This window comes from Lepidochelys kempii, chromosome 16 (assembly GCF_965140265.1).
Source record: "Lepidochelys kempii isolate rLepKem1 chromosome 16, rLepKem1.hap2, whole genome shotgun sequence".
NCBI lineage: Eukaryota > Metazoa > Chordata > Testudines > Cheloniidae > Lepidochelys > Lepidochelys kempii.
The window spans coordinates 4,201,704-4,778,419 of record NC_133271.1 but is presented as its reverse complement, the minus strand read 5'-3'; the positions used below and the strand labels follow the sequence as shown (position 1 = coordinate 4,778,419).

Here is a 576,716-nt window from a genome sequence, read left to right as displayed (position 1 = left end):
ATGCTGATGACGCTCGTTAAAAAAAATAACGCATTAATTAAATGTGTGACTGAACTCCTTGGGGGAGAATTGTATGCCTCCTTCTCTGTTTTACCCACATTCTGCCAAATATTTCATGTTCTAGCAGCCTCGGGTGATGACCCTGCACATATTGTTCATTTTAACAACACTTTCACTGCAGATATCACAAAACGCAAAGAAGGTACCAGTGTGATATTTCTAAAGATAGCTACAGCATTCGACCCAAGGTTTAAGAATCTGAAGTGCCTTCCAAAATCTGAGAGGGACGAGGTGTGGAGCATGCTTTCGGAAGCCTTAAAAGAGCAACACTCCGATGCGGAAACTACAGAACCTGAACCACCAAAAAAGAATATCAACCTTCTGCTGGTGGCATCTGACTCAGATGATGAAAATAAACATGCATTGGTCTGCACTGTTTTGAATCATTATCAAGCAGAACCTGTCATCGGCATGGAATGGTGGTTGAAGCATGAAGGGACACATGAATCTTTAGCAAACCTGGCATGTAAATATCTTGTGACGCTGGCTACAATAGTGCCATGCAAATGCCTGTTCTCACTTTCAGGTGACATTGTAAACACGAAGAGCATTATCTCCTGCAAATGTAAACAAACCTGTTTGTCTGACAGGTTTCATAGAATCATAGAATATCAGGGTTGGAAGGGACCTCAGGAGGTCATCTAGTCCAACCCCCTGCTCAGAGCAGGACCAACACGAACTAAATCATCCCAGCCAGGGCTTTGTCAAGCCTGACCTTAAAAACTTCTAAGGAAGGAGATTCCACCACCTCCCTAGGTAACGCATTCCAGTGTTTCACCACCCTCCTAGTGAAAATTTTTTTCCTAATATCCAACCTAAACCTCCCCCACTGCAACTTGAGACCATTAATCCTTGTCCTGTCCTCTTCTACCACTGAGAATAGTCTAGAACCATCCTCTCTGGAACCACCTCTCAGGTAGTTGAAAGCAGCTATCAAATCCCCCCTCATTCTTCTCTTCTGCAGACTAAACAATCCCAGGTCCCTCAGCCTCTCCTCATAAGTCATGTGTTCCAGACCCCTAATCATTTTTGTTGCCCTTCGCTGGACCCTCTCCAATTTATCCACATCCTTCTTGTAGTGTGGGGCCCAAAACTGGACACAGTACTCCAGATGAGGCCTCACCAATGTCGAATAGAGGAGGACGATCACATCCCTCGATCTGCTCGCTATGCCCCTACTTATACATCCCAAAATGCCATTGGCCTTCTTGGCAACAAGGGCACACTGCTGACTCATATCCAGCTTCTCGTCCACTGTCACCCCTAGGTCCTTTTCCACAGAACTGCTGCCTAGCCATTCGGTCCCTAGTCTGTAGCGGTGCATTGGGTTCTTCCGTCCTAAGTGCAGGACCCTGCACTTATCCTTATTGAACCTCATCAGATTTCTTTTGGCCCAATCCTCCAATTTCTCTAGGTCCCTCTGTATCCTATCCCTACCCTCCAGCGTATCTACCACTCCTCCTAGTTTAGTATCATCCGCAAATTTGCGGAGGGTGCAATCCACACCATCCTCCAGATCATTAATGAAGATATTGAACAAAACCGGCCCCAGGACCGACCCCTGGGGCACTCCACTTGACACCGGCTGCCAACTAGACATGGAGCCATTGATCACTACCCATTGAGCCCGACAATCTAGCCAACTTTCTACCCACCTTATAGTGCATTCATCCAGCCCATACTTCTTTAACTTGCTGACAAGAATACTGTGGGAGACCGTGTCAAAAGCTTTGCTAAAGTCAAGAAACAACACATCCACTGCTTTCCCTTCATCCACAGAACCACAGAGTTATCTCGTTATAGAAGGCAATTAGATTAGTCAGGCATGACCTTCCCTTGGTGAATCCATGCTGGCTGTTCCTGATCAGTTTCCTCTCATGTAAGTGCTTCAGGATTGATTCCTTGAGGACCTGCTCCATGATTTTACCGGAGACTGAGGTGAGGCTGACAGGCCTGTAGTTCCCAGGATCCTCCTTCTTCCCTTTTTTAAAGATGGGCACTACATTAACCTTTTTCCAGTCATCCGGGACTTCCCCCATTCGCCACGAGTTTTGTAAGATAATGGCCAATGGCTCTGCAATCACAGCCGCCAATTCCTTCAGCACTCTCGGATGCAACTCGTCCAGCCCCATGGACTTGTGCACGTCCAGCTTTTCTAAATAGTCCCTAACCACCTCTTTCTCCACAGAGGGCTGGTCACCTCCTCCCCATTCTGTGCTGCCCAGTGCAGTAGTCTGGGAGCTGACCTTGTTCGTGAAGACAGAGGCAAAAAAAGCATTGAGTACATTAGCTTTTTCCACATCCTCTGTCACTGGGTTGCCTCCCTCATTCATTAAGGGGCCCACACTTTCCTTGGCTTTCTTCTTGTTGCCAACATACCTGAAGAAACCCTTCTTGTTACTCTTAACATCTCTTGCTAGCTGCAACTCCAGGACTGATTTGACCTTCCTAATTTCACTCCTGCATCCCTGAGCAATATTTTTATACTCATCCCTGGTCATTTGTCCAATCTTCCACTTCTTGTAAGCTTCTTTTTTGTGTTCAAGATCAGCAAGGATTTCACTGTTAAGCCAAGCTGGTTGCCTGCCATATTTATTATTCTTTCTATACATCGGGATGATTTGTCCCTGTAACCTCAATGAGGATTCTTTAAAATACAGCCAGTTCTCCTGGACTCCTTTCCCCCTCATGTTATTCTCCCAGGGGATCCTGTCCATCAGTTTCCTGAGGGAGTCAAAGTCTGCTTTTCTGAAGTCCAGGGTCCGTATTCTGCTGCTCTCCTTTCTTCCCTGTGTCAGGATCCTGAACTCGACCATCTCAGTCTCAGCAGGATAAATAGTTGGAAAAGATGGAACAGTTTTGTCAACAGAAGCAACTGGTGAATTTTACCCTCATGAAAAATGAATATGTTTTTCCTTCCAGTCTATTTTTGTACTACACTGAATTTCATTAATATAGCTCTAAAAGCAGCAGCAGGCAGCCCCCCTCCCAACACCCTTTTGTAGTCCTCCCAAAGGACATTGCTTGGCTTTCTTGTGTCTTCTTTGAAGTGTATTTTACTTTGAAGGTCTCAGCACTTCTGCAAACATACCCACCAGCCACAAGACCAAAAGAAGGATCTCTCAACAGCCCCACTGCTAATGAGCTTCCAACAGGGGATGCATATACACTAGGGACCCCACTATGCAAGAGCAATTTTGTAAACATTTCCCATCATTGCTTACACAGATTTGGGAATGCTCAATACAGCACTTACAATGGCAGCAGCACCCGCTAGGGCCCTGTTTACACTAGGTCACCCAATCTTGTTAATACCAGTAGAAGTGAAATGGTGTTAGCAATACGGGGCGACCATTTTGAAAAGCTGCCCTAATGTAGACAAGTCCATTTCACGATTAAACACAGCAGCTAAGCATTGTCTAGTACCATTTGTTCCTAAAGTTATTCTTTATGGAAACATTAACCAGCCTGGTTTGTGTAAACTGGTACCGTGCAGCTGCACCCAATGTGGCTTTCAAACACGGCTGTGCCCTGCCTTGTGACTCCTAAGGTACAGCGCCATGCACACTGTAGAATACGGACACTGCACGCCCCCTCGCATGGCTGGAAGGAGCAGTGTAGATGGGGAGGCACTGCTTGAGTGGGTAGAGTGAAAACACACCAGAACCGTAAGGTATCTACCCTATCCAGCTCTCTACTTCCCCAAGCAGTGCCTCCCACCTACACTGCTATTTTAAGCAGTGTTGTGTCCCGCTGGTGGAGTCTTTTCCCGCCATGGGGAAAAGCTCCAGCAGCAGGAAAAACCTTTGGCAGTGAGGAAGCAGCAGGGAAAAGCTCTGGGAGGGAGGAAGCAGCCAGGAAGAGCTCCAGCAGCTCCCTGTTCCCAGAACCTTTCCGCACTGCTTCTCCCTCCCCCATGCCAGAGCCTTTCACTGCCACTTGTAGCTACGCACCAGAGCGTGAACGTGGCTGGCTTTCACTGCAGTGTGTAGCTACATGGAAAAAAACAGTGTAGACAAGGCCTACATCACAAACCCAGGCGCAGCACCTGGGAGCAGGCAGGTGTGTGGTGTGATGGCAGGTGCACACCTGGCAGAAGAGTCTGTGCAGTTAAGACTGGCTGACACTTTCCGTTTTAAACCTTGTTTTCAGTGGTGCAGAACTTTGCCATATGTTAACTGTTTGGGCTGAATTTTCTCAGTGACAGTAGATTTGTGGGCCCCAGTTATTATAACCGGATACACAGGTGCAGGTAGGGGGAAGGCGGGTGGCGGGTGTAGGTAGGAGCCAGGGCCTGGGGAATCCATAGGAGCAGACAGGGAGGGAGGCAGGAGCCACGGGTGGAGTGGTTGAATCATAGAATCATAGAATATCAGGGTTGGAAGGGACCCCAGAAGGTCATCTAGTCCAACCCCCTGCTCAAAGCAGGACCAATTGAGTAGGAGCATGGGGAGGCAGCAGGATTCTTGGCGTGGGGGGCTGAGTAGGATTCAAGGTGTGGTGGGGAGGGTGCACAGAGGAGAGATGGAAGAGGGGAGGAGCTAGAGTGGGGAGTGCAGAGGAGCAGAGGGGGAGGGTGGCAGGAGCCAGGCAGTGGGGGTGGATAGAAGGTGTTCTCAGGCACACCGTCACTGACTTCACTATGAATTTTTCCTAAGTACAAATTAAGGCTCTCAGGAGCTCAGAATCTTGTCACCCCAATATACCCGTTGTACCCTTTGAAAGCTGAAGGGAGATATAATTTATTGCACCTTCTTATAGCACTGCCCACGCAGAATACTGCTGCAAACTCAGCATCTCTTGACACGTATGAATGCATTTGCAAAAGCATGTGACTAAACTACATTCAGACATAAAGATGCAGTTTTCAGTTTCCTAGCATGCCAGACTTGCACTAGCAAATGAAGCCTTGGGAGACTGCAAATGGTCAGCAAGGCCAGAGTCTCTGTCTCAGCACAAGGATCTGCATGTGTTATGTGGGCCATTCAGATGTATAGTATCAGGGGGTAGCCGTGTTAGTCTGTATCCACAAAAACAACAAGGAGTCTGGTGGCACCTTAAAGACTAGCAGATTTATTTGGGTATAAGCTTTCGTGGGTAAAAAAACCACTTCTTCAGATGCATGGAGTGAAAGTTACAGATGCAGACATAAATATACTGACACATGAAGAGAAGGGAGTTACCTCACAAGTGGAGAACCAGTGCTGACAGGGCCAATTTGATCAGGATGGATGTAGTCCACTCCCAACAATAGATGAGGAGGTGTCAATTCCAGGAGAGGCAAAGCTGCTTCTGTAATGAGCCAACCACTCCTAGTCCCTATTCGAGCCCAAATTAATGGTGTTAAATTTGCAAATGAATTTTAGTTCTGCTGTTTCTCTTTGAAGTCTGTTTCTGAAGTTTTTTTTGTTCAAGTATAGCTACCTTTGATTGGTCCTGCTTTGAGCAGGGGGTTGGACTAGATGACATCCTGAGGTCCCTTCCAACCCTGATATTCTATGATACCTTTAAATAGCTGTTATAGAATGTCCTTATTAAAAGAATAAATGGACACAAATCGGACATCAGGAATGGTAACATACAAAAGCCAGTGACAGAACACGTCAATCTCCCTGGACGTTCTATAACAGATTTGAAAGTAGCTATACCCAGGCGTTGGTGACTTTCCTTGCTGTTGCCTCTGGGGAGCTAAGATCTGGCTGATTCCCCAACTTACAGCATGTTTTAGTGACAACCATACCACACAATCTCATAACTTCATATCCATCAATGATACACATGTAGGGATAGAGAAATGACTTTCAGCAGATCATACCCTTTCTCTGGATATGTTACCAGGCATGCTTTACATGTAAGATCACGATTATATAAAAATGAGGAATATGGGGGTTACAAGACGCTCCCCCAAGGTATAGAATGTCACAGTGGCAGATTCACTGGGGCTCAGCCTTTAACCATTCTCCTGGGAATATCCCTTTAGTGTGTTGTACCCAGGGATCCACACATTGTTCCAAAGGGCAGACCAGTGGCCTCCACAGCTCCAAAACAGGGCCTTTGGACTCCAATCCCTGTCTCTCTCCATGGCTCCCTGCAGCAAGTCCAGCCAGACTCTTTCAAGAGATTCTTTTCACTCCTTTGGGGCACAGTGCTCTTGGCACCAGGCAGCCTTTTCAAAGCAAGGCAACAATGTATTAGTCACCTGGAGTACAGAAGCTGAATGTCTTTGGGTCGGCATGAGGGGGCAGGCTTAGGATATGCCTCCTATTGGAAGAAGCTGTGGCTTTGCCATTCCCTGCTTCCATAAGCCTCATCCTCACTCTACCCCCTTTATCAGTCCCAGGTGAGAGCTGTTGTGTCTCTGTAAGCCCTGTTCTTAGCAAACATTCATGACACCTGTGTGACCATTGTCCTTTTGCTGCAAAACCATGCTGGTCTCCCATGTGCAGCTCCCTGAGCTTCCCATTGTTAAGTGTCAATCGCTGGGTTGTTGGAATCCCATTGTCTTTTCTAGATCCTCCACTGAGATGTGTGTTGTTCTAGCCAGCCCTCGATGGCTCATTCATATCACCCAAGACAGCTACAGGACACAAACTCCTCGTGCCACCTGGTCTGCACTAGGAGAACCATTTTAAGGTAGCAATACCAAGTCAAATGGGTCAACTGCCATGCACATAGATGCCTAGACTCATAGACTTTAAGTTCAGAAGGGACCATCATGATCATCCAGTGCACATTGCAGGCCACAGAACCTACCTCAGTCCTAAAACTACTGCAGAAAATCCGCACTGCCATCCCAGTAACCGCTATGGCACCAGTTGAGTCTCCCTACAGCCAAGACTCACAATGTTAATCACAACAGTCCCTGTCCATGCTGAGAGCTAAGTCATGTTTAACACCAGGTTAGTTAACACAGCTCCTCAGGGGCATGAGCTAACACTGGCTTTGTCTTGTGAAGATATGCCCATGGAAGTAATGAAAGGTCTTAACGTGAAGAAGGCCTGCTCTGGAGATGCAGTAGGGTCTTGGTCTGATTTCCCTCTGCCCTTTTACCCAGTGTGGTGGTAGTTCCCTCGCAATGATTCTGCACTCCTCCAGCCTGCCTGTCCGCCCGGGAGCTGGGTGTGGGCCTGTGAGCTCTTACAGAACAACAGACACTTCTCTCTGTCTCGCTCCAGGATATTGGAGTCTGTCTTTCTTTTTCTTTCCTTCCTTCCTCAAATCTCTTCCTCATGACCAAGTTGTCTGTCATACTTTCTACACATATAAGGCAAACAACACGCTTTCCATCTGAATACACTACAAAGAAAAAAAAGAACAAATACAAAGTTTCTTTGAGAGGGCAAGCAGAGTGTTTCTCTCTCTTTAAGAGCCTGCATCCTGAATCCCCCTTACCTTGTGCAAGCAGGGTGCCTACATCTAAGGGTGCAGTGTGTTGTTAACACTCATGGTCTTGTCATGACTCTCAGGATAAATTATTGTTTCCTTAAAGCCCCAGCTCCTGGAGTCAAGTGGAGATGTGATGATTTCAGCCTTCATTCATAAAGAAAAAGTAAGTTTCAAGCCCTCGTGTCTGTGCAGAAAGCTTCCCAATGTGACCCCAGTGAACCCTAAAGGCTCAAAAAGCAGAAGGCAAAGAAAGAGAACCCCACAGCTATTATTTGTACATAATCCCATGATTTTTGGTGAGCCTGACTCGTGATTCTTGACCATTGTGGTTGGCTGGGCTGAGTACACAGAAATAAAATCATATCTGTGGTGCGTTGAGGGCTATGTTCGAATTGCAAGCTATCACTTTAAGAGCAAGGCTGTTTCCTAGGCTTCTTTGAAGGCTAGGAGGGCTCAGGATCAAAGTTTGCAGTCATCAAACTGAAAAGAAACGGATTAAAGCAGGGTGAGGTGAGTTGTGCCTCTCTGCTTTAGAAGGCAGCCTGCTTGGTCTCTTTCTGTTTTGGGTTCTTGTGTGGTCTCATTCTGAATTTTACGCATTTCTGTTTTCTAATTTCTCTGTTTGCACGGTGTGAAACGTAACAATGCCCATCGCCCTCACTGTGTTCATTTCCATTGCCGGTGACTGACTGGAGACTGGGTTCTGGCAGGGTTAGGAACACAGCATGCTTGTTCTGCAGCCCACATGGCCATGCTAAAGATCAATCTACCTGTCACCACACCAACGCGATTCTGATGAACACCGACTGCAGCAGTCTGCAAAATGGGTTTGATGTGCAGAGAGTGGGCAGCTACTGTACAACATGGAGATTGCTCCGGACACAGAGAAGACAGCGTGGGGGGATGGACGCCAGAGGAGGAGACGGTAGAAGAGTACCGAGAGAATGAGCCAGAGGGATTAGCTGCAGCAACATAAGCTGATCTATCCAGATATAAAACTCATCTGAAGACCTTTCACTTGTAATGATCCTGGCAGGGGAGATGAGAGGCTGACATGGAGGGGAGTGGAAGGGGTCGTTGTGCTTTGCCATATGTAAAGTCTGTCTGTCTGTCTCCAGGGGTTTCCATGGCTTCCCTCCATCCTGCTTGGAAAGCACATCTGAGTAAGAGACACAGTCCTCCCATGCCCATGCTGAGGTGTACAAGAGACCTATTCTGTGGGCTCTGTCATCCCAGGGCAGTGGTGGTGATTTACTCATGTCCTGGGGCTCTCTGTCAATACAGATGGAGACCAAGCCGCTGCCCTGGGATCGCACTGCTCAGTGAACTGGGGAAAGCCAACAGCCTGGCCTGGGCTCAGAATATTTCTCATGGCCTGGTACTCATGAAAGGAAAGCAAATCTGTGAGGCCAGGGGCAGAAGGACTCGTGCTCCGACAGGAGTTCTGCACACAGACCTGGGACAATCTCCCGCTCTTAGATACAAATAGGACATAGCATAACATACAGCCCTTGTCCCAGCTGCAGTGTGTAGGGCAGCAAATAGCCCGTGTCCAGACACAAATGTGCAAGGAAAAATAAATTCCAAGGCTGCTGCAATTAAAATAGACTGGAATACAGGAATGACCTTGCTAGTGTGTGTGTGTGCACCAGGGTCTTAGCTTTTGGAGTCCTGTGATATCTGCTTTCAGTTAAAACAAACTAGGTCCTAAGCCTCCGCAATTGTGAAGAAAAGCTTGAAAAGCCTGACCCCTGTGGAACCAATGCACTGGCATCTACTAGTTAGCATCCAGCTGAAAACAACAGCTCAGAGAGGGGGAGCTGCCCCGTGCTTCTCATTGGGAACCCATCCCAGGATTTCTCCAGGGGGCTCTGCCAGTGCCCCCCCTCCTCCAACAGGGAACTGTGTGGGTGTGCAGGAGGAGAGCACAGCAGGCCAATCGCACCTCCGCACTCACACAGAGACGCTGCACTGCTGGGAGACGTACTGAGGGGCTGCTGCCTCTCTACAGGAAAGAGGGGTGCCTTGCTGCTGTTATGCAAGTGGAGGACAAGGTGCCCAAGATGCTAGCTCTGCCTCCTGGGAGGGGAAGAGGCCCCCCTGCCTTCACCACTCCATGTGGGATTGGACCAGAGCCACAAGGGCTCCATGTCATGGTGTGCCTAGGGCCCTACATGGCCTCAATATGGCCCTGGTATGCCAGAGACCAGAACAGCTGGGCTGGGCGCGGCTCTCAGGAACTAGAGCACATCAGAAACTTTCGGCAACATTTCAATGGGAAATGGCAACAGCGAAAGACGTGATTTTGACACAAGTGGGTGCTGTTTGGTCACCTTCTCCAGTGGTGCAGTGTGCCACTTTTTGGGGTGTAGTAGAAAGAGAGCCTGAGACATGAGGCCTCGTCTCAGAAGCCCGGTGTGAGCCCTGAGGCCTGAACAAAAGTAGAGGGCAAGTTTTGCTGATGTAAAGCAAAGTTAGCAAAAGACAGGCTCACGAGCAGGAGTCAGGCTCTGCCTGTGTGCAAGCTCACAGAACCTGGCAAGAACAGGGCTGGGACTGCAAAAACCTCACACATTCCTACTAAGTACTAGGCACAGGACACTCATGCAAGCGTAGTTCAGAAGGGTGGTACCAGAACCCCCGATACCAAGTATGGTGCAACCCCACCCCCCAAGGTAATGAGAACACACTGACCCCTCCTGAAGAGGAGGTCAGGATGACAGGGTGATGGATAGAGATGTTTTGATTGACTCAACATGTACAAGGTAATGGGTGGCAGGTAACGATGTCAGGGGGCAGCAACTAACTATGTCAGAGGCTCAACACGTAACTTGTTTGTATTAGTGTATAAAGAGGGGTCTCAAAGGGGTGTCTTTGGCCAGCCAAGTGGGGAATGGAAAATCCCGCCATTCACTGAGCTGCCTCCATTGTCACGGCATGCATGCCTTGAGTGTACTGGTAGCATGTATAGGGCACCCATGCCGTGCTTCGTCGATGATCAACCTGACCGAGTTCCTTCACCATGACCGGATCTGTGGTTATTGGGCAGGTCCACCAAGGTTTGTTGTGCCAGCTCTCTGCACAGAGCTGGGGCGGCCCCCAGAGAGAACACAAACCTAGCCAACATCTGCCCACACGGGGTTCCCCGAGGTGTCAGGGTAAATCACTACCACCTGCTCAAGGCATGAGGGGTCCTGTCTGGGCCACCAGGGGAAAAAACCCAGCTGATGGTGACACAGACACGTCACTCCAGGCGCCAGGCGCCCAGCTCTTTTCTGCTGGAGGCTAGCAATACACTCACCCAGCTTTGTGACACTCAAGTGCCCAGTCCCCGAACAGAGCTTAGCGCAGAGATTCATGTGAAAGCCAGGATAAGGGCCGGGAGGTGTAAGGTTACAGGTAAAAGAACACCACAACACACACTCTGTAACATCTTACCAAGTTACTTTCCTGGCTAATAAAGTCTCTCACCCCAAGGTTATTCCCTGCAGTGCTCGTCCTGCCCAAAGAGCTGGGCCCAACCCTTCATGAGCCCTCCCCACAAGCAGACGCTCCACCTGTGACGACTAGCCACTGGTGCCATTTTTTACCCAGTCACAAGCTACTGTCTCTTAGCTCCCTCCCCTCGCCCCCGAAACCCCCCCTGAGGTTCGTTTGCTTTTGTCACTGCTCAAGTGGGATGCTTGGCCAGATAGGAAAAAAAGTGCCACTCCCCAGATGGGCGCTGGCCTCACCCCTAAGCGTGTCAGCCCAGAGACCCACTCGCCACAGGTGACATGTCCCAGCTCACTTCAACCGGTTTGCAACCTAATAGCCTACAGTTTACATGGCTCTCGACCTTCTGGCAGTAACCATGGCAAACAGCGAGGTCCTAGCTCTTGGCAGAGCTCCCTTCAGTACGACCCCCTTCGGTGTAAGAGCGAGAAGACGGGATGTACCAGCCTGAGCACACTTGGGTCACTCATAGCTACAGTAGTGCAGTCACAACAGGACCTCAGCGTTCTGGGGGGCCCCCCAGCAGAACCCTGTCCACGCTAGGCACCATCGTGGTGACACGTATAGGCAGACTAGGCAGCTGCCTACCAGCCAGGGCTCTGAGGAGCAAGAAGCAGCCTCTGCCAGGCTGCTAAGGGAGCACTCCTGCCCACCGCCCAGCTCCCCACCCCCAGTACAGGCAGGGCTGGATTACCCAATAGGCAGACAAGCACGTGCTTAGGGCACCAGCAAAGCAGAGGGCACCAAAAAAAAGAGGTTTTTTTGAAAAAAATTGATATTTGATATTTCAAAAAAAAGCATCGAAGTAGTCATCATGGGAAAAATCAGAACTTTGTTAGACTTCCTTACACTCCACTACACACTCTTCCCCTGTTTTTCTGTTCTCTTTTTATTACTTATCCCCACCTAAACCAGGGGAGCGTCCTACTAACGTAGATTGAAATAATGCGAGGAAATCAGATCCTGTCATGTATTGCAATACATTTATGTTTTATTATTGATATATTCTTCTGAATATACCTGAAGACCAATCACAGAAGGGAGAAACTATACGAGAGGCAGAAAACATTGCAAACAAGATGCAAGAACTAGAGTTTGTATTCATGTTGACCGTGTGGAATGAAATTTTACAGCACTTTTACCACACAAGTCAAGCTCTCCAAGAAAAAGAACTGGATTTGAAAACATGTGCAGACCTCTGTCAATCACTAGCAGACCACTTACACACTTTGAGGAATGATTTTGAAAGATCTGAAGACCTATCAAAAGACATCTTGCCTGATACTAACTACAAAGAAGCCCAGTCCCGCAAGCGAATCAGGAAGAAACAAGCAAATGATAGCAGTGCAACAGAAACAGCACTGAATCCTAGAGACAAATTTTGTGTATCTACTTACTACACTATAATTGGTACACTTGAAGCTCATATGAAGAGGAGAGGTGAAGTGTACAAAGTAACAAGTAGATTTTCTTTTCTAAACGATATGGACTTATCTGATGAACAATATTCACGAGGGTCCCAAAAGCTAGTTGACTCAGACCCTGTTGATTTGAACATGAATCTCTGTGGAGAAGTGCGGCAGTTCCACTGTTATATGCGCGCAACGTTTAATGAAACAGGAAAAATGAAATTCAGTCACATTGATCTTCAGGACACACTATGGAGAGACGGAATACGATGTGTCTTTCCACATGCGGAGATCGCACTATGGATTTTTCTAACACTGACGGTTACTAACTGCTCCGCAGAATGCTCTTGTTCTCAGCTAAAAAGAATAAAAAGTCCTCAGAGAACAACCATGTGCCAGGACAGACTTGATTCACTTTCCCTATTGTGTACGGAAGCGGACATGCTTCATCGAGTCAGCTTCGATGAACTTATCCAGAATTTTGCAATCAGAAAATCTAGAAAGAAGCTATTTTAATTTCAGCATACAGGTCAGTTTTGTGTCATTTCGAAAAATAAAATTTTATGTTACGGAACAGCATTGTTTTTATTTTGAATTACATGCGGGGGCACCATAATCTTGTCAGCGCTCAGGGCCCCTCAGCGTCTCAACCCAGCCCTGCGTACGGGTGAGATTGTAGCTGTGGCTCACACGCTGAGGGGCTTGGGTGAGCGCTGCCATGCTTCATGTTAGCGCCCAGCCCCCACCTGCCTCCCTCCCCCCATGGGGTCTGCAGACCAGGCAGCCCCTGTCAATGCCCTGGCCTTGCACTGTGGCCGCCCACACTACGAGCCCAACAGCAAGGAGCTCATCCCAAAAGGTGCAGAGGGTAGCCGGGGGGTGCTGTGGGGAGCCAGGCAGGGTGTGTATGTTGGGCTGGGCTGGGCTGGGCGTAGTGTGAGGGGCGGGTACATGTGTTGCGGGGAGGGCAAGCAGGGCATGTGGGCTGGGATGGGCTAGGGGTGCAGGGTGCATGTGTTGTTGGGGGGGGCAGGCAGGGCACACCTGATGGGGGTGCAGTGGGAGGCTAGGTAGTGTATGCGGGATGGGATGGAGGTGCAGAGTGCAAGGGGCAGGGGGAAAAGGGGTGCCTGGGTCCTGCTGTAGTTGAGCTGATAAGCTCCATGGGAAAGATTCGGGAGAAGACAGAGGGGATGAGAAACTGGTCTCCCAACCCCGAGGCGGGAGGCCAGAGGAGTGTTTCTGGGAAGGCAGATGGGGAGTGGATCTCTGGGCCCACGGGTAGAGGCTAAAGAGGCCAGGGGAGGGTTGCATGGGATGGATAGGCAGCAGGCCCTGGTAGAATGTGTGTTTCCTAACTAGGCTAGATTCACTGGGGCACTCTAGCTCCTATTCAACACTTTGACAGTGGAAAACCATTGTCAGCCTGGTCTGATCAATCAGTTACATTGGCTTTATGAAGTGGCTGGAGCATACCAGAGAATCTTGCGCCCTATGGCCAACCCTATCAGAACGGTGTGTGGTATCTTAGAGCTACTGTATTTAGAGGCAGTTACACAGAATCATAGAATATCAGGGTTGGAAGGGGCCTCAGGAGGTCATCTAGTCCAACCCCCTGCTCAAAGCAGGACCAATCCCCAACTAAATCATCCCAGCCAGGGCTTTGTCAAGCCTGACCTTAAAAATATCTAAGGAAGGAGATTCCACCATCTCCCTAGGTAACGCATTCCAGTGTTTCACCACCCTCCTAGTGAAAAAGATTTTCCTAATATCCAACCTAACCCTCCCCCACTGCAACTTGAGACCATTACTCCTTGTTCTGTCATCAGCTACCACTGAGAACAGTCTAGATCTATTCTCTTTGGAACCCCCATTCAGGTAGTTGAAAGCAGCTATCAAATCCCCCCTCATTCTTCTCTTCCGCAGACTGAACAATCCCAGTTCCCTCAGCCTCTCCTCATAAATCATGTGTTCCAGTCCCCTAATCATTTTTGTTGCCCTTCGCTGGACTCTCTCCAATTTTTCCACATCCTTCTTTAGTGTGGGGTCCAAAACTGGACACAGTACTCCAGATGAGGCCTAACCAATGTCGAATAGAGGGGAACGATCACATCCCTCGATCTGCTGGCAATGCCCCTACTTATACATCCCAAAATGCCATTGGCCTTCTTGGCAACAAGGGCACACTGCTGACTCATATCCAGCTTCTCGTCCACTGTCACCCCTAGGTCCTTTTCTGCAGAACTGCTGCCTAGCCATTCGGTCCCTAGTCTGTAGCTGTGCATTGGGTTCTTCCATCATAAGTGCAGGACCCTGCACTTGTCCTTGTTGAACCTCATCAGATTTCTTTTGGCCCAATCCTCTAATTTGTCTAGGGCCCTCTGTATCCTATCCCTCCCCTCCAGTGTATCTACCTCTCCTCCCAGTTTAGTGTCATCTGCAAATTTGCTGAGAGTGCAATCCACACCATCCTCCAGATCATTAAGGAAGATATTGAACAAAACCGGCCCCAGGACCGACCCCTGGGGCACTCCGCTAGATACCGGCTGCCAACTAGACATGGAGCCATTGATCACTCCCCGTTGAGCCCGACAATCTAGCCAGCTTTCTATCCACCTTATCGTCCATTCATCCAGCCCATACTTCTTTAACCTGCTGGCAAGAATACTGTGGGAGACCATGTCCAAAGCTTTGCTGAAGTCAAGGCAAGTTGGTGAAGTCTGGCTTTTTGTCTCGGTCAGGCGTCATTTCTGTGATACAGAAGCAGACAGACCGTAAGTCCCTGACTAAGCTATTAATGGAACATCAGCTAGGTATCATGGTCTGTGAAAAGTGCTGAGGACGCAATTGTTTTAACAGGGGCTTGTTTGTTTAATTGCATGGCAGCACGGAGCTGTGCGTTTGGCTTCTGTAATCCACCAACCACATTTTCAAAAGTGGCCTCTATCTTTGCATTTGGTGCCCAGCCACAATTAGTGAATGCAAAGCGAATGCTGTTTGTGCTCAGATTGCATGTTTTCCCACATGCAAACTTGTAGGTTGAGGTATGAAGATTTGGGGCTTGATTTCCCCGTTGCATTATTCCCCTTTTGTTGAGAGGTAACGCCATTCATTTAGTGCCTAGAGACTTGCACCCGCTTGAAACTAGAGTAACTCAACAGTGATTCAAATGCTTGGCTTTTTGACTGACTACATGTGTGCTTTGGATGTGCCTTGCTACAGCACTTAGTTTAAAGTTTGGCACAGAAAAAGCTGTATTAAGTGTATTTGATGTTGCTATGATATGTGTATTTATCACTAATATAAACTCCTACATGCCACAGGGGGCTACAACAGTGGTACCCTTAACTCATTCAACAATATTGTTAATCTATCCAACCACACACTTAGCCTGGCAGAAGAGTCTGTCCTATCTTGGGAACTCTCTGCCCCACCACCCCACACACATGATACAGTTCTGCGGTGATCTGGAGCCTACTTCCGCCATCTCCATCTCAAGGAATATTTTCAACACACCACTGAACAGCGCACTGACCCACAGGAACCCTCCTACCGACACTACAAGAAGAAGGATTCTGTGTGGACTCCTCCTGAGGGTCGAAATGACAGACTGGCCTTCTACACAGAGTGCTTCCGCAGATGTGCTCAGGCTGAAATTGTGAACAAACAGCATCACTTGCCCCATAACCTCAGCTGAGCAGAACACAATGGCATCGACAGCCTCAGAAACAACTCTGACATCATAATCAAAAAGGCTGACAAAGGAGGTGCTGTCATCATGATGCACAGGTCGGATTATGAACAGGAGGCTGCCAGACAACTCTCCACCACCACATTCTACAGGCCACTATCCTCCGATCCCACTGAGGGTTACCAAAAGAAACTACAGCATCTGCTCAAGAAACTCCCTGCTAGAGCACGGGAACAAATCTATACAAACACACTCCTAGAACGCCAACCACGGGTATTCTATCTGCTACCCAAGATCCATAAACCTGGAAATCCTGGACGCCCCGTCATCTCAGGCATTGGCACCCTGACAGCAGAATTATCTGGCTATTTGGACTCTCTCCTCAGACCCTACGCTACCAGCACTCCCAGCTATCTTTGAGACACCACCGACTTCCTGAGGAAACTACAATGCTTTGGTGATCTTCCTGAAAACACCATCCTGGCCACCATGGATGTAGAAACTCTTTACACCAATATTCCACACAAGGATGGGCTACAAGCTGTCAGGAACAGTACCCCTGATGCAACCACACACACCTGGTAGCTAAGCTTTGTGACTTTGTCTTCACCCACAACCATTTCATATTTGGGGACAACCTATACCTTCATATCAGTGGCACTGCTATGGGTACCCGCATGGCCCCACAGTATGCCAACATTTTTATGGATGAATTAGAGCAACGCTTCCTCAGCTCTCGTCCCTAGCATCCCTCCTCTACTTACAAGACATTGACGAGATCTTCATCATATTGTTATTCGCCTCTGGCACAGGGTGCCGGCGGCGAACAACAGAAAGGTTCGTTGCCCGGTATGCGTCACCCAATAATCACAACGGGGTGGAGAAGCAGAAAAGTTTATTTGCAGCTGCAAACAAGGTACAGGGAGAATAGAATCTCAAATCCTGCACACAGAGCAGGAAGTTACACAGGCTTTTATACATCCTTCTTTCAGCATACTTATCCAATAGCAAGCTGCCCTAAGTATCCATATAGCCAGCCAATCCAGTTCCCAGCTAGTTCCCTGTTCTCTGTACCATCTGTTAAACCATACATAAAGCTGCTTTATTCAGCATTGTTCTTCCATATCTGCCCTGTTTGGCCTTGTTTAGTTTCAGGCAGTCTGACTTTGCAACATATTGTTGCAGATCCTCAGCATAACAGCTGTGAGTGCCTCCAAGCGGGGGGGCCAAGGACACTTGGGCCTAGTGCGAGGGGGCTTCATCGACACTCGTGGTCTTCCATCCCCTCTAGTTACCTAGTGGCCATGCCCCAGTGTCCTCAACAATATGGATCCACAGGAAGGAGGCCCTTGAAGAATTCCACCTGTATTTCAACAATTTCCACCCCACCATCAACCTCAGCCTGGATCAGTCCACACAAGAGAGCCACTTCCTGGACACTACACTGCAAATAAGTGATGGTCACATAAACACCATCCTATATCGGAAACCTACTGACCGCTATACTTACCTACATGCCTCCAGCTTCCATCCAGGACACACCACACAATCCATTGTCTACAGCCAAGCCTTAAGATACAACCACATTTGTTCCAATCCCTCAGACAGAGACAAACACCTACAAGATCTCTATCAAGCATTCTTAAAACTACAATACCCACCTGCTGAAGTGAAAAAACAGACTGACAGAGCCAGAAGAGTATCCAGAAATCACCTACTACAGGACAGGCCCAACAAGGAAAATAACAGAACCACGGGCCATCACATACAACCCCCAGCTAAAAACCTCTCTAGCGCATCATCAATCTACAACCTACCCTGGAAAATGACCCCCCGCTCTCACAAGCCTTGGGAAGCAGGTCAGTTCTTGTTTACAGACAGCCCCCCCACCTGAAGCAAATACTCACTGGCAACTACACACCAGACCACAGAAACACTAACCCAGGAACCAATCCCTGTAGCAAACCCCGTTGCCTACTCTGTCCCCTTATCTACTCTAGCGACACCATCAGAGGACCCAGCCACATCAGCCACACATCAGGGGCTCATTCACCTGCACATCTACTAATGTGATATATGCCATCATGTGCCAGCAATGCCCCTCTGCCATGTACATTGGCCAAACCAGACAGTCTCTACTTAAAGGGATAAATGGACACAAATCAGACATCAGGAATGGTAACATACAAAAGCCAGGAGGAGACCACTTCAATCTCCCCGAACACTCAACAACAGATTTTAAAGTAGCCATTCTTAAACAAAAACACTTCAAAAACAGACTTCAAAGAGAAACTGCAGAGCTACAATTCATTTGCAAACTTAACACCATCAGCTTGGGCTTGAATAAGGACTGGGAGTGGCTGCCTCACTACAAAAGCAATTTTCACCTCCTCATCAATTATTGGGAGTGGACCACATCCACCCTGACTGAATTGGCCTTCAACGCTGGTTCTCCACTTGTAAGGTAACTCCCTTCTCTTCATGTGCCAATATATATTTATGCCTGTATCTGTAATTTTCAATCCATGCATCTGAAGAAGTGGGTTTTTACCCACAAAAGTTTTTGTTTTGTTTTTACCCACAAATAAATGTTGGTCTTTAAAGTGTCACCGGACTCCTCATTGTTTTTGTGGATACAGACTAACACTCTGATACTTACCACTAATGTAGAAAGTCTCATAATTGCTGTCGTGCAGATTTTCCACTACATAAAATTTACTGGTAAAAAGTTAGTTAAGTTTTGAATAAGGCACTTTGTCTTATGATGACATCACACATAGGATAGAATTTGGAGCCTCTCTTGTGTGGCAGAACTATCAACTTGAGCTCATTTCTGAAGGGCTCCTTCACATTAACATGCAGCGCTACATCGCTGCCAGTGAGCATTTGTATAAATGTGTAAATAGAACTTTTCTGTGTGTGGACAGCCTGCATGCTGGGTTGGTGCATTTAGGGATATGATCTGATTGTTCAAGATGGTAAGAGTGAGAAAAAGTTTAGATTTCTGAATTGGGATGAGGACCTCTAACCAATGCTTGCACAAAGGCCCTCTGGGGATTTGTTGTGCTCCCGTCCAGCTTTCCAGCTAACAAAGGCCCATTAGTGCTAATAGCAGGGCTGGGCCTGGGCACATGGAACCGGGGGAACAGGATTCTATCCCAGGGCAGGAAGTGCCAAATGGTGACCAGTGAGAAATCCTAGATTTGTTACAATTGTTTAACCTTAGGGAGTTGGGCTCCCCAAGATGCAAGTGGAGCGGGGAGAGAGCAGAGGAACAGAAACATCAGTCACAGCGAGGGTGTGTGTCAGGCATATTTACTTCAAACAAGCCTTCCCAACCCCTGTATCCCCGGCCAATCCTTAGTGTACACCATATAGATTGCAGAGTGGATTGTCAATGCATTTTCTAATAGGAAAGATATATTGGTCTAACTTATGCCAGCAGGCAGAGCTGTGGGTGGGTGGATTACAGAGCACCTGCCTAGCCTCAGGACTGGCATCTAGCTAGTATTGTCAGTCACACATTTCTGCTGTTTTCATGATTGCTGCCGGCATGAAGAATGGCTGCGGCGCATCAAAGGGGGGTCCTGGTGCGCTCCACTGACAGAGCTTTGTGACGCACCACTCTCCCTGCTGCAGGAACATCAATCATCCTTCCACTGACAACAGGGCAAGTGGCAACTCTAACACAAGACTGCAGGGCCTAAAGAATGATTTGATGCCTCAGAACTCCAGGTCCACATGCAGCAGCAAACACAGCCCCCCCACACACACACACACACACCTCACCCCCAAATAAAAGCTTTATTCCCTTAGAAACACTGTTCAGGATTGCCAGCCTTAGAGTTCAAAAATCATGAGGCAATTCCCAAAACATTATAAGGTTGACTTAAAATCCTAGGGTTTAAAAAAAATGGGTTCTTTTTATTTGCCTTCTGTTTTTTGAGCGTTAGGTGACATTCCCAAGCTTTTCTCTGCAACCGTTAGGGCTAGAAACGTACTTTTTAAAAATGAAAGTTGAGATTTTCTTTTGATCACATGACTCCAGGACCTGGGGCTTTAAGAAAAGCACCAGATATTGTGAGACTCGCAAGAGTTGCCAACACTGTTACTCATTCCAATTCTTTAATATTAAAAAGGAATCTGTGTTCCCCCACCATCCTGAGGGGGGGCTTCCCTTGCTCCCAAGACAGAGCAGCTGTACGGGAGCAGGAGATTACCAGTTTATTTCCATATACACTGTAGCATTTGCTATTTTCCAGGTGCCTGGGACAGCACAGTGGTATCCTTTGCCTGGTGCTTTGAAGAGGCATAGAATAGGACAGGAGGGGAAGAGGGCAAGGAATGCAGTAAGCCAAGTCAGGAGAATCAAAGCCAAAATCAGAAGAATGAAAGGATGGCAGCATAGGTTCAAAGATTCCAAGTCCAGAAGGATACTGTGATCATCTACTCTGACCTCCAGTGTAACACAGGTCATAGAAGTTCCCCACAAATAATTCCTGTTTGAACTATACAATATCTTTTAGAAAAACATCGAATCTTCGTTTAAAAATTGCCAGTAATGGAGCATAATTAATGCCAGTCACAAGTGTTTTATGAAATATAGGCCTTGTCAAACAAACAGGATATTGTTTTTTGATGCGATCACACACTTCGTTGATAACATGACCATAGTGACATAACAGACAGACTGTTGTAAGTCATTTAACTGGTAAAAATATTAGCCTTACACAAAAATCAAGGTAGCCACATTAAATGGATTAAAAACTGACTGATAGATCTCAAAAAGTAATTGTCAATAGGGCATCATCAACTGAGGGGGGTGTTTCTAGTGCAAGTGGCAAGGATCTGTTGTTGGCCCAATGCATTTTAATATCTTTGTCAATGATTTGGAAGAAAATATAAAATCATTGCTGGTAAAATCTGCAGATGACACGAGAATTGGTGGAGTGGTAAATAATGTTGGGGGCAGATCAGTTACACAGAGCAATCATTTGAACAATATGCATATTAAGGTCCAAGGTAAATCTAGGAGCAAGGATTGTAGGTAACACTACAAAATGGGAGACTGTATCCTGGAAAACAGAAACTTTGAAAAGGACTTTGGGGTCATGGTGGATGACCAGTTGAACATGAGCTCCAGTGTGATGCTGTGGGTAGAGGGCAAATACAGTCCTTGTCTATATTAGCAGAGGTATATCAAACAGGTATAGGGATTTGGTATTACCTCTGAATATGGCATTAGTGAATAGAATATTGTGTCCAGTTCTGGTGTCCACACTTCAAAAAAGGATATTGAAAAATTGGAAAGGCTTCAGGAAAGAGATATAAGAATGATTCGAGGTCTGAAAACCTGACTTGCAGTGAGTGACTGAGGGTATGTTTACACTGGAGTAGGAGGTGCAATTTCCAACTCACTAACTGTAATGGAGTACCCTGAGTACAATCCCATCCAAAGCCCTAGGCACTAGCCGCTAGCCGATCATGCCACCACAGCTACACGTCCATTTTAATGTGCTAGCTCTGACAGAGTTAATGCAGATATGGCAACCTGAGCCGAACATTCCACTTCCAGCTCCAATGTAGACATCCTCTAAAGACATTCCGCCTATTCAGCTGATCCAAGAGAAGGCTAAGAGTTGACTTGATCATAGTCTACAAGGGCCTACATGGGAAAGAAATTTCTGATAGTACGTGGCTCTTTAATCTAGTCAAAAAGGATGCAATGGCTGAAAACTGAAGCTAGAGAACTTCAGACTAGAAATTAGGCGCAGGTTTTTCACAGAGAGGGCAATTAACCATTCGAACAACTTACCCAGGAATGTGGTGGATTCTACTCCACTTAGCATCTTTAAACCAAGATTGGATGTTTTTTTAAAAGCTATATTAGAGCTTAACCTGAAGTTATTGCTTTGATGCTGGCATCCCTGGGTGAGGTTCTCTGTCCTAGGTTATATAGGAGGTCAGACTAGCTGATCATAATGGTCCATTCTGGGCTTAAAATCTCTAAACCTGTGAACTCAGGGGTGGGGATTCAGGTGAAATGGGTCCCAGTTTTGCCAAGCCAAGTGAGAATGGCTGAGAGTGAGATTTGTCATTTGTAATTTGCTTCCTTTATAACGAGGGAAGGCTCTGGCCTACTCCTCTGGAACTCAATGCAAGTTTGGCTGAATGGGAGCAGGATTGGCCCCTTGCTGGTTTTGGTTATGCTGTGCTAGATATAAGTATTTGCTAAATAAGGCATACGTATAGGCGAAAGCAGTAATGCAAGAAGCCTAAAGGCCTCCAAGGTTGTAAGACAATAGCTTAGCCAAAGTTGACATATAAGCCTAAAAGCCTTAGCATAAGTTTAAAAAAAAAAGTTGACCAGGCTTAGCCATGGCCATAACTTACCAGAAGATAGAGTGCTGTCGTAAACAAGTGTGAGTGCTGACAGGCAACCACAAAACACCAGTAATGCGCGTTTTGTATTGTTCAGGATAGAAACATCCATAGATGATCAACCACAAGAACGTGATGGGAGCCAATTGATACATATGAACATGCACTTGAGGTACATGGTATATTAGCCTATAACCCCTGTGACGATATTGACGTAATCTGGGACCGTGTAGCTCATTGTTGCAACCAAGGTCCTGTAGTGGCACCAAATCTTGTATAAAGGGGGTCAAATGAGGTGTCTAGGACGAGGTTATGGTTTGCTGGTTATGATTATGCATCTGTCTGCATGTATCATTTTTGTATTTAAAGTTATAAGTATTGGCTCTTTACTGTCTGTATTTCAAACTTTTACTGTGCTTCTGGGTGACACCCCAGACAAGCTGGTGTCAGCTCTGCCTAGCCTGCTTGATGGCCCATTAAGGACCATCCTCTATACAACTGACCCATTGAGAGGAGGCAGACACACCTGGGGACTCAGCAAGGCATGCAGGGACCTGCCTATGGACAGAACTCTGAGGTTTTTCCAGGCCATGTGATGGACAGCTTGTCTTTGGGACAAAGAAAGAGACCACATGGCAAGAGACTATAAAAAACTGCTGCACCTCCTCCATCTTGTCTTCAATCCTGCTTCTTACCTCTGGAGGGACTTAGCTACAAATGGAAGCTCTAAACGAAGGACTGATGACCCATCCCAGCTGTGGATGTTCTCCAGAGATTTGATTTGAACCTGCAGTTTATTCTATCACTGCTGCAAGCCTGAACCAAGAACTTTGCCATTACTGTATGTAATTGATTCCATTTAACCAATTCTAGCTCTCAGCTATATCTTTTCCTTTTATGAATAAACCTTTAGATTTTAGATTCTAAAGGATTGGCAATAGCGTGATTTGTGGGTAAGATCTGATTTGTATAGTGACCTGAGTCTGGGGCTTGGTCCTTTGGGATCGGGAGATCCTTTTTTCTTTTACTGGGGTATTGGTTTTCATAACCGTCTGTCCCCATAATGAGTGGCACTGGTGGTGATACTGGGAAACTGGAGTGTCTAAGGGAATTGCTTGTGTGACTTGTGGTCAGCCAGTGGGGTAAACCCAAAGTCCTCTCTGTCTGGCTGGTTTGGTTTGCCTTGGTGTGCACAGAAACCCCAGCCTTGGGCTGTAACTGCCCTGCTTGAAGCAATTCGTCCTGAATTGGCCCTCTCAGTTGGATCTCGCCAGAACCAGCATCGTTACAACCCCCAACATCATTCAGGTAATGAAGTTTAGAATTGGACTACAGAGGCCAAACATCCTTATGAATATTCATAGCGGCCACAGAACCCTATGACAGAGCTAGTCCTGTCTCAAGCCCTTGGGATCTGCTTGCCAGACCAGAGATATGACCACTCATGGGCTGACTATCCCACTACTTTCAAGGTCTCCACAACAGATGGTATGAGTCTGTAGAAGCTCAGATGCTGGATGTTTTGATCATTCTGTGTTAATTCCACCTACTTTGCTGGATTGGAGAGTTTGTGCTTTTGCTGACTGTGCTAATGTAAATATTACAGTTTCTTAAGTGTGGTCATCTCCCCTGAGTACACTGGGGTCCTCATAACAACTCTGATACTTCTGGGTCTGGTCACAGTGCAGGACCCTCCCCAACTACAGAATGCTACCTGGCATATTGAACTGAACAAAAGCGCATCACTTGCCCCATAACCTCAGCCGTGCAGAACACAATGCCATCCACAGCCTCAGAAACAACTCTGACATCATAATGAAAAAAGGCTGACAAAGGAGGTGCTGTCGTCATCATGAATAGGTCGGAATATGAACAAGAGGCTGCTCGGCAGCTCTCCAACACCACTTTCTACAAGCCATTACCATATGATCCCACTGAGAGTTACCAAAAGAAACTACAGCATTTGCTCAAGAAACTCCCTGAAAAAGCACAAGAACAAATCCGCACAGACACACCCCTGGAACCCCGATCAGGGGTATTCTATCTGCTACCCAAGATCCATAAACCTGGAAATCATGGACACCCCATCATTTCAGGCATTGGCACCCTGACAGCAGGATTGTCTGGCTATGTCGACTCCCTCCTCAGGCCCTACGCTACCAGCACTCCCAGCTACCTTCGAGACACCACTGACTTCCTGAGGAAACTACAATCCATCAGTGATCTTCCTGAAAACACCATCCTGGCCACTATGAATGTAGAAGCCCTCGACACCAACATTTCACACAAAGATGGACTACAAGCCGTCAGGAACACTATCCCCGATAATGTCACGGCCAACCTGGTGGCCGAACTTTGTGACTTTGTCCTCACCCATAACTATTCCACATTTGGGGACAATGTATACCTTCAAATCAGCGGCACTGCCATGGGTACCCGCAGGGCCCCACAGTATGCCAACATTTTTATGGCTGACTTAGAACAACGCTTCCTCAGCTCTCGTCTCCTAATGCCCCAACTCTACTTGCGCTATATTGATGACATCTTCATCATCTGGACCCATGGAAAAGAAGCCCTTGAGGAATTCCACCATGATTTCAACAATTTCCATCCCACCATCAACCTCAGCCTGGACCAGTCCACACAAGAGATCCACTTCCGGACACTACAGTGCTAATAAGCGATGGTCACATAACCAGCACCCTATACCGGAAACCTACTGACCACTATTCCTACCTACATGCCTCCAGCTTTCACCCTGACCACACCACACGATCCATTGTCTACAGCCAAGCTCTACGATACAACCACATTTGCTCCAACCCCTCAGACAGAGACAAACACCTACAAGATCTCTATCAAGCATTCTTACAACTACAATACCCACCTGCGGAAGTGAAAAAACAGTTTGACAGAGCCAGAAGTGTACCCAGAAGTCACCTACTACAGGACAGGCCCAACAAAGAAAATAACAGGACGCCACTAGCCATCACCTTCAGCCCCCAACTAAAACCTCTCCAACGCATCATCAAAGATCTACAACCTACCCTGAAGGACGACCCACCACTCTCACAGATCTTGGGAGACAGGCCAGTCCTTGCTTACAGACAACCCCCAACCTGAAGCAAATACTCACCAGCAACCACACATCACACAACAGAACCACTAACCCAGGAACCTATCCTTGCAACAAAGCCCATTGCCAACTGTGTCCACATATCTATTCAGGGGACACCATCATAGGGCCTAATCACATCAGCCACACTATCAGAGGCTTGTTCACCTGCATATCTACCAATGTGATATATGCCATCATGTGCCAGCAATGCCCCTCTGCCATGTACATTGGCCAAACTAGACAGTCTCTATGTAAAAGAATAAATGGACACAAATCAGACGTCAAGAATTATAACATTAAAAAACCAGTCGGAGAACACTTCAATCTCTTTGGTCACTCGATTACAGACCTAAAAGTGGTAACTCTTCAACAAAAAAACCTCAGAAACAGACTCCAACAAGAGACTGCTAAATTGGAATTAATTTGCAAACTGGACACCATTAACTTAGGCTTGAATAAAGACTGGGAGTGGATGTGTCATTACACAAAGTAAAACTATCTCCCCATGTTTATTCCCCCCCCCCCCCCCGCTCTCCCCACTGTTCCTCACATATTCTTGTCAACTGCTGGAAATGGCCCACCTTGATTATCACTACAAAAGGTTTGTTGTTTTTTTCCTCTCCTGCTGGTAATAGCTCACCTTACCTGATCACTCTCTTTACAGTGTGTATGGTAGCACCCATTGTTTCATGTTCTCTGTGTATTGTGACAAAGTTCCTGCTCTACCTTGGTGGGTCTTGCGCTTATTGGTTGATTTGCTCGCCTTGGAGCTTCACGGCAGGCCTCAGCTTGGCCGTTTTTCTGAACCCACAGTCCAGGTCGACTCCTCCTGTGTCTGACCAGGAGTTGGGAGGATTTGGGGGGAACCCGGGCCTGCCCTCTACTCTGGGTTCCAGCCCAGGACCCTGTGGAATGCAGCTGTCTAGAGTGCCTCCTGGAACAGCTGTGTGACAGCTACAACTCCCTGGGCTACTTCCCCATGGCCTCCTCCCAACACCTTCCTTATCCTCTCCACAGGACCTTCCTCCTGGTGTCTGATAATGCTTGTACACCTCAGTCCTCCAACAGTCCACATTCTCACTCTCAGCTCCCAGTGCCTCTTGCTCCCAGCTCATCACACGCACACCACATACTGAAGTCAGCTCCTTTTTAAAACCCAGGTGCCCTGATTAGCCTGCCTTAATTGATTCTAGCAGCGTCTTGATTGGCTACAGGTGTTCTAATCAGTCTTAATTTTCTCGAGAAGGTTCCTGATTGTTCTGGAACCTTCCCTGTTGGGAAATGGAACGTCTTTTGCTTGCTCCTTAGCTATCTGCTTTCTATTCTTTCCTAAAGCCCCCTGGCCCGGATTTTTCTTACTTTTTGCACCTGCCTTAGTCCCCCCCCGACCGGGCCAGATGCTTTTTTTGTTTTTTCTTGATTCTTTGTTTTTTTTTTCTCGTCTACGTCCTTCGCCAGCACCCGCCCCCCCCCCCCCCACGCCTGCTTTCGGGCACAGCTACTTGCCTCAGCTGAGCCCCTGGAGGAGGGGGGGGAAGATTGCCGATTTGCTGTCCGGAGGGGGCAGTGGAAACCCCCAGACCCAGCCGTTTTGCCAGCAGCTCGGACTTTACAACATTCTTAACATGCCGGAAGCCTTGGAACACAGCCAACACAGCCGGAGAAGAAGATTTCAGCAGACAGAAGAAATAATATAAATCATCGTGAAGGGGGCCGTAAGACTGAGTAATTTTCTGAATTATACTCTCGTGGGGGGGAGTTTGACTGTGATTACTTGCGTTTGTGGTGGCACAGGGGGTGTGGCGCGGAGACCCCCACCCCCGATCCATCGGTGCCCCTATCCCCCCATCGTTATTACAACTGTCACGCCCCCCCCCCCCGCCGTCTGTCCCTGCTGGCAACCTGCCATCTCCCTTCGGATCCAGCTGTTCGCTTTGAACTTTGCCTTCTGGACCGGGCCTAACAGCCGACCAACCGAGACTCTTTGGACAAACGTGTGTGGGTCTGCACCCCCCCCCGGATTGCTTATCCCACAACTTGCCCCTATTACTGGACCCCGATTTTGTTCCCACCCCCTCCTCCCAGTCCCCCCCCTCGGCATTCCTCCCCTTCCTGCCCGCAGCCTAGCGGAAGGAGGGGCTACTCCGCTTTCTCCCCTCCCCCCTCCTCCTTCCGGTGTCTCCCTGTCTCTCCCTGCTCACAATGGCAGGGAACGAGAGGGGCGAGACTGCTTCAACAAAATCAGTTGTCCCTCCCCCACCACCACTATAGTTAAGATACTTGCCACCCCCCCTGCTGGGGCACCTGTAGCAGGAGGCACCAGGGTGATTGCTGCTGCACCCACCGCCCACCCAGATTCTAGGAACCCCCCCCCGGTTCGCCAGAAGGGCCAGGGCGGGTGGAAAGGAAAGGGCCCCGCTAAAACCACTGAGCCCTCCATGGCAGGGGCTGCCCCCACCGCTGCGGCCTCGTTATCAACCGTGGCGCCCCTCCCTGCATTTCCCTCCACCAGCTCTGCGATTGTCCCTCCCCCGGCCCCCAGGACGTATGCCCGGGTGGCAACGGGCTCCCCCTGCCTGCCGCCTCGTCATCTCGCCCCCCCCTGCCTCCGCCACCATCACCAGCGGCCGAGGCCCTTTCCCCGCCTTGACCAGGAAGCACGGCGTCCGTTGCCTCCTGGTGCCCGCCTCGCCCCGCGTGGAGACATACGTGCAGGCGTTGGCGAAGGTGGTAGGACCCACGGCTATTGTGGCGGCCTCCAAGATGTATGGGAAGGTCGTTTTTTTCTTAGCTTCGGAGGCTGCCGCCCAGGAGGCGGTGGAGAGGGGCCTGACGGTAGGGGGGGTGTTTGTCCCCCTAGAACCGTTAGAAGTTCTGGGCGTTCGCCTCGTCCTCACCTCCGTTCCTCCCTTCTTACCCAATGCTGCCCTGTTACCCGCTCTCTCCACTCTGGGGAAACTTGTCTCTGTCATCAGCCCTCTCCCGTTGGGCTGCAAGGACCCCACCCTCTGTCACGTCCTCTCGTTCCGCCGGCAAGTGCAGCTTCTACTGCCGGCAGGGGCGTGTGACGGAGAGGTGCTCGAGGGGTCCTTCCTAGTCCCCTACCAGGGAGCCCGCTATCGGGTCTTTTATTCTACCGGAGAGGCCCGGTGCTACCTCTGCCGTTCAGCGGGGCATGTCCGCAGAGACTGCCCTTTGGCCCGGGGGGAGGGGCACCCGAAACCCCCGAGACCCGGCAGGACATCAGCCCCGTCACTGCCGACGCCCCTGGCTGCCCAGCACCTGAAACCAACCCTCCTCCTACTCGACCCATCGCTGCTCCCGTCCGGGCCCAAGAGATACCTTCCCTACAACGCCCGGGCGAGCAAGGGAGTTCCACCCTTGCTAGTACCAATCCAACAGAGCCCATGGAGGAGGGTGTGGCAAGGATATTACCGGGTATAGGAGAGGGCCCGCCCCAAGGAGAAACCCCCGCCCCTCATGCTGCCTCACCGCTACCCCCCCGAACCCCTGAACCATTGCCTCCGCCCCCCAACACGACCCCTGCTAACCAACCCCCAGATGACGCTATAGAGGGCTGGACCCTAGTCCAGGGGAAACGAGGCAAGCGGAAGGCTCGAGCTCCGCTGCATCCACCCGACGCGGAAGCCCCCCGGAAGACCAGGAAAGGAGGCACTGATATCGAGCCTCCCGCCACGGCCATGAGCGAGATCCATCCGCTGGTGTCGGGAGGGGAAGACGGACTGGCATCGGAGGGCAGAATCCCCCCTCCATGGGAGATCCTCCCCCCCGAGACTTCTGAGGACGCCCCTTCTGCCTGGTTATCACCCGAACCCCCCGCGGACCCCGAGGCGACCGTTGAGGCGGGCCCTAGAGGAGAGGCCCCCGGGGTGGCAGGAGCTGGCCTCTCCCCCGTGTATGCGGAGATTGAGGCCCTAGATTTGACCCCGGTCACCCAGGGAGGGGATGATCTGCTGCCGGCTGGCCTCGAGCTGGGCAGCCTTACCCCAGCCTCCCTTTCCCCATGCTCCCTCCCCCTAATTGCCTTCCCGGGCGAGCACCCTGCAGAAGGTGGTCCACCACTTGATGCCATGGCCGCTAAGACCACCATGGAGCCAGCACCTAGCATTATTGGGAGCCCCCTCCCTTACCCCTTAACCCTTGACTCTGCTCAGGAGGCACTTTCCTTTAGCTGCTTGCCTCCTGAACCCCAGAGCCTTACCCCTGCCCCTGCCCCCACCCCTGTCCCTGCCCAAGTCCCCTCCTCCTGCAATGTTAATGCCGCCCCTGGGGTTATTTCCTTTCCGCCTTTCACAGATTCCCCCCAGGGAGCAGTCTTTGCACTTTCTAGCTGCAACCCATTAGAAGTGGCAATTTTTTCCCTGCCATCCCCCTCCACCCCAAGGCGTGAAATGAATTTAATAACCCCAGCCTGTCAGACGCCCCGTCAGTGGTCCGCACCCTGTCTACCCGCCTTAGCGGACCACGAGGCTGTATTAAGAGTCCCATCAGGGAATACCTCGGGAATTGTAACCCCACCCCCCCATGAGCTGCGGCATGCGCTACGGAAGTTCCTAGAGCACACCCGTGGCGCCCGCGATAGGGCACAGCTGGCTCTTCAGCTATGGGGGGACTTTGATCAACTCCTCCAGGCCACAAGGGCCCTTATAAAGGAGGGCAGGGGGCAAGGAAGGTGCGGTGCTGCGGCCTACGAGCGAGCCCGCAGCTTCCAACGCGATCTACTCACCCACGGGATGGGTCACGGGTTGCTGCGCAACCCGCCAGGGGCCCTGAACACCCCTGCCAATACTAGGCCCCCACCCCCCCAGCCCTCCGCATGACGCCTCTTATTATTGCGACCCTGAATACCAGGGGCTGTAGGATGGCTCTCCGCAGGTCCCAGGTGCTCTCTTACCTTCAGGAAGGGGGGTACTCTGTAGTTTTCCTGCAGGAGACCCATACGGACCCAGCCGCCAAGGACAGGTGGCGGCTGGAGTGGGGGGACGGGGTATACTTTAGCCACTTCACAACTTGGCAAGCTGGAGTGGCGACCCTGTTCTCCCCCAACCTACGGCCCGAGGTGCTAGGGGTCACTGAGGCCATGCCGGGCCACCTGCTGCACCTTCAAGTCCGTATGGAGGGACTCGTGGTCAATCTTGTTAACATCTATGCCCTGCAAATGAGCTCCAGGCGGCCACAATTTTATCAGCGGGTGTCCGACTTTCTCGGCACCCTGGATTCGCATGAGTGCCTGGTCCTGGGAGGGGACTTTAACACCACCCTCGAGGAACGGGACCGCTCAGGGGCCGAACTGAGCCCAGCCGCCACGAATATTCTCCAAGGGATAGTTGAACATCACTCCCTAGTGGACGTCTGGCGTGACCATCTCCCAGATGACACTTCCACGTTCACCTTTGTCCGGGTGGAGGCCCATCGGTCACACCACTCTCGGTTGGACCGTATTTACTTATCCCATTTCCATCTTTCACAGGCCCACTCCTCCGCCATTCGGCCGGCCCCATTCTCCGATCATCATTTAGTCACCATAACGGTCTCCCTCCGTGCAGAGAGACGGGGGCCGGCCTCTTGGCACTTTAATAACAGCCTGTTGGAGAACGAGAGCTTTGCGATGTCCTTCCGGGAGTTTTGGCTGACCTGGCAAGAGCAGTGGCGTGCCTTTCCCTCGGTGCGGCGATGGTGGGATCTAGGGAAGGTGCGCGCCAAGCTCTTCTGCCGTGACTACACTCGGGGCACCAGCCGACGGCGAAATGCAGCGATAGAGCAGTTGGAACGGGAGGTCTTAGAGATGGAGCAGCGCCTGGCCGCCAACCCCGAGGATCCGTCCCTCCGCGGAGCGTGCCGGGAGAAGCGGGAGGAGCTCCGGGCCCTTGAGGACCACCGGGCCCAAGGTGCCTTCGTTCGGTCCCGCATCCGCCTCCTTTGGGAGATGGACCACGGCTCCCGCTTCTTCTATGCCCTGGAGAAAACAAGGGGGGCCAAGAAACACGTCATCTGCCTTCTTGCGGAAGACGGCACCCCCCTCACGGATCCGGAGGAGATGTGTGGGAGGGCCCGTGACTTCTACACAAGCCTTTTCTCCCCGGATCCGACCGATCCTGGAGCTTGCGGGGTGCTCTGGGAGGAACTCCCCACGGTCAGCGTGGGCGACCGAGACCGACTAGAGCTGCCTCTCACCCTGGCCGAGTTCTCGGAAGCCCTCCGTCGCATGCCCACCAATAAATCTCTGGGCATGGACGGGCTGACCATGGAGTTTTACCATGCGTTCTGGGACATCCGCGGCCCAGACCTAGTCACCGTCTGGGCTGAGTCCTTGCAGAGCGGGGTCCTCCCTCTGTTGTGCAGGCGAGCGGCGCTCGCCTTGCTGCCGAAGAAGGGGGACCTCCGCAATCTACGAAACTGGCGTCCCGTCTCACTCCTTAGCACGAATTACAAAATCGTAGCGAAAGCAATCTCGCTGCGGCTAGGGTCCGTGATGGCGGACGTGATCCACCCAGACCAGACCTATACTGTCCCGGGTCGCAGCATTTTTGACAACCTCTTTCTAGTCCGAGACCTTTTGGAACTCGGGCGGAGAGATGGTCTGTCGTTCGCCCTCCTGTCTCTTGATCAGGAGAAGGCGTTCGATAGAGTAGACCATGGCTACCTCCTGAGCACTCTGCAGGCGTTTGGATTCGGACCTCAGTTTGTGAGTTTTCTCCGGGTGCTGTATGCCTCCGCGGAGTGTTTGGTTAGGCTCAACTGGACCCTGACTGAACCGGTCAGCTTCGGGCGAGGAGTGCGGCAGGGGTGCCCCCTCTCGGGCCAGTTGTACGCTCTGGCGATCGAGCCTTTCCTCTATCTCCTCCGCAGGAGGGTGACAGGGTTGGTGCTGCGGGAGCCGGAGCTGCGGCTGGTCCTGTCGGCGTACGCCGATGACGTACTCCTCGTGGTCCAGGACCCGGGCGACTTGGCGCGAGTGGAGGCATGCCAGGCCATCTATTTGGCAGCCTCCTCCGCCCGAGTCAACTGGGTCAAGAGCTCTGGCTTGGCGGTGGGGGACTGGTGGCAGGTAGGCTCCCTCCCACCCGTGCTTCAGACCATCCGGTGGAGTGCGGGTCCACTGCTCTATCTCGGCGTTTACCTTTCCGCCACGCACCCTTCCCCACCGGAGAACTGGCAAAATTTAGAGGGCGGGGTGATAGAGTGGATCCGGAAATGGACAAGGCTACTCCGAAGACTCTCCCTCCGAGGGAGAGCACTCATGCTTAACCAACTAGTCCTGTCCACACTCTGGTACCGGCTCAACACCCTGGCCCCGGCCCCGGGTTTCCTGACCCACCTCCGGAGATTGATTCTAGAGTTCTTCTGGTCAGGAATGCACTGGGCCCCTGTTGGAGTTCTTCATCTACCCCTGAAGGAAGGAGGGCAGGGCCTGAAGTGTCTGTACACTCAGGTCCGCGTTTTCCGCCTCCAGGCCCTGCAGAGGCTCCTTTATAGTGCACGTAGTTCGGCGTGGAGCATACTGGCGCACGCCTTCCTGCGCCGCTTCCAAGGGCTTCGATATGACCGGCAGCTCTTTTATCTTTGTCCGAGAGGTTTTCTGCGAGACCTCTCCGGGCTGCCGGTCTTCTACCAGGACCTCCTCCGGACCTGGAAACTGTTTCTAATGACCAGGTCCGTGGCGGCCACCGTGGGAGCAGATCTCCTCGCGGAGCCCCTGCTACACAACCCCCAGCTCCGTGTGCAGGTGGCGGAGTCCCGCTCGGTGCGCCAGAGTTTGGTCCTGGCGGAAATCACGAGGGTCGGAGACCTCCTGGACTACGACCGGAGAGACTGGCTGGATCCCCTGACGCTCGCTCGGCGCATGGGGATCTCCAGCCCTCGTACCCCCCGGCGCGTACTTCAGGAGGTGAAGGCCGCCTTGACCCCCGCTGCTCGGGCTTATGTTAGCCGAGCCTTGTGCGAGGGCGCACCCCGCCCATCCTCTACCCCAGGCCCGCCGGACCTTTTCATTGGGCCCCTACCGTGCCGATCCCAACAAACCCCTCACCCTTTCACTGTAAGCCGGCTGCATGAACTGCAGCCAGTCAGTTTTCAAATCGCACCACGAAATTATTTATACACACTCACGCTTCACACCCTTCATTCCCACACCCTGGTGTCCCGCCCCGATACAAAGTGGCGGGACCTCCTGCCACCCTTGGAGGGTGAGCAACCTCGGTGGGCCAGCCTGTATTCCACCTTGGTCCCGAGGCCCGTCGGGGACATGAGTTGGCGGCTCCTTTATGGAGCTGTGAGTACGGGTGTGTTTCTGACACGGTTTACCCCGATCCCGAATACTTGCCCTTTTTGTAATGTGAGGGAAACCCTGGCGCTTGTATATTTAGAGAGTGCCAGATTGCAGCCCCTTTTCCGGCTCCTCACAAATATTCTATTGCGCTTTTGGCTTCATTTCTCCCCTCACCTGTTTATCTATACACTCCCCATCCGTGGCCCCACAAAATCACGAGAACGCGCTATCTCAGAGTCTCCTAGCCTGGCTAAAACAGCCATTTATAAAACCAGAGATGGGAGGTTGGGCCATGAAGCGTCCTGCGATTGTAGGGCTTTTTTACGATCCTCAGTACATTCACAGATCCGGGCGGAGTTCCTCTGGGTGGCGTCCACCGACTCCCTTGATGCCTTCGAGGAGCGGTGGGCGCTGTCCGGGGTTCTCTGCTCGGTGACCCCATCCGGTTCCCTCCGTCTGACCCTTTGATTGAGGGGAAGAGCGAGAGACGCCAGCCCCAGCCACTGCGGATACCATCATTACTGTCATCTAGGAGGGGTCCTATAATACATGGGTGTCTACCCCCCCACCCCTAAACCGCCCACCCTGCAGCCATGCCTACCTTGCCAAGCACTCTCAGGAGACGGATAATCGGTGACACTGGGCACGGCCCTAGGTAACTCAAGGGGGTGGAAAACCATGAGTGTCGAGGAAGCCCCCCCGCTCTAGGCCACCAGGTAACTCAGGAGGGTGGAAGACCACGAGTGTCGAGGAAGCCCCCCCCTTGCTCTGGGCCCAGGCTAACCTGAACACTTCTCTCTCCTGAAAGCTGCTGTGTTATACCTTCTGTTTGCGTTGTTTTGTTGCATAGTTTGTTTTGTTTCCTTTGGTAATTCTTGTAAGTGTTACAAATAAACTTCTTTTCTGTTTCAAAAAAAAAAAAAAAAAAACTTTCCCTGTTACCTTACCCAGGAAAAGGGACCTACTTAGCCTGCTCTCCTACTGCTGCCCTCTGGCCTGGGCTTTTCTTGCTTTTTGCTCCTGCTTTTGGCTTCCCCCCGACTGGACCAGACGCTCTCCCCGTTTCTTTTCTTTTTGTTGTTTTTTTTTTCTTTCTCTGCTGTTGCTAGAGTGCTGGCCAGCTGCCGGCCGGCTGTTAGTCCCCCCCGTCTGCCCTCGGATCCTGCTGCCGCTCCGCTGAAACCCCTCCAGAGAGAGGGGGGCCTGCTGACCCGCTCCCTGGAGAGGGGGAGTGGAAGGACGCAGCCCCCAGACCCAGCCGCTTGCTGTTTGTTTGTGGACCCATCTCCGGCTGAGAGAATTTCTTATCACCTGCTCCAGCATCCCTGGAATGTTGGAGCTGCGAAAAAGAAAGCCCAGACAAGGAAGGGAAACAGCCGTCTACCGGAGGAACACCTCCCGGGGAATCTATAAATCGCCGTGGAGGGGGCCCAAGACTGAGTAACTTTCGAACTGTGCTGTCATGTGGGGGGAGGGCCTTGACTGTGTTGTGACTATGTTTGTAGGGACACAGGGGGTGTGGCACGGAGCTGCCCCCCGATCCATCTGTGCCCTCCTCCACACACACTATTATCCTCATCACTGCCCCCTCCATCGTCATTGCTAGCTGTTTAACATCTGCCTCTGGACTCAGCTGCTCGCCCTGCTTCCACCGTGTGGGCCAGAAGCACCAGCCAACCAAACAGGACTCTCTGGACAAGCGTACGGTGGTTCATGTGCCCCCGCAACTGCCCATCCCACAGTCTGTCCCTTTTTACCTGACCCCAACTCCAGTTAACCACCTGCCACTGCCCCCACTGGGGCATCGGCAATGGAGGGCACCGGGGTGACCTCCGCCGCTGCTATGTCCACCGCTTCCTCAGACTCTAGGGGAGCCCCCCCAGCTGGCGGGAAAGGCCAGGGCAAGAAGAAGGGGAAGGGCCCTGCTAAAACCATCAGGCCCTCCGTGGCAGGGGCCCCACTGCTGCGGCCCCACCATGGTGTCCCTCCTGCTGCCCCTTCCACCGGTTCTGCGGGTGTCCCTCCCACACACCCCAGGATGTATGCCCAGGTGGCGGCAGCCCCCCCCCCGCCTGCCGCCTCGTCATCTCTCTCGCCCACCGCCTCCACCACCATCAACAGCGGCTGGGGCCCCTTCCCCACCATGACAAGGAAGCATGGCATCCGTTGCCTCCTGGTGCCCACCTCGCCCCACGTGGAGACCTATGTGCGGGCATTGGCAAGGGTGGTGGGACCCTCGGCCATTGTGGTGGCCTCCAAAATGTATGGGAAGGTCATCTTCTTCTTAGCATCGGAGGCTGCCACCCAGGAGGCGGTGGAGAGGAGCCTGGTAGTGGGGGGGTTGTTTGTCCCCCTAGAGCCGCTGAAGGACCTGGGCGTCCACCTGGTCCTGACCTCTGTCCCTCCTTTTCTACCCAATGCCGCCCTGTTACCTGCTCTCTCCACCCTGGGGAAACCCGTTTCTGTCATCAGCCCTCTCCTGTTGGGCTGCAAGGACCCCACCCTCCGTCACATCTTTTCCTTCTGCCAGCAAGTGCAGCTTCTACCGCTGCCGGCAGCGCGTGATGGAGAAGGGCTCGAGTGGTCCTTCCTAGTCCCCTACCAGGGGGCCCGTTACCGGGTGTATTTCTCCACAGGGGAAGCCCGGTGCTACCTCTGCCAGGTGACAGGGCATGTCCGGAGGGACTGCCCCTTAGCCCGGCAAGGAGGGGCTCCTGGGATCCCCGAGACCTGGTAGGACATCAGCCCCGTCATTGCCGATGCTCCTGGCTGCCCGATACCCGAACCCACTCCCCCTCCTCTTCGGATCACCACTTCTCCCGCTCAGGCCCAAGGGGCACCTCCTCTACAACGCCCAGACGAGCGGGAGAGCCCCGCCCTCGCTGCTGACAATCTGGTGGGGTCTATGGAGGAGGGTGTGGCAGAGATACCACCAGGCATGGGGAAAGACGTGGTAGCACCAGAAGGTAGTGTCTCCCCTCCACGGGAGACCCTCCCCTCCAAGACCCTCGAGGAAGCCCCTTCACGCGCTATCTCAGAGTAAGCCCCCGTGAACCCCGAGGCAACCCTCATGGCGGGTGCCAGCAGGGAGAACCCCGGGGCAATGGAAAGTGTCCTCTCCTCCATGTTCGAGGAGATCGAGGCCCTAGATCTGACTCCAGTCGCCCAGGGGAGGACGACCTTTTGCCAGCAGACCTCTATTTGGGCGACCTCACTCCACCCCTCTTTTCCCCATGCTCCCTCTCCCTAACTGCTGCTTCTGCTCCCACCTCCGAGGAGCCCCTGGACTCCTCCATCGACCCGGCCGCTGATGGCTGATGACTATCGAGCCTGCTCAGGTGACAGCCGGCGCCACATGGCCGGGACACGATTTCCTTCCCGGGCGGGGGCCCAACAGAAGATAATCAACTTCCTGATGCTGTGGCCGCTAAATCCACCATAGAGCCCGCTCCCAGTATCACTGAGAGCTCCCTCCCCACCCCCTTAACCCTTGAGCCTGATCAGGAGGCGCCACCATCTAGCTGTTTGCGTCCCGAAACCCAGAACCTCACCCCTGCCCCTGCCCCTGCCCCTACCTCTATCCAATTTACCTCCTGCAATATCATTGCCGACCCCGGGGCTGTTTCCTTCCCTTTCCCAACTGATGACCCCCAGGGAGCGGCCTTTGTGTTCTCCTGCCCCAACCCATTAGGAGCTGCTATCTCCCTCCACCGCCCCCTATCGCCCCAGAGCTTGAGGCAGGCTAGAAGCTCCAGCCCATCAGGCACCCCCGTTGGGGGTCCGCACCCTGCTTGTCTATTTTAGTGGACCACAGGGCTGCACCAAGGGCCCCACTGGGGAACAACCGGGAAACCATAATCCCACCCCCCCCATGAGCTGCGAGGAGAGCTGCGGAAGTTTTTAGAGGATGTCCGTGGCTCCCGCAACAAGGTACAGCTTGCTCTCCAGCAATGGGGGGATTTTTTTCAAATCCTCCAGGCCACAAGGGCCCTCATGGGGGAAGGTAAAGAGATGGGGAAGCAGGATGCTGCGGCCTACTGGCGGGTCCGTGTCTTCTGTGACCAATTACTCACCTACGGGATGGGTCAAGGACTGTTGCGCGGCCCGCTGGGGGATGCGAGCATCCCTGCCAGTGAGGATCCCCTCCCCGCCCCCCCCCATGACACCTCTCACCATTGCAACGTTGAACACCCGGGGTTGTAGAGATGGGTCTCCGCAGGTCCCAGGTGCTCTCCTTCCTTCGGGAGGATTTTCCTGCAGGAGACCCATACGGATCCGACCGCCGAAGACAGTTGCGGCTGGAGTGGGGGGACAGGGTCTACTTTAGCCATTCCATGATTCGGCAGGCTGGAGTGGTGACCCTGTTCTCCCCCGACCTATGGCCCGAGGTGCTAGGGGTCGCCTGCTGCATCTCCGGGTCCGTATAGAGGGGCTCGTGGTTAACCTCGTTGACGTCTATTCCCCGACATCGGGCCCAGAGCGGCTGCAATTTTATCAGAAGGCATCTGCCTTCCTCGGCACCTTAGATTCTCACGAGTGCTTGGTCCTGGGAGGGGATTTTAATACCACCCTCGAGAAGCGAGACCGCTTGGGGACTGAGCAGATCCCAGCCGCAGCGGACACCCTCCGGGAGATAGTCGAACATCACTCCCTAGTGGACATCTGGCGTGACCACCACCCGGATGACACTTCCACGTTCACCTTTGTCCGGGTGGAAGCCCATCGGTCGAGCCACTCCCGGTAGGACCGCATTTATTTATCACGCTTCCATCTCTCACGAGCCCACTCCTCCAGCATCCAGCTTGCCCCATTTTCTGACCATCACCTAGCCACTGTGACAGCCTCCCTCTGTGCGGAGAGGCCGGGGCCGGCCTATTGGCATTTTAACAACAGCCCATTGGAGGATTTGGGCTTCGTGACGTCCTTCCAGGAATTCTGGCTGGCCTGGCGAGGGCAGCGGTGTGCCTTTCCCTTGGCGCGGCAATGGTGGGACCTGGGGAAGGTGCGCGCCCGGCTTTTCTGCCACGACTATACCCGGGGCGCCAGCCGACGGAGAAATGCGGCGATAGAGCAGTTGGAATGGGAGGCCTTAGTGCTGAGGAGCGAGACGGGACGCCAATTTCGCAAATTGCGGAGGTCCTCCTTCTTCGGCAATAAGGGGAGCACGGCTCGCCTGCACGAAAGAGGGAGGACCCCATTCTGCAAAGACTCGGCCCAGAGGGTGACTAGGTCTGGGCCGAGGTCGTCCCAGAACACGCGGTAGAACTCCACGGTCAGCCCGTCCATGCCCGGAGATTTATTGGTGGGCATGCGGCAGAGGGCTTCCGAGAACTCGACCAGAGTGAGAGGCAGCTCCAGCCGGTCTCGGTCGCCCGCACTGACCATAGGGAGCTCCTCCCAGAGCACTCTGCAAGTGTTAGGATCAGTCGGATCCGGGGAGAAAAGGCTTGAGTAGAAGGCTCTCGCCCTCCCGCACATCTCCACCAGATCCGTGAGGGGGGTGCCATCTTCTGCCAGGAGGCAGGTGACGTGTTTCTTGGCCCCCCCTCATTTTCTCCAGGGCATAGAAGAAGCGGGAGCCGCGATCCATCTCCCGAAGGAGGCGGATGCGGGATCGAACAAAGGCGCCCCGGGCCCGATGGTCCTCGAGGGCCCGGAGCTCCTCCCACTTCTCCCGGCACGCTCCACAGAGGGGTGGATTCTCGGGGCTGGCGGCCAGACACCTCTCCAGCTCTAAGACCTCCCGTTCCAACCACTCTATCGCCGCATCCCTCCATCGGCTGGCGCCCCGGGTGTAGTCACAGCGGAAGAGCCGGGCGCACACCTTCCCCAGGTCCCACCGCCGCTGCGCCGAGGGAAAGGCACGCCGCTGCCCTCGCCAGGCCGGCCACAACTCCCGGAAGGACGTCACGAAGCCAGGTCCAATGTCCAGGTCCTGTGGACCCCCCTCTTAGGCTGTGAGGGGATCCTTTAGCTGTGGATGGGCTCACTCGCCCACTTCCCGGATCTCGATAGGGCTACTGCTGTTGCTGCTCCAGCTGCTCCCCTGGCTGGGCCAGACACCACCCCCCCACCCCTTCTCTGCTACCTGGTTGCTGGCCGGCTGCTGGACCCCCACCCTCGGGTGCTGCAGCTGCTCCAACTGCAGGCCGTGCAACAGTCTGTGACCTACCTTCGTTTGACCCTGTGACCACACTCCTGTCCCTGTTATTTCATTAGTTGTCCCCCGGATTTATTTGGTGTCTTAAAAAGATTACTCTCCTACAGCCATCTGGCCCGACCCTGTCACAGTATATTTCCACTGAATGCATCCGATGAAGTGAGCTGTAGCTCACGAAAGCTCATGCTCAGATAAATTGGTTAGTCTCTAAGTTGCCACAAGTACTCATTTTCTTTTTGCGGATACAGACTAACACGGCTGCTACTCTGAGAACTGATCATTGTAACTAATACAAAATTAATAGAGCAGGCAACAGTTGGGAGTTCCTCCTCTTGAAGACACTTTGATTATCTCCAGGGAGCAGGCTGGAACTTCCTGCCCCTTTAAAATACATTTGAGCCCGATTCTGTGCTGCCCGTCCAGGAGGTGCAGCTGAGGGCAAGTGGCTCTGCACCCCCTCTCTGCCTTTTGGGTGTTGCTGCTGAGCCCAGCCTGGTTTATGCTCTAATTTATGGTAGTGTTACTCAGCCAGAACATCCCTTCCTCCCCTGACGCACACAGCTGCTAAGTGCTGTCCAGGGAGAGAGGCAGTGTAGGCTGCATACAGTGGCCCTTCAGCCAGTGGAAGTTTTCCCAGTGGCTGCAGGGCTTTTACTGCCCCTGTGAGCCGCCAGAGCGGAGGCAGAATAAGCCCCCAAGTCCCCAGGCTGATGCATGCTCTGGCTGTTAAATGGAAAATCCAGCCCCTCTCTGCGATGAACAGTGAGGTGGGGCCAGCAGCCACACAGCTATCTCAGACTGCATGAGCCTTTGGAATTTTCCTCTCCTAAGTGTCACCTTACTCCCTGCACACAAATAGCTCCTCTCCTCCAGGCTGGCCCTCCAGGCAATGACAATAGCACCCAGAAGGGTGAGCAGCTGCTGCAAAACCCCTGCCCCAGTCCTGGGTTAAAGAGAGTCCAAGGAGCTAAGAGCAGGGGCAGAAGCAATGGGAATCATGCCATAAAGCTGAGCTTGTAATTGCGAGCAGCAAGGCTTGCATCCGCATGGGCTGCAGGGAGATCCTTCAGAGCTGTGCAAACAGAAACCAGCCTCCATCCCATCTCTGGGCACCCTGACAATGTAAATCCACAATAAATGCAAATTCGATTGACTGCCCGTCCCCTACCCCGTAGGCCAAGGAGAGAAGAGGGGCCTTGCAGGCTCTGGCGGACAAGACTGTAAAGATGAGACCACCCTGCCAGTCACCCGCTTCTGTTTATATCGCGCGGGGGGGAGGGCTCCAGTCTGAGAAGCACCAGTGATTTCAATCACAGCAGCATGGCAGGGAGAGAGGCAGCTCCCATGTACCCAGGTTCCCTGCCATTTAGAGCTTTATAGGATAAACCAGTCCTGCAATTCCTCCCAGAAACACACTATTCGACATTGGTGAGGCCTCATCTGGAGTACTGTGTCTATTCGACATTGGTGAGGCCTCATCTGGAGTACTGTGTCCAGTTTTGGGCCCCACACTTCAAGAAGGATGTGGATAAATTGGAGAGAGTCCAGCGAAGGGCAACAAAAATGATTAGGGGTCTAGAACACATGACTTATGAGGAGAGGCTGAGGGAGCTGGGATTGTTTAGCCTGCAGAAGAGAAGAATGAGGGGGGATTTGATAGCTGCTTTCAACTACCTGAAAGGGGGTTCCAAAGAGGATGGTTCTAGACTGTTCTCAATGGTAGCAGATGACAGAACGAGGAGTAATGGTCTCAAGTTGCAGTGGGGGAGGTTTAGGTTGGATATTAGGAAAAACTTTTTCACTAAGAGGGTGGTGAAACACTGGAATGTGTTACCTAGGGAGGTGATAGAATCTCCTTCCTTAGAGGTTTTTAAGGTCAGGCTTGACAAAGCCCTGGCTGGGATGATTTAACTGGGAATTGGTCCTGCTTCGAGCAGGGGGTTGGACTAGATGACCTCCAGGGGTCCCTTCCAACCCTGATATTCTATGATTCTATGATTAACAGCCAGTGCTGAGAGGCAGCATTGCCTAGTGGATTGGGGCACAGGCCTGGGAGTCAGGAGACCCGAGTTCTGTTCCCGGCTCAGTCACCAGCCTGCTAAGTGACCTTGGGACAGTCACTGCGTCAGTTTCCCCTCCCACTCCTGATCTGTTTAGATTGTAAGCTCTATGGGGCTGGGGCTGAGTGTTTATTCAGCCCTAGCACAAGGGGCTTTAGACATTACTGTTATATACACCGTAACACTAAGTGCTGCTCCTGGTGTGAAACTCAGGCATGCCTGCCATCTGTACTCCCCTCGCTTGCTGCGAGGCTCTGCGGCATAACACGCTGCAGCGGTCTAACCTCAAGGTGACCAAGTGAGAGCTCACATGCTTCTTGCCAATCCCAAAGGAAATAAAGCACTCTCGGCCACAGTTGCAGCTCACCATCTGTCGACACACCTAAATTACACACCTGCAACTCCTGCTCCCTGAGTCAGATCTAGCATTTCACCCATGGCTGAGGCAGGTTTTAGGACCCCTGACACAGCAAGCACAGCCCGGGTTTTGTGGGTTGGGCTCCCCAGCACGGGGGCCACTTTGGAAAATTCAGCAGTAAACCATGAAAGACTAAAAACTCCAGCTGTCACCGTTTGTCTACAGCTCTGCACACCAGCCAGCCCACTCAGGGCAGACGTTAACCCATTCCTCCCTGTTTCAAATGCAGGTTTCCAGTTTCCTAAAGTAATCAAATTCAAAACAAATAAAAGAGATGACAGAGGGACTCCCCCCAAACAGAAATGGCACCTCCTGTCTCAGTCCCCCTTGGCAGAACACCAGCCGAAATGCCACCCTGGGGCACAGGGCATTACTCTTTGCCAAGGGAGCACCCTGGGGATTAAAGCACGGAGCAGGGAGCCCGGAGGTCTTGAGGCAGCCTGTCAGGATGGGGCCTGTAAGGGAAGGCAAGCAATGCGCTAGTCCGTTACCTGCCTGCCCTGGCTTGGTCACAAAGTGAACTGAATCTGGGAGGGCTCAGTCTAGTTCCCCAGGGGCCCCCCTATGCCCCCCCCCATTTGGCCCAGCATTCCTCAGTAGGTGCCCGAAGGGGTCACTGTTGTGCAGTGAGTGGTGCCCGTCTCTCCCGGGGGCTGATCACAGCACCTCCGCAGCACTCCTAGCTGCCTACCAGCTGGTGTGAGCCCAGTAACCCACCCTCAGGCCTGGGCAGAGCAGTGCCAGCAACTTGCAGCAGCTGCTGTATAAAAACGCTGTGCTGAGCCTGTATTTTTAGCTTGACCAGACACATCCTTCAAGTTCATGGCATGACCTACTTTAGCAAAGTGAAGCAGCAGATCCTAGCAGGCACCTGCTTCTCTAGGCCCCTGTTCCATTTTGTCCTTGCTAAATGTGCCCGCTTCGCATGAGGGCAAAGGGCTGTGCGTCGCCAGATGGCCACGTTATCCCCAGGGGGCTCCCTTCACACATGACCGGTCATTCAGCAGATGAATGTGGCCACTGTGAGAACCTGTTGTCTCCCACCAGAAAGCTCGGGAAGTGCACGGCTGTGCTATCCCCTCCCCTGCAGAAGACCCTGTATTCACCATGGACGTGAGCTGGTGCTAGGCACCATCAACTCTCACCGAGGCCAAATGGAGTTGAGAGTGAGCAGGCTCAAAGTGACTCAGCAGCTAAAGCATTTATCAGCCTTTCCCCTGTTGCTTACAGGATCTCCCCCCCGGCAGCCTTTGGTATGGTATGGGCCCCTGCCCATGCTCTGCTCTTGCATCCGCCAGCAGCAGAATTTGAGCCTCCTGTTGCTGATGAGGAGGCTTTTACTTTGCTCCCTATCAAGCCAGCCATTCACAATGAATGTTGATTTCCATCTCAGCCATTCAGCCCCAAAGAGTCCAAAGCGCTGTAATGGCCAGATTTCCAAGAAAGCCCAGCACATTGGTTGCTGAGCCCTTGAAACACCTGGCACAATTGTGCTAAGTGGCTGAAAATCTGCATCAGAGTTTCATTGAAACTCTGACCTGAAATGTCAAAATCATCCTGCCCACCACTGAAATGCAGCCACGCCCCCCACACGTCAGGCCTACCTGGAGAAATGGTCTCAGTTTTCCCGGTGGGCTGCTGATCAGGGCATCTCACCTGTGGCTGCTCCAATCCAGCTTATATTAGACTACCTCCTGCATCTTAGAGCCCAGGGCCTAGAGCCCTCGTCCGTCAAGGTGCACTTGGCAGCCATATCGGCCTGCCACCCACCAGTGCAGGGTCACACAACATTCTCTCATGCCATGATTGGCTGATTCCTTAAGGGTTTGGATTGCCTCTTCCCATATGTTAGGCCCCCAGTCCCGCAGTGGGACCTGAACTTGGTGCTGGCCAGGTTAACTGGACCCCCATTTGAACCGCTAGCTACATGCTCCGGGTCACAACTCTTGTGGAAGGTAGACGAAAACGTCTGCTAGACGGGTCTCAGAACTCTGGGCCCTGACCTCCGAACCCCCGTACATGGTGTTCCATAAAGATAAGGTCCAGCTCCGACCACATCCTTTGTTCCTCCCTAAGGTGGTCTCCGCCTACCACGTGGGCCAGGACATTTTCCTGCCAGTGCTCTGTCCCAAACTCCACACGTCCAGTAAGGAGCATCACCTCTACATGCTGGATGTGAGACAGGCCCTGGCTTTTTACCTGGAATGGACAAAACCATTCAGGAAGTCTTTACAGCTGTTCATCGCCTCGGCTGAACTCATGGAAGATCAGCTGATCTCCACTCAGCGGCTCTCCAACTGGATCACCTCATGTATTCGTACCTGTTACAACCTGGAGGGACTCCCCCCGCTGCCGATGGTGAGGGCGCACTCGACTAGGGCTCAGGCCTCGTTGGCTGCCTTTCTGGCCCACGTCCCTATTCAGGAGATCTGTAGGGCCGCCACGTGGTCATCGGTTCACACGTTCACCTCGCACTGTGTGATTGTCTCCCAGACCAGGGAGGATGCCGGGTTCGGCAGGGCTGTGCTCCATCTCGAAAGTCTGTGAACTCCTACCCACCTCCAACAGATATAGCTTGGAATTGCCTATTGTGGAATACACATGAGCACTCACTCGAAGAAGAAAAGACAGTTACCTTTCCCGTAACTGGTGTTCTTCGAGATGTGTTGCTCATGTCTATTCCGCATCCCGCCCTCCTTCCCCTCTGTCTGAGTTGTCTGGCAAGAAGGAACTGAGGGCGGGGGGGGAGCGCACATCGCCCCTTATACCGCACCATGGCAGCGCCACTCCAGGGGTCGTGGGGGGCGCTCCCCCCCTACGGGTACTGCTAGGGGAAAAACTTCTGGCACCAGTGCACATGGCAAGCACGCACACCTATTGGCCTATTGTGGAATAGACATGCGCAATATATCTCAAAGAACACCAGTTATGGAAAAGGTAACTGTCTTTTTCCCTTGGAGAGGGCCCCGTGGACTCTTGACTCCAGAGTTTGGCCCTGGTAAATTCCTGTTTAGCTACAGAATTCTCCCTCCCTCCCTGTCCCCCCAGATCTTTGAAATACCCAGCAGAGACTGGCAGATCCCCAAGCCCTGGGGTGAATTCACTCCATCCACCTCCCAGGGATTCCAAGGAAGCACCTAAGACTCCTTTCTCCACCTCATCCAGCCAGCTGGGCAACCCTTTAAATCCATCCAGCAAGCCCCCTCGCATGGCACCTCCTGCTGCCCAGCCAGCTGGGTGAGACCCAGCCTGCGGCCCAGCCATGCACCTAGCCTGCTGCCTGCGCCTGAGGTTGAACACCAGGAGATGGGGTGACTTTTCCCCTGGAGTTATCAACGGCAGGTCCGCACAGACAGCACCTCTTTGCTGCTTGCTCTCCCTCCCCCAACTGTATTCTCTGGGGCCAAGCGCCTTGCCGGGCCATCCTGCTGAAAGCGCTGCAGTGCTGCTCTTCATTACAAGCTTGCTCTTTTTAGCAATAACCCTGAGCAAAGGGAAAGGGGATTGGGATGACAACTCAACTGCTTGTCTTGTCTGAGCCAGGGCCAAGGGCAGGAGTTTGAGGAAAATAGGAACCGATCGCACAGTCGCTCCTTGCACTGGACGGGGGTCCATACAGTCAGGAGAGCAGGGCCTTGCACTGTCATTTCTGCTTCTCCCCACAGCTCCTCACTGCAGTAATGTGTGTCCGAGACTGAAGCTGGTCTCTGGCTCCTCCAGCCCTGCCCTACCTAGAAAAGACTGGAAATGAGTCTGTGTGAGAGATTTGCAGCCCAAAGCGCTGTGAATAAACAGACACGCAAGACCTCTGCTGCTCTGGCGGGTTGCCTGTCACTGACCAGCTTTCAAATGACTCAAGCACCTGCACAACCAGGAATCTTGTTATCATTGAGAGAGGCCTGGCAAACAGCTCATGGCACGGGCCCCAGCATTAAAGAGGGGAACAATAATTTAGCAGGAGAGTTTGCATTTATATGGCTGCTTCCATACAAGGATCTCAGCCTCACAGGCAGCTCTGTTCTCAGAAGGGGACCTGGGAGCCCAGGAACAGCCCCAGCAGGGAGGTTTTCCTGCTGTGCTGCAGTTTATCATCACTGCACAGTATCCAAATAGAGTGTGTCCATACTGGACTCCTGTCAGGGTTCCTTCCCCACTCTGAACTCTAGGGAACAGATGTGGGGACCTGCATGAAAGACCCCCTAAGCTTATTCCTACCAGCTTAGATTAAAAACTTCCCCAAGGTTCAAACTTTGCCTTGTCCTTGAACCCTATGCTGCCACCACCAAGCGTGTTAAACAAAGAACTGGGAAAGAGCCCACTTGGAGACATCTTCCCTCCAAAATATCCCCCCAAGCCTTACATCCCCTTTCCTGGGGAAGGCTTGATAATAATCCTTGCCAATTTGTACAGGTGAACACAGACCCAAACCCTTGGATCTTAAGAACAATGAAAAATCAATCAGGTTCTTAAAAGAAGAATTTTAATTAAAGAAAAGGTAAAAGAATCACCTCTGTAAAAATCAGGATGGAAAATACTTTATAGGGTAATCAGATTCAAAACACAGAGGATCCCCCTCTGGGCAAAACCTTAAAGTTACAGAAAACAGGAATAAACCTCCCTCTTAACACAGGGAAAATTCACATAAAACAAAAGATAAACTAATCCGCCTTGCCTGGCTTACCTATACTTGCTGCAATATTGGAGACTTGGATTGGGATGGGTTGGAGAAGATGGATTTCTGTCTGGCCTCTCTCAGTCCCAAGAGAGAACAAACACCTAAACAAAGAGCACAAACAAAAGCCTTCCTCGCCCCCTGCCCAAGGTTTGAAAGTATCTTGTTCCCTTATTGGTCCTTTGGGTCAGGTGCCAGCCAGGTTAGCCGAGCTTCTTAACCCTTTACAGGTAACAGGATGTTGCCTCTGGCCAGGAGGGATTTTATAGTCCTGTATACAGAAAGGTGGTTACCCTTCCTTTTATATTTATGACATGCCCCCCAAATCACAGATAGGGTGAAACACTGGCTGTGATTTCTTCCTGGAGCTCTAGGAGAAAACAGAGTTAATAAGACACATGCATCTCTAAATATACTACTAACTATATAAAGACTAACAATATTTCCCAGATCTTAAGGACAATTTGGACCAGTTGATTCTGGGAAACTGTCACGGGAGAGTGCATCAGCCACTTTGTTAGAAGCTCCTGAGATGTGTTGGATGTCGAAATCAAAATCTTGGAGAGCTAAACTGCACCGAATAAGTTTTTTGTTATTTCCCATGGCGGTATGAAGCCACTGTAGCGCAGCATGGTCGGTTTGCAGGTGGAAACACCATCCCCAGACGTATGGGTGTAGCTTTTCCAGAGCATAGACAATGGCGTAACATTCCTTTTCACTGATTGACCAGTGGCTTTCCCTCTCAGACAGCATCTTGCTGAGAAACAAGACAGGATGGAACTCTTGAAGGTATGAACCAGGATTGAAGACCCATCCCAGCTGGGGATGTTCTCCAGAGACTTGATTTGAACCTGCAGTTTATTCCATCACTGCTGCAAGCCTGAACCAAGAACTTGGCCATCACTGGATGTCATTGATTCCATTTCACCAGTTCTAGCTCTCATCTCTATCCTTTTCCTTTTATGAATAAACCTTTAGATTTTAGATTCTAAAAGATTGGTAACAGCATGATTTGTGGGTAAGATCTGATTTGTATATTGACCTGGGTCTGGGGCTTGGTCCTTTGGGATCGAGAGACCCTTTTTTCTTTTACTGGACTATTGGTTTTCATAACCATTCATCCCCATAACGAGTGGCACTGGTGGTGATACTGGGAAACTGGAGTGTCTAAGGGAATTGCTTGTGTGACTCGTGGTTAGCCAGTGGGGTAAAACCAAAGTCTTCTGTCTGGCTGGTTTGGTTTGCCTTGGTTGCATAGAAACCCCAGCCTTGGGCTGTAACTGCCCTGCTTGAAGCAATTTGTCCTGAATTGGCACTCTCAGTTGGGTCCCGCCAGAACCAGCATCATTACAGTGGCGTAGTCATGCTTGGATCCACAGAACCAGGTCAATTAAACTTTGGGTTAGAACCCCATGCTATCCAAATTTGGATTTTGGTATTGAGAGTTTGGTTGGTTAAAGAGCAGTTGCAATGGGTGAGCTAAGAGCATATGAGGGCCTTGGCAAAAAAGCCCTGGAACGTTTGTATTCAGAAAAGGGGATAAGCTTTAGAAAGAAAGCTACAAATCAAGAACTGAGAGATCTCGTTAATGGCCAGTGAACAGGAGGCAGGAGCACAGCCCTTACCTGATGCTAAAGAAGCTGCAGAAGCAATGAAACTGCAAGCCCTGAGAGACGGCCTGCAGTTGGAACATGAACAAAAACTGGCAGAAATTCAAATGAGAGAGAAGCAAGCCTTGGCCCAGCTGGAGAAGGAGGCTGTTGAAAGTATCTTGTTCCCTTGTTGGTCCTTTGGGTCAGGTGCCAGCCAGGTTAGCTGAGCTTCTTAACCCTTTACAGGTAACAGGATGTTGCCTCTGGCCAGGAGGGATTTTCTAGCACTGTATACAGACAGGTGGTTACCCTTCCCTTTCTATTTATGACAACCCCACATGCCCAGAAACAACCTTCTCAGAGTTGCTCACCTGCCCAGTGGTGCACTCCACAACAGCACAGCCACTGTGCCCCCACATTGTCAGTGCCAGCCGTTACCCAAACTCCTTGTGCTGACACTCTGACTGTCTCCAAGGAAGAGCCTGGGACAATTCCCATTGCCAGAGAGGACCTAAGGCACAAGTGAAGCAGGATGCTGCCAGTGGCAACCCCACCTAAAAGGGCTTGGCGGAGATACTCATAGACTTTAGGGCCAGAAGGGACCATTATGATCATCTGTCTGACCCATTGCTCAGCACAGGCCACAGAACCTCACCCACCCACTCCTGTGATGGACCTCTAACCTCTGGCTGGGTCACTGAAGTCCTCAATCATGGTTTAAAGACTGCAAGTTACAGAGAATCCACCATTTACACTGGTTTAAACCTGCCAGTGACCCATGCCCCATGCTGCAGAGGAAGGTGAACCCCTTCCTCCGACCCCCCCCCCCGGGTCTCTGCCAATCTAACCTGTGGAAAATTTCTTCTCATCCCAAATATGGTGATCAGTTAGACACTGAGCATGTGGGCAAGACCCACCAGCTAGATAGCTTGGAAAGAATTCTCTGTAGAGCTTAGAGCCCATCTCATCTCCAGGCATTAGAGATATTTGCTTATTAGCAGTCGCAGATCAGCTATTTGCCATTGTAGGCAGTCCCATCATACCATCCCCTCCATAAACTTATCAAACTCAGTCTTGAAGCCAGTTAGGTTTTTTGGCCCCCCACTGCTCCCCTTGGAAGGCTGTTCCAGAACTTCACTCCTCTGATGGTTAGAAACATTTTTCATTCCTCGGATCATCCTAGTAGCCCTTCTCTGCACCTGTTCCAGTTTGAATTAATCTTTCTTGAAGATGAGAGACCAGAATGGCACACAGTATTCCAGATGAGGTCTCAGCAGTGCCTTGTATAATGGTATTAATACTTCACTGTCTCTACTGAAAATACCTCACCTGATGTATCCTAGAACCACACTAGCCTTTTTCACAGCCACATGATGTTGGCAGCTCATAGCTGTCCTGTGATAAGCCAATACACCCAGGTCTTTCTCCTCCTCTGTTGCTTCCAACTGATAAGTCCCCAGCTGATAGCAAAAATTCCTGTTGTTAGTCCCTAAGTGCATGACCTTTCACTTTGCACTATTACATTTCAGCCCATTTCTGTTGATCCAGTTTTCAAGGTCATCCAGATGTTCTTGTATGATATTCCAGACCTCCTCCTATATTGACAATAGCTCCCAACTTTGTGTCATCTACAAATGCTATTAGCACACTCCCTCTATTTGTGCCAAGGTCATTAACCAAAACATTAAATAAGATTGGTCCAAGACCAATCCCTCAGGAACTCCACTTGTAACCTTTCTCCTTATTACCTGGGAGAATAACATGAAGGGGAAAGGAGTCCAGGAGAGCTGGCTGTATTTTAAAGAATCCTTATTGAGGTTACAGGAACAAACCATCCCGATGTGTAGGAAGAATAGTAAATATGGCAGGCGACCAGCTTGGCGTAACAGTGAAATCCTTGCTGATCTTAAACACAAAAAAAGAAGTGGAAGATTGGACAAATGACCAGGGATGAGTATAAAAATATTGCTCAGGCATGCAGGAGTGAAATCAGGAAGGCCAAACCACACTTGGACTTGCAGCTAGCAAGAGATGTTAAGAGTAACCAGAAGGGTTTCTACAGGTATGTTGGCAACAAGAAGAAAGTCAAGGAAGGTGTGGGCCCCTTACTGAATGGGGGAGGCAACCTAGTGACAGAGGATGTGGAAAAAGCTAATGTACTCAATGCTTTATTTGCCTCTGTCTTCACAAACAAGTTCAGCTCCAAGACTGCTGCACTGGGCAGCATAGTACGGGGAGGAGGTGACCAGCCCTCTGTTGTGAAAGAAGTGGTTCGGGACTATTTAGAAAATCTGAACAAGCACAAGTCCATGGGGCCAGATGCATTGCATCCAAGGGTGCTAAAGGAGTTGGCGGATGTGATTGCAGAGCCATTGGCCATTATCTGTGAAAACTCATGGCGATCCGGGGATGTCCCGGACAACTGGAAAAAGGCTAATGTAGTGCCCATCTTTAAAAAAGGGAAGAAGGAGGATCCTGGGAACTACAGGCCAGTCAGCCTCACCTCAGTCCCTGGACATGTTATTCCTTGACTTTAGCAAAGTTTTTGCTACAGTCTCCCACAGTATTCTTGTCAGCAAGTTAAAGAAGTATGGGCTGGATGAATGGACTATAAGGTGGTTAGAAAGCTGGCTAGGTCATCGAGCTCATCGAGGTACCCCAGATCTGGCTGGCTTGTCTTTGAACATCCCCTGCAGCTTAAATACTTCCCCATAAATCCTGCTCAACAGCTTATCAATTGCTCCATGTCTAGTTGGCAGCCGGTATCAAGCAGAGTGCCCCAAGGCTCAGTCCTGGGGCCGGTTTGGTTCATTCAGGACCATGGGGATGACTTTTGTGAAAACTACCAGCTGCCTTGTTTTCCCTCGGACTGGCCCTCATGTTGGGTGAAGACCACATCTTTGTTCTAGGGCAGGCATAGCAGGGTTCGGGGGACTGGGAATGCACAGACATTGCTCGAGGTTTCCGACCCGTTGGCCTTTGTGAAGTGTTCTGGTGTCTCCACTTCCAGAGGCCATGGAGAGAAACCCACCCCAGACACGAGCTGCTCAGAGCACCTGAGTCCACTACCCACTGAGCTCATCTACACGCAGCGACCCGGGGGAAGTCCCCACTGGGTTTCACCAAGTCCAGCCCAGCTGGCAGAGCGTTGCCCAAGGGCACTGGTGTGTCAATTCCTAGTGGTGGGAGCAGGCGTCAGCAGCCAGGAATAGGAACCAAGGGTCAGGGCCACAGTCAGAAATCAGAGTCGATGGGCAGAGCCAGGTTTCCATTGAGATAGTCATAATATTCCGCAGAGATTACTGGGACCCACGTCTCGTGTATGCTGCGGGCTGCCCAGCTCTTCCTGCTGATGTAATGCAAGGTTCACTTGTCTACCCCGGCCCCACCCCAGAACAGTCTGTGTAAAAGCAGACAACTGCAAGCCATTGAAGCCACTGGCGGTAAACGGAACTTTATAGCAGGCAGGAGGCTGCGTCGCGGCAGCCGAGTGCAGCTATTGTTAGTCTGCGAGGCAAAGCCAGGCTGGCATAGCTCGCAGGAGGACGCCGGCGTGGCTGAGAGGCTGGTGGTGTGAGGGAGCTAAGCTACAGCTACTGCACGCAGGTCCCCTCAGGCAGGGAGTAACCAGGAGATGCTCAGTCCTGGGTGAGTAGGAGAACCATTACCCACGCGTTGCCTACACTAAACTGAGTTTAATTTCTCCCCTGGGGGGGAAATTAGCCCCCACTTGCTCTGCCAATGGCTCTTCCCAGCTCGGGAAACATCTGGGCCAGTCTCTTTTCTGGCCGGGGCTCAGAGTGGCCCTTATTCAGAGACCAGAGATCACCCCTGCCCATCATCGTCTGACTCCAAGCAGTGAGCCTGCCATCCCGCCCCCCACCTGGCCAGCCAGTCTCCTCAGACACTGCAATGCCACTAACAGCTTGTCCCACAGCTGGCCCAGTGCACTGCTGTGGGGGCTCAAGGTGGCTCCCAAGCCCAGCCCCTGGCAGGTGGCTGGTTCCATTACTTTGATTTTCATGCAGCAGGCTGTGGGCCTGACGGTGAGGCTGCACGCGTGCCAGCCCAGGGCAGGTCTGCGGGGGGGAGCGCTCCGTTGTGGCCCAGCGGTCCTGCATGGCGGTGCTCCAGCAGCTCTAGTGCTGAGCCCCTGCCGCTCTGCTAGCCGTTCCCCTGACCTGCAGCACCTGCACTAATCAGCCCCGGCCTGGCACGAGCTATGCCACACTATGCAATGTGTCAGTGGCATGCACAGATCCCCACCGGGACTCATTTCACTTATGCCCTGAAAGCAGGATTTGTTTCTAGGGTTAAAAGTCCAAAGCACCAACTCCAGGGGGACATCACAGCCTCCTGGTGTTTATTTTGGACAGGGCTGATAGCAATGCCCCAGATCCGGCTAGCTTGTCCTTGAACATCCCCTGCAGCTTAAACACTTCCCCATAAAGCGTGCCCTTGGACAGACAGACACGGAGACATGTCCCGAGAGCCTCTCAACCTTCCGAACGGTAGCTGTGCCCTGAGAGCTCAGCTGTCCATCTCACAGAGACTAACCAGCTAGGTTTCATAGAATCATAGAATATCAGGGTTGGAAGGGACCCCAGAAGGTCATCTAGTCCAACCCCCTGCTCGAAGCAGGACCAATTCCCAGTTAAATCATCCCAGCCAGGGCTTTGTCAAGCCTGACCTTAAAAACCTCTCCAAGGGGAAGGGAAATTGAGCCCACAAATTATTTTAAAAACAGAAAACTCCCAAACCCAGGTGTTCCCATCCTCTGCCGGCTGTGGTTGCCAAGCAGAGTGCAACAGGGTGTGAAATGTCTCCCAGAGCTCAGTGGATCCAGTGCGAGCCACTCCAAAATATTAAAATGCTGTGCTTATTTTCCACTTGGCTAAGCAAGGAGGCGAGGCATAAAAGCAGAACCCCTCTGAAATCACCCTGACCTCACCTCCAGAGCTGCTCTTCTGTTGGTCTGTCTGCTTTGCTGTTGGAGTTCCAGCAGGATGGGAATGTCTGATTCCTGGCACCTGCCTTGTTTTTGTTCAATCTCTGCCTCTGCTTGGGCACCCCAGCTGATCAAATGAGGAGTGATGGGTCACCTTTGCACCTTAGCCTACCAGGCTGGAAAAGGGGGAGCATTTTGACAGCAGCTGGCAAAAGGTTGTAGCAGTTTACAGATGTGGACTCTGGCTCTACCCTTGCCTCACCTTTAGCAGCTGGGTGACATTCTGCCCCCAGGGCCTCTGAAATCAAGTGCATGTGTGCAGCCCAAGGAGGAAGCCTCAGGAGAAGTTTGCAAAGCAGTGGGCTATTCAGCAGCAGCAGGCGTGGAACTGCTGCCATGGGAGGTGCTGCATTGTAAAACGTTCTTACAAAGTCAGGACCTGCACTGGTGACCACAACAATCCACATAATTAGCCAAGTTGCTGAACGAAAGCAGTGACATTCACATGGGATAAATACAATCCTAGCTGGGGACCAGCCGATTTACATTCAGTTTTAGCCAGAGCAGGTCACTTGACCCAGTAGTTTGAAATTCCCAGAGCTCGAGCTGACTGAGAGCCAAGGCCTAGATCCAGAAAAGTACTTACCAGCCCCTTTGGGTGGTTATGTTTAACATGTAGGCACCACTGAGATCCCCAAGCCCCTACTCAGCTGCTGCCTAACTTTGTAGGCACCTAAAGTCCAGAGGAGCTCAATTTCTACCATTCATGTCCCTTGGCACCCAAGTTTTTGCCAGTGAGCATGTGCACGGCTGCTTCAGTATAGGCACCTGCGTGCCTATATTGCCCCTTAGCCTGAGTGGGACGCTCAGACTGGGTGTTCCCCTGCCTGTCTCGCCCAGCAGGAGGTGTTTTCATAGAATCATAGAATCATAGAATATCAGGGTTGGAAGGGACCCCAGAAGGTCATCTAGTCCAACCCCCTGCTCAAAGCAGGACCTATTCCCAGTTAAATCATCCCAGCCAGGGCTTTGTCAAGCCTCACCTTAAAAACCTCTAAGGAAGGAGATTCTACCACCTCCCTAGGTAACGCATTCCAGTATTTCACCACCCTCTTAGTGAAAAAGTTTTTCCTAATATCCAATCTAAACCTCCCCACTGCAACTTGAGACCATTACTCCTCGTTCTGTCATCTGCTACCATTGAGAACAGTCTAGAGCCATCCTCTTTGGAACCCCCTTTCAGGTAGTTGAAAGCAGCTATCAAATCCCCCCTCATTCTTCTCTTCTGCAGGCTAAACAATCCCAGCTCCCTCAGCCTCTCCTCATAACTCATGTGTTCCAGTCCCCTAATCATTTTTGTTGCCTTTCGCTGGACTCTCTCCAATTTATCCACATCCTTCTTGAAGTGTGGGGCCCAAAACTGGACACAGTACTCCAGATGAGGCCTCACCAATGTCGAATAGAGGGGAATGATCACATCCCTCGATCTGCTCGCTATGCCTCCCTGAACATCCCTGAACCCACATCAAATGGTCAGAGGAGGAGGTAAAGGTTTCAGGCTTGTAGCTTTTAGCCCAGTGGTTAGGGCTCTCCCCCAGGATGTGGGAGACACCTGGTTCATTCCCCCTCTGCTTATCATGGGGAAGGAACTTGAATTTGGGTCTCCCCTCACTCAGGCGCAGGCCCTGGGCTGGGTATGCTGGAGCAGGGCTCTGTGTCTCTTCCGTTGGAACAAACCGGACGAGTTGCATCCGAGAGTGCTGAAGGAATTGGCGGCTGTGATTGCAGAGCCATTGGCCATTATCTTTGAAAACTCATGGCGAACGGGGGAAGTCCCGGATGACTGGAAAAAGGCTAATGTAGTGCCAATCTTTAAAAAAGGGAAGAAGGAGGATCCTGGGAACTACAGGCCAGTCAGCCTCACCTCAGTCCCTGGAAAAATCATGGAGCAGGTCCTCAAAGAATCAATCCTGAATCACTTGCATGAGAGGAAAGTGATCAGGAACAGCCAGCATGGATTCACCAAGGGAAGGTCATGCCTGACTAATCTAATCGCCTTTTATGATGAGATTACTGGTTCTGTGGATGAAGGGAAAGCAGTGGATGTATTGTTTCTAGACTTTAGCAAAGCTTTTGACACGGTCTCCCACAGTATTCTTGTCAGCAAGTTAAGGAAGTATGGGCTGGATGAATGCACTATAAGGTGGGTAGAAAGCTGGCTAGATTGTCGGGCTCAACGGGTAGTGATCAATGGCTCCATGTCTAGTTGGCAGCCGGTGTCAAGTGGAGTGCCCCAGGGGTCGGTCCTGGGGCCGGTTTTGTTCAATATCTTCATAAATGATCTGGAGGATGGTGTGGATTGCACTCTCAGCAAATTTGCGGATGATACTAAACTGGGAGGAGTGGCAGATACGCTGGAGGGGAGGGATAGGATACAGAAGGACCTAGACAAATTGGAGGATTGGGCCAAAAGAAATCTGATGAGGTTCAATAAGGATAAGTGCAGGGTCCTGCACTTAGGACGGAAGAACCCAATGCACAGCTACAGACTAGGGACCGAATGGCTAGGCAGCAGTTCTGCGGAAAAGGACCTAGGGGTGACAGTGGACGAGAAGCTGGATATGAGTCAGCAGTGTGCCCTTGTTGCCAAGAAGGCCAATGGCATTTTGGGATGTATAAGTAGGGGCATAGCGAGCAGATCGAGGGACAGAACTCCGGGTCAGAGCCCCAAACATGCCGCTTCTATGATGAGCTGCATGCCATTTTAGGGGGTTCAGCCACCACTACCCCAGCCGTGTTGTTTGACTCCTTCAATAGAGATGGAAGCAACACAGAAGCAGGTTTTGGGGATGAGGAAGATGATGATGAAGTTGTAGATAGCTCACAGCAAGCAAGTGGAGAAACCGGTTTTCCCGACAGCCAGGAACTGTTTCTCACCCTGGACCTGGAGCCAGTACCCCCCGAACCCACCCAAGGCTGCCTCCCAGACCTGCCAGGCGGAGAAGGGACCTCTGGTGAGTGTACCTTTTAAAATACTATACATGGTTTAAAAGCAAGCATGTTTAATGATTAATTTGCCCTGGCATTTGCGGCTCTCCTGGATGTACTCCCAAAGCCTTTGCAAAAGGTTTCTGGGGAGGGCAGCCTTATTCCGTCCACCATGGTAGGACACTTTACCACACCAGGCCAGTAGCATGTATTCGGGAATCATTGTAGAACAAAGCATTGCAATGTATGTTTGCTGGCATTCAAACAACATCTGTTCTTTATCTCTCTGTGTTATCCTCAGGAGAGTGATATCATTCATGGTCACCTGGTTGAAATAGGGTGCTTTTCTTAAGGGGACATTCAGAGGTGCCTGTTCCTGCTGGGCTGTTTGCCTGTGGCTGAACAGAAATGTTCCCCGCTGTTAGCCATGGGGCGGGGGTGAGGGACTAGCCACATGGTGGGGGGAGGCAAAATATGACCTTGGAACGAAAGCACATGTGCTGAGTATGTAATGTTAACAGCAAGGTTCACTGTGAAAGAGTGTAGCCATTGTTCTAGAAAATGTGTCTTTTTAAATACCACTGTCTCTTTTTTTTTCTCCACCAGCTGCCTGTGTTTCAATGATCACAAGATCTTCTCCTTCCCAGAGGCTAGTGAAGATTAGAAGGTGAAAAAAACACACTCGTGATTAAATGTTCTCTGAGCTCATGCTGTCCTCCCACACTGACAGAGCACAGACGAATGCATGGAAGCAGACAATGTCAGAGTGCAGGAAAGCAAAATATGACCGGGAGGAGAGGTGGTGGGCTCAAGAGAGTAAGTGGCGGGCTGGAGAGAGGGCTGAAGCTGAAAGGTGGCAGCAGCATCATGAGAGGAGGCAGGATTCAATGCTGAGGCTGCTGGAGGATCAAACCAATATGCTCCAGTGTATGGTTGAGCTGCAGGAAAGGCAGCAGGAGCACAGACCGCCGCTACAGCCCCTGTGGAACCAACCGCCCTCCTCCCCAAGTTCCATAGCCTCCTCACCCAGACGCCCAAGAACGCGGTGGGGGGCCTCTGGCCACCTGGCCACTCCACCCCAGAGGATTGCCCAAGCAACAGAAGTCTGGCATTCAATAAGTTTTAAAGTTTTAAACTTTTAAAGTGCTGTGTGGCCTTGTCCTTCCCTCCTCTACCACCCCTCCTCGTGCTTCTCTCTTGGGCTACCTTGGTAGTTATCCCCCTATTTGTGTGATGAATGAATAAAGAATGCATGAATGTGAAGCAACAATGACTTTATTGCCTCTGCAAGCGGTGATCGAAGAGAGGAGGGGAGGGTGCTTAGCTTACTGGGAAGTAAGAGTGAACCGAGGGGCAGTGGGGTTTATCAAGGAGAAACAAACAGAACTTTCACACCGTAGCCTGTCCAGTCATGAAACTGGTTTTCAGAGCTTTTCTGATGCGCACCGCGCCCTCCTGTGCTCTTCTAACTGCCCTGGTGTCTGGCTGTGCGAAACCAGCAGCCAGGCGATTTGCCTCAACCTCCCACCCTGCCATAAATGTCTCCCCCTTATTCTCACAGATATTGTGGAGCGCACAGCAAACAGTGATAACAATGGGAATATTGGTTTCGCTGAGGTCTAACCGAGTCAGTGAACTGCGCCACGTGCTTTTAAACATCCAAATGCACATTCTACCACCATTCTGCACTTGCTCAGCCTGTAGTTGAACAGCTCCTGACTACCGTCCAGGCTGCCTGTGTACAGCTTCATGAGCCATGGCATTAAGGGGTAGGCTGGGTCCCCAAGGATACATATAGGCATTTCAATGTCCCCAACGGTTATTTTCTGGTCTGGGAATAAAGTCCCTTCTTGCAGCTTTTGAAACAGACCAGAGTTCCTGAAGATGCGAGCGTCACGTGCCTTTCCCGGCCATCCCACGTTGATGTTGGTGAAACGTCCCTTGTGATCCACCAGTGCTTGCAGCACTATTGAAAAGTACCCCTTGCGGTTTATGTACTCACCGGCTTAGTGACCGGTGCCAAGATAGGGATATGGGTTCCGACTATGGCCCCACCACAGTTAGGGAATCCCATTGCAGCAAAGCCATCCACTATGACCTGCACATTTCCCAGGGTCACTACCCTTGATATCAGCAGATCTTTGATTGCGTGGGCTACTTGCACCACAGCAGCCCCCACAGTAGATTTGCCCACTCCAAATTGATTTCCGATTGACTGGTAGCTGTCTGGCGTTGCAAGCTTCCACAGGGCTATTGCCACTCACTTCTCAACTGTGAGGGCTGCTCTCATCTTGGTATTCTTGCACCTCAGGGCAGGGGAAAGCAAGTCACAACGTTCCATGAAAGTGCCCTTACGCATGCGAAAGTTTCGCAACCACTGGGAATCGTCCCAGACCTGCAACACTATGCGGTCCCACCAGTCTGTGCTTGTTTCTTGAGCCCAGAATCGGCGTTCCACCACATGAACCTGCCCCATTAGCACCATGATGCCCACATTGCCAGGGCCCATGCTTTGAGAGAAGTCTGTGTCCATGTCCTCATCACTCACATCACCGCGCTGACGTCACCTACTCGCCCGGTATCGCTTTGCCAGGTTCTGGTGCTGCATATACTGCTGGATAATGCGTGTGGTGTTTAATGTGCTCCTAATTGCCAAAATGATCTGAACAGAAAAAAGGCGCGTAACGATTGTCTGCCGTTGCCCTGATGGAGGGAGGGGCGACTGATGACATGGCTTACAGGGTTGGCTTACAAGGAATTAAGATCAACAAAGGGGGTGGCTTTGCGAGAAACTGAATGGCCCCCTCAAGGATAGAACTCAAAACTGGGTTTAGCAGGCCATTGATTTCACAGAGGGAAGGAGGAGAAAATGAATACAAAACAAATCTGGTCTATTTCTTGTTTTGAGCCACTTCATCTATCTTTATACATCTTGCTGGCAGCAGACTGTGCAGTACAACCACTAACCATCATTATTTCCTGGGTGCTTGGCAGAAGACGGTGCAGTATGATGACTAGCCATCATCTTCTGCTGGCTGAAGATTAAAAGACAGCATACTGCTGGTAGGACTGAATTGCCACGAGACGAAACAAAGGAAATAACCTGGCTGAGTCACTCCCATGTTTGCCCAGGCACCCAATTAAAAGAGCACCCAGGACTACGTTGATGACGGCTACCAGTCATACTGCACTGTCTGCTGCCAAAAGGCAAGTAACTGCTGCTGTGTAGCAATGCAGTACCACGTCTGCCAGCACCCAGGAGACGTACGGTGACGGTTAGCTGAGTGGGCTCCATGCTTGCCGTGGTATGGCGTCTGCGCAGGTAACTCAAGAAAAAAGGCGCAAAACGATTGTCTGCCCTTGCTTTCACAGAGGGAGGGAGGGAACGGGGGCCTGATGATATGTACCCAGAACCATCCATGACAATGTTTTAGCCCCATCAGGCACTGGGATTGCTACCCAGAATTCAAATGGGCAGTGGAGACTGCGGGAACTGTGGGATAGCCACCCACGGTGCAACACTTCGGAAGTCGACAGTTGCCTCGGTACTGTGGACACACTCCGCTGATTACATGCACTTAGAGCACTTGTGTGGGGACACACACAATCAACTGTATAAAACTGCTTTCTACAAAACCGACTTCTATAAATTCGACCTAATTTCGTAGTTTAGACATACCCTAAAGACTTTAAATCTGCTTCAGATGTACCCAGCGCCACTCCCAAAGTGTGTATGGTTTCCTGGTGCAACACTGAGCGAGCGAGTGCTTCTGCTTTTACACACACTGTACCACAAAACACCTTTCCAGAGTGAAACAACGGAACTGGAGTTCGCATATCTTCATTAATGATCTGGAGGATGGCGTTAATTGCACCCTCAGCAAGTTTGCAGATGACACTAAACTGGGAGGAGCGGTAGATACGCTGGAGGGTAGGGATAGGATACAGAGGGACCTAGACAAATTAGAGGATTGGGCCAAAAGAAATCTGATGAGGTTCAACAAGGACAAGTGCAGAGTCCTGCACTTAGGACAGAAGAATCCAATGCACCGCTACAGACTAGGGACCGAGAGGCTAGGCAGCAGTTCTGCAGAAAAGGAGCTAGGGGTTACAGTGGACGAAAAGCTGGATATGAGTCAACAGTGTGCCCTTGTTGCCAAGAAGGCCAATGGCATTTTGGGATGTATATGTAGGGGCATTGCCAGCAGATCGAGGGATGTGATCGTTCCCCTCTATTCAACATTGGTGACACTTCTGGAATACTGTGTCCAGTTTTGGGCCCCACACTACAAGAAGGAGGTGGAAAAATTGGAAAGTGTCCAGTGGAGGGCAACAAAAATGATGAGGGGACTGGAACACATGACTTCTGAGGAGAGGCTGAGGGAGCTGGGATTGTTTAGCCTGCAGAAGAGAAGAATGAGGGGGGATTTGATAGCTGCTTTCAACTACCTGAAAGGGGGTTCCAAAGAGGATGGATCTAGACTGTTCTCAGTGGTAACAGATGACAGAAGAAGGAGTAATGGTCTCAAGTTGCAGTGCGGGAGGTTTAGGTTGGATATTAGGAAAAACTTTTTCACTAGGAGGGTGGTGAAGCACTGGAATGCGTTACCTAGGGAGGTGGTGGAATCTCCTTCCTTTGGAGTTTTTAAGGTCAGGCTTGACAAAGCCCTGGCTGGGATGATTTAATTGGGGATCCGTCCTGCTTTGAGCAGGGGGTGGGACTAGATGACCTCCTGAGGTCCCTTCCAACCCTGATATTCTATGATTCTATGTAACTGAATGTGCTGTGAAATGTGCCAAGTGTTGGTCAGCAAAGTGACCAAGTTATTCTCGTATCCCTGTAATTACTGAAACTTGGAAGCCTTCAGACTCATGTACCATCTCTAAGTGGAGGGGAGAGAGCTTCACTGAGCAAACTGGAGCAGATCCAGGTTTTGCCAAAATCAGATACAATTATGAGATAAATCACACACGTGGGGAGCTAGGAATAGAAACCTCCTCCTTTTGGCTCCACCCAAAATACACAGCCCTTGAGCTCTTGAGTTACACTAGCAAGAAGACTGCATCACAACTTCACCCCACAACAGCTCCCATTTGGCCTCCATGTGTCTGAGGCCTATCTGGGTCAGTCAGGGTTTCATGAGCATCAGATTTACTTACATCTCTGCATGGTCTAATTTTTCTTGAAAAATACATAGAAAAACAATAAACATAACAAAGCTGAAAACAATTGTGAGTCAAATCAGCTGGGAGGAAGAATTTAATCAAAAAAATGTGAATGACAATTATAAATTGTTTAAGAACACTTTGCAAGATGCTAAAAAGTCACAATCAAGGAAGAAGGCTGGATTGGTTAAAAACTTATCTCATTTAGAGAGGAAGTGAAGGCAGCTATAAAAAATAATATATAACAAATGGAAGAAAAAGGAAGTTGATAGTAAGGAATATAAATCAGAAACTAGGAATTATAGAAAAATGACAAGGGAAGCAAAGGACACAAGGAGAAATATATGACCAGCAGAGTTAAGAATAATAAGGATGAGTTTTTTAAGTACATTATGACCAAAAATAATCCTAGCAATGGTATTGGTCCATTACTAGATGCAGAAAAGGCAGACATATCCAATAAGTATTTCTGTTCTGTATTTAAGGAAAAACAGATGAAGTAGCTATATCATATGATAACACTCTTTCTATTCCACTAATATCTCATGAGGATGTGAAAAAGCAGCTACTAAAGTTAGATATTTTAACATTAGCAGGTCTGGATAATTTACATCCAAGAGTTTTAAAAGAGCTAGATGAGGAGCTTACTGGTTCATTAATGATGATATTCAATAGGTTTTGGAACAAAGAGAAAGATCCAGAAGAGTGGAAGAAAGCTAATATTGTGCTAATATTTAAAAGCAACTCAAGTAATTATAGGCCTGTCAGTCTGACATTGATCCTGGGCAACATAATGGAGCAGTTGATATGGGACTCAATTTAATAAAGAATTAAAGGAAGGTAATATAATTAATGCCAATCAAAATAGGTTTGTTGAAATTAGATCCTGTCAAACTAACTTGATATCTTTTTTTGACGAGATTTATGAGTTTGACTGATAAAGATAATAGTGTTGAAGTAATACACTTATAATTCTGTAAGGCATTTGATTTAGTACTATATGACATTTTCATTAAAAAATTAAAAAGACATAACTTTAACATGGTACATAGAATCATAGAATATCAGGGCTGGAAGGGACCTCAGGAGGTCATCTAGTCCAACCCCCTGCTCAAAGCAGGACGGATCCCCAACTAAATCATCCCAGCCAGGGCTTTGTCAAGCCTGACCTTAAAAACTCCAAAGGAAGGAGATTCCACCACCTCCCTAGGTAACGCATTCCAGTGCTTCACCACCCTCCTAGTGAAAAAGTTTTTCCTAATATCCAACTAAAATCTCCCCCACTGCAACTTGAGACCATTACTCCTTGTTCTGTCATCTGTTACCACTGAGAACAGTCTAGATCCATCCTCTTTGGAACCCCCTTTCAGGTAGTTGAAAGCAGCTATCAAATCCCCCCTCATTCTTCTCTTCTGCAGATTAAACAATCCCAGTTCCCTCAGCCTCTCCTCAGAAGTCATGTGTTCCAGTCCCCTAATCATTTTTGTTACCAATTTATTGTGTTCCTTTCTGCCCCCGATTCTAAATATCTTGAAAATTGGCTGGTTCTGTTTATCAGTTGAAGCATTGCAAATAAACAAGTCAATATTCTGAAGAAAATTCAATACTCGGCTCTGTACTTGCAGAACTGCACACCATTACTTCTGTGAAAAGAAAAGGAGGACTTGTGGCACAAATTTATTTGAGCATAAGCTTTCGTGAGCTACAGCTCACTTCATCGGATGCTGTAGCTCACGAAAGCTTATGCTCAAATAAATTTGTTAGTCTCTAAGGTGCCACAAGTCCTCCTTTTCTTTTTGCAGATACAGTCTAACACGGCTGCTACTCTGAAACCTGTCCTTACTTCTGTGTAATTACAGCTGTCCAGTAATTACGAGATATTACAAGAAAATAGTCATTCCTTACATGTATTCAAACACAGTGTGCTACAGTAGCACGGAGTTAGCATTGCTGAGCTGCATGCATAAAACCACAAAAATTAATGCCACATGACACCCTCAGAAAAGAGAATCTCCAATTTTAAAAATCACAGGGTACTTGTTTTTACTAGTGGGGCTTCAATGAGGTACTTCACAGCGCACTTCTCCACTGCTAATACTCAACCAGCTATAGCAATGTCCAAGCGACTGCACCAGGTCTTCCACAGATGCTGCTGGGGTTGGAGTTTTTAGAAGTGAAATAATTAAAAATCTGCAGAACATGGATCATGCTGACACTGAGGCCAGACCATCCCCACAGGCTCAGCATCCACAGATGGGTACAGAAGGGCTCAGCACACTGGGTCAGGAGGGTGCTGTGCACTTTTTACTGGTCCTTTGAAAATCAGGAGGTTCTTTGAGATGTGCGGTCCTTGTCTATATTCCACTGTGCGGGTACACATGTGCACCATGTGCCTGGCATCAGAGAATTTGAAAATAGCATCCATTGGTTGGTGCATGCACCCTGGCTCAACTCAGTGCTTCCAACTGGGGGGTGGGGTGGACCGACTGCCTCTTCAGTTCCTTCTCCACTGCAAAACAGATAGGATCCAAAGCAGATGGGAAGGAGGGCAAGTAGTTAAATATAGACAAGGACCACAAATCTTAAAGAACCTCCAAGTTACATGTAAGTAATGCCCTCTTCTTCTTTGTGTGGTGGTCCCCATTGTAGTCCACTGGGGGTGATTGACAGGCAGTCCCTAAGTCTGAGGAGGGTGTGACGATGAGGACGGTAGGGCTGAGCAGAGGACCATTATCCCAAATGAGGCATCAGCAGCTGAGTCCTGCACCAGGGCACAGTGTTTTGAGAATGGGCGGATGGAACTTCAAGTAGCAGCTTTACAGATGTCCAGGAAGGCGACATCCTGAAGAGCCGCCAGGGTTGTTGCTTGCGATCTAGTGAAGTGCGCTCGTACCCCTCTAGGGGGAGGGAGGTTTGACAGCTGAGAGCAGAGTTGGATGCAGCCAGATATCGCTTTAGAAATTGTCTGGGTGGAGATGGCGTGCCCTCGACTCTCTCTGCTAACACAATGAACAGTCTCGGAGACTTACTGATTGGTCCTGTTCTCCGCAGGTAAAAGGCCAAAGCTCATCACACATTGAGGGACTGGAGTCTACATTCCTCTGCAGATGTGAGGTTTCAGGAAGAATACAGGTGTAAGCAGTGTCAGGATGAGCTCCACCCTCACATCTGGTGGTGAGGTGTGGCAAGTTGTGGAAAAGAACTTCAGGGGCCGATCTCATTTGCATAGGCACACCCACCACGCCTAGAATGAGGCCATAGCTGCCCAAATGGTCACTTTGGCTGCTGTGGGATCCCCAGTGTCTCTGTTATTGGGGCAGGAAGAATAAATTGTTATTATCCTGATTATGGGAACTGTGCTTGGAACTGTACTTGGCCTTTTGTTACGATGGAGGGACTCGCCATCAACTAACTAGCACTCGCTAGGCAAGGGTCATGGGTTCCAAAACTGTGTGAATAGAGAGAGGCTGGGGACAAGTATTAATACTTGGTGGCATGGGCCCCTGGGCGAGGGCCTTACTTGTTAATTGCGTTTCCTTCTTTCTCCACTGTGGAATATCAGAGCTAATGTTGATTCCATTAGGAGTCTAGTTACAGGCTGCTGAGCTCACTTTGGGCTAATGGTGCCCCAGCACTGAGGCTCCCCTACTACAAGCTGAAATCACCAAAGAGCTGAACTGACCAAGAGCTGAAATCGCTGAGCGTTGTGTTAAGTAGGGGGGGAGCCTGAAGATCTATTGTGGAGCAGTTTGTGGGAGGGCTGGAGTGCCTTGTGGACAGGCAGGTGGAGCAGTTCGTAGGACGGTGGGAGCTGCTTGTGGGACGCGGAGCAGTTTGTGGACCGGCTGGTGGAGCAGTTCGTGGGGAGGGGAGCAGAGCGGAGTGGAGTGAAGCAGTTTGTGGGGCGGCTGGCGGAGCAGAGCGAAGGCCTATGGAGCTGTGGGGCGGTCAGCTTCAGATCATGTAAGGTGCCCCTTACCTCTCTTCCTTCCCCCCGCCCCATCTCCACCCCGGTTGGGAGGTAAAGCTCCACAGATAAACTTTCGAACTCTGGGGCTGCCCTGACCAGGGACAGAGACTTTTGGGTCATTGGGTGATTTCAGGTTTCAGGACTCAAGAACCAAAGGGAAAGGGGCATGCCCCAATTTGCTTGCGGTGGGTTTTTTGCTCATGGGTTGTGTACGAATCCTGTTGGTGGTGTTTCCCCAACATAATGCCACATTGTTTCTCTCTGTTATTAAAAGGCTTTTTGCTACACTCAGACTATGGGCTTGTGAGAGGGGAAGGATTGCCTCTTGGAGGCGCGCAGCGGAGGTGTGTGTCAGCTGTGTTTAGGAGGACAAGCATTTCCATTTAGCCAGGTGACACTTTCCAGCAGAGTTCTTTCTGCTATTAGAGAGCATGCACGTTCTAAGGATGATGCTCATCCAAACACCACACCCTGAGGCAGAGTGGTCACAGACTGGGGTGTTTGATCCTGCTGTTGCACTGGCTCAGGTGCTTGGGAAATGTTGAGATAGTAATCGGTGGCCACGACGACATGCACAGGAGGTTGGGGAACCAGAACTGTCTGGGCCAGAAGGGGACGATCACGCTGACTGTCGCCCTGTCTCATCTGATCTTCGGGTTTTGGAGGAGATAGTGTGACACACTCGATCCTATAGCCATAGTGGACAACATACAGCACCACTTGTCCATTGTTATCATTTTCCAGGTGTTAAAAAAGAGTGCTAGACAACCCCCCAATGGAGTAGTGGGATTGTGAGGTTCATGGGGTTGGACTAGATGACCTTCTGGGGTCCCTTCCAACCCTGATATTCTATGATATTCTATGATTCTATGGTTCAGAGGTTCATGGCTCTCAAGCTCACGTCAAAATATCTTCTGGTTGGGGGTTGGGATTGAGATGTTGAGGCCAGTGGGGTGGCATGGGAAAGTGGGACCTTTGATCCTATTGCTTTTTGCATGGTGGTTCATGATGGGAAAAGTGTTGAGACCTACACCACAGTGTGGTTGAACTTCCTTGTAGGGACAGGTATGTAGATGCCGATTGATCAAAGGGTAGCCCTCGAGTTCTTTAGGATGTGTAGAGACTCAGCCGTCTTCTGATTGAAGAGGTGAGATTCATCGAAGGGGAGGTCCTCCATGGTGTTCTGGACCTCACTGGGGACCCCTGAGCCATGGAGCCAGGACTCCCTTTGCATGACAGTGGCTGAAGCCATGGCCCTAGAGGAAGTATCAACCGTATCGACTGCAGATTGGAGGGCAGTTCTGGCTATTAAATTACTTTCCTCAACGAGAGCTTAGAAACTGGTATGATTCTTCAAATTTAACATAGTTCAAGAAATCATTTTCAGCCAATACTACTTGGCTAGCCTGAACTGTAAACTGCAGGATGAGAAAACCTTCCTCCCCAGTAAGTCTAAGTGTTTCCCTTTATCGGTGGACGTAGATCTAGGATATTGCTGCTTGGATCTCTCCAAAGCAGCCTGAACCACCAGCAAGCTGGGTGTGAGAATAAAAATTCTGAGCCCTTAACTGGCACATTAATGTCTTTCTGCCCTTTTGGGGCTACAAGCATAGGTGGCAGGGGTGTGCCACACTATCCTAGCTGGCTCCAGTATGATCATAGAATCATAGAATATCAGGGTTGGAAGGGACCTCAGGAGGTCATCTAGTCCAACCCCCTGCTCAAAGCAGGACCTATCCCCAATTAAATCATCCCAGCCAGGGCTTTGTCAAGCCTGACCTTAAAAACTTCTAAGGAAGGAGATTCTACCACCTCCCTAGGTAACCCATTCCAGTGCTTCACCACTCTCCTAGTGAAAAAGTTTTTCCTAATATCCAACCTAAACCTCCCCCACTGCAACTTGAGACCATTACTCCTTGTCCTGTCTTCTTCCTCCACTGAGAATAGTCTAGAACCATCCTCTCTGGAACCACCTCTCACGTAGTTGAAAGTAGCTATCAAATCCCCCCTCATTCTTCTCTTCTGCAGGCTAAACAATCCCAGTTCCCTCAGCCTCTCCTCATAAGTCATGTGTTCCAGACCCCTAATCATTTTTGTTGCCCTTTGCTGGACTCTCTCCAATTTATCCACATCCTTCTTGAAGTGTGGGGCCCAAAACTGGACACAGTACTCCAGATGAGGCCTCACCAATGTCGAATAGAGGGGGATGATCACGTCCCTCGATCTGCTCGCTATGCCCCTACTTATACATCCCAAAGTGCCATTGGCCTTCTTGGCAACAAGGGCACACTGCTGACTCATATCCAACTTCTCGTCCACTGTCACCCCTAGGTCCTTTTCCGCAGAACTGCTGCCTAGCCATTCGGTCCCTAGTCTGTAGCTGTGCATTGGGTTCTTCCGTCCTAAGTGCACTTATCCTTATTGAACCTCATCAGATTTCTTTTGGCCCAATCCTCCAATTTCTCTAGGTCCCTCTGTATCCTATGCCTGCCCTCCAGCGTATCTACCACTCCTCCCAGTTTAGTATCATCCACAAATTTGCTGAGAGTGCAATCCACACCATCCTCCAGATCATTTATGAAGATATTGAAAAAAACCGGCCCCAGGACCGACCCCTGGGGCACTCCACTTGACACCGGCTGCCAACTAGACATGGAGCCATTGATCACTACCCGTTGAGCCTGACAATCTAGCCAACTTTCTACCCACCTTATAGTGCATTCATCCAGCCCATACTTCTTTAACTTGCTGACAAGAATACTGTGATTCTATGATTTATTCTGTGATTCTATGACTTCTTTAACTTGCTGACAAGAATACTGTGGGAGACCGTGTCAAAAGCTTTGCTAAAGTCAAGAAACAATACATCCACTGCTTTCCCTTCATCCACAGAACCAGTAATCTCATCATAGAAGGTGATTAGATTAGTCAGGCATGACCTTCCCTTGGTGAATCCATGCTGGCTGTTCCTGATCACTTTCCTCCCATGTAAGTGCTTCAGGATTGATTCTTTGAGGACCTGCTCCATGATTTTTCCAGGGACTGAGGTGAGCCTGACTGGCCTGTAGTTCCCAGGATCCTCCTTCTTCCCTTTTTTAAAGATTGGCACTACATTAGCCTTTTTCCAGTCATCCGGGACTTCCCCCGTTCGCCACGAGTTGACAGGCAGGGCTGTCAACTTCCCCTGTTCGCCTTGTTGACAGGCAGGGCTTTTCTCATAGGTTCAAGAGCTTGTGTTGGGAGTCCTGGACTTCCTCTAGTGGGATCTGAGTTCCCCAGTGATTCTGTGCAGGTGGTCTTAGAACTGCTTGAAGTCATCAGTGGGGGGGGGGGGGGGGAAATGTCAAAATCAAGACGTTACCTGATGATGATGATGGTAGTCTAGCCAGTTCAGGTGGAACTGCAGGAACCAGAACTCCTCCTCTGTCTTCAGATCTGGGGGCAAGTTCAGTGGTTCCCTCAGAAGGGAAGCAGGTGATGACTCCCTGACAGGGCAGATGGACTCTGAAGTGGGGATTGGTCCCAGGGACCCCAACATGGCCAGTAGGAGGGATTGATGGGTAGTCATGGAGGTCCCCATAGCATGGGATACAAATGGCTCTGGGCAGGTGCTCTCTAGGATGTGCGGGTCTCCTGGGTCATTACCAGGGAGCGCTATGGGAGAGGCAGTTCTTTCAGTGGTTCTGAATCCCCTGAGGAAGAAAAGGCTGATTTGGGCTCTAGGGGCAGTACCATCAGTGTGTGTTGTATATGGGCCGGGAGGTGGGGGGCGCAATAGGTTCCGTACCATAGACGGGTCTCTTGGAGGAGGATTCTGGATCCAGGCCAGGAAAAATGTCCTGTGGTGCAGCCATGGATCTGGATCTCCCATGTGTCAGAGGGACTGTGTCTGTTCCAGACATCAGTGTCAGTGCTGAAGATGGTATCTGGCAGTGGTCGGTCTTCGCCAGTGCCGGAGAGTCCCGGGTCTCATGAGGAGCTGGGGATGGCACTGTTGAGGGAGCATAGTCTGGAGCCCAGTGATTCTGGGCTTTCTTTTTGTTACTAAGGGACTTAGGACATTCTAAGTCCTCATGGGCAGAGCTGATGGATGGGACGTCCATTTTCTTTTAAGTGAACTTAGCGTCCAATGCTTATGAGAGAGCTCCCTAACTTCCTGACTAGGCCCCACCCTGGGGCTTGTGGGGGTGGATTCTTTAGCACTGGAGCTGGACTTCACAGGAGGAGCTGTGCTCCTTGCTGAGCCAATGTCTGGGGGAAACGGGGAGCAGGTTGCCCAGCCTGGGTCTGATTGGTGTCCCATAGCCATCTCCATGAGATATTGTGAGGGTGAAATGCCCGCCCTTCTCGGGTATGACTGGGGAAGGACTGGCAAATACCGCACCAAGCCACAATGTGAGCTTCTCCCATGCAGTAGAAGCAGTGTTGACTGTCATTGCTGACCGAGAAGGGGGTGCAGAGTTTGAAGCTCGGAGTTCTGGTCATAGTCAGCGTACCAGAAAGCCTGGGGGGTGAGGATCCCTGTAATCTGATTCTACATTAAAAATATTTAAAATGAGTAAAACTACTAATGCATAGGTTATTTAAGAATAAAGCTACGAACAACTATTTATTTAGAACAACATCCAAGATGAGGACACTGAAGGTTCTGACCTGGAGCATGCAGCGGTGAGAAGGAACTGAAGAGGCGGCCAGTCTGTCCCCAACCCCCTTGTTGTTTCAGTCGGGAGCACGAGGTGAGCCAGGGCACATGCGTACCAACGGACACTACTTTCAAAATTCTCTGACACTGGCAGCATACGTAACATACAGTGGAATACAGAGAGGGATCATGCATCTCGAAGAACAACTCAAGGTTTTACCTAGAGATCAATCTAGGGGATGTGAGACATAGGCACCGAGTTTATAATCTGCTGGGGGAGTGCTCCCCGCAGCTCTACCCAGGCCCTGCCCCTACTCCACCCCTTCCCCCAAGGCCCCACCCCCGTCCTGCTTCTTCCCACCCCCACTCAGTTCCACCCCTTCCCCTGAGCACGCTGCACCCTCGCTCCTCCCGCCAACACCTCCTGAGTCCTGATGCCACAAAACAGCTGATCCGCAGCAGCTGGTAGGTGCAGTGAGGGAGGGGGAGGCGCTGACCAGCAGGGCCTGCTGGTGGGCAGGAGGCGCTGGGCGGGGGGAGGCTCTGGTAGGGGGCTGCCGGTGGGTGCTCTGCACCCGCCATTTTTTTCCCATGGGTGCTCCGTCCCCAGAGCACCCACAGAATCGCGCCTGTCATGCTAGATCTGCAAGAAGGCTTCATTCCTCTGGGATTTGCTATGATGATAATGAACTCAGGGCTTCCTGTATATTTAATGTTCGTAGTTGTATGAAGGGAGGTTGGTGATGTTCATTCAGTTATACAGGTTTGAGCTTCCCTCAGGTTTTTTTAAAGTTATATAAACGAATAAATAAACACACGTCACAACTTAACCGTAAGCTCATGGGAGTGTTATGAATGACCACAACTTTGATAGAGGAAGTGCTTTTTAATGTTACAGAACATTGCATTGCACAGAACTTTAGGGCATAATGCAAAAAGCAATTTTCCATATTTAGCAAAGCAATTAAGCATGGGCTTAAGTCCCACTGAAGTCATTTGGACTTAAGGTCATGCTTAAATGATTTGCTGAATTGAGATGGACCCAGGCACTGCTTAAAATGAAGTTCATGCTTTACAAGCTCTGCAGAATTAAGGTGTCAGTGAGAAAGGCTGAAAGGAAACCAGTTTGGAAAGTGCCAGGGTAGCAGCAGGAGAGAGCTGATGTCAAGCCAGCTCCAGATGTAGTCTGGGATTGACAGGGGAAGGAGATGTGACACAGGCTCAGAGCTCACGTTGCCGTGATGAGGACAGCCTGCCTGGGACCTGGTGCACATGCATTGCCTGGGCGCAGAGCAGGATGGTCCAATAGTCAGGGCACTCGCTGGTGCTTGGGGGCCTGGGTTCAAGTTCCTACTCTCCCACAGGCAATTCCTGCACATAAGAGCGGCCAGACTGGGTCAGACCAAAGGCCCGTCTAGCCCAGCCTCCTGTCGGCCGACAGCGCCAGGTGCCCCAGAGAGAATGAACAGAACAGGGAGTCATCAAGTGATTACCAGAAAGTCGCCCGTTCCCAGCTTCTGGCAAACAGAGGCAAGGGACACCGTCCCTGCCCATCCTGGCTAATAGACACTGATGGACCGATCCTCCATGAATGTATCTAGTTCTTTTTTGAACCCTGTTATAGTCTCTTGGCCTTCACAACCTCCTCTGGCAGAGAGTGCCACAGACTGACTGTGCGTTGTGTGAAGAAATACTTCCTTGTATTTGTTTTAAACCTGCTGCCCATTCATTTCATTCGGTGACCCCTGGTTCTTGTGTTATGAGAAGGAGTAAATAACACTTCCCTATTCACTTTCTCCACATCAGTCATGATTGTATAGACCTCCTACCATATCCCCCCTTAGTCGTCTCTTTTCTAAAATGAAAAGTCCCAGTCTTATTAATCTCTCCTCATACGGAAGCCGTTCCATACACCTAATAATGTTTGTTGCCCTTGTCTGAACCTTTTCCAATTCCAATAGATCTTTTTTGAGATGGGGCGACCACATCTGCACACAGTATTCAAGATGTGGGCATACCATGGATTTATATAGAGGCAATATGATATTTTCTGTCTTATTATCGATCCCTTTCTTAATGATTCCCAACATTCTGTTCAATTTTTTGACTGCCGCTGCACATTGAGTGGATGTTTTCAGAGAACTATACACAATGACCCCAAGATCTCTTTCTTGAGTGATAACAGCTAATTTAGATCCCATCATTTTATATGTATAGTTGGGATTATGTTTTCCAATGTGCATTACTTTGCATTTATCAACACTGAATTTCATCTGCCATTTTGTTGCCCAGTCACTCAGTTCTGAGAGATCCTTTTGTAGCTCTTCACAATTTGACTTGGTCTTAAGTATCTTGAGCAGTTTTGTATCATCTGCAAATTTTGCCACCTCACTGTTTACCCCTTTTTCCAGATCATTTATGAATATGTTGAATCGGACTGGGCCCAGATCAGACCCCTGGGAGACACCACTATTTACCTCTCTCCATTCTGAAAACTGACCATTTAGTCCTACTCTTTGTTTTCTATCTTTTAATCAGTTACCAATCCATGAGAGGACCTTCCCTCTTATCCCATGACAACTTACTTTGCTTAAGAGCCTTTGGTGAGGGACCTTGTCAAAGGCTTTCTGAAAATCTATGTACACTGTAACCACTGGATCCCCCTTGCTGACATGCTTGTTGACCCCCTCAAAGAATTCTAGTACACTGGTGAGGCATGACTGCCCTTTACTAAAACTGTGTTGACTCTTTCCCAACAAATTATGTTCATCTATGTGTCTGACAAGGGTACATCTACACTGTGCTAAAACGCCCAGGTCAGCTGACTTGGGCTGCAGGACTATAAAACTGCAGTGTAGAGGCACGGGCTTGAGACCACATGAGTGGGGAGGGTCCCAGAGCCCAGGCTCCAGCCTAAGCCTGAACATCAACACTGCAATTTGATAGCCTCCTGAGCCCAAGTCAGCTGACTGGGCCAGTCACAGGTGTTCTATTGCAGTGTGGACATAAATGAAGGGTACATCTGCATTGCAAAAAAACCCACCTGTGGCAGCAAGTCTCAAAGCACAGGTCAACTGACTTAGACTCACAAGGCTCAGGCTACAGGGCTAAAAATAGCAGCATAGCTGTTCCCACTTGGGCTGAGACTCTTCCCCCTTGGCAGGTTTCAGAGCCCGAATATCTCAGTTGCTATGCCTAGCCCTGCAGCATGAGCCAGAGTCCGTCGCAGGGTGCTGAGAATCACTGCTGGGAGGTTTGTTTGTTGCTCTGCAGATGTACCCTTATCCAGACCCTCCTAACTTCCATTGACTAAAATCAAACCACAGCCTCTTTGTTCCTCAGTTTGCCACCTGTACAATCGGGATAACAGCCCTGCCTGGCTGCACAGAGGGGGGTGAGGACAAATCTTTCGCAGACAGGGAGGTGCTCAGACGCTGCAGTGACAGGGGCCATAGAAGTACCTAAGGGCACGTCTACACTGGCAGAGTGAGAGCACCGGCAGGTACAGCGCCGCTCAGAGAGCGCTGAAGGGAAACCGCCATGGTGTGTTCACCCTGTCAGCTGCCTGCACAATAGCGTGTTCACACTTTCGGCACTTGCAGTGGTATTCGGAGCAGTGCACTCTGGGCAGCTGTCCCACAGAGCACCTCCTCCTCTTCTGCCGCTAAGACTTGTGGGAAGGCGGAGGGGGTCACGGGGCATCCTGGGTCCTGTCCCAATGCCCCATGATGCATTGCTTCACACCCCAGAAATCCTTGTGCTTCCGTCTGCATTTGGCGCCATCTCTCAACGGTTTGTGTACTGCGCGCCCTGCCTCCTCGGGCTGCAGGAATGGATCCCGAGCTGCTGACCAGGATGCTGCTCGCTCCGACCAGCACGTCATGAGTGGCCATGGAGTTATTCCTTAAACTACAAAGGCAAGAGGAGTGAGACATTGATCTCGGCACATGTAGTAGCTACAACACAAGATTGCCTGTGGCATTCATGGAGGTGCTGACCACAGTGGAATGCTGCTTTTAGGCTCAGGAAACAAGCTCTGAGTGGTGGGATCACATCGTGATGCACGTCTGGGATGACGAGCAATGGCTGCAGAACTTTTGGATGAGGAAAGCCACATTCATGGGACAGTGTGATGAGCTCACCCCAGCCCTGCGGTGCAAGGACAGGAGAATGAGAGCTGCCCTGCTGTTGGAGAAGCGCGTGGCGATTGCACTGTGGAAGCTGGCAACTTGTGGAGGTAGGTTACTGACTGGATCTGTGCCAGTAGATGTTCAGTGCATGACCCCGCAGGTCTGACACCAACTGGGACAGCACAAAGTGTTTTACACAGGGATACCAGAGTTTTCCAAAGTTGCAAGAGGTTGCTGTGATGGAATACACCACTATTCACACCCTACACACTACTATAATAATATTTGTACAAAATATGCCTTATAAGGTATAATTTCAAAACCAATATCTTGCTGGCCAGTATTGTCATGCTGAAATGTATGCAGCAACCAGACTGCTACCGATTGGTCACTAACCAGTTCAGAATGGGGAAGTTGACTGTTTGACTTGTGTTGACGGAATTCTGCAGGGCCATTAATAGCATCCTGCTCCGAAAGACCATGACTCTGGGCAACGTGCGGGACATTGTGAATGGCTTTGCACAAATGGGCTTCCCTAACTGAGGAGGGGTGATAGATGGCACACATATTCCAATTCTGGCACCAGACCACCTAGCCACCGAGTACATTATTCATAAGGGTATTTCTCAATGGTGCTCCAGGCACTTGTGGATCACCGTGGGGGTTTCACAGACATTAACACAGGCTGGCCCGGAAAGGTGCATGACGCATGCATCTTTTGGAACACTGACCTGTTCAGGAAGCTGCAAGCAGGGACTTTCTTCCCAGACCAGAAGATCACTGTAGGGGAAGTTGAAATGCCCATTGTGATCCTGGGAGACCCCTCTTATCCCTTAATGCCATGGCTTATGATGCCATACATGGGGCAACTTGACAGCAGCAAGGAGCGGTTCAACAACAGGCTGAGCAAGTGAAGAATGACTGTTGAGTGTGTTGGTGGTGTCTGGGGGGAGCATGGAAAAGAGTTTTGCATCAGCGGCTGCAGGGGAGGGAGGGCAGGCGCTGCCGTGTATTGCGTCCAGCTCTTTGTAGAACCAGCAGCTCGTGGGCGCAGCACCGGAGTGGCAGTTTGCCTCCCACACCTTGTGGTAGGCGTTCTGCAGCTCCTTCACTTTGACCCTGCACTGCAGTGTGTCCCGGTCATGGCCCCTTTCTGGCATAGATCATGAAATCTCTCTGTAGGTATCCAAATTCCTACGGCTGGAGCGCAGCTGGGACTGGACAGCCTCCTCTCCCCAAATGCCGATGAGGTCCAGCAGCTCGGCTCTGCTCCAAGCGGGGGTTCGCCTGGTGCATGGAGCAGGCCTGGCCACCTGGAAAGATGTGCTGAGACCACTGCACGCGTCACCGAGCAGACAGGACGGGGACTTTCAAAATTCCCAAGGAATGTCCGGGGTGGGCCTGATGGTTGGTCACCTGAGGACAGGGCAGTGGAGTTCAAACCGATGACCAGAGAGGCGAGAACAGGCATTGTGGACACCTCCCGGAGGCCAATCGCAGCGCTGTCATCGACCAGGGTGTCTACACTGGCCCCGCGGCACCGTACCCCCAGCGCAGGAAGCTGGACGCCGCTCGTCGGGGTGGGTTTTTTACAGTGCAACAATTGCGCAGTTTCTGTGCACTCAGTGGCTTGGCTGCGTGCTCCCCTCAGGAGTTACAGAGCAGAACGCTGCTTTACTGCCCAGAAACTTGCCAGTGTAGACAGGGCCTTAGCTAGAGAGATTTGTGCCAAGAATGCTGTGTCTAAAGTCTCTGCTTAAAGGTGTAGAATGAGAGCAGGCATTTGACTGGGGCTTGCACACAAACGAAAGGCTTCCTGGCTTGGCTGATGCTGATGAGGGGAGAGACAGCCTGGCCCTACGGTCGGAGCTCCTCCCCTGCTCACAATTCCCACCTTTCTTCATCATTGTCCCGGGGCAGCGCTTCAGAAAGAGGGATGCTGCATCCCTGAGGTAAGCGATTCCAGACTCTTTCAGGATGATCTCTCCACCAGCTGGACCCATGCTCAGCCCCCCACCCCAGAGGGCTCTGGAACACGTGAGCTGGCTTGCTCATGGAGTGAGTCTCTGAATGTGTGCAGGGTGGAGTGTTGGAGGACCAAGAGTGTGGAAAGCATTTGCCATAATTCTTGTTTGCTGATTTCATTACCAGCTCTTAGTCACAGCAACAGTAAATTAAGCCCAGAAGCACAATAGAGCCCCTGGATCCTGACAGCTCAAACACAGACCTCAGAAGGCATGAAAGGAAAATTACACATTGGAGGTGGTCATGGGAGGAGGAGTAAATAAGACAAACTTAATTTTGGAACAATGTGCAATGAGAACAGCGTCTGCCAGAAAAAGAGATTATTACAAATGGGGAAATGTGCCTTAATGAGCTGACGCTGAAAGGTTGTGTGAAAGCTCAGATTGGAATAACAGGGCAATTTGTTCGGAAAGGGAGGCATTAAGTCTAAAATGCCTAACAGAGAAATCATCTCCCTGACAGTGCTGCGAGGTAATTATGAAGTACAACGCCTGGCTCCACCCCAGGCACAAATGGCAGCTGACACTGTGCCATTCTCCTAAGCCACCCAAAGCTCACTGGCTGCAGCCAGCACTTACTCACACTGTGTGACGCAAACATCCCACGCACAGCTCTGCCAGTGCCCTTCAGTCCCAACCCACAGCCCCAGCTAGCCCAGTGCTGGGCTCCCCCTGCACACAGAGCTCTGTCCTGGTTTCTTTAGGCTTTGCTGATGCACCTCAATGCTTCGTTGGAGCCCCCTCCCTCACCCATCACCACAGGCGCGACTCCGTGGGTGCCCGGGGGCTGGAGCACCCACAGAGAAAAATTGGTGGCTGCTCTGCACCCACTGGCAGCTTCCCACCCCACCCACCCGCCCCAGCTCACCTCTGCCTCCTCTCTGCCTCCGCCTCCTCCCCTGAGCACATTGCGTTCTCCCCCCTCCCTCCCAGTGCTTGGCGCCGTGAAACAGCTGTTTTGCAGCCCCTCAAGGGTACGTGTAGCACTGAAATTACGCTCAGATGTACCTGCTCATCCTGGGTACCATGAGCTAAATGTCAGTGAGGAAGAGGCACTAGCCTGTGTGTCAAAGACTGTATACATGCAAATGCTCTTGGCTGGCCAGTCTATTCTTGAAGTAGGGAAGTTGAAGAAGGTGAGGAGGAGAACACAGAAGATAACGTTGCAGAAGAATGTAAAGATGAGAAACAGGAATCATATCAACAGTCCTGGGTGTTAATATTGCACAGCATTTCATCGACAGTGCCAGGGGAGGTAGGAATTGGACATCCAAACACATTAGGCTTGGAAGCATCTGTCACCAGGCCACAAGATCAAAAAAACTTGTCCAGGTGTTTCACAATGCTGGGCACTGAATCAGCCAGAAGGATGTACTTTGAGTGGATACAGCACTGGCCAAGAGCACACTGATGACAAGGAATGAGGACGGAATATTGATCCCATCAAATTTGGTTAAAAGAAGATTGACCCATTTCACTGCAGACAGTGATATAAATAAATAACAGTGATATAAGTGAGTGTACGCTTGATGGGCCGATGCATTTCATGCCACATAGCATGCTGCCCGGCAGAGAGGACACTCAGCTGACCTGATACTGCAGGATGTTGAGCCAACTAATCATGCTAATTTCAATGTGAACACCATCTCTCCTGCTAATATCACAGAAAGTGCAGCAGAATCATAATTCCATGGAGCTGTCCTGGCAGAATGGTGGTATGGACACACAAATGATTGCCAGGCAGCTTTGAAAGCACGACCACAGGACATGGCATTTTTCTTCAAACATCAATTTGAAAATCCAAGATCTGGCTGGACAAGTTTTAATGAAAAGCAGAACAATAACAACTCTCCATTAACTACATGCCTGTCATTCAGTCCCCAGCTCATGTATCTGATACCCAGAATATTGTCGTGAAAAGATTTTCTCAAGTCACACACTATCTTCAACAGAAACATACAGTCTTGACTAAAAGAAAAGGAGGACTTGTGGCACCTTAGAGACTAACCAATTTATTTGAGCATGAGCTTTCATGAGCTACAGCTCACTGCACCGATGAAGTGAGCTGTAGCTCACGAAAGCTCATGCTCAAATAAATTGGTTAGTCTCTAAGGTGCCACAAGTACTCCTTTTCTTTTTGCAAAGACAGACTAACACGGCTGTTACTCTGAAAACAGTCTTGACTGTTGACCAAGTGCTCTTCTTTGCTCTGACGGAGCTAAAATGGACTTTACCAGAATATAAAGATATCCTGATTCCATGCTTAGGAGGTCTACATATCAATGAACTTCCTAAAAGTGCTGGGGTTGTATACACAGGAGTCTGGATTCTTGAGCGTGTGGACAGAAAGTGGAATTTTAGGTAGACTAACGATATACCGTGTAACTACTGGTAAAATTATGTAAAAGCCACTTGTCCTCACAAGATCACTCGACAGGCAATAAGAAAAGGAGTACTCGTGGCACCATAGAGACTAACCATTGGTTAGTCTCTAAGGTGCCACAAGTCCTCCTTTTCTTTTTGCAAATACAGACTAACATGGCTGCTACTCTGAAATCTACAGGCAATGTGGCAACTGTTAGTTCCACAACTTCTGAGCCATCTACAGCAACATGACAAAAAACTCAAAGAAGGCTCTGGGAGTTTGCAAAATCTGATGCTGCGGAAGATTACAATAATGTCCTAATGTCTATTCTGTCATAGGCAAGTTTCTGTGACAAGATGGCATAGTCAGTGCTCAGCAACACAGAGAACCAGCCCAATTTCGAGTACCGGCAGCAGTACATTGATATGATGTGTATATGCTTACTCTTCAACAGAGCTCAACAGGATGCAATTTGGGAGCCTTGTCTGTATGCTTGCAAAAGAATATGCCTGTTCTGTCATCAATATGACCACACAAATTATGCTCAGTGGGGATCTCTGTAATTAGCAGAAATGAACAAGCTCCCTCTGAAGGTACATGAAGAGCTTGATAGAGGCAACTGGGTTGTGAAAGGTTCCAACCACAGATTCAATCATGCAGGTCTGGACCACTCCCAAAAATGGCTCAATGCCACTGGTGAAAGAGGAGGAGGAATTATCGGTCTCACAACAATGGCCTCAGGACTCAGCAGATGGACTCTCTCCTATAATCTGTGTGCCCTAATTGCAGCCCAAACCAGAACATTGTTCAGTCTTGCACTTGATGACCAAATGACTTGCAATGAATCCACACCAGCATGAAAGCTGCATGATTGTGTTGATGAAAATAAAGTGTTAATGAACTTCAAAGATACAAATTATTAACTGGTTAACTTCTCTGAAGAACTCCTAGCCAGTGCTCCACATAACAAAACAACTGTCGTATTCAGAAAGTTCAAAGGAGTCAGTACTGTTAAATCAACAAAACCAACTCTGGATAAATGTGAGTTAGAATCATAAAATCATAGAATATCAGGGTTGGAAGAGACCTCAGGAGGTCATCTAGTCCAATCCCCTGCTCAAAACAGGACCAACACCCATTAAATCATCCCAGCCAGGGCTTTGTCAAGCCAGGCCTTAAAAACCTCAAAGGGTGGAGATTCCACCACCTCCATAGGTAACCCATTCCAGTGTTTCACCACCCTCCTAGTGAAATAGTGTTTCCTGATATCCAACCTAGACCTCCCCTGCAGCAACTTGAGACCATTGCTCCTTGTTCTGTCATCTGTCATCATTGAGAACAGCCGAGCTCCATCCTCTTTGGAACCCCCCTTCAGGTAGTTAAAGGCTGCTATCAAATCCCCCCTCACTTTTCTCTTCTGTAGACTAAATAACCCCAGTTCCCTCAGCATCTCCTTGTAAGTCATGTGCCCCAGCCCTCTAATCATTTTTGTTTCCTTCCGCTGGACTCTCTCCAATTTCTCCACATCCCTTCTGTAGTGGGGGGACGAAAACTGGACACAGTACTCCAGGCGTGGCCTCACCAGTGCCAAATGGAGGGGAATAATCACTTCCCTCGATCTGCTGGCAATGCTCCTACTAATGCAGCCCAATATGTCATTGGCCTTCTTGGCAACAAGGGCACACTGCTGACTCGTATCCAGCTTCTCATCCACTGTAACTCCTAGGTCAGGGGCGGGAAAACTTTTTGGCCTGAGGGCCACATCAGGTTTCGGAAATTGTATGGAGGGCCGGCTAGGGGAGGCTGTGTCCCCACCCCCTATCCGCCTCCCCTTGTTTCTCGCCCCCCAATGGCATCCCCCGGACTCCTGCTCCATCCAACCCCCTCTGTTCCCTGACAGCCCCCCCCAGGACCCCTGCCCCATCCTCCACCCCCACCACTCCCTGTCCCCTGACTGGCCCTGGAATCCCTGCCCCTTATTGCCCCCCACCGCCCCATCCAACCCCCCCTCCTTCCTGACTGCCCTCCCCAGGACTCCTGCCCCATTCAAACCCCCCCATTCCCCGCCCTCTGACCGCCCCCCACCCCAAACTCCCCTGCCATCTATCTACCCCCTGCCCCGCTCCCTGCCCCCTTACCATGCAGCACAGAGCACCAGTTGCTGGCAGCGTGCCGGTGTAGTGTAGTAAATTGCTCCCTGTAACTGCTACCAGGAGCACATTCCTACCCGGAGCAGTTTAATACATTACACCAGCAGTACGGCGCGCTGAGGCTGCGTGGAGGGGGAACAGTGGGGAGGGGCCGGGGGCTAGCTTCCAGGGCCAGGAGCTCAGGGGCCAGGCAGGAGGGTCCCGCAGGCCGTAGTTTGCCCACCTCTGCCCTAGGTCCTTTTCTGCGAACTGCTACCCAGCCATTCGGTCCCTAGACTGTAGCAGTGCATGGGATTCTTCTGTCCTAAGTGCAGGACTCTGCACTTGTCCTTGTTGAACCTTGTCATATTTTTTTTGGCCTAATCATCTAATTTGTCTAGGTCACTCTGGACCCTATCCCTACCCTACAGCATATCTACCTCTCCCCGCAGCTTAGTGTCATCTGTGAACTTGCTGAGGGTGCAATTCATCCCAACATCCAGATCATTAATAAAGACGTTGAACAAAACTGGCCCAAGGACCGACCCTTGGGGCACTCCACTTGATACCAGCTGCCAACTAGACATGGAGCCATTGATCACTGCCCGTTGAGCCCAACAATCTAGCCAGTTTTCTATCCACCTTATAGTCCATTCATCCAGCCCATACTTCTTTAACTTGCTGGCAAGAATACTGTGGGAGACTATATCAAAAGCTTTGCTAAAGTCAAGATATATCATGTTCACGGGTTTCCTCTCATCCACAGAGCTAATTATTTCGTCATAGAAGGCAATCAGGTAGGTCAGGCATGACTTGCCCTTGGTGAATCCATGTTGACTGTTCCTGACTGTTCCTCTCTTCCAAGTGCTTCAAAATGGATTCCTTGAGGACCTGCTCCATGATTTTGCCGGGGACTGAAGTGAGGCTGACCGGTCTGTAGTTCCCCGGATTCACTTTCTTCTCTTTTTAAAATATGGGCACTCTATTTGCCTTTTTCCAAACGTCCGGGACCTCCCCCGATCGCCACGAATTTTCAAAGATAGTGGCCTATGGCTCTGCAATCACATCTACCAACTCCCTCAGCACCCTTGGGTGCATTAGATCTGGACCCATGGACTTGTGCATGTCCAGCTTTTCTAAATAGGCCTTAACCTGTTCTTTCACCACTGAGGGCTGCTCACATCCTTTCCATACTGTGCTGCCCAGTGCAACAGTCTGGGAGCTGACCTTGTCTGTGAAGATCGAGGCAAAAAAAGCACTGAGTACTTCAGCTTTTTCCACATCATCTGTCACTAGGTTGTCTCCCCCACTCAGTAAGGGTCCCACACTTTCCCTGACCTTCTTCTTGTTGCTAACATACCTGTAGAAACCCTTCTTGTTACCCTTCACATCCCTTGCTCGCTGCAACTCCAGGTGTGATTTGGCTTTCCTGATTACATCCCTGCATGCTCGAGCAATATTTTTATGCTCCTCCCTAGTCATCTGTCCAAATTTCCAGTTCTTGTAAGCTTCCTTTTTGAGTTTAAGCTCACCAAAGATTTCACTGTTAAGCCAAGCTGGTCACCTGCCTTGTTTGCTATTCTTTCTGCACATCAGGATGGTTTGTTCCTGCAATAAGGATTCTTTAAAATACAGCCAACTCTCCCGCCAATCCTTGCCCCCTCATATTAGCCTCCCAGGGGATCCTGCCCATCAGTTCCCTAAGGGAGTCTAAGTCTACTTTTCTGAAGTCCAGGGTCTGTATTTTGCTACTCTCCTTTCTTCCCTGTGTCAGGATCCTGAGCTCAACCATCTCATGGTCACTGCTGCCTACGTTGCCACCCACTTCTATTTCCCCTACCAATTCTTCCCTGTTTGTAAGCAGCAAATCAAGAGGAGCACGGCCCCTAGTTGGTTCCTCCAGCACTTGTACCAGGAAGTCGTCCCCAACACTCTCCAAAATCTTTCTGGATTGTCTGTGCACCGCTGTATTGCTCTCCCAGCAGATGTCAGGGCAACTGAAGTCCCCCATTAGAACCAGGACCTGTGATCTGTAAACTTCAGTTACCTGTCCAAAGAAAGCCTCGTGTACCTCATCCTTCTGATCACGCCCACCACGACATTGCCCTTGTTGCTCTCGCCTCTAAACTTAACCCAAAGACTCTCAACAGGCTTTTCTCCAGTTTCAAACTGGAGCTCTGAGCAATCATACTGCTCTCTTACATACAATGCAACTCCTCCACCTTTCCTCCCATACCTGTCCTTCCTGAACGGTTTATACCCATCCATGACAGTACTCCAGTCACATGAACTTCCCCACCAAGTTTCTGTTATTCCAGTCACGCCATAGTTCCTTGATTGTGCCAGGACTTCCAATTCTTCCTGCTTGTTTCCCAGGCTTCTTGCGTTCGTGTATGTGCACCTAAGATAACTAGCCAATTGCCCTACTTTCTCAGTATGAATCAGGAGGCTTCCCATCTTGTACCCTCCTCCTTCTGTTTCCTCCTTGTATCCCACTCCCTCACTTACCTCTGGGTTTAGGTCACTATCCCCCAGCAAACCTAGTTTGCAGCCTTCCTCACTAGGTTAGCAAGCGTGCCTGTGAAGATGCTCTTCCCTCTCTTCTTTAGGTGGATCCCATCTCTTCCTAGCAATCCTTCTGCCCGGAACAGCATCCCATGGTCGAAGAATTCAAAGCCCTCTCTCCGACACCACCTGCGTAACCATGCATTCACCTCCACAATTCGACGGTTCCTACATGGGCCTTTTCCTTCAACAGGAAGGATGGACAAGAACACGACTTGCACCTCAAACTCCCTTATCCTTCTTCCCAGAGCCATGTAGACTGCAGTGATCCACTCAAGGTCATTCTTGGCAGTATCATTGGTGCCCATTTGTAGAAGTAGGAAGGGGTAGCAGTCCAAGGTTTTGATCAGTCTCGGCAGACACTCCGTCACATCCTGGATTCTAGCTCCAGGGAAGCAGCACACTTCTTGAATCTCCCGGTCTGGTTGGCAGATGGATGACTCCATCCCCGTTAGGAAGGAGTCTCTGACCACCACCCACCTGCCTCCTCCTCTTGGGAATGGTGGTCATGAAACCCCCATCCCTAGGACAATGCCTAGGAGTTGCACGCTGACCAGGAAAAGGCAGACACCAGGATTGTACTGCACTGACTGCATACTGATACTGACTGTGTTATTGTGTCAGCACAAGACACTGATGTTCTTCTGTTAACGGCACACTATGACAAAATGCTTTGCAGCAAATTGTAGCTGAAGACTGGAACATCAAAAACCCCAAATACATTCCTGTGCATACTATTTGAGAGAAGCTTCTGCCTGTATTTCCTCAAGCAGACACAGAAATAATATTCTCCTTCCATGCCCTGTGTTTCCCATGTTGCTGGGCACAGCAAGAAAACTGCTTGGACAATATTCACGGAGAGACATGGATGTCTAAAACTTGGGGAAGGATGACCTACAGAATGAAACAATCGTTTCAGCAGAAAAGTTCATCTGCAGCCTGCAAAATTTACCCGGAGGAGAGCTGCAACAAGGCATGGATGATATTGTTCTCCGGGTGCCAATCATCAGAGGCATTGCCCCCAACTAGTGATGCATTGCACTAGTACATCCAAAGAGCTCATTTTCAAGCCATGGTGTGGAGGCAGGAAAACTCCAACCATCCCTCGCTACCCTGACCAGAGATTATGGGTTGGCCCAAACACAATGGAGAACTGGTACCCAAGCAAATGTCACTGGAACCAATTCCCAACAGCCGTGCAGAAATTATTACCTGTGGATGTGTCAACGGGTGCATATCACAATGCTGTAGCTGCAGAAATGCCACATGTGCATGCTCTGGGGCTTGTAAATACAAGGGGTGTGTCGGCACATGTAGGAACTGTTACATTACGCTGACCTAAACAATGTGTAGGATCTAGAGTAACTTTGTAGTGGAATAAAAACCATAGAAATCTACTAATTTTCCAAATTTTACTTAAATTTGAACTCCAGTTTAGAAGGTGATATATTCAAAATTCAGCTTGGTAACTTGTTTTGTTTTTTCAGACTCAGCACATTCAGATTATGACAGATAACTTGTTTACTTACTTCCCCCCCAAATGCTTCCTCCATCTCATTTTATAGACAATGTGCTCAGTCTATCAGCTGGGAGGAGCACTGCAGCAGGTTACAGCCTGATGTGATGGCACTGCTCTACAGGACCTCGTATGAGCAGGGGAGAGTGGGATGGAATTTCAAAGGCAAGCCAAGTAGAGACATTCCTTTCCACAAGATTCTGGGGCTGTTGGCCTTTCTGTCTCCCAAGGCAGCAGTGACGGGGTGAAGGGCAACTGCCCCTTAAATAAAGGCATCTTTACCCTGCATGGGCTGAGGATCTTATTTATGGGTCTGTTTCTATCTACTGTCTCACACCAATCTCTGCATGTTCACCCAGCCCTTGGCTATCAAAGGCAGCATGAAGGTGAGAGATAGAGACCTGATACAAGTGACTTCATTTGATTAAAAATACAACTTAGGACAGATAAGGAGGAAAAACTAAACAAAACCCTGGCCGCAACTCACTATCCCAAACACTTTGAATCTGGCCAGGAAGGACCTTCTCTCCTCACAGGCCCGCTGGGCAAAGTCCCCAGAAGAGAAATATTAGCGGGGCTGGCTAATTACAGCAGAACTCTCTGCTGTGAAAATCATGAGAGATGCTAACACAACACTGGTTGCAAAAACCTCTCTGCGGCTGGATTCCTTTGGTGCATGTTATGAAACCGTTCAAGTACTGTACAGATCCCAACAAAGGGGCCCTGTGTCACGGAGACAAAACCACTTCACAAGTAATGCCTGCCTTTCAGATGCCATTTCCCACTGGTTTCCAAAGAGCGATGCTCAGCTCCCCTGCAGAGACTGGCATTAATTATTAATGACTCGCTTATTGAAATAATATCACAATAGCCCAAGTGACCTTATCACAGCAAGTAATGAACTAAAGAGACCTCTGCACTCACACGTCTCATTTGCAACCAACACTCGCCCTGCATGTCTGTGTCTGAATGATGCACCAGCATGCCCTAGGTGCTGTTACCCACCCTGTCCCGGCTGGAACGCACAGGGGATGAAACAGTGACTGCTGTAACGGAGTTGTGCTGCAGTGAGTCATCTGAAAATAACTCTGACATTCCAAACTGGCAGCCTGCGTCACTCTCAGGGGATGTCCAGATGCTTTGGAAAAAAGACATGCATTGCCAGCATAGCTCTCGCGTCTCTGCAGACCACAGAGCAGCCAACTTACAACACATCACCAACTAAGGAGCATCAGCACAAACAAGAGCAGACTAACTCAACTGCATGATGCATTATGAGGCGTGGGCCAAGCCCACCCCAAGGCCTGCCATCCTGTACAGAGTCAAGCAGTTCTCCTCTGCTCTCTCCTCTCCCACCTCCACTGAATCCATGTGAGCCTTGCTGAAGCAGCAGGAACACACAATCCTAGTGACCGGCTCATTTTTAACTAGAGTCTCATCCCCACAGGAGGGTTGAAACAACAACACTGAGCAGTTTCTGAGTTTAAAGTGCTGTACAATCCTGGACGGAGCCTCACAGCCTGCATGAGGCAGGGCGTACAGCAGCACCCAGCCCTTCCAGAGTGCTCAGCAATGTGCTATCCTGGCAATATGCGGCCATAGGACAGTCACACTTTATCCTGCAGTGACTGTAGTTAAACTCCCGACTTTAGCTTTTGAGCCCTGTAATAACAATCGGATTCTATGAATCCGTGATACACGATTGGACTGAATTCTGTATTCTTGCATACCTCATTCATGTGCTGTCGAGTGCAGGCTCATTAACTGCACTGTCTGTCTAAGATGCTTTACATTACCACAAAAAGAAAAGGAGTACTTGTGGCACCTTAAAGACTAACCAATTTATTTGAGAATAAGCTTTCGTGAGCTACAGCTCACTTCATCCGATGCATGCAGTGGAAAATACAGTAGGGGGATTTTATATACACAGAGAACATGAAACAATGGGTATTACCATACACACAGTAACGAGAGTGATCCGGAAAGGTGAGTTTTTACCAGCCGGAGAGCGGGGGTGAAAAACCTTTTGTAGTGATAATCAAGATGGGCCACACTATCAGAGGCTCATTCACCTGCACATCTACCAATGTGATATCTGCCATCATGTGCCAGCAATGCCCCTCTGCCATGTACATTGGCCAAACCGGACAGTCTCTACGTAAAAGAATAAATGGACACAAATCAGATGTCAAGAATTATAACATTCAAAAACCAGTCGGAGAACACTTCAATCTCTCTGGTCACTCGATTACAGACCTAAAAGTGGCAATTCTTCAACAAAAAAACTTCACAGACTCAAATGAGAGACTGCTGAATTGGAATTAATTTGCAAACTGGATACAATTAACTTAGACTTGAATAAAGACTGGGAGTGGATGGGTCATTACACAAAGTAAAACTATTTCCCCATGTTTATTCCCCACCCCCACCCGTTCCTCAGACATTCTTGTCAACTGCTGGAAATGGCCCACCTTGATTATCACTACAAAAGGTCCCCCTCCCTCCCGCTCTCCTGCTGGTAATAGCTCACCTTACCTGATCACTCTCCTTACAGTGTGTATGGTAACACCCATTGTTTCATGTTCGCTGTGTATATAAATCTTCTCACTGCATTTTCCACTGAATGCATCCGATGAAGTGAGCTGTAGCTCACGAAAGCTTATGCTCAAATAAATTTGTTAGTCTCTAAGGTGCCACCAGTCGTCCTTTTCTTTTTGCGGATATAGACTAACACGGCTGCCACTCTGAAACCTTACATTACCACAGTATCCCAGAGCGCCTTCAGTGAGGCAGGGCTGGGCTGAGCTATTATGCCGTTTCCCCCCAGAGCCTAAGGGCCTTGAATGCTGTTCCTTCCAGTCCTAGGCTAGTGCTCTAACCACTGGACCACCCTCCACCTGCCCCACCCTTTGAATTAGATATTCAAAGATATGGATAGTTACTCTGCTACATGCAACTATCCTAAAAAAGCATCCAAGAGTTCTAATTGCAAACTGAGAGAATTATGGTAATAAGGAATTCAGTCAGGTCCTTCGCTTTCTGGGTACTGGAGTGATGGGAATTACAGGTATCACAAAAAACGGTTACTCACTTTCTCATAACTGTTGTTCTTCGAGATGTGTTGTTCATGTCCATTCCAACCAGGTGTGTGCACACTGTGTGCAAGCCAGCCAGAAGATTTTTCCCTTGGCAGTGTCCGTAGGGTCGGCCTAGGCATCCCCTGGAGTCGCGCTTTCATGGCACCCAATATAGCACCCTGCCGACCCCCCCACCCCCTCAGTTCCTTCTTGTCGGCTACTCTGACAGAGGGGTAGGAGGGTGGGTATTGGAATGGACATAAACAACACATCTCGAAGAAGAGTTATGGGAAGGTGAGTGTTGGGGGCTTATTCCTTCACCCGCTTACTTCCCTGATCCTTCTCGCATGAACAGAGAGCAACAATACCCGAAGTCCAAAGGTGCAAACAATTCAATGTTTATTGGGGTGAACTTCCAGCAAGCATGATTCCAGTTTCCTTCCTTAGTGTCCCCCTTCCCAGCTCTGACACCACAGAGCCTTATTTGTGTCCCTGTTCCCATTTCCCCCCTTAGCAAAACATGATTGCAATTTCCCCACCCCCATTCCCCGCCCCTTGCTTCCTGATTGACTGCAGACTATATAGTAAAACTTGAGTTCTGCTTAGCTATACCTTAACCAATCATTTTACTGAAATTTAACTAATCAATCCTAACATATTGTAATATGATTATTTAACCAATTATATCCCACCACCTTAATTAGTTTACACCCAGAAAAATTAATTATACAGCAGACAGAAACAATCACAGAACCAGACAGAGATTATACAGACAAACCATCGGGAAATGGGGACTACAGTAATAGAACAACAAAGAAATGAGGATTTCACATCCCAGCTATGGATAAGTGAGTTCTTGCCAGACAGGATACTATCAAACTAAGTTTCCTTTTACATCTTCTAGGCACTTCCCTTTCTCTGGAGGCGATAGGAATAATGCCTAACAGCCCCAGATTGCCTTATTTTAATGTGACTAGTTTGGAATGTGAGGATGTGACCGGTCGCTTCCCAGCTTATGGCTGCCTCTGCTGCTTAGTCAAAGGCCTTAGCCTAAGAACAGGGCCTCAGACTGTCACAGTAAGAGAAGGCCCTTACACTGGCCGACAGTGATTTTGATTCTTTCTTTTATACCTCTGTAACTAGCTAAGTGATAAGAATATACCTAAATTAGTGTATAGGCTTTTACAGACAGGCCTGAATATCTATATCCTAATAGTGAGTAACCATTTTTTCTTCTTCGAGTGCTTGTTCATGTCCATTCCAATCAGGTGGCTCACAAGCCAAAGTTCAAGACTTGGGGTTGGAGTCATAGAATCATAGAATCATAGAATATCAGGGTTGGAAGGGACCCCAGAAGGTCATCTAGTCCAACCCCCTGCTCAAAGCAGGACCAATTCCCAGTTAAATCATCCACTGATTGGAGCATGGCTCATCCAAGGCTGCATCATCTCTGGCCTGTTGTGTGATCACATAGTGCATCGTAAAAGCGTGTATCAAGGACCACGTTGCCACTGTGCGGATTTCCTGAGTGGGAACCTGCACCAGGAATGCTGCTGAGGAGGCCTGAGCCCTGGTGGAGTGTGCAGTGATCGGCGGAGTGGGCACCTTCACCAGGTTGTAACACTCCTGAATGCAGGACGTGATCCATGACGAGACGCGTTGGGATGAGACAGGGAGGCCCTTCATTCTGTCCGCCACCGCTATGAATAACGCGACGGACTTTCAGAATGGCTTAGTTCTCTCTATATAGAAGGCTAGCACTCTGCGGACATCCAATGAGTGAAGCCTTTCCTCCCTGTCGCAGGGATGCGGCTTAAGATAGAACACTGGGAGGAAGATGTCCTGGTTGATGTGAAACTGGGAGACAACCTTAGGGAGAAAAGCCAGGTGAGGCCTGAGCTGAACCTTGTCCTTATGGAATACTGTGTACGGGGGCTCTGATGTAAGGGCCCTGAGCTTCGACACCCTCCTAGCTGAGGTTATCGCCACCAGAAACACCACCTTGTATGAGAGATAAAGCAGGAAGCAGGTGGTCCTGTAAATATGGAAAGGACCAGATTAAGGTCCCAAGCCAGGATAGGCTGTTACATTTGCAGGTGGAGTCTGTTGAGATCTTTAAGGAAACAGCTGACCATTGGGTTCGCGAAGACTGAGTGGCCATCTGAGCCCAGATGGAAGGTGGAGATGGCAGCCAAGTGGACCCTTATTGATGACATAGACAGAGCCTGTTGTTTAAGATGGAGGCGATAGTCCAGTATAAATGGTACTGGAGCGAGTGTCGGCGACTGATGGCGCTGCTCCGACCAGAGGGGGAACCTCTTCCACTTGGCAAGGTATGTTGCCCTTGTGGAGGGCTTTCTATGCTAAGGAGAAGTTGTCTGACTTGACCAGAACAGGACAGCTCATGGCGTTTAGCCATGGAGCACCCATGCTGTGAGGTGGAGCGACTGTAAGTTCGGATGCTGGAGGCAGCCGTGATCCTGTGTGATCAGGTCCGGGACAAGTGGTAAGGTGACCGGGGTCGCCACAGACATTTCCAGGAGTGATGTGAACCATTGCTGGCATGGCCAGGCTGGAGCTATCAATATGACCCAGGCTCGGTCCCTGTGGACTTTGAGGAGCACTTGTGGACCAACGGGACCGGTGGGAATGCGTGAAGCAGACAGTTCCCCCACGGAAGAAGAAAGGCATCCACGATGGAACCCGGGCTGTGATTTATGAAGGAGCAAAATAGCTGAAACTTCCTCTTGCTGCGTGTGGTGAACAGGTCTATTTGGGGAAAGTCCCAGAGATGGAAAATTGAGCTCACCACGTCTGGCCAGAGAGACCACTTGTGGCCATGAAAAAATCAGCTGAGACTGTCTGCCAGCTCATTCTGTATCCCAGGGAGGTACGATGCCTGCAGGTGTATTGAGTGCTCTATACAGAAGTCCCACAGCATGAGGGCTTCCTGGCACAGGGGAGAGGAGCACGCACCCCCATTTGTTGATATAAAACATCGCTGTGGTGTTATCCATAAGGACTGATACACATCTGCCCGATATGTGGGCTCTGAAAATCTGGCATGCTGGCTGGGGGCTGGCGAAGGGAACTCCTGAACAAACTACCTGTGGGTCGAGCCACCACAGGAGGAAGTCTAATATGGGGCGAGGCAGGGTTAAGTGTTTTGAGCCAGTCGACACTAGCCATGACTGGAGCGGGCGAAGTCTGAGTCTGGCATGCTGCACTACATAGGTACATGCAGTCACGTGCCCCAGCAGTTTCAGGCAGTTCCTTGCTGTGGTCATAGGGAACTGTCCGAGGCCCTGTATGATGTCCCCTAGAGACCGAAACCTGGTTTCTGGGAGGTATGCCCCGGCTTGAGTCGAGTCTAGCACTGCGCCTCTAAACTCTATCCTCTGTACTAGGGACAGTGTGGATTTGGCCTCGTTGAGAAGGAGACCTAGTTCAAGGAATGTCCTTCTTATGAAGCCAACCTGCTCCTCCACTTGGGATCTGGAGCGGCCTTTGATCAGCCAGTCGTCAAGGTACAGGAAAACCTGTATCTAGCACCTGCACAAGAGCACTGCGACTACTGTCATGCATTTGGTGAAAACTCAAGGTGCTGCTGACAGGCCAAAAGGGAGGACAGTAAACTGATAGTGGCTGTCATTCACCACAAATCTGGGCTAACGTCTATGAGGTGGAACTATTGCTATGTGGAAATATGCCTCCTTCAAGACGAGGGAGGCATACCAGTCTCCTGGATCCAATGAGGTGATAATGGAGGTCAAGGAGACCATGCGGAACCTGAGTTTCTTGACAAACTTGTTGAGCTCCCTCGGCTTCAGGATGAGTCTGAGGCCACCCTTGGCTTTCGGTATTAGGAAATACTGGGAGTAGAAGCCCTCGCCCCTTTGCTCCTGAGAAACCTCTTCCACTGCTCATACCAAGAGGAGGGAGTGCACTTCCTGTATTAGAAGTTCCTCGTGAGAGGGGTCCCTGAAGAGAGATGTGTAACGGGGAGTAGAAGGGCAGGAGAGCACAGAATTGGATGGAGTATCCCCTCTCTATCATGCAGAGCACCCAGTGGTCCGAGGTGATACAGGACCAAACATGGTAGAAAGGGGATAGATGGGACAAGAAGGTAAGAGGGGATGAACCCAGATGTGATACTGGTGTGCCATCCTTGACCACACCTTCAAAAGGGGGTTCTGGGGCCAGCCGGAGGCTTGTGCTGGCCAGAGCTCTGCCACGAGAAGGGATGCTGCCTCCTTCTTCCACTCCTATTCTGCCTGCGAGGAGCATCCTGGCGGTTCTGGGGTTGGTAGAACCTGGAGAGAGGCTGTGTCCTGAACTGCCTATGCTTGGTGGCTGGTATATGGAGCCCCACAGATCTTAAGGTGGCCTTTGAGTCCTTCAGACTATGGTGTCTCTTATCAGTTTTGTCAGAAAAGAGGGCTGAGCCCTCGAAGGGGAGGTTCTGGATCGCTTGCTGGACCTGTGGGGCAGACCAGAGACCTGCAACCAGGAGCTCCTTCTCAATACAACCTCCATGGCCATTGTACGTGAAGCAACATCTGCTGTGTCCAATGCCACCTGTAGGGAAGCTCGGGAGACCAGCCTCCCTTCCTCCACTAATGCAGAGAACTTAGAACGAGAGTCCTGCGGCAGGAGCTCCGCAAACTTGGCCATCGCAGCGCAGGTGTTGTATGCATATCTGTTCATGATGGACTGTTGGTTTGCGATGTGGAGCTATAGTCCCCCCATCAAATAGACCTTCCTGACGAACAGGTCGAGTCTTTTTGCCTCCCTATTCTTAGGGGAGGGACCCTGGATGCCCTGGCGCTCCCACTGATTGGCTGCATCAACCACCAGTGAGTCAGGGGGTCACCAGTGAGTCAGCGGCCGTCAGCAGTGCCGCTGATGGGAGGGTCGGTGCGGGAGCTGTGGAGTGTAACAGAGGTGCCGGCATTGCCTGTGCAGGGGCGAAGGATGCCCATGACACCATTGCCGACCTGGTCCTTGGGCCCTGGTGATGTGCCCAGGGTGTCCAAAAGGGCCACTGAGACGACAGCTGCCCCTGCGGAGGCCACGGTGCTGGATAGGGCTGATGGCTACAGTGGGATCTGGACCTCCTGCTCCTGGTCCTACTGGAACGATAGGAGTCTGCCTCTGACTCCAAGGTCCCTGAGTAGGAAGACCACGGAGGAGCGGTGCCCTGGGCTGCCGAAGAGTGGTGCTGAGAGGCCGGTGATTGGTGTGGCTCCCCTGCCTGGGTGGGCTGTGCCAGGGAGAGGTGCGCTGGGGATGGGGATCGGCACGCCATCAGCGCTGGTTTGCCCCTCAACTAGAAGTGGGGCCACGCAGTCACCGGCGACTTGTCCTTTCTCTGCGGGGAGGATGGCACCGGGAGGCGCATCAGGTCCTTAGCCGCCTCAAATGCCTCTGGCGTAGATGGGAGCTGGAGGTGGTCACCTTGGCGATCCGGGGACCATGTGGGGGTTCAGACTCAACTGAACCCCAGCCGGGGCAGGAGTCGACGAAACTTTAGAGGGCTGGAGGGAAGAGGTAGCTTGGCCCGAAGTGCTTGTGGACTCCACAGGACCATTAGACTTTAGCGGGGGGGACTGACCCCTCTCCATCCTTTTCTTCCTTAGGGGCATCGGGGACCGAGACCGGTGCTGCACCAAAGACGGCTTTTGATGGCTAGAGCCGTGGAGGTGCCAAGGGATTTAGGGTTCTTGTTTGGCGCTGGCTCGCGCACCGTCGGCACCCGAGGACTGTGGACCAAAAAAGAAGTACTCAGTGCGGGTTCTGCAGACTGGGGTCGGAATGTGACCGTAGCACCGCTTCCATCAGCAGGATCTTAAGTCTCTGCTCTCGGTCTTTGAGGGTCCTAGGTTGGAAACCTTTGTAGATCCTGCACTTGTCCTTCTGGTGGCTCTCCCTGAGGCACCGGAGACAAGAAGACTGTGGGTCACTCTTGGGCATAAACTTGCCACAGTCCTCACAGAGTTTAAACCCTGGACACCCACACATACCCCAGAGGCAGGGAAGAGATTGGGGGAGACCCCCCCAAACAGAACTAAACTACTACAAAACTATTTCTAACTAACTATTTACACTATTGTACAAAAACTACAGAGGACACTGCCAAAGCGCTTACAAGCAAGAGCGAGCAATGTTCCAGCTAGCCATCACCGGCAGTCAGAAGGAACTGAGGGGGTGGGGGGTCAGTAGGGCGCTATATTGGGTGCCATGAAGGCACGACTCCAGGGGGTGCCCAGGCCGACCCTACGGATGCTGCTAAGGGAAAAATCTTCCGGCTGGTGTGCACACGGCGCACACACACACGTGATTGGAATGGACATGAACAAGTACTTGAAGAACATCATATCCAAAATGTGGTTACACTGGAAGGGCAGCCAGTGCACTATAAAGCATAACCACCTGCTGATTAGAGGATAGGGCTAAGTGTTCTCATTGCTATTCTGTGAGCCCAACTTCAAACGCCCCCTCGCAAACCAGCCAAAGCCAAGTCAGACGTAAGAGCAAAAGAGAAGGGGCCTGACACTTGCCTTGACTCACACATGACCTCTCTCCATGAAATAACCCGTTCCCCGGGGCAGCCCCTTGTATCAGCTCCCAGCGTCTGACTAATCCTTGTGTCTTGTGCATTGTCTTTTACAGCATCAGGTGTGCTGTCAATCCTCCTCCCATCCTGGTTCTCACTAGTGCGCTCCTTCAGCCACCACCATCTGGCTGCTCCTTCCCATCACTGCCATGAATGCTTTTCACCAGGCCATGGTCACCATCTCCCATCCCATCCTTTAGTCTGTCCAGAACCCTCCTGTTAACGTTAACTTCGCCCCCTGCCCTGCATACAGACCTCTTCACGGCTCCCTGGGCTCCAGCACATCACGTACAAGGTGAGAATAAGGACAGGCCCTGCACCCCCCCCCCATCTGCTCATTTTCTACTCCCACTCCCTCCACAACCACTCCTGTAGCCTCTCTCCAACTCCCTGGGCCAGCAGCAGTCCCTGCCAAGCACCCCTCTAGCCTTCTCCAAGCCCTTCCATCCCTATGGCCTCCCAGGTCTCTCCCTCTCTCTGGAGGGGGAATGGGGAAGAGGCAAGAGAACCTTGCAGCCTGGTGCTGAGAGCACTCGCCCAGGGCGTGGGAGACCCAGGATCCTGTCTCCCTGCTCCACTGACATTTTCACTCTCTATCCACCATGCAGCAGCTTCGACAGGGGCCAGCGAGAATATCCCAGAGCCCAGTGCTTAGGCACTCCCCTGGGAGGTTCAAATCTCTTCTCGCCCCTAAGGGGAAGGGGGTCTTGAACTGGGAGTCTCCCAGCTCCAGTTAAGTGCCCTAATCACTGGGCTCAAAGTTATGCGGGAGCCCATCCTCCTCTGCCACCACCCACCTTCCTCCTGGGACTCACCTATTGGGGCCTGATCCAGTAGGCAGCCTAGGAGCACACCTACCAGATCGGGCACTGCCTGTGCATTAGGCAGACCAACACCTGCCTTCCCCTGCTTTGGGAATTGCTCTGGGGCTCAGACAGGAGACAGGCAGCTGGAGGGGCACAGGGAGGCAGCCCAGAAACACAGGCTCTGCAGAACTTTTACTGCAAACAGTTCAGGTGCTTGCAGGGTTTCAGCAGGAGGTTTGTGCATCACAGGGGTCCCAAAACTGGGACTTCGGCTCCTAACTGCTTTGAGCAATCAGGCCACAGTGTTTGCAGTACGGGTCATTTGCTAGTGGCTGTAGCTTGATACAGGAAAGAACAGGACAGCAGGATTTGACCTAACTTTCCAATAGATGTTCAGACAGCCAAACTGGTTAATTGACTACGCAGTCATTGAAATTAGAAAGCAGTTGCTTTGAAAAGACAACACACATTGCAGAAGAAACAGACCATTCCATTGTACAGGCACCAGACCAGAGAAACCTGGGACCGACGCCCTGGGGGAAATTCTTACCGTTACATGGGAAAAAATCACACCCCTTTGTATGTGCACGCTTATACTACGCTCAGAAGTTTAATTCAATTGCTGGGGGGGAGGGGGGGGAGTGTCAGCTGCAGCTCAGGCTGCAGGCTAGAATCATTCAGCTTGCCGGATACATAGTGCCCTCCGTCTACTCCGTTACCGTTAGCCGCCAAGTACCATAAGCACGATGGTGCAATATGCTGTGCTGTCTGCAGAGTAACACCGGTATCAAATACGGCGTCTTATTAATTCCCTGGGAATCTCACCACGACACAGAATTAAGACAGAAGAGGGGGCTGGTTTTAATTCTGGGGGTTTTTTACACACAACATTTAAAAGCTATAGTGAAGATTCACAGGGAAAAGAGAGGTGCACCCACACCGCAAGGCTCATGAGAATCAGGCCCTTTGTATGCCAACTGCTCCTGGTAGTGCAGAACTTCAGAGTATGTGACTGGTTAGGGCTGGAAAAACCTGCTTTGTACTCTGTTCCAGTGCGAGATAGCACTTGTTTCCATGCTATTAAGCTGCAAGACATTGGCCTAAACCCATGCTACAGGGTATAGAATCATAGAATATCAGGGTTAGAAGGGACCTCAGGAGGTCATCTAGTCCAACCCTCTGCTCAAAGCAGGACCAGTCCCCAATTTTTGCCCCAGATCCCTAAATGGGCCCCTCAACGATTGAACTCACAACCCTGGATTTAGCAGGCCAATGCTCAAACCACTGAGCTATCCCTCCCCCACATTTGAGCTCTACATTTGAGCTCTGGGAGGTGATTCCATTTTATAGACATACCTGCGCTAGCTCTGCTCAAGCTAGCATGCCAGATATAGCTGTGTAGCCGGGATAGCACAGCACCTGGGATAGTGAGCACCTGTGCCAAATGCTATCCAAGCAGATCACACCAGGCCCCTAGGACCTGGCGTGATTGCCAACAGGTTCCCTGATGGAATTCAAAGCGGATTGGGGTTCACTTCTAACCCCCAGAAAGGTTGGAGACCTGCTGCCTATCTGTGAGCGTGGCTCCCCCGAGGCTGGATCAGAGCTGCGACCAGGGGAGGCTGCTGAGCACAGTCAGGACTGCGTAGCCTGCAGGGTGTTCTCCAGGAACTCACATCCACTGTGATCCAGAACCTGGATTTGGTGCCTGCAGGGCATGCTGCAAAGTCCCCTTTTCCCACAGGCTTTTAGTGAGGGGCAGGGCTGAGGGGTGGAGGCAGCCTTAGGGGGTTACTTTTCTCTGGCCAGCTGGCAGATGAGCGTGTTATAAAGGGCAGAGGAGGCCTTTACATTGAACTCCACTGTGTGTTTTCCATAGGGGAGGGGCCCCAGCAAAGAATGGGGCCAAGAGAGGCTTTAATAAATGTGAAGGATACAAAATACACAGAGCTATTTCTATATTTAAACAGGCCTTATCAAAACCCCTGACCAAGCCCCAGCAACTGCTGTGAGCCTGCCACCCCAGAGGCCTCATCAGCGCTGTCAACAGACAGCTTGGGCAGACCAGATGATATCCCAAAATGACACATGGCCAGTTTGCTCCCAATAAAACACTAGCCTTTCACATGAACAAACCCCAGCTTGCTGACTGGCCAGACTGCAATGGCTTTTACTGATATTCTTGTGTCAGCGTTTAGCCCTTCAACCAACTGATAAGAGTGGCAGCTGGCCCTAATCTGGACAATTCTGAGGTGATTGCAGTAGCTAAGGACAGTTGCTGTCTAAACTGGTAACCCTGACTTTGGATGGAAACTCATTCACACATGATGATTCCAAGGTTTCCTTTGTAAACATAACACTGCAGTGTCCTGGGTCAAGCGTGAGGACCAAGGACCCACCCTTGGAGCAAACACACTTCTCAGAGCTTCGCACACAGCAGTCAGTCACCCCGAAGGCTGGCTTGCAACTATACAGCCCAGTTTCTGCTTGGATAAAGAGGGGGTTAGTGCATGTTGGGTCTGTTAGTATCCACAGGCCATACCTTCATTTTAAAGAGGATGGTGGCTGCAGTGAGCTCTATTTAGAAGGCTTAGCCATCTCTGCAGTTTAGCATATGCCTTCTGGGTATGTATCATCATTGCAGATTCAAAGGCCAGAAGACACCAGTGGGATCATCTAGCCTGACCTCCTGTATAAGACTGCCCCAAAATACTTCCTAGAGCAGAGCTTTTAGAAAAACATCCAGTCTTGATTGGAAACTTGCCTGTGACAGAGAGTGCCCCTCGACCCTTGGTAAATTGTTCTGAAGGGCAACTACTTTCCCTGTTAAATAAATATTTACACCTTATTTCCGGTTTGAATTTGTCTAACTTCAACTTCTAGCCATTGGAGCATGTTCTACCTTTCTCTTCATTATCATCCTCATCCTGGTAAATCCCAAATGGATGTAGCCTCCTTGTAGACTGAGCACTGTAGGGATCGATCTCTAAGTAGGTCATTAAGATGGTCAGGCAGGATTTTCAGTCTATGTTCACCATTGGCAATTTTATCACTTCTATGCTGTAACCCAGCTATAAATGGATGGTGAAGAGACATTATCTCCTTTGTAGCCTGTCAGTTTACTGACACCACAGGTCTTTATTTCAAGATCTAGTCATGTTAAATATTTTTGGATGTTTTCTACATTTTCAAATATATTGATTTCAATTACAACACAATATAAAGTGTACAGTGCTCACTTTATATTTACAAATATTTTCACAGTAAAAAACAAAAGAAATAGTATTTGTCAACTCATCTAATACAAGTACTGTAGTATAATCTCTTTATCATGAAAGTTGAACATACGAATGTAGAATTATGTACCAAAAAAAACCCTACATTCAAAAATAAAACAATGTAAAACATTAGAGCCTACAAATCCACTCAATCGTACTTCAGCCAATCACTCAGAAAAACAAGGTTGATTACAATTTTCATGAGATAATGCTGCCCGCTTCTTGTTTACAATGTCACCTGAAAGCGAGAAAGTCATTTGCATGGCACTGTCGTAGCCAATGTTACAAGATATTTACAGGCCAGATGTGCTAAAGATTCATGTGTCCCTTGATGCTTCAACCACCATTCCAGAGGACATGCGTTCATGCTGATGACGGGTTTTGCTCGATAACGGTCCAAAGCAGTGCAGACCGATGCATGTTCATTTTCACCATCTGAGTCAGATGCCACCAGCAGAAGGCTGATTTTCTTTTTTTTGGTGGTTTGGGTTCTGTAGTTTCTGCATCAGGGTGTTGTTCTTTTAAGACATCTGAAAGCATGCTCCACACCTTGTCCTTCTCAGATTTTGAAGGCATTTAAAGGCATAAACTTTGGGTCGAGTGCTATAGCTAGTTTTGAGTTTTGTCAAATCTGTTATGAAAGTTTTCTTAAAACGAACATGTGCTGAGTCATCATCCGGGACTGCTGTAACATGAAGTACATGGCAGAATGAACGTGTAAAACAGAGCCGGAGACATACAGTTCTCCCCCAAGGGGTTCAGTCACAAATTTAATTAACACACTATTTTTTTTAACAAGCATCATCAGCATGGAAGCATGTCCTCTGGAATGGTGGCTGAAGCATGAAGGGGCATACGAATGTTTAGCATATGTGGCATGTAAATACCTTGCAATGCCAGCTACAAAAGTGCCATGCGAATGCCTGTTCTCACTTTCAGGTGACATTGTAAATAAGAAGCAGGCAGCATTATCTCTTGTAAATGTCAACAAACTTGTTTGTCTTAGCGATTGGCTGAACGAGAATTAGAACTGAGTGGACTTGTAGGCTCTAAAATTTTACATTGTATTTTTCAATTCATCTCATACAAGTACTGTAGTGCAATCTCTTTATTGTGAAAGTGCAACTTACAAATGTATATTTTTTGTTACATAACTGCACTCAAAAATAAAACAATTTCTTTTATTTTTCATTTTTACAGTTGTGATACAGGAGGGCCAGGGAGCAGTGCTAGAGTGGTCGAGGGGAAATATATAAGCCCTAGGCTAATTAAGGCGTGATTTCCTGTAGACTAGGGAGGGTTGCTACAGGTTAATTGGAGCACCTGTAGTCAATTAAGGCCCTGTCAGGAACCTAATAAAACCCCCTGCTTCAGGCAGGGCCACTAGCGGGGCCTTTGGAACCCAAGAGCAGGGGCAAAGGGTGGCATTTTAGTCCCCCACCAAGAAAAGCGCAGGACCCACCATACGAACCTCGGCCATCTTGTCCCACGTGGTGTCGGGAGCGGGGTTTCTGCGTCGTGAACATAGTCCAGGGGGGTCACGACCACCCTGCCCCAAGACGTGGTCAAAGCACTGGTGCAAGCCACGGCTGCCCAGCAGGAGGCTACCCGGATCCAGGCAGCTGCCCAACAGGAGGCCATCTGGCTGCAGCAAGAGACCAATCGCCTGCTGATGACCCAGGCCACCCAAGATTGGGCCATGCTGCAGGAACTAGTGAACCAGGGGAAGGCCCTTATGGAGAAGGACCGCAGGTATGACGGGACGGAGACCATACGGGCCAGCGACTGTTGGCAGAAAAGGACCTGGGAGGAAGATGCGGAGGCGAACCTCCTGGCCTTCGAGAGCACAGCCCTGCGGGAGGCCTGGCCCTGAGGCCAGTGATCGGGCATCCTTGCCCCATTTTTGTGCGGGGAGGCCCCGAAGGCCGACTACGATATGACCACAGAGGAGGCGGCAGATTACCCCTGACTGAAGGCGGGGATCCTGGACAGGGCAGGGGTAATGACAGCCCTGCGGGCCCGGAGGTTCCATGAATGGCAGTACTGCGAGGACAAGACACCGCGGTCACAGCTGTTTGACGTAATCCACCTAGCCCGAGAGTGGTTATGCTGAGAGGCTCTCAGCTCAGAGAAAATGATGGAGCTTCTGGTGCTGGACCGTTATATGAGGGGACTACCCTTGGGCCTCCGAGCCTGGGTAGACCAGAATGATCCCTCCACCTATGAGAAACTGGTCACCCTTGTCGAAAGACAACTGGCAGCCGTGAACTGTTCGAAACCCTGGGAGGTGAAACACGGCGTTTCAAGAAACCAGTCCCGACCTGAGACCCCGGATCATCAAGAACTCCAGGAAAGCCATAGCGGGAAGAGCAGGCACCAAGGAGCGGCCTGAGGCCCCAAGGGGATCTGGGGATCCAGGGGGAGAGGGCTGGGGGAGCGTGTCAGAGGGCCCAAGATAGAGGGCAACCTCCGGGATGAGATATCACTGTTATGAGTGTGGGGAGTTGGGGCATATAACACATCAGTGCCCCAATAGAGAGGAGTCCATGCAATGCAACCTGGGGGATCCCGGAGACCAATGTAGCCTAATCAGCCTGCTGGGGGTCATGACAGCCCCACATGAGTACATGAGGCCGGTAAAGATGAACGGCATCCAGACCATAGCTTTGGTGGACTCTGAGAGTGCTGTCACATTGGTCTCAGGGAAGTTAGTGGGATTAACTGAGCCGGGCCAAGAGCACCAGAGTGACATGTGTCCACGGCACAGTAAATTTCTACCCCACAATTCCAATACAGATTGAGATCCAGGGAAACACTACCAAGATGACTGTGGTCTCCAAGATCTCCTACCCAGTATTAATTGGCAGGGACTTTCCTGGGTTCAAGATCCTACTCCCCCTCATCAAGTTAGGGGAGGGAAATAAACCCCGCGCAGAGTTCAAGGTGCCCAAGGATGGCCCTACCACAATTTTTGCTGGGTTTTCCCCAAGAGTTATTTTCACGCTCCAGGAAGTTCTGGAAATCCAGATGGGAAAGGAGGGCAGACAAAAGATTAGTAACCAGGATTTGGCAGCAAACCAGAGAGCTGCCCTGGTTGGGATGAGGCCCCATGGAGACCCAGAGACGGCCCCCAGCATGAGCGGAAGCACCCCAAGAGAAGGAGAGGAGGCCAATCCAACAGAATCAGGCCAGATTGGTCCCGCACGCGAATGTTTTGGGCAGGACCAAGCCGATGACCCCCTGTATGCGAACGTGAGGGAGGAGGTAGTAGAGGTAAATGGCGAGCCAGTCGAAGGGAAGACCAAAGGCCCAGGGCCCGACTAGATAATCAAGCGGGATCTGTTGAACCGGGAAGTGCCAATACGGGGGGGGAGTAGAAGAACAGCTCTTGGTGCCACGGAAGCACACAAGGGCCGTATTAGAGTTAGCTCACAGCCCTCTGTTTGGGGGACATTTAGGAGCAGACAAGACCTGGATAGAGTCCTAAGGAGGTTCTACTGGCTGGGAGTACGGGCAGAAGTCCAGCGCTATTGCACCTCCTGCCCAAAGTGCCAGCTGCATAGCCCGTGACCTCAGTTAAGGGCCCCGTTGGTACCCTTGCCTATAATTGAAGTTCCTTTTGAAAGGATAGCAATGGATCTAGTGGGCCCACTAGAAAGAACGGCCCGGGGCCACCGAAGCATACTTGTCATCCTGGACTACGCTGCACAGTACCCCGAAGCCATTCCTTTAAGAAACCCCACATCCAAGGCGATTGCAAAAGAATGGGTGCAGGTTTTTGCTACGGTAGGCATCCCTAAGGAGATCCTGACAGACGAAGGGACTCCCTTCATGTCAAGGATAATGAAAGACTTATGTACCCTGCTCTGCATCCAACCCTTGCGGACCTCAGTCTATCATCCCCAAACAGATGGTCTGATTGAGCTATTTAACCGCACTCTCAAGAGCATGATCCGAAAGGTGATGGCCCAGGAGGGAAAAGATTGGGATACCCTCCTCCCATACTTGATGTTTGCAATACGAGAAGTTCCCCAAGCATCTACTGGTTTCTCCCCCTTCAAGCTACTATATGGTCACCACCCACGTGGCATATTAGACATCGCAAAGGAGGAATGGGAGGAACAACCCAACCCAGGGAAGAACGTAATTGCACACGTAGCCCAGATGGGAGAACAAATAGCCCAAGTGACCCCCATAGTACGAGAAAATTTGGAGAAAGCAGAAGAGGCCCAACAACCTACTACAATCGTCGGGCAAAAACATGGAAATTTCAACCAGGAGAACGGGTGCTGGTACCAACAACAGAAAGGTCCTGGCCAGTTGGCATGGACCCTATGAGATTGTGGAAGCCATTGGGGAGGTAAATTATAAGGTGAAGCAACCAGACCGCCGAAGTCCAGAGCAGATATACCATGTCAACTTACTGAAACCCTGGATCAATTGGGAAACATGCCTGGCCATCCTGCTGGCTCCATCCCAGGCAGATGGCCCACAAGGGCTGGTAAAGAAATCCCCCGAATTAGGTCACTGAAATGATCCAGCAGAACCAAGACGTGTTTCTTCACACAATCCGCCGTATGATGCTGATCCAACACCACATTGTCACCTGTCCTGGAGCAAGGGTGACGATAAAACCATATTGCATACCAGAGGCAAAAAGAAAAGGAATTAGGGCAGAAGTAAGAAAGATGCTGGAACTTGGCGTGATTGAGGAATCATACAGCCAGTGGTCCAGCCCTATTGTCTTGGTCCCCAAGCCTGATGGCAGCCTGAGGTTTTGTAATGACTTCCGGAAGTTAAATGATGTATCCCAATTCGATGCCTATCCAATACTATGTATTGATGAGCTGGTGGATCAGTTAGGTAAGGCCCGATACTTGACCACGTTGGACTTGACAAAAGGCTACTGGCAGGTCCCCCTGGCTGAGGATGCCAAGGAAAAAAAACGCTTTCTCTACATCCAATGGCCTTTTCCAATACAACCTCCTCCCTTTTGGGCTCCATGGGGCCCCCGCGACTTTCCAATGATTGATGGACAGATTACTTCGACCCCATGCCAAGTATGCTGCCGCCTATTTAGATGATGTGGTAATCCACAGCCCTGACTGGGAGACGCATCTGGGGAAAGTGGAAGCAGTATTGGATGCTCTTAGACAGGCTGGCCTTACCGCTAACCCATCCAAATGTGCAATAGGGTTAGCCGAGGTCAGACACCTCGGGTATGTAGTCGGAAGGGACCTGGTGAAGTCCCAATGGAACAAAGTGAAGGCAATACAGGAATGGCCACACCCGATCCGCAAGAAGCAAGTCAGAGCATTCTAAGGGGTAGTGGGGTACTAGCGCCAGTTCATCCCTCACTTCGCCACAAGGGCGGCACCTCTGATGGACCTGATAAGAGCTCGGGGCCCAGAGATAGTTAAGTGGATCGAAGCGGCAGAAGAAGCTTTCACAGACCTAAGGACAGCCCTTTGCAGCCATCCAGGGCTCATAGCCCCAGATTTCAAAAAGGAATCCATCCTACAAACAGACGATTCAGAGATAGGACTTGGGGCCGTCCTTTCCTTGGGGGATGAGAAGCACCCAGGGAGCAATGGTACGCCATAGTAGAAAAGGAATGTCTAGGGGTTAAATGGGCCATGGAGATTCTACAGTACTAACTGCTTGGGCGGCGGTTCACCCTTGTGACAGAGCATGCCCCACTGCAATGGATGCACACAAACAAGGAGAAGAATGCACGAGTGACTAGATGGTTTCTATCCCTACAACCTTTCCAGTTCTGGATACAGCACAGAGCTGGAACCCAGCACGGCACCGCGAACAGCCTCTCACGACAACACTGTCTCTGGTCCCAAGTAGCCCAAATCCATGGTGTTGAGCGGGAAGGTCGGGGGGGGGGGGGGAGAGGGAGGTAGGGGGAATATGTGATACAGGAGAGCCAGGGAGCAGTGGTAGAGTGGTCGACGGGAAATACAGAAATAGATAAGCTCTAGGCTAATTAAGGCGTGGTTTCCTGTAGACTAGGGAGGGTTGTTACAGGTTAATTGGAGCACCTGTTAAGTCAGTTAAGGCCCTGTCAGGAACCTAATAAAACCCCGTTTCAGGCAGTCAGGGGAGGAGGAGGAGGAAGGAGAGAGTACTGGAGCTTGGAGGTGTGTTGAGAGAGCTGAAAGACCAGAGAACCGAAGTAAGGGAGACCCTGCCCCTCCTCCAGCGTCTAAGGACCGAGGGTAACCCCACCCAAGGGGGAAGAGGGTAAGAAACCTGCAGGGGTTGAGAGGGGCTGGGACTCAGAGCAAGGAGCAAACCCAGACCCCTTCCCTGCTTCCTTCCTCTATCACCTTCCTGGGCCACTAGTGGGGCCTTCGGCGCCCAAGAGCAGGAGCAAAGGGTGGCGTCTTAGCCCTCCCGCAAGAAAAGCACAGGACCCACCATATGAACATCGGCCATCTTGTCACACAGTGCAAATATCTGTAATAAAAAAAATAAAATAAAGTGAGCACTGTACACTTTCAGAGTAGCAGCCGTGTTAGTCTGTATCCGCAAAAATGAAAGGAGTACTTGTGGCACCTTAGAGACTTACAAATTTATTTGAGCATAAGCTTTTGTGAGCTACAGCTCACTTCATCCGATGCATTCAGTGGAAAATACAGTGGGGAGATTTTATATACACAGAGAACATGAAACAACTGGTGGCACCATACACACTGTAACAAGTGTGATCAGGTAAGGTGAGCTATTACCAGCAGGAGAGAGAAAAAAAACAACACCTTTTATAGTGATAATCAAGGTGGGCCATTTCCAGCAGTTGACAAGAACGTGTGAGGAACAGTGGGGGGTGGAGGGAGGGAATAAACATGGGGAAATAGTTTTACTTTGTGTAATGACACATCCACTCCCAGTCTTTATTCAAGCCTAAGTTAATGGTGTCCAGTTTAAAAATTAATTCCAATTTAGCAGTCTCTCCTTGGAGTCTGTTTCTGAAGTTTTTTTGTTGAAGAGTTGCCACTTTTAGGTCTGTAATCGAGTGACCAGAGAGGCTGAAGTGTTCTCCGACTGGTTTTTGAATGATATAATCCTTGACGTATGATTTGTGTCCATTTATTCTTTTACGTAGAGACTGTTCAGTTTGGCCAATGTACATGGCCGAGGGGCATTGTTGGCACATGATGGCATATATCATATTGGTAGATGTGCAGGTGAACAAGCCTGTGATAGCGTGGCTGACATCATTAGGTCCTATGATGGTGTCAAGCATTTTTACAACTACAATACCCATCTGCTGAAGTGAAGAAACAGACTGACAGAGCCAGAAGAGTACCCAGAAGTCACCTACTACAGGACAGGCCCAACAAAGAAAATAACAGAACGCCACTAGCCGTCACCTTCAGCGACCAACTAAAACCTCTCCAATGCATCATCAAGGATCAACCTATCCTGTAGGACGACCCATCACTCTCACAGAACTTGGGAGACAGGCCAGTCCTTGCTTACAGACAACCCCCAACCTGAACCAAATACTCACCAGCAACCACACAACAAAAACACTAACCCAGGAACCTATCCTTGCAACAAAGCCCCTTGCCAACTGTGTCCATATATCTATTCAAGGGACACCATCATAGGGCCTAATCACATCAGCCACACTATCAGAGTCTCGTTCACCTGCACATCTACCAATGTGATATATGCCACATTGATATATCATGTGCCAGCAATGCCCCTCTGCCATGTACATTGGCCAAACTGGACAGTCTCTACGTAAAAGAATAAATGGACACAAATCAGACGTCAAGAATTATAACATTCAAAAATCAGTCAGCGAACACTTCAATCTCTCTGGTCACTCGATTACAGACCTACAAGTGGCAATTCTTCAACAAAAAAACTTCAAAAACAGACTCCAAGGAGAGATTGCTGAATTGGAATTAATTTGCAAACTGGACACCATTAACTTAGGTTTGAATAAAGACGAAGTGGATGTGTCATTACACAAAGTAAAACTATTTCCCCATGTTTATTTCCCCCCCCATACTGTTCCTCACGCATTCTTGTCAACTACTGGAAATGGCCCACCTTGATTATCACTACAAAAGGTTTTGTTTTTTTTCCTCTCTCCTGCTGGGTAGTAGCTCACCTTACCGGATCACTCTCGTTACAGTGTGTATGGTAACACCCATTGTTTCATGTTCTCTGTGTATATAAAATCTCCCCACTGTATTTTCCACTGAATGTATCTGATGAAGTGAGCTGTAGCTCACGAAAGCTTATGCTCAAATAAATTTGTTAGTCTCTAAGGTGCCACGTCCTCCTTTTCTTTTTACTGTACACTTTGTATTCTGTGTTGTAATAGAAATCAATATATTTGAAAATGTAGAAAAACATCCAAAAATATTTAATAAATTTCAATTGGTATTCTATTGTTTAACACTGTGATTAATCGCAATTAATCTTTTTGAATTAATCACATGAGTTAACTGTGACTAATCGACAGCCTTACTAAGAACCCTAAAATACTCTATTCCAGTTGACTAATAAAAGCTGTCTTGCTTTGAAAAGGCTGACCTGTGTCGCTGCAAATATCTGCAGAGTTCTTCGCTCCAAAGGGGGAAAGTTTCCAACAGGAGTTCCAGTTCTTTTGGATTTGCTGAGGGAACCTGGTGAGAAACAGGGGTACTGAAGGCAGGGCCCAGTCTCAGAGTAGTAGAGCCACGGGGCTTCCCTTTGCAAAAAGGTGATGGCTAATGTCTAGCACTATAAAGTACGCGACTCCTTGAGAGACGGTACAAAGCTCAAAGGCAACTTGCCCTGCAGATCCATGACAATCCTGGAGGCTGCCCCAACTTTCTAGATGTGCAGGGCCTTACGTGGATGAATGACCATGTGTACTGGATTGGTGCAGACATCCACATCTTCCGTAGCCTTCTGGTAAATGACAACAGCAAGCATTGATTTCTCTGCTGCAATTTTATTTTAAAGTACATATATAAAAAGGACTTCAGCTGTGGTTATAAACTGAGGGTGTCTTCTTAAGTACAAGTTGCACCTTAGGAGGTTCTGATCTCAGCAGAAGTGACTTAAGATCTTTGGACTACTGGTGCATTCCCAAAAATCTTTAGCATTCAAACACCTTCCAGCGGGGTCATGACAGAGAGTGCCATGCTGGGAATGGAACCTGGACTGCTCCATTTTAGATGGCTGCAACCTTTGTGGAGCTCCTGAAAAGTTGGGCAAAGTTTTGCATGCCTGCAATGAGACCTTTAAAACATGAACTCTTATCGGCTCAACATAACCTCCCTGGCAATTTATCACACTCCACAAAACACTGACTGATCAATGACAGAATCTTGTAACCCCCTGAGAACCACGCACTGGCATTTCATTTCAGCAGTTACCACTTTGTTTCACAAGGCAGCTACAGCTATGTAGCTACTCTGTAACTGCCTGGCAAATAGCAATTAAATGTGCCATCATTACATGCTCCTGCAGCTGGCTTGATTATACAGTATCTGAAGCAAATGAGTAACCTTTAGAGTAATTAACTTGTAGCATTTAGATTTCCTGTTAAGTCTTCAAGCAGCCAGAGACCCTTTATCCTACTATCACAGCATTGCTCCTACTTACACAGTTGCAAAATAAATACAGAGCTGAGTTAACAATGTGGCTGCCTGGCTCCTGTGACAAACATCCCTGCACGCTAATGCTCACGTATTGACCCTTCGCAGCAGTGGCCGTGCACATACATTCCAGCAATGTTCTCTTTTTTTTAGCCTTCTGGGCCAGAACAGCAAACAGAACTCATGGTGGCAGACAGCCAAAGCAGCATCTGAACACACTTCTAACCACAGACAACTCCCAGCACACCCCTTCGCCGTACAATCCCCGGAGAGATCAATGACTTGCAACCCACAATGGTACCTGGAGAAAGGAGCAAAGACATTGTAAATTTCCATGGCATGAGAAATCACTGGGCATGGAGTTGTGGGTAGCGCACTGGCACTTCTTGTGCTTCATTATGGTGGGTCTCCTCGCAGGACAGTTAAACAGCCCCTCCATCCTGATCGGAGAGGGATGAGAAACTGCAACATCTCAACCAAGCAACCTCTTTATAAAAAGGGCTGTTAGTCAGTGAAACTACAGTTATGTGACCAAATGAAAGACAAGTCCTGATGGCTTCCCTGGGGATTAGCTGGGCTCCCCTGTGTTGTTGGGTCGACTCTCCTGTTTGGGGATGGTGATGCGTTTTCTTATCTGCACATCCTCATCCTGAAGGAGGAAACAAACATACTCATCAGCAGGAGATATCGGATCTGAAATGATTTAACAGACTGTTCCAGATAAACAAAGACACTCCTCTCTCTCCTTCCTCCCCCAGGAGCCTTTTGCATATCAGACTTCAGTCTCAGAAGGATTAGTTTAGCAGATGAAGATTTTAAATACAACTGGGAACATGAATCCGTGTGGATCTACGAGACAGCCCTGGCGCTCTGCTGCTATCCACTTGGAAACACTGAAGCCATCTCACGTCCTTCCCTATGTATCTTATTTGTGTAGGTTCCCAAACCTGTTCACATGCTCCCATCCAAGAACTGTTCATTCCAAATATTAGCAGGGATTTGTAGCTCTTTCAAACTGGCCAGGACCCTCCCCGTAAGAGAGAGAGAGCAGTGACACAGATTTGATGTAGAGTTTTTCATTACCTAAGTGGAGCTGTGTGATCCCATTTACGCTTTGCTCCAAGATGGAAGGTCAGAAAACTTCATGGTCGACACAAATTAGAGATGGATTATAACTATTTAAATGCCAGTATGTGAACTCTGGCCATGAGACACGCATTCTCTCCGCTATGTGTATAGGAAGGGACAAAGCTTATGTCAACACTCTGCTAAATTATGGACCCTTTAAAGGATGCAGACAAGTTTCAGCCACACAAAAGCTCCTGTTTATGATTTGGTTCCTTCCAACAATCTCCCCTGAAGACTGAAAAGTTTGGCTTTGCAGGGTTGTAGGTCACATGTAACCGAAGATATCAAATAGCCTGGATATGCTGCTCTGTGAGCAGCTGCTGTACACCTGAGAGGGATGGAACATGGCTTAGGAATGCACTCAGTACCTGCACTACACTACAGATGGTCGAATTTTCTTCTACCAGATTCCTTTCAGCACCAGCCTTAGAGGCTGCTTCTCTCAACTGCCCCTTATCACACCTTCCCATGAAATTGTGATCCCACCACCTAACCTAGATAAGGCTCTATGCCTGCAGGAAAACATTTGGCTTTGACATGCTTGTCAGACTAAAGGCCGGCAAAAGGACACACAGAGCTAGTCTAGAGCACAGTTCTTACGGAGTCAGAATCCTCTTCCACCTGGCTGCTTAGGAAATTAGCGTAATCGTCCTTCTGGTTGTCTAGAATTTCTTCTTCATACTCAGTCTGATAGTCAGATTCATCTGAATAGGAGGGAAAAGAGAATAATTGGTTTTAGTTGGCACAAGTAATGGACAGAGGGCACTGAAGGAGAATTACAAAATGTTTGCTAACAACATCCTGAGCTACAGAGCACTCAGCCAGGAAGGAGAGTCAGGTTTGGCCAACTAATGGCAACTCAATGAACTAGTTACTTTTCCCTGGGGACCACAAATCAAGCTGTCATTTTAGAAGTATCAGTTCTCTAGCCTGCCTGGTTGCAGAGAGAACCTTCAAAACCTGGATGTAAACTGATGTACCAATCTCTGCTAGTAGCTGCATTAAAATTGCCTGGTTAAGGAGGTGTGAAATATCCCATTCATCTCAATGGGGCCTTCCCTGTCAAGCCTAATGATAATGTAAAATGTTGACATATTAACACCACTGATCACTGCACACAAATATTACTGCCACTGATTAATACACACAAATATTAATACACTAATTCATGCAAACATAGAAGAAAAGGGACAATCTTGTTTGGCAGATCTGAACAATCTACTTTTGGCATCATGCCATGGATTGAGTTTGGAAGAGACCCGCCACTTATATATTCTCCAGCGTGACACTGTTAAGATCTGGGAAGATCTATATTTGTGGAGGTCAGAGCAAAGCAAGGGACAATGAAAGGTGCTGTCCATGTTCAGTCGCAGAGGTGCCTCTGTCAACACCAGTCCTTGCAATGCCAATGCCACCCGCAGGACAAAACCTTGGGACCTCTCTGTCCCTCTTTTACAATGTTGAAAATTGAGCCCGTATTGTTATTCCTTGTTTGCTGACTCTTAGCCAGCCTCTGATCTTCCCATCACCACCAGTTTACAGAAGTTTCCTCTTAAAAGGGTCTTTGTCAAAGGCTTTTTGAAAGTTGAAATAAATAAATGATATTCACTATTTTGTTGATGTACTTGGGAGGTGTGATATTCCCCTATTAAACCCATGCTGGCTTGTTCTGATCATATCACAATTACCTGGGTGTTTTATCATTCTATTTTAATGTTGTTTCAACCCATACTCTTGGTTTTGCAGCATGACTCACTGTTCTGACATTATCAGGATAATCCCTAGCGCCAGTTAGAGAGTTAGGTAAGACATTAGTTAACATCTGGAATCACAGGCACTGAATTAACTGAAGGATCAGGGCTGTCCCTAAGCATACGTAGAATATGTGGCTGCGCAGAGCACCTGAAAATTTGGGGCACCACTGGGTCTTAGTGTCCACCCTTCCAGCTCTTCTTATCCTTGTTCTGACCCTTCCTACAGGCTCCCACAGCTAGCTGCTGCAGCCTGGTGAGGGGATCTAGTGACTTAAAAGTGAAAAAGTCTTCCAGCCTGCCAGACCTATTAGCACAACACTGAAACTGTTAAAGAGCCATTCAAGTGGTAATAAAGCCATTTAACAGGCATTTGCCAAACCCCAGGTATATACTGTCAGTTTCTGAATTTACTGACAAAAACAGTTCTGCATTACTGTAATATTTACTCAGAACACATTAGTCTACAGGACCTTAGTTTAAAATTTGCTTTAAAAATATTTCTTTAGTGAGTTGGTGAAGATTATATAATCAAATCTCGAAAAAATCCTTGAATAGATTTTTAGATGCACAATCATCTTTAGCCTTAAATGCTTGGATCTTCAGACACATAGATTTTTAAATAAATCCTTCAAAAGACCACCCTTATCTAAAATACACATTTTAATTTTAATTACTATAGTAAAAAAAACTTGCTTCCAAAGTCTTCCTGTCTTTTCTGTCCAACCCTTTCTCTCCCTTCCCCCTCCCAACCTTGAAGCGAGCCCTTTAAGGGACAACACCCCTTTCCTTCCAGAAAGCTGGACAAAGAGTTTCCCTTTCTTTACTTCTGACTAATCTGATGAACTAGTTTTAAGAGAACCCTCCAGCAAAATCAGTGCCTGAGTAAGATATAAAATCCTTTGTTATGCCTAAAATCTTTGGAAACATATTTTTTTAGAGTTGGTGAAATTTCATAAATATGTCTATTGTTATGGAGATCACACAAAGTAAATTAGTGTTCCCCTTTTCTAAAAGCAATGAACATTGTTATGAACACACTAAACCGCTGTGACTGATTAATTTAAAATAATGTCTTTGTTTCAGTGAGTTAAATATGTAATAATCTGGAATGATTACTTTATGAAGGTTTAAGAGTACATTTAAAATATAGAATCAGCTTAGAAATACTGATTGAGAAAATGTAAAACAGAGAAGAGCTGCATCATGTATCCCATAATATTTAACATTGTATTCAGCAAGACAGCTGACTTACCCTTACTACAAACTTTTTGCAAATAAATCTCGACAAACTTCAGGGAATATCAAAAACCCTGTGACTGATATTTTTTATTCCCAAATTTACTGCTTTTAATTAGGTACCTTCTGCATGTCCTTTCTCCGTGAGGGAGAGGGTGCGGGGGTCTCTGAGGTGAACTGTGACTCTCCGCCACCATAAGGCAGGCAGGGCATCTTGCTATCCTTTGCTGCCTCGTCCCTCCCCCTGCACCCCTGGGCTGTGAGCCCAGGCTGCCATCAGGTACAGGGCACCAGTTTAATAATATTGCATAGGGCCCCATAAATCCTAAGGATGGCCCTGTGCAGGATTGCAAATTTATGTCACCAGTTCAGTCCCTTTTATCTTAAACTTTTTCAGAACTCTTGGACATATCATCTGGTCCTGGGGACCTGACATTCCTTAATTTATCAGTTTGTTCCAGCAACTTCCATTTGAATTGCTTAGTCTACCTCTTTCATTACCTGAAGAGCACACGCATGGAGTATCTCCCCAATATCTTCTGTGGTGGTGACTGAGGCAAAGAAATTGTTTTGCTTCTCTGCAAAGTGCACAAAATTCTGAACCACCCCTTAGATCTTTCACAGACTGCCTTGTTTCCCAAGCACTTACAATTCTTTATTTGATTTCTGTCTTTGGCTATTTGCTCTTCCCTTTTAGCCTCCTAATTTTGACTTTGTATTTCATCCACCCTAGTTTATGCTCCTTTCTCTTGGCGTCAGTAGAGTCGGAGCACCTTTTTCTGAGGGATTCCCTGTTTAGCTTGAATAAACTGTTGAAGTTAAATCACTGAAACATTTACATCATGCTCCCCCTGCCCCCCGACCCTCCCTCTTTCCTTCTTCCTTTCTTCTTTAGGGGTAAGCGTGCCTTTTGGTATTCTCTTATGGGTTGCTTAAGTAGCCTCCACCCTGAGTCTAAGAATTTTAATTTCCTCACTTTTGCCTATAGGTCTGTTTGATCAGCTACAGACGGGAAAACTGAGGCCCAGCGGGACCAGTGGCACAACAGTCCCCCTACAAACCCCAACTCCATTCACAGGTTCTAAGCGCCAGACAATACTCCAGCCTAGAAACAGGATAATGTTACTTAGAAGATTTAACCATTTTCGAGTAATCACAAAGAAACCTCCAGATATATCACAAGATAGACAACAAGAGACTGTTACAGACTCATTCATGCTGCCCCATATCAATTCAGCATTCTATTTAAGAACTCAAGGTGCTTTCAGAATATTGATCAGGAGGACTCCAGTGAACTCCCTGAACCTGCATTACTGTACACATCCATTGGGGCTAACTTCCAGCTTCTACCTTGTAAACCAATCCTGAAGCCACATGCAGCTCTACTCTCTAGACTGTGGCAGTTTCTGCAGGCACACCAAGGGAAATGCTCTGACTGCCAACCAGCAGGGGTAATAAACCAGCAAAGCAGTGGCATCATAACCACATGGGTTTGAGCTATTCCTGCTCTCATGCCCAACCTTTACCCTCAAAAATCAAACAAGATGCATATGCAGCCAAATTAAACAAATCTGAACTGCTCACACTGGTCACGTTGGGCGTTGATGCACCTTGCAGAGCAGTTTATCAAAAAGCCCAGCTTTAGACTGGTTCCTTCTGCAGTGCCTGCAAGGAGTCTGTCAATAATCACAACTAAACACATCAAGCACTTTTAGTTGAGCCATCAAACGTCTCAGCAAAGTGTGATACAGCATGGCCAGAGGGCAGCAAGAGTGTTTTTTTTTTTATTAAAAGCAGAAAAGAATTTTATTTGTGTAACACTTACAAAGAATCACCAAAAAGGACAAAGCAAAATATGCAACAAAACAAAGCAAACACAAGGTATAACACAGCAGCCTTCAGGAGGGAGAAGTGTTCAGGCTAGCCTGGGCCCAGAGCGGGGGGGCTTCCTCGACACTCGCGGTCTTCCACGCTCCTGAGTTACCTGGTGGCTTAGAGCGGGGGGGGCTTCCTCGACACTCATGGTCTTCCACCCCCTTGAGTTACCTAGTGCCACGCCCAGTATCACTGATTATTCCTCTCCTGAGAGTGCCCGACAAGATGGGCACGGCTGCGGGGTGGGCGGTTTGGGGGTGGGGGGGACATACACCACATGTGATAGGACCCCTCCTAGGTTACAGTGATGATGGTATCCACGGTGGCAACGGCTGGGGCTGGGGTCTCTCACTCTTCCCCTCAATCAAAGGGTCAGACAGAGGGAACCAGACGGGGTCACCGAGCAGAGAACCTCGGACAGCGCCCACCGCTCCTCGAAGGCGTCAAGGGACTCGGTGGACGCCACCCAGAGGAACTCCGCCCGGATACGTCAATGTACAGAGGATCAGAAAACGGCCCTACAATCGCAGGACGCTTCATTAGCCAACATCCCCTCTCTGGTTTTATAAATGGCTGTTTTAGGAGGTTAACCAGGAGATCCCGTGACTTTGTGGGGCCACAGATGGGGAGTTTGTAGATAAAAAGGTGAGGGGAAAAGTGTAGCCAAAAGCGTAATAAAATATTCGAGAGGAGCCGGAAAAGGGGCTGCAGACTGGCACACTCTAAATATACGTGTGCCAGGGTGTCCCTCACGTTGCAAAAAGGGCAAGTATCCGGGATGGGGGTGAACCATGTCAAAAACACGCCCGTGCTCACAGCTCCGTGAAGGAGCCGCCAACTAATGTCCCTGACGGGCCTCGGGACCAAGGTGGAATACAGGCTGGCCCACTGGGGTTGTTCACCCTCCAAAGGTGGCAGTAGGTCCCGCCACTTTGTATCGGGGTGGGACACCAGGTTGTGGGCGTGAAGAGTGTGAAGCGTGAGTGTGTATAGATATTTCCGTGGCGCGATTTGGAAGCTGACCGGCTGCAGTTCATGCAGTCGTCTCGCAGTGAAAGGGTGAGAGGTTTGTTGGGATCTACGGGATAGGGGCCCAATGGAAAGGTCTGGCGGGCCTGGGGTAGAGGGTGGGCGGGGTGCGCCCTCGCGCAGGGTTCAGTTGAGATAAGCCCGAGCAGCGGGCGTCAAGGCAGCCTTCACCTCCTGAAGTATGCGCCGGGAGGTATGAGGTCTGGAGAGCCCCATGCGCCAAGCGAGCGTCAGGGGATCCAGCTAGTCTCTCCGGTCATAGTCCAGGAGGTCTCCGACTCTCGTGACTTCCGCCAGGACCAAACTCTGGCGCACAGAGCGGGACTCCGCCGCCTGCACACGGAGCTGGGGGTTGTGTAGCAGGGGCTCCGCGAGGAGATCTGCTCCCACGGTGGCCGCCACGGACCTGGTCGTTGAAAACAGTTTCCAGGTCCGGAGGAGGTCCTGGTAGAAGACAGGCAGCCCGGAGAGGCCTCGCGGAAAACTTCTCGGACAAAGATAAAAGAGCTGCCGGTCGTATCGGAGCCCTCGGACGCAGCTCAGGAAGGCGTGCGCTAGTATGCTCCACGTCAAACTACCTGCACTATAAAGGAGCCTCTGCAGGGCCTGGAGGCGGAAGACATGGACCTGGGTGTGCAGACACTTCAGGCCCTGCCCTCCCTCCTCCAGGGGTAGATGGAGAACCCCTGCAGGGACCCAGTGCAGTCCTGACCAGAAGAACTCCAGAATCGATGTCCAGAGGTGGACCAGGAAACCCGGGGCCAGGACCAGGGTGTTGAGCCGGTACCAGAGCGTGGACAGGACTAGTTGGTTAAGCACCAGCGCTCTCCCTCAGAGGGAGAGATACCGGAGTAGCCTTGTCCATTTCCGGAGCCGCTCTATCACCCCGCCTTCTAAATTTTGCCAGTTCTCCGGCGTAGAAGGGCGTGTGGCAGAAAGGTAAACGCCGAGATAGAGCAGTGGACCCGCACTCCACCGGATGGTCTGAAGCGCGGGTGGGAGGGAGCTCATCTGCCGCCAGTCCCCCACCGCCAAGCCAGAGCTCTTGACCCAGTTGACTCGGGCGGAGGAGGCTGCCGAATAGATGGCCTGGCAAGCCTCCACCCGCGCCAAGTCCCCCGGGTCCTGGACCACGAGGAGCACATCATCGGCATACGCCGACAGGACCAGCCGCAGCTCCGGCTCCCGCAGCACCAACCCCGTCAACCTCCTGCGGAGGAGACAGAGGAAGGGCTCGATCGCCAGAGCGTACAGCTGGCCCGAGAGGGGACACCCCTGCCGCACTCCTCGCCCGAAGCTGACTGGTTCGGTCAGGGTCCAGTTGAGCCTAACCAGACACTCCGCGGAAGCGTACAGCACCTGGAGAAAACTCACAAACTGAGGTCCGAATCCAAACGCCTCCAGAGTGCCCAGGAGGTACCCATGGTCCACTCTATCGAATGCCTTCTCCTGATCAAGAGACAGGAGGGCGAACGACAGACCGTCTCTACGCCCGAGTTCCAAAAGATCTCGGACTAGAAATAGGTTGTCAAAAATGCTGCGACCCGGGACAATATAGGTCTGGTCTGGGTGGATCACGTCTGCCATCACGGACCCTCGCCGCAGCAAGATTGCTTTCGCTACGATTTTGTAGTCCGTGCTAAGGAGCGAGACGGGGCGCTAATTTCATAAATCGCGGAGGTCCCCCTTCTTCGGCAACAAGGCGAGCACCGCTTACCTCCACGAAAGAGGGAGGACCCTGCCCTGCAAAGGCTCAGCCCAGACAGTGGCTAGGTCTGGGCCAAGAATGTCCCAGAACGCGCGGTAGAACTCCACGGTCAGCCTGTCCATGCCCGGAGATTTATTGGTGGGCATGCGACGGAGGGTTTCCGAGAACTCAGCCAGGGTGAGAGGCAGCTCTAGTCGGTCTCGGTCGCCCACGCTGACCGTGGGGAGTTCCTCCCAGAGCACCCCGCAAGCGTCAGGATTGGTCGGATCCGGGGAGAAAAGGCTTGTGTAGAAGTCACGGGCCCTCCCACACATCTCCACCGGATCCGTGAGGGGGGCACCGTCTTCTGCTAGAAGGCAGGTGACGTGTTTCTTGGCCCCCTCGTTTTCTCCAGGGTGTAGAAGAAACGGGAGCCGCGATCCATCTCCCGAAGGAGGTGGATGCGGGATCGAACAAAGGCACCTCAGGCCTGATGGTCCTCGAGGGCCCGGAGCTCCTCCCGCTTCTCCTGGCATGCTCCGCAGAGGAACGGGTTCTTGGGGCTGGCGGCCAGACACCTCTCCATCTCTAAGACCTCCCGTTCCAACTGCTCTATCGCTGCATTTCTCCGTCGGCTGGTGCCCCGGGTGTAGTCACGGCAGAAGAGCTTGGCGCGCACCTTCCCGAGATCCCACCATCGCCGCGCCGAGGGAAAGGCATGCTGCTGCTCTCGCCAGGCCAGCCAGAACTCCCGGAAGTACGTCACGAAGCCCTCATCCTCCAACAGGCTGTTGTTAAAGTGCCAATAGGCTGGCCCTGGCCCCTCTGCACGGAGGGAGGCTGTTATGGTGGCTAGATGATGGTCGGAAAATGGGGCCAGCCGAATGTTGGAGGAGTGGGCCTGTGAAAGATGGAAATGGGATAAATAAATACGGTCCAACCGAGAGTGGTGTGACCGATGGGCCTCCACCCGGACAAAGGTGAACGTGGAAGTGTCATCTGGGTGGTGGTCACGCCAGACGTCTACTAGGGAGTGATGTTCAACTATTTCTCGGAGAATGTTCACAGCGGCCGGGCTCAGCTCAGCCCCTGAGCAGTCCTGTTCCTCGAGGGTGGTGTTAAAGTCCCCTCCCAGGACTAAGCACTCGTGAGAATCTAGGGTGCTGAGGAAGTCGGACACCCGCTGATTGAATTGCGGCCGCTTCGGGCTCGTTGTCGGGGCATAGATGTTAACAAAGTTGACCACGAGCCCCTCCATACGGACTTGGAGATGCAGCAGGTGGCCCGTCATGGCCTCAGTGACCCCTAGCACCTCGGGCCGTAGGTTGTGGGAGACCAGGGTCGCCACTCCAGCTTGTCGAATCGTGAAGTGGCTGAAGTAGACCCCGTCCCACCGCTCCAGCCGCCAGCTGTCCTCAGCAGTCGGATCCGTATGGGTCTCCTGCAGGAAAACCACAGAGTACCCCCCCCTCCCGAAGGTAAGAGAGCACCTGGGACCTGCGGAGAGCCATCCTACAGCCCCTGGTGTTCAAAGTTGCTATAATGAGGGGCGTCATGCGGAGGGCTGGGGGGGTGGGGGTTCCTTGTTGGCGGGGGTGTTCGCAGCCCCCGGCGGCTCGCGCAACAATTCGCGACCCATCCCGTAAGTGAGTAAATCATCACGGAAGCTGCGGGCCCGACTGTAGGCCGCGGCACCATGCCTTCCTTTTCCTTTACCCTCCTTTATAAGGGCCCTTGTGGCCTGGAGGAGTTGATCGAAGTCCCCCCATCGCTAGAGAGCTAGCTGTACCCTGTTGCGGGAGCCAAGGATGTCTTCTAAAAACTCTTGCAACGCTTTTCACAGCTCATGGGGGGGTGGGGCTGCGATTTCCGGGTTATTCCCTGGTGGGGCTCTTGGTGCAGTCTCGTGGTCCACTGAGGTGGGCAGGCATGGTGCAGACCACCGACGGGGCGTCTGACAGGCTAAAGTTATTAGGTCCGTCTGGAGCCTTGGGGTAGAAGGGGATGGCGGAGGGAAAATTCCAGCTCCTAATGGTTCACGGCAGGAAAACGCAAAGGCTGCTCCTTGGGGGGGATCTGCAAAAAAGGGGAAGGAAATAACCCCGGGGCGGCAATAGCATTGCAGGAGGAGGTGGATTGGGCAGGGACAGCGGTGGGGGTGGGGGCGGGGGCAGAGGTGAGGCTCTGGGCTTCGGGAGGCAAGCAGCTGAGAGGTGGTGTCTCCCGAACAAATTCGAGGGTTAAGGGGGTGGGGAGGAGGCGCCCAGTGATGCCAGGCGCAGGCTCTGTGCTGGATTTGGCAGCCACGGCATCAGGTGGTGGACCACCTTCTGCAGGGTGCTCGCCCGGGAAGGCGGTTGGGGGAGGGAGCATGGGGAAAGGGGGACTGGGGTAAGGTTGCCCAGATTGAGGCCAGCTGGCAGGAGGTCATTCTCTCCCTGGGTGACCGGGGTCAAACCTACGGCCTCGATCTCCTCATACATGGAGGAGAGGTTGTCTTCTGCCACCCCGGGGGTCTCCCCTCTAGCACCCGCTACGACGGTCGCTTCGGGGTTCGCGAGGGGTTCAGGTGATATTTGGGCAGATGGGGCTTCCTCAGGGGTCTCGGAGGGGAGGGTCTCCCGTGGAGGGGAGATTCTACCTTCCAGTGGTATGTTGTCTTCCTCTCCTGACACTGGCGGATGGATCTCACTCGTGGGCATAGCGGAAGGCTCAGTGTCAGTGCCTCCCTTCCTGGTCTTCCAGGAGGCCTCCGCACCGGATGGGTGCAGGGGAGCTCGAGCCTTCCGCTTGCCTCGCTTTCCCTGGACTAGGGTGCAGCCCTCCATAGCGTCGTCTGGGGGCTGGTTAGCAGGGGTCGTGTCGGGGGGCAGAGGCGATGGTTCAGGGGCTCGGGGGGGTAACAGTGAGGCAGCATGGGGGGACGGTTCTCCTTGGGGTGGGCCCTCTCCTATGCCCAGTAATATCTTTGCTGCACCCTCCTCCATAGGCTCTGCTGGATTGTTAACAGCAAGGGTGTGGCTCCCTCGCTCGTCTGGGCGTTGTAGGGGAGGTGTCTCTTGGGTCTGGGCAGGAGCAGCGGTGGATCGAGCAGGAGGAGAGGTGGTTTCAGATGTCGGGCGGCCAGGGGCGTTGGCAACGACGGAGCCGATGTCCTGCCGGGTCGTGGGGTCTCGGGTGCCCCTCCCCGCCGGGGCAAGGGGCAGTCTCTTCGGACATGCCCCGCTGATCGGAAGAGGTAGCACCGGGCCTCTCCTGTGAAATAGTAGACCCGATAGCGGGCTCCCTGGTAGGGGACTAGGGAGGACCCCTCGAGTGCCTCTCCATCACTCGCCGCCGCCGGCGGTAGAAGCTGCACTTGCCGGCAGAACGAAAGGACTTGACGGAGGGTGGGGTCCTTGCAGCCCAAAGGGAGAGGGCTGATGACAGAAACGGGTTTCCCCAGGGTGGAGAGAGCGGGTAACGGGGGCATTGGGTAGAAAAGGAGGGACGGAGGTCAGGACTAGGCGGACGCCCAGGATGACTTCTAGCGGCTCCAGGGGGACAAACACCTGCCCCACCGCCAGGCCCTTCTCCACCGCCTCCTGGGCGGCAGCCTCCGATGCTAAGAAAAAGATGACCTTCCCGTACATTTTGGAGGCTGCCACAATAGCCGTGGGTCCTATCACCCTCGCCAATGCCTGCACGTATGTCTCCACGTAGGGCGAGGCAGGCACCAGGAGGCAACGGACGCCGTGCTTCCTGGTCATGGTGGGGAAGGGGGCCCAGCCGCTATTGATGGTAGCGGAGGCGGTGGGTGGGCGGGATGACGAGGCGGCAGGCGGGGGGGCTGCCACCACCCGGGCATACGCCCTGGGGGCCGTGGGAGGGACACTCGCAGAGCTGGTGGAGGGAACAGCGGGGAGGGACGCCATGGTCGATGACGAGGCCACAGCGGTGGGGGCAGCCTCTGCCATGGAGGGCTTGGTGGTTGTGGCAGGGCCCTTCCCCTTCTTTGCACCCTGGCCTTTCCGGCTAACTGGGGGGGCTCTCCTAGAATCTGGGGGGGCGGTAGGCGTAGCAGCGGCAATAGTTGCCCTGGTGCCTCCGGCTGCCAATGCCCCAGCGGGGGCGGTGGCAGGTGTTTTGGCAGCAGTGGGGGGGGGCTTGGGGGTTGGGCAGGGGGGTAGGTGGGGGAGGGGCAACTGAGGTAGTTAGAGGGGCCTCACCCCTCTCATTCCCCGCCATCGTGAGCAGGGAGAGACAGGGAGACACCAGAAGGAGGAGGGGGAAGCAGATTAACCACTTCTCCCTGTTGGGCTGCAGGCAGGGGGTGGCCAAATGGGTCAGACTGGACAGGGGAAGGAAACAGGAGTTGGGGTCAGGTAGTAGGGGCAAAATGTGGGGTGGGCAGTCCGGAGGCCAGGGGGGGAACGCGGACCCACGCGCGTTTGTCCAAAGAATCTCGTTTGGTCGGCTGTTGTGTCTGGTCTGGATGATGGAATTCAGGGCAAGCAGTTGAGGCTAGAGGCAGATGGCAAGTTGACAGCAGGGACAGACGGCGGGGGGCCGTGATGGTTGCAGTAGTGTTGGGGGGTGGCACCGATGGATCGGGGGGCAGCTCCGTGCCACACCCCCTGTGCCCCTACAAATGCAGTTAAGACACAGTCAAACTCCCCCCACACGAGAGTACAGTTCAAAAGTTACTCAGTCTTACGGCCCCCTCCACGATGATTTGTGGCTTCCTGGGCGATGTCTTTGTCGGCTGTCTTCTCTCCCGGTCTTTGTGGAGCATCCAAAAATGCCAAGCAGATAAGACGACGATTAATTATGGTTCCACAAATGAACAGCAAAATGGTTGGGTCTGGGGGCATCCACTCCCCTCCTCCGGAGAGTGGGTCGGCAGTCCTCCCCCCCTCCTCCGGGGGTTGCAGCTGAAGCAGTAGCTGCGTCCGAGGGCAGGAGTGGGGGGGCTGGCAGGCAAGTTGGCAGCTGACCAGCTCTCGAACAGCAGTAAAGAAAAACAGCAGAAAAAAACAAAACAAAACCAAAACAAAATGAAGAAAAAGCATCTGGCCCGGTCGCGGGTGGGCGGGGGTGGCACGACACTGAAGCAGGGGCAAAAAGCAAGGAAAGCCCAGGTCAGAGGGCAGCAGGAGAGTGCTAGACGGGAGCCTTCTTCCCTGTAGAGGGAAGAAAGTTTGCTATAGATTAATTAAAGCACCTGAAGCCAGTCACATGATAAAACCCCCCTGCTTCAATCAGACAAGAGGAGGAGTTGAAGCAGAGTGGATTGGTGCTGGAGGAGAGAGCAGTTTGGAGGAGTTGAAGCAGAGCGGATTGGCGCCGGAGCAGAGAGCAGTTTGGAAGAGTTGAAGCAGAGTGGACTGGCATTGGAGCAGAGAGCAGTTTGGAAGAGTTGAAGCAGAGCGGATTGGCACCGGAGCAGAGAGCAGTTTGGAGAAGTTGAAGCAGAGCGGATTGGCGCCGGAGCAGAGAGCGGTTTGGAGAAGTTGAAGCAGAGCGGATTGGCGCCGGAGCAGAGAGCAGTTTGGAAGAGTTGAAGCAGAGTGGACTGGCATTGGAGCAGAGAGCAGTTTGGAAGAGTTGAAGCAGAGTGGACTGGCATTGGAGCAGAGAGCAGTTTGGAAGAGTTGAAGCAGAGCGGATTGGCGCCGGAGCAGACAGCAGTTTGGAGGAGTTGAAGCAGAGCAGATTGGCGGTGGAGCAGAGAGCAGTTTGGAGGAGTTGAAGCAGAGCGGATTGGCGGTGGAGCAGAGAGCAGTTTGGAGGAGTTGAAGCAGAGCGGATTGGCGCCGGAGCAGAGAGCGGTTTGGAGGAGTTGAAGCAGAGTGGATTGGCGGTGGAGCAGAGAGCAGTTTGGAGGAGTTGAAGCAGAGCGGATTGGCACTGGAGCAGAGAGCAGTTTGGAGGAGTTGAAGCAGAGCGGATTGGCGGTGGAGCAGAGAACAGTTTGGAGGAGTTGAAGCAGAGCGGATTGGCGCCGGAGCAGACAGCAGTTTGGAGGAGTTGAAGCAGAGCAGATTGGCGGTGGAGCAGAGAGCAGTTTGGAGGAGTTGAAGCAGAGCGGATTGGCGGTGGAGCAGAGAACAGTTTGGAGGAGTTGAAGCAAAGCGGATTGGTGCTGGAGCAGAGAGCAGTTTGGAGGGAAGTAGAGGAGAGTTTGGAGAAGTGCTGTGGTGGGCTAAGAAGACCAAGATCCTAGGTAAAGGGACACCTGGTTTGTGCAGAGGGAGGGCAGGAAGCCCCACAAGCTGAAGGGCAGGAGAGGGAAGTAGCCCAGGGGAAGGAACCGCTAGTTCAAGTGGTTTACCACTATCCCTAGGGCCCCTGGGCTGGGACCCGGAGTAGAGGGCAGGCCCGGGTCCGTCCCTCTCCAGTCGTCTCCTCTAGGACACTAGTGGGGCCATTAATACCCCAGTTCAGGGGCACGAAACGGTGCCCTGAACCCCCCCCCCCCCCGAGAAGAGAAAGCATGAGACCCGTCATAGTAGTGCTGGCAATTTGCCACAAAAGTAACGATGCCGATGTGCTGCTCCACTCGTGTCCACTGGGACCCCAGCCTTCTGTTTACTGCTTCTTGCCTGAACACATCACAGCTAAGAGGAGGCACAGTGCTCTACCCACAAGGCCAGCTGGGACTCAGGAGAGCTGGATTCTGTTTCCAGATCTTCCCCCTGCCTCCCCGTGTGAACCTGGACAAGTCACTGGATCCCTCTGTGGCTCAATTCCCCATCTGTAAAATCCTGCTCCACTTCATAAGATGGTTCTGAGGATAAACGAATTCCTGTTTGTGAAGTGCACAAAGAGTTCTCTGAAGGGGGCCACACACGGTGATCAGACAGATCCACCATGGCTACATATACAGTGCAAGCAGAGACCCGGGTTTCTAGTTGTGTCACTAGATCACCGCTCCTGCTTTGGGGGGGTTAGGAAAATAACCATCCTCTTGTGACGTTGGAAACGTTGGTGGGTTTGCAGGGAGTGGGCAGGGACATGGAGCAGATGTTCCAGTAGCAGTTAAACCAGCTTCACCTAGATGCTTAACAGCTACAAAGTTATCTGTGTAGATACCAAGTATGGGGCATATACTGCGAGATGGATGAACACCTTCAACCATGGGAGTTGCTGGATCCTCCTAGCTGACCTCTACAACCCTAAACTAACTCCACATTTTAAATCAATTGTCCCCCTTTCCCATGGGGGGGCTGTCAGAGCAGACATGCCAGTGTCCCCAGCGCTGGCCTGTGTGAGGAATCCTGCTCCCTATTAGCCCCCTAGGTAAGCCCAGATTCTCTTGGGTTTAAAACACCCGTGACATTTGGCTTGTCTGTTTTTAAAGTTTCCATGAGGTTTGCACTTCTGCCCTAATCACCATTCCCTCCTGTGATGGTGCTAGAGCACTGCCATAGTAATTAAGACTTCGTTAGTCTCTAGGGCCTTAGCCTTGTAATAAGCATTGTGCAAAGTGAACCCTGAACCCATGTGGAGCCTTACTGATTTCAATGGGGATCTAACTCTAGTATCAATAATGTCAAACTGAACCCTCTGATAGCAGGGGTGGGTTTAAGTGAAATGTACACAATTAATGATCTACTTGAAATCTCTCTAAGAGCAGAGAGATTTGCTGGGAGGGAACAGATAATTGCTGCGAGGGAACAGATAACTCAAAGGTTTAGCCTGGTGTCTATTTATAAGCAAAGGCCGATTTTGCCCAAATGGAAATGTTAAAGCCCCTGAGGATGGCATACTCATTGCTAAGCAGCAGTATAAGGGTAATCCCACCTGTGATCCCAACAGTCTTGGCAAACGCAGACACCACTGGACTGTGTATCGAAGGGCCACACAGGCGTCACATGATAAAGAAGAAGAAAAGTCTTTTTCAACTTGGTTCTGAGGAACAGGTCTTGTACTTAAAATGAATTAGCTGATTACTTAAGTATTGCTCGCGTTGGAACAGTCAATAGCATCTGCTGCATTCTGCAGATGACAGTACATTCTGTTCCTTAGCATTTTATTCTAATACAATGGCTATAACAAGCTGGCAGAAAACAGATTAAAAACACTTGGCCATTACTTTTTCCTGTAGTGGTTCAGAGAGCAATTTGTAGCTTTAATTAAATATAATGGCTATGATTAAAAAGGAGGCCCTTGATATAAACTTGGTGAGGAAATGCTGGAATTAAACTCACTGCACCTGAAGTTTACCACAGATGATAATATTTTCAGAGGTTTACAACTTTATTGTTAAAACTTACTTTGAGCTAAAAGTGAACAAACAGCCTGAGATGGCTTTCTAAACAAATGTTTCCAACAGCAGTGTGGTCACTAATGTTATTGCATACTTGTATTGCAAGAACAGAGCCCACTGTGGGAGGTGCTTTATCCACTTCCAATCACCTTGGTTCAGAAAGACACAAAATAAAACAAATGGCAATAGTCTCTGTTGCAGAGTGGAATGCGTTCACATACACTAGGCTATTCCAATGTGGTAATTCCCCAAGGTTTTCATTATTCAGCAGTTCTACAGCACTCAGCAACAGTGCTCTAGACTAGAGAACAAACGGGAAGGTGTGGTCCCTGCTTCAAAGAGCAAACAATCCAAATGTTACACATGACAAGAGGTGAGTATAACAGAGAAACCAGAAGCAGGAGAGGCGGGGGAAGACAAGGATGATGGTGAAAAGATCACATGGCTGCTCTGGGAGGCACAGGCCCATTCTTGCTAATTCTGTGTGGTTTTTGTTTCTCTTTTATAACTCCATTTCTGCAGGTGATACAGCTGATGCGAAGGAATAAGGTTCTGTGGGTTAGATCTTTTGTGTGCCAATAACTCTTCCAAAAAAGCAGGCTGGGGCCGCGTCACTCCACTTCCCGCAGGAGGTGGCCAGCCCCTGTACATCATGGAATCAGGGGCAGTCTGCCACAATCTTATGTGGACTGGTACTTTTTAGACATTTATATTGAATTATTTTTTAAAATAGCCAGACCCTAAGGCTGCCGCATGTGCACAATAATTACTTTTCCTAAGGGGGTTTTAGAATGTCTTTAGTGCAGTAAAAAGATTACACACCATTTTATTGCTTAAATGCTGCTTGAGTTAATTATGTAGCTATGATAATATGTGTGTCCCCAACAGTATACATTGACATAATGGACAGCAACACTCTTTTAAGCTGTCTTCTGTACCAGTGATCTCCAGTGGAGAAGAATGGCTCTTTTATATATGTCCAGTGCTATTACAAAGAAAGGGCAAAGAAAATAAACATACAAAATTGTGTTAAAGGGCAAATGAAGTCAGAGCTGAGCTGTGCCATTTTTCACTTGCCCTATCAGGGCTGTCCTTACCCTCATGCAGCTGTGTAGGGCACCAGGAAATTTGGGGCACCACATTTCCTGGTGCCCTGCACAGCTGCGTGCTGCCCCAGCCCCTGCCCTGCTCCTGCCCCATGACTCCTGCCCCAGCCCCGCCCCCACTCCCCTGAAGACTCCAGAAGCTGTCGGGCCTGCACTCACAGGTAAATAGAGCGACCCGGCCCCCGCCTGCTCTGCTCCCCGCTGCACCACCAGTGAGTGCTGGAGGGGGCGTTTCCCCCCTCCCCCCAAGCCTGGGAGCCAGGGCAGCAGAGCAGCCTGGGGGCCCAGGCCTCCGTGGGGGGATGGGGGCGGGGGAGGCTGGTCACTTTCTGCGGGAAGTGGAGGGACCCGACCCCAGCCTGCTCTGCTCCCTTGGCTTGTGGGGAGGGGGTAACCGCCCCCCAGCACTTGCTGGCGGTGCGGCTGGGAGCCAGGGGAGTGGAGCAGGCTGGGGCCGGGTCACTCCACTTCCCGCAGGAAGTGGCCAGCCCCTGTCCCCCACGGAGGCCTGGGGCTGTGTAGGGCACCAAAATAGCTAGGGATGGCCCTGTGCCCTATTACGCCTTGGATTAAAGCACACTGGGCCTCCCAATGTCTCTTGCATTGACCTTTGGCCCTTTTAATATGTGAGCACCTCTGAGCTAGTTATAGATGAAATAGAAGCCTTAAGAGCACAGAAGTGAGGAAAATTAAGATTGAAGTCAGACTCATTAACTTCACTTTAAGGTGTGCATATGTGAATCCCTGAGCACAGCTGTCATAAATATAGAGAGAAGGGTAGCATAAAATCACTCCTTGGCAGCTGTACTGAATCGCCTTACCTGTAAGGGGTTAAGTAGGTCAAATAACCTAGTTGGCACCTGACCAGAATGACCAATGAGGAAAGAAGATACTTTCAAATCTAGGGGGGAAGATTTTGTTTGTGTTCTCTTTGTTGTTCCCTCTCCAGATGGAGGGAGAGACCAAGCAGGTACAGCAGCTCCTGAAAATATATCTGGAATAATAGATCTAAAACTACAGAAATTGTAAGTAGGCAAGGAAATGCGTTCGGTTATCTTTTGCTTTAGCTTGTGAATTTTCCTATGCTACAGAGGTAGTTTTATTCCTGTTTCTGTAACTGACAGTGCGGTGAGATCTTACCAGGCAGGCGAGCAGGAGGTTTACTGGGGATCAGGTTGCTGCAATAAAGCTTTTAAATCACAACTGGTCTAAACAGTCATGCCACTAGTAACCGTGTTATGCAGAACCTTTTGTTCCTATTCTTAATGACTGTTTAAATATATTTCATTAATATTTTCTTCATTAGGCACAGGGATGGGAATTAGCATGTCAAAGAGCTGCAGGGACATCGCAACAGAGTTGTAGATGGAGGGGCTGCTAACTTCTCAACCTGTGGCCCACAATGATAGACAGGTTGAGAACCCCTGGGAGTGTAGCAACTGTGTGCACACGCATAGCAGCCATTACGTGTTTTTCGGTATTGCCCATTAGAGCCTCGTTAAGTGAGAGAGGGAATGGGAAATAAGAAATGCTTGAAAAAGCCTCTAAATGTGCTGATGTTCCCAATGTGGGGGTGGGGAGGAGGAAATAAAATGTGAGCTAGTGAATCATTCAGCACTGTTTTAATAAGAGTGGGGAAAGTTCCCTGCATTGGGCCTCCAAACTACCCTACTTTCCCATCTCAAGGCTATAGATGACCAAGCCAAAAGGTGAAGACACAACAACTTGGGTGGCCACATCAACAAAACCCCAATCTACAACTCAGCACTTTCCACATAATGTGGGGAGGAGGGTTTGAGGGAGAGCTGGCTTCTGCCTGGCTGAGGCTGCACTGGGGCGTTGTCAAAACATTAACGCTGAGGGAAAAAGGGAGAAAATAAGGCCTACTTCATGTACAGGGCATGGCACTTCACATCCCTGAAAGGCTCACAAGAAATGCAACTGAAAAAGTATAAATAGGATTCATTTCAGAAGCCTTGCCTATGGGGAATGGGTAGACTCAAGGCATGGTGGAGCAGAGGAAGGCGGATTAAGATGAACCCAAGAAGCATTCCTTATCACTAAAGTCTAAGTTCCTCCAGGATGGGATGCCCAAGCTGACAATAATAGTGAGGAATAATTTCCTACTTAATGAACAGAGCTCACGTGAGGGCAAACAAGAACACAGGGATGATTTGACAGTATTCCTTGGATTGCTATTGAGCAGAGACAAGCATGTGGATAGCACTATGTACTTTGTATATTGTAGCAATAATCTTCACCCAGAAAAGTGTATCATCTGTCATATAACTGTCTCGATAAGCCAACTCACCATCTACCAGAGCTGCTTTGACTGGCTCAATTCTGGACACGATTTCTGCCAAATCAGTGAAAGAGGTGCTAGGACAGGTCACAATCTGAAATACAACGCAAAATACATGTATATTATTCAAATGCATGCACAGGAATAAGAAATACCAGGCACTGAAGTTGTATTAAACATCAGACACAAAGCCACAAAAACAGAAATTCTCAGAGATGGTTGCCATGGAAAACACAGACCCTTACCACCGTAACAGGATTCTCCAAAATGACTGCCCCCATGGAGCCCCAGTCTTGGGAGACGTGTGTTTGGGTTACAGTCAGCAGTCCCTATAGGCCCATATGCACAGGCACCCTTTTCCTACACGCTGGAGTCCCAGGGGGTAAAAAGGGGAGCTACCCTAATTACCACTCACCTCCTTCCATTATTTCTGGAATTCATTGGAAGAGACTTCAGAGAAGTTGGACAACAAACACCCTAACGAACAGAGAAATGGGGGAGAGCCAATAGGGCAGTGTTAGGAGCCCTGAGCTGTGTTTGGATCCTGCCACTCCTTTGGCACTCAGGAGGCCGTGGTGGCCAGGTCCCTTTATACCCTCAGTTCCCAGCACATTGGGAGAGTTGCCTAGATGCTTCCCAGCCTGTGCATGAGAATGCACATATCAAAGATGGGGTCGTAGACAGGGCCAGGAGACTCTCTCACTCTTTTCCTCTCTCTCAGACACACACTATGGCTCACATCCACTGGTGGGGGGCTCCCCGAAGAAGACCATGAGTATTGCAGCATGAGGGCAGCCAGCAAAAATCCTTAATGACAAATCCTTAATGTTCGCGGTAACTGGCACATGACTAGTATGAAGCGCACGTGCTGTGTAGTTGTCGCCATGTCGACCCCGAGATATGAGAGAGACAAGGTGGGAGAGGCAACAGCTTTTACTGGACCAACTTCTCTTGGTGAGAGACACGCTTTCGGGCCACACAGCGCTCTTCTTCAGGGCTGGGAAAGGTACTCCCAGCACCACAGCTACATGCAGGGTGGAATGGTCCCGTAGAACATGGGCGCCCAACCTACGGCCTGCAGGCTACCATTTTAGTTTACACAAGTGTGTAAATAGACAATACTGTACATAGAAACAACCTATCTAAATACATACGAAACAAGCTGAACTTAAAATCTCAATCAATACAAAGTGACTTTAAATCTTATTAAAATATGTACAGGTTTCAGAGTAACAGCGTGTTAGTCTGTATTTGCAAAAAGAAAAGGAGTACTTGTGGCACCTTAGAGACTAACCAATTTATTTGAGCATGAGCTTTCGTGAGCCACAGATGAAGTGAGCTGTGGCTCACGAAAGCTTATGTTCAAATAAATTGGTTAGTCTCTAAGGTGCCACAAGTACTCCTTTTCTTTTTAAAATATGTAGAATCTGTTTGGCCCACACAAAGATGTGCTGAGGTTTATCTGGCCCTTCTGTGTAATAAGGTTGGGCACCACTGTCTTGGAATCTGTACTCACTACTTATCCTAAACAATCTGTTCCACCCTGCATTTAGCTGTGATGCTGGGAATACCTTTACCAGAGCTGAAGAAGAGTTCTGTGTGGCTCGAAAGCGTGTCTCTCTCACCGACAGAAATTGGTCCAATAGAAGATATTACCTCACGCACCTTGTCTCTTAATGAAATGTACAGGCAGGCTGACAGCATAAATAAGTAACAGACCTAAAATCCATTGTGTTGGGGAAAGCAGGCTTAGAATTGGGGCACTTGTCTAATGATCCTTACCTCATGCACTTTTAAAGTTATCCAGTGAGCTGGTAATATTTGATATTGATAGCAATATTTGATATTGATAGCAATAGAGGATGCAATAAATAACACTCCTGTAGGACAGATAGGAAAGCAGCAGCAGCAAAAAGAAACAGCTTTATTTCTTGGAGTTGGACTTACATACTACTTTAGCTAAGTTTCAGAGTAACAGCCGTGTTAGTCTGTATTCACAAAAAGAAAAGGAGGACTTGTGGCACCTTAGAGACTAACCAATTTATTTGAGCATGAGCTTTCGTGAGCTACAGCTCACTTCATTGGATGCATACCGTGGAAACTGCAGCAGACATTATATACACACAGAGATCATGAAACAATACCTCCTCCCACCCCACTGTCCTGCTGGTAATAGCTTATCTAAAGTGATCATCAAGTTGGGCCATTTCCAGCACAAATCCAGGTTTTCTCACCCTCCACCCCCCCACACACAAACTCACTCTCCTGCTGGTAATAGCCCATCCAAAGTGACAACTCTCTTCACAATGTGCATGATAATCAAGGTGGGCCATTTCCTGCATAAATCCAGGTTCTCTCACCCCCTCACCCTCCTCCAAAAACCACACACACAAACTCACTATCCTGCTGGTAATAGCTGGAATAGAGGAAACTTCAATCCATCGGTGATCTTCCTGATAACACCATCCTGGCCACTATGGATGTAGAAGGCCTCTACACCAACATTCCACACAAAGATGGACTACAAGCCGTCAAGAACACTATCCCCGATAATGTCACAGCTAACCTGGTGGCTGAACTTTGTGGCTTTGTCCTTACCCATAACTATTTTACATTTGGGGACAATGTATACCTTCAGATCAGCGGCACTGCTATGGGTACCCCCATGGTCCCACAGTATGCCAACATTTTTATGGCTGATTTAGAACAACGCTTCCTCAGCTCTCGTCCCCTAAAGCCCCTATTCTACTTGTGCTATATTGCGACATCTTCATCATCTGGACCCATGGAAAAGAAGCCCTTGAGGAATTCCACCATGATTTCAACAACTTCCATCCCACCATCAACCTCAGCCTGGTCCAGTCCACACAAGAGATCCACTTCCTGGACACTACAGTGCTAATAAACAATGGTCACATAAACACCACCCTATACCGGAAACCTACTGACCGCTATTCCTACCTACATGCCTCCAGCTTTCACCCTGACCACACCACACGATCCATCGTCTACAGCCAAGCTCTGCGATACAACCGCATTTGCTCCAACCCCTCAGACAGAGACAAACACCTACAAGATCTCTGTCAAGCTTTCTTACAACTACAATACCCACCTGCGGAAGTGAAGAAACAGATTGATAGAGCCAGAAGAGTTCCCAGAAGTCACCTACTAAAGGACAGGCCTAACAAAGAAAATAACAGAACGCCACTAGCCATCACCTTCAGCCCCCAACTAAAACCCCTCCAATGCATTATTAAGGATCTACAACCTATCCTAAAGGATGACCCATCACTCTCACAAACCTTGGGAGACAGGCCAGTCCTTGCCTACAGACAGCCCTGCAACCTGAAGCAACTACTCACCAACAACCACATACCACACAACAGAACCACTAACCCAGGAACCTATCCTTGCAACAAAGCCCGTTGCCAACTGTGCCCACATATCTATTCAGGGGACACCATCACAGGGCCTAATAACATCAGCCACACTATCAGAGGCTCGTTCACCTGCACATCCACCAATGTGATATATGCCATCATGTGCCAGCAATGCTCCTCTGCCATTTACATTGGTCAAACTGGACAGTCTCTACGTAAAAGAATAAATGGACACAAATCAGATGTCAAGAATTATAACATTCATAAACCAGTCGGAGAACACTTCAATCTCTCTGGTCACGCAATCACAGACATGAAGGTCGCTATCTTAAAACAAAAAAACTTCAAATCCAGACTCCAGCGAGAAACTGCTGAATTGGAATTCATTTGCAAATTGGATACTATTAATTTAGGCTTAAATAGAGACTGGGAGTGGCTAAGTCATTATACAAGGTAGCCTATTTCCCCTTGTTTTTTCCTAACCCCCCCCAGATGTTCTGGTTAAACTTGGATTTAAACTTGGAGAGTGGTCAGTTTGGATGAGCTATTGCCAGCAGGAGAGTGAGTTTGTGTGTGTGTGTGTGTGTCCCGGAAAAAAAAAGGGGGGGGGGTGAGAAAGCCTGGATTTGTGCTGGACATGGCCCACCTTGATTACCATGCACATTGTAGGGAGAGTGGTCACTTTGGATGAGCTATTACCAGCAGGAGAGTGAGTTTGTGTGTGTATGGGGGTGGGGGGGTGAGAAAACCTGGATTTGTGCTGGGAATGGCCCACTTTGATTATCATGCACATTGTAGGGAGAGTGGTCACTTTGGATGAGCTATTACCAGCAGGATAGTGAGTTTGTGTGTGTGGTTTTTGGAGGGGGGTGAGAGAACCTGCATTTGTGCAGGAAATGGCCCACCTTGATTATCATGCACATTGTGAAGAGAGTTGTCACTTTGGATGGGCTATTACCAGCAGAAGAGTGAGTTTGTGTGTGGGGGGGTGGAGGGTGAGAAAACTTGGATTTGTGCTGGAAATGGCCCAACTTGATGATCACTTTAGATAAGCTATTACCAGCAGGACAGTGGGGTGGGAAGAGGTATTGTTTCATGATCTGTGTGTGTATATAATGTCTGCTGCAGTTTCCACAGTATGCATCCGATGAAGTGAGCTGTAGCTCACGAAAGCTCATGCTCAAATAAATTGGTTAGTCTCTAAGTTGCCACAATTACTCCTTTTCTTTTTGCTTTAGCTAACATCAGCAGCTTCTTTTACTCCTTGCAAAATCACTTGTTTTCAGAAGTGAAAAACGTACACAGTGAGCTGGGCAGAGTTTAAGTCTAATTCAAGTGGTTAATAACATCCTCCAGGATATGAGGTTTGCTCAGTTAGAGCTTCTGATCATTTCAGAAAGATTTCCCTAGAACAATCAAAACTATAAAAAACAAAAAACAAAACAAAAAAACCCCTCACAAATCAAACACTCTGAGTCTAAAAACTGGGTTTTATCACCACAGCTTCCAGGTCAGTAGTTCATTAACACTGTCTCCACTAGAAATAAAGCAGCCATGTCAGGGTATGACCAAGGCTAAGTCTGGTTATAAAACCATGTTCACACCATGTTTGTAACCAGGTCAGGAAATATCTATGTTGTAAGAAGGTTCTCTGGCACAGTTATATTTGTAGTGTAAACAGGGCCTTAATCATGTGATCTCCTCACCTACCAATCAGTATCCAGGGAGTCTTAAAAGCTGGGAATCAGAATTTTATCTTGCTGAGCTTAACTTCTCTCAGAATTCAGAGGACACAGCTCTCTAGGCCGAATGAAGAGATTGCCCTTCCACTACAGCCCAAGTGTGGAGGCAGAACTGGACGCAGCACTAGACAATCTACGAATGCTTTTTTATTGTTTATGACATCTATAATTCAATCCCCATTCCTACAGGTGGGGTGGGTAGCACAAGCCTATTTATAAAGCTGCCTGTCACGTCCCATTATAAGATCCTGTTTTCCATTGCTCATAACTTTACCAAACTTTAGCGGACAAAAGCTGGATGGGGAAGAGAGAAAGGAGTAGATTAGGTCAAGCCATCTGGTGAGACTGGAATTCGAGTGGTGTGCAGAAAAACTAGGACTGGCTGGACAAGGCCATTGGGGTGAGGAAGGGAGGTTGGTATTGGTAAGGTAAGGAGACTGGTACTGGGAGCTGAGGTGGGCAGGACTAGGACTGAGAGCTGGTGAGAGAAATATAGGGGGATGGAGACTAGAAGCCTGTTGGCTGGGGAGAAGAAACGCTGAGATTGGATGAGGAGCTGATGGGATAGGAGGAGACTGGGACTGGCTGTGCAAGGAGACTGTGAGTGAGTGTGGGAAGTGGGAGATTGTGATTCAGATAGTAAGCCCAGAGGAGGAGACTAGGACAGGTTAGACAAGGAGACTGGGACTGGAAAGCAAGGAAGACAGGACTGGGGAAGAGACAGGACTGGCATAGATTAGAAGTGATGGGGCAGAAGGGGTCTAGCTTGGGGGAAAGCAGGCAGAAGAGTCTGTGCTCACTAGTGCACATTCCCCTACAGAGCCTGGAATGGAGCCCAAGATTCCAGAGTCTCACTCTTCCTTTGCTGTCAGAAACCTACTGGCAAAGTTGTGTCTCATTCCCCTCTATTGCTGGTTCACATAGAGTATAACAACCTATGACTGCTAACAGGTACTCCATTAGCTCAAGTGGCAGAGATCCATGCAGTGGATCTAAATGTTCCAGATCTGCCAAGGAACCATGTGGGTGTCAACGATGACACACAGTGAAATTTCTGGTTTTCAGTTTGATTTTTAAAACCCCTAGGAAATTATACACAAAAAAGGACATGAAGGCTGCAAAGTCAAGAGCTCAAAAGCTAGAAAATATCAGAATTAAGGCTGTCTGTGCACCCTTAATTCGGCCCCCTTCTGTGTATACATTATGACAGTTTTTAAATTACACAAGCACATACTATTTTCCCACTGCACCCTGCCCCATTTAGTTCACAGGATGATGAGTCTCACTTAAACAGCTATTCAATATTTTGTTTCGTTTTCACTGTCCATGTGTAGCTCAATCTGTTCCCATCCTGCCCCTGCCCACGGAGGGACCCACCTACAGAGTGCAGACAGCAATGTAGTCTGCAATCCCCTTCGATCCTTGGCCTCTGCTGTGACAAGACAACAAGGAGACCAATTAGTGCTCACTGCCATGGTGGTTTATGTAGCCTGAACACATGGAAAGTAGGCTGTGAACATTGACTCAATTTACACAAATCATCCAACAGCCATAAGACAGAAATGAGAACTATCATTTACTGCTCACCTGGGGTCCCTTTATCCATGACTAGGTCTTACTGCCACCCAGACTCGTCTAAGTCTTTTTAATACCTCTTTGTTATGGTGGCTCTTCACTTTTTCTGTCCACTTTAGACCTCAGTTCCTCCTATGCCTCTGACACATGGGTCAGTACAGTTCTTCCATTGATCATGGTTACTCACTAATTGTGGTATGTGTTGCTAGGTGATGCCAGTGCAGTCAGTATCCTCTGTCACCGTCTTCTGCCAGTTCTTCCTTGGCCTTCCTCGCTTTCTCTTTTCTCCCTCAGGTAACCAGTTCTGGGCTTGCTTCGCGTGTTCACTAGATGGAGGACATATCCCAACCAGTCTTCCTTTGGTGGTATTTCCTAACACATCCTGCTCTGTCAGCTCGTTTACTCTCACGTGTGTTACATTTTGTCTTTCCAGTAACCCTATGTATCTTCCTCAGCCACCTGTGATGGACAGACTCCAGTCTCTTTTTGCTAGCCACTGTCATCGGCCAAGTTTCTGCCCCCCACAGTAGCATGCTCAGTACTATCACATGGTATAGTCTGGTGTAGCCCTAGGTCTTACTTATTGAGCATTATTCAAACCCCACTCTGAAGACAGAGTTGTTAACTTCCTTAAGGGTTTTTCTATGGTGCTCATCACTATACTGAGCTCTTCACAAACAATAATTTCTCTTCACAACCCCTATGAAGTGCAGGCAGGAGATTTACAGATGGGGGACTGAAGCACAGAAAATTCAAAGTCAAAAGTTTCCACTATTTTTGGTGCCCAGTTTGAGACACAGGACTGGATTTTTCGGAGTACTCAGCATTATATATAGCACTTTTTATGTTCAAAGCACCTGGGAACAGTTTGGTTTAAGTGACTTGCCCAGCACTACATGGGAACTCACATGGAAACTCCGTGGCACAGGCAGGGATAGAATGCAATTCTCTAGGGCAGCATTCACCTGCTTCAGCCATGAGACTCTCCTCTTTCTGCCTGCAGTCCCTGCCTTACTCATTATACAACTGCCAATTTCTCCAAGAAATGAAGCACAGCGGTCCTTGAAAAAAACAGCCTCCCTTACTAACGACAACCCTGATTCACGCCCAGAGCAGGCCTACCCTGTGCACTGAATGAGGCAGGGATCCTGTGGAAAAAACGCTATGTGACAATGTAATTTAAAGACTGTAACCTAATGTATATGCACAAGGTGGCTGACTTAGGCAACTTTAATTTTGGCATTTCCTGACTTCGCAATCTTAATAAATGTTCTTTTAGCAAACTGTGTGTGTAATATGTATGTGGACAAAAGGTTTAGGAGGTGATTTCCTACATTTAATTTCTATTAACTAACAGAAAATTCACTATCTCCTTTTCAAAAATGCATGTCATGCAGAAAAGGTAAAAGCAATGAATACACACTCTGCAGACGTGTTGCAGGCCAACACGGTGCTTCTCCATCCCCTCAAATGGATACCATTGAGAGGCTATGACATTTTTAGCAGTGTAAGTGCTATGACATTTTTGATGGGGTTCCATAACTCCATGGCTTTGCCCTTCTGGAGAGCCCTCTGAGTCACCCCTCTCCCAAGAGGGCTGTGACAGATGGATCTCTCTGGACACTGAATTTCTAACTCAGATAGTATGTAATACTGGTATGACTAAGGCACAGTGAGGATCCTGAACTAACAGCTCCCCAGGGCAATTGGGGACACAATGGACAGATGGAATTCTGGACAGGTAGGAATTAAGAAATTAAGTGAAATGAAACATCAGGGACTCAAGAGGCAGGTTTCAGTGTAGAAGAAGGGAAGAGGGCTCAAAAGGAAGTTGCACAGCTGAAGAGAAGGACGAGTCATTCAGTCCTGGTTTTGGGCACAAGAAGTCAGGGACCCTAGTGGGAAGCCTTTGACAGGATGGAGGTATGGCTCTTCCAGAGAATCACTTCCCAGAACAGGAGAGGAACACAGACACGCTGTGGATTCCTGATGTGGGACACTGAGTGAAGGACACACAGATGCTTCCAGCTGTGAAAGAGATGAGGACATTGCAGTTGTGCTGTTGAATCCACAGCTCTTTCCCAGCGGCGGGTACTCTGTTGTGTTTGGGGAGTCCTCTCTCCTTTCCTCAAACAAAAATGCAATTAATAAAGACCACCTGCACTCGTTTGTGGCAAGTGTTGATGAGGACACGTGCTGCTGGGTACTCCTGAGATAAATGGAACCAGAACTGACCTCACAGGAGACTGAGTAGGAACAGAGAGAACAGCTTGAGTCATAGATAAAAACCATGCAGGGCCTATCCCAAAAGATGCTGCAGGGAAACTAGCATAAGTTGGCATGGGCACAAGGAAAGGACAAAGACTTGAAGGATGCCAGGAATCACAAGGACACTATCAGAACCGTAAGCGCTTCCCTCAGGGGCATCTGCTAGTTTATACCACGTGGAAGCTTCCGTGCATAACCCAACTGGAGGGGTGCTTGCACAGGCATTGTGCCCTGGAGCCCGGGCACACATTCTAGGAGGCTGGCATGCCATCCCCTCCAGGATCGTTTCAGTGCTTCCCCGTCCTGGCTTAATTCTTCCCCAAAAGGAACAATGTAAAGAAGAGAGAGAAAACACTTAAACATCATCCACAAAAAACATGTTCCTGTCTCAGTTACATGGGGGAGGGGCTGTCTCTTACTTATTAGATATCTTCTGAAAAATCCTGGGTTTTTAAATCCAGGAGCGAAAAAAATATTCTCTGCTTGATACACCCATTAGTAAAGGAATGAAGATACAACTAAAGAGTCTGCTACACTGTATTAATCTTTCATCAAGGCCACAATCTTCACGTAGATGGGATCCCTGAAGAGAGCCAGTGGGAAATATTGGATTGTTCTCTGCTATGGGGATAAGTGGAGCTGGTCAAGTGAACTCTGTTTCTATCAGGCTTCACTTGTTTCTGTTGTCAGCATTTCAGCCTTAAGAGAGATAGTGTGAGAGTAAGGGTGTATTGAGGAGAATCCTAGAGATCTGGGTACCGTTCATAGTATAAATTCAACCTTGAAATGCTGGAAATAGGGAGGAGGAAAGTCCAACCCTGGGGTACAAGGGAGTTGAAGGCACGCAGCACTTTGCTGGATTGGGCCCTTGGTTTGCTCCTGCTATCCCCAGGCACAGGACCCTTTGTATCTTGTGCTGCCTCCCCAGAACATGTGGATAAGGAGTGGATTTTAGTTTGGGCCAGCAATAAGAATGAGAGATTTATTTTCTCATCCCGCTGTCTGCACACTATTGTACAACTGGATTGTTGTAGCACTCTTCCCTCCAAACCTGGTATTCGGGGGCATAGTGCTGAGGTTCCAATGAGCTGTGAAACTGAGGAACGCCTGCTGTCCTTAAAGACCCCATAGCACACACAGTATTTCTCTCCAGAGTAGAGGTATCTTGTATCTGGTATCTTGGCCGCATCCCAAATTGGGGTATTACTGCCAGACATTCTGCGCTCTGGATTTTGTACCTTGTTTTCTTCCGTTGTGTAGTGTTGCTATATGCTGTTAAACAGCTGCTGTGTTCCAGCCCAGAGGTGGCTGAAGATAGACACACATACACAGCACTGGTACCTCTGTTAAAGAAAGGCCTAATAGGAAAGTAAAATATTGCTCGAAGTTAGCAAAGAACTTTCAAAAAGCAGGTGATTAAAAAGGACCCTGGAACCTATAGCAGCAAACCAGTTCCTTCAGACACAGAAGAGGCTGCTAAAAGAGAAGTTAGATGTCAAACCCAGCTTTGGTTTTCTTGATTTAATTTCAGAAGTTTTAGCATTGTGGTGAGCTACACTGAAATCCTTGCTAACCCCTTTGAACACTGGACCTTGATAAGGCAGAACCAAAGAACCCTGGAGCATACACCCCAAGCAGGTAGTCCTCACTAAGGAACCAAAAATGCAGGCATGTGTCCAATCAGCTGTTAGCCATTCCCATCAATCCATCATTTTTGTAACCTCAGGGCTCTTAGCAACCCCCCTGCCTGCACACAGACCCTAGCTACTCCCTCCCTGCACCTTGAGCTAACCCCCTGCCCATATACAGCCCCTAGTTACCCCTCCCTCCACCCTGAACTACCCTCTCCCTGCATCCTGAGATACTCCCTTGCCTGCACACAGTCCCTAGCTACTCCCTCTCTGCACCCTGAGCTATTTTCAAACTTTTTGAGCTGAGTCCCCCACCTTTGACTTATAATTTTTGGTTGCGGTCCCTCCCACAACTCAGACAGATGGGTGGCCTGCTGAGGTGAGTCAGGGGGTGAAGGTGGCGCTCCCTCCCTGAACCCCACCATGTGGAGCTGGCTCGAGCCCTGCTGGCCCTTGCCCTCCCCCCAAATAGAAGTCAAACTATGCCTATGCCCAAGGTCCCTTCCCTGAGGCCCCCCTATGCCTGCTGGGCCCTGGAGTTTTTATAGCATGGGGGGGGTGGAGGGGGAGAGAAAGCTCAGAAAGAAAAGAAAGTCCTGTCTTGAAGCACAGGGATTCCCTTCCCCAATGAGCCATAAAAAGTCCTGTCTCCTGCTCTACATGGAAATCTCAGTATGGTTATAACGACTCAGCCACACTAAGTAACCCTTAGGTTTGTCAGGACCAGCTCAATTCTGCAACCTAAACATTGGCTACTCAGATGTGCTGAAGCAGATAGCATGAGTAGAGAAGGTGGTACAAGTAAAACTTGTCCTTTAACTACCACCGATGGCAATGTCTCAAGCCTTCACAGGGTCTTGGACGGCTGCTGTATGAAATTCCTTTCCTGAAATACGCTGTGCAGGCATTTTGGTACTGGACTGAACACAGTAAGGGCATAATGCAAGATTTCTGACAGTGGTTGAAAGCCACTTAATGCTACATTCATGACTACCGAGCAGTGGATATGACAGACAGTGAGATTTTTAACATGCCAACAGTGCCTTCTCAGCTGCCTGGTGCTGAGTACTATGCAGCTGATCAGAGAAGAGTCCCAGGCCTAGCAAACCATCATCAGCGAGCAGGAGGGATGCCTGGGCACTGAGTATTGCATGAACATGATAAAAATAACTCCCGATGCTAAAAATTAGAGAATAACTAACTTTACTGCAATGCATTTTTAATGAATGTGCCTATATTCCCAGTAAGGGTCCATGAGAAACCCTTCCCGCTTTGATCGCCTTTAACACATTATACAGCAATGCCTTGGTCAGAGAGCTCTGCTCAGCTGTGTGCTGGCTGCTGGGTGGCATCATGTAATGAGAAGAGTACTTTTAAACTGAACACTTACACCTGATGTTTTGGATTTGCAGATCTCCTGCCTGTCTTTTAACATCTTGTCAAGGACTCCGCTCCTGCCCCAGACATTAAATACTGTCTTCCCATGCTGATATCCCACTTCCTGGAAAGAGACAATCAGAAATAAACACTCATCATCATCATCATCAACTGGAAAAACACCATGCTCCACGCCACCTGCTCTAAAACCAGAGTGCTAAGCACAGCGCCACGCTCTGGGCCTGGGATTTAGAATGCAGTATCTACTGCTTCAGCTCAGAGTTACTCCGAACTTTCAGCCTATGAAATGGGAGCCATTAACTGGAGCAAGGTGCTATTTTACATCAGAAAGCTCACATGACCTTTGGCTCTAATGTACGTTATGGAAGATGCCACTTCTTACAATCATCTTTCTGGAGACAGCTTTGTGCAGTACTGCACATCAGACAGTGCTGCATATAAGGAGACACCAATGAAACATGAGCAAAGGATTTATTTGTATCCCAAGGCCTTCTTGTACAAATCTCTGTATGGGAAAAGACAACAGCAAAGCTAATTAATATGGGCCTCCTCCCTGCTGGGCCAGGTCTGACACAGGAATTACTATCGGCACTGCTGCCAAATGACCTGTACATGTGAATCATGAATACACACAAGCCAACCAGCACGTAGGGGCTCTTGCTTTTACATGCAAATTTCAGGTTCTGTTAGAGGTGATATAAGTAACTACTGCTCAAGTGCCTGGGGGAGTTTGAATGCATATACTCCATTTTCCAGCCCTTTAGAACTCTAATTTGCACTGGGAATGACAACTTGGCACCCATATTGTCAGCATGAAAACAATTAAAAATAACTCCAGTCTTAGGCCTTGTCTACACTGCCACTTTACAGCACTGCAACTTTCTCGCTTAGGAGTGTGAAAAAACCAGCGCTGGTAGCTACTTTCCTCGTGGGGGTGTTTTTTTTACTCTCCAAGCCCTGGTGCTGCGACTACACAGCCACGTTAAAGTGCTGTCGCAGCAATGCTTCAACGTTGCTAGTGAAGATATGCCCTTATTCTTTTTCCTACAAAGCAGCAGAAAAGGCTCTGGGAAGAATTGAATTCTAGTGCTTACAGCAGTGGTTGTTAGGACTCCAGGGTTCTATTCCCAGGTCTATCACTGACAGACAGAATAAGTGTCAGGAACAGCTCAAGGTTTCATAGTGACCATAATCTGCCCCAAGTGGTTCCTAGCTTTGTAGGTCACACTCTGGATCTTGTGTCTGGAATGGCACTGGAGGTCGCGGGGGAGTGGAACTCCCGGACAGACCACTGACTCTTGTGGTCTAGGATCGGGACACATCTTGACGGGGAAGAAAGGCCTGTTTAGAGGGCTGTCCTTGGAGGTGAATGGAGCCTGGGAGATCACCAACAGGCCAGAGGGAAAATACTGTTCAGCCTTCAGAGCATTCTGTCAATGGTTTCATAGATTCCAAGGCCAGAAGGGACCATTGTGATCATTTGGTCTGATCTCTTGTATAGGACAGACGAGAGAACTGCTCCATGATAATTCCTAGAGCAGATATTTTAGAAAAACATCTAATCTTGACTTGTCAGTGATGGAGAATCCACCATGACTCTTGGTAATGGTTCCAGTGATTGAAAACCCATACTGTCAAAAATTTACAGGTTATTTCCTCTCTGAATTTGTCTAGCTTCAACTTCCAGCCATACTATCACGTTAAGACCTTTCTCTACTAGGCTGAAGAGCCAATTATCAAATTTTTGCTCCCCAAATAGGTACCTGTAGACTGTAACCAAGTCACGCCTTAACCTTCTTTTTGCTAAGGTAAATAGATTGAGCTCCTTGAGTCTAATCCTTTAATCATTCACGTGGCTACTCTCTGAACCCTCTCACTGTGGACACCAGAACTAGTCACAGTATTCCAGCAGCAGTCACACCAGTGCAAAATATAGAGATAAAATAATTTCTCTACTCCTGCTCAAGATTCCCCCGTTTATGCACCCAAAAATCCCATTAGTCCTTTTGGACACAGCGTCACACTGGGAGCTCATGTTTGGCTGATTATCCACCATGACCCCCAACTCTTGTTCAAAGTCATTGCTTCCCCAGCCTATCAACATGACCTATATTCTGTGTTTGTTTAGAATGGCCCCAAATAGCCTGGATCAGGTGACCTTCAGGACATATGGCAAGGGCTTTCTAGATGCATGGGGTGCTGCACAGGTGGGTTTTTGAGGGGAATCAGCAGGGAATTGTATGCTCAGTGACTGTTAAATTTAATTGGTTTCAGAGCAGCAGGCGTGTTAGTCTGTATTCGCAAAAGAAAAGGAGGACTTGTGGCACTTTAGAGACTAACAAATTTATTTGAGCATAAGCTTTTGTGAGCTACAGCTCACTTCATATTTGTTTGGCAGAGGTGTCTGGAGTGTTGGATAGATACCCCTTTTTTATTTTGGTATAAATCTAAATAAATAGGTAAATAAAAACCTTTGACACAGTAGCCCATGAATGCCCACTCGGGTCACCATGGTTTACAGAGACCCTGCGACAGGTGAAGTCATAGGGTGTTTGGCTGGTATGCCAGTGGAGGAAGTCAAGAAATGTGTCTCCATCAGATCTGTTAAAGCAGGATGACAGCTTGGTATATCTGCATGGCCCCCAATCATCTACTGTCAAGCTTCTCTTGTTGCAAAGAATATAAAGTTACTTTGTGGCTTCAAATCACTCACTTGGCCCTGAACTATCTGCTTCCACAGACAGAGAACAATGGTTTGAGGGGTCAATGCTTGTTCATCTTTTAGTGTCGGCCAGTCTCATTCACTGAGGCTCTGGAGGGGCTGGAATCCCTTCCCCACCCCCCTGATCCACAGTTTGTGAGTTGGATCCATGCCCATCCTGAATGGTGAAGCACCAGGGCAAGTGTTGGGTCCGTTGCTGGTGGAGATTATCAGAATCTGCCCATAGAATCATAGAATATCAGGGTTGGAAGGGACCTCAGGAGGTCATCTAGTCCAACCCCCTGCTCAAAAGCAGGACCCATACCCAATTAAATCATCCCAGCCAGGGGTTTGTCAAGCCCGACCTTAAAAACTTCTAAGGAAGGAGATTCCACCACCTCCCTAGGCAACGCATTCCAGTGTTTCATCACCCTCCTAGTGAAAAAGTTTTTCCTAATATCCAACCTAAACCTCCCCCACTGCAACTTGAGACCATTACTCCTTGTTCTGTCCTCTTCTACCACTGAGAATAGTCTAGAACCATCCTCTCTGGAACTACCTCTCAGGTAGTTGAAAGCAGCTATCACATCCCCCCTCATTCTTCTCTTCTGCAGACTAAACAATCCCAGTTCCCTCAGCCTCTCCTCAGAAGTCATGTGTTCCAGACCCCTAATCATTTTTGTTGCCCTTCGCTGGACTCTTTCCAATTTATCCACATCCTTCTTGTAGTGTGGGGCCCAAAACTGGACACAGTACTCCAGATGAGGCCTCACCAATGTCGAATAGAGGGGGACGATCACGTCCCTCGATATGCTCGCTATGCCCCCTACTTATACATCCCAAAATGCCACTGGCCTTCTTGGCAGCAAGGGCACACTGCTGACTCATAACCAGCTTCTCGTCCACTGTCACCCCTAGGTCCTTTTCCGCAGAACTGCTGCCTAGCCATTCGGTCCCTAGTCTGTAGCTGTGCATTGGGTTCTTCCGTCCTAAGTGCAGGACCCTGCACTTATCCTTATTGAACCTCATCAGATTTCTTTTGGCCCAATCCTCCAATTTGTCTAGGTCCCTCTGTATCCTATCCCTGCCCTCCAGCGTATCTACCACTCCTCCCAGTTTAGTATCATCCGCAAATTTGCTGAGAGTGCAATCCACACCATCCTCCAGATCATTTATGAAGATACTGAACAAAACCGGCCCCAGGACCAACCCCTGGGGCACTCCACTTGACACCGGCTGCCAACTAGACATGGAGCCATTGATCACTACCCGTTGAGCCTGACAACTTTCTACCCACCAACTTTCTACCCACCTTATAGTGCATTCATCCAGCCCGTACTTCTTTAACTTGCTGACAAGAATACTGTGGGAGACCATGCCAAAAGCTTTGCTAAAGTCAAGAAACAATACATCCACTGCTTTCCCTTCATCCACAGAATCAGTAATCTCATCATAGAAGTTGATTAGATTAGTCAGGCATGACCTTCCCTTGGTGAATCCATGCTGACTGTTCCTGATCACTTTCCTCTCATGTAAGTGCTCCCATAGGTAGCAGGATGCCTGACTGAAAAAGCTATCATGCAGCCCCTGGTTAATAAAGCATCACTTGACACTGACAGTCTCAACAGCTCGCAACCCATCCAGGAGATGGTGTGGGAAGTTCAACTCTCCTCAGATTTCCTACATTCTGGTCAGTCACGTGTTTGAGCAGGAACTGCACTGGTTGCACAGGGTGAGGATTTTCTCCTAGCAATGAACAAGAAAGAAGGGTCCATGCTGACACCACAGGCCATGAGGTGTGATTGGGACAGCTGAAGACACAGGGTGCTGCTGAGTGTTCAGACCCCTCTGGGAGGTCGGAAAGAATGGTCCGGGGCAATTGGTCTTCTGCCCAGAGGACTCTCACGTGGAGCTCTGCAGGGCTGATTTCATGTCTCTTGTGGAATGTGTGAGAGGGTGTTAGGAGAGTTACTGAGGAAACGTGTCGCACACGTAGGAATCCAGTTTGCTGACGACGCTCAGCTCTAAGCTTCCATCCTTCCCAACACAACTAGGGCAGTGGAACGAATAACTACTTGTTATGAACTAAGGGAATGGATGAGGGTGAACACGCATGTAAGCAAACATCTATTCCGTTAGCCAGCAGCAGGTGGAGAACAATAGTATAGCTCTACAACAGTGACAATGAGCATAAGCTACTAAACAACAGTCCACTGGAAAGGAAAGAAACCTTATTCTATTCTTTTTAAATTGCTGAATTATTTTTCTCTGAAAAACATCAGTTGCACATCTGGTGTCAGTACTTTGCATGCTGATTTATGACATACACAGACAGACAAACCTAACCCCAAAGACCTGTGAACCTGATACTATCCCTTCATTAACAGTCCTTCCACGGACACTGGTGGTGTTCTGCTGATCCTATATCAGGTGCAAAGGAAGTGCAGATGGTCCATAATAGTAATAGAAGCATCGGAACGTTAACTGTGCCACAGACATTCTACTATTCTGCTCCCTTTGCTTGGACAATTCACAGCCCTTCCGGCTTATTCAAACCCTCCCCCTGACTTTATGAGCTATTCTCACCCAATCAGGGAAAAGAAACAATGCCATGTGACTTATGTGCCACTTATAACTAAACAAAACAACTCTGATTTCAAATACCTACAGCGAACAGTCCATGCCTGACCCCCAGAGTAAAGTTACTGGCAAAAAAAAGGAGAGGAGTTGCAGTCTGCTCAGGGACATGACATGAACAGGGTGAATGATTCTATTCAGGTTCTTATCCTGAGCCCCTCACCATACACCATGTCTTTCCATGGTATTATTCAGTGTGACTTCTTTGCTCAGCTCTCATACGTACATAGCCTACAGAGAGCTAAGAAGTAAGAAATCGAACACTTGAGAACAGCTTCCTCAAGAAAGAGAGCCTAGAACTTGCCCCTAGCACTAGGTTTGTATTGCTGCGGTGTTCACAGGACTCTGTTGCTGCACAGAAGTAGCTACATCGGAGCCCCCTACACCCTCCAGATTCACTTACACAGATTTCATCAAACTTCCCAAAGTCAAGGGTGCCATATCTGTCGATGGGCGGCCGAATGTACTCGCAATATTCACTGTTCTTGACCATCTCCAGCTGCCGCACGCAGCACACATACGCAAGCCGGGTCTGGATCTCTGCCATGTTCAGCACCTGCCAATCAGCCCCAGACAGCCATTAAATGCATTGCAAGACTTTCATTAGCACAACTTGCCCTGAACTGGCAATGGTAAAAGGGAGAAATGCACTCCAGTGACTCAGGGGTATCTGCAGAGGTTGTCACATCCCACATCCCTCAGCCTCCCAGGAGCACACTGCTGACCGCCAGCCAATCTGTCATCAATGGCAGAGGCTCAGCTTCCATCTAACAAATGATGTTTCTGCAGTTCAAGCCGAACTTGGTCGTTAATTCCAGGAAATACTGGTACCTAGAAGGAGATATATAGGGTGATGTAGGAGGGGTGCTAAGCTCTCTCAGGGTGGGGATGAGTAACAAGCCAGCTTGATTTTCTAGTGCCAGACACCGCTTTAGGTAAGAGCTGGGTTTGATTCACTGTCATAGCCTCTCGTTCCTTGGGACAGAGAACAGCCCAGTATGCTATGGAAGCAGCATGTTCAACCCCACCCTGCATCACTCACAACAGACACCCACTGGAGGAGTCCAGTAGTACTGAGCTCTGAAAAGGAATCCTGTCCAGTCCTCAGACCAGGCCTTTTTGAGGAGGGGACTGCTAACGAGAGAGACCCTAAGGATTACAGCACGGACACAGGGAACCAGAAGGAAAATGGAAGAAATGAAACGTTAATCCGGTCTGATCTGACTTCACCCAGGAAGGAAATCCTTAGCTCATGCAGCCTGTCATGAAAACAAACATCTAAGAATTTATTATTACTGCCCAATGCAAAAATCCCTATATTCAGCTGCTAAGAAACACAGAGAAGTGGACAAAGCTCCACTCACTTTCACTTGGAAAGCAGCCAAATCCTAACTGCATCAAGATTAATTGTGCCAAATTCACTCCAATTGGAGAGGGGCTCTTTCAGCTCTATCAAAGCCAGGTCAACTGCTCTTGTCTATATTCAAGGAGCATTTTGGGAGAAGAGGTATTCATTTTTGTTCTGTGCTTGTACAGCACCTAGCACAATGAGGTCCTGGTCCATTTCCAGGGTTCCTAGGTGCCACCATAATACAAATATGGAATAATAATAATCTTGTAATTCTGTAGTCCCCCACTCAGCACCCAGCAGAATTTGCTCTTGTGTGGAGAGCTGGAGTTGGACTCCTTAGAGGAAAAATTGATTGGCTATATGAGTGCCACTCCTAGTTCCTCCCCAGATTCGAACAACTGAATTCTCCCATAACATTGTATTTTCTTTTATGCTGGGACCTTGCCCAGCTTTCCCACACCTCAAATGTCATCTTGCAACACAAGATGCAGGTGACAGAGCAATTGATTCCCAGTCTTGTTTCTCGGATACACAGTGGGACAGTTCCCTTCTGCTTACTGAAAATCACTGTGATTTTAACATAAGCTTACGGTACCTTCACTTTTTCAACAAGGGGATTCCATCTCTTCCACAGCAGCCACCAGCCAGACAGAGTGTCGCCATAGTTGGTGAGGTCCATCTCATCCCGGCTGCCCACATCAATTGCTATCACCACTTTTGCCCCCATGGACCTTGCAACATCCGCTATTGGGAACAAAGCCACATCATCATTACCCATCATCCCTCTCTTCTACAGCACTTACCTGTCTGGAGCTGGCCACTGGAAGCAGGGAAATGTATTTCCAAGGATCAGGACAGACCACACAAGCACAGCATGGGACAATACAACAGGATTCCTTTTCATACAGCTTCCAGCACAGACATTCATGAATGCTTTGCAGGGAGAATGACTTACCTCAGAATAATGCTATACTAATTATACTCGTCATAGTGATGTATGGTACCTGGGTATAACTATCTTTTATAATCCCTAGTTATTCTAACAATTTTCTTTCAGAAACCAACACAAATGTTGATAATTAAAAGAAAGGCCTGTGGGATCATCCTCATCATGGCAAATACCAAAGGGACATGTCCTCCTTGCAGATCAAGCACCAGCCAGAATAATCTCTGGCTAGGTCCTTAAAGTGGCCTGGCTGTATATTCAGATTGGATCCATCATGGGCAGTATTATTGCACCACCAAAGCTTCTTGCACCCACATGATCACTGGCTGCATAGTTGCCTTCCTTGATATACGGATGAAGCAGCAGAAATGCAAGAGGACACAGAAGAGGTCGAGGCAGAATGACCAACTGAGGAGAGAAACTGATATCGGTCAGAGGTTGGGAGAATATCAGTCCATGAAGAGCTTTGAAAGTAAGAAGGAAAATTTTGCATGAATTTAGAAATGGACAGATTAGTGATGGTGATGGGATGGAGGGACATTTCCCACTTCCTGAGGGGACAGAGTGGTCTGGCCATGACATTTAGGACCCTGACAGTTTAAAGAGTAGGAATTTAGGAAGATGCTGAAGGAGGGACTCGGGGTGCTGGGCAACTCACAGGAAAGAGAAATGCAGGGAGGAGAAAAAGTTCAAGATCCAGGATAACTATGTATAGTAATTCCATGCTTGAATAAAAGACACTATAGGTGTGCGTGCTCGCCACGTGCACCAGTGTCGGAAGCTTTTCCCATAGGGGAGCGCCCCCCGCGACCCCTGGAGTGGCGCCGCCATGGTGCGGTACAAGGGGCGATGTGCGCTCTCCCCGCCCTCAGTTCCTTCTTGCCAGACAACTCAGACAGAGGGGAAGGAGGGCGGGATGCGGAATAGACATGAGCAACACATCTCGAAGAACACCAGTTACGGGAAAGGTAACTGTCGTTTCTTCTTCGAGTGAGTGCTCATGTGTATTCCACAGTAGGCGATTCCAAGCTATAGCTGTTGGAGGTGGGTAGGAGTTCACAGACTTTCAGGACGGAGCACAGCTCTGCCGAACCCAGCATCCTCCCTGGTCTGGGAGACCATCGCATAATGCAAGGTGAACATGTGAACTGAAGACCACGTGGCGGCCCTACAAATGTCCTGAATGGGGACATGGGCCAAAAAGGCAGCTGACGAGGCCTGAGCCCTAGTCGAGTGTGCCCTCACAATTGACAGTGGGGGATTTCCGCCAGATCATAGCAGGTATGGATGCATGAGGTGATCCAGTTTGAGAGCCACTGAGTGGAGATCGGCTGACCTTTCATGCGCTCGGCCAAGGCGATGAACAGCTCTGATATATTCCATCATGTGCCAGCAATGTGTAATGACCCATCCACTCCCAGTCTCTATTCAAGCATAAGTTAATGGTGTCCAGTTTGCAAATTAATTAGGCAGTCTCTCCTTGGAGTCTGTTTTTGAAGTTTTTTTGTTGAAGAATTGCCACTTTTAGGTCTGTAATCGAGTGACCAAAGAGATTGAAGTGTTCTCTGACTGGTTTTTGAATGTTATAATTCTTGACGTCTGATTTGCATCCATTTATTCTTTTATGTAGAGACTGTCCAGTTTGGCCAATGTACCTGGCAGAGGAGCATTGCTGGCACATGATGGCATATATCACATTGGTGGATGTGCAGGTGAACGAGCCTCTGATAGTGTGGCTGATGTTATTAGGCCCTATGATGGTGTCCCCTGAATAGATATGTGGACACAGTTGGCAACGCGCTTTGTTGCAAGGATAGGTTCCTGGGTTAGTGGTTCTGTTGTGTGATATGTGGTTGCTGATGAGTATTTGCGTCAGGTTGGGGGGCTGTCTGTAAGCAAGGACTGGCCTGTCTCCCAAGATCTGGGAGAGTGATGGGTCGTCCTTCAGGATAGGTTGTAGATCCTTCATGATGCGTTGGAGAGGTTTTAGTTAGGGGCTGAAGGTGATGGCTAGTGGTGTTCTGTTATTTTCTTTGTTTGGCCTGTCCTGTAGTAGGTGACTTCTGGGTACACTTCTGGCTTTGTCAATCTGTTTCTTCACTTCGGCAGGTGGGTATTGTAGTTGTAAGAACGCTTGATAGAGATCTTGTAGGTGTTTGTTTCGGTCTGAGGGGTTGGAGCAAATGCGGTTGTATTGTAGAGCTTGGCTGTAGACAATGGATCGTGTGGTGTGGTCTGGATGAAAGCTGGAGGCATGTAGGTAGGAATAATGGTCAGTAGGTTTCCGGTATAGGGTGGTGTTTATGTGACCATTGCTTATTAGCACTGTAGTGTCCAGAAAGTGGATCTCTTGTGTGGACTGGTCCAGGCTGAGGTTGATGGTGGGATGGAAATTGTTGAAATCATGGTGGAATTCCTCAAGGACTTCTTTTCCATGGGTCCAGATGATGAAGATGTCATCAATTTAGTGCAAGTAGAGTTGGGGCATTAGGAGACGAGAGCTGAGGAAGCATTGTTCTAAGTCAGCCATAAAAATGTTGGCATACTGTGGGGCCATGCGGGTACCCATAGCAGTGCCGCTGACTTGAAGATATACATTGTCCCCAAATGTGGAATAGTTATGGGTAAGGACAAAGTCACGAAGTTCAGCCACCAGGTTGGCCGTGACATTATCGGGGATAGTGTTCCTGACGGCTTGTAGTCCATCTTTGTGTGGAATGTTGGTGTAGAGGACTTCTACATCCACAGTGGCTAGGATGGTGTTTTCAGAAAGATCACCAATGGATTGTAGTTTCCTCAGGAAGTCAGTGGTGTCTCGAAGATAGCTGGGAGTGCTGGTAGCATAGGGCCTGAGGAGGGAGTCTACATAGCTGGACAATCCTGCTGTCAGGGTGCCAATGCCTGAGATGATGGGGCGTCCAGGATTTCGAGGTTTATGGATCTTGGGTAGCAGATAGAATACCCCAGGTCGGGGTTCCAGGGGTGAGTCTGTGCGGATTTGTTCTTGTGCTTTTTCAGGGAGTTTCTTGAGCAAATGCTGTAGTTTCTTTTGGGAACCCTCAGTGGGATCAGACGGTAATGGCTTGTAGAAAGTGGTTTTGGAGAGCTGCCGAGCAGCCTCTTGTTCATATTCTGACCTATTCATGATGACGACAGCACCTCCTTTGTCAGCCTTTTTCATTATGTCGTCAGAGTTGTTTCTGAGGCTGTGGATGGCATTGTGTTCTGCAGGGCTGAGGTTATGGGGCAAGTGATGTTGCTTTTCCACAATTTCAGCCCGTGCACGTCGGTGGAAGCATTCTATGTAGAAATCCAGTCTGTTGTTTTGACCTTCAGGAGGAGTTCACCCAGAATCCCTCTTTTTGTAGTCTTGGTAGGAAGGTCTCTGTGGGTTAGCATGTTAGCTATGGCTGTTGTCACTGGAAACCTTGTGATCATGTCATTGAGCCCTTTCAGGGTCTCGAACCTGTCTGGTGGGAGAGAGGCTCTGGCTAGCATGGCAGCCAGGACCGCCCTGATAAACTCTATGTGTTGCACCGGGACTAAGGTGGACTTAGTGTTGTTTACCAACAGGCCCAGAGTGGCGCACGTGGACAGAAGGAGCACCACATGATATCGCACCTGCGACCGCGAGCTGCCCTTGACCAGCCAATCATCCAGATAGGGGAAGATCTGGACCCCACGGCGCCTGAGGTAGGCTGCCACCACTGACATACACTTTGTAAACACCCTGGGGGCAGTGAACAGGCCAAAAGGGAGGACTGTAAACTGGCAGTATTCACGCGCAACTGTGAAACGGAGGAAGCATCTATGCCCCTCAAATATATGAATGTGGAAGTACGTGTCCTGCAGATCGAAGGCAGCGGACCAGTCCCTGGGATTCAGGGCGGGGATGATGGAGGCCAGGGAGACCATGCGGAATTTGAACTTTACCATGTACTGGTTCATGCCTCGCAGGTCCAGGATGGGCCTGAGCCCCCCTCTGGCCTGCAGGATAAGGAAATAGCGGGAGGAGCTCCCCTTGCCTTTGAGCTCCCCCGCTTCCACTTCTCCTAGGCCAAGGAGCCGCCCCACCTCCTGCTCGAGCAGAGCCTTGTGAGAGGGGTCCCCCAGGAGGGACGGGGGCAGAGGGTGGTTGGGCGGGGTGGAGGTAAACTGGAGGGTGTAACCCCAGGAGATGGTGTTGAGGACCCATTGGTCCGAGGTCAGCCACGACCATTCTGGAAGGAAAGCACACAACCGGTAGGACAAGGGAAGCTTTACTGTGGGTGGATCCCTGATGAGAACTGATAGAGCGCCCCTGGGCATCCCGTCAAAACCGCCATTTCCCTACCTGTTTGCCCATGGAGGACCAGGCTTGGAGGCAGGCTGAGCCTGCCTCTGTGGGTGCTTCTTATTGTCCCACTAATTTTTATAAGGGGGCTCATATTTAGAGTGGGTAGTCTGAGCGGGAGCCTGCTGTGACTTAAATTTAGGTTTAGCCGGAGCCGGAACATAGAGTCCCAGAGTCTGAAGTGTGATGTGAGAGTTTTTCAGGCCATGCAGTTTTATAACCGTTTGTTAAACAGAGCTTTGCCATCAAATGGAAGGTCCTGCAGGGAGGTCTGCACCTCACTGGACAGCCCAGAGAACAGGAGCCACGACACCCTTCTCATGAACACCACGGAGGCCATGGACCGCACGGCCATGTCTGACCCATGCCTGCAGGGTAGCCCTGGCAGCCGCTGTACCCTCCTCCACCAGCGCTTTAAACTCCTTCCTGTCATGCTCCTGGAGGGAGTCCTTGAACTCATACCAGCCCAGGAGAGCCAGATTGTTGGCCAACCCAAAACTGGAAGCTCGAGGACGAATAGATTTTTCTCCCAAATGAATCAAGCCTCCTTGAATCCTTATTTTTTGGAGTAGGGGCTGGTTGGCCCTGCCATGCCCTGTGGTTGTCCGACTCGACCACCAGGGAGTTAGAAGCAGGGTGGGTGTATAGGTATTCATGCCCTCTGGTGGGCACAAAATACTTGCGTTCTGCTCTCTTAGAGACAGGGGCCAATGAGGCCGGGATTTCCCATAGGGCATTTGAAATTTTTGCCACCCCTTTGTGGAGAGGCAAGGCCACCCTGCCCGGTAGTGAGGCAGATAGGACGTTAAAAAGGAATCCTCCACCTCCTCTGCCTGAAAGTTGAGGTTTGATGCTACCCTTTTCAATAGCTCCTGGTAAGCTTTAAAGACAGAGGAAGGAGGGGCCGTAATCACCTCATCAGGGGAGGGTAAGGAGGAGGGCGTGGTACTTTGCGTGTCCACCAGCACTGGAAGATCCACCACCTGGTCACACTCCAGGCACAGCACCGAGGATGTATGTCTCACCGACTCCTTCCTCGGAGGTCAGGAGAGGGAGGCCGACGGCTGTTCTGAGGCTCCGGCCACTGAGCAAGCCCCCACTGGGGGCTGCGTCGGGGGCACGGTCTCAGTGGTACCATTGGACTGGCCACGGGGCCCGGTGCCATTGCACCTCCTGTGACGGCGGCGGAGCAGGCAGTTTGGCCGGGCTGGCCTGATCCATCGACGGACAGCTACGAAGGGAGGCCGGGCTAACGTATGACCGGCCGCTGTCCCTGGACTGGGAAGACTGGCAGCACTGGGAGTGGTGCCAACCCCGAGACCGTGACTCCGACGTGGAGGAATGGTACAGCTGGTAGCAGCTGCTCCACGATCGGCTCTGGCGGGTGGATCCACAACAGCGAATCGCCAGTGATCGATGCCCGGGGCTGCAGGAGCTGTGCCGTGGCAGGGTCCTGGAGTGAGACGATGAATGGGAATGGCGTTGACGTTCGTGCTGCGACCAGCTACGACAGCCCCTCCAAGAGGAGGGCCTTTGGCTATGTCTGCCTCGATCACCATAGAATCATAGAATATCAGGGTTGGAAGGGCCTCAGGAGGTCATCTAGTCCAACCCACTGCTCAAAGCAGGACCAATCCCCAGTTACATCATCCCAGCCAGGGCTTTGTCAAGCCTGACCTTAAAAACCTCAAAGGAAGGAGATTCCACCACCTCCCTAGGTAACCCATTCCCAGTGCTTCACCACCCTCCTAGTGAAAAAGTTTTTCCTAATATCCAACCTAAACCTCCCCCACTGCAACTTGAGACCATTACTCCTTGTCCTGTCCTCTTCTACCACTGAGAATAGTCTAGAACCATCCTCTTTGGAACCCCCTTTCAGGTAGTTGAAAGCAGCTATCAAATCCCCCCTCATTCTTCTCTTCTGCAGACTAAATAATCCCAGTTCCCTCAGCCTCTCCTCAGAAGTCATGTGTTCAAGTCCCCTAATCATCTGTGTTGCCCTTCGCTGGATGCTTTCCAATTTTTCCACATCCTTCTTGTTGTGTGGGGCCCAAAACTGGACACAGTACTCCAGATGAGGCCTCACCAATGCCGAATAGAGGGGAACGATCACGTCCCTCTATCTGCTGGCAGTGCTCCTCAGTGGCGGAGTAGTGCCCGGAGTCTCTGTCAGATGGTACCCAGCCAGAAAACCTGGTGGGAGTCGCTGGCGACGCACGTGGACTGTGCACGGAACGGTTGCTGAGTGGTGAACAGCGTCAGGAATGTTCCCTCGACCGAGACCGGTACCAAGTTAGGAGTGACTGCAGAGACCCCAGTGGTGGCTTGCCTCTGGACCACGGGGCCAACACTGGTGGTGCTCCTGGTACCGGCATGGACATCATGTCCTGAGCTACCTGCAGGGCCTCTGGTGTGGAGGGCATCTGGAAGTCTGCTCTGAACAGGCTGGACTACTCCGCATGACTTGAGTCAGAGGCCTAGAGGCTGATGGGGATCGAGGACTGCCCAACATGGGTCTAGACTCTGCCCCAGATTTACTCCGGTGCTGCGGTGGAGAAGGCCTCTTCTTAATCTTCTTGCCGTGCCCCGTGGATGGGGAGTGGTGCCGACTAGTAGATGGTGCTGGGGGGGTCGCCACACACCAACACGGCAGTGCCCGATGCCGACTTGGAGCGGCGTGCCGGAGTCGGGGTCAACGCTGACTCCATGAGGATAGCCCGGAGCCTAATGTCACTTTCTCTCTTGGTCTGAGGCTTAAACAACTTGCAAATCTTGCAGCGATTGCTGAGATGTGTTTCAAACAGCGTAAACAGTCCACGTGTGGATCACTCTCTGGCATCAAGCTTCTACAACTGTTGCACGACTTAAAACCCGGGGTGCGGGGCACGCCCCAGCCCGGGCGCACTAGCTAAACTAAACTAAAAGCGTACTAACTACAGGTCACATACCCTGAACGAACAAGCATTCTGGGGACAAGCTGGAGCAAAGCTGGAGCAGAGCAGTTCCGAAACACCTTCACTGGCAGCAAGAAGAATCTGAGGATGGGGGGATCACGTAGCGCCCCTTATACCGCCCCATGGAGGCGCCACTCCAGGGGTCGCTAGGGGCACTCCCCTATGGGTACTGCTAGGGGACAAACTTCTGATACCGGTGGACATGGCAAGCAAGCACACCTATAGTGGAATACACATGAGCAATCACTCAAAGAATAATAATATAGCAGTAGGAATATACTACCAACCACCTGACCAGGATGGTGATACTGACTGTGAAATGCTCAGGGAGATTAGAGAGGCTATTAAAATAATAATAATGGGGGATTTCAACTAACCCCATATTGAGGTGTCATTAGAGGAGGTTTTGAAACAAATTGATAAACTAAACAGTAATAAGTCATCAGGATCAGATGATATTCACCCAGGAGTTTTGAGGGAACTCAAATGTGAAATTGCAGAACTGCTAATTGTTGTGTGTAACCTATCATTTAAATCAGCTTCTGTACCAAATGACCTGAGGATAGCTAATGTGACACACATTTTTTAAAAAGACTCCAGAGGTGATCCTGGAAATCACAGGCTGGCAAGCCTAACTTCAGTACCAGGCAAATTGGTTGAAACTATAGTAAAGAACAGAATTGTCAGACACATAAATGAACAAGATTTTTGGGGAAGAGTCAACAAAGGGAAATCATCCCTCACCAATCCACTAGAATTCTTTGTGGGGGTCAACAAGCATGTGGACAAGGGGGATCCAGTTGATATAGTGTACTTAGGTTTTCAGAAAGCCTTTGACAAGGTCTCTTATCAAAGGCTCTTAAGCAAAGTAAGCTGTCATGGGATAAGAGTGAAGGTCCCCTCACGGATCAGTAACTGGTTAAACGATAGGAAACAAAGGGTAGGAATAAATGGTCAGTTCTCAGAATGGAGAGAGGTAAACAGTGGTGTCCAACAGGGGTCTGTACTGGGACCAACTATGCCATACAGATCACAAATGAGCTGGAAAAAGGAGTAAACAGTGAGGTGGCAAAATCTGCAGATGATACAAAACTACTCAAGAAAATTAAGTCCAAAGCAAACTGCAAAGAGTTACAAAGGGATCTTGCAAAACTGGGTGACTAGGCAATAAAATGGCAGATGAAATTCAGTGTTGATAGATGCGAAGTAATGCACATTGGAAAACATAATCCCAATTATACATATAAAATGATGGGGTCTAAATTAGCTGTTACCACTCAAGAAAGAGATCTTGGAGTCATTGTGGATAGTTCTCTGAAAACATCCCCTCAATGTACAGCGGCAGTCAAAAAAGTAAACAGAATGTTGAGAATCATTAGGAAAGGGATAGATAATAAAACAGAATATATCATATTGCCTCTATATTAATCCATGGTATGCCCACATCTTGAATATTGTGTGCAGATGTGGTCACCCCATCTCAAAAAAGATGTATTGGAATTGGAAAAGGCTCAGAAAAGGGCAACAAAAATTATTTGGGGTATGGAACTGCTGCCATATGAGGAGAGATTAATAAAACTGGTACTTTTCAACTTGGAAAAGAGATGGGGGGGAGGGATAGCTCAGTGGTTTGAGCATTGGCCTGCTAAACCCAGGGTTGTGAGCTCAATCCTTGAGGGGGCCATTTAGGGATCTGGGGAAGAAAAAAAATTGGGGATTGGTCCTTCTTTGAGCAGGGGGTTGGACTAGATGATCTCCTGACGTCCCTTCCAACCCTGATAGTCTATGACTAAGAGGGGATATGATAGAGGTTGATAAAATCATGACAGGTGTGGAAAAAGTAAATAAGGAAGTGTTATTTTCTCCTTCTCATAACACAAGAACCAGGGGTCACCAAATGAAATGAATAGGCAGCTGGTTTAAAACAAACAAAAGGAAGTATTTCTTCACACAAAATACAGTCAACCTGTGGATCTCTGCAGAGGATGTTGTGAAGGCCAAGACTGTATCGGGGTTCAAAAAAGAACTAGATACATTCATGGAGGATAGGTCCATCAATGGTTATTAGCTAAGATGGGCAGGGATGGTGTCCCTAGCCTGTTTGCCAGAAGCTGGGAATTAGTGACAGGGGATTATCACTTGACGATTACCTGTTCTGTTCATTCTCTCTGGGACACCTGGCATTGGCCACTGTCAGAACACAGGATACTGGGCTAGATGGACCTTTGGTCTGACCCAGTTTGGCCGTACTTATGTTCTTATAACTGAGATTCCCAGAGTGGCTATGCACTGTGACAGCTACAACTCCGTAGGGTCCTGCTTTGAGCAGGGGGTTGGACTAGATGACCTCCTGAGGTCCCTTCCAACCCTGATATTCTGTGATTCTATGATTTAATTCAAACCAGAACTGAACTCTCACTAGGTTTATGTGACTGGACAATCCAGTCCATCATCCATTGTTGAACCAATCCTCAACATCATCTTCAGACACTGTGCAATCTTAGAATGTACAGATGGATAGCTGGGACAGGTGGAAAGATAGCTAGATTAGGAATTCATATTTGTAGAGAGAGGCCCAAGCTGCAAATGGCAGGTACAGTTTTCAAATTTGTGGGAGCATTTGTAGTTCTGCCCTTTAGGGAGATAAGGACCTTTTGCAAAATTTGAATCTGGGTTTGAATTTTTAACACCGCCCCCCTCTCCCGCCCTCCCAGATTGGGCTGCTCAGATTCCAGGCCTTTTACTCAGGCTGCTCTCTAATTATTTGCACACAGCTCATGGGAAATGTACTATGAAAACAAATTTTCAAAGCATTAGATATTATGACAAAAACTCTGACCACCTCTATTCCATAAACATTTGACAACACAACTAAAAAAACACACACACAGTTTAACATTCCTGGCTTCATTCAGCTGTCTAATGAGAAAAACATTTTAATAGGATGATTTTAGATTGATTTTCATTGATTTTAATGTTTCATTGAATTTAATAAAAACAAAAGGAGTACTTGTGGCACCTTAGAGACTAACAAATTTATTTGAGCATAAGCTGTCGTGAGCTACAGCTCACTTTATCGGATGCATCCGATGAAGTGAGCTGTAGCTCACGAAAGCTTATGCTCAAATAAATTTGTTAGTCTCTAAGGTGCCACAAGTACTCCTTTTGTTTTTGTGAATACAGACTAACACAGCTGCTACTCTGAAACCATTGAATTTAATGTTATATGAATTCTCCAGTTAAGATAGACATTGCTTTGAATCTTAGACACTAAGAGCAGTTAATATTTCACCATTGTTGCATATTTAGAATCAGTTCATATTTATGCTCTGTTCTTCCAACAGATTCAAGGAAAGAGGTATATTTATAATTTTATTCCTTCACTCCTCCCCAACCCTTTTTTAAAAATACACACTAGAATATGTTCTAATAATTAGCCTGACATATTTTTGACACATGATTTGAAAGGAAACATTCCATCCCAAGAGGCCGTCTTGGAAAAGCCTGTATAACAACAAAGCAAAGGCCCTGTATCCAGAGGACAATGCAGCTCTGCTAGCCTCCAAGAGATCAGAATGGAGTTGTTCTGGAAGGTAATCACACTGACATATGCCTGTGCAGATGGAGTTTTACCATCTGTCTTCTTGGCGAATTGCAAACAACTATCCACAAACATACCTGGAAGATTGTTGATATAACCTCCATCCATCAAGAGATGCCCATCCTTTGGATCACAGAGAGGGGGCATGTACCCAGACAGTGACATGCTGGCACGGACATACCTCCAAAGGGAACCTACAGCAATAAGAGGGAAGACATCCATACTAACCCACTATGGCAGGACTGGGCGGGGGTGGTTTCACAGTCACTACATGCAATTTTGTGACAGATATTATCCCAACGGTCGGATTGCAGAATGTTATTAAAGCACCCGAATGACTCCCAAATCATAATGCAGGCTAGGAAAAGGGTTACTCAGTCTCCAACTCAGCAAAGCATTTAAGCTCACACTTAACTTTAACCATGATCTTAAGCACTTTCCTGTATCACAGCCTCCACCACCAACCATGAAAGAACAAGGTTTCTTCTGCAGACAAATGATGGGGAGGAATCACGAGCCTCAATTGTAGCTGAAGGCCATTAACCCCCAGGAAATGCCACATGTGGCAGAATCATTACCATTCGTAGGAGCTGAACACATGGGATACACATTTGACTCCCCCACACAAGTTTTACCCGTGTTTAGATTTTTAACAGGACACCAGAGACATCACTCCAAAGATGTGGGATTCACACCCTGCACCCTTCTTGCTAAAACTGCAAGAGCCTCTCTGCAGGATCCAGTTAGTCAGGATGCAAACCTGGCCTCCTCTGATTAACACAGCATCTTTGAGGACTCCATCCAGACTTGTGCCATCCACTCAGTAACTTCAGCCCCCTTATCAGAAGGAGGTGTTACGCCTGCACCACCAATCTCTCACAGAACATCTCAAGATTTTAATTTTACTGTACTCTACTTGCTCTACTTAGCACAGGTGCTTGAGCCCCATAATCGCATCTCCTCCCCAGTCCTTCACAGAGGAAACAACCTGCTCTTTCATTTCAGTTCTATACAGAGAGCATTAGAGATTGGCCAAAACCAAAACCTCCCAAAACTTTGATGGTCCAGATCAAATGACACACAAAGACAAACTACTCCCAGGGTGAGATGTTCCAAAACAAAACTCAGCAAGCAAGGATTAACAAAGCCCCAAATGAGCCCATTTTGTCTATTTCAACAAAGCACAAGACCCGCAATAGAGTAGCCTGTGAGACTGCTGTCATACCACAGGTACTCAAGGGAAGTGTTCTATACGGAGTGGCAATCGCTTTAAGTTAGCATGGAAAGGCAGCACTTGGGAGGCTGTTATGTGGTACAGGAGGAAGCAAAACAACCATCTCTGAATCACCAAGTTAATCTATTAATTAGCTGACTGAACCGATTTATTTGTTAATACAAGAGACTTTTTCTCACCATTTAAAAGAGTATGCAGCGGATGAGAGAACATGTAGAGACCCAGTTGGCTTGGATTCCTTTGGCAGGGTCACCCATACGGTTCTCATCCCCAGACACCAATACTTGGCTTTAAAGAGTAATAATTACTGTATATTATTTGTATTATGCCAGTGTGTAGGGACGACCAAAAATGGGGCCTCGTTGTGCTAGGCACTGTATTAACTGAATCATGGATACTCCCTGCCTCAATGAGATTACAATGTAAATAAACCAGACAGGCAAAGGGTGGGACATACCACACAAGCAGAGTGACGGTTTGCAAATGGCATGTGACAAGATTTTTAATCTGTGTTTGTTTTGGGTGGGTTTTGTTGGGAGGGGACATTGAAGGGAGGGGAAATGAGGGGGCCAGAGCAGGGCAGAGGAGAGGGTTTCATGGAGAGCTGGTGGAGAAAGGCTGAGGTGAAGAGACAGGGAGGGAGGGAGCAAACCGCCAATCAGCATGGGGAGAACATCTCTGGTCCTTCCCTGGAACTTCTTTCTTCGCCAGCCCAACCCTTCCCCGCCTGGCTGTTACAATGATAGTCTCTGTACCTTTCGTTCTAGGACCACAAAGCTTTTACAAACGTTATTTCAGCCTCACAACCCACTGACAGTTGGGTAGGTAGATACCATTATACTATTTAGCAGCAAGGGAAATTGGGATCAGAAAGGTTAAAGTGACTTGCCCACGGTCATAGTTTCAGACACTGGCAGAACCAGGACTAAATCCCAGGATTCCATAGTATTCTTGGATCCCATAGTATTCTTGTCAGCAAGTTAAGGAAGTATGGGCTGGATGAATGCACTATAAGGTGGGTAGAAAGCTGGCTAAATTGTCGGGCTCAACGGGTAGTGATCAATGGCTCCATGTCTAGTTGGCAGCCGGTATCAAGTGGAGTGCCCCAAGGGTCGGTCCTGGGGCCGGTTTTATTCAATATCTTCATAAATGATCTGGAGGATGGTGTGGATTGCACTCTCAGCAAATTTGCGGATGATACTAAACTGGGAGGAGTGGTAGATACGCTGGAGGGGAGGGATAGGATACAGAAGGACCTAGACCAATTGGAAGATTGGGCCAAAAGGAATCTGATGAGGTTCAATAAGGATAAGTGCAGGGTCCTGCACTTAGGACGGAAGAACCCAATGCACAGCTACAGACTAGGGACCGAATGGCTAGGCAGCAGTTCTGCAGAAAAGGACCTAGGGGTGACAGTGGACGAGAAGCTGGATATGAGTCAGCAGTGTGCCCTTGTTGCCAAGAAGGCCAATGGCATTTTGGGATGTATAAGTAGGGGCATAGCGAGCAGATCGAGGGACGTGATCGTTCCCCTCTATTCGACATTGGTGAGGCCTCATCTGGAGTACTGTGTGCAGTTTTGGGCCCCACACTTCAAGAAGGATGTGGATAAATTGGAGAGAGTCCAGCGAAGGGCAACAAAAATGATTAGGGGTCTGGAACACATGACTTATGAGGAGAGGCTGAGGGAGCTGGGATTGTTTAGCCTGCAGAAGAGAAGAATGAGGGGGGATTTGATAGCTGCTTTCAACTACCTGAAAGGGGGTTCCAAAGAGGATGGCTCTAGACTGTTCTCAATGGTAGCAGATGACAGAACGAGGAGTAATGGTCTCAAGTTGCAGTGGGGGAGGTTTAGATTGGATATTAGGAAAAACTTTTTCACTAAGAGGGTGGTGAAACACTGGAATGCGTTACCTAGGGAGGTGGTAGAATCTCCTTCCTTAGAGGTTTTTAAGGTCAAGCTTGACAAAGCCCTGGCTGGGATGATTTAACTGGGAATTGGTCCTGCTTCGAGCAGGGGGTTGGACTAGATGACCTTCTGGGGTCCCTTCCAACCCTGATATTCTATGATTCTATGATTCCTGACTCCCTGCTCCTTATTATAAGCACTAAACTTCCACTTAAAGACAACAATGCCAGTACTGGGCAGGGATCGTTGAGATGTTTCTGTACTGCTGGTTTCATGCATGTTATACTGGGCATTTTTGCCCAAACATTCTATCATATAGACTCAAAGTCCTTAAATGCATGTCTAGGTGCATACTGACCCCAAGTGGGGTCAGCACGTGTGTTGAGCTGTGATTTGCTCCCTTACCACACATTTTGCACTGTGGAAGTAGTAAAGGTGCAGCTATCAGGGCTGGATAGTCCTCCACTGCCATTCCCACAATTCCCTGTACAGGAAGTCCTTGGACTTACAACGCCGACTTACATTTGGACGCCACTTACAACGCTTTTCAGTTGACTGCCTGTTTCGCCCTTACAATGCTAGATCTGCATAAAGTTGGCTTGAAATCACGTCCTGGTTGCATTATACTTGTATGGAGCTGGAAGGGGTCACTTCTGATTGGCTTTGAAGCAGCAGGGTAGCTTGTTGCCAGGTAGGGTTGCTGCTTGTTTTTGATTGGCTCCCGGCCCTGTGCTCAGCCTTCTGAAAGCTTGAACAGTGATTGGTTAAGGCTCAGCATGTGTGCCGTTCTCCCTGACTTTCTGAGCCTGTGTTGCTGGGATTCTGAGCAGCATATGTGAGTTTTTATGTTTATTTGAATGCTTTTTACTAAATACAGTGTACAGTAAATACATTGATGTTGCAACATTAGTCATCTATAATTCATTGAGTACAAAAATCTCGCTTATTGTGGGGAAAATAGTGTATCAAGCCTTGGTTCAGGAACCAATCCCCCCTTCATACCATTGATGAAACAAGGACAAGTGCAGAGTCCTGCACTTAGGATGGAAGAATCCCATGCACCGCTACAGACAAGGGACCGAATGGCTAGGCAGCAGTTCTGCAGAAAAGGACCTAGGGGTTACAGTGGACAAGAAGCTGGACATGAGTCAACAGTGTGCCCTTGTTGCCAAGAAGGCCAATGGCATTTTGGGGCGTATAAGTAGGGGCATTGCCAGCAGATCGAGGGACGTCATCGTTCCCCTCTGTTCGACATTGGTGAGGCCTCATCTGGAGTACTGTGTCCAGTTTTTGGCCCCACACAACAAGAAGGATGTGGAAAAATTGGAAAGCATCCAGCGAAGGGCAACACAGATGATTAGGGGACTTGAACACATGACTTATGAGGAGAGGCTGAGGGAACTGGGATTGTTTAGTCTGCGGAAGAGAAGAATGAGGGGGGATTTGATAGCTGCTTTCAACTACCTGAAAGGGGGTTCCAAAGAGGATGGATCTAGACTGTTCTCAGTGGTAGCAGATGACAGAATAAGGAGCAATGGTCTCAAGTTGCAGTGGGGGAGCTTTAGGTTGGATATTAGGAAAACGTTTTTCACTAGGAAGGGTGGTGAAGTACTGGAATGGTTACCTAGGGAGGTGGTGGAACTTCCTTCCTTTGAGGTTTTTAAGGTCAGGCTTGACAAAGCCCTGGGTGGGATGATTTAGTTGGGGATTGGTCCTGCTTTGAGCAGAGCTTTGGACTAGATGACCTCCTGAGGTCCCTGATATTCTGTGATTCCTATGGGAAAAGCAGTTTCGACTTACAACGTTTTGACTTACAATGCAATTCTGAGGAACGAATTGTGTCGTTAAGTCCAAGGACTCCCCATACCTGTAGCTTCCAGCTGTTCTAGCAACTCACTTCCCACTCATCCTCTATACACCACAGTCATCTGCCAGTTCATGTACCTTTGCTTGGTGTTTGGGGTTCTTCATTTTCCATGCAGCCTGCTCCAGTTTCTGAACAGCTCAGTCCAGCTCTGTTGAATAGCATCAAGGAGGCCCACCACCCAGCACGCTGCTAGCTGGCTGGAGGAGCACACCAGGGTCCTAGTTAATCTCTGGTGTAGATACACCAGGGATCATTATTCCAGCTGGAGCTCCAGAAATTCTATGAGGCCATTTTGAAGAAACTGGTGGAGGTGGGCACCCACCAGACTGGTGAGCAGTGCAGGAAGTGCATCAAGTACCTAAAGCAGTTGTACTACAAAGTGAAGGATGCAAATGGCAGGTTTGATAGGCACCCTCTACATGCCCCTGCTATGAGGAGCTAGACTGTCTGCTTGCCACCCTGAGCACAGAGCCCACCGTCCTCCATGACATAATATTGACCGGGGGCAATCTTACATGTGATCCAGCCTGAATGCAAAGCAGGGAAAATTAAATTTAAACACAAGTAGTAACTCTTTCAAACTACCTTTACAATTATTCCTGGCAAAACAATTAAAAGAGTACAGGCTTTGCAAGCATGAGCCCAAATCTTTGCAAATTCTGCTCTTTAATAACTCTGCCACATCAATGTCATCAGTGATGAGCTGCCAGAAGCTGAAAAACCGGTTCCTTCAGTTGCTCCGAGCCTTCAGTGGCACTTCGGCGGCACGTTCTTCAGTCGCTCCAGGTCTTCGGCGGCACTGAAGGACCTGCTGCTGAAGTGCCGTGAAGGCTCGGAGCGAGTGAAGGATGTGCCACCGGGTGAGCAAAAATTCATAGGGGAGCCTCCCCAGCCGAGCGCTCAGGTGGGATGGACAGGACGGTCCTGAGGGCCGCATGTGGCCTTCGGGCCGGAGTTTGCCCACCCCTTTAACAACCGGTTCTAAACCGGCTTCTAAATTTAACAACTGGTTCACGCGAACTGGTGCGAACCAGCTCCAGCTCCCCACTGGATGTAATGATATAGATTTATACCTTGACTAGCAAAGTACTGTCCCAAACACCTTGCTAGGACTTCACCTCACCCTCTCAGCCAAGCCCAAATTTTTAAAACCTGGTTAACGAAATGCACATCTAATTCTTACCAGAATGTGTCTGTGGGCTGCTAACATTAGCTGTAATGAAAGCATTCCAAAGTGATAAAATTGTAGCCTGGTGCTGATGCAGAACATATAGTGAGGGACTCTTTCCTCTTTTAAACCATGACCAAAAAATGCTCTTTCACTGCCTTAGCAGGCACTTCCACCTCAGATGGACCGAGCCTCCCAGCCAGGACTCCTGTCAATAGGACTGTCCATCAGTAGGGTGTGATGAATATGGGAATTTTGACAATATATTTTTTATGCCTCTGCATGCCTCAGTTTCCCCTGGGCTTTGCACTGCTATACACTGAGTGTAAAGGGAAGGCACAAGGTGTTTGACTCACAGAGCAGCCTGGAGACCAGAGACATTAACAAACTGAATAAAATCTGCACGTGACGGGAGGATCCAGATGAGACAATGGAAATCCCAATGGCTGGGACAGTCACACTTAGCAATAACAGCCAAGAGGACGGAGATTCCCTTCCCCCAACACCTCTCTGCAGAAAAGGCCCCAAGCTAGAGAACAAAGTGGAAAGGTTCTGTGGCTATGATAAGCAGGGATCCTAGTTTTCTGTGATAAAAAAACCTCCTATAAAAAAAAAACCATAAAAATTTGCGTTTTTCCACGATTAAAATGAAACGCTGAACTTTAGTCTCCTTGGCCACAATATATATAGGTATCAGTTGAACACAATATTTACAATTTTGAAGCAAGTTCAAAGACTACCAGGGCCTTCAATTATTATAATAAAATAAATTAGTAGAATTGCAATTTGTATTTCTTACATATACCAAATACTTCTATGTCTGTATTCTGTATTTTCAGAAAACTGTTTTTTTAAATGCACAAAAAATCGAAAATTGCTTTTATATTAACATTATTCACTGTCTGAGTTAGTTCGGGAGGCTGAAGTGAAATCTGAGATGCACTAAAACATGAACACCTATACACCGTTGGGTAACCTCTATACGCTGGAGGCAGTTTATTGGAGTATGTTTAGCTATGTAAATTTAAAGCGCATTCAAAAATCAACTACAAGAGGGGAAGGTTGCGCACATTGAATAAGCGACATTGGTACTTTTAGTAAAATGTAGTTAATAGCTAATATATGTTTTTATTTTCTCACAAAATGTAAAAACTAAAGATTCTCTGTAAAAAACGTACATTCCATGGTTTTCTGTGTCAAACGGATTTCTAGGCTCTCTAGTGATAAGAGTACCACAATAAAAACTGTTTACAAATTACAGGTCCCCATCACAGCATCACATCTCTTCATCCACATCCCCCTCCTTTCCAAGGATGTGGGAAAACTAGGCAACCCTTACTTCCTTTTCCTGCCTTTCCAGTGATGCCAGGTCTACTTTCTGGTTGCCTACGCCTGGCCTGCAAATCACTCCATGTGAAAACACGCACTTTTATCCTCACAGATGTTGTGCAGAGTGCAGCAGGCCACAATAGAACAGAAGGCACTGGCCATATCGTCACTCTCACACCAAGGGGTAACTTTAATTATATTAATGTTAAATTGGAGTTGCAATGTTCCCTCCACAAGCTCAGCTCTCAATAGTTAGCCCTTAGCACATCAGACTTCAAATCTTGCTGGTCAAACTGGGTGTAGAGAATTTTGCATCTAGAATCTTTCATTACTGGTTCTTCTGAGGTGGGTATGGATTTGTAACAGTGTTTCTTTTGTCTATCAGAGGTCAATGCTGGTAGGACGTTTGCTCTTCACTACTTTTGGTTATAGGTTTACTGGGGATCTCTAGATGGGGAAAAGCTTGGCTTTTGGTATCTCGTCAATAGAATACTGAAGACTGAATAATGCTTGAGGTGGATGTGTTTGGGGGGTTTTCCCTCTATTTTTTTGATGCATGCACTGAATTCCAGAGACTGGTCTGAGCAGTTCTCAGGGTTTCCCCTATGCTTTAATATTCTGTTATTATTTTAAAACTTATTCCTGGAAAAAGGAATCTGTGTTCTCAAATGCCAAGCAGGATGTAGCTGGATTAACAAAACAGATACACTGGTGGGGGAGGAGGAAAGCAGAAAGATGTGCCAGCAGGAGCCAGCACTGATAAGTGGCTGCCTATTGATTTTACAATGTGTCTTCATAACTGGTATTTCAGAGATAGGCTGCTCTATAGTATTAAAGGCCTCTCCACAAACCACTCCACCAAGATAAGGCTGCTGGTGCTGAACAAAATTTGACCATAAGATCAATTTCCATTAATGTCAAATGGTAACTCATTACATCTCAATGAATAGGAAGCAATTCCTATGAGAGATTTTTGGCACTTGAAGAGCCCATTTATGATCCCCTAGAAGAGGAGACTGCAAGGGAATGATGAATGAGAGAACTAAAAGGGAAAGCTCCTGGCTTCCTCTTATCCCTTTGCTATTGCAAGTGTTTAGAAGGAAGACATGGGAATCAGATGGGTATGTTTTACTGAGAGAAAAACAGAAGTGATCAAAGCCACACGGCGTAATGGCTGGTAGAGCGCAAAACTTGTCACTATTTTCTTTCAAAGAAAAAATCACCTGACCAGTATTGAAAATGAACACTGTGTTGTGAGTAGCAGCTAAATTCTAATGTATTGTCTTGGAACACTCCAGCTTGGTGTAGCATACTTGCAAGTTTGTCACTTCGCTACTAAGAGGCAAGTTCTCCAACAGCCCAGTTTAAAAGAAGCAGGGAGAACTCAGCCATATTTTTAAATGGTTTTGTGAAAAACCACAGAAAAGGACAATAATCGGGAGCCAAACAGAGGTGACTATAAAAAGAAAAGGAGTACTTGTGGCACCTTAGAGACTAACCAATTTATTTGAGCATAAGCTTTCGTGAGCTACAGCTCACTTCATCAGATGCATATAGAGGTGACTATATTGCATAACCAAAAACAGTCAACAAACCAATGGGCCTGGTTTCTCATTTACACTAAGACCTTTTACACTGCTCTGGCAATGTAAGACAGCCTTAAAGTTATAAAGATCCCTATATAGTGCCAGAGCAACAAAGGGGCCTTATTGTAAATAAGCATCTGACCCCATGTCTCTTCCTGGGGAGAACAGCTAGATTCATGAGGGCTTTTATTTAAATGCATGATTTTTACAATTAATTCTGATTTAAGGGGGAGTTTTTGTATTCCATGCATGTTTTTATGAACACATTGGTGTCCATGAACTAATTTACACTCCACGCAGTGAATCATCTTGCCTATTTCAATTCCTCAGGTGCTATAGCTCCTTGTAATCTGTGTGCAGCCATGGATCTGGTGTTCAGCAGGTAGCACTGAGAAGGACGAAGGAAAAGTAAAGGGATGGAAAGGAATGAAACTATACAGAAAGGCTGGCATTCAAACATCACTGCAAGCTCAGAGACACCCCCCACCCCGCAGAAGACTATCTGGACACACTTACCATCTGTGTGGACTCTCATGGCTGACGCAGTAATGTCAGTCGTGATAGTGAAGTAAGGAATCCACAGATCCTGCAATACAGGAAGTGTCAGTTTTATAGTCATCAGTAACCCTGGGCATAAGCTGACAAGCAATTCTAATACAGGGACATATACGCATAAATGCCTGCACAGAGAGATGAAAATGTGAGCCCTGCGTGGGTGGCTAAAAATCTGGCTCTAGAGCAAACACTTTATGTATAACCAACTGGGATGAAAAGCCATGTTCTCTTTTCCTAACACAAATGAAATAATATTTCCAGGAAAATAAGAAGGTTTTTGAGATTCTCAATATACAATGCAGGGTATAGCAGATCCATAACCCATGTTTGTAAAAGTCTATATTTACTCCTTTTGGAGTTATGTTAACCTACAGCATTAGCACTCTTTACAGCAAAACCCGTCTTACACAATTACAGATGAGAAAATGTGGATGCCCAGAAGAAGTGAGTTCTTAAAGGGCAAACAAAATTGTATTGGAAACTTTGGGGACGCTTTGAAATAATCCTTTAAGACAAGGGTTTGCCCAGTGGGAGTCCTCCTTAGTGCAAGTCTCACTGTTACTTTTAGGAGACATTCTTGTGTATACACATCCCTACACATACTCATTTTTCAGTCTCAATATCTTTACTAGCATGAGTAGTGAACAAGTGCTAGCAAAGTTAATTTCTCTCTCTCTGTAGGGTAGGTATAACAGTGATAATGGGGTAGCTGGGTTCTATAACTGTCCATTTTGCATCAGTGTCTATTTCTGAGGTGGTGACAGCTGATGTTCTTCACAGACAAGGTCAGCTCCGAGACTACTGCACTGGGCAGCACAGTATGGGGAGGAGGTGACCCTCTGTGGAGAAAGAAGTGGAGAAGACTATTTAGAAAAGCTGGACGAGCAAAAGTTCATGGGGCCTGATGAGCTGCATCTGAGGGTGCTAAAGGAGTTGGCAGATGTCACTGCAGAGCCATTGGCCATTATCTTGGAAAACTCACGGCTATCGGGGGAGGTCCCAGATGACTGGAAAAAGGCTAATGTAGTGCCCATCTTTAAAAAAGGGAAGGAGGAGGATCTGGAGAACTACAGGCCAGTCAGCCTCACCTCAGTTCCTGGAAAAATCATGGAACAAGTCCTCAGTGAATCAATTCTGAAGCAGAGGAAAGTGATCAGGAACAGTCAGCATGGATTCACCAAGGGCAAGTCATGCCTGACTAACCTAATTGCCTTCTATGACAAGATAACTGGCTCTGTGGATGAGGGGAAAGCAGTGGACATGTTATTCCTTGACTTTAGCAAAGCTTTTGACATGGTCTCCCACAGTATTCTTGCCAGCAAGTTAAAGAAGTATGAGCTGGATGAATGGACTATAAGGTGGACAGAAAGCTGGCTAGATCGTCAGGCTCAACGGGGAGTGATCAATGGCTCCGTGTCTAGTTGGCAGCCGGTATCAAGTGGAGTGCCCCAAGGGTCGGTCCTGGGGCTGGTTTTGTTCAATATCTTCATTAATGATCTGGAGGATGGCGTGGATTGCACCCTCAGCAAGTTTGCAGATGACACTAAACTGGGAGGAGTGGTAGATATGCTGGAGGTTAGGGATAGGACACAGAGGGACCTAGATAAATTAGAGGATTGGGCCAAAGGAAATCTGATGAGGTTCAAGAAGGACAAGTGCAGAGTCCTGCACTTAGGACGGAAGAATCCCATGCACCGCTACAAACTAGGGACCGAATGGCTCGGCAGCAGTTCTGCAGAAAAGGACCTACGGGTTACAGTGGACGAGAAGCTGGATATGAGTTGCCCTTGCTGCCAAGAAGGAGCATTTTCGGCTGTATAAGTAGGAGCATTGCCAGCAGATCGAGAGACGTGATCATTGTCCTCTATTCAGCATTGGTGAGGCCTCTTAGCAGGACCAAAACCCAACTAAATCATCCCACCCAGGGCTTTGTCAAGCCTGACCTTAAAAACCTCTAAGGAAGGAGATTCCACCACCTCCCTAGGGAACGCATTCCAGTGCTTCACCACCCTCCTAGTGAAAAAGTTTTTCCTAATATCCAACCTAAACCTCCCCCACTGCAACTTGAGACCATTACTCCTCGTTCTGTCATCTGCTACCACTGAGAACAGTCTAGATCCATCCTATTTGGAACCCCCTTTCAGGTAGTTGAAAGCAGCTATCAAATCCCCCCTCATTCTTCTCTTCTGCAGACTAAATAATCCCAGTTCCCTCAGCCTCTCCTCATAAGTTATGTGCTCCAGCCCCCTAATCATTTTTGTTGCCCTCTGCTGGACTCTTTCCAATTTTTCCACATCCTTCTTGTAGTGTGGGGCCCAAAACTGGACATAGTACTCCATATGAGGCCTCACCAATGCCGAATGGAGGGAAATGATCATGTCCCTCGATCTGCTGGCAATGCTCCTACTTATACAGCCCAAAATGCCGTTAGCCTTCTTGATGCAGTACGTTTTTAAAAAAGCTGTTTATTAAACATAGTCTGATACCAAGAGGATTCCAAAGAGATTCAAAGATTCCAAAGCCAGAAGGGACCATCGAGAACATCAAGTCTGGCCTCTTGTATAACACAGGTCATAGGACTTCCCTGAATTAATCCCTGTTTGAACTACAGCAGATTTTTTAGAAAATCATCCAGTCTTGATTTACAAATCGCCACTGATGGAGAATCCACCACGACCCTTGCTAAGTTGTTCTAATGGTTAATTAACCTCATTTTAACCTCAAAAACATATGTCTTATTTCATATTTCATTTGTCTTAAAAACATATGTCTTATTTTCATTTGTCATATGTCTTATTTCTTATTTCATTTGTCTTAAAAACATATGTCTTATTTCTAGTCTGAACTTGTCCAGCTTCAACTTCCAGCCATTGGACTGTGTTGTGCCTTTCTTTCCTAGATCTAAGAGCCTGTTATCAAATTTTTGTTTCCCAGGTAGGTACGTATGATCAAGTCACCCTTAACCTGTTCGTTAAGCTAAACAGATTGAGCTCCTTGAATCTATCACTATAAGGCAGGTTTTCCTTTCCTCTAATCATTCTTGTGGCTCTCCTCTGAACCCTCTCCAATATATCAACATCCTTCTTGAATCGTGGACACCAGAAGTGGACACTATACTCTAGTAGTGGCTGCACCAGTGCCAAAAAACAGAGGTTATGTGACGTCCCTACTCCTATTCGAGATTCCCATGTATACAGCTAGGGATTGCATTAGCCCTGCGGCCAAGGCGTTGCACTGGGAGCGTCTCTGACAAACACGCAGGCATATGGATTACAGTTGAGCAAAATGGGATACGACCCCTGAGCTAGAGAAATGCTCCCCTGATTGGGATTGCTGGGAGAAGATTTTTTGATCATGTGCTTTATGACAGTGACAGTGGAGGATGAGGTGACATTTCACATGTCAGTCGTTTCACAGGCATCTTACACAGTGCCTAAAAATGACCAAAAAGGTCCTGACCTACAATACAGAGAGCAGAAACGGTTAATATTCAGTATGTTCATTCTTAAAAAGTCAATGCACATTTTAAAAGTTCACTGCACTTTTTTAAGCCCTTTCTGTGGAATGCACCCCAAAGGGTTACACAAACTCTTCTTTCAAAAGAGTGACTAGTTTAAAAGAATTACCTACTGAACTAGCGAGATAATAATGAAAAACCATTTATGTTTGTGGTCAGGTGTACTCCCCACACCAACGCTGAGAGAGCTGAATTAGGCCAGGCAGGCCCAATCAGCCAATTAAGCAGCAAATGAGGGCGAATTAGGCTGGAAAGCCTTGATTAGAAAGGACACCTGGGAGGGATCAGCCAGGGGCTTCCATAAGGCCAGGAGGCTGGCAAAGGTGTAAGGGGGCAGTAGGGAGGAAGTCTGTAGCCTCTCTCCCTGGAGTAAGGTAGAAGGAAGCGGGGAAGGAACCGCCGAGACCTACTAGGCCTTAGAGAGATCTGACTTGGAGATCGGGAGAAACACAGTAGGAAGTAGTTCAGGGGCTAGAGCAGTAAGGTGGGTGCCCTGCAGACCTCAACCACTTGTTACAAGGCCCTGGACTGGAACCCAAAGTAGAGGGCAGGCCTAAGGTCCCCTACCAACCACTGCAGAGTACTACTGCTCGGGGCAGCGAACTAGAAGACTGCTTGCGTGACAGGGTCAAGGCCTGGGCATGAGGAGGACTGCCTGACGCACTTGAGCAGAAAGACTCTGAAGGACTCCACAGTGGGAGGGGAATTACAGTGTGACCTGGCTGGAAGGCTAAGTCACAAAGCAGCTGTGCTGCGAATCTGTGAACGGGAGGAGAGGTGCAGACGGTAGAGGAGACAGAAGGGGGCGCTAAACTGGGCAGAGCTAATCCCCAGAACACCAAAAGGAGGCACAACGCAGCAGTGAGTGACAAGGTCACATGGCCCTGACTCAGGCTCTCAGCCAGGCGGGTTTAATTGGCAATCCAAACAGAAGTGATTAAACAGATATTTTACCTACCACATGGTAGGTCCAAATTCCATTAAAATGGCATTAAAGGTAAATCCTCCCTCCCAGGCTGGTGCAATGTTAAGTTAATCGTTACAGCATGCTGTACATCAGGCCAGAATACCTAAACTATTATGAGCATAAAAAAAACAGACCTTTCTATTGCAGTCCAACAGGAGGAGAACATTTGTTACACATTAAAGCAAACAAGCAAGTTACCTCAATCTGTTTGTCTTTGAAGATGTTGCTGATGCCATTGTTAAATGAAGCTCCAGAGAACATGGAGGTTATTGGATATGTCAAGTCTAGCACAGTCTTAAACACTGAATTCATTTCCTAAAAGTAGGAAGAAAATATTTCAAAGGTGAGCTATATGGTGGAAACCCACTGAAATCCTACTCATCTGCATTTGGAGTGAGGTTCTGTTCCAACTTTAAAAGCAAAGATGAGCGAGCTACTCTGGTGAACACAATCATCAAAAGAACCAAAAACATAACAGCAAGGGTCACAAACAATATCTGCTTTGTTGAGTGTCATAGATTAAAATAACTTCAAACTCTGTATTTAGCTTCTATTAAGGATACAGAAAAATATGCATCTGCATTAGTTAGTTTATGTAAAAGTCCACACTAAAGTAGCAAACTCTCTACAGCAGAAAAACATGGGCACTGCCATTAGGTGGACATTTCCCACCCAATCTATTTCTGGAGACTGTGGAGTATGGAACGATTAGAGGACCTCAGCACTTCCCATCTTCTTTGTTGACGCTAAAATGAGTAAGTTTTACTATACTGTATATGATCTGTCCCATTGCTACATAGAAATGACACTATAAAGCTAGATTATCCTGACTGGGATGCACAGGGATATGGTATACAGGGCTAGAACAGGGTGCTGGGTGTGAGGATTTCTGGCTCTATTCTTGGCTCTGCCACTTGCTCATTAGGCCATTTTTGGGCACATCTATAATCTCTTTGTGCCTCGGTGTAACACTTCTTCAATCCATATAATTCGACGTGCAAGGGTGATGTCATGCCGAATTAATTCATCTTTTAGAGCTTCCAGAGCCTCTCTATAGAAGTGTAAATAATTTTTATTCCTAAATCAATTAGCACATTCTTTATCTTTTTTCTTAAAAACCAGCACTGAGCTACGATGATGATGGGCCCTCCAGAAAAAATGTAACACAGGTTCATCTAGTGTAGCTAAATAAATGGGTTTAGATTAGACAGGCAGGCAGGCAGGCAGACACTCTCAAATATCTTCAGTGTAACAGGCCCAAACAAGAATTAAGCTTTCATGGAATTTCTTTTAATTTCAGATTTGCTAAATCTTCGTGCTAAACAATGTTTCTTTTATTCAATTTACTAGTTTATTAATTTAATTTGAAAATCAGGAAGCCTCCAATCCATTAGCATAGCTACATTATCTGGGCTTGAGTGAAATACTGGACTACAGAAGCTTAATGTCTGAGTATATTATACCAAATTAAATTAAAATTCAATGAAAGACATCTAAATATGCAAATGATATCTTCCCACTTACTGTGTCAATTTTAAATACCACACCAAGAGAATAATTCACTATTCTTTTTCTCAATTAAATAGCATTTTATTAGTCAAAAATCTTTTTTCCTTTTCACATCTTTTCCACGACTTAATGAATGGGGCTTAGGCATGCAGGAACTGGGGCGGATTAATGCACCAACAAGGCCTCTATGGCTGCAGTCCATTAAATGATTTGTAATCAACATCTAATTGCCTCTTCACTTTAGCAAGGGTTTAAGAAAATGCAGAATTAGCCCACATCATGATTTCTATTCTCCTCTATCGATACTCTACCTGCTCCGAGACAGTGTGACTGTAAAAACAAAAAGAAAAGGAGGACTTGTGGCACCTTAGAGAGACAAACAAATTTATTTGAGCATAAGCTTTCGTGAGCTACACGATGAAGTGAGCTGTAGCTCACGAAAGCTTATGCTCAAATAAATTTGTTCGTCTCTCTAAGGTGCCACAAGTACTCCTTTTCTTTTTGCGAATACAGACTAACACGGCTGCTAGTCTGAAACCTGTTAAAACAAAGTTCTATAAAAACAAGTCAACTAAAAGCAGCTGAATAGGGAACCCCTAAAACAGATGAAATGCCTTAGCAGAAGATAACAGAACTGTCAGCTTCACACCTTTGCACACTTAAGGCTTTGCGAGGGTGGAGAAAGTCTGCCAAACCTAATAATGAACATGCTGGTCATGGCTCCAGAGTTAATAGTGAGGTAAGTTTTACACTTCAAGGAGGGATTCAACCTGTTATATGTGACAAATACAGTGAATCCATCCAAAATTAAAGTACTTTTAAAAAAAAAAAAGTATAAAATTATTTTTGGGAATATACCAGAAAATCCATTAGTTTATGAGATATAATTAAATTGTTAACTAGAACCTTCAAGAAATTTAGTGCCCAGTGTCATACCTGTTTTTGTCCCTACTGGTCTTAACAATGCAGACTCCCCATAGAGTAAATACTCACTGAAACCTTGTACGTAAGGTACCGTGGAAGAAATATTTTAGAATGAATGGTAATTAATTCTACTTCAAAACAACATATTCTTATTCTTTATAACTGAAAGTTTCTCCTTAGCTGAACTGTCCTCTTCCAAAATAGCTGACATGTCCTATTGCTCTTCGTGGGGCTGAAGGTACAGGCTGCCCTTAGCAAAGATGGCTCATCGCCTGCCTTTACCTGCTCCTCCCTAGTGCTCCTTTCTCTACTTTTCAAAAATAAAGAAGGCCAATATCATCCCTAAAAGTAGCTTGGCTTCACTCCCAAGGCAGTGTGTGTTTGTAAAGAGGACATCTTAACTGTGTATAGCCTGTGGCCTCATTCTCAATTGACAGGATATGGCAGCCATTCTGAAAGATGGCAATTCTTCATGAGTTCATCAGAGAGGTGATTTTATTGTTCACCCTCTGCTGAGGGATATATTTGCATTTTTAAAAACAAACAAACATGATCATTAATTCTAAAACAGGTTTTTCAAAAACTACCTACTGCACCAGATCCACTCAATGAGCAGAGGAAAACTAGGGTTTGTGAGCAGGGGAATGTATGGGGTGCAGAAGTGAGAGAAAACTGCATGCAGGATAACAGGGAAGTCAGGAGACAGGGGCACCACTGAAGCGCACACACCTACTTTGTTTTTCTCTGGGGATGCAAAACTGCCATAAACTCATCTTAACTGGCCAGGACACTGGCAACCAGAGTGTCTGGGTGAATTTAACTGTATAAGCTAAAATTTTTAAAAATGGTTCAAAGTTAATATTACATATTTATATTCTCTTCAGGTTCTTGTTTAATGTCTATATTAAAATTGATTAAAGGTGGAGCATACGTGTCAATATTTTAGAGTAAATTACATTGCATGGACGTTGTAATTATTCCAAACCCAACCACTTTAAACCCAGGAAATAAGACTGAACTTCAAAGAAATCCAAATAGTTCAAGGTCTGAAAATGCATGGTTAGAGCATCCAAAACCTTAACAATATTGTAGTGGCATGGGGGGGGGGGGGGAGATATAATATTTTTAAAGATCAGTTTAAGTTCCTCTGGAACTATAAAAATTGAAAGTTTCATTACAGGGGACAGTTAAGGTTGTTTGGGTGCCTTTGGTGCATTGCCAGACCATAGGCATGTTTAGATTTCTTTTAAATTCACCCTTAGTTCTATATTTCCTGGGTTTATAATACTTATGTTGGCCCCTTATTGAAACTTAGTGGGTTGGTTTTTTTGGTTGGCCCTCTCCCAGTACCAAAAGAAAGGAGAAGAGATAAAGAGAAATGAGGATCTTGAGTTGACAGTCCCCAAGGCCAATGGGGAGCAGCCACCCTGATTGATAGGGTGGACAAACCAATGAGAGAGTCAGGAGCCTGAGGCACATCCCCTGTGTTAGGTGGAGCTGCCTGAGCCAGGAGAGGGCAGAGCTAAGGGGAGAGCAGCAGACTGAGCTGAGTTGGAGGCAGAGCAGCAGCAGCCAGCATCAGAGGGGCCAGAGAAGCAGCCCAGAAGGCAGATGGGGCTGGAACCAGAGCTGGGCTGGAGGCAGGGCAACAGCACTGAGCCAGAAGAGGCAGAGCTGGGGAGCTGGAACAGCCTGGAGCTCGGGAAGCACAGACCATCCGTGCTTATGGTGAGTAAAGGCTGAGCTACCTTGGCCAGCTACAGGGCCAGAGGCTAGATGGAGGAAGCTAGACATGCCACAAGTAACACTACTGTTGAGCACGGCGAGGAGCTGGGGAGAGTGAAGTGGGACCTTGGGCAGAGGGCTGAGTGGAAGGAGACGTTGCCAGACAAGAGGGCCTTGAAGGCTGGTCGGGGTGGGGGAGGGAGGAGGGGAGACGACGTGAAGCCAACGGGGGGAGGGGCCTGTACTGGGGAGAAGGGTCCCTGGCACCTAGCGCCTGAGGCCACCGCCAGAGCAGGCATCTGACCCACAATATCACCCCAGTGCAGCCAGGACCTGAGAGGGAGGTCTAGGATGGGTGAGGAACAGACTGTGAAATTTCCTTACATCCCAGAGATGGCTGTTTGTGGTGTTCCCTGTGCCCATAAGGGAAGATTCTTTATTTCCTTTACCCTTTTCCATTTTATACTTATTTTTCTTACAGTTTCTGTTTAATAAATTATATTTGGTTTGAACTTAATGTAGTGCTCACTAGGCCAGGGAAGTAGGAGAGAGCACCCTGGAGTGGGGACACCCTAACCCCCGTCCTAAATGACCATGACAAGATTGGGGGTTCAGCCTTTCAGGAATCCTGGGCCCAGCCTTGTTGGGGTTCTGAGGACTCTGCTGCACAGGAGAGTGGAAGGGGAGCCCTCGAGGTCAGGCAGGGCTCTGGATAAAGAGGGTGGGAGCGGGGACTCAGATCCTTTCTCTAGCCAATTCCACTGGGATACCGCAGGAGCCAGGAAAGCTCCCCACAATAGCGGGACCATGCCCCTGCTTACACTTGGGTTGGGGATGGTTACAACATCTGGGTAAGGCATTTTACTCTAACTGACAGACAAGACCTTCTCCGCCCTAACTCCATATCACTGTATTGTCTGTGACTATTAAATAGCAATGTTTTCATGTTTGCTTTTTAAAGGCTTCCACAAAAAACATGTTCAATACTTCAATGTTCCCTTCTAGTGCGGGGACCCAAGCACACCAGCACTTGGCTAGTGCATGGGAATCAAAGCAAGCTCACTTGAACTGTACTATGAAGGAGAAACCGATCAGCCTGCTTTCCTTGTCCAAATGGAATAGAAACCCTGGGAAGATACAGTGAATAAAACCTTCACGATTGCTTAAAAAGATTTTTTTTAATGCAATTTAAAATTAATGAGCTGTGCTAATGGCAGTAAATCGCACCAGAGAGTTCTTGAGCAGGCTGCTGATGCACTCCTCATGTCCACAGAGAGGAGGCTAAAGCACACCTGAAATGTGTGTGCCCTGCTGCCGGTATTTTAAACTGCAGAATTATTTATCATTTGTTTACATGCAGCCTGTTATGGATCAGGGACTTTTTAAAAACTCTGCAGTTCACCTTAAACATTCCTTAACTTGTGCCATGACTGTGTTAGATCTGAAGCTAACATAAGAGCACTCACTCACGTCTGACTACCAACTTCTGCTATCTCTCAGCTGTATGCGCTATCACTCACTGGGACCTCTCACAGGGAAGTTTTCCCACCTCCTGAGAGTAGAATGAGCTCTCTTTTCCTTTAGTATCCTTGCCTGGTGTTCATGCCAATGCCTTTGGCAATGCCTGCATTTTCTTCTTAGGTTTGTGTTTGTTTACATTGTTTTGTACTTGTATGTGTTGTTATACATGAAGATTTGGCATATGAACAAAAAAAACCCCAACAGTGTAGGATGTGAAGTGATTTGCAAAGTGCAGTACCTAATAACTAATTATTCTCTACTTCCTAATGAGAGCTGTATGCCTCCCACAATGAAAACACCACATGTAGCCCTCAACTTGTGGACATCACACTGCAATCCTCACTCAGTGTTCTTCCCCAGAAGGCCATGTCACGTTCACAGCACCCTCTGACCCACTTTCATCTGCCCTATGTTCCGCAATGGGACTCTGGATTTAGACCCAGTCCTGATATTGCAGTGTGGCCCTCAGAGGATGGCTTCCTTTGTCCTGCAAAACAACATTTGGGCTGTGATGCCAGGCTGCAAAGAGCCAGCATGCCAGCATATGATGCCAGCATGGGAGCCAGAGAGTGGCTAATACCCTCAGTGTCCTGGCTAACAACTCTCCTTTCATCAAAACCTGTTTGCATGTATGAGGCTGTGTGCATGGCTCTGTGGAGCATGTGCCCAGTCACTGCTCTTCCAACCTCTAACTCCTTAAGATAGGAAAAATTTTAGCCACCTAATATAGGCACTACATAAAATCAAAATATTTTCTATAGTAAGAACTGTAAGTGGATCATATATACTTTGATATAATATTAGTGTGGATTCATTATCAGCTTTAAAAAATATATAGAAAACTGTAACTTGCTAAGCACAACAGAATCAATGGAGTAGAGTACATAATTGATATGCTCTGTGAGTGTCACACCCCATCTGCAGCATAGCAAATGAAAGCCATTATTTATTGGCTGCTCCATTATATCCAGAGATCCCACCAAATTAAACTGCTTGTCCCCCCTCAAGCACACTAGCAAAGAGATGCCAATTTCTAAAAATACCTAAAAGCTTTTTTGTCCTGCAGCCATTTCTCATTTGGGCTGGTGGCACAGAAACCAGTTGAAGTTATTTAATACATCACAATAGAGAATGTAAATAATAAGGTCCCTATAGGCTACTAAAGCCAGAACATGTGGTTCTAAACAACCATAACCATCAACAGCCACAGCTAATGGGAACTAGGGCAGCAGGGGAAAAAAGGATGTTTCCACAGAACAGGGGCTTTCTAGCCTTTATGTATCAGGTTGATTTTGTAAAAATCTACTTCCAGACTGTTCTCCTCTAGCAACACACTGATCCTCCCATTGACTGGTTCTTGAATATCTGGCCTCTTTGCTGCCTCTGAGCAAGCCCAGTGGAGAAGTTTTCATGGAGACTCGTGGGGAAGGCAGAAGTGATCTTGCAGCTTTTGGACCCTGGAACTTTGAGGCTGTCTGGTGTTTGGCTGAGTCTCTGTAACAGACTCAGATTAGGCCCTCTGTGGAGAGTAAGGGATTTCATGAACTCCCTAACAACTCTGAGCTCCTGACACTAGGAACAGTGTTAGTGGGTAATGAAGAAAGCCACACCAAAGCCCTGGTCTCAAAGACAGCTACTATAATTTGTGATGTGACGGGGAAGTATATGGAAAAGCCATTCCTGGAAGAGTCACACTCCCATAATCTTAAAAAGTTTGCCACTTTGGGCTTCCACTGCTTTGTGCGGCACAGAAAATAATTTTGCTGGATCCAGTCCCACAGCACGCCATCTGCAGTGAAGAGGCCACCACCCAGAGCTGTCTGTTCTTATCTTGCCACATTTTGACATCTCCCTAAATAATTAAGCAACTCCTGTTTTGCATGTGGAATGGTGTGTGCTTGTCAAAATGGTTATAAAAATCCCAAGCAGCTCTTCAAAGCACTCTTCAATAATAAGATGAAATCAGTATTTCTGAGGATAATATTACCTAATTTTTATTTGTACCTTGCAGGGATACGGTAGTCTGGATAGAAAGTGGGGCCACTCCATACTGGATTAACAGAACAGCACCGATGCTAAGAATGAGCCATTTGACAACATATGCTTTGTGTATCAATAAAATTAGACTAAAATCTGCATGTACAATTTAAAAGTCTGTCCCATCTGGATGATAAATAACATTTGACAGATACAGCTCCCTTCATCTCAAAGGCTTGCAAAGAAAGGGCTTTTCAGACTGAGAGGATAATTGTCCCTCCATGACAATTCAGTTCTCTTGGAGGTGCAACCCACCAGCCATTCTTATGGTAGACTTGTGTGCACTGGAGGAGACTAGCATGCTCCCTCCCAAACCTTAAAGAGGTGTGGGAAGGCTGATCTATTGTTACTAAATTAAGTTTATATCTACAAAGTTACTGAGTGCCAGTTTAATTGTGAAGCCTCTGCAGCCACCCAAGTGTAGTGACCCAGCACCTGCAACCACTGGGAAGCCCAGAATCTCTGCTTTCAAAAGGCACCAAGCTTGAGCTACCATTTCAAGAGGCTGCAGAGCTGTAAGAGTTACAGGAAGTTACTTAAAGCTGTTTTAATCCACAAAACCTTCATGACCTCTCTTAAATCCCTCCATAGGGTCCCAGAATAACACCCCTGCACTCTAGTAATGGTGCTGTGAAGCCAAGACGGCTGCAGTGATCATGGCATGTTGGGAAATGGGTGCAGAGTTAGAGTTGGGAGGGCAGGGAACAAGTGAACTTCAAGGGAGAGTGGGATGGAAGGGCGGACCTGAGATTGCTATGGTAGCAAAAACAAGCAGAAAACGTGGGGAAGTTTGTGGGCTTTGTTATATGGACGCTCCCGTTGAAGTGACTGTGTGTGTATTTGGTAAAGGTGGGAACCCTCAATCTAGGGGTTTATTCAAATAACGTCTGTCAGTCCATCCAATTTTAGAAGTGTAACTGGGTGGGTGGGGGGACTAGATGACCTCCTGAGGTCCCTTCCAACCCTGATATTCTATGATTCTATGATAAGATATAGCCTTAGGCAGGGACCTTGACACATCCTTGCTGCACATGAATAATATCCCAGGACTAAAATCTACAGCATGGATCATTATTTGTGCAACTGTGACTTTGGCTAGGAAAGTAGCCAAACATGTACATTTACACATGCAGAAGCAATGGATGTCTGTTTCAGCCCTGCAGTCCTTGGGAACTCACACAGACCCAACCTACCACTATGGTAGTGGAAACGTAACAGTCCCTCTCTGGAAGCCTAGGGCCTTGCGTGTTCCAATGCTATCATAATATCCCAGGACTAAAACCTACAGCATGAATCGTTATTTGTGCAACTGTGACTTTGGCTAGGAAAGCAGCCAAACCCACAGCTGACTGCAGCTGGAGAAGCTACCTGCAAAAGGCAATGTTAGAATAGATCTGCAAGATGCCAGTTGCAGTTTTCTCTGTCTCCCACTTTAAGTCTCACAAGATATAAGAGGACTGTTAGTTTCAATCCAGCTTGGAAACTTCATCAGGTCGCTTTCCTTTCATTAGAAAAACCAAATTGGAAACAATTTTTATATAAAAACTAGAAATAAAATAAATACATTAAATCACTTTATAATTGGCAGATCCCAGATGTAACCAATGCTATCTTTTACCATCAGTCATCTATAACCAGCACTGCTTGATGCTAGGGCAGTTTTGTGCATGTTTTCTGGTGTTCTTAATTCCTCAAACAAATTATAAATTGTTATTTAAACAGTCAGCACACAGCTAAGTGTAGTTTAAAAACCCAGAGTTTCGTATATTTAAAAAAATAACCAACATTTTCCTCCCTAATGCAGTACCTGACCCCTGGAACACTGGGGCTACATCTTACATCAGACATTTGGTTCTTAGTTAGTTTAGAGAAGAATTACCTCAGTCAATCACTTCTACTCAAAAGATGACAGCATGTGAAAGTGAAAGAGAGAAAGTTATATGGTCAGACTTGGAAAGAAAACAGACCCCAGCACATATAAAGACAAGAAACAATGATAAACACCAGCTAACACTTGTGCAAAGATGTACATTCACACTGAGAGTAGGGCTGGTGTACATGCAGAAGCAATGGGGTCTATTTCAGCCCTGCAGTCCTCAGGAACTCACACAGACCCAACCTACCACTATGGTAGTGGAAACTTAACAGTCCCTCTCTGGTAGCCGAGAGCCTTGCGTGTTACAATGCTATCATTGTGCAGGTTTCTCTGTCTCCTTAGGAGAATACCACCATCTGTGCTTTAAAAATATCTTATCTGAAGATTTTCCAGGACTTGGAGGATTCTCTTGCCTTTGCCCCCTGAACTAGGCAAATATCCTGAGACTGATGTGCCAAATTCATAACAAGTTTGGAGTGACAGACTGGCTGCTTGATGGGTAGCTTTGGGTGATTAACATACAGCCTGTCTTCAAAATGGACTGGGAGGCATTCCTTTAAATTAGGGCTGTTGATTAATCGCAGTTAACTCACGCTATTAACTCACTAAATTAATCGTGATTAATCACAGTTTTAATTGCAATATTAAACAATAGAATACCAATTGAAATTTATTAATTATTTTTGGATGTTTTTCTACATTTTCAAATATATTGACTTCAGTTACAATACAGAATACAAAGTGTCCTTTATATTATTATTTTTATTACAAATATTTGCACTGTAAAAATGATAAACAAAAGAAATAGCATTTTTCAATTCACCTCATACAAGTACTGTAGTGCGATCTCTTTGTTGTGAAAGTGCAACTTACAAATGTAGTTCTTTTGTTACATAACTGCACTCAGAAACAAAACAATGCAAAACTTTAGAGCCTACAAAGTCCACTCAGTCCTACTTCTCATTCAGACAATTGCTAAGACAAACAAGTTCGTTTACATTTATGGGAGATACTGCTGACTGCTTCTTATTTACAGTGTCACCAGAAAGTGAGAACAGGCGTTCGCCCGGGACTTTTGTAGCCTTCATTGCAAGGTATTTATGTGCCAGATTGCTAAACATTCATATGGCCCTTCATGCGTCAGTCACCATTCCATAGGAGATGCTTCCATGCTGATGACGCTTGTTAAAAAAAATAATGCGTTAATTAAATTTGTGACTGAACCCCTTGGGGGAGAACTGTATGTCTCTGGCTCTATTTTACCTGCATTCTGCCATATATTTCATGTTATAGCAGTCTCAGATGATGACCCAGCACATGCTCATTTTAAGAACACTTTTGCTGCAGATTTGACAAAATGCAAAGAAGGTACCAATGTGAGATTTCTAAAGATAGCTACATTCAACCCAAGGTTTAAGAATCTAAAGTGCCTTTCAAAACCTGAGAGGGATGAGATGTGGAGCATGCTTTTAGAAATCTCAAAAGAGTAATACTCTGATGTGGAAACTACAGAACCTGAACCACCAAAAAAGAAAATCAACCTTCTGCTGGTGGGATCTGACTCAGATGATGAAAATGAACATGCATCGGTCTGCACTGCTTTGGATTGTTATCGAGCAGAACCTGTCATCAGCATTGGATGCATGTCCTCTGGAATGGTGGTTGAAGCATGAAGGGACACATGAATCTTTAGCACATCTGACATGTAAATATCTTGCGACACTGGCTACAACAGTGCCATGAGAACACCTTGTTCTCACTTTCAGGTGACGTGAACCAGAAGCAGGCAGCATTATCTCCAGCAAATGTAAACAAACTTGACTGGCTGAACAAGAAATGGGACTGAGTGGACTTGTAGGCTCTAAAGTTTTACATTTTTATTTTTTAATAGTTATTTTTTGTACATAATTCTACATTTGTAAGTTCAACTTTCATGATAAAGAGATTGCCCTATAGTACTTGTATTAGGTGAACAGAAAAATACTATTTCGTTTTTACAGTGGAAATATTTGTAATAAAAAATAAATATAAAGTGAGCATTGCATACTTTGTATTCTGTGTTATAACTGAAATCAGGATATTTGAAAATGTAGAAAACATCTAAAATATTTAAATAAATGGTATTCTATTATTGTTTAAGAGGGCAATTAATTGCAATTAATTTTTTAAATTGTAATTAAATTGTTTTAATCGCTTGACAGCCCTACTTTAAATTCAAGCTCCTGTACTGTCTAGTCACTGCACCGAATGCATTAATGTGATCCTTCCCCATCACACATCCACCCCAAACCCACCTGTACAATGAGAGAAAGAAAAGCCAGATCCACAGCAAGAATGCAGCTGAGTACAGCACCAGAGTGAGGCATTTGTCCTACTGATGCAGTGTAATGTTACAAAATATGATCAAGTCCAGCAGAGTGCCCTAAGAGCGCTCTGTTTTTCCAACAGATATGGTAGATATGCTCCATGATCAAAACATCAGATTCCTGATTTATGGAGATTAGTTCTGTACAGAGCTGCTGACATGCCTCACTCCAATAGGCACCAGTTCTGTCTACAGGAAGCATCCTGCACTCTGCCAACAAAGTTTCTCATGCTCTGTGGCAGTGTACACTTTTGCATAAGGCACTGGCAGCATCTCATCCTTCACTACTGGTAAAACAAACATATCAGAGCCATTTCAAACACTCTTCTTCACCTCTCCTAAGATCCAGAGGCTGTATTCTGACCTTGGACTGCTCCTTCTGTGCTGCCATGTGTGCTGTGGCTAATGTGAAAACTCCTATACATTAAAAGTGGAAAAGAATATAAACATATATTCTACTTTCTTACCATTGCCCATTGCCTTGCTTTGATCCTCATCTGATTATAGCTACGCTCTTCAGCATACAGGGCACTCATGAATGAGCCAATGGAAGTTCCTCCAATCATATCAACTGGGATGCCTGCTTCGATCAGTGCCCTGATAATCCCCACCTGGGAGCACCCTCTGTGTCAGAAGAAAAAAAACCAACACTATCAGACAAATAGAACTGCTGAAGGGAAATAAAAACTATTACCTCTTAAGGGAAAAGAGCCAGGAAAGCACATTTTTTGTGCATTATACAAATAATCTGTGACACTATATGAAGCACAGAAATTAGAAATGGAAAAGGCACCAATCTGTCCATCCTCTCAGCAGTGTAGAATTGTTCTCTACACTTTCAAGTGCTTTGTCCAGTCTCTAGTTTTAAATATTCTAGTGATAAAGCTGGTGCCACTTCCTTGGGAGACTCTTTTACCATCTATAAATCTCAGTTGTAAAAACTTCCTGTGCTCCATTTCATCCTATTCCTGTCACTGCCCCTTGGATCACTTTATACAAATCCTATTCCTGTCACTGCCCCTTGGATCACTTTATACAAATCCTCTCCCTCCTTGCTGTTTACACATCGTACAGTGCTTCAAACGGCTACACAGAGAGGTAGATACGCTGGAGGGCCGGGATAGGATACAGAAGGCCCTAGACACATTTCATTCGTTCCGTCTAAGGCTGTGTCTACACTTAAACTGCTTCAGCAGCAGCTATGACACTGCAGCACTTCAGCACAGACACGCACTACATCAACGGGAGCGGTTTCTCTGTCGGCTCAGTTAATCAGAGCGGCAGCAGCTCAGTCAACGGAAACATTCTTCTATCGACCTAGTGCCGTTTACACTGGGAGTGAGCAAAAAGAAAAGCAGGACTTGTGGCCCCTTAGAGACTAACCAATTTATTTGAGCATAAGCTTTCGTGAGCTACAGCTCACTTCATCGGATGCATACTGTGGAAAGTACAGAAGACGTTTTTATACACACAAACCATGAAAAAATCAGTGATTATCACTACAAAAGGTTTTCTCTCCCCCCACCCCACTCTCCTGCTGGTAATAGCCTATGTAAAGTGATCACTCTCCTTACAATGTGTATGATCATCAAGGTGGGCCATTTCCAGCACAAATTCAGGTTGCTCAGGGGTGTGGATTTTTCACACCTGAGTGACGTAGCTGGGTCAACATAACTTCTTAGTGTAGACCTGGCCTACCTCAATCTCCCTGGCTGCTGGAACACTTTGAGGCAGAGTCTCATCTCAGTTACACTGGCGAAAATGGCTTAACTGGAGTCACTCTAGAGAGACACTGTTGTGAACAAGGGCAGCATGCTCCTCTCTGAATTCTCCTCCCCACTTGTCCATCACAACACCTTCTTGCCCAGGACTAAGCAGAGTATTCTAGCAATGGCCTCACCACTGCCAGAGAACCCTATCAGTTTTAAAACTCTAAATGGTGGCTGCCTTCAAGACTTGTTCCTTGCACCTGGTACTGATGAGTCTCTGTGCTCACACACCTGCCTGCACTTCAACCTCATGTCTGAAGTCAGCAACTTGCTTTTGCCGATGTTGCTTTTGCCAAGCAGAAGGTCCTACAGTGTGAAACATGCTATCTGCTTAAATCCACAGCCTTTGTGGATTTTCTAATATATGTTAATGAAGTATATTAAAGCTTGTCTTTCTCAAAGGGTGCTTTTAGAATGACCAGTACTGGCCCTAGGTCTGTCTTCTTCCCCATATTTACATTTTAGAACTAAATTTTTATAAACACTTTTGGTTTTTGAAATGTTTGCCAATTGTGCTTTCATTAAATGTGAAATGTCACCTTTCCTCTTTTAATAGAGCTTTTCTTTGGAACCTGATTTAAATAGTTAGCTTCCTAATCATGTCGTTGAACGAATAGCTTAGCTCACCTTTCTCTTTAAAAAAAAAAATTCCTCTGTTCCCATGTTCCTAAATAAAGATTTTCTTTCTAAAAAACAAAACAAAAAAACCCCTCTGGTTTTCCCTGTATAATCAGATACCCTTGTTCATGTGTGTGGGATTTTATTTTATTTTTATGGTTCTGGATTTGTTTTTTTTCTGTTGTATGGCTGGCTCCCTGAGCCTCCTGGATCCACATAAATAACATTCATATTATTTCTATGAGGTAATATCTTTTATTGGACCAGCTTTTCTTGGTGAGAAACACAAGCTTTCAAGCTACACAGAGCTCTTCGTAAGCATAAAAGCTGATGTCTCACAACAGAAGCTGGTCCAATAAAAGCTATGACCTCCCCTGTCTTGTCTCTCTGATATCCTGGGACTCACACAGCAACACTGCACTATGGACCAGCTACATCACCTGTATGCCTTGCAATGATAGAGGAACCCCCACCCCAAACAAAACAAATGGGATTTCCCTTTACACAGAGGTTATACGTTTAGTTAGCTACCCCAGCAGTGAATGGGTCAGAGGCATCCGTTCTGAAGCAAGGGCCTGTAAAAACCAGAGAGTGGTGACTATGGTTCTGTTGATTTGAAGGGACTGTGTACAGACACTATGCTTTGTTCATAAGAGACTGACCAGATGATGCTTCTGATTCCCAGCCCCCCAGTGTGGAAGGTCTGAATGCAGCGTGGCTATTCAATTTATTGATTAAAAAAAGCTCATGAAACTTTTCAACAGCTGGTTCGTCAAAACCTACAGTCCACATAAGCCAGGGCAGCCTGCCAAAGCAAGCTGCATGCAGAAGGAGGCAGTCAGCACATGTTCTGTTTGCTAACAGCTAGCGGTTACCCCATCTATCCAGAGTAGGCCGCCTGCATATTATGACAGAATAGTAAAAATTCAAGTCCGGATCAAGACCTCCAGTTAGCTAACAACAACATGAGGACAGAAAGTGCAGGGCAGGACAGCAGTGACTGCACACCTCTTGTGGGACCAGGCAGTTTCACATGGGATCCTTATTTGTTTCCTGGCGACACCAACAAATGCAACATGCCCATTGTGCAGGGACACAGGTAACTTATGCCAGCACTGCACATACCACCAGCAGCAGAGATGGGCGCCACGTTAGGAATGCATCAGGAAAGCCTTGCTGAGCACCCATTGCTCCCAGCAAGGTCAGCGGGAGTGATGAAATCAGGCCAGCAATACTTTAGATAGATCTGGACGGCGAGCTATGCTGCAGAAAGGACCATACAGCTCTCAGACAGCTGTCCTTAACATCAAAGCCATTTGTATGGGTACACTTCAGTAGTGCTTGCCCTCAGTTATATCTTACACTTGCCCCCCACCACAGGCAGGACTCCGTGTATCAAATAAAAGCACTTTCCTTCTCCCTCTACCTCTCCCCTACATGTTAAGCTACTGCAGAATTATTCCAAATGGCATCCCTAAGGAATTCCTCTGGTTGAGAGGAAATGGGTCTAAGTGGTTAGTGCAAAGAACCCAGGAGAAAGAGTCCTGGATTCCATTTTCAGCTCTCATCCTAACTAGCTATGGACTATAAGGTGGCTAGAAAGCTGGCTAGTTTGTCGGGCTCAACGGGTAGTGATCAATGGCTCCATGTCTAGTTGGCAGCCGGTATCAAGCACAGTGCCCCAGGGGTCGGTCCTAGGGCCAGTTTTGTTCAATATCTTCATTAATGATCCAGGGGATGGTGTGGATTGCACCCTCAGCAAGTTTGCAGATGACACTAAACTGGGAGGAGTGGTAGATACGCTGGAGGGTAGGGATAGGATACAGAGGGCCCTAGACAAATTTAGAGGATTGGGCCAAAAGAAATCTGATGAGGTTCAACAAGGACAAGTGCAGAGTCCTGCACTTAGGACGGAAGAATCCCAGGCACCGCTACAGACTAGGGACCGAATGGCTCGGCAGCAGTTCTGCAGAAAAGGACCTAGGGGTTACAGTGGACAAGAAGCTGGATATGAGTCAACAGTGTGCCCTTGTTGCCAAGAAGGCCAATGGCATTTTGGGATGTATAAATAGGGGCATTGCCAGCAGATCAAGGGACGTGATCATTTCCCTCTATTCCACATTGGTGGAAAAATTGGAAAGAGGGCAACAAAAATGATTAGGGGTCTGGAGCACATGACTTATAAGGAGGGGCTGAGGGAACTGGGATTATTTTGTCTGCAGACGAGAAGAATGAGGCGGTATTTGATAGCTTCTTTCAACTACCTGAAAGGGGGTTCCAAAGAGGATGGATCTAGACTGTTCTCAGTGGTACCAGATGAGAGAACAAGGAGTAACAGTCTCAAGATGCAGTGGGGGAGGTTTAGGTTGGATGTTAGGAAAAACCTTTTCACTAGGAGGGTGGTAAAGCACTGGAATGCATTACCTAGGGAGGTGGTGGAATCTCCTTCCTTTCAGGTTTTTAAGGTCAGGCTTGAGAAAGCCCTGGGTGGGATGACTTAGTTGGGGATTGGTCCTGCTTTGAGCAGGGCGTTGGTCTAGATGAACTCCTGAGGTCCCTTCCAACCCTGATATTCTATAATTCTAGCTGCCTGTCTTGAACAAGTCAAGTGATTAGCCATTCTGAGCTTCAGTTTCCCTGTAGAGGGGGTGCAATCCTATCTACTGTGCCCTCTTCTCAGGGTCAATGCTTGCAAAGTGCTTGAGGGACCTCTAATAAATGTTACATGCTGCAAGTGCAAAGTATTATTTGTCCCCCTAGCAATAATTACAAATAGGTTACACTCTTAATTTCTGGGAAGGAGTGTGGTGTGAGGGGCGGATAAAGGTATGTTCTCAGTATTCATAGAATCATAGAATATCAGGGTTGGAAGGGACCCCAGAAGGTCATCTAGTCCAACCCCCTGCTCAAAAGCAGGACCCATACCCAATTAAATCATCCCAGCCAGGTCTTTGTCAAGCCTGACCTTAAAAACTTCTAAGGAAGGAGATTCCACCACCTCCCTAGGCAATGCATTCCAGTGTTTCACCACCCTCCTAGTGAAAAAGTTTTTCCTAATATCCAACCTAAACCTCCCTCACTGCAACTTGAGACCATTACTCCTTGTCCTGTCCTCTTCCACCAATGAGAATAGTCTAGAACCATCCTCTCTGGAACTACCTCTCAGGTAGTTGAAAGCAGCTATCAAATCCCCCCTCATTCTTCTCTTCTGCAGACTAAACAATCCCAGTTCCCTCAGCCTCTCCTCATAAGTCATGTGTTCCAGACCCCTAATCATTTTTGTTGCCCTTCGCTGGACTCTCTCCAATTTATCCACATCCTTCTTGTAGTGTGGGGCCCAAAACTGGACACAGTACTCCAGATGAGGCCTCACCAATGTCGAATAGAGGGGGACGATCACGTCCCTCGATCTGCTCGCTATGCCCCTACTTATACATCCCAAAATGCCATTGGCCTTCTTGGCAACAAGGGCACACTGCTGGCTCATATCCAGCTTCTAGTCCACTGTCACCCCTAGGTCCTTTTCCGCAGAATTGCTGCCTAGCCATTCGGTCCCTAGTCTGTAGCTGTGCATTGGATTCTTCCGTCCTAAGTGCAGGACCCTGCACTTATCCTTATTGAACCTCATCAGATTTCTTTTGGCCCAATCCTCCAATTTGTCTACGTCCCTCTGTATCCTATCCCTGCCCTCCAGCGTATCTACCACTCCTCCCAGTTTAGTATCATCCGCAAATTTGCTGAGAGTGCAATCCACACCATCCTCCAGATCATTTATGAAGATATTGAACAAAACCGGCCCCAGGACCGACCCCTGGGGCACTCCACTTGACACCGGCTGCCAACTAGACATGGAGCCATTGATCACTACCCGTTGAGCCCGACAATTTAGCCAATTCTCTAGGCAGTCCTTTCTCACCCCAAAACATACCACCTCAGCCACTGGCTTCACATTTGGAGTTTCACGTACGGGGGGATCAACATGGAGATAACTTCGCCTTTCTGGCAGAAGGTCTTGCAGAAAAATTCCTGGTCACAAATCAGGCCTTTTCCTTAGTCCCCAGAGGTAAATGCCCCAGCATTTGTTAGAGCCTTTTAATGCATGAAGAAAGAGCTGAACTGGGAAAAGGACAAAAAAATACCCCAGAGACAAGCACACGTATATGCTACACACGTGCCCAGCCACAGGACAGATCACTTACAGCTCACTGGAAAAATGAGCAAACAGAGCAGGATCATTCAGCTTAAACTGTCAGTAGGAATACAGACTGGCTCCTGTGCTGCGGTCAGATTACTGAAGGGAAACAAAATTAATACAAAATAGATCCCACATGCTAAGATTTTCTCTTCCTTAAATTACATTTAAACTTCAATAGGATGTCCTCTGTCAGGGGAATAAAAACATACAAGACAGCATATGCTGAGCAGAAGGGTCACTTGCTTTCCACACGGCCTGGGATTCCTGACATAGGGTATGTCTACACTACGGAATAAGGTCGAATTTATAGACGTCGGTTTTTTAGAAATCGGTTTTATATATTCGAGTGTGTGTCCCCCCACAGAAAATGCTCTAAGTGCATTAAGTGCATTAACTCGGCGGAGTGCTTCCACAGTACCGAGGCTAGAGTCGACTTCCGGAGCGTTGCATTGTGGGTAGCTATCCCACAGTTCCCGCAGTCTCTGCTGCCCATTGGAATTCTGGGTTGAGATCCCAATGCCTGATGGGGCTAAAACATTGTTGCGGGTGGTTCTGGGTACATATCGTCAGGCCCCTGTTCCCTCCCTCCCTCCGTGAAAGCAAGGGCAGACAATCGTTTCGCGCCTTTTTTCCTGAGTTACCTGTGCAGACGCCATACCACGGCAAGCATGGAGCATGCTCAGGTAACCGTCACCCTATGTCTCCTGGGTGCTGGCAGACGCGGTACGGCATTGCTACACAGTAGCAGCAACCCCTTGCCTTGTGGCAGCAGACGGTACAGTACGACTGGTAGCCGTCATCGTCATGTCCGAGGTGCTCCTGGCCACGTCGGCTGGGAGCGCCTGGACAGACATGGGTGCAGGGACTAAATTTGGAGTGACTTGACCAGATCATTCTCTTTAGTCCTGCAGTCAGTCCTATTGAACCCTCTCATGGTGAGCAGGCAGGCGATACGGATTGCTAGCAGTCGTACTGTACCATCTTCTGCCGGGCAGGCAAGAGATGAGGATGGCTAGTAGTCGTACTGTACCATCTTCTGCCAAGCAGCCATGAGATGTGGATGGCATGCAGTCCTTCTGCACCGTCTGCTGCCAGCCAAAGATGTAAAAGATAGATGGAGTGGATCAAAACAAGAAATAGACCAGATTTGTTCTGTATTCATTTGCTTCCCCCCCTCCCCCGTCTAGGGGACTCATTCTTCTAGGTCACACTGCAGTCACTCACAGAGAAGGTGCAGCAAGGTAAATCTAGCCATTTCTTATTGGAACCCTCCGTGAAGTCCTGCCTGAAATACTCCTTGATGTAAAGACACCCCCTTTGTTGATTTTAGCTCCCTGAAGCCAACCCTGTAAGCCGTGTCGTCAGTCGCCCCTCCGTCAGAGCAACGGCAGACAATCGTTCCGCGCCTTTTTTCTGTGCAGACGCCATACCAAGGCAAGCATGGAGGCCGCTCAGCTCACTTTGGCAATTAGGAGCACATTAAACACCACACGCATTATCCAGCAGTATATGCAGCACCAGAACCGGGCAAAGCGATACCGGGCGAGGAGGCGACGTCAGCGCGGTCACGTGAGTGATCAGGACATGGACACAGATTTCTCTGAAAGCATGGGCCCTGCCAATGCATGCATCATGGTGCTAATGGGGCAGGTTCATGCTGTGGAACGCCGATTCTGGGCTCAGGAAACAAGCACAGACTGGTGGGACCGCATAGTGTTGCAGGTCTGGGACGATTCCCAGTGGTTGCGAAACTTTCGCATGCGTAAGGGCACTTTCATGGAACGTTGTGACTTGCTTTCCCCTGCCCTGAGGTGCATGAATACCAAGATGAGAGCAGCCCTCACAGTTGAGAAGCGAGTGGTGATAGCCCTGGGGAAGCTTGCAACGCCAGACAGCTACCGGTCAGTTGGGAATCAATTTGGAGTGGGCAAATCTACTGTGGGGGCTGCTGTGATGCAAGTAGCCCACGCAATCAAAGATCTGCTGATATCAAGGGTAGTGACCCTGGGAAATGTGCAGGTCATAGTGGATGGCTTTGCTGCAATGGGATTCCCTAACTGTGGTGGGGCCATAGACGGAACCCATATCCCTATCTTGGCACCGGAGCACCAAGCCGCCGAATACATAAACCGCAAGGGGTACTTTTTGATTGTGCTGCAAGCTCTGGTGGATCACAGGGGACGTTTCACCAACATCAACGTGGGATGGCCGGGAAAGGTACATGACGCTCGCATCTTCAGGAACTCTGGTCTGTTTCAAAAGCTGCAGGAAGGGACTTTATTCCCAGACCAGAAAATAACTGTTGGGGATGTTGAAATGCCTATATGTATCCTTGGGGACCCAGCCTACCCCTTAATGCCATGGCTTATGAAGTCGTACACAGGCAGCCTGGACAGTAGTCAGGAGCTGTTCAACTACAGGCTGAGCAAGTGCAGAATGGTGGTAGAATGTGCATTTGGATGTTTAAAGGCGCGCTGGCGCAGTTTACTGACTCACTTAGACCTCAGCGAAACCAATATTCCCACTGTTATTACTGCTTGCTGTGTGCTCCACAATATCTGTGAGAGTAAGGGGGGACATTTATGGCGGGGTGGGAGGTTGAGGCAAATCGCCTGGCTGCTGGTTGAAAGCCAAACACTAGCAGAGTGCTCAGGAGATACCCATGATCCATCCTGTCGAACACTGTCTCCTGATCCAGGGACAGGAGGGCGAACGACAGACCGTCCCTACACCCGAGTTCCAAGAGGTCCCGGACCAGTTACAGTTGTCGAAGATGGTGCGGATGGTGCAGTTGTCGAAGATGGTGCAAAGACTCAGCTGAGACGGTGACTAGGTCTGGGCTGAGGATGCCCCAGAACACGCGGTAAAACTCCACAGTCAGCCCGTCCATGCCCGGAGATTTATTGGTGGGCATGCGGCAGAGGGAGAGAACTCAGCCAGAGTGAGAGGCAGCTCTAGCCAGTCTCGGTCACCCGCTCTGACCGTCGGGAGTTCGTCCCAGAGCACTCTGCAAGCGTTAGGATCAGTCGGATCCGGGGAGAAAAGGCTTGCGTAGAAGGCCCTGGCCCTCCTGCACATCTCCGCCTGATCCATGAGGGGGGTGCTGTCCTCTGCCAGGAGGCAGGTGACGTGCTTCTTGGCCCCCCTCTTTTTCTCCAGGGTGTAGAAGAAGCGGGAGCCACGATCCATCTCCCGAAGAAGGCGGATGCGGGATCGAACAAAGGCACCCCGGGCCCAATGGCCCCCGAGGGCCTGGAGCTCCTCCCGCTTCTCCCGGCCTGTTCTGCAGAGGGGCGGATCCTCGGGGTTGGTGGCCAGATGCCTCTCCAGCTCTAAGACCTCCCGTTCCAACTGCTCTATCGCCCCATGCCTCCCTCGGCTGGCGCCCCGGGTGTTGTCACTGCAGAGGAGCCGGGCGTGCACCTTTCCCAGGTCCCACCACCACTGCGCCGAGGGAAAGCCAAGCCATTGTCCTCGCCAGGCCAGCCAGAACTCCCAGAAGGATGTCACGAAGCCCACATCCTCCAACAAGCTGTTGTTGAAATGCCAGTAGGCCGGCCCCGGCCTCTCCGCACAAAGAGAGGCGGTTACGGTGGCTATATGATGATCAGAGAAGGGGGCTGGCCGGATGCTGGAGGAGTGGGCCCGTGAAAGGTGGAAACGTGATAAATAAATGCGGTCCAACCGGGAGTGGCGCAACTGATGGGCCTCCACCCGGACAAAGGTGAATGTCGAAATGTTGTCCGGGTGGTGGTCGCGCCAGACGTCCACCAGGGAGTGGTGTTCGACTATCTCCCGGAGGACGTCTGCAGCAGCAGGGCAGTGCTCGGTCCCCGAGCAGTCCCGCTCCTTGAGGGTGGTGTTAAAGTCCCCACCCAGGACCAGGCACTCATGAGGATCCAAGGTGCCGAGGAAAGCGGACGCCTGCTGATAGAATTGTAGCCGCTCCGGGCCTGATGCCAGGGCATAGATGTTAATGAGATTGACCACGAGCCCCTCCATACGGACCTGGAGGTGCAGCAGGCGGCCTGGCACAGCCTCGGCGACCCCTAGCACCTCGGGCCATAGGTCGGGGGAGAATAGGGTCACCACTCCAGCCGTACAAACTGTGAGACGGCTAAAGTAGACACTGTTCCCCCATTCCAGCTGCCAGCTGTCTTCAGCAGCTGGATCCGTATGGGTCTCCTGAAGGAAAACCACAGAGTATCCCCCCTCCCGAAGGAAGAAGAGCAACTGGGACCTGCGGAGACCCATCCTACAGCCCCGGGTGTTCAACGTTGCGATGATGAGTGGTGCCATGAGGAGGGCTGGGGGGGATCCTCACCGGCAGGGATGCTCGCAGCCCCCATTGGGCCACTCATCAAACTGTGACCTACCCCGTAGGTGAGCAATGAGTCACGGAAGCCACGAACCCACTGGTAGGCTGCGGCAGCCTGCTTCCCGGTCCTTTTACCCTCCCCCATAAGGGCTCTCACAGCCCGGAGGATCTGATGAAAGTCCCCCCATCGCTGGAGAGCAAGCTGTACCTTGTTGCGGGAGCCATGGACGTCTTCTAAAAACTCCTGCAACTCCTCTCGCAGCACATGGGGGTGGGTGGGATTACTGACTCCTGACCATCCTCTAGCCGGGCCCCAATACAGCCCCGTGATCCACCGAGATGGGCAGGCAAGGAGCAGACCCCTGACATGGTGGCCCGCCTCATACCCTGGGTCGATAGGAGCAACGGAGGGAAGATAGCAGCCCCGAGTGGGTCGGGACAGGGAAACACAAAGCCCGCTGCCTGGGGGTCATCTGCTGGAAAAGGGAAGGAGACAGTCCCAGGAGCGGCAATAACATCACGGGAGGTGGAGGGAATAGGGACAGAGTCAGCAGCAGAGGCAGGGACGGGGTCAGGGGCAGAGGTGAGATTCCAGGCTCCAGAAGTCAAGCAACTGGGCGGTGGCACTTCCTGATCAGGCTCAAGGGTTTGGGGGGGTGGGGAGGGGGCTCTCAGCGATGCTGGGCACAGGCTCTGTGGTGGGTTTGGCAGCCACGGCATCAAATGGACTGTTTTCTGTACGGCCCCCACCTGGTAAGGAAGTCGATTGCTCCACACCAACGAGGGATGCCCCTGGTGGCTCGGGTCCCGGCCGCGTGGCACTGGCCATCGCCTCAACAGGCTCAGCAGCCGTCAGCAGGGTGCCATCCGCCGCCGGGTTGATGGAAGAGTCCAGGGGCTCCTCGCAGGCAGGAGCAGAGGCAACGGTTAGGGGGAGGGAGCATGGGGAAAGGGGGGACCAGAGTGAGGTCGCCCAGATCAAGGCCCACTGGTAAAGGGTCGTCCTCCCCCTAGGTGACCATGGTCAAACCCAGGGCCTCGATCTCCTCATTTATGGAGGGAAGATCGCCTTCCACCACCCTGGGGTTCTCCCTGCTGGCACGTGACGCGACGGTCACCTTGGGGCTCACTGGGGCTTCAGATGGTACCGGAGCAGGAGGGGCTCCATCGGGGGCCTCAAAAGGGAGGGACTCCCGTGGAGGGGCGATATGACCATCCAGTGCTGCCACGTCTTCCCCAGCCGGCACCGGTGGATGAAACACACCTGTGGGCAAGGCAGCAGGCTCGGCATGGGTGTCCCCCTTCCTGGTCTTCCAGGGGGCCTCTGCGTCTGATGGAAGGAGTGGAGCTCAAGCCTTCCGCTTGCCCTGCTTCCATTGTGCTAGGGCCCAGCCCTCCATGGCATCATCTGGGGGCTGGCTAGCAGGGGTCAGGGCAGGGGCGATGGCTCAGGGACTCGTGGCTGGGGGTAACGGTGGGGCAACAAGAGGGAGGGAAGATTCCCCCTGGGGCGAGCCCTCTCCCATGCCCGGCGATGTCCCTGCCGCACCCTCCTCCATGGGCTCTGCCAGATTGTATGCAGCGGAGGTGGGGCTCTCCCGCTCGTCTGGGCCTAGTGGGGGAGGTGCCCCATGGGCCCAAGCAGGAGCAGTGGTGAACTGGGAAGGAGGAGGGGCGGCTTCGGACGTGAGGCAGCCAGGGGCGCCAGCGATGACGGGGTCAGCGCCCTGCTGGGGCTTGCGGGTTCCGGATGCCCCTCCTTGCCAGGCCAGGGGGCAGTCCCTCCGGATGTGCCCCATCGCCCGGCAGAGGTAGCACTGGGCCTCCCCTGTTGAATAATGCACCTGGTAATGGGCTGCCTGGTAGGGGACCAGGAATGACCCCTCTAGAGCCTCTCTGCCACGCACCGCCGGCAGCAGTTGAAGCTGCACTTGCCGGTGGAACGAGAGGACGTGACGGAGGGCGGGGTCTTTGCAGCCCAATGGGAGAGGGCTGATGACAGAAACGGGTTTCCCCAGGGTGGAGAGGGCGGGTAACAGGGCGGCATTGGGAAGAAAGGGAGGGATGGAGGTCAGGACCAGACGGACTCCCAGGTCCTCTAGCGGCTCTAGGGGGATGAACACCCCCCCACTGCCAGGCCCCTCTCCACCACCTCCTAGGCGGCGGCCTCCGATGCTGAAAAGAAGACCACCTTTCCGTACATTTTGGAGGCCGCTACGATGGCTGTGGGCCCCACCACCCTCACCAACACCTCCACGTAGGTCTCCACATGGGGCGAGGCAGGTACCAGGAGGCAACGGACACTGTGCTTCCTGGTCAAGGTCGGGAAGGGGCCCCGGCCCTACAGATGGTAGCAGAGGCGGTGGCCAGGAGAGATGACGTAGCTGCAGGCAGGGGGACATGTGCACGCACGTGTGCTTGCACAGAGTCAGTTTGGGCTGGCTGCTGCTTCTGGCCCAAAGGGTGCAATCAGGGCGTGGAAAGCCAAGCAAGCAGCTGAGTCCAGAGGCAGGAGCTGAGGCAGGTGGTAAACAGCCAGTGGGAGTGGTGGAGGGGGCAGTGGTGGTGTGGGGGTTGGGGGGGACGCAGATGGATCAGGGGGCAGCTCCACACCACACCCCCTGTATCCAGCAGGCCCCCCCCAAAGGGCTGCAGTTGGAGCAGTCGCAGCACCCGAGGGTGGGGGGTCCAGCAGCTGGCCAGCAACCAGGTAGCAGAGAAGGGGGATGGTGTCTGGCCCAGCCAGGGGAGCAGCTGGAGGAGCAGTAGCAGGAGCGAGAGCCCAAGACCCAGCAGCAGCAGCAGTCTCCCTCCTCCCTCCAGCCAGTCGGGTTCAGCAGAGGAGCCGAAGGGGGGTCTACTGGCCACTGGATGAACAAGTTTCTGTTCCCTGACTGACCAGAGCAGGAGCTGCCCCAGGCTAATGAGAACACCTGACTCCAATTAACCTGCAGAGTCAGGTGAGGCCATTAAGCTAATGTTACCACCTGACTCTAATTAAGGCCCCTCTGATAATATAAGAGGGCTCACTCCAGTCAGGCAGAGGAAAGCCAGGGAGCCAGAGGAGAGGAAGTGTGGCTGAAGGGCTGGTTAATGAAGACACCCTCAAGCCATCAGTAAGGGAGCCCTAAGGTAAGGGTGAAGAAGAGAAAAGGGGGAGAGCTGGGGGCAAGTGGCCCAGGGAAATGTAGCAACTCTGGCAGTGAAAGGTTGGCTGCCAACAGCTGCTGCCATTAGGGTCCCTGAGCCGGAACCCGGGGTAGAGGGCGGGCCTGGGTTCCCCTCAACCTGTCACTACAGAAACACCTCCTGGGAGGGGAAGACCAGCCCCTGTCGGGACAGGAAGCTAAACTGTTTGGGAATAAGCCCATAGGGACAACAGAGACTGTGGGAGTTCTCTCACCAACCTCCTTGCTGGCTTATGATGAAAAGGGCTCAGTAGACTGTAACCCTGGCCCTAGAGAGAGGGATCCACGGGGACAAGGACAGAGCTCTGCCACAGGTGATAAGAATAATAACAACAACTTTGCCTTCCTACAGCATCTTTAATCTAAGAATCCCAAAGCACTTTACAAACTTTCATTTCATTCATCAAACATACATGTGAGGTTAAGTACAGATAATGTATTATACCCACTGGAGAGATGGGAAAATCTGGCACAAAAAAGTCCCTCAAATCTTAATGAGGCAATGACAGAGCTGGAAATAGAAGAAAGGAATCTTGAGCTCCCAGTCCACTGCTTTAACCATTAGTCCACACTGTGTTTCTGGAGAAAGCAGTAACAGTTCTTGGAAAAGAGCTCTGGCTACTGCATTTGTGCACAGTTTAGGTCAGTCAACTTGGTGTATTGAAAATATAATTGGTTTATCACAGCAACACCAGGACTAAGAATAATAAATATAGGGAGCCCTGTGCCAGAACTCAGCAATATTTATTTATTTTTGTGTTTTTCAGATGCCCCTGCCACAGTTTCTCTGGGCACATGCACTGCACAGAAAAGAGATAAAAATTAGCATAACAAGAGCTGGTTAAATAACAGCTGCAGAGAGGAGGCTAAAACGCACCTCTCCACAGGATAATGGAGTATGCTGCTAACAGCACCTAATATAAAAGAGGATGTAACTTACCTGTAACTGGAGGTTCTTCAAGATGTGTGGTCCCTATCTGTATTCTACTGTAGGTTATGTATGCCCACCATGTGCCTGGAGTCGGAGAATTTGAAAGTAGTGTCTGTTGGTCCACGCATGTGCCCTGGTTTGCCTCGTTCTCCTGACCAGGTGATAAAGGATGGGGTGGACCTCCTGCTTCTTCAGTTCCTTCTACACCATGAATCAGATAAGATCAAAAGCAGAGGGAAAAGAAGGCTGGTAGTGGAATATATATAGGGACTACACATCTTGAACAACCTCAAGTTACAGGTAAGTAACATCATCTTCTTTGAGTGATGGTCCCTATTGTATTCCACTGTACGTGATTGACAGGCAGTCCCTAAATAGGTGGATGGTGTGAGGATGAGGACAGTAGGAGTGAGCAGAGGTCTGCCATCCCAAATCAGGCATCAGCAGCCAAGTCTTGTACCAAAGTGTAACGTCTTGCAAATGTGTGGACAGAGCTCCATGTGGCCACTTTACAAATGTCTAGGAGGGGTATGTCCTAAAGAGACACTATAGTTGTGGAGTGTGCTTGTACCCCCATGAGGGAGCAGGTGGGGAAGGTTTGAGAGCTAATAGCAGGATAGTATGCAACCAGATATCCATTTGCCAATTCTCTGATGGAGATGGCGTGACCTGTGATTCTCTGATATAGCAACAAACACCCTCAGGGATTTTCTGAATGGTCTCGTTCTCTGTAGGTCAAAGGCCAAAGCTTGTTGAACATCTAGAGAGTAGAGCCTATGCTCTTCTGCAAACACTTGTGGTTTCGAGAAGAACACAGGTAAATGAATGGATTAGTGAAGGTAAAATTCCAAAACCACTTAGGAATACATTTGGGGTGTAGGTGTAAAGAAACCTTATCTTTGTGAAATATAGTGTATGGAGTGCGTGCCATCATTGCTCCAGGTTCACCAACCCTCCTTGCCCATGTGACGGCTATGAGAAAGATGACATTCATGGAGAGGAGCAAAAAGGAGCAAGTCGCTAAGGGCTCAAAGAGGAGCCATATCAGAACTGAAAGAATAGGATTCAGGTCCCTTTGGGGTGTTATCTTTCAAGGAGGTGGGAAAATCCTTATCCGGCCTTTCCAGAATTGAGTGGTTAGCACGTACGCAAAAACAGAGTATCCCTCTGTAGGGGGATGGAATGCACAGATAGCCATCAAATGGACTCTCAGGGAACTGAGAGATAAGCCCAATGTTTACAGAGATAGAATATAGTCTAGGATGAGTGGGATACACATAGCTTCTGGTAGAACGACTCTCTGCTGCATCCAGGATGAGAAGCATTTCCAGCTAGAATGGTAACATTTCCTAGTTGAGTCCTTTCTGCTATTAGAGAGGAGCACGCCTGTTCTAGAGCTGATGACTATCCAAATACCACACCCTAAGGTGAAGCAGTAGGGGATTGGGGTGTCTGATCCTGCCATTGCATGGGACCAGAAGCTCAGAGAATATTGTGAGGGTAATCAGGGGACGAGATGACAGGCGCAGGAGGTTGGAGAACCAAAACTGTCTGGACCAGAAAGGGACGATCAGGATGACTGTCACTCTGTCCTACCACTTGTGGCAGAAGCGGTAGAAGAGGGAAGACGCAGGTGAACTGGTCTGACCAGGGAAGAAGGAGAGCATTACCCTGGGAGCAGTAACCTAGGACTCCACTGGAGCAATGAGACTCACTTGTTGCTGGACTGGGAAGTGAATCGAACCCTGGTTTGGTTTCCCCATTGAGTGAAAATATCATTAAGCACAGTGTCATGAAGTTCCCACTCGTGGTCGATTGCGAAGTGTCTGCTGAGGGAGTCCGCGATCACATTTTGTGTCCCCAGAAGGTAGGTTGCAGATAGGGTGATCTGATTGCTGATGCACCAGCTCCAGAGATCTTGCTCTCCCCTTGTTTGTTGATGTAGATTTTGTTGTCTGACATTATGAGGACATGGTGAGAGCAGATGAAATGAAGAAAGGACTCGCAGGTCTTCCCTATTGCCTGTAGTTCCAGGACATTGTTGTGCATTCTGGACTCTCAAGATGTCTACATTCCCTGTGCTGTGTGGTTGCCCATATGGGCTCCACAATCTAGTAGAGACACGTCTGTAATGATGGTCTTGTCCGGTGAAGAGGGGAGAAAGGGGACCCCCTACGCATACATGATGAGGAAGACGACGCTGGAATTTCTGAGATAAAGGAAAGCTCTGTCTGTATGTGCTTTATTCAAACACTTCGTAGTTTCGTCTCCACAACACTATGTTCCTATCTCTTTAAAGTGATGTAGAAAGAAACAAAGCAAACCTACCACAAACAGAACCAGAAGTTATTACCTCAGTGTTGGGCACCTTAATGCTTATACAGCTGCCACTAGCATATACAACTCTGCTTTCAAATCTAATCACTCTTTCGTCCCTGGGTTCCTCTATGATAAAGATTACTTCCCTGTTCTCATTACATGAGAACAATTTCCTATACAATAAGTTTGCCTTGAGAGCTTAAGCTATGCAGCTCAAAGGAGGAAGAGATGAAACTATCACATTGCCCTCTCCACTGTACTGTAGGTGCACAAAAGTGTTGAGGAAGCCCTAGGTCAGGAAGCCTTTAATAATTAAGCCTTATTAAAAGCAAAGTAGAGGGGGAGATCAGGTGAAGTACTTGGATTCTGACCCCCCACTTGGTAAGGCAACTCCCATCTTTTCATGTGCTGTGTATATATACCTGCCTACTGTATTTTCCACTCCATGCACCTGATGAAGTGGGTTTAGCCCACGAAAGCTTATGCCCAAATAAATCTGTTACACTTTAAGGTGCCACAAGTACTCCTCTTTGTTTTTGGATACTGTAGTAGCTCATGTTGCTTGCTGTATTCATAAGGAATCAGCCTTAGACAGTCTCTACACACTTGCAGAGCATGCAGGATACGTGTAGCTACACGCCACAATGAAAGGCAAGCTGTGTCCACACTCACTGCAGTGTGTAGCTACACATAGTAGTGAAAGGCTCAGGCAGGGGGGGAATGGAGGGTAAGGCCCTGTCAGGGAGGAGTGGCCAGAGCCTTTCCCTACTGCCTTCCCCCTGCCAGCAGCATAAAGCACTATTTGGGTATGTAGAGATCTACGTAGGGCAGTCTACTGGCCTAAGCCATACCTCACCGTCTACACTGTTATTTATACCCGTGCTAGCTGGGCATGCAGCGTTCACACACGCCTTCCCCCAGGCATATCTGACATATGCAGTAAGCCCACATTGTCAGTATGCCCTCCCAGCAACTGTCTGCAACCTCAATTTTCCCCACCCAGTGCTTTGCTGTGAGACACCTGCCTCCCTCCATTCCACACACCTTTAAAGATAAACCCCCCCAGTATCTAACACATGTCCTCCCTCTGTCTTCTCTACCAGTGGCAGGAGCCCTATTGCACCCTCCCACCTGACTACATCCTCCTGACATCCCCTCCTCTCAACGGAGCAGTAAGAAACGGTATACCCTCTAACTCAACTGTACTGTGCAGGATGCAAAAGTCAGCCTGACATCCCTGGACATCTTTACTCTGAACTATCTACAAAGGAAAGGAAGTGAGTATTCCAGTCTTCTACTGATCAAATCCCCAGTACAACTCATTTCCTAAAGGAGAACACAAAGTTTGTTCTCAGTATGACATCAGCAATCCAGTTTCGTCTTTTAATTCTAACTTCCTGAGGAACTAAACTGTGATGTATTTGTGCTTGGAACATACAGCTGGCTGAAATTACCAAAAGCCTCATAGTTGTTCAGGTGTCGTGCAAAGGCAGCTGGATCAATGGAATCCTGGAGCCTTAAATGTTGTGTATGAATAAATCAGTAAAAAAAAAAAAAAACTAGAGGGAAAAAACAAAAACAGTGAAAACATGTGAGGGGAAAACTTTAAAGAATTTTTGCTTTGTGATCATACCTAGCAAAACCGCATGCTGTATGGATGCTCAGGAGCTTTGGACAGCTGCCATTTCTATACTGACATACAGGGCATAGATAATATTATATACATAGGGCCAGATTCTGTCACCTTTACTCACACTGAGTAGTGCCTTACTCTACAAGCAGTTGCATTGAAATCAGTGGGAGCACTCATGAAGTAAGGTACTTCTCAGCACGACTAAATATATCAGAATCTGGCCCCCAGACAGCAATGCAACTCACAAGTCCAATCCAGAGACTCAAACTCCCACAGAGAACTGAATCTCACATATTTCATCAGTATGTCCCAACACACACAGTATGCCCTCCTAGGACCGCCACTGCTCGACAGATACTGTCCTGCTGGTAATTGCTCACCTTAGCTGATCACTCTGGTTACAGTGTGTATGGTAACACCCATTGTTTCATGTTCTCTGTGTATATAAATCTACCCACTGTATTTTCCACTGAATGCAGCCGATGAAGTGAGCTGTAGCTCACGAAAGCTTATGCTCAAATAAATTTGTTAGTCTCTAAGTTGCCACAAGTCCTCCTTTTCTTTTTGCGGATGCAGGCTAACATGGCTGCTACTCTGAAACCTGTCATAATAATTTGCATTTATAAAGTTTGAAACCTTTACTGAGGGCTTCTCTCTCTCCCAAGCAAGAGGCTCAATTAACATTAAAATCATACTCTATGTTTTAGCACTCCAGAGCTTTGTCTAAATAGAAAGGGTAGTCCATCCGGTCACACATGCACACAATACTATGGCTGTTTCAGAGGAATGTTTTAAACTCTAATTGTATGTGGTGTAGTTGTAGCCGTGTCAGTCCCAGGATATTAGAGAGACAAGCTGGGTGAGATAATAGCTTTTACTCTGCCAACTTGCCTCTCTCACCAACAGAAGTTGGTCCAACAAAAGTTATTACTTCACCCACCTTGTCTCTTTAAACTCTAAATTGTCAGTTTTGTGCTATGGTTAATTGACACAAATGCAGTGTGAGATTATCAGTGGTGTAAATAATGTGCATTGTAGTGACCTGAGTCACCTGACAAACAGTCACAACAGAGAATGACTTGAAAGATCAGAACAGCATAAGAAGGCTGGGGTCACATGGTGCTCAGTTGCTCATAGGAGAGCCGTGCGTGTACATTCACACTCTGCCACTAGGTACCACATTTTCTAATTACAGTATGAATAGACATGAAACCCAAAAGTGACCGTTCATGCAGCAATCTGGACTCAGAAAGGGGGCAGAGGGCAATGTATATCAAATACAATAGCTCACAACACCACCACAGCAAGCAACTTCCGCTGAACTGAACCTCATCTATCAGAGTAGTAGTAATTTAGTCACGTAGGAGACTGAACAGAATTTCAAGCTGATAAATGCAGAGGTCAGTCACGATTAACCTTGGGCGTGCTAACTTGCCACCTTTCCAAAATGGTCAGACTGAGCTCTGACTTTGAGTATAATGGGTTTCCTTAAAAGGGTGGGGATTTGGGAAAGGATTGTATCCATGATGCATGTTACTTCTCAGCTTCATTTAATGGGTCTTAGAGGACTCACCCTCTTCCATGCCCTCTTGACATGTCACTCAGGCAGGATGTGCTGCAGCTGATGCTCACACACAATCTGTTATTCCGCTAACTGATTGTGAGAATAGAAGAGGGAGGTTTCATTCTTTATTTCACAGAATGGGTTTTTAAGGCTTCTTTGTTATTTGACAGTTTCCTGATAACCTTAAGAAGTAGCAAGTGCTTACTTTCCAAAGCTTGTTCACCCTATTATCAAAAGCTGAAGCAAACTCTCCTAAATACCACCTCAGGATCTTGGGTCAGTGGTTTGAAATGAAGTGATAATATTTTGGAGACAAAGTCAGTCACACAATCCATAAGCCAGTCAAACTCAGAAAAAGGAATACAGAGCTAACTACTGTGACAGTGAGGCCTGACCACAGCTTTCAACTAGACTCCATAGAATACACTCATGTCAACCCAGTGAGCTAGGGGCATGAAACTTTCACATTTCAAACCCCAGCTAACAGTATCTCTATTAAATAATTCATTGTGACAGTGCTTCACACTTAGAAAGCACCTTTCACCTAAGGACCTCAAGGCCTTTCATAAAGTCTGATCCTCACAACTTCCCACAGACAACTTTTACCTTCCCCATTTTACAGAAAGAAAAACTGAGGTACAGATGTTTTAGTGACTTGCCCAAGTTACACAGAGTCAGTGGAAGAGTAAACGCGCTATCTCAGAGTTTCTGACTCCCAGTCCCCTGCTCTAGCCCTTGGCCAGAGCAATTTATAACAGCATACGCACCATTGGCAGAGACTTTTAATTCTCTTCAGGTTCTATACTGTAAGTTCACACAAGTAAAATGGTCTCAAATGGAATTTCAGTGGCAATTTTATGCAAAGCTAAATCACTGAACCAGTGCACAAAATGGTCATGTGTTTTTGAACAATTCAAAGAGCTAGTCTCTAAGTTTTGCGTTCTATTTTCAATATTGTGAGCTCCTCCATTACTTGAGAATTTTTCATTGGATGCTCTGTCTGGAACAGAAGTTTAATAAAGAGGATATTATTTATTAAACTCCAGCAGCATGCTTGGGGCATTAGAAATCACTGAGGGGGACCCAGCACTGTGCAGTTATAATTTAGACAAACAATACAGTGCAGTCCAAAAATGCACAGCATGATCTGAAGAGAGATTTGTTGAAAAGCAGGGCACATTTTTGTTTTTAAGTACATCAATAAAGACACTTCTTAGTGCAGAGGATTAGTAGCAAAAGACATCCTGGGGAAAGTGTGCTTTCAAGAGGTATTTGAAGGTGGGGGGACCTGGTGCACTGGACAGAGAGGGGCTGACAGATGCAAGGGACTGCTAGAAAACAAGTGGGAACATGACAGTGGAAGGGAGAAAGTTGCAAAGAGCCTATCTAGAAGGTTTGGGCAGGAGGAGGACAGCAGGGTGGAGTGGTGCAGAGCCTTGAAAGGGACAAGACGTTTAACCATGGCACAAAGAAAGGGAAAACGAGAGGAGTGATTCAAAAAGCAATTCCTAGGATGCGTAGCCGATTTGTTTCCATCACAAGTAATTGAGAATATTAGTAGATTTGGGATCTCTGAATCTCAGGGCACATCTACACTACAGACTTAAGTCGACTTATAGCCACCACAGTAATCACTGCAGTGGCTGATGTCCACAATACCCTCCTTCTGTTGGTGGTGTGCATCCTCACCAGGAGCACTTCCACTGACTGAGACAGGAGACTCAGCTCTGCGCAGCTCCCTGCTGGGAGCCCAGCTGCCCCTGGGCTCTTGCCTCCCCATTCCCCACCAGAAGCAGAGGGCTCTAGCTGTCCGACTATCTTTCCGAAGATAGCCAAGGGCTGATGTAAGTAATGCAGTGTCAACACACATATTCGCAAAAAGAAAAGGAGTACTTGTGGCACCTTAGAGACTAACCAATTTATTTGAGCATGAGCTTTCGTGAGCTACAGCTCACTTCATCAGATGTTTACCGTGGAAACTGCAGCAGACTTTATATACACACAGAAATCATGAAACAATACCTCCTCCCACCCCACTGTCCTGCTGGTAATAGCTTATCTAAAGTGATCAAACAGGTGGGCCATTTCCAGCACAAATCCAGGTTTTCTCACCCTCCACCCCCCCACACAAATTCACTCTCCTGCTGGTGCTAGCCCATCCAAAGTGACAACTCTTTACATAATCAAGTCGGGCTATTTCCTGCATAGATCAAGGTTTTCTCACATCCCCCCCACCCCCATACACACACAAACTCACTCTCCTGCTGGTAATAGCTCATCTAAACTGACCATTCTCCAGGTTTAAATCCAAGTTAAACCAGAACATCTGGGGGGGGGGGTAGGAAAAAGCAAGAGGAAACAGGCTACCTTGCATAATGACTTAGCCACTCCCAGTCTCTATTTAAGCCTAAATTAATAGTATCCAATTTGCAAATGAATTCCAATTCAGCAGTTTCTCGCTGGAGTCTGGATTTGAAGTTTTTTTTTTTAAGATAGCGACCTTCATGTCTGTGATTGCATGACCAGAGAGATTGAAGTGTTCTCCGACTGGTTTATGAATGTTATAATTCTTGACATCTGATTTGTGTCCATTTATTCTTTTACGTAGAGACTGTCCAGTTTGACCAATGTACATGGCAGAGGGGCATTGCTGGCACATGATGGCATAGATCACATTGGTGGATGTGCAGGTGAACGAGCCTCTGATAGTGTGGCTGATGTTATTAGGCCCTTTGCCTCACGCTCTCAAAGAAACTGCGGAATCACCTGATCAAGATCCTCTACAGCAAACAGGGAAAGATTAAGAATGAGCTCTCAAAAATGGATACTCTCATAAAGAACCAACCTTCCACACAAACTTCCTCGTGGCTGGATTTTACTAAAACTAGACAAGCCATTTACAACGCACACTTTGCTTCTCTACAAAAGAAAAAAGACACTAAACTTTCTAAACTACTACATGCTACAAGGGGCCACAGCAATGGTTCCCTCACCCCACCTAGCAATATTGTTAACCTATCCAACTATACTCTCAGCCCAGCAGAAGCAGCTGTTCTATCTCGGGGCCTCTCCTTCTGCCCCTCCACCCCCACGAACATGATACAGTTCTGTGGTGACCTAGAATCCTATTTTCGACGTCTCCGTCTCAAGGAATATTTCCAAAATACCTCTGAACAACATACTAATCCACAGAGGTCTCCCTGCCAACACTACAGAAAGAGGGATTCTAGATGGACTCCTCCTGAAGGTCGAAACAGCAGACTGGACTTCTACATAGAGTGCTTCCGCCGACGTGCACAGGCTGAAATTGTGGAAAAGCAGCATCACTTGCCCCATAACCTCAGCCATGCGGAACGCAATGCCATCCACAGCCTCAGAAACAACTCTGACATCATAATCAAAAAGGCTGACAAAGGAGGTGCTGTTGTCATCATGAATAGGTCGGAATATGAACAAGAGGCTGCTCGGCAGCTCTCCAACACGAGTTTCTACAAGCCATTACCCTATGATCCCACTGAGAGTTACCAAAAGCAACTACAGCATTTGCTCAAGAAACTTCCTGAAAAAGCACAAGATCAAATCCGCACAGACACACCCCTGGAACCCCGACCTGGGATATTCTATCTACTACCCAAGATCCATAAACCTGGAAATCCTGGGCGCCCCATCATCTCAGGCATTGGCACCCTGACAGCAGGATTGTCTGGCTATGTAGACTCCCTCCTCAGGCCCTACGCTACCAGCACTCCAGCTACCTTCGAGACACCACTGACTTCCTGAGGAAACTTCAATCCATCGGTGATCTTCCTGATAACACCATCCTGGCTACTATGGATGTAGAAGCCCTCTACACCAACATTCCACACAAAGATGGACTACAAGCCGTCAAGAACACTATCCCCGATAATGTCACGGCTAACCTGGTGGCTGAACTTTGTGACTTTGTCCTTACCCATAACTATTTCACATTTGGGGACAATGTATACCTTCAGATCAGCGGCACTGCTATGGGTACCCGCATGGCCCCACAGTATGCCAACATTTTTATGGCTGATTTAGAACAACGCTTCCTCAGCTCTCGTCCCCTAAAGCCCCTACTCTACTTGCGCTATATTGATGACATCTTCATCATCTGGACCCATGGAAAAGAAGCCCTTGAGGAATTCCACCATGATTTCAACAATTTCCATCCCACCACCAACCTCAGCCTGGTCCAGTCCACACAAGAGATCCACTTCCTGGACACTACAGTGCTAATAAACAATGGCCACATAAACACCACCCTATACCGTAAACCTACTGACCGCTATTCCTACCTGCATGCCTCCAGCTTTCACCCTGACCACACCACACGATCCATCGTCTACAGCCAAGCTCTGCGATACAACCGCATTTGCTCCAACCCCTCAGACAGAGACAAACACCTATAAGATCTCTGTCAAGCTTTCTTACAACTACAATACCCACCTGCAGAAGTAAAGAAACAGATTGATAGAGCCAGAAGAGTTCCCAGAAGTTACCTACTACAGGACAGGCCTAACAAAGAAAATAACAGAACGCCACTAGCCGTCACCTTCAGCCCCCAACTAAAACCCCTCCAACGCATTATTAAGGATCTACAACCTATCCTAAAGGATGACCCAACACTCTCACAAGTCTTGGGAGACAGGCCAGTCCTTGCCTACAGACAGCCCCGCAACCTGAAGGAAATACTCACCAACAACCACATACCACACAACAGAACCACTAACCAGGAACTTATCCTTGCAACAAAGCCCGTTGCCAATTGTGCCCACATATCTATTCAGGGGACACCATCACAGGGCCTAATAACATCAGCCACACTATCAGAGGCTCGTTCACCTGCACATCCACCAATGTGATCTATGCCATCATGTGCCAGCAATGCCCCTCTGCCATGTACATTGGTCAAACTGGGACAGTCTCTACGTAAAAGAATAAATGGACACAAATCAGATGTCAAGAATTATAACATTCATAAACCAGTCGGAGAACACTTCAATCTCTCTGGTCACGCAATCACAGACATGAAGGTCGCTATCTTAAAACAAAAAAACTTCAAATCCAGACTCCAGCGAGAAACTGCTGAATTGGAATTCATTTGCAAATTGGATACTATTAATTTAGGCTTAAATAGAGACTGGGAGTGGCTAAGTCATTATGCAAGGTAGCCTGTTTCCTCTTGCTTTTTCCTACCCCCCCCCCAGATGTTCTGGTTTAACTTGGATTTAAACCTGGAGAATGGTCAGTTTAGATGAGCTTATTACCAGCAGGAGAGTGAGTTTGTGTGTGTATGGGGGTGGGGGGGATGTGAGAAAACCTTGATCTATGCAGGAAATAGCCCGACTTGATTATGTAAAGAGTTGTCACTTTGGATGGGCTAGCACCAGCAGGAGAGTGAATTTGTGTGGGGGGGTGGAGGGTGAGAAAACCTGGATTTGTGCTGGAAATGGCCCCACCTGTTGATCACTTTAGATAAGCTATTACCAGCAGGACAGTGGGGTGGGAGGAGGTATTGTTTCATGATTTCTGTGTGTATATAAAGTCTGCTGCAGTTTCCACGGTAAACATCTGATGAAGTGAGCTGTAGCTCACGAAAGCTCATGCTCAAATAAATTGGTTAGTCTCTAAGGTGCCACAAGTACTCCTTTTCTTTTTGCGAATACAGACTAACACGGCTGTTCCTCTGAAACACACATATTGTGTTGCCCTAATTTACAACAAGCCCTACGCCTCTCATGGAGCTGGAATTATTAAGTCCGTGTAGTAGGGCACTTACAACGGTGTGACAAGGATGTAGTGTATACACTGACATAATTAGGTCGACATAAGCTGCCTTACATCGACCTATTTAGTGTAGACCACACCTTAGTCCCTTACTACTAAGCATGCAATCTCTCATTAGGCCTTGTCTACACAACCACAGTAAGCTAACCTAAGTAGCTTAGGTCAGCTTACCACAGTGTCTACACTGCACTGCACCAACGGGAGACACTCTCCCGTCGATTTACCTTACTCTTCTCTTTCCAGTGGAGTACCAGAGTCGACTGGAGAGCGCATCTGCGATCGATTTAGTGGGTCTTCACTAGACCTGATTGCAGGCAGCTCGGATCTACTGGTAGTGTAGACATAGTCTTAGAATCAGCCAGTGCCTCAAAGGGCTAGAGTGTAGCAAATTTGGTCTTTAAATTAAAACAACAAAATGTTGCTAGATATGAGCCTAAGAACTCCTGCTCTACTTCAATACCAGATAAATTGGTTGAAATGATAATTTAAAATAGAATGTTATTTAAAACACCCAGATTAACACAGTGATAGGGACAAACCTGCATAGTTTCCGAAAAGAAAAAGCATACCTCTGTTCTACTAGAATCATTTCAGCATGTCAACAGAACAACAAATACAGCAGGAGTGGCTGATAACTAAGGACCATGAAAAACCCATGATCAGAACTTCATAAGAGGTTATTAAAACACTAAATAGTTATACGCACAGGTGTCAGCTTCCTCCGGGCTCCGGGGGTGCTCAACCCCCTGCTTGGCCCCAGGCCCCACCCCACCCCTTCCCAACCCCACTACATCCACACCCCACCTTTTCCCACCCCTACCCACTCAGTTCTGCCTTCTCCCCCGGACACACCCCATCCCTGCTCCTCCCTGTCCCTCCTAGTGCCTCCTGCACGCCGCAGAACAGCTGATCGCGGTGGGCGGGAGGCGCTCAGAGGGAGGGTAGGGAGTTGATCGGCAGGGCTGCCGGCAAACGGTAGGCGCTGAGGGGAGAGGGAGGGAGCTGGCTGCCGCGGAGTGCTAAGCACCCACTCATTTTTTTCCATGGGAGCTCCAGGGCAGGAGCACCCATGGAGTTGGCGCCTATGGTTCTATGCGAAAAGAACAGGAGGACTTGTGGCACCTTAGAGACTAACAAATTTATTTGAGCATAAACTTTTGTGGGCTAAAACCCACTTCATCAGATGCATTCAATGGAAAATACAGTAGTGGGATTTTATATACACAGAGAACATGAAACAATGGGTGTTACCGTACACACTGTAACGAGAGTGATCAGGTAAGGTGAGCTATTACCAACAGGAGAGAAAAAAAAACTTTTTGTAGTGATAATCAAGGTGGGCCATTTCCAGCAGTTGACAAGAATGTGTGAGGAACAGTAGGGGGGAAAATAAACATGGGGAAATAGTTTTATTTTGTGTAATGACACATCCACTCCCAGTCTTTATTCAAGCCTAAGTTAATTGTATCCAGTTTGCAAATTAATTCCAATTCAGCAGTCTCTCCCTGGAGTCTGTTATTGAAGTTTTTTTGTTGTAATGCGACTTTTAGGTCTGTAATCAAGTGACCAGGGAGATTGAAGTGTTCTCCGACTGGTTTATGAATGTTATTATTCTTGACGTCTGATTTGTGTCCATTTATTCTTTTACATAGAGACTGTCCAGTTTGGTCAATGTACATGGCAGAGGGGCATTGCTGGCACATGATGGCATATATCACATTGGTAGATGTGCAGGTGAACCAGCCTCTGATAGTGTGGCTGATGTGATTAGGCCCTAATGATGGGGTCCCCTGAATAGATATGTGGGCACAGTTGGCAATGGACTTTGTTGCAAGGATAGGTTCCTGGGTTAGTGTTTTTGTTGTGTGGTTGCTGGTGAGTATTTGCTTCAGGTTGGGGGGCTGTCTGTAAGCAAGGACTGGCCTGTCTCCCAAGATCTGTGAGAGTGATGGGTCGTCCTTCAGGATAGGTTGTAGATCCTTGATGATGCGCTGGAGAGGTTTTAGTTGGGGGCTGAAAGTGACGGCTAGTGGCGTTCTGTTACTTTCTTTGGTGTTCTGTTACTACAGGGGCCTGTCCTGTAGTAGGTGACTTCTAGGTACTCTTCTGGCTCTGTTTCATGTTCTCTGTGTGTGTATATATATAAATATATATCTTCCTACTGTATTTTCCACTGAATGTATCCGATGAAGCTCACGAAAGCTTATGCTCAAATAAATGTGTTAGTCTCTAAGGTGCCACAAGTCCTCCTTTTCTTTTTGCGAATACAGACTAACACGGCTGCTACTCTCTAACCTATGGTTATATGGTGAGATATAAAGTTTTTTCATGAATTAGAAACTGGCTAAGAGTCTGAAGACAAGAAGAAAGCAGAAATGGACCCTTTTTCAATATGGCAAAAGGTTAACAATGAGGTACCCCAAGATTCTGTACTAGGCCCAGTGTTCTGTATTTTTATTAAATAAATACAAAAATGATGTTAAAAGAAAATTATTCAGGTGGCAAAATCACGTACTCAGAAGTTAGGAAATACAAGATTTACAGTTGCCTGTGCAACCTTATTTCGGCCCTTTGCACGCCCCATGCGCTCTCTGAGCCAGGGGTCCTGTGGAAAAAAATAGCCTGTGATGAGGTCATTAAAGACTGTATTATAATACATAAATCTGACATTTGCTACTTAGGAGTGTTTGAATTTGCCCCTTAACAAAGTTCTTTTAACCTAGGTTTTTGTATGTTATTTCCTAGTTTATTTTTTTTAAAGGAAAAAGTTACATGACATTCTATTGTGTGCAGCTGTAACAATCCACCAGACAGAATCAGCAGGTTTTGAATTCTGAACTTTCAGCACAGCACAAGCTGCTACCACTTGAGCTACAGGGTAACCTTACAGGAGCTGGCAACAGGAGAAGGATGGACGCCATGTCCAGATGCTGGTCCTGGAGATTACTCTGGGTGGGGAGTGTCCAGTCCCCCCTTCTCTCTCTCTCTCTCTTCCCTCCCCCCCCCCATGCAGATATTGCGGGGAGCTCCAGCCCCATGTGGTGGTGCACCTAGAGGAGTGGAGAGGTTTGTGGGGATGGGCAGACAGTTCGCTGGGACCATTTGCTGCATTTAGAGGGTGGTTGAGGGAACCTGGCCAGTTCTCTTAGTGATACTACCCTAAGTGGTGCCCCTTGACGGGGGCAGGAATCACTGTGACCGTGTGCTGACTCCAGTGGAGGGAGCCCAGCCCAGCTCTCTTCACCCTTCAGCTGCTCCAACAGCTCCTATGAGTTCACATTACCGCGTGTGCTACGGCTGCAGCAACTTTGCAAGCTCAGTCTCAGAATATCCGTGCGGCTAGGTATTATTTTGACAGCCTGCCAAAGTTTTCCTGAGCAATGCAAGAGAGAGAAGAAAAACAGATTTTTTAACCATTTATACCTCAGCCAAAGCTCCACAGAATTTCACAGGAGAAAAAAGAGCCCTTCCTTAGCCTGTAAGCTATGGCCCGCCAATTTCAAAGGCCCACTGCACACAATGGAGACAAGACACCTTCTCAAAGACAAGGTCACAAAAATCTTTTATAATGGAAAGTGTTAAGAAATTTAAATATAAGGGTAACTATCAGATCCCCCTATAATAATCTAAAAAAGGAAGGGAGCAGTGACATGGCAAAATTATTTAGATTCATCAACATGAGAAACTATGAGGAACTGTGCAGGGACCTGCCACTGGCCATTATCTTTGAAAACTCGTGGCGAACCGGGGAAGTCCCGGATGACTGGAAAAAGGCTAATGTAGTGCCAATCTTTAAAAAAGGGAAGAAGGAAGATCCTGGGAACTACAGGCCAGTCAGCCTCACCTCAGTCCCTGGAAAAATCATGGAGCAGGTCCTCAAAGAATCAATCCTGAAGCACTTGCATGAGAGGAAAGTGATCAGGAACAGCCAGCATGGATTCACCAAGGGAAGGTCATGCCTGACTAATCTAATCGCCTTTTATGATGAGATTACTGGTTCTGTGGATGAAGGGAAAGCAGTGGATGTATTGTTTCTTGACTTTAGCAAAGCTTTTGACACGGTCTCCCATAGTATTCTTGTCAGCAAGTTAAGGAAGTATGGGCTGGATGAATGCACCATAAGGTGGGTAGAAAGCTGGCTAAATTGTCGGGCTCAACGGGTAGTGATCAATGGCTCCATGTCTAGTTGGCAGCCGGTATCAAGTGGAGTGCCCCAGGGGTCGGTCCTGGGGCCGGTTTTATTCAATATCTTCATAAATGATCTGGAGGATGGTGTGGATTGCACTCTCAGCAAATTTGCGGATGATACTAAACTGGGAGGAGTGGTAGATACGCTGGAGGGGAGGGATAGGCTACAGAAGGACCTAGACCAATTGGAAGATTGGGCCAAAAGGAATCTGATGAGGTTCAATAAGGATAAGTGCAGGGTCCTGCACTTAGGACGGAAGAACCCAATGCACAGCTACAGACTAGGGACCGAATGGCTAGGCAGCAGTTCTGCAGAAAAGGACCTAGGGGTGACAGTGGACGAGAAGCTGGATATGAGTCAGCAGTGTGCCCTTGTTGCCAAGAAGGCCAATGGCATTTTGGGATGTATAAGTAGGGGCATAGCGAGCAGATCGAGGGACGTGATCGTTCCCCTCTATTCGACATTGGTGAGGCCTCATCTGGAGTACTGTGTCCAGTTTTGGGCCCCACACTTCAAGAAGGATGTGGATAAATTGGAGAGAGTCCAGCGAAGGGCAACAAAAATGATTAGGGGACTGGAACACATGAGTTATGAGGAGAGGCTGAGGGAGCTGGGATTGTTTAGCCTGCAGAAGAGAAGAATGAGGGGGGATTTGATAGCTGCTTTCAACTACCTGAAAGGGGGTTCCAAAGAGGATGGCTCTAGACTGTTCTCAATGGTAGCAGATGACAGAACGAGGAGTAATGGTCTCAAGTTGCAGTGGGGGAGGTTTAGATTGGATATTAGGAAAAACTTTTTCACTAAGAGGGTGGTGAAACACTGGAATGCGTTACCTAGGGAGGTGGTAGAATCTCCTTCCTTAGAGGTTTTTAAGGTCAGGCTTGACAAAGCCCTGGCTGGGATGATTTAACTGGGAATTGGTCCTGCTTTGAGCAGGGGGTTGGACTAGATGACCTTCTGGGGTCCCTTCCAACCCTGATATTCTATGATTCTATGACCTAGCATAAGCCCTGATTCAAGACAGCACATAGACACACGTTTAAAGTACTCTCCTCAATGGGGATGCTTTCCTGAACTGCAGTACGACTTAGGTGAATGCACAGTGCAACGGCAGATGAAGTTCAGCATTGACAAATGCAAGGTAATGCACATTGGAAGGAATAATTAGAATAAATAAGTAAATAAATACCACCAAACTCTTGTCTAGGACTTTTCATCAGTATCTCTCAAAGCACTTTACAAAGAGGGCAGTATCATTAGCCTCATTTTTAAGATCGTGTACAACTGTGCCTCAGTTTCCCTAAGCACTCAGCAGAAAGATTTGACATCACTGGGACTGTCCCAATGAAACCCTCTGCTCCATGTGCAAGACCTCTCAGAAAAGAAAACAAAATATTAGGATGTCTAAAGAATAAGACAGAAAACAATCCTGAAAATACTGTAATGCCATTATATAAATACCTAATACCCCCTTCCCTGGAAAGCTGTGTTTAGTTCTGGTTAACCTACTTTTTTAAAAAAGCAGCAGGAATAGCAAGGTATCCATGTCCAGTTTTCAGAGTAGCAGCCGTGTTAGTCTGTATTCGCAAAAAGAAAAGGAGTACTTGTGGCACCTTAGAGACTAACCAATTTATTTGAGCATAAGCTTTCGTGAGCTACAGGTCACTTCATCGGATGCATTCAGTGGAAAATACAGTGGGGAGATTTATATACACAGAGAACATGAAACAATGCGTGTTACCATACACACTGTAACCAGAGTGATCATTTAAGGTAAGCTATTACCAGCAGGAGAGCGGGGGGGGGGGGAACCTTTTGTAGTCATAATCAAGGTGGGCCATTTCCAGCAGTTGACAAGAACCTGTGAGGAACAGCAGTGGGAGGGGCAGATAAACATGGAGAAATAGTTTTACTTTGTGTAATGACTCATCCACTCCCAGTCTCTATTCAAGCTTAAATTAATTGTATCCAGTTTGCAAATTAATTCCAATTCAGCAGTCTCTCATTGGAGTCTGTTTTTGAAGTCTTTTTGTTGTAATATTGCAACTTTTAGGTCAGAGATCAAGTGACCAGAGAGAATGAAGTGTTCTCCGACTGGTTTATGAATGTTATAATTCTTGATATCTGATTTGTGTCCATTTATCTTTTTATGTAGAGACTGTCCAGTTTGACCAATGAACATGACAGAGGGGCATTGCTGGCACATGATGGCATATATCACATTGGTAGATGAGCTGGTGAACGAGCCTCTGATAGTGTGGCTGATGTGATTAGGCCCTATGATGGTGTCCCCTGAACAGATATGTGGACACAGTTGGCAACGGGCTTTGTTGCAAGGATAGGTTCCTGGGTTTAGTAGTTCTGTTGTGTGGTTGCTTGTGAGTATTTGCTTCAGGTTGTGGGGGTGTCTGTAAGCAAGGACTGGCCTGTCTCCCAAGACCTGTGAGAGTGATGGGTCGTCCTACAGGATAGGTTGTGGATCCTTCAATCTCTTTGGTCACTCGATGCTCAAATAAATTTGTTAGTCTCTAAAGGTGCCACAAGTACTCCTTTTCTTTTTGTGGATATAGACTAACACGGCTGCTACTCTGAAACCACGTAGAGAGAGCACTCAATTGAGGTATATATGGAAATGAATGGCATAGAGCACTGGGCACTTCTAGTCACAAAACCTTCCTTATGACCTCACGCTTCCCTTGAAACAAAGAACACACAGCACATGTGGCCTTTGCAGTGGCAGGGCCGGCCCTAGGGAAAATGGCATCCTGAGCAAACTTGTATTTTGGTCCTCTGACCCTGCGGGCATGGCGACCCCCCCCCCATTGCCCTTGGCCCCCCAGAGCTCATCAGGCTCCCCACCCCTCTTTGCCCCAACCCCTGCACTTCCCTACTCCACCTCTAACACCTGCACCCATGTGGGGAAACTGACCTGGATGTACGGAGCAGCTGGCATTGCTGCTCACTCCTGCCTCGAATGATGCTCTTGTACGCAACACTACAGGGCTTGGGGGGAGGGGGGGAGGGCTGACATCAGGGCTCCCTGCATCCAGGTCACTTTCCCTACCTGGGCTGCCTAAGGGGAGGGCATCAGGAGCAGCAGCTCCTGATGCCACACAGCTCATGTGTGGAAAGTGACCTGGATGCACGGAGCACTTGGTGTTGCTCCTCGCACCCCACCACCCCATAGCCCCCCTAGGGAGGGTGAGCAGTATCTGTACATCATTGCTGCCCCGCCCCCCCCCGGAAGCAGGGCGAAATCTGGGCAGCCCCCACGCAGCGTTCCCCTGCCAGCCAAGAGCAGTTTCTGATTTTACACTGGCAGCACCCACTTCTGCATTGCCACATGGTGCCCCCTTGATCATGCCACTCCTGGGCGGTTGCCCAGATGGCCCACCCCTAAGGCCGGCCCTTTGTCAGACGCATTAGCAGAGACTGTAAGGAATGTTTTACGTTGCACAGTGAGGGAGATCAGGACATTGTGTATAGTGTGTGTCCCCTGGCTGCTGAAGGAAGCTCCTTGTGAAGAAGCAGAATCCTCCATGTCACTGGAAACAGGCTGTGTGGGCACCATGGTACAGTTATGGCATCTCAGAGTTCAGCATCTCTCTGCTTTCAAGGATTTGCGTTGGGGGAGGTGTCCCCAATATCCAACCTTCATTCCTTTTAAATTATGTTGTTTATGGAATTTATGAGGATTTATCTTCAGGTACACCTTTCTACTTCCCTAAGCCCATCAGAGCAAATTCATCCCTGAATTAACTTCATTAAAATCAAGAATGAATTTGACCTGTTGTCATGATTTTGTTTAAATCGGTCTTTTGTTGCATCCGTTACCAGTAAAATAATCTCTACCAAAACCAAAGTACTGCTCTCTGAATTTCAAAATATTCCCAAGATGCCTGTATATTAGTATTTCATCACCATATGGGTTTTCTATTGAAATGTGAGTTTCAAATGGCTTTGCTAAAGCACCTGTAGAAAAGCAAAGGCAGGCTGCGGCTGTGTGTGGGAAGAACAATGCTTCAAAGAACTGTTTGTGGTGGGGGGGCTGAGTTTTTGTTACAGTATTCAGTCTCTCATTACTCCTGAAACAGAGCTTGCATGGGGGGATTTTATTATTTTTAATGATAAAACATCCCACCTCCCTTCAAACACCAGGAAGTTTCTAATCAAAATAAAGTTACCATTTAACAGAAGTAAAATGCTACAATGTCAGCACAGTATCTGTTTGATTTGTTATATTTTTATACTAAAAAGAGAAAGAAAAGCTGCTTCCCACTGTCATGACAAGCCGCACAGATAATTACTAGGAGCGGGGTTGGGTAAATCCTCCCAGACTGTCACAGGAGAAGCCAGGTAAACATTCCACAAATAACAGCCAAGCAATTTTGATTACTGAGATTACAGAACACAATGATGTGTTTACACTTCACCAATCCCCTGTGGCTTTACTAGGTGGCTATCTTCATGTGTTTGTGGCTGACCTGATCCATGCTCCCAAAATAAGGAAAGAGATACTAAATGTATCTTCTACAAAGACTGAGCTGCTGTCAAAAGCCTCTGTAGCTTCTCTTCAAGGCAAATTTAATTGTAAAGGACTTCAACCACAGGAAGCAGATTATAAATATCTACTGTACAATGTCTCTGAAATCTCCTTGCTAGTGGAGACATACACCGAGAAACTTGCTTTAATGCCAACTGCTGAGTTCTGGACTACTTATGAATCTTCAAAATAAAGAGTCCTACAAAGTCCAAAGCAACTTTGCCCTGACTCACCGGGCAGAAAAGGAGTTGGAATTACGTTCTCACAGTTTAAAATACAAAGTGTGCTTTTCATCAAACCACAGCTTAACTAATGATCCAATTGCTGAAATTGCATCCAAGTACCTTTCCATTCAAAACACAGCACGCACAGCCCATGTGTGCATGCCAGCCTGGGATCCTGGAAGCAGTGCTCTACGCTGTAGCATGAATTGCCTTCAGTTTCTTCACTCAGGGTGGCTGAGCTCAGGGGAAGGAGACAGTACAACACTTATCCCTAGTGTCTCCAACCTGCCTGTTTCACAGACACATTGGTGCTTGGGCTGTTCACACACCTTCTGGGGAGAGAAGAGGTGGGGCAGAAGAGCTGCAATCATCAGAAGAGGCTGAAAGGAAAGAAAATGGTGGAGGGCTTCAAGATAATCTCATTACAAACAGCTTACTGGGAAAGAGGAAGTTACTCATCAGTGAAGTGAGCTGTAGCCCATGAAAGCTTATGCTCTAATAAATTTGTTAGTCTCTAAGGTGCCACTAGTCCTCCTCTTCTTTTTGCGGATACAGACTAACACGGCTGCTACTCTGAAACTTGTCACCTTGTGCAGTAATGATGGTTCTTCGAGATGTGTCCCCCCCATGGGTGCTGCACTGTAGGTGTGTCTGTGTCCCTGCGCTGCTGATTAGAGATGTTTTGTAGCAGTGTCCATTCAGCCTGCACATGCGCTCTCCTGCATCTCATGTTCTGCCTCGAGACTAACTAGCGCTGCACGGGAAAATCACCCTCAGTTCCTTCTCTACCTCTTAAGAACTCTGAAGTAGAGGGGATGAGGGCAGGTCATGGAGCAACCATATGGACACCCATCTCAAAGAACCATCATTACTGCACAAGGTGAGTAACTTCCTCTTAGGGTAGTGTCCCTGTGAGTGCTACGCTGTAGATGACTCACAAACAGTATCCCCAATGGGAGGTTGGGGCTTCGGAGAAGAGTGTTATGGATGATAACACTGTGGAGCTGAAGATAACATCGGAAACAGTCTCCAGTAATCACATAGTGTTCTGCGTAGGTATGAGCTTCCTATAGATTCCAAGATAGGAACATTCTTGAGGAACGCAACAGAGGTGGAAACCAACCTCACAGCGAGTGTGTGTGGGTTTCAAATGGAGGTAACAAACTGTGAGCATGATAGCAGTGATTAATAGTTTGAGACTCCTTTGGAGAGTCTTTGGGTGAATATTGAGACCCTTTTTGACCTTTCTGCAATGGAGAGGAAAAGCTTAGGAGATTTCTCTGGCCAGATAAAAGGCTAAGCGTCTCCTCATGTCCAACATATGCAGTATAGCCTCCTTGTTATCATGGTGAGGCTTAGGATAAAAGATCGGGAGGTGAATCAGTTGGTTTATGTGAAAAGACGAGATCACCTTAGGGATGAACTTCAGATGTGGCCTAAGAATAGCTTTGTCTTTAAAGCATACTGTAAAGTGGGGACAGGGGGGCATGCAACATTAGTGCTGCTATCTCTCCTAGTCTCCTGGCCAAGGCGATGGCCACCAGAAATGCCATCTTCATCAATAGATATGTAAGGGAACAAGTGGCCATAGGTTCAAAAGGCGTTCTAATCAGGCTCTTTAAAACTAATGAGTGTTTCTGGAGGTCAGCTCTGGAGCAATAGAGTGGGCATTTCCTGTTCAGGTAAGTAGTGAACAAGTCTATTTTTGGGGTCCCCCACTGATAGAATATGCTCTGGTGCACTGTTGGGTTCATTTCCCACTTGTGGTTGTGTGAGAACTTCAATTGAGGCTGTCCACTGTTATGTTCTGCACTCCCGGTAGGTAGGCTGCTGATATTTAAACATTGTGGGGAATGCAGCAATTCCATAGCTTTAGTGCTTCTGGACACAGGAAGGATGATCTGGCACCCCTTGACAATTTAGTAATACACAAACACCACGTTGTCTGATCAGTGGAGGAAAGTGAGCATAAGCATTTCTGACCAATCTGAGTTAGAGGAGGTTGATGTGGAGAGTTGTCTCCATGGGTGACCACTTGCCCTGAGTCTTGAGGTTATTGAAATTCGCTCTCCAGCCAATTAGGGATGCATCCACAATTAGAAGCAATGTCGGGGGTGGTAATTGTGTGAATGGGACCCCCAGACAGACAATTGTTGGATCTTTCCTCCAATCCAGGGAGTGTTTGACACCAGAGGGTGAGAGAGGTTTGTCTAACCTGTCTTTTTTGGTCTGTAAACAGATCTAAACCATGCCTGTAGACCCCTCATGTGTAGTCTGACATGAGATATTACGAACGCATCTGCCGGCATGTGTCCTAGAAGCTGGAGGCAAAGTCTGGCTGATATTTGTGGGCTGGTTTGAACTGTCTCTATGAGCATAGTCAGGCTATGGAATCCTTGTGGAGGGAGGAGTGCTCTCACTTGCCGTAAGTTGAGATCGGCCCCTGTAAACTCCAAGTACTTTACTGGCGTTAAGGTCAATTTTTGGACATTGATTTGTAGACCCAGCTTTGTGAGTAAGTCCATAGTTCCATGCATGATCTGTAGGGCATCTTTAAAGGAGCAGGCCCTGAGGAGACAGCCAGCCAAGCATGGGTAAATCTTGATCCCCAAGGTGCATAGATGAGCCGCTACTATGGAGAGGACCTTGGAGAATACGCTAAGAGCCGTTGAGAGACTGACGGGGAGTATTCTGTACTGGTAATGGTCCTGACCTAGGGTAAACCTGAAGAATCATCTGTGGGATAGTAGAATGGATGTGTGGAAATATGCATCCTCGCGGCCGAGGGCCAAGAACTAACCTCCCTGTTCCAGAGATGGAATACTTGCTGCTAGTGTGACCATCTTGAATTTTTAAGTCTTCATGTATTTGTTTAGTGCTCTGAAGTCCAGTATGGGTTCCCAACCTCCCTTTTTCTTGGGGAAAAGGAAATATCGGGAATAAAAACCCTTGCCTCTGAAATGTACTGATATGGTTTTGATGGCTCCCAGGTGCATAGGCACCAACTCCATGGGTGCTTTGGGGCTGGAGCACCCACGGGGAAAAATTAGCAGGTACTCCGCATCCACCAGCAGCCAAGCTCCTCCTGCCTCCACCCCCTCCTCGCCTCCTCCTCCTCCGAGCGTGCTGTGTCCCAACTCCTCCCCCCGCCCAGTGCTTCCCGCCCGCCACCTAACAGCTGTGTGGCGGTGCTTAGGACATTCTGGGAGGGCGGGGGAGGAGTGGGGATGCAGCATGCTTGGGGGAGGAGGCAGTAAAGAGGCAGGGCAGGGGCGGGGACTTGGGGAAGGGGGTGGAATTGGGGCGGGGCAAGGGTGGTGCAGGGGTGGGGTTGAGCACCCATAGGTCAGAGGGGAAGTCGGCGCCTATGCCCAGGCGTATGAGGTGATCTATTTCCTGTCTTAAGAGTCTCTCATGAGAAGGGTCCCTTAAGAGAGATGGGAAGGGAGGGCAGGAGTGTGTGTGAAATGAATAGAATACTCATTAGAGATAATCTCCAGAACCCATCTGTTGCTTGTTATGTGTTCCCAATTTTGGAACAGAGCAACGTGGCATCCAAAGGGATGTGAGAGGTCAGAAAGTTGCAGGGAGGGGTCTCTCTGGGCCTCAACCACAGCATCAAAACTGGTGTTTCGGAGGGGAAGGTTGTGATGTTGAGGACTGAGGGTCTAATGGTTTACACCTCTGAAATTTGGACTTTTTCCACTATGACTAAATTTCCTTTTCTGTCCAGGTGTATAGATCCCCAGTAACCATAGTGTAGCCCTGAAGTCTTTAAGAGTGTCAGCAGGATTGTCTGGCTATGTAGACTCCCTCCTCAGGCCCTACGCTACCAGCACTCCCAGCTATCTTCGAGACACCACTGACTTCCTGAGGAAACTACAATCCATCGGTGATCTTCCTGAAAACACCATCCTGGCCACGATGGATGTAGAAGCCCTCCACACCAACAATCCACACACAGATGGACTACAAGCCGTCAGGAACACTATCCCCGATAATGTCACGGCTGACCTGGTGGCTGAACTTTGTGACTTCGTCCTCACCCATAACTGTTCCACATTTGGGGACAATGTATACCTTCAAATCAGCGGCACTGCTATGGGTACCCACATGGCCCCACAGTAGGCCAACATTTTTATGGCGGACTTAGAACAACGCTTCCTCAACTCTCGTCCCCAATGCCCCTACTCTACTTGCGCTATATCGATGACATCTTCATCATCTGGACCCATTGAAAAGAAGCCCTTGAGGAATTCCACCATGATTTCAACAATTTCCATCCCACCATCAACCTCAGCCTGGACCAGTTCACACAAGAGATCCACTTCCTGGACACTACTGTGCTAATAAGCGATGGTCACATAAACACCACCCTATACCGGAAACCTTCTGACCGCTATTCCTACCTACATGCCTCCAGCTTTCATCCAGACCACACGATCCATTGTCTACAGCCAAACTTTACGATACAACCACATTTGCTCCAACCCCTTAGACAGCGACAAACACCTACAAGATCTCTATCAAGCATTCTTACAACTACAATACCCACCTGCTGAAGTGAAGAAACAAATTGACAGAGCCAGAAGAGTACCCAGAAGTCACCTACTACAGGACAGGCCCAACAAAGATAATAACAGAACGCCACTAGCCATCACCTTCAGCCTCCAACTAAAATCTCTCCAACGCATCATCAAGGATCTACATCCTATCCTGAAGGACGACCCATCACTCTCACAGATCTTGGGAGACAGGCCAGTCCTTGCTTACAGACAGCCCCCCAACCTGAAGCAAATACTCACTAGCAAACACACACCACACAACAAAAACACTAACCCAGGAACTTATCCTTGCAACAAAGCCCGTTACCAACTGTGTCCACATATCTAGTCAGGGGACACCATCATAGGGCCTAATCACATCAGCCACACTATCAGAGGCTCGTTCACCTGCTCATCTACCAGTGTGATATATGCCATCATGTACCAGCAATGCCCCACTGCCATGTACATTGGCCAAACCGGACAGTCTCTACGTAAAAGAATAAATGGACACAAATCAGATATCAAGAATTATAACATTCAAAAGCCAGTCAGAGAACACTTCAATCTCTGACCTAAAAGTCGCAATATTACAACAAAGAGACTTCAAAAACAGACTCCAACGAGAAACTGCTGAATTGGAATTAATTTGCAAACTGGATACAATTAACTTAAGCTTGAATAAAGACTGGGAGTGGAAGGGTCATTACACAAAGTAAAACTATTTCCCCATGTTTATTCTCCCTCCTCCCCCACTGTTCCTCACACATTCTTGTCAACTGCTGGAAATGGCCCACCTTGATTATCGCTACAAAAGGGTTTGTTTTTTTCCCCTCTCCTGCTGGTAATAGCTCACCTTACCTGATCACTCTGGTTACAGTGTGTATGGTAACACCCATTGTTTCATGTTCTCTGTGTATATAAAATCTCCCCACTGTATTTTCCACTGCATGCATCCAATGAAGTGAGCTGTAGCTCACGAAAGCTTATGCTCAAATAAATTTGTTAGTCTCTAAGGTGCCACAAGTCCTCCTTTTCTTTTTACTGTGGCCATTGCGGCCCACAGGGCCTGACCAGTAGGACAGAGGCCTTTTCAGAGTACACAGAACAACCTTATGGGACTTACCTGGCTCCACCACCTCCGAGCACTAGGGCCACAGCATTTCCAGTCAAAACACGGGCTAGTCGAGAGAAGTCAGAGTGACGGTCCGGTGGTTTCTGAAATACTCGTTCATACATTTCTATCTGCAGGGCAGAAAAAGGGCAATTTAGAGCATGGTTTATCACACATGTGCAATGAGCCATTAGGAAGTAGGTAGACATAGCTAGATTAAAGCTAGCACTGTAACAGTAGCCAAATCTTCACTATTTTTGTTACCTGTGTTAGGTGGATTCAAGTGAAGGTATAACTGTAGCATGGGTAGGATCCGCATGCTGGTTTTAATCTGGCTACCACTAGTTGCTCTCTTCCAGAACTGCAAGCCACCATGTTACCACTCTGCCTTAGCAAGTGTGAGCATGAACTTCGCTGAAGATTAGCATGTGTGTCAGCTCCCTGAAACTCCAGCCTTTCTGCCTTGCTAGCCAACTCCTCAAGTCTCTAGCAGTCTAAACCCTGTCTTGCAGGTAACAGTGATCCCCACATTCCTGAGTTCCCCAGACACATCTCCCTGGAGCGTCCTGTCCCTCTCCCCAGTCACTCACAGAAGTTAAGGTCCCTGTCTCCAAAAGAGACACAGCACTCACCAGTCTGCTAGCTTAGCTAAAGACTCACACTGACTTCAATATAACAGCACTGAGATGATTTATAGTACAACTAAAAATGCATTTATTAACAAAGAACAGAAATTTAAGTGTAGCAAGAGTAAAAGAACAGGCATGGCTACAAACAAAATAATATGAAACATGCTTTCCAATGTCTACTACTAACTTTGCCTAAACAGCTTTCTCACTTACATCAAGCCACCAGCATCTCCAATCCTTCTGGCAAGAGGATCCAATGTTCACAGAATCAGAGGGTGCTGTCTCCTTTGTTCCCTAAATAATGGACAACTAGAGTATCTTTCTGGTCTCCTTATATTTCCCCAAAGTCCATTGTCTTTCCTCAAGAGCCAGGGAGACTTCCTGGGGATACAGACTCTGTCCCCTAGCGTGCTCACTAAGCTATTTTCCCCTTTTTAACTTGATTGCTGTGATTATCTTACATGTAAATGTGCTTTCATTGTCCTCTGCCTGCAAGCAAGTCGGACAGACAGGTCAATGCACATTCCTTTGTTTAGGGTAGGCTGGGTTTATGCACTGCCATACAAACACATCTGAAGAACATACTTCCAGCACATACATAATTCATTATACACAACTTGTATATACATCATGTGTCACCAGTTTACATATGATACCGTACATGATATCCTTTGGATATATATTATGATGACAGTGTGTTGGGTTTCAGAGTGTGTCAGGCCTGATATGAGTTACTGTACAGTGGGCCCCCTGCCAGAGGGCATGAAGGTGCTCTTGGGGTCACACACAAGTAACAACACAAGTGAAGACATGATGGCACGGGCTTGTACTTGGGCAGCTAGCCTGAGTACAGGCCCACCAGGGACCTTGGATACATCCTCAGGTTGCTAACCTGTGCTGAAGCCTGTGCCACTGGTCTTTACTGCTATGGTTACCCAGGCTAGTTTTCATCTTGCTCCATCTACGCATGCTACAATAACACCTTCACTGGCAGCTAAGGTATACTCTAAATGAGGAAGCTGCCGTTGGGAGGAAGATCATGTGTGTTTGAACAGAGACTTCATTCTTCAAGGAGCTACCAATTATCACCACTAGGAACATTCCTGTCCTGGACAGGGACCTCAATTTGTAGAGCTTCAATTGTTCAAAATAGTAACAAATGTCTAATTTCACTAACAATAACATGCCTTACCACTTCAAGTGTCCCTGAAAAACAATCCTACAAGCAACCTAAGGGCACGCTATAAATCTCCTCTTCCCAGACCTTTCACATGCCTTCAATTTGTACACTTGGGCTTTACCTTTGATCCTCAAATATTCCCCTTTCACTTTTTCTGTACCCGTATATCTGCTTTTTAGTATCTGTGGAACAATACCTGTGTCCACCACTGCTCGGATCCTCATTCAGACCTACATCTCCTGTTGCCACAGTTCTTACAATAATTTTCAATATAGGCTCACCAAGTTCAAGGTCACTAGTATGTGCATGGTACTGCTAACCAAATTCACACTTGTACAAATAAGTGCAACAACTTTACCCCAACCTCAAATTCTCCCCATTTGTTTCAGAACACTGCTCCAAGGTGAGGCCCCATCACCTACCCTGTCCTTGCCCCTCTTCTCTGCTCATTCCCTCACTGAATGTTTTCCTCTATACTGTCTTGTCACTGCTCAGGCAACCACCACCTCATCTGCAGCTTCAGCTGCACAGAAAAACTCCCCTGTTCCTCTGCTTCATCAGCTCTCCTCCATTTCTTTTTATCTGAAAATCTCTCCCCTCCCCTGCATGTATCTTTACATTCCTTTTTTCCCTCGGCCATTTATTATTTAACTCTGGGAAGCACCTGGAGATGCCTTTGGCATGGGAGAAATTACACAAATTAAAGTTGCTTTAATTTTATGGCAAGCACAGTGCAGCTGGGATATTGCAAACATCTCTTATCACTTCTGCAAATCTCACTCATCTGGATCAAGGTTCTGTCCCCAGAAAACAAAGGGACTAATAAATAGTGGGTTCAGGTAGTGGGGGAAGCCTTCTTGCTGGCTCTCTAATTACCTGGCAAAGGGTTGCCCAGGGAGAAGGGGACACTCAGTACCTAGAGCCAAGGAAGGTACGGACACACTGAAAGCACTTTTGTACCCAGCATCTATTTAAATGCTTTTAGAGTATTTTTACACTGGAATAAAAGAGGCTGTGCTTGGCTGGAGCAGAGCTGGGGACAAAGCGGGGCTGGGCGGTTTTCCCTCCCTGCCCTCTGTGGGGGCTGGGCTGGGCCCGGCTGTGCAGTGTTCCCCCAGAACGTTCCTCCACACTCCACAGTTTGGGGACCATGGATCTACACTGCTGTTGTTACATATGCTCGGGGAACAGCCCATGTTTGAACATTACATACTGCTGAAAGAAGGGTGCAGTGTAGATGCACTCTTAGTCTCCCTGGTCTTCCCCCCGCATTGGTAATAGTGAAAAACAGCCAACATATTAACCTCATTTATCCAGACCTCCAATGATCTAGTGCTTTGGGGTGTGCTTTGAGACTTTAATCGGGATTGTAAATTACTGCCTCAACAGGGGGCTAGTTCACAACATTATTTCAATCTCTGACACTCCCACCTTAGAATATAAAGAACATGTTTCAGTGATCACATTAAGTGTCCCGATTAATGGCAATGCCATTGCACCTCTTTGTGTGTGTGTGCGCCTTTCCAACTTGTTTGTTTTCTCTGTCTCTTTCATCCTCTCCTCCCTCTGCCTGGTCTTCTTCTGGACACTGTCTTTCCCTCTCTCTCCCCAAATTCCAGAAGGCATAAGCTAAAGATCAAATTTTTAAAAATATTTTGCATATAACTAGAGAAATCCTTTTTTATAAGACTTCTCACTCCACCAACCCTGCAATGCTCTCTATCAAACAAAGAAATTTACACAAATGGGTTTTGTTCAATATCTTCATTAATGATCTGCAGGATGGTGTGGATTGCACCCTCAGCAAGTTTGCGGATGACACTAAACTGGGAGAAGTGGTAAATATGCTGGACGGTAGGGATAGGATACAGAGGGACCTAGACAAATTGGAGGATTGGGCCAAAAGAAATCTGATGAGGTTCAACAAGGACAAGGGCAGAGTCCTGCACTTAGGACGGAAGAACCCAATGCACCGCTACAGACTAGGGACCAAATGGCTAGGCAGCAGTTCTGCAGAGAAGGACCTAAGGGTTACAGTGGACGAGAAGCTGGATATGAGTCAACAGTGTGCCCTTGTTGCCAAGAAGGCCAATGGTATTTTGGCGTGTATAAGTAGGGGCATTGCCAGCAGATCGAGGGACGTGATCGTTCCTCTCTATTCGACATTGGTGAGGCCTCATCTGGAGTACTGTGTCCAGCTTTGGGCCCCACACAACAAGAAGGATGTGGAAAAATTGGAGAGAGTCCAGTGGAGGGCAACAAAAATGATTAGGGGTCTGGAACACATGACTTATGAGGAGAGGCTGAGGGAACTGGGATTGTTTAGTCTGCAGAAGAGAAGAATGAGGGGGGATTTGATAGCTGCTTTTAACTACCTGGAAGGTGGATCCAAAGAGGATGGATCTAGACTATTCTCAGTGATAGCAGATGGCAGGACAAGGAGTAATGGTCTCAAGTTGCAGTGGGGGAGATTTAGGTTGGATATTAGGAAAAACTTTTTCACTAGGAGGGTGGTGAAACACTGAAATGCGTTACCTAGGGAGGTGGTGGAGTCCCTTCCTTAGAGGTTTTTAAGGTCAGGCTTGACAAAGCCCTGGCTGGGATGATTTAGTTGGGGATTGGTCCTACTCTGGGCAGGGGGTTGGACTAGATGACTTCTAGAGGTCCCTTCCAACTCTGATATTCTGTGATTCTATGAATACCTGCCCCTACACAGTTAATGAAAGAAGGGAATAATGCACAGACAGCAGGGGAAATTAAGGACACACAATATTCCCACACTGGTGCTCTAATCATTGTGACATAAATTGTGATATGTGATAAAATCCAACTGGAGCTGCCACATTGGGGGATAATGATGAAGAAACATTCATTTAAGAATAAATGTGTTAGACATTTGGGTAGGAATTAACATATCTGAAACAACAGTAAGTGCTCAGGTGCAGAACATCCATGACATAGCAAAACAAAATAGCTGGCAGCTGAATATGAATTCCAATGGCACTGTACTCCAAACTAGGCCAAATGCTGCCTTTGTTTTTCCACTGCACCTCATCAGTGCATCAGTGTTTGGAAATATATAGTTAGACATTCCAAGACCAGTTAAGCAGAAAAGCAGCGAGCAGAGCTGCCCTGAAATCATCAATAACTATTTTTCTTACACATGTAAAGTTTCTTTATTTGAAATCCACTCTTAATACCTATAGAATGGTTATAGTAGTACTGTCAGAGATTTCCAAAACCATGAAAAGTCATTGGGAAATAGTGTATGTATTTATTCATGAAAAGAATTCTTTAAATATTTATCCTTAAAGACCTTTTTTTGTATCTAAATATCTGATTAACTTTACTGTAGATATAAATGTGAGCAGCTGTATTTGAAAGAGAAATCACCAAGTTTGATTCAGCTTTGAAGCTGAACCTTCTCTGGATTTGGATAAATAATAACAACAGTGTCTTAATAGGTTTCAGAGGGGTAGCCGTGTTAGTCTGTACCAGCAGAAACAACGATGAGTCCTTGTGGCACCTTAGAGACTAACACATTTATTTGGGCATACGCTTTTGTGGGCTAAAACCCACTTCATCAGATGCATGGAGTGAAAAATACAGCAGGCAGGTACATATATTACAGCACATGAAAAGATGGGAGTTACCTTACCATCTGATGAAGTGGGTTTTAACCCAGGAAAGCTTATGCCCAAGTAAATTTGTTAGTCTCTAAGGTGCCACAAGGACTCCTTGTTGTTTTTGCTGGTATCTTAATGTGTCCCGTATGGTTTGTTTACTGTATTTCTTCAGCTCTCATTATTGCAGGACAAAACAACCCTAAGTTATCAGACAAGTCCAAATGTAAAACCTTTCACAGAAGAAATGGTTACTCACCCTGTGCAGTAACTGTGGTTCTTTGAGACGTGTGTCCCTACGGGAGCTCCAATCTAGGTGCGTACTGATTGGAGATTTTTCATAGCAGTGTCTGTGTCACCTTTGCATGCATGCTAGTCAGTCTTGTGCCCTGTTCCATTGTTATATAACCACCCACAGTTCCTTCTCTAACGCCAAGCTCCACAGCAAAGAACTCTGAAGCAGAAGGGAAGGAGGACAGGAGGTTGAGCACCTGCAGGGGGCCACATCTTGAATAACCACAGTGATTGCACAGGATGAGTAACCATTTCTTCTTTCAGCAGCGTCCTTATGGGTGCTGCACTCTAGTGATTTCTGAGCAGTTCCCTCTAAGGTGGGGGAGACTTTGGAGTCCAGTATCAAAGAAAATACAGCCAAATCAAACACAGTATCTGCACCAGAGTTGTGAGTTATAACATCGTGTTCAGTGAGCAAGTAGCAGCTTTACGTATTTCAATAATGGGCACATTCTTGAGGAATGCCATAGATGTGAAAATGGACCTAAAAGAATGAGTGTATATATTCAAAGGTGTTTGAATATTGAAAGATTTGTAGCAAGAATTAATGCAGGCTGATCTCCACTTGGAAAGCCTCTGATTAGAGATTGCAGACCCTTTTGACCTATCTGCCACAGAGACAAACAACTTGTGGGTCGTTCTGAAGGACTTTGTCATATCCAGTAGAAGGCCAGGGATCTCCTGACTTCATCTAGATAACCAGGATGCCTCCTGGTTATCTAGATGCAGTGTGGGATGGAAAACAGGCAGGTAAATGGGTTGGTTAATATGAAACTTGGAAGAAACTTTGGGTAAAATTTTTGAGGGGGTTGCAGCACGGCCTTGTCCTTGTCCTTAAAAACTACTGTGAAAGGGGGGCATGTAATCAGGCCTCCTAGTTCCCCAACCTGCTGCGCCAACGTGATGGCTATCAGGAATGGAGCATTGCGCAGGTAGCTATTGGTTCAAACGGGGGTCCTGTGAGACATTTAAGGACTAGACTGAGGTTCCAAACAGGAGTAGGGCATTGGACTCGCATGTAGAGGTTTTCAAATCCCCTGAGGAATCTCGCTGTGGTTGGGTGGGCAAAGACAGAATAACCCTTTATTGGGGGGTAGAAAGCCATTATAGCTGCCAGGTAAACACTTATGGAGTTCATCAAAAGTCCCAAGCTTTTTAGAGTTAGGATAGTCCAGTATATCCAGCGGCAATGAGGTCATTGGTGACATATGTTTGAAGTCACACCAACAGACAAATCTCATCCATTTTTGAGAGTACGTGCAGCAAGTGGACTGCTTTCTGCTGCGCAACAGTATTCATTTTGCATCCTCTGAGCAGGTTGCCTGTGAACCATCAACCACAGTTTGAGATGAAGCACTGCGAGACTGAGGTGAAGGATCATCTCGCTTTCCTGGGAGAGGAGATGAGGAGCAGCGTGGAGAGTGATTGAGAGCAAACGGTCAGCTGAATCAGGTAAGAAATCTGGGCCGGGTCGGAACTGTTAGGATGACTCTGGCTTTGTCCTTTTTTATTCTGAGCATAACTTTGGAGCCCAAGTGGGTTTCTTCCGTATCAAGGAAGCAGAAGCGCTCTTCTTGCCACCTCAGTCTGCTAACAGTGCAACCTCTCCAGACCAAGGCTTTGCCATCTTTCAATCTAGCAGTGCCCTGGGTATTGGAGAAACCAGCCACCTCGTGGGTACCTGACTGGAGAGCAGATGGTGCCTTAGTGGTTGAAGACACTGACAACCTTGGCTTTTTTGAGGTAGATTCTCTACCTGGTGATCCAAGGGCATTGTCCTTTGAGGAATTATGAGAGGAGTCTTGGGTCTCCTCTTAGATGACCCAGAGATATGGGGCTCCAATATTGTGGACGCAGCAGATTTGCTCAGAGACCAGAGTACAGGGGGTGCCCCTTGGCATGGATCAGAAGCCGGGCACAGAAAGCTCTCCATCATGAGGAAATGAAGTTCTTCATTTTTCCTGGCATGACAGACAATGTTTGAAGCTGGAAGAACCAGACATAACCTCCCAGTGAACAAGAACTGCTACCTAGTATCCATAATATATAACATACATGAAAGAAAAATAAACATTTTTTTAAACTAGGACACTTAAACTACTACTACTTACAACTAATTAGTCTAATGCTAAGAGCTACTAAGGGCAGGTCTACATTATGGGGCTAAGTTGACCTAAGTTATGCAACTCCAGCTACTCCAGAATAACTTAACTGGAGTCTACGTACCTTAGGTCGACTTATTGCGGTGTCTACACCATGCTGGGTTGATGGGAGAAATTCTCCTGTCGACTTACCTTATGCTTCTTGTGCCGGTGGAGTACTGGAGTTGACGGGAGAGTGATCGGCAGTCGATTTAGTGGGTCTTCACTAGACCCACTAAATCGAACCCGGGCGGATCAACTGCTGAGTGTCAATCCCCTGGTAAGTGGAGACAAGCCCTCAGACTAACTATCAGAATAAGAAATGAGGACAAGTTGAGGAAATCTCAATGGGAACAACTGCCAGGGCTCCATCTAAGGTCGAGGCGGTTGAGGAACTGAGGGTGCTTCACCCACGCAGTGCTATATAACAACGGCAAGGGGCACAAGGCTGACTAGGGCACACATGAAAGCCGAACAGACATTGCTGTAATAAATCTCTAATCAAAGGCGAAGGGGGTCCTAGCAAACCTAGAGTGGAGAACCCGTAGGGACACTACTAGATGAAAAACAGAAGCTTTCACTCACACATTAACACTACCCCTTCCACCCAGAATAGAACTCAAGCATCTGATAAAAACATGAAGAGAATCATAGAATCATAGAATATCCGGGTTGGAAGGGACCTCAGGAGGTCATCTAGTCCAACCCCCTGCTCAAAGCAGGGCCAATCCCCAACTAAATCATCCCAGCCAGGGCTTTGTCAAGCCTGACCTTAAAATCCTCTTAGGAAGGTGTCATGGTTCCTTCCCCACTCTGAACTCTAGGGTACAGATGTGGGGACCTGCATGAAAGACCCCCTAAGCTTATTCTTACCAGCTTTGGTTAAGAACTTCCCCAAGATACAAACTTTGCCTTGTCCTTGAACCGTATGCTGTCACCACCAAGCGTTTTAAACAAAGAACAGGGAAAGAGCCCTCTTGGAGACGTCTTCCCTCAAAATATCCCCCCAAGCTCTACACCCCCTTTCCTGGGGAAGGCTTGGTAAGAATCCTCACCAATTTGTACAGGTGAAAACAGACCCAAACCCTTGGATCTTAAGAACAATAAAAAAATCAATCAGGTTCTTAAAAGAAGAATTTTAATTAAAGAAAAGGTAAAAGGATCACCTCTGTAAAATCAGGATGGTAATCAAATTCAAAACATAAGAGAATCCCTTTAGGCAAAACCTTAAGTTACAAAAAAGACACAAAAACAGGAATATACATTCCATCCAGCACAGCTTATTTTACCAGCCATTAAACAAAAGGAAATCTAACGAATTTCTAGCTAGATTACTTACTAACTTAACAGGAGTTGTAAGGCTGAATTCCTGATCTGTTCCCAGCAAAAGCATCACACGGACAGACAAACCCTTTGTTCCCCCCCTTCAGATTTGAAAGCATCTTATCCTCTCATTGGTCATTTTAGGTCATGTGCCAGCGAGGTTATCTTAGCTTCTTAATCCTTTACAGGTGAAAGGGTTTTGCCTCTGGCCAGGGGTGATTTTATAGCACTGTATACCGAAAGGTGGTTACCCTTCCCTTTATATTTATGACAGAAGGAGACTCCACCCCCTCCCTAGGTAACGCATTCCAGTGCTTCACCACCCTCCTAGTGAAAACGTTTTTTCTAATATCCAACCTAAGCCTTCCCCACTGCAACTTGAGACCATTACTCCTCATTCTGTCATCTGCTACCACTGAGAACAGTCTAGATTCATCCTCTTTGGAAACCCCTTTCAGGCAGTTGAAAGCAGCTATCAAATCCACCCAGGATTTGCCGGAGATGCATCAGATTCACAGCAAAATGAGCAATTGGAAGGTCCTGCTAAACAGCTTCAACTCTGGGCTGATGAGCCAACACAGCAGCTCTCTACCAATTAATTACTGAGCTTAGTAAGATTCTTGAGTTTCTTCCTGAAGAGAAACTGCAGTGTGCAAGATGTAAATAAAAGCAAATGATGATTTAGTTGGGGAATGGTCCTGGTTTGAGCAGGGGGTGGGATTAGATGACCTCCTGAGGTCTCTTCCAATCCTGATATTCGATGATTCTATACTTCTATAAGTTGCATTCAGAGTTCATAAGCCAAAATGGGGGAAGGCAGAAAAATGGTGGATGTGGAGAGCAGTAACCACAGACATGATGTTACTACGATATCAAGAGTCTGGGCTTTAATACAAGCAATGAATTTAATGCCAGGTTTGTCAACAGTTGCACTTGCACAATTGGTACTGTCTGTATGTAGGAGGTAAAGATCATAGGAATATTATGACTCATCTGGTGGGTGGGTTTTCTCCTGGAAGATTAAAAGGTAGATCAAAGCTGTTCATATTGAAGTGTCGAAGACCCACTCACAAATTCCCACCCAGAAGGCTGTAATTTACACAGCTAAAAATAATGAAAGTTCCTTTTTAAAATATAAGAAAATTGAAGTGTGTATGTTTGCTTCCCTCTAAAAATGTTTACGTTAGTATTAATGCTGACCAATACAGGGTTGGCCACAGATGCTGCACAAGCATAATTGAAGACAACTAACCTACAGGCAAAAGCCAAATATTTCTCTTCTTCATTGATATGTTCCCTAATCCCTTACAGACACAATGCAATTAGGAACAGACCCAGATGGACTTACAAGACTCATCCAAGCAGCAACAGATGAGGGGGGCTGGCCCTTAGTCAGTGGGTCTGAATCCTGTACTTGGCAGCAGAGATCCGTATGAGAGAGGTCAATCGAAGACATGCAGTCTCCCAGGTGAACAGGTGCCAGAACAGACAACAGCGTACCCCCCCAAGAGCTAGAGCCTGCTCAAAGATTTCAGGCTCCCAACTGCTCTGAAGCCTCTGACTTTTGTGAGTCTATGAAAAAAATACATTCCATAGAAAGTTATGGATGGAGGAACATGCTTTATAGCCCTGATATTCAGACAATGCTGCATGGCTTTTAGCATGGTGGCAGTATCTGGGTAATCCTTTGACCTTGTAGCTTGCAAGTACCTTGTCAGGGATAGGAGATAAAGGAAATTAAAGGTTGCAACCTTGGATAATTGTCTCTAGAACTCATTTGTCCATTATGGAGAACCATGTGGAGAGGGGAGTGAACCAAAGGACAAGAAGGCACAAACATGTCCTCATCCCTCCTTCTTAGACATGGCTGACAGATTACACCTTCAGACACACAGAGAATTGGCTCAGCTTGTGTCCTTAACAAAATAATTAAACAAACTGAGCAGGATTTAAGTTTTATTTTAGATGTCATAATCAGAGCGAAGCCCACAAACCTGTTTCTGCCAACTTTTCAAAACAAACCAGTGTTAAGGGATGTTAGCTTCCCTGGTATTTAAAGAGGGGACCTAGGTCAACAAATAAACTAAGGGAAGGCTTGCCAGCCAAACATAGGGAAATAATAACATTTTGCACTATCACATTTTCATCTATAAACAGGGACACTGAGGCAAAGAGGATACGGTCAAAATATTAGGCATATAACCCACATTTAGGTACTAAAGAGAGGTGGCCTAATTTTCAAAGTTGCAGAGCACCAAGAGCTCCCAGTGTAATCAATAGGATAGAACTGATCCCTAAATGAACAGCTAAATAGAGCTGAAACTCTCTCTCGCTTTCTAACACTACACCAGTTTATCCACTTTAAAGATGGACCTGCCTGCAAAATAAGTCACTTCCTTCACTACAACTTCAACTAGGCAAAACCCCATGATATACAACCAAGCTTCACATTAATGCCATTTACCATTGTTCTGACATTTTGTTACAAAACCTGGAGGCTCAGGGAATTTGTAAGAGAAACAGCTACTCGGCCTTCATTGCATTAAGGTGGCCACCAGTTCTGACCACATGTTTAAAAGACTCCCTCTTCCACTGAGTTGAGAATGTGCAATTGCCCTGCATGACAAGATATGCACTGTGCAACTTCTTGGGAAAGATAAAGTCATGACATTCCTTCCTCCTCCCACCCATCCCCCTACAAAAAATAAATAAGTAAAAAAAAAAAAACACCAGGAACGAAAACATCAAATGTTGAACTCAACCTCTAAGAAAATGCAACTAGTCGCAACTAACCATCTGAAAGCCTCATTCTTGTATTCCACAAAGAAGTCCCTCAATTTATGCAGGATTTCAGCCTGCTTGGCTCTCTGCACCCTCTCCTCAAACACTGAGAGCCTTCTGATAACACTAAGGGCTTGTAAGCTAGTGTACTGAGTCTGGTACTAACGCAGCACCCTGTCACTCTATCACCACCAGGCTATATTAATTGGGACCTAACTGGAAGACAGATAGTTGGCAGAGGCGGCCAATTAACTGAATAGAGATACAGCTGAGGGGCTAATTGGGCAGAAGTACCCCCATCAGCTAGGACTATATAAGCAGGCAGGACGGTAGTGCTGGGGGAACATAAGAATGGCCATATGGGGTCAGACCAAAGGTCCATCAAGCCCAGTATCCTGTCCTCCGACAGGTTTCAGAGGAGCAGCCCTGTTAGTCTGTATTCGCAAAAAGAAAAGGAGGACTTGTGGCACGTTAGAGACTAACAAATTTATTTGAGCCTAAGCTTTCATGAGCTACAGCTCACTTCATCGGATGCATGAAAGCTCACGAAAGCTTATGCTCAAATAAATTTGTTAGTCTCTAAGGCGCCACAAGTACTCCTTTTCTTTTTGTCCTCTGACAGTGCCCAATGGCAGCTGTCCCAAAGGGAATGAACAGACAGGTTATCATCAAGTGATCCATGCCCTGTCACCCAATCCCAGCTTCTGGCAAACAGAGGCTAGAGACACCATTCCTGCCCATCCTGGCTAACAGCCATTGATGCACCTATCTTCCATGAATCTATCAAGCTCCCTTTTGAACCCTGTTGTAGTATTGGCCTTCATAACACCCTCTGGCAAGGAGTTCCAGAGGTTGACAGTGCGTTGCATGAAAAAATACTTTCTTGTGTTTGTTTTAAACCTGCTACCTATTAATTTCATTTGGTGGTCCCTTGTTCTTGTATTATGAGGAGGAGTAAATAACACTTCCTTATTTACTTTCTCTATACCACTCAAGATTTTATCGACCTCTATCATATCCCCCCTTAGTCGCCTCTTTTCCAAGCTGAAAAGTCCCAGTCTTATTAATCTCTCCTCAGACAGGAGAATAGGGAGCCTGAAGAAAGGCTGAAGCCGGCAGGACTAGATGCTGCGAATACAGTTCCCTTCCCTAGAAGCAAGCAAGGAGGGCTGGCTATGGACGGAAAGTAGATGTGAATAGCACTACTGGCTGTAGCCTGCTAGAAGAATACAAGAAAACATGGTGATGAAGGAGATCTGGGGTGGATGCGGTCTGTGATTAAGGCCTGAAAGGACTCTTGGGGGACCAGCCCGTGGCAGGGCTACATAACAGCTATACACGTTCACTGGCTCCAACAGATCAAAATCCCTACAAACATCCTTCAGTCCCTAAATCAGCTGTAAACCAAGGATCTCTACTAGGTTTCTACAATGAATTAGGTCCTCGATTAATGGAGACAATATCTTGGTAATATCTTTCCCAACTGCTGGTCACAACACGATGCACTGACATTATCCCAGGTTATCTTTAATGAACAGTAGATGTGCTGCTAGGACTGAAAGTGCTGACAGAAGACCAACACACGGGCAGGTGTCCCTTACCAGCTTGGGTAGGCTCCTCCGGGAAAAGACTCGACGGGGACAGCGGAGGTGAAGATGAGCTGAGCACCAGCTCCTCATGTTGAGCCACTCCACAGTTCGGCAAGGGAGAGGCCCATCCTCTTTATGGAGCAGGATCAGCTGCTTCTGGGCTCGGACTGCAGTGTTCTCCAGCATCCTTTCCAGCTGAAGCACATTACACTCACACAGTCAGACAATCAGTTATCCATTACTTCAGGGCCAATGTCACAGAGTACAGTACTTCTTACAAAAGTGCACCCCCTCTACTTTCCTACACATTCCCATCTTGCTCCTCACCTCATATGCGTATGTAGAGAGCTGTGGAAGTCTGCATACTAGGACCAATCAGACAAAGGTAATTTAGGCTAATATATTTACACCTTTGCATGTATATGGCTACTCTTAATGTTAGCTAGTTAATTTTTCCCTGCTTGAAGATTAGCAGGGACTTATGAAGAGCTGTTTAAAGTAAACAAGTTGAACACTATATCTATATAATGCCTACTGTACACCTAAACAAGGTGGATCTACAATGCTCAAATAAAATGAAATCTACTCCCACGTTGATAAAAAGTAAAATTTAAAAACGCTTAATGCTGCTTATTGTGCTCTCAGCCTATTTTACACGAGGCCACTTTTTTCAAATATTTTCTCCTTCCATTGCTTCCCTCCTTGTCCTCTTTACTTTTCATTATTATCATAGCTTCACTTACAGCACTCCCATTCTCCATCTACTCACTAGTTCTGTTCCAAGTCTGAGACAAGCCAAGGAGGTGATGTATACAGAGATTGTAGGTGGTAGCTTTCCCCAAACTCCCAGGAGTTCAAAGAAACTTCCAGGGAACTGATAATGAAAATGCCCATTTCTCAGCCATTTGGCTGCACTATTTGATGCCCAAGGGGTCTCAAATCCAATAAAACAAAAAGCTAGAAAAAGGCTGCTTATCACCTCAGTCACACAATAGGTTGTTTTGCAATTTTGCCCCCACCCTCAGATAAAAAGAAAGACATTCCGCACCTCTCCAACAGTGGGCTCCTGTTCTCCCAACCCCACTATTAAGATGCAGTCAGCCTGTCGGATACAGCGCTGTGTCCAAGGAGTAAGGGTGCTGTCAGACTGGTAGAGCACAATACGGTGAATATCTTCCTGCTGCCCCAGCCAGCTAGATAGCCTGTACTCGTGGATACTGGGGGACACAAACAAATAAAACAATTACCATCAATTCACAGCAAGAATTCAGCCAGAGTGGAGGACTGAGGCCACAGAGGAAATGTTGGAAGCTACAAACAGAAGCTGGGGTCACCCAAACATTTTTGAAATGGGACACGTCTAATGACTGAAAGGACTGAAACCTAATCTAGCTAAATATTCTTTTTTAAAAATAAACTTTCTTCTTAATCATGGGGAAGTGGGGCATCTGTCCCTCCACCCACTGCACCACTGCTAGAATCCTAGCTGCTCAGCTCTACTGTCATCTTGGTATGGGAAAAGCCGATCTGGAAAAAACAGAAGCCAAAATAAACCTTCCTCCATCCTCCAAGTTAAATGTGAGACACTCTTCACATGTGAATAAAATTAATTCCCGTAGAGTTCCCGCACAACCAAAGAACCCTCCCTGCAGCCCTTCTCTCCCCTATGCTACCTCTGAGGATGTCTTTGGTGCAGAAAACCATGACCACTGCCCAAATCTAACAGTGCGTGTTCCTGGGATTGTCATGTTCTCTGGGGTACAGAGCCCCAGAGCAAGTGCACTTCGAATGCAATGCAACCAGAGAAGCTCTGCTCTGCAACAGGGTCTTCAAGAAGTGAAGGAGGAAGGCTGGCAATTTTAATAGGAGTCATGGAAGAGGTGGAAGCCAGAGCCTCTTAGAGGGAAGGACAGGCAGGAACATTTATAAAGTTTGGATCAGCATCGACAAAACTTCTAAAACCTTCAGGGTTCGGTCACAACCATAACAAATCCAGGGCTAAGCTACTCTGCAGTCATCACAGGCTTTGCAAACAAGCAGCACTGTTCTTCTGGTTTACTCTTGTAAACTAGCAGGGTACTGCCATTTTCAGGAATCCTGCTCTCAGAACCAAAAGCTGGACTAGAAGGTCCAGTTGTAATGAGCCGTTACCAAAGTTTCTATTGTAGAATCAGATAAGTCCCGGGTTCTCTACTCCCAGACAGGGTGGCTGGGTAAGGACATTCACAAGCACTACAAAATACTGGAAATTAAGCTATTTGAGCAAAGCAGTTAAGAAAAGAAAGCCTAACAGATTTGTAACTGAGAAGTTCCTCATATCAGTCTATGTCTCAGCTAACATTTACAGGCTCTCTTATCCATTTATTTTCCTGCTATTTGTTCCATTAAATACACACACACTGAAGAACCAGGATATGCCTCTGCCGAACATTAATCAGACATTTCATGACATTTTTACAAATAAATACAAAACATCCACTCACTCAAGGACAGGGATAATTAACCTGACACTATTTCAAAAGCATATGCTTGACAAGTAAAAAATGAGAGTCTGTGGAAAATAAAGTTAAAAAAAAACCTTAGCTCTATTTTAAAAGGATAGTATGCCTGACTTATTTTTTGATGGGAATGTATATATTTTAGCAAATGGTACTACATTCCCCATGCTGAGTGTGTGATTTTTAGACAAGTGCCTCTTGGGCCTTTCTTAGCATTGTTCGGTAAGTAATGGGTCAAGGGAAATGGTTACCTGTCCAGTGCAGCAGAACCAAGCCGCTGTTTGATATTATCACTGGTGAGCAGCAAAGCAGGACCTAAGAAAATAAAAAATTGTTATACATGAACACCTGCCGTCTGGTTGCTGACAAGTCATTCAGAGAAAAAAGAATATACAAACTACTTTATCAAGAGGCAGCATGAAGCCACATTCTTTCAAGATCCTAAGGGACAACAGCACTGACACAGTGGTTCTCAACCCACGTTCAGCGGGCTGTTTGTGGCCCAATCAGTGCACAGCTGTGGCCCATGTGACATCCTCAGGGCCATACAGGTAGCATATGTATATTGTGTGGATGCAGCCCACAGAACACAGAGAGCTGTATATGCAGCCCACAATGGTAAATTGGTTGAGAACCACTGGACTAGAGTCAAGGCAGAATAGAAGGGTCGGCTCCTGAAAATAGCTCTGACAAAGCACTTCCATAAAAGTTTGTTACAAGGAGGAGGGAGAAAAACTGTTCTTCTTAACCTCTGAGGATAGGACAAGAAGCAATGGGCTTAAATTGCAGCAAGGGAGGTTTAGGTTGGACATTAGGAAAAACTTCCTGTCAGGATGGTTTAATAAATTACATAGGGAGACTGTGGGATTTCCTTCATTGGAGATTTTTAAAAGCAGGTTACACAATCTCCTGTCAGGGATGGTTTAGATAATACTTAGTCCTGCCATGAGTGCAGGGGACTGGACTAGATGACCTCTCAAAGTCCCTTCCATTCCTAAGATTCATGTTAACCTACAATGACCCTACCATAAACTCCAAGTCCCAGAGCTTTGCTAATGCACATCACTCCTGACTAGAGCTGATCATGAATTTTCAACATAGCAGTTTTTCAATCTGAAAATGCAAATTTGTCAATACAGAAACTTTTTGCAGCCATATACCTGTTTATTTTATATTTTGAATTGGATGAAATTTCTGGTCAAAATGAGAAAAGAGAGAGAAAGAGAATTTATCTCATTCAATCCAGGGATTTGAACCTGGACCTCCCACATCCCAGGTAAGTGCCCTGACCACCAACCAAGCCATTGACTGTTCTCCATCACTGGCCAGCCAGCCCATGTTGTTCTAAATCAGGCTGTTTGGCCACCTACGTCAGTCAATCCCCTCTTCTCTCAGGGCTGGAATTGATTACCCATGTTCTCCACCAGTATGTAATGGTCTCCACTCAGAGTCTGATTGGGAAGCGTGGCCTAGTGGTCACGACCACAACCCCAGTCTGTCAAGGGGGTTGTGGGGAGGGGAGTCTGGGCCCTTCCACTCCACTGGGCTCCAACGCAGGGCTCTTTGGGCTACCAGTAACCTGCAACCAAGGCTACTTAAGGTGGTCCTCCCTGGGCGTCTTCCTCTCGTCTCCCCCCCGGAGTCAGCTCAGTCCAAGATCTTTGCCTCATGGGAAAATCCAAATAAAAAAGGAACAAGAGGGAATTGCCACTATCCAGGGCCAGAGGATACTTCCCTCTCTGCGGAGGATCCTCTCTTCCCCCACAGAGGGCCCCTTTGGGCAGCTGCATCAGAGCCTTTAGGTTTCACTTTGCTCTGCTGGATCTGTGGGCTGCATGTCTGCTTACCTTCAACACTGCTCTCCAACTGAGCTAACTTGCTGCCTTTTCATTCCTCCAGCAGATGGAGCATTTGCTGCAGGTGTGGTGGTGAGGGCTGGCTGAGCCCAAAATGAGCCCTTAAGCCCTTGTTGCTCCGTGTGGGGTTTGTACACCCCACCACAGTCCCTAAATCCATGACCTTGTACTTCGCACTATTCAATTTCATTCCATTTCTGTTACTCCAGTTTTCAAGTCCATCCAGATCATCTTACGTGATAGTCCGGTCCTCCTCCGTATTGGCAATACCTCCCAACTTTGTGTCATCCACACATTTTATTAATACACTCCCACTTTTTGTGCTGAAGTCATTACAAAAGTGTTAAATAAGACAAGTTCCAAGGCCAGTCGGTGAGGAACTCCACCCGTAACCTCCCTCCAGCCTGAGAGTTCACCTTTCAGTATGACAGTGATTTTTGTGACATGAACAAAAATGTTCACCAGGTATGTGGATTAAAAGCATCAAACACCTTTCTCGGTTGTGGAAACCCTGGTTTTTAAGAATGACAAGCTAAATCATCAACCCATTGAACCACCTAGTCCCCATAAGACTGGCACTGGGGACCCCCCTTTACAGGCATTGGGGCCTCCCTTCATCAGATGGAGTTCTAAAGATTTCCATAAGTATTTTCCCTGTTCAAATCCCCAACAAGGGTTTATTTCCAACCCACGATCTTCCAAGTACAAAAAGGTTTCAGAGTAGCAGCCGTGTTAGTCTGTATTCGCAGAAAGAATAGGAGTACTTGTGGCACCTTAGAGCGGTTAGTCTCTAGGGTGCCACAAGTACTACTTTTCTTTTTGCAAGTACAAAAAGACAGCAATGGGCAGTCCTTCACAGTATGTCAGTGTTGCTCCTAAATTGGACTATTGGGTCATAATTAAGGTCTCTCACAGTAGAACAGCATCATTATGCCACTGAAGCAACATTTCAATGCACACAATTAATACGATTTTTTTCTTGCTGCCATTTTATTCAATATTTTTATTAGCTGCTCTGTTTTATTCGTTGCAATAAATGTCAAAGGTGACAACGTTTCCCCACCAAAATAACTGTGCCTAGACACACAAGACACAAGAGAAATTCAAGGAATTAATCTCATGCTGAAAAGAAAGGTCCTCTCACATACTGAAAGAGACATTTGCTAAAATTTAGCAAAACATGAAATAAAAATCCCATTGCCCTAACATTTTCCCACTGGAAGAACTCATTTTATTGTTAATGCAAGAACAGAATCTATTAATCAAATAATAAGACTCTTAAAATTATATGCTATTTCTTAATGCATTAAAAACAGTATTGTTTAGTGCACTGAGCAAGGTGCTGGAAACCAGATACTGAAGAGTTTAATTCAGGTTCTGTCATAATTTGTTATATGGCCTTAGACAAGTCACACAATTTCTCTATGTAACCCACAGAAACCACATGATGGTAAGAAAATGTTACAGTTACACAGCTAGGCACTGAAAAGATGGAAAATGAGAAAAGTAAAGTGGCGTGCACTTCCTTAGACTGCCTCTTTTAGCTTTAATTACGCATGATTAGAGCCCTACCAAATTCATGGTCCATTTTGGTCAATTTCACGGTCACAGGTTTTTAAAAATAATAAATTTCATGATTTCAGCTATTTAAAGCTGAAATTTCATGGTGTTGTAATTGTAGGGGTCCTGACCCCAAAAGAAGTTGGGGGGGGTCAGAAGATTATTGTAGGGGCAGGCTGCGGTACTGTTACCCTTAATTCTGCGCTGCTGCTTTCAGAGCTGGGCAGCTGGACAGCGGCGGCTGCTGGCCAGGAGCCCAGCTCTGCAGGCAGAGCCGCTGCCAGCAGCAGCACAGAAGTAAGGATGGCCTGGTCTGGTGTTGCCATCGCTGCCTGCAGAGCTGGGCCCTCAGTCAGCAGCCGTTACGCTCTGCCCGCCCAGCTCTGAAGGCAGCAGCGCAGAAGTAAGTGTGGCAATACTATGACCCCCCCCCTAAAATAACCTTGTGACCCCCTGAAACTCCCTTTTGGGTCAGGACCCCCAATTTGAGAAACTCTAGTCTCCCCTTATCAAATCTCTATAGTATAGGGTAAAAACACACGAAACACCAGATTTCACAGTGGGGGACCAGATTTCATGGTCCATGATGCGTTTTTCATGGCTGAGAATTTGGTAGGGCCCTATGCATGATGCAGTCCTATTATTATATTTACATAATTATTGTTTACATCAGTCTTGCTCAAAGCTAGTCCGCCGCTTGTTCAGGGACAGCCCCTGGCTGGCCAGGCTGGTTTGTTTGCCTGCCGTGTCCGCAGGTTTGGTCGATCGCGTCTCCCACTGGCCGTGGTTCGCTGCTCCAGGCCAATGGGGGCTGCAGGAAGCGGCGCGGGCCAAGGGATGTGCTGGCCGCCCTTCCCACAGCCCCATTGGCCTGGAGCGGCAAACCGTGGCCAGTGGGAGATGCAATTGGCCAAACCTGCGGACGAGTCAGGTAAACAAACTGGCCCCGCCTGCCAGGGCTTTCCCTGAACAAGTGGTGGATCAGCTTTGAGAACCACTGGTTTATATTACAGCCTCACTACAGGGTTCCAATGTGCCAGAGTACTAGGGGTTAGCGTTTGAATAGTCCAAAAATAAGGGGGTCAATTCTCCAATCAAATATTGTCAAAAAAGGTCAAATATTTTAAAGCCTTAATTTATTTGAAAAAAAAGTAAGACTTTATAGTCTCCAATAGGCTTACCCTTAGACAGATACTTATTAGGGCTGTCGATTAATTGCAGTTAACTCATGTAAATAACTCAAAAAAATTAATTGAGATTAAAAAGCTAACTGAAATTAATCATAGTTTTAACCACACTGTTAAACAATAGAATACCACTTGAAATATATTAATGATTTTTGGATGTTTTTCTATATTTTCAAATATATTGATTTCAATTACAACACAGAATACAAAGTGTACACTACTCACTTTATATTATTATTTTTATTACAAATATTTGCATTGTAAAAATGATAAAAGAAACCGTATTTTTCAATTCACCTCATACAAGTACTGTAGTACAATCTCTATCGTGAAAATGCAACTTACAAATGTAGATTTTCTTTTGTTACATAACTGCACTCAAAAACAAAACAATGCAAAACTTTACAGCCTACAAGTTCACTCAGTCTACTTCTCGTTCAGCCAATCACTAAGACAAACAAGTTTGTTGACATTTACGAGAGATACTGCTGCCTGCTTCTTATTTACAATGTCACCTGAAAGTGAGAACAGGCATTTGCATGGCACTTTTGCAGCTGGCGTTGCAAGGTATTTACGTGCCAGATACGCTAAACATTTGTATGCCCCTTCATGCTTCGGCCACCATTCCAGAGGACATGCTTCCATGCTGATGATGCTCGTTAAAAAAAAAAATGCATCAGTTTGTGACTGAACCCCTTGGGGGAGAACTGTATGTCTCCGGCTCTATTTTACGCACATTCTGCCATATATTTCATGTTATAGCTGTCTCAGATGATGACTCAGCACATGCTCATTTTAAGAACACTTTCACTGCAGATTTGACAAAAACGCAAAGAAGGTACCAATGTGAGATTTCCAAAGATAGCTACAGCACTCGACCCAAGGTTTAAGAATTTGAAGTGCCTTCCAAAATCTGAGAGGGACGAGGTGTGGAGCATGCTTTCAGAAATCTTAAAAGAGCAATACTCTGATGCGGAAACTATAGAACCCAAACCACCAAAAAAGAAAAGGAGTACTTGTGGCACCTTAGAGACTAACCAATTTATTTGAGCATAAGCTTTCGTGAGCTACAGCTCACTTCATCGGATGCATACTGTGGAAAATACAGAAGATGTTTGTTTTTATACACACAAATCATGAAAATGTGTATAAAAACAAACATCTTCTGTATTTTCCACAGTATGCATCCGATGAAGTGAGCTGTAGCTCACAAAAGCTTATGCTCAAATAAATTGGTTAGTCTCTAAGGTGCCACAAGTACTCCTTTTCTTTTTGCGAATACAGACTAACATGGCTGTTACTCTGAAACCCACCAAAAAAGAAAATCAGCCTTCTGCTAGTGGCATATGACTCAGATGATGAAAATGAACATGCGTCGGTCCACACTGCTTTGGATTGTTATCAAACAGAACCCGTCATCAGCATGGACACACCCTCTGGAATGGTGGTTGAAGCATGAAGGAACATATGAATTCTTAGCACATCTGGCAGGTAAATATCTTGCAACGCCGGCTACAACAGCGCCATGAGAATTCTTGTTCTCACTTTCAGGTGACATTGTGAACTAGAAGCGGGCAGCATTATCTCCTGCAAGTGTAAACAAACTTGTTTGTCTGAATGATTGGCTGAACAAGAAGTAGGACTGAGTGGACTTATAGGCTCTGAAGATTTATGTTGTTTTATTTTTGAATACAGTTATTTTTTTTTTACACAATTCTACATTTGTAAGTTCAACTTTCATGGTAAAGAAATTGCCCTACAGTACTTGTATTAGGTGAACTGAAAAATACTATTTCTTTTTTACAGTGCAAATATTTGTAATCAAAAATCAATTTAAAGCGAGCACTGTACACTTTGTATTCTGTGTTATAATTGAAATTAATATATTTGAAAATGTAGAAAACATCCAAAAATATTTAAATAAATGGTATTCTATTATTAACAGTGTGATTCATCACGATAATTTTTTTTTAATTGCAATTACTTTTTTTAATCGCTTGACTGCCCCCAACACTTATGCCTAATTATAAAACACAAGCTACTTAATTGTTTTAACTCCAAAAAATGAAAAATACAATGAAATTACTTCTAAAATTATTATCATCATTACCTTTTTAGGAGTCTTAGGTTAGCATTTAAATGTGAATGTTATTCAAGGCTGAACAATTACAAAAGAAAAGAACAATGAAATGAAACGGAAATAAAACAAACACACAGCAACTAGAAAAGAAGAGAGTCATTTTAAAATGCAGGTATGCTAGGTAGGCAGCAGACCAACTCTCCAAGCAGCTTAATGGCTGAGCAATTATTCTCTTTGTGTTGGGGGAGGAGGTTTAATGACAGTGAACCCTCCTCTCCATCCCCTGCACCCTTCTGAGGTAATTTCCGTACGTTTGTCTAGTCTGTTTAGCTTGTAAACTCTTTGGGGACAGAGACTGTGTCTTTTAACTTGTTTAATGCTCTTTGTAAACAGCCATGTACACTGATGGCCTAGTATAAAAATAAAGATATACATACAATGTTTATTCCAGAAGATTCCACCCGATCAAGATGCTCAACTAATTCACCTTTTCCTCAAAAGGTGATATTAGCATGTGGTAAAGTGAGCGATCAAGACTTTCATGAGGCTTGCTAATATTATTAAGTGCTTGCATACGAATGCTAGAAGTCTAAATACTAAGATGGGTGACTTTGAGTACCTGCTTTTAAATGAAGATATTGACGTAATTGGCATCACAGAAACTTGGTGGGATGATGACAATCAATGGGAAACAGTAATACAGGGTACAAATATAAAGGAATGACAGACTAGGTTGCGCTGGTGGGGGAATGGCACTATATGTGAAAGAAAGCAGAGTCCAAAATAGTAAAAATCTTAAAAGACTCAAACTGTATCATAGAATCTCTATAGATAAAAATTCCATGCTTGAGTAACAGCATAGAACTAGGAATATACTACTGACCATGATACTAACAATGATTAATTTCCCTAAGCATTTCAGAGAGAGACTACAAAAACAGAAAACCTAATAACTATGTGGAATTTCAACTATCCCCATATCGACTGGGTACACGTCACCTCAGGACAAGCTGCAGAGGTAAAATTTAGAGACACCATTAATGACGGCTTCTTGGAGCAGCTAGTCCTGGAACCCACCCGGGGAGAGGCAAGTCTTCATGTAGTCCTAAGTGGAGCACAGGATCTGATCCAAGAGGCAAACATGGCTGAACTCTTCAGAAATAGCGACTATACTGTAGGGTATTTAACATCTGTGGAGGGGGAAAATACCAAAGAAACCCATCACAATAGCATTTAACCTTAAAGAAGGGGAACTACACAAAAATGAGGAGACTAGTTAAATGGAATTAAAAGGAACTGTTACAAGAGTGAAATGCTTGTAAGCTGCATGGAGATAATAAAAACATCATATTAGAGTCTCGAACTAAATTAAAATTAAATTTAAAAAAAACAGTAAGAGGACCAAAAAAAAAAATGCCACCATTGCTAAATAACAGAGTAAAAAAGGCAATTAGAGGCAACAAGGAGTTACTTAAAAATCGGAAGTCAAACACTAGGGAGGAAAATAGAAAGGAGCATATACTCTGGCAAATCAAGTGTAAAAGTGTAATTAAGCAGCCAAAAAAGCACTTGAAGAACAACTAGCAAAACACAAAAACTAACAGCATTTTTTGTTAACGTACATCAGAAGCAGGAAGCTGCCAAACAATCAGTGAAGCGACTGACAATCAAGGTGTTAAAGGAAGACAAGGCCATTGCAGAGAAATTAAATGAATTCTTTGCATTGGTCTTCACTGCAGAGCATGTGAGGGAGATTCTTTTTAGGTGACAAATCTGAGGAACTGTCCCAGACTGAGGTGTCAATGGAGACGGTTTTGGAACAAACTGATAAAATTAAAGAGTAATAAGTCACCAGGAGCAGATGGTATTGTAGAACTACTAACTGTGGTACAAGGAAAAGGAGTACTTGTGACACCCGTTGTTTCATGTTCTCTGTGTATACAAAATCTCCCCGCTGTGTTTTCCACTACGTGCATCCGATGAAGTGAGCTGTAGCTCAGGAAAGCTTATCCTCAAATAATGTGTTAGTCTCTAAGGTGCCACAAGTCCTCCTTTTCTTTTTGCGGATACAGACTAACACGGCTGATACTCTGATAACTACTGTATGCAACCTATTGCTTAAATCAGCCTCTGTACCAGATGATTGGAGGATAGCTAACATGACACCAATTTTTTTAAAGGCTACAGAGACTTTAATACCTGCCAAATTGGTTGAAACTATAGTAAAGAACAGAATTATCAGACACACAGATGAACACGATTCTTTGGGGAAAAGTCAACATGGTTTTTGTAAAGGGAAAAGACAGTTACCTTTTCCGTAACTGGTGTTCTTCGGGATGTGTTGCTCATGTCCATTCCACAATAGGTGTGCGTGCTCACCACGTGCACCGGTGCCGGAAGTTTTTCCCCAGCAGTACTCGTAGGGGAGCGCCCCTAGCAACCTCTGGAATGGCGCCACTTTGGCTGCACACTCCCCCCACCCTCAGTTCCTTCTTACCAGACAACTCTGATAGTGGGGAAGGAGGGCGGGATGTGGAATGGACATGAGCAACACATCTCGAAGAACTAAATAAGAAATAAACTAATAAGACTAAAGAGGATCTTAGGGATAATGGTAGCATGACAAATGGGAATGAGGATATGCAGGTAGACATTACCATATTTGAGGGAGAAGCGAAACTCAAACAGCTTAATGGGACTAAATTGGGGGGCCCAGATAACCTTCATCCAAGAATATTAAAGGAATTGGCACATGAAATTGCAAGCCCATTAGCAAGAATTTTTAATGAATCTGTAAACTCAGGGGTTGTACCATATGATTGGAGAATTGCTAACATAGTTCCTATTTTTAAGAAAGGGAAAAAAAGTGATCCAGGTAATTATAGGCCTGTTAGTTTGACATCTGTAGTATGCAAGGTCTTGGAAAAAATTCTGAAGGAGAAGGTAATTAAGGACATTGAAGTCAATGGTAAATGGGACAAAATACAACATGGTTTTACAAAAGGTAGATCGTGCCAAACCAACCTGATCTCCTTCTTTGAGAAAGTAACAGATTTTTTAGACAAAGGAAACGCAGTGGATCTAATTTACCTAGATTTCATGAGGAATTATTAGTTAAATTGGATAAGATGGGGATCAATAGAAAAATTGAAAGGTGGATAAGGAATTGGTTAAAGGGGAGAATACAACGGGTCCTACTGAAAGGTGAACTGTCAGGCTGGAGGGAGGTTAACAGTGGAGTTCCTCAAGGAGCGGTTTTGGGACCAATCTTATTTAATCTTTTTATTACTGACCTTGGCACAAAAAGTGGGAGTGTGCTAATAAAGTTTCCGGATGATACAAAGCTGGGAGGTATTGCCAATTTAGAGAAGGACAGGGATATCCTACAGGAGGATCTGGATGACCTTGTAAACTGGAGTAATAGTAATAGGATGAAATTTAATAGTGAGAAGTGTAAGGTCATGCATTTCGGGATTAATAACAAGAATTTTAGTTATAAACTGGGGACGCATCAATTAGAAGTAACAGAGGAGGAAAAGGACCTTGGAGTTGATCATAGGATGACTATGAGCCGCCAATGTGATATGGCTGTGAAAAAAGCTAATGCGGTCTTGGGATGCATCAGGAGAGGTATTTCCAGTAGGGATAAGGAGGTATTAGTACCGTTATACAAGGCACTGGTGAGACCTCACCTGGAATATTGTGTGCAGTTCTGGTCTCCCATGTTTAAGAAGGATGAATTCAAACTGGAACAGGTACAGAGAAGGGCTACTAGGATGATCCTAGGAATGGAAAACTTGTCTTATGAAAGGAGACTCAAGGAACAATCAGGAACCTTCTCAAGACAATTAAGACAGACAGGCTGATTAGAACACCTGCAGCCAATCAAGAAGCTGCTAGAATCAATTAAGGCAGGCTAATTAGGGCACCTGGGTTTAAAAAGGAGCGCACTTCCGTTTTGGTGCGCGTGTAAGGAGCTGGGAGCAAGAGGCACTAGGAGCTGAGAGTGAGAATGTGGACTGTTGGAGGACTGAGGAGTACAAGCATTATCAGACACCAGGAGGAAGGTCCTATGATGAGGATAAAGAAGGTGTTGGGAGGAGGCCATGGGGAAGTAGCCCAGGGAGTTGTAGCTGTCTCACAGCTGTTCTAGGAGGCACTCTAGACAGCTGCATTCCACAGGGCCCTGGGCTGGAACCCGGAGCAGAGAGCGGGCCCGGGTTCCCCCCAAACCTCCCAACTCCTGGTCAGACACAGGAGGAGTTGATCTGGACTGTGGGTTCACAAAAACGGCCAAACTAAGGGCTGCCGTGAAGCTCCAAGGTGAGCAAATCCACCAATAAGCGCAAGACCCACAAGGTAGAGGAGGAACTTTGTCACAATGGATACAGGAAGTGATCCAGTTGGAGAGCTGCTGAGTGAAGACTGGCCAATCTTTCATTCCTTTGGCTGTGGCGATGAACAGCTGCGAAAACTTCCTGAATGGTTTTGTCCATTCCAGGTAAAAAGCCAGGGCCCTTCTCACATCTAGCATGTGTAGGTAGTACTTCTCACTAGACGCCTGGGTCTTGGGACAGAGCAACGGCAGGAAAATGTCCTGGCCCATATGATAGGCGGAGACCACCTTAGGGAGGAACGAAGGGTGTGGGCGGAGCTGGACCTTATCCTTATGGAATACCAGGTACAGCTGTCAGGGCCTGGAACTCCGAGACCTTTAAGAACATAAAAATGGCCATACTGTACAGTCCAATATCCTGTCTACTAACGGTGGCCAACGCCAGGTGCCCCAGAGGGAGTGAACCTAACAGATAATGATCAAGTGATCTCTCTCCTGCCATCCATCTCCACCCTCTGACAAACAGAGGCTAAGGACACCATTCCTTACCCATCCTGGCTAATAGCCATTAAAGCAGTTAAATTCATGGAGATTATCCAGTTCTCTTTTAAACCCTGTTATAGTCCTAACCTTCACAACCTCCTCAGGCAAGGACTTCCACAGGTTGACTGTGCTCTGAGTGAAGAACTTCTTCCTTTTATTTGTTTTAAACCTGCTGCCCATTAATTTCATCTGGTGGTCCCCAGTTCTTAGATTATGGAAACAAGTAAATAACTTTTCCTTATTCACTTTCTTCACACCACTCATGATTTTATAGACCTCTATCATATCCCCCCTTAGTCTCCTCTTTTCCAAGATGAAAAGTCCTAGCCTCTTTAATCTCTCCTCATATGGGACCCTGTCCAAACCCCTAATCATTTTAGTTGCCCTTTTCTGAACGTTTTCTAATGCCAGTATATCTTTTTTAAGATGAGGGGACCACATCTGTACGCAGTATTCAAGATTTGGGCGTACCATGGATTTATATAAGGGCAATAAGATATTCTCCATCTTATTCTCTATTCCTTTTTTAATGATTCCTAACTTCCCGTTTGTTTTTTGGACTGCCACTGCACACTGCGTGGACGTCTTTAGAGAACCATCCACGATGATTCCAAGATCTTTCCCCTGATTGGTTGTAGCTAAATTAGCCCCCATCATATTGTATGTATAGTTGGGGTTATTTTTTCCAATGTGCATTACTTTACACTTATCCACATTACATTTCATTTGCCATTTTGTTGCCCAATCACTTAGTTTTGTGAGATCTTTTTGAAGTTCTTCACAGTATGCTTTGGTCTTAACTATCTCGAGCAGTTTCATATCATCTGTAAACTTTGCCACCTCACTGTTTACCCTTTTCTCCATATCATTTATGAATAAGTTGAATAGGATTGGTGCTAGGGCTGACCCTTGGGGAACACCACTAGTTACCCCTCTCCATTCTGAAAATTTACTATTTATTCCTACCCTTTGTTCCCTGTCTTTTAACCCTTCTAGCAGACGTGATCACCACAAGAAAGGCTACTTTCCATGAGAGGTGGGACCAGGAGTATGTAGCAAGCGGCCCAAATGGAGGTCCTGTTAGCCTGGCCAGAACCAAGTTCAGGTCCCACTGAGGGACTGGGGCTCTAATATAAGGAAAGAGGTGGTGCAAGCACTTAAGGAATCAACCGGTCATGGCATGAGAGAATATTGTGTGGCCCTGTACCAGCAGGTGGAAGGCTGATATGTAGGGGTGAAAGTAAGTCGAGTGACTTACCGGTATGCTGGGGCCAGCTTTGGCCCCTGGAAGGGGCGGGGTTGAGGGGGTCAGAGCCAGCCCGAGCCCACCCTGTAAGGTAAGTGGCCCCCCACCAGGGTAGCAGCAGCAGCCTGGGGCTCCAGGGGCTATTTAAGGGGCCTGGGACTCCCCTGCTTCTACCACCCCGGTCCTTTAAATAGCCCCCGGAGCCCTGGGGAAGTGGCGGGGCTCCAGCGGCTATTTAAAGGACCGGGGTGGCAGAGGCAGCTGGAGCCCTGGCCCTTTAAATAGCCCCGGAGTCCCCCCCCCCCACCCTAGAACTCTGGGAGCTGTTTAAAGGGCCCGGGGCTCCCCTGCTTCTACCGCCCCAGCCCTTTAAATAGCCCCCGGAGCCCTGGAGTAGTGGTGGCGGGGCTCCGGCGGCTATTTAAAGGGCTGGGGCGGTAGAAGCAGGGGAGCCCCAGGCCCTTTAAATAGCCGCTGGAGCCCTGCAGCTGCTACCCCAGGGCTAGAGCAGTGGGGCTCTGGAGGCAATTTAAAGGGCCTGGGGCTCTTGCCAGTACGCCGTACCAGGGCATACCGGCTTACTTTCACCTCTGCCGATATGGTTGCCAGATGCACTTTGACGGACGAAGGCGCTAAGCCCTGGGCTCTGAGATGAAGGAGGTAATCCAGAATAAGCTGGATCGGGGCAACCACTGCGAGATACCCCGATCAGCAGCCTACCTGGAAAACCAAGACCATTTTGCCAGGTAGGCCTGATGCACGGAGGGCCTCCTGCTCATAGAATCATAGATCATAGAATCATAGAATATCAGGGTTGGAAGGGACCCCAGAAGGTCATCTAGTCCAACCCCCTGCTCAAAGCAGGACCAATTCCCAGTTAAATCATCCCAGCCAGGGCTTTGTCAAGCCTGACCTTAAAAACCTCTAAGGAAGGAGATTCTACCACCTCCCTAGGTAACGCATTCCAGTGTTTCACCACCCTCTTAGTGAAAAAGTTTTTCCTAATATCCAATCTAAACCTCCCCCACTGCAACTTGAGACCATTACTCCTCGTTCTGTCATCTGCTACCATTGAGAACAGTCTAGAGCCATCCTCTTTGGAACCCCCTTTCAGGTAGTTGAAAGCAGCTATCAAATCCCCCCTCATTCTTCTCTTCTGCAGGCTAAACAATCCCAGCTCCCTCAGCCTCTCCTCATAACTCATGTGTTCCAGTCCCCTAATCATTTTTGTTGCCCTTCGCTGGACTCTCTCCAATTTATCCACATCCTTCTTGAAGTGTGGGGCCCAAAACTGGACACAGTACTCCAGATGAGGCCTCACCAATGTCGAATAGAGGGGAACGATCACGTCCCTCGATCTGCTCGCTATGCCCCTACTTATACATCCCAAAATGCCATTGGCCTTCTTGGCAACAAGGGCACACTGCTGACTCATATCCAGCTTCTCGTCCACTGTCACCCCTAGGTCCTTTTCTGCAGAACTGCTGCCTAGCCATTCGGTCCCTAGTCTGTAGCTGTGCATTGGGTTCTTCCGTCCTAAGTGCAGGACCCTGCACTTATCCTTATTGAACCTCATCAGATTCCTTTTGGCCCAATCTTCCAATTGGTCTAGGTCCTTCTGTATCCTATCCCTCCCCTCCAGCGTATCTACCACTCCTCCCAGTTTAGTATCATCCGCAAATTTGCTGAGAGTGCAATCCACACCATCCTCCAGATCATTTATGAAGATATTGAATAAAACCGGCCCCAGGACCGACCCTTGGGGCACTCCACTTGATACCGGCTGCCAACTAGACATGGAGCCATTGATCACTACCCGTTGAGCCCGACAATTTAGCCAGCTTTCTACCCACCTTATAGTGCATTCATCCAGCCCATACTTCCTTAACTTGCTGACAAGAATACTGTGGGAGACCGTGTCAAAAGCTTTGCTAAAGTCAAGAAACAATACATCCACTGCTTTCCCTTCATCCACAGAACCAGTAATCTCATCATAAAAGGCGATTAGATTAGTCAGGCATGACCTTCCCTTGGTGAATCCATGCTGGCTGTTCCTGATCACTTTCCTCTCATGCAAATGCTTCAGGATTGATTCTTTGAGGACCTGCTCCATGATTTTTCCAGGGACTGAGGTGAGGCTGACTGGCCTGTAGTTCCCAGGATCTTCCTTCTTCCCTTTTTTAAAGATTGGCACTACATTAGCCTTTTTCCAGTCATCCGGGACTTCCCCGGTTCGCCACGAGTTTTCAAAGATAATGGCCAGTGGCTCTGCAATCACAGCCGCCAATTCCTTCAGCACTCTCGGATGCAACTCGTCCGGCCCCATGGACTTGTGCACGTCCAGCTTTTCTAAATAGTCCCTAACCGCCTCTATCTCCACAGAGGGCTGGCCATCTCTTCCGCATTTTGTGATGCCCAGCGCAGCAGTCTGGGAGCTGACCTTGTTAGTGAAAACAGAGGCAAAAAAAGCATTGAGTACATTAGCTTTTTCCACATCCTCTGTCACTAGGTTGCCTCCCTCATTCAGTAAGGGGCCCACACATTCCTTGGCTTTCTTCTTGTTGCCAACATACCTGAAGAAACCCTTCTTGTTACTCTTGACATCTCTGGCTAGCTGCAGCTCCAGGTGCGATTTGGCCCTCCTGATAACATTCCTACATGCCCGAGCAATATTTTTATACTCTTCCCTGGTCATATGTCCAACCTTCCACTTCTTGTAAGCTTCTTTTTTATGTTTAAGATCCGCTAGGATTTCACCATTAAGCCAAGTTGGTCGCCTGCCATATTTACTATTCTTTCGACTCATCGGGATGGTTTGTCCCTGTAACCTCAACAGGGATTCCTTGAAATACACCCAGCTCTCCTGGACTCCTTTCCCCTTCAAGTTAGTCCCCCAGGGGATCCTGGCCATCCGTTCCCTGAGGGAGTCGAAGTCTGCTTTCCTGAAGTCCAGGGTCCGTATCCTGCTGCTTACCTTTGTTCCCTGCGTCAGGATCCTGAACTCAACCAACTCATGGTCACTGCCTCCCAGATTCCCATCCACTTTTGCTTCCCCCACTAATTCTACCCGGTTTGTGAGCAGCAGGTCAAGAAAAGCACCCCCCCTAGTTGGCTCCTCTAGCACTTGCGCCAGGAAATTGTCCCCTACGCTTTCCAAAAACTTCCTGGATTGTCTATGCACCGCTGTATTGCTCTCCCAGCAGATATCAGGAAAATTAAAGTCACCCATGAGAATCAGGGCATGCGATCTAGTAGCTTCCGTGAGCTGCCGGAAGAAAGCCTCATCCACCTCATCCCCCTGGTCCGGTGGTCTATAGCAGACTCCCACCACTACATCACTCTTGTTGCACACACTTCTAAACTTAATCCAGAGACACTCAGGTTTTTCTGCAGTTTCGTACCGGAAACTTTCAGCACTTTCATTCACTTTCAGCAGCCTAATTCGACAGCCCAACAGTTACTTAACTTCTTTCAGAATTTGCTTACATCTCCAATCTGCTCCCATTTTAACAACAGAGCTTCAGGCTATTGGGAGTAGCTGCTGTTTACTTAATCAAAACTAAGAAGGTAAGAGAGAGAATAAGAAAAAGCAGTTTAGACAAATGTGCAATGGTAATTATTCCAAAGAATTTCAAGCATGCTGGAATGAATCAGCACAATTATTGTAAAAATAGAAAAGTATAATTTAAAAAGGACGCTGTCAAGTTATCAATCGTACCTAAAAAAAATCCTTTCGTGTTCTGTGTTCTTAATAAAATTTTTTCTATTTATGCAGGATGTTTCTTTGGCCTTTTTTGGCTTGGAAAATAATTCTTTGCATTCCTAACGTGCCCTTCATCAGAGGCTTTCCACCATGTACACAGAAAAGGAAAACTGGCCCGCAGCTGGCTGAGTTCTACTACTGTTTCATAAGAAGTCAGAAAGTTTCTGCTTACTCCCTTAGAGGTAAATCCTTTTATGTAAAGTTAACCGAGCAAATTGTTCCTGCTAATGAGCACTCCCTAACTGGCTCACATGAATCTTTTCTTTCTGGCGTTCTAACTTCATTTCTGCTTCACATTTGAGTTTCATAATAAATATTGTGACAAAGTTCCTCCTCTGTCTTGGTGGGTCCTGCGCTTATTGGCAGATTTGCTCACCTCAGAGATACACGGCAGCCCTCAGTTTGGCCACTTTTGCTAGCGGCTTAAACCTGCCGTTCACTCAGCTAACCTCATCACTGGCCAGCATGGGAAAAAGAAAGGAGAACAATCCCCACAGTCTCTGCTGGTCCACCTAGTGGGTCGGGGAACAGGCCAGGGACTCTGGTGGGACCCACAGTCCAGGTCAACTCCTCCTATATCCAATCAGGAGTTGGGGGGAACCCGGGCCCACCCTCTACTCCGGGTTCCAGCCCAGGGCCCTGTGGATCACAGGTTCACAGAGTTTTGTGTAACACCTGTGTGACAGCTACAACTCCCTGGGCTACTTCCCCATGGCCTCATCCCAACACCTTCTGTATGCTCATCAGGACCTTCCTCCTGATGCCAGATCGCGTTTGTACTCCTCAGTCCTCCAGCAGCACGCCCTCTCACTCTCAGCTCCTTGCATGCTCCGCACTGACTGAAGTGAGGTCCTTTTTAAACCAGGTGCCCTGATTAGCCTGCCTGTCTTAATTGATTCTAGCAGCTTCTTAATTGGCTCCAGGTGTCCTAATTAGCCTGTCTGCCTTAACTGGTTCCAGCAAGTTCCTGATTGTTCTGGAACTGCCCCTGTTACCTTACCCAGGGAAAAGGGACCTGTTTAACCTGGGACTAATATATCTGCCTTCTATCACTCTCCTGTAGCCATCTGGCCTGACCCTGTCACAATATTTATACTTTGAAATTCACATCCATAGTAAATGGAAAGTTTTCTGGTTGAGACTTTCAGAATGTGTGTGTGTGTGTATGTATGTATGTATAAAATACTTTTTTCATATCAAGTGCCACTATTTTAAGGTCACATCTTTAGGGATCTATCAGGCCTAGAAACAAGTGCTAGTCACCCCTTTGGAAAGCTGGGAACGTACCCTTTCTCATAGGATAAAAGAAGGGCAGGTGTGGAGTTCAGAGGTGTATGATAAATGCAATATTTTCATCACCACCACACTCAGGGAGAGGATGGCTCTAGCCCCAGTTTGCCACTAACTCCCTGCGTGACCTTGGCCAAGTCGTTGCCCCTATCTTTGCTAGGGTTCCCCCATAGCTAAAGAGAGTATCAAAGCAGATAGTTATTGCTGGGCTGAATCCCCACATTTTCTTAAATAAACCAGTGAAGTTAAATTTAGATAAAATGGGAGGATTTACTATAAACTCCATTTTTTTAAAATGGGGGAGAGGAGAGATGCAAATCACTCTGAATTACTAATTTTGTAACTGGAGTGCACTATCAATAACCTGAGATGCCACAAAGCATAGTTTCTGCTCTGTGCCCACTAAGGAATAGACAAATGATTTACAATTACATTTTATAAAAGAGGAAAAAATGCTTCCAGAGAATTTGAGATGATACTTCTCTCCTGTTTATAATCCTAATTCAAATGGATGTATTAAAATCCCTTCAAAAATAGAATGTGTGAGAGAGGTGAATCATATAGTGTACACTTGTTTTTTTTTAATATATACAGAATAACATGGGCAGAAGATTAACCATAGATTCAGAATATTTCAGGGTTGAATAAACAATAACAAGACCTGATGAATGAATAATTTCAATTTCAGTATGCTAAAAATCTGGTCTATTGGCTATGTTCTGGATTATGCGGTGTTTGTGTTTATGGCACTTTACGCTCCCACTGTGGCCGTCTGCTCCATTCTTCAGCTGATGAGGTTGGTCTTGTACAGTATTGTCTGCTCACAAGAAGCAAGTGAAAAGGACACTAGGGAAGTCAGATGGTAACAAAGGAAAACTTGCCCCCCTTTGTTACGGTAGGGTCTCAACGTGAGCAGCCATTTTGTTTCAAAAATAGGCAGTGTAGCCTTTTTTTTTTTTTTTAAACATACTAAAGTTATCTGCCGGGCACTTAGGATCCAGCTGTAGTTTTCTGCAGTAAATCATAACGATATCATATTATGGAGAGGTCAACAGCAGTTTAGGTTGCAATCTAGCTTCCATTCTGTCTTATCTCCATTCTCTCCCTAACTTTTCCCAGGACAGGGATTGTCCTGAAAAGATTATGATTAATGGGGAGGACAACAATTCCTGCCTTATGATTCCCAACAGGAGAGGACGAACACTTCAAATTACAAGAGTTTTTAAAAAAAGAAAAGGAGGACTTGTGGCACCTTAGAGACTAATCAATTTATTTGAGCATAAGCTTTCGTGAGCTACAGCTAAGTGATTCACAGTTACTATTTTTAACCAAGTATCCCAGGATTCTTTAGCCACTTCTCACACAGGAGTAAACCCTTTACAATGTTAACAAATTCACACATGCTCACACATCTGCACACTGGACTGCACAAAATGTTATGCTTGAAGAGGTGAAAAAGCCTAATGAACTGCCCAGTTTAACACATCCCCACTTATCGTTTCTTGCACACAGAAGTTGGAGATTCTAAGCTGGTTGATTACTAGGACATTTACCTTTTCGAGCATAAAAGTGTCTGCAGTTCCATAAGGTGGGGGCTTCCTCCCAGCACCCTGCAAAGCGTGTCCTGGACTCCTTGGCAGATCCCCTGTGGAGCTCTCAAGCTCCTCCTCCTCACCTCTGCAGCAGAAGGGCATCCCAGGAACTCCACACAAAATGAAAGTCTCTGCTGCTTCTCTGCAATTGAGCTCAGAACCCTCCCCTTTCCTGGCTCTGTTCTGGAGCCCAGCAGATGGGCAGTGGGACTCCACCCCACAGCAGAGCTTCAGGTGCACAAAGCCTTCCAAGCACGAACAGCAGCTCCAGCCCCACACCGCCTTCAGTGTCTTTTCTGTGTTAAAGAGCCAAGAGCCCTTCTCCTTTGTCCATCTTAGGACATGTATTTATATGTATTTACAAGAAGGGTAGCTCTGGAGATCCGTACATGAAATGAAGTACAAAGCACAGAATGAACTATGCATCCTGCCTCTGAAACTGCAGTTACCAGCATAGCATCATAAAAATTCTAGAATTTAGTGGGAACTGGAGTGTTAGCACTCCCAGCACAGGCCATATCTTCTGGACCAGCGAACAAGTTTTAAATGAACAAAGTCTACTGTATTAACTCACAGCAGCATTCAGAAAGGTATTTTCTATCAGTTAACATAATCATTTATGTCCATCACTGAATGTACATAAATTATTTCACATCATGCCAGTTAAGGACCTCCAGCTCCATTTTGAGATTTCACTAAGATTCAGAGCTAACTATGCTGGCTATTTCATAGAATTACTTCAGAAATCCAGTATAGTTGTAGCCATATTGGTCCCAAGATATTAGAGAGACAAAGTGGGTGAGGTCATATATTTTATTGGACCAACTTCTGTTGGTGAGAAAGACAAGCTTTTAAGCCACAGAGAGCTTAACAACAGCTATGGGTGAAATCAGACAATGCTCTGGAATGAACTCACACAGGAAAAGACAAAAACATCCTATCACCTGTGGGTCAATGCTTTTGATAAAGCAATCATTCTATAGCTGACCGATCAGTCCTCATCCTCAAAGGAAACCTGCACAACATTTTCTAAAGACGAGCCTCGGATCTTAAATTCATTATTTTGCTAAATGCTGAAAATCATGGACTGAACAGGGACACTGGATTTATCATAGAATCATAGAATATCAGGATTGAAAGGGACCTCAGGAGGTCATCTAGTCCGACCCCCTGCTCGAAGCAGGACCGATCCCCAATTAAATCATCCCAGCCGGGGCTTTGTAAAGCCTGACCTTAAAAACTTTTAAGAAAGGAGTTTCCACCACCTCCCTAGGTAACCCATTCCAGTGTTTCACCACCCTCCTGGTGAAAAAGTTTTTCCTAATATCCAACCTAAATCTCCCCCACTGCAACTTGAGACCATTACTCCTTGTTCTGTCATCAGCTACCACTGAGAATAGTCTAGAGCCATCCTCTTTGGAACCCCCTTTCAGGTAGTTGAAAGCAGCTATCAAATCCCCCCTCATTCTTCTCTTCCATAGACTAAACATCCCAAGTTCCCCCAGCCTCTCCTCAGAAGTCATGTGTTCCAGTCCCCTAATCATTTTTGTTGCCCTCTGCTGGACGCTTTCCAATTTTTCCTCATCCTTCTTGTAGTGTGGGGCCCAAAACTGGACACAGTACTCCTATTGAGGCCTCACCAGTGTCGAATAGAGGGGAATGATCACGTCCCTCCATCTGCTGGCAACGCCCCTACTTATACAGCCCAAAATGCCATTGGCCTTCTTGGCAACAAGGGCACACTGTTGACTCATATCCAGCTTCTCGTCCACTGTAACCCGTAGGTCCTTTTCTGCAGAACTGCTGCCAAGCCATTCGGTCCCTACTCTGTAGCGGTGCATTGGACTCTTCCATCCTAAGTGCAGAACTCTGCACTTGTCCTTCTTGAACCTCATCAGACTTCTTTTGGCCGAATCCTCTAATTTGTCTAGGTCCCTCTGTATCCTATCCCTACCCTCCAGCGTATCTACCTCTTCTCCGAGTTTAGTATCATCTGCAAATTTGCTGAGGGTGCAATCCACGCCATCCTCCAGATCATTAATGAAGATATTGAACAAAACCAGCCCCAGGACCGACCCTTGGGGCACTCTATTTGATACTGGCTGCCAACTAGACATGGAGCCATTGATCACTACCCGTTGAGCCCGACAATCTAGCCAGCTTTGTATTCACCTTATAGTCCATTCATCCAGCCCATACTTTTTTAACTTGCTGGCAAGAATACGTGTCTAAAGCTTTGCTAAAGTCAAGGAACAACACGTCCACTGCTTTCCCTTCATCCACAGAACCAGTTATCTCGTCATAGAAGGCAATTAGATTAGTCAGGCATGACTTGCCCTTGGTGAATCCATGCTGACTCTTCCTGATCACTTTCCTCTCTTCTAAGTGCTTCAGAATTGATTCCTTGAGGACATGCTCCATGATTTTTCCAGGGACTGAGGTGAGGCTGACTGGCCTGTAGTTCCCAGGATCCTCCTTCTTCCCTTTTTTAAAGATGGGCACTACAGTAGCCTTTCTCTGTGGAAAAGGACCTAGGGGTGACAGTGGATGAGAAGCTGGATATGAGTCAGCAGTGTGCCCTTGTTGCCAAGAAGGCCAATGGCATTTTGGGATGTATAAGTAGGGGCATAGCGAGCAGATCGAGGGACGTGATCGTTCCCCTCTATTCGACATTGGTGAGGCCTCATCTGGAGTACTGTGTCCAGTTTTGGGCCCCACACTACAAGAAGGATGTGGAGAAATTGGAGAGAGTCCAGCGAAGGGCAACAAAAATGATTAGGGGTCTAGAACACATGACTTATGAGGAGAGGCTGAGGGAGCTGGGATTGTTTAGTCTGCAAAAGAGAAGAATGAGGGGGGATTCGATAGCTGCTTTCAACTACCTGAAAGGGGGTTCCAAAGAGGATGGCTCTAGACTGTTCTCAATGGTAGCAGATGACAGAACAAGGAGTAATGGTCTCAAGTTGCAGTGGGGGAGGTTTAGTTTGGATATTAGGAAAAACTTTTTCACTAGGAGGGTGGTGAAACACTGGAATGCGTTACCTAGGGAGGTGGTAGAATCTCCTTCCTTAGAGGTTTTTAAGGTTAGGCTTGACAAAGCCCTGGCTGGGATGATTTAACTGGGAATTGGTCCTGCTTCGAGCAGGGGGTTGGACTAGATGACCTTCTGGGGTCCCTTCCAACCCTGATATTCTATGATTCTATGATTCTCCAGTCGTCCGGGACTTCCCCCGATCACCATGAGTTTTCAAAGATAATGGCCAATGGCTCTGCAATCACATCCGCCAACTCCTTTAGCACTCTCCGATGCAACGCATCCGGCCCCATGGACTGGTGCTCATCCAGCTTTTCTAAATAGTCCCTAACCATTTCTTTCTCCACAGAGGGCTGGTCACCTCCTTCCCATGCTGTGCTGCCCAGTGCAGGAGTCTGGGAGCTGACCTTGTTCATGAAGACAGAGGCAAAAAAAGCATTGAGTACATTAGCTTTTTCCACATCCTCTGTCACTAGGTTGCCTCCCTCATTCAGTAAGGGGCCCACACTTTCCTTGACTTTCTTCTTGTTGCTAACATACCTGAAGAAACCCTTCTTGTTACTCTTAACATCTCTTGCTAGCTGCAACTCCAGGTGTGATTTGGCCTTCCTGATTTCACTCCTGCATGCCCGAGCAATATGTTTATACTCATCCCTGGTCGTTTGTCCAATCTTCCACTTCTTGTAAGCTTCTTTTTTGTATTTAAGATCAGCAAGGATTTCATTGTTAAGCTAAGCTGGTCGCCTGCCATATTTACTATTCTTTCTACACATCGGGATGGTTTGTCCCTGTAACCATAATAGGATTCTTTACAATACAGCCAGGTCTCCTGGACTCCTTTCCCCCTCATGTTATTCTCCCAGGAGATCTTGCCCATCAATTCCCTGAGGGAGTCAAAGTCTGCTTTTCTGAAGTCCAGGGTCCGTATGGCTTATTTCAACAATCTGTAAACCACTACCTCCCCCTTTTGTCTTATGACTTCAGAGGTGTTTGTAAATGGGCCAATCTACCTTGAATGGTTCCTTACAATATGTGCTAACTACTTATGCTAAACAATCTGTTCCATCTTGGATTTTGCTGAGATGCTGGGAGTACCTTTCCCAAACCTGAAGAAGAGCTCTGTGGGCTAGTCTACACTACAGGCACTTCATCAGTGCAGCTGCATTGCTGTAGCGTGTCCAGTGAAGATGTTCTATGCCGATGGGAGAGAACTCTTCCATCAGAATAATAAATCCACCTCCACAACAGTGGTAGATATGCAGCAGGAGAAGCTCTCCCGCTGATATAACACTGCCCGCAACGGCACTTAGGTCGGTGTAATGAACGTTGCTCACAGGTGGCTTATTCAGACTCCTGAGCGATGCAAGTTTTACCAAAGTAGGATAGATCTGGCCGGTGTGGCTCGAAAGCTTGTCTCTCTCACCAACAGAAGTTGGTCCAATAAAATATATTACTTCACCCACCTTGTGTTTCAGAAATCCAGACACTGTCATGACCAGCTAGTACTTTGGATTCAAAAACACCTGAAGTGTGAAACGGGATAGCTGCTCTTGATGAACCATTTGCTGTTCAACTAAATTGGATTTGTTTTTTAAGGGAGACAGACAGGTAACCATGTCATTCCATTTGGTAATTATGTAGAGTGGTGTATTATCTCATGACAGGATTATTATTACTGAAGGCACAAAACAGGATGTTTTCCCTGAAGTTTCAAGTCCATACCTAAGTCCTTTCTGTGTATATGCATCGTGATGACCACTTCTTACACTAAATAAATTAGATCAAAGGGACACTGTTGAAGGTATTATGTCTAAAGAACTAACTACAATAGGGGTCCTTCTCTCTAAGACATGGCCTGCAGGGTTCTTTCTGGGTATCTGTTTCAAACTGAACATTCATGCCACAAGGGAACATAAAACTAGAATTTTTTCCAGTGTTTCTTATAAAATGCCAGTAAAACAGGTGCACACATGCCCTCTCGCTCACAGAGCATGTCCGATACCCACTGATATCCTCCAATGATGCCAACAGGCATTGTGTCAGACCCCTAGTGCATGGTAGTTGTGGTTAATGCACTATGTAGATGAGTGTACATGTGTACCTTCTTGTTTACGGGAATCTCACAAGCAACAGGTTGATATGTGTTTTTCCTGAAAGAAAAACTGGTGTCGATGGAAGAGATCTGAAAATAAGTCTTAAAATGTTACAGGGCAACAACTCCATAGGCATGACAGTAATGTCCCTTGAGCAGCAAAGCACTCGTCTTTCACATAAGTTGCTCTATCTCCACTGTCTATCCCCTTCTCTTTCCTTTGAATAAAATGACATGGGGTCAGCAGCTCTAACATGTACAATCATGGGCCCAGTAAAAAGAAGGACGGAGTAAGCAGGGAATGGCACATAACCCTTATGTTTTCCGCGCATTACATTTTACTCTGTGGAAATAACCTGTAGATCGGCATGAGTTGCAGGAAAGCTACCAGTAACTCCCAAAACACTCAACAGCTGGTTGGTAACTGCAGTGCCAGTTGGCTCCAATGGGGAGACATGCGACCAACATGCCCATTTTTCCTCGTTAAATTTCTCCAGACAAATGAAAACGAACCCATCCAGCACTGAGAAGGCACAAGCCCACCATACACAGGACTAGGAACCAGAGTGAAGAAAACAAATGAGGCTCAAGGGCACTTCCACAACTTTTGAGAACTCTAAACAAGAATTTGGTGTTACATATTCACATCACTGTGCATTTCAAAGGACAATCTTGTTTGGAACAGCAGCTCCTGGAACACACCCATGACTGCAGTAACTAATGCATATTACTGGCTGAGTTCTGATGCCTCTCAGGAATAACAGGGCTTGCACTGTACCATGGAGTTTCTCCAATTACATTAAAAGCAGGAGAGAAAGGGTTAATTAAAAGAAGCAATAATTAGTTTTTTAAATCCTGGGAAAAGACTTTCATGACAACAGACATGATTTTGTTTTACCGAATAAAATGCCTCATTCTGTGCCCCTGTTGTAAAATTTCCCTTCCAAGCCAAGCAGCAGCCTGTCATACACAATGACAGACAGCCTGACTGATGCTTTGCTAGAACGTTACGATTTGCAGTAACATACAGACAAGCTCTTACCAATAGCACTGACAGCATGTTTGAGCTCCAAAGTAAAGGCGGTAAGTGGTACCTCTTCAGACACTGGCATGATTGCTACGGTGGAGAGGTTGCTGGCAGCGTTTCCAGCATCCCACTTGCTGCCAGTGGTATGCAATCCAAGAGGATGACCTGCCAAAAAAAAGTATGTAATTAGCCAACCAGAAAGCTGCATTCCCTTTTGGTACCAGGTCTCCTTTTCAATTGTCAGACTATAGGGAAATAATTATTGAATTGTTTAATCTGTGAGATGCACAATATCCTCTATTTATGCCAAAGGAAATATTACAGACTATTCCATTCTAGACAGGGTGCATGCAGACTCTTATTTTCAATTGCTGAAGGGGTAGGCTTTGGGTAAAATTCAGGCAATGTCAGAATTCAGATTCTGAGACTACGTGAAGTAGGATGCATTTTCACCTAATCCAGGCTCCCCTGAAAGACAAAAGATGCTTCTCACCCTATCAGAGCTCAGCCCTGGCATAATGAATTTAGACGGCAGGCATCCTCTTGGTCTGGGAAAGAACTCATTTAGTTAACAAAAAGTAACAACCTATTTCCATGGGTCAAAGGATTCTAGGAATCAACACACACTTTGTATAGTCTTCCGAATCAGGGAAATAAGCAAATATCCAGGAGGTCATTTCAGATATGGTCCATATTAGGGTTTGAAATCTCCACTGTCCTTTCTTTTTGCATTTGTGGTGGGGAATTGCAGACCACTGAGGGAATGTGATAAGGAAGGGACCATTTCCACAATAGGAAAGTGCTCTCATACTTTTCACACTAATAACTGCAGGTTCCTATTAAGCAGCTTTCTTGATTTCTGCATTGTGAGTGAACAAGCACATCTTACCAGAACCCTGCAGTACCTTATTTTCTGGTATTAAACGTGAAGATTCCTATTTTACACAGGTTGGCGTTAGACTCGCTGGGTCCCAGGACAGAAACTAAGGAGTGGGACCCCATCCTGCCTTCCTTACCTGCTTGCACATTGGATTTCTGCAATGTTTTGGTTTTATGAATATTGTGACAGTCATATTACTACTACTCCTGGGGGAATTCTGCGACAAAAAAATTAAAAATTCTGCACCTGATATTTTAAAATTCTGCAAAATTCTGCATATTTTATTTGTCAAAATAACACCATATAATCACACTGGTTTCAATTATTTTGGTAATTTATTTCAAAATACCTGTCAGCAAATATGTCTGTAACAATACAGACACACACACAAATTCCCCCAGGAGCAGAGAGTTAAAGGAACTCCTACGACAACCCAGTACCTGTTTCTCTGCTCCCTTCCCCAACCTCCACAGCCCAGCCATAGGGCGCCCCCCCAACCCAGATACCCACACCACCACCAAGATCCCAGCTGAGGGGTGCCCCCACAGCCCAGATACCCGCACCCCAAGATTCCAGCTGCGGCGCGCCCCCACAGGCCAGACACCTGCACTCCTACCCTCCAGAGCCCAGGTATCCAGAGGGAGCAACAGCCTGATGCTGGGTCCTGGGGTTGCATGGAGTTTTCTGTGTGCCACTTCCTTACTTCAGGGTGTGCTGAGAACTGCAGTGGTGCAGAATTCCCCCAGGAGCATAATACTATGATTACTGCTACTACTGTCATTCATAATAATCATAATAATACAGTATAAAAAGCACTTTTATGCAAGAAAATAACCAAATCAGAACACATTGACAAACTCATCTAAATCACTTAGAAGTGGACCCTCCTTGCCTTTGAGGAGGCAAATTCTTCAATTATTTTAGAGATGTCCAACTTGCAACAAATTTCGTGTTCAACTGAAGTCTCAGACAGACCATTCAGACGATCTTGTGAATAGTTCTTCAGTAACTTTAAACGCGAGAAGCTTCTCTCTCCTGAGGCCATGGTTATGGGTACAGACAAAAGGAGACACAATGCAATGCTTAGGTTTGGGTACAGATCCAACAACTTTTTAGCGTAGATGTTGTTTAACATCTCCAGAGGCAAATTAGACACCCCAGCTGACAAAGCATTTACAGCTGGGAATCTCTGGAGATTCAAGTCATCAGCATCAATGTCACCCATTTCTTGAGCCAAATGCTTGCAACTTTGCGGACTGAAGGTGATGGCTAGTGGTGTCCCTACAGTGGGGCTCTGAAGGAGTTTGCTTACGTGACTGATTTGAAACAAAACATCATGCCATACAACAATGAAGATTATGAAGTGCCCTGAAGAGATCTCTCACGGAAGGCTTCTTGTCTCTGAGGCTGTCATACGATCTCTTTTCTGAACTGCATGATCAACGAGTGCTTCAAGAGCACACTGCACTTCAGTTAGGTGATATCGAAGCACCTTAAAATGGTCAATATGAGACTCCCAGTGAGCGTCTGACAGCTGTTTGACTGTAAGCTGGGTAATGTGCTTTTAACTATGGACCAGCGCTGAGTAGAAGAACTGAAAACAAGAAAAACACATTGTAACACCCCCAAAAATGTCACATACAGCACAGATATTTAGCAGCATCCAAGATGACCAAATTCATACTGTAACTGCCATAAGGCACGGACAACGCTTTTTTGTTAATGTTCTATATTATTTTTTGGACATCTTGTCTTTTGTCCTTCATATTGCTTCCATTGTCATAGCTTTGTCCTCTGCAGTCATAAACACTAATTTTCAAGTTCTCAAAGTGGACGAAAAAAGTGTCATATAGCATCTCTCCAGCAGTGGCCTCAACAGCAAGGAATCCAGTAAAATGTTCTGTAGCTGAAGCCCCAACAGATAGTTCACAATTAACAATGTGGAGTGTAACTGACAGTTTCTCAGGGTGGCTGCTGTCAGCAGTTCTGTCCATTATCACACCAAACATTCTGTATGATTAACTCTTTCAGCAATGACATGAAGGATGTACTTTCCCATTCTAGCAATCAATTCATTTTTAATATCTTTGCTGAGGTAATGACTGGCAATTTCTCTTTTCTCAATTCACTGGTGTTCATTCATTACAGGGTCAAATTTTGCCAACAGTTCATAGAATCATAGAATATCAGGGTTGGAAGGGACCTCAGGAGGTCATCTAGTCCAACCCCCTGCTCAAAGCAGGACCCATCCCCAATTAAATCATCCCAGCCAGGGCTTTGTCAAGCCTGACCTTAAAAACTTCTAAGGAAGGAGATTCTACCACCTCCCTAGGTAACGCATTCCAGTGTTTCACCACCCTCCTAGTGAAAAAGTTTTTCCTAATATCCAACCTAAACCTCCCCCACTGCAACTTGAGACCATTACTCCTTGTCCTGTCCTCTTCTACCACTGAGAATAGTCTAGAACCATCCTCTCTGGAACCACCTCTCAGGTAGTTGAAAGCAGCTATCAAATCCCCCCTCATTCTTCTCTTCTGCAGACTAAACAATCCCAGTTCCCTCAGCCTCTCCTCATAACTCATGTATTCCAGTCCCCTAATCATTTTTGTTGCCCTCCGCTGGACTCTCTCCAATTTATCCACATCTTTCTTGTAGTGTGGGGCCCAAAACTGGACACAGTACTCCAGATGAGGCCTCACCAATGTCGAAGAGAAGGGAACGATCACGTCCCTCGATATGCTCGCTATGCCCCTACTTATACATCCCAAAATGCCATTGGCCTTCTTGGCAACAAGGGCACACTGCTGACTCATATCCAGCTTCTCGTCCACTGTCACCCTAGGTCATTTTCCACAGAACTGCTGCCTAGCCATTTGGTCCCTGGTCTGTAGCTGTGCATTGGGTTCTTCCGTCCTAAGTGCAGAACCCTGCACTTATCCTTATTGAACCTCATCAGATTTCTTTTGGCCCAATCCTCCAATTTGTCTAGGTCCCTCTGTATCCTATCCCTGCCCTCCAGCGTATCTACCACTCCTCCCAGTTTAGTATCATCTGCAAATTTGCTGAGAGTGCAATCCACACCATCCTCCAGATCATTTATGAAGATATTGAACAAAACCGGCCCCAGGACCGACCCCTGGAGCACTCCACTTGTTCAACCTGACCAAGGAAATTTCCATTGCTTGGATCATGTTGTTCTTCTGTAGTTCCACGAAAATCCAGATTCCACTCTGCTGAACAACTATGCAAATGACTTTCATTACAACAGTTCCTCAATAATTCCTTTCCATTGCAATTAACTCCATATTGACACTGTGAACAGTTTTATCGCCAATGATCCTGCTTTCAGATTCTGCCATGCCTCCATACTGCATAAATGTGCTGATGAGCATTCATGCTCTTTGAGACAAGAATGAATGTGCTTCCACGCATTGAAGCCGTCCTTCAAAAAGGAATGATTTGCATTTTCCAAAAAGAGTACAACAAAAACAAAATACTTTATCTGCAGACATTTAAAACAGAAGCCAGAATCAGAGAATCATGTCACCATTTTTAAGGTTAATCTAATAGTTCTTCTTTGTAAAGCATCCAACAATGTCAGAATGACCTCAGTGTCCTCACCTCACAGATCAGTGTCCTCAGGTTTGGCCTGAACGTTATCCCCAGTTTCAGCTTGCTCCTCAAAATTCAAAGGTGACTTCTCAGTGGACAGAGTGACAGAAGTCAAACATTCCCCACTTTCTGCCTCTTATGGTGTGAAGAATGTAGCTAATTTAGGATATTTTCCCAAGCGTTTGGCCTTTTCCTCAGAAGCACATCTTTTTTGAGCACCACTGGGATATGAGCATTTCATCTCTGGCTCTACTTTTTCCCGCCGTAATTTTATGTAACTTATTAGCGGTTTTGTTTAACTTAAACCTAATGTAATTTTAATGGAAAATAAAGTACTTTTTTCAAACACCCCAAATCCCAGACTTGCCTCAGTGATCATCTAATTTTACTCCACTATCTCTCTTCAATCCAACACCAATCAAACGCGAGCAATTCATTCTTTCAAAGTGCAGATGTAACAAATCAAAGAAACATGATGAAGCTGCAATTCAGTAAGCAAATGAGTTTGCAAAAAATATGCCAGACAAATTTGTTCTGCAATACAGAAATTTTTTTTTTTTAGATTTTAGTACAGCAATTTTCAAATGTTGTGAGCGGAGTCCCCCCTTTGAGTTATAATTTTGGTTGTGCTCCCCCAATACCTACTCCTCCCCTCTCAAATTTTCAGGGTGGGGAGGTGAGTGCAATAGTCTCAGGGGGTGGGGCCAGCACTGGGTGCAGAGGCGTTGACACTGACCCACAGGCTGGGTGGCTCACTGAAGTGAGTCAGGGGGTGGAGGTAGCGCTCCCTCCCCGAGCCCCACCACCTGGGGTGGGAGCCAGAGGCCGAGCCCCGCCACCTATAAGGTAGCTTCGCAGAGCCTCCTATGGGATGGGGCCCTGGGCAATTGCCCTGCTTATTGCCTCTTACCGCTGGCCCTAACTTTAGAGCCCCAATTGTTCTGTTGCTTAGATAGCACAAGCCAGCATGGCAATGAGCTATTTCTTTGTCAAAAGCATCAATTATGTCTAATGATCTCTATCCCATTTCTCAGGTCCCTAGACCCTGGTTATGGAATATTCTGAAGGAACAGCTAATGTAAAATAGGCTGGAAAATTATCATCAATATATAAACATCACACACAGTAGATACTAAATAAGAGATAATTCACTGCATTCAATTTTTCATTTGACCATATATACATTTCATTTATTGTTTAGGCAACAGTCTAAACACCCTTTCCAAATACATACACAACACAATTAGACATTTTTCTTTTTGTTTCTGATGAATTTGAAAGTCGTGAGAGTTCAAAGTTCAAAATGTTCACTGCCTTCAACTTACGCAGTTAAGAAAATACTTAACACCTGTTCCCTATGCTCCTTTTATTTCGTCTGGTTGGCTCAGCACAAACTTATGGGTTTATGAAAAACAGATCCTATCAAACTAACTCAGTATCTTTTTAAAATGAGATTATAAGTCTGATTGATGAAACTAATAGTGTTGATGTAACATACTTAGACTTCTGTAAGGTATTGCATAGTTCTTTCTTTCCAAGGACTATGATCAGTGTATTGCCAGCAGTTACAAGTCACCACACAATTTCTTCTAAGCAAGCACCTTCATTCTTAAGGTAAAAGCATTACAGAGAAAACATGTAAAAACAGTAAAAACCTACACACATACTAGAAAACCTGAAATGAGATTACCCCCAGGTCCAATGTAGGGCTCTGATACCTGACAGTCCTTCAAACTCCACAAATGGGTTTTCCCTGTGGTTACAATTTCATATCAGTCTTTATATCAGGAACCAGAACGAACGGTGGAGAAATCAGTCATTTCTTTATACAGCTTGGACTCTTGCTCAGGAACAGGTAATCAGCAGCTACACCTCTCCTCAGTGTGTAGTTTCAAAAGGCTGGACTTTTTGCATAACCAGAGTTCTGGCATTACCCACTCCCCATGGATTCCCCAGGAAATCCATATAATATGTACTGTCTCAGATGTCCATGCTTGTCAGGCACATTTCAATATAGAGACAAGGGAGTGAGATAGTATCTTTTATTAAACCAACTTCTGTTGGTGAGAGAGACAATAGACTAAGGACCAAGAGTAGGTGAAGATGCTTTCTTTCCAAGGACTACAACCAGTGTATTGCCAGTAGTTACAACTTACACGCAGCTCAGATGCTGGCACGCTCTCTATGGAAGCTTTCCTCACTAAATTCTGAATTTAACAGCAGGTGAAGTTTTTAGGTCCAAACTACTTTCATATTCCTTTAAGAATCCCCTTCACCCAGAATAGGTACCTATGTGGACCCAGAACTGAGTGAATTACTGATACAAATGCACATCAATTCCTTCAAAATAGCAATGATCTTGTTAGAATCCAGTTTCATACGAGGGAAATAATTATTCCCCTCTATTTGGCACTGGTAAGGCCACATCTGGAGTATTGCGTCCAGTTTTGGGCCTCCCACTACAGAAATGAGGTGGACAAATTGGAGAGAGTCCAGTGGAGGGCAACGAAAATGATCAGGGGGCTGGGGCACATGACTTACGAGGAGAGGCTGAGGGAACTGGGGTTATTTAGTCTGCAGAAGAAAAGAGTGAGGGGGGATTAGACAGCAGCCTTCAACTACCTGAAGGGTGGTCCAAAGAGGATGGAGCTCGGCTGTTCTCAGTGATGGCAGAAGAAAGAACAAGAAGCAATGGTTGTAAATTGCAATGTGGGAGATCTAAGTTGGATATTAGGAAACACTATTTCACTAGGAGGGTGGTGAAGCACTGCAATGGGTTACCTAGGGAGGTGGTGGAACTTCCATCCTTAGAGGTTTTTAAGGCCCAGCTTGACAAAGCCCTGGCTGGGATGATTTAGTTCGTGTTGGTCGTGCTTTGAGCAGGGGATTGGACTAAATGACCTCCTGAGGTCTCTTCCAACCCTAATATTCTATGATTCTATGATAAGTCAGTCCTGGAGGAGAGGACTATAATTAGCCCAAACCCCTTATATATGCAGAACAGAGTAACTTTCCCTTAATCTCTCTGACGTCTAACAGACATTTTCCCCTTCCTGATCTTTTTTATATTGTATATTTTGTGGAACACACACATTCCAACACAGGCACTGACAGTGATTAAAAGTAATTGACCAGCGGTTAGTAAAATTTACATTTTAAAGCCCATATTTTTAAAATCAGTCTTTTTGTTGTGTTGTGCACAAAGTAAAACAATAAAAACCTCCCAATAATCTTTCATCTTGCTCACTCTGCACATGCAGAACGTCAGCACTCTACCAGATAAAAGTTTATGTATAGGAGGCAAGATAATATGCTTCAGAGACGATAAACAGATTTCTCAATTAGTTTATCTTATTTCTCTCTTGTACATTGGTCATTTTTTCTTGCTACCTCTTCTTTATAACAAAAAAGTTCTTTAGCTTTCACAGCATCAAGGAAGAGAATGACAGGTACACTGCCGTTCTGATTCATTTCATCTCCTTTCAAGTCCTCCTGGGGGAAGTTTACTTTTAGTACCTGATTCATTCCTTTTATCAGTTAGACTCTCTCGTCATTTTAATAACACTTGCATTCAACAGACTGAAGTTTGCCTCCATCAAGACTCTAGCTTATCTTTATTTTAAAAGAATGTGTCAGAGGAAATTATGTTTTTTTGTCTGAAGTATTTCTGCATCTGCAATGAAAACAGGGTTTAGCCATTTTATTATCTTTACTTATACACTGGCAGATAGCACACCAAACCAAACTCTCATCAGGCCTGACACACACATTGCCTCTAACTCACTGTTGTCATAATCTGTAATGTGCCATATGCAAACTGGTAACACACTGGTCATTAATATTGTGTGGTGTATGTACGGGCAGTGTATAAAGAAATATAGAGGTGTGTTGCCAACATGTTCCTAAAATGTGTTTGGCAAATAGTGCCTAAGCCCAGCCAGTCTTCGAAAAAGAAATGCTGTTTCGCCAGTTTGACTGTGTTTCCAGTGTAAATTACACAAGGTGAGACCAAAGACAATGAAAAGGGCATTTACATGTAAGGCAAACAAAGCCATCAGGCAAGCAAATGGGGGAACATGACCACTTAAGAATCTTGATGGGGAACAGAGGTTGCATCCCCATGAAGCCTTCCTGCCTCTTGAAACAGGGTCAGTAAACTTTTGGAAGACATAAGCAGAAGCAAAAAGCCATTTTGTCACCCATCATGTGGCTCCTCTTGACCCAGGAGGAAAGAGTAGCTCGAAACTGACAGTAGGTGAGAAACTTGCTTAGACAAAGATTGTAACTTGCTGAAATTAAGTTTTAGTCACTAGAAAGTGTGTTTTGTTTTGTTTTATTTATATCCATAACTCTCTTCCAGTCTTACTTATTATCACTTAAACATCTGCTCTTTGTTAATAAATTTAGTCTTCTTTTATCACAAAACCATCTCAGTGCTGTGTATTAAACCAAAGGGTAAAATCCTCAGCCAGGCAACCAGACTGGTGTGTGCTCTCTCTCCTTGGAGGCAGCGAACTTTACTTCTGTAAGGGTCCAGTGAGAGGGACTGGACACTGCAGGAGAGATGGTTTTAGGGAGACTTGGGATTGGACAAGCTGTTGGTGTCACCTGCAAGAAGTAACCAGGCTAGTGGCAGCCAGGGAGAAGCCACTGTACTGTGAGCAGGCTACATTGAGCCAGAGCTGCACAGCACAGAAGCAGCCAGGGGTTACAGTGCAGGTGGTGACACAACTGGTCTGGGTGAATCCCCAAGTGTCAGAAGTTCTTTGAAATTTACTGTCAATGTAGATTCCACTTCTGCTGTGCATACACCCCATGCCAGTCAGCTCAGATTCTTTTGGCCAGCAAGGTCCACTGGGGTTGCACTTATACCCCAGATTTTCTAGTGTCCCCCAACTGAGAGAATAAAATGCAGAGCAGGTCCAACTTTTTCTCAGTTCCATCAGCAACACAGAATCCAGATGGTATAAGAGGGAAGGTATAGGAAGGATGGTATAGGAGGGAATCCAGATGTAGTAGCAGGGAAGGAGGGTGGATTGCGGAATCAAGGTGGACAACACATGTAGGAATAAAGTGAGAAAGGCCAAAAGCCATGTAGAGTTGGACCTTGCAAAGGGAATTAAAACCAATAGTAAAAGGTTCTATAGCCACATAAGTAAGAAGAAAACAAAAAAAAGTGGGACCGCTAAACACTGAGGATGGAGTGGAGGTTAAGGATAATCTAGTCATGGCCCAATATCTAAACAAATACTTTGCCTCAGTCTTTAATGAGGCTAATGAGGAGCTTAGGAATAATGGTAGGACAACAAATGGGAATGAGGATATGGAGGTAAATATTACCACATCCGAGGTAGAAGCCAAACTTGAACATCTTATTGGGACTAAATCGGGGGGCTGGATAATCTTCACCCAAGAATATTAAAGGAACTGGCACATGAAATTGCAAGCCCATTAGTAAAAAATTTTAATGAATCTGTAAACTCAGGGGTTGTATCATATGACTGGAGAATTGCTAACATAGTTCCTATTTTTAAGAAAGGGAAAAAAAGTGATCCGGGTAACTACAGGCCTGTTAGTTTGACATCTATAGTATGCAAGCTCTTGGAAAAATTTTTGAAGGAGAAAGTAATTGAGGACATTGAGGTCACTGGTAATTGGGAAAAAATACAACATGGTTTTACAAAAGGTAGATCATGTCAAACCAACCTGATCTCCTTCTTTGAGAAAGTAACAGATTTTGTAGACAAAGGAAACACAGTGGATCTAATTTACCTCGATTTCAGTAAGGCATTTGATATGGTTCCACATGGGGAATTATTAGCTAACTTGGAAAAGATGGGGATCAATATGAAAATTGAAAGGTGGATAAAGAACTGGTTAAAGGGGAGACTACAACGGGTCACACTGAAAGGTGAACTGTCAGGCTGGAGGGAGGTTACTAGTGGAGTTCCTCAGGGATCGGTTTTGGGACCAATCTTATTTAATCTTTTTATTACTGACCTTGGCACAAAATGTGGGAGTGTGCTAATAAAGTTTGCGGATGACACGAAGCTGGGAGGTATTGCCAATACAGAGAAGGACCGGGGTTTTTCGCCTTCCTCTGCAGCATGGGCTCACTTCCTGGAGGATTCTCTGCACCTCAAGGTCTTTAAACCACGATTTGAGGACTTCAGTTGCTCGGACATAGGTTAGAGGTTTGTTACAGGAGTGGGTGGGTGAGATTCTGCGGCCTGCGTTGTGCAGGAGGTCAGACTAGACGATCATAATGGTACAAACTATACGATCATAATGGTACCTTCTGACCTTAAAGTCTATGATTCTAACACATCTCAAAGAACCACCGTTATTGTAGGGTAGGTAACCATTCTCTCTTCTTCGAGTGATTGTCCACCTGGATTCCTCCTCTGGTTTCTAGCAAAGAGAGAACTCCTTGCACCCACTTCCTGATTACAAGGTCAATTTAAAATAATGATTTGAAGACCGCTCTGTCAGGTCTTGAGGCTTGAATTAAGAAACAGTGCTGGGTGAATGTGTGGACTGATCCCCACATAGCTGCCCTGCAAATTTCTGGAATTGGGAGATGCCACAAAAGTGGCCTGAGCCCTGGTGTAATAGGCTTTAACCTTCATGGATGGATCTAATCTAAACTAATCATAGCATTCCCTAATACAACAGTCTTTGGATTGATATTGCCTCACCTTTCACCCTTTTTACAACTATCAACAGCAAGCAGGGTCTTTCTTCCCGGACCAGAAGATCACCGTATGGGAAGTCGAAATGCCCATTGTGATCTTGGGAGACCCCGCCTACCCCTTAATGCTGTGGTTTATGAAGCCATACATGGGGCAACCTGACAGTCGCGAGGAGAGGTTCAACAACAGGCTGAGCAAGTGCAGAATGACTGTTGAGTGTGCACTCAGCCACTTAAAAGCCCGCTGGCGATGCCTGTATGGGAAGCTGGACATGGCAGATGACAATATTCCTATGCTTATAGCCGCATGCTGCATGCTCCATAATATTTGTGAAGGGAAGGGTGAAAGCTATACTCAGGGCTGGACCACAGAGGCTCAGTGCCTGGAGGCTGAGTTTGAACAGACAGAGACCAGGGCTATTAGAGGGGCACAGCGCGGGGCCATAAAGATCAGGGATGCCTTGAGGCAGCAATTTGAAGCTGAAAGCCACTAATATTTGCTGCTATGCTTGGGATTGCAGTGTTTGTAATCCCAGGAGGTGACTGGTGCACATGATGCTATAAGGGGGTTTAACATAATTGAATATTGCTTTGCTGTGCTCTTTTTGCTTTCACTTAATAGAATAAAGATTGCTTTCAAACCAACAACACAATTCTTTTATTAAAAGAAACAAATGGAGGAGAGAGTCAAATGACAAAAATACAGCAGTAGGAAGGGGGTTGGGGGAAGGGAAGGTCACCAGAGGAGGAGGGGTCCTGGGACAGCTACAGATTTGTGTATGTCCAGGGATCATACCCAACCTTCTCCTTTGGAGTACAATGCAGCGAGTGCTGTTCTTCAGCAGGGCCAAACTGCAGAGGGATGGGTGTTGAGTGCAGTGGGTAGTGCGAGTCCATACTGCTGGACTGTGAGGAGGGAGGAGTGGAATGCTGCGGGTAGAGTGGAGCCAGGAGGTTGATAACAGTGTGTTAGTGGTGTGGGGGGGGGTGCATGGGAAAGTTTTGTGACAGCAGCTGCAGGGAAGGGCGGGTGCGGCGGTGCTTGGTTGGCAGAGCTAGTATCGCCTGGAACATGTCTACTTGGCGCTCCATAATGTTTAAGAGCTGCTCTGTGACTTCTTTCTGGTGTGCCACGTTCTCCTTTCAGTCCCTCTTCTTGTTATCCAGCCACTCATGCGATTCCTGTTTCTCAGCGGCGGAGTGCATCATAACCTCACGGAGAAAGTCCTCCTTAATTCTTCGTGGTCACTTTCTAATTCTGCGCAGCCGTTCTGTCGCCGATAAGGGAGACTGGCCTCCCAAGGCCATCTCTGTGAAGTTTAAATGCAACATTTTACAGAAGCAGTATTGTTTGTAACACTACTTTAAACAGTTAGTAACAGTGCTTTAAAACACAGTCAGTACTCAAACACCTGTCACTAACTGGCTGACCCCAGGCAAGCACACATGAGCCACAAGACCCCCAAAATGGTGAGTAGCCGCAGGGGCTGGGTAAATCACTCTTCCTGAACTCTGCTGTATGCTGGGCATGTGGCTCTTGGGGACAGCCAGCACTGTCGGGAGCGGGGGCCTGATAATCATTCCTGTCCCCACACTTTCCACAGGATGTGATCATTATGGAAGATCTCTCTGAGGGTGAGCAGGAAATCAAGAGAGGGTCTTCTCCAAGCCTGTGGCTTCCGTCCTGGCCCCTATGCGGCTCGCCTCTTTGCAGCAATGGTCCTCTCCCCCTCCCACCCATGACAGCACAGTGGCGCAGGAAAGTTACCCTTAATGGGGCAATAAACAAAGCAGCTCTGCTGCGGAACCTGCAGCAGTGGATTGCCCAGTATCTCCATGAGAGTTTCCTGGAGATCTCTGAGGGAGATTCCCATGAAGTGAGGGAGTCTCTCAACAGCCTGTTCCGCCACTCAGAATAAGCATGCGGAGGGAGACAAGCTTGCTTTCTGCAACCCTCCTTCCCTCAACAAATCGCTTCAGCAATTCCCCAAATCAGATCCACTTACCAGGGGTCTCCTCTCCTGTTTGTGCTTCGCCAAGATCCGACTGCTGTGACTGGCTAGGCTCCTCCAGGTAGGAAAGAGCTCCTGTCTGCATGCATCTCTGGTCTCCGAGCTATCCTCTGCCTCTGGGTCCCCCTCCCCCTCTTCGTCCAAGATTTCCTCCTCCTGGCTTGGTTCACTCTCGACTGGCACATGAGCCAACGAAGTATCAACAGGGGCCTTTGCAGTGGAGGTGGGGCCGCCACTGAGTATTGCGTCCAGCTCTTTGTAGAACTGGCAGCTCGTGGGAAAAGCACCGCAGCAGCGGTTTGCCTCCCACGCCTTGTGGTAGGCGTTCCGCAGCTCCTTCACTTTGACCCTGCACTGCAGTGTGTCCTGGTCATGGCCCCTTTCTGTCATGCATCGAGAAATCTGCCCATAGGTATCCTAATTCCTACGGCTGGAGCACAGCTGGGACTGCACAGCTTCCTCTCCCCAAATGCCGATGAGATCCAGCAGCTCAGCATTGCTCCAAGTGGGGAATCGCCTGGTGCATGGAGCAAGCACGGTCACCTGGAAAGATGCGCTGAGACCACTGCTCACATCACCAAGCAAACAGGAAGGGGACTTTCAAATTTCCCAAGGAATGTCCGGGGTGGGGCTCACGGTTGGTCACCTGAGGGCAGGGCAGTAGAGTTCAAACCGATGGCCAGAGAGGTGAGAACAGGCATTGTGGGACACCTCCCGGAGGCCAATCACAGCGCTGTAATCACCATGGTGTCTACACTGGCACAGCGGCGCTGTACCCCCAGCGCAGAAAGCTCTAGGCCGCTTGTCGGAGTGGTTTTTTTACAGTGTGACAACTAAGCAGTTTCTGCGCACTAAGTGGCTTGGCAGTGTGCACACCTCAGGAGTTACAGTGCAGAAAGCTGCTTTACTGCACAGAAACTTGCCAGTGTAGACGGGGCCTGAGTTTCCTTAGACCCTTGATAGTAACATGATTGGTGGACTAGCATACATTACCCCGGGAGTCTATGATATGAGAAAAGCATCCAACAGGGATTCTTGGCTCAAACTCCTCCTCTTGAGCAGAATGCTTGGCATTTCCTTTTCCAATTTGAAGCAAACAGCAGAAGAGGCTCTGCAGGATCAAGTACCTGACAATTTATTCATGGTTGTCAGTGAATTGACTGCTAAGCTGCGCCACTAGACCTTTCTGTAAGAGGTGCAGAGCTACTAGCATGATTTGACAACGAATGTATCAGGTCCAGAGATGAACAGTTTTTTTGGAAAGAGGAGAAGATCGTGCTCCTCCCTGTCTGTTATTACCCGGATTATCAGTCTGCACAGCAGGAGTAGAAATGCTTTGCACACTAGAGGAATTGTTGTGACTTCTAGTATATCTATGTGAAAACGAATCTCTTCAGGAATCCAGAGGCCTTGGGTTTGAATGTACTCTAGGTAAGCTCCCCATCTGAGTGCAGAGGCATCCTCCACCAGCCTACTGGTAGATGATGGTAGAGAAAATGGTACTTCTTTGTATACCCAAAGAGGGTACTTCCACTAACTGGAGATGAGAGTACTTTTTGGGGACTTGCACCCTCATGTCCATGTGATCACCACGGTAGATGCACTGATTTCAACCACCTGTTGCAAGGAACTTGGTGATGTCTGGCATAGAATTATAGAATATCACGGTTGGAAGGGACCTCAGGAGGTCATCTGGTCCAACCCCCTGCTCAAAGCAGGACCAATTCCCAGTTAAATCATCCCAGCCAGGGCTTTCTCAAGCCTGACCTTAAAAACCTCTAAGGAAGGAGATTCCACCACCTCCCTAGGTAACCCATTCCAGTGCTTCACCACCCTCCTAGTGAAAATTTTTTTCCTAATATCCAACCTAAACCTCCCCCACTGCAACTTGAGACCATTACTCCTTGTTCTGTCATCTGCTACCACTGAGAACAGTCTAGATCCGTCCTCTTTGGAATCCCCTTTCAGGTAGTTGAAAGCAGCTATCAAATTCCCCCTCATTCTTCTCTTCTGCAAACAATCCCCGTTCACTCAGCCACTCCTCATAAGTCATGTGCGCCGGCCCCCTAATAATTTTTTTTGCCCTGCGCTGGACTCTTTCCAATTTTTCCCACATTCTTCTTGTAGTGTGGGGCCCAAAACTGAACACAGTACTCCAGACGAGGCCTCACCAATGCCGAATAGAGGGGAATGATCACGTCCTTCAATCTGCTGGGAATGCTCCTACTTATACTGTTAGCCTTCTTGGCAACAAGGGTAGACTGCTGACTCATATCCAGCTTCTCGTCCACTGTAACCCTTAGGTCCTTTTCTGCAGAACTGCTACCTAGTCATTTGGCCCCTAGTCTGTAGTGGTGCATGGGATTCTTCTGTCCTAAGTGTAGGACTCTGCACTTGTCCTTGTTGAACCTCATCAGATTTCTTTTGGCCCAATCCTCTAATTTGTTGAGGGCCCTCTGTATCCTATCCCTATCCTCCAGAGTATCTACCACTCCTCCCAGTTTAGCGTCATCTGCAACCTTGCTGAGGGTGCAATCCACATCATCCTCCAGAACATTAATGAAGATATTGAACAAAACCGGCTCCAGGACCGACCCTTGCGGCACTCCGCTTGATACCGGCTGCCAACTAGACATGGAGCCATTGATTGCTACTCACTGAGCCTGATGATCTAGCCAGCTTTCTATCCACCTTACAGTGCATTCCTTCAGCCCATACTTCTTTAACTTGCTGGCAAGAATACTGTGGGAGACTGTGTCAAAAGCTTTGCTGAAGTCAAGAAATAACACGTCCACTGCTTTCCCCTCATCCACAGAGCCAGTTATCTTGTCATAGAAGGCAATTAGGTTAGTCAGGCATGACTTGCCCTTGATGAATCCATGCTGACTGTTCCTGATCACTTTCCTCTCCTCTAAGTGCTTCGGAATTGATTCCTTGAGGACATGCTCCATGATTTTTCCAGGGACTGAGGTGAGGCTGACTGGCCTGTAGTTCCCCGGATCCTCCTCCTTCCCTTTTTTAAAGATGGGCACTACATTAGCCATCTTCCAGTCGTCCGGGACCTCCCCCGATCACCATGAGTTTTCAAAGATAAATGGCCAATGGCTCTGCAATCACATCCGCCAACTCCTTTAGCACCCTCGCATGCAGTGAATGTGGCCCCAAGGACTTGTGCTCATCCAGCTTTTCTAAATAGTCCCTGTCATAAATATAAAGGGAAGGGTAAACCCCTTTGAAATCCCTCCTGGCCAGGGGAAAGCTCCTCTCACCTGTAAAGGGTTAAGAAGCTAAAGGTAACCTCGCTGCCCCACTGACAGACCTAACCAAAAAGAAACAGCCAAATGCTGTTCAGTGGACCGGAAAGTGTCAGAAGGCCTTTAACAAGCTTCAAGCGACACTCATGTCTGACCCTGTACTAAGGGCCCCAGACTTTGACAAACCGTTCCTAGTAACCACAGATGCATCCGAGCGTGGTGTGGGAGCAGTTTTAATGCAGAAAGGACCTGATCAAGAATTCCACCCTGTAGTGTTTCTCAGCAAAAAACTGTCTGAGAGGGAAAGCAACTGGTCAGTCACTGAAAAAGAATGTTATGCCATTGTCTACGCTCTGGAAAAGCTACGCCCATATGTTTGGGGATGGCGTTTCCACCTGCAAACCGACCATGCTGCACTAAAGTGGCTTCACACCGTCAAAGAAACTAACAAAAAACTTCTTCGGTGGAGTTTAGCTCCCCAAGATTTTGATTTCGACATCCAACACATCTCAGGAGCTTCTAACAAAGTGGCTGATGCACTCTCCCGTGAAAGTTTCCCAGAATCAACTGGTTAAAATCGTCCTTGAGATGTGGAAAATATTGTTAGTCTTTATGTACTTGGTAGTATATTTAGAGATGCATGTGTCTTATTAACTCTGTTTTCCTAGAGCTCCAGGAAGAAATCCCAGCCAGTGTTTCACCCTAGCTGAGATTTGGGGGGCGTGTCATAAATATAAAGGGAAGGGTAAACCCCTTTGAAATCCCTCCTGGCCAGGGGAAAGCTCCTCTCACCTGTAAAGGGTTAAGAAGCTAAAGGTAACCTCGCTGGCACCTGACCAAAATGACCAATGAGGAGACAAGATACTTTCAAAAGCTGGGAGGAGGGAGAGAAACAAAGGGTCTGTGTCTGTCTGTAGTCGTCTTGGCCAGGGATAGACCAGGAATGGAGTCTTAGAACTTTTAGTAAGTAATCTAGCTAGGTATGTGTTAGATTATGATTTCTTTAAATGGCTGAGAAAAGAATTGTGCTGAATAGAATAACTATTTCTGTCTGTGTATCTTTTTTGTAACTTAAGGTTTTGCCTAGAGGGGTTCTCTATGTTTTTGAATCTAATTACCCTGTAAGATATCTACCATCCTGATTTTACAGGGGGGATTTCTTTATTTCTATTTACTTCTATTTTTTATTAAAAGTCTTCTTGTAAAACACTGAATGCTTTTTCATTATTTTCAGATCCAAGGGTTTGGGTCTGTGGTCACCTATGCAAATTGGTGAGGCTTTTTATCCAACATTTCCCAGGAAAGGGGGAGTGCAAGTGTTGGGAGGATTGTTCATTGTTCTTAAGATCCAAGGGTCTGGGTCTGTAGTCACCTAGGCAAATTGGTGAGGCTTTTTACCAAACCTTGTCCAGGAAGTGGGGTGCAAGGTTTTGGGAAGTATTTTGGGGGGAAGGACGCGTCCAAACAGCTCTTCCCCAGTAACCAGTATTAGTTTGGTGGTGGTAGCGACCAGTCCAAGGATAACGGGGGTAATATTTTGTACCTTGGGGAAGTTTTGACCTAAGCTGGTAAAGATAAGCTTAGGAGGTTTTTCATGCAGGTCCCCACATCTGTACCCTAGAGTTCAGAGTGGGGGAGGAACCTTGACAGTCCCAAACCACTTCTTTCTCCACAGAGGGCTGGTCACGTCCTCCCCATACTGTGCTGCCCAGAGCAATAATCCGGGAGCTGACCTTGTTTGTGAAGACAGAAGCAAAAAAAAAAAAAACCACTGAGTACTTCAGCTTTTTCCACATCCTCTGTCACTAGATTGCCTCCCCCATTCAATAAGGAGCCCACACTTTCCCTGACCACCTTCTGGTTGCTAACAAACCTGTAGAAACCCTTCTTGTTACTCTTAACATCCCTGGCTAGTTGCAACTCCAATTGCGATTTGGCCTTCCTGATTTCACTCCTACATGTCTGAGCAATATTATACTCCTCCCTGGTCATTTGTCTAATCTTCCACTTCTTGTAAGCTTCTTTTTTGTGTTTAAGATCAGCAAGGATTCACTGCCATATTTACTATTCTTTCTACACATCATGATGGTTTGTTCATGCAACCTCAATAAGGATTCTTTAAAATACAACCAGCAATCCTGGACTCCTTTCCCCTGCATGCTGTGTGACATAGGCGCAGGAGGCTACATGACCCAGAAGTCAGAGAGGGACAAGATGGGTGAGAATCTTTTTTATTGGACCAACTTCTGCTGGCAGAAGCTACAAGTGTTCAAGCAACACAGAGCTCTTCTTCAGGTCAGGTCTTTGCTTCCTTCCCCAAACCTGAAGAAGAGCTCTGTATAGTTCAACAGCTCGCACCTGCCACCAAAAGAAGTTGGTCCAATAAAATATATTACCTCACCTACCTTGTACGCTCATATCCTGGGACCAACACAGCTATGACAACATTGCAAACCAGAAGCATAAGGCTATCATTTACAGATATTCGTGGGTGAGCCTGGAGCTAGCAGATGAGATCTACACCACCATGGTCATGAATCTCTCCTGTGCTGGATAAACAACGAGGAGTCCTTGGGCACCTTAGAGACTAACAAATTTATTTGGGCATAAGCTTTCGTGGGGTAGAACCCACTTCATCAGATGCATGGAGCGGAAAATACAGTAGCAGATATATATACACAGCACATAAAAAGATGGGAGTTGCCTAATCCAGTGGGAGGTAAGTCTAATGAGACAATTCAATTAACAGAAGAATACTAATGGAGGAAAAAACCCTTGCTGATGCCCTGCCCTTATTAACTCTATGTCTGAGTCAGAAACAGTGATGACAGTCTTTGAAGATCCTGAGTCCGAGTGTGGTGAAAAGTACAATTAGGTGAATGGAGTCTTTCACCGGTTATGGTGACCTTCGGTGAATGAGATAATCACAGAGGTACAGACATACCTGAATGCTGAGTCTCTTCAGATGAGCCACAATGACTAAAAAGCACTGGGTGAATACCCTTGCTGCTGATAAAACACCAAAAAGCAGGACTCTGTACTGGTAGGGAGATTCTCCAACTTGGGACCTTAGATATTTTCTGTGTGCCAGGTGATGTGATACCTGAAAATATGCATCAACAGCTTCATAATTCCATTGCTAGCTCCCAGAGGTCAGAGTTGCCATTCTGAACTTGAAATAATCATGGGTGAATGTGTTGCAAGCACCTTTTTCCCTTTGGGATCAGAAAACAATACGAGTAAAAGCCCTTCCCTCTGAAATCCAGAGCCACTTCTTTTACTACTCTGAAATTTAGACTGGAGGACAATTCTTGATTTAACAGTATCTCATGAGAGAGATCCCTGAAGAGGAATGGGGAAGTGGGGTGAGTTGATAGGAAGGGACTGGAATTGAACTGAACACTCCACGTTGATGATCTCTAAGACCCACTGGGTGAGGCAGATTCCCAACCACACCAAAATGCCAAAAGGGGTGAGGGAGGGATGGAAAAACCATCCAAAGACTCTACATGGCTCTTGATGATGGCATCAAGCTTGCTGCTGTGAGGTGGATACGGAATGTGCAGTAGAGGACAAAGAGGCAGAGGGTCTTCTGTTTGGGAACTTCTGCTTCTTCCTCAGCAATTCTGATGACTTTTGTGGGTTACAATAATATGTGGAGAGTTCTTTGTCTAAAGCAAAATTACCTTCTCCACGGGTCTGGTGTGCAGACTCCCAAGAAACAGAGAAAGGCTCAAATCTTTCAGAGTGCAGGGCTTCATTAACTGTTGCATTGACTATGTCACAACCTCCAAATGGGAGGCCCTCAATTGTTGTCTGCACCTCCTTGGGTGTTCCTGAAGATTGTACCCACGAAGCCCTGCAAACGATGACTGAGGTGGCCGTTGATCATTCTGTGGCCGATGCATACAATGTCGCCTGCAGGGATGGATGAGCCACTAACAGTCCCTCAGATACAACAGACTTCAGTCCCTGCTTATGTTCATGTGGGAGTTTCTCAATAAGCTGCAATGCTGGGTGTCAGTTAAGGTAATCATACTTCGACAGAAGTGCCCAGTACTTTGCAAGGCACATCTGCAAACTTCATGATGAATAATTCTTCCTGACAGATAGATCTAACTTTTTCAGATCTTTTGTCTGAGTTATTTTTGTGGTCCCTGCCGCCTGGACCTTTCATGCACCACCATCACTACCAGAGATCCAGGAAACAGGTGAAACATTCAAACCCACTTGAAGGGACTCAATAGTGTCTGTCTTTTTACAGGTAGGTGCCACAGACACCGAGGTCTGCAATAAATGTTTGCTGGTTCCAATAGCCCCTTGTTAATTGACATAGCAACACTTTCATACATGGAGGAATGCAGGATGTGCAGAAGGCATATGCCATTTTTCCTACACTATCGCCAAAGATTTCTGAAGTATCTGCCATGTGACACAGAAACGCTCTTCCATCTGCGGGTGTTATTCCGCAGTTTCCCTTTCTTCCTGGGGCATTGCATGAGTCCACACCAGCTACCCTTCTTGAGCTACTGTCCGAAGCTTCATAGGAGAAGGAAACTAATTCTGGAGGGTGTGACACACTGTACCTCAAAGAAGCGTGCTGTAACCCCCATAGTCATCATTCATATATGGTTGAGGTATTTTGTACAAAGCATGCCATGTAAGATACTATATGAAAGGTCATGATCTGCTGCAACTCACTGTTTTGTCAAAATATGTATATTGGTAGCATGCATGAAGTTATGAGATTTTGCTATATGTTTGTTATTGAAATATGTTGCGAGTCTGGGAGTCGCTCACTGCTAGTTCTCCAGTGGCAACAAAGGAGGTGACTCACACCCAAAGCGACCATCCTGAGCTACTGACCAGTAGGGGAATTGTAAACAAGAAATTTACAAATTCTTAAGAGATGGGGCTTGCTCAACTCTGTGACTCAGCAAGGCCCACCAGGACATATTTGGGGCAGTATTTTTACAGGCACATGGACTGAGGGTATAAGATAATGGACAGTGGCATCATGAGACCACCTCTCTCCCCTCCCCCACCTACACTGAAGGCAACAAGAATGCTGGGAAGACAAAGACTTGAACTGAGGAGACTGGTCCCAGGCTGAGAAGGAAATTCAGCCTGTATCTTAAGAACTGTAACTTACCTTCAACATTCTGTGGGGTGAGAAAAGCTTTTGATTCAACTCTTGCTTAGTCTAAAAGTTTAAGATTTAGAATGCACGTTTACTTTTTATTTTCTTACGGTATTTATTTTCTCACCTTTATGCCTACCACTTTAATTAATAAACTTATTTTAATGTTTTATCCTTCCCAGTGAGTTTGTCTAAGGAGCTTGGGAAATCTGCTCAGGTTACAAAGGCTGGCGCATGTCCACTTTCCTTTGACAAAGCGGCAAACTAATTAATATGATTGCACTGTTCAAAAGAAGTCTTGAGTAGTGTAAGACAGTATATTTCTGGGGTCCAAGGCTGGGGGCTTGAGAGATTTGCTAGGGTTTCCTGCCTATAGTTCATGAGAGCCTTGTAGAGTATTTGTACAATTTAGCTGGGTGTGCCTCAGCATGCAGGTGGCTGAGTGATCACAGCACCTCGAGGGGTTTGCTGCTTGTCACTGGCAAAGCATTATGAAAGACAGCCCAGGCTGGAGAGTTAAGGGGACATAGTGGTCCCATACTTCCAGGTTGTACCCCAGGGATCCCGTCACAGAGGGACAGTTGATGTAAGTTTCCTTGCTGGTTACATCCCCTGAGAGGCCCACTAGGGATAGGGGCTGTGAGCGACCAGGGTGGATTCCTAGGAGAGTGCTCTCCTGGAGATCACATAGGTCTATGCCTACACTAATGGTGTCTAGATTCCCTGTCAGACCTGAAGGGGTCATATGAATGTGAATGAGATGAGCGGATGGGGGATGTCTCCCCATTTGCTTGGGAGGAAGAAGAAAATGAATATTTCTCTAATGGTGGGGTTACCTTAACTGGAGATGTAGGGTAAGCTTGAGTATTGACCACCACTAGAGCTGAAAAGCTGATTGGCTCCATGACTATACTGGTAATCAGTACTGTACAGGGGACACTCACAGGCAAGGATAGTAATGATGACTTGGGCTGTGTGGTCAATGCAAGATTACGTGGATTGAAAATAACTTTGTTGTCGAGAAAGTCTGTGCCAGGGGCCTCTGTTCCGCAGGAGTTGGTACCAGTCTCGTGGACACTGGGATCACTGGCTCCACGTGCACTGATGTCAACAGAGAGAGGCTGGTACCTGGCAAAGTGTGGACTTCTGCCTGAGACAGAACCATATGTGCTCAATGACTGAGTTTTGCCAGAGTGTCACAGGGATCCAATTCAGGCTACAAACTACCTTTTGGATCTATGCCTCCTTTTACTAGGTGTTAGAGCTGTGCTCACTGTGGGAACGATGTTCTTCCCACCCCTCAGATCAGATCACTGGGTGCAGGAGGACTTTGATGCTCTGCTAGGTTCAGTGAACGAAATTTTATTGACCGGTGAGCACAGGAGCTTGGAGTTCATCCACATCTCACAAAAGCACTGATCAAGGAAGCCTGTGTTCTGGTATACAGGGCCCCTGCTTCTGAGGCAGCTCTTATTGAGTTATCCAGGAGAAAACACTAAAGACAGGCCTCTCTTGCCTTCAGCATCCTCCTAGAGGCGTAAGAAAAGAAAAAACTACACTACACCACTGTACAACTATACTAATATTACTATCAAACTCTCATATTGCATATACACACACGCACATACATACAGAGGACCAGTCTAGTTGCATAGCGTGCTAAGAAGCAGACACGCAGAAGTTCCATCTCGCAGACACAGTTGGCCATCACTCAGTGGACACTACTGGCAAAAAGAACCCAATCTTACATGCATGGGGCACATGCCTACCAGAAGTGGAATCCATGTAGACAATCACTTCAATTGTATTTAAGCCAATCTAACAGATCTAACAGGTGGCCCAGGTTAATAAAAAACCAAGTAGGTTAGTTCACTAAACTAATGAGAATGTGCCCTTCCAAGAACAAATCCATGAGCAACAGTTTTTTGCTCTACCTCTAGGATGGCAAGGAACGTGCAGGAAAATAGAGCAGAATCACAAGAGAGTTGCAAAATTATGCCCTCCAAATCTAAGTGCCAGGTGGCAATTTTAATGTGTGCTTAACAAATTACCAAATTAAACACAGAGGAAGTTGCAAATTAAGTAACATGTATTACAGATTTGCTGGGTTATACTGGGAGAGCACACTGTAATGATATACAAATTATACAACATTCCCAGTCAATACAACACAACATGCAGGGTTATAGTGATTTTTCCAAGTATTGGAATAGCACAGAACTAGAGATAAGTTACTCTGACTGATCCACAAAAACTCTTGTTGAGAACCTGTATTCAGTAAGTGTCTGTCAATACAATTTGCACTTTACTCTAAGTGTAATAGGGTCACGGTATTCATATGGCTTGACTACCATATACAATATTGGTATTCAAAATACCAGTGGGGGAAAAACAGCATTCAAATGATAAAATAATTAATCAAATAGATTTAATGGGGCCAGGAATTTTGGCCCTTTGCAGTTAACCAGGAAGAATGCTTTGCTTGACAAATACCAGGAGATTCATGGTTATGGTATGACCAGAAACTGTAGAAGTCTAATCTGAGCCCAAGACAGACAAGTTTTTTTAAATAAATTCTATGTGAGGGAAAGACACTGCCACAGTTCAGAAACACTGCAGTATAGTCGGTATCAAAGCTTTATCAAGAGGACTGGAAACAGCAAGGACACGTGGGACCAGATGGCTCCTTACCAATGACATGAACTGTAAACTATCAACCGAAAGACTGGCAATCGCTACCAGTAATTTAAAAGTGGACACTTAAAGCTCCAAGACCAAGGAAGCAAACTTTGAAGTGTTTAGTACAAAGAGAACACTTCTTCAACCAGATGAAGTATAGGTATCTGTGATGCATCACGTCCTAGACACAGTGGCATTGTGCTGTAGAGCACAGCATGCCAGTGTATAAAAGGATACTTCTTGGACAGCTGAGTTTGGTTGGCAAATACTGCTTAAATATAGCTCAGGCAGAGGGGAGAAAATATCTTCCATGGTTTATTATATCTATTTTGCACTGAGTACATACCGGACAGCAGTTAGAGGACGTGTCAGACCCAATATATACATCTAAAAACCAAAGCCAAAAGAGCCACAGGATAGAACTGAAGGCTAAATTTCTTCAGCTGTTCCATTTTACACCCACAGCATGCGCCCTGTACTCCTGAGGGCATTCTGAGTCAAAAAAAAAAAAAAAATTCTGCACACAGTATTCTAAAGTTCTGCAAATTTTATTTGTCAAATAAATGCGGAGGGTCCCCTATGGTAGTGGGGAGCACAGGCCACTGGCTGCACAGAGGTGGGAGATCACTGCAGGTCCCCGCCCCGCCCCCAGGGACACAAACTCAGCAGTGAGGCTGCACCCAACCCTGACACAGCGCAAGGAGCGGGCCTGCCCCAGAAACACTCCAGGGCCCTGCCTCTCAGTGTCGACAGGCAGGCTCAGCAAAGCAGGATACAAGAGTGGAGGGGCTTAGTGTGGGGATCCAGGTGTGGGTTGGGAGGGTTCTGTGTGAGGCAATATGGGTGTGAGCAGCTCAGTGGGGGATCCAGGTGCGGGAGGGATCTGGATGCACAGGAGCTTGTTGGGGGGTTCTGGGTTCAAAGGTAATGGGATTCTGCAGGGGGGTCCAGGTGAAGGTGGTTGGGGCTCAGCAGGGGGGTGTCTGGGCATGGTGGGGAAATGGAGCTTGGCAGGGAGGTCTGAGTGTGGGGGGCTCTGTGGGGGCTCAGTGGGGTGGGGATCCAGGTGCAGCTGGTTGGGGCTCATTCTGATGGGGATCCAGGTGTGAGTGGCTTGTTCGGGTGGCCCAGGTGTAGGGGGAGTGGGGCTCATCATGGGAAGTTCTGAGTGTGTAGGGGAGGGGAGGCTCGGCAGGAGGATCTGGATATGAGGGGATGTGGATGCACAAGGGCTGGGCAGATGGGGGTGCATCTCCCCGTACGGGGATCCCTCCCCATGCAGCTGAGGAGCAATGGGTGCAGGAAGTGGGGGAAGAAGAGGAGAGAGACTTTTCAGAGCTTCCTGCAGCTGGAGGAGAAATCTGGGGGTGGGTCTGACCTGGCTCTGGATGTTGGGAAGAGGAAGTCCTGTCCTCCCCAGCCCAGTCAGGACTAGCAGTTGAGCCCGATGCAGCGTAGGAGCCACCAGGCAGATTCCTTCCCCAGTCCCGCCTCCTGCCCCACAATGATTTACCTCTCTGCTGGCTGCCCTGGGCACCCGAAACATACTGCTGGGGAGGTCACATGACTGCTCTTGTGGCTTCCCTTTTGGTTCCCCATCAGAAAGTCATTTTTCTGCAGGGAAGCAAAGAAATCTGTGGGGAATATAAATTCTGTGCATGCGCAGTGGATCAGAATTCCCCCAGGAGTAACTCTTCAAAGGCAAGAAGGCCAAAATGGTTGCATCCCTCCTTCAGCTCCATCACAGTTCAAAGCCCATGTCTGCTGAGCACTCTGAAAGCAGGGATGGATGGTGGGTCATGTGATCCGCACAGACTATAACATCTTGAAGAACCACAATTAGCGTAGGTTAAGTAACCATTCTCTCTTCTTCGAGTATGTCAGTGTGGATCCCCCTATAGGTGACTGGCAAGCAGCAGCATCCTTGGATGGCGGGATTTAGTTGGGGATTGGTCCTGCTTTGAGCAGGGGGTTGGACTAGATGACCTCCTGAGGTCCCTTCTGACCCTGAGATTCTATGACTGAGAATCATAGAAACGAAGACGACAATCATAGAAACGAGAATCAGGGAAATGAAGACGGTAGCACTGCTCATCCAAGCTTGGCATTTGCCCTGGCTGTCATGTCAAGTGCACATTTAATGACAGTCACAGGATTACTCCACACAGCTGCCGTGCAAATCTCCAAAATTGGCACATTTCTGAAGCCAACAATGCTGCCGGTGCTCTGGTGGAGTGTACATTCATGTTAGGCAGGAGAGGCGCACCAGGCAGCTGCTACCAGATGGATGTGCACTGTGTGATCCACTTTAAAAGTTTCAAGGAAGAGACTGCCTGGCCTTTCACAGATTCATACATTCCAAGGCCAGAAGGAATATATGACGACTCTGCCCTTTGTGCCCTCACGTGGGAGAGTAAGGAGGCACAGGACAGACACTTGCACAGCCTGGACACTGCTAGCTAAAAGAATCTACTCTCACAGGCATAAGGCACATGTGCCCCTTGCAATGGGAGCCACACTGACACGTACTTGAAGAGCTGAACATTCTTTCCACATCAGTGGGACAATCATAACTGCACAAGTCACTTTGTTGGGATGATTTCCCACCTAACTGGCTGCCACTTAGAATTAGAGAGATTAAAATGGCCCTGTGAAGTTATAAATTGGTTGTTACTTTTACTCTCTGATTGTTTCACAAAATGGCAAAGCAAGAAATATCCAGTAGCCTAGTGGGGCATTATTAATTATAGGTTAATTTTAATGTACTGATGTTTTTAAGCTGTGATACAATGCAAAGTTAATCATAAGAACACATAACAGCCCTACTAGGTCAGACCAATGGTCCATTTAGCCTAGACTCCTACCTTCTGACAGTGGCCAGTGCCAGATACTACAGAGGGAATGGACAGAGCTATGCAATTTAAGGTGATCCATCCTCCATCATCCAGTCCCAGGTTCGGGCAGTTGAAGGTTTAGGGACACCCGGAGCACAGGCTTGTGTACCTGGCCATCTTGGCTAATAGCCATTGATGGGCCTATCCTCCATGAACTTAGAATCATAGAATCATAGAATATCAGGGTTGGAAGGGACCCCAGAAGGTCATCTAGTCCAACCCCCTGCTCAAAGCAGGACCAATTCCCAGTTAAATCATCCCAGCCAGGGCTTTCTCAAGCCTGACCTTAAAAACCTCTAAGGAAGGACATTCTACCACCTCCCTAGGTAACGCATTCCAGTGTTTCACCACCCTCTTAGTGAAAAAGTTTTTCCTAATATCCAATCTAAACCTCCCCCACTGCAACTTGAGACCATTACTCCTTGTTCTGTCATCTGCTACCATTGAGAACAGTCTAGAGCCATCCTCTTTGGAACCCCCTTTCAGGTAGTTGAAAGCAGCTATCAAATCCCCCCTCATTCTTCTCTTCTGCAGGCTAAACAATCCCAGCTCCCTCAGCCTCTCCTCATAACTCATGTGTTCCAGTCCCCTAATCATTTTTGTTGCCCTTCGCTGGACTCTCTCCAATTTATCCACATCCTTCTTGAAGTGTGGGGCCCAAAACTGGACACAGTACTCCAGATGAGGCCTCACCAATGTCGAATAGAGGGGAACGATCACGTCCCTCGATCTGCTCGCTATGCCCCTACTTATACATCCCAAAATGCCATTGGCCTTCTTGGCAACAAGGGCACACTGCTGACTCATATCCAGCTTCTCGTCCACTGTCACCCCTAGGTCCTTTTCCGCAGAACTGCTGCCTAGCCATTCGGTCCCTAGTCTGTAGCTGTGCATTGGGTTCTTCCGTCCTAAGTGCAGGACCCTGCACTTATCCTTATTGAACCTCATCAGATTCCTTTTGGCCCAATCCTCCAATTGGTCTAGGTCCTTCTGTATCCTATCCCTCCCCTCCAGCGTATCTACCACTCCTCCCAGTTTAGTATCATCCGCAAATTTGCTGAGAGTGCAATCCACACCATCCTCCAGATCATTTATGAAGATATTGAATAAAACCGGCCCCAGGACCGACCCCTGGGGCACTCCACTTGATACCGGCTGCCAACTAGACATGGAGCCATTGATCACTACCCGTTGAGCCCGACAATCTAGCCAGCTTTCTACCCACCTTATAGTGCATTCATCCAGCCCATACTTCCTTAACTTGCTGACAAGAATACTATGGGAGACCGTGTCAAAAGCTTTGCTAAAGTCAAGGAACAATACATCCACTGCTTTCCCTTCATCCACAGAACCAGTAATCTCATCATAAAAGGCGATTAGATTAGTCAGGCATGACCTTCCCTTGGTGAATCCATGCTGGCTGTTCCTGATCACTTTCCTCTCATGCAAGTGCTTCAGGATTGATTCTTTGAGGACCTGCTCCATGATTTTTCCAGGGACTGAGGTGAGGCTGACTGGCCTGTAGTTCCCAGGATCTTCCTTCTTCCCTTTTTTAAAGATTGGCACTACATTAGCCTTTTTCCAGTCATCTGGGACTTCCCCGGTTCGCCATGAGTTTTCAAAGATACTTATCTCATTATTTTTGAACCCACTTATACTTTTGGCCTTTGCAACATCCCTTGGCAACGACTGACTGTGTGTGAAGAAGTACTTCCTTATGTTTGTTTTAAACCTGCTGTTGATTATTTCATTGGGGGATCTCTAGTTCTTGTGTTATATGAAGGGGTAAATAACAATTCACTTTGTCAATTCAATTCATGATTTTATAGACCTCCATCGTCTCCCCGCTTAGTTGTCTCTTTTCTAAACTGAATAGTCCCAGTCTTTTTAATCTCTCTTTGTCCGGAAGCTGTTCCCTGCCCCTAATCGTTTTTGTTTCCCGTCTCCAAAGTACTTGGTCCAAAGCAGACAACGGAAATTCAATGTCAGCTGTTTACCTAGCTCTCTTACCTTCCATTAAAACCCCAGCCACACTGGTAGCAATGGGTTGCATAGAAACAGACACATTTCTGTAAATGGTTTTAAATCTTATAAATGAGCATCACAGCACAGAGGTTTTCTAAACTTACCAGTACTTAGAACATTATTTTCTTTTAAAACTGGTTTTGTTTTATAGTCCAAGAAGAACAAACAGTAAGGGAAGTTTCCTCCCACCCACTAACAATCAACCCAATTAGTAATCTAAACTAATTCAACCAAGGCAATTCACAAGAAATTTCTCAGGACAAAAACTTGGGAACACCTAAATACTGAATGATTTGCTATTAGGCAACTCAGCAAGATAAGCAAACTACAGATTCATTTAAAAAAGAACAGGAGTACTTGTGGCACATTAGAGACTAACAAATTTATAAGAGCATAAGCTTTCGCGGCTACAGCCCACTTCATCGGACACATAGAATGGAACATATAGTAAGAAGATATCTATATATACATACAGAGAAGGTGGAAGTTGCCGTACAAACTGTAAAAGGTTAATTAATTAAGATGAGCTGTTATCAGCAGGAGAAAAAAACTTTTGTAGTGATAATCAAGATGGCCCATTTAGACAGTTGACAAGAAGGTGTGAGGATACTTAACGTAAGGGAATAGATTCAATATGTGTAATGACGCAGCCACTCCCAGCCTCTATTCAAACCCAAGTTAATGGTATCTAGTTTGCATATTAATTCAGCTCAGCAGTTTCTCGTTGGAGTCTGGCTATGTGGACTCTCTCCTCAGGCCCTACGCTACCAGCACTCCCAGCTACCTTCGAGACACCACTGACTTCCTGAGGAAACTACAATCCATCGGTCATCTTCCAGAAAACACCATCCTGGCCACTATAGATGTAGAAGCCCTCCACACCAACATTCCACACAAAGATGGACTATAAGCCGTCAGGAACAGTATCCCCGATAATGTTACAGCAAACCTGGTGGCTGAACTTGGTGACTTTATCCTCACCCATTACTATTTCACATTTGGGGACAATGTATACCTTCAAGTCAGCGGCACTGCTATGGGTACTGGCATGGCCCCACAGTATGCCAACATTTTTATGGCTGACTTAGAACAACGCTTCCTCAGCTCTCGTCCCCTAACGCCCCTACTCTACTTGCGCTACATTGATGACATCTTCATCATCTGGACCCATGGAAAAGAAGCCCTTGAGGAATTCCACCATGATTTCAACAATTTCCATCCCACCATCAACCTCAGCCTGGACCAGTCCACACAAGAGATCCACTTCCTGGACACTACTGTGCTAATAAGCGATGGTCACATAACCACCACCCTATACCGGAAACCTACTGACCGCTATTCCTACCTACATGCCTCCAGCTTACATCCAGGACACACCACACAATCCATCGTCTACAGCCAAGCTCTGCGATACAACCGCATTTGCTCCAACCCCTCAGACAGAAACAAACACCTACAAGATCTCTATTGAGCATTCTTAAAACTACAATACCCACCTGCTGAAGTGAAAAAACAGATTGACAGAGACAGAAGTCACCTACTACAGGACAGGCCCAACAAAGAAAATAACAGAATGCCACTAGCTGTCAACGTCAGCCCCCAACTAAAACCTCTCCAGAGCATCATCAAAGATTTACCTATCCTGAAGGATGACCCATCACTCTCACAGATCTTGGGAGACAAACCAGTACTCGCTTACAGACAGCCCCCCAACCTGAAGCAAATACTCTCCAGCAACCACACCACACAACAAAAACACTAACCCAGGAACCTATCCTTGCAACGAAGCCTGATGCCAACTGTGTCCACATATCTATTCAAGTGACACCATCATAGGGCCTAATCACACTAGCCACGCCATCAGGGGCTCGTTCACCTGCACATCTACCAATGTGATATATGCCATCATGTGCCAGCAATGCCCCTCTGCCACGTACACTGGCCAGACTGGACAGTCTCTACGCAAAACAATAAATGGACACAAATCTGACATCAGGAATCATAACATTCAAAAACCAGTAGGAGAACACTTCAACCGCTCTGGCCACTCAGTAAAAGATTTAAGGGTGGCAATTTTGCAACAGAAAAGCTTCAAAAACAGACTCCAACGAGAAACTGCTGAGCTTGAATTAATATGCAAACTAGATACCGTTAACTTGGCTTTGAATGGAGACTGGGAGGGGCTGGGTCATTACACATATTGAATCTATTTCCCTATGTTAAGTATCCTCACACCTTCTTGTCAACTGTCTAAATTGGCCATCTTGATTAACACTACAAAAGTTTTTTTTCTCCTGCTGGTAATAGCTCATCTTAATTAATTAGCCTCTTACAGTTTGTATGGCAACTTCCACCTTCTCTGTATGTGTGTGTGTATATATATCTTCTTACTACATGTTCCATTCTATGCATCCAATAAACTGAGCTGTAGCCACGAAAGCTTATGCTCTTATAAATTTGTTAGTCTCTAATGTGCCACAAGTACTCCTGTTCTTTTTGCGGATGAGGACGAACACGGCTGCTACTTTGAAACCTACAGATTCATTAGGTCATCCTGCATGCAGATTCCATTTGGTGTGATGTGATTCTGTGCAAGGTTACTGAATTCAGTATTGCTCCCTGTCCCTGAAAACCCTCTCTCTCAACAAATATTTGAAGCAGATTTCACTGTGCATGTATATCAGTACCTTTGGGACTCAGTGGTATCAATTACATTTGATTTCATTCCCCCATCCCATTTATCTTACCAATGCACACTCATTCTGTACTTATGAAATTGTTACTCCCTTGAAATTGTTACTCCTGGCTAAAGTGGAATAATCAGGGGCAAATTCTTATCTCTGACAGGAATTCTCTGTTCTCAAATTTACTGGTGTAAATCCAGCAGTATTCCACTGAATTCAGTAGAATTACTTGGAAAATGTATCAGTGTAACTGAGATCTGAATCTGGCCCTTAGACATCTTTTCTGAGCACTGCAAATAAAGCAAATAGCCCAGGAAGTGTTTCTTACCCCCCTGCTGAAGGCTGCCAAGAATCGTCTCACCCAGCAAATGGATCAGTCTGGTCACAACCTGGCAGGGGGAAAGAAATGAACATTTCAGACTGAATGCATTAAAATAAAACATCCTAACAGATAATGGAAAAATTTAAGAGAAGGGCTTAAATAGAACATTGTTAAGAATTGCTAAGGGTTTTACAAAGCACAGCTTCTCCATGGGAAGCAATTACTTCCACTCTGTGATATAGGGACAGCTCATTTTTCTTGTATAAAGTTATCTGTCATTTTTATTTTACACTAACCTTTAAAACTTAAAAAAATAGGTCATTTACAATCTATTCTGCTTTTAAAAAAACTTTTCTGGAAAGACTCCATGTCACATTTTCACTCTCTCTCCAATGTGCATATACTGTGAATATTTAAGAAAGGAAGGGTCATGTGGTAGTTACTGAATACCATTTCATTTGTATACTGTACAACTATTCTGGTCCATACTCAGACCAGATTCCTCATATACAACAAGGAGTTATGGGTGAAGAGGTGGAACACACACATATTCAAAGTCCTGTATACGTCTTGGCAAGCTGAATTACCTTAATTAAACTGATCTGGAGCACAAAAAACAGGCATGGTTCATTCCAAGGAACAGATTTTGATCTCAACGGAGTTACTTGGGATTTATACTAATATTGTATTATATATATATACAATATATTATACTAATTATATCTGGCCCTTAATCTAATTTCAAAAGTGATAAATTAATCTTTACAAGAAGTAATCAGTAGTTCCTAACAAGAGCAATAATAGAAAGCTAACAGTTGTAACACTAAGGAGTGGCTGAAATGGAAAATACTTTGGTTGGTTTTGACACTTACCAATTTATCACTAAGTAAAATAAAGGCAGTAACTGCCTTAGTAAAATTCTAGTAAACTACAACTGCTAATACGTAGTAAAATACAAACACTTGGGTTTTTTATATAAAAGCCATTTCCTGGTAAATAAAAGTAGTTTTGACCCACATGAAGATGTTAAAGAGAAAACTGCCCCCCATTTTGACTTGATTCATCAACAGGATAAATGTATTACTGTTTGCCAGACAAGAAGGACCTAAGTGGCAAGCGGAGCGTGATTTTCTGTCTGCGTGTTGGTGTGTGACTGGCAGTTACACAGCCCCTCCGTCACTAGCATGACAACACTAATGACATCTGTGAATACACCTTCCCTCTCTCCTTCCTCCATGTTGTAAAAATCAATAACTTGAAACAATAAAACATAAATTTCTCCCAAGTGTAAGAACTTCAAGATTTAACCTTAAAGTGGAAAACCTTGTAAGACATCGCAGCTTGATAATTAGTATTGTTTTATACATCCTGTCTAAAGCAGTTTTGTCCCAGGCAGCCAATACCATTGATTAAGCCTGCATAGTTCATGGAATCCCATAATTTTAACAAATGTGAGCTTTAAAGAGCATTTGGAGAAAAATTCGGGGTGTCTCCAACACAATATCAATTACTAATGTCAGAACTGAAAGTAATGGCTGAACTTCAGACAGGGCCAATGTATTCAAACAATAAGTTTGCACAGAACCATATACCTTCTATCTCCAGTATTAGGGACAGTCAAGGCAAACAGTCCATATAGAATATAATGGAAATATAAGCATATATTACAGTCAGAAGTCAGAGATGGAAGAGACCCATTAAATCATCTTTTCCCACCTCTCTGCCAGTGTAGGTTTGTTCCCTAGTGTACATCTTCTAACATTTTATTCAATCTAGTTTTCAATGTCCCAAGTGATGGGATTCCCACCTCCCCCACTGGGAGAGTATTCCACAGCCACAGTGTGAAGTATGGGCCCCATACGGTCAATTGAATATTACAGAATATCAAAACAACATTCAGGTACAGGACAGATATTTAGAAGTGTGCATGCCAAGACAGGGTAGACGAGATTTCCAGGAAAATTCCAGCCAATCGAAAGATGTTTTTTGACCTTGTACTCAGCCACTCCCCCACTAAGCCCAGACAATCACACTGCTTGAAAGCTTCCTCAAGATGCTGTGTCAATCATACTTAGGGCCTCCAGTAGGGCAGTTGCCCCACTCCAGTAGGCAGGGGTTAAAAGCAGCCCTGGAGCGGGCTGCGGCTGGGAAAAGCATTAAGAGCAGTTGAGGGAGGTCTGGCGAGATAGTTGGCCCCAGGTGTGGCTGGCTTTATCAGGCCACAGCTGGCCTGGATAAAAGGGCTGTGGGGCCAGGAGTTGAAGGAGTCTCACTCTAGCCCTGGAGTGGGAAGGGCTAGCTGTCTGGGAGCAAGGTTGCAGAGCAGAGCAGTGTTGGGGAAGGGCAAAGGGAGCTGGGGATCTCCAGCCTGGTAAACCCCCAGGCTGAAGGCCTACAAAAGGTACTGGGGCTGCAGAGGGGCAGCCCAGGGATAGGCAAAGGCAGCAGGTTCAACCCCCTTGCCAATGATGAGTGGCCATTACAGACTGCAGTCTGCCCCAGTGAAAGGGGGCTAGATGATGACTGGCAGCAGCCACTGAGGCAAGGTGGGGATAAAGGGGTGGGGGTTCCCCTGGGAGGGGAGACCCAGAATCTGGGGGTACTGCTGGGGCAGAACCCTGAGGTAAAGGGGCACTGGGGTCTGGGAGGGACACGGGGCCTGAGGCAGGCAAGACACAGGCCAGCAGAGGGCACTCCGGAGCTGGAGTTGAGCTAATTTCCAAAACAACCAGCAGGAGGTGCCATGCCGGTGAGTCCGTGGTCTGCTACAGGGCCCTATCAAATTCATGGCAGTGAAAAATGCATCATGGACCATGAAATCTGGTCTTTTGTATACTTTTACCCTATACTACACAGATTTCACAGGGGAGACCAGCATTTCTCAAAGTGGGGTCCCATCCCAAAAGGGGGTTGCAGGGAGGGTCAGAAGTTATTGTAGGGAGTTCATGGTATGAGCACCCTTACTTCTCTCCCGCCTTCAGAGCTGGGCGGCCGGAGAGTGGTGGCTAGTAGGTGGGCACCCAGTTCCAAAAGCAGCGCCGCTGCCAGCAGCAGTGCAAAAGTAAGGGTGGCAATATCACAACCCCCTACAATAACCCTGCAACCCCACCACAAACCCGCTTTGGGTCACGACCCCAACAGTTACAACACTGTGAAATTTCAGATTTAAATAGCTGATATCATGAAATTTATGATTTTTTAAAATCCTGCAACTGTGAAATTGACCAAAATGGACTGTGAATTTGGTAGGGCCCTACTCATACTAGCAGTGACCTAAGGAGATCCACTTTGGTAACTTACCCCTTACCATCAACTGAATTGTCTCCTTAGAACTGACCCCCCACTTGGTAAGGAAACTCCCATCTTTTCATGTACTGTGTATATATATTTCTTCCTACTGTATTTTCCACTCCATGCATGTGATGAAGTTGGTTTTACCCCACGAAAGCTTATGCCCAAATAAATTTGTTAGTCTCTAAGGTGCCACAAGGACTCCTCGTTGTTTTTGCTGATACAGACTAACACGGCTACCACTCTGAAACCTATACATACTGGAGTATCAATTTGCACCTACAAAATATGAATTTACTATAACAGTTATGGAGTTACTATTTAACCATATTTTGCACTTCTAATGCACCTTTCACCTGAGGAGCTCAAGGAGGTTAGCAAACAATACCTGCCACCCATTTATTATTCCCCCCCACTTTACATAACGGTAAGGAGAGCTATAGGAAAGTTAAGTGATTTATCCAAACTTAGTGGCAGAACCAAGAACAGAACCCAGGAGTCTAGATTCCCAGTCTGCAGCTCCGACCACCAGGACACATGATTTGCCTTACTAGTTAAATCAAACCTTATACCCCTGGAATAGCTGTGGAAAAATTGTTTTTCCAATCCCCTGCGTGAGAGAAGCAGGCTGCTTACCATCATAGGATGAGTCACCATGCTGCTGTCATGGAAACATAAGAACATCAATTCTGGATCTAAGATAGGAACTGGTCTGAGATTTCCTTGGAGTTTTAAAATATGCCAAGCATTTTCTCATAAAAAGGCACCGTGTTCTTTAAAAAAAGACTTGGCCCTCAGTCTTTTGAGATGCCAATATAAATCAGAGCTGCTGCTATTCCCAACCTGAGACTTGAGCTCTTTGAGATCCCTACTAGACAAATTGGGGGATTGGGCCAAAAGAAATCTGATGAGGTTCAATAAGGATAAATCCTGCACTTGGGACGGAAGAACCCAATGCACAGCTACAGACTAGGGACCGAATACCTAGGCAGCAGTTCTGCGGAAAAGGACCTACGGGTTACAGTGGACGAGAAGCTGGATATGAGTCAGCAGTGTGCCCTTGTTGCCAAGAAGGCCAATGGCATTTTGGGATGTATAAGTAGGGGCATAGCGAGCAGATCGAGGGACGTGATCATCCCCCTCTATTCGACATTGGTGAGGCCTCATCTGGAGTACTGTGTCCAGTTTTGGGCCCCACACTACAAGAAGGATGTGGATAAATTGGAGAGAGTCCAGCGAAGGGCAACAAAAATGATTAGGGGTCTGGAACACATGACTTCTGAGGAGAGGCTGAGGGAACTGGGATTGTTTAGTCTGCAGAAGAGAAGAAAGAGGGGGGATTTGATAGCTTCTTTCAACTACCTGAGAGGTGGTTCCAGAGAGGATGGTTCTAGACTATTCTCAATGGTAGAAGAGGACAGGACAAGGAGTAATGGTCTCAAGTTGCAGTGGGGGAGGTTTAGATTGGATATTAGGAAAAACTTTTTCACTAGGAGGGTGGTGAAACACTGGAATGCGTTACTTAGGGAGGTGGTAGAATCTCCTTCCTTAGAAGTTTTTAAGGTCAGGCTTGACAAAGCCCTGGCTGGGATGATTTAATTGGGAATTGGTCCTGCTTTGAGCAGGGGGTTGGACTAGATGACCTCCTGAGGTCCCTTCCAACCCTGATATTCTATGATTCTATGATTCCTCTGAGCAGTCAAAACATGCATTGTAAGAGCCTCCCACAGCAAATAACGTAGTTAATACAAAGCCCGTGGGAAGAATTCTAATACTAACAGTGAAGAAATTCTCAGTTAATTTCCAACCACCTTTATTCTAAACCACAATGAAAGCGTATGACAACACGACTTAGCCAACTCACTCCCTCAGGTCCAGGAGCAATTCTGGCCAAGTTCAACCAGGGACCAACTGGTTTCTTCTCTGGTAGAAAGGGGAATGCCAAGGAACAAACCATCCCTGCTCCTCCTGAGAAATGAGCATCATGAGGAGCTGGAGCTGCTATACTTTCCCCAGGAGAGGAGTGGAGAGCAAGTAGCAGAGCATCCTTGTTTTTAAGAAGAGAAAAGGGGCATCAGGGACAGGGAGCCCAGGGGCAGGGCGCTGGGAAGCAAAGGACCTCCTGAATGGTCAGGACAGTACAATTGGCCTAAAGGAGGCTACAAGAGTCTAGAACTTTTCAGCACATCTAGGGCTGCCTCTATATTGACAGAATTGGGACTTGTAATTTTCCACCAGGGATACTCCACTATGCGTAGCAACAGTAGATCCTGTAGTGAAGACAGAGCTCAGTCATTTTTAACACAGATTACAAGTTAGATGGCATGGTGGGAAATATACCTGAGTCGTCTTGCACACTACAGATTCCAGCATCACTGCCACCAGCTGAGCTGAACCATCGGTGAATTCTGGCCTCCATTTTTGAAAATGTAGGCAAGACTTAGAAATCTCAGTGAGGTGGTTCTTTCCCCCCTCCACAGGCTGGAGGAGAGTGAGCCGTCTCCTCTTTGCAGGTGGAACAATGCACCTGGGAATGCAGCATTCACTCATCTCTGTTGTGATGTGCTTTGTCTGGTGCCAGACAGTAGACTCCACTAGCCCAGAGTGTAACGTCTCTGGCGTGCTGCAGTATCTGTAGCACTACAGTCACCACGGCACCTGCTAACACACATCCAATTCTACTCAACCGACCTCCTAACACACAACTGGTTTACAATCACAGCTGTTGGCAGATCACCAGTCAGTTCACAGCTAGCCTTTGCACCACTACTCATGGAAAATCTGTACTTCTAAAAGAGAGCTGGTTTGGAATTGAGACTCTCTAAAATGTCAGACAACTTTTGAAAAATGTTAGAAGTGTGCTTGAGTAACCATAGTGTTTGTGGGGCTGGACAGGATCTGGTAACTGTGTCCAGGAGAGTAAAAATATCAGAATGGAAGCCTGCACTGATGTGATCACATAACTGTGATATCACAACAACTCTTTTAAAGATTGTCAAACTGAATGCTACTACAGTTATGATCCAGGAAACTCCTTTTCATGGACGTAGTTCAGAAATATACCCAGGGTAAAATTCTCAAATGCACCTGGAGTGACTTAGGAGCTTAAGTCCCATTTTCAGGAGAGACTTTGGGACTTCAGAGACTCAGGGTATGTCTACACTATGAAATTAGGTTGAATTTATAGAAGTCGGTGTTTTAGAAGATGGTTTTATATATTCAAGTGTGTGCGTCCCCACAGAAAATGCTGTAAGTTCATTAACTCGGTGGAGTGCTTCCACAGTACCAAGGCTAGAGTCGACTTCCGGAGTGTTGCACTGTGGGTACCTATCCTACAGTTCCCGCAGTCTCCGCTGCCCATTGGAATTCTGGGTTGAGATCCAAATACCTGATGGAGCTAAAACATTGTCGCAGATGGTTCTGGGTACATATTGTCAGGCCCCCGTTCCATCCTGAGTTACCTGTGCAGACGCCATACCACAGCAAGCATGGAGCCCACTCAGGTAACCATCACCCTATGTCTCCTGGGTGCTGGCAGACGCGGTACTGCATTGCTACACCGCAGCAGCAACCCATTGCCTTGTGGCAGCAGACGGTGCAATAGGACTGGTAGCCGTCATCGTCATGTCCAAGGTGCTCCTGGTTGCCTCTATGAAGTCGATCAGGAGCGCTTGAATCATAGAATCATAGAATATCAGGGTTGGAAGGGACCCCAGAAGGTCATCTAGTCCAACCCCCTGCTCGAAGCAGGATCAATTCCCAGTTAAATCATCCCAGCCAGGGCTTTGTCAAGCCTGACGTTAAAAACCTCTAAGGAAGGAGATTCTACCACCTCCCTAAGTAACGCATTCCAGTGTTTCACCACCCTCCTAGTGAAAAAGTTTTTCCTAATATCCAATCTAAACCTCCCCCACTGCAACTTGAGACCATTACTCCTCGTTCTGTCATCTGCTACCATTGAGAACAGTCTAGAGCCATCCTCTTTGGAACCCCCTGTCAGGTAGTTGAAAGCAGCTATCAAATCCCCCCTCATTCTTCTCTTCTGCAGGCTAAACAATCCCAGCTCCCTCAGCCTCTCCTCATAACTCATGTGTTCTAGACCCCTAATCATTTTTGTTGCCCTTCGCTGGACTCTCTCCAATTTATCCACATCCTTCTTGTAGTGTGGGGCCCAAAACTGGACACAGTACTCCAGATGAGGCCTCACCAATGTCGAATAGAGGGGAACGATCACGTCCCTCGATCTGCTCGCTATGCCCCTACTTATACATCCCAAAATGCCATTGGCCTTCTTGGCAACAAGGGCACACTGCTGACTCATATCCAGCTTCTCATCCACTGTCACCCCTAGGTCCTTTTCTGCAGAACTGCTGCCTAGCCATTCGGCCCCTAGTCTGTAGCGGTGCATTGGATTCTTCCGTCCTAAGTGCAGGACCCTGCACTTATCCTTATTGAACCTCATCAGATTTCTTTTGGCCCAACCCTCCAATTTGTCTAGGTCCTTCTGTATCCTATCCCTCCCCTCCAGCGTATCTACCACTCCTCCCAGTTTAGTATCATCCGCAAATCTGCTGAGAGTGCAATCCACACCATCCTCCAGATCATTTATGAAGATATTGAACAAAACCGGCCCCAGGACCGACCCCTGGGGCACTCCACTTGACACCGGCTGCCAACTAGACATGGAGCCATTGATCACTACCCGTTGAGCCCGACAATCTAGCCAGCTTTCTACCCACCTTATAGTGCATTCATCCAGCCCATACTTCCTTAACTTGCTGACAAGAATACTGGGGGAGACCGTGTCAAAAGCTTTGCTAAAGTCAAGAAACAATACATCCACTGCTTTCCCTTCATCCACAGAACCAGTAATCTCATCATAAAAGGCGATTAGATTAGTCAGGCATGACCTTCCCTTGGTGAATCCATGCTGGCTGTTCCTGATCACTTTCCTCTCATGCAAGTGCTTCAGGATTGATTCTTTGAGGACCTGCTCCATGATTTTTCCAGGGACTGAGGTGAGGCTGACTGGCCTGTAGTTCCCAGGATCCTCCTTCTTCTCTTTTTTAAAGATTGGCACTACATTAGCCTTTTTCCAGTCATCCGGGACTTCCCCCGTTCGCCACGAGTTTTCAAAGATAATGGCCAATGGCTCTGCAATCACAGCCGCCAATTCCTTCAGCACTCTCGGATGCAACTCGTCCGGCCCCATCGACTTGTGCACGTCCAGCTTTTCTAAATAGTCCCTAACCACCTCTATCTCCACAGAGGGCTGGCCATCTCTTCCCCATTTTGTGATGCCCAGAGCAGCAGTCTGGGAGCTGACCTTGTTAGTGAAGACAGAGGCAAAAAAAGCATTGAGTACATTAGCTTTTTCCACATCCTCTGTCACTAGGTTGCCTCCCTCATTCATTAAGGGGCCCACACTTTCCTTGGCTTTCTTCTTGTTGCCAACATACCTGAAGAAACCCTTCTTGTTACTCTTGACATCTCTTGCTAGCTGCAGCTCCAGGTGCGATTTGGCCCTCCTGATATCATTCCTACATGCCAGAGTAATATTTTTATACTCTTCCCTGGTCATATGTCCAACCTTCCACTTCTTGTAAGCTTCTTTTTTATGTTTAAGATCCGCTAGGATTTCACCATTAAGCCAAGTTGGTCGCCTGCCATATTTACTATTTTTTCAACTCATCGGGATGGTTTGTCCCTGTAACCTCAACAGGGATTCCTTGAAATACACCCAGCTCTCCTGGACTCCTTTCCCCTTCATGTTAGTCCCCCAGGGGATCCTGGCCGTCCGTTCCCTGAGGGAGTCGAAGTCTACTTTCCTGAAGTCCAGGGTCCGTATCCTGCTGCTTACCTTTCTTCCCTGCGTCGGGATCCTGAACTCAACCAACTCATGGTCACTGCCTCCCAGATTCCCATCCACTTTTGCTTCCCCCACTAATTCTACCCGGTTTGTGAGCAGCAGGTCAAGAAAAGCGCCCCCCTAGTTGGCTCCTCTAGCACTTGCGCCAGGAAATTGTCCCCTACGCTTTCCAAAAACTTCCTGGATTGTCTATGCACTGCTGTATTGCTCTCCCAGCAGATATCAGGAAAATTAAAGTCACCCATGAGAATCAGGGCATGCGATCTAGTAGCTTCCGTGAGCTGCTGGAAGAAAGCCTCATCTACCTCATCCCCCTGGTCCGGTGGTCTATAGCAGACTCCCACCACCACATCACTGTTGTTGCACACACTTCTAAACTTAATCCAGAGACACTCAGGTTTTTCTACAGTTTCGTACCGGAGCTCTGAGCAGTCATACTGCTCCCTTACATACAGTGCTACTCTCCCACCTTTTCTGCCCTGCCTGTCCTTCCTGAACAGTTGATAACCATCCATGACAGTACTCCAGTCATGTGAGTTATCCCACCAAGTCTCTGTTATTCCAATCACGTCATAGTTCCTTGACATCACCAGGACCTCCAGTTCTCCCTGCTTGTTTCCAAGGCTTTGTGCATTCGTATATAAGCACTTGAGATAACCTGTTGATCGCCCTGCATTCCCAGTATGAGGCAGGAGCCCTCCCCTCACAGACATTCCTGCCTGTGCTTCCTCCCGGTATCCCGCTTTCCCACTTACCTCAGGGCTTTGGTCTCCTTTCCCCGGTGAACCTAGTTTAAAGCCCTCCTCACTAGGTTAGCCAGCCTACTGGCAAAGATGCTCTTCCCTCTCTTCGTAAGATAGAGCCCGTCTCTGCCCAGCACTCCTCCTTCATGGAACACCATCCCATGGTCAAAGAACATGTCTGCTTGGGCAGACATGGGTGCAGGGACTAAATTTGGAGTGACTTGATCAGGTCATTCTCTTTAGTCCTGCAGTCAGTCCTATTGAACCATCTTATGGTGAGCAGGCAGGTGATACAGATTGCTAGCAGTCCTACTGCACAAAGAAAAGGAGTACTTGTGGCACCTTAGAGACTAACCAATTTATTTGAGCATGAGCTTTCGTGAGCTACAGCTCACTTCATCGGATGCATACCAAGGAAACTGCAGCAGACATTATATACACACACAGATCATGAAACAATACCTCCTCCCACCCCACTGTCCTGCTGGTAATAGCTTATCTAACATGATCATCAAGTTGGGCCATTTCCAGCACAAATCCAGGTTTTCTCACCCTCCGCCCCCCCACACACACACACAAACTCACTCTCCTGCTCGTAATAGCCCATCCAAAGTGACAACTCTCTTCACACTGTGTATGATAATCAAGGTGGGCCATTTCCTGCACAAATCCAGGTTCTCTCACCCCCTCACCCCCCTCCAAAAACCACACACCAACTCACTCTCCTGCTGGTAATAGCTTATCCAAAGTGAACACTCTCCCTACAATGTGCATGGTAATCAAGGTGGGCCATTTCCAGCACAAATCCAGGCTTTCTCACCCTCCCCCCTTTTTCCCGGGGACACACACACACACACAAACTCACTCTCCTGCTGGCAATAGCTCATCCAAACTGACCACTCTTCAAGTTTAAATCCAAGTTTAACCAGAACGTCTGGGGCGGGGGGGGGGGGGGTAGGAAAAAACAAGGGGAAATAGGCTACCTTGCATAATGACTTAGCCACTCCCAGTCTCTATTTAAGCCTAAATTAATAGTATCCAATTTGCAAATGAATTCCAATTCAGCAGTTTCTCGCTGGAGTCTGGATTTGAAGTTTTTTTGTTTTAAGATAGCGATCTTCATGTCTGTGATTGCGTGACCAGAGAGATTGAAGTGTTCTCCGACTGGTTTATGAATGTTATAATTCTTGACATCTGATTTGTGTCCATTTATTCTTTTACATAGAGACTGTCCAGTTTGGCCAATGTACATGGCAGAGGGGCATTGCTGGCACATGATGGCATATATCACATTGGTGGATGTGCAGGTGAACGAGCCTCTGATAGTGTGGCTGATGTTATTAGGCCCTGTGATGGTGTCCCCTGAATAGATATGTGGGCACAGTTGGCAACGGGCTTTGTTGCAAGGATAAGTTCCTGGGTTAGTGGTTCTGTTGTGTGGTATGTGGTTGTTGGTGAGTATTTGCTTCAGGTTGCGGGGCTGTCTGTAGGCAAGGACTGGCCTGTCTCCCAAGATTTGTGAGAGTGTTGGGTCATCTTTCAGGATAGGTTGTAGATCCTTAATAATGCGTTGGAGGGGTTTTAGTTGGGGGCTGAAGGTGACGGCTAGTGGCGTTCTGTTATTTTCTTTGTTAGGCCTGTCCTGTAGTAGGTGACTTCTGGGAACTTTTCTGGCTCTATCAATCTGTTTCTTCACTTCGGCAGGTGGGTACTGTAGTTGTAAGAAAGCTTGACAGAGATCTTGTAGGCATTTGTCTCTGTCTGAGGGATTGGAGCAAATGCGGTTGTATCGCAGAGCTTGGCTGTAGACGATGGATTGTGTGGTGTGTCCTGGATGTAAGCTGGAGGCATGTAGGTAGGAATAGCGGTCAGTAGGTTTGCGGTATAGGGTGGTGTTTATGTGACCATTGTTTATTAGCACTGTAGTGTCCAGGAAGTGGATCTCTTGTGTGGACTGGACCAGGCTGAGGTTGATGGTGGGATGGAAGTTGTTGAAATCATGGTGGAATTCCTCAAGGGCTTCTTTTCCATGGGTCCAGATGATGAAGATGTCATCAATATAGCGCAAGTAGAGTAGGGGCGTTAGGGGACGAGAGCTGAGGAAGCGTTGTTCTAAATCAGCCATAAAAATGTTGGCATACTGTGGGGCCATGCAGGTACCCATAGCAGTGCCGCTGATCTGAAGGTATACATTGTCCCCAAATGTAAAATAGTTATGGGTAAGGACAAAGTCACAAAGTTCAGCCACCAGGTTAGCCGTGACATTATCGGGGATAGTGTTCTTGACGGCTTGTAGTCCATCTTTGTGTGGAATGTTGGTGTAGAGGGCTTCTACATCCATAGTGGCCAGGATGGTGTTATCAGGAAGATCACCGATGGATTGAAGTTTCCTCAGGAAGTCAGTGGTGTCTCGAAGGTAGCTGGGAGTGCTGGTAACGTAGGGCCTGAGGAGGGAGTCGACATAGCCAGACAATCCTGCTGTCAGGGTGCCAATGCCTGAGATGATGGGGCGCCCAGGATTTCCAGGTTTATGGATCTTGGGTAGTAGACAGAATATCCCAGGTCGGGGTTCCAGGGGTGTGTCTGTGCGGATTTGATTTTGTGCTTTTTCAGGAAGTTTCTTGAGCAAATGCTGTAGTTGCTTTTGGTAACTCTCAGTGGGATCATAGGGTAATGGCTTGTAGAAAGTGGTGTTGGAGAGCTGCCGAGCAGCCTCTTGTTCATATTACGACCTATTCATGACGACAACAGCACCTCTTTTGATGATCACTTTAGATAAGCTATTACCAGCAGGACAGTGGGGTGGGAGGAGGTATTGTTTCATGATCTCTGTGTGTATATAATGTCTGCTGCAGTTTCCATGGTATGCATCTGATGAAGTGAGCTGTAGCTCACGAAAGCTCATGCTCAAATAAATTGGTTAGTCTCTAAGGTTCCATAAGTACTCCTTTTCTTTTTGCGAATACAGACTAACATGGCTGTTACTCTGAAACCAGTTCTACTGCACCATCTTCTGCCAGGCAGGCAAGAGATGAGGATGGCTAGCAGTCCTACTGCACCATCTTCTGCCGAGCAGCCATGAGATGTGGATGGCATGCAGTCCTTCTGCACCCTCTGCTGCCAGCCAAAGATGTAAAAGATAGATGGAGTGTATCAAAACAAGAAATAGACCAGATTTGTTTTGTACTCATTTTCAAACCCCCCCACCCGCCCCCCGTCTAGGGGACTCATTCCTCTAGGTCACACTGCAGTCGCTCACAGAGAAGGTGCAGCAAGGTAAATCTAGACATGTATCAATCAGAGGCCAGACTAACCTCCTTGTTCCAATAAGAACAATAACTTAGGTGAACCATTTCTTATTGGAACGCTCCGTGAAGTCCTGCCTGAAATACTCCTTGATGTAAAGCCACCCTCTTTGTTGATTTTAACTCCCTGTAAGCCAACCCTGTGAGCCGTGTCGTCAGTCGCCCCTCCCTGCATCAGAGCAACGGCAAACAATCGTGCATCTGAGTTGAGAGTGCTGTCCAGAGCAGTCACAATGGAGCACTGTGGGATAGCTCCCGGAGGCCAATACCGTCGAATTGTGTCCACAGTACCCCAAATTCGACCCGGCAAGGCCGATTTAAGCGCTAATCCACTTGTCGGGGTGGAGTAAGGAAATCGATTTTAAGAGCCCTTTAAGTCAAAATAAAGGGCTTCATCGTGTGGACGGGTGCAGGTCTACATCAATTTAACGCTGCTAAATTTGACCTAAAGTCCTAGTGTAGACCAGGGCTAAGATCATGTCTACAATACAAAATTAAGTTGACTTAAGTAATTAAAGTAATTGGTTCACGTCCACACTATGCTCCTTCTGTTGGCGATGCACGTCCTCACCAGGAGCACTTCCACCAAATTAACCGTGTAGACCACGCTGGGGCACTGACAGCTGGAACCCCATGGAGGAGGGGGCTCCAGCAGTCAGCCCCACGTTGGGGGTGGGGGGTAAGAAGGGGGAAGCTCCTGCTGTCAGCCAAAAGGTGATGTAAGTAGTGCAGTGTTGACACGGACACTGCGTCACCCTAACTACATAGACCAAAACGCTACACCTCTAGTGGGCGCAGAGATATTAAGTGGATTTAGTGGGTGACTTAACATTGGTGGGAGTTGCATTTTACCTAAGCTGCTTTATATCAACCTAACTCTGTAGCGAAGAACAGGCCTAAGTCCCATTGACTTTCAATGACACTTTGACTCTGAGTGACTAAGTCACTTAGGTGCTTTTGACAACTGTACCTCTAATTATTTTGCAATGTGATTTCAAGCACAGCAAAATTTTAAACAGAAGCCTAATATCCAAATGCTTCCAGCCCGGCCCTCTTAATATGTTAACAGATTAACTCCATCAGCTCTCCTCCTCTGAGCTGTATATTTGCCTACTCTCAGCTGGCTCACTTCAGAACTGAACACTCTTCAACACAGTGGGCTAAACAGTACTTCAATTACATATCATTTGTTCCAGTTATAATACAAGTGCACAGCTGTGCACTCCATCCGCCCCATATAATTTCAATTTCATTACTATCCCTCTTCTCCAGAGCTCTGTTTGTTTAACAGCTACTCCAGTCCCCATGCTCAGGTATCCGTGGTTATTCTACACTGTTATATTTCCAGGAATCTGTAATTCTCTAGATCCATTTCCATCTATGAGTTACCTACATGATCTTTCAAGGCCAGAGTTTTAGCCAAAATTTTGTTTCCACTCATCTGTGAAATTTAATTTGCTTTACTGTAAACCATCCTGAAAATCATTCTAATGAGAATTCAGTTCTAAAAAGGATACCAGTGGGAAATGCTGTCTTTTCTTTGTTTCATCTGTAGTTTGGACTGCTGGGAAAATTTACAACTTATTTATTTATAGAAGCTGATTGTGCTAAACACATCTAAATTTAATTTTCCACTTTAGATAACTTAATTTTTTAAAAATATTGCTCACTGATCATTTCCATAAAAACCATCCCAACAGTTGATTTCCACATATAGAGACCATATCACTATTAATTTACTGGCAGGAAGTTGATTCACAGTAGAAAAGCAATCTTCATTTAAAAAAATACAAACCAAGGATAATGAACAGAATTATTTCCCAGAAAAATTGTGCTCTTTGTCCTATAAAAGAAATACATATCACTTTACAGCAATTTTTGTGTAGGAATAATTACATTGCTATGGTATTTTATAATTAGGCCCTCCCTGATGTTTTCAATGGAAATAAGTCTTTAGCAGTAGCAAGCATTTTTCATTGGTTAAATCTCAAGCATAGAAGATTCACATATTAGGAGTGGACCTGCTCTAGCTAATATTTCAGAACTTTCACCTCTACCTAGAAAAGTAGGTTTCACCTGAAAGAGTGGCGAAGCTTTGCTCAGAACTTTGACATTAACAAATGCAAGTTCCTGGACGCCTCTCAAGGTGAGCATCATCTCCTTCCAAAGCTGCCCGATGGATAGACATGACCATGTAATGGCATAGACTTGCTGGGTCACAAACTAAATTAATTCAATTTAAGATTCAATTAGAAGGGACCATTACAATCATTCAGTTTACCTGCATAGCACAGGCCAGAAGATCCCACCCCGTGATTCCTGCACCAAGCTTATAACTTCTGGTTGAGAGAAAGCATATCTTTTAGAAAGAGACACCCAGTCTTCATTTAAACACTCCAGGACCAAAGGACAAAGAATCCAGCACATCTTTAGGTACGTTGTTCCAATAGTTAATTACCCTCCATGTAAAATCTGCACTCATTTGTACATAAACATGTCTAGCTTCAGCGTACAGTCACTGGATTATTTCATACTTTTGTCTGCTAGATTAAACAGCCCTCTACTATTCCAGCTAGAATGCTATGCTACTAGCACAGGCCCCAGTACCTACGTCCCTCCCTGGTGCAGGCAGGCAATCACCTTCTGCCTCCTCCCAGACTAGTACACATGCAGAAAAGAGCTCTGTCAGGGGGCAGAGGGCCTATCTTATGAGAAGAGACTGGAAGAGCTTTGCTTAGCCTACCCCAGCAAAGAAAGGCTGAGAGGGGATATGATTGTGTAAGGGGACTGTTGCCCCCTTTCTAACATTCAGTGGGGTGTTTTAGTTGCTAGCTCCCAGTACTAAAAGGGGGAAGGGTCGATGGGGAATCAGCACCCTGAGACTGACCATCCCCAGGAACAATGGGGAGAGGCCAATGCTCTAGGTCAGCCTGATTGACAGGGCAAGCAGGCTAATCAGGGAGTCAGGAGGCCAGGGAGGTCCCGTCCTCCTGAGCTGGAATTGCCTGGGTCAGACAGAATGGGGCCCAAGCTAAGCTGGGGAGCAGAGCTGGGCCAGATCCAGAGGGACCAGAAAAGCAGCCCAGGAAGCAGGTCAGTGCTGGGAGCAGAGTCACAGAAGCAGCCTGCGGAGCAGACCTGTCCTGGGAGCAGAGCTGCAGCAACCAGAGCCAGAGGGGCCAGAGAAGTGGCCTAGGGAGCTGGAGGCAGAGCAGCAGCCGTGCTGAGGCAGACTGGGGCTGGAGCAATCCGGAGCTGGGTGTTGGGAGCAGCTGGGGAGAGCGAGGGGGACCCTGGGCAGTGAGCCCAGCATAGGGACACGCCTGTCAGGAGGCTCTGCCGGCCAGACTCGGAGGAGGATTGGTAACCCTGACAGGGAGGGGGTAATGCTGGGAAGAAGGGCCCTGCCACCTAGAGCTTGAGGTCGTGTGGCTACCACCAGAGCAAGTGTCCAACCCACAGCATCCCTGCAGCACCGCCAGGGCCTGAGCAGGGGGCCTGGGACTTACAAGGAGCAGACTGTGAACTGCCCTGACGTTCCAGAGACACTGTTTGTGATGTTCCCTGCCACAGAGCGGGGTGATGTATTTCCTTGAACCTTTCCCATTTTCCCTTATTCTCTTTAAAATTAATTGTTGATTAAATAACTTGCATTTGCTTCAAATTGTATGTAATGGTCAGTGGGTCGGAGAAGTGCCCAATGCAGAGAGAGTACCCCGGAGTGGGGACACCCTAGCCCCTGTCCTAGGTGACCGCAGCAGGGTTGGGGGTCAAGCCCCCCCAGGAATCCTGGGCCCAGCCTTGTTGAGGTTACGAGGACTCTGCCAGACGGGAGAGTGGAAGGGGAGTCCTCAAGGGCAGGGAGGCCACTGGGTAAAGGAAGTGGGAGCGAGGACTCAGATCCTTTCACTAACCCACTTCACTGGGGTACTGCAGAAGCCAGGAAAGTTCCCCACAATAGTGGGACTATTCCCCCGCTTACAACTGCTCCCCATAAATACATCAGGGAGGTAAATAACAGGGAGGGTGAAGAGCTATTTAAGCTAAAGGACAGTATTGGCACAAGAACAAAGGGGTATAAACTCGCTATGAACAAACTGAGGCTGGAATTAGAAGGTTTCTAACCATCAGAGGAGTGGGGGTCTGGGACAGTCTCCCAACAGAAGTTGTGGGGTCAAACAACTTGATTAGTTTTAAGAGAGAACTGGACTCGTTCATGCAAGTGGGACTGTATGAGGGGTTTCTTGTGATGATGGGAGGCATGGCTCCACAGCCCTAGAGGTCCCTCACAGATTATGTCCTATGTTCCTAAAATCTCATGGCTCAGATCTCAGCCAGTCACCTGCAGGCTGAACTCTCCCGCCAGTCCCAAACTCCAAATATTCTGGAGGGTTGTTTATTTTCCTGGCTCCTTCCTCTGAAGCATCAGAGATGGCCACAGAGCATCAGCCCACCCTGTCCAGTGTCTCCTGGTGGCATCGAACATTCTCTCTCATATGCTCACCTGGCTTGCATGCTCAGGCTCTAACTGATTGCCATATGTGGAATTTTCCTCCAGGGCACACTGGCAGTGACCTTGCAGAGTTTTCATCTTCTCTGCAGAGTGAGGTGAAAGTCATTCACCGGGATCATCTGGATATATCTCACTTAATCAATTCCCTGCCCTTGCAGGGGCCTCGGGCACTGTGCAGCTCAGTCCCTCTTATTCTCTGCCTGTTACCTATAATTCAGTCTCCTGTGGACTATAATAATTTGGTCTAATTTTGGTTGTTGGGTTAGGTGTGTGGGTTCTGGGTGGCGCTGGTTGTCTGTGATACATAGGAGGTCAGACTAGATGTTCTGGCAGTTGTAACCTTTCTGGCCTTATACTCTGATTGACTCAATGATTGAGTACAGGCAGACACCCATTAAGGGCTGGTCACTGGTCCAGGACCATTGCTTAGAGCAGGGGTGGGCAAACTTTTTGGCCCAAGGGCCACATCTAGGTATGGAAATTCTACGGCGGGCCATGAATGCTCACAAAATTGGGGGTTGGGATACAGGAGGGGGTGAGGGCTCCGGCTGGGAGTGCAGGCTCTGTGGTGGGTCCAGAAATGAGGAGTTCAGGATGTGGGAGGGGGGCTCTGGGCTGGGGCGGATATGCGAGGAGAAGGGGGCTCCAGCTGAGGCTGTGGGTCTGGGGTGGGGCTGAGGATGAGGGTTTGCGGTGCAGGAAGGTGCTCCGGGCTGGGACCGAGGGGTTCGGAGGGTAGGAGGGGGATCAGGGCTGGGGCAGGGGCGTGGGAGGGGGTCAGGGGTGCAGTCTCCTGGTGGCGCTTACCTCAAGTAGCTCCCAGAAGCAGCGGCATGTCCCCCCCCCCACTCCAGCTCCTACACAGGGGCATGGCCAGGCAGCTCTGCACACTGTTGCTGGCCAATGGGAGCTGTGGGGGCAGCGCTTGGGCCAGGGGCAGTGTGCGAAACCCCTTGGTTGCTCCTATGTGTAGGAGCCGGAGTAGGGACATGTTGCTGCTTCCAGGAGCTGCTCAGAGCCACGGTACACGTGGAGCGGGGCAAGCCCCCAACCCTGCTCCCCGGCGGGAGCTCGGGGGCTGAATTAAAATGTCTGAAGGGCTGGATGCGGCCCCCCAGGCCCTAGTTCGCCCACCCCTGGCTCAGAGGCATTTGAAGTAGCCTGGTCAAGAGCTTCTCAGCCCTGGAAACAGGCAAACCTCTGGCCCTTCTTTTGGCTTTATAACTGGGTATGTGTCCAGGGCAGCTGTCCTTTATGGGGAATTAGGGCCCAGCCTGCACATGAATGCCTTATGAAGGCCACATCTGGGGGTAACTGACCGCCTCAGGTGGCAGATTAGTAAACAAGCACCTGGACCTAATAAATGTTACCCCAAGCTCAGTAAGAAGGGAACTCCAAAGGGACACAGGAAGCTGCTGTGGAGAAGCTGTCTAAGGAAAGGCCTGAGCAGAGGGCCTAGAGGGGGAAGGCCTAGAGGGTGAACCCACCAGAATAGAAAGCCTGTAAGGGGTGCTCCTAGAGAGGGGAGCCTCCTAGATGGAGGGCTGCAGTCAGCAAGCATCCAAGAGGGCCTAGTCTCAGCCAGGGATTTCCCAGACACTGGCCAGAAGTCCGACCTGGCAAGGATCACCTGTTATCCCAGGAGAAGAGTCACAGTGGGTAGACTTCCCCAGTCACCTAATTCCAGAGAAGGATATTACTCCAGTAGAGGCAAGAGGCCTAACACCAGGAGCAGAGACTGGAACTGAGAGAACCCCTGGGGAAGAACCTGGGTAGAGGTGAGCACTGGATTCAGGCAGGTGAGAGACGGACTAAAACATGACCCAGTCACCCAGCTGAGATTTTGGGGGAGAAAGTTTTGTTTCTGTTTTGCATTAATAGAGAAGACCCTTCACAATAGGGTGCTCTTTTGCACCTAGCAGTTTGTTCAGACTTTATTATGATACCCTGGGTGAGGGAAAAAATCAAGTAAGGGCTCTCCTGCAACACTATGCCTGCCTGCAAGGGGCCCATTGGGCCAACTCAGAATGATGACAGTATAATCTGGGGGAACCCTGTCCCTTATTCCTTTTTCCCCAATCTAAGCCCTCCCCCCATGCAGGCATTGTACATGCTTCCAATATAACCCCTCTGCCAACGCAGCTTAGTCCTAACCAACAGCCCCCCGTTTAGTCACAACACTGGTCCTCTCCAGACATTGCCAGCCATGCCCAACAGTGCAGTATTGTTGTGATGTGCAAAGACAGACAAGGACGAAGCCAAACATTTTCAGAATTTCAGTTAAGGTATTTAGAGTTTAAAAGTCAGTAACCAACCTATTAAGTCATCTTTATTTCAACCATGTTAAATGATAATTTAATGAATCCTATACTGCAGGATATTAGAGACCCTGGCACACATCGGTGGCTTAACCCATCTCCTGTCCTTTGCCTATCCATTACTCAAAAAATTCTGAAGAAACTGACTTGAGGGGCTGCCAACAGTTTACTGGTAGGCAGGGCATAATTCAGATGATGGTGAAGTAGTAACACTGGCTGCCTTACCTGTACTAAGTTCCCATTATATCTAGATCACTTCTGTAGCATTTAGTTCAGGCCTGTTAAGAACGTTTGTAGAAAGCAGCCCAGATGTTGTTTTTAAAATGGGACAGACAGCAGCTCAGAGAACATGAACAAAGGCAAGCAAACATGTAGCCTGGGAGATACCCTACTTGTCACAAAACTGAATAGTCTCAGAAGAGATTTCACATGAAAACTTCCAATGGTTTGACAACAGCAATGCCAAAACAAGTACTAGCTGTTCACTCTCTGATTGCCTTCAACCATTCCTAGCACCTCTGCAAGTACCAGAGAGGTGTCAAAGCACTGCCCAAGACCCACTGGACTTTGACTGCTTGTGATTTATTGTGTCTTGAAGAAAACTGTTAGCTTCCCAGCACCACTGTGCCTGCCTTATCTGAGAGCCATAGCTGGTGATTAAGGTTCAGCTGTAGGTTTTGCTTTCTCCTTTCTCCCCACACCCCACCCCTCCCGTGGTAAGAAAGAATTGATTTTAACAGGTTGTGAGAATACACAGTATAGTGAATCCAGGAAGGCCAGTGGCCTCTCCTGCCCTATTGTACATAGCCACCATACCAAGCGTAATGAATGCACACAACAGTATACACATTGCTTGAGGGAAGTTTCTTGAGATAGGAGTACATCACTGAAATAACTGCACATGGCAGAAACCCCCAGGAAGGCTTGATCCACTCAGGAAAAGTTTATAGTTGAAATATTCCCAGCCGGCGGGACCCCAACCCTGGGTGCCTGGCACCAGCCTGCTGGAGTGACCTCGGTTAACGATATGATTTTAATTATTTAACCAGTTAACTTTTTAAACTGATATTTACATCCCTACTATACACTGTGGCTAGCTGAATGGCAGTGGGTTTTAATCATCCCCAAGTGGCATCCTTTTTGACAATAGTAGCCACATGCTAGAAGTATCCCAGGTAACAAGGTATATTGAATTTAGATGTCTGGATGACACAAGAACAGGCTTAAAGAATATGCAAGAGACATCCAGTGGCCCCCAATGCCTAATAACTAAGGATACAATTTCATCACAGAGGTCACGTGACTTTAACGAACCTCTGAGACTTTTTAGGCTTCAGCCCCCACCGCCTGCAGCAGTAGGACTGGAGAAGCGGTCAGCTGCTGCCCCCTGTTCCAGCGGCGAGGCTTGGACTGTCAGTTCTCCCTACCCCCAGGGACAGGTTGCAGGCTTCCATGAAATTTGGTTTATTGCCCACAATTTGTCTATGACTTTTACTAAAAATAACTGTGACAAAATCTTAACCTTACTAATAACCAAGCACAGGAATTCTAAAAACACCTTTCTACATAAGCACCAGTTTTTGCCATCCACTTAGAGACCAAGAAGTTGAATTTTAAGCAGTAGAATTTTGGAACCTTTGCTGGAGCGGCTTGATAAAATACTCCCATAAAAATAATACCAATACAAAACAATCTCCGTGGGATCTAAATGCAGGAACACACATTCTAAAATTCAGAGAATAATCTCATAAAACACTTTCACTGGCTTTGGGGAAGGGACAACATATAAATATTTTAAGCGTTTTTGCTACTTTGTGATACAGTCCAATTTTAAAAAATAATACATAGCCAGATACAAAAATACAGAGTTTTGGATGGAGGGAGTCACCAGTATTAGGAAGGGGAGACATTTAAATAAATCAATATTAATAGTACAAAAGAAAAGGCAACAAGGAGCTGGTGGGATGACCTAGCACTATGCACACAACACATTTAGGGAAACCAGCATTAGAGTCCCACTCCTCAGACTTACAGGGGAATGGAGAAATTCAGCCGAGGTCAGCTAAGTAAGAGTATTGATGGACTCAAGGGAACACCAACAATTGTTCCTCATTAACAGAGATGGTGGCTGCAAAATGAGGGCATGCCATTTTAAGGTACAGAGAAGGGAGAAAACAGAATCAGATTCTCAAACATAAAAGCCACAGAGGCAGAGGTGGAGGTAACAAAGCAAAGACTTCCAGTCTTCAGTAGCTGAGAGAATTCAGCAGTCAAAGTGGTATATTACTCCTGAGGGCATTCTGTGCCAAATAAATTAAAATTCTGCGCACAATATTTTAAAATTCTGCAAAATTCTACAAATTTTATTTGTCAAATAAATGTAGAGGCTCCAGCCTGACATTGGGGAGCACAGGCCACTGGTGGCACAGAGGTGGGAGATCATTGTGCAGCTCCCCCTCTGGGACACGGACTAAGCAGTGAGGCTGTACCCAACCCTGACACAGCACAAGGACTGGGCCTGCCCCAGAAACAACCCAAAGACCTGCCCCTCTGTGCCAGTGCACCAGGTGTGGGCAGACAGGCTCAGCAAGGCAGGGTCCAAGAGTGGAGGGGCTTAGTGTGAGGGAATCCAGATGTGGGTTGAGAGGGTTCTGTGTGGGGCAATCTGGGTTTGGGTGGCTCAGATTCAGGTGCGGGGGGATCTGGATACAACTGTAATGGGACTCTGCAGGGTGGTCCAGGGGAAGGTCGTTGTGGCTCAGCAGGGGGGTCTGAGTGTGGGTGGGGATAGACCTCAGCGGGGGGTCTCGGTGTGGGGGGTCCAGATGCTGGGGGAGTGGGGCTCAGTGGGGTTGGGATCCAGGTGCTGCTGCTTGGGGCTTGGTAGATGGGGATCTAGCTGTGGGTGGCTCGTTGGGGTGGTCCAGGTGCAGGGGGAGTGGAGCTCGTCAGTGGGGTTCTGGGTGTGCAGGGTAGAGGGTGAGGCTCGATGGGAGGGTCTGGGTATGAGGAGGTTTGGATGCAGCTCCCTGTACAACAATCCCTCCCCCTGCAGCGGAGGAGCAATGGGTGCAGGAAGTGCGGGGGGGTTGGGGGTGGGGGGATTAAGGTACTGTTCAACATAAGGGCATAAGAATTTGGGCCATTGTAATCTGCCATACAGCATGCAGTTAATGCAGGGGTGGCCAGCCTGTGGCTCCGGAGCTGCATGCAGCTCTTCAGAGATTAATATGTGGCTCCTTACCTAGGCACTGATTCCGGGGCTGGAGTTATAGATTCCAACTTTCCAATGTGCTGGGGGGGTGCTCACTGCTCAACCCCCTGCTCTGCCCCAAGGCCCCTGCCCCTTCCCCTGAGCCTGCCATGCCCTTTGCTCCTTCCCCCGCCCCACGAGCCTCCTGCGCATGTGAAACAGCTGATTGCAGGGGGACGGGGGAGTAGGCGCTGATTGTTGGGGGCTGCTGGGAGGCAGGAGGCGCTGGGGGCTGGGGAGTGGATGGGGGGCTGCTGACATGTTACTGTGGCTCTTTGGCAATGTACATTGGTAAATTCTGGGTCCTTCTCAGGCTCAGGTTGGCCACCCCTGAGTTAATGCATCACCATTGTTCTGCAATACTTATCTATCAAAGGAATTTTTATATTTAAAGAAAGACCAAGATATTAGATTTCAAGGATGTCCAATTGGAGCATGATGCAATGGGAGAAAATATTACATTCCAAAATATATGAAGGGAAGGCTGAAAAATTATAAAACACCATAATTAAGACAAAAGATACAACTTCTTTGTGTGTCTGGGGGAGCGGGGAAATCAATGAGAGGAACAATATGGCTTCACGAGGGAATGCTTGAAGGTCTGATGAACCTGCCTTTGGAACACTGTGTTCAATTCTGGACACTGCTTCAGGCAGATATTAAATTGAAGGGAATTCAATACTGAGCAACAGAATGATCAGGGGGCTGGAAAAAGACTTATAAGAAAAGATTAAAGGAACTTGACTAGGAGAAAAGCAAAATCTGTAAATACAAAGGCAAGGGAAGGACAATGGAAGAGTGGTATAGAAGTATTGCTCTGAGCAACGAGGTGAAATGAGGACAGCTTGAGTTTAAATCAGGAAAGATACCCTGACCGTAAGATCTGTTCAGCTGGGGAATCATCTCCCAAATGAAGTGAAGGCAGCTCCTTTCGCTTGGGACATTTAACACGGGCCTGGACAAAGCATTAGAAATTAAACAAAAGGGAACAATCTTGCACTGTCCAGTGAGCAGATAACTCTCTTATATCACTAATTATAGTCACCAGTTCAGAAATTACAAGTATTCATGACCTCATTTTCTTTATATCCCATTAAAAATAACCTGTGTTATGCAAGTAACTCCCTTTGCCAGTTTATCTTCTGAAACAAGGTGCGTCTTATTTAGACAATATTTATGCTTTCCAGTCATCAGCACCTCTACTCAGCTCCACCTGGAGAGCAATACATTAATTCATTCTCATGTTTAAGCAACATGTATATTTCACTGAACAGCAGATGAGAATTCAACCCTAGGCTCAGATGTACCCCCACAACAAACCTTACTTACAGATAACAAGACTGAAGAAATAAATCTTCATATGGAACATTACTCTTTTCTTTATAAGGGAGACAACTAAGCTATGGCTCTTGGAAGCGGGCAGGAGAGAGAAGAGTGCCAATTTTCTTACCTGTGGGAATTTGCGTTTGATAGATGTCAGTGCTCCCTCTGGTAGCTTGGCCAGTTCAGAATCTCGGACTGCATGTACTGTTGTGGCTCTAGGCTGATGGGTTAATGCCTCCACCTGCCAGAGGAGAGAGAAAAAAGACAGCTAAGACTTCAAAGGTAAATCTTAGACCTAGCACTGCCCAAATAAAAATGCAACAAAGCAGAACAGAACTACCTAGGGAGGTGGTGGAATCCCCTTCCTCAGAAGTTTTTAAGGTCAGGCTTGACAAAGCCCTGGCTGGGATGATTTAGTTGGGATTGGTCCTGCTCTGGGCAGGGGGTTGGACTAGATGGCCACCAGAGGTCCCTTCCAACTCTGTTATTCTATGATTCTATGATTCACATGATCACTGGAATCAGCTTTACCCATCTCTAGTCTTTTTTCCCCCCTAATTTTTTGATAACGTGTTGTAATGATGGTGCCCGTGGGAGCCAGCTGAGGTCACTCAATTAGGGTGAACTGCAAACAAAATGGGGCAGACAAACCCCAAACGCAGTGGATATTCCAATATTTAGATTTACCAAGCCAGCCCAAAACAGCTTCTGTATTATCTCTGTTGCATCCGATGAAGTGAGCTGTAGCTCATGAAAGCTTATACTCAAGTACATTTGTTAGTCTCTACGGCGCCACAAGTCCTCCTTTTCTTTTTGCGTACATAGACTAACAGGGCCGCTGCTCTGAAACCTGTATTATCTCACTGGTTACTCAGACGTCCAAACAATGCAGTTTCCTTAAAGTACCCAGCCTCAGGCCTCCATCCAGACACACATGTCAAACATATGATGATAAATTCTGAAAATCTTATTTCATGTATAAAAGAAAAGGTTCTCCCAATCCCAAAGGATCAGCCACATACCCAGGTCAAATGCTAACTTAGATCTTACCCAAAATACATGCTTATAGCCAATTCTTATTAACTAAAATTTATTAAAAAAGAAAAGAGAGAGAGAGTTGGTTGAAAGATCAATATACATACAGACTTGAGTTTAATTTCTTGAGGTCCAGATGCATAGCAGAGATGAAAAGGAGTACTTGTGGCACCTTAGAGACTAACCAATTTATTAGAGCATAAGCTTTCGTGAGCTACAGCTCACTTCCTCAGATGCATATCGTGGAAACTGCAGCAGGCTTTATATATACACAGAGAATATGAAACAATACCTACTCCCACCCCACTGTCCTGCTGGTAATAGCTTATCTAAAGTGATCATCAGGTGGGCCATTTCCAGCACAAATCCAGGTTTTCTCACCCTCCACCCCCCCACACAAATTCACTCTCCTGCTGGTGATAGCCCATCCAAAGTGACAACTCTTTACACAATGTGCATGACAATCAAGTTGGGCTATTTCCTGCACAAATCCAGGTACAAGTACTCCTTTTCTTTTTGCGAATACAGACTAACACGGCTGTTACTCTGAAACATAGCAGAGATGGTGAGTTTGTAGTTGCCAAAAGTTCTTTTAGAAATAGTCCCTAGGTTATAGTCCAATGTCCATATTCAGGGTGAGTCAAGTCAGTGACTGGGGTTCTCAATTCTTATGGCTTAGGGTTTCCCCTTCTTGAAACCCAAAGCAGATCTGAGATGAAGAAGGATCGTGTCCCAGGGGTTTTATACATTTCCAGCAGCCTTTTGGCCTGAGAAATCCATAGGCTTAACTTTCCTTCTCCCAAACATCATGGCAATTAGCACAGGGTAATTTATCCATTAAACAGTTCAGATACCGGTTACCACAGCCTTCAAAGAGACATATAGACAATAATACTATTTCATTCAAGTGTCTTCCTAAATGTTAATACTCCTTTTTTGATCTTTGAATCAAAGCCATAATAATAGACAAGACTTGTTTGCTTCCACCACAAGACCTGAGCCAACATCTACCCTTCTATCTCTAACAATGCAGGCATGCATTTCAAAGCTCTATTCATTTACATATCTTCTTAACAAGTCTTTAAAGTTCAGCCATGGGTCATGTCAGTCTCTGAGTTAAATAACTCTTTCTGGCCCTGTGTCACCTTTCAATGAGATATTATATTACACTCATAACGTCACACATGGACATAAGTAGAACAAGCTGCCCAGTGCTAGTGAGTGGTCTTGTGTTGATACCTTACTTACTGTACCCACATCCAGCTGCAGGAAAACCATTCAGTTAATCGGAGTCTTTGACAAATGAGCATTTCCTCATCTAGGTAGTTTGCTGTTCTTCATGGAACTGAACTCGACAGTAGCTGGAAGTTAGGCTGAAAATGTTACAGGAGAAAAATTCCCTTTGAACTTCGACAAGTACCCACACACTGCACATATATAAGAACAGTGTGAAAAAGGAAGAGAGTTTGGTAATTACACTTTTTTCATCAGTGCAAAAGCTTATAAGTAGATGAGTGATCATATTATCAGTCAGAGAAGATGAATAAGTAGGAATTTTCTGTAATATTTGTATTAATCCTATGTATGACTCAGTTTCCCCTTGTACTTTACATTGTTACCCAATGAGGGCTAAAGGGTTAAGTCTGCACTTGGGGCAGTGCAGGAGACATGAGATTGGTGCATTGCCTAGCAGTCTGGGGCTACATAATGGGTCATTAAAGGACTGGCCAAAGCTGACCCACATCAGTGGAAGATCCAGAGAGACAATGAAAACTCCTAATGACTGAACAATCAACACTTCACAGTGGGAAGCTCCTGTGGGGAGGGTGTGTGTGTGTGTGTGTGTAGTGTGAACTCAGTGTGGCTATATGAAGACAAAGAACAGACAGGACAGGGGATAAGAGTTGGTTTTTGGAAAAGGCTTGGCTGCCCTCACCTGGGACTGAAAGTGGCAGAGAGACAGAGCCTGAAATGGAGTCAAGAGCAGCTTGGCTAGGCCAGATGGACTAGGTCTTAACCCTCTCTCTGCTACCCTAAGCACTCCAATACTTTGTTCTGGGTGACTAAAATCCTATTCTGTTTTGAAAAGGCTGCTTGGTGTCTGTGCAAATCCCTGCTGCGGTGCATCAGTCCCTGCAGAGCGTCTCTGACTAAGGCCTTGCCTACACTACAAAGTTTTGTCGGCAACAGTTATGCCGCTTTAATTAAAGCTGCTGTTGCCTGTCCACACTAGCTCCTTGTGTCGGCAGAGTGTATCGACACAGAGAGCAGTGCACTGTGGGTAGCGATCCCACTGTGCAACTGGCTGCGGGTGCGTTGGGAAGGGTTTGCAATGTCTCGTGGGGCTGGGACAGCATCACATGACGCAGGTTTCTCAACCCCATAGTTCCAGGGGCATCCTACTAGATTGTCAGTTGCTTTTTCAACTGAAGTGGGGTGGGGGAAGGGAGAGGAGAGGAGAGTGGTGTGTCTGGGGCAGGGGAGACAGCAGGCTGACCAACCTATCCTGAGGTGAGGGACGGGGACACCACCACCCCAAGTCAGCCCCCTCTCCTCAGCACAGCAGTCTCTCCTGAAGCAGCCCAGTCTGCCTGCCTGCCTATGGTTCTATGCACAGCTACAGACTAGGGACCGAATGGCTAGGCAGCAGTTCTGCGGAAAAGGACCTAGGGGTGACAGTGGACGAGAAGCTGGATATGAGTCAGCAGTGTGCCCTTGTTGCCAAGAAGGCCAATGGCATTTTGGGATGTATAAGTAGGGGCATAACGAGCAGATCGAGGGACGTGATCGTGATTTGACATTGGTGAGGCCTCATCTGGAGTACTGTGTCCAGTTTTGGGCCCCACACTACAAGAAGGAGGTGGAGAAATTGGAAAGAGTCCAGCGAAGGGCAACAAAAATGATTAGGGGTCTGGAACACATGACTTATGAGGAGAGGCTGAGGGAACTGGGATTGTTTAGTCTGCGGAAGAGAAGAATGAGGGGGGATTTGATAGCTGCTTTCAACTACCTGAGAGGTGGTTCCAGAGAGGATGGTTCTAGACTATTCTCAGTGGTGGAAGAGGACAGGACAAGGAGTAATGGTCTCAATTTGCAGTGGGGGAGGTTTAGGTTGGATATTAGGAAAAACTTTTTCACTAGGAGGGTGGTGAAACACTGGAATGCGTTGCCTAGGGAGGTGGTGGAATCTCCTTCCTTAGAAGTTTTTAAGGTCAGGCTTGACAAAGCCCTGGCTGGGATGATTTAATTGGGGATGGGTCCTGCTTTTGAGCAGGGAGTTGGACTAGATGACCTCCTGAGGTCCCTTCCAACCCTGATATTCTATGATTCCCTCTGAGCTCTCCCGCAGCCTCCTCGGCTGCAGCATCCTGAGCAGCTCTGTGAGCTCTCCCTGTGCTGAGGAATGTCAAAGCAGCACAGCAGCCCCCTCTCCCCCACCGCAGCCAGTGGCTGTGCAGGGCAGAACAGGAGCATCCCACCCTAATGATTTGCTCTTTGTTCACCAAAAAGGAGCAGCATCCCCAAGCTTTGAAAGGGGAGGGGCGCATGCCTGCAGGGCAGCAGAGATCAAAACAGTGAGCAGAGCAGTCATGGCAGGCATTGTGGGATACTGGTGAAAGCCAGTTATGTCGACAAAACTAACAGCAGTGTCTACACTGACGCTTTAACTTTGCCACAAAAAGCTCTACGTCTCTCACTGAGGTGGTTTTGTTTTGCCACCAAAAGTAGCTTTATAGTGTGTACACCTCCCGTTTTGTTGGCAAAAGGCAGCTTTTGACGACAAAACTTTGTAGTGTAGACAAGGTCTAAGAGCCTATCTCATTTGGCCTCACTGGACAGAGCTCACAGCGAGAAACAGGAGCGATGGAGCTCAAAGGAGCTCAGTCTCAGAGGTGGGGAGGTCATGTGGCCCATCCTTAAGGAAGAATAGGGCCCCTGGTGGGTCTGGCACACTACAGGGGTTCCTCCAAGAGACTGTTTAAAAGCTGGGGCTGTGGATCCGTGACAGGGAAAACCAGCCCATCATACACTGAAACATGCCAAGACTCTGTCATTTGTCACATTTCTTTTGATTAAAGAAAGTAATGGGGAGCAAGCCATTAAATCACGTCCATGTGTGCCCCAGACTTCGTTACTGTTTTCAGACAGTTTTAGATACACACTTAGGACACACATTTGATACAGGGCATATGACTGTATAAGTACAAACAAGGTACATGCACATGCCCCCTCTTTGTTATGTTAGGTTAAGATGAATGTTTACAGAGAACAGAATGATTGAGAGTTGAAAATGGAAGCCAGGACACTATATTTCATCTGGGAACTCCAACAGGTTACTTTCTGGGTCCTGGCCTGCAAAGTGCAGCTTTTCATTAAAGTCGTTTGGATTCCTGTCCATTCTGCTACTTAGCAAATAATTAACAATGGTCAGTTTTCATTGTGTTTTGTTAAAATCCAGAAATTGAATCCCCTGTTGAAAAACCATCAGATGCTTAATAAGACAACCTGCTGTGCGAGATGTCGTCATTCAGGGCCCAGGGGTGCGCCACGACATTTCATTGCTTAGTAACACAGCCTCGTGCCTAGTTCTGTATGGTTCAGCAATAGGAGCAGTTTGCGGAGGTTAAAATCCACACATCATTTGTTTAGAAAGAAACAGCAAATATAGTAGCAGCAGTAATTAGTATAGATTGTATAATAAAAATTGCTCAGGGGTGAGCAACTAACAGACACCTACAATAAAAAGGCACGTCCCTTTCCATCTTGGTCTATTTTCCCATAGCAAAGGAAACACAAACAGAACAACAGGGTTTTATCTGTTATTATGTTATTCATAATGTGTTCCAATGTTGAAGATTCCACTAAATTCTTCTAACAGAATTAACTCATCTCATCAGATAGATTTAAAAAAAAAAACCACAAATATGCCTGTAACTATAGGAATATTTATACAATAGCTTGTTACATATCACTACCAAAAAAATCTATGGTAATATGTAAAAGTTTCATTAAGCCCACAATAGTCTAAATACACAAAAATTGCCAATACACATGTGCACCATCCTACACATGTGTATCTAAAGTTGCACAATGTTTTCATTACACTATATTATTTAAAAATGTGATTGTATAATTAAAGACTGTATCATAATGCATGTGATTAAGGGATAAGAGCTAAGGCTGTGTTTTCATCCTTACCATTCCCATTTCCTGGACAGCATGTGCATTACTGTGTGTGCTAAACTTACTATTTTGTATGCAATTTCCTACATTCTATTTTATTTTTTTGAAAACACAGATAAAATTAAAACAATTAGAGAAAATTGGAAAAAAGGAATTTTCTTAAGATGTGCTTTGTTTTTACTGACCCTCTCCCAAATATTCTATATGCATATGGACACACTGAGTACGTCTACACTGCAATTAAAAACCCATGGCTGGCCCATGCCAGCTGACTCAGGCTTAGGCTAAAGGGCTGTTTAAATGTGGTGTAGATGTTTGGATTTGGGATGGCGCCCGAGCTCTGGGACCCTCCCCCTCATGGGGTTCCAGAGCCTGGGGTCCAACCCATGCCCAAATATATGCTGCAATTAAACAGCCCTTGAGTCTGAGCCCCAAGAGTCCAAGTCCGCTACAGGGATTTAATTGCAGTGTAGACATTCCCAGTGTGTCTACATGAGAATGAAAACTGAAATGTCTAAGTAACGTCTGGGTCCCAGAAAGTGTGCAAGAGGCAGATGTAGCTTTGCTTGTAACCCTTTATCAGTAGGGCCATACAAATTTTAGTTCAGCTGGTACAGAGGGAGTTAAACACTAGCTGTGATGTTAAAGCGTGCACTTAAAAAGGCATAGATGTTTAACTACAACTTGCCTTTGCCTTCAGATGCCAATGGTTTGTCATAAAATAGTGCAATTTGGGGAAGTTTGTAAAAAAAAAATTACCAGCAAAAGAAAAAAGTAGTTGTCTTTGATTCTTTATGATTTTATAAAGACTTAACAGTCCCTGTTACCCCCACAAAAATGGATGTGACGACTTCTTGTTTCTTGCCTAAATATCAAATATAAGGCTGGTGTCTACTACTGGTGCTGGCAGTTTTGTTGGACTTGTCATCTAGCTCCAAACTCAGCCCTTAAGAGAGAGTATACAGAAGCATCTGATACACATACACATCTGATGAAGTGAGCTGTAGCTCACGAAAGCTCATGCTCAAATAAATTGGTTAGTCTCTAAGGTGCCACAAGTACTCCTTTTCTAGAAGCAAGAGTGTTACCTTTAGTAACAAACCTTCTCTCCCAACCATTTGTCACTTGTCAGAGTTCAGTGTGTGCAAACAAAAGACAAAGACAAAACAGTCTGAATAAAATGTCTCTTTCCTCTCTCTAAAAGAAAAGGAGTACCTGTTAACTGCTGGAAATGGCCCACCTTGATTATCACTACAAAAGGTCCCCCGCCCCCGCTGGTAATAGCTCATCTTAAGTGATCACTCTCCTTACAGTGTGCATGAAAAACACCCATTTTTTCATGTTCTGTGTGTATATAAATCTCCTCGAATGCATCCGATGAAGTGAGCTCTAGCTCACGAAAGCTTATGCTCAAATAAATTTGTTAGTCTCTAAGGTGCCACAAGTCCTCCTTTTCTTTTGGCGAATACAGACTAACACGGCTGCTACTCTGAAACCTTTCCTCTCTCTGTTGCCAGTTATATCATAACATATATTATATCTCCAGTTGGCTTCAGAGTTCAGGAAAAAACAGATTTTTTTTTTAAAGGGACCTAAGTGTCCCGTATAAAACACCAATAGATATTTGGAAGTGTGATTTTATTTACTTGTTTAATTTAATTGAATCCACTTTTGGGGCAGGAGGGTGATGAGGGGGAGACACCTTTAAGACCTCCCTTATGCATCATGAAGCAGCAAAAAAAGGCCACAAAACCATGTTTTTCACTTGGCAGTTCACCTGCTAAATGGTGATAAATTCACTTCATGATCACACCTGGCACAGAAGCTCTTACTCCAGTCTTTTGAAAGAAAAAAAATCTGTATTGCCCTGTTTACGTGAGTGTAAAATAAAGATGAAGGAATCCATTCTTGACACTTTTCCACTGACAGGCCTCCAACTGTCACATTTCTAAAATAAAATTTGGCAAGTGTCGTATCTATAATTTGGCTCAATTGGTCTGAATTCTCTTTTTTGTAACAATAGCCCTGATCCAGCAAAGCCTGTAAGAACCACTTACCTTCAAGCCTATGAATAGCCCCACTGAAGTAAACAGAACTAAGCTTTAAGCACAAGCATAAGTGCGTCACTGGACTGTAGCCAAAATAAGCAGCAGATGTAATGGGTTTTGAAAGGCAGTTTCTATGTAGGACAATTCATTGCTTTTCATGTAGGATTTAATACGTATTTTAAACCCACACAATGCTATCCTACATACTGTGCAGGGCCAGCATGTATGTGGTAACCATTTATCCAACAGATCAGATTTGTTTAAATTGAGCAGTACCAGCTTACCAAACTGCATTTCTGAATTACTGATCCAAGGCCAGCTAAACAGTGTTCGTATTCATGTACCAATCCTTCCAGCTATTTAATCACTTTTGCTATTTCTCTTGTCTTCCATGTGGTCCCCTCCCATCCAGGATTTTTTCAAGATCTTCCATGTTCTCTCTCTCTTCCCTCATGGCCACTCATTCCATCCTGAGATTCTTTCAGTCTCACATACCAATCTCCAACAATTTCTGGTTTATACAAAATAGTGGCTTTTATACAGGCAAGAACAGATCTAGTTTAAGACACAGTACTGCCACCTACTGTATAAAACAATGAGCACGAGTAACGAATATGAGAATAAAGAAAAGGAGGACTTGTGGCACCTTAGAGACTAACCAATTTATTAGAGCATAAGCTTTCGTGAGCTACAGCTCACTTCATCAGATGCATATCGTGGAAACTGCAGCAGACTTTATATATACACAGAGAATATGAAACAATACCTACTCCCACCCCACTGTCCTGCTGGTAATAGCTTATCTAAAGTGATCATCAGGTGGGCCATTTCCAGCACAAATCCAGGTTTTCTCACCCTCCACCCCCCCCCACAAGTTCACTCTCCTGCTGGTGATAGCCCATCCAAAGTGACAAGTCTTTACACAAGGTGCATGACAATCAAGTTGAGCTATTTCCTGCACAAATCCAGGTTTTCTCACATCCCCCCCACCCCCATACACACACAAACTCACTCTCCTGCTGGTAATAGCTCATCCAAACTGACCACTCTTCAAGTTTAAATCCAAGTTAAACCAGAACATCTGGGAGGGGGGGTAGGAAAAAACAAGAGGAAACAGGCTACCTTGCATAATGACTTAGCCACTCCCAGTCTCTATTTAAGCCTAAATTAATAGTATCCAATTTGCAAATGAATTCCAATTCAGCAGTTTCTCGCTGGAGTCTGGATTTGAAGTTTTTTTCTTTTAAGATAGCGACCTTCATGTCTGTGATTGCGTGACCAGAGAGATTGAAGTGTTCTCCGACTGGTTTATGAATGTTATAATTCTTGACATCTGATTTGTGTCCATTTATTCTTTTACGTAGAGACTGTCCAGTTTGACCAATGTACATGGCAGAGGGGCATTGCTGGCACATGATGGCATAGATCACATTGGTGGATGTGCAGGTGAACGAGCCTCTGATAGTGTGGCTGATGTTATTAGGCCCTGTGATGGTGTCCCCTGAATAGATATGTGGGCACAATTGGCAACGGGCTTTGTTGCAAGGATAAGTTCCTGGGTTAGTGGTTCTGTTGTGTGGTATGTGGTTGTTGGTGAGTATTTGCTTCAGGTTGCGGGGCTGTCTGTAGGCAAGGACTGGCCTGTCTCCCAAGATTTGTGAGAGTGTTGGGTCATCCTTTAGGATAGGTTGTAGATCCTTAATAATGCGTTGGAGGGGTTTTAGTTGGGGGCTGAAGGTGACGGCTAGCGGCGTTCTGTTATTTTCTTTGTTAGGCCTGTCCTGTAGTAGGTAACTTCTGGGAACTCTTCTGGCTCTATCAATCTGTTTCTTTACTTCTGCAGGTGGGTATTGTAGTTGTAAGAAAGCTTGACAGAGATCTTGTAGGTGTTTGTCTCTGTCTGAGGGGTTGGAGCAAATGCGGTTGTATCGCAGAGCTTGGCTGTAGACGATGGATCGTCTGGTGTGGTCAGGGTGAAAGCTGGAGGCATGCAGGTAGGAATAGCGGTCAGTAGGTTTCCGGTATAGGGTGGTGTTTATGTGACCATTGTTTATTAGCACTGTAGTGTCCAGGAAGTGGATCTCTTGTGTGGACTGGACCAGGCTGAGGTTGGTGGTGGGATGGAAATTGTTGAAATCATGGTGGAATTCCTCAAGGGCTTCTTTTCCATGGGTCCAGATGATGAAGATGTCATCAGTATAGCGCAAGTAGAGTAGGGGCTTTAGGGGACGAGAGCTGAGGAAGCGTTGTTCTAAATCAGCCATAAAAATGTTGGCATACTGTGGGGCCATGCGGGTACCCATAGCAGTGCCGCTGATCTGAAGGTATACATTGTCCCCAAATGTGAAGTAGTTATGGGTAAGGACAAAGTCACAAAGTTCAGCTACCAGGTTAGCCGTGACAGTATCGGGGATAGTGTTCTTGACAGCTTGAAGTCCATCTTTGTGTGGAAAGTTACCTACTACAGGACAGGCCTAACAAAGAAAATAACAGAACGCCGCTAGCCGTCACCTTCAGCCCCCAACTAAAACCCCTCCAACGCATTATTAAGGATCTACAACCTATCCTAAAGGATGACCCAACACTCTCACAAATCTTGGGAGACAGGCCAGTCCTTGCCTACAGACAGCCCCGCAACCTGAAGCAAATACTCACCAACAACCACATACCACGCAACAGAACCACTAACCCAGGAACTTATCCTTGCAACAAAGCCCGTTGCCAATTGTGCCCACATATCTATTCAGGGGACACCATCACAGGGCCTAATAACATCAGCCACACTATCAGAGGCTCGTTCACCTGCACATCCACCAATGTGATATATGCCATCATGTGCCAGCAATGCCCCTCTGCCATGTACATTGGTCAAACTGGACAGTCTCTATGTAAAAGAATAAATGGACACAAATCAGATGTCAAGAATTATAACATTCATAAACCAGTCGGAGAACACTTCAATCTCTCTGGTCACGCAATCACAGACATGAAGGTCGCTATCTTAAAACAAAAAAACTTCAAATCCAGACTCCAGCGAGAAACTGCTGAATTGGAATTCATTTGCAAATTGGATACTATTAATTTAGGCTTAAATAGAGACTGGGAGTGGCTAAGTCATTATGCAAGGTAGCCTGTTTCCTCTTGTTTTTTCCTACCCCCCCCCCCCAGATGTTCTGGTTTAACTTGGATTTAAACTTGAAGAGTGGTCAGTTTGGATGAGCTATTACCAGCAGGAGAGTGAGTTTGTGTGTGTATGGGGGTGGGGTGGATGTGAGAAAACCTGGATTTGTGCAGGAAATAGCCCAACTTGATTGTCATGCACATTGTGTAAAGAGTTGTCACTTTGGATGGGCTATCACCAGCAGGAGAGTGAATTTGTGTGGGGGGGTGGAGGGTGAGAAAACCTGGATTTGTGCTGGAAATGGCCCACCTGATGATCACTTTAGATAAGCTATTACCAGCAGGACAGTGGGGTGGGAGTAGGTATTGTTTCATATTCTCTGTGTATATATAAAGCCTGCTGCAGTTTCCACGATATGCATCTGAGGAAGTGAGCTGTAGCTCACGAAAGCTTATGCTCTAATAAATTGGTTAGTCTCTAAGGTGCCACAAGTACTCCTTTTCTTTTTGCGAATACAGACTAACACGGCTGTTACTCTGAATATGAGAATGATGGGATTAGTTACAATAGAAACATTTGGATGCAGCTTGTTTTTTTGTTTTCTTGAATTAAATAACTTTTTATATGAATTGGTTTCTCCCTCCCCTGAGCCCCATTAATGAGGACTACTGTAAATAATGTCTATATAGGGACTTTGCATGCAAACACTGAGAGCTTACAACAGCAGAGTTCCCTCACACACTGAGCAATGCACTAACAGCCTCAGAACACATGGCCTGCTGTGGCACAAAACAACAGGGAGAGCGGAGAGGACAAAAAGCTCAGCCCTACTCCACTGAAATCAACAGTTTTGTCAGACACTTCAGTAAAAGCAACATGAAGCCTGTTTAAAGAAAAAAAGGGAGGAGATCTAAAGGAGAGATAATACCAATATAGCAAGGTGATGTTTTTATTCTCTTTTTCACCACTCATATAACTCTCAGTAGTGTCAGTGAGAAGCAGAGACCAGTTGGCACCATGTTTAAGAAGGGTGCTTCCTCAGGAGAACATATTGCAGCTGCAGGATTTAAATATTCCCCTCTAGACCACACATAAAACACTCAATAAATAAATAAAATGGACCAGAGTACTGGATGATGCCATTCAGCTTGCTACTGCATCTCTTTACACAACATACCTTTAGAGCACCATCGTTATCAGAGTGCCCAAAACCTGCCAGGTGCCACACAAAACAAGTATAAACAGAGTCCAAAGAGCATTTGGCAGGGCACAAGGGAGGGTCAAAGAGATAAAGGCCTGGTCTACACAGTAGAACCCTGATTATCCAATCTAACTGGTACTGGAGCCCAAATCGGATAACCAAAAATCAGGATAAACTGGAGAATGGGTGGCGGAGCTCAGACCGTCTGCCCCGGTGGCTGGTGGTTCGGTTAATACAGATAGTCAGTTAATGGAGGCTTGGTTAAACGGGGTTCTACTGTACTTAAAACTTATACCAGTGTAGCTATGTCAATCAGGGTTGCAAAAAACCAACATTCCCTAGTGACATCGCTATGCGGTCAAAACCCCCAGCACAGACGCAGCTTTGCCAACAGTGCGGTCAGCGTTTGCGGAGGGGTTATTATTACATTGGCCAAAGAGCTCCTTCTGTCATCTTACATCGTGTCGACACAAGGGGGCGATGCAGGTGTACTTATGTCAACCTAGGCTCGATAGTGCGGACGCAGCCAAAGTGGGAGGAGGGAGGGGTGACAATAAGGGCTTTTCTACACTTGAAATGCTAAAGCAGCACAACTGCAGCTGCACATCATTGTACAAACTGCCTCCACCAACAAGAGGGGTTCTCCCATCAGCATAGGGAATCCACCCCCCAAGAGGCGGTAGCTAGGTCAATGGAAGAATTTTTTCCCATCGACCTAGTGCTGTCTATACCAGGGGAAGTCTGCTTAACTAAGTCGCTCAGTGGGCTGGATTTTTCACACCTCTCAGTGATGTAGCTGGGTCTACCTTAGTCTAGTCCAGGCCTAAGGCCATGCCGTAACTCAGCAAGGACAGACACACCTTGATGGCTTTACTTGATCCCTTAACTTTAAAATAAATTCAATTACCAACTTCCACCCTCACATTGCATAAGCAGGACAACAGAACAAGGTTTTAGGAGCAATCTGGGGGTGGCTTGGCAAACAGGTTTGGAGAGGATGGGCCCTGGAAGAAAGTGTGGAGATATCAATGAAAGAAGTTGAGGATGAGGTAGCAATGCTGATTGCTAGTGGAGCCGAGGGGAGCCAAGGGAAGAGGGATGCTAAATGAGACCATGTCAGACAAACAGGCAGGGGCTGCACTGTATAAGGCTATTAAAGTAAGAGCATGCAGCAAAGCAATTAAAAAAAACAGGATGACATGGATGAAGCAATAAGCAAGAAACACAGATTTTGGCAAGTGTTTTGGATGGCTGGCACTAGAAGGCTTGAGGGCACTGCTATGGCAACAGCACCTAAAGACAGTATGGAACATTGTCTTCCAGTGTAAAATTCGCTACTGTCACTCGTTCTCTTCGATTTCTTTTGCACCTGAAGCAGAGAGTGGATTAAGCCGGTTTAACCCAGAAATGCAGTCTCTCCACAGCAGACTTCAAAAGGGTCTGAAATATTAGCCTGTCTACACCAGATGAGAGGAGAGAGATTATTTGCAGTACTGTGTTGGGGTTCCCCTGAGACCTCTTCTCCTAGGTTCTCCAAGAATTTAGTTTGACTCCAGTCTCATCACTCAGGTTCCTTTATTTGGCATACAGCAAAGCTATGCTGAGATGATCGGACTCAAGTGTAGGGGGTGAGGATAGGGCAGGACACATATCTGAAGTTAAACAGCAAACCTCTCCTTTTATATATATTTACACATTACACTGCATTTACTATACATTGCATCACACGTCTGGGAATCGGCTTAGTCACTTTGTAGGAACCAATCCCTGCACAGCACACACTGGCCATGCACCACTTACTCTTTAACTCATCTTACTTTTCAGGCTTATTTTATCCACTGTAATGGTCCCCTGTGCATTCCATTTTACCTTAGCTCAGACAGACATTCCATTTCCAGCCTGCTGATCCATTTACCTCCCTAATCCTGTCTCCCAAGAAATGAGGCCTCACCCATGTCAAAGCAGCCCTACATTCCACTGCTTTTGTTTTTCTTTTCTATATTAGCATTTATTATATTTGTATTCTACTCCTGTCTTTCTGTGCTTTCTTTTTTAAGTTCACTACCCAGCAACACATTCACAAGACCATAGTAACAGGTTTCAGAGTAACAGCCGTGTTAGTCTGTATTCGCAAAAAGAAAAGGAGTACTTGTGGCACCTTAGAGACTAACCCATTTATTTGAGCATAAGCTTTCGTGAGCTACAGCTCACTTCATCGGATGCTGAGCTGTAGCTCACAAAAGCTTATGCTCAAATAAATTGGTTAGTCTCTAAGGTGCCACAAGTGCTCCTTTTCTTTTTGCGAAGACCATAGTAGTTGTAATTATTTGAACCACCATTAATACTAGGCTCAAAGTACAAACCAGGGGGTGCAAGCTTACCTGCTATGGGATAGCCCACCGGGGTTTAAGACTACATAATAAGCTTGCTCTGCCTTTAAAGCATCCTTTTGTAATTTTAAACTTTGCTTTTGTTTTAATTACATTATAAAAAACTGGTACAAAATATAAAAATCTTTCCATGTATTATCACAAAAAACTTGTGTGAAACAAATCACAGGCATATTAAAATAACATTCCCTGGGTCCATACTAAAAATGGCCCTTTTCAGCCACCACACAATACTTCTTATCACCAGTGTAGGCAGTTTTTACTTTACCAATGTCTCAGCATCTCAACCATACTGCGAAATTTGGAGAATGAACCCATGTGCCAGCAACTCTGTCTGCAAGTCATTACACCTGCACACATAAGTGTCCCCCAGGTACAAACACCAGCACAAGTCTGGGCCTTTATTAAAACTCAGTGATCCCTTAAGCAGACAAAGGCCTGGGAATCAGAACACCTGTTCTAATCCTAGTTCTGACGCTAAATTGCTGTGCAAACTTGAACTAGTTACTTCAGTTTTGCCTAAGCCTAAAATACCCGTGTAAAAAGGGGATAACATTTACCAACTTCACAGCTAAGTAATGCTTGTAAAATGTTATGCCAATAGCAAATCAGAGTCTTGTACTGCAAAGCAAGTCAGTGGCAGAAACGAGAAAAGACCTCAGGAACATTACTCTGCTCAAACTCACAGACCGCCTTTTGAGCATCAATCACCTCTTCCATTCAGAAGTGTGAACTCTGCACTGAAAGGGCCTTTCAGGTGTTCACCTGCCTATGTGAATTTTTCAGTGCCCTGACTTTTCATGAGGGGAGGGGGGGAAAATAGGGATATAAAGTCACATGAAGTTAACTGGCAAAAATTTTACACATTTTCACATTAAAAAACATCCATTTGATCTCCAAGGCACGAAGCAATAGCTACTATAGCACTAACATTCAACTTTATAACATTCAAAAACCAGTCGGAGAACACTTCAGTCTCTTTGGTCACTCGATTACAGACCTAAAAGTTGCAATTCTTCAACAAAAAAACTTCAAAAACAGACTCCAAGGAGAGACTGCTGAATTGAAATTAATTTGCAAACTGGATTTAATTAATTTAGGCTTGAATAGAGACTGGGAGTGGATGAGTCATTACACAAAGTAAAACTATTTCCCCATTTTTATGCCCCCCCACACCCTCCAATGTTCCTCAGATGTCCTTGTCAACTGCTGGAAATGGCCCACCTTGATTATCACTACAAAAGGTTCTCCCTCCCCACTCTCCTGTTGGTAATAGCTCACCTTAAGTGATCACTCTCGTCACAGTTACAGGTTTCAGAGTAGCAGCCCTGTTAGTCTGTATTCGCAAAAAGAAAAGGAGGACTTGTGGCACCTTAGAGACTAACCAATTTATTTGAGCATAAGCATATTTGTTGCATCCGATGAAGTGAGCTGTAGCTCACGAAAGCTTATGCTCAAATAAATTGGTTAGTCTCTAAGGTGCCACAAGTACTCTTTTTCTTTTTACTATAGCACTGTTGTCAAGCACATTTTTTAACACTTAAGCTGCTTTTGTAATTTTTGTGAAAGGAAACAAGGTTGTGACAATGTGGATTCTGGTAAAGAATTAAAGCTTGAAGAAAAAACTGATACTGCCATTTCCTTTCGGGATTGCACAGAGATTAGAGGTTACTAACATTTAATTTTAAAAAAATGAAAAGGAATGTGCTGTCAATCCCAAAGAAATCAGAATCCATTTAAGAATCATTCTTATCATTGGTCTTGAACATTTCTTAACTTTACCACATTAATATTTATGAGTTGAACTGCATTTCTAAAGACTACAAGATTTAAAACAGACTAGATTATTCATAATTTCTAGAGTGTAAAATGAAGTTCACTGCATAGCAGATCTGGCTCACTGTAGCATTTGCTGTTTTAATTTAATCTCCACTGTAATTAATCACTGGTTCTCAGTGTGGTTAATGAGAGTGTGGCTGCAGAAATGTGCTTGTGCGGGTTTTGCTATATGGCTTACTTAAAAGATATCTTATTTCCTCTTTGTGGGGAGTAAAAACTGTAGCAAGAGCCGGGTTTCTTTTCCATAGATAGTCACGTGCTAGAGAACATGTGCAGAACTTTCCTGGACCTGAAGCATGTTCACCTTTTAATTAATAAAACATTTAAGGAAGCCTTCTGGATTTTGACCAAGATTTTCAGAGGCAGGTAACCACAGGTAAATCTACAGTTTGGTACTTAGGAGCCTAGACAAGTGGTGGGGATTTTCAAAAGTGCTGTGCACTCAGTTGCTCTGATTAACTTCTACAGGTTCTTGTCATAGGGTAGCTGGTCTCTTAGAGTCTTAGACTGCCCAGTGACTGGAACAGGTGAGCCCAATCCAGCTAATTAAAGAGAGCAGGGCTATAAAGGGGGGATTTGATAGCTGCTTTCAACTACCTGAAAGGGGGTTCCAAAGAGGATGGCTCTAGACTGTTCTCAATGATAGCAGATGACAGAACGAGGAGTAATGGTCTCAAGTTGCAGTGGGGGAGGTTTAGATTGGATATTAGGAAAAACTTTTTCACTAAGAGGGTGGTGAAACACTAGAATGCGTTACCTAGGGAGGTGGTAGAATCTCCTTCCTTAGAGGTTTTTAAGGTCAGGCTTGACAAAGCCCTGGCTGGGATGATTTAACTGGGAATTGGTCCTGCTTCGAGCAGGGGGTTGGACTAGATGACCTTCAGGGGTCCCTTCCAACCCTGATATTCTATGATTCTATGAAAGGGCCATTAGTAGGCAGCTGAAAGAAAAGGACTCCGGAGGGAGAGGGATAGCTCAGTGGTTTGAGCACTGGCCTCCTAAACCCAGCGTTGTGAGTTCAATCCTTGAGGGGGCCATTTAGGGATCGGGGCAAAAATTGGGGATTGGCCCTGCTTTGAGCAGGGGGTTGGACTAGATGACCTCCTGAGGTCCCTTCCAACCCTGATAATCTATGATTCTATGAGACGGCTGAGTCTTGGTCAGCAGACGCCACACAGGAGTGAAGTTAAGTTAACTCCTGTGGTGGGTCCCTGGAGCAAGGGGGCCAGGAGCTCAAAGAAGCAACCGCGTGGCTGTAGCTTTTAGAGGGGAGCAGAGATGGAGGAGGCAAGGAAGCTGCTGGGAGCTGGAGAGCTGAGACCCTGGGAGGGGTGGCCCTGAAGCAGAGGTCGGCAAATTACGGCCCGAGGGACCGTCCTTGCGCCGCCCTTCAGCTCCTGGCCGGAGAGGCTAGCCCCCAGCCCCTCCTCTGCTGTACTCCCTCCCCCGCAGCCTCCGCTCGCCCTGTGCACAGCACAGCTGGCTCCGTCCCGGCAGCAGGGCTGCGAGCTCCTGCTGCTCTGAGTGGCATGGTAGGGGCGGCAGGGGGTTTGGATAAGGGGTAGGAGATCCCAGGGGACAGGGAGTGGGGGCAGTTGGATGGGGCGAAGGTTCTGGGAACGGGGCAGCTGGATAGGGCCCGTCAGGGGGCGGAGGTGTGGCTAGGGGTCGGGGGGGCAGTCAGGGGATGGGGGGATGGATAGCAGATGGGGTCCCGGCAGGGGGCAGATTGGGGTTGGGGGTCCTGGGAGCAGGCAGTCGGGGCAAGGATCAGGGGGGTTGGATGGGTCGGGTGTTCTGAGGGGGGCAGTCAGGGGATGAGAAGTGGGAGGGGCAAATAGGGGGCAGGGGCCAGGCTGTTCAGGGGGCACAACCTTCCCTACCCGGCCCTCTATACAGTTTTGCACCCCGATGTGGCCCTCAGGCCAAAAAGCATGCCCACCCCTGCCCTGAAGCCTAGGGAAAAGGTATTGACTTAAGACTGTGCTATGTTTATTTAAAAAAATAAACTTCCTTGACTGGGCCTGGGCAGGACAGCACATGCCTGGAACTGGGCTGCAGCAGCCCCCCCAGTGACAGAACTACTCGATATTCAGCCCTTTTGTGGGCCTAACATAGGAACCGACTTGGAAAATTGTGTCTGTTTATTGAAGTACAGAAAGAAATGGTTACTCTCCCAAGCAGTGACTGTGGTTTTTCAAGATACGTGTTCCTATGGGGACTCCACTCTAGATGCTCTAGCACCCCCTACGCTCCTGATCAGAGATTTCTCAGAACCATGTCCGTCTCGCCTGCGCTTGCAGTCTGTCTGCAGTCCAGTCTGTCTTGTGCCGTTGTCATATAACACTGCACGCGCGAACTGCCCTCAGTTCCTTCTCTACTACAAAGCTCCACAACCGAGAACTCCAAAGCAAAGGGGAAGGGCAGGTACTGGAGCATGCATAGGGACACACAATTCAGAAAAACCACAGTTACTACACAGGGTCAGTAACCATTACTACTGCTTTGAGCAGTGTCCCTACAGGTGCTACAGTCTAGCTGACTACCAAGCAGCACTCTTTAAGGCAGAGGAGGCTTCGGAGTAAAGTCTAGTACTGAGGAAAGTCCAGCTGAGCCAAACAGTTGTGACGATGTGACGCAGCAGGGAGGGGGGAGTGTTGACCTGGGAATGTGCCCTGGAGATGGGAGACCTGAGAGCCTGTCACCTGAGCCAGGAGGGGGACGGGGAGGTGACCCCTCTGCCCGGGAATGTGGACGGAGGCTACAGCAGGGAACCTGCTGGGTGGGTTTAGTTTCAGTTTGGGGCTGGGTGGAGGAACACAGGGAACCCCAGGGCTGGGGTCTAAGCTCCCTGCCCCCCCAGAAGGACTTGACTGAGGAGTCCTGGTTGTACCCACAAGCTCTGTTTTGGACTGTGTTCCTGTTGTCCAATAAAACTTCTGTTTTACTGGCTGGCTGAGAGTCTCAGTGAATCCCAGGAAGAGGGGTGCAGGGCCTGGACTCCCCCACACTCCGTGACAACTGGTGGCAGAGGTGGGATCTACTGCACCCCGTGAACGGCACTTCCTGCAGTAAGTGACTGGGGAACAGTAAAACGAAGGGGGATTGACGGGGACCAGGCATGCTGAAGAGTCAGAGAGAGACGGTTCCAGGGCATAGTTAACCCCTGGGAGTGTGTGACCATAGAGAAGGACTTTTGCAGTAACAGGGTCCCCCGGGGGATTGCAGCGAGCGGTCCCAGGGGCAGAGGAGTCTGCAGCTCTGCAGCTCGACCCTGGCAAAGAGGTGGTGACCTCAAGAAGGACTGGCACACTAGGGGCTTTTCCTGGAAACCGTGGGAAGCTGCCTGGCCTGCGAGTGGCCAGCAGGGAGATGTACGCTAAACGCCTTAAGAGCGACCTGGTGGAGCTGTGCAGGCAGAGGGGGCTGTGCATCGGGAGGTCCACCAAGGAACAGCTGATTGCCCAGTTGGAGGAGAGGGATCGCTTGGATGACCTGATCCCTGTCCCGGAGGGAAGCCGCCCGGTGGACGCAGCGTGGGCCCTGGGGCCTGACCGGGCTAGGAAGGGGTCAGACTGCTGCTGAGGACATCCCGAGACCCTTCCTACCTAGGCCTGGGGGAGGGGTTGGGGGAAGCCCAGCGAATACCGAGGGCACCCTGACCCCAGCAGCCAGCAGGGGATCCTCCCGGCAGAGCTCCCCATCCCTGGAGCGGATGCGGCTGTAATGGGAGAGGGAGATGAAAATGAGGGAGCTGGAGGATCATGAAAAACAACGTCAACATGAGGAGAAACAACGTCAACATGAGCAGGAGGAGAAGGAGAGGAAGCGTCAGGAGAAGGAGAGGGAGCGTCAGGAGAAGGAGAAACAAAGACAGCATGAACTAGAGCTGGCCAGGCTGAGGAGCAGTGGGGCCCCGGCTGCGGTGAGTGCGGGGGGACCCAAGACTGCAAGGAGCTTTGATAAGTGCTTCCTGGCCCAGCGGAAGGAGGGAGAGGACATAGATAGCTTCCTGACGGCCTTTGAGAATGCCTGCGAGATGTACAGGGTTGACCCTGCAGACAGGCTCCAGTTCCTCACCCCCTTACTGGACCCCAAAGCCGTGGAGGTGTACAGCCGAATGACAGGGGCGGAGGCAGGGGACTATTAAGTGTTCAAACAGGCCCTGCTCCGTGAATTTGGGCTGACCCCCGAGATGTACCGGAGAAGGTTCCAGAGTCAGCGTAAAACGTCTGAGGTCACCTACCTACAACTGGTCAACTGGATGCAGGGGTATGCCCGCAAGTGGACAGCTCAGGCCCAAGCTAAAGAGGACCTGCTGGACCTAATCGTACTGGAGCAACTGTATGAACAGTGCCCATCCGACCTGAGGCTATGGTTGGTGGACAAAAAGCTAGAGAACCCCCAGCACACAGGGCAGCTGGCCGACAAGTTTGTGAACAGTCGGTCAGGGGGTAGCTGGTAGGAGTCCCAAAAGAAAAGGCCGCCCCGATGCATAGAGAGAGTCACCGTGGGGCCTCCCAGTGGGGAAATAGGGAGAACCCCCTCCCAAGGGGAACGCCTGGCGTCGGGCGCCTCCGACCCGCTCGAGGGGACCAACGTGACCTGAGCTGCTATCACTGTGGCCAGAGAGGCCACGTAAGGTCCCAGTGCCCCGGGCTCAGGGACAAACTGAGCAGACCCAACCTACCCAGGGTTAACTGGGTAGGGACTCAGCTGGACGAGGGGCAGACGACCCAGGAAAGGGGGGCTACCAGTTTACCATCTGCTCAGGAGGAAAGAGTACCCCAGGCCAGCTCCGCCAGAGGGCTGCAGGCTCTGGACTCAGGGGGCTCGGTTTACAGGGTGGGCGCGGGTCTGTCCCTCCGGAGAGAGTGCCTTGTTCCCCTGGAGGTGGATGGGAGGAAGGTCAATGGATACTGGGATACGGGCGCGGAGGTGACGCTGGCCCGGCCCGAGGCGGTGGCCCCAGATCGGGTGGTGCCCAACACCTACCTGACCCTGACAGGGGTGGGCGGGACCCCATTTAAGGTGCCCGTGGCAAGGGTACACCTGAAATGGGGGGCCAAGGAGGGCCCCAAGAATGTGGGGGTACACCACCATTTGCCCACTCAAGTTTTGATGGGGGGAGACCTAGAGGACTGGCCAAGCAAGCCCCAGACCGCCCCGGTTGTGAACCGTAGCCAGAGCCGGCGAGGGGCACTGCTCCCTGACCTTGGGGAGGGTACCACACCGGAGGCGCAGGACCCTACCCTGGTGGGGAGGGAGCGCCGAGGGGCACAGCTCAGAGAGGCGGAGGCCTCAGACCTGGCCACTGAGGGGGAACCGGGCCCCATCCCTTCCCCAGCCGCTGAGTTCCAGGCCGAGTTGAGGAAAGATCCCTCCTTGCGGAAGCTCAGGGACCTGGCCGACCTCAGCGTGGGACGGACCATGAGGAGAGGCTGCCAGGAGAGGTTCCTGTGGGAGAAGGGGTTCCTGTACCGAGAATGGGCTCCCACAAGGGAAGTAGAATCCTGTGGGATCAGGAGGCAGCTGGTGGTCCCCCAGAAATATCGCCGCAAGCTCCTGTACCTGGCCCATGACATCCCCCTCGCAGGGCACCAGGGAATCCAGCGCACCCGGCAGAGGTTGCTACAGAACTTTTACTGGCCCGGGGTCTTTACCACGGTCCAGCAGTATTGCCGATCCTGTGACCCCTGTCAGAGGGTGGGGAAGGCCCGGGACAAAGGGAAAGCGGCTTTGAGACCTTTGCCCATCATAGAGGAGCCTTTCCAGAAGGTGGCCATGGACATCGTGGGGCCTCTCAGCAAGACGACCCAGTCAGGGAAGAAATACATTCTGGTGGTGGTAGATTTTGCCACCCGCTACCCCGAGGCAGTGCCCTTAGCTTCCATTGAAGCAGACACCGTGGCAGATGCGCTCCTGACCATTTTCAGCCTAGTGGGGTTCCCCAAGGAACTCTTGACAGACCAAGGCTCCAACTTCATGTCGGCCCTGCTCCATTGCTTGTGGGAGAAATGTGGGGTCCGGCACGACTGGGCCTCAGCTTATCACCCCCAGTCCAAAGGGCTGGTGGAGAGGTTTAACGGGATGCTAAAGATGATGCTGAAAACCTTTATGAACCAGCACCCGCAGGATTGGGACAAGTACTTACCTCACCTGCTGTTCGCGTACAGGGAGGTGCCCCAGGAGTCTACCGGATTTTTGCCTTTCGAACTGTTATATGTAAGGAGGGTGAGGGGCCCCCTGGACCTGATGAGAGACGAGTGGGAGGGGAAGGCCACTCCCGATGGAGAGTCAGTGGTGGAGTATGTCCTGATCTTCCGAGAGAGACTGGCTGAACTCATGGGCCTGACCAGGGAGAATCTGGCCAGAGCCCAGAGGAAGCAGAAGGTCTGGTATGACCGCATGGCGCGGGCCCGTGCCTACGCCACCGGGGATCAGGTGATGGTTCTCATCCCCGTGAGAAAGAACAAACTACAGGCCGCCTGGGAGGGCCCTTTCAAGGTCGTCAAGCAGCTCAATGAGGTAAACTATGTGGTGGAGCTGTCAAACCGGGCGCACCACCGCCAGGTGTACCATGTGAATATGATGAAGCCATATTATGCCAGGGGGAATGTGGTGTTGGCCGTGTGTGGACAGTGGGAGGAGCAGGGAGATGACCCTTTAGTAGATCTATTCCCTGGGACCAGAGCTGGTTCCCCCCTGGAAACAATTCCCCTCTCTGATCAGCTAACCCCTGCCCAGCAAGCTGAGGTCAGGGGGGTGCTGCATCCGTACCGACAGCTGTTTTCCAACCAGCCTGGACGCACTAATCTGACTGTCCTGGGTGCAGACAGGGTCGCACCCGCCGATAAGATGCTCCCCTTTCTGAGTCACAGGGAAAACTGCTCAGGACCTGGAAAGAGAGGTCCGGGACATGCTGGCTTTGGGGGTGATCCAGCCATCGGCCAGCCCTTGGGCCTTGCCCGTGGTGCTGGTCCCCAAAAAGGACGGGTCGGTCCAGTTCTGTGTGGACTATCGGAAGCTCAATGCCATCACTGTATCTGATGCCTACCCCACGCCCAGGCCGGACGAGCTCCTAGACAAGCTGGGAGGAGCTCGGTACCTTACCACCATGGACCTTACAAAGGGCTACTGGCAAGTGACGCTGGATGCAGATGCCCAGCTGAAATCAGCCTTTATCACCCCTCTGGGGCTCTATGAGTTCCTGACCCTGCCTTTCGGCCTCAAGGGAGCACCGGCCACCTTCCAGCGCCTAGTGGACCAGCTCCTGAGGGGGATGGAGAGTTTTGCCGTGGCGTATATTGATGACATCTGTGTCTTTAGCCAGACCTGGGAGGACCACGTGTCCCAGGTTAGACAAGTGCTGGACCAACTCCAGGGGGCTGGGCTGACTGTAAAAGCGGAGAAGTGCAAGGTGGGGATGGCTGAAGTATCTTACCTGGGCCATCGGGTGGGGAGCGGCCGCCTAAAGCCGGAACCAGCCAAGGTGGAGGTGATCAGAGACTGGCCCGCTCCCCACACCAAAAAGCAGGTCCAAGCCTTTATTGGGATGGCAGGATACTACCGAAGATTTGTGCCCCACTTTAGTGCCATCGCCACCCCCATCACTGAGCTATGCAAGAAGGGGAAGCCAGACAAAGTGGTCTCGACCGAGCAGTGCCAGGAGGCTTTCCGGGCGATGAAGGAGGCTCTGGTCAGTGGCCCAGTTCTGGCAAACCCAGACTTTGACAAGCCCTTTGTGGTGTTCACCGTCGCCTCAGACATGGGACTGGGGGCAGTGTTAATGCAGGAGGATGAAAAGGGGGAGAGACACCCCATCGTGTACCTGAGCAAGAAGTCACTACCCCGGGAGCAACACTATGCGGCCATCGAGAAGGAGTGCCTGGCCATGGTGTGGGCCCTCAAGAAACTAGAGCCCTATCTCTTCGGGCGACACTTCACCGTGTATACCAACCACTCTCCCCTGACCTGGCTGCACCAGATGAAAGGAGCCAACGCCAAGCTCCTGAGATGGAGCCTGCTCCTGCAGGATTATGACATGGACGTGGTCCACGTGAAGGGAAGCGCCAACCTGATAGCGGATGCGCTGTCCCGGAGAGGGGGCCCCGAACTTCCCCAGGTCACTGGTCACAGTGACCCCGCTCAGTTCAGTCTCGAAGGGGGGAGAGATGTGACGATGTGATGCAGCAGGGAGGGGGGAGTGTTGACCTGGGAATGTGCCCTGGGGGTGGGAGACCTGAGAGCCTGTCACCTGAGCCAGGAGAGGGAGGGGGAGGTAACACCTCTGCCCGGGAATGTGGACGGAGGCTGCAGCAGGGAACCTGCTGGGTGGGTTTAGTTTCAGTTTGGGGCTGGGTGGAGGAACACAGGGAACCCCAGGGCTGGGGTCTAAGCTCCCTGCCCCCCCAGAAGGACTTGACTGAGGGGTCCTGGGTGTACCCACAAGCTCTGTTTTGGACTGTGTTCCTGTTGTCCAATAAGTCTAGTACTGAGGAAAGTCCAGCTGAGCCAAACACAGTATCAGAAGCAAAACTGAGTTATAGCATCGTGTTTGGTGAACATACATATAGATGCCCAAGTAGCAGCTTTACAGATCTCAATAATGGCCACGCTCTCGGGAAAGGCCATAGAAGTGGCAATGGAACTTGTAGGATGAGCACATATTTAAAGGCGATTGAATACTGCAATATTTGTAGCAAGAGTTAATGCAGGTTGATAACCACTTGGAACGCCTCTGGTTAGAGACTGCAGACCCTTTTGCTTTATCTGCTAGCGAAACTGACTATGGGTCTTTCTGAAGGACTTTGTCCTATCCAGATAGAAGGCCAGGGCTCTCCTAACATCAAGGGTGTGTAGCAGTGCCTCCTGGTTATCTAGCTGCAGTGTGGAGTGGAAGACAGGCAGGTAAATGGGCTGGTTGACATGAAACTCAGAAGAAACCTTTAGTAAGGTATTTCCAGTAGAGACAGGGAAGTGTTAGTACCACTATACAACGCAGTGGTAAGACCTCATCTGTAATGCTGTGTGCTATTCTGCTCTCCCACATTTAAGAAAAATGAACTCAAACTGGAACAGGTACAGAGAAGGGCTACTAGGATTGTCTAGGAATGGAAAACCTACCTACAAGAGGAGATTTAAAGAGCTTGGATTGTTTAGCCTAACCAAAAGAAGGCGGAGGGCAAATATGATTGCTCTCTATAAATACATCAGAGGGATAAACACCAGGGAGGGAGAGGAGTTATTTAAGTGCCGATGTGGACATAAGAACAAGTTTAGACTTGAAATTAGATCAAGGGTTCCAACCATCAGAAGAGTGTAGTTCTGGAACAGCCTCCCAAGGGGAGCAGTAGGAGCAAAAAACCTAACTGGCTTCAAGACTGAACTTGATAAGTTTATGGAGGGGAGGGGATGATGAGACTGCCTACAATGGCATCTAGCCGATCTGCGACTGCTAGCAGCAAATATCTCCAATGGCCAGAGATGGGACACTAGATAGGGAGGGCTTTGAGTTACTACAGAGAATTCTTTCCCATGTGCCTGGCTGATTGGTCTTGCTCACATACTCAGGGTCTAACTCATCACCATATTTGGGGTCAGGAAGGAATTTCCCCCCGGGTCAGATTGGCAGACCCTGCCAGGGGGGGAAGGGGGGGGAGTTGCCTTCCTCTACAGCATGGGACATGGGTTACTTGCAGGTTTAAATTAGTGTAAATGGTGGATTCTCTGTCACTTGAAGTCTTTGCATCATAATTTGAGGACTTTAGTAACTCACCCAGAGGTTAGGGGTCTATCACAGGAGTGGGTGGGTGAGGTTCTGTGGCACGTGCAGGAAGTCAGACTAGATGATCATGATGGTCCCTTCTGGCCCTGAAGTCTATAAGTAAGTATTTGGGGTGGGACCGTAGCATGACTTTTTCCTTAAAAAAATACTGTCATCAGGGCCCCTATTTCTCCAACCCATTGCGCCAACATGGTTATCAGAAATGCAGTTTTCATTGACAAATGGAGCAGTGAGCAGGTAGCCATCATTTCAAACGGGGGGGGGAGGGGGATTCTTGTGAGCATTTAAGGACCAGACTGAAGTCCCATACTGGAGTAGGGCCTTGGACTAGTGGATAGAGGCTCCCAAGCCCTCTGAGGAATCTCGCTGTGGTTGGGTGGGCAAAGACAGAATAACCCTCTAAGAGGGGGATGGGAAACCATGAGGGCTGCCAGATGGATTCTTACAGAGCTCATCAAGAGTTCCAAGCTTTTTAGAGTTAGAATCATAGAATATTAGGGTTGGAAGAGACCTCAGGAGGTCATATAGTCCAATCCCCTGCTCAAAGCAGGACCAACACCAACTAAATCTTCCCATCCAGGGTTTTGTCAAGCCTGAGCTTAAAAATCTCTAAAGGATGGAAGTTCCACCACCTCCCTAGGTAACCCATTCCAGTGTTTCATCACCCTCCTAGTGAAATGGTTTTTTCCTAATATCCAACCTAGACCTTCCCCACTGCAACTTGAGACCATTGCTCCTTGTTCTGGCATCTGCCACCACTGAGAACAGACGAGTTCCCTCCTTTTTGGAACCCCCCCTTCAGGTAGTTGAAGGCTGCTATCAAAGTCCCCCTCACTCTTTTAGAGTTAGGTTGTAGTCCAGTATATCCAGTAGTGACGAGGCCATTGGTGGATCTTCCCACCATCCTGGGAGCAGAGATGAGAAGCAGTGTGAAGAGTGATCAGAGAAAAAACAGCCAGTTGCATCAGATAAGGAAACCACATTTGCCTGGGCCAAGTCAAAAATATTAGGATGACTCTGGCTTTGTCTTTATTTTGAGCGTAATTTTGGCTATTAGCGGAGAAATGCATACAAGAGAGTTGATGACCAATGAAAGTGAAAACAGTTGCCCAGGGATTGATGACCTAGTCTGCCACTCGCGCAAAACTGGGTAAATTTCTTATTTAACTCTGTGGCAAACATGTCTATTGGAGGGGTGCCCCATTGAGGGAATATGCTGGGGTCTCTTTCCCACCCAGGATATTTTCTGTCTTATTATCTATCCCTTTCTTAATGATTTCCAACATTCTGTTTGCTTTTTTGACTGCCGCTGTAAATGGCCAAAATCCATTAATGTGTATGTAAGATCTTGGCCATAGTCTCTGTTAAGAACTTTTCCAATAGGCCCAAATTCCACAGCTTGGTCTGGGGCCTAGCTAACAATGAACAATATATGATTAAGAAAAACAGGAGACAACTTTGTTTCAACTAAATAAGCGGAGTTAGCAGAACTCCAGATGGGGAGTAGTAATTGGGTGTTCTTATCGAGTAACAGACACACAAAGCACTGAATAGGGCCTCAAAGTGTACTCCCGGTACAGGAAGGAGATAGCGAACACCCTCCTCAAATGCCTATTAGAGTTAAGGGAGAGGCCCAACATATCAGTATGAGATATGACATCCTCCCCCTTCACAGATGCCAACCCTAGTTCTCAGAAACACAATGGTGAACCCTAAAAACAATTTCTATTGCCATGTACTTTTCAATGTCTTTTTGCTTTTACGCCCCCCCCCCCCCAGGAATGTACCTGTTTGCCAACCGGAAGAGCTACCTCATTCCTAGGGACCCCAAAATCAGGATTCAACCTACAAATTTCAATAGGAATAGTTTGAGAGAAACACCTGTGTATTAACAACATGTTAACCTCAGCCATGGGCGGAGCCATTATGTAATCTTGTAGACTACTGGCTTATTGTGCTGATCTTGTCTTGCTGCTAGAACCTATCCAGGGGCTCGGGAACTCCACCCCCCCTTCGCTTCTCTCCACCCATGAGCACCCTATATAATCTATCATAATCAATTGTTTAGCAGTATCTCACTGAGCCTAATAAGCAAAGTGACATTCTGCCAGTGCTATGGTAATAAACCCTCGTGCTTGACTCTACACGGTGTCCATTTCTGTTCCTTCACACTGCACACTGAGTGGATGTTTTCAGAGAACTATCCTGGTGACTTATTACTGTTTAGTTTATCAATTTGTTCCAAAACCTCCTCTAATGACACCTCAATCTGGGACAGTTCCTCAGATTTGTCACCTAGAAAGAATGGCTCAGGTTTGGGAACCTCCCTCACATCCTCAGCCATGAAGACTGATGAAAAGAATTCATTTAGTTTCTCTGCAAAGGCCTTATCGTCCTTAAGTGCTCCTTTAGCATCTCGACCATCTAGTGTCCCCACTGATTGTTTAGCAGGCTTCCTGCTTCTGATGTACTTGGAAAAATGTTTGATATTACTTTTTGAGTCTTTGGCAAGCTTTCTTCAACTTCTTTTTTGGCCTTCCAGATAATATTTTTGCACTTCACTTGCCAGAGTTTATGCTCCTTTCTGATTTCTTCAATAGGATTTAACTTCCACTTTTTAAAGGATGCCTTTTTGTCTCTTGCTGTTTCTTTTACTTTGTTGTTTAGCCACAGTGGCACGTTTATATTTTTTTAATTTGGGGTATATATTTAAGTTGAGCCTCTATTTTGGTGTCTTTTAAAAGTTTCCATGCCACTTGCAGGGATTTCACTTTTGGCACTGTACCTTTTAATTTTTGTTTAACTAACTTCCTCATTTTTCTGTACTCCCTCTGTCATAAATATAAAGGGAGGGGTAACAACCTTTATTTATGCAGTAACACCAAATCCCTCCTGGCCAGAGGTACAGAGTCACTTAACTGTAAGGGGTTAATCAGTTCAATTAACCTAGCTGGCACCTGACCAGAAGGACCAATGGGGAAAGAAGATACTTTCAAATCTGGGGGGCTGGGGGGAAGGTTTTGTTTGTGCTCTCTTTCTTTTTGTCCTGAGAAGGAACCAAAAACAGAGACCAAGCAGGTAACCCAGCTCCTAAAAAGATCCTGAAATGATACATCTAAAATTACAGAAATTGTAAGTAATAGCAAGGAAATACATTAGATTATCTTTTGTTTTAGCTTGTGAATTTTCCCTATGATAAGAGATAATTTTATTCCTGTTTTGTAACTGGGAAGCAGAGTCAGAGGGGAATCCTCTATGTTTTAAATCTTTTTATTTACCTTGTAAAGTTATCTTCCATTCTAATTTTGCAGGTGTGATTTTTACTTTTTTTTTTTTAAATAAAATTCTTCTTTCAAGAACCTGATTGATTTTCAGTGTCCTAAAAACCAGGGATTTGATCTGTCCTCAGTTTGTTAACATATTGGTTGATATATTATTCTCAAGCCATCCTAGGAAAGAGGGTGAAGGGGCTCGGGGGGATATTTAGGGGGAAGCGGGGATAGGGCTCCAATTGGCCCCTCCCTGAACGTTTGTTTAAATCACTTTGTGGTGGGAGTAATACCATCCCAAAGACAAGGAAAGGAATTTGTGCCTTGGGGAAGTTTTTAACCTAAGCTGGTGGAATATAAGCTTAGGGGGTCTTTCATGCGGGTCCCCACATCGGTACCCCAGAGTGGGAAGGGAACCGACACCCTCTTTCTGAAATTAAATGCTACAGTGTTGGGCTGCTGTGGTGTTTTTTCCCACCCCAGGTATGTTACATTTAATTATATTATGGTCACTATTACCAAGCGGTCCAGCTACATTCACCGCTTGGACCAGATCCTGTGCTCCACTTCGGACTAAATCAAGAATTGCCTCTCCTCTTGTGGGTTCCAGGCTAGTTGCTCCAAGAAGCAGTCATTTAAGGTGTCAAGAAACTTTCTGCATCCTGTCCTGATAGCCTCTCTAATCTCCCTGAGCATTTCACAGTCACTATCACATCCTGGTCAGGTGGTCGGTAATATATCCCTACTGCTATATTATTCGAGCATGGAATTACTATCCATAGAGATTCTATCGTATAGTTTTCAGAGTAACAGCCCTGTTAGTCTGTATTCGCAAAAAGAAAAGGAGGACTTGTGGCACCTTAGAGACTAACCAATTTATTTGAGCATAAGCTCAAATGATTTAACTGGGAATTGGTCCTACTTTGAGCAGGGGGTTGGACTAGATGACCTTCTGGGGTCCCTTCCAACCCTGATATTCTATGATTCTATGATTCTAAGCTTTCGTGAGCTACAGCTCACTTCATCGGATGCATACTGTGGAAAATACAGATGATGTTCTTATACATACAAACCATGAAAAAATGGGTAAACACCATTTTTTCATGGTTTGTATGTATAAGAACATCTTCTATATTTTCCAGAGTATGCATCCGATGAAGTGAGCTGTAGCTCATGAAAGCTTATGCTCAAATAAATTGGTTAGTCTCTAAGGTGCCAAAAGTACTCCTTTTCTTTATGGTATAGCTGGGTTCATTTAAGATTTTTTACTTCACTTGATTCTACACTTTCTTTCACATACAGTGCCACTCCCCCACCAGCACGACCTGTTCTATCCTTCCGATATATTTTGTACCCTGATATTACTGTGTCCCGTTGATTATCCTCATTCCACCAAGTTTCTGTGATGCCTATTATATCAATAACCTCATTTAATATGAGGCACTCTAGTTCACCCATCTTATTTAGACTTCAAGCATTGGTATATAAGCACTTTAAAAACTTGTAACTTTTTAGCTATCTGCCATTACATGATGTAACTGAATGGGGGACTCTTTCATTTGACTGGTTTCAGAGGGGTAGCCGTGTTAGTCTGTATCAGCAAAAACAACGAGGAGTCCTTGTGACACCTTAGAGACTAACAAATTTATTTGGGCATAAGCTTTCATGAGCTAAAACCCACTTCATCAGATGCATGGGGTGAAAAATACAGTAGGCAGGTATATTATCCGGAGAGACAGGCCTGTGATGATAATCCAGTTTTATATGCACCAATTCCAAAACTTGACAGCCTTGGCACAGAGGGAGGGGGATCTTGCTCCTCCTTGGCATTGAGTAGCCTTAAATCTAGGATAAGTCTCTCCAACCTCCACTATTTTTTTGGCACCAGGAAGTACTTTGAATAAAACCCCTTCCCTCTGTTCTGCATGGAAACTGGTTCTATAGCTCCCAAGCGTAAAAGATTGTCTATTTCTTGACAAAGCAAACTCTCATGAGAGGGATCCCTTGAGAGAGGCAGGAAAGGGAGGGGTTGTTGGTGGAAGTGTAGTAAAGTAGATGGTGTATCCTATGGAGATAATCTCCATAACCCACTTTTTCATAGTGATTGACTCCCAAGCACGCCTGAAGTGGTGAAGATGGTTGCCAAAGAGAGGAAGGCTGGAGAATCAGTGCAGCTAAAGAGGATGAAGATGGCAATTCAAGCCCTCGACCAATCTGTCAAAATCGCTGCTTGGAGGTGGACGGGCGCGAGGTGGGAGGCTGTTTCCTTCTTTGGAATCTCTGCCTCTTTTGTTGTGGTTAATACAACCTCTGGGAAGTAAAGAATTGGGCAATGTGGGATGTCTGGGCCATTTGACTTGCTGAGCTTTCTCTTCTAAGCAGGTGTGTAAATACCAAGAGAACATAAAGTAGCTCTTGAGTCTTTTAATGTTCGCAGAGACTCGTCCGTGCTATCTGCAAATGTAGCTCCATCAAGAGAAGATCCTCTACCGTACTTCGGACTTCTTCTGGGGCTCCAGAGAGTCGGAGTCAGGGAGCCTTTCCCACAACTGCTGCTGTCGCAATTGAACAGGCAGCAGTATCAGTTGCGTCAGGGGAGGCTCATGGGGCTGCTCTGGCAAGTCGACGGCCTCCTACAGCGATTGCCTGGAACCGCTGCCTGGGCTCTGTCGATAGGTGTCCATGAAAGAGCTCAGTTTGGTATAATCCATGTGATTGTGCCTTGCCATTAATGCTTGATAACTGGCAATTCTAAATTGTAAGGAGGCTGAGGAATAAGAAGATTTCCTCCTCAGTAAATCTAGATGTTTATGGTCTTTTTATTGAGATGTGGTTTTAGCATAGTACTGTCTTCCACATTTATTAACTGCATCAACTACCAAGGAGTTAAGTGAGGGATGGGAAAACAAAAATTTTGAATCCTTTGCTGGGAAACAATACTTCTTATCCGCTCTCTTGCAGTTAGGCAGAACAGAAGTGTGGGTGTGCCAGATGATCTTCACTGGGTCCAGCAGAGCCTCTTTAACTCACAGGGCAAGTGAGGGATATCAAGCAGCTTATGATGAGGCTCTTTCACCTCAAGAGGACTTTTCAAGGAGTCTACAACTCTCTTGATCAGATCTTGGAAGTGCTTAAAATCATCCATCAGGGATGGAGGAGGAGGAATGACTGCTTCATTCAGAGATAAAGAGATGTTGGCTATAGGAGAAACCTCTTCATCAGCTCTAGCTTCCTGCTCCTCAAAGGATTCCTCTTGAGGGCCATGTCTCCTGGAGGGAGCAGTGCTGCAGGTTGCCCTTCTCTATGGTGGGTGGTGCGGGAGGCTCTGGAAAACTGTTCACAGTAAGCTGCCCCACGGTCCCAATATGGCCAAGGAGGAGATGCATAAGCCATAGGAGGAGGCACCTAAGGGCACTCATACCAGCAAGGCATCAGTGGCAATTTGTGCACCATAAGTAGTTGCAGCTTCAGCAGAGGCTTCTGGAAAGGGGCCAGTATAGCAGTGAGAGGGAGAACCCTGAACTGACACTTGAGACACCAAGGCAAGGTCTTCATCAGAATCCTCTTCCTCAAGCCCACCCTAGAATGGTGGAGCATCGGTACTGGCTGAACTTCAGGTGATCTCGACATTCTTAGTACCAACAGCACGTCAGAGAATCAGCATATCAGATACAGCCACGTCCCAGTGGAAACAGAACTCCTGTGGTACCAAGAGTGTTATCAGTACCAAGTCTGTACTCTTCACGAAGGTGATCATGGTCTCAGGCGCTTGGAGGGAAGCACAGTTGCTGATGGTACCAAAGGTCTCGTCTGCCCCAAGGGAAGTGCAGTTAGAGCAGGCTTCATCGGTACCAAGGAAGCAGAGAAAGACTCTTTGGGCTCCCTGGATCCATTCCTCTACGGTACCATTGATCCATGGTACCAATGATCTCTCTGGCCCGAAGCTTTACCAACTTTTGGTCTTGCCATAGCCCTGGGTACCCGAGGGGACTCGTGGGTACCTGATTGGAGAGCTGGTGGCACTGGCGTAGCTAAAGATACCGATGACCTCAGCTTTTTAAGAGGTAGATTCTCTAGCTGGTGAGCTAGGGGCAGATTCCTTTGAGGCTTATGTGAAGAGTCCTGTGTCATCCTCTTAGATGCCCCAGAGGTATGGGGCTTCAAGGTCATGGAGGCAGCAGACTTTCACACAGACCGGAGTACAGAGCGGGGTCCCTTGGCCTGGGTCAGAAGCCAGGCATAGAGAGCTCTCCATCATGAGGAGACAAAACTTCATCTCTCTGTTTTTTCTGACTCTTAATTTCAGCGCCACATAAAAGTTGCACTTCTGGGCAAAATGCGATTCCCTAAGGTACTGGATGCAGCAGAAGTGGGATCACCTCCTGGCACGACAGACAAGGTTTGAAGCCAGGAGAACTGGGTATAACCTCCCAGTAAAGAACTAACTAACTAGTTTTCGTGAGCTACAGCTCACTTCATCGGATGCATGGACTTAAAAGAATCTTTTATTGATGATGATGATTATCACATAAAACTCATATCTTTATGACTTTTTTAGTTTGGTCAAGACTTGACTTTTCTCAGGGGGAAAAATATTTCAAATTGTGATAGTTTTTTACATTTGCCATAATAATTTTGTTTGTGTATTGATGCAATGTAACTCTTTTGAACTCCTGCCATCTGAAAATAGGTAGCTTTCTTTCCTTCTTTTGGCAGTGGACATCTGGTAAACTGACCACAGCTTCATGATTTGTTGTCCAATTTAGGACAGTTCTGAAATTAGTGTTCTATTTAATGTTTTTTGCTGTCCATAGAGGCTGCACAAAATGATTTGATGCCTTAAGCAAAGTGGGGTTTTTTTTGTTTGTTTTAATTTATTGGGATGGAAAGAAACAATAGGTGTAAAGGATCCAGAGTAGTTTTTCTAAGAGATACAGTGAATTTTTAATCCTAAAAGCTGTGAAAACTTTTTTAACCTGCTGTGAAAATGTACTTGAATGCCAAGGTTTGTAGAAGTCTTGGAAAAGTATTTGAAAAAACAACTGTTGTGACACTTGACAGGTTGAGCAAGTTGTGCCATATAAATGCAGATTTCATCTAGTCCAGTGTTCACAAAAATAACAAAACCAGCACTAAAGCAAGATGATAATATGCTCCATCTATGAAGGTGAATTTAATGGCATTTTAAAGATCGTGGTGGTTGGCCTGGCGGTTTAAGGGGGAAACAACCTCTGGAGATCAGAACTGTTGCCTTATATGTTAGGTCAGAAGGGGATGGGAGCAATATGAAAGAGCAGCATATATCTTACAAGTGGGCTGTGCCTTCCTCCTCTCTTGTTGGAAGGAAGCTATAGGGTGACCGAAGAAGTGAAGAAATAGAAACAATGTGCAGAACAACCCCCAAACTGGAAAAACTTGTCAAGAACAAGCTTTTACTTCTGTCTTTCTCTGATAATGTGGACAGATACTGTAGACTTACTTCATAATTCAGTTTCTTCAAATAAAAGAAAAGGAGTACTTGTGGCACCTTAGAGACTAACCAATTTATTTGAGCATAAGCTTTCGTGAGCTACAGCTCACTTCATCGGATGCATACTGTGGAAACTGCAGAAGACATTATATACACAGAGACCATGAAACAATACCTCCTCCCACCCCACTCTCCTGCTGGTAATAGCTTATCTAAAGTGATCACTCTCCTTACAATGTGTATGATAATCAAGGTGGGCCATTTCCAGCACAAATCCAGGTTCTCTCACCCCCCCCCACCCCCCTCCAAAAACCACACACACAAACTCACTCTCCTGCTGGTAATAGCTTATCCGAAGAGACCACTCTCCTTACAATGTGTATGAAAATCAAGGTGGGCCATTTCCAGCACAAATCCAGGTTCTCTCACCCCCACCCCCAAACACACACACACAAACTCACTCTCCTGCTGGTAATAGTTCATCCAAAGTGGGAGAGTGGTCACTTCGGATGAACTATTACCAGCAGGAGAGTGAGTTTGTGTGTGTATGGGGGCGGAGGGTGAGAGAACCTGGATTTGTGTTGGAAATGGCCCAACTTGATTATCATACGCATTGTAAAGAGAGTGATCACTTTAGACAAGCTATTACCAGCAGGAGAGTGGGGTGGGAGGAGGTATTGTTTCATGGTCTCTGTGTATATAATGTCTTCTGCAGTTTCCACAGTATGCATCCGATGAAGTGAGCTGTAGCTCACGAAAGCTCATGCTCAAATAAATTGGTTAGTCTCTAAGGTGCCACAAGTCCGCCTTTTCTTTTTGCGAATACAGACTAACACGGCTGCTCCTCTGAAACCTTTCTTCAAATAGTGTCCCTACCTGTGCTCCACTCTAGGTACGCAAGTGCCCCCTGCACCTTGGATCGGAGATTTCTCATAGCAGTGTCTGTTCGGCCCGCACGTGCAGGTCAGTCAGTCTTGTGCCCCATGCCGTTGTTATATAGAACCACCCTTCATTTCCTTCTCAACTGCCCCAGCCTGAGATGGAGCAACAGTGGCTGCCCTGCTGGGTTTTCTTCAGCTTTATCCTCTTTTCTTATTAATAGTCACAGTATTAGTGTTAGTTTCAATCGTTAGTAAATAGTAGTAGTACAGCTTCTTATATCATCTTTTTGGGAATTTTTTTTAAATTTTATCTCATATTGTATTTAGATAGATACTAGTTAGTCAGGTTTCAGAGCAGCAGCCGTGTTAGTCTGTATCCGCAAAAAGAAAAGGAGTACTTGTGGCACCTTAGAGACTAACCAATTTATTTGAGCATAAGCATGAGTTCCTTTGTTTTACCAAGACCCCCATTATTTTAACTTACATCTTGGGGGACACTTAGTTGATGTCACAGGGAGATTAGCAGACTTCATCCTGTGATGCTACTATAGATCCACCCTACCCTTTGGTTCATAGCACTGTGATAAGCGAACAGTATGAAAATATAGCAATTAAATTCATTGTCCTAATCATTAAAAAGTGTCTTCTTGAACAAATGCTGCACACTAAACAGATTAGGAGAGCTCACAAATCAGTCAAACCATAATTCATCAACACATGGAGTCAGACCATGCAATTTTTGAGACAAGCTTCAACGACAGCAGTTGATGCAGTTCCAGAGCTTCATTAATGAAGAAGGATCCTTCAAAATGCCATCAGTGCCAGCCAGCGTCTCTCAAAGAGAGCCCCAGTGAGCTGGTTAAGTGTTTCTTTCATATGACTGACATGCTCAGCCTATACAAATCCTAACATAAGGTTAACAAATTCGGCAGTTTCTGATCTGTTCATACCCTCCTGAATCAGCAGTGTTCAGCAGCATCTATAATTCTGTCAATTTAGGGAATGGCTCAAATTTTGAGTGGCCACGAGTTTGGTCTACTGGACATCATAGTGAGCAGGGAGCTCGCACCCTTACCACTAACAAGCAACCTAGGCAAGCCATAACCCCTCCATGTTTCAAATTATCCTTCTGTAAAATGGGGATAATACTTACCTATCTCTGATGCTTCATGTTTTAAAAGTCTTTTGAGATTATCCAAATAAAGGCATTAAACAAAATATGCAAGTTATGCTAATCATTTTATCCAGTGCCTGCAGTGCAGATTACCACATACTCCCCTTTGGAACAACTATCCAAATTGCATATGTCTGCTTCCTGATGGCACCTAGAATTCTCAGGTTTTTTCATTCTTTTCACTTGATTCCCCCAATTGTTTATCTTCTGCCCCAAGATTACATCAGCCTTCTCAGCATCACAAGGATCTTCTGGAACAGGGATAAGCAAGCCTTTTAAGAAAGGGAAAATAAAGTTGTGCTGATGTCCTCTGCAAAGAAATGTTGCCATATTCTCAGCACTCCATCTAACGCTTGGAGGGGGATTTGTAAAGATGGCCAGAGCATCAAGATTCATTCAACAAATGGCAGCATGCGTCAGTGGGTTCTGGAAAATGTGGGCAGGAAGGAGTGGATGACATACACAAAATCACAAAAGTCCTTGAATGATTCCTGGCACCAAATGGATCCAGAAAAGTGCCTTGCAATGTGGATACAAATATTTCTGTAGCTGTGCAGACATTCATCAGCAAATTTGGCACTGTTATAGCAAATATGTGCTGGACTCCCCATTGTAATCAACTTCTTTCACTTCTCACCAAAAGAGCAAACATTATTTGAGCCAGCACAAAATGTGCTGCCGAACCTGGCATTGCTCACTTCTGGGCAGAAAGTTTCTGGGTTTAAGGTATCCAACCCATCATCACTCAAAGTACTTTTCAGAAAACCAGAATTCGGCTCAGTTCTTTTCATCTCTAAAGTTGAACATTCATAAGTTTGACATTCAAATTCCTGTACCAAAAGTGTTGGAAGACAGCAGGAAAATTCATGCACCTATTTTTATTTGTAACTTCTATTGCAATTGACCAAGACTTATTCCTGAGGTCTTTGAGCTTATTCTTCACAGAATTAGGTACAATTAGTCAGAGACCTCAGTCTTACCAAAAGAGGAGGTTACTACCTGTAACTCAAGATTCTTCAACATGTGTGGTCCATATTTGGATTCCAAACGTGGGTATAGAAGCATGCCATGTGTCAGAGCCAGAAGATTTTTGTAGCAGTGCCCATCAACCTGCATGTGCATTGTGCGTCCCCCTTGTATTTGCAACCGAGGCTACAATAGGTCATGTGAGTAGACACCTCAAAGAGCCTCAACTGGAAGAGCCTCTAGTTACAGATGAGTAACCTCCTCTTCTTCTTTGAGTGATAGTTCCTATACGGATTCCAAACATGGGTTTTGAATTGCGAGCAGTGATCAGTGTGGAGGTGGGTGCGAGGACATGCGAGGAAGCGAGATAAGTAGTACAGCGTGGCCTATGGCTGCATCTGTGCGACTTGACAAAGCCCTGGCTGGGATGATTTAGTTGGAGTTGGTCCTGCTTTGAGCAGGTGATTGGACTAGATGACCTGCTGAGGTCTCTTCCAACCCTGATATTCTATGACCTGCAGCTGCCACCAGGGCGATGGTGTAGTGAGACATGAAGATGTGAATGGAGCACCATGTTACTGTGTGGCAGATGTCTTTCAACGGTACATGTGCAAGGCAGTCAGATGTAGCTGCGAGGCTCGCGTACACCATGACTCCAGCCAGTGGAGGAATGTCAGCATGTGTGTAATATTTATGGATGCACCCAGAGATCAAATTGGAAACTCACTGCAAGGAAAGGGCTTGTCCTTTGCTATGGCAATGGCAATAAAGAGTCTTGACAATACTTGAAAGGCATGGGTGCATTGTTGGTAGAACATCAGCGTACATCAGACATTGAGGGAATGTAGTGTTCTGTCCACATGAGAGGCATGGGGTTCAAGATAGAAGACCAGAAGGTGAATGCACTGATTCAGGTGGGATTCTGACACCACCTTCAGGAGGAATTTTGGGTGCAGCCGCAGCTAAACGTCATCTTTGTGGAAGACTGGGGGGGCGGAAGTTGTCAGCTTTATGGCTGCCAGTTCACTGACCCGTCTTGTCGAGATAATGGCGACTAAGAAGATTACCTTCATGGAGAGGCGGAAGAGAGAGCATGTGGCAATGGGCTCGAAGGATGGTTTTATGAGTGTGGCGCTATCCAAGTTAAAGGTCCCAGGAAGTTGGGGGTTTGAGCACCGGTGGGCAGGACTGCTTTGCAAATGCTGCAATGGGTGGCGACATGCAATACAAGCAGTGATGGTGCTTGTTGCTCACTGAAAACAAATGCAGGCAGGATGCACAGTTCTTGAACCCAGGCTGACAGGGCACAGTCCCCAGATGGGGATGGGAGGAGAGCTGTCCCCCAAACAGAGAAAAAACTAAACTAACTCTATGAACTGCAAGGAAAAACATCCATCAAGATAAAAAGATAACTATTTTCAACTATGTACAGATGAAAGGGCAAAGAGTACCCTCTTAGTGGAGCTACAAGTAAGGAGGAACAGGGGCTCCGACTCCAACCATGCGGCAGTAAGAGGGAAGTGGAGCGGCATCAACCCACATGGCCTATTATAGACTCAGCTGCAAACACGCTGGGGAGGGGAACACACATGCAGGTCAAAGGGCACTGCTATAAAAACCTTCCGGCTCCAGCACATGGCATGCATGCGCATCCACATTTGGAATCCATATGGGAATCACGTAGAGGGGCGGTCACCTCGCTCCAGTTCAGTAAAGGTTAAAAGCCAGCCCTTGGAGAGGGCTGGGGCTGGAAGCCAATCAAAGAAGGCTGGGATGCAGCCAACCAGGGCCAGGCTGGACCTTATAAAAGGGCTGCAGGGCCAGAAGGCGGTCAGTCTCTCTCCAGCCTTGGAGAGAGAAAGACTGGCTGCCTGCAAGCAGAACAGGGTACCTTGGACAGAGCAGTGCTGGGAGGAGTGGGAGAAGCTGAGGAGCTCCAGCCTGATGAACTCCCAGGCTGAGGCATTGCTTCCATGGCCTGAGGAGGTCCTGGGGCTGTGGGGAAACAGCCAGAGAAGGAAGAGACAGCAGGTCCAACCCCCTGGCTCATGATGAGTGGCCACTTCAGACTGCAGTTTGTTCAAGGGAAAGGGTTAGATGAAGACTGGCAGTGGATCACTGAGGCGAGGTGGGCTTAGGGGACCATGGTTCCCTGGGGAGGGGAGGACCCCAAGTGTGGGAGCACTGCTGTGGGGCAATACCTAGGAGAAGGGGAACCGCAGGCCAGTGAGGGATGTGGGGTCAGTGGTGGAGATTAACAGGAAGCAAGTACCAGTAGAGACACACTGGCCAGAAGGAGGCGCTCCAAGGCTGGAATCAAGCTAATTCATGTACGACTAGCAGGAGGCCCCGCAGCGGTGAATGTGTGCCATGTTACAAACCATCACTCGAAGAGGAATATATGCTTTTGCCATCTCCAGGATGGATGAAAACAAGCTTCACCGCGATCTCCCAAAGGAAAAAAGATTTGACAGAGTGCTTAGTGGAAAAGGTTGCCACATACATGACATGTAACACTGTGAGTTGGCATCATGCCTTCATCAGATAAAGTCTTGAAGTCAACAGCACTGTTGAGCCAAAAGTAACGCCGCTCTCAGTGATCATCAAGTATTGCAATTCCAGAGGTGGGAGTCACAGCCATTGTAGCAAGACCTCCACCAACTTCTGTTCTCTCTCTCTTTCTGACTCTGCACTTACTGCTGGAACTCCATAACCTCACAACAGCTACCCATGCTGTCTAGGGGGGATCCAGTAGAGGCGAGCACCAAGCACAGTCTATGGGGCTCCGGCAGAGATGTCTGAGGAGCATAGGCCTCCCGGCCTAAGGAGGGGGAATACTGCCACCCAGGGGTGGGATAGTAAGGGGACGTGGCCTGCCCAACTCCATCACGTCCCAGCCCAGGTCCCTAACAGTGGCACAGTGGTTCACCACTGGGTAAGTGGGGATCTGCCCGCAACACGCTGATCCTGTATCAGACCAGCTCTCGACCAGAAAGTTTCCCTGAGCTGCTTCCTACTCTGCCTCTTGGGTGTACCTGCAGCCAGGAGGTATCCTCAGTCTCCCTGGGATATATCGCCCAGGGTAACAGTAGCAGCTACTCAGCATCAGGAGTGGCAGGGCTCTCTGGGAGCTCATGCAGCCCTCGGGGAAGCCGTGGTTCTCCTCAGCATCCCGCTCCAGCAGCAGGAAAGAAATGTCTGTCTCCCTTGGCGGCTCCCTCTCAACTGAGCTGCTGGGCCAGCCTTTTATACTTCCTCTTCCAGTCCCGCCCTCTGTTCTGGTATGCAGGTCATGGTCATCCTGGCTCCGCCCACCAGGCGGCTTGTGGCATTCCCTCCGCATCCACCTCTGCGGAAGGCCACACCTCCTTGCTACACTATACTTTGCAACAAGTGTTTCCCACCTGCAGTCCCAATACCCACTAGGTTATCTTCATTAACCTGCTGCCTGCATGCTGCCACTATTGCCTTTAACTAGTGCAAATAAGATGTTGTAATATCATTTGATCGTTCTGTGTCTCAACGGAGCTCCCATTTGGCAGGCCTCCTAATGGTATGTTGCATTAGCACATCTATTTATAGACCCAACTGTTAGTCCTCAACAGCCCGAACAAACAGGAGAGGGTTTGAATTGAAGCCTCAGCATTCAGAGGGCCCCTTGGTTTACGTTTAAGATAGGCAAAGTGCCTGCACTGCTCTGCTGGACGTCCTTTTCATATTTTAACCTGGGTACTAAGCGCAAGCAATGAACAGAGGCATGTGGGAGAGAAAGTAGCCTGACGTGGATATACGCTAACATCAAACCAGCTCTTTCAATTCCAAATGACACTGATTGAAAGAAATCGGCACAGTGCACGCGCCGTACCCTTTACGCTGTCAGAAGCAAAATAGGATAGTAGCAAATTGAAAAGACTATGAGCAGCCTACATATGTACTATCCTGCCATAGAGCCTGCTGGTAGCAGCAGCTTCCTCCCTTTCAGACAGCTGACAGCCTCACTCGCACAAGCCAGGACCAGCAAGCTGTTACGATCAGACCTATTAACGCATTTGTTTGTTTTGTTCAAAAAGCCAGAGTTTTCTAGAAAGTTTAGCAAGTAAATTCTAAAGCTGGTTCTTACCACCCCGATTAGGTCTCCTCGCCCATATTCACCAGTCAGTTGTTTTTTCCCATCATCCATCCTAATGACAGAACGAAGTCGACCATTCAGCACAATGTATGTGCAGTCTGACCTGTCCCCCTGCCTGGGAGAGAACAATCCATACTATGAATTAGTGTGGTGTCTGTGCTCAGCAAATGCACTCAAAAAAACCAGTTAACTAATCAGCTCTATGTAAACCTCTCCACCATCCCTTAGTAGCTCTGCTCTCTGCAGAGATGAGAGTAAAAACATTTACTGAACAATTAAAAAAAAACAACCTAATCACAGATTTGTCAAATGCAATTAGCAAACACCTTTCATCTTTTACTATATATAATCAACAACTGGTTGGTTTTAGGTCACCAGGCAGACAGATGGAATTTGAACATTCCCTAGCAAAGCAAACAGGCTTCAGGAAAATCATTGAACTCTGGGAATAGGGCAATTGTGCAGAGAGAAGAGAACAAACTGTGTGGGTGAGTTGCTTGACTCAAACCTCAGCCTCCTCTTCTGGTGGGAGAGCCTATGCATGGTGTGAAGCTGTAGCCTTTGCCTGAGTTCAAGCCCAACTGTAGATATGGCAGAACGCTGTTTGGCATTCAGGTCTCCAGCACAATGAAGGATACAAGCTGGGCTTAAAACTTTGATATTGGAGCCAATACTAGGGCATAGCCTGGCCATATGATTTAAAACAAATTTCCCCATCGACACACGATGTTTTCATGCACTGATCAAGTATTTGAGATTTCTATTAGTAATGACATTGCAAAATCTACAAAAAACTAGAATTACAGTTACCTGCTATTTCTGCTAATTGCAAATCAGAGCTTTGTCCTCCCAGCTGTTGCTTTCATGCAGTGGATCAAATTTAAATCACAGCTAACTCTAGAAATCTAATGGAGCTATCCAAGGAGGAATTTGGCCCAGTACATATATTAAGTGCTGTAAAGTCAGTTTTAATTTACTGTTAGGCAAACCTGAGTTCCCTTTCAGTTGGTTTATTTCAGACTGTAAGCTCCTTGAGGCAGAGACGAGTTTTTATCCTCTGCACACACGGAAGACTTTACTGGCAAACAAAACCTGTCTATATGAATTGTTATTGTCTTAGTTATCTATGTGTTATCTGTTTTGCTACATCAGAAAGGTACCAAAGAATTTACACCAAAGCAGCATGCAGGGATTTAGCATCCCATTCTCACTAATGTAAATGAAAACCACGAGGCTGAAAAGTCCTTAAAGACTATGCTGATGGGCACAAGAGAAACCCCTCAAAAGGCAGACAGATGAACCCTTCATACACTTGTTGATGAGCCTGCCCCAGTGAGCAAGCAGTGTGACTCCATGGGGGATGACAGTTCGGTAAAGCACTCTTATTTATTTGTGTATGACTTTGAAACCTTTGATATCATTCCAGCGGGGGTATTGGAGCTTACAAAACATGGGCCTTTTGCTCACATCTCACCTGTAAACAGCTCGTCCAGCCTCCACTTCCATCCAGTCCAAGGCAAAGTCAATCTGCCTCACAAATGAGGACATCCTCTTTACAACACTGTGGGCCACACCCAGCACTACACTTGGCTGCACCCGCATTATCCTAGAAGAGAAACAAACACAAAGCCACCTAAACGCTTCACTCAGACAGAAACAAACACAGACCCCTCCCCCAGAGCAAACCACAGTCGCTGCAGGTGCAACGCAGGGCTTCACAACGAGAATCAGGTTAATGGGTTTTCACTTTAGAAATGGAATAAAAATACCATCTACATAACTACTGCTCCCTTGGTGCCCAAGACTCCAGTTTTCCATGGTACAGTATGCACTGGCCTCCCACCCGCAGTGAAGTGTTTAAGGAGATTCTCTCTCTTTACAGAGAGCGGCACACTACTGCATTTTTACAAATCCCACCCCCTTGTGCACTTGGACATGCCGTGTAGACAAGCCCTGAGAGTCTTACTGGGTCTGGCAGTTGACCATGATCTTAAAAATAAAATTAAAAAGACAGAGACCTGCACCCTGGATGACACAGTGCTCGCTACTGGAATTTCAGTGGCTTTAAGTGGTAATTGAAGCCCATACACTCAAACAATTGACCTTGAGAGCAAAAAGGTTAGGCATACACAGAAGGAGTGGGATAACAGCTAGTTCCATCAGACCCTGACTAAGTAGCATACCTCTACAAGGTCCCTGACTTTGGGAATGGCTGCACTGCAGCTAGGAGTGAGCCCGGGAAAACAGACTTGTGAAACAGGGCTTGAGCTAGCATGCCACAAATAACTGTATATGTTGTGGCTTCTGCTGGAGTTCAGGTTCTCAAATCTAGCTGGTCAGATGGGCTTCAAAGCCCAAGCCCAAGCCATAATGTCTACACTGCTATTATTAACGAGCTAGGTTGAGCCCTGCTAATGCAAGTCTGTCCACCCCGACTGGGAGGCTCAATCCCAGCTGCAGCACAGAGAAACCCATTGACGGACTTCAGCGATTTTAGATTTAAAGTCCCGCACCTTTCATGCAAACCTGGTGTCTCCTCTTGTCTTTCATGGAAAATTATTCACATTAGAAACAAAGAATCATGAACCTAACGATACAGAAAGTTACTATAACACTAAAGGGAAGATCCCTCTGCATTTTAAGTTTCCTGCATGAATCATTCCTTGGTGTCCCTAATTTTGAAGTTTTAATAACAGGCTTGGGTCTTGGCAGGTAGAGATGAATGTGCAGAAGTTCTATGTTTGTGTGTACCCTTAACTCACACACACTTATAGAGTGGGAGAACTAGTCAGAGGGCAAGCAGTGCACCAACACAACAGAGAGAGACAAACTACAATTAGTCTTTGAAAAGCTGGGTGGGTTCCCTGAGCACGTGCGTGGTGCTTAATAGGCTGCTATGTGGCAGCTTACAGGGAACTTAGGTATGTACCTTCTTTGGTAATCCTGAAACTAGTAACCAGGAAGCTGGTCTCATCACCACCGCCGTTGACACTGAGCGGGCTGCTGCATCAGCAGCATATAGTGCAGTCTTGTGGTGGTTGACACTATTATCTTCACCACTTTCACAAGACTAAGATAAATTTTGTACAGTGTATGTCTTGTGAGGTATCATTTGAAAAGTCATAATCTGCTGAATATCATTATCCCGTGGAAATATGTGTAGCAACACTATATGTGAAGTTATCAGACTCTGCTGTATGATTGTTACTAAAACATGCTGTCCACAAACCAGAGACAAAGACACACTGGCCCCAGCCAGGTGTCAAAGAGCTATCACCTGCTTAAGCAGCCATTCTCCAGCGGGGGAAAGGTGACAACAAGAACTTTACATTCCATCACAGAGACAATTCAAACTTCATGTCCACAAGGGACTGTTTTGTCACCATGACACAGCAAGGACGTTTCCAGCACAAGAAATTGAATTAAAAAGAGGGGAGGATAAGGCTTGTCTTCACTCCTCCTCCCATCTCTCTGCTCATGACATCAATGAATACCTGAAGGACACTGAACTAAGGGGGAGGGGTCCCAAGCTGAAAGGAAATTTACCACAGCCTGTGAAATTTACCACAGTGTATGGTGAGGAAAACCTTCGCTTTGAATTCTGTTAGTTTGTTAAGTTAGCCATTAGCTTGCATTTTACATTTATTTTCTTTTAGAACCAATCCTGACTTTTATGCATCATCACTTTTAATCACTTAAAATCTATTTTTCTGTAGTAAATAACTTATCTTATTGTTTTATCTTAACCAGTGTGTTTGGATTCAAGTGTGGGAGAACCTGCATTTGGGATAACAAGGCTGGTGCATTATGATTTTCCTTTGATGAAATGACAGACTTTCTATGAGCTTGTACTGTTCAGAAGGGTACCGAGCAGCACAAAACGCACATTCCTGGGGGAACAAGGCTGGGACTAGGAATTTGCAGGTGACACCCAATGTGTAATTTATGAGTGACTAGTCATAGTGCTCATGTGTTTAGCTGGGAGTGAATTTGCATGCTGAAGGCTGTGTGAACAGGGCAGGTGTGGTTGTTCTGACAGCAATGCAGTGTAAAAGGCACCCCAGGCTAGAGAATTAAGGGGACACAGCTGTTCAACAGTCCAGACTGTACCCTGGGTAATGTCACAAGTCTATAGCTCTGTCCTCACTATTAGTTGACCTTCACTGATGATGGCTTGAAACTGTTCTTTTTGTTCGGTTGGCAGGAAGTCAATAAAGGCACTATGTTTCCAATAATCGGTGTGGTCATATTTGGCCATTAGGGCCTGGAAATTTGCATCCTGATCTGCAAGGTTGCAGAAGAATACACTTTTCTGCTGAATACATCAAACCTTTTCCAGTCCTTGTCATAAGCGATAGACTAAGTATGGTGATGTCTTCCACATGCATTGACTATGGAATTCGATGAGGGATGTGAAAATAGAAGTCCACATCCTTGGACTTGGACATAATATTTTTTTTAATCGGCCCTTTTGCATGTCGGTGCTATGGAAGCCAGTGTGTATCAAATAATCTTGGTGGGATCCAAGAGCACTGCACTGACTGGGAGAGCAATCCTTGATGAGGAGGTCATATACAGTATGTCTAATAATTTGTGGTGCAATTCTTTTACCTTTATGAGGGGAATCTAGAGTGTGCTGATAATCCTCTTAGTGAGGTCCAGAAAGAGTTTGAAATCATCTGACATTGATGGTGGAGGGGGCATCACAGCTTCATCCAGTGAGAATGAAGAGATATTCATTGGAGGAGTAATATCCTCTAGTCTGGCCTCCTGTTCCTCAAAAAAGTTTCTTCTTGAGGTTCTGGGACTCCAGAAAGAGAGACTGAAGGAGATCGCCTTGCTGTCTATCTATAGTAGACATGAGAGTCTCTAGCCTAGAAGAATAACTTCTGTAGGCTGCCTATGGGTCCCCGTATGGCCACTTAGGTGGGGGAAAAGAAATGGGTGTTGGCACCCATGGGTGTCCATACCAGGTAGGTTGAAGCTCTGAACATGGATGCACTTGGGAAGGCCCTGGGTGTTGTTCAGGTGAGCTTTGGTGCAAGACTAAGGAGAGGTTGTCATTCTCCTGTCTTGGGGCAGGGCACCTTGACAGGATGCATAAAAGTCTCCTGTCAAGGTGCTGTAGGCTAGGAGAAGCCCAACCTGAAGCAAATACTCACCAGCAACCATACACCACACAACAAAAACACTAACCCAGGAACCTAACCTTGCAACAAAGCCTGTTGCCAACTGTGTCCACATATCTATTCAGGGGACACCATCATAGGGCCTAATCACATCAGCCACACTATCAGAGGCTCGTTCACCTGCACATCCACCAATGTGATAGATGCCATCATGTGACAGCAATGTCCCTCTGCCATGTACATTGGCCAAACTGGACAGTCTCTATGTAAAAGAATAAATGGACACAAATCAGACGTCAAGAATTATAACATTCAAAAACCAGTCAGAGAACACTTCAATCTCTTTGGTCACTCGATTACAGACCTAAAAGTGGCAATTCTTCAACAAAAAACTTCAAACACAGACTCCAACGAGAGACTGCTAAATTGGAATTAATTTGCAAACTGGACACCATTAACTTAGGCTTGAATAAAGACTGGATGTCTCATTACACAAAGTAAAACTATTTCCCCATGTTTATTCGCACCCCCCACCCCACCACTGTTCCTCACACGTTCTTGTCAACTGCTGGAAATGGCCCACCTTGATTATCACTACAAAAGGTTTCCCCCCGCCCCCGCTCTCCTGCTGGTAATAGCTCACCTTACCTGATCACTCTTGTTACAGTGTGTATATTAACATCCATTGTTTCATGTTCTCTGTGTATATAAATCTACCCACTGTATTTTCCACTGCATGCATCCGATGAAGTAAGCTGTAGCTCACGAAAGCTTATGCTCAAATAAATTTGTTAGTCTCTAAGGTGCCACAAATACTCCTTTTCTTTTAACTTTAATTAAGCCTCACAGCACCTGCAAAGTAAGTAGCATAGCTAAGATTTTTCAAAGGAGACCAAGGGGGTTAGGTGTCCAATTCCCACTGAATTTCAAAAGGAGTTGGGTTCTAAGTTCCTTAGGCACCATTGAAATTCCAAGTCTTTTTCTGTTTTGCATATGATGAAACTGAGGCAAAGGGACAGGAGATGACTTGCCCAAGGTCCCACAGCAAGTTTGTAACAGAGCCAGGAATAGAATCCAGATCTCCATTCCCAGTTCCCTAGTTTTATAGCTAGAACATGCTTCCTTATCACCTTTTTGCATTATATACTGAGTGTTGTTTCTTTGGTTTCCCTTAATTCATACAGAAAAACAACAAAATTGAATAAACTTGCAAAGACCTCCTGAATGTCCCCACGAAAACAACTTCAAAGGGAGGGAGATTGGGGGAGAGGGACTTTATAATGGTTTCTGAAACCCCAGGGAAGAATGGGTAATTATTACCAGGGGGTTCGAATATCACCCAAACATTACAAGTTGTGTGCCCCCAATATCAGCTTGTTCACTCACCACCAGTAACAATTCCTAGGAGTGGAGTTTGACAAATTAAACTTTCCATGGTTTTCATTATCCTACCTGTGTATCTTCCCTTCCAACCCTGTATTATAGGATTTGTCTTTCAAAATCTGTCGCTCTGAGGGCTTCCCTTTACCCCAACTTTTCCTTCCCTGATGATATGCCCTGACCCTACACGCAGACCCAGTTTCCAGCAAAAGCTCTGCTGTTAAGCATTACTCCACTTCCAAAACCAGGTCACTTTGTTCACCTATGAAAACAGAGGAACTCTTTTGTGCTCTCATTGCTACATCTAGCCTCCACCCACACACTTGAGTACAGTTCAGTTTAAGGTTGAAGCACAGGTGCTGGTGTGACAGATTTTTGTTACTAATTTGCCTGAGGCATCAGGTGATTAGGCTGAGGACGCAGGATTGTTAGGGGAGGAGATGACGGAACACACCAAGTAACCGAGTTTTAAAGCTTTATTAATAAAATAATAAAACAACAGCGGAGAGTGCTGGGGATTTTATTCCCCACGTTACTTAAAGGACAGAAGAAAGTGTTAGTATCCCAAGCCCCAACCCACTTTTATACTTACACCCGCACTACCCGAGGCTGGCCAAGCCTGGGTGTAATGTAAGAAGAAGAGGGGGAGGGGTGGACGGGAGCTTTTAACCCGGGCACGGGTTATTTAGGGTCCGCTATTGATTTTTTACTTGCTTTAGCTTTGGGGAGGGTTTTTAAGTCCCTGGGGCTTGGGGGGCAGGGCTTTTGATTTTTAAGCTTTGTGTACCAGTTTAAACCGGCCATTCGTGGCTTTTTTAAACACATATTAGCTTTAGGGCGGTGAGACGCTTATTATTATTTTTTGCTGACCTTGTTGTTTTACTTTTTTTGTGGTCCCTGCAATTTTGTTCAGCAACGCTCCTTTCTCACAACTGGTCGGGGGGGTGGACTCCCCCCCTTCTGTCTTGGCATGTATCAGAGTATGTGCAATGTCCTTGGGCTGAAGTCAGCTCCTTACTTCGGGTTTAGCTGGAACATCTAGTTAACCCGTTCCTTCCTCCTTTCCTCCCCCTTCGGCCTTTCACCGCCTGTAAAGAAACCTTTTGTTCCGCATTTATACCTGTAACCCTTCCCGAAATTCTTTCCAATACATACAACAGCATTAGCAACATATGAGGCTGGTGTTTACCCAGGAGACCCCCTGGAGGGGGGCAGCCATCTTGTGACAGTCTCCCTCTTGACCCCGAATCAACATTTTATTATGAGGGGTCACCATTTAGGTTTTTACCCTTTTTTTGACATGGTGGCTAGTGTCACCATTGGCCTTTTACACAAGCAGCAATATAGCACAAACAGAATTGTTAGGGCGAGAACAATTGCATACACTAGCCAGTAGTGGCTTTTGGCTTCATTAGTAACATGGCATAACATGTCCCCCTATTGGCATAGATGCCCCATCCAGATAGCTGTAGCAAAGGCAGCTTTTGTTAGATTAAACGTGTGCTGCAACATGGTAAAGGATGAGGCATTTGTTTGGAATATGGATAGTTGTTCCTCGGTGTAAGTCAAGGGCAGGAAAACATTGGGTGTAATTTATGAAAAATTAAACATAACAGTTACAGATATTGACCATATTTTGCATAACCGCGGGCCAATGCATTGACAAATTTTGGGTCTGCGAGTGTAACAGCAAATTAAGGGACACCCTGGGGTAGGTGGTCCTTCAAACACATGCAGAGGTATTGGTAAACACATGGGCCTTAGTGGGGGCATATCCCGATGCCTCCCCTTCCCAGCAGATGTGTTGACCCACCTCGTAAAAGTGGCCTGGCATTGCCTTTTTTTAATATATTATTTGAAGGGCCTTTATAGGCCATAATTTCCAGGTATTTCCCTTTGCAATTTATATGTGCTGATAGTTGGGAAGATGTAGTCAGCACATATTGTTTAGCCATGTCATTTTGGGGAGCCACCTCCCACATGTCACAACGGTCCACCCAATTCCAGATAATATGTGATGCCACATTCCCAGGATGCTAAGCCACAACTGCTCCCCCCCGCCAATGAATAATTGACCTTTTATTTTTTATTATGGTTAATTTTGAACAGTGGTAAAATCAATAAAGGAGGACAAAAGCATCAGACACCCAAGAATTCCCACAGACGTGCCACCATACATACATTGTACCACACTGACACATTTTGCAGGCCCGAAGCAGCAAGAGCAGTTCCACCTGTTTGGGGTGTCCTTGGGCTCTTGCTATTACTGCCTTGTTTTGTTAACAAAGCAAGAGAGAAAGAAAGAGACCACCACAAATGTGCGTATTGGGGAAACTGAGGCCTGGATGAAAAACTTTCTAAATTATTAGTTGTTTTGTTACAGACCTTTTTGGCTTTTGTTATGGATGTTGTTTGCTTGATTTAGAAGGTTACAACAACAATATTACATTTTGAGATTAGTAACTGCTATTGCTTGCCAAAGGGCTTTTTATTTTACTTTTATTTTAGGCCAGCACAGGAAGAACAGGGTTTGTTTTCATGGGATCCAGGGGAGGTTTGGGGCCACCCACCACATACTTTGCCGTGGCCCTGCTGTGTCTATCCGGCCTGTGCACTGTTTTTAAGGCACCTTCCCTTTAGCCTTTTACCACGCTATGGCTTGGGCCCCATTAGCAGCTCGAGCCAGGGAGAGCCTTTGGAGGTATTTTTTGTTTTTAGCATTATAATTATTTAGATAATTTTATGGATTGCTGGAAACCCGGACGGTCCAGGCAGGTGGCTGGTCCACAACCGAAGCCCACGACGCTATGACCAGAAACATAGGGAGAAACATGTTTTGAGCTCATTGGCCTGCGCCCATTTTAGTTTGCCGGGTAGCTGAAGATGGTACACTACCGGGGAGATGCGATTTACAATGGGGTACGGACACACCCACTTGACGTTTAGAGTGTGGGCCGCCTTCCCCAGCTTTTGCAACATTACTGTATTTTTAATTTGCCATCCGCAGATGACTTTAACAATGATTTTTTTTACATTTGGCTTTTTTTTTTTTTTTTAAATTTAAAAGCTGCCTTTATGGCTTTGCTCTTACATAGCTCCTCCCTCAACTGGGCAAAGCTGAGACTTTTTTGGTTGTGGCAAACGGTAAATGTGATTATTGGTAAACACAGTATTTATATTATATTTATATTTGTTTATTAACAGGTTGCTAACATTTTTATTTTAAAAAAAATTTTTTTTAGGAATTAATACATACATATTGCCCATTATATAGTACTTTAGTTTTATTATTTAATTTATTTTATATATAGGATATTAGTGAAATGTTTTTACTACAGGGCTTTGGAGCAACAGGCAAGGACAAGCACACCCCCTTTTGAGAAGTCCACTCACCTGGTGTTTAATAGCCTTCCTTTCTCCCCAGCCCACTGGCTCAAGGTCTGGGGTAGCCAGAAGGATTTTATGTGCCATATGAGGAGAGGGCTAACTTTTTATATTTTTGCTTTTAGAGCTTGTTGGTGTGTGTTTTTAATAATATTTTTTTTTATTTAAAAGGTCTAGCTTTATTATGCCAGAAAAATACTGCATTTATTTGTATTGATAAGTATTAAACAGTAATTTTTTGCTTTGCTTTAGCAAGTGTATTAAAACCTTAGTGTTTTTTTATATAACCCAAAACATTTTGTGTTTTAAGGTGGATAAAGCAGTATTTGCATTTTAGTACATCCCATGTGCAATAGCAGTATGATTTTTTATTTTTATTTGTTTACGTATTAGGCTGTTTTGTAGCTGGGACAGAGAGTTTAATTTATTTTTAGGTTTACAGTATTTATAATTTTTGCTTTAAAACTAATTTTTTTTAATATGGTGTCTGCTACCTGAGGAGGTTTTTTTACAGCATTTGGTACACAACACTGCTAGCAACAAGACAAGACAAAACATGGAACACAAAACGTAATTTTTATTGTAACAGTAGATTCATGGTATTTTGGGTGGCTTTTTAGCTGGCTTTACCCCTTTGGGGGTGCCAGCTTATTGCTTAAATATAAATATATATATATATACACACACACACTTTATAAATACCCTTCCTGGTTGCAGGCAAAACAGAAGAATTACTCCCATATTTTCCTGTTTTTATTTTATAGGCAGGCCAGGTTTTAATGGCTTTTATCTTTATTAGTTCGGTAATTTGCATTAACACAGATGCTTTTTGGCTTGCTTTTGGATTCAAAGCCATTAGCAGCTTAGAGACTCTGTCTTAAAAAGGACACGATCAACTTTTACCAGAGTTTTGATTACTTTTAATTTTTAACTTTTGCTTTTAAAACACACAGCGATTTAAAAGAAAACACAGCCTATTGTGGCTCCCTTTGGCGCCCTAATAGGATTTTAATTAAGTAGTATAATATGTTGTTTGCATTTTTTTTTATCCCTTTTATAATATACATTGGGGAAAATGCACATTTTTTTATAATTTAATTTTCATAACATTAGCCATATTAATTTTTATATAAGGTGTAACTGGTTTTTTTGTGCTTATAGAATTTTTATGTATTTTTAGCAAAGTGACATTTTGATTACACAGAGCCATTTTAAGGCTTAGTGTGGGGCACTTTTTTTTTTTTAAAGAGCTTTTTATTTGCTATTTTGTTACCAAAAAGCAAAATTAAAGTCTTTTTTTATTTTTTTGACTTTGACAGCCCTGCTGCAGTCAGAACTGGTTTTCATTTAAAAACATTTTAAATTTTGTAAAGCATTGAGTTACCTTAAGGGTTAAATGCTAAATACCAAAGTTAAACAACACTAGTTACCTGTGTCTGGCAAAAAGTGGTTTTTGGTTTTGCAACTTTGAATGAAAGATTTAAATGGATTTTAGTGGTATTATTTAAAATTTAATTTATTTTTAACCTATAAAACAAAGATTATACACACCAGGAGTGGTTTTTTTAAGCAAAATTTGACTAGCTCGTTTATAGTCAAATGGTTTTACTTAGATAGTCTTTTTACCTGGATTATTTACAGACATTCCTTTAGAAAAAAGGCCCATTTTTCCTTCAGAATGGCTGCAAAGAAACCAAGAACTTTCTTTTTAATACTTTTACAATGTTTAACTGCTTAATTCCCTCCAGCCTCTGCAGAGTTAACTTTTTACCTTTTTAAAAATTTGCTAATTTTTTAAATGATATTTTAATTAATTTAGATTTTATTATTTTAAATATTATTTTGGGGGGTTGAATTTTTTATGTTTGCACTTTTTATTTTTGCTATTATGCCCGTAGGGCTTTTAACCTGTTTTTAAATTTTTTTTTATTTGTTGCCCGCCTGCTTTTTTAGCCGAACCGTTCCTTTTCATGGGTGCAGGTTTTGTTCCACTACCAATTTAGCAAGGGGGGTAGGCTCCTTAACTAGCCCCCACCTCTCCTGGTCCCTTTCCTCTTCATAATTACCCCATGGGGTGCTTTTTTTTTTTGCAATTGGGGGGGTGTACATATGACCTTTTTCCCCTTTACCACTGGACCTCTCCTCGGTCTTAATGAGGGGTGCAACAAGGTTCCACCCAAAATTGAGGATTCTTACAAAGGGAGAGATTAAAGCCCTTACAAGGGTCACCCGATTCATCCCCCATGAGGCTTGCCACCTGGACTGAACGTACGGCCAACTGATGTTTTAACTGTTTGATTTTTTTTTTTTTATGGCGGGCACACTGCCGTTGCGGTGTATGCTGAGCACAAATGGTCAAATTTTTGACAAGCCCCTGAAGGACCAGTACTTGCTTAGCCATTGTTTCCAGACAGGTGCATTCTGCTTTTTCCGCCTGGAAGTCTTGTCTTAAGGCCTGCAACTTATTCTGGACATAGGCTTGGGTTGCCGCCTGGTTAGTAATTTGCACTTTCAGTTGCTCAATTTCCACTAGCTGTCGGTACACAGCTCTTCCCTTCTCCCTAATTCCTCTTTCTGCCCCCAACAACATTTGATACCACATGGCTGCCGCAGTCCATATCAATCCCACAGCTGGCCCTAGATTTTTACCCTTCTGCTTTTTATACCTGGCATACAGGTCTAACAAATCCTGCCAAGTATGCACGCTTCTTTGGAGCTCCGCCACAGAACCCCAGGGATTGTATTCCACTTTGGTGAGAGCCCTCTCCAACCGGGAGAGGTTCTTATCCCCCCTTTGAAAGAGGCAACAGGGTCCTGTCCCTTGTTGCTGCCTCCCCCGTGGCCCCAAGCACCAGGGGCAGTGGGGCCTCAGCCCTCGGACCGCCCACTCCACCCCTTCCCCCAAGTCCCCACCCTTCACCCACCTCTTCTTCCCCCCTTCCTTCCCCTTTACTCCGCACACAGCGTCCTCGCTTCTCCCCCTTCCCTCCCCTGCCTCCTACCCGTGGCAATCAGCTGGCTTGCGGCATTAAGGAGGGAGGGAGGGAGGGAGGAGCGAGGACATGGCGCGCGAGCTCCTCCTCCCTCCCCTGCCTCTTGAACACCACAAGCCAGCTTATTGCTGCGGGCAGGAGGCAGGAAAGGGAGGGAGGGAAGAGCGCTGCATCCTTGCTCCTCTCCCCACCCTCCTGCCCACGGCAATCAGCTGGCTTGCAATGTTCAGGGGGCAGGAGGGTGTGGGAAGGAGTGAGGACTTGGCACACAGCCTCCCTCCTCCCTGCAGCAATCAGCTGGTTTGTGGCGTTCAGGAGGCAGGGGAGGGAGGGGGAGCCTGCACACCGAGTCCTCGCTCCTCCCCCCTCCCTTCTGAATGCTGCAAGCCAGCTGATTGCTGCGGGCAGGAAGCGGGGGGAGGCACTGATCCGTGGGGTCTGCCGGCGGGCGGGAGGCGCTGTGAGGTGGGGGTGTAGGGGAACTGATAGGGGGCTGCCAGCTGTGGAGAAAGCAGGCAGCCAAATGATGTTATAGCGAAGCATTGCACAACTTTAAATGGAGAAAGTTCTGTAATTGAACAGGGACATAAGATCGAAACAACATTAAACAAGAGGATGTTAAGTGGGGAGTTACTATATCAGACTGTGTGCAATGACCTTGGGCTGGAGTCAGCTCCTTATCTTCGTGTTTAGCTGAAACATCAAGTTAACCCGTTCCTTTCTCCTTTCCTCCCCCTTCGGCCTTTCGGCGCCTGTAAAGAAACCTTTTGTTCTGCATTTATACCTTTTACCCTTCCCAAAATTCTTTCCAATACATACAACAGCATTAGTATATGAGGTGGGGGGGCAGCCATCTTGTGATCAGTAACAGTTCCTAGGAGTGGAGTTTGACAAATTAAACTTTCCATGGTTTTCATTATCCTACCTGTGTATCTTCCCTTCCAACCCTGTATTATAGGATTTGTCTTTCAAAATCTGTCGCTCTGAGGGCTTCCCCCTACCCCAGCTTTTCCTTCCCTGATGATATGCCCTGACCCTACACACAGACCCAGTTTCCAGCAAAATATTTGCTATTAAGCATTACTCCACTTCCAAAACCAGGCCACTTTGTTCACTTATGAAAATAGACGAATTCTTCTGTGCTATCATTGCTACATCAAGCCTTCACCCACACACTTGAGTACGGTTCAGTTTAAAGTTGAATCACAGGCGCTGGCTCTAGGGGTGCTGTCACACCCCCTGGCTTGAACTGGTTTCTGTCATATACATGGTTTACAGTTCATTCCAACAGGGATGAAAGAGATTTAGGCCCAATGTTCATTTAGCCCTTGGCCTCTCTACTTATGCTGCCCAGAAGGTGAAACCTGCTGTCAAATGAGGTGGCGGTTTGGGGGATATGATTACCCATTTGCCTGTACCTGGGTCACTTAAAATAGCTATGATCTATGAACAATCTGGTGTATGAGGGTGCTTTACCAATCACATATGCCATCCTCTCACCTTTTTCTGCCCTGCCCCATCACTTCTTTGGGTCACCTTGTCTTCAGGTTAACAGACTTAAGATGTCCACTTCTGGCTATTTAATGGGGATGTTAAGAAGCATATGTTTCCATTATTTGAATATTGTGTTTGTTTTTCTGGATTTATCTCCCCATCAAAAAGACAATGAAAATTATATAAGAAGGAAAGCTGCTCTGAACACTCTGGACAGCCACAGAATAAAAAACATTTACTGACAAGAATATTTATTTGGGGGATGGGTAGAAGGTCTGAGCTAGCATTATGGGAGCCCACAGTCAGCCTGAAAACACACTGTCTACTCTGTTTTAATAATATGTCAACCGCCACAAGAACTTTACAGGAAAACACAAAACCATGAAAGCAGAATTACATCTGATTGCCAATCTCTTCCACTAGGTTCCTGTGCAGGGAGCCTTGTTTTGAGCAAGCTGGCCAGCATTTGTAACAGCACAGCAACCAGCGGCATTGGTATCACGGAGCCCAAGAACAGCACCTGCCCCTCTCCTTGGAAAGAAAAGTTACTTGTTGTATGGGGGGGAAAGTGGCAGAGTGCTGAATCTGCGACAGTGTGTAATTTCAGGGAGGTTATACCAAGTACAACATTTACACACCACTACGATGTTTGAGGGCACCCACTACTAATTTAACACAATGGAAGGCAGAATAGGTCCATTTCAGTTGTGTCCTCTCAAAATTTCTTACTTCCGCTGTACAGTTTAGAACAATGTCCAATACCACGCTTTACAGGGTGTGGGGACAGGGAAGGGGTGTTAGCACAACAGGAAGAAACCCACTTATAATCAAATGTAAGAAAAGAAAGGCGTATTTCTCCCCTTCCCAAAATCATCACAGTCTTTGAGACTCCCTCACTGGCATCTGGAAAGCAAAGAGCCAAATGCCTGCTACTCCAGAGGCCTGGTTTTTGGTAAAGATTCCTGTATTCTTCATCAGCAAACCAAGAAAATGTAGCTATGAAAGTTCTCGGCAAACTGTCTGTGAAAGGCTGGGACTGCCATATAATTCCTCTCTCGAGTGTTCACACCCAGCCTCACTGGCAGTGCACTTTTAAGCACAGTATCTCTGCTCCTTTGGCAGTCACATATCATCAGACTCCAAACTGAGGTTTACTGGTGAAGAGAATGTGACAGAGCATTCCAGAGCCTGTACCCCCTTCCCTCCCTCCTGCCCCAGGAGATTCTGGCGACAAGTTGATTACACTGTTCATCAAGAGAAACACAGGTTTCGGAGTAAGCACCCTGCATTTAGCATGTCAATTTGGTGAACAGAGTATTTAGGGGAAACTATATAATCAGCTCATGTCATTCCTATGCTTAATCTCCCCATTTACACAGTGTTTAGTAGTTCAAGCACCAGGCAATAGCTCCCTGCTCCAAGGTATTAGTGAGGGGAACGTAACCCACTGCCCAGCACCCTAGGCCACATATTTCCAAACACTAGGCTGTTATTACATTACATGTAATAATAATGTTATTACATTATTACATTGTTTGCCTGAGGGCAATCTTTTAGTGTCACTTCTCCACAGCGAACCTTGGCAGTATTTGCCCAATGTGAAGTGACACCAGGAGAAAAGAATGATTGGAGAGATTCCAAGATAAGTCACAAGAGAGGAAAACACCTTACATAACTGTTGTTCTTCAAGATGTGTTGCACATGTCCTTCCATTCTTAGAGTAACCACACCCTGTGCACAGTCATCTAATTTTTCCCCACAGTGGTACCCACTGGGGCAGCTGGAGCACACTTGGAGTGCTGGTATAAAGGGCCCAGGCACCCCAGAACCCCCTCAGTTCCTTCTTCCCGGACAACTCCAATGCAGAGGATTAAGAGGGTGGATCGTGGAATGCACATGTGTGACATCTTAAATAATATTACAGAAGGTTAGTACTGTACCTGTTTTTCTTCAAGTGATTGCACATATGGACTTACGCATTAAATGTTGCCAATCTTGTTGAATGCTCAGTTACTGTGCTCCATGGGAAAATCCCAGCCAGATCACAACATACACAATTATTGGAGGCTATCCACGATGCAATTTTCTGTGAAGAGATTGGGAGGCCCTTCCTCCTGTCTGCAATGGTCATGAATAGTTAGGTTGACAAATGGAGCTGTTCAGTCCTGTCTGTAGAATGTCAAAGCCCTTCTACCATCCAGGGTGTGCAGGCGTTGCTCCTCTCTATTGGAAAGTGGCTTTGGGTGAAACATAGGAAAGTAAATCAACTGGTGAATATGAAAGTTAGAGATCACCTTCAAGAGACGTCTCAGATGAGGGTGCAGATATACTTTGTCCTTAAAGAAAATTGTGTAAGGAGATTTCAACAGCAGACCGCACAGCTCAGCCACTCTCCTGGCTGAAGTGATAGATGTAATAAGGAGCCACGTGGCTAAAGACTCAAACGAAGCCCCATTAGTTTTGACAAAACTAAGTCCAAGTCCCAGGGAGGAACAGGTTCCTTTATCTGTAGGTACAACCTTTCCAGGTTTACAAAACCTTACAAAAGTTCATTGTCATAGTATTAGAAAATACAGAACAGTTGTCCACATTAGGATGGAAATATTGCTGCCAAATAGACCTTGATAGAACTAGCTGGCAGTGACTGATGTTTTAGGTGAAACATATCAAGGATATATCTGTGTAGGAGTGGAACAGAAGGGGAAAGTGTAACAGAGTTTGTTCGATCAGGGTAGTAGGAAAGCGTCTCTGATGGAATCCGGACTATGATCTTGTGGGGAACAAACTGATGGCATTTCCTGTTGGCTTTGGTTGTGAACTGGTCTACCTAGGGATTCCCCCACTGCTGGAAAATGCACCTGGCTACATCCAAGCAGAGACTACTCATGGTGACTCATAACCCATCTGCTTAGGTGGTCTTCAAGCTTGTTCTGGTCAGGTAAGAGGCTTTGAGATTGAACTGGCAATGCAAAAGTTCCATAGGTGAACTGCCTCTTCACAAAGTGGTGATGAGCAAGCTCTTCCTGCCTGTTGAGGTAAAACGTTGCCTCTGCTTTATCTGTGAGAACAAACAAGATTTCTCTCTTGATCTGAGATAAGAAAGCCTGAAAGGCTAGGTGGACAGCCCTTACCTCCCTGAAACTGATATGTAGAGACTGGTCCCATGAGGACCATAAACGCTGAGTTTCAAGGGGACTGAGATGTGCCCCCAACCCCAGGGAAGACATGTCCATCACCAATGTCAGCAAAGATTGAGGGAGGACAAAGGCAACGCCTGCACATACACTGACTGGGTCTGTCTGCCAATCTAGAGAAGTCAATATTCAAGAGGGAACATTCAGCACAAAGTTCAGATGGCAACAACTTGGCAAATAAATGCAGGTCAGACAATTGAGTCCTGAGACGAGGTCTGAGCAGTTGTGACTGGGTGAGCCTTGAGATCTGCAACCAGTGATCACATTGTTTGGAACCTTGAGTCCGGAGGTAAAGCTCTGGCTTGAGCAGAATCCAGTACTGCTCCTTTAATTCTGTCCTCCGAACTGGACAAAGTTGATAGTGTGAAAAAGTTCCTTCTCTACCTTGGTGGGTCTTGCACTTATAGGCAGATTTGCTCCCCTTGAAGCTTCACAGCAGCCATTAGTTTGGCAGTTTTTGTGAACCCACAGTCCAGGTCAATTCCTCCTGTGTCTGACCAGGAGTTGAGAGGTTTGGGGGGAACCCGGGCCCGCCTTCTCCTCCAGGTTCCAGCCCAGGGCCCTGTGAACTGCAGCTGTCTAGACTGCCTCCTGGAACAGCTGCACAACAGCTACAACTCCCTGGGCTACCTCCCCATGGTCTCCTCCCAACACCTTCTTTATCATCACCGCAGGATCTTCCTCCTGGTGTCTGATAATGCTTGTACTCTTCAGTCCTCCAACAGTATGCGTTTTCACTCTCAGCTCCTAGCTCCTTACAAGCGCACCACAAACTAAAGTGAGCTCCTTTTTGAACCCAGGTTAGCCCTGATTAGCCTGCCTTAATTGATTCTAGCAGCTTCTTGATTGACTGCAGGTGTTCTAATCAGCCTGTCTGTCTTAATTGTCTCCAGAAGGTTCCTGATTGTTCTGGAACCTTCCCTGTTAAACCTTACCCAGGGAAAAGGGACCTACTTAACCTGGGGCTAATATATCTGCCTTCTATTACTCTCCTGTAGCCATCTGGCCCGACCCTGTCACAATCGTTAGACCCAGAGCTCCAAAAGCTGACTGGATGAGAGATATCCTTGCCAGTACCTAAGCCCTGGAACAGCCTGTAACTATCCAGTCATACAAGAAATGGTAGGCTTGTACTCCTGGCCTCCTTAGGAAAGCAGCTATCACTGTCAGACATTTTGTGGAAACTTGGGGAGATGCTGTCAGGCCAAAAGGCAGAACAGTGAGCTGCTGATGAGAGCGTTTCACTACCAACCTGAGATACTTTCTATGACCTTAATAAATCACCACATGAAAGTAGGCACCTTTTAAGTCGAGGGCAGCATTCCAGTCTCCAGGGAGGGAATAATGGAAGCCAGGGTGACTATGCAAAACTATTTTTTTGATATATCTGATGAGCTGGCACAGGTCTAAAATTGGCAAGTGACCCTTTGCTTTTGGGATTACAAAATAACAGGAGAGAACCCCTTCCCTCTGTTAAACTGAACCCTTTCCCTCTCCCACCAAAAAGAGAGTCTGAACCTCCTGGAGGAGGAGCTCCTCATGAGAGTAGTCCCTAAAGAGGGATGGGAGGGAAGGGGGAGAGGAGCAGAAATAAATTGGAGGGTATATCTCACTTCCACAGTGCTTAATACTCATTAGTCTGAAGTAATCTGGGACAAAGCACTGAGGAAGCGGGAAAGACAGTTTGCAAACACCGGAGAGATAGAATCTGGCATCCTGGAAACTGGTATGGCACCCTCAACTGACTCCAAAATGCCTATTTAGCGCTCCTCGGTATCTGGATGGAGCAGGCATTGACATAGATGCAGGAGGAGGAGGTGGCCTGTGTCTATAACCTCTACTCTTCTTTCTTTGTAAGTCCTGATGAGGAGCAGGGGCAGAGTATCAGTGGTCTGCTGCAGGCAAAAATGTTTCCTGGACAGGGCCAGAGTATACAACACCAAAGACTTTAAAGTCAGCATAGAATCTTTCAATCCATAGAGCTTAGAATCTGTTTGCCCTGAAAAAAGTGAAGACCCTTCAAAGGACAGGTCTTGAATTGTTTGTTGGACATCATGTGGAAGCCCCAACGACCACAGCCAAGAGCTCCTGTACATGGAAACCACAGAAGCCAGGGTCCTAGCAGTCTACTACACATGTAGTCCAACATGCAGTGAAGTTCTCACTATGAATTTCCCCTCATCAACTAAAGAAAATTCCTGTCCAGTGTCCTCCAGCAACATGTCCTTAAACTTTAACATGGAGTCCCAAATATTACAATGTCCCAAAAGGTTTGTTGGTTGGCAATTTTGAGTTGCAACACTGCAATAGAATAAGCCTTTCCACCCAGTAAATCTATTGTTTTTTAGCTTTTCCTTTGATTTGGAAATTGCCACCTGTTGGCCCTGTCGTTCCCTTCCACTGGCCACTGACTCCACCAAACAATCCTGGGGCGGGGGGACGGGACATAATATTAACATTTGGTCCTTTTCTGAGAAGGGAGGAAGGGACAAAGGAGCCTGCCAGAGTGGCTTCATGAGCTCCAGAATTGCTTCATTAACAGGTAAAGACACTTGCAATGGCCTGGTTGTGGCCAAAATGTCACTATGGCGATGGGAGGACTCCTTAACTTCCTCTACCTGGATCCCCAAACCTGAGGTAATCTTCTTCAATCCTTGGTGAGCTCTATAATCATCGGGAGGGGGTGAAATGCCCCATGAGGAAACTGTCTCATTAGAAGAGGAGGAGAATGAAGCCAGCACAGGCTGAGGATGCCCCTCCTCTGCTAGCTATCCAGCAGGCTCTTCCTGAACTACCTCTTCTGCTCAGCATCAGGACCTGTAACAGGCTCAGAAACAGGTAGTGCCTAGAGAGCAGACTCCCCATGCCTCTCCAAGGACACAGAGCAGGACCTGGAAACTGGGAAAATTCCCACAAGTTCCAGAAGGGCCACTGGACCAGCAGTGAGCCCCAGTGACTCCCTGGTCACATGCTCTTTTCCATTCCAGCTGTAGGATCTCGAGGCAACCCAGGGTAGTAATGCCTAGGTGGGGTAGCATGACTGGCTCTGAGGCTGGGAAACATAGGAGGCCATCTCTGATGCAGAGGCGTCTGAATCACACTCGGCTGACCACGCAGGGGCTGCTCTCAATGGTACCAGAGACTAGTGCGTAGAGCAGCCAATATTGCAGGCTTCCCTTTCAATGCACCGATGGGCATGAAGTCTAAGGCACAGGAGACTCTCACTGCACTGAGTTCTGCACAGACAATACTGGCGACCCTCTGTCTGCCATTACCAGAAGCACAGTCTTCTGCACTACCAGGGACATCAGTACCGATAGGCTCAGCATATCTCTTGCTGACACAAAAGCCTTTGATATGGTCTTGAGTCATTGCAGTATTGCAGACATAGAAGGCACCCCTCCAGCTACCAGACTCTATGATACCTGCCCTGGTACCAGAGCCAGTGATGCCTGTTTCAGTGCTACCAGAGACGAAAAGTGCTTTGGTTCCGGCTGCACTCTACTCTCCTCCCCATGCTTAGAAGATTCTGGAGCCAGCAACCTTCCTCTCTTGGCAGTATGTCTAGAGGTCTTATGGCTCTTCTGAGACATTGGGGACAGCAATTGGTGCTGGGTCTCAGGCAGCATAGGAGGTGCACTCCTAACTGATGCCAAAGCACTCTGTGCCAAGTCAGGATGGCTAGAGTCTGATAGAGATCTCAGGGCTGCCTCCATGAGCAAAACATTTAGCTTGGCTTCTCTGGCATTTTTTGTCCTTGGCTTAAAATATTTGCAAATTTGACAACAAACCTGAATATGAGCTTCCCCCAACTGCTTTAAGCAGCTTGAGTGTGGGTTGCTCATGGGCACTGGCCGAGCACAAGAGACGCAGAGCTTGAAGCCCAGGGACCATGTAACAGAAACCCCAGAAGTGTTGACCAAAAAGGAAACTAATCCTACTCTACTCTAATAACTAAGTACTAATCAACTAGAAAACTATTTACAAGAAATTTCCATGAGCACACTGACAGCAGCTGCTAATGCAAGCCAAGCAATTCCTTCTTATCACCCATGACAGTCATCAGAACTGAAGAAGTTCTGGGGCGCTTGTGCCATTTATACTGGCTTGCAAGGGCACACTATGGTAGAGGGAACTTGAGTTGCCCCAATAGGTACCACTGAGAGATGGAAATTTACAAGTAGAATCACTCGAAGAAGAACTTAAGGCAGTGGTTGTAGATGGAGCATTCAGCAAGTTTCAGCAATAGCTAGAGTGGCAGGGGGATTGAGGATTGATATTTTAGGGACAGTGGAGGCAAGTGTATTTGTATACTGGAGGGAAAGAAGCAAGAGGACAAGGACAGGTAAAACGAGGAGGACGAGGAAAAGGCTGTGAGTAGGGAACAGGGATGCCAAGAGAGGACTGGGGTCACGGAGCAGCTGGAGGGGTTTCAAAGAGAAAAACAAGTGCAAAATCTGCCAGTGAAAGGGAGAGGGAGGAAGGAGTGTTGCGGAATTGTGATGGCCCTTATCATAGAATCACAGAATATCGGGGTTAGAAGGGACCTCAGGAGGTCATCTAGTTCAACCCCCTGCTCAAAGCAGGACCAATCCCCAACTAAATCATCCCTCCCCATCTCCTCCTGGTGCATGGGGGAGGGAAATCAGAAAAATCTTGCATGGAGGGCACAGGAAGGAGTCAGAGATTGCACATGTGATAGGGATTGCGAGCTGGGGATTCAATGACAATGGAGAGGCAGTGCTGTTCAGCCAGCGATACAGTAGAACTAAAGAAGGAAAGAACAATTTTGCAGCAGAGGACATCCATGTTGTCTTGAGACTCTCTCCAGTGACAGTCACTGACATGAGAGCAGGTGTGGTGAAAGCTGAAGCTGGCAATGAGGCAGGTTTAGGGTTTTGGAACAGACATTTGGGGGGAAGGAGAAGGAAGGAATCATTTGGGGGGAAGGAGGTGAAGGAATCAAGTGTAGAGAGAGCAGAGTGCAGTGAACTAACAATGGAGTCTACGGAGGCGGAGGAGAGGGAACAATAAAGGAGTTGAGAGCGGTGGAGAATAAGAGATTAGATCACTGAAGTGTTAGTAGAGGGGAAAGAGGCAATAAGGAAGAAGTGATGGGGTAGCATTTGGAGAGAGTCACCACTCCTGAGAGATCAGGAAAGGAACACTTGAGCTAAGGTAAGGTCAAGCAAGTGGCCACTTTGGCATGTAGGAGAGGTTGAAAGTCAAAAGAGAAAATGCAGGCAAAGAGGAGGAACAGCTTATGGGTCAGAGGGGGCATCTGCATGAAATTTGAAGTCACCAAGTATGATGGGGGGGACTATGGGGAGAGGAATAAAAAAAGTTAGGTGTCAAAATCAGAGAGGGTAGGGGAGATGGAGACGACAGCTATCTGGGGAGGGACAGCAGAGGAGTATATAATTGAACGTGATTTGAACAAGGAGATATAGTATAAAGAATGGGGTAGAAACTACAACATCTGTTGGAAAACTATTATATAAATTGATGGTGCACTATCACCGAGGGCATTGTGTTCAGTTCTCTTATTTGGAGGTAGGGTAAAGAGATCACAGAAATAGGAGCCTAGAGACAAAATTGGTTAGAAGCATGGAGAGACTAAAGATAGGGAGCGTTTAGAGAGGAGATAAAAAGAGGCAGCAGAGGTATGCAAAATAATGAATGGTCTAGGGAACATAAGCCAGAAAAATTCCCACTTACACGCTCTCAGTCAAGAACTAGGGGACATTCCACTAAAAACTGAAAGCTCAAGCTCACCATGACTCAATTGAAAAGTTCAAGCTCAGCTCAAGCTTATCATGGCTAAAATAGCTCAATCTCCCCACCACCAAGTCCTCTCCACTAATGCTGTTCTCAATCACTGTGGACAAAATCACCATCCTGCCTGTCACTCAAGCTCATAACTTGGGGTTTATCTTCGACTCAAGGTCCTCACATCCGGGCTATATCTAAATTTACTGATTCTTTATGCAAAACATTTCTGAGATACGGCCTTTCTTAACCATCTACATGACTAAAACGCTCATCATCTTGCATCTTGATAATGGCAACAACCTTTTCTCTGACCTTGACAAATGCAATCTTGCCTCGCTCATATCTATTCAGAATGCTGCTGCAAAAATAATATTCCCAGCTCATTGCTTTAACCATGTTACCCTTCTCTTTGCATCCCTCCACAGATTCCCTTTCCTTCATCATAGCAAACATAAGCTACCTGCCTTCACTTCTAAGGCCTTTCCCAGGCTATTCCCATCCTATCTATCAGCTCTCATTCTGTTCGACTCCAACTTCCAGTTGGTCCATGATGCCAGCCTCCATCACCACTTGTTAAATTTTCTAACAAGCCCCTTCATGTTTTCTCCCACACTGCCTTTCTCCCACACTCCCCAGAAACACCAGCAAAACTAATTCATTATCTCCTTCAAAACCCTCCTCAAATCTGTCCTTTACCATGAAAAGTTGGCTAGAAAGTTGGCTAGATTGTCGGGCTCAATGGGTAGTGATCAATGGTTCCATGTCTAGTTGGCAGCCGGTGTCAAGTGGAGTGCCCCAGGGGTCAGTCCTGGGGCCGATTTTGTTCAATATCTTCATAAATGATCTGGAGGATGGTGTGGATTGCACTCTCAGCAAATTTGCGGATGATACTAAACTGGGAGGAGTGGTAGATACGCTGGAGGGCAGGGACAGGATACAGAGGGACCTAGACAAATTGGAGGATTGGGCCAAAAGAAATCTGATGAGGTTCAACAAGGACAAGTGCTGAGTCCTGCACTTAGGACGGAAGAACCCAATGCACAGCTACAGACTAGGGACCGAATGGCTAGGCAGCAGTTCTGCGGAAAAGGACCTAGGGGTGACAGTAGACGAGAAGCTGGATATGAGTCAGCAGTGTGCCCTTGTTGCCAAGAAGGCCAATGGCATTTTGGGATGTATAAGTAGGGGCATAGCGAGCAGATCAAGGGACGTGATTGTCCCCCTCTATTCAACATTGGTGAGGCCTCATCTGGAGTACTGTGTCCAGTTTTGGGCCCCACACTACAAGAAGGAGGTGGATAAATTGGAAAGAGTCCAGCGAAGGGCAACAAAAATGATTAGGGGTCTGGAACACATGACTTATGAAGAGAGGCTGAGGGAACTGGGATTGTTTAGTCTGCGGAAGAGAAGAATGAGGTGGGATTTGATAGCTGCTTTCAACTACCTGAGAGGTGGTTCCAGAGAGGATGGTTCTAGACTATTCTCAGTGGTGGAAGAGGACAGGACAAGGAGTAATGGTCTCAAGTTGCAGTGGGGGAGGTTTAGGTTGGATATTAGGAAAAACTTTTTCACTAGGAGGGTGGTGAAACACTGGAATGCGTTGCCTAGGGAGGTGGTGGAATCTCCTTCCTTAGAAGTTTTTAAGGTTGGGCTTGACAAAGCCTTGGCTGGGATGATTTAATTGGGGATGGGTCCTGCTTTTGAGCAGGGGGTTGGACTAGATGACCTCCTGAGGTCCCTTCCAACCCTGATATTCTATGATTCTATGATCCCTACAAAACACTTGACAATGGTTAGGCCGCTGGTGTGCTGAGAAAACAGCCTGTCCTGTAGACCAAGTCTCATTGTTTCTTTGTGCTCCCCCACTGGTCTGTCTGTAGCCATCTGCTGTCTCTTGACTTATACTTAGATTGTAAGTTCTTTGGGGCAGTAGCTGTCTGTGGGTTTGTGTTTGTACAGTACCTACCACATTGGAGTCCTGGTCACAACAATACAAATAATAATGAAATAAATAAAAGACAACTAATTTTAAACGAATGAAAGGAGTTTTTTTTTAGTATGAACTATTAGAGTGAACTCACTGTCACAAAACCTCGATGATGAGATCATAGCAGGATTGATGTTTATATAGAATAATGAGAACATTTACAGGATGTTTATACAGGATAAAACACTAAGGTATATTCACCTTCATGCTTCACGGCTCATGATAACCACCAATTAACAGGGGCCAGGAAGAAACCTGCCCTATGGGCAGGTGTAGCAGGGTTCTTCTTTTGACCTACCCTATTAGTAAGTGCTGTAATCCTGCAGGGAGATACTGACTTATACCCTATGAATCATGTAGCAAGGGAGGCTCATTAACTCCACTCTGGTTAAAAAGAAGTGGGAGTGATACTCCGGTGAAATGTCTAGGACAGAGAGGTCTCTTTAGAGAAACACTACCAACATGTAAGCATGAGCTGAGGTTGGCGTTTTCCTTATTATCTGAGTTATCAGTAAAGCCAAATTCCAGGGCTAGGGTATGTCTGGACTAAATACAGGTTGTTAAAATATTGTTCAGAGGAAAAGTGGGCATTTAATCTGCTTGCAGCAGATTATTCCATCATTGAATATTACAGTTTCTTGCACCTTTCTCTGAAGTAATTGGTACTGACCCTGCTGTTGTAATAGATGTAATAAATTAGATCTGAGGTCTAACCCAGTGTGGCACTTCCTAAATTCCTACCCCAAGACATCTAGTTTGCTATTCGATGTGCTCTTGCAATAGCACATCATACTCACCTCCTCTGTGACGAAATGTGTCCAAAATACCTGTGCTTTATAGGTGGGTGTAAAAATGGAAAGCAATGCACCACTCAAAGGGGGAACTCACTCATAAAAATGGGATTTGGAAATGGACAGGAACGTGCAGTCTCGATTGGCCTTGATGGTGAAAATGAGAGGTTCCCCAGTAAGGACAGCTAGTTGGCCTACTATTTCCCCCGGATGGGTGATGAAAAGACAGGTCTCCTCCTCAGAGTCTATCTTCCGCTGGTACACATGAAGCAAACCCGAGATCACAAACTGGATGTTGACATCCTGAAAAGGACAGAGAGAGAGTCCTTCATTATAAACCCTCCTGGATTTTAAACCAACATTAATTGTAACAGTACTGCAATGACTGATGTGTTTGCTGTGGGGCTCTATGTAGCGTTAAGCACTTAGGCAATACAATAAGGCACATTCATGAATAATTAAAAGCATTTATTAATGCTGTAAACTGTTCCAGTCACAATATTGAAAATGGCTCTTCCTGACTGGGGCCATAATTGGGAGACCTCAAGAGGTAGAGATGACACAGACTTAATAGCAAAACTCTGAATAATGCTGTACTGTGACAAAACGGAATATATTAGCACTGGAAATTAGCAAAAATTTATTCCCTTAATTTGCATTTGCACACAGTTACATATTTTCAAACAAACAATCTTCTAGTATTATTACAGAACAATATTATGCGCTGAATGATATGCTTGTTGCAAAATGAACTAATATGCAAAGAAGTCCGATAGTGTATTAATAGGAGAAGGCATTCTAATAAAACTGAGTGACATACATAATGCACTGAGGGTTGGGATTTTGTAAGCAGGTTATCTGGGCATTTGTAATGCATATTTTCCCAAGAAATTGTGTGCAATATATGTATAAACTTGAAACCCAATGAGAAGGATGCTAAATTTACATTGCAACTTTAGCTATGCACTCTTCCAAACAAAACAAAACCCATAATCTGTAGCTAAGATTGCTGTTGCTATTAAAAGAGCTCCTCTCCTCTTTAATTGCAAAGGAAAAACTCAATACCATGCAAGGGAGAAAAGGGGTGGGGTGGGGGAGTTTCCCTGCTGTCTGTGTTTGCATTGCAATTCTGAGCCTCTGCACCGAGATGGCTAAGCGCCTACCAATTCCTCTTGATCTTGTTCAGCTCCCCATTCAAGAGGCAACAGAACCATAGAAATGTAGGAGTGGAAGGGACCTCAATAGGTCATCTAGTCCAGCCCTCTACACTGAGGCAGGACTAAGGATTATCTAGACCATCCCTGACAGGTGTTTGTCTAACCTCTTCTTAGAAACCTCCAGTGACAGAGATTCCAGAACCTCTCTAGATAATTTGTTCCAGTCTTATAAGTTAGGAAGATTTTTCTAATGCCTGACCCAAATCCTCCTCCCTACAATTTAAGCGCATTACTTCTTGTCCTCTCCTCAGTGGATATGGAGAACAATTGATCACCCTCTTCTTTATAACAACCTTTTATATACTTAAGTCCATTTTCATGTCCCCCCTCAGTTTTCACTTCTCCAGACTAAACAAACCCAATTTTTTAGTATTTCCTTACAGGGTTATGTTGTCTAGGCCACAGACTGCCTGATGCGCACTCTTCAACCCAACCTGTTTTAATCCAGATTATATGGCCCTCGTCACCAGAGTATCTGGGTGTTTCAGAAATGTTTTAATGAGTTTATCCTCAGAATACCCCCCTGTTAGGTTGGTCACCTATCATTCTCATTTTACAGAGGGGGGGCATGAGGCACAGAGAGGTGAAGGTAACCTGTACCGGAAGCCTGTGGCAGAGGAACTGATCCCAGAACCCCCCAAACCCAGTCCAGGGCCACTCACCTCAACTCTAGTCCGCCTTTAGTCGTACACTAAGTTCTTGACAGGACACCCACTATTTGAATAACGGGAGAGTAGTAATAATATCAAACAATTTTTAAGCAACAGGTTCACTTTTCCCTTATTGGAGGGCACTCACCTGGTCTCCCTGCCTTGATACCACAGTCCCAGCCGTAACTTGATGCAATGTTACTTTACCCTTCAGCAACAAGGGGTCCTGAGGGAAAACAAGATATACACACACACAAATTTAAACATCTGTGCAGATGCAAACTGAGGTGAAAATGAAGGCAGTATGCAATCTACTGAACAGTAAGTAAGATTATAAATCCCTGGACCTTGAAGCTATAGGTCAAGTTCACACCTTACCATTTCTCTGCCAATATACATCTTCATAGGAATAATGTAGCTCTCTGTCTTCACATGCATAGATTTAGTCGTTTCAGTGCTTTATTTAACTCCGATTTTGCCTCACTAAATATATACATTCTAGGCACTATAACTTAAGTGTATTTCTCCCACACCATACCCACTTCTATGAATATGCATTTAACACAACATTAACATTAATAGTAGTCAGTTTCAGTACTTTTGGCTAGTAAACAGCAAGCAAAAAAACTGTAGCAAGTTTTACAATGGATTACAGGTACCCTTTAAAATTTCCTCCCACGGATCTCAAAGCCCACAGCACAATACATAGGGTAAGTGCACGATTTAAAAAAATAGTTGGGGAATGCTAGCAAGAGGTCTGCACCAATTTCTATGTTTCTGCTTGCGGTTTGTACAGAGCACTGACCTGGCACCCAGGAGACCTGCATTCTATTCCCAGTTCTGTCAAAGGCTCACTGAGCAACCCCAAGTCACTTCACTTCCCTGTGTCTCAGTTTTCCAGTGGTAAAATTGGATTAGTGATACTCACCTTCATTGTAAAGCACTGAAATCTGCCAATGAAATATGCAATAGAAAAAGCTGATAATTAGAATTACTTATTCAAATGCTCTGGATTCATGTTAACTTCGCCTTTCTCAATATTTATTCTCTCAACCTACCTTGAAATGTCATCTACATGTGCTGCTATAACTGAATTGAAAGGTGGCCTCTCTCTGTTCTCCAAATGCCTCTCTCCTCCTCTGCTGAAAAGTTTCTCAGTAACCTTACACAAAACATCTTGATGAATCATAAGAAATATTCCTATGCCTCCTACTGCAACACCACAGTGGGATGGGAGGGGAGATTTTTCTTCTCTCCCTCTCTTTAGTGATGGAACAATCATAGGTGCTGTTCTAAATATCTTTACACACATAGCAGCAGACTTAACAGGTTGAGTGCAAAGATCAAACTAGGAGAGGTCTTTCAAATTAGATTGGTTCCCCTCCTTCCTAAAAAGATGCATATTAACTGAATCCTCCAATCTCTCTCCTGTCCTTTTCCTATTAGACTCAATCATGAAAAGCAGCTGCTCCCATCTCATGTTCTTTTCCCTGTAGGAACATGCCAAGCCAGGTGCCATTATTAAAGCACCCAAAAATACAGAAAGTATCAACAAAGCTGTAGGAGGCACCACTGATTCAGCCAATTACAACAGCAGAGGCTCAGAGGGACAGGTGTGTGTGCCGTTGTCACGCAGCATTGACAAATGGCTGAGCCACTCTCCTATGTTGCAAAAAGAAAAGGAGTACTTGTGGCACCTTAGAGGCTAACAAATCTATTTGAGCATAAGCTTCTGTGAGCTACAGCTCACTTCATTGGATGCATGAAGTGAGCTGTAGCTCACGAAAGCTTATGTTCAAATAAATTTGTTAGTCACTAAGGTGCCACAAGTACTCCTTTTCTTTTTGTGAATACAGACTAACACGGCTGCTACTCTGAAACCTCTTCCATGTTGCTGATTAATCTACTAGGCAGATTTTGCTAACTTTGTTCAATTGTGGCAACACCTTAATCTGAATAGTCCCACTGAAATCAGTAGGGCTATTTGCAGTATTCAAAGAGTATTCGTCGCAGGTAAGCATGGCAGAATGTGTCCCTCAATTACTATCCCTGTTGCACTAGGAAAACAAATACAGCAAGAGTGTTAACTTTTTAGTATGGTAACTGTTACTCTAACTTGCTTTGCATTTCCATTATCTGAAGAAGGAGGGTGATACATGAAAGTTTAGTTACTTCTATTTTACTGAATTAAAGCAAAGAGCTAGGTTGCTCCCTACAACTGGAGCTTGTGGAAAGATTGTCGAGGGGGGTAAAATGTTTAAACACTTCATTTCAACAGTGTTTCAATTCATTTAGATTATTTTATATTTAATATATAAAATTAAAAATGAAATTAATTAAAACAACACTATTGAAACAAAACATTTTGATGGTCCAGAATTGAAATTTTTGCAAATTTTCATTTCATGGAAAATTTTGAAAATTTAAGCTTTTTGTTCCAAATTTGAAAAAAAAAAAATTTTTTATTGAAATGTCAGAACTTCTCATGAACAGAAATTCCAGTTCCTGAAAAACTGTACTTATAACCCATCTTTATTTGTCTTTTTTATCTTTGACTACATTTGCACTATTACCACTGCTATTTAGGAACACATTGCCAGATGTTGCCTGATCTTTTTCGAAGATTAATAATATTTGTATTAATTGCCAATTGATCACAAGGTTCTAATACCAGAATCAAGCTACCTAGAACTATAACCAATGAGTTTAATATCTTGCATTTAATATCTCAGGGCGTATGGCAAGGACACTTATACTGTTGGCAAAGTAAAGCCTTCAAGATTTTTATTAAAATAAGGAATAAAGCCAGAAAAGCTACAAGTCCCATAAAAAGATAGGATTAGTACAGTATTGGGGATATCTTTGGTATTATTCTTTGCATAATCTCTTAGATTTGCATTTTTATACCCTTTCTTGAGGACCTGGTGGTAAGAGATAAAGAACCAGCCCTGTCTCTGGCATGCCAAATGAGTCCAATGGTTCAGGTTCCTCACTACCCAAGATTGATGGTAGATAACAATAGAGCTGAAGGGTCAAATGATGGATGGCTAACAATGATGGAAAACGTTTAGCCTCTACATGGTGGTTTGTCCTATTATAGGGCCTGAGCAACATCATGAATATTCATGCTTATGCTCAGCCTTCCATGGCCAAATACAGCTTCCTCACCCTATCATATTGGGGTACACTTATCCTATAGGTTAGCATATTAATTAATACATATTAATGCCATTTAACTCATTATCATACCAGTCACTTCTTGCTCAAGCTATGTTACGGTTATCACTGCCATGTTCCTCCGGTTGCTGCTTACCGTTAGGTTTCAACTCCTGCCCTTAAGCAAGCCATTCCTAGTTCCCCAAAACCTAAAGAGTAACAATCAGACCATTTATCTATGCAAAAGGTTGCATGCCTACTATACTTGACTACACTTATGCTAGCTTGCTTAAGGTAATGTCTTTCAGGATACAAGCCTGTAGGTTCCTTGCATTACAGCTGAATATAGTGAAGGCAAGCCAACCCTCTGGGCTACACAGACTGGATCCAATCTGTAGTCCATTTCACGCGGTGTCCTGTCTCTGACAGTGGCCAGACCAGCTGCTCCAGAAGATGATGCAAGAAACTCAGCAGTAGGCAGATGTGGGATCTGTCCTAAATAAAGTTTCTTGCACTAAAAATCGTACTTTAAAAAAAAAAAGTTCTGTGTTTGTACAGTGCCTAGCACAACGGGCCCTTGTCCATGACTCTACCTCCTAAGTGCTATAGTAATATAAACATCAAATAATAATCAATTGAGCGTTAGCGGTTCTTGCTGCAGAGAAGAAAGCATGATCTGCTTCTAAATAAAATAAACCAGTGTTGCCCACACTGGGCTATAGCAGGTCTGTCTAGATAAAAGAAGCTACCAAGTAAACTGACAGCTTGTGTTTCAAAATTTCCACTGACCACAATATTCTAATATGCTTGGAGTAAGTGAATAATTTAATTACTGACATACTGACTGAACCCCAAACCCTGGGTGGGAATAGGGAAAGGCATATCATTTCTCTGCACTGATAATTATACTATCACTTAGTTCAGACAACAGCAATGTTTCCAAAGAGGAGCTCACTCCAATGCAATAACAGAAGGAACAACAAATTCTGGAGTGAAAGTGGCCAGTGACTGGCAATAGTACTACATATTTTTATTTGAAAATTCCACATGATGGATGAGCGAACATCTGTGGTCTTGTGAGCTATTGTTGGCAAAGAGGAGGCTGAGTATGAAGGCCTGGGGTTCAACAAACTATGAGGAGAAAATAGGAAGGGATGGCAACAAAGAAAAGAGTTTCCCAAAAAGTTCTCAGACAAGTTACTAGGCTAGTCCCAACCTTCCTAGAAATAACCCAACTAGGATACAGAATGGATACTGAGAGAGCCAAGGGAAGCAGATGTTGGAATTGTGTGATGAACAAAAAACAAAAAGGTGGTATTTTTATCAATTGCAAACTTCTTTCCTTTCTGGAGGAAGAGGCTTTAGGACTCAAAAAGTGACTGTGAGAAACTCGATGAAGCAGAGAGATTGGAAACATCAGAAAAAGCAGCTTACGACAACAGCTGAGATAGATATGGAGGAGCAAAAGAATGTGGCAACAAGCAAGAGGAGCAGAAGGGAAACATATTGAACTTTCCAGCCAGCCTGCTGGCCAACAAGGCATATTTCTGCATGGGAGGAAAAGGCAGTGATTGAGAGCAGGCCAGTGGCTTGAACAGAAGCATGGAGTAACATGAAGCCTCCACAAGAAGAGAAAAAAGAGAAATGTAACACAGGCCCACTGGCATCAACTGGCAAAAGGTTCACTGTTCTTTACAAGCGTCTCCTGTCTCAGACCTGACAAACTCACTACACCTAATACACCACTTTCATGGTATTTATCCATCAAGGGTAGCAATGTGAAGTCTCTACTGGAAGCATGTAACTTAATCAATATTCATTATCATTGAAAGATGTGTCTACACTTAATATTTAAGGTAACTTTGCCTTATCCAATGAAAACTATGCCTTATGGTCTTGGAGTGAAAGTAAGTCACAAAGGAACCATATGCCTCAGTGATGGCCCTTTCAAGTGGGAGGGAGTTGTCAACCCTCCGTGGCTAGCCAATAATATAATGTATTGTTCAATTGTCCATCGTTGTAACAACACAGAAATGTCAATGAAAAACAGTCAAAGATAAGCTATAAACATCAAAACCACTTGGAGGTAAAAAGGAACATTATATCAGACAGGGATCACCCTATTGGTTAAAAGGAGTAATTCAGGGTATCACAGATTGGAAATAGACATTCTGCATCCATTCACTAAGGGGACATTTTGTTGAGCATGAGTGTTTCATGAAAGAATGGATCCTGGCTCATGGGAAGCCAGCCAGCTCTGCAACACACTGAAGCGGGGTGAAAAACCTACTTTATTAGCTAGGAAAGGCAACTATTCATAAGTGCAGGCCCTAGTTTGCCTTTTACGGTTTTATTTTGTATTGTAACCATCTGTTCCCATCACTCTCTCGTTTCTAATGGAACCTCTATTTTTTCCTTAAATAAACTCTCATTTTATTATAGGTGCTCACAAGTGCTGAGCACAATACAGGAGCAATGATTTAAGATAACACAGGTAAATTGGGGTACACTGTTCCTTTGGGAGCAGAGGATCCAGGATTTCTGTGAGTAGCCAGTTTCAGGGCTGGATATCACAGGGGAATACTTCAAGTGGATTTGGTTGCACCTATTGTTAACTTGCAAAATAAAGACAAGGCTGGCATAGCCCCGGGGACAGTGCTTGAGTGACTGAAAGGCTGGTAGTGTTAGGGAGCTGACACTCAGCTATCAGAGGCAAGACCCTCAAGCTAGAGGCAGGGGGTAACAAGGTGTCACAGCCCTGGGTACCCCAAAAACCATCACAGTAAGCAACCCTGATCATTGACTCCACAGTGAGGAACATGGGTAAACATCTCTGTGGCCCAAATAAAGAAAACAGGAGTCTGCCATCCAGGGCTAGCCATATCACAATAAGGGTGAGATGTCCCAAAGAATGCTCAGAATGGGAACAAATATCACCAAGTAAAGGAAAACTGGCTCAAGTCAAACCACTGCAAGGACCTGAGAAAAGAGGAAAGCAATTATCTAGGAGATATGGTCACTAATGTACCTGGGTCCTGACCTACTGATGGCTTGAAGTCGGTGACCAGAGGCTTGAACTGGTAATGGACGTGAACTAGATGCCAGTGGAGAATGCAGGGGTAATAAATTACTTTTCAAAAAAATGAGTTTTCATGCAAGAGACTGATGTCAGACTGAAGCCCTGAATGCTCACGGCCTCTATCTAATCACAGAACAGGTACAGCAGGATTTCACTCACATACTGTCCCACCAGCATGCCTCTGTTGAGCCTGCAGGGTAGCCACAAAGGGTACTGTCCATAGCCCATCCTGCCTTTTGCCTCTCTATTAAGAGTACCAGCAAGTACCAATTACTATGAATTGTGAAGTGCTTCTGTGATATCCACAACAAGCTGGGCTGATACCACCAACCCATTTCCCAAAGGTCAGATAACCTCCAAGGCAAATGAAATACTAAATATTCTATAGCAAGCTCTACAGCAAAAATCAGAAGATACTAATTTGAGAATACTAATCTGGCCAGGTATATGGTCTTACCAGACACTACACCTGTAACCCACAGCTGCTGTGATAACCACAGTGTCACAAATTCCATTCTTTATAAGCCACTCTCCAGTCTGGTTGAAGAGGTGGAAGTAACAGCTTTTTCAAAGTCCCCAGCCAAGAGCAATATTCAGTTAAAAGGGAAATAAAGTTGGCATTTGCTTCACCAAGCCCATGTGGACAGCCTGGAAACTACCCATTTTCTCTGCTATGAGTCAGGCCCTATGTTTTAAGCACGACTGAAGTCACCTGGCAGGTTCACTCTTTAAATTATAGATTAAGAGAGAGGCTATTGTTTTAAACACACTAATTAAAGGGTATAATTAGACTAGATGGCCTCTATCTGACATCTTGAGAATAATGGGCGCATTCAACTTCCAGGCTATTATAACTATTTGAAACATTCAAACCGACTTTTGTTTTGCCTTGAAAGCAAAATGATAGGGCACGGTAAGAGTCCCAAAAGATAAGTCAATGCAGCTCTGCAGAGCTAAATTAAGTCTTCCATAAATAATAGTGCACAAGGCTACAAGAACTGAACTATTCAAGTTTCAGAGTAGCAGCCGTGTTAGTCTGTATTCGCAAAAAGAAAAGGAGTACTAGTGGCACCTTAAAGATTAACCAATTTATTTGAGCATAAGCTTTCGTGAGCTACAGCTCACTTCATCGGATGCATTCAGTGGAAAGAATGCATCCAATGAAGTGAGCTGTAGCTCACGAAAGCTTATGCTCAAATAAATTGCTTAGTCTCTAAGGTGCCACAAGTACTCCTTTTCTTTTTTTCAACTATTCAAATTAGCTTTCTTTCTCTCCTTCTTTCAGACACTGAGGTGTTACAATGTGCATTAATTTTAGAGCCCAGAATGTCTAAGTCCCAGCTATAGTTTGCAATATGCTGTGCTAGACTGCAAGAGCTCACTTGGTGACTAGCTGCTCAACTGAATTATTTCCTGCATTTGAGCTATGCCATTTGCACCCCAAGTTTGGCCCCCAGTTATGGTGGAAGGAAAGGTGACCCAGAGCTCTTTGTTTAAAAAGCAACTGCAACAGACATTTATTTTTGTGCTGCTAAGATAATTACTTTCAGAGCACCTTTCTTTGGAAAATTTCTAAGTGCTTTTCATACACTAAATGATTACACTTCACAACACCCCATTGAGGTAGGGAAGTATTAACTCCATTCATAACAAGGGGAAACCACAGCACAGAAAGACAAAGTGACTTCCCCAATGCCACATCTTGAGACAGGATCAGCTCTAGGACTAGGAGTCAGCTTTCCCAATTCCTATTCCCTGCTCTAGCCAGAGGATCTTGCTACCTCTCTCCCTAAAATATAAGTAGAAGGCAAGAATTTTTTCCTTTTCTATTAGAAATCAAAATCGCTCCTTAGCTTAAACTATTTTTGGTAGATACCATGCCCTTATGTTGAACTTTTGGATATTTTAGGGTGGCAGGAGAATATAACTCGGAACTCTAATACAGGGGTCTCAAACTCAAATGACCATGAGAACCACATGAGGACTAGTACATTGGCCCGAGGGCCGCATTACTGACACCCTCCCCTCGCTGCCCCTGGCCCCGCCCTCATTCCACCCCTTCCATGAGGCCCCGCCCCCCCGCCTCTTCCCACCCCTTTCTTGCCCCCATTCCAACCCCTTCCCCGAAGTTTGCCCACCCCTGGCCCAGAGGTAGGCAAGGCTGGGAGGGGGGCAGGGGCATGCGGGGAGCTTGGTGGGCTGCAGGAAACAGCCCTGCAGGCCACGTGTTTGAGACCCCGGCTCTAATGCCAATATAGTACATGACTTTGTCAACACACAAAAATTGCATTGATTTAGCTAAATCAATTTAGAAACAGAGTTAACTAAATTAGTGCAACTCCCTTATGTGGAAACTCATGAACAGATTTAAGAGTGCCTCATATCAAGTTAATGTTTTAGTGTAGACCTGGCCTTAATTAAGGTAAGGTAAGGCAACCCAACTACCTCACTCAGGGACATGAAAAATCCACAACCCTGAGCGACACAGGTTAGCTAACCTAAACCCTGGTGTAGAAAGTGCTAGGTCAACAGAAGAATTCTAGCTACTGCCTCTTGGGAAGGAGGATTAACTCCAGCAACAGGCGAACCCTCCCAACACTGTAGTAAGTATCTACACTGAAGCACTACAACGGGAGAGCTGCAGCTGTGCCGCTGTAGCAGTTTAAGTGTAGACATAGCCCTGGTCTACATTACGAGTTTAGGTTGAATTTAGCAGCGTTAGATCGATTTAACCCTGCACCCGTCCACACGGTTTACTTCGAATTAAAGGGCTCTTAAAATCGATTTCTGTAATCTTCCCCAACGAGGGGATTAGCACTGAAATTGACCATGCCGGGTCAATTTTTGGGGTAGTGTGGTCGCAATTCGATGGTATTGGGCCTCCGGGACCTATCACAGAGTGCTCCATTGTGACCGCTCTGGACAGCGCTCTTAACTCAGATGCACTGGCCATGTAGACAGGAAAAGGCCCTTGAACTTTTGAATCTCATTTCCTGTTTGGCCAGCATGGAAAGCTGCAGGTGAGTACAGATCTCATCAGCAGAGATGACCATGATGGTGTCCCAGAATCACAAAAGAGCTCCAGCATGGACCAAATGGGAGGTACAGGATCTGATCGCTGTATGAGGGGGTGAATCCGTGCTATCAGAAATCCATTCCAAAAGACGAACTGCCCAAACATTTGAAAAAATCTCCAAGGGCATGAAGGACAAAGGCTATAACAGGGACCCACAGCAGTGCGGCGTGAAACTTAAGGAGCTCAGGCAAGACTACCAAAAAACCAGAGAGGCAAATGGCCGCTCGGGGTCAGAGCCCCAGACATGTCGCTTCTATGATGAGCTGCATGCCATTCTAGAAGGTGCAGCCACCACTACCCCACCCCTGTGCTTTGACTCCATCAATGGATTATCACGCAACAGGGACGTGCATTTTTGAGACAAGGAAGATGAGGAGGAGGAGGAGGAGAAGGAGGTTGAAGATAGAGTGGATGGGAATCTGGGAGGCAGTGACCATGAGTTGGTTGAGTTCAGGATCCTGACACAGGGAAGAAAGGTAAGCAGCAGGATACGGACCCTGGACTTCAGGAAAGCAGACTTCGACTCCCTCAGGGAATGGATGGGTAGGATCCCCTGGGGGACTAACATGAAGGGGAAAGGAGTCCAGGAGAGCTGGCTGTATTTCAAGGAATCCCTGTTGAGGTTACAGGGACAAACCATCCCGATGCGTCGAAAAGAATAGTAAATATGGCAGGCGACCAGATTGGCTTAACGGTGAAATCCTAGCGGATCTTAAGCATAAAAAAGAAGCTTACAAGAAGTGGAAGGTTGGACATATGACCAGGGAAGAGTATAAAAATATTGCTCGGGCATGTACGAAAGAAATTAGGAGGGCCAAATCGCACCTGGATCTGCAGCTAGCAAGAGATGTTAAGAGTAACAAGAAGGGTTTCTTCAAGTATATTGGCAACAAGAAGAAAGCCATGGAAAGTGTGGGCCCCTTAATGAATGAGGGAGGCAACCTAGTGACAAAGGATGTGGAAAAAGCTAATGTACTCAATGCTTTTTTTGCCTATGTCTTCACGAACAAGGTCAGCTCCCAGACTGCTGCGCTGGGCATCACAAAATGGGGAAGAGATGGCCAGCCCTCTGTGGAGATAGAGGTGGTTAGGGACTATTTAGAAAAGCTGGACGTGCACAAGTCCATGGGGCCGGACGAGTTGCATCCGAGAGTGCTAAAGGAATTGGCGGCTGTGATTGCAGAGCCATTGGCCATTATCTTTGAAAACTCGTGGCGAACGGGGGAAGTCCCGGATGACTGGAAAAAGGCTAATGTCGTGCCAATCTTTAAAAAAGGGAAGAAGGAGGATACTGGGAACTACAGGCCAGTCAGCCTCACCTCAGTCCCCGGAAAAATCATGAAGCAGGTCCTCAAAGAATCCATCCTGAAGCACTTACATGAGAGGAAAGTGATCAGGAACAGTCAGCATGGATTCACCAAGGGAAGGTCATGCCTGACTAATCTAATCGCCTTCTATGATTAGATTACTGGTTCTGTGGATGAAGGGAAAGCAGTGGATGTATTGTTTCTTGACTTTAGCAAAGCTTTTGACACAGTCTCCCACAGTATTCTTGTCAGCAACTTAAAGAAGTATGGGCTGGATGAATGCACTATAAGGTGGGTAGAAAGTTGGCTAGATTGTCGGGCTCAAAGGGTAGTGATCAATGGCTCCATGTCTAGTTGGCAGCCGGTGTCAAGTGGAGTGCCCCAGGGGTCGGTCCTGGGGCCGGTTTTGTTCAATATCTTCATAAATGATCTGGAGGATGGTGTGGATTGCACTCTCAGCAAATTTGCGGATGATACTAAACTGGGAGGAGTGGTAGATACGCTGGAGGGCAGGGATAGGATACAGAGGGACCTAGACAAATTGGAGGATTGGGCCAAAAGAAATCTGATGAGGTTCAATAAGGATAAGTGCAGGGTCCTGCACTTAGGACGGAAGAACCCAATGCACAGCTACAGACTAGGGACCGAATGGCTAGGCAGCAGTTCTGCGGAAAAGGACCTAGGGGTGACAGTGGACGAGACGCTGGATATGAGTCAGCAGTGTGCCCTTGTTGCCAAGAAGGCCAATGGCATTTTGGGATGTATAAGTAGGGGCATAGCGAGCATATCGAGGGACGTGATTGTCCCCCTCTATTCGACATTGGTGAGGCCTCATCTGGAGTACTGTGTCCAGTTTTGTGCCCCACACTACAAGAAGGAGGTGGAGAAATTGGAAAGAGTCCAGCGAAAGGGCAACAAAAATGTTAGGGGTCTGGAACACATGACTTATGAGGAGAGGCTGAGGGAACTGGGATTGTTTAGTCTGCGGAAGAGAAGAATGAGGGGGGATTTGATAGCGGCTTTCAACTACCTGAGAGGTGGTTCCAGAGAGGATGGTTCTAGACTATTCTCAGTGGTGGAAGAGGACAGGACAAGGAGTAATGGTCTCAAGTTGCAGTGGGGGAGGTTTAGGTTGGATATTAGGAAAAACTTTTTCACTAGGAGGGTGGTGAAACACTGGAATGCGTTGCCTAGGGAGGTGGTAGAATCTCCTTCCTTAGAAGTTTTTAAGGTCAGGCTTGACAAAGCCCTGGCTGGGATGATTTAATTGGGGATGGGTCCTGCTTTTGAGCAGGGGGTTGGACTAGATGACCTCCTGAGGTCCCTTCCAACCCTGATATTCTATGATTCTATGATAGAGCACAGCAAGCAAGCGGAGAAACTGTTTTCCCCGAGAGCCAGGAACTGTTTCTCACCCTGGACCTGGAGCCAGTACCCCCTGAACCCACCCAAGGTGGGCTCCCAGACCCTGAAGGCAGAGAAGGAACCTCTGGTGAGTGTACCTTTGTAAATATAATACATGGTTTAAAAGCAAGCATGTTTAAAGATTAATTTGCCCTGAAGATTTGGGATGTATTCGTGGTCAGTACAGCTACTGGAAAAGTCTGTTAACGTGTCTGGGGATGGAGTGGAAATTCTCTAGGGACATCTCCATAAAGCTCTCCTGGATGGCCACTCCTCATGTTCACCTGCTTGAAATAGGGTAATTTTATTAAGGGGACATTCAGATGTGGCAGTTAGCTGGGCTGTGTGCCTGTGGCTGAAAAGAAATATTCCCCGCTGTTAGCCACGTGGTGGGGGAAGGGGTGAAGCCATCATCCCAGAGAATTGGGTTTGGGGGGGGGGAGGTCAGTGGGTTTGTGCTGCACGTTAACCCGAAAACTGCAGCCCCTCCTTTTAAATTGCCATCCCATTTTAAATGGCCAACGCAACGGCTGTTTGGTATGGGAAATGAGGGCACTGCTGTTTGAAACCATTCCCACATGTAGACTGTGGTTTCCCATGGCTACCTGCAAGCCGAATTCTGTTGCCTAGCCCTGCGTGTGTGATCTCTCATACCAAACCGGAAGACCCTCAATATAGGAGGCAAAATGCGACCTTGTACCGAAAGCACATGTGCTATGTAATGTTAACAGCAAGGTTCACCGTGGAAGAGTCTACCCATTGTTCTCTAAAATGTGTCTTTTTAACTACTACTCTCCGTTTTTTTTTCCCCTCCCACAGCTGCAAATGTTTCAACGCTCACACTATCATCCGTCCCAGAGGCTAGGGAAGATTAGAAGGTGAAAAAAATGCACTCGTGAAGAAATGTTCTCTGAGCTCATGCAGTCCTCAGAGATCCCAGCAGAATGCGGGGAGGCAAGCAACATCAGAGTCCAGGAAAGCACAATATGAACCTGAGGACAGGTGGCAGGTCGAAGATGATAGGTGGCGGGTTGAAGAGGATAGGAGGTGTCAGCTTGATGACAGAAAGCAGGAGGCAATGCAGATGCTACTGGAGGATCAAACTGATATGCTTCAGAGTATGGTTGAGCTGCAGGAAAGGCAGCAGGAGCACAGACCGCTGCTACAACCCCAGTGTAACCAACCACCTTCCTCCCCAAGTTCCATAGCCTCCTCATCCAGACGCCTAAGAACACAGTGGGGGGGCCTCCGGGCACCCAAGCACTCCACCCCAGAGGACTGCCCAAGCAACAGAAAGCTGGCATTCAATAAGTTTTAAAGTGCAGTGTGGCCTTATCCTTCCCTCCTCCCCTCATCTCCCACCCCATTCGGTGCTTCCCTCCTCCACCACCCCTCCCAGACTACCTTAGCAGTTATCCCCCTATTTGTGTGACGAATTAATAAAGAATGCATGAATTTGAAACGACTTTATTGCCTCTGCAAGCGGTGATCGAAGGTGGCTGGCTTACAGGGAAGTAGAGTGAACCAAGGGGGCGGGTTTTCATCAAGAGAAACAAAGAGAACTTTCACACCGTAGCCTGGCCATTCCTGAAACTGGTTTTCAAAGCTTCTCTGATGCACACCGCACCCTCCTGTACTCTTCTAACTGCCCTGGTGTCTGGCTGTGCATAATCAGCAGCCAGGCGATTTGCCTCAACCTCCCACCCTGCCATAAATGTCTCCCCCTTACTCTCACAGATATTGTGGAGCACACAGCAAGCAGTAATAACAATGGGAATATTGGTTTCGCTGAGGTCTAAGCGAGTCAGTAAACTGTGCCAGCGCGCTTTTAAACGTCCAAATGCACATTCTACCGCCATTCTGCACTTGCTCAGCCTGTAGTTGAGCAGCTCCTGAGTATTGTCCAGGGTGCCTGTGTATGGCTTCATGAGCCACGGGAGCAAGGGTAGGCTGGGTCCCCAAGGATAAGTATAGGCACTTCAACATCCCCAACGGTTATTTTCTGGTATGGGAAGAAAGTCCCTTGCTGCAGCTGTTGAAACAGACCAGAGTTCCTGAAGATGCGAGCATCATGTACCTTTCCAGGCCATCCCACGTTGATCTTGGTGAAAAGTCCCTTGTGATCCACCAGTGCTTGCAGCACCATTGAAAAGTACCCCTTTTGGTTTATGTACTCACTGCCTTGGTGCTCCAGTGCCAAGATAGGGATATGGGTTCCGTCTATCGCCCCACCACAGTTAGGGAATCCCCATTGCAGCAAAGCCATCCACTATGACCTGCACATTTCCCAGAGTCACTAACCTTGATAGCAGCAGCTCAGTGATTGCATTGGCTACTTGCATCACAGCAGCCCCAACAGTAAATTTGCCCACTCCAAATTGATTCCCGACTGACTGGTAGCTGTCTGGCGTTGCAAGCTTCCCCAGGGCGATCGCCACTCGCTTCTCAACTGTGAAGGCTGCTCTCATCTTGGTATTCTTGCACTTCAGGGCAGGGGAAAGCAAGTCGCAAAGTTCCATGAAAGTGCCCTTATGCATGCGAAAGTTTCGCAGCCACTGGGAATCATCCCAGACCTGCAACACTATGTGGTCCCACCAGTCTGTGCTTGTTTTCCGGGGCCAGAATCGGCATTCCACAGCATTAACCTGCCCCATTACCACCATGATGTCCAAAGTGCCGGGGCCCGTACTTTGTGAGAAGTCTGCGTCCATGTCCTTATCACTCTCGTCACCATGCTGCTGTCGCCTCCTCGCCTGCTTTTGCAGGTTCTGGTTCTGCATATACTGCTAGATAACACGTGTGGTGTTTACAATGCTCATAACTGCTGTGGTGATCTGAGCGGGCTCCATGCTTGCCGTAGTATGGCATCTGCAAGAGAGCAGAGTGGCAGCAGAAGCAGCAGGTGGATGACGATGCTGACAGCTATATGGCACCCGCACGGAAAAAGGCGCGAAACTATTGTAGACCGTTGCTTTCACGGAGGGACGGAGGAGCAAGGGGTAGGCTGGCAGCAGGCAGTGCAGTACAACTGCTAGCCGTTGTCGTCTCCTGGGTGCTTGCCAGAAGATGGTGCAGTAAGACTGTCGCCATCATTGTTTCCAGGCAGAATAAATCTCCATGAGACGAAATTTAAGAAGAGAATGACCTGGAGTCACTCCCATTTATGTCCAGGCGCCCCGACAGACCTCACCCATGTCTGCCCAGGAGTCCCTGATCAAGGTTGGCCAAGAGCACCCAGGAGACGACAACAATGATGGCTACCAGTCATACTGCACCTTCTGCTGTCACAGGGCAATGAGCTGCTGCGGTGTAGCAATACAGTACCGTATCTGCCAGCACCCAGGAGACATATGTTGACAGTGAGCTGAGTCGGCTCCATGCTTGCCGTGGTATGGCGTCTGCACAGGTAACCCAGGAAAAAAGGTGCGAAACAATTGTCTGCCGTTGCTTTCATGGGGGGGGGGGGAGGGGGGCCGGACGACATGTACCCAGAACCACCTGCGACTATGTTTTTGCCCCATCAGGCATTAGGATCTTAACCCAGAATTCCAATGGGCAGCGGAGACTGCGGGAACTGTGGGATAGCTACCCACAGTACAATGCTCCAGAAGTCAACACTAGCCTCAGTACTGTGGACGCACTCTGCTGACTTAATGGTCTTAAGTGGGGGGGGACACAATCGACTGTATAAAATCGATTTCTAAAAAATTGACTTCTATAAATTCGACCTAATTTCGTAGTGTAGACATACCCATAGTATACCCATACTAGTGTAGACATACCCATACTCAGTAAGGGCCTGACTTATGCTAATTCAATATAAGACACTCTTAAATCGAGATAAGAGTGTCCATATAAGGACTGCTCTGATTTGAACAACTCTCCAGTGCAGACATGGCCCAGATCTACCACCTTCCTCCTCCCAGGAATGACAATTTCAAAGGGAAGGTTTCAGAAGATAGCTTAGTGCACTATTACGGAATGAGAAACAATCACAGCACAGCACATCTTTGTTTCATCTGGACACTCTCTCTCTCTCTCTCTCTCTCTCTCTCACACACACACAGAATTTAGATTCTCTTTTGGAACTCATTTGATCTAACAGAAAAGAGACTTTTTTAAACAAATGGCACAGATAACTGGGTTGCTCCTGCTATTAGTTCTTGGAATTCAAGTATCCAGGACAGTGCCAGTCCTTCGCAGTTGAGAGCTCTTGCAGTTTCTGTCAATCTGCCAGAGCTTGGCACTTCATGGCACCACTTACCTATTCATTCAGGCTTTTAGCTAGCCAACTGCCTCTACAGCAAGGGGACTCTACTGCCTTTTATGAAGCTACCCAGGTGGATGACTCATTTATTTGAATGGATCCATTTGTAAATCAAGTGAGAGATGTTCAGGTACCGCAGCAGCAGGGCTATAAACTCAGCAAGCCCTGAAAACTCTGACTCAGGGAAGGACTTTGTATGATGAGCAAAACAGTAGCTCTGAAGGTTTTCTTTTGCTCTTGGAGACACAGAAGCAGAACACAAAAGCTTATATAATGTTGTCCCACACCGAGCACAATGGGGGCCCCATAAATACGAAATTGTTACACGGTGACATTATTTATATTTTCAGTCACAAACATAACATTTTAATATCCTGGTGTTTGAAGGTTTAAGTCCCAAAATTTAGCTCAGGCACATTGGACACAGCTTGTATTAGTCTCTTTTTTTTTTTTCTTCCTTCCTTTCTTTTCTTTTCTTTTTTTTTTAATGTGCATCTTAATATATTCAGGGTTCAACACATATAATTGAAAAGAAAGGCTCTGCAGTGTGCTCCAGTTCCTGTTATTCCAAGAACCTCAGTTTCCAATCTTCTACCATGATCAGTTTTTACATATTAATATCCATATATCAGGTGTCATTTCAAGAAGTCTGTACACCATCAAAAGCCATCTGCTCCACTGGCAGCCTCCTCTCTTTATAAGAGCCCGAAAGCTGCGAGTGCGCACCCCCCCACGCACACACCCCGTTTTTCTTTCCAAAGGTACTGATATTTGCACTTATTGCAATTGACTATCACACTACCACCTACAGGCAGTCTGAGGAGGACTGTCAGCATGGGTTGTTGACAACAAAAATTGTAAGACTAGATAAAAATGAGAAGTTGTTTCTCACTTACCTGCAGTAAAAACCCTTTTGATTTCTACCACACAACTGCAACTTCAAAGGCAAAAATAAACTCAAATGGCCAACAGTCACGCATTAAGCATGACTTAATAGTTATATCTATTTCAATCCTGCTTTCAACTTTAACAGGCTGAGGAACAGAACAACTCCCCCTCAGCCAGTCCATTTCCCTTCTAAAGATTTCCTTTTTACTGATTGTGCAGAATGGGATGAAAGGCACAGCAAGGTCATTTCTCCTTTAATAACTTACATCGAGTTTCATCAATGTTAAAAGGTCTTTCTTAGCAGCTTCGAAGATGGCATCAACTTGTTTGCTGGCACAGGAGTCTGGTGCAGTTAGGTCACCCTCTGTGTAATGGAAAACCGCAGAGGGAGTTTCTGTCACGGTCACAGTCTTCTTCAATATAGACTTAAAAAAAGCAGAGATGCCAAATGTTATTTTTCATGCTGCAATTAGCATCTACCTGGGAAAAAGAAATTGTGTTATCATCTATGCTCTCCATAGATAAATGGATAAATTGGAGAGAGTCCAGCGAAGGGCAACAAAAATGATTAGGGGACTGGAACACATGAGTTATGAGGAGAGGCTGAGGGAGCTGGGATTGTTTAGCCTGCAGAAGAGAAGAATGAGGGGGGATTTGATAGCTGCTTTCAACTACCTGAAAGGGGGTTCCAAAGAGGATGGCTCTAGACTGTTCTCAATGGTAGCAGATGACAGAACGAGGAGTAATGGTCTCAAGTTGCAGTGGGGGAGGTTTAGATTGGATATTAGGAAAAACTTTTTCACTAAGAGGGTGGTGAAACACTGGAATGCGTTACCTAGGGAGGTGGTAGAATCTCCTTCCTTAGAGGTTTTTAAGGTCAGGCTTGACAAAGCCCTGGCTGGGATGATTTAACTGGGAATTGGTCCTGCTTTGAGCAGGGGGTTGGACTAGATGACCTTCTGGGGTCCCTTCCAACCCTGATATTCTATGATTCTATGATTCCAACCTACCACAACCGGTGACCTAGAAACACGTAGGAATTTAAAAAAAACACACACACACACACACACACACAACTGCTTATTAAATTAATCATCCTTTTGTTTCCCTAGACAGGCAGTCATTCTAATGCAATAATAGGTTTATTCATCTGGCCTCCCAGGAGCCTGGAAAAGAGAGAAATAAGACTTCTATCTTTTAAAGTTTTTTTCCCCTCAAGTATCTCTCAAATTAGGCAGCTGCTGCTATGATGGAATTAAGATTTAATTAAAACAGTAAGACATGTAATTACACATGACACGGGAGTAACGAATCCAGAGAGATAAATGTCTGTGGAGGCTGGAGAAAAATCTCTCAGAAAATTCCAAACCTAACCAAGGACATGAGAGTAAAACTGCTTTTTCATCACAGTTCTCAGAAAGCAGGATTCTGAATAGATTGAGTCTCAGAGGATCTAGCACATACCAGTCAAATACAGGAGCACTCAGACAAAAATCCCAGAGGCTTCTGGAACAAACACACTCCACTCTGATCAAAGACCAGCCTGCTAAGTCACATATATTGTGTGGGTAACTCCCAGAAACTCAGGCCTTCCCTTTACAGTCTCCAAAACACCATCATCACCAGCATGCAAAGTGTTTTTGAGATTGAGAAGGTTTCTTTGTTTAATCTGGTCTGAAACCCAAATGCAGAAGCGGGTGGGGATGGCCACTGCCAGATGCAGAACCTAGAAGATCCCTGACTACCAGCTTCTTCTGTGAAGAGCATCTCCTCTCCCAGTTCTGCTCACCTCCCTTATATAGCACCACCACTGCAGCCTCCAGGATAGGAGGAACATAGTAGAAAACCCAGATTCTGCAGCCCTTCATCCTCCTTTGCAGGAGGTGCTGTAGGCAGAGGACACCATTCAGCACTGCATTCTCCAGATCCTAAAGCTCCTTTCCTCCTCACTGCAGTGACTAGCATAAGAAGCATTTTAAAGTAGCATTTTAAGAAGAGAGGAGCAAAGACTAGGCCAGATGGTCCCCACATACACCTCCTCCTGAAAAGCTGACACCTAGGAGTCCATCTGAAGACTGCTACCTCATCACTAGGGCCCTACCAAATTCACGATCCATTTTGGTCAATTTCATGGTCATAGGATTTTTTAAATCATAAATTTCATGATTGCAGCTATTTAAATCTGAAATTTCACGGTGTTGTAATTGTAGGGGTCCTGACCCAAAAAGGAGTTGTGGGTGGGTCACAAGGTTATTGTGGGGGGGTTGCAGTACTGCTATCCTTACTTCTGTGCTGCTGCTGGCAGCGGCGCTGACTTCAGCGCTGGGCAGCTGGAGGGTGGCAGCTGCTGGCAGGGAGCCCAGCTCTGAAGGCAGAGCCGCCGCCAGGAGCAGCACAGAAGTAAGGGTGGCCTGGTACGGTGTTGCCACCCTTGCTTCTGCGCTGCTGCCTGCAGAGCTGGGCGCTCAGTCAGCAGCCGCCACTCTCTGGCCGCCCAGCTCTGAAGGCAGCAGCGCAGAAGTAAGGGTGGCCTGGTACGGTGTTGCCACCCTTGCTTCTGCGCTGCTGCTGGCGGGACGCTGCTTCAGAGGTGGGTGCCCAGATATCAACTGCTGCTCTCCGGCTGCCCAGCTCTGAAGGCAGTGCAGAAGTAAGGGTGGCAAGACCGTGGCCCCCCTGCAACTCCCTTTGGAGTCAGGACACCCAATTTGAGAAAAGCTGGTCTCCCCTGTGAAATCTGTATTGTATAGGGTAAAAGCACACAAAAGACCAGATTTCGTGGGGGGAGACCAGATTTCACAGTCCGGGACGCATTTTTCATGGGTATTAATTTGGTAGGGCCCTAGTCATCAGTCTTCAAGGGTCTAGTCCTACTCCTGGAGACTGCAAAATCTGGGGACCTTTAGAAGCACAATGTCACTATTCATGCTGCTATCACTGGAGCTGTACCAGTGTTTTAGAAAATAAATACCTTTACCAACATTTCAGTTCAGACTTTAATTTTCAGAGATGTATCATTAGTCAGCTGTATACTTTAGCTCTGAATTGAAACCTGCAGCTCATGCCTCAGTACCAGAGTCCTTGTTGGGACTAATGAGCCGAACGAGCCATTAAACTGTATTGAGTAATTACAAGTTTTAAATACATTTACACAAAAGATGACTGATCTGCTTCTGCAAATGTCTGGTTTTACATGAAGACTGGACTCTGACACAACCCTCCTGGAGAGGGCCAGAGCTCCATCCGCATATGTGTAAGTGCATGGTTGCAGAATATTTTATGTGACCATGCAATCTGTAAGCACAATCAAATCCCTTATTCAGGTGCATGAGGAGGAACCACATTAAGGGGGAAGAAGGGAAGTGCATCTCTGACCTCATGCAGAGAATATCTACCTTGCTCACAACAGGACTGGTCGGAGCTTCATCTGGTGTGAAATGCACCCTGGCTCTCTCGTACGCCATATCCAAGTCTGATTTAGTGCCACTGGAGCTACCTGCAAAGAGAAGAAAAGAGGTTTTTTCAAAGCACTCCCACCACCATGGCTCATTTAGCCTTCCCTATAGCACCTCTTGGTCAGTCTTCTCAAGGACAGCAGACACCATATACATCCATAGGCCACTTTTCTTTTTTTATTCCAAAAGTTAAGAATTGCACAGACAGCAAAGAAAACGCAGCCTGATGTTGCAATGTAGCTGGATCATCTTGCAGCTTCTAGAAATTAATATATCCACAAGGGCTGCTATGGGAAGGCTTCACAAACAGCAAGACAAGGAAAACAGCATTAACTTTTTACTCTCTGTCAATTTTGCCTTTACCAGAGCAGCATTTTCTCACCAGGCTATCTGGTTCAAGCCCTTCTGCACAGACTGTGTGGTTCCATAACAGAACAGTTAAAGTGACCTCCAAAACAACAGCCAGAAATTGACAAGTGGAGAGAACTTCATTTAATTTTCTATCATTCTGAGCAATTGAAGAAGACATTTTAAAAAATATATATTTTTTTAATTTCTGAAGGTGAGCAGCTATGTGAAACCTTGGACTCCTCCAAGTCAATAATGGTCTCCCATCACCTTGAGGAACTCCAGCCCATCCAAGGTAGGGGCATGGGTTATCTCCAACTTCTCTCTGGCACATCTTTTCCATCTCTTTCATTCTGCCTCTAACAATAAAGCAAACTTGGCATTTCTGGCAGCCACTAAGCTCCAATGGGGCCATTCGCTATTCAGTTATCAACCCCCATGAAAGACTAGTATTAGCTGCCCCAAAAACAGTCACGCCAGCAAAACTTCCATAGGAGCATTAGAAGAGCACCTCAAAGAGAACAGGGTCACCTACATGCTTGTGTTATGCCACCAGCTGAACTGCATACATTAAGGCTCTGGTCCAGCAAAGCATTTAAGCTTATGCGTAAAGCTAAGCATGTGCTTAAGTACTTTGCCAGACAAAGCCTAAAAAAGGAATCCAGCAACGTGGCACATCTTATCACACAGCCATGAGAAGCAATTAAAATCAGAGAGAGCAAAGAAAAGGCAGCACATGGATGAAAGTACTACTCTATTAGAATTCTACAAGTCATGTCTTCCTACAACCCTTGTTTGTGCCTGGGAACACACCCTCTCTTAAATTAAACTATCTTGTTGCCAAAGTGGGAATCAGAATGGATGTAGCAAGCAAATGTTACCTAGAAATCTTAAAACAAAGGAAGAGAAGGACAAACAACTGAGTAGAGCTTCATCCTAATTGGTCAATACTTGCTCACTGCTGACCCACACAGTTCTGGTATGAAAGTCACTGTGCAAGTACCAGAATATGGGCAAACTTCTGACAATATCTCACTGCTTCTCCCTTCCTGAACACTCATTCACAAGAGCAAAGCCATCACTTATAACTATGCAGCCTCGCTCCAGTCAATAGGATTGCACTTCTGTACAACACACAGTTTGTTTTGAGGAAGGAAAAATCTAGTCTTCATTTTGTCTCCAACAAGCAGAGAGCTGCTATTTTACTTTCACAATTGCTTATTCTATAAAACATTTAGAATAAGGACACTAGTTATGGAGAAGAGTGTTAGGATATAGATATTCAGGCCTGTCTGTAAAGGCCTATACTCTAAGAATGTAGGTGTATTCTTATCACTTAGCTAGTGACAGAGGTACAAAAGAAAGAATCAAAATCACTGTCTGCTGGTGTAAGGGCCTTCTCTTACTGTGACAGTCTGAGGCCCTATTCTTAGGCTAAGGCCTTTGGCTAAGCAGCAGAGACAGCCATAAGCTAGGAAGCGAACGGTCACATCCTCACTTTCCAAACTAGTCACACTGAAATAAGGTGCTATTCGGCTGTTAGGAATACAATCCTGTCCTGATAGTTCCTATCACCTCCAGAGAAAGGGAAGTGCCTAGAAAATGTAAAAGGAAACTTAGTTTGATAGCATCCTGTCTGACAAGAACTCACTTATCAATAGCTGGGATGTGAAATCCTCACTTCTGTATTGTCTTGTCATTATAGTTCCCACTTTGCTATTGTTTGTCTGTATAATCTCTGTCTGGTTCTGTGATTGTTCCTGTCTGCTGTATAATTAATTTTGCTGGGTGTAAACTAATTAAGGTGGTGGGATATAATTGGTTACATAATCATGTTACAATATGTTAGGATTGGTTAGTTAAATTTCAGGAAAATGATTGGTTAAGGTATAGCTAAGCCGAACTCAAGTTTTACTATATAATCTGTAGTCAATGAGGAAGTGAGTGGGTGTGGGTGGAAGGGTGGGTGGGGGAGGGAGATGGGAACAGGGAATGGGGGTAAGAAAATTGGAATCATGTTTTGCTAAAGGGGGAAATGGGAACAGGGAATGGGAGTAAGGAAGTTGGAATCATGTTTGGCTAAGGGTAGGAATGGGAACAGGGACACAGGTGTAAGGCTCTGTGGTGTCAGAGCTGGGAAGGAGGATACTAAGGAAGGAAACTGGAATCATGCTTGCTGGAAGTTCACCCCAATAAACATCGAATTGTTTGCACCTTTGGACTTCGGGTATTGTTGCTCTCTGTTCATGCGAGAAGGACCAGGGAAGTAAGTGGGTGAAGGAATAAGCCCCCTAACAAAGTGATGATAATACTTTGTACTTCGACAGCTCCATCCATCATGGGATCTCAAGTGGTTCACCTGTTTCTGTTGTCCTTAAATCCAGATCCTCTGTATGACACTAGCCTGTCTGTCCTCTGGAGAGGATTAATGTGCTGTAAAGCAGACATGCAACAATAGGTTGCGGGGCGTTGACACACGCACATGCCTTAATCCATTTTGCTATGTTCTTTGTACATGACCTAATTTGAGAATTGGGAATAGAGTATGCTTTGCACCCCAGAAATACAGGGAACTGGGGTGCTGGAAAGAAAAATGGTTTTCCCGGATTTGGCTGCTTCTAAAGTTCTTCCCACAATTTGCTGAGACTTGTCAGTTCTCACCAGCTAAGCAAGATAAAGGATGGTGGGAAATCCTTTGTGTGATACTGATCATTTAATAGGCACCAGTCTTTTCTCTGAATCACCAATTGACATCCCAACATGGTCTGAGTAGTCAATATGCTGCTGGGATAAAATGTAAAAACCAAGGTCTTGATCACTTGTCATTATGCACAGTAGCCACAGGAAAAGAGCAACTCCACTTATTACGTTCTGCCTCACTCGGTTTCCAGTCACTGTCTGGAGTTCCTCTTCTCCAATTCTGTCCTAGACCCCCTCTAAACTAGCTTCTGTTCCTGCACTCAACTGAAACTGCTCTTAACAAAGTCTCTAATGACCTTGCAGCCAACTCTCAGAACCAGTACTCCATCCTCATCCTTCTTGACCTTTCAGGTGCCTTGGACACAGTCTACCATGCTCCTGTCCTTGAAATCTTGCCCTCCCTTGGCTTCTATAACTCTGTTCTCTCTTGATTCTCCTCCTAACTCTCTAATCACTCCTTCAGCATATGCTTCAGAGGATCTTTTTCATCTCCCCTCCAGCTTTCTGTGGTTGTACCATAGAACTCTGTCTTTGATCCTCTTCTCCCTCTACATCTTACCTCTGGGTAATCTAATCCCCAAACAAAGTCAACTACCATCTTTATGCAAATAACTCACATATCTACCTGTCTACTCCAGGCCTGTCTCCTTCTGTCCACATTAAAATCTCAGCCTGTCTCTGACATTTCCTCATGCCTGGCTAGCTGTCAGCTCATCCTCAACATGGCTAAAAAAACAGCTCTTAATTTTTTCTCTCCCCTCCCCCAAAAATAAATTCACACACACCCCCCTTTTCTTGATCCCTGTGGAGCACACCACCATCCTCAGGCCTGTAATCTGGGTCTCATCTTCGACTGCGACCTCTCTGTAGGTCCTCACATGCAGGGTATGCCTATGTCTTGCAGAGTTTTTTTGCATAACATCTTTAAAATACAGCCTTTCCTATCCATCTGCACAGCTAAAACTCTCTCCAGGCTCTCATCATCTTGCATCTTGATTACAGCAACATCCTTTTCTCTGGCCTTCACAAATACAATTTTGCCTCGCTCATATCCATTCAGAATGCTGCTGCAAAGATCATTTCCCAAGTCCGTGTTACCCTTTTCTTTGCATCCCTTCACTAGCTCCCTCTTCCCTATTGTATCAAACATAAGCTACTTGTCTTCCCAACCTGTCCCCACCCTACCTATCATCTCTCATTCGCCCACGGGTTAAATTTTCAAAACAAGGCACTAGAGAAACGTAAGGACACTAATAATATGCTGCAGGGCTAGACTGACTGTTCTCACTGGTCTACTGGTATTTTGCACAAGATAAATGCTGCATCCTGAAACACAGCTAAGTATTCTTTTGATTTGCCACAGAATTTCATTTTGATAGTATATTTTACAGAGCACAGTGAAAAGCAAACTAAGACAGAAGCATAGGGAAATGAACCCAGGTCCTGTATAAAGTGCTTTTAAATATTTTCCCTTCACTCATTCCCATAATGCAACAGAGAAAGTCCATTCCATATAGAGTGACAGTGGATGCTCTCTGAGAAGAGAGCTCTTATTTCCTCTGCAAACAAATATTAGAGAGTGTTATTTCAGATCAATAAGGGCATGGAACTAAGGGAAGTGGGTTACCTTACCTCATCTCCCTACATAATAATTAGACATTTTGTATTTCCTGCAATTTTCCCCAGCCCCTGCTCACCAAGCACCTCTGCTGATCCAGAAGAGGATGTCAAAGAAACTCTTCTTTTGAGAAAATTCTCAGAATTCTCTGTACCTGAAGTCTTCACTGTGTCTGACATTTAGGAACAGAATAAAGGTTATCACAGATTTAAACGTGTAGCACACCCCAACAAAACAAAGTACGCTGTGAACAGGTGCCTTCACCCACCTGCTCTCAAACACGATGCACATACTATCACCTTAGTTGTTAATAAAATCAAATCCTAAGTCAAAAGAAAGAACAAAATTCAGCTCAAACCATCTCACCATGCTTGGCTCCTCTGAAGGTTCCTCTTTCCAGACTGCTGTACCCACACTCTAGATCCTTCCTCAATTTGGAGAGTTGATTTCACTTCCCTCATATTTCAGTGAGTTAATCAATGACCTGCCCCAGTGACAGCCCTGGATTTTAGGTATTAGACTGAAACTCAGGGAACCTGGATTCAATTCTTGGCACAGCCCTCCAGTGTAACTATGGGCAAGCCCTAGTCTGCTTGGGCCTCAATTCCCCAATCTGTGAAACGAGGACAATACTACTGTTACACCTCAGAGAGGGTGCTGAGGATAAATTCAGCAATGTTTGTGTTACACTCAAATACTGTAATGACGTGGGCCACAAAAGTACAGCAACAAATAGCAGAACCCCATTCAATATTACTCTGCAGGATCAACACTTGCTAATTGGGCAAGCTGTTTCAGGCGCTACCTGAAATTAACAGAAATTAAGAGGAGGTTACTCACCTGTGCAATAACTGACGTTCTTTGAGAAGAGTGTCCCTGTGTCCCACTCACCTCCACTCCAGCTGTTAGTGCGCCCCTGCTCCTTCACTCGGAGATTTTTACAGCAGTACTCATGCGGTGCCTACCTCACGTGCCAAATGTGTCTCAATAACACCAGGCTCCTCAGTTCTTTCTCTACAACGGAGACCACTCCAAATGCCAAAGTAGGGGGGAGGAGGGTGGGTAGTGGAGCACCCACAGGGACACTCATCTCAAAGAACGTCAGTTACTGCACAGGTGAGTAACCTCCTCTTCTTCTCGAGAGGCGTCCCTGGGGGCGCTCCACTCCAGGTGACTGAAAAGCAGTATCTCTTAAGGAGGTAGGGACTTCAGATCTGGTAAGAAAGCTGTAGACAGCACAGCTCAGCCATTTCGAATGTCAGTCAGGGGTCCCTGAGTAATAGCTTAATGTTTAGCAAAGGTAGGCTGTGAAGCCCAGATGGCAAATATCTGTGAGAGGAATGTTACGTAAAAATGCCACAAATGTTGACACAGATCTGATGGAGTGTGCTCTAACAGAAGTTGGAGGATTCATCTTCTTTATCATAGAATCATATAATATCAGGGTTGGAAGGGACCTCAGGAGGTCATCTAGTCCAACCCCCTGCTCAAAGCAGGACCAATCCCCAACTAAATCATCCCAGCCAGGGCTTTGTCAAGCAGGGCCCTAAAAACCTCTAAGGAAGGAGATTCCACCACCTCCCTAGGTAACACAGTCCAGTGCTTCACCACCCTCCTAGTGAAAAAGTTTTTCCTAATATCCAAACTAAACCTCCCCCACTGCAACTTGGAGACCATTACTCCTTGTTCTGTCATCTGGTACCACTGACAACAGTCTAGATCCAATCTCTTTGGAACACCCCCCCCCCCCCCCAGGTAGTTGAAAGCAGCTATCAAATACCCCCTCATTCTTTTCTGCAGACTAAATAATCCCAGTTCCCTCAGCCTCTCCTCATAAGTCATGTGTTCCAGACCCCTAATCATTTTTGTTGCCCTCCGCTGGACTCTTTCCAATTTTTCCACATCCTTCTTGTAGCGTGGGGCCCAACACTGAACACAGTACTCCAGATGAGGCCTCACCAATGACGAATAGAGGGGAATGATCACATCCCTCGATCTGCTAGTAATGCTCCTACTTATACAGCCCAAAATGCCGTTAGCCTTCTTGGCAACGAGGACACACTACTGATGCTCATCCAGCTTCTCGTCCACTGTAACCCTTAGGTCCTTTTCTGCAGAACTGCTGCCTAGCCACTCGGTCCCTAGTCTGTAGCAATGCATGGGATTCTTCTGTCCTAAATGCAGGACTCTGCCTTTGTCCTTGGTGAACCTCATCAGATTTCTTTTGGCCCAATTCTCTTATTTGTCTAGGTGCCTCTGTATCCTATCCCTACCCTCCAGTGTATCTGCCACTCCTCCCAGTTTAGTGTCATCCGCAAACTCGCTGAGTGTGCAATCCACACCATCCTCCAGATCATTAATAAAGATATTGAACAAAACCAGCCCCAGTACCGACCCTTGAGGCACTCCGCTTGATACCAGCTGCCAACTAGACATGGAGCCATTGATCACTACCCATTGAGCCCGATGATCTAGCCAGCTTTCTATCCACCTTATAGTCCATTAATCCAGCCCACACTTCTTTAACTTGCTGGCAAGAATACTGCGGGAGACCGTGTCAGAAGCTTTGCTGAAGTCAAGGAATAACACGTCCACTGCTTTCCCCTCATCCATAGAGCCAGTTATTGCATCATAGAAGGCAATTAGGTTAGTCAGGCATGACTTGCCCTTGGTGAATCCATGCTGACTGTTCCTGATCACTTTCCTCTCCTCTAGTTGGTAGCATAGGTGGATGCGGCCTGCTATCCAATTGGATATTTTCTGGGTAGAGATGGATTTGCCTCTGGATCGTTCTGCGATTAAAATGAAAAGTTTAGGGGAAGCCCTAAAGGGCTTAGTCGTATCCAAATAAAAGGAAAATGCTCTACGCATGTCAAGTGTGTGCATTCCTGCTTCAGAAGTGTTCGAATGCAGTTTAGGAAAGAAGGTTGTAGATGGATAGGTTCATTGAGGTGGAAGGAGGAATGCACCTTCAGGAGAAATTTAGGATGCATTCAGAGCTTGACTTTGTCTTTAAAAAAATATAGTGTACGGTGGGTCAGCCATAAGCTCTCCAAGTTTTCCTACACGTCTGGCAGCTATAACGGCGACTAAGAACACAGTTTTCATAGATAGATGTAGGAGAGAACATGTTGCAAGAGGCTCAAATGGATGGCGCATCAAGCATGTGAGGACCAAGTGTAGGTCCCAGTGTTGAGTGGGTGGTCTAACGTACTGGTTTAAGGTCTGGAGGCCCTTGAGGAACTGCTTTGTGATGGGGTGAGCAAATTTAGTAGTGTCTCTGGTCTTATTGTGAAATGCTATAATTGCTGCTTTATGGAGCTACAGGAGAACCCAGATAGTTTAAGTTCTAAAAGATAGTCTAGTATTAGTGAACGAGGGGCAGAAACAGGAACGGTTTGCTTGGCATAGCACCAGCGAGTAAACCGAGTTCATTTATGGAGATAGGTGGTATGTGTGGATTGTGTTCTGCTATGTAATAGTACTCTTTGTACCTGTTCAGAGCAGTCTAGTTCCTCATTAGAGAACGATTGAGAAGCCATGCTTTGAGGTGCAGCATCGTTACGCTGGAGTGGTGTAGCTGACCCCTGTGTTGTGATAATAAGTTCGGAAGAGGGGGAAGTGGAATTGGCAGGCAAACTGACATCCTCGTTAAAAATGGGTATCACACCTGTCTGAGCCACGTAGGGGCTATTAGTATGACTCTGGCCCTCTCCACTCATATTTTTCATAATACCCTGTGAAGAAGTGGTTATCGGGGGGAATGTGTATAGGAAATTGTCGTTCCATTTGATGATAAATGCATCTCCCATCGAGTGTTTTCCTAGGCCTGCTCTGGAACAGAATTCCAGGCATTTTTGTTGGTCATTGTAGCAGGGCGGCCACCCTGCTCCGGCTCGGAAAGGGTTAAAGCCCACCCCTGGAGAGGGCTGGGGCTGAGAGAAATGGCTAGGCTGATTGGGAAGGCAGCCACAGCTGGGGCCACGCCCCGATCAGGCCATAGCTGGCCCTATAAAAGCCAGGAGCTCAGGCAGACTCTCTCTCTAGCTGTAGGGAGAGAAGGACTGGCTGCCTGGGAGAACAGGGTACCTGGAGTGGAGCAGGACTGAGGGAAGCTCCAGAGGAGCTGGGGAGCTCCAGCCTGAAAAACCCCCAGGCGGCAGGCCTTGCTAAAGGCCAGGAAAGATACTGGGGTCGTATAGAATGTGGGCAAGTGCAGTCTGCCCCTGATACAAGGGGCAGGGCATGGACTGGGACTATTGCTGAGCGAGAGAAGAAAGGAGACAATGGACACAGCATATACAGAGGTTTTCTTCGCTGAAGGCTCTTGTGCCATCCCTGGCTGGTCTCCGGTGCCAGGGCCCCGACAGAAGGGGACTGACGGGACACAGGAGAGGTGTGAGACCTTACTCCGTGTGCTCCGGGAGAACCAGGAGAGACAGTGGGAAGTACAGTTGGCCTTGCAGGCACAACTGGGGCAGCTGGCAGAGGAGCAGCAGTCCCTGGTGAAATTCCTGCGGAGGGACTTCCAAAAAGACCACCGAGACTGGTGGGAGAGGCCCAGTGCTGGGGCCAGGAGGCCCAGGGCAGAGCACAGGGCTTGTTACACCTGTGGGACGTACGGACATGTAAGGGTGAATTGTCCCTACTGGGATGGGGGCAGGGAGCCTCACCCAGGACGGGGGAAGGGACAAGCCCCTACAACAGGCCACCTGACAAGGGAATTCCTGAGGCGAAGAAGGTGTTGGGCCTGTGATCGGTGAGGGCACCTATGGAGGGAGTGCCCTGCCCCAAGGAGCATGTCCCAGGGCAGCCCAGGGAGGGCTGGCCCTGAGAAGGACCAACGGAAGAAGCCGGGGCCCAAGGCAGCAAAGGGGCGGCGAGCCTGCTTTGGCTGCCATGAACAGGGCCACATAAAGAGGAACTGCCCTCTCAGAGAAGGGCGAACTCAGGTGGAGGGGCCTGAGGTCCCAACGGGATCAAGGACCGGCCAGGTAGCTGCTACAGAGATGGCAGTAGATCTGCCCAAGAGCCACCCTCGGGGGATGGTGGACAAAGAGCCTGGGACAGAGCGGGCCCAGCAAGAGGCTGGGACCCAGGCTGTAGTGGAGCAGGTCACAGTAGGCACCCAGACCCTGAAGGAAGAGGACCCGGGGGAGTCTGGCCTACATGCGCAGCTGGAGGCTACAGAGCAGGCCCGCCACGAGGCCGAAGTGAGAGCCCTGGACCTCACTAAAGAGTGTGTGGCCGTCGTAAAGAAGGAGACCTGTTTGCGTAAGTAGCTAGAGGAGTCGGAATGGAAACGGGTGGCTCTGGAGGAGCATGGGCGACTGGTCCAGGCCAGGAGACCCCCCCCAACCCCCAGGGGTGGTGATCTTGAGGTGGGGGGGGTAGCGGGGCGGTCACCCCGCTCTGGCTCGGAAAGGGTTAAAGCCCGCCCTGGGAGAAGGCTGGGGCTGAGAGAAAAGGCTAGGCTGATTGGGAAGCAGCCACAGCTGGGGCCACGCCCCGATCAGGCCATAGCTGGCCCTATAAAAAGCCAGAGAGCCAGGAGCTCAAGAGTCTCTCTAGCTGTACAGACAGAAGGACCTGGCTGCCTGGAAGTTGAGCAGGGTACCGAGAGTGGAGCATGGCTGGGGGAAGGCCAGAGGAGCTGGGGAGCTCCAGCCTGGAAAACCCGCAGGTGGCAGGCCTTGCTAAAGGCCAGGAAAGGTACTGAGGCTAGAGAGGGGTAGCCTAAAAATAGGCAGAGGCAGCTGGTCTAACCCCCTTGCCGGTGACGAGTGGTTTACAGACGGCAGTCTTCCCCAGTGAGCGGGGGCTAGATAGTGACTGGCAGTAGCCACTGAGGCAAGGTGGGGATAGAGGGTTGCGGGTTCTCCCGGGTGGGGAGACCCAGATTGTGGCTTATTGCTGGGGGCAGAACCCTGAGGTAGAGGGGCACTGGGGTCTGGGAGCGAGACGGGGGCCAGCAGCAGGCGAGACACCGGCCTGCAGAGGGCACTCCTTAGGCTGGAGAGCTAATTCCCAGGATGACCAGCAGGAGGCGACACAGCAGTGAATCGTCACACCGCTACAGTCATGGTTGCAAAAAGATCCAGTTGTGGGTAGCCCCATATTTTGAATGTGTCGTGTAGGATGGTATTGTTTATCTCCCATTCGTGATCTAGGGGAAAAGATCTGCTGAGCTCGTCTGCAGTGGTGTTTAGCGAACCAGGTAGGTAGGAGACTGAAATTTGGATATTGTGTTGGAAACACCAATTCCAAAGTTTCATAGCCTCCATGCGGAGCAAGTGGGATCGAGCTCCCCCTTGCCTGCTTATATAAAACAAGCAGGCGTGGTCAGTCATAACCCTGATGTGTTGATTCTGGATTTGCGGGAGAAATTGGAGGCAGGCGTTGCAGACCACTTGGAGCTCTGAAAGATTTGTGTGTAGTGAGGCTTCTGTAGGGGACCAGAGTTCCTGAGTGGTGTGGTGTGCCATGTGTGCTCCCCAGCCCGTGAGTGAAGCATCCATGGTAATTATAACAGAGGGGGACTCCTGCATGAACGAGATTCCGAAGCAGAGGTTGTGTGGAAGAGTCCATCATGTGGGTGGGTCCTTGACTTTGGTAGGTATGGACAGAAGTCTGTTTAGGCTGTGCACATTCAGTCTGTAGATGGTGGTCATCCAACCCTGCAGGCACCGCATGTAGAGGCATGCATTCTTGACAAAAGTGCAAGAAGCCATATGGCCGAGAAGTTGCAGACAGTCCCAGACAGTGACCTGCGGGCTGTTTTGCAACTTGGTGACAAGATTCTTTATGGTATTGAATCTGTCGGATGGGAGAGATGCAAGTCCGGTTGTGGAATCGAGATGAGCATCTATGAATTCTAGTCGTTGAGTAGGAGTTAATGTGGATTTGGTTTTGTGTATTTGTAGGCACAAACCCTGGTAGTAGTAGATGGCTTGGATGGCCTCCTCAAGAGTCTGTGTGTTGACAAGGCAATCATCCAGGTAAGGAAAAATTGACTCCTTTTTTCCATAGGGGCGCCATTGCAACAGCAAGAATCTTGGAAAAGACGCTGGGTGCTGTTGAGAGGTCAAAGGGCAGAACCCTGTATTGGTAGTGATTTGAGCCCATAACAAATGTGAGAAAACGCCTGTGGGCGGGGTGTATAGTTACATGAAAATAAGCATCCTGCAGGTCGAGGGCTGAAAACCAGTCTCCCTGCTCCAGCGCTGGAATTATGGTTGTGAGGGGTAACCATTTTGAATTTTTGCTTTTTGACTAACTTGTTGAGTCACGTGAGGTCAAGGATGGGTCACCATCCCTCACTTTTCTTTTCTGTCAAGTAGTGTGAATAAAAACCCTTTCCCCTGTGCTGATCGAGCACCATCTTGACTGCTCCTATTTGTAGAAGATGTTGGATCTCTTGGTGGAGCAAGTGGTCGTGAGAGGGGTCCATGAAGAGGGATGGGGTGGGGGCGAGCATGGGCAGGAAGGGGATGGAATAGCCCAATCAGATGACCTCTAGGGCCCATCTGTCCGTAGTGATGGCTCACCAGTTGTGGTAGAATGGGAGTCAATGGTGACCAAAAGGTTGGATGGGAAGTATAAGGTCTTCAATACCCTTGACCAAGGCTTCAAATCTGCTTATTAGATGAAGGGGGTTGGGATGGTGCCAATGTTGCGGAGCGTTGTCGTTGATGCCTGGGTCTCTGGCAGTGTTGCTGCTGGCGGTGATCGTATGGCTTCTGTTGTTGTCGTGTGCAGACCAGGTATCATGGGCGTTGGTAAGGTTGATACCTGTATTGTCTTCTTCTAGTTACCAGTGTATGGATGCCTAGGGATCTGAGCGTCGCTCTGGAATCCTTCATGGTGTCCCGATCACTGGTTTTTGCTGCAAATAACTTCTCACCATAAAAGGGGAGATCCTCCACAGTGTTTTGTATTTTGTGTGAGAAAGAAGAAGAGGTAAACCACAAAGCCTGACACATCACTATGGCTGTCACGGTGGACCTGGCAGCTATGTCTGCAGCATTGAGAGCAGCCTGCAATGCCGTGCAGGAAATAATCTGCCCTTCAGAGACTACTGCTTTGAATTATTGTCTTTTGTCCTCTAGGATGTCATTAATAAAGTCCATGAGTTTCCCATAATTTCTGTGATCATAATTGGCCGGTAGGGCTGCGTAGTTTACCACTCTAAATTGTAACGTGGATGATGCATAAACTTCGAGGCTGAGTAGGTCCATTCTTTTGCTGTCCTTGTCAGAGGGAGTGGACTGGAAATGATGCTGTTTGTTCTTTTGGTTGGCTACTTCTGCTACCAGTGAATTTGGTGCTGGGTGCGTGAAAAGGAATTCTCCCTGGAGGGGACATAGAATTTCCAGTCTACCCTTTTGTAGGTGAAGGGTATGGTGGCTGAGGTTTGCCAAATATTCTTGGCAGAGTCCATAATGGCTCCATTAATAGGTAGGGTGATCTTGAAGGAGGTCTAAGGTTGTAATATGCCAGTCAGCTCATGCTGAGTCTCCGACACTTCCTCCAGAGTGATCTTGAGCTCATTAGCCACTCTTTTGAAGAGGTCCTGAAAATGAGTAAAATCATCCACTGTTCTTGGGGGTGGGAGCATAATAGCCTCTTCTGGTGAGGTGGATGAATTATTATTTGGAGAGGGTTCAGGTGCCTCCTCATCTGCATGCAAAGTTGCAGGTTGCTCCTGTTCGTCCATTGCAGAAGTGTGGATAGGTACAGGAGGAGATCTAATGTCGCCTCTCCATAGGCTGTACCAGCTACTGTGGTGCCTGCTGTAGGACCCCCACGGGTTCCAATAATGGCATTGTCCAGGGAAGGACATGGGTGGTCCCATACACGAGTGTCCACACCAGGGTGGTAAGTCCCTGGAATATGAGGACCTTGGTCCCATGCTAGCGGGAGTGTCAAGGGGGAAGAAATGGTATGGTGAAAAAACTCCCTCCACTTCGTAGTCCTCATCACTAGAAAAGTGAGAGGGAACAGGGGATAGCAGTCAGTGCTGTGCCGATGGTCCCAGGGAGAGATCAGTATCAAGTAATGGGGAATCTGGAGTTGGCGAGATTAGCAAATCGCTGGAATGAATCAATTGTGGTGCCAACGTAGAAGTAGCCAGAATATATAGCGCTGGGTGTAGCAGCTGTGCCCTAGGTTCGGCTGGTGCCGACTGCTGCGGCGCCCCAGGCGGAGTCACGGTCGGTCGAGATGTCAGTGCCAGGACAACGACTGTCACTCTGTGCAGCACAGGCAGGCTCAGCCAACTAGGCATCAAGTCCTTCTGCGGTGCTGTGCGGTGCCATGTTCGAAGAAGCAGCCAACTTTAGTTTTTATTTTTGCACACCGGCAGTCGCTGGGGGACGGGCGGCGCCGGAGGTGCCCGGAGCATCGTATGTGCTGAGCCGCGGAGTGGTCAGCTCCAACGATACAGGCCTACTCAGAGACCATTTGGATACCGGCTGGTCTCTGAGGTGATGAAGCTGGCTGTTTTTTTTTGTTGTTTTCTTGTCCTTCGTGGACTGTCTCAAGTAGGACTCCTGACCTAGGTCAGAGGAGGTCTGAGGGACTTCTCCATTAGAATTAACTTGAGTCTCAGGTCTCTGTCCTTTTGTACCCTAGCCTTCAGTCTACTGCAGCGGGCACATTTCTGGGGGACGTGGATATTGGTCCTGCTTTGAGCAGGGGGTTGGACTAGGTGACCTCCTGAGGTCCCTTCCAACCCTGATATTCTATGATTCTATTAAACACCGAACACATTGAGAATGGCCATCAGAGATAGGGATGGCCTCTCTGCATGTAGTGCATCTCTTAAAATCTGACAAGCCAGGCATACGATAAACTGTCTGACAGAAAAAAACTGGGAAGGGAAAAAAAAATGTTCTTGGGTTTGTTTTTTTTAAAAGGGGGAAATGAAACTTATCTGCCCAAAAAAAAAAACAAACCCTAGCTAAACTGTATAAACAACTATCTATCTATCTAAAGCAAGAAATAATTGAGTGAGACTGCTGAGCTCCATCTCAGGCTGGGGATGGTAGAGAAGGAACCGAGGAGTCCGGGCCCCGCACGCATGTTATTGATGCACATTTGGCGTGAGAGGCAGGCACCACATGTGCACAGCCTGTGCGAGTTCTGTTTTAAAAATTTCAGAGCAAAGGCAGAGGGGAGCACCAACACCTGAACTGGAGCACCCACAGGGACATCTCTTGAAGAACAACATCTCGTTCTGTAAGAAAGATTCAGACACATTCACTTCTTTGAGCTGAGGTCGAAGGAAGCAGAACACAAAATCCACCCAAATAAGGTCGGAAGATGCAATTTTGAGGGATTTTAAAAGCTCCCTTACGGATTCTTGCCAAAGGAAGATATTTGCACAACCATTCAAGATGGAAGCCTACTGCATTCTACATGCCCCCATGGGTACATCATAGCCATGTGCTGCTGCTCCCTACTGAGCTGCCTTTATTTAATTTCTTCTAGGTAAATTCCAGGGAGGTCTCTTAGCTCAAACCCCTCCATATTTTTAGGGTTTCTCCTGCTACTACTTAAGTCAGGTAATTCTCTTATAGTCTCAGAGCATATTCAATTAAAATTAAGGAGTACTCTGGTCTTGCAGATATATTCATGAAATAATATTTTTCTTTATCCTTAAATTTTTAAAAATTAGGCTTGGTTTTTCTTTTTCAAGATCTTAAATCAAGAAGAAATATTGGTTCCTATTAAGGAAGTTTAGGATTCTCCTAAGACTTGGGATCTGTATCCAAAACAAAAAGACATTTCCCATCTACCTAAATCAAACAAAAGACTGTTGATACACAGCACAATACTGTGCTGCCCAGAGTATCATGTTAGTAATCAATGGCTCCATGTCTAGTTGGCAGCCGGTATCAAGCGGAGTGCCCCACGGGTCGGTCCTGGGGCCGGTTTTGTTCAATATCTTCCTTAATGATCTGGAAGATAGGGTGGATTGTACCCTTAGCAAGTTTGCAGATGACACTAAACTGGGAGGTAGGGATAGGATACAAGAGACCTAGACAAATCAGAGGATTGGGCCAAAAGAAATCTGATGACGTTCAACAAGGACAACTGCAGAGTCCTGCACTTAGGAAGGAAGAATCCCATGCATTGCTATAGACTAGGGACCAAGCAGCTAGGCAGCAGTTCTGCAGAAAAGGACCTAGAGGTTACAGTGGACAAGAAGCTGGATATGAGTCAACAGTGTGCCCTTGTTGCCAAGAAGGCCAATGGCATTTTGGGATGCATAAGTAGGAGCATTGCCAGCAGATCGAGGGACGTGGTCTTTCCCCTCTATTCGGCATTGGTGAGACCTTATCTGGAGTACTGTGTCCAGTTTTGGGCCCCACACTACAAGAAGGATTTGGAAAAATTGGAGGGAGTCCAGCAGAGGGCAACAAAAATGATTAGGGGGCTGGAGCACATGACTTACGAGGAGAGGCTGAGGGAACTGGGATTATTTAGTCTGCAGAAGAGAAGAATGAGGGAGGATTTGATAGCTGCTTTCAACTACCTGAAAGGCAGTTCCAAAGAGGATGGATCTAGACTGTTCTCAGTGGTCCCAGATGACAGAACAAGGAGTAATGGTCTCAAGTTGCAGTAGGGGAGGTTTAGGTTGGATATTAGGAAAAACTTTTTCACTAGGAGGGTGGTAAAGCACTGGAATAGGTTACCTAGGGAGATGGTGGAATCTCCTTCCTTAGAGGTTTTTAAGGTCAGGTTTGACAAAGCCCTGGCTGGGATGATTTAGTTGGGGATTGGTCCTGCTTTGAGCAGGGGGTTGGACCTCCCGAGGTCCCTTCCAACCCTGATATTTTATGATCATAGAGGGTGCTCTGTACACATTAAAACAAATGTTACCTGTTTCTGTGGTATCCCCTGCTTTCTCCAATTTTTCTCCCCGTTCCTCCTCCGATACATTAGACAGTTGTCTTTTCACCTCTTTGTTTGAACTTCCTCCAGATGTTACACTTGCCACAGATATCAATGGGATGGCCTGGCTCTCCTGAGGGAAACGAGAGATGAAGATTTACACAGATTCACATGCATACATAGTTTCCTGTGTCTTGCAGTGCTCCATATGCAGCACATTACATGTTAGGATCTTTTAAAAGTGTGAAATAACTGCAGTCTCTTTGGGCTTTCCAGCTTTTGATGTGTTATTCAATGTAGTCTTTGTGTAGCAACACCTAGGTTCACAGCTGCTCTGCAGCCAATATAACATCATTAATCAGACATACCTCTTCTTTCTTATACTTTTCTCAGTCTCAACTTACACACAATATATTTGTACACTTTCTGATGGGGTGTGGCAGGCATTTGATCCAGGCAATGAGGTCCTACCGCATTGGCACACCCCATCCAAAGGTGGTGTCTTTTTGAAGGAAAATGGTGTATTTAGACCTCCACAAACTGCCTAGAGAAGCCACCACAATAAGAGGTAGGCAGAACCAACAAGATTTGGTCCTCCAGTGGCTAGAAGGACCAGGAGCAGGCCAAAGCTAATCAGGGCCCAACAGGCAAGACAAAAACTAAAAGTAGAGTGAGTTTGCTGTTTGAGATGCTTCACTGGTTCAGGCTAACCTGTGATAGTCCCATTCGCTCTGCAGAGCCACTGAATTTATGAGAGAGAGATTCTAAGTCATATGAACAAAACTGTCAGCTAACTTCCAATTATTTAATCTTTGCTACTGGTGATAATGGAAGAAGCAGAAAGAGCACTACCTGAGACTCTGTGATGTTAGCACTTAGAGAAATTTTTAAGATTGCATACTGAGCAAATCTACTATGGAAACAAAAACAGGAGAGACAAGGAACGGAGCCCTCAAAGTCACTTTTCTAACCACACAGATTCAACTGAGCTTTGTGTTTCATTCTTTTTACATACATACACACACACACACACTCTTCACAGTTACTGCCTGGGAATAATAGTTACGAGCTATGCCAAGAAATAACAATAATAGTACACACACTATTATAGGTCTGCAACATGCAGTGAGCTCAGGCATATAATCATATTAAAGAATACACATATTCCCAGGACACAGTATAACAGCGTGCTCATTTAAATGATTACAGGGAAGCGTGAACATAGATTAATAATGCTTTTCATTTTAAAGAAGCCATACTATCAAACGTTTAGTAAGATCCCTAAGCTAGTGAGAAAATGAGTCAATGCACATTCTGACCACGCTCTTCAGGGTCCAAGATAAACCACAAAGCAGACTTGAGTAGGGTGCAAAAGTCCACAGAGTTTACTGAAGCAGGTTCCAACACTTCCTGGGCAGGGGCTCCCTGCAACAGTCTAGTTAGGACAGCACAGACAGCCCAAGAGTCCTTTTTGTAGTAAAGCAAAGAAATAGTCCCAAAATACAACAGTCCTGTGCCAGACCTATGATCCTCGGGGGGGGGTCGGGGAGGTTCTGGCAGGCAGCAGTCTCTGCAGAGGTTCTGAGCTGGTCCTTTCCTCAGGGACCAAAGGACAGAAGTCTGTGCTCCTCTCTGGTCAGCCACCTACTGAGCTGTTCTCTTCTCTTTTTAACTACCCCTTCATCACCAGACAGCAAGTGCAGGTGTAACAAGGTGAGGCTGAGTAGACCCATAGCAGCTCATTAACCTTTCCTCACTCATTGTGGGGTTGGTATGCCCTCATCAGACACACAGACAGCCATGAAATGACACATTTTCAAACTTCCATCACATCTTCAATCCCATTTATTTTAAAATTCAAAATTCATATTCCAGACTAAGAGTGAAATACATTACTTAAAGGAAAGTGCTTTTCAGTAACAGAGACATAAATATGCCCCAGAACTGCAACAGGCAGGAAGGAATAGAATGGCACAAGATAAGCCACCTCCCAGAAACATGTAAGAGTTGTTAAGAGACAAGACCTGAACTATTAGCCTTCATGATTTTGCCTCCTATCCAGCCCACCTACAGCCTTGGTTTACACCAAGACAGCCAGCGGCTGGGAACATGGAAGAACAAGGGAGCTCTGGCAGAAGTAAAAGGGACTGTCTGCAAAGCTGGGGAGTAACTGTTCAGGGGAACCAAGCTGAGACAAAGGACCCTTCTGAGGATGTCTGAAGAAGTAGGCCTGTTCAGGTTTCCATTGGGATGGTAGGACTCTAGGTAAGAGAGATGTGTGCAGACTATTTTAAAATTCCGTTTTCTCTTATGCTTTTTTCCTACTGAAAAAACAAACAATACTTTGATTTAAAATGGCTGTTTGTCACTGTATTTCCCGGTCATATGCTCCCAAAGGAAGAACAGCAGGTACACAAGATCAGTTGAATCTGCAGGGCAAGCACAGCTGCTACACAGGATACTGTAAGCCAGAGCCCAGTCCAGGAGCAGGAGAACAGACATTTCACCCTGTCATAAATACAAAGGGTAGGGTAACAACTTTTATGTATGCAGGAATATAAAATCCCTCTTGGCCAGAGGTATAGAATCACTTACCTGTAAGGGGTTAATTAGTTCAATTAAGCTAGTTGGCACCTGACCAGAAGGACCAATGGGGAAAGAAGATACTTTCAAATTGAGAGGGGGGATGGTTTTGTTTGTGCTCTCTGTGTGTTCCCTCTGGAGACAAAGAGAGAGACAAAGCAGGTAATCCAACTACTGAAATGATACATCTAAAATTACAGAAATTGGAAGTAATAGCAAGGAAATGCATTAGATTATCTTTTGTTTTAGATTGTAAATTTTCCCTATGCTAACAGGGAGGTTTATTCCTGCTTTTTGTAACTTTGAAGTTGAGCCTAGAGGGGGATCTTCTATGTTTTAAATCTTTTCATTACCTGGTAGAATTACCTTCCATTCTGATTTTACAGAGGTGCTTCTTTTACTTTTTTTCTTTATAATAAAGTTCTTTTAAGAATCTGATTGGTTTTTAGTGTCCTAAAAATCCAAGGGTCTGGTCTGTGCTCACCTTGTTAACCTATTTGGTTGGTATATTATTCTCAAGCCTTGCCAAGAAAGGGAGTGAAGGGCCTTGGGGGGATAGGGCTCCAAGTGGCCCCTCTCTGGATGTTTGTTTAAATCACTTGTGGTGGTAGCAATACCATCCAAGGACAGGGAAAGGAATTTGTGCCTTGGGGAAGTTTTTAACCTAAGCTGGTGGAATATAAGATTAGGGGGTCTTTCATGTGGGTCCCCACATCTGTACCCCAGAGTTCAGAGTGGGGAGGGGACCCTGACATGGTGGTAGCGGTGGGATCATTTTGAACCAGAAGCACAGACCTCAGGATTTTAAAAACATTTTTTCTTTTTGCTGATTGAAAACCAGGGAAATTTTGGGTTTGTTTTTTTTTAAAAGACACTTTTTATTTTTATATTTTTTTTAGCTGAGAGCAGCTGGAGGGTTGTTGTTTTTTTCCCCCTGCCTGAGGGCAGAGTAGTTAAGTTCCTGCAAGGGAATTCACAAGCTGTTTGTTTTTTTGTTTTTTTTTTCTTTCTAGCTCTTGGGTTAGGCTATGCTAAGCACAGGAAGGCTAGGATGATGGAAAGTGAGGTCCAAAAGAAACTAGAATTAGCCAGATTAGAAGCTGAAGAGAGACAAAAAGAACATAAAAGACAAATGGCCTTAAAGCACTTGGAGTTGGAGGCAGAGACAGCCAGAGATGAAGCTGCCCATAAAAGAGCCCTGGAGTTAAGAGACAAAGAAATACAGGCCCAGATTTCAGCCTAGAAGCATGAACTGGCTGTTATGGAGTTGAAAAGACAAAACCCGTCAGCAGCTGGCTCCACTTCCCCAAAAATCCACAAATGGGTGCGACTATGTCCACAGTATTATGAATCCAGTGATATTGTTGAATATTTCATCACCTTTCAGAGACTGTGCACCTTCCATTCAATTTCTGAAGATCACAAGATGACCACACTGGCAGCAAAATTGACTGGAAGAGCTCTAGATATATTCAATAAGGTGCCTATTGATGATGCTTCAAACTATGGTACATTTAAGGAACTGGTTTTGAAACAGGTTTCAGAGTAACAGCCGTGTTAGTCTGTATTCGCAAAAAGAAAAGGAGTACTTGTGGCACCTTAGAGACTAACCAATTTATTTGAGCATGAGCTTTCGTGAGCTACAGCTCACTTCATCGGATGCATACCGTGGAAACTGCAGCAGACTTTATATACACACAGAGAATATGAAACAATACCTCCTCCCAGCCCACTGTCCTGCTGGTAATAGCTTATTTAAAGTTATCGTCAGGTTGGGCCATTTCCAGCACAAATCCAGGTTTTCTCACCCTCCACCCCCAACACAAATTCACTCTCCTGCTGGTGATAGCCCATCCAAAGTGACAACTCTTTACACAATGTGCATGATAATCAAGTTGGGCCATTTCCTGCACAAATCCAGGTTCTCTCACCCCCCTCCCAAAAACCACACACACAAACTCACTCTCCTGCTGGTAATAGCTCATCCAAAGTGACCACTCTCCAAGTTTAAATCCAAGTTAAACCAGAACATCGGGGGGGGGGGGTTAGGAAAAAACAAGGGGAAATAGGCTACCTTGCATAATGACTTAGCCACTCCCAGTCTCTATTTAAGCCTAAATTAATAGTAACAGTTTCAGGTTACACCTGAAAACTACAGGGTTAAATTCAGGAGTCTTAAGAGGGGAGCTGGACTAAGTAAAGTGGCTTATGTAAACCAGATGAAGGATCTGTTAGATAAATGGGTCAAAGGAAGGGGTGTAACTAGCTTTGAAGGAATGTGTGATTTGGTTGTACAGGAGCAGTTCCTAACTATGACCAATGATGAAGTAAAACAGTGCTTATAGGATAAGAAAATGGACACAGCAGAAAGTCTTGCTTCTTATGCTGATCAATACGAGCAGTCCCAGACCGCCAGAGAGACGGGGCAAATCGGAACAAAACGGGTGGAGGTAGCAAAGAGAAACCACCCTGGTTGCAGTTGGGACGGATACCAGAAGGGACACCCCAAGACCACACCCTACCACCGGGGGCAGCTCAAGGCCCCACCTACACCCCAAGGAAAACCCCAGACACCTTATCCCACCACACCATTCTCCAGCAACCGACCTAGCCCCACTGACCAGAACTGTTGCCAGCACTGAGTCAGGCGCTTACAACTCTGTCTGCAGCCCCAATACCAGAGGGGCCCACCAAGCCCGCCCTGGCAGCAGCAGATAAACCTGCACAAGAGGCTCAGCCAGAGCCTGAACCCCAACCTAGCGCACCCGCGGAGAGCGGGTCACGGTCCCCGGAACCAGCCCCATCCCCTACATCACTTCCCGAGGGACCAAGCCCAGGTCCACCATCCAGTGAGGAACTGATGTCTCCAGCATCAAGGGAACAGTTTCAGGCCGAGCAGGAAGCAAATAAAAACCTCCAGGGAGCTTGGATGGAGACACGGAGCAACCCACCACCTCTCAGCTCTTCTAATCAATCCCGGTTTGTGGTAGAACGAGGACTTTTATCCACGGAAACTCTTTCTGGGGGGCACCGGGAGGACTGGCATCTGCAGAGACAGTTGGTAGTTCCAACTAAGTACCGGGTAAAGCTCTTGACCACGATCGTCCTAGTGGCCATGCTGGGGTGAACAGGACCAAAGACCGTTTGGGAAAGCCCTTCCACTGGGAGGGAATAGGCAAGGATGTTTCTACTTATGTCCGGTCTTGTGAGGTGTGCCAAAGAGGTGTGCACCTCACAAGAGGGGGGAGGGATAGCTCAGTGGTTTGAGCATTGGCCTGCTAAACCCAGGGCTGTGAGTTCAATCCTTGAGGGGGCCATTTAGGGATCTGGAGCAAAACTTGGGGATTGGTCCTGCTTTGAGCCTGGGGCTGAACTAGATGACCTCCTGAGGTCCCTTCCAACCCTGATATTCTATGATTCTATGAAAGAGTGGGAAAACCCCAAGAACAGGTCAAAACCCCTCTCCAGCCACTCCCCATCATTGAGGTTCCATTTCAGCGAGTAGCTGTGGATATTCGGGGTCCTTTCCCAAAAGAAACACCCAGACGAAAGCAATACATACTGACTTTCATAGATTTTGCCAACCAATGGCCGGAAGCAGTAGCTCTCAGCAACACCAGGGCTAAAAGTGTGTGCCAGGGACTAGCAGACATTTTTGCCAGGGTAGGTTGGCCCTCCCACATCCTTACAGATTCGGGAACTAATTTCCTGACAGGGAGCATGAAAAGCCTTTGGGAAGCTCATGGGGTGAACCACTTGGTTGCCACCCCTTACCACCATTAAACAAATGGCCTGGTGGAGAAGTTTAATGGAACTTTGGGGGCCATGATATGTAAATTCGTAAATGTGCACTCCAATGATTAGGACCTAGTGTTGTAGCAGTTGCTCTTTGCCTACAGGGCTGTACCACATCCCAGTTTAGGGTTTTCCCCATTTAAACTTGTGTATGGCTGTGAGGTTAAGGGGCCATTACAGTTGATGAAGCAGCAATGGGAGGGGTTTACACATTCTACAGGAACTAACATTCTGGACTTTGTAAACAACCTACAAAACACCCTCCGAAACTCTTTGGCCCTTGCTAGAGAAAACCTAAAAGATGCTCAGGAAGAGCAAAAGGCCTGGTATGATAAACATACCAGAGAGCGTTCCTTCAAAGTAGGGGACCAGGTCATGGTCTTCAAGGCGCTCCAGGCCCATAAGATGGAAGTGTCGTGGGAAGGGCCATTCACAATCCTAGAGTGCCTGGGAGCTGTTAACTATCTCATAGCATTCCCCACCTCCAACTGAAAGCCTAAGGTGTACCATGTTAATTCTCTAAAGCTCTTTTATTCCAGAGAATTAAAGGTTTGTCAGTTTACAGCCCAGGGAGAAGATGACACTGAGTGGCCTGAAGGTGTCTACTATGAAGGAAAAAGTGACGGTGGCGTGGAAGAGGTGAACCTCTCAATGACTAGCAGATCAAGGAGATGTGGACTAGCTTCGTGCCGATGTCCTCAGCCACCCCAGGATGGACCGAACAGGCATACCACTCCATTGACACAGGTAATGCTCGCCCAATTAGAGCCCAACCTTACTGGGTGGCTCCTCAAGCCAAAACTGCTATAGAACGGGAGATCCGGTATATGCTACAGATGGGGGTAATCCGCCCCTCTGGCAGTGCATGGGCATCTCCAGTGGTTCTAGTTCCCAAACCAGATGGGGAAATACACTTTTGCGTGGACTGTAAGCTAAATGCTGTGACTTCCCCCGACAACTATCCAATGCCATGCACAGATGAGCTACTGGAGAAACTGGGACGTGGCCAGTTCATCTCTACCTTGGACGTAACCAAGGGGTACTGGCAGGTACCGCTAGATGAATCCGCCAAGGAAAGGTCAGCCTTCACCACCCATGTAGGGCTGTATGAATTTAATGTGCTCCCTTTCGGGCTGCAAAATGCACCCACCACCTTCCAGAAACTTGTACATAGTCTCCTAGCGGGATTGGGAGAATCTGCAGTCGCCTACCTTGACGATGTGGCCAAATTTTCTGATTCATGGGAAGAACACCTGGAGCATCTGTAAAAAGTCTTCAAGCGCATAAGGGAGGCAGGGCTAACTGTTAAGGCTAAAAAGTGTCAAACAGGCCTAAACACCAGCTGGGTCAAGGAACTATCAACCCCCTACAGGCCAAAGTGGATGCTATCCAAAAAAGGCCTGTCCCAAAGTCAAAGAAACAGGTCCAATCCTTCTTAGGGTAGGCCAGATATTACAGGATTTATACCGCACTACAGCCAAATCACTGCCCCACTGACAGACCTGACCAAAAAGAAACAGCCAAATGCTATTCAGTGGACCGAAGAGTGTCAGAAGGCCTTTAACCAGCTTAAAGTGACACTCATGTCTGACCCTGTGCTAAGGGCCCCAGACTTTGACAAATCGTTCCTAGTTGCCACAGATGCGTCCGAGCGTGGTGTGGGAGCAGTTTTAATGCAGGAAGGACCAGATCAAGAATTCCATCCTGTCGTGTTTCTCAGCAAAAAAATGTCTGAAAGGGAAAGCCACTGGTCAATCACCGAAAAGAGGCGGTTACTCACCCTGTGCAGTAACTGACATTCTTCGAGATGAGTGTCCCTGTGGGTGCTCCACTTCAGGTCAAGGTGCGTCCCAGCGACTTCAATCAGAGATTTCTACAGCAGTATCCCTACAGGCTCTGCACGCACTGTGCCTGCCTCTCGAGCTGTCAGTGTTCTAATAACACGTGCGTGGCCTAGTCTCCTCAGTTCCTTCTCTACAACGGAGTGTGTTACAAATTCCCAAGTAGAGGGGAGGAGGGCGGATAGTGAAGTACCCACAGGGACACTCATCTCGAAGAACATCAGTTACTGCACAGGGGTGAGTAACCTCCTCTTTGAAAGATGTCCCTGTGGGTGCTGCACTTCAGGTGACTAAAAAGCAGTATCCCTTAGGATGGTTGGGACTTGTATGAGACAAGAAGGCTGTTGACAAGACAACTCTACCCAATCTGGTGTCGGAGGCTGCAGTGTGAATGAGAGCATAGTGATTGCATATGTCAGACAGTGGGACATTACGGAGAAAGGCTGTGGAGGTGGAGACAGCTCTAGTAGAGTGTGATCTAATTGACGTAGGAAGTTGTATTTGCCTGAGTTGGTAACAAAGGCGTACGCAGTCAGCAATCCATTTGGAAAGTCTCTCTGTAGAGATAGCATTTCCTTGTGAGTGCTGAGTAGTAGAGACAAAAAGTCTGGGGGTTTTCCTAAACGGTTTTGTTCTATCCAGGTAAAAGGATAATGCTCTGCGAACATCAAGAGTGTGTATTGTTGTTTCAAACGCATTATCGTGACATTTTGGGAAAAATGTTGGAAGGTGTATAGGTTCATTGAGGTGAAAGGAAGAGTGTAGCTTAGGTAAGAACCTTGGATGCGTGCAGACTGTGTGACCTTATCGCAGAAGAACGTGGTATACGGCGGGTCCTCCATAAGCACCCCCATTTCTCCTACTTGTCTGGGAGACATAATTGCTATGAGGAAGGCAGTCTTCATGGATAGGTGGAGAAGGGAGCAGGTAGCCATCGGTTCAAAGGGTGTATCCATCAGGGCTTTGAGGACTAGGTGTAAATCCCAAGGTTCAGCAGGTGGTTTCACATCTGGGTATAACGTCTGGATGCCCTTCAGGAACCTTTTGGTGATTGGATGGGCAAAGACTGTTACATCGTCAACCTTATGGTGGAAGCCGGTGATTGCCGCGAGATGAATCTTGAGTGAACTCGTAGAGAGGCCAGATGTTTTAAGGTGTAATGGGTAATCCAATATCAGTGGGCGTGAAGCAGAAACTGGAGAGGTTGGTTTGCCAGCACACCAAGATGTGAACTGTTGCCATTTATGCAGGTAGGTAGTGCGCGTGTTGTGTGTTCTGCTGTGTAGCAAGACAGTGCTTACTTGGTCCGAACATGTTAACTCCACATTAGAGAACCATTGATCAGCCAGGCCCTCAGATGGAGACATTGTACGTTGGGCTGAAATAGTTGTCCTCTGCGTTGTGATAGGAGGTTGCTGAGTGGTGGAAGGGGAATGGGTGGCTTGACTGACATGCGCAGGAGAAAGGGGTACCACCGTTGTCTGGGCCACGCTGGGACTATGAGAATGATGTTGGCTCTGTCTGTTCATATCTTCTGAATTACTTTGTGCAATAGAGGCATTGGTGGGAATGCGTACATGAGAGTCTTGGTCCAAGGGAGCATAAAGGCATCCTCCCGTGAGTGTTTCCGCAGGTCTGCTCTGGAGCAGAATGTCGGGCATTTTTCGTTTTTTGCTGTGGTGAATAGATCCAGTTGGTGATAACCCCAGATCTGGAAAATGTTGGAACGAATGGTGTAGTTGAGTTCCCACTCGTGCTGTAAGGGGAACGATTGGCTGAACTCATCTGTGGCGGTATCCTGAGAACCTGGCAGGTATGAGGCAGAGATATGGATGTTGTGTTGAAGGCACCAGTTCCAAAGTTTTACCGCCCCTCTGAGCAAAGGGAGTGTGATCGGGCTCCCCGTGTCTGTTGACATGGTCATGCACATGCACGTGATGTTGTCGGTCATGATTCGAATTCGGCGGTTTTGGATGGGAAGGAAATGGAGGCAGGCATTGCATACGGCCCGGAGCTCTAGCAAATTATATGAAGCCTGGTTTCTGAAGTGGCCCAGAGACCCTGAGTGGTGAGGTGGCCGATGTGTGCTCCCCATCCCGTGAGGGATGCATCTGTGGTGATGGTAATCGAAGTGGGATCTTGTTGGAAGGGAATCCCTGTGCAGAGGTTGATGAGAGAGGTCCACCAGAGGAGTGAGTCCTTGACTTTCTGGGGCATAGTTAGTCACCTGTTTACCTGTGCTTGTTTGGTTTGTATATCATGGCTAGGCAACCCTGAAGGCATTGCATGTACAGGCGAGCATTTGTGATGACAAATGTGCAAGTGGCCATATGTCCTAAGAGCTGCAGGGAGTCTCGGACTGTAGTCTGTGGGCTGGCACGTATCTGGGTAATAAAGATACCCATTGTGTGGAATCTGTCCTGGGGGAGAGATGCAAGATCGGTGGTGGAATCGAAGTGGGCGCCAATGAAGTCAATTTGTTGGGCAGGTTGTAAGGTAGATTTGTTTTTGTTTATTTGCAGGCCCAAGGTGCGGAAGCAGTGAAGGGTTGCAAGACTTGCGTGGTTCGCTACTAACTGAGTGGGAGACTTGAGGAGACAATTATCCAGGTAAGGAAATATGAGGATTCCTTTTTTCCTGAGATGGGCTATTACAACTGCTAGCACCTTGGAGAAGACACATGGTATGGATGAAAGGCCAAAAGGGAGGACCCTGTACTGGTAGTGTTGCGCTCCCACAGCAAACGTGAGGAAACGTCAAGGGGCAGAGTGGACAGAGACATGGAAATAGGCGTCTTGGAGGTCGAGGGTTGAAAACCAATCTCCTTGCTCCAGCGTCGGAATTATCATTGGGAGAGTAACCATCTGGAATCTCTGTTTCTTGACAAACTTGTTCAAACATCGAAGATCAAGGATAGGGCGCCAACTGCCACTTTTCTTTTCCATCAAGAAGTAGTGGGAGTAAAACCCTTTCTCTCTGTGTTGAGGGTGTACCTCCTCTATTGCTCCGAGATGTATGAGATGTTGTACCTCTTGACAGAGCAATTGTTCGTGAGAGGGGTCTCTGAAGAGGGGTGGGTGGGAGGTAAGGAGAGGAAGGGGATGGCATAACTCAATCTGATCATTTCCAGGACCAATCTGTCTGTAGTGATGGTTTGCCAGTTGGCCAGGAATGGACGCAAATGGTGTCCAAAAAAATGGTTGGTTGGAGTTGGCACTGGAGAGGATGCAAGGTTTTCTATACCCTCGACCAAGACTTCAAATTTGTTTATTTGGGTTAGGAGGGTAGGTCACTGTTGTTTGCGGAGGGCGATGTCATTGGTTCCTGGGCCTGTGTCGTTGTTGTTGTTGCGTATCATATTGTCTGAAAGGTGGATGTTGCACAAAGGTATGGTAAAACAGTCGTTGGTATGGCTGATATCGATATTGTCTCTTCTTTGAAGCAGATGTTTGGATGCTTAAGGATTGGAGAGTGGCACGGGAATCCTTCATGGAGTGAAGGACCTCATTGGTTGTAGCGGCAAAGAGCTTCTCTCCATCGAAAGGCAGCTCTTAGACCATATTCTGTATCTCCTTCAGAAAGGAGGAAGAAGCAAGCCATGAGGACCGCCGCATGATGACAGCTGTGGATCTGGCCGCTGCGTCCGCAGCGTCAAGGGCGGCTTGAAGAGCTGCGTAGGAGATCAATTGGCCCTCGGACACCATTGCTTTATATTATTATTTATCCTCCGATACATCATCAATAAATTGCATTACCTTAACATAATTTTTGTGGTCATATTTTGCTCAGAGCGCTGCGTAGTTCGCTACTCTAAATTGCAAAGTGGAAGAATACACTTTGCGGCCGAAGGAGTCCAGTCTCTTGTTATCTTTGTCTGTGGAGCGGTGGAGTGGAGCAGAAGTGTTGGTATTTGTTTTTCTGATTGGCCGCGTCGACCACTAGTGAATTAGGTGAGGGGTGCATAGAAACTCAGAACCATTAGATGGAACAAAATATTTTCGGTCCAATCTCTTGCTAGCGGGTGTTATTGTATCTGGGGTCTGCCAAATAGTTTTAGCAGGTTCCATAATGGACCCATTAATTGGTAGGGCTATTCTGGAGGAGGTCATAGCTTGCAGGATGTCGGTAAGCTCGTGGTGTGTTTCAGGTACCTCCTCCAGGGTAATCTTGAGCTCTTCTGCTACTCTGTGAAACAACTCTTCAAGTGAGCAAGTTCATCAGTAGCGGGAGGTGGTGGGGGTACCATGGCATCTTGTGGTGTTATTGCTATAGAGGAGGTGTGTGGGGCAGTGTCCTCTGTAGGGGTGGCAGCCACTTCAGGTCTTATCTGGGTTTCAGTGTAAACAGGCAGTGGGGAGGTTCTGACAGCTTTCCTCCAGGCAGCCCGTAGAAGACCTGAGTGTGGTGCGGTGTAGGTCCATGGACCCGTGTGGCCATTGCCCCGGGCGGGGCATTGGTGGTCCCATACAGGGATTGCCATACCAGTGTGGATAGCCTTGAGGATACGGAGATCGTGCTGAAATGTCTCCCCCAGTTGTAGGTAACTGACTCTGGGAAGAGTATTGAGAGAAAAACATCTGGTCATCATATTCCTCTTCCCCTTCCTCCCACACTTCATTGGAGGGGCTTGAAGTGGTAGGGGAGTACTGAAGGTAGGTCGCTAAAGGTCTCGGTGATAGGCTGGTGCTGAGAAGAGGAGAGTCAGGAGCATGGGACACCCTTAACTCCTCTGGCTGTAAAAGCTGCGGTGGAGCTGAGTGACCAGGAGTCAGTGCTGGTGTAGCTGGTGGAGGCAGAGTCTGCTGAGGCGTCTGCTGGTGCACTGAAGGGTGTCCCGGGGGCGCAAGCGGCTCCACGGAGTAGGAGCCCCTGAGGCAGGCACTGCAAGGGAGGCAGGAGACCTCAGCAGGCTCGGTGCTGAGAGCGGCAGCTGTAAAAGCGGCACCACAAGATCAAAGGACGGTGCTGCAGCTTGTGCTGTCGGCACTGTAGCAGCTCTCGACACCGTACTAGCAAAACTGGCTGTAGGAGAGCTGAAAGAAGCGGGCAACTGGAAGCTCTGAGCCTCGGCTCCGTGTAGTGGGGCAGCTGACTCACGGTCGGTGCCTGCCGTGTGGAAGGTGCTGAGCCACGGAGCCAGAGTCAGCAGAGACTGGAGAGCCGGTTTTAACATTTTCCCTAAGGAACGACTCCTGACGGGAGAGGAAGCTGGCCATTTTTTTGCTTTTCCTTTGCCTCTGGAGGGTGTCACAGAGGATTGCTGGCCAGGGTCAGAGGCAGGTCTGAGGGAGTTTTCCAGGAGCAGCATTTTAAGCCTGAGTACCCTGTCCTTGCAGGTCAGCGCTTTCAATTTCCTAGAGCGGACACTTTTGGGGGGTACATGAGACTGCCCCAAACAGCGTACGCACTGTGAATGCCCGTCTGAGATGGGGATGGCATCCTTACAGGAGGCGCATCTCTTGAAGCCTGGGGAGCCAGGCATGTCTGAAACCACAGAGGATTTTAAGAAATAAAAGTAACTTCTCTAAGTAGGTTTCAGAGTAACAACCGTGTTAGTCTGTATTCGCAAAAAGAAAAGGAGTACTTGTGGCACCTTAGAGACTAACCAATTTATTTGAGCGTAAGCTTTCGTGAGATACAGCTCACTTCATCGGATGCATACTGTGGAAAGTGTAGAAGATCTTTTTGTATACACAAAGAGTGAAAAAATACCTCCCCCCATCCCACTCTCCTGCTGGTAATAGCTTATCTAAAGTGATCACCCTCCTTACAATGTGTATGATAATCAAGATGGGCCATTTTCAGCACAAATCCAGGGTTTAACAAGAACGTCTGAGGAGGGGAGGGGGTAGGAAAAAACAAGGGGAAATAGGTTACCTTGCATAATGACTTAGCCACTCCCAGTCTCTATTCAAGCCTAAGTTAATTGTATCCAATTTGCAAATGAATTCCAATTCAACAGTCTCTCGCTGGAGTCTGGATTTGAAGTTTTTTTGTTGTAATATCGCAACTTTCATGTCTGTAATCGCGTGACCAGAGAGATTGAAGTGTTCTCCGACTGGTTTATGAATGTTACAATTCTTGACATCTGATTTGTGTCCATTTATTCTTTTACGGAGAGACTGTCCAGTTTGACCAATGTACATGGCAGAGGGGCATTGCTGGCACATGATGGCATTTATCACATTGGTGGATGTGCAGGTGAACGAGCCTCTAATAGTGTGGCTGATGTGATTAGGCCCTGTGATGGTGTCCCCTGAATAGATATGTGGGCACAGTTGGCAACGGGCTTTGTTGCAAGGATAGGTTCCTGGGTTAGTGGTTCTGTTGTGTGGTATGTGGTTGCTGGTGAGTATTTGCTTCAGGTTGGGGGGCTGTCTGTAGGCAAGGACTGGCCTGTCTCCCAAGATTTGTGAGTGTGTTGGCTCATCCTTCAGGATAGGTTGTAGATCCTTAATAATGCGTTGGAGGGGTTTTAGTTGGGGGCTGAAGGTGACGGCTAGTGGTGTTCTGTTATTTTCTTTGTTAGGCCTGTCCTGGAGTAGGTGACTTCGGGGAACTCTTCTGGCTCTGTCAATCTGTTTCTTCACTTCCACAGGTGGGTACTGTAGTTGTAAGAGTGCTTGATAGAGATCTTGTAGGTGTTTGTCTCTGTCTGAGGGGTTGGAGCAAATGCGGTTGTATCGCAGAGCTTGGCTATAGACGATGAATCGTGTAGTGTGGTCAGGGTGAAACCTGCAGGCATGTAGGTAGGAATAGTGGTCAGTAGGTTTCCGGTATAGGGTGGTGTTTATGTGACCATTGTTTATTAGCACTGTAGTGTCCAGGAAGTGGATCTCTTGTGTGGACTGGACCAGGCTGAGGTTGATGGTGGGATGGAAATTGTTGAAATCATGGTGGAATTCCTCAAGGGCTTCTTTTCCATGGGTCCAGATGATGAAGATGTCATCAATATAGCGCAAGTAGAGTAGGGGCGTTAGGGGACGAGAGCTGAGGAAGCATTGTTCTAAGTCAGCCATAAAAATGTTGGCATATTGTGGGGCCATGCGGGTACCCATAGCAGTGCCACTGATCTGAAGGTATACATTGTCCCCAAATGTAAAATAGTTATGGGTAAGGACAAAGTCAAAGTTCAGCCACCAGGTTGACTGTGACATTATCGGGGATAGTGTTCTTGACGGCTTGTAGTCCATCTTTGTGTGTCTCTGTCTCAGACAGAGACAAACACCTACAAGATCTCTATCAAGCATTCTTACAACTACAGTACCCACCTGTGGAAGTGAAGAAACAAATTGATAGAGCCAGAAGAGTTCCCCGAAGTCACCTACTACAGGACAGGCCTAACAAAGAAAATAACAGAACACCACTAGCCATCACCTTCAGCCCCCAACTAAAACCCCTCCAACGCATTATTAAGGATCTACAACCTATCCTGAAGGATGAGCCAACACTCTCACAAATCTTGGGAGACAAGCCAGTCCTTGCCTACAGACAGCCCCCCAACCTGAAGCAAATACTCACCAGCAACCACATACCACACAACAGAACCACTAACCCAGGAACCTATCCTTGCAACAAAGCCCGTTGCCAACTGTGCCCACATATCTATTCAGGGGACACCATCACAGGGCCTAATCACATCAGCCACACTATCAGAGGCTCATTCACCTGCACATCCACCAACGTGATATATGTCATCATGTGCCAGCAATGCCCCTCTGCCATGTACATTGGTCAACTGGACAGTCTCTCCGTAAAAGAATAAATGGACACAAATCAGATGTCAAGAATTGTAACATTCATAAACCAGTCGGAGAACACTTCAATCTCTCTGGTCACACGATTACAGACATGAAAGTTGCGATATTACAACAAAAAAACTTCAAATCCAGACTCCAGCGAGAGACTGTTGAATTGGAATTCATTTGCAAATTGGATACAATTAACTTAGGCTTGAATAGAGACTGGGAGTGGCTAAGTCATTATGCAAGGTAACCTATTTCCCCTTGTTTTTTCCTACCCCCTCCCCTCCTCAGACGTTCTTGTTAAACCCTGGATTTGTGCTGAAAATGGCCCATCTTGATTATCATACACATTGTAAGGAGGGTGATCACTTTAGATAAGCTATTACCAGCAGGAGAGTGGGGTGGGGGGAGGTATTTTTTCACTCTTTGGGTGTATAAAAAGATCTTCTACACTTTCCACAGTATGCATCCGATGAAGTGAGCTGTATCTCAAGAAAGCTTATGCTCAAATAAATTGGTTAGTCTCTAAGGTGCCACAAGTCCTCCTTTTCTTTTTATCTAAGTAGTAATTCTAATGACTGAAACGATCTAACTAAACTGAGAAACAAGCTAATGAGCTAGTCTCGAAGAGCACTACTGAACGCGGTCTCTAGCTGGGGAAGGTAGAGAAGGGACTGAGAAGCCTGGGCTGTGCATGCGCTATTCAAACACTGACAGCTCGAGAGGCAGGCACGGAGCGTGCACACCCTGTAGGGGTGCTGCTGGAGAAATCTCCAATCGAAGGCGCTGGAACGCACCTGGACCTGAAGTGGAGCACCCACAGGGACATCTCTCAAAAAAGGAGGAATGTTACACCATTGTGTATGCTCTGGAAAAACTACGCCCATGTGTTTGGGGATGGTGTTTCCACCTGCAAACAGACCATGTTGCGCTGAAGTGACTTCATACCATCAACGAAAATAACAAAAAACTTCTTCGGTGGAGTTTAGCTCTCCAAGATTTTGATTTTGAAATACAACACATTTCAGGAGCTTCTAACAAAGTGGCTGATGCACTCTCCCGTGAAAGTTTCCCAGAATCAACTGGTTAAAATCGCCTATAAAACGTGGGAAATATACTACTGATTATATAAAAACTAATGATATCTAAAGGTGCATATGTCTTATTAACTCTGTTTTCTCCTAGAGCTCCAGGAAGAAATCAGAGCCAATGTGGAATAGGCTGTCCAGCACCATCTGTGATTTGAGGGGGGTGTTATAAATACAAAGGGAAGGGAAACAACCTTTACGTATGCAGTAATATAAAATCCCTCTTGGCCAGAGGTACAGAATAACGCGTTACACGTAAGTGAATCAGTTCAATTAACATAGTTGGCACCTGACTAGAAGGACCAATGGGGAAAGAAGATACTTTCAAATTGAGTGGGGGGGGGAAGAGAGGAGGAGGTTTTGTTAGTGCTCTCTGCGTGTTCCCTCTGGAGACAAAGAGAGAGACAAAGCAGGTAATCCAACTCCTACTGAAATGATACATCTAAAATTACAGAAATTGGAAGTAATAGCAAGGAAATGCATTAGATTATCTTTTGTTTTAGCATGTGAATTTTCCCTATGCTTTATTCCTGCTTTTTGTAACTTTGAAATTGAGCCTAGAGGGGGATCTTCTGTGTTTTAAATCTTTTCATTACCCTATAAAATTACCTTCCATCCTGATTTTACAGAGGTGCTTCTTTTACTTTTTTTCTTTATAATAAAGTTCTTCTTTTAAGAACCTGATTGGTTTTTAGTGTCCTAAATACCTAAGAGTCTGGTCTGTACTCACCTTGTTAACCTATTTGGTTGGTATATTATTCTCAAGCCTCCCCAGGAAAGGGGCTTGGGGGGATATTTTGGGGGGGGGGGGGGAATAGGGCTCCAAGTGGTCTTTCCCTGAATGTTTGTTTAAATCACTTGGTGGTGGCAGCAATACCGTCCAAGGACAAGGAAAGGAATTTGTGCCTAGGGGAAGTTTTTAACCTAAGCTGGTAGAAATAAGCTTAGGGGGTCTTTCATGTAGGTCCCCACATCTGTACCCCAGAGATCAGAGTGGGGAGGGAACCCTGATACACCCCCCATTACAGGTGTGATCCTAAGAGCCACTTTGTGCCAGCTAGCAAAAGGCAAACGCAACATGCTGTTGTCAGAATATTTAGCCAGACAGCATCTTGCAAGGTATCATACAAAAACTGATGACACACTGGTCATGGATATCATTGTGTGATGTATGCACAGGTTGCGTATAAAGAGTTATGTATGTACGGCGGTAAGCTGTTCTTAAAATATGCTGTGGAAGCAGCTGATAAACAAGTTTATCCTAGACAAGGGAATGTTGTTTTGCCTGTTTCTCCTCTGTAAATTGTGCAAGGTGATACCAGAGACAGTGCAAGTTCATTTGCATCTGAGTCCACAGGAAAAGCGAACTAAGAGGAGGGCAAGGAAGACAGGATGGTGTCAGCTTCTTGGGGCACAAGTAGTTGAGGAAAAAAACTTTATCTGGGGATACCCTTCAGAAGAATACACCTCAAAGGTTTACTGGACTATAAAAAGAAGGGGAGAGAACCTCTTTGCTAATCATAACTTAAATTGAACAAAAGAGGCCTGTGCTCTTGGAATCCATACGAGATGAATCCTTCAACCATGTGAGCTGAAGTCGCGGAGAGCTGATTGTAGGTGAGAAACTGCCTGAGACCAGATTGTGCTTTCTGATGTCTAAAAGCTTAACAGTTCACATTTTTCCTTTTATTTTGTTTGTAACCATATCTGTCTTTTTCTCTTGCTTAGTATCACTTAAATCTCTGTTCTTTATTAATAAACGTATGCTTAGTTTTACTATAAATGACCTCAGTGCTGTGTATTAAGTTAGAGTGTGCCCACAGTGAGTCAACAAGGTGGTGTGTGTGTGTGCACTGTTACTTTGGAGACAGCAGGCTTCATAATTCCTGCGAGTGTCCAGTGAGAGGGACTGGACACTGCAGAGAGGCATGTCTGGGGAACTGGGTCTCGCTGAATGTTACCTGCAAGACCAGGTTAAGACAGACAGAGTCTTGAGGAATTTGCTGGGGATGCAGACAGTGGTGCAGCAGGGAGCTGACACTCAGCTGAAGGTCCAGCAAAGCTCTTTCTCCCTGAGGCAGGGGGGTAACACATTGGTAGGGCCCTATCAAATTCACAGCCATGAAAAACCCGTCACGGATGATGAAATCTGGTCTTCCCTGTAAAATCTGGTATACTTTTTCCCTGTACTATACAGTTTTCTCAGGGGAGACCACCGTTTCTCAAGCTGGGAGTCACGAATCAAAACAGGGCTGTGGAGGGGGAATGTTGCAAGGTTATTGTAGGGGGATCGCTGTTTTGCCACCCTTACTTCTGTGCTGCTTTCAGAACAGAAAGTTGGCCAGAGAGTGGCAGCTGCTGGCCAGGCGCCCAGCTCTGAAGGCAGCGCAGAAGTAAGGGAGACAATACCACAACCCCCTACAATAACCTTGTGACCCCCCCACAATCCCCCTTTGGTTCAGTTCCCCCCACCAGTTCCCCCCACCAGTTCCCCCCACCAGTTCCCCCCACCAGTTACAACACTGTGAAATTTCAGATTGAAATATCTGAAATCATGAAATTTATTATTTTTAAAATCCTATGACCGTGAAATTGACCAAAATGGACAGTGAATTTGTTAGGGCCCTGCACATTGGCTTACAGTTTTGGGAGCAGTGGAGAAGAGCATGACAATAGGTAAAGGCACAAGACCCTACACCTGAGGGGGTACACTCAGAGGGACCAGAAAGGGGACAGAGGAGCAGCTAGCCTGGCAGCCATGACAACCTCCATAATAAAAATGCCCAAATGAAATGTTATTCAGGAGGTTTCAGCACTGAGCAGATTTTATATCTTGAGAGCTTCACTCTCAAGCACGATAGTATTAATATTCTTGCAAACAAACTAATGTTAGCTTTATATGGAGATTATGCTTGCGAGCTACTGGAGTAGATGAAGCTGTAGCTCACGAAAGCTCATGCTCAAATAAATTGGTTAGTCTCTAAGGTGCCACAAGTACTCCTTTTCTTTTTGCAAATACAGACTAACAAGGCTGTTCCTCTGAAACCTGGAGTAGAAGACACACTCCAACAGCCAGGGTCAGAATCAGATACATACAGTGTGACGAGCCAAATACATACAGTGTGATAAGAGTTGTGAGTTTTTTACCCATGAAAGCTTATGCCCAAATACTCTTTAAGGTGCCCCCGGACTCCTTGTTGTTTTTGTGGATACAGACTAACATGGCTACCCCCGATACAAGAGTATATTGCTTTCATTCTATACTTACGGAATTGAAGAGCTCAGTGGTCAGGCCAAGATAGTTGTGCAAAGCCAAGAATGTCACTCTCTGAAGCCTCACCATGATGATCTAGGAGCAGAAGATCAAACACAGGGAGCAGGTGAATACCAAATACACCAACACCCACTAACCCACTCTTTTTGTCCTATGACTGCAGAAGTGTTAACAGACCACTCTACCTTGAATAGTCCCTTACAATTTGTGCTAACTACTTATGCTAAACATTCTGTTCTGGAATGGGTTACCTAGGGAGGTGGTGGAATCTCCTTCCTTAGAAGTTTTTAAGGTCAGGCTTGACAAAGCCCTGGCTGGGATGATTTAATTGGGGATTGGTCCTGCTTTGAGCAGGGGGTTGGACTATATGACCTCCTGAGGTCCCTTTCAACCCTGATATTCTATGATTCTATGAAAGCTTGGGTCTCTCACCAAGAAACACAATAGGTAGCTGAGCCAGAGACACCACCCAAAGGACTGCTGACACCCAAACTTCAGCTCCACGCACAAGACACCAGCCTCGCTGGTAAGGTTACTGAAATCATTGAGAACATTTAATAATTGAAATATATGCATTTATTTCAGTTTTCCCTGCTTGGCTTCCCCTGAGCTCTAGGTGCAACACCCAAGACAGACACTAAAAAACAAACCTCCCCAACAAAAATATGCACCTGAAACCACAGACACCGTCTGGGGGTCGTTATACACAGAGGATAACAATAAACATCAAATGGCTCAAAAAGAAGAGAGGGCTGGTGCCTGAAGTCTGCTTTTCCTTGTTACGAGGAAGTGGGCATTTTTCCTCCAACAGTAAAGAAGGAGAGTATTTCCATGGAAGACAACTTTCCCAAGATCCTGGAAAGATTGGAACTCAACATCCTAATTTAAGAAAACAGTGCTCTAATCCCTGGGCGACAGAGCCTTGGGTTGGTTTTGGGGGGAGGGGGTGTTTTTGTTTTGTTTTAATAAAAATACAATCTCAAGGGGCAAGTTGGGGCTGGAGTCCAAATTTTGGAGGCTCTTGCAAGAACTATAAAGGGCCTATACACTGTTGACAATCAACAAGTAATGATGATATTTATAATATTGATTATGACATCTTGATGTCAAACACCCTTCGTAAGAGCATATGATCCAAAATCTACACGCAACCAGTTCTCATTTGGCATCTCCCCTTTGTCACTCTCCTCTTTAATTAGACTCCTCTTTCCTTCCCCACCTCTCCCTATCTCCCAGCATCTTGTCTGGCATATGGATAAGGTTGCTTATTACACCAAGAGGCTGATCTATGTCTATACCAATGAAAAAAGCAAACTGATTTTCAGAAGTGCTGAGCACCCAGATGCTCAGATTCTAAGCCCCCATTTTTTAAAAAGGACAGAGTATTGGGGGTTGGCGAGGGAATGACTTATGACCAGTCCCAAGGAAAGAGGCTATGTCTTGAACTAGAGACACTGGAAACTTACAGAGGGGCACCAATAAGCTATCTTCATAGACTATCAGGGTAGGAAGGGACTTCAGGAGGTCATCTAGTCCAACTCCCTGCTCAAAGCAGGACCAATCCCCAACTAAATCATCCCACCCAGGGCTTTCTCAAGCCTGACCTTAAAAACCTCAAAGGAAGGAGATTCCACCACCTCCCTAGGTAACCCATTCCAGTGCTTCACCACCCTCCTAGTGAAAACGTTTTTCCTAATATCCAACCTAAACCTCCCACACTGCAACTTGAGACCATTACTCCTTGTTCTGTCATCTACTACCACCGAGAACAGTCTAGAGCCATCCTCTTTGGAACCCCCTTTCAGGTAGTTGAAAGCAGCTATCAAATCCCCCCTCATTCTTCTCTTCCGCAGACTAAACAATCCCGGTTCCCTCAGCCTCTCCTCATAGCTCATGTGTTCCAGTCCCCTAATCATTTTTGTTGCCCTCCGCTGGACGCTTTCCAATTTTTCCATATCCTTCTTGTAGTGTGGGGCCCAAAACTGGACGCAGCAGTCCAGATGAGGCCTCACCAATGTCGAATTGCCATTAGATTTGCCTCTGCCGTTCTTTGCCCAGCACATATTTCAAGGCATTCTTTCCAGGGGAAAGTTACTCATATCATTCTTAAGAGTCCAATAAAGGTGTCACAATTACACAGATTAGTTAAGTGGTAGCATTATTCGAGGTTATTCAAGGTTAGCATTATTCAAGAGCAAAGATTAGAACTTATTTCAAGTACCCACTGCTACAGCAGTTCAGAGTTTGCAGATGTCTGATCAGTAAATATCTAGGGCCAAATTCTGCTCTTTGATGGGCAGAGGCAGCCCCCATGGACAGTAACAGGAGCTCCATATTTCTGAAGGCAGAATCTGGTCTCAAGGGGGAAGGAAACTTCGGTACGTTGGTCCAAGGGAGGGTATAATGTGATTAAATTAAGACGAGACACATTTATATTTCCCTCATCTCCGCCTAATGTAAAGATCAATCAGAAGGTGCGATAATCTCCTTAGATATGTGGTGGCAGCCCCCTCACTTGGGACACTTAAATATTGGACAAAACCCTGAGAATATGCTAGGGAGAACAATTCTGCACCAGCAGAAGGATGGACTAGCTGACTGGATAGGGAAAACACTTTTAAAGGAAAGATGGATACTACATTTAATAAAAACAAACTACGTATCAGTCTTACCTGTACCATTCTGACAAGAGTTTCAGGGTACTTCTGGAAAACATCCTGAAAAACACTGGCTGGAAGTCGCAATATAGTGGATGGTGTTCCTGCTCGGGCTGAAACTGTTTTATATGGAGCAGGGTGACCCTATTAAAAAAGCATTAGAGAAATGAGTATACTATTTGTTCCCTCTTGTACCACTGTCCACCTGCCTCAATTCGTCCTAATGACATTACACCACTTTTTCCTTTGACACACACCATCCTAATTCTCTGGCCACAAGAGAAAGATGTGCTCCTATACTCCATGGATTGGCCAGTCGGGGATGTAAGAGGTCAGCATGGCCAACAGCATTCACAGGGTCAACTTCATTTGCCTAGGAAGGGGGTAGGAGAAATGAGAAATCCCCACAGTGTAGTTCACCATCAAGTAGATGAATCTGCTGGGTTTACTGATTCTGTAATGCTACGGAGAAAGCCAGGTTTCAGAATTAAGGTCAAATTGATACTCCAGCTCTCCAAAGAGGTTGAGAAAAGGCCTTTTGGCAGGTCTATTAATCTATGCTGCCCTCTGTAACATTCTGGGGTGCATTCCTGATCAGTGAGAGATTTTGTTACCACCTGCACTGCAAACCTGCGTGCCGCACAATGCTTTGCTATTGTAGCTCCCAACTTGGGCCACTCACAAACAGCCTGCCAGAACGCAGGTCACTCCGAGTGTCTGTATGTAGTTGCAGCCCTGGTCCAACAACTCTGACCCCAGCAACCTGTCAGCAACACTCCAGCCCACTCTGGCTTCCAGTCTTAATTACAGGGTGACACCCTGCAGGGTGACACCAACCAATACACTCCAAGTCCTCAGTTTTCCCAAGAAGTGTGTGTTCTGCACCATCCAGCTCTCTCCTGGGAAGTTTAGATATTAAAGGTCTGTAAAGGGTCAATGTTCAAAGGTTTGGTAACTCCAGTTAAAGTAGCAAACAGTTTGGTTTAAACAACACTGAATTTGTTTAGATTAAAAATAAAACAAGTTTCTTTAACTACAAAGAAATAGGTTTCAAGTGAGTACAGGTATAAGGCATTAAAGTCAAAAATAGTTGTAAGAAAAATAAAGATAAAACGTTTCCTAGTAGCTAAAACTTAACAAGCTAGACTTGGTTCAAGGTAAAACCTTACCACAATTCCAATATAGCTAACTAAATTCCCAGATTAGAATCTCCCCCCAAGAATCAAAGGGTTGGTTCCTTTTCTTAGGAGAAAGAGAGAGATGAAATGTATTTTCCTGAGGGTTACCCTGGGATAAAGTTCATTCCAGCTGTGAAAAAGGAGCCTTGGACCAAGGGAAAAGAGGGTGAAAGAGGTTCCATTTTGTTGTTTGCTAAAATGCAAATCAATCTCTTCCTGCCCCCTTCTTTGCAAAAGAATGGCCACTTAACGGTGATGGCCAATCAACTTTGATGACACCTGGCTAGAGGCATCTGCTTGTCCTATGTCTTTGAAAAACAGGTTTACCCCTCCTCAGACTTGTCTTGCAAATACATTTTAGTCATAATTTCAGCTTGTGTTCATAACTCAATACACTATTCATACATACATTACACAAGAATTTTAACAAACAGTGTGTTGTTAGTTTTTAAATGATACCTCACAAGGCATATTTTGCGCAAATATTACTACAATAAAGTCTAGGGTGTGAATTCAGGGAGCTTAAGGTCACAACCTCCACTTAGCATATTTGCTGCCATGGCAATCTATGGATTCGCACAGTCTGCAGAAACAGACTAATCTGCTACTTCCACTCTTCCAGATGTGGCTAGATCCTAAGAGCTACAGGGGCAGTGGATGGGAAAGCAATAGTGACCAAAAGACCTTCAAGATGTGTGGAGAACGTTTACCCTTCTGGAACCAAGGTGTAATAGATAGGGAAGACAGAGACCTGCCTGCAGATCTTAAAGGAGGGGAGAAATTCTGAAGCTAGGCTTATATTTTTAATTGTAGGATTGTTCCCTTTTATGCTTTTTATCTTCAATAAAAGGAAGGTGTGAAACATTATTTTTAAAAACCCCAGTTTTTCACATGAGAAACATCAGGTCTAGACCTCCCTGTTTTTGCTAGAGGACTGGAGAACCAGCAGAATGACATCACAAGACAGGAAATGCGGCTACAGATTTTTAGATTGTTTTTTGTTTGGGTTTTTCTTCTTAATGTCTGTTCAACTCAAACTCTTGCTAAACCCTTGGGAGAAAAGCTTTCATTGCAAAAGATTCAGTGCCCCTGCTCCCCCACTTCCCTGAGTGCTGAGAAAGCGCATGTCAGTCCTCTGTAGAGTCCTCCTAAAAATCCAGGAAAATGAAGACCTGATTTAGCTATTTCCAAGATTAAAAAAAAACTAGCAGAAAAAAAATGGAGGAATGGGGAGAATCTTTTATGGGATGGAGCCTGAGCAGGAAGCTGATGCAAGAACAAACTGGAGTTCTTGCTTACTCAATCATCATAAGGGCTTACATTTTCTTCCATTGTGCAATACAAAGCAACTACATAAAATCTGCAGGACACTGAATGTGGAGATGCCATCCATGCTCCATACAAGTAATACTGTCAGTGGTAATCAACCCAGGGCCTCCCACAGCACTATGCAGTCAGGTGCACCCACTGACACTGACTCAGAGGAACTTTCTGCCCAAGGAATGATGAATAAAAACACTAGACAAGTTACTTTCTGCACTGCTATCACCTCTCTAGAAAAGAAAGTTGACGGATTCTTAGTAAAATCAGTACAGAGGAAGCCTGGACGAAGAAAAGCACAGGACTTGGACAGCAAGATCAAATGAACTGTATCTCTGGATTATACTGATGTTGTACAGCAGAACCTCAGAGTTACGGACACCTCGGGAATGGACGTTGTTCACAACTCTGAAATGTTTGTACCTCTGACCAAACTTTAGGGTTGTTCTTTTGTTTTGTTTTAACTCCTCCCACCCTTTTTTTTTTCCTGGTAGTTTACGTTTAACACAGTACTGTTCTGTACAGTATTTGCTTTTTGTGTGTGTGTGTGTGTTTCCCCTGCCTGACTGTGTACTTCCGGTTCCAAATGAGGTGTGTGGTTGACCAGTCAGTTTGTACCTCTGGTGTTGTACTGAATGATATTATAATAAGTAAAAAGGCTATGGACAGTTTTGAGTGCAGTCTATAATTCTGAATATCTACTCAGTCTGTGCCCTGGAATTGCATGGCTTCTTAAAAAGAATTTCAAGGACACCACACATAGCCTTTTAGGGCTTTTTACATAAATCAAAAAGGGCTCAGTGTTCCTTCCTTTTATACATCACTTTAAAGCCAGCCTCTAAAAGTCTGCTCCTACCTAACGAGATTATTCTGCTTTTCATCTACTCCCACGCAAACTGTTTTAGAAAAAAGTAAAATTACACTCTTCGCTTTTTAAAGATACAGGTCCCTGTACTGTTTACCAACTGTATTTTCCACCAGATCCTAAAGCAAATGGGTGGGGAAATTAGTTGCTGGATAAAAATAATTCTCTTCAATAAAGATTTATAATTAACTTTATAAAACGTTACATAGTAGTAATTCAAAAGACCAAGGATTGGGTTACAGATCGCCTTCAGATGTTCGATTCTGAACTTCAACTGAGCTGGTTGGGCTCACTCTGAAAATGACAGTGTAGACGCTCACGCGTTGCTGGAGCCTGGGCTCTAGGACCCTTCAAGGTGGGAGGGTCTCAGAGCTCAGGCTGCAGCCAAGCCTGAATATCTACTCCGCAATTAAGCAGCCCCTTAGCCCGAGCCCAGTGAGCTGGCATGGGCTAGCCGTGGGTGTCTAATTGCAGTGTAGACGTGCCTAGAGACTCTCCCTCCCCACCGGGAATCAGAGCCCAGGTTCCAGCCCAAGCCTGAACATCTATACAGTATTTTTAACCCCACAGCGTCAGGCCTGCAAACCAAAGTCAGTTGACCTTGGCTCCGAGACTCACTAGCACGTGTCTTTTTTTTTTAAAAAATACTGTGTAGACGTGTTCTTTCAGAACAGAGTTTAAGGACCTCTGAGAAAATCATACTCTAAAGATTACAATACAAAAAGGAGCAGAGGACACTAAATCCAGCAGGGCACTTAAGAGAAGAATAACTGTGACATTTCCAGCCTTCCATTTATCCTGGGTCCAATTTTCCTTTTTAAACACTAATCAGCATGATGAGAGGAGCTTGGTTTTCGAAAACCTCAAAAGCAGGCTGTACTGTGTAACTGGCCAGAACGTACTAAAAGCTGCTTCAAAGGAAGAACAGAGGAAAATGTTCTCAGACTTGTCAGTTCTCTCAAGCACATTGTAATGTAATCAACAGCACTGAGAACACTGTTTAAACTGTAACTTCAATCAGTTTATTATAATTACATACAGGGAACTCTTTAGGGACTGCCTTTCAGGACAGATTCAGCAGTGAGCACCTCATTCCCCCCCTCCTCTTTTTTTTTTTTTTTTTAAACAAATGGGAACTGTTTGTTCTAGTTGGGGATAAGAGTTTCTCTCCATATTGTTCTGTCACCTGCAGAGTAATTGCAGGTTCCCTGAAGCACTGTTGACGGGAAGTATTTGTTGTGGTTACAAATGTGACAGCAAAACACAAGTAGTTGAGGCCTCCCAAGTGGACCTGGAATGCGATAAAACATTTCTGAAATGGATTTCAATAAACTTTTCATTAAGTGGAGTGGTGGGATTTTTCGTTTCTCCCATTTGGAGTGGTAATGCTCTCTTCTCTTCCATCTTCAAAATCCTGGAGTATCCTTTCTATTCTTTCTGCTGGGATTACCCTCTCCAGTCTGGCTTCCACCCTCTCCACCCCACCACAGCCATCCTAATCAAGAGCACAAGGGACCACCAAGCTAAATCCAAGGGTCACCTCTCTATCCCCTAATCTTTTGATCTGTCTGCTGATCACATTTCTCTTTTTCTGTTCTCTCCTGGTTTCTGGGACTTTGGTTAGTAGGTGAACGGAGAATTGGGAGATCTCATTCATTCCACATCATGTTTAATGCTTCATCAAACTCTCTTCTTTCCTTATCTACTGGTGTTACTCAGCATTCTGAGACTTCAGCTGCTCCCACTCTTCCAACCGCTACCCTTATATGCAGGATACAAGAACCCTTTTAGCCCCAAATTCTCACTTTTTGTCCTGTCTTGGATGGCTCTGTGCCATCTCAAACTTAGTCTCTACAAAAACTAACTCCAGGCTTTCCTATATGGCTATTTGGTGCACAGGGTGACTAGTCAACAAAATGGCAGATGAAATTCAATATTGATAAATGCAAAGTAATGCACATTGGAAAACATAATCCCAACTACACATATAAAATGATGAGGTCTAAATTAGCTGTTACCACTCAAGAAAGATCTTGGAGTCATTGTGGATAGTTCTCTGAAAACATCCACTCAATGTGCAGCAGCAGTCAAAAAAGTGAACAGAATGTTGGGAATCATAGAATAAAAGTCCAACCCCCTGCTCGAAGCAGGACCAATTCCCAGTTAAATCATCCCAGCCAGGATGATCATTTCTTATCATTAAGAAAGGGATAGATAATGAGACAGAAAATGTCATACTGCTGCTATATAAATCTATGGTATGCCCACATTTTGAATACTGTGTGCAGATGTGGTCGCCCCATCTCAAAAAAGATATTGGAATTGGAAAAGGTTCAGAAAATGGCAAAAAAAAATTACTAGGGGTATGGAACAGCTGCCATATGAGGAGAGATTAATAAGACTCGCACTTTTCAGCTTGGAAAAGAGACAACTAAGGGGGGGTATGATAGAGGGTTATAAAATCATGACTCGTGTGAAGAAAGTACAAGACGGGAAGCCTCCTGATTCATACTGAGAAAGTAGGGCAATCGGCTAGCTATGTTATGTGCATGTATACGAATGCAAGAAGCCTGGGAAACAAGCAGGAAGAATTGGAAGTCCTGGCACAATCGAGGAACTATGACATGATTGGAATAACAGAAACTTGGTGGGGCAGTTCACATGACTAGAGAACTGTTATGGATGGGTATAAACTGTTCAGGAAGGACAGGTACAGGAGGAAAGGTGGAGGAGTTGCACTGTATGTAAGAGAGCACTATGATTGCTCAGAGCTCCAGTTTGAAACAGGAGAAAAGCCTGTTGAGAGTCTTTGGGTTAAGTTTAGAGGTGAGAGCAACAAGGGTGATGTCATGGTGGGCGTCTGCTATAGACCACCGAATCAGAAGGATGAGGTACACGAGGCTTTCTTCAGACAACTAACTGAGGTTTCCAGATCACAAGCCCTGGTACTAATGAGGGACTTCAATCACCCTGACATCTGCTGGGAGAGTAATACGGCAATGCACAGACAATCCAGGAAGTTTTTGGAGAGCATTGGAACAACTTTCTTGTACAAGTGCTGGAGCAAGCGACTAGGGGCCGTGCTCCTCTTGACCTGCTGCTTACAAACAGGGAAGAATTGGTAGAGGAAGTAGAAGTGGGTGGCAACCTAGACAGCAGTGACCATGAGATGGTTGAGTTCAGGATCCTCACAAAAGGAAGAAAGGAGAGCAGCAAAATACAGACCCTGGACTTCAGAAAAGCAGCCTTAGACTCCCTCAGGGAACTGATGGGCAGGATCCTCTGGGAAGCAAATATGAGGGAGGATAACTCGGGGGAGGGATAGCACTGTGGCTTGAGATTGGCCTGCTAAACCCAGGGTTGAGAGTTCAATCCTTGAGGGGGCCATTTAGGGATCGGGGGCAAAACTGAAGATTGGTCCAGCTTTGAGCAGGGGGTTGGATGAGATGACCTTCCAATCCTGACATTCTATGATGGAGCAAGGAGAGCCGGCTGTATTTTAAAGAAGCCTTATTGAGGGCGCAGAAACAAACCATCATGAATTGCAGAAAGAATACCAATGGATGAATGGATTATAAGATGGACAGAAAGCTGGCTAGATCGTTGGGCTCAATGGGTAGTGATCAATGGTTCCATGTCTAGTTGGCAGTCGGTATCAAGCGGAGTGCCCCAAGGGTCGGTCCTAGGGCCAATTTTGTTCAATAATGATCTGGAGGATGGTGTGGATTGCACCCTCAGCAAGTTTGCAGATGACACTAAACTGGGAGGAGTGTTAGATACGCTGGAGGGTAGGGATAGGATAAAGAAGCACCTCGACAAATTAGAGGATTGGGTCAAAAGAAATCTGATGTGGTTCAACAAGGACAAGTGCAGAGTCCTGCACTTAGGACGGAAGAATCCCATGGACTGCTACAGACTGGGGACCGAATAGCCAGGCAGCAGTTCTACAGAAAAGGACCTAGGGATTACAGTGGATGAGAAGCTGGATGAGCGTCAACAGTGTGCCCTTCTTGCCGAGGCGGCCAATGGCATTTTGGGATGTATACGTAGGGGCATTGCCAGCAGATCGAGAGACGTGTTCATTCCCCTCTATTCAACACTGGTGAGGCCTCATCTGGAGTAGTGTGTCCAGTTTTGGACCCCACACTACAAGAAGGATCTGGAAAATTGGAAAGAGTCCAACGGAGGGCAACAAAAATGATTAGGGGGCTGGAGCACATGATTTATGAAGAGAGGCTGAGGGAACTGGGATTGTTTAGTCTGCAGAAGAGAAGAATGGGGGGGGGATCTGATAGCTGCTTTCAACTACCTGAAAGGAGGTTCCAAAGAGGATGGATCTAGACTGTTCTCAGTGGTAGCAGATGACAGACCTTTGGTCTGACCCACCATGGCCATTCTTATGACAAGCTAGTGCGCTGTAGCTTTACACTCCAGCTTGCCATATAGGGAAGTCATTGCTTATTCCCCTTTTATTTGCCTTATCTTGCTAATATTGCAAATTTTCCAGGGCAGAGAATGTGCATGTATGTGTTTGTAAAATACCATGTAAATTTACAAAGCTACATGAAGGAGCTTTTAAGTAAACATTATTATTACAATTATAAAACTACTAGTGGACATAATTTTGAAGGCTGGAAAAGCACCCAAAACATATGGCTGTTCATCCAGGGCTCTGTCATGAGATCTATGGCATTTCATACCCCCAGTCAGGACATACGTACCCCCACAATAAGTCTTGCATGACATTTTGGAAGCTCCAGTCCCAGTTGGAGCCCAAAAGAGCTAGAACCCAACAGAAAATTAAAACTAATTAACCAAACTTTCAGAATCTTCATAAGGGTTCAACTGGAGTCTGGAAAAGTGCACCAGTCCCTGTATGTCCCCTCACAGGCTCACCTTTCTCTTCTGGAAAAAGTTCTAGTAGCTTTATATTTAGCTTTATTTTAACTTTTAAAAAAAGCATTAACTCAAAAAACAGACTTTCCGGGTTTGGATGTTGCAATAATCCAAAATGGAGGCACACTTCTGGGAAAGGACTCTCCTCCACTAGAAATGGAAGGGCTGCAAGAGTTATGTTATTTTGTCCAATGACTGATGGCAGACAACCATTCACGGACTCCCACACGTCCCTCTGCAAGGCAGGTCAGAATTATACAGCTGAGAAAACAGCAGCACAGAGAGATGAAGTGGCTTGCCCACCCACAGCCACAGAGTGAGTCCATGAGAGGCTCAAGGATAGAACAAAACCTCCTGACCCTGTTGCTTCCTTGAGCTCAGGCAGTAAGGCCCTTTTATTTTAGGGTATGTCTACACTACGAAATTAGGTCGATTTTATAGAAATCAATTTTTAGAAATCAATTTTATAAAGTCGATTGCGTATGTCCCCACTAAGCGCATTAAGTCAGCGGAGTGCCTCCTCACTACGGTCGCTAGCATTGACTTACAGAGCGGTGCACTCTGGGTAGCTACAGTTCCCGCAGTCTCTGCTGCTCATTGGAATTCTGGGTTAAGCTCCCAATGCCCGGTGGGGCAAAAACATTGTCACAGATGATTTCGGGTACATGTCATCAGTTGCCCCTCCCCCCTGTGAAAGCAACGGCAGACAATCGTTTTGCGCCTTTTTTCCTGGGTTACCCCATGCAGGCGCCATACCACGGCAAGCATGGAGCCCACTCAGCTCACTGTTACCGCTGCTGTTGTGAGCATTGTAAACACCTCACACATTATTCTGGAGTATATGCAGAACTGGGCTAAGAGACGCCAGCATGAAGAGGATTTTGAGGAGAACATGGACACAGATGTTCCTGAAAGCATGGCCTGTGGCAATTGAGACATCATGGCGGCAGTGGGGCTGGTTGATCCAGTGGAACGTCAATTCTGGGCCAGGCAAACAAACACAGACTGGTGGGACCGCACAGTGTTGCGGGTATGGGACGATTCACAGTGGCTGCGAAACTTTCACATGCATAAGGCCACTTTCCTGGAACTCTGTGAGTTGCTTTCCCTAACCCTGAAGAGGAGGAATACCAAGCTGAGAGCTGCCCTGACAGTTGAGAGGCGAGTGGCAATAGCCCTGTGGAAGCTTGCAATGCCTGACTGCTACCAGTCAGTCGGGAATCAATTTGGAGCGGGCAAGTCTACTGTGGGGGCTGCTGTGATCCAAGTAGCCAACGCAACCCCTGAGTTGCTCCTATCAAGGGTAGGGACTCTGGGAAATGTGCAGGTCATACCGGACAGCTTTGCTGCAATGGGGTTCCTTAACTGTGGTGGGGCGAAAGAACGAATATCCCTATCTTAGCACCAGACCACCTTGCCAACCAGAATGTGAACTGCAAGGGGTACTTCTCAATGATGCTGCAAGCACTGGTGGATCACAAGGGACGTTTCACCGACATAGAATCATAGAATAACATAGTTGGAAGGTTTCAGAGAAGGTATTGTTTCATGGTCTCTGTATATATAATGTCTTCTGCAGTTTCCACAGTATGCATCCAATGAAGTGAGCTGTAGCTCACGAAAGCTTATGCTCAAATAAATTGGTTAGTCTCCAAGGTACCACAAGTACTCCTTTTCTTTTTATAGTTGGAAGGGACCTCTGGAGGCCATCCAGTCCAACCCCCTGCCCAGAGCAGGACCAATCCCAACTAAAATCATCCCAGCCAGGGCTTTGTCAAGCCTGACCTTAAAAACTTCAAAGGAAGGGGATTCCACCACCTCCCTAGGTAACGCATTCCAGTGTTTCACCACCCTCCTAGTGAAAAAGATTTTCCTAATATCCAACCTAAATCTCCCACACTGCAACTTGAGACCATTACTCCTTCTCCTGTCATCTGCTATCACTGAGAATAGTCTAGATCTATCCTCTTTGGATCCACCTTTCAGGTAGTTAAAAGCAGCTATCAAATCCCCTCTCATTCTTCTCTTCTGCAGACTAAACAACCCCAGTTCCCTCAGCCTCTCCTCAGAAGTCATGTGTTCCAGTCCCCTAATCATTTTTGTTGCCCTTTGCTGGATCTCTCCAATTTCTCCACATCCTTCTTGTAGTGTGGGGCTCAAAACTGGACACAGTACTCCATATGAGGACTCACCAGTGTCGAATAGAGGGGAACGATCATGTCTCTCGATCTGCTGGCTATGCCCCTACTTATACAGCCCAAAATGCCATTGGCCTTCTTGGCAACAAGGGCACAATGTTGACTCATATCCAGCTTCTCATCCACTGTCACCCCTAGGTCCTTCTCTGCAGAACTGCTGCCTAGCCATTTGGTCACTAGTCTGTAGCAGTGCATTGGATTCTTCCGTCCTAAGTGCAGGACTCGGCACTTGTCCTTGTTGAACCTCATCAGATTTCTTTTGGCCCAATCCTCCCATTTGTCTAGGTCTCTCTGTATCCTATCCCTACCCTCCAGCGTATCTAACACTCCTCCCAATTTAGTGTCATCCACAAACTTGCTGAGGGTGCAATCCACACCATCCTTCAGATCATTAATGAACATATTGAACAAAACCGCCCCAAGGACCGACCCTTGGGGCACTCCACTTGATACCGGCTGCCAACTAGACATAGAGCCATTGATCACTACCCATTGAGCTCGACAATCTAGCCAACTTTCTACCCACCTTGTAGTGCATCCATCCAGCCCATACTACTTTAACTTGCTGACAAGAATACTGTGGGAGATCGTGTCAAAAGCTTTGCTAAAGTCGAGGAATAACACGTCCACTGCTTTTCCTTCATCCACAGAACCCGTTATCTCATCATAGAAGGCAATTAGATTAGTCAGGCATGACTTGCCCTTGGTGAATCCATGCTGACTCTTCCTGATCACTTTCCTCTCCTCTAAGTGCTTCAGAATTGAGTCCTTGAGGACATGCTCCATGATTTTTCCACGGACTGAGATGAGGCTGACTGGCCTGTAGTTGCCAGGATCCTCCTCCTTCCCTTTATTAAAGATGGGCACTACAGTAGCCTTTTTCCAGTCGTCCGGGACTTCCCCCGATAGCAATGAGTTTTCAAAGATAATGGCCAATGGCTCTGCAATCACATCCGCCAATTCCTTTAGCACTCTCGGATGCAACGCATCCAGCCTCATGGACTTGTGCACGTCCAGTTTTTCTAAATAGTCCCGAACCACTTCTTCCTTCACAGAGGGCTGGTCACCTCCTCCCCATGCTGTGCTGCCCAGTGCAGTAGTCTGGGAGCTGACCTTGTTTGTGAAGACAGAGGCAAAAAAAGCATTGAGTACATTAGCTTTTTCCACATCCTCTGTCACTAGGTTGGCTTCCTCATTCAGTAAGGGGCCCACACTTTTCTTGGCTTTCTTCTTGTTGTCAACATACCTGAAGAAACCCTTCTTCTTACTCTTAACATCCCTCGCTAGCTGCAACTCCAGGTGTGATTTAGCCTTCCTGATTTCACTCCTACATCCCCAAGCAATATTTTTATACTCTGCCCTGGTCATTTGTCCAATCTTCCACTTCTTGTAAGCCTTTTTTTTTGGTGTTTAAGATCAGCAAGGATTTCACTGTTAAGCCAAGCTGGTCACCTGCCGTATTTACTATTCTTTCTACACATCGGGATGGTTTGTCCCTATAACCTCAATAAGGATTCTTTAAAATACAGCCAGCTCTCCTGGACTCTTTTTCCCTCATGTTATTCTCCCAGGGGATCTTGCCCATCAGTTCCCTGAGGGAGTCAAAGTCTGCTTTTCTGAAGTCCAGGGTCCGTATTCTGCTGCTTTCCTTTCTTCCTTGTGTCAGGATCCTGAACTCGACCATCTCATGGTCACTGCCTCCCAGGTTCCCATCCACTTTTGCTTCCCCTACTAATTCTTCCCCGTTTGTGACCAGCAGGTCAAGAAGAGCTCTGCCCCTAGTTGGTTCCTCCAGCACTGGCCCCAGGAAATTGTCCCCTACGCTTTCCAAAAACTTACTGGATTGTCTGTGCACCGCTGTATTGCTCTCCCAGTAGATATCAGGGTGATTGAAGTCGCCCATGAGAACCAGGGCCTGCGATCTAGTAGCTTCTGCGAGTTGCCGGAAGAAAGCCTCGTCCACTTCATCCCCCGGTCCGGTGGTCTACAGCAGACTCCCACCACGACATCACCCTTGTTGCTCACACTTCTAAACTTAATCCAGAGACTCTCAGGTTTTTCTGCAGTTTCATACTTGAGCTCTGAGCAGTCATACTGCTCCCTTACATACAGTGCAACTCCCCCACCTTTTCTGCCCTGCCTGTCCTTCCTGAACAGTTTATACCCATCCATGACAGTACTCCAGTAATGCAAGTTATCCCACCAAGTCTCTGTTATTCCAATCACATCATTATTCCCTGACTTTGCCAGGACCTCCAGTTCTCCCTGCTTGTTTCCCAGGCTTTGTGGATTTGTATATAGGCACTTGAGATAACCCGCTGATCGCCCCTCGTTCTCAGTATGAGGCAGGAGCCCTCCCCTCTCATACGCTCCTGCTCGTGCTTCCTCCCGGTATCCCACTTCCCCACTTACCTCAGGGCTTTGGTCTTCTTCCCCCGGTGAACCTAGTTTAAAGCCCTCCTCACTAGGTTAGCCAGCCTGCTCGCGAAGATGCTCTTCCCTCTGTTCGTTAAGTGGAGTCCGTCTCTGCCTAGCACTCCTCCTTCTTCGAACACCATCCCATGGTCGAAGAATCCAAAGCCTTCTCTCTGACACCACCTGTGTAGCCATTCATTGACTTCCACGATTCAACGATCCCTACCCTGGCCTTTTCCTTCCACAGGGAGGATGGACAAGAACACCACTTGCGCCTCATACTCCTTTATCCTCCTTCCCAGAGCCACGAAGTCTGCAGTGATCCGCTCAAGGTCATTCTTGGCAGTATCATTGGTGCCCACGTGGAAAAGCAGGAAGGGGTAGCAGTCCGAGGGCTTGATGAGTCTCGGCATACTCTCCGTCACATCAAGAATCTTAGCCCCTGTCAAGCAGCAAACTTTTCTGTTTTCCCAGTTAGGGCGGCAGATAGATGACTCAGTCCCCTTGAGGAGAGAGTCCCCGACCACCACCACCCGCCTCCTTCTCTTGGGAGTGGTGGTCGTGGAACCCCCAACCATAAGACAGTGCATCTCATGCCTTTCAACTGGTGGAGTCTCCTTCTGCTCCCTTCCCCCAGACGTATCATCTGGGCCACTCCCCGCAATGGTACCTGTGGAGAGAACATGAAAACGGTTATTTACCTGTATCTGCGTTGCTGGTACATGGACGTTTCCCCTTCTTCTTCTGGAGGTCACATGTTGCCAAATTTCTTCACCGTCCTCCTGTCCCTGCTGCGCAGCCTGCTCTGAATCTTCAGAACCCTGTGCCTGTAGAAGCATATCCTGACATCTGTCCAAGAAATCTTCAGTTTCAGACATCAACGTGGGATGGCCAAGAAAGGTGCATGACACTCACATATTTAGGAACTCCGGGCTGTATGAACAGCTGCAAGAAGGGACTTACTTCCCAGACCAGAAAATTACCATTGGGGATATTGAAATGCCAATAGTTATCCTTGGGGACCCAGCCTACCCCTTGCTCCTATGGCTCATGAAGCCTTCCACATGCAGCCTGGACAGTAGTAAGGAGCAGTTCAACTATAGGCTGAGCAAGTGCAGAATGGTGGTAGAATGTGCCTTTGGATGTTTAAAAGCTCGCTGGCACTGTTTGCTGACTAGGTCAGACCTCAACGAAACCAACATTCCCACTGTTATTGCTGCTTGCTGTGTGCTCCATAATATCTGTGAGAGTAAGAAGGAGACGTTGATGGCAGGGTGGGAGGTTGAGGCAAATAGCCTGTCATCCAATTTTGAACAGGCAGACACCAGGACAATTAGAAGAGCACAGCAAGGCGCGCTGAGCATCAGAGAGGCTTTGAGAACCAGTTTCACAACTGGCCAGGCTTCGGTGTGACAGTTAGAATCATAGAATCATAGAATATCAGGGTTGGAAGGGACCTCAAGAGGTCATCTAGTCCAACCCCCTGCTCAAAAGCAGGACCCATACCCAATTAAATCATCCCAGCCAGGGCTTTGTCAAGCCTGACCTTAGAAACTTCTAAGGAAGGAGATTCCACCACCTCCCTAGGCAACGCATTCCAGTGTTTCACCACCCTCCTAGTGAAAAAGTTTTTCCTAATATCCAACCTAAACCTCCCCCACTGCAACTTGAGACCATTACTCCTTGTTCTGTCCTCTTCCACCACTGAAAATAGTCTAGAACCATCCTCTCTGGAATCACCTCTCAGGTAGTTGAAAGCAGCTATCAAATCCCCCCTCATTCTTCTCTTCCGCAGACTAAACAATCCCAGTTCCCTCAGCCTCTCCTCAGAAGTCATGTGTTCCAGACCCCTAATCATTTTTGTTGCCCTTTGCTGGTCTCTCTCCAATTTATCCACATCCTTCTTGTAGTGTGGGGCTCAAAACTGGACACAGTACTCCAGATGAGGCCTCACCAATGTCGAATAGAGGGGGACGATCATGTCCCTCAATCTGCTCGCTATGCCCCGACTTATACATCCCAAAATGCCATTGGCCTTCTTGGCAACAAGGGCACACTGCTGACTCATATCCAGCTTCTCGTCCACTGTCACCCCAGGTCCTTTTCCGCAGAACTGCTGCCTAGCCATTCAGTCACTAGTCTGTAGCTATGCATTGGGTTCTTCCGTCCTAAGTGCAGGACCCTGCACTTATCCTTATTGAACCTCATCAGATTTCTTTTGGCCCAATCCTCCAATTTGTCTAGGTCCCTCTGTATCCTATCCCTGCCCTCCAGCGTATCTACCACTCCTCCCAGTTTAGTATCATCTGCAAATTTGCTGAGAGTGCAATCCACACCATCCTCCAGATCATTTATGAAGATATTGAACAAAACCGGCCCCAGGACCGACCCCTGGGGCACTCCACTTGACACCGGCTGCCAACTAGACATGGACTAGTTGTGTGTGTTTCTCCTTGATGCAAACCCACCCCCTTTGTTGATTTTAATTCCCTGTAAGCGAACCACCCTTCCCCCTTTGAAATAAAGTAACTATTGTTTTGAAACGATGCATTCTTTATTAATTAAAAAAAAATGACATAACGGACAAGGTAGCCCGGGGAGTGGGGGAGGAGGGAAGGACAAGGCCACACTGATTTGTAGTGTGGCTACAATAAACAAACTGTTTGAATGACAGCCTTCTGTTGCTTGGGCCATCCTCTGGAGTGGAGTGGCTGGGTGCCCGGAGCCTTCCCCCCAGTGTTCTTGGGCATCTGGGTGAGGCGGATATGAAACTTGGGGAGGAATGCATGCGGTTATACAGTGGATGCAGCAGGGGTCTGTGCTCTTGTTGGCTTTTCTGCAGCTCCAATAGACGCTTCATCATGTTCGTTTGCTCCCCAATTAGCCTCAACATGTCATCGCGAGAGCGTTTTTTTTGCCTTCTAATCTGCAATAACCTCTGGGAAGGAGATGATAGGGGGAGCGTAGAAACATTTGCACCTGGGGGAGATAAAACGGGAGAGTAAAATTTCAGATATATTTCTGAGGCCAAAAGGGAGACTCTTTCATAGTAGACAGCACATGTGCTTCAGGTACAAGGTCGCATTTTGCTTTTATATTGAGCGCCTACCGTTATGGTGACACATTACACACAGCTGGGCAAAAGAATTTGGTTTCCAGTCAGCCATGATAGGCCTTTTGGAACATGGGGTTGGCTTCTTAAGCCTTCATAACCTGTGGGAATGTTTTCAAACTGCAGCGCCCTTCTTTCCTAGAGCAAGCAATGGGTTGGGTTTCACATTTCAAAGGAAGGGCTGCAGTTTTTGGGTGGATGTGCAGCACACACCTACCCCCACCCCACCGTGTGGCTATTCTCCAAGACGATCCCTTCACCCCTCCCCCCCGCCACATGGCTATTCTCTGGGATGATCCGTTTTAGCCAAGCGCAAACAGCCCAGCATGAATGGGGTCCTTTTACTGTTTCCTTACAAAAATTCCCCTATTTCAACCAGGTGACCGTGAATGATAACACTCTACTGAGGCTAACACAGAAAGATATAGACCAAATGTTGCTTGAATGCAACCAAAACCCAGGACCATTCACTGCCATGCTTTGTGCTGCAATGATTTCAAAATACTTGCTACTGGCTTGGCGTGGTAAAGTGTCCTACCGTGGAGGATGAAATAAGGCAGCCGTCCCCAGAAACCTTCTGCAAAGGCTTTCAGAGTGCCTCCAGGAGAGCATCCCAATTCTTCAGGGCAAATCAAACATTAAACACAATTGCTTTTAAACCCTGTATTGTAGTTACAAATGTGCACTCACCAGAGGTGCCTTCTCCGGCTTCAGGGTCGGGGATCCCGCCTTGGGAGGGTATTGGCTCCAGGGTGATGAAAACGTCCTGGCTGCCAAGGAGAACGGATTCACCGCTTGCCTGCTGCGCATTCTCCTCTCCTCTTCCTCATCTCCGAAATCCTCTTCCCTGTTGTGTGAGACTCCCCCACAGCGGGTGTCCACGACAGTGGTGGGATAGTGTTAATGTCCCCCCTAGAATGCCATGCAGCTGATCATAGAAGTGGCATGTATGGGGTCTGACCCGGTGTAACCGTTTGCCTCCTTTGTCTTTTGGTAGGCTTGCTTGAGCTCCTTGACTTTCACATGGCACTGCTGTGTGTCCCTGTTGTAGCCTCTGTCCATCATGCCCTGTGCGATTTTGGCATATATATTAGTATTTCTTCTTTCTGATCAGAGTTCAGCCTGCACAGATGCTTCTCCCCATACAGCAATCAGATACCAGTGTCTCCCTTTCGGTCCATGCTGGAGCTCGTTTGCGATTCTGGGGAGACTGTATGGTCACCTGTGCTGCTGAGTGCTGCTGAGTTCGCCACGCTCAAACAGAAAATGAAATTCAAAAGTTCCTGGGGCTTTTCCTGTGTACCTAGCTAGTGCATTGGAGTTCAAAGTGCTGTCCAGAGCAGTCACAATGGAGCAATCTGGGATAGCTCCCAGAGGCCAATACAGTCAATCTGCGTCCGCACTACCCCAAATTCAACCCAGCAAGGTCAATTTTAGCACTACTCCCCTCATCGAGGAGGAGTACAGAAGTTGACTTTAAGAGCCCTTTAGGTTGACGGAACGGGATTGGTTGTGTGGACGCAGTCATTTTTAAATCGACCTAAAGCAGCTAAATTCGACCTAACCCTGCAGTGTAGACCAAGCCTTAGGGTATTTCTCTGAGGATTAATATAAAGCTGATTTTCAGATGCAAGGATTATGCATTGAAGGGCCCCACAGTGACAGGCTATAATTTTATTTAAAAAGACTTCAACAATGACAGACTGAAATACCTACAAAAAACTAGACAGTCAGGCTGCTGGTGTGAGACTACTGCCTATCATCCTGATTAATACAGTCTCATTGTTTCCTTGTACCTCTCCAGTCTGTCTTCTCTACCTGTTGTCTCTTGTCATATACTTTGATAGAAAACTCTTTGGGGCAGGGACTGCCTGGGATAATGGGGTCCTAGGCCAGGACCAGGGCTCCCAGGCACTATGATAATACAGATAAATAATAAATAATAGTGAAAAGAAGAAAGAGCAAAATAAAGACCAGCACGTTCCAAATTATAACAAGATCTGAAGCCCTAGTACTATACACAGCAAGTATTGTGTGTATGGAGGAAGTACCTTCAAAAACCCCTTTCCAGCAAGCTGGGCAGAATTTGCAGACACACACAGAGCAAATACAAAATTTCTGAGCACAGAAATTGTTCTGTTTCCTTGTTCCTTCTCTCCTTTCCTCCACCACTCAAAAAAGAAATTTTTTTTACTACTTTTCTCAGACTTGCACAGAATGTTCCCATCAACAAAAAGCGTCATACAAAACAACTTCACATTTAGCAGCTAACAAATTTCTACACTATTAAAACTGCAACAAAAGTAGATTAGACCAGGGGTGGGCAAACTTTTTGGCCCAAGGGCCACATCTGGGTAAAGAAACTGTATGGTGAGTGCTCACAAAATGGGGTTGGGGTGCATGAGGGGGCGAGAGCTCCGGGTGGGGGTACGGGCTCTTGAGAGGCTGGGCAAGGTTTTATTGATGTACATACTCTGTGAAAATCTAAATAGCAACAACCCCACTGAACTGGTGTCCTTCAAATCCAGCTACAGGCTGCAGGCGGCATTGTGACTGGCTTGGTCGGGTTATTGGGATGGACTTGGAGCAATGGGATTCCTCAAACAGACCTTTCATACTTTGTATTTCAGTCTCTGCCCAGCCTGAACCGGGCACGAGAGTGAACATGGCTGCCCATTTCAGCAGCTGGCCTTAAAACAATAACCCTCTGGCATTTCTTCACCTGTGGAGAATCCCAGGGATACCCTCAATTAGCAGCTTGGTTTTTGGCAGACAGTGCAATGTATTCTTGGTACCTGAACCATTTGGTGGTGAATCAGGCTTTACTTTCTTCATTTGAAGTCGGGGGGGGGGGGGTGTTAGAGTTAAACATTTTAAAACGCTTAATCCTCCCAGTACCTCCCGCTCTCCCCTCAAAAACCACTCAAGCCCAGTCCAGAACACCCAGCCGCAAACACACCTAGGAGGTTTCAGGTTAATAAGCAGTGCAGTTATCCAGCTATCTGCTCTTAAGTTCTCTGGCAGGTCACCCCGCTTCTGGAGATTCTCTCAGTAATTTCCATGTTATCTGTACATCTCTACTTAAGACTGTTTTTTGCTTTGTTCAAGGGGTTTCCTTTCCTTGTAGTAAACTTAAGAATTAATAGAAAAAAGTAATTCTGAAGTAATCCATATTCTTATTCTATTTTAGGAGGGATAGCTCAGTGGTTTGAGCATTGACTTGCTAAACCCAGGGTTGTGAGTTCAATCCTTAAGGGGGCCATTTAGGGATCTGGGGCAAAAATTGGGGATTGGTCCTGCTTTGGGCAGGGGGTTGGACTAGATGACCTCCTGCAGCACACAGTGTGAAAAGCGAATGCTGAATGCTCCAAGGCCTTCGTCAGGAGTAGTTCCAGAGCACTGCCCGGTGACTCCGTGACACAGCCACCCTCTGCTCCAACCCTCATCAGATTTCTCACCCTTCTCTAAGTCATTCTTGTGGAATGTTAACTACTCCTATCTTTGTCAATAACTTTTCTGCTACCATATTTATTTATGTGTATGAAAAATAGGCAATTTTGCAGTATAAACCTGAGACTTCAAAAAGTACCCAGAACAATTATTTGTAACCACAGGTTCAAACCTCAGCAGGGTTGACTCATCTTTTCAACCTTCTTAGATAAAATGAGTGTCATGTGGTTTAATGAGCATAAGTGGAGTGGGGGCAGGCAAGAGAGAATCTTTCAGAGAGACCTGAAAAGATAATCCTTGTATCCAGTGTGAACAGTAGCATAGCACTTTTTGATTACAGTAGGGATTTGCCCGTGGCTAGTAATTCCTCTCTTGCTCACTGTTTTACAGTATACTGTGGTCTGTCCTCTCCCCAAAAGCCAGCTACATTTTGGTGGTATGCATATGTAGTTTGTCAAGCCCATTGGGATCAGGACAAATGTGGCACTATGTAAAATATGCATTGGACTAGCAGTCTGGAAAATGCCACCCATCTAAGTGTTAATATTTGATTAGCAAGAGAAAAGGGTATGTAGATAGATTCTAAAAAACAGTCAATTATTCATGACCTGCTCAGTACACAATACATTTTCAGCTCATGAATCATTACTTAATTTTTTCATTCCTACTTCACTTAGTTAATAAAAATCTATTCTTATCACCATTTAACTATTAGTAAATCTGCTGACATTAGGATAGGGCCTCATCTCCACATGCTGTAAAATTAATGAACAGATCAAGAGAGACTGATTGCTAGAGCCTGGCATTAAATTAAGGGTTTTGTTCATATGATACAGTGAGCTGAGTGAGTGATTCAACAGCATGATCAGTCATCAGCCATTATGGCACATACAAGTCAAGTTACATGAAAGATACCTGAAAAGATTAAGAGCAGCTAGGAAACAAAGAACCCCACAGAAAGACATATATCCACACAGCCACAGACTGTTATGACCAGGGTTTGTGCCTAGTGGACACAGCAGTGGTACTCAGAGGCCAGAAACAGTGCTGAGGGACAGAGCTGGAGTCAGGAGCCATGAGTCCAAGGGCGAGCCAAGAGACAGGCCCATTGCTACAACTGCTGGGGTGTCCACCTCATTGGATGGACACTTCCTGGATCTCCTCATGGGCTTAAATAGCACACCTGGACCAAACAGCGGCCACAAGAGAAGCTGTCTGTCCGGCCTTCTGAGGTGGTGTTTATTTCCATAGGGTCTACACAATAATGCATACAGCCTTATCACAGCTGTCAGGTAGTGGCGTGATATCAGTCGTCCCGCACCTTGCAGCTCCAGGTTCTAGTCCCCACAGAACCTCACACAGAGGGTCTCTCTCTCGCTAGTTAAGCGAATATTAAATCAATGCTCCAACAGGAATTTTCCTAATCACAGCTTAGTTTCCACTCATGATCATCAGTACAGCTGGATCTAGAGAGCCCATTCCTCCCTGTTAGCAGGAGCCCATCAATAACTAAAATTGGCTATTGAAAAACAGTACTAACTGGCTACTGTATTAGGCATTAACACTGTTAATGCCTTGGTAACTGGCTGAAGTGGTATCAGACATGAGTCACATGATACTATGCACAGACGCACAAATACCAGAAACAAAACCAAAAACTGGAACTTACAATGGCAACAGCCACCTTGACACAAGACATTTCACTGGGTTTAATCTGGTTTCCCCTTGAGCCATCAGCTCCCAGGAAACATTCTGTTCTTTGATGGTTACTGGGTAATTAGCAGCAAAATTAACAACAAGCACATGATAAGTCTGTGTTGCTAGGGAAAGGTTTACAAAAGGACTAATGCAGGACTGAGAAAATACTTCAGAATTAACAAAAAAGATCAATAAGTCCATAAGCACGTTCCCTGGAGAGCAGCCACAAAACTATCATTGTAAGGAGAAGTTTATTATTGTTTGCTGAATTACTGGGATCAGAATGTTTCCCTTTTCTGGGTATCCAGCATCTCTCCCACTTTCATCCCAACCAGAAGGGGGCTCCGCTCCATCAAGAGAGGCAATCAGGATAGTGGGTGGCAAGGGGATGACTGAATTAGGATGGAGTTTAAACTACTACCTGTAGTCTGTAATGTATCATTTAAATCAGCTTCTGTACCAGATGACTGGAGGATAGCTAATGTGATGCCAATTTTTTCAAAAAGGGCTCTAGAGGCGATCCCAGCAATTACAGGCCTGTAAGCCTGACTTCAGTACTGGGCAAACTGGTTAAAACTATAATAAACAACAATTTTGTCAGACATCTAGATGAACACAATTTGTTGAGGAAGAGTCAACATGGTTTTAGTAAAGGGAAATCATGCCTCACCAATCTACTAGAATTCTTTGAGGCGGTCAAAAAGCATGTGGACCAAGGTGATCCAGTGGATACAGTGTACTTAGATTTTCAGAAAGCCTTTGACAAGATCCCTCACCAAAGGCTCTTACACAAAGTAAGCTGCCACGAGATAAGAGGGAAGGTGCTTTCATGGATTGGTAACTGGTTGAAAGATAGGAAACAAAGATTAGGTATAAATGGTCAGCTTTCAGAATGGAGAGAGGTAAACAGTGGTGGCCCCCAGGGGTCTGTTCTGGGACCAGTACTATTCAACATGTTCATAAACGATCTGGAAAAAGGCGTAAACAGCGAGGTGCTAAAATTTGCAGATGACACAAAATTACTAAAGATAGTTAAGACCCTGGCAGACTGCGAAGAGCTGCAACAGGATCTCTCAAAACTGGGTGACGGGCAACAAAATGGCAGATGAAGTTTAATGTTGATCAATGCAAAGTAATGCACATTGGAAAGCATAATCCCAACTATACATATAAAATTATGGGGTCTAAATTAGCTGTTACCACTCAAGAAAGAGATCTTGAAGTCATTGTAGATAGTTCTCCGAAAGCACCCACTCAATGTGCAGCAGTAGTCAAAAAAGCAAACTGAATGCTAGGAATAATTAAGAAAGGGATAGAGAATAGGACAGAAAATATCATGTTGCCTCTATATAAACCCATGGTACACCCTCATCTTGAATACTGTGTGCAGGTGTGGTCGCCCCATCTCAAAAAAAGATATACTGGAATTGGAAAAGGTTCAGAAAAAGGCAACAAAAATTAATGGGGGTATGGAATGGCTTCCATATGAGGAGATATTAATAAGACTGGGACTTTTCAGCTTGGAAAAGAGATGACTAAGGGGAGATATGATTGAGGTCTATAAAATCAGGACTGGTGTAGAGAAAGTAGATAAGGAAGTGTTGTTTACTACTTCTCATAACACAAGCACTAGGGGTCACCAAAAGAAATGAATAGACAGACAGTTTAAAACAAATAAAAGGAAGTATTTCTTCACACAATGCACAGTCAGCCTGTGGAACTCCTTGCCAGAGGATGTTGTGAAGGCCAAGACCATAACAAGTTTCAAAAAAGAACTAGATACATTCATGGAGGATAGGTGGGCAGGAACAGTGTCCCTAGCCTCTGTTTGCCAGAATCTGGGAATGGGTGACAGGGAATGGATCACTTGATGATTACCTGTTCTAGTCATCCCCTCTGGGGCACCTGGCACTGGCCACTGTCAGAAGACAGGATACTGGGCTAGATGGACCCTTGGTCTGACCCACTAGGGCCATTCTTATGTTCCCCTTGATATCCCATCCCAAGCCACGTGGAGAATTAAATCAAGGCAGAGGATCCCACTAGGCAGAGCTCTATCTCAGTCCCTAATGCCACATATCTGTGCTGGCCCAGGGTGTGAGGGCCACCCCTTTTTCCACTGATCCCGCTTAGTTTTGTTGGTTTCCAAAGTGAGGTTTAAACATTACTGGGTTGTTTAAATGATTCAAACATAAATTGAAGGCAATATACTTGGAATAAGCATAAGCATCAGCAGGCCATGGAGCCTGACTCGCTTCACAATTCAGAAGTACCTTGTACCTTTTACACTAGTCAATATGGATTATACTGGACCATCTTGTGCTTCCAACACAGAACCTCCAATGTTAACTTTGGATTCATGCTACGTTATAGAGAAAGTCTTACCTTACTTCTATGCTGCTGGAAGGAAGGATTCCCACCGCACTTTACTTTCCAGGGCTCCCCACTGCCACCACCACACCTATATGGAGGCCCTTGCTAACAGTCTTCTTCTTTGTGAGCTGGAAACTGTTTAAGGGTTTGCTTTTTTCCCTATTAAATCAAAACTACTTTAGCCAGCAACGTCATTTGGATCCAGTTTTGCAAATCCACTTAAAAAAGAGAACCACAAGATCCTTCAAAATACAAACAACCCTGAAAAATGCTCCAGAGTGTAGGTGGGCTACCTCTGAATGAAATAGCTTGGCTCATAGTATTACTAACCCTGGACGCATTGTTAGTGACCTCAGTAAAATCCTTCTGTTTTATCGTTTAAAAATTTCACTTAGCCTCCAAATTTGGCCAGATATTTAACTCTTCATGGTACAATTTTTATTTTTTTATTTTATTTTTTTTAAAGACGAGAAATAGTTGGTTCTGCAGAGGAAACACTTTAAGATGTTCCTGTTCTGAAACCCTTCTATGTTTTCCTCATATTTCCTTGAGTTCCTCTATCCTGAAGCATAAGTGTAACACAGCCTTCAAATTTCACCCCACAGCTCAGCTGTGCAGTCTCTCAGACACAGGCCAAGCCATCAAGCTGGACATTTTAAAGCTTTAATGTTATTGCTACAATTTGTCATTGCCAAATTGAATGTCAAAGACAGACAGTGGACATGGGAAATGTTGTCAGCCACACTCTGTTAAGCATCAGAACGCTGCCCTATTACTGGAGGGAAGGAAGGCTGTGAGCAGAGCGATGTAGGTGACGTGAGTGAGTGAGTGGGAATATGAAGGGAGGGGGAAGAGCCAGGAGAAGGCAGGGAAGCAGTAGCTGCCTTGCCTTCTCCACCATCAGACCTGCTGCGGCTCACCAGCGAGGGGAGTCAATGCTCCAGGCCATAGTGTGGCAGCTCTGCTCTGCCTCTGCATCCGACACACCAGACAGGACAGGGCCCAAGGCTCCCATGCACTCGCTGGTCCCTAGGCTGCCTGGTGTACAACATGCGATGGAAGAGAACGCTTGCAGTGCTCCCACTAAGGCTCAGGTTAGAGCAACTCTCCACCTGGACAAGCCACATTGGCTCCATTGGATGGAACAGGCAGGGAAGCTAAGTTCCCCCTCAGCTGCGCGGCCGCCCAGCAGCCTATCATGGGCTGCGCACTTCAGGTGCCCCTCCCCCCACTGCCACGCTGCTCCTGCCCTCCCCCTTGGAGCCCCTGGCCAGATGCTCCCAGGAGCCTCCTGCTTGCTGCGCAGAGCAGGGAGGGAGGGGGGATATTGATGTCAGGGTGTCCCCCTCCCCCTTCTTCCTCTTTGCCCCATCTCCACAGAGAGGGGAGGGGGAAACACAACAGGGCTCGGGAGTGGGACGGAGAGAGCAGCTGCTGCTGTGTCTGAACAAGCAGGCTTCAGACTGGTTGGTGCCAATCTACTTAACAAGGGGAGCGTACTTAAAGGGCAAACGCATCTCTCTCTCTCACACACACCTCCCAACACATACTTGTATTATTATTGTTCTTGTTACTTCTTTCAAAGTGTGCTATTTTAGTTATTTTGACTGGTATATGCATTTCATAATTTTTATTTCTCTTACGCTTAAATTTAATTCTTTGAGTGGTAAGTTCTAAAATGCCTAACCTGTCCTGGCTGGAATAATTGTCCCTATGGTAACTTTTTTTAAATATATATTGTATCTAGGTTTTTTTGTTTCTACTGGTGGCACACATCTGCACATTACCTCAATATGGTGCACATAACAAAATTCATTCCACACATGGATGGAAAATATTAGCGGGAACATTGCAGGGAAGCATTAGTATTCTCCTTCCCGACCAAACACATGTAGTTTGTCAGAGTCAGACTGTGCCTCTCTTCCACAGCAGAGGCATTAGCTGAGTTTGTTAGAGGGAACAGTGACAGCTAAATTGAACTACCTGCCCCTTCTTATCACCTTTTCCGCAACAGCCACAAGCGTCACCATGCCCTGCAACACCCTGAGCTTTCCTTGCAGGTCTCCCATCCAAGCAGTGACCAGGCCCAACCTTGTTTAGTTACACAAGTTAGCTCGTAATTAAACAAGGGAGCTCACAGCTGAATCTGCTATAGCATTAGCCAATATTCTATCATTAAGAAATCTCCCTGCTGACATCCATTAGCTGGAAAATGTTTGACATCGTTGTGAACCCTACTTCAGCTTCTGATTTTCAGTTTAAGAGAAAAAAAAAAAAAAAGCTAAAAATTTGACAAGTATCATTCAACACTTTTTTTGGATGCCATAAATCAGTCTCTCTGTACTTTTCTAACTCAATGTCATTTTCTCTCTTCTTGTCTTTTGATGCCAGTTTCATACCACTCCTTTTGGTGAAATTAACAAGGAACAAAACAGAGGAAAAACAGAACAAAAATCAGCCACTCAATTCAAAGGGGTTGGACCTAGTCTGTAAAAGGCAGGCATACAGGTGAGTTCAACAGGATAACCTGCCGCTTTTCCAGTGGAAAATCTGCTTCCGTTATAAGCTCTTCTAGATACGGACTAAGCCTTCCCGTAGGTTTGTGTGGCACCACTGGCACACCTGCAGCCCTACTGTACTATGAATAAATCATTAATAATTGAGATCTTACTTCTAACTTCGTAACAGTTGTAACTGCTGTATTGTTTTGTCATTTGATTGTGGTTGCCATTCAGAGTGATCATAGTCTTCTAGAGGAGCATTGTTCCTATTTAGCCAAGAGCATGTTGGCTGGTGTGCCACACAACTGGCATCCCTGTGGTTCACGCCCTTTGACAAATGCTTTCATTACAGGTTTTGGAGGGAGGTAAGCAAGATGGAGGTACTGCTAGGTCAGCCAGTAATGGGGATTTGAAAGCAGGACTGAGACTTACACAATATAAATCTTTTTATCAACCTGTCTGCTTGCCCTGAATGACATGCCATCACTTTACAGGAGAAGCATGCCCAAACCTAGATAATGGAATACTGCTGATTGTAGGAGCCATGGAAATAGAAATATTTATGTCTGCATTGCACTGTGGACTCCCCAGCCTAAAAGTGGTGAGCAGAAAACCTTTCAGGATTGTTAGGATCGCCAGCACTTAAACTTAAGAGTCTGTGGCTTCTCTTAATAGAAAGCTACTCCCAAACACGAGAGACAGGGTACAAGGTCAAGTATCATTAATAGCAGAGCTTGACAACTGAACTCTGTTTCCACCTCTGCTTCCAACACCCTCCAATGAATACTCACATGCCTGTGCACTACTGGAAGAGGCAAATTCACCACCTTGTATTTACCAAATCCTAAATAGGTGCAGTAGTAATACACACAATAGTCCAGAAAATCCCCCCTGGAATTCTAGTTAGTAGCATGCATTTTGTTTCAATCAGCGTAAAGTATCTCATCAGCCAGTCCATCAGCGTATAAGCAAAACAAGTTAGAGGGTACAACCCATATATGGTCACTGGCAGTATGAGCAACATTAAGAAGGATGAAAGTCATTATCTTGTTTCACAGTATAATTGCTATGTTATAAACTGAAAGATTTATTTTTAATTAGAGTAGATAAAAATAATTGACTAAGTAATTAAATAGGCCACACCATCTAAGGCCAGGAGCTTGTGGATCCTAATCCTAGCTTTGCCACCATTAGTTGCAGGCATGGGGTGACTTGCTCAAGGTCATGCAGGCACAGTACAATCATTGGTACTATGTGTGCTCTGTCTAGGTATTTCAGGATGCATACACTGTAGACAGCACCCACATCCTAAGATGGCAAGATGTGGGGTTTTATTCAGGTGTCCTGCTGATGATGCTAAGTGTAAGAGAGGATGGGGTGGTCAAAGTGCAGCCTGCAGGCTACAGGATCCCAGGCCCACATCCACCTTCTTCAGCCTCTGTGGGATTCATTCACCCTGCTGGTATCAAAGGCTCCAGCATGCAATGCTTCAGCTTCCTTGGCACAGAAAGCAGCTCAGCTACAGATGGAGCACTGCACGGTGGGACTTGTCTTCTGCACAGGCCACCCCTTCCAATTAAAAATAAAGGTAGCTGCTATTTGCTCCATGCCAATTAGGTACTCGCAATATAAGACTTGGCTTAATTTGAGCCCCCAATGTAGGGAAATACATTTTCCCTAGTCACTGATATACCATGGAACTAAATTTACAGCAGTGGTGGGGGGGGCGGAGGAGGGGAAGGGGAGAGAGGGGGTCTTCCTAGTTTCAATGGCTGTCACGTAGCTACCTCTCCCAGAGTTAAAGTGCTGGAAACATAACCAAACATCTTAAAGAAAAACAAAATTCAGTCTGTTTGCTTTAAACGAACTAGAAGAAAGAAACCCAGGGAGGGGTTCAAAGGCCAACAGCTGAAAGGTGAGGAAATAATCACACGTAAACAGTCAATTCAAATGTACACTCAGAGAGCTTTTCAATTATGGCATGTGGCTTGTTAATTGGTTAGAGGAGCACTACCCAAAGAGATGCCAGGAAAGAATCAAGGTGACAAATGTAACACTAATGTGCCAAGGCTGCATAGCTCTGACAGGCGCACTGATATATGGCAAGGTGTCAGAAAAATCACCCACGCATAGGAACTTACCGTGATAACATCAAGAATGCTGAGGAGGCTGTGGACACTGTCTCCTGCCAGCACTTCTTTAACGACCACTTCAGTGCCATCCTACAGATGGACAGAAGGAGAAGATTAATGGCTCGTATTCCATCACCATGTTTAAATGGGCCAATACAGGCAGGCCCATGCTTCAGAAACATGGCTGTTCAACTTTCGCATTCTAATATTGCAAGATAACCTAAGCACCACCTAACGGTGGAATTCACCCAGCAGAACTAGACCCCAAGGGTGATTCTCCCTGTGCCCCCTGGAATTGATCCATTCTGAGAAGGCTTTGAACGCTACTTTCACTGTGAGTGACAGAAGCAAAGGTAACCTGTGGCACTGGAACCCAACACCAACACTATTTACTTTAATTCATTTCAGATTTACATGGGGTGAGATGCAAGTGAAAGCCCTGCTTTCCCTGTATCCCATCAACTCTTCTTTCCTTCATTTTGCAGAAACTTTGCTTCCCCCTTTGAAAGGCTGTGATGTTGCTGAGCATTGCAACACACAGAACAGCTACACAGTAAAGGTAGCCTGTTTTAGTTTCAATGCTGTTACTTCACAGGTCTGATTCCCTTCATGTGTTAAAACAAATTAAAGGGTAAGAGATTAGCATTAACAGTACCTCTCTCACTAGAAATGCTGACATGGAAGTCACAAGGCTGGCAAACGACACAAAGTATAATTAACTTCTTTTAGACTGGAGATTGAGATGACATTGTGTCACACTAGGCTGTAACGCATGGATTTTATTTTTTGTGCATACACTTTGACATGCCAATAGGTGCATTTTATGAATTGAAAAATAAATTACTGTTGATGACCATGTATCAGTAGCCGTGTTAATCTGTATCCACAAAAACAATGAGGAGTCTGGTGGCACCTTAAAGACTAACAGATTTATTATGGCATAAGCTTTTGTGTGTAAAAAACCCGACTTCCTCAGATGCAGGGAATGAAAATTACAAATACAGGCATAGATATACTGGCACATGAAGAGAAGGGAGTTACCTTACAAGTGGAGAACCAGTGTTGACAAGGCCAATTCAGTCAGGATGGATGTGGTCCACCCCCAATAATTGATGAGGAGGTGTCAATACCAAGAGAAGGAAAATTGCTTTTGTAGTGAGCCAGCCACTCCCAGGCCCCTATTCAAGCCCAAATTAATGGTGTTAAGTTTGCAAATGAATTGTAGCTCTGCAATTTCTCTTTGAAGTATTTTTGTTCAAGTATAGCTACTTTTAAATCTGTTATTGAATGTCCAGGGAAATGGAAGTGTTCTCCTACTGGTTTTTGTATGTTACCATTCCTGATGTCTGATTTCTGTCCATTTATTGTTTTATGTAGAGAATGTCCAGTTTGGCCAATGTACATGGCAGAGGGGCATTGCTGGCACATGATGGCATATATCACATTAGTAGACGTGCAGGTGAATGAGCCCCTGATGGTGTGGTTGATGTGGTTCGGTCCTATGATGGTGTCACTAGAGTAGATATGGGGACAGAACAGGCAACGGGGATTGTTACAGGGATGGGCTCCTGGGTTAATGTTTTTGTGATGTGGTGTGTAGTTGCTGGTGAGTATTTGCTTCAGATTGGGGGGCTGTCTGTAAGCGAGAACTGACCTGCCTCCCAAGGCTTGTGAGAGTGGGGGGTCGTTTTCCAGGACAGGTTGCAGATCGTTGATGATGTGCTGGAGAGGCTTTAGCTGAGAGCTGTACATGATGGCCAGTGGTGTTCTGTTACTTTCCTTGTTGGGCCTCTCCTGTAGTAGGTGACTTCTGAGTACCTATCTCACTCTGTCATTCTGTTTCCTCATTTCCCCAGGTGGGTATTGTAGTTTTAAGAATGCTTGATAAAGATCTTGTAGGTGTTTGTCTCTGTCTGAGGGACTGGAGCAAATGGGGTTAAATCTTAGGGCTTGGCTGTAGACAATGGATCATGTGATCATAGAATCATAGAATATCAAGGTTGGAAGGGACCCCAGAAGGTCATCTAGTCCAACCCCCTGCTCAAAGCAGGACCAATTCCCAGTTAAATCATCCCAGCCAGGGCTTTGTCAAGCCTGACCTTAAAAACCTCTAAGGAAGGAGATTCTACCACCTCCCTAGGTAACGCATTCCAGTGTTTCACCACCCTCTTAGTGAAAAAGTTTTTCCTAATATCCAATTTAAACCTCCCCCACTGCAACTTGAGACCATTACTCCTCGTTCTGTCATCTGCTACCATTGAGAACAGTCTAGAGCCATCCTCTTACCTGAAAGGGGGTTCCAAAGAGGATGGCTCTAGACTGTTCTCAATGGTAGCAGATGACAGAACGAGGAGTAATGGTCTCAAGTTGCAGTGGGGGAGGTTTAGATTGGATATTAGGAAAAACTTTTTCACTAAGAGGGTGGTGAAACACTGGAATGAGTTACCTAGGGAGGTGGTAGAATCTCCTTCCTTAGAGGTTTTTAAGGTCAGGCTTGACAAAGCCCTGGCTGGGATGATTTAACTGGGAATTGGTCCTGCTTTGAGCAGGGGGTTGGACTAGATGACCTTCTGGGGTCCCTTCCAACCCTGATATTCTATGATTCTATGATTCTTTGGAACCCCCTTTCAGGTAGTTGAAAGCAGCTATCAAATCCCCCGTCATTCTTCTCTTCTGCAGGCTAAACAATCCCAGCTCCCTCCGCCTCTCCTCATAACTCATGTGTTCCAGTCCCCTAATCATTTTTGTTGCCCTTCGCTGGACTCTCTCCAATTTATCCACATCCTTCTTGAAGTGCGGGGCCCATAACTGGACACAGTACTCCAGATGAGGCCTCACCAATGTCAAATAGAGGGGAACGATCACGTCCCTCGATCTGCTCGCTATGCCCCTACTTATACATCCCAAAATGCCATTGGCCTTCTTGGCAACAAGGGCACACTGCTGACTCATATCCAGCTTCTCGTCCACTGTCACCCCTAGGTCCTTTTCCGCAGAACTGCTGCCTAGCCATTCGGTCCCTAGTCTGTAGCTGTGCATTGGGTTCTTCCGTCCTAAGTGCAGGACCCTGCACTTATCCTTATTGAACCTCATCAGATTCCTTTTGGCTCAATCCTCCAATTTGTCTAGGTCCTTCTGTATCCTATCCCTCCCCTCCAGCGTATCTACCACTCCTCCCAGTTTAGTATCATCCGCAAATTTGCTGAGAGTGCAATCCACACCATCCTCCAGATCATTTATGAAGATATTGAACAAAACCGGCCCCAGGACCGACCCTTGGGGCACTCCACTTGATACCGGCTGCCAACTAGACATGGAGCCATTGATCACTACCCGTTGAGCCCGACAATCTAGCCAGCTTTCTACCCACCTTATAGTGCATTCATCCAGCCCATACTTCCTTAACTTGCTGACAAGAATACTATGGGAGACCGTGTCAAAAGCTTTGCTAAAGTCAAGAAACAATACATCCACTGCTTTCCCTTCATCCACAGAACCAGTAATCTCATCATAAAAGGCGATTAGATTAGTCAGGCATGACCTTCCCTTGGTGAATCCATGCTGGCTGTTCCTGATCTTTCCTGCATAGAAGCTGGAGGCATGTAGGTAAGTATAGCAGTCAGTAGGTTTCCAGTATAGGATGGTGTTTATGTGACCATCACTTACTTGCACTGTAGTGTCCACAAAATGGATCTCTTGTGTTGACTGGTCCAGGTTGAGGTTGATGGTGGGGTGGAAATTGTTGAAATCCAGGTGGAATTCTTCAAGGGCCTCCTTCCCGTGGGTCCATATGATGAAGATGTCATCAATGTAGCGCAAGTAGAGAAGTGCTCGGGGACGAGAGCTGAGGAAGCATTGTTCTAAGTCAGCCATAAAAATGTTGGCATGCTGTGGGGCCATGCGGGTACCCATAGCAGTGCCGCTGACTTGAAGGTATAGGTTTTCCCCAAATCTGAAATGTTTGTGGGTGAGGACAAAGTCACAAAGCTCAGTCATGAGGTGTGCCGTGGCCTCATCAGGGATACTGTTCCTGACAGCTTGTAGTCCTCCCACATGTGGAATGTTGGTGTAAAGAGCTTCTACATCCATGGTGGCCAGAATGATGTTTTATATGAGAGTCTCCAGTTTTGAGAGCTCATTCTTGATCTCCTGTTTGCTGTACAGGATGCTGATCAGGTGGTTCCTCAGTTTCTTTGAGAGTGTGTGTTAGTCAGTGTAGTATGTCAATTGCAATGGATTTTTTACCTTCAGTCCATTTGGTATGATGTCCATCGGTTTGCACTTGGAGGGGAAGAGGAGGTCTGTCTGTATCTGTGTGAGTTTTTTCATTAAGTTGATGGATTTCCACTTCATACGGCTAAATTCAGTGCCTTGCATGGTGCCAAGTACTTACCTATCTTCGAGACACCACCGACTTCCTGAGGAAACTACAATGCATCGGTGATCTTCCTGAAAACACCATCCTGTATCTTCAATTTTTACTCCATGCATCTGAAGATGTGGGGTTTTTTTATCCACGAAACCTTATGACCAAATAAATCTGTTAGTCTTTAAAGTGCCACCAGACTCCTCGTTGTTGATGACCATGTTGCCTAATGCACTGGCTCTCAATCTTTCCAGATTACTGTACCCCTTTCAGGAGTATTGCTATTAGCCAGGATGGTCATTGACTATTAGCCAGGACGGGCAGGGATGTTGTCCCTAGCCTGTTTGCCAGAAGCTGGGAATGGGCGACAGGGGATGGATCACTTGATGATTACCTGTTCTGTTCATTCCCCCTAGGGCACCTGGCATTGGTTACTGTTGGAAGATGGGATACTGGGCCAGATGGACCTTTGGTCTGACCCAGTATGGCCCTTTTTATGAGTCCGATTTGTCTTCCATATCCCCAAGTTACACCTCACTTAAAAACTACTTGGTTACAAGATCAGACATAAAAATACAAAAGTGTCACAGCCCACTATTACTGAAAATTGCTTACTATACATTTCAGTGTATAGTCTATAAAGCAGTATAAACAAGTGATTGTCTGTATGAAATTTTAGTTCATACTGACTTCGTTACTGCTTTTTATGTAGCCTGTTGTAAAACTAGGCAAATATCTAGATGAGTTCATGTATCCCCTGGAAGACCTCTGAGTATCCCCAGGGCTACATGTACTCCTTATTGAGAACCACTGGCCTAATGAGTCACAGTCTGACAGAAAGTTTAACACTCGCCTTACAGGGGCGAACACAGCCTGTTCCAAGTCATCACATGACAGAGATGTTGATCTCTAGCCATATGCCATTCTAATAAGAGATTTATGAAAAAAGGAGTCAGTGGCTGGGCTTATTCTTACACTTTCTTGAACGCAAACGTCTAGCTTGCCATCCTGCACGACATAGATGCTGTTATCCAGCTGCCCAGGACGGAAGATGTATTCGCCTTCATGCAGCTGCACAAAGAACATGTGCTTGCACAGCTCCAGGAAGAGAGGCTTCTCAAAATGGCCAAGAACCCTGCAGGAAAGAAAAGGATCAGTGACACCGTCTCTGCTGCAAAAGGAAACCTGCAGATGCCGTGGTGCATGAGAGCCCTCCATAAACTAGCAAAGCCTCATGGTACCAATACTGTGGGAATCCATGAGGGAACCTGGAAGTCCCATGCCATATGCAGCCACATGAAGGACAGAACTCTCTGAGCCAGAAGAGCAGGAGCACTGTGTGATCCTTGCAGGGATGAAAAGATTTGGGATTGCTTTCCAGCAAGGCCCTCTGGTCAGCACTTTGAGTGATGCTGATGGGCTAAAAGTCATCCACAACCTGCCCTCCTCAGCCAAAAGTTGATGTGTGGCCTTCGAAGGTGGGAATGTGGAGAAGATCATCAGAAGGGTCATACTGGGTCATACCAATGGTCCATCTAGCCCAGTATCCTGTCTTCCGACAGTGACCAATCCCAGATGCCTCAGAGGGAATGAACAACAGAAGAGGTAGTCATCAAGTGATCCATCCCCTGTTGCCCATTCCCAGCTTCCAGCAAACAGAGACTCGGGACACTTCAGATCATTGTTTTTCATCCTTGCCTAATAGCCACTGAGGGGCCTATCCTCCATGAATATATCTAGTTCTTTTTTTAAACCCTGTTACAGTCTTGGCCTTCACAACAGCCTCTGGCATGGAGTTCCACAGGTTGGCTGTGCATTGTGTGAAGAAGTACTTCCTTTTGTTTCTTTTAAACCTGCTGCCTATTAATTTCATTGGGTGACCCTAGAAGCCTGGAACATAGCCACACACTTGAAGAAAATCACCCGGAAAACTCCTCTGTTCACTAATGTAACTAGAACAGCGAACTCACCAGAAAAATGTCAGAATAGAGGGGGAGGAAAATGCCAGTTTCACAGGAGTATTTGGGAGTTTGGGATAAGCACCCCTTTCAGGGAACATGCAAGCAGGCTCTCATCACAACCAAGATCACACAGGCAAAAGCAGAAACACCAGTCTCTACCCTCATTTCCTGTCAGTACACAGCACTGAAAAGGGCTCTCTAGGCATCTCCCTAAATTTAGATTTAAAAAAAAAAAAAATTCTCCCGTGACAAATTCATGTTTCAGTGGAATTTAACTGACCCATAAAATGTGTCAAGAATAATACATACTAATTGTGCCACCTGTCCATAGATAAAAGCCTAGGTGACAAACAGTAACTCTATTAGATGGCCAAGGAAGGCAGAGACTCTGCTATAATTTAGTCTTCAAGGGCATGGTGGAAAAGTTTTTTAAATCATGAAAACATCCACAAACCTACAGAGAGGAGACAAAAGATGCATAGGTTGTTTAGTCACTTACATAAAGTGAAAGGATTAGCTCAGGTTAGCTGTTAATGGACTGAAGTCCACTGTTCTCAGTGGTACCAGATGACAGAACAAGGAGTAATGGTCTCAAGTTGCAGTGGGGGAGGTCTAGGATATTAGGAAAAACTTTTTCACTAGGAGGGTGGTGAAGCACTGGAATGGGTTACCTAGGGAGGTGGTGGAATTTCAATCCTTAAAGGTTTTTAAGGCCCAGCTTGACAAAGCCCTGGCTGGGATGATTTAGTTGGGGATCGGTCCTGCTTTGAGCAGAGGGTTGGACTAGATGACCTCTTGAGCTCTCTTCCAACCCTAACCTTCTATCATTACCTCTCAAAAAATATAACAAGCAAAATAATTGGAGGCAACTGGCTCCTTTAACTGTCTCAGCAAAGAGATGCAGATGCCAGACTGAGTGAACATGAAGAGTGAACTCTCCTCCTCCCCTCAAGCCAGTCCCTCTCGGAGCAAGGTGCGTACATTTGTGCTGCTGCTCGTGGCAAGTCTGCAGAGCTGTCAGTCTGACACGGAACACACTAAAATGGTCCAACTGCCCTTTGTTACACATTTCCGTAGCAATGTAGAAAAAAAGTGCAAAAAGAGTTTCAAAGGGCACAGAAAGAGCATTAACAGAAATCTATTCCACCTAGCAGAGCTCAGCATTTTTACTCCAAAACCTAGTCCATTGGACCACCCTCTTCCTTTCCTTACCTAATGCTTCTTGGCAACTGCAAATCAGTATTATTTTTTCCCCATCTGAAAAGCCTTACGCCACATACTTAAAAGGCCTCATTCTGATTTCACACTCGTAAAGCTTGGTGACTTCTCTGGAGTTACTGCTGATTTACACCAGTTTAGCACATATCAAGACCAAGCCTCAATCTTTCACTTCAACCTTACCTGACATTTTTAAGCATGTACAGGACTTCTGATGGCAAGTGGGAATTCTTCACATCAAATTCAGTTAGATCGGCTTCCAGCAGGGAGGGAGGCGGCTCCTTTGGTTGCAGAGTTGGAGACTCCTTCTTAAAACGCAAAATCCTACAAAAGAAAAAACAAAATGAACAGAATTCAGAGGCTCAGTCAGCTTCTGTTCATGCTGGGCTTTTGAATTACAAGCTTTCTTAACATTAAATTATTAATTATTATTATTATTATTATAATAAAGCAGTGAAGGTCTCAGTTTCCAATGCAGTTCCTCCCTTTTCTGGCCAACAGCAAATTTAAAAAAAAAAAAAATTTTAACAGATCTCCCTTTCCCTCCTCGACCCCGCAAAAAATAGTGAACATGTCCTGGGGCATATCCAGATTCAGGGCTTAGACACAACCCAGGGTCAAATAAAGGGAGTCTGTGTGGGTTTCGTAAGGGGACCAACCAGAATGAAACAGACACAAACCTGACACTACAGTACAAAACAGTTCTGGGTAGAGTTGATGCCTCATAGCTCATCACCAGCTCTATCCCTGCACTCCTCCTTGAGCCACTGTGGATTGTAGAGACTATGGAACAAACCTGCACAGCAGCTAAGAATTAGCGCAAACCTCCCCACTTTCCACTCCCAGTGCAAGTTTCATTATTGGGGAAGAATAGAATTTATTCCATTTTAATCCAGTGTTTGTCAGGAAAGTGGGCAAATGCATTGGATTCTCATGCTTTATGAGAAAAGCTAGTCATCCAAAAGCCCAATATAAACAGAGAAAGACTGAGCCTCTTGGAAATCTAAGGCAATGTCTACACTACGAAATTAGGTCAAATTTATAGAAGTCGGTTTCGTAGAAAGCGTCGTTATACAGTTGATTGTGTGTCCCCCCACACAAATGCTCTAAGTGCATTTAGTCGGCAGAGTGCGTCCACAGTAACGGGGCAACCGTTGACTTCCGGAGTGTTGCACTGTAGGTAGCTATTCCACAGTTCCCGCAGTCTCCGCTGCCCATTGGAATTCTGGGGAGAAATCCCAATGCCTGATGGGGCAAAACATTGTCGCGGGTGGTTCAGGGTACATATCGTCAGGCCCCCCCCTTCCCTCCTTCGCTCCCTCCCTCCGTGAAAGCAACAGCAGACAATCATTTCACGCCTTTTTTCCTGGGTTATCTGTGCAGACACCATACCACAGCAAGCATGGAGCCTGCTCAGCTCACCGTCACCGTATGTCTCCTGGGTGCTGGCAGACGCGGTACTGCATTACTACACCGCAGCAGCTCATTGCCTTTTGGCAGCAGACAGTGCAGTATGACTGGTAGCCATTGTCGCCGTACTCCAGGGTGCTCTTTTAGCCAACCTCAGTGAGGTCGGTCGGGGCACCTGGGCAAACATGGGAGTGACTCAGCCAGGTCATTTCCCTTTTAAATTTCGTCTCATGGCAATTCATTCCTGCCGGCAGTCCTACTGCACCGTCTTCTGTTGAGCAGCCAGGAGACGACGATGGCCAGCAGTCGTACTTCACCATCTGCTGCCAGCAAGATGTATAAAGATAGATGAAGTGGCTCAAAACAAGAAATAGACCAGATTTGTTTTGTATTCATTTTCTCCTCCCTCCCTCTGTGAAATCAACGGCCTGCTAAACCCAGAGTTTTGAGTTCTATTCTTGAGGGGGCCATTCTGTTTCACTGATGCAAAGCTACCCCCTTTGTTGATTTTAATTCCCTGTAAGCCAAGTTGTCGGTCACCCCTCCCTCCCTCAGAGCAACAGCAGACAATCGTTTCGCGCCTTTTTTCAGCGCGGACGCCATAGCACTGGGAACATGGAGCCCGCTCAGATCACCGCGGCAATTATGAGCACTATAAACACCGTGCGCGTTATCCAGCAGGATATGCAGAACCATAACCTGCAAGAAAAGCGAAATCAGACGAGGAGGTGGCAACTGCAGCACAGTGACGAGAGTGATTTGAAAAGCGTGAACAGGGAGTGCTTTGTTCCAGGTGAGCCTTGAGTGGACCTGACTGTATAAGAGCCAGTCAGCTGCGAACCAGCTGAGCAGTGAACAGCAGAGCGGCTAACAGAGGGAGCTTGCCTGGGAGTTTGCCTGGGGAGAGCCTGCTGAGGCTTACATCTTGCCTAACTCTCTGAGTAGTTACTACAACTCCTGAGTGAGCTCGTAGAAGGAAGGTAATATGGATGGGGGGTGTTCAGCTGTTGTGACCTGCACTGGATGTGCCATGTTTGTCTTTCTTCCACAGGACAGAAGTGACTTTGTCTGTACAAAGTGCAAGCTGGTCTCCATATTGGAAGAGAAGGTTCAAGGTCTGGAGCAACAGGTATCGACCCTGCGTTGCACAAGAGAAACTGAAGATTTCCTGGACAGACATCAGGATATGCTTCTAGGGGCACAATGTTCTGAAGATTCAGAGCAGGCTGCGCAGTGGGGACAGGAGGACGGTGAAGAAATTTGGCAGCATGTGACCTCCAGAAGAAGAACGGGGAGCGTCCATGTACCAGCAACGCAGATACAGGTAAGCAACTGTTTTCATGTTCTCTCCACAGGTACTAATGCGGAGAGTTGACTAGATGATACATCTGAGGGAAGGGAACAGAAGGAGACTCCACCGATTGGAAGGCATGAGATGTTCTGTCCCAGGGATGGGGGTTCCACGACCACCACTCCCAAGAGAAGGAGGCGGGTGGTGGTGGTCGGGGACTCTCTCCTCCGGGGGACTGAGTCATTTATCTGCCGCCCTGACCGGGAAAACCGAGAAGTCTGCTACTTGCCAGGAGCTAAGATTCGCGATGTGACGGAGAGACTGCCGAGACTCATCAAGCCCTCGGATCGTTACCCCTTCCTGCTTCTCCACGTGGGCACCAATGATACTGCCAAGAATGACCTTGAGTGGATCACTGCGGACTACGCGGCTCTGGGAAGAAGGATAAAGGAGTTTGAGGCGCAAGTGGTCTTCTCGTCCATCCTCCCCGGGGAGGAAAAGGCCTGTGTAGAGACTGTCGAATCGTGGAAGTCAACGAATGGCTATGCAGGTGGTGTCGGAGAGGCGGCTTTGGATTCTTTGACCATGGGATGGTGTTCGAAGAAGGAGGAGTGCTAGGCAGAGACGGGCTCCACCTAACGAAGAGAAGGAAGAGCATCTTCGCAAGCAGGCTGGCTAACCTAGTGAGGAGGGCTTTAAACTAGGTTCACCGGGGCAAGAAGACCAAAGCCCTCAGGTAAGTGGGGAAGTGGGATACCGGGAGGAAGCACAAGCAGGAGAGTGCGAGAAGGCAGGGCTCCTGCCTCATACTGAGAAAGAGGGGCGATCAGCAAGTTATCTCAAGTGCCTATACACAAATGCACGAAGTCTGGGAAACAAGCAGGGAGAACTGGAAGTCCTGGCACAGTCAAGGAATTATGATGTGATTAGAACAACAGAGACTTGGTGGAATAACTCACATGACTGGAGTACTGTCATGGATGGGTATAAACTGTTCAGGAAGGACAGGCAGGGCAGAAAAAGTGGGGGAGTTGCACTGTATGTAAGGGAGCAGTATGACTGCTCAGAGCTCTGGTATGAAACTGCAGAAAAACCTGAGTGTCTCTGGATTAAGTTTAGAAGTGTGAGCAACAAGGGTGATGTCGTGGTGGGAGTCTGCTATAGACCACCGGACCAGGGGGATGAAGTGGACGAGGCTTTCTTCCGGCAACTCATGGAAGTTACTAGATCGCATGCCCTGGTTCTCATGGGAAACTTCAATGACCCTGATATCTGTTGGAAGAGCAATATAGCGGTACACAGACAATCCAGGAAGTTTTTGGAAAGCGTAGGGGACAATTTCCTGGGGCCAGTGCTGGAGGAACCAACTAGGGGCAGAGCTCTTCTTGACCTGCTGGTCACAAACGGGGAAGAATTAGTAGGGGAAGCAAAAGTGGATGGGAACCTGGGAGGCAGTGACCATGAGTTGGTTGAGTTCAGGATACTGACACAGGGAAGAAAGGAGAGCAGCAGAATACAGACCCTGAACTTCAGAAAAGCAGACTGACTCCCTCAAGGAACTGATGGGCAGGATCCCCTGGGAGAATAACATGGGGGGGAAAGGAGTCCAGGAGAGCTGGCTGTATTGTAAAGAATCCTTATTGAGGTTACAGGGACAAACCATCCCAATGTGTAGAAAGAATAGTAAATATGGCAGCCGACCAGCTTGGCTTAACAGTGAAATCCTTGCTGATCTTAAACACAAAAAAGAAGCTTACAAGAAGTGGAAGGCTGGACAAATGACCAAGGAAGAGTATAAAAATATTGCTTGGGGATCTAAGAGTGAAATCAGGAAGGCCAAACCACACCTGGAGTTGCAGCTAGCAAAAGATGTTAAGAGTAACAAGAAGGGTTTCTTCAGGTATGTTAGCAACAAGAAGAAAGTCAAGGAAAGCGCGGGCCCCTTACTGAATGAGGGGAGCAACCTAGTGACAGAGGATGTGGAAAAAGCTAATGTACTCAATGCTTTTTTTGCCTCTGTCTTCACAAACAAGGTCAGCTCCCAGACTACTGCACTGGGCAGCACAGAATGGGGAGGAGGTGACCAGCCCTCTGTGAACGAAGAAGTGGTTCGGGACTATTTAGAAAAGCTGGACGAGCACAAATGCATGGGGCCGGATGCGCTACATCCGAGAGTGCTAAAGGATGTGATTGCAGAGCCATTGGCCATTATCTTTGAAAACTCATGGCGATCTGGGGAAGTCCTGGACGACTTGAAAAAGGCTACTGTAGTGCCCATCTTTAAAAAAGGGAAGGAGGAGGATCCTGGCAACTACAGGCCAGTCAGCCTCATCTCAGTCCGTGGAAAAATCATGCAGCAGGTCCTCAAGGAATCAATTCTGAAGCTCTTAGAGGAGAGGAGAGGAGAGGAGAGGAGAGGAAAGGAAAGTGATCAGGAACAGTCAGCATGGATTCACCAAGGGCAAGTCAAGCTTGGCTAATCTAATTGCCTTCTATGATGAGATAACTGGCTCCGTGGATGAAGGGAAAGCAGTGAACGTGTTATTCCTTGACTTTAGCAAAGCTTTTGACACGGTCTCCCACAGTATTCTTGCCTGCAAGTTACAGAAGTATGGGCTGGATGAATGGACTGTAAGGTGGATAGAAAGTTGGCTAGATTGTCGGGCTCAACGGGTAGTGATCAATGGCTCCATGTCTAGTTGGCAGCCGGTATCAAGTGGAGTGCCCCAAGGGTTGGGCCTCGGGCCAGTTTTGTTCAATATGTTCATTAATGATCTGGAGGATGGCGTGGATTGCACCCTCAGCAAGTTTGCAGAAGACACTAAACTGGGAGGAGTGGTAGATACGCTGGAGGGTAGGGACAGGATACAGAGGGACCTAGACAAATTGGAGGATTGGGCCAAAGGAAATCTGATGACGTTCAACAAGGACAAGTGCCGAGTCCTGCACTTAGGACGGAAGAATCCCATGCACCGCTACAGAGTAGGGACCGAATGGCTCGGCAGCTGTTCTGCAGAAAAGGACCTAGGGGTTACAGTGGATGAGAAGCTGGATATGAGTCAACAGTGTGCCCTTGTTGCCAAGAAGGCCAATGGCATTTTGGGATGTATACTTACGGGCACGGCCAGCAGATCGAGAGACGTGATTGTTCCCCTCTATTCAACATTGGTGAGGCCTCATCTGGAGTACTGTGTCCAGTTTTGGGCCCCACACTACAAGAAGGAGGTGGAAAAATTGGAAAGAGTCAAGCAGAGGGCAACAAAAATGATTAGGGGACTGGAACACATGACTTATGAGGAGAGGCTGAGGGAACTGGGATTGTTTAGTCTGCGGAAGAGAAGAATGAGGGGGGATTTGATAGCTGCTTTCAACTACCTGAAAGGGGGTTCCAAGGAGGATGGATCTACACTGTTCTCAGTGGTAGCTGATGACAGAACAAGGAGTAATGATCTCAAGTTGCAGTGGGGGAGGTTTAGGTTGGATATTAGGAAAAACTTTTTCACTAGGAGGGTGATGAAACACTGGAATGTGTTACTCTGGGAGGTGGTGGAATCTCCTTCCTTAGATATTTTTAAGGTCAGGCTTGACAAAGCCCTGGCTGGGATGATTTAGTTGGGGATTGGTCCTGCTTGGAGCAGGGGGCTGGACTGGACCTCCTGAGTTCCCTTCCAACCCTGATATTCTATGATTCTATGATGAGGACATGGACATAGACTTCTCACAAAGTACAGGCCCCTGCAATGTGCACATCATGGTGTCAATTGGGTACGTTCATGACGTGGAACACCGATTCTGGGCTCGGGAAACAAGCACAGACTGGTGGGACCGCACAGTGTTGCGGGTCTGCGACGATTCCCAGTGGCTGCGAAACTTTCGCATGCATAAGGGCACTTTCATGGAACTTTGTGACTTGCTTTCCCCTGCTCTGAAGCGCAAGAATACCAAGATGAGAGCAGCCCTCACAGTTCACAAGCAAGTGGCAACAGCCCTGTGGAAGCTTGCAATGCCAGACAGCTACCGGTCAGTCGGGATTCAATTTGGAGCGGGCAAATCTACTGTGGGGGCTGCTGTGATGCAAGTAGCCCACGCAATCAAAGATCTGCTGATATCAAGCGTAGTGACCCTGGGAAATGTGCAGGTCATAGTGGATAGTTTTGCTGCAATGGGGATTCCCTAACTGTGGTGGGGCGATAGACGGAACCCATATCCCTATCTTGGCACTGGAGCACCAAGGCAGTGAGTACATAAACTGAAAGGGGTACTTTTCAATGGTGCTGCAAGCACTGGTGGATCACAAGGGACGTTTCACCAACATCAACGTGGGATGGCGGGGAAAGGTACATGACGCTTGCATCTTCAGGAACTCTGGTCTGTTTCAACAGCTGCAGCAAGGGACTTTCTTCCCATACCAGAAAATAACCGTTGGGGATGTTGAAGTGCCTATACTTATCCTTGGGGACCCAGCCTACCCCTTAATTCCATGGCTCATGAAGCCATACACAGGCAACCTGGACAGTAGTCTGGAGCTGCTCAACTATAGGCTGAGCAAGTGCAGAATGGTGGTAGAATGTGCATTTGGGCATTTAAAAGTGCGCTGGCGCAGTTTACTGACTCGGTTAGACCTCAGTGAAACCAATATTCCCACTGTTATTATTGCTTGTTGTGCTCTCCACAATATCTGTGAGAGTAAGGAGGAGACGTTTATGGCGGGGTGGAAGGTTGAGGCAAATCGCCTGGCCGCCGATTACGCACAGCCAGACACCAGGGCAGTTAGAAGAATACAGGAGGGCGTGGTGCGCATCAGAGAAGCTTTGAAAACCAGTTTCAAGAATGGCCAGGCTACGGTGTGAAAGTTCTGTTTGTTTCTCCTTGATGGAAACGCCCCCCCTCCCTCAGTTTCACTCTAATTTCCTGTAAGCTAAGCACCCTCCCCTCCCCACTTCAATCACCACTTGCAGAGGCAATAAAGTCATTGTTGCTTCACATTCATGCATTCTTTATTTATTCATCACACAAATAGGGGAATAACTGCCAAAGTAGCCCAGGAGGGGTGGTGGAGGAGGGAAGGACAAGGCCACACAGCACTTTAAAAGTTTAAAACTTTAAAACTTATTGAATGCCAGCTTTCTGTTGCTTGGGCAATCCTCTGGGGTGGAGTGGCTGGGTGGCCGGAGGCCCCCCCACCGCATTCTTGGGCGTCTGGGTGGAGGCAGCTATGGAACTTGGGGAGGAGGGCGGTTGGTTCCACAGGGGCTGTAGCGGCAGTCTGTGCTCCTGCTGCCTTTCCTGCAGCTCAACCATACACTGGAGCATATGAGTTTGATCCTCCAGCAGCCTGAGCATTGACTCCTGCCTTCTTTCAGCAAGCTGATGCCACTAACCATCTTCAGCCCGCCACCTCTCCTCGCGGTCATATTGTATTTTCCTGCACTCTGAGATTGTCTGCCTCCACATATTTTGCTATGCTCTGTCAGTGTGGGAGGACAGTATGAGTTCAAAGAACATTTCATCACAAGTGCGTTTTTTTTGCCTTCTAATCTTAGTTAGCCTCTGGGAAGGAGAAACATGCAGCTGGTGGAGGGAAAAAAAGGGAGAGTGGTAGTTAGAAAGACACATTTTATAGAACAGTGGGTCGACTCTTTCACGGTAAACCTTGCTGTTAACATTACATAGCACATGTGGTTTCATTACAAGGTTGCATTTTGCCTCTTATTGAGGGTCTGCTGGTTTGGTGTGAAAGATCACTCACGCAGCAGATTTCCACTTGCAGGCAGCCATGGCAAGCCACAGTCTTTTGGCTTCTTTAACCTTCATAACATGTGGGAATGGTTTCAAACAGCAGCGCCCTCATTTCCCCTACGAAATAGACATTGGGTTGGCCATTTAAAAGGAGGGGCTGCGGTTTCTGGGTTCACGTGCAGCAGAAACCCAACTAAACACCCACACCCACACAATTCTCTGGGATAATGGCTTCCCCCTCCCCGCACCTCGTGGCTAACAGCGGGGCAGATTTCTGTTCAGCCACAGGCAAACAGCCCAGCAGGAACAGGCACCTCTGAGTGTCCGCTTACTAAAACCACCCTATTTCAACCAGGTGACCATGAATGATATCACTCTCCTGAGGAAAAAGAAAAGGAGTACTTGTGGCACCTTAAAGACTAACAAATTTATTTGAGCATAAGCTTTCGTGAGCTACAGCTCACTTCATCAGATGCATTCAGTGGACTCATGAAAGCTTATGCTCAAATAAATTGGTTAGTCTTTAAGGTGCCACAAGTCCTCCTTTTCTTTTTGCGGATACAGACTAACATGGCTGCTACTCTGAAAACTCTCCTGAGGGTAACACAGAGAGACAAAGAACGGATGTTGTTTGAATGCCAGCAAACACCAGGACCATATGCTGCAATGCTTTGTTCTGCAATGATTCCCGACTATGTGCTACTGGCCTGGCGTAGTAAAGTGTCCTATCATGGAGGAGGGAAATAAAGCTGCCCTCCCCAGACACCTTTTGCAAAGGCTTTGGGAGTATATCCAGGAGAGCTTTATGGAGATGTCCCTGGAGGATTTCCGCTCCATCCCCAGACATCTTAACAGACTTTTCCACTAGCTGTACTGGCCGCGAATGCCAGGGCAAATTAATCATTAAACACACTTGCTTTTAAACCATGTATAATATTTACAAAGGTACACTCACCAGAGGTCCCTTCTCCGCCTTCAGGGTCCAGGAGCCCACCTTGGGTGGGTTCGGAGGGTACTGGGTCCAGGTCCAGGGTGATAAACAGATCCTGACTGTTGGGGAAACCGGTTTCCCCGCTTCCTTGCTGTGAGCTACCTCCTCCTCATCATCTTCCTCGCCCCCAAAACCCACTTCCGTTTTGCTTCCCACTCCTTGGACGGAGTCAAAGCACAGGACTGGGGTAGTGGTGGCTGCACCCCCTAGAATGGCATGCAGCTGATCATAGAAGCAGCATGTCTGGGGCTCTGAACCGGAGTGACCGTTTGCCTCTCTGGTTTATTGGTAGGCTTGCCTCAGCTCCTTAATCTTCACGTGGCACTGCTGCGGGTCCCTGTTATAGCTTCTGTCCTTCATGCCACTGGAGATTTTTTCAAACTTTTTGGCATTTCGTCTTTTCGAACGGAGTTCTGCCAGCACTGAGTCGTCTCCCCATACAGTGATCAGATCCCGTACCTCCCGTTCGGTCCATGCTGGAGCTCTTCGGCGATTCTGGGACTGCATGGACTCCTATGATGATGAGCTCTGCATGGTGACCTGTGCAGATGAGCTCGCCACACAGGAAATGAGATTCAAAAGTTCACAGGCCTTTTCCTCTATACCTGGCCAGTGCATCTGAGTTGAGAGCGCTGTCCAGAGCGGTCATAACTGAGCATTCTGGGATAGCTCCCGGAGGCCAATACCATCGATTTGCATCCACAGTACCCCAAATTCGACCCGGCAAGGCTGATTTCAGCGCTAATCCCCTTGTCGGGAGTGGAGTAAAGAAATCGATTTTAAGAGCCCTTTAAGTCGAAAAAAAGGGCTTCGTCGTGTGGACGAGTGCAGGGTTAAATCAAGATAACGCTGCTAAATTCGACCTAAACTCGTAGTGTAGACCAGGCCTAAGTTTACAAAACAAATAGGAGTCCTTCACCCCTAGTACCACAGGAGCCAAACTAGAGCTCCTACAATTGTTGCATAAAGTTAATTGCACCTATACACGACCACAGCAATGCATAGGACCTCCATTACAATGTAACTGTACCTCTTAGCCAAAGACAAAACCTTTGCTCTTTTCCGCATCCTTTGACGAGGCACCATGTTCCCAACCAGAGAGTTTGGGAGAGTTGTCACCTACAGGAAACAACAAAACAAAAATCTGTTTCAAGAAAATTCCAACACCCTCTAAAGGTCCTGATCCTGCAAAGTCACGCACATGTGTGGTACCATTGGAATCCATGTAAAGTTAAGTGCATATGTAAGGCTTTGCAGGATCAGGACCTACATGAGCGCTAGGGCAGTGTGCTACATCATGGCATTTTCTTTTTAGAGAGAAGTTTCACTGTACTTTTTAGTGAGCAATTAATATAATGGTGATGGGAGATACAGAATAACCTCAGAGTATTTCTGACCAAGAACTGCAAGCACCAGAAACATAGAAGTAATCTTTTAAAGTGTAAATATTAGTCTGGCAATCACTAATCCTGATGCACTGAGGCCTGATACACTTAATCAATGCCAAGAACAGACTTATACATTTTAGTGAAATATATAAATGAGGACACCTGTCCTAATACTTAAATAGCACAATAAATGCAGTAACTGGAGTGCCACTTAGTGGAGGAATGAAAACATTGCAAGATCAAGAAAACTTCCTAGTTTTTAATTTTTTTAAAATATCCCGTTTATCCCTCAGGAAATTCAATTCCATTATATGCTTCTGTAATGAGAATTTTCAGACTCTGTCTCATCTCTTCCATCAACAGACAAGTGGGTCTCTGGGCCATCAATATCTCCAAGCATCATAAAATCAGAAACTCAGCAATTTAACTTTACCAGAAGTATAGCAGACAGAAACTAGTATCTTTCACTTGCTTTATACCTTCAGACAAAGAATAAAAATAAACACAGGTCTAAATTTCCAGAAGAAAAAGAAAAGGTGATTTTATCATATGAATACAAAATGCCTTCAAATATGAGCATCTCAGTGAAAGGGTTGGAAGGGTTTTTTTGCCTTCTTTTTTTAAAAACATAGGCAAAACAACACATTTTCCCCAGATGCCTGCCCAGAAATGACTGAATACCCAACTTCCAAAACTTCAGCCCAAACAATGAAAGTATGGTAAAGTTAAAAGCAACTGCAAAACCAGATCTTACAATGGGAAGTGTTAGTCAGACAGCACTACCAGACCACCCATCATATATTTATTTTTTTACAAACAGTTATTCCTACTGTATTTAGTCAGATTGTTTCTTCATAGCTCCCATGTCCCCTTGCATGGAGTCATATGGACATTAAGCTTTCTCTTGCCTGTTGAAGACCACACAATTGAGCTAAATGTAAGCCAAAAACGGAAAAAACTGAATTGCATTCTTTACTAAGAGAGGAAACTGTTTCTTCAAAATCAAGATGTCCTCTTTACGTACATTTGTCAATAGGAAACAATACGACATTCGCTCCATCCCAGTGTAGGGGAAGAAAAAAAAAACAAAACCACCACATGTTCTGGAGAAAGAGTGGCTGGTTTGAAGAAATCAACAGAAGAACAAAATTGGGATCAAAGTGCATTTAGGAAGACTGAACTCAGAATGAACACCTATATTTGCCAAATTGGCTCAGGATGTCCTTTCAGGAATGGAATGAGGCTTAGAAACCTGGACTGTCCCTATGAACAAAGCAAGAAATCGCTCCAGTCTCTTGAGAAGTCCTGCATGGTGAGACAGCAAGAACTGGCATTTGCAACAAACAATACTGCAAAGATCAAGAGAGGCATGTCATGGCAGACAGGCATTTCACCAGAAATAGAACAACCGCCAAAGACAGGCAGCTAAGCAGCTCTAAGGCAAATCCTGGCAAAGTGTCTCAAAATGGCAAAGTCTATGGAAACATCACTGATGCAGAAAACACACAAAGATGTTAAGTACAGCTTAACAAGAACTTCATTCAAGAGTGGATTTACCCAGAGCCTGTCATAGTAATAAGTTGGATGTTGCTGCTACTGAAAACTTCCGTATGAAAACGGGCAATTTGTTTGCAAATATAACAGGAGTCATTTAATAACAAGTGCTACCATTCTGCCTGAAAATCAGTTCCACTATTATCTTGTTTTCCTCATTCACGTGTTTTTTTTATTTTTAAATTCTTTTGTGATGGAAGTGCTCATGTTTGATCCGTGTGTGAAAAGTCGAGGACAATCCAGTCAGCCATTTTTGAATTTGGTATGGTTGTATGCACATTCTGAACGTGGTGTAAAACCTTACAGTTATAATTTTACCCATACAGGAAACAGGTGAATTTTTAAACTTGAAATATGGCATGCAGACTCAAAGAGTCACTGAAGAGTCCATTTACAATTCAGCTTGAATAAAGTCTGTCTGGAACTTAAGATTCAGGAACTTTTGAAAATTGCAGAGTGGGCATGAGCAGTAGAAATCAGCACCAAGCCTGAGCGTTTGCCTATCTAGAGATGCACTGCACACTGCACACACATGCTGTTTGCCCAGACACACACACTTTTCAATTGATTGTTAACTGTCTTTTCATTCTGGGTTTGTTCAGCACCTACCATAATGGGGTCCTGGTCCATGAGTGGGGCACCCAGGCACTATCGTAATATAAATAATAAATAAGTAACATGGAACCTCTAGCCTCCTCATCAGGTCTCCAGACATTTATTCTCTCCCCCATATACAGACTTTCTGGATACAGGATCACTAGATAGCAGAGTTAAAAGAAGTCAGAACTCCAAGATTCCTACAATAATGGGATCTCAGCCACAATGCCCATATGTCACATTTTCTATTCCTTGTTAAATGGCTATTGCAATATATTATCCATTATGTCATTACATGAAAAACCATAATACACACACCTACAAGAAAGCCTGTGTAATGCATCTGTTAGAATCTTAATTTCTGCATTTCCTGATTTATCTTACACCTCATGCACTGATTACATAGTCCTAGAGATAAAACAATCACGGAACCCCACAATGCCATTTTTACCAAGCTGGTATTCAGATTAGAACTAAAAAATAAAGCACACATTACCTGGAAAAATAAGATAGCAAGAGTCTCTGCCATCACTTACACATAAAGGGTAGGGAGCTGTTATAGGTGTTAATGAAGATTATTGGATTAAACAGACATCAAGAATAAACCATCACACCAAGGTCTTAGCAGTTTTTTTCATATGAAGGATGAAGTAATTTTAATTATCTTATTTCCAAATGTAACAGTACGTGTAAGTTTCAAGTTAAAATGCATGCCCCATTAAGGAGCTTGAATGTTAAGGACAACACAAAAGTTTATTCATTCATTTTTTTGATAAGTGTAAAAGTATTTTAAATACAAATCTCCATTTACCTTACTAAAGTTTCAAATTAATTCACAACTAGTTTTCTGTCTCCATTTTAGGAAGCTTAAAATAAAAGACCACAAACAGAGAGAGAATCCTAAAAATAGAAACAAGGATGGAGTATTTTTCAAAGAAACTGAATTGTTCATTTTAAACTCTCTCTCTCTACCTCAGCATTTAACAACATATACATTAGTTTTAAAAAATAAACTTCATACACAGATTGATCTCAGGAGGTCACCAAGTCATACACTTGAAATGGATTTTAAAATGTAGGGACAGAAAGGGGGTCTTTGGATAGTTTAGGAACTATTAGTGAAGTTTTATACTTATACACGTTAAGACCTGGGCAATCATGTCTCATCTCTCAGGTTACAAAACTGGTAACTACAGAATCATAGAATATCAGGGTTGGAAGGGAACTCAGGAGGTCATCTAGTCCAACCCCCTGCTCAAAGCAGGGCCAATCCCCAACTAAATCATCCCAGCCAGGGCTTTGCCAAGCCTGACCTTAAAAACTTCTAAGGAAGGAGATTCCACCACCTCCCTAGGTAACGCATTCCAGTGTTTCACCACCCTCCTAGTGAAAAAGTTTTTCCTAATATACAACCTAAATCTCCCCCACTGCAACTTGAGACCATTACTCCTTGTTCTGTCATTTGCTACCACTGAGAACAGTCTAGAGCCATCCTCTTTGGAACCCCCTTTCAGGTAGTTGAAAGCACCTATCAAATCCCCCCTCATTCTTCTCTTCCACAGACTAAACGATCCCAGTTCCCTCAGCCTCTCTTCATAAATCATGTGCTCCAGCCCCCTAATCATTTTTGTTACCCTCTGCTGGATTCCCTCCAATTTTTCCACATCCTTCTTGTAGTGTGGGGCCCAAAACTGGACACTGTACTCCAGATGAGGCCTCACCAATGTCGAATAGAGGGGAATGATCACGTCCCTCCATTTGCTGGCAACGCTCCTAATTATACAGCCCAAAATGCTGTTAGCCTTCTTGGCAATAAGGGCACACTGTTGACTCATATACAGCTCCTCATCCACTATAACCCCGAGGTCCTTTCCTGCAGAACTGCTGCCTAGCCATTTGGTCCCTCGTCTGTAGGGGTGCATGGGATTCTTCCGTCCTAAGTGCAGCACTCTGCACTTGTCCTTGTTGAACCTCATCAGATTTCCTTTGGCTCAATCCTCTAATTTATCTAGGGCCCTCTGTATCCTATCCCTACTCTCCAGCATATCTACCACTTCTCCCAGTTTAGTGTCATCTACAAACTTGCTGAGGGTGCAATCCACACCATCCTTCAGATCATTAATGAAGATATTGAACAAAACCGGCCCCAGGACTGACCCTTGGGGCACTCCACTTGATACCGACTGCCAAGTAGACATGAAGCCATTGATCGCTACCCTTTGAACCGATGATCTAGCCAGCTTTCTATCTACCTTACAGCCCATACTTCTTTAACTTGCAGGCAAGAATACTGTGGGAAACCGTATCAAAAGCTTTGCTAAAGCCAAGGAATAACATGTCCACTGCTTTCCCCTCATCGACAGAGCCAGTTATCTCGTCATAGAAGGCAACTAGGTGAAAAGGTGAAAGGCATGACTTGCCCTTGGTGAATCCATGCTGACTGTTCCTTACAGCTATGGAGATAACCATAAGAGTTAGGAAGGAATCTTTCCTTTCCACACACAGCCCTGCAAAACTAGACAAGTGCATTCTTTCCAAGGGGAAAGAGGAACTTGCTCTGAAACATCAGGCATTACCCACTACCTGTTAACAGGATACTGACTACAAAACACATGATCCAGGATGACCAACCCAACATATTAGAGACTTCTCGTCTGAAAAAATGCAGTGGGGCTGGGGCTAATAACCAGGGTAAACAGGTCAGGCATCTGGGAGTTCACATTTATCTTCCTGGATTTTAATCTTTATTTTCCACTCTCCCTTCCCTCTCCATTAGGTGTACTTACCTTTCTCATGATCTTCCGCCCATAGAACATGACTTTGTCTCTCTTGCGAAATCTGTACTGAGGCACTTGTGGCTGAGGTTGTCCTGAAACACAAAAGAATCATCAAATAACTCTGCACATAGTTTGTAACAAGGGGAAAGAGGAGCATGCAGGTGCATTGACCTTGCTCACTAGTTGGAATCCAACTTACATTATTAACAGAAATTCATGTGAAACTCAACTTCTTCCTGTTGGAGACTAGGCCAAAACCCCACTCCTTTTTGTCAGTACAATTTAAAATGAATGACAAGAAAGAAACCTATTCTGTCCAAACACTCTTTTTGGATGATGAGCTACCTGTGTTCAAGCTGTCAGTGGACTGATTTAACCCTGTGTTACTTTTGCCTCACAATGTAGATTCATAGATTCATAGATATTTAGGCCAGAAGGGACCATTATGATCATCTAGTCTGACCTCCTGCACAATGCAGGCCACAGAATTTCACCCACCACTCCTAAAAAAGACCTCACACCTATATCTGTGCTATTGAAGTCCTCAAATTGTAGTTTGAAGACCTCAAGGAGCAGAGAATCCTCCAGCAAGTGACCCGTGCCCCATGCTACAGAGGAAGGCGAAAAACCTCCAGGGCCTTCCAATCTGCCCTGGAGGAAAATTCCTTCCCGACCCCAAATATGGCGATCAGCTAAACCCTGAGCATATGGGCAAGATTCATCAGCCAGATACTACAGAAAATTCTTTCCCGGGTAACTTGGATCTTACCCCATCTAAAAACCCATCACAGGCCATTGGGCCTATTTACCATGAATATTTAATTACCAAAACCATGTTATCCCATCATACCATCTCCTCCATAAACTTATCGAGTTTAATCTTAAAGCAAGATAGATCTTTTGCCCCCACTACTTCCCTCGGAAGGCTATTCCAAAACTTCACTCCTCTGATGGTTAGAAACCTTCGTCTAATTTCTAATCTAAATTTCCTAGTGGCCAGTTTATATCCATTTGTTCTTGTGTCCACATTGGTACTGAGTTTAAATAATTCCTCTCCCTCTCTGGTATTTATCCCTCTGATATATTTATAGAGAGCAATCATATCTCCCCTCAACCTTCTTTTAGTTAGGCTAAACAAGCCAAGCTCCCTGAGTCTCCTTTCATAAGACAAGTTTTCCATTCCTCGGATCATCCTAGTAGCCCTTCTCTGTACCTGTTCCAGTTTGAATTCATCCTTCTTAAACATGGGAGACCAGAACTGCACACAATATTCCAGGTGAGGTCTCACCAGTGCCTTATATAACGGTACTAAAACCTCCTTATCCCTACTGGAAATACCTCTCCTGATGCATCCCAAGACGACATTAGCTTTTTTCACAGCCATATCACATTGGCAGCTCATAGTCATCCTATGATCAACCAATACTCCAAGGTCCTTTTCCTCCTCCGTTACTTCTAGTTGATGCGTCCCTAGCTTATAACTAAAATTCTTGTTATTAATCCCTAAATGCATGACCTTACACTTCTCACTATTAAATTTCATCCTATTCCTATTACTCCAGTTTACAAGGTCATCCAGATCCTCCTGTAGGGTATCCCTGTCCTTCTCTAAATTAGCAATACCTCCCAGCTTTGTATCATCTGCAAACTTTATTAGCACACTCCCACTTTTTGTGCCCAGGTCAGTAATAAAAAGATTAAATAAGATTGGTCCCAAAACTGATCCTTGAGGAACTCCACTGGTAACCTCCCTCCAACTTGACAGTTCACCTTTCAGTAGGACCCGTTGTAGTCTCCCCTTTAACCAATTCCCTATCCACCTTTCAATTTTCCTATTGATGCCCATCTTATCCAATTTAACTAGTAATTCCCCATGTGGCACAGTATCAAACGCCTTACTAAAATCTAAGTAAATTAGATCCACTGCGTTTCCTTTATCTAAAAAATCTGTTACTCTCTCAAAGAAGGAAATCAGGTTGGTTTGGCACGATCTACCTTTTGTAAAACCATGTTGTATTTTGTCCCATTTACCATTGACTTCAATGTCCTTAACTACCTTCTCCTTCAAAATTTTTTCCAAGACCTTGCATACTACAGATGTCAAACTAACAGGCCTATAATTACTTGGATCACTTTTTTTCCCTTTCTTAAAAATAGGAACTATGTTAGCAATTCTCCAATCATACGGTACAACCCCTGAGTTTACAGATTCATTAAAAATTCTTGCTAATGGGCTTGCAATTTCTTGTGCCAATTCTTTTAATATTCTTGGATGAAGATTATCTGGGCCCCCCGATTTAGTCCCATTAAGCTGTTTGAGTTTCGCTTCTACCTCAGATATGGTGATGTCTACCTCCATATCCTCATTCCCATTTATCATGCTACCATTATCCCTAAGATCCTCTTTAGTCTTATTAAAGACTGAGGCAAAGTATTTGTTTAGATATTGGGCCATGCCTAGATTATCCTTGACCTCCACTCCATCCTCAGTTTTTAGCGGTCCCACTTCTTCTTTCTTTGTTTTCTTCCTATTTATATGACTATAGAACCTTTTACTATTGGTTTTAATTCCCTTTGCAAGGTCCAACTCTACTTGACTTTTAGCCTGTCTCACTTTATCCCTACATATTCTGACCTCAATAAGGTAGCTTTCCTTACTGATCCCTCCCTTCTTCCACTCCCTATATGCTTTCTGCTTTTTCTTAATTACCTCTCTAAGATGCTTGCTCATCCAGCTTGGTCTACAACTCCTGCCTATGAATTTTTTCCCCTTTCTTGGGATGCAGGCTTCCGATAGCTTCTGCAGCTTTAATTTAAAATAATCCCAGGCCTCCTCTACCTTTAAACCCATAAATTCTTCAGTCCAATCCACTTCCCTAACTAATTTCCTTAATTTTTGAAAGTCAGCCCTTTTGAAATCAAAAACCCTAGTTGCAGATTTATTTTGGTTAATCCTTCCATTCAGTTTGAACTGAATTAGCTCATGATCACTTGAGCCAAGATTATCCCCTACAACCATTTCCTCTATTTCCATTTCCTCATTACTCACCAAGACCAAATCTAAAATGGCATCCCCTCTAGTCGGTTCAGCAACTACTTGCTGAAGGAATCCATCAGCTATCGCATCTAGGAAAATCTGAGCCCTATTATTATTACTAGCACTCGTCCTCCAGTCTATATCTGGGAAGTTAAAGTCTCCCATGATCACACAGTTTCCATTAGTATTTACTTTATTAAAAACATTAAAAAGGGCTCTATCCATATCCAAATTAGATCCCGGCGGTCTATAGCACACCCCAAGCACTATCCCAGGGGAGGCTCTAATAGTTTTCTTCCCCAATTTAATTGTTGCCCAGACAGACTCAGTCATATCCATTTCATCGCTTCTTATTTCTTTACATTCTATCTCATCATTGATATACAATGCGACTCCACCACCTTTACCTTTATTTCGGTCTTTCCTAAACAGCACATACCCTTCAATACCTGTAGCCCAGTCATGACGACTATTCCACCAGGTCTCTGTTATCCCTATAATATCCGGTTTCACTTCCTGCACCAGTAACTCTAGTTCCTCCATTTTGTTACCTAGGCTCCTTGCATTAGTGTACAAACATCTTAATTTTTGCTGTTTGGCCTCACTCACATTCTGTACCCTATTAGGCACGGTTATTTTACTACCAGTATAACCTATTAGACTTGTATCTACACTGCCCTTCCTCCTACCTACAGCTGTATCCACTCTTACTTCATTTTCTTTCCACTCTATGCTAAATTCTGGCATGGAGATTACCTGGACATCTCCCAACCATCTCCCCCAAATTCCTAGTTTAAAGCTCTCTTAATCAGTTGTGCCAGCCTCCATCCTAGAAGTCTATTTCCTTCCCTACTCAGATGAAGTCCATCCCGAGAGAACTGTCCTCTATCCATGAATGCCTCCCAATGGCCATACATCCCAAAGCCCTCCTTATAGCACCACTGCCTAAGCCATCTATTGATAGTCATAATCTTGTCACACCTTTGTTGCCCTTCTCTAGGAACAGGCAGAATCCCACTAAAGATCACCTGAGCCTCAATTACCTTAAGCGTCCTCCCCAGCCTAGCATAGTCTCCCTTAATACTTTCCAGCGAGAATCTAGCCGTATCATTTGTTCCCACATGAAGGATAATTAGGGGATTCTTTCCCGCTCCCTTTAGAATCCTTTTCAACCTCAGGTCTACATCCCGTATCTTAGCACCTGGAAGACAGCACACCCTCCTATTTTCTGGATCAGCTCTGGTTACAGGCCTATCTATTCTTCTCAGTAAAGAGTCCCCAATCACATAGACCTGCCTTTTCCTAGTGACGGTGCTATTCTCCAGTCTATCCCCTGTTCCCTCTGGCTGCAAGTTCTTTCCATTCCCATTCTCCCTTGTAATCCTTTTTAACCCATCCTGTATCCTCCTGGGGCTCATATTTGGTGTAATCTCCATTAACTCTTCCCCTTTTCCTATAGGACTAACCGCTCTTCTCTTCTTCTTTGCCCTATCACCTTCAGTGACTACCTGCTGAGCCCCTTCTTCATTTTCCAACTCTGCAAACCTATTCTGAAGCTCTAGTTCTCCTTCACTAGCCCGTCTTTTCCTCTGCCTAGTTCTTTTAGTCACATGCTTCCACTGACCACTTTCCTCACCCAGTCTCCCCTCAGAATTCCCTAGTCCTGCTTCCATCTGCAAGTCTGAGCTTTTCCCTTCAGATACCTCATGTCTTTGCTCCATAATCTGCTCAAACCCCTTCCTAAACTCTACCAGACTTTCCACCTGCATCTCCAAACCTCTGATCTTTTCCTCCATCAGCTCTATCAGATGGCATTTCATGCAGACAAAACTCTTACCAGGTGCCCCCTCCAGGATCATGTACATAACACAGCTTCCACATCCAGTCATCTTCATTGTGTCATCTGCTACATGGGTCACTCCCACTGCCACCTCTGAATCTGTCATAGCCTTCCCACCTAAATCCTGTTAATCTGGGAAACACAAACCACACCAAAACACCACCACCCACAGCAAAACCAAACCCCACACAAGCACCACAAGACAAACTCCGCTTTCAAACTCCCACTCAAACTCCCCTGTTTACAGCTCTGTTTGCTAGCTCCTGTGCCGCTGCAGCTGTCTGTGCCACTGCAGCTGCCTGACTGGCTGCTACCTTTATAGGACCCCTAGTCAGGGAAGCCCCGCCCCCTAATCAGGGCTCAGCTTCTCTCCCAGCACAAAGCCCCTACAAGCCTCTACACATACAGATACTACCAATACAAAACCAAACACACACAAATACCTTCTCCTCCAACAGAACTCCCACTCAAACTCCCCTGTTTACAGCTCTGTTTGCTAGCTCCTGTGCCGCTGCCTGACTGGCTGCTACCTTTATAGGACCCCTAGTCAGTGAAGCCCCGCCCCCTAATCAGGGCTCAGCTTCTCTCATAATGTAGTTGATTATGGGATGCATTCCAAGGAACCTTGATTGTAGGTATCATGGGGTCAAAAACTGCTATGGAGATAGAAAAAATACAAATGGTAGGGAAGTCAGAGTGTGAGGCTTCTCCTAGTCAGTCCTGGAAGCAGCACTGACCAAAGGGAGCCAAATTCAAGTGCTTATTTCCCAGAAGAGAAGGTCATCATAACACTTAGTGAGGAGAGGAACAGAAAATAGGGACAGTCCCAGAAGTCTCTTCTCACCATCCCCACCCCAGAGAGGTAGAGCTCTGAACACATTAGGATTTCTAAGTATTACTCCCTGAAGGATATGTTTCACTCATACTTTCCAAGCAGCTTTAACGTCATAGGTGCAGAATCTCTACAGTGCTGAACAACTGCCAGTCATGCCATCTGCGGCAGGCAATTTTAGGAACCATTCCCATTTCCAAAGCTCTTCTTTATCTAGAGCAGGCCCTGCTCTTACAGGGTCTGTGAGAAAGATGCTTACTGCAATTATGCTCTCAGAGTCCTTTAGCAGACTATGGTTAGATGCTAGAGAAAGCTCTCAGCTATGGCAGATCAATGCTGGTCACCAGAGGTGCCGACTTCCTAATGTGCCAGGGGGTACTCCCCCTCAGATCTACCCCAGGCCCCACCCTGCCTCTTCCCACCCCAACTCCGCCCCTGAGCACACCCTACCCTCACTCCGCCCCCTGTCCCCCCAGCTCCTCCTGCACACCACTGAACAGCTGATCACCAGCAGGCGGAAGGTGCTGAGCGGGGGGGAGGGGAGAAGAGTGCTGATCAGCCAGGCCACCGACAAGCGAAAAGCACTGGGGGAGGGGAAGGACCTGATCGGGGGTGGGGGGTGCTGCCGTTGGGTGCTGAGCATCCACCATTTTTTTTCTGTGGGTCTGGAGCATCCATGGAGTCGACGCCTATGTTGGTTACATGGCTACTACTGAAGCATAAGGATGTACAATGACAGTTGCCTATCCATAACAACATGCAGCCCAGAAGGAGATGCAGGAAAATAAAACAGCTGAAGTTCACTGAAGGGAAATTCGAATTTCCCATGTAGCCCCTGAACCATCAAGCCCAAAAATCATTCCCAGCTCTGCCTTATTTTCAAACAGTGAAAAAACACTCACCTAAAGTCAGCAACATTGCATGAGATGTTAAAGATTTGTCCAGTTCACATTCACCCTCGTGATCGAGGTGATAAAAGGCTTGCTTTTTGTTTTTAATACTCTTGAAAAAACATTTCTGATACTTTGAGAAGCTCTGATGAGCTCAGACAGCTCTTGGGAGCGGGAGTTGCACAGTAGGGAAATCAAAAAGAGGAGTTAAAGAGACCAAGAGCTGTCAGCACTGCCTGACAGTGGAACTACAGAACAGCAGTAATCTATGGTGTTTTTCTGCTTTTCCCTTTGATAGAGGCACCCCTCACTTGTGCATTTAGTAAATTTTATTGCACTAAGTTTCAACACAAAGCAGGGAGAGCAGAGAAGGGAAATGCACTGCAAAGTTCAGGAATGTTTACCAGTTGAGAAGGAAAATGAGTTCTAGATCTGTCAAGAGAGACAAGGGCTAAGAATCCAGCCAGCAGACTTTCTCTGGAGCCTGACAACAGCCCCCAAGCTGGCCCAAGAACCATACTAAGGGCCCTCCTAGCAGCCACCAGGGATACTGCCTCCATAGTACTTTCAGCCCCTGATGGCCATGGAGACATGATGTCCAGAATTTGGACTCTGATCCACCACATGTTGTCTCATTTATGCCATTTCTGCTCCGACAGGCCAGGCCAAACAACAGACAGCTGAAGAAGGAACTTAACATGTCTCCAATACACAAGGAGCAGCTGTTATAATTTTAATTTTTTAAAAGGCCATGAAGGGCCTTTCACCTCTCTCCCAAAGTTTTGGGCTCCTTCTATAGCTGTGCACTGGATTCATCAGTTGTTCCTCACAGGGACCCCCCAATTTTCACCTCTGTCCCACTCAAACTCAGTGACATCTCCTGATTACACCAAGTTATTTACATATTGATTGTGATGCCATGGAGTTTATTATATGCTAAAGAAACTAAACACATCTAATTTTAAGCTTCCTGAACACTGCAGACACTTGGACAGTTAACACAATCAGCAATGCAACAAAACTTCTGTGTCCTTTTAAGGCTGTTTTCCTGCTTGAATCATTACCTCCAGAACAAGCACTGGCTCCATCACATTACATTAAGGAAATATTAGGGTAAAGGAATTCCACTGAGAAGATTCTGTTTTAAAGCATGTGTAGCAAGTTGAGTACTTACTAGATTGCTTCACCTTTCTGTAAACGACAAACACAAAAATCCCTATAAGGGGCAATGCCACTGCAGCTCCAATTACTATTCCAGTTAGCTGTGGGGAGAGGTTAGGAAAAAGAGTGAATAATTAAAATATTCCTTAAAATTTTGCTAAATCCTACAGCAAACACTCAGCAAGGTGTGAATGTGGAATTCAGGGCATGTTCAGAAATCCACATTTTGAAAAAAAGGAAAAAAAAAAAAAAGTGACCCAACTGTGATATAACTAAGTACTGCAACATTTACACAATTGCACAGTCTCCCTCCCACACACATACCCCTGGGATCCTCTGTTTCTATTTGAAGGACCTATGAGTTGAATAAATAGGTAGCACATGGGGTGAAAACTCCACTTCGTGTATTGCAGTAATGTGAGATCACATAACCCACTCAAGCTCTGACTTATTCCTGGGGGAATTCTGCGCCACTGCACATGTGCAGAATTCAGGTACCCCACAGATTTTTTTTTCTCCACAGAAAATACATTCTGTCAGAGAGGCACTGCAGTTGCATCTTTCACTCAACAGGGGCTGCTGTGGAACCAAAACAGAGGGTAGCAAGCTCACTGTAGCAGCCAGCAGCTGATAGGGAGAGAGCAGAGGCTGGTTTTCTCATAGCAATGTGGCTGTGAGTTCAGGTGAGGAAGATGCGATATTGGGGGGACAGACAGAGCAGGGCATACGGAGCTGTTGCGAGGGACAGACTAGAGAGAAGGCTAAATGAGAGTGGGGCTGCAGGGAAACCGGGGGTGGGGATGTGCAGGGTCAAATGGGGACCAGGGGAGGGGGTGCATGGGAAGGAAAGTGCAGGGACACATGGGGACAGGTGGTGGAACTGTGGTTGAGTGGCAGTGCAGGGACACATGGGACAGGGGCAGATGTGCCTGACTGAATGGGAGAGGCTAGTGGACAGCCAGGGTCAGCATGGGGGAGGTTCCCCAACTCCCTAACAATCTCTCTCCCCAAAAAAGCCCTGTTTCATACTTCTCCCACCCATACCTACCAACCATTCAGGTTCAGTCCCAGGCTGCTTCCGAGCAATTACTTCCCTCTCCTTCAGCTCCTCCATTACCCACAACTCCCCCAAGCCTTTGCACTGCTTCTGAGGGGTGCAGGAGATACATTTCTAAATTGTCGTTTAAATGAGTTATTACTCAAAGTTCTGTATTAATATTCCCAGTAAGGAATCTATTTGTCAAAAACATTTCCTGAATCTTTTTTTCCTCGTCTGTACTGTTACAGACATAGTTCTTGACAAGTAAATTACCAAAATAATTGAAACCAGCGTGATTATATTGTGCTATTTTGACAAATAAAATACATAGAATTTTAAAGAATTTTAAGATATTGTGCACAGAATTTTCTATTTTTGGCACAGAATTCCCCCAGGAGTACTGACTGTACCTGAGAAGTAACACACAGGAGGCTATTTATACACACATTTTATCTTGCATCCAATCAATTAAAATAGTATATTACCATAGTAGTTTGCATTCTGTCTTCTACGAACTGAAGAACTCGTGTTCGTAGATCTATGCCCACTGGGAATCCAGCCTAAAGCCAGAACAGAAAGGGAACAATTAAGGAAAAAGCTTGCAAAAACTGAAGATTCTTTAAAAGACTATCTGTACACATAGCAAGAAATCTCAGTAACAGTTACTGCACATCTGGTCTCATGCATCCAAAGTAATTTTCTTACATTTATATAGTGTCTTCCTTTCAACCACATAGTAAGGCGCTTTAGGATCTAACAGATTGTGTGAAGTATAGGATCTGATCCTGTGATTCCTTATTATTAAATTTCTACTTATAACAAGTATTTTAAAACCATTTGTTTGAGGATCCAGGCGCCTTTCATATAAATGCCACATACATACAGCCACAAAAGAAATAACTCAAGAACTTCCCTAACCTTAAAACAACCAGCGATAAAAAAATCAAACACTGTCATCCACAAATACCAGCCCTTATGTTCCTCCCTCCCCAAAGACCTAGGCTATTTCAGTCCTGGGTGGTGAAGGAGTGTGACTCAGGGGCCTCTTGATGCCAATTGGCAGAAGGCACATACTTAATACTTCACCAAAGGTGGCATGTAAGGTCTCTACTAATGGTCATCATCCTTGCATACATTTTGCAATGATTATAATATTTAAGAAGTTATGTATCTATACTAAAAATTATGTTCTTAAGGCAAGGCAGATCAAGGTGACATGCCTCGGACAGGTTCCTTCCAGGCAGGACGTAACAGATGCTTAAACCTCCCCGTCTGGTCATATCTGTACTGTCCGCTCCATAATGGAGGCCTATTCATACTGAACCAGATATCGATTAAGAGATGGAAAAGTCTACAAGAAAGGAGTTTACAGGGGAAAAAAGAACAAACAGGAGAATGTCCTGCTTATGAACAAGGACAATGGTTTCCTCTGAGATGTCTGTGTGTACAGACAGACACCCTGGATCTTTCACAGAGGAAGCAAGCTGACAGCGTAACTTATCTTTAAGGACGTGTGGTAGCAAGATGCCTCAGAACCCTGGGTAGCCCCAAGAAGCATCACAAGGAATAAGTTCCAAAGTCAAGGGCCCTCAAAGAGAATGCCTTGTCAGCATCTCCTTTTCTTTTAAACCAAGGGGACTTCAATTCAGGCACCTTCACTAACCACAGCTGTGGCCCAGGAGAGGAGAAATGCAAAGCCCTATAAGCAGGAACCAAGCCATTTAGGGGTTTATAGTTGACAGCAAACACCTTAAACGCCACTCCAAAAACAACAGGCGACATGCAGAGTCACGGATGTCATGTGCTCCCAGCAAGATATGCTCCTTAATAAGCACCAACTTCAGTATCCAGATCAGTTTAAGGCACATCTGTATGTAAAGGGCAGTACAGCGCAGTAATCGAATCTTAACATGACAGAGGCTCAGATAAGGGTAGACTTCCCCACATCCGAAACACACAGTAACAAGATCTGGGACAGATATAGATGAAGAAGTGTTTTCCTGGCAACTCATAGAATCATAGAATATCAGGGTTGGAAGGGAACTCAGGAGGTCATCTAGTCCAACCCCCTGCTCAAAGCAGGGCCAATCCCCAACTAAATCATCCCAGCCAGGGCTTTGCCAAGCCTGACCTTAAAAATATCTAAGGAAGGAGATTCCACCACCTCCCAGGGTAACGCATTCCAGCGTTTCACTACCCTCCTAGTGAAAAAGTTTTTCTAATATCCAACCGAAACCTCCCCCACTGCAACTTGAGACCATTACTCCTTGTTCTGTCATCTGCTACCATTGAGAACAGTCTAGAGCCATCCTCTTTGGAACCCCCTTTCAGGTAGTTGAAAGCACCTATCAAATCCCCCCTCATTCTTCTCTTCTGCAGACTAAACAATCCCAGTTCCCTCAGCCTCTCCTCGTAAGTCATGTGTTCCAGTCCCCTGATCATTTTTGTTGCCCTCTGCAGGACTCTTTCCAATTTTTCCACATCCTTCTTGTAATGTGGGGCCCAAAACTGGACACAGTACTCCAGATGAGGCCTTACCAATGTCGAATAGAGTGGAACGATCACTTCCCTCCACCTGCTGGCAATGCCCCTACTTATACATCCCAAAATGCCATTGGCCTTCTTGGCAACAAGGGCACACTGTTGACTCATATCCAGCTTCTCATCCACTGTAACCCCGAGGTCCTTTTCTGCAGAACTGCTGCTGAGCCACTCTGTCCCTAGTCCGTAGCGGTGCATGGGATTCTTCCGTCCTAAGTGCAGGACTCGGCACTTGTCCTTGTTGAACCTCATCAGATTTCTTTTGGCCCAATCCTCTAATTTGTCTAGGGCCCTCTTTATCCTATCCCTACCCTCCAGAGTATCTACCACTCCTCCCAGTTTAGTGTCATCTGCAAACTTGCTGAGGGTGCAACCCACACCATCCTCTACATCATTTATGAAGATATTGAACAAAACTGGCCCCAGGACCGACCCTTGGGGCACTCCACTTGATACCGGCTGCCAACTAGACATGGAGCCATTGATCACTACCCGTTGAGCCCGACAATCTAGCCAACTTTCTATCCACCTTATAGTCCGTTCATCCAGCCCATACTTCTTTAACTTGCTGGCAAGAATACTGTGGGAGACCATGTCAAAAGCTTTGCTAAAGTCAAGGAACTGTTGCTCTATGTTTGATTAACAGCAGCTGGTGATCCAACAATACCCTGAGATGGCAGACTCTAGTAACTAACAGCACAACCAACACTCCGGCTATAGTCAATAGGAGATCTGGCTACACATGGACTCTGGGATCAAACCCTGTAGAAACAGAAGTCCTTTTGCCTACTACTGAAATACAGGCACCTCTGGGGTGAACAGGTTTCAGTTAGGGTCAGATAATTGTTAGCATGCTCCAGGAGAGGCAGGATAAGTTACTATTTTGTAGGGATCACCAATCCAACTCCAGCTATGAGCCCACTCTCTAGGGGGCCTCCTCAGGAGATAAAGCTGTTCCATGTCCCTAGCCCAGCTGCAGCCTTACTAAGTATTGAGCTCACATAGTATACCTCTACGCCAATGGTCCCCAAACTGTGGGGTGTGCCTGTCCAGTGGGGCGCAGTGGGGCCCAGGATAGCCCTCATGGGAGGGTGTGGAGGGAGCATCATCCAGGCCTGGTCTGCCCCCAGCTCTGCTCCAGCTGTGACCCCAGCTCCGCTCCCAGTCCCTGGATGCTGCCCTGCCTCTGCTCCCTGCCATGGTTTGGTTGTCGGCCCCTGCTCTCTGCCACAACTCTGCTCTCAGACACCGGGGCGTGGGGGGGGGGGGCGTGTGTGCAGACAGGACTCATTCCATTATTGGTAGGGGGAGGCACAAGAGGAAAAGTTTGGGCACTGCTGATCTACACAGCCAGCAGCAGTGAGCCTCTGAGCCCAGTCAACAGACTTGGGCTTGTGGGGCTCTCACTACAAACAACAGTGCGGACAGTGCTTTTAAGCTGCAGCTCAGGCTGGAGCTTGGTCTCTGAATCCCACCTGTATGCCCAGGCTTCAGAGCCCAAGCTGCAACTTCTACACAGCTATTATTAGCATGGTAGTACAAGCCCCAAAAGCCCAAGTCTGTCAACCCAGATTCAGAGGCTTGTTGCAGCAGGCTGTGTAGATGTACATAATTACACTAGTGCAACTTTAGGAGACTGTCCTCAGGTCCTACCCAGGGAGGTAGAAATAGCTCCTAGAGAGCCCTCTTTGAACAGCAGCATCGCTGGATTTACCAAAAATGGATTAGTCCCCTACTCTAGACACAGGTAAATGTGACAGATGAGTGCAGTAGGAGGGGCACACACAACAGCGAAGCTATTACACCAGGTTGCTTCCCCAGGACCCTACTTGAAGGGTCAGTCAGCCTCTGGCTAGTGGTAGGTTTCTGATAAGTTTGAAGCTAGCTATTGGTATTTGGGATGCAGAGAGTGGACATGTCATAAGGCACCCAGGGACACCACTTGAGGGACGGGAAGAAATGCCTTGTATGATAATATGCTATTGAAATATAAAAGGGCTGAGTCAAGTAAAGAGGAGGGGAAGAACACAAAGACTCCATTGGTCTCTAACCGGCAGCCCTGCCAAGAGCATCCTGGGCAGAAATGACGGGCTCAGGGCTTGACTCCACTTGAAATGCTACAGCTAGACGAAAGGTTGCCAACACTCTCATTTTCGCCAGGAGTCTCCCAGAATCAGGCTCTATCTCCCGGACACTACTGAAGCCAAAAAGGGAGATTTTAGGCCGCTAAAAGTCCAGCAGTGCAGCGGGGCTAAGGCAGGCTCCCTGTCTGCCCTGGCCTTGCGCCGCTCCCAGAAGTGGCTGGCATGTCCCTGCAGCCTCTGGGAGGGGGGAGGGGATCTCCACACGCTGCCCCCACCCCGAATGCCGACTCCACAGGTCCTGTTGGCCGGAGATCCCCCTGCCCCCCTCCCCCTCCCGCAGGGTCATGCCGGCGGCTTCCAGGAGTGGTGCAGGGCCAGGGTAGGAAGGGAGCCTGCCTTAGCCCCACTGCACCACCACCCAGGAGCCGCCCGAGGTAAGTGCCACCTGGCTGGACCCCACCCCCCAACCCCCTGCCCCAACCCTGAGCCCCCTCCCAAATGCAAACTTCCTCCCAGAGTCCACACCCCGCACCCCTTCCTGCACTCCAACCCCTTGCCCCAGCCCAGAGTCCCCTCCTTCACCCAAACTCTCTCCCAGAGCCCACACCCTTCACCCCATCCTGCACCCCAATCCCCTGCCCCAGCCCTGAGATGTAGTTAGCCAAACCCCAAAACACTCCTGTTGTTTAACTAGGTATACACTATCTCAAGTAACCTACATGTATATTGCCCTGCTGACCCAGAGGAAGCCAGTGGCAGAGCAAAGAATGGAACTCTGGAGTTCCTAAATTCCATCTACTAGATCATGTGCCTTCTCAACTATAGCTCAAGTGGACTGCATGCTTAATAAACCCTGCCCTTTCCTGACCAGCCCATGAGAATGAACACTATTATAAATGCATAATAATTTCAGCCTCATATGTTGTTTGTATATTTAATCTAAACAATTTCCTTCCCAAATACCAGCCGTATACCATGCTCACACAGAGACCTTGCTGACCTACTATGACACACTTTGTAGGAATTGTATACGTCCCTGATGCTGGCTTACTGTCCAAGGGAAATAATATAGCTATGCAACACAGTTCATATTTGTCACAAATTGTATGTAAATACTGGCTAACGCTTGGTATTCATGATTTCAGAATACGAGAAAAATAATCAGGAAGCCGTAGGGTGAAAGAACCTGGTGCCTGTGATCTAGCTCCTGGAAAAAGTGGGAAGGGCAGGAAGAGATACAAACCCTCCAGGAAAATGTGGAGTAGCAGTTCTCAACCAGGAGTCCAAGGGCCCCTGGGGGTCCATGAGCAGCAGATTTCAGAGGGTCCACCAAACAAGGCTAGCATTAGCCTCATTGGGGCCCAGAGCAGAAAGCCCATGCTGCCCTGACTCCACCACCAGAGGCTGAAGCCAAAGCATGAGCAGCTTAGCTTCGCAGGGGCTACCATGGTGTAGGGCCACATGCAATTGCCCTGCTTGCCTCCCATTAATGCTGGCCCTAGCTTTTGTATGCAGAAAAACAGTTGTTGTGGCACAGGCAGGCCGTGGAGTTTTCATAGCATGTTGGGGGGGGGCCTCGGAAAGAAAGAGGTTGAGAACCCCTGGTGTGGAAGATCTCACACGATGTCCATACCAGTGTGTGCAGTAGGAGAACGTTCGCTCCAAATACAGGCTCACAGAGGCCTGATGCAGGTGGGGCAGTCCCTCAGGATACAAGGGGAGAGGAAGTGACCTCAAAGACCTGAGAGAAGTGAGCACATCAGCAGCACACAAGGGGAGAGGTAGTTACCTCACAGAGGCTTGGGGCATGTGGACAGTCCTAAAAGACCTTGTAAGCTCCATGCTTATCAATACAGACCTCTCATATTTCTTACCATACCTGCAGACCAATAGCTTGACTCAAGGAACCAGCTGAGCGGCGGAGAACCAGCTGAGCGGCGGAGAACCAGCTGAGCGGCGGGGACAGCAGAGCAGCACACAGCAGGAGTTTGCCTGGGACTGGTAAGTATCCGAGTCTGTGTTTGTTTGCTTGCTTGCTGAGGAAGTATCCGAGCGTGTGTTTGCTGGGGGGGCAGTGTGAGAGCCTGAGTGAGTGTCTGATTGGCTGCTAGCCTGCAGGGGGCGGGCAGTAGGGGGTCTGTTTGTTTGCGACAGGGAAGCCTGGCTGTTTAAAAATAGCCAGAGCTTCGCGAACCAGCTGAGCGGCGGAGAACCAGCTGAGCAGCGGGGACAGCAGAGCAGCACACAGCAGGAGTTTGCCTGGGACTGGTAAGTATCCGAGTCTGTGTTTGTTTGCTTGCTTGCTGAGGAAGTATCCGAGCGTGTGTTTGCTGGGGGGGCAGTGTGAGAGCCTGAGTGAGTGTCTGATTGGCTGCTAGCCTGCAGGGGGCGGGCAGTAGGGGGTCTGTTTGTTTGCGACAGGGAAGCCTGGCTGTTTAAAAATAGCCAGAGCTTCGCGAACCAGCTGAGCGGCGGGGACAGCAGAGCAGCACACAGCAGGAGTTTGCCTGGGAGTTCGCCTGGAGGGAGCCCAGTGAGGCTTACGTCTTGCAAACTGCTCTGAGGAAGCTCATAGTAGGAAGGTGATATGGAAGGGGGGGGTTCAGCTGTTGTGACCTGCACTGAATGTGCCATGTTTGTCTTTCTTCCACAGGACAGAAGCGACTTTGTCTGTACAAAGTGCAAGCTGGTCTCCATATTGGAAGAGAAGATTGAAGGTCTGGAGCAACAGATAACAACCCTGCGTTGCATACGGGAAACTGAGGATTTCCTGGACGAAACTCAGGATAGGCTTCTAGGGGCACAAAGCTCTACAGATATAGAGCAGGTTGCACAGAGGAGCCAAGAGACCAGTGAAGAAGCTTGGCAACATGTGACCTCCAGAAGAGGTAAGCGGAATGTCCGGGTTCCAGTAACACAGACACAGGTAACTAACCGCTTTCATGTTCTCTCCACAGGTATCGTTGCGGAGAGTGGACCAGATGATATGTCTGGGGCGAGAAAGCAGAAGGAGACTCCGCTGGTTGGAAGGCATGAGATGCGCTGTCCTGAGGTTGGGGGTTCCACGACCACCACCCCCAAGAGGAGAAGGCGGGTGGTGGTGGTCGGGGACTCTCTCCTCCGGGGGACTGAGTCATCTATCTGCCGCCCTGACCGGGAAAACCGAGAAGTCTGCTGCTTGCCAGGGGCTAAGATTCGTGATGTGACGGAGAGACTGCCGAGACTCATCAAGCCCTCGGATCGCTACCCCTTCCTGCTTCTCCACGTGGGCACCAATGATACTGCCAAGAATGACCTTGAGCGGATCACTGCGGACTATGTGGCTCTAGGAAGAAGAATAAAGGAGTTGGAGGCGCAAGTGGTGTTCTCGTCCATCCTCCCCGTGGAAGGAAAAGGCCTAGGTAGGGAGCGTCGAATCGTGGAAGTCAACGAATGGCTACGCAGATGGTGTCGGAGAGAAGGCTTTGGTTTCTTTGACCATGGGATGGTGTTCCATGAAGGAGGAGTGCTGGGTAGAGACGGGCTCCATCTTACGAAGAGAGGGAAGAGCATCTTTGCCAGCAGGCTGGCTAACCTAGTGAGGAGGGCTTTAAACTAGGTTCACCGGGGGAAGGAGACCAAAGCCCTGAGGTAAGTGGGAAAGCGGGATACCGGGAGGAAGCACAGGCAGGAATGTCTGTGAGGGGAGGGCTCCTGCCTCATACTGGCAATGAGGGGCGATCAACAGGTTATCTCAAGTGCTTATATACAAATGCACAAAGCCTTGGAAACAAGCAGGGAGAACTGGAGGTCCTGGTGATGTCAAGGAACTATGACGTGATCGGAATAACAAGAGACTTGGTGGGATAACTCATATGACTGGAGTACTGTCATGGATGGTTATAAACTGTTCAGGAAGGACAGGCAGGGCAGAAAAGGTGGGGGAGTAGCACTGTATGTAAGGGAGCAGTATGACTGCTCAGAGCTCCGGTACGAAACTGCAGAAAAACCTGAGTGTCTCTGGATTAAGTTTAGAAGTGTGTGCAACAAGAGTGATGTAGTGGTGGGAGTCTGCTATAGACCACCGGACCAGGGGGATGAGGTGGATGAGGCTTTCTTCCGGCAGCTCACGGAAGCTACTAGATCGCATGCCCTGATTCTCATGGGTGACTTTAATTTTCCTGATATCTGCTGGGAGAGCAATACAGCGGTGCATAGACAATCCACGAAGTTTTTGGAAAGCGTAGGGGACAATTTCCTGGCGCAAGTGCTAGAGGAGCCAACTAGGGGGGGTGCTTTTCTTGACCTGCTGCTCACAAACCGGGTAGAATTAGTGGGGGAAGCAAAAGTGGATGGGAATCTGGGAGGCAGTGACCATGAATTGGTTGAGTTCAGGATCCTGACGCAGGGAACAAAGGTAAGCAGCAGGATACGGACCCTGGACTTCAGGAAAGCAGACTTCGACTCCCTCAGGGAACGGATGGCCAGGATCCCCTGGGGGACTAACTTGAAGGGGAAAGGAGTCCAGGAGAGCTGGCTGTATTTCAAGGAATCCCTGTTGAGGTTACAGGAACAAACCATCCCGATGAGTCGAAAGAATAGTAAATATGGCAGGCGACCAACTTGGCTTAATGGTGAAATCCTAGCGGATCTTAAACATAAAAAAGAAGCTTACAAGAAGTGGAAGGTTGGACATATGACCAGGGAAGAGTATAAAAATATTGCTCGGGCATGTAGGAATGTTATCAGGAGGGCCAAATCGCACCTGGAGCTGCAGCTAGCCAGAGATGTCAAGAGTAACAAGAAGGGTTTCTTCAGGTATGTTGGCAACAAGAAGAAAGCCAAGGAATGTGTGGGCCCCTTACTGAATGAGGGAGGCAACCTAGTGACAGAGGATGTGGAAAAAGCTAATGTACTCAATGCTTTTTTTGCCTCTGTTTTCACTAACAAGGTCAGCTCCCAGACTGCTGCGCTGGGCATCACAAAATGCGGAAGAGATGGCCAGCCCTCTGTGGAGATAGAGGCGGTTAGGGACTATTTAGAAAAGCTGGACGTGCACAAGTCCATGGGGCCGGACGAGTTGCATCCGAGAGTGCTGAAGGAATTGGCGGCTGTGATTGCAGAGCCACTGGCCATTATCTTTGAAAACTCGTGGCGAACCGGGGAAGTCCCGGATGACTGGAAAAAGGCTAATGTAGTGCCAATCTTTAAAAAAGGGAAGAAGGAAGATCCTGGGAACTACAGGCCAGTCAGCCTCACCTCAGTCCCTGGAAAAATCATGGAGCAGGTCCTCAAAGAATCAATCCTGAAGCACTTGCATGAGAGGAAAGTGATCAGGAACAGCCAGCATGGATTCACCAAGGGAAGGTCATGCCTGACTAATCTAATCGCCTTTTATGATGAGATTACTGGTTCTGTGGATGAAGGGAAAGCAGTGGATGTATTGTTTCTTGACTTTAGCAAAGCTTTTGACACGGTCTCCCATAGTATTCTTGTCAGCAAGTTAAGGAAGTATGGGCTGGATGAATGCACCATAAGGTGGGTAGAAAGCTGGCTAAATTGTCGGGCTCAACGGGTAGTGATCAATGGCTCCATGTCTAGTTGGCAGCCGGTATCAAGTGGAGTGCCCCAGGGGTCGGTCCTGGGGCCGGTTTTATTCAATATCTTCATAAATGATCTGGAGGATGGTGTGGATTGCACTCTCAGCAAATTTGCGGATGATACTAAACTGGGAGGAGTGGTAGATACGCTGGAGGGGAGGGATAGGATACAGAAGGACCTAGACCAATTGGAAGATTGGGCCAAAAGGAATCTGATGAGGTTCAATAAGGATAAGTGCAGGGTCCTGCACTTAGGACGGAAGAACCCAATGCACAGCTACAGACTAGGGACCGAATGGCTAGGCAGCAGTTCTGCAGAAAAGGACCTAGGGGTGACAGTGGACGAGAAGCTGGATATGAGTCAGCAGTGTGCCCTTGTTGCCAAGAAGGCCAATGGCATTTTGGGATGTATAAGTAGGGGCATAGCGAGCAGATCGAGGGACGTGATCGTTCCCCTCTATTCGACATTGGTGAGGCCTCATCTGGAGTACTGTGTCCAGTTTTGGGCCCCACACTTCAAGAAGGATGTGGATAAATTGGAGAGAGTCCAGCGAAGGGCAACAAAAATGATTAGGGGACTGGAACACATGAGTTATGAGGAGAGGCTGAGGGAGCTGGGATTGTTTAGCCTGCAGAAGAGAAGAATGAGGGGGGATTTGATAGCTGCTTTCAACTACCTGAAAGGGGGTTCCAAAGAGGATGGCTCTAGACTGTTCTCAATGGTAGCAGATGACAGAACGAGGAGTAATGGTCTCAAGTTGCAGTGGGGGAGGTTTAGATTGGATATTAGGAAAAACTTTTTCACTAAGAGGGTGGTGAAACACTGGAATGCGTTACCTAGGGAGGTGGTAGAATCTCCTTCCTTAGAGGTTTTTAAGGTCAGGCTTGACAAAGCTCTGGCTGGGATGATTTAACTGGGAATTGGTCCTGCTTTGAGCAGGGGGTTGGACTAGATGACCTTCTGGGGTCCCTTCCAACCCTGATATTCTATGATTCTATGATTCTATGAACTTACAAGTTCCTCACATACAGTCAGCAATGCTTGTAAATTCCACAAACCAAATAACTATAATTCCAGGAAGTGACAAGCTCTACTAGCTCTACAGAGCCTGGTGCTGAGAGACCATAGTCCTACAGCTTCTTCTTCACTTTTTAAGTGTGTACATCATGGTTACAGAGCTAGCTGCACCTCTGACCTCTTCTCTGGTTTCTGAGTGCATCCCCTTCATCTCAGGTCTCATAAGAAGGGCCATACTGGGTCAGACCAAAGGTCCATCTAGCCCAGTATCCAGTCTTCTGACAGTGGCCAGTGCCAGATGCTTCAGAGGGAATGAACAGAACAGGTAATCATCCAGTGATCCATCCTGTCACCTATTCCCAGCTTCTGACACCATCCCTGCCCATCCTGGCTAATAGCCATTGATAGACCTAACCTCCATGAATTTATCTGGTTCTTTTTTGAACCCTGTTATAGTCATGGCCTTCACAACATTCTCTGGCAAAGAGCTCCACAGGTTGACTGTGCGTTGTGTGAAGAAATACTTCCTTTTGTTTGTTTTAAACCTTCTGCCCATTCATTTCATTGGATGATGCCTAGATCTTGTATTATGAGAAGGAGCAAACACTTCATTATTTACTTTCTCCACACCAGTCATGATTTAAAAGACCTCGATCAAATTCCCCCTTACTCGTCTCTTTTCCAAGCTGAAAAGCCCCAGTCTTTTCTATCGCTAGGGTGGCATCCCACAATTCTCCCTCTCCTAAATCGAGTCCTACACAACAAGACCTTGCATATTGACCATGCTTATCCCAGCAGGCCTGACTAAATATGGTACCTGCAGGTCTTTCCCTCAGGAGAGTGTGACCTGAAATGAATACAGTGACCCAAACCAGCTCTCTTAAAACAAATCTTAACAGTCAGAACATAGCATAAGAAAAAAAAAGAGTTTAAAATAATAAAAGGTCTACACACACATCTATCTTACCTCCAGGTCAACCATTCCCCTTGAAGCCTAAAAAAGGTCTAGCTTCTTCACGCCCCCAGGAGGGCACATGTATGTGTCAGCGAAAAACATTTGCCTCCCCCGCAGGGCCAGAGTGTTTTTTGTTTTGTTTTTTTAACAGTTTATAATCCTTTTGAGCCACAGGCTCCGAGAATTGGCAAAACAAGCTTTATAATTTAGCAGGAGCCAAAAGACAGATCTCCCCAGTTAATGCCTGAGCCACTGTCTCTTACCCCCTTTAAAGTATTTACCCAGAAGTGTCTTCACTGGAGCTCTTGTTTTGCCTTCCTGCTTGTTTCCCAACATCCAGCTATTAAAGTAAACCAACATATTCAAACAGACACCCCAATAGCCTGGTCAAGCATAAATTAAATAAACGCCAGAATTTAGCATAGAGTGGAAAGAAAATGAAGTAAGAGTGGATACAGCTGTAGGTAGGAGGAAGGGCAGTGTAGATACAAGTCTAATAGGTTATACTGGTAGTAAAATAACCGTGCCTAATAGGGTATAGAATGTGAGTGAGGCCAAACAGCAAAAATTAAGATGTTTGTACACTAATGCAAGGAGCCTAAGTAACAAAATGGAGGAACTAGAGTTACTGGTGCAGGAAGTGAAACCAGATATTATTGGTATAACAGAGACCTGGTGGAATAGTCGTCATGACTGGGCTACAGGTATTGAAGGGTATGTGCTGTTTAGGAAAGACTGAAATAAAGGTAAAGGTGGTGGAGTAGCATTGTATATCAATGATGAGATAGAATGTAAAGAAATAAGAAGCGATGAAATGGATATGACTGAGTCTGTCTGGGCAACAATTAAATTGGGGAAGAAAACTATTAGAGCCTCCCCTGGGATAGTGCTTGGGGTGTGCTATAGACCACCGGGATCTAATTTGGATATGGATAGAGCCCTTTTTAATGTTTTTAATAAAGTAAATACTAATGGAAACTGTGTGATCATGGGAGACTTTAACGTCCCAGATATAGACTGGAGGACGAGTGCTAGTAATAATAATAGGGCTCAGATTTTCCTAGATGCGATAGCTGATGGATTCCTTCAACAAGTAGTTGCTGAACCGACTAGAGGGGATGCCATTTTAGATTTGGTCTTGGTGAGTAATGAGGATCTCATAGAGGAAATGGTTGTAGGGGATAATCTTGGCTCAAGTGATCATGAGCTAATTCAGTTCAAACTGAATGGAAGGATTAACCAAAATAAATCTGCAACTAGGGTTTTTGATTTCAAAAGGGCTGACTTTCAAAAATTAAGGAAATTAGTTAGGGAAGTGGATTGGACTGAAGAATTTATGGGTTTAAAGGTAGAGGAGGCCTGGGATTATTTTAAATTAAAGCTGCAGAAGCTATCGGAAGCCTGCATCCCAAGAAAAGGGAAAAAATTCATAGGCAGGAGTTGTAGACCAAGCTGGATGAGCAAGCATCTTAGAGAGGTAATTAAGAAAAAGCAGAAAGCATATAGGGAGTGGAAGAAGGGAGGGATCAGTAAGGAAAGCTACCTTATTGAGGTCAGAATATGTAGGGATAAAGTGAGACAGGCTAAAAGTCAAGTAGAGTTGGACCTTGCAAAAGGAATTAAAACCAATAGTAAAAGGTTCTATAGTCATATAAATAGGAAGAAAACAAAGAAAGAAGAAGTGGGACCGCTAAAAACTGAGGATGGAGTGGAGGTCAAGGATAATCTAGGCATGGCCCAATATCTAAACAAATACTTTGCCTCAGTCTTTAATAAGACTAAAGAGGATCTTAGGGATAATGGTAGCATGATAAATGGGAATGAGGATATGGAGGTAGACATCACCATATCTGAGGTAGAAGCGAAACTCAAACAGCTTAATGGGACTAAATCGGGGGGCCCAGATAATCTTCATCCAAGAATATTAAAAGAATTGGCACAAGAAATTGCAAGCCCATTAGCAAGAATTTTTAATGAATCTGTAAACTCAGGGGTTGTACCGTATGATTGGAGAATTGCTAACATAGTTCCTATTTTTAAGAAAGGGAAAAAAAGTGATCCAAGTAATTATAGGCCTGTTAGTTTGACATCTGTAGTATGCAAGGTCTTGGAAAAAATTTTGAAGGAGAAGGTAGTTAAGGACATTGAAGTCAATGGTAAATGGGACAAAATACAACATGGTTTTACAAAAGGTAGATCGTGCCAAACCAACCTGATCTCCTTCTTTGAGAGAGTAACAGATTTTTTAGATAAAGGAAACGCAGTGGATCTAATTTACTTAGATTTTAGTAAGGCGTTTGATACTGTGCCACATGGGGAATTATTAGTTAAATTGGATAAGATGGGCATCAATAGGAAAATTGAAAGGTGGATAGGGAATTGGTTAAAGGGGAGACTACAACGGGTCCTACTGAAAGGTGAACTGTCAAGTTGGAGGGAGGTTACCAGTGGAGTTCCTCAAGGATCAGTTTTGGGACCAATCTTATTTAATCTTTTTATTACTGACCTGGGCACAAAAAGTGGGAGTGTGCTAATAAAGTTTGCAGATGATACAAAGCTGGGAGGTATTGCTAATTTAGAGAAGGATAGGGATACCCTACAGGAGGATCTGGATGACCTTGTAAACTGGAGTAATAGGAATAGGATGAAATTTAATAGTGAGAAGTGTAAGGTCATGCATTTAGGGATTAATAACAAGAATTTTAGTTATAAGCTAGGGACGCATCAACTAGAAGTAACGGAGGAGGAAAAGGACCTTGGAGTATTGGTTGATCATAGGATGACTATGAGCTGCCAATGTGATATGGCTGTGAAAAAAGCTAATGTCGTCTTGGGATGCATCAGGAGAGGTATTTCCAGTAGGGATAAGGAGGTTTTAGTACCGTTATATAAGGCACTGGTGAGACCTCACCTGGAATACTGTGTGCAGTTCTGGTCTCCCATGTTTAAGAAGGATGAATTCAAACTGGAACAGGTACAGAGAAGGGCTACTAGGATGATCCGAGGAATGGAAAACTTGTCTTATGAAAGGAGACTCAGGGAGCTTGGCTTGTTTAGCCTAACTAAAAGAAGGTTGAGGGGAGATATGATTGCTCTCTATAAATATATCAGAGGGATAAATACCAGAGAGGGAGAGGAATTATTTAAACTCAGTACCAATGTGGACACAAGAACAAATGGATATAAACTGGCCACTAGGAAATTTAGATTAGAAATTAGACGAAGGTTTCTAACCATCAGAGGAGTGAAGTTTTGGAATAGCCTTCCGAGGGAAGTAGTGGGGGCAAAAGATCTATCTTGCTTTAAGATTAAACTCGATAAGTTTATGGAGGAGATGGTATGATGGGATAACATGGTTTTGGTAATTAAATATTCATGGTAAATAGGCCCAATGGCCTGTGATGGGTTTTTAGATGGGGTAAGATCCAAGTTACCCGGGAAAGAATTTTCTGTAGTATCTGGCTGATGAATCTTGCCCATATGCTCAGGGTTTAGCTGATCGCCATATTTGGGGTCGGGAAGGAATTTTCCTCCAGGGCAGATTGGAAGGCCCTGGAGGTTTTTCGCCTTCCTCTGTAGCATGGGGCACGGGTCACTTGCTGGAGGATTCTCTGCTCCTTGAGGTCTTCAAACTACAATTTGAGGACTTCAATAGCATAGATATAGGTGTGAGGTCTTTTTTAGGAGTGGTGGGTGAAATTCTGTGGCCTGCATTGTGCAGGAGGTCAGACTAGATGATCATAATGGTCCCTTCTGGCCTAAATATCTATGAATCTATGAAAATTATTATAGGCCCCTCCAAATCCATCACAGTACATATTAGATTGGATACCATTAGTCTTCTTTCCCCAAGATTAGTGCTCATATAACTTATTTTGATTTTATTTTATTTAAAAACCATCATACACTGGAAATTCAGAGGCATCATCTGAGAACAGGTATGGTTAACAATACATTTAACTTACAAAAAGAGTTACTAGAACATTCTAGTTGTTTAAAAAAAGTAAAAGACAAAAAGTACAGACATCTGAAGTTTTCCTACACCACTCTTTATTCCTGGGGGAATTCTGTGCTACTGCACATGTTTAATGAACCAAGCATATTTTTAATTTTTTGTGCAGAAAAAAAGCTTCTGCCAAAATGTGTCTGCAGTTCTGCCTTTTGCCCACCAGAGGGTGCTGTGCCACTACAGCGCAGCAGCAGCTCCCAGCCAGCTAAAGACGAGAAAGAGCCTGCCTTCTTCACAGCACCTGTCAGGCCAGGTCAGGAGACATGGGCTATGGGGAAATAGACAGCGCAGGGTGCTGGAGGGTGGTCAGACACGGGCTCATAAGGGCTAGTGGGGGATGACAGACTGGGGCAGGGGCTGAATGAGAGTGGAGGCATAGGGCCACAGGGGGGAGGGAGGTTCAGGGCCACATAGTGATGGGAGAGGGGGTGCAGAGCTACACAGGGACAGAGGGTGGCGAAGTGGGTTCAGAGACACATAGGGACAGGGGGTGGCTGAATGGGGGCACAGAGCCACATGGGGGCAGGGACACATAGGGATGGGGGAGTGGGTGTCTGAGTGGAGGCAGATGAACACATGTGGACGGGGGTGCAAGGACACATGGGGATACAGGAACACATGGGCCTGACTAAATGGGAGAGGCTAGGGGACAGCCAGGGTCTGCATGGGGATGCTCCCAAACAATCCCTCCCTGCCCCCACAAATTTTTGTTCCATACTTTTCCCACCCATGCCCAACAACCCTCCAAATTCACACCCAGGCTCCTTCCCAGCAATTTACTTCCCTCTCCCTCAGCTTCTCCGTTACCCCTGACTCTCCCAAGCCTTTGCACAGCTTCTGAGGGGTGCGGGAAATACGTTTCTGTACTGTAGTTTAAATGAATTATTACTCAGAGTTCTGTAAAAATATGCCTAGTAAGGAATTTATTTGTCAAAAAACATTTCCTGAATCTTTTTTGTTGTCCGTATTGTTAAAATACCTGTCAACAAGTATGTTTGTAAAATATTGTGTGCAGAATTTTTAATTTTTTGTTGCAAAATTCCCCCAGGAATAACCCTCAGCTTTTCCCTCTTGCCACAACCATATTCTGATTGAAGACAGGAGATCCCACCCAGCTGCCACATAAATGTTTCCTGTTGTGTATCCAAATTACACAGCATGATTCTTGACTGTTTTAGAGAGATACAGATTACAATTTTAACTATTGAGTGGCAATCTATGTTCCATTATAAAGCTTACTTTATTCACTAACTTTTTAGTTGTAGAAGCACATAGTGTTCTTAGATTGTTTTCAGAACTACTTATATGAAAACTCAAAACAAAAATCTGATTTTTCACAAGGGGGGGGATTTTTGTCCATTTACAACTGACCACTCATTCATTTCAGAAGTTTGAAATATACATATGTATGAATTTTTAATGCTTTGCAGTGATTATTTACTTTGTCAGCAATTTCAAATTTTTAAAAATATTTTAATTATTTATTTGCTATAAGTTTAACTGTACAATATACCTGTCAGGAACTTTGTTTGATAAATTTACAATCTGACATTCAGATTCTGCAAAATACAAGCTATTTTAACAAAATTGAAGTTGCATACACCTAACCCTTTTAGTTGTGAAGATAACTTTCAAAATGTGAACTTACAGCAGTTAGTCTAAAACAACTGTTGACTGTGAAGTTTTAGACGTAAAATGTTTTGTCATCTAACTTCAGATAAGTGCTCAATCTGGCCTAAAGAGTATTATGGCTGGCTGTTTGTCACTGTCATGAATTCCACAGTTTTTTGGTTTTTTTTAAGTCAAAAATGGCTCCATTCCACTGCAGAGTTCAGTTAGTTTTCATCTAAAAACAAAATAAATAAATAAAACTTTTTTAAAGAGCTTTCTAGCCTTTATGGTTACAAATCTATTTTCCAAAACTTAATCAAACATAACCAGTGCAGTGTTCTCTCAGTCCCACCAACAAACTGCGCCTCTGCAGGGTGTTCTTTATTTCAAATCTGACAATATGTTCTAAGAGGACAGGAAATCTGTACCGAAGGCAATACAGTTTCGAAATATACAACATGCTTTCTCAAAATAAGACCTAATATTTTAAGAACTGTACCAATATTTTGTATGAATACATTATGTTTCTAAAATGCACTATAACTCTCAATATACTAGAAGCAAATGAGAGCTGTGATTTGAGGGCAGTCAGCTAAAATAGTAACTTTCTGTACCATCACAAAGCCACAATTTTTCCAATTTGTTACCAGAACAAACTAAGCCCTGGTCTACACTAGGACTTTAGGTCGAATTTAGCAGCGTTAAATCGATGTAAACCTGCACCCGTCCACACAATGAAACCCTTTATTTCGACTTAAAGGGCTCTTAAAATCGATTTCCTTACTCCACCCCTGACAAGTGGATTAGCACTTAAATCGACGTTGCCGGCTCGAATTTGGGGTACTGTGGACACAATTCGATGGTATTGGCCTCCGGGAGCTATCCCAGAGTGCTCCATTCTGACCGCTCTGGACAGCACTCTCAACTCAGATGCACTGGCCAGGTAGACAGGAAAAGAACTGCGAACTTTTGAATCTCATTTCCTGTTTGGCCAGCGTGGCAAGCTGCAGGTGACCATGCAGAGCTCATCAGCACAGGTGACCATGATGGAGTCCCAGAATCGCAAAAGAGCTCCAGCATGGACCGAACAGGAGGTACGGGATCTGATCGCTGTTTGGGGAGAGGAATCCGTGCTATCAGAACTCCGTTCCAGTTTTCGAAATGCCAAAACCTTTGTGAAAATCTCCCAGGGCATGAAGGACAGAGGCCATACAGGGACCTGAAGTAGTGCCGCCTGAAACTGAAGGAGCTGAGGCAAGCCTACCAGAAAACCAGAGAGGCGAACAGCCGCTCTGGGTCAGAGCCCCAAACATGCCACTTCTATGATGAGCTGCATGCCATTTTAGGGGGTTCAGCTACCACTACCCCAGCCGTGTTGTTTGACTCCTTCAATGGAGATGGAGGCAATACGGAAGCAGGTTTTGGGGATGAAGAAGATGAGGAGGAGGAGGAGGTTGTAGATAGCTCACAGCAAGCAAGCGGAGAAACCGGTTTTCCCGACAGCCAGGAACTGTTTCTCACCCTAGACCTGGAGCCAGTACCCCCCGAACCCACCCAAGGCTGCCTCCTGGACCCAGCAGGCGGAGAAGGGACCTCTGGTGAGTGTACCTTTTAAAATGCTATACATGGTTTAAAAGCAAGCATGTGAAAGGATTACTTTGCCCTGGCATTTGCGGTTATCCTAGATGTAGTCCTAAAGCCTTTGCAAAAGGTTTCTGGGGAGGGCAGCCTTACTGCGTCCTTCATGGTAGGACACTTTACCACTCCAGGCCAGTAACACGTACTCGGGAATCATTGTAGAACAAAGCATTGCAGTGTATGTTTGCTGGCATTCAAACAACATCCGTTCTTTATCTCTCTGCGTTATCCTCAGGAGAGTGAGATATAATTCATGGTCACCTGGTTGAAATAGAGTGCTTTTCTTCAGGGGACACTCAGAGGAGCCCATTCCTGCTGGGCTGTTTGCCTGTGGCTAAACAGAAATGTTCCCCGCTGTTAGCCACAGGGAGGGGGGAAGGTTGAGGGGGTAGTCACGCGGTAGGAGGAGGCAAAATGCGACCTTGTAACGAAAGCACATGTGCTATGTATGTAATGTTAACGGCAAGGTTTACCCTGAAACCTTGCTTGGGGGGGAGGGATAGCTCAGTGGTTTGAGCATTGGCCTGCTAAACCCAGGGTTGTGAGTTCAATCCCTGAGGGGGCCATTTAGTGATCGGGGGCAAAAATTGGGGATTGGTCCTGCTTTGAGCAGGGGGTTGGACTAGATGACCTCCTGAGGTCCCTTCCAACCCTGATATTCTATGTTATTCTATGAAAGAGTGTAGCCACTGTTTTATAAAATGTGTCTTTTTAAATACCACTGTCTCTTTTTTTTTTCTCCACCAGCTGCATGTGTTTCAATGATCACAGGATCTTCTCCTTCCCAGAGGCTAGTGAAGCTTAGAAAGAAAAAAAACGCACTCATGATGAAATGTTCTCCAAGCTCATGCTGTCCTCCCACACTGACAGAGCACAGACGAATGTGTGGAGGCAAATAATGTCAGAGTGCAGGAAAGCACAAAATGACCGGGAGGAGAGGTGGCGGGCTGACGAGAGTAAGTGGCGGGCTGAAGACAGGGCTGAAGCTCAAATGTGGCGGCAGCGTGATGAGAGGAGGCAGGATTCAATGCTGAGGCTGCTGCAGGACCAAACCAGTATGCTCCAGTGTATGGTTGAGCTGCAGCAAAGGCAGCTGGAGCACAGACTGCCACTGCTGCCCCTCTGGAACCAACCGCCCTCCTCCCCAAGTTCCATAGCCTCCACACCCAGACGCCCAAGAACGCGGTGGGGGGGCCTCCGGCCAACCAGCCACTCCACCACAGAGGATTGCCCAAAAAAAAGAAGGCTGTCATTCAATAAATTTTAAAGTTGTAAACTTTTAAAGTGCTGTGCTTAAAGTGCTGTGTGGCATTTTCCTTCCCTCCTTCACCACCCCTCCTGGGCTACCTTGGTAGTCATCCCCCTATTTGTGTGATGAATGAATAAAGAATGCATGAATGTGAAGCAACAATGACTTTATTGCCTCTGCAAGCGGTGATTGAAGGGAGGAGGGGCGGGTGGTTAGCTTACAGGGAAGTAGAGTGAACCAAGGGGCGGGGGGTTTCATCAACGAGAAACAAACAGAACTTTCACAGCGTAGCCTGGCCAGTCATGAAACTGGTTTTCAAAGCTTCTCTGATGCGTACCGCGCCCTCCTGTGCTCTTCTAACCGCCCTGGTGTCTGGCTGCGCGTAACCAGCAGCCAGGCGATTTGCCTCAACCTCCCACCCCGCCATAAACGTCTCCCCCTTATTCTCACAGATATTGTGGAGCACACAGCAAGCAGTAATAACAGTGGGAATATTGGTTTCGCTGAGGTCTAAGCGAGTCAGTAAACTGCGCCAGCGCGCCTTTAAACGTCCAAATGCACATTCTACCACCATTCTGCACTTGCTCAGCCTGTAGTTGAGCAGCTCCTGACTACTGTCCAGGCTGCCAGGCTTCATGAGCCATGGCATTAAGGGGTAGGCTGGGTCCCCAAGGATACATATAGGCATTCAACATCCCCAACAGTTATTTTCTGGTCTGGGAATAAAGTCCCTTCCTGCAGCTTTTGAAACAGACCAGAGTTCCTGAAGATGCGAGCATCATGCACCTTTCCCGGCCATCCCACGTTGATGTTGGTGAAACGTCCCTTGTGATCCACCAGAGCTTGCAGCACTATCGAAAAGTACCCCTTGCGGTTTATGTACTCGGCGGCTTGGTGCTCCGGTGCCAAGATAGGGATATGGGTTCCGTCTATAGCCCCACCACAGTTAGGGAATCCCATTGCAGCAAAGCCATCCACTATGACCTGCACATTTCCCAGGGTCACTACCCTTGATATCAGCAGATCTTTGATTGCGTGGGCTACTTGCATCACAGCAGCCCCCACAGTAGATTTGCCCACTCCAAACTGATTCCCAACTGACCGGTAGCTGTCTGGCGTTGCAAGCTTCCACAGGGCTATCGCCACTCGCTTCAACTGTGAGGGCTGCTCTCATCTTGGTATTCTTGCGCCTCAGGGCAGGGGAAAGCAAGTCACAACGTTCCATGAAAGTGCCCTTACGCATGCGAAAGTTTTGCAGCCACTGGGAATCGTCCCAGACCTGCAACACTATGCGGTCCCACCAGTCTGTGCTTGTTTCCCGAGCCCAGAATCGGCGTTCCACAGCATGAACCTGCCCCATTAGCACCATGATGCATGCATTGTCAGGGCCCATGCTTTCAGAGAAATCTGTGTCCATGTCCTGATCACTCACGTGACCGCGCTGACGGCGCCTCCTCGCCCGGTATCGCTTTGCCAGGTTCTGGTGCTGCATATACTGCTGGATAATGCGTGTGGTGTTTAATGTGCTCCTAATTGCCAAAGTGAGCTGAGCGGCCTCCATGCTTGCCTTGGTATGGCGTCCGCACAGAAAAAAGGCGCGGAACGATTGTCTGCCGTTGCTCTGACAGAGGGAGGCGCGACTAACCACACGGCTTACAGGGTTGGCTTCAGGGAGCTAAAATCAACAAAGTGGGTGTCTTTACATCAAGGAGTATTTCAGGCAGGACTTCACGGAGGGTTCCAATAAGAAATGGTGCACCTAAGTTATCGTTGTTATTGGAACAAGGAGGTTAGCCTGGCCTCTGATTGATACATGGCTAGATTTACCTCGCTGCACCTTCTCTGTGAGTGACTGCAGTGTGACCTAGAGGAATGAGTCCCCTAGACAGGGGAGGAGGCAAATGAGTACAAAACAAATCTGGTCTATTTCTTGTTTTGACCCACTCCATCTATCTTTTACATCTTTGGCTGGCAGCAGACGGTGCAGAAGGACTGCATGCCATCCACATCTCATGGCTGCTCGGCAGAAGATGGTACAGTACGACTGCTAGCCATCCTCATCTCTTGCCTGCCTGGCAGAAGATGGTACAATACGACTACTAGCAATCCTCATCTCTTGCCTGCCTGGCAGAAGATGGTACAGTACGACTGCTAGCAGTCCGTATCGCCTGCCCGCTCACCATAAGACGGTTCAATAGGACTGACTGCAGGACTAAAGAGAATGACCTGCTCAAGTCACTCCAAATTTAGTCCCTGCGCCCATGTGTGGCCAGGAGCACCTCGGACATGACGATGACGGCTACCAGTTATACTGTACCGTCTGCTGCCACAAGGCAAGGGGTTGCTGCTACTGTGTAGCAATGCTGTACCGCGTCTGCCAGCACCCAGGAGACATAGGGTGACGGTTACCTGAGCGGGCTCCATGCTTGCCGTGGTATGGCGTCTGCACAGGTAACTCAGGAAAAAAGGCACGAAATGATTGTCTGCCCTTGCTTTCACGGAGGGAGGGAGGGAGGGAGGGAACGGGGGCCTGACGATACGTACCCAGAACCACCCGCGACAATGTTTTAGCCCCATCAGGCATTGGGATCTCAACCCAGAATTCCAATGGGCAGCGGAGACTGCGGGAACTGTGGGATAGCTACCCACAGTGCAACGCTCCGGAAGTCGACTCTAGCCTCGGTACTGTGGAAGCGCTCCGCCGAGTTAATGCACTTAATGCACTTAGAGCATTTTCTGTGGGGACACACACACTCGAATATATAAAACCGATTTCTAAAAAACCAACTTCTATAAATTCAACCTTATTCCGTAGTGTAGACATACCCTAATTTTAGATACAATAATTTATACAAGATCCATAGGATATATCACCTCAAAAGGAATTTTGAGGGGGAAAGTTCTATGGCCTGTGTTATATAGGGGATCAGACTATATGATCACAATAGTCCCTTCAGGCACTGGAATCTATGAGTCTATGAACCTCCTACATAAAGTCTGAAAGCCCTTAAAAGTGATGTTAAGGAAATAAGATCATATAATACTTTTAAAAATAATTGCCTAGGAAGACACAATTCAGATTGTTAAGTGCAATTCAAGAAAAGGTGTACCATTATACACAGGCACAGAAAAACTCAAAGATTATGGAAATCACAATTTAAGGTTACGTAAATAATTCTGCACCAATCTTAGCACTCAGTTCCTACACACTGAACATTAAACAGAAAAATTCTAAACTACCAGCTTCCAACCTACTTTGGACTCCTTTTTAAAGTTAGGTTTCTAGTACTAATGATAACCTGAAACATTTTTCAAAATATGAACTGATGCAGTAGGTTACTCCTGATTATAAGAACAGCTCCACTGCTGATCCCAACTGCCAAGGGAAAGTAGTAAAACACTGGTCATTTCAAGAGCTGTTATTAAAAATGCTGCATATAGCAGAAGTAAGTACCAAACTACGGATGAGACGGGACACAATATGCAGATACTGGGTTACGGACAGACCAGTACAGACACACTTACTGGAGCAGTAGCCAGGAACTTGGGTGAAGGATAAGAGAAGTAGAGCCACCCTCAACTCAACAGTCAAGAATGGAAGGGGCAGAGAGAAAGTTTCTTCTTTCCCTCATAACCCATGTGGGACAGGACGGGTTTAAACATACGAGACTCACTAGCCAAAGGCCATATGAAAGATGGAGTCCCCCAACAAGGTCCAGGCCAGCATATTTACAGAAATTCCAGCAGTTGGGGGTTCTGTAGTCCTGAGTTCTCTTCCACCTGCCACCCCTTTCAATATTTCAAATCACCTAACGAGTAGGTGTCTGGTAACTTTTTCAAGCTTTGCTTTAAATTATACATAATTATATTATGGCAGAGGTGGATTAAGATTTTTTGGGGCCTGGACACAAAGAACATTTGGCCCCCCACATATCCCTCACCATGAGGCCCCACCCCCGGCTCCTCCTCTTCCCCTCAAGGCCCCTGCCCAGGCAGGAAACTGTAGCCGTGCCATGGTAAGAGCTGCAGAGAGCCCAGACAACCATGTGGAGCCCCAGACTCTCCACCTACCATGGGCGGCACACGCCAGGGGACAGGGACACATACCGAGGGCTGCTCTCAGGTCACCTGGCCCACTGCCCAGGAGAGGTGGAGGGTCCAAGGCTCCCCACAGCAAGCCAGGCTCTCTGGGGCAGCTCTTACCATGGCCCACCTCTGGCTTCCAGCCTGGCTGGAAGCGGAGCCTCAGGGGAAGAGGAGGAGCAGGGAGTGGGGCCACAGTTCTAGCACTGGTGGCCCTCCCACTTCTACACAGGTTCTGGCACACCTGCAGGGGCCCCCAAATTGGTTCAGGACCCATCCATTAATCCACCACTGATTATCAGAGAAAACAAACAGGTAAAAAATTCTTACAACTGTTAGCTTAATCCTTATGCTGCTATTTTTAATCTTCCTCCTTCCTGTTCATTCAAAGAGTAGTTCCATTCCCAACGTCTTCTCCCACCACAACTTGTGCTCTTTTGTTCCCAATGGGATCTCTTTCGAATGATACTATAGCGACTGGGGAAGAGGGAGTTCGGTTTAGTGGGTAGACTAATCCCTGCTTATTCTTTCCTAGTAGTCTCTTTCCTGTGGGAATTAGTCCAGATGGTTTACTTCCCAGGACAATACCCCTTAGATGTCTGGCAAATATACACAACCTTCTGTTGCCAATAATTACTAAATCATAGCAAGTCATATGGTAATGTGCCCTGAATGTTCTTCGGGGTTCATGCTGTAATAGACTATGGGTCCATCGGGGACTGTAAATCAACAATTCTATCTTGACAACTAATTTTACAACAATTTTACCTTGCTGTTTCTGACGGGGATGCATGTCCCATCTGGGCAGTCACCAGTAAAGAGAGCCTTGTCTTGCTGTTATTACCACCAGCTCCCTCTGAGATTACCAGATATCCTCCTGGCTTGTCAAGTAGATTTGTTTCCATGTTGTTATGCTTTGATTGCTGAAACTGTGATTTAAATAAAGCTGGCATGGCCTACCTTTTTTTCCCCTAGGAATAAGTAATTCCCAACACATAACTGCCTTAAGGCTCTATTAAATCATATATTTTAGTACATCAAGGTATAGCCATAGTAAAAGGCAGCTGTCAAGGGACTCTACCTTTTTCCAGCTCTTCAGTCTGTGGCTGTATTATTGAAATGAATGGGACAACTCACCTGAGCAAAGTTAAGCGCATCCATAAGCATACACAGGATTGGGGCCTGAAAGCTACAGGGCAACCAAAGAAGTGTGGGAGTATATTATATGCAGTTTACGTTGCGTTACTTTGGTAATATCTTAGACTATAATGAAGGCTGGAGGAGATAAGAAATGCAACTGGATGAAGAGGATTAGAAAAATGATAGCAAGCTGGGGCCAATCTTTTAAAGATTTTGGAGGGTGAAAACAAAATATCTTACATGTGGAACAGTTCTTATTTAAAGCCAATATTCTTTAACAAGTTAGCCAGATGTTACTAAACTGGGCAAGTTAAGTTCCAGATACTGGAAACACAATAAGTGCTTGAATAAATCAGAGTATAAATATAAAAATCCAGCATACTGTACCTCAAGGCTGGAGTTGCTGTCCTCATCACCCATGGCTTGGGGCGGGGGGAAGGGGGGGCGGAGGGGAGGAAATAAATGAGAGAAGAAAACCTAGTTAGTAAGTGACATTCATCATTCCCACAGTCAGTCAGTGTTAATAACCATAATGCGAAGTGTTTGAGAACTAATCCTCCAAGCTTCTTTATTTGTCATGACAAGGCAAGTTAATAGAAATATTGCATTTTTCTTCATCTTCCTGAGAGAAAATACAGGAAACAGCAAGTTTCTCAGTGAAGAAATAAACAAGCAGGGTGATGATTTGCTGTTCTAATATTTTAGTACAACAATGATAATTAATGAAGCTCTCTACGTGGCAACCAAGCTGTGTTTATGGGTTTCAATCAAGGGTCTCATATGCAGCCCAAACAGAAAACAACAAGCCAGCACCCCCATCCCACCAAATTAATTAAACCTGCTCAAAGAAAGTCCCAAACATAATATTGAAAATGGCTGCTGGAGCCAGAGAGCCTTCCATGCTAGGGCTCCCACTGTTTCTAATACAAGTGCCACTGAATTGCTATTAGCAACAATGAGATTTGTTTTTAAACATTTGGCCTGTATCTTCACTGAGAAAAAAGATGAGTTTTACTGGTGTTTTGCTAACCCATGTTAAAATCCTAGTGATGGACAAAGTAGTTGTAATTTTAATCTGTGTTAGCTGCTCAAGGTAAACCCTATGGCATTCACCTCGAACAGCTAACTCAGTTTAAAACTGCAACTGCCTTGTCGACCCTAAGATTTTAGTATCGGTTAGCTTAATACAGATTGAAAAATACATTTTTTTGTCTAGAGAAGTCAAGGCTTTGTAATGTACACAAGGCAACAGATCTAAAAGTCATCCCTCCTGCGATCTTAATGTATTTACCCACTACTTCCAAACTGAAAACCCAGCCCAAGCCTTCTCTTCAAGCCTGACTACCACTATGCTTACCTCACCAGAGCATAAGGCTATGCTTAGGTTTCATTTTTTGCTCCAAAACCTACAGTGCAGCGTGTGCTCTCTCAGTCCCTGAGGGCTATATCCACTTTCCTTATACCTTATACCCAGGTGGGCGTAACAAGCTAATTGTACCATTGAGTCAGCAAAACAAACACCATTTTCCAGCAAGGTCCCCACTTTTAACATGATGCAGTTTTCAGGCAAAGACCATCAGCTGTTACAGGCGTCTTTTCCCTTATACTTTCATAGCCATATCGTTACCACTTGTAGAACCATTAGAAAACCCAGACCTGACACAGTACTTAACACAATTCAAAGCATAGACCTGAACTGCAGATCAGTAGCCAGGTCAACCTAGGAAGTTCTAATACACAGCGTCACCATATCCTACATAATGCCTTTATGCAAACAGTTTGAGTTTTCTGGGGAACAATACTATAAAGTACTACATATGTGCCAAAAATACTGCTTCTGCGATGAACATTAGCTTGTCTTATCCCATTGCATGGTGTTTGCTTTTTTTAAGCACAGTTCATAATTACCCAATCAGTAATTAAATGAAACTAACACTATGTCTACACTACAGACCTTACAGCAGCACAGCTGTACTGCTGCAGCTGAACCACTGTAAGGTCTCCTATGTAGCCACTCTATGCCAGCAGCAGAGAGCTCTCCCGTCAGCATAATTAAACCACCCCCAATGACCAGAGATAGCTATGTCGGCAGGAGATGGTCTCCTGCCGACATAATGCTGTCCAGACCGGCATTTTTGTTGGTAAAACTTATGTCAGAGGTGAGTTTTTTTCACACCCACGAATGACAAAATTGTAGACATAGCCTAACATTCTTCCCAAAGCCTTAAAAAACAGCAGCCCTATTTTGTACCCCAACAAATTATCTTCCTGAAAGACTGAGTTTAAGGTAACAGTGGCTAATCCAATGAGTCACGCAATTAGTCAATTTCCTCTGCTGTCAACCTTTTACACAGCAACAGGGAAGACAAATTCATTAAAAATGAAACAAAACAAAAAATAAAACCACAGAAACTGGAATGGGGACTCAAAGGCAGCAACAAGTGCCTTAAACTAAATTTCTTATATCTCTTTTAAACAGAATAGATTTCAAGCTGACACTGTCCCTTTTAGTCACTATTTACAGAAAAAGTTTTAATTAAATATTTTTTGAGGGACATTTTTAAAGTATTTCAGCATTTCTAGTAAATAATTCCATATTCCACAATGAAAAAGTAAAATATTTAAAAGTATAACAGATTTTATTTTGAGTCTTATGAATCTTAGTTTTTCTGCTCAAATTATGAAAAACAACATTATTTTCTGTCAATATTTTTATTTATATAAATTTGTACACTAACTACACAGAGATCTAATGAAACTCAATTTTAAAAAACTGGGGAAAAAACCACAATATTCACCCTATCATGCATGTCTTATTATTTAAATATGAAGAAACATCCCCTGTAAGTATAATGGATGTAAAGGATTTTCTATTAGCTTAAATGTGAATTCCATTAATCTGTACACTTTACCTCCTGTACTAAAATGTAGTGCATTCTTGCCACCTCATTATGCTTTTATTTGATTTTGACAGACTACACAATGTTACATTCATTAGTACACTATGAAGTATCCTAAGTTATACACTAAACCAGGGATTTTCAACCTATGGTCTCTGGGGTCCAGAGACGATGACTAAGGTTTCCAAAGGGGTCCGCACAATCATGTAAAATTTGTTAGGGGTCCACAAATGAAAAAAGGTTGAAAACCACTATAGTAAACTATAGCTGTCAAAATGAAGGACATTTTGTGATGCAGCATCTTTGTGTTTTTTGTTTATTCACTTAAAAGGCTAGTCAGTTTTACTTTTAAAAAATCATTTTTCTTTAATTATTAACATCAAAAAGGGTAGATAAGTAGATTTTTGTGCCTGGGCTGGTACACTTACATGACAATTTTGCAAGGCTTGGGGGGATGGGGGGGAGGAAACTGATTCACAATATTCTTTGACATTTTGTTTATGTTTTTTCCTGTCTATTTAGACCCTGCTCTTCTAAAGGCTTAAATTTTTGCATTATGAGTAGTCACACTGAAGGACTACTGCAGTACAATCAATGGGAATATTCACTATATGTAAAATTAAGCAAGCAGGTAAATCTCTGTGCAATTGGGGCTTTAGATTGAGAACTCTCTAAGGTGAAGACTCCATCTCCTTTGTGTTTGTACAGCACTGAGCACAATGCTCAATGCTTTTTAATGGCTACTGCAATATAAATAAATAACAATAATAAATAGAGACACAAAGCGGATGTGGTAATGTCTTTTATTGGACCCACTTCTGTTGGTGGGCAAGATAAGCTTTTAAGCTTACAAAGAGATCTTCTTCAGGTCTGAGAAAGGCACTCAAACACACCGAGTACCTTTCCCAGACGCGACGCAGAGCTCTGCGTCAGCGCAAAAGTTTGTCTCTCACACCAACAGAAGTGGGTCCAATAAAAGGTGTTACCCCACCCACCTTGTCTCTCTACAGCCCTGGGACCAACACAGCGAAAACCACGCTGCAAACAGCAATGATAATTCTCACCCTACCCCAGCCAAGCATTGGGGCAGGTTAGCGTCGTGCTGCCCCGGGATACCCAGCGCTCACTGCAATAACCCCGCATCCAAGAGGGGACGCGCCGCGCGAGAGCGGACTCTGCAGAAGCGCCGTGAGTAAACGGGGGCCCATCGCCTCCCCGTGCCGCTGCCCGTCACTGCTCCGGCCACGGCCAGATGGGGCCCAAGCCTCCAGCGAGGCCCCAGAGCAGCCAGGGGCTGGGAGAGGCTCCAAACCGCTGCCTTGAGGCGCCCAGCGCCGCCGGCAGCACCCAGCTCCGCGGTGACCTCGCGTGCGGGGGAATCTCAGCAGAGGCGGGGCCGGTGGGGGGCGGGGCCGGGCCGGGCCGGGCCGAGGCGGCGGGGACGGGACGCTCGCGGTCCAGCCCCTGGGGCAGCGGGGCCGGGAGCGCCCAGGAGGCGGGGTGACTCACCGAGGGGCTCCCGGCGCCGTTAAAGCGTCTCTTCTCGACAGGAGACGGGGGGGGGGCTGCAAAGGAGGTCAGGGGTTAAAAGTCAGGGCAGAGGGCAGAGGTCACTCAAGAAACGGGACCGTGCTTCCCGCGCCGCTTCCGCCAGCAAAAGACGCCGTGTGCGCACGCGCGACGCGATGACGTTTCCGTCCTCGCGCCGGCCCGACTCTCCGCGCTGATTGGCCAGAGCCTTGACACGTGCCGTCACGGCGGCCGCGCAGTTGCGCCGCGGGCGAGCGTCGAGCGGCTGAGGGGGAGCGCGGCGCCGGTGAGGCGGGACGTGGGAGAGTCTCTCGCCAGAGGCGCCGTCGGTGGCGCGGGGCCGGGTGCCAGGGGCCGCGCCGGAGAGACGGGTCAGGCCACCCCCTCGTCCCGGCGGCCTGTCCAGAGGGACCCGCGGCGGCCCCACCCGCCCGTGGCTCGGGGGCCCCAGGCCGGCTGCGCCTGCCGGGCACGGCGGGCTGGTCCCCACCCGCGCGGGCAGCCGGCTGCTGAGGCGCTACGGCTGGGAGGGAAGCGGCGAGGGCTGGGGCCCGCTCGGAGCAGCGGCGCGGGCTGTGTGCAGCGGGAGTTCCCGGGCTCTTCTCTACCCCAGCGAAGCGCAGGCCAGAGTCCTACCCACGCGCCGTGCGAGGAACAGCCGCTCGCGCTCTCTTCTTACGCCGCCTTTTGTTCCCTCTTGCAGACATTCAGCATGGGGTTGCTTACCAACCTCGCTCGAGGCCTGGTCCGAGGTGCAGACAGAATGGCTGAATTTACCAGCAAACGTGGACCCAGAAGCCATAACAAAGGCAGAGGAGCCAGGAAATTGGGTTATGTCACCTTAGGTGGGAAATTTATCAAAATTAAGGAAATGGTCCCTGAATTTGTGGTTCCGGATTTGACAGGGTTTAAGCTCAAACCATATGTTTCCTATAAGACTCCTAAAGGGACAGAACCACCACTGACGGCCAAACAGCTTTTCATGGAAGTTGTTGCCCCACAGATTGAGAAGGATATTAAAGAAGGAACTTTTGACCCCAATAACCTTGAGAAATATGGATATGAACCTACTCAAGAAGGCAAGCTCTTCCAGTTGTTTCCCAAGAACTATGTGCGTTAAGAAGCAAAGAATATTATAGCTTTCCCTTGAAAGTTTCTGCAGCAACTAATCCATAGGAAATTTTTTTAAAATGTTGAATATGGAGATTTCAGCTAGAGAGGGAAACACATCCTGCCCTTTTTCAGTACCTATTAAAAGAAAATCCTACTGACTTGTCGTGTGTAACTTTTAGATATCTCAAACATTTTTAAAAAGTAACCAGATTTGTAATTCAGAAATGGAGGAGGGCAGAGCGTTGAATATAACCAGCTATTGCCTGGGCCGTACCTGTGTCTTTTCATGTTGTGGCCTGGGATCAAAAGCAGCAGATGCTGTCATAGAACCATAGAAGATTAGAGTTGGAAGAGACCTCAAGAGGTCATCTAGTCCAGTCCCCTCCTCAAAGCAGGAACAACACCAACTAAATCATCTCAGCCAAGGCCTTAAAAACCACCTCCCTAGGTAACCCATTCCAGTGTTTCACCACCCTCCTAGTGAAATAGTGTTTCCCAGTATCCAACCTAGACCTCCCCCAGTGCAACTTGTAAACCATTGCTTCTTGTTCTATCATCACTGATAACCGCCTAGCTCCATCCTCTTTAGAACCCCCCTTCAGGTAATTGAAGGCTGCTATCAAATCCCCCCTCACTCTTCTCTTCTGCAGACTGAACAATCCCAGTTCCCTCAGCCGCTCCTCATAAGTCATGTGCCCCAGCCCCCTAATCATTGTTGTTGCCCTCTGCTGGACTTTCTCCACGTCCCTTCTGTAGTGGGGGGACCAAAACTGGACACAATACACCAGTGCCAAATAGAGGGGAATAATCACTTCCCTTAATCTGCTAGCAATGCTCCTAATACAGCCTAATATACCATTGACCTTGGCAACCAGGGCACACTGCTGACTAATATCCAGCTTCTTGTCCACTATAATCCCCAGGTCCTTTTCAGCAGAACTGTTACTTAGCCAGTCGGTCCCCAGCCTGTAGCCGTGCATGGGATTCTTCCTTCCTAAGTACAGAACTCTGCCCTTGCGCTTCTTGAACCTCATCAGGTTTCTTTTGGCCCAATCCTTCAATTTGTCTAGGTCACTCTGGACCTTATTCTCCATCATATCTACCTCTCCCCTCCAGCTTAGTGTCATCTGCAAACTTGCTGAGGGTGCAATTAATCCCATCATCCAGATCATTAATAAAGATGTTGAACAAAACCGACCTCTGGGGCACTCAGCTTGATACTGGCTGCAAACTAGACATCGAGCTGTTGATCACTACCCATTGAGCCCAACAATCTAGCCAGCTTTCTATCCACCTTATTGTCCATCCATCCAGTCAGCCATCTGCTTCCATTGTTCCCTGATTGTTCCATTAGATGAGACAGGGATACAAGCGCTCATCCTTCAGGGTATTAAGCCAACCACTAAGTACCTGGGGCAATTTCCATCTTCCTGCTCTTAGGTGACCAAATATCAATCCTATATACAATAGATTATAATAAATGGAGTATTGCACAAGAGCAAGGGGAAATTTCCAAAAAGAACGATAGGAACCCTTGGCCTAAGCTATAAGCTGTCTCAAAGGGTGGGGACTGTCCTGTTGAAACCTAAACATGTAACCAGTCTGAGGCTAGTCCCAGTTTTAAGGCAACTTTCTTTGGATGCAAACAATATCCCTAGTATTTATGTACAACTGAGGCCTGCTCCTGAGTCAGGCAACTGAATGTCAGAGCATTGCACTTTTTAAAGCTCTTGTGTAAGGAAATCAAATTAACTTTGTCCTTATCTCACACAACCACTACCAGCAGCTGTGCATCTTCCAACTTATCTAAGCTAGCAGTACTTGTATCTTAAAAATTTTAAAAATTGATTTAATATTAAAGTACCTTTATTTTTCATCAACTCCTTTTACTGGAGATACAAAAGGCATCTCCATGTGTAAATAGGGCATATAAAATGACATGAGCAGGAGTAATAAATCAAGATGTTTCATTGTTTAATGGACAAAGTGTTAGAAAGCAGGAATTCCTGGTTCTGCTCAAGGTCCCACAGCAAGTTTGCTATAAACAATTAATCTTTTCTCCAGTTTTACAGCTGGGGAACCTTACACTCCCAATGTCTAGCTGTGGTTTGTTTGTACAAGGCTTTGCAAATGTAAAATATTGATTCTTAAGCATGAGGATGTAATTCCTATGTCCTCTTGTTCGGAGAAGAATGGCCACTTTAATGTACTCTTTGCCAGCATCTCACTTATGATGAAAACTGGGTGCCTGAGCTTTTGTTTCTAATTTTAAAAAAGCAAAGGAGCTTGAGGAAGGTGGGGAGGAGGTGGGAGCAGTTAACTAATGCCCACTGCAGCAGGTTCTAGTCCAATCTTTTTCAGAGGGCATCTGGTTTTTCTAGATCTGAGATACATTTTTCCATCAACTACCTATTTTAACTTCATGAAAATGGTGGGATTTTACTCTGCTGAAATTAGTTGTTTATTGTTGCATGAAAATGAATAGTCACTGAGCAAGGGAAAGATAGAATGACTATAGCCTGATAGGTTAGATGCTCACCGAGGTTTTGGGAGATCCAACTTTAAGTCCCTGCACCAGTGACTTTATTTATAAAAAGCAGAACAGCTTCCACAGGAGAGATTGAGAAAGCCCAATACCAGAGTATCCCATAGGTGCAAAGTGGGACACCTACATTCAAATTTCTTCTCCACATCAGGCGGAGAGGAACAGAACCCAGGTGAGTACCCTGAATCCAGTGGTTCCCAAACTTTTTACTAAAGTGATCCACCATCTGCATTGTGGCTTTTTGGGGGACCCACTATTACTACTACTCCCCCTCTCCTCAGTCCTCTAGTCCTGTCCCTCGTGCTCAGTCCTGCAGCCATTTGGCCCCCAAACCTCCTGCTTGGCTCTCCTTTGCTCTTGCTCTCCCTGCAGCCCTGGTCAGCTCCTCTACCCTCACAGCTAGACTGCAATTGCTTCCAGGCTGCTGACTCTGGCCATTTCTTTTGTGTGACTAGTAGTACCCAGGTCCCTCTTCCCAGCCCACTGCCTAAAGCAGAATCTAGGCAGCAGCACAGAGGAAGTGCTTTGAGCCAAATAGCAGAGTCAGTAGCCTGTTCCACATGTTCCTCTGAGGCTTTCCTTCATGCTGCTGCCCATTAGAAAGGTGGGGAACATCTCTGGGGCACCACTTTGACCCCACAGCCCACTGTTAGTTCAAGACCCAGCATTGGGGAAACACTGCAACCAGTGGGCTAAAGGTTATAATGGGGGGAGTCCTGCCCTGGCCATTTATGAATCTAGTACACCTTTGCATGTCAAAATGCCCAAAATTGAAATGAGAAAGTTCAGGTCAAAATGAAACCTTTTGTTCTGACCCTACTTGGAATTTTTGATTCAGCAAAAGTTTTGAAACAGTTTGGGGTTCAACCTGAAACAATGTTTTCAGAATAGCCAGTAACAAAAAAATCCAGTCACCCACCTCCACTCAGGAGTTCTTAAGCACAAGGGACCTAGGAAATGCATGTTCTCTAGAAAGAAAAGGAGTACTAGTGGCACCTTAGAGACTAACCAATTTATTTGAGCATTAGTCTCTAAGGTGCCACTAGTACTCCTTTTCTTTTTGCGAATACAGACTAACATGGCTGCTACTCTGAAACATGTTATCTAGAATGGTTTTTCAGCTCAGCTATCCTGGGATAAGCCTGAAATGGTTGAACATATGTTACGGATTCATCATGTGGTTTTTGTAAGACCTAAAAATACAAAGCCCTTTCCAGTCTAGCAAATTACCTAGATATGAGCACATTCTGTGAACACTAGCAAAACTTCACTAGCTCCAAATGTGCTACAAACTCTTAAAAATCACTGACATGCCAATGAAAAAGTATTAAAGTCCTTTCAAATTAGATTAAGGACAAAATCCTAGCCTTACAAGAATAGTGTCATTAGATTTAACTGATAATATTCAGTGCACTAAGGACAGTAGGAATTCAGACCAGGCTGCAGCTCTTGGAAGATAAAAGCCATCACAGGCTATACAGCAACTTAAGGATGAGGAGGGCATATTGGGCAAAGAACTGAAAGGCTGAATATAGGAGCCAGTCAATTTAGGGGTTAGACTGTTAAATTCATCATAGAAGCTACAGGCAGAGTGAGCTAGCTGCTGAGCAGAATGTCCACCAGAAGGATCACTATCAGTGTACGCTTTCAGTAACCCCCTAAAAAGCATGCTGCGAAAGTTCACTCATTTTATTTTTGATAGTAGAAAGGGATAATTATTAGCAGGGATGGAGAAAGGGGAAGTTTCCCCAACAGCAATCTGTTAAACTGAACAATGTATGCAAAAAGAAAAGGAGTACTTGTGGCACCTTAGAGACTAACCAGTTTATTTGAGCATAAGCTTTCGTGAGCTACAGCTCACTTCATCAGATGCTGTAGCTCACGAAAGCTTATGCTCAAATAAATTGATTAGTCTCTAAGGTGCTACTAGTACTCCTTTTCTTTTTGCGAATACAGACTAACACGGCTGCTACTCTGAAACCTGAACAATGTATGCTAAGACACCTTTTGCATCCCTTTCTTTCCAGATGTTCTCCTCAGGGTCCTGTCTTGATCGTTGTCAGTCAGGCAGTGAACTCTTCAAGAAAGGGAATGTCTTTTTAATAGCTACACTAAACACAAAATGTTAATACTGTAAATGAGGGAAACAGTCGGAAACTTGGCACTTGGGCCACCTAACTGTAGGCTTGCAAACACAAGTGTATGGAACAAACCTGCACTGGTAAAGCTGGATTTCACAAAACAAGAATACAGCTTGATTCCATAGCTTTAAAAATGAACAGTGCTAATCTCATCTAAAAGTCATCATCTTCTGGTCAAGAATCACAGCTAGTCTGCATAATAAATACTTCTCCCTTCTATAGCACATCAGCAGCCAAAAATTTCTCATTCCTACAATTCTATTCCTCATTTCTTCTCACTACCTCCCGTCAGCATCATTTCAGATTTGGTAGACTAATCCCAGACAGTTTCTCGTTTTTTAGTCTTGGTTCTCAGCAGCATTATCTCACATTCAAAATAAAAGCACAGAGTGTGTGTTGCTTGGTGAGTATCTCTTTAACAATAATCTGTCTCTGAAATCAAGCAGTGGATACCACAGAACAGGACCAATATATTTGAGTTTCCTTGAGCTTTTCAACTGATAAGAAGAGATGTAACTCACTTACACTTTTTATTTCAGAAACATCCAAAAATATTTTAATTTTAACAAAAACTTTTGTTCACAATGCTGATATGCATCTCCATAAAACAGCACTCAAAATACACATGGTACCCACAAACAAGGTTTTGCGCCTTGAGAAGCTTAGCTACTTCTGTATGTTGTTTTAATAGCCTGTATGTATTTACTGTTACAAAAATCTATCGTTGCTGCTGGTGTTTCTTCCCTTCTAGGCTAATGATTCATTAAGATTCCCAAAGAAAAACCCTACAAGTTAGAAGTTACTTAAATATTTTAAGCTGGTATTTGGTTGTTGATAATCAGGAACACCAAGGTAGTGCCCCATTAATGTAGTGACTTACTGATATTTCATAGTAAGAATCCAACAGGGCAACCTCAAGGAATTCTGGAGACATCCTAGTTAGGACTGAATTATTAATAATTTTATTTTTTTTAAACATCAGGAAGTGTTGCCAACAGGGTTTGGGGGTTTTGAGATTTATGCTGAAAAAATGGCTCTTTTTTAAACCTGATTTGACCCTAGTCTCATAGGTCTCACTCTCTGGATACCAGGGATATCGGTTTGTTGCACAGTTTGTTTTTTTAAAGATTTCTTTGCTGCAAGCACTAATATACAATGAGATTCACTGCGTGATCATGCAAAACCAAGTGGTGCTTGTTGACAAGTGATAACCTGAAAGTCAACTTGTACTCATGCAGTAAATTAGGTGTAAAATTACACATACGCAGCCACAGCAGAATCCTCATGATTAAGACATTTTTCAGTATACAACTTCACTGGAGCTGCACTTGCAATCTGTTCTGTCATGTACATTGAGACAATCTGGGATTTCATTCTAAAAGGAATCTCTCTCTATCCAAGGTCACTATAAACAGGTTCCCTGTGCAGCATGTCCTCACAGCATGTGGCAGTTTACAAAACAAGCCAGTGGCCTATGTTTATATTCAAACACCCCAAACACCCTTGAACGTTCAAATCCAAATTTTGTGGCTATTATGTAACAGTGGACTTAAATAATTTAGTGTTGCAGCAAAGTTTGGTTGATGCGGGGGACGCAGATTCTGCTGGGAGAGAGGGACAAGGAAAAATGGCACCCATCCACATCTCTGGAACTGGAGGCAAGACTTACAAACAGACTAGTCGTCAAGGGAGGTAAATTTCATGCCTAAAGAAGCATCTGTTGAAATGCACCATCATCACTCTGAGTCACAACAGTAAAGGATAGCCAAGTAGAAGCACCCATGTTTTACTATGTCCTTCAGCAAAGGTAGGAGACTATTCATTTCGATTTAGTCAGAGTTAGACACAAAACACTAAGAATGTAGTTGCCTTAATTTAACAGTACAGATCTTCAGAAATTCAGGAGCCTTAAGCTCCCAGGCAATAAAACTGGAAAAACCCCAGTGGAAGTTATACTGAACATAGGCTGCAGATACAGTTCTCAATACAAAAAGTCTCCTATACTTTCCCTCTGGGACATTTGAAAGAGGGGCACTTTTCAAGGCTGTTCAAGTGAAATTGTGTTTTCAGACTGGGAATAATATTTTTTGTATTTTACTCTGAAGGGTTGATTTGACTTGTTTCCCATTTCCAAACATGTAGGATGTTATCATAAAATGAACAAGTCGCTAGGATGCTGGTCTCTCTTGGAGCCTTTGCTAATTCAGTTTGATCACTCTTTATGTCCAATCCCCTTCCATCAAGACACTGAGAATGAGGATCAGAGCCACTTTCTGGTCTGACCTGTGAGGCAGTGCCTTCACCCTCCTCATCTAACACTACATCAAAGGTAGCTGTAGGAGATTCATAAACTATCTTCAGGTTCTGGATTTGCAGATCCAGTTTCTTGCCTCTTTGATCTGAGCTTGCCACTGGTCCCTCAGACAAGTCAGGTGCAGAAAGTGGGTCCTGTTTTACAGCCAAGGGATCCCTTGGGGAGAGTCTTGACCAATCAGCTCCATAAGCCAAGGAGTTATGCAAGATGTAGGATGACACAACAGTGCATTCCTCGGTGTTTTCTGCTAAAAAGAAGAATAAGTGGAAATCAAGCTGCGAAGCCCAGTTTAGGTAGCTAGTCTGCTAGCTGTTCTAGTGCTGACAATTTAGTAAATAAGAACTCCGCTCTTCCACCCCAAGTATTACTGGTTACCATTCTCCTTCACAAGACAAAAAGAATCAGACACCTTCAAAGAGATATGAGGCAATGGTAAAAAGGAAGTTTTCCTCATCAACTTTCTATTGCCTCTTTATAGCCTCATCTTCACTCAGCTCATTGGAGGGGAGAAGAGGATCAGCATGCCCATGCAGCTCTTAAAGGGCTCAGAGGAGAGGCACCATGAAAGTAAGTCTCACACAAACTGTAAATGCTACAATTGCCAAGATCTATACACTATGTTCTTTTATGGCAGGTTGTTGTCCCCACTGAATCTCTGACCTTCCATTCTATGAGGTGGAGAGCACATTTTAAGTGTTCAAATAATAAAAGTTTAGCACTGATCAACCATAGCACTTTTCAACTTCAAAGTGCTGCACAGATATGACCCAGTTCATCCTCATCACCCCTTCCAACATGAAGTATTATCCCCTTTTCACAGAGAGGTTAGGTGACTTGCTCAAGGTCGTACAGCCAGACACTGGCAGAACCAGGAATCTGACTGCAGTCCTGTGTAGCATGGCCTGAACACAAGTGCAAGCTATAACTAATACCTAATGCAGTAACTGTGCTCGGACTGGTTTGGAGGTTGTTTGAGGCAGCAACCAGTTTTCTCAATAGCAGACCCGTTAGCTCAGGATACAGTTATTACCAAGTTAATAGGAAGCACCTAACAGGCAATCATACATGCAGAAGTGTCTCATCATCCTGTCATTTGGATGAAGCAATAAACTGAAGTGGCCACATGAATGGCTACTACCCTCGTGCCAGAATGCAAGGGTTTGCATAATATGACTGAAAACCAGTTAAAGGTTACAAATCAGTAGTTACAGTGTGCCTGCACTGTGATTGGAGAGACCACTCCAAAATGGTACAATAAAATTGCTGGTCCATCAGAGGAAGGATAGAGGAGTTCAAATGTCAAGCAAGGAGTTCTTACAAGTGAATTGAACACCTAGGCTTCTTGACAGTATTAGTATATTTCTACCATTTATTCAGTGCAGTAGCATCCACTGGCCTTCCCTTCCATCTGTAGTCAGGGAAGATGAACAGTGGTGTGTGGAGGAGAGGGAAGAACATTGTTTCCCGCTCTATTGAACACTCACCCATACTTCCTTGGCAGTCAAGGATTTTGAATCCATTATGCATGCAAGCAGCCAACAGCAAGTGCTCACGTGTTGGGTGCCACTTCAACCTCCAAACTCCACCCTCAACATGGGTGTCTGCCAATGGCTGCTTCATATTCCTGGTGTCCCACAGGAGAATGTGTTCATCATAGCTAGAAACACACCACAAATAAACATGCACAGACAGAAAAGGAATTTTAGTGCATACTGCACAGAAGGAATAAAGAGGATGCAATGCACTTTCCACCACGCTCCACTGATGTCAGCCTCTTCCCACAGGAGCTTTTGGGGAAGCAGCCATGGACTGCAAATAATGAGGCAGGTTGGGGATGTCAGGTCAGAGCATCTAGAGATAACTCACCTTCCTGTAGCCAGAAGATACTCCCGGTGTGGATTGCACTGAATGCTGCACACGCCCATTGAATGTCTGAAAAGGAACAACATGCATTCGGAGAATGGAGACCAAGAAAGAGTGCACAAAGTGAGAAGACAGTTTCTTTTGTTCTCAAAATTGGAGAGTTCTAGGGCGACCTTCATTGCAACAAAGCTTCTTACAATAAGGAGTTAAGGACAGCCTTAAACCCCGGTATAGTGATTGTAGTGCAGTACACAGGAAGAGAGTAGTCCTTTTGCCAATTCCAGATAAAATAATGGAACAGTGATACCCACTTTTAATTTATTGAGTCCTGTAATATAATTCATACCCAGCAACATGGGGTATGGAAAACAGACCTTGTCAAACTAACTTAATTTTTTTTTTAAATGAGATTACAAGTTAGGTTGATAAAGATAATGGCATTGATGTAACAGACTTCTGTAAGGTGTTTGACTTGGTACCAGATGATATTTTGATTAAAAACTAGAACAATGCAAAATTAACATGGCACATATTAAATGGATTAAAAGCTGCCTGACAAGTCTCAAAATATAAATGTCAACAGGGAATCATCATTGAGCAGTTACATGTCTAGTGGGGTTCTCTAGGGATCAGTTCTTGGCCCTATACTATTTAACATTTTAATCAATGATCTGAAAGAAATCAAAATCAATACTGATAGAGTTTGCAGATGACTCAAAGTTGAGGGAGTGGTAAATACTGAAGGAGGCGGTCACTAACACAGAGCGATCTGGATTGCTTGGTAAACTGGGTGCAAGCAAACAATATGCATTTTAAAAGCACAATATGTAGCTCAGTGGTTTGAGCATTGGCCTGCTAAATCGAGGGTTGAGAGTTCAATCCTTGAGGGGGCCATTTAGGGATCTGGGCCAAAAATTGGGGATTGGCCCTGCTTTGAGCAGGGGGTTGGACTAGATGACCTCCTGAGGTCCCTTCCAACCCTGATATTCTATGAATATGCATTTTAATAAGCCAAATGTAAAATCCTATATCTAGGAACAAAGAATGCAGGCCATATTGACAGGCTGAGGGACTCTATCCTGAGAAGCAGTGACTGTGAAAAAGACTTGCAGTTATGGTGGATAATCAGCTGAAAAGTTATATTACTTTTGTATTTGGCACTGGTGCAACTGCTATTGGAATAATGTGTCCGGTTCTGGTGTCCACAATTCAAGAAGGATGTTAATAAATTAGAGAGGATGCAGAGAAGAACCATGAGCATGATTAAAGGACTAGAAAAACATGCCTTAGACTCATGGAGCTCAATCTATTTAGCTTAACAAAGAGAAGGTTACGGGGTGAGTTGATCACAGTCAATGAGTTCCTAACTGGGGAACAATTTTTTTTTTTATAACGGATTCTTCAGTCTGGCAGAGAAAGGTGCATAACACTCCAGTGGCTGGAAGTTGAAAATAGACAAATTCAAACTGGAAATAAGGCATACATTTTCACAGTGAGGGCAATTATCCATTAGAATCATTTACCAATGGTTATGGTTGATTCTCCATCACTGGCAATTTTTAAATCCAAATTGATGTTTTTCTGGAAGATATGCTCTAATTCAAAACAGGAATTAATTCAAGTAAATTTATCTGGCCTGTGTTACACAGAAGGTCACACACTACATGATCACATTGGTTCCTTCCAGCCTCAGAAAATATAAACTGCCAGTGCCCAAGTGTGTCTTGAGCGTTCTTAAGAGCAATACTCCTGCCATGCAGCTTTCTAGCAGGAGAGTATTCATTGGCAGCAATTCCAAGATTCACAGAGGAGCAAATTTATGGCATGATGTGGCATGGGTTTCTGCAAAATAGCTGCATGCAAGAGACGTTGATATAGTTCCCCAAGTAGTAACTAACAATAAACCACAGGTTTTAGGATTATAAACAGAGCTTAGTTGAAAAGTGGTTCACACTGTTTTAATGTACGATATGTCTAGTAAAACACAACTACAAAAGAAATTAATGTAAAAGGATGGGAAGGGAGAAAAAATAAAAGTTTAGCAAAAAGCTGCCCTGTCATTTTAAAATGCAGATAATGTTACTCTTGGGAGTTTTTCTTGGTCTCCATCAATCCACTTATTTTAAGAAGAACTCACCTCTACCATTTTAGTGGGGAATGCAGAGAGGAAAGGAGACAAAAGAATCCCAGACTGAGATAAACTGGTAAATTTAATAGGTCTCTCCATTTCCCAGAGGCTAGTGCAGGACATTTTCTAACATTTAGTCCAGTGATAGATTTTTCACTTCCCTTGGAGAAAAGCATTCTACAGCCCAACAGAACTTTGTCAGGAAGTTCTTTCTTCTATCTAGACTAAATGTTGCCTCAATTTCCATTCCATTATGGATGGGCACATCTTTTTGTTCCAGTTCCTTGTACCATACTAATTCTCCTCCATACTTAGCATTTACACCTTTAAAATCTTGGTAGTTTTATATCCCCCCACATTTCTTAGGCAAGCTGAACATGTTTCCTATAGCTCTTATTTTTCCTGCACAAGTCCTTCAGCTCCAGCTCCACAGGAATCCATACACGCTATCATGTAGCAGTGACTTTGTTTAGGACATGGATGGAGCCAGGACATCCACCAGCAAAACCTCCCTGCATAGAGGCCAGAGACTACTCCAGTCACAAGAATACCATAGAGGTTAGGAAGTTGCTCACTCCACAGCCTTGGAAAAGGAGTAAGATCCCTTCCCCGCCACCTCCCCCAAACACCACAACTTGAGTACAAATGACCTAGCACTCAAAGTAGCAGCTAACCAACCAAAGGCAGCAGAACAAAGGGCACAGATAGACAAGACCATGGCATGCCTCAAATTTAAATGTCAGCTTTTAACCATTCAACTGGAATTCTGGGAGAGAACACACTTAGTCATAGTCAGTCATGCATCATGATTCTATGACCATCTGTCTGAATGACTTAGTTACCTCTCACTGGTGAAGATAGGCATCTCTGGGCAGCGCCTGGTGTCCCAGCCCCTCAGCATGCAGTCATCTCCACCTGTACAAGGAGAGATTGGCTCTGTATTAACACTAGTTGGGAAATCAGTGCACCATAGAAGACGCTGAGATTTGACAGCTCTGGAGCATGACTAGAGCAGGAGACAATGCCCTTACTGCTGTTGCACTCAGAAGATCATAGCAGGACTTGCGTTTTTCAATGGAATGAAGGGCAGAGCTGTTGCATGTACCACAAAGATTTCACTTCATCCAAAAGCGTGAGGTAGAATCAGGGAGGGGAAACTGTTAGAAGGAATGGAAGTAAATTTGGAAAAAATGGAAGTAAATAGTAGTCAACATTTATTTGGCACCTTTCTTCCAAGCATCTCAGAGCACTTCACAAACATAAGTTGAATCTCACAAACCGTTTATGGAGGTATCTTCACTTCACAATGGGGATATCAACACTCAGAGAAGTGAAGTGACTTGCCAAGATTAAACTCTAAGTCAATGGCTGAGCTGGAACTAGAATCCCAGAGCCTTCACGTCAGTCTCCTGTTCTGATTACAATGTACTACTCCCTCTTGGTTAATGAACAGTCAGGGTGGGCATTTTAATATCCACAACTTCCCACAGTCACTCCTTCAAGGATTATTTTTCCGAGAAATGGCACAAACACTGAGAAAATATCAGCTGGCTGGTGCAGCAGCATGAAGCGTCATCATGATGCACATGCAAAGGGTAGGAGGGGCAAGAGAGGCAGCCACCATGGAAATGAGTATTTTGATAGCCCCTCTTCCCACAAGAAAAGGCTTCTGGTGTTCACACCTGAATACACAATGTCTGTGTCCCAGTAATTAAAAGCAGCAATCCAGGCCTCAAAGTTGTGAGCCTTCCACTGGCTGAGGATTTTCACAGAAGGAGCAGACTCATCTATTGACAGTAGGTTCAGCGTCCCCTTTGAATCACTGCTGATTACTCTCAGTGGGTGCCCACTACAGCAGGAAAGAGACAATATGTTAGAGTTTAAGACAACTCATGTCCCAGCATTTAATCCAGTGACTTTCTCCTTCACACCTGCAGCCATGTTACAGCCTGAAAAGACCAGTTAACACACAAATGATGAGTATCTGTCTATTAACATAGACATGGACCAACACTAGGGGAGCAAGGCTTCCAAGCAGACACCATTGCTGGACATCTGCAGAGTGCATCAGTCCCCTGTTCTTAAGAGCTGGATTTCATCTTCAGTCCACACTGCACAGGAAGCACGGCAATATTCACAATCCCAGCTCCCTGCTCTCAATCAGGAAATGATCAGTTCATATTGATTTTGGATAATTAATTGAAACAAGGCCTTTGGTCACCTGTAAGCTCCAAAACGCTATTGAAACACCCAGTAAGATGTCTCATCTCTCCTGTGTGGCAACTTCCCAGACGGCTCTCCCACTCACTGGGTCTGCAGGGGCTGGGAATGCTGCAGATGCTGCATGTTCAGCCCCATGGGAGGTAGAAGGCCTTTTGCTTCCCAAGTGATTGAGCAGCAGGGACAGACTTTACAGGGATGCCCCTCTGAATCAACACAGATAGTGGTTATCCCTTTTTAAAGATGAAGAAGAAAAAATATACACAAAGGGACTTGCCCAGGTCCAGAAGTTTTGTCAATTCATTACACAGCGTGCACAGACACAGTATAATGGGCACACGCAATTAAAAAAAAAAAGATACCAAATTAAGTTAAACAATATCAACTACAGAACTCCCCCTGGCTCCCAGCCCCATGATCAGTCCACACTTTTCTCTCCCCCTAACTCTGAAAACAAACAGCCCCCTTCAGCCTGAGGGTGACATCTAACTAATTTGACATGGTGATGACATTCCTGGAATCAACTCTGGGAGCAGATAGCAGAGCAGCCACTTCTAGACTGAGTTTCTCAGCTTCCCCATTACTGGGGCTCAGACTAAATGGAGTTTAGATTTTACACAAGCACTAAAGCTGCCAAGCCATTTCCTTGTTAATGGTTCATAGGCAGAGACCCCACAGTAAAAGTTTCCGCATGAAGGAGCCTCAAAGGCAATTCTAAGCCTCCTGAGAGCAGGGACTGTGCCAGTGACAATGGACTCTCTCACACACACACCCCCGTACAACAGAGTGCCATAGTTATTCCCCTCCTCACCACTGCTCCCGTCCTGTGGACCAGTCCAGAGACAAGGCAATGCATTGTGCTCCTAAATCAACACTGCAGAGTGGCTCCAACATGCAGCTGTTCTTCTACTGGAGAGAAAATGAAATCGATCAAGATCAGGAAGACAGAAACAACCACATAGACAGTATCTAATTGCTCTTTCACCCCTGACTGGGGGATCCCACAGGTGGCTGCATTCCATGGATGCTGTAGGTTCATACCCTGGAGAATTTTAGGATCCTTGGCATTACAGAAGAGAAAAATCCTAACATATAAGCCACTGAAGTGCTAGATACAAGGACTACTATCCACATAGGGTGCCTCCCATTTCCTGTCCTTAAACTCACTGACTCCTACCTCCCTCCCCAACTATCCATCCCAGCAGCTCCTCTATTTCAAACCTCCTTGTGGCTAGAGGGCTATCTAGCCACAGTGTCCTAACTTACCTCGAGGCTGGCTTCTGCTCTGTCCACTCCATTGAAACTGCCATCTAGTCATCAATAACCTCTTCCTCACAGAGCCCCTTCTTCACACTCAATCTCTATGCTGCCTTTGACAATGGCCCACGCCTCCTCCTCAAAACTTTCTTTCTTGGGCTTCTATGACTCTCCTTTCACAGTTCTAGCTTGCCAACTGCTCTTTCAACAGTTGTTTCTTCTCCCCAGAGACTGAAGACCCCAAGCGCTGTCTGTCCTCATTCCCTAACCCTTCCCCATTTCTCCCCTCACCGTCCATTCTTCACAGATGGACAGAGGCAAGCTTGACTCCCAGATCTCAGGGACAAATTTTGGCATTGGCATTTAGGAAAAATGCCACCCAAAAAAAAAAATCTCACTTGTAAACTGAACACATTTGCCCTGGAGTCACTGAGAGCGCCATGGAGCCTCCAACATCTTTTCAGTAACACCACACTGTAAAGCCTTTGAACATTATTAATGAAACTAGAGGCATTTACATTAATGACTTGCATCCCAGTCACCTACCTCACTTCCAGTCAGGTGGCAGAGCTCCACAGTTCCCTTGGCATTTGCAATGCCCAACATGGGATGTTCTGCGACGGGAATGTGGCACCTGGAAGAGTAATTGACAATGAGGTCTTGAACTCATGTCCATGTCTTGCATTAGAGGAAACTAACACAGTCCCAAAGGAGGAGCTATATTGTTTTTTTTCTGAAGTTCTCTGACAGGTCTCAGCCAGGCAGCAGACTCTCTTACTGCAACTTGCATAGCTCCTGTTCTCCATGGGGGTTGAGGGAGACAAGATCCTATCCCCTAATGCAGCTTTTGCTCCCAGCGGCACCCATCTCACTCTCTAAAATGGCTCCCCCTGCCCTCAGCTGATACTTGGGGGAGGGTTGGGGGAGGGGGGAAGGTTATTAATTTAAAAAGAATCATAGCTTTAAAACTAGTTTTCAAAGCCAATGAAAAGCTAGCACCCCCAGCTGCTACTGTCTATCCTGCTGCTTCCCCTGGTTCCACAAACACTGACAGAACTGCCCCAAGGCTGGATACACAACAGGCACAGTTCAAGTGTGGGATGCCCACACTGAGAGCTAGCAGTGGCTTACTGATATTTTTCATCCTAGAACAGAACAATACTACAAACATTATGAAACTAAAAGCCAGAAACCTTGTACAGCAATGTGATCACAAGAAGCTGCTTATTCGTTACTGCAGTAGAAGCTATTGGCGGTCGGAGAGAAAGGAAGAACACCTAGAGCAGCAGCCCAGCCACAGATAGCCCTTGGCATAAGTGCCAAAGGAGCCTGATGTCCCCCCTCACTAGCCAGCATTACCATTTGATGTCTAGGATGGCAGCGGTTTCAATCCTTTGAATTTCAGTCAGTGGGATAAAAGGCTGCTCTTCACTGTAGCGATACAGGTAGAGGCGACCCAGCCGTGTGTGGGCCTCATCACTCTCACTGGGGTTTACACCAGGCTGCATCGAACAAGGGGAAGGGAAGTCTGTAAGCTTTAGGGGCTATTTTCTCACCTCTTTCATACATTGTAACATTCCTCCCTCAAAGATCCTGCCAGAAAGCTAACCAACATCTACTAGCCAGAGCATGGGATAGAGTCAGCGCTCATTGAGTTGAGTTCCCAGCTCTACCAAAAACATGCTGTAGGACCTAGGGAAAGTCACTAAGAGTGACATTTTTTCAGAGATGCCAAGCAGCCGCAACTCCAGGAAAAGCCAATGATAGCTACACAACCTCAGCAACTCTGAAAAATCAGGCCCCAAGCTCTGTTAGGAGGCAGGTAAAGGATAACTGTATCACTTCACCCAGCTCTGGGATGGAACTTTGCAACTGTTTAACAGCCCTCAGTGACACTCAACAACCGTTTAGGGCAGGAACGAGTATTAGATTCCCATATTTAGTTAACTGAGAAGGAATTTAGGGAGGCAGAGTGAGCTGATATTTGGCTAGGAAACAAGGGCTAACACTCTCTACCCTTATGAAAAGGGCCATGGGCTCTTTAGCAATAAACAGTCCATAAGCATACCTTTGTATTGCACCTTTCAGAAAGGCAATCCTCCCACAGCTCAGCTCCTCTTAACACCATGCTGTAGCACTGATTCAAGACTGACTCAGAAAAAAGCATGCTACCTACTGAATGAGCATCATGCACCACCTAGGCATTCCTTGGAAGTCTCCCATACAAGTACACTGCTTAGTTCTCAAGATCAGACAAGAACACAGTTTATGTTGAAGGTGCAGTGGAAGTGGTTTTCAATATGGGAGTATGCAAGTGAACAGGGTAATGCCCTGCCACTTGATGGAAGCAATTCAAAGTGCTGTTCTGCTTTGAAAAAAAGTGACTGTACAATTGGTCACTACTTACTCGCAGTTTTGCCAGCTCTAAGGATTCAGAGTTGCTAATTTTAACTCTAGTTTTTTTTAGTTGTGTTTTTCTTCTAATAATCTTGCACAGCCAACACAACTATAAAAGGGGGAATTGGGATCTATTCCATGTTGTACATAATCATCAAAATTGTTAACCAAGTTCTCATCAGCTACACCAGAGCAACCCACTGAAGGCCAATGAGACCACACAGGTGTCACTGAAGGCATAATTTGGCCCAGTGGATCTTTGGTAGTGATCATGGTAGTCATGAAAGAGATACGAAGAACCCAGCTTCACTCTCAGCTTTCAGAGTGAGTCTGTACAGCTAGCGGGGGGGAAGCAGCCACCAAACCACCACCACACACCTTTTTACATATTAACCAAGCACACTGTATCTAAGTCACTAGGAGACAGCAAATGTGAAATTCACAATGCCAATTTTACAGTGATTTTCAGAGTAGAACCACACTTTACAGGAAAATATCAGACACACAATTACACATTCCCAAATTACCAGAGATCAGCATCCTGAATCTCACTGAATGCATCCGATGAAGTGAGCTGTAGCTCATGAAAGCTTATGCTCAAATAAATTGGTCAGTCTCTAAGATGCCACAAGTCTTCCTTTTCTTTTTTCAGAGATCAGCACTATATAAAGGGCCAGATCCTGTACTGAATTCCTTTGGGTGGACCCCCTCACCACAGTTCCAGCCCTAATGCATCAACCCCATAACCAACACAACACTGTATTTACACAGTTATTCACATACTGGAAGCAAGTAGTGAACAGAGAGGACTTGGAAGCTCTTCTAACAAGTCCAGAGTTCTTTTTATTTTTTATTTTCTATTTTCAGTAAAAGTAGCAACAAAAAAAAGACCAACACAAAATCCCAAAACTACAACCAGAGATATACTTAATCAGTCTCTTCATTGTCCCCAATTACAAGGCTTTAGAGCACAACTATCCTTCCACAATTGGGGGTTTGGTTTTTTGTTTGTGTGCTTTTTACTGAGGCTATAGAAAATATTTATACTTCAGAAATGCCTCCCACATTCTCTACAGCTGCCAACTTTGATAGTTCACCTGTCTCTCTCAATTTTGAGTCTTTTCCCCACACTTAGGCCTTGGCAGGGTGAGAGTGACACACACCCAGAGTCCCTGAGAAACCAGAAGATGAGATACATTTCAAGGGAACTACCCCACCACCCAGTGCAGACAAATGCACAATGCAAGTCAGGAATGGATGTAAGCTAAGCAATTTCCATGTAGTAAGGTATTTCCCTGAATTCAGGCTTGTCTGGATCTGGGGGTTTGGGTTAGGCCAGATTCTTATTCTCTTATGTTGTGTCCGAACAAGATGCCACATTTGTGCACTTTACTGCTGGGAATGGGGTAGCAACAATCTGAAAACGCAAGGAAGCTGAACTCAGTTCACACAGGTTTCAGAGTAGCAGCCGTGTTAGTGTGTATTCGCAAAAAGAAAAGGAGGACTTGTGGCACCTTAGAGACTAACCAATTTATTTGAGCATGAGCTTTCTGAGCTACAGCTCACTTCATCGCTTATGCTCAAATAAATTGGTTAGTCTCTAAGGTGCCACAAGTCCTCCTTTTTTCAGTTCACACAATGCATGAGAGGTCAGCAGGACTGGCCTAGGTCACTGCTGTTCAATTAGTCCTCCTGATACCACAGCTTCCCTCACCTACCTTTCCACCAGGCTTCTTCAGCTGGTAGGTGCCACAAGCCAGGAGGCTGTGCCAGCCTTCCACGGGGCACCACTCCACAGCGTCCGCGCTCTGCTCAGTGTCCACCACCTGAAGAGTCCGGCTCCGGCTCGGCGGCGCCATGCCGGGACATGCTCCGCCTGCGAGAGAGGCGCAGCGCGCGGGAACAGAGGTGAGCGGAGAGCGAAGGGAAGCAGGGGAGACACCGCGACGCTGCCAGGGGCGAGCAGGGCGCAGCGAAGCGGTCCCTGGGGGGCCTACAGCCGCCGCCTGGGAGAAGCGAGCCCGGCGAGCTCCAGGCCGCTCGGCCCGCGAGCTCAGCAGCGCGAGGGGAGCCAAGCCCCGCTGGATAAAGTCCCCGCAAGAGCGGGATCCCAGGCAGGGCCGGGGGAGCCGGGCCCCCGCCCATCCCCCTCCGGGTGCGCACGGGCTGCCGCGAATCCGGCCCCGGGCTCGGGGGAGAGCGCAGGCCGGCCGACCAGCCGCGGGCCCGGCGACAATCTGCCCGTTCGCCAGCGCGTCGCCGGCCCGGGGGCTGCCGGTCGCCTCCGCGCGCAGCCGGGACTCGGGCCGCCCCGCGACCCCAGCGGGCCTCGGTGCAACCCACCGCTCCCAGCTCTGGGCTGAGCGCTCGGCTAGGCCGGGGCGGGGCGAGCGCAGGGCAGGGCCGGGCTCCAGGCGCGGCGTGGGGCGGAGCCGGGCTCCGGGCGGGGCGAGGCGGGGCGCGAGGCCAGGCCGGGCCGGGCTGGGGCGAGGCGGGGCCAGTCTCCAGGCGCGGCGTGGGGCGGGGCCGGCCTCCGGGCGGGGCGGGGCGCGAGGCCAGGCTCCGGGCCGCGAGGCCGGGCTGGGCCGGGCTAGGCTCCAGGCCGGGGCCGGGGCTCGCGCTCTGAATGCTCTGAGGCTGCAGCTCACTGGGCGCGGCCCGGCCGCTGCGGCGGTGGCGGGGACACGGAGCCCCGGCGGCCGGGCTGGGCTGCGAGGCGATGGAGCGTTTATCGCAGCCTCTCCTCCGTGCCCTGTCGGTGGTAACCAGCCCCCGCCTCTGCCCTTCTCTCCTGACAGGGCCCCTGAGCTTCGCCCCCGCCTCCTCCGAGCCCCCGCCGCGGCCGCGACGAAGGGCGGACCCAGGCCCCTGAGGCGGGGCGGCGGCCTTGAGCCCCCCGCGGGCATCAGCGCTCGGCCTCTGGTCTCTTCGGCCGCCTCCTTGTTTCTTCAGCGAGCGCCGCGTGCCGAGCACCGGCCGTGAGGGCCCCGCCGCAGCCCAGCGCCCGTCAGCGCCCTGCCGGGGGTGCTTCGCGTGTCTCCCGCCCCCAGCGGCTCGTCGCCCGGCTTCGGAGCGTCCGCCCGCCCTGCCCCTCGGCGCTGTCGGCGCGGGCTGGCTGTCTTTGGCAGCGATCCGAAGAGCTAAAGACACTCGTGTCGCGTGTCCCCACGGCCTTGCTCTGTGGTCACGGCCCAGCCACAGCTGGGTCGGTTCCTCAGCCGCGGAAGTCACGCCGCGCGGGAAGCTCGCTCACCGTTCAGCTCTCCGCTCGCTGCTGCTAGGGCTGCTGAGAGGGCGGGATGGATCCCAGCGCCTCGTGGGTCCGGGCTCACGGTGCCAGGCGGCACTGCTTTCCGTCCCTGCGCGCCCGTCTTCGGATCGCAGCATTTTTCAACATCCCTTGTTTTCTGCTCACCGCCCCACGGATCCCGCATTGCTTTCCCATGCTCTGCCAGCTGTCAGGAGTGCATTGCAAACGGCAGTGCCGTTAAACTTGAAGTTCTGAAGTCAACAGGAATCACAGTTGCCTGACATGCTAACCCTGATAGGATCAACGTTAGATTGCTTCTGACATTCACGGAGCAGCTGCACACAATGGATTGTTGCTTCTGGGCTCCTGAAACAAGCACTGAGTGGTGGGATGACGAGAACTTTCAGATGAGGAAAGCTACTTTCCTGGAATACCTTCAGATCAGCGGCACTGCTATGGGTACCCGCATGGCCCCACAGTATGCCAACATTTTTATGGCTGATTTAGAACAACGCTTCCTCAGCTCTCGTCCCCTAAAGCCCCTACTCTACTTGCGCTATATTGATGACATCTTCATCATCTGGACCCATGGAAAAGAAGCCCTTGAGGAATTCCACCATGATTTCAACAATTTCCATCCCACCACCAACCTCAGCCTGGTCCAGTCCACACAAGAGATCCACTTCCTGGACACTACAGTGCTAATAAACAATGGCCACATAAACACCACCCTATACCGTAAACCTACTGACCGCTATTCCTACCTGCATGCCTCCAGCTTTCACCCTGACCACACCACACGATCCATCGTCTACAGCCAAGCTCTGCGATACAACCGCATTTGCTCCAACCCCTCAGACAGAGACAAACACCTACAAGATCTCTGTCAAGCTTTCTTACAACTACAATACCCACCTGCAGAAGTAAAGAAACAGATTGATAGAGCCAGAAGAGTTCCCAGAAGTTACCTACTACAGGACAGGCCTAACAAAGAAAATAACAGAACGCCACTAGCCGTCACCTTCAGCCCCCAACTAAAACCCCTCCAACGCATTATTAAGGATCTACAACCTATCCTAAAGGATGACCCAACACTCTCACAAGTCTTGGGAGACAGGCCAGTCCTTGCCTACAGACAGCCCCGCAACCTGAAGCAAATACTCACCAACAACCACATACCACACAACAGAACCACTAACCCAGGAACTTATCCTTGCAACAAAGCCCGTTGCCAATTGTGCCCACATATCTATTCAGGGGACACCATCACAGGGCCTAATAACATCAGCCACACTATCAGAGGCTCGTTCACCTGCACATCCACCAATGTGATCTATGCCATCATGTGCCAGCAATGCCCCTCTGCCATGTACATTGGTCAAACTGGACAGTCTCTACGTAAAAGAATAAATGGACACAAATCAGATGTCAAGAATTATAACATTCATAAACCAGTCGGAGAACACTTCAATCTCTCTGGTCACGCAATCACAGACATGAAGGTCGCTATCTTAAAACAAAAAAACTTCAAATCCAGACTCCAGCGAGAAACTGCTGAATTGGAATTCATTTGCAAATTGGATACTATTAATTTAGGCTTAAATAGAGACTGGGAGTGGCTAAGTCATTATGCAAGGTAGCCTGTTTCCTCTTGTTTTTTCCTACCCCCCCCCCCCAGATGTTCTGGTTTAACTTGGATTTAAACCTGGAGAATGGTCAGTTTAGATGAGCTATTACCAGCAGGAGAGTGAGTTTGTGTGTGTATGGGGGTGGGGGGTATGTGAGAAAACCTTGATCTATGCAGGAAATAGCCCGACTTGATTATGTAAAGAGTTGTCACTTTGGATGGGCTAGCACCAGCAGGAGAGTGAATTTGTGTGGGGGGGTGGAGGGTGAGAAAACCTGGATTTGTGCTGGAAATGGCCCACCTGTTGATCACTTTAGATAAGCTATTACCAGCAGGACAGTGGGGTGGGAGGAGGTATTGTTTCATGATTTCTGTGTGTATATAAAGTCTGCTGCAGTTTCCACGGTAAACATCTGATGAAGTGAGCTGTAGCTCACGAAAGCTCATGCTCAAATAAATTGGTTAGTCTCTAAGGTGCCACAAGTACTCCTTTTCTTTTTCCTGGAACTGTGTGCTGAGCTTGCCCTAGCCCTGGTGCAGGGACACCCAAATGAGAGCTGCCCTCTCACTGGAGAAGCATGTGGCGATCACAGCACGGAAGCTGGCCACTCCAGACAGCTACTGTTCAGTCACAAATCAGTTTGGAGTCAGGAAGTTGACCTTTGGGGCTGCGTTAACGCAAGTGTGCAGGGCCATGAATTACATCATGCTGCAAAGAACCCTGACTCTTGGTAATGAGTGTGAAATAGTGGATGGCTTTGCAGCAATGGTTTTCCCTAACTGCAGAGAGGTGATAGATGGCATGTCTATTCCAATTTTGGCACCAGACAGTCTTGCGATGGAGTATATCAATAGGAAGGGGTATTTTTCCGTGGTGTTGCAGGCACTTGTGAGTTTCACTGACAGCAACGCAGGGTGGTTGGGAAAGGTGCATGACTTTCATATCTTCAGGCACACAGCCTGTACAGAAAGCTGAAAGTGGAGGCTTTTTTTCCCCAGACCCGAAAATTACAGTAGGGGATGTTGAAATGCCTATAGTGATTTTGGGATCCTCTGTGTACTCCTTAATGGCATGAGTCATGAAGCCTTACACGGGAAACCTAGGTAGCAGTAAGGAGTGGTTCAGCAACAGGCTGAGTAGGTGTAGGATGCCAATTAATCTGCCAAATGCATATTCTAAGGTGCGCTTGTGATGCCTTTAGGGCAGGTTAGACCTAAATGACGATAATAATCCCATGGTCAGAGTCCTGTGTTGCACAATATTTGTGCAGGTAAGGATGAAAAGTTTGCTCAGGGGTGGACTGCTGCGGGGGGTGAACGCCTGGCAGCTACTTTTCAGCAGCCAGATACCAGGGCTGTTAGAGGGACACAGGAGACTATCAGGGACACTTTGAAGATGAGAACCAGTAATGAATGTTGCTATACTATGGACTACAATGCTTAATGCAATCGATGTTTGCAAGGCAGCACTTGTGATTTTTGTGGCCTAGGATTCAATGTAAAGCAATGAAATCATTTGCTGGGGAAAAAATAAAGAGTTATCATTCAAAAAACTTTGCAGTTATTGCACAAAAAAAAAAAAAATCTTCACACCACAAGCACCAATGTTTGAGGAGGGCGAGGGGGTACTAAGGGAGGGCCAACTTTCACAGCTGTGTTTAAGTCCAGCTCTCATTTAAAAAGGTTTCCATGGGGGTGTAGTGAGGGGGATAGTGAGAAACGCCAGACAGCAGAAAGGAATTTCTGGGTGAATTTTGGGGAGGGCATGGGAGAGAGTTCTGAATGTGCTGAAGGGGACAGTGGGCATGCATCTGTTCACGCTGGAGAGTTATAAGAGCCTGTTTTCATAGAATCATAGAATATCAGGGTTGGAAGGGACCCCAGAAGGTCATCTAGTCCAACCCCCTGCTCGAAGCAGGACCAATTCCCAGTTAAATCATCCCAGCCAGGGCTTTGTCAAGCCTGACCTTAAAAACCTCTAAGGAAGGAGATTCTGCCACCTCCCTAGGTAACGCATTCCAGTGTTTCACCACCCTCTTAGTGAAAAAGTTTTTCCTAATATCCAATCTAAACCTCCCCCACTGCAACTTGAGACCATTACTCCTCGTTCTGTCATCTGCTACCATTGAGAACAGTCTAGAGCCATCCTCTTTGGAACCCCCTTTCAGGTAGTTGAAAGCAGCTATCAAATCCCCCCTCATTCTTCTCTTCTGCAGGCTAAACAATCCCAGCTCCCTCAGCCTCTCCTCATAACTCATGTGTTCCAGTCCCCTAATCATTTTTGTTGCCCTTCGCTGGACTCTCTCCAATTTATCCACATCCTTCTTGAAGTGTGGGGCCCAAAACTGGACACAGTACTCCAGATGAGGCCTCACCAATGTCGAATAGAGGGGAACGATCACGTCCCTCGATCTGCTCGCTATGCCCCTACTTATACATCCCAAAATGCCATTGGCCTTCTTGGCAACAAGGGCACACTGCTGACTCATATCCAGCTTCTCGTCCACTGTCACCCCTAGGTCCTTTTCCGCAGAACTGCTGCCTAGCCATTCGGTCCCTAGTCTGTAGCGGTGCATTGGATTCTTCCATCCTAAGTGCAGGACCCTGCACTTATCCTTATTGAACCTCATCAGATTTCTTTTGGCCCAATCCTCCAATTTGTCTAGGTCCTTCTGTATCCTATCCCTCCCCTCCAGCGTATCTACCACTCCTCCCAGTTTAGTATCATCCGCAAATTTGCTGAGAGTGCAATCCACACCATCCTCCAGATCATTTATGATCTGTTTTGCTTCTCCATCACTTTAATTATCCCTTCCATTGCAGCCACAGAATAGGCCTCATTTTCTGCTATTTCCTGACTCTTTCCCTCCTCTGCCTGCATTCCTTGTTTTGGCATCTGAGCATTCCATCACCGGCAGGAACATGTCTTCCTTGCTCTGTCTCAGGCACTTTTTAGCCAGTGGAGGCACTCCACAGGTATGTAGGGGATGCCTGTCAAGGCCACAGCTGAAGCAGCACAAATAGAATCATAGAATATCATAGAATATCAGGGTTGGAAGGGACCCCTGAAGGTCATCTAGTCCAACCCCCAAATACACAGAGGCATGATTGTTAACTACATGTACAGCATTGAAACAGGGTAGAAAATACACCTCTGCTAACATACTTTCACATTGAACCTTGACAAGTCCACGTGCCACCAAACACCCCAGGCATGGTGAGTTTCCCCTGGGGCGGGGAGCATTGTACTGGGGGAGAAAATCCATATGAAAGGGTTGTGGAGAAGTGGTCTAGGGACAATATTCTAGATTTTCCCACCCTTTTCAACAGGTGGGGTTCATTGTGCCAGACATCTCACTCCTGAGGGTAAGCAGGGAAAAGGAGCATCTACTACAAGCTTGCAGCTTCTGCCCTGGCCCCTATAGTGGTCGCCTGTGTGCCAGTTTGGTATCTATGCAAGTGATTGCAGAATGGTGTGGGAAAGTTTCCTTCAATGGGGGAAGGAACAAAGCAGCTCTGCCAAGGAACCTTTGGCAGAGAATTGCCAAGTACCTCCAGGAAAGTTTCCTAGAGATATCTCTGGAGGATTCCTGTGAAATCTCAGTATGCATCAACACCCTGTTCTGCCATACTGCCTAGCTGCACAGGGAAAAGTCCAGCAGAGAACCACAGCCAGCCTTGTACATTTCTATGCCCTCAATACACCACCTCACTTCACAAAGATAAACCACTTACCAGGAGTCCCCTCTCCTGCTTCTTGCTTGCTGGATTGCGACTGCCAAGACTGGCTAGACACCTCTGGAGTGGAGAACAGTTCCTGACTGGACACACCAGCGGGCAACCCCAAGGTGGGCTCCACATTGTTCTCTGCCTCTACCTCTTCATTGTCACTGTTAGGTCAACTTTCTACCAGCCCCAGACCTGCCGAAGTATCCATGGGGATCTTAGCGGTGGAGGTGGGGTGGCCACAGAGGATAGCATCCAACTCCTTATAAAAACGGCAAGTCTGGGGCTCAGCACTGGAACAACGGTTTGCCTCCCTTGCCTTCTGGTATGCCTGCCTCAGCTCCTTGATCTTTGCTCTGCACTGCACCGTATCCTGATCATAGCCCTTCTTACACAAGCTTCAAGAAATCTGCCCATAGGTATCAAAATTCTTATGGCTGGAGTGCAGTTGGGACTGTACAGCATCCTCTCCCCAACTTCTGAGCGGATCTAGTAGCTCCGCAGTGGTCCAAGCGGGAGAGCATCTGCTGCATGGAGCCACCCTGGTCAGCTGGGAAGATGTGATGTAAGCTCTCCACACCGAGCAAACAAGAAGTAGAATTTCAAAAATTCCTGGCGTTTTAAAGGGGGAGGTTGCTTACCTGGCTGCAGGGTAGCAGAGTTGGAACTAACTGCTGACCAGAGCAGTCAGGATGGGCATTGTGGGACGCCTTCTGGAGGCCAATTAAAGTGATAAAAATCAAGCACGGTGTCTACACTGGCAATTTGTCAATGAAACTTTTCCGTAAAAGCCCTTTGTTTCTTGGCAAGGTGGTTTTATTTAGTCATGAAACTGAGTTGTGGTGTCACTGAAAGTGGCATTGTATGTACACCTCCACTGTTTTGTCAACAAAAGTTGTCTTTCCCCAAAAAAAAAAAAAACTTGGCAGTGTAGACAAGGCCTAAGTGAAGTGGCTAACATATGTGGTTTGTTCTTTCTCTAATTCTCTAATCCAATATGCAATACTTTATTTATCATCAACACTGAATTTCATCTGCCATTGTGTTGTCCATTCTCCTGTGTTAATGAAATCGCTGCAGCTACTCAGTCTTGACTAACCTAAATAATTTTGTCACCTGCAAATTTTGCCAGCTCACACCCTTTTTCCAGTGTGTTAATAAAGGAATATTTGTTTAATATATCGTTCAGTCCATACCTCACAGTCATTACCAGGGCCAGCCTTAGGGGTGAGCGACTGTCCAGGGACGGACGGACTTGCTGCAGTCAAGAGGCAAGGCGTGGGGTGGGCATGGGGTGCAAGGTGATGGAAGGGAGCTCAGGGCAATGTGGGGAGAAGGCAGTGCTTAATTTGTGCCAGGGCTTGACAGTTCATAGCCCCAGCAACCTAGCTCTGAAGGCAGTGCTGCTGCCAGAAGCAGTACAGAAGTAAAGGTGTCAATACCATGCCATGCCACCCTTTGAAGGCAACACTGTCACCAGCAGCAGGGAAGCTTTCAGGGCAGGGCATCCAGCCAGCAGCTGCCCTCTCCAGCTGCCCAGACAGTGCTTAGTTTGTGGTGGGGCACCTCTTTCATTACAACTTAAGCAGTGGGAGGAAGCAGAGGAGGCCAGGGGTACCAAAATGTGAGTGGGCCCACAGTGCCCTTTGCCTTAAGGCCAGCCCTGGTCATTACGTGTGTGTGTGAGCGCACACACGCGCGCGAGAGCGAGCACACATGGGGGCAGGTTGCCAAGCTGATGTCACATGAGAGTCAGCAGAACCAGCTGGCTGAAGAGTGGTGTGGCAGAGAGGACTTCCCATGGAGGTTGGAGAGTCAGACCAACACGTCCCAATTTATGGAGTCATACCTGTCAATCTACCACAGCCAAATGTGGGATGCAACATCTGAGAAAGACCTAAATACACAAGACAAATTATTCATGCAAACTTAAAATGCAGTGAGATTCTTTCCCTTGGTGTCAATGACTCTAATCTCAGCTTCAAGACTCTTATTGATGAAAATTGTTCACATCAGAAACAAAAAGTGAGGAGACACCAAATGTAAGGAACTTCGGAACAAAATGAGGGACACTTGAGAGGCATGGAACAAGTTGATCTGAGGGTTTTGTCCCAGGCAGAGTTTTCATGTGTACTGGATTTTGCAGGATGTTCTGCATTTCTGATGAAATGGGACACCAGTACTGCTGCACCAAAAAAGTAGACATAGACCCAGTAGCCTACAGGAAAGTGCACTGAGCCAGAAGACCATGAATTCAAATCTCACCTCTATTAATTGGTGCTTATATTTCCCATGCATTTCACAACCCTCACTGAGCAAGGCCTAATACTCCAAACCTAGAAGATAGTCAAATATTAGCCCTCCCTCTCCCCTATTTTACATACAAGTAAATAGAGGCTGCACAAAACCACTAGAGGAAAAGCTAGGAATAGAAGCCAGGTCTCTAATGACAGACCTAAGTTTTATCCACTGACCAACCTGCCTTTCAGATTAAATGTGCCATACATGCTTTGGTTAGTCTATTGCCAACCTTCTGTCCTAGAGCCAGGGATTTAACCCAGGATTCCTTATCTGCAATATTGCTATCCAGCAGATAATTGTGTACCCCACTGTAACGCCCACTGATAAAGTGTGTGTCAAGACCTCTTCTAGTGCCTTGTCTGCACTGAGATTAGCAATTACTCTTGTAGGTCATGTGGTGGTCTATGCTGGGATTCAAAGGGTACATCTGTGGTGCAACAGAAGACCTGTGATACAACTGCAGCTGGCCAGATCACCTGACTTAGGCTGTGAGGCTATAAAATTGCAGTGTAGATGTTCAGGCTTGAGCAGGAGCCCAGGCTGTTGGATCCTCTCCCTTTGTGGGGTCTCAGAGCGTAGGTTCCAACCTGAGCCCAAATGTCTATACTTGTGGCACCTTAGAGACTAACCAATTTATTTGAGCATAAGCTTTCGTGAGCTACAGCTCACTTCATCGGATGCATTCAGTGGAAAATGCAGTGAGGATGTTTTATACACACAGACCATGAAAAAATGGGTGTTTATCATTTATAAAGGTTTTCTCTCCCCCCACCCCGCTCTCCTGCTGGTAATAGCTTATCTAAAGTGATCACTCTCCTTACAATGTGTATGATAATCAAGGTGGGCCATTTCCAGCACAAATCCAGGTTTTAACAAGAACGTCTGGTTTCACAGGACCTAATAACATCAGCCACACTATCAGAGGCTCATTCACCTGCACATCTACCAATGTGATATATGCCATCATGTGCCAGCAATGCCACTCTGCCATGTACATTGGTCAGACTGAACAGTCTCTACGTAAAAGAATAAATGGACACAAATCAGATGTCAAGAATTATAACATTCATAAACCAGTCGGAGAACACTTCAATCTCTCTGGTCATGCGATTACAGACATGAAAGTTGCGATATTACAACAGAAAAGCTTCAAAACCAGACTCCAGTGAGAGACTGCTGAATTGGAATTCATTTGCAAATTAGATACAATTAACTTAGGCTTGAATAGAGACTGGAAGTGGCTAAGTCATTATGCAAGGTAACCTATTTCCCCTTGTTTTTTCCTAACCCCACCACCACCCCCCACCCAGACGTTCTTGTTAAACCCTGGATTTGTGCTGGAAATGGCCCACCTAGATTATCATACAAATTGTAAGGAGAGTGATCACTTTAGATAAGCTATTACCAGCAGGAGATCGGGGTGGGGGGAGAGAAAACCTTTTGAAGTGATAAACACCCATTTTTTCATGGTCTGGGGGTATAAAATATCCTCACTGCATTTTCCACTTTATGCATCCGATGAAGTGAGCTGTAGCTCACGAAAGCTTATGCTCAAATAAATTGGTTAGTCTCTAAGGTGCCACAAGTCCTCCTTTTCTTTTTGCGAATACAGACTAATACGGCTGCTACTCTGAA

The 576,716-nt window shown here is 46.8% G+C and overlaps 4 protein-coding genes and 2 long non-coding RNA genes across 27 annotated transcripts; 3 read left to right on the top strand and 3 right to left on the bottom strand.

Moving 5' to 3' along the window:
* Positions 1–107,262: 107,262 nt before the first annotated feature.
* PNPLA7 (patatin like domain 7, lysophospholipase) lies at positions 107,263–546,362 on the bottom strand. Of its 12 annotated transcripts, XR_012155225.1 has the most exons (37): positions 545,739–545,977; positions 542,157–542,191; positions 516,348–516,422; positions 514,837–514,924; positions 507,073–507,155; positions 501,778–501,866; positions 491,500–491,640; positions 489,113–489,272; positions 483,781–483,861; positions 455,649–455,777; positions 452,971–453,051; positions 432,639–432,783; positions 420,832–420,924; positions 416,027–416,127; positions 412,898–413,056; positions 395,603–395,680; positions 393,685–393,890; positions 368,938–369,069; positions 367,455–367,578; positions 325,097–325,210; positions 300,361–300,421; positions 268,177–268,326; positions 242,807–242,870; positions 241,106–241,274; positions 240,070–240,252; positions 226,510–226,628; positions 186,008–186,164; positions 173,782–173,898; positions 169,061–169,130; positions 159,529–159,645; positions 148,213–148,361; positions 146,670–146,822; positions 140,921–141,031; positions 128,944–129,028; positions 110,295–110,398; positions 108,868–109,215; positions 107,263–107,606 (listed from the first exon to the last, which is right to left on the bottom strand). XR_012155225.1 is itself a non-coding variant. In XM_073314045.1 (36 exons), exons 2-36 carry the CDS (start codon positions 542,187–542,189, stop codon positions 109,135–109,137), a joined length of 4,002 nt encoding a protein of 1,333 aa, XP_073170146.1. In that variant the 5' UTR covers positions 542,190–542,191; positions 546,179–546,362; the 3' UTR covers positions 107,902–109,134. The 12 variants fall into 12 exon arrangements, 10 of the variants coding, with proteins under 10 accessions (XP_073170146.1, XP_073170145.1, XP_073170151.1 ...); XM_073314045.1 differs by lacking the exons at positions 107,263–107,606; positions 545,739–545,977 and adding an exon at positions 546,179–546,362 and having other exon boundaries at positions 107,902–109,215; XM_073314044.1 differs by lacking the exon at positions 107,263–107,606 and having other exon boundaries at positions 107,902–109,215.
* Positions 199,492–259,409, top strand: LOC140899141 (uncharacterized). 6 transcript variants are annotated; one of them, XR_012155228.1, is made up of 6 exons: positions 199,492–199,572; positions 200,622–200,859; positions 202,505–202,792; positions 203,982–204,155; positions 233,541–233,675; positions 259,139–259,409. It is a non-coding gene; the product is annotated as an uncharacterized lncRNA (long non-coding RNA). The 6 variants fall into 6 exon arrangements; XR_012155227.1 differs by lacking the exon at positions 259,139–259,409 and adding an exon at positions 236,999–237,235; XR_012155229.1 differs by lacking the exon at positions 259,139–259,409 and adding an exon at positions 236,999–237,235 and having other exon boundaries at positions 199,499–199,572; positions 200,396–200,859.
* Positions 498,617–501,766, bottom strand: LOC140899142 (uncharacterized). The gene is made up of 2 exons (XR_012155233.1): positions 500,712–501,766; positions 498,617–499,588 (listed from the first exon to the last, which is right to left on the bottom strand). It is a non-coding gene; the product is annotated as an uncharacterized lncRNA (long non-coding RNA).
* MRPL41 (mitochondrial ribosomal protein L41) lies at positions 545,667–547,470 on the top strand. Of its 3 annotated transcripts, none has more exons than XM_073314056.1 (2): positions 545,667–545,857; positions 546,903–547,470. In XM_073314056.1, the coding sequence occupies exon 2, from the start codon at positions 546,912–546,914 to the stop codon at positions 547,317–547,319; it is 408 nt and encodes a 135-aa protein (XP_073170157.1). In that variant the 5' UTR covers positions 545,667–545,857; positions 546,903–546,911; the 3' UTR covers positions 547,320–547,470. The 3 variants fall into 3 exon arrangements, with proteins under 3 accessions (XP_073170157.1, XP_073170156.1, XP_073170158.1); XM_073314055.1 differs by lacking the exon at positions 545,667–545,857 and adding an exon at positions 546,382–546,485; XM_073314057.1 differs by lacking the exon at positions 545,667–545,857 and adding an exon at positions 546,490–546,570.
* A 5,041-nt stretch (positions 547,471–552,511) lies between these two features.
* Positions 552,512–567,626, bottom strand: DPH7 (diphthamide biosynthesis 7). Of its 4 annotated transcripts, none has more exons than XM_073314913.1 (10): positions 567,431–567,626; positions 565,896–566,053; positions 563,140–563,282; positions 562,327–562,414; positions 561,335–561,429; positions 559,986–560,152; positions 559,146–559,218; positions 556,179–556,244; positions 555,797–555,969; positions 552,512–554,559 (listed from the first exon to the last, which is right to left on the bottom strand). In XM_073314913.1, exons 1-10 carry the CDS (start codon positions 567,609–567,611, stop codon positions 554,093–554,095), a joined length of 1,611 nt encoding a protein of 536 aa, XP_073171014.1. In that variant the 5' UTR covers positions 567,612–567,626; the 3' UTR covers positions 552,512–554,092. The 4 variants fall into 4 exon arrangements, with proteins under 4 accessions (XP_073171014.1, XP_073171015.1, XP_073171017.1 ...); XM_073314914.1 differs by having other exon boundaries at positions 552,512–554,556; XM_073314916.1 differs by lacking the exon at positions 567,431–567,626 and adding an exon at positions 566,826–567,345.
* On the top strand, positions 565,887–570,607 carry LOC140899413 (uncharacterized). Its single transcript, XM_073314917.1, has 2 exons — positions 565,887–566,085; positions 566,976–570,607. Exon 2 carries the CDS (start codon positions 567,772–567,774, stop codon positions 569,065–569,067), a length of 1,296 nt encoding a protein of 431 aa, XP_073171018.1. The 5' UTR covers positions 565,887–566,085; positions 566,976–567,771; the 3' UTR covers positions 569,068–570,607.
* The last annotated feature ends 6,109 nt before the right edge of the window (positions 570,608–576,716 follow it).

Bases quoted from the DNA above. Each gene is read 5' to 3' on its own strand.
- MRPL41 (XM_073314056.1), top strand. From the start codon at position 546,912: ATGGGGTTGCTTACCAACCTCGCTCGAGGCCTGGTCCGAGGTGCAGAC.
- PNPLA7 (XM_073314044.1), bottom strand. The intron at 507,156-514,836 runs GTAAGTACTCAA...TTTGTGTTTCAG, and splicing joins CAGAAAGGTGAAGCAATCTA to GACAACCTCAGCCACAAGTG. The intron at 325,211-367,454 runs GTAAGAACCAGC...CTCCTCTGGCAG, and splicing joins GAGGAGACCTAATCGGGGTG to GTGGAGGCATTAACCCATCA.
- DPH7 (XM_073314913.1), bottom strand. From the start codon at position 567,611: ATGCGGGATCCGTGGGGCGGTGAGCAGAAAACAAGGGATGTTGAAAAA. The intron at 563,283-565,895 runs GTAGGTGAGGGA...TGTTCGATGCAG, and splicing joins TGAAGAAGCCTGGTGGAAAG to CCTGGTGTAAACCCCAGTGA. The intron at 562,415-563,139 runs GTAATGCTGGCT...TTACTCTTCCAG, and splicing joins GCCATCCTAGACATCAAATG to GTGCCACATTCCCGTCGCAG.
- LOC140899413 (XM_073314917.1), top strand. From the start codon at position 567,772: ATGGATTGTTGCTTCTGGGCTCCTGAAACAAGCACTGAGTGGTGGGAT.